Below are 569758 nucleotides of genomic sequence, written 5' to 3' on the forward strand. Positions count from 1 at the left end.
AAAAAAAAAAAAAAAGAAAGAGTTGAATTCGTTGTGAATCGCTCCCACTCTTCATAGGTTTTGTGGGGTTTGAAGCATTGTGGGGGCCAGCCAGAGGACGCTTTCCACTTGGGCTCATTTAGTTCAACTATTGCAGTGTGACTTTCCTGAAGATGCTTTTCAGTGTTCTGCATAGTATGAATCTCTACTTCCTGCTGCTGGAATACTATGTACTTTCAGCTCTAGGGAACTGCCTGGCTGCTGCCTGACACTGGTTACTTCTTCAGCTTTAAGGAGAGAGTTCTTGCATTCATACAAAGATCTGAGCTTAGAAAAGACTGGGGCTTCCTGCAGATTCCCCAAACTTTCTCTTCTTTGTTACACTGTCTTACAAATTACAGCCACCCCAGTACTGCTAAACTCCCTCCCTCCCCCCTCTCTCTCTCTCTCTCACAGACACACAGACACACACACAGACACACACACACACACACTTCAGCAAGACATCTAGTTTCTGTTTGGTTTGGTTCTCTCTCTTTGCGCCCCAGCCCAGAATCTGCCTTCAGGCAGAATGTCTCTTAGGAGCTAAAGTCCTATGATCTGTTGCCCAATGTCTGAAAAAAAAAAATTGCTTCATATGTTTTGTCTGGTTTTAAAGTTGTTTACAGGAGTAAAGCAATTCTCACAGTGGGGAATTCTTCCTGGGCAGTAGCAGAAGTTCTATGAATTGCAAAATAACTTGCTAATGGATGGTGGCTAGAAACAAATAGGATTATTTATAATAAAAGTTAAATAAATAGGTTGATAAATAGATTATAAGACTATTGAAAGCCCCCATAAAACACCATCTTGGAAAAGAAATCTGTGGTCTATTGTAAGTGCCTGGAGTTGGGTCTGCTACTGTATGTAACATGAAACATAGCATCCCCAGAGGGATTTCTGTGTGTGTGGCGGGGTGTGGGGGTGGGTTTGCTTTACAAAGGGCTTGGCGGACTTTACTCTTTGAGCCTTGGTTCTGACTCTGTCTGATGATATGATGCCTCTCCATTGCCCTCTCTGACTGCCCCCACCCTGCCCCAGTCAGTCAACACGGAGGCCTTCAGCAGTTCTCAATGGCTGAGCCCTTCTTCCTTTCAGAACTTAGCTTAGGAGTGTGTCAACATAGAGAGATGCACCTGTGATTGTTCATTTGTGAATTTCTGTGGATAAGTGCCATCTTTGGGACTGTATGCCTGTCCCATATGGAAATCTAATATTGTAATATTATAGGGTTCCCGAGCTGGATATTCATGGACCAAAGGGTTTCTCAAGACTTGGTTCCCAGAGCAGTGCTTCTCAGGGTCAACTTTGAGTAAGTGATGTATCCTGTCTTTACCAGGGTGTGGCCAGACTTTTGGCTAATTTATTGGTTTCTTCTTCCTAGCACCCTTCTCCAACCTTCCAACCCTCCAACCCTAGGTAGGAGAGCAAGAAGGTTAGAGGGGAAAGGAGGTGTTGATCTTGTTAGACTGCCTTCTGTTGATTAAGGAAGTCCTTGGGGCAAGTGTGATCTTCATCACCAGGATACCTCCAACCAGCAATCAGCTATAGCAGGAGAAGGAAGGGCAGCAGCACTTGTATACCCTCTGAAGCGTCCCCAGAATGCCAAATGTAAACTATTTTCAGCTGGCAAAATAACATCCCTGACCGAGCATGAGACAAATCATAGTCAGCTGCTGTGGACAGTCTAAAGCAACCCCACACCTGTGATTAAAACAAAAACATAGTCCCTTAACATTTCTGTGCTTTTAAAGGGACCAAAATTCTCATGATGCCAGGGAGTCTCAATTTGGCACATACTGGGCACAGTTGGCAGTGACTGGCAGTTGTTGAAACTGTTAGGAGAGGGCCAGGCATGCTGCCAAACATCCTCTCTTCAAAGGATGGTCCAGACAACAAAGCATTATCAAGCCAAAAATAGGTCTTTGGTTTACCACTAAGATGGAAAAGACAATGTAAAAACACACGACCTTCCAGGCTACCATAGTGTAGTTTGCTCTGTGACTCCTGACATTGCTCATTGCTAGAATACTCCGTAGGAAAGTAGGGGGTGGCTAGAAAGAAAAGAAAGAAAGAAAGACCCTTTCTGTTGGAATTCCAACAAAATTAGGATACGAATAGCCATGCCTTGTTTGCTTCGTAATTTAATATTCAGTCATCTGTCCAGACAGCACAAGAATTCAAATGCTGGATGGGAGACAGCGGACTCTAATTTTCTCGTGATTGCTCTGTCATGAAGCTGGTAAATAATTCAAGAACATGGTAGAGGCCAGTGACTGGGCAACACCTGGTGCTGTATTGTTTATGTCTAAGTACAGACTCCAAGACGGCACTCAGCACCTGTCACAATTGTTCTGCTTTAACCATGGGTCTAGTGTTCAGTGACTATTGATTAGTAGCATCTAATATTTGTCCAAGTTTCACACACACACACTCACACACACACACACACACACACATACACTCACACACACACATACACACACACACATACACACACACTCACACACACATATACACACTCACACACACATACACACTCACACACATTCTCACACACACACACACCACACACTCACACACACACACACACACAGAGATGCTATAGTAGGTGCTTTCAAAAATACAAAGCAGAAATGGCAACCTCTTACATTCCTGTGACTAACCCCAAATCTGTCTTTTCTATTAAAAGATGGGTTGGTTTTAAAACGTAGGGATAAGACGCAGGCATGTCCAGTCTGTGACCCATGGACCACATACCCCATCCACTTCTCTCTCCTCCCCTCACTCTCTTCTGCACATCTTGCTTTGTAGCCAGGCTGGCCAACTCCTACATGTCCGCCTCGGCCTTCCAAGCACTGAGACTGCAGGTGTCTGTCTTGGCTTCTCTTCTGATCACAGTATTCATATTATGAATATTTTTTGAGAATAATAACATCTCCTCAGCGGGTTACTCAGCCCCTCTCCCTAGAACCCAACTAGCCCATGGCAGCTCTGTGATTCTGACAATTTAAAAACCAGTACACAGGCCCCAGAGGGGTTAGGAACTCCACTGGAAGACCAATAGAGTCAACTAACCTGGACCCCCAGGGCTCTCAGAGACTGAACCACCAACCAAAAAACATACATGGGCTGGACTTAGGCTTCCCCACACAAATATTGTATGTGTGCAGCTTGTTCTTCATGTGGGTCCTGAACAACTGGAACAGGGGCTATCCCAAAGCTGTTGCCTGTATGTGGGATACGTTCTTCTGGCTGGGCTGCCTTGTCTGGCCTCAATGGGACAGAAAGCACCTAGTCTCATAGAGACTTGAAATTTCCGGGTGGGAGGATACCCAGGGGAGGGGCCCACCTGCTCAGAGAAGAGGGGAGGGGGTAGGGGGTAGGGGAAGGATTGTGGGAGGGGGTGACTGGGAGTGAGCAGGATGTAAAGTGAATAAGTAAAAATAAATGTTTAATTAAATTTAAAAACTAAATAAATATGGGGGCTGAAGAGATGGCTCAGAGGTTAAGAGCACTGACTGCTCTTCCGAAGTTCCTGAGTTCAAATCCTAGCTCACAACCATCTGAAATGAGATCTGACGCCCTCTTCTAGGCTACCTGAAGACAGTTACAGTGTACTTATATATAATAAATAAATAAATCTTTTTTTAAAAAACTAAATAAATAGATAAAAACCAGTACACGTTTTGGGCAACTCAGCTGTTTGGACATGGAAGGCTCTTCCTCATCTTGAGAGACAAGAGACTATATGGGCCCTTGATCCCAGAATCACCTAGGATCAAACAGAGGTTAAGCGAGGAACTGTGTGGAAAGATCTTAGGACATGAATTTGGGGACGGGAAAAGGGGATGATGTGCCTTACGAATCAAAAGTAAGGTTTTTAAAGAGCTTGGTCATTAGAAGGCTCTAGAAAGTGCAGAGATTTTTACCTAGAAACTATGAAATGTACTTAATCTGTTTCTAGAGTAGCTATTGCAATGAGTTTTGAACGTATTTATTAAAACATTTTATACTTTAAAATGTTGCAATATTTATAAGTATATCCCTACACACGATAGAATGTAACCATGTATAGTTGAGATACTAAAATAATTTTAAACCTGCGTGTGCATGTTTGTTAACCAGTCTGATTGCTTCCCTCCAGGGCCCAGTGTGGGAGCTCGTGGAGTGCTGACTGCCCTCTGGTGGTGAGCCAGAATCAATTCGTTCTATGACCTGAGATGCCCACTCTTGACCATGTGCTACCCACTGGGAGCCAGGAGCCAGCTGAAGAACATTTGCTCTTCAAATATGCATGATGAAGGAGACTAATGAAACAGCCTTTCACTTCTACTTGGAGCCATTTGTTTTCTAATCCTGGATTTGGACTCTGGAGGCAACTCTGAGATGGAGCCTCTGGCAGAAAGGCTCGAGTTGTTTCTGTGCTTCAGCGAACGGTTTGCATCCTTGACTGGGAATAGCCAAGACTGAGTAGATGCCCATCGAGGTGCATGGGGTGACATGGAGCCGGAAATCAACTGCTCTGAATTTTGTGACAGTTTTCCTGGTCAAGAGCTGGATCGGAGACCCCTTCATGATCTTTGCAAGACAACCATTGTAAGTGAGCAGCCATGGGGCGTTATATAGATGCCATGGGGCTAGACATAAATATGGTGGTGGTGGTGGTGGTGGTGGTGGTGGTAGTGGTAGAGAAGGAGGAGGGGGGGAGGGACAGAAAGAGGGGGAAGGAGGAGGGGGAGAGGGAGGAGGGGGGGAGGGAGGAGGAGGAACTGTCCATGTAGCACAAGCATGGCCCTACTTTGGTGCCATCTATAGATCCTTTATTCCTTTGCTTGTTTGGTTTTGGTTTTGTTTCCATGTGTAGCCCTGGCTATCCTAGAACTCACTCTGTAGACCAGGCTAGCCTGGAACTCAGAGATCCGCCTGCCTCTGCCTCCTGAGTGTGAGCGCTCATATTAAAGGCGTGATCCCTCATTCTTAACCACGTCTCTTTTTTTTTTTTTTTTTTTCTCCCTCCAGACTGAGTCCCAGCACAGTAGTACAGTCGCCTCCCCACTGTCTCCTGCCCTCTTGGGGATTATGTGGACCTTTCTCAGCTGTGGGCTACTTCTGGTGCTTTTCTTTCTGGCTTTCACAATTCGCTGCAGGAAGAACAGGTAAGCAGCCTCCTGCCTAGAGTCTCGCCCCCCTGTAACCAGAACTGTGAAACCCAGAATGCTGACATCATCTTGGCACCAAGAGCGGCTAGGCCTAGCTAGGGTCCCCCCACTGCAAAGCTAGTGACCATAGGGACCTTGTCTCTCATGCTTCCCCCTGTGCCTCTAACACTTCAAACAGATTGACACATAATGGATACAGTAAGTGTGCTTGGTGGTCTTGGAAGAAAGGATGCTTAAATCCAAGTGGTGAGTGCTGCCAAGAAAAGAACCGTAAAGGTCATGAGTATAGGGTAGAGACCTACACGATTTTTATAATGTAAACTAGCGCCCCGTCAGCAAATTATACAATGATATCATTGTCTTTCGTGTGGTTTGCTCCCAGTAAACCAGTAGCTGAAAGCATTCTGGGGCAAGCTTTGTTCACTTAAACGAAAGAAACTTTGGGCTGGAGAGGCAGCTCAGTAGACAAAGTGCCTGCCTAGTATCCACAAAGCCTTAGGTTCAGTCCTCAGCATCCTGTATAACCAGATGCTTGCCTGTAATCCCAGAGCTCAAGCGGGAGGCAGGACTATTAGGAGTTCAAAGTCATCCTTGTCTATAGAGGGTTTGAGATAGTCTCTCCCTTCCCAGCCAGTGAGGTGGATCAGTGGGTAAAGGAGCTAGCTGCCAAGCTGGAGGACCTGATTTTGATCCCTGATACCCCACATGGTAGAAGGAACTAGCTGTTACAAGTTGTCCTCTGACACCAGAGAATAAAATTTAAACCTCCCCCCCCCAAAAAAAGGAAAGGTTGCCTTTAACCTGAGACTACCATGGAGTGTGCCCCTTTAGTTGTTAGGGTATGAAATGACACCTTCCATCCTGGGTCTTGTTCTTCTCTCGGTTGCTCTAGGCTGCTGCGTTGAAGGCCGCCTAGCAGTGAGGCCCATGTGAGAAGGATCTGATGCTTTCAGCTTGTAGCCGTGTGAATACCTGGGACTTACTCTATTAGTCATGGTTTTCTAGAAAAACATAACCGCTGTATATATGAAATTTATTAAGTCAGGGTATTTATAAAGAACAAGATGAGCCCGGCGTGGTGGTGCATGCCTTTAATCCCAGCACTCGGGAGGCAGAGGCAGGCAGATTTCTGAGTTCGAGGCCAGCTGGTCTACAAAGTGAGTTCCAGGACACCCAGGGCTACACAGAGAAACCCTGTCTCCAAAAAAAAAAAAAAAAAAAAAAAAGAACAAGATGATAAGAAACACTGTGGATCAAAGTACATTATGTGATGAAGTAGCTCATGAAAGGAAAGATAAAATAGCCCATTTTAAAAAGTGCTGTCTTGGACAATGAAATTGTTCAAAGGAGCAACAATGCAATCAAATAATTCAGCCAGGCGTGGTGGTGCACGCCTTTAATCCCAGCACTTGGGAGGCAGAGGAAGGCGAATTTCTGAGTTCCAGGCCAGCCTGGTCTACAGAGTGAATTTCAGGACAGCCAGGGCTACACAGAGAAACCCTGTCTCAAAAACAAACAAAAACAATCAGATGATCTGCTTCATTTCATTCTGAGGGTGTGTCTGTCTGTCTGTCTGCATGCATGCATAGGGGTGTGTGTGTGTGCATGTGTGTGTGCATGTATGCATGTCCTGTTATGTCTAGGAAGCAGTTTCCCTGAAGTCATCTACTACTATGCCTGGCTTTTACAGTCTTTCTGACCCTCTTCCTCATAGATCCATGAGCCTTGAGGCGGGGGCTTTGATATATGAGAGCCCATTTAAGGCTAAGCCCTCTCCTGACGTCTGCATGGTGAGCAGCTGTGAAGCTCTGTATAAATTGCCACCTACAAGAAGCTTCTCTGGGGAAGGCTGAGTGATGTATTGATCCATGGCTGTACCAATAAGTCATTAGGAGTCATTTTATTGCTGTGTTGATTTAGCAGAATAACAGTAGTGGCTTTTTCCCCCAGGGTCCGTGACCTAACAATCCATAGGTTCTGGACCTTGCTGACAGTCTCAGGGATAGGTTCCTTTTCATGGACGAGGTCTCAAATCCACTTAAAAACAGTTACTCCCATAGTGTTCCCTCTGCTGTTACACAGGTACGTCTTCTCAGAAAGCTCAGTTTGTAGCTCACAAGGTTCATAGTTAGGTTAGCTTGATAATTGTCTTTTTCCCCTGAAGTAGCATGACTAAAACCTCCCAGCACTAAGAAAGATAGCTAGTAAGGATTAAGCTTCCAGTTGAATAGCAGTGAGATTTCTCCATGTTCAATGACTCAAGTATATGATGTCTTTAACAATAAGGCCTTAAAAGGGACCTACTTCTAAAAAAAATAAATAAAAACCTATGATGTCTTTACTCTCAGATAATCTGATTATATAGCAAATCCAAAGAAATAGATCTTTAAAACAAACCCAATCATAGTTATATCCCCCCATTTTATAAATATACATACATATATACAACATATATATGTGTGTATGCATATATATATTATATGTGTGTACAAATATATGTATGTATAATGTATATGCGTATGTATACAATATATGTATATATACACATATGTATGTCATATATGTATATATAACATGTGTAATATATATATAAAATCAGCAAGCTGATCTCAAAGTTCACTTGAAGAACCTAGAATTCCCAACTCAGATTTCAAAAAGCATAAAATCACTAGGACCCACCCAATTTCAGGACTTACCACAAAGACACAGTAATAAGGTCAGTTTTGCACTGGCAAATATAGACATAGACATTGACACAAAGATATCATTGAAGTAAACCCACGTTGTTTGTGGCCCACAGAGAACAACCAAGAGCAAAGGCAATTTCATGGTAAAGTTCACTCCCTTCAACAAAGGACCCTGGAAAAACTCGATCCCCACATCAAAGAAGTGCCTTTGACCTCCACCGTGTACCACGTTCAAAACGAAAATCACAAACTCTAATGTTTATTCAGAAATAGCAGAAAATTTTTGTGATACTGGAAAAATATTCCTTGGATAAAATATCAAAAGTACAACCTATAAAAGAAAATGTTGAAAAATTCAGCTTCGTAAGAATGAAATAACAACTTGTCTTCCAAAGAGAATTTTGAGAGTATAAAAAAGAAGCCATGGGTTGAAATGAAATATTTATAAATCTGATAAAAATTCTTCTATTTGTATGTGTTGGCACACACTGCTGGTAAGAGTGCATTGTGGTAAAACTATTGTGAAAACCTTGTCCACTGGTTTCTTTCAAAATTCAGTTCCCAGCAATCTTACTCTTGAGTTTTTACTTGATATAAATGACTCTATGTCTATAGAAAGACTTATAACCAATGTTCATGGCAGACATTTTAATAGCCCAAAGCTGGAGATAGCATAAATATTCATAAAAATGAACACAGAAAAAAATACTATATGCTCATGTGATAGAATACTAATCAGTAACAAAAACAATGAATTGCTGATTTGGAAAAATATAGGTAAATCCAAAAATAATTATACTGAGTAAAAGAGACAAGGCAAAAAAATAAATAAAATACTTTTATAATTCCAGTTACACAAAGTTCTAGAGAAGTAATCCATTTCTTTTTTTTTTTTTTTTTTTTTTTTTGGTTTTTTTTTCGAGACAGGGTTTCTCTGTATAGCTCTGGCTGTCCTGGAACTCACTTTGTAGACCAGGCTGGCCTCAAACTCAGAAATCCGCCTGCCTCTGCCTCCCTAGTGCTGGGATTAAAGGCGTGCGCCACCACGCCCGGCTCAAGTAATCCATTTCTAACTAAGGTGTGCTAGCAGAAGAGTCAGCAGCTGACTGCAAGTGGATGAGGTCAGCAAAAAGAGACAGGAAAGAGGAATTATGAAAGGTCATGTGGGAACTTAGAGAGCTCTGAATGCCCACCTTGTTAGTAGAGACACATACATGAGAAGGAGCTTGTACTGGAGCTGGAGAGATGGCTCACAGTAGCCGCCAGGGGCCCCGGGTCACTGGGTTCCTGAAAGGAAAGCTGGGGATGGGTGGGAATGATGGCGAGAGAAATAACAGGCCAAGTCAAAGTTCTCTGATCAAGGCTCAAAATTTTAATGTATGGCCTTGAATATATGTGGGGAAACCCAAGGACCCATCCCTTTGTTTCCAGGAGGCAGTTCTCAGTTCTTTGGCAGGAAGATGTAGCAAGGCCAGAGGCCTGGCTCCAGGTCTGAGGAGGTTTGTTTAGCCAACTGAAGGCTGTGGGAGGGGCACAGCTCACTGGCTGCAGCCTCTGGCTCAATTCCCAGCACCCACCTTCTTGAAATTCCAGCCCCAGGGTATCAGACACCCTCTTCTGGCCTCCATAAGCACGTATACACAGGGTACACAGATATTTATGTTCAGGCGAACACTCATACACAAACAATAAAAGTAAATGTCATACAAATATTCTTATGTTTCTGAGAAAGCTCTCATGTGGAATAAAGTATATGATATGAAGTATGTTTTTTTAAATAGCTTGCCAAGTATCTTTAAACCATATAACTTACTAGGTATTAATAATTAATATAAAAATTCATTTAGATTATTTATGAACTTATTGTTAAGAATATTCCTTTGGCCGGGCGGTGGTGGCGCACGCCTTTAATCCCAGCACTCGGGAGGCAGAGGCAGGCGGATTTCTGAGTTCGAGGCCAGCCTGGTCTACAAAGTGAGTTCCAGGACAGCCAGGGCTATACAGAGAAACCCTGTCTTGAAAAACCAAAAAAAAAAAAAAAAAAAAGAATATTCCTTTATTAATATTCTTATTAAACTGTAAGGATCACAGTAACTTCACTGTTGAAACTGTTGAGTACTTCGGGCCCTTCAGGAAGCTCTCCTGTGCCCACTCTGACATGCACAAAGTAGGGTTTATGTTGTAAGTTCTACACTAAGCTAACCTTGTTCAATAAACCCTTTTATTTTGAGGCTTTCTTTCCCTATTACTGGAGATGATACTTATAGATGATAGGTTGACATCTTGTTGTACCTCAAAACTGATGCTCGAGTTCCCATCACAGTCTTCAGTAGTAAAATGTTGCTGTCTGAGAAGTATGAGTTATAAAAATTGTGTAGAATGTGGATATTTACTCTGCTTATAACTTTCCAACTCCACCTGTTACTGTTTCATGAACGTTAGCAAAAGACAAACATCCCCTGGCTCAGAGCCAAAGTAGTCAACACTCTTGACAATAACAGTAGACAGCTTCCCGTTAGACTCGTTGGCCCCCAGGACGATGGAGGGACTATGGACACAGTTCATATCCAGAGAGGACAAGGAAAGAAAGGCCTGTGATGTTTGCTTGCGTAGCCTGTGAGTTATACCTGCCGAAGAGTGTAGACTCTGTTCAAAGAACTCACATCCTTTACCGTGAGATATAAGTAAGTTAGGGGGGGGGGGAGGAGAAGAAGCAACCTGATCCTCCAAGGTTGCTCATGTATTAAACAAATAGTCCTGAGAAGGGTGTGGATAAAGAACAGGCAAGCACTCGTGTTTTGGAGCACTCAGCAAGAGTATACAGAGCTGTCCCTGGGCCCACAGCAGCTTTGCATCCATCTCAGAGCTCTGCATAAAGGCGCCTTCCATATCTGTAGGAGTGACAGTCAGATGCTCAGACTCAAAGTGCCCTTTCAATGCCCTCCTCACTCCCCTAGGCTTCCTCCCTGTTAAGGTCGGTGCATGGGTCCTCTGATGGCGTCTGGCAGGGCCACTCACAATCTAGTGTGCATTGCTGTGTTTGCCTTCTCTGCCTTCAGAAGATCCACGCCCTGGCTCCCGAGCACTGCCTTGTACCCTTTCTGGACTCTCTGCCTCCTGGGTTTCATGTAATCTTCATCACAAAAGTCCTTAGCATCTCCATGCTTTTTGGAGAAGTCTTTAACGCACCTCTTCATTCCTCCCATTTCTGAGTGTGTTTTATGATCATCTGAGTGAGGCTGATCTTGTTACCATCAATAGGAAATGTTTAGTGACCTGAATACTTATGTACCAAGGATACTGTGTAAAATATGATTTATGGGTTTCTGAGACCTTGAAATTTATCTGTCCCCAGGGTAGAGAAACATGAGCAAGTCGAGGTACATTCTGGTTTTGGGAAGAAAAAAAAAGCTTTCGCGCAGAAAAGGGGCTAGTTGGGGAGGGAGATGACCAGCAGGAAGGGTTAGGGGCTGGGGAAGGGTCAACAAAAGAATTATCAAAATGCCATAATGAAATTCATTGCCTTGTAAAGTGATTTTTTTTAAAGAAATTAATTTTAAAATCCAGTTTGCAACCTAATGCCTTGCTGCCAGGCAGGATCTGTGCTGTTTTTCATATTGATTGTCCCAGGCCTGTCATCGCTGTGGTTTGATTCATTGGAGCTGAGAGCAAGGTGAGGGGAAGGACAGGCTAGCAATACCAATCACTTTTGGCTGAGAGAAAGCTTGCACACTGGAGTTCTGGGATCATTGCTGTAATCCCTGGCATGGTGATTGCTGAGGAAGGAAAAGCAATCCATCCCAGAATGAACACCGGCCATGTAGCTCAAGTTAGGATGACATTGCAGGATCAGGGGCTGGATGAGGCAGAGGGACCAGGAACAGATCCTGGCTCTACCACCACAGAAGCTAAGATTCATAGAAGGGAAATATTATTTGAGTTGTCATTTCCAAGGGATTGGGCAGGGAGCTAAAACTAGATGTGGTGTCATGAGGCCAGATGCCACTGGCCTGTGGGGACAGGGCAGGGAAAGAGATCTGAAGCAACAGTGAGATCGTGCATAAAGAAGGTCTTTCTTAGCCGGGCGTAGTGGCACACGCCTTTAATCCCAGCACTTGGGAGGCAGAGGCAGGTGGATTTCTGAGTTCGAGGCCAGTCTGGTCTACAGAGTGAATTCCAGGACAGCCAGGGATATACAGAGAAACCCTGTCTCGGAAAAAAAAAAAACAAACAAAAAAAAAAGAAGGTCTTTCTTGGGTCCTGCGTGTGGGATGGGATGTGGGTGAGAGTGTGTGTAGGTTAATGGAGAGGCCGTAGCAATAATCCATAAGAACAGCCTCAGCTCTGTGGTTTGGCGCTCTTTAGCCGTGTGACAGACAGGCCTAGATGGATATTCAGCCTGGATGAACTGCTCACACCATGCATATGTGTATTCACCATGCGGATTCACATAACTAGCCAGGCATAGTGGACAAGCCTTAGGAGTCAGAAGCGGGAGGCTCATGAGTTCAAGACCAGCCCAAAATAAAATTTCTGTCTGAGGAAACCAAAAATAAATAAGCATCTTAAAATAAAAATAGATAAGACACATGGGCCAGCAAGATAACTAAGTGGTAAAGTGCCACGCACTCTGGTTGAGTCAGCTTAAGCCAAGAGGCTTGAAAGTCAGTCACTCATGAGGCAAAGAGCTTCAAGGAAGCTCTCCTCCTGGAGTCTGACATTCCCTTTAACCCATACATTAATTTTCCATTCCCGAGTTAGTCTAGTGGATGGATCCACGTGCTCTCTTTTTAGTATTATCCTATTATAAGTGCCTTTTAAGATTGAATTCTGACATAGCTAAAGCCTTCTGCCAGTGTTCCAACAGTCCTAGAATGTCCCTGAGCAAGACCATGGGCTTAAAATTCAGTAAGAATGTAAAAGCTAAGTCACTCCCTTACACAGGAATTTACCATCACTAAGAAAGAAGGAAGTTTCAGACCAAGGGAGAAACCAGAATAGATACTTAGAACTATAGCGAAGTTATACCCATACACAAGTATTTACAATGGCCTAAGGGGAAGGTGGACTATACAATAGACTAAAATAGGAACTATGGCAAGGGCGCGAAGCCCTTGACCCTGCCTTCTAAGATTAGTGAATCTTAGGTGGAGCCCTTGTTGATCCCAGCTGTTATCAATGAATTCTATCCCAGGTGGTTCCCGTTAGACCTTTTGTGTTTGCATTCCTGTGTTTTATGTAAGATTCTGGTTACCTCATTTGTACCTTGCGAATATGTCACCCAACTTCCTTATTGTCTTCTGCATAAAAAGTCTAATACTCGATTTAAAAAATACATTCAAATTCCACACAACCTCTCCTGTGTACATCTGTTTGTCAATTTCATCCTACACTTTGCCCACCCACGACTAGAGACCCGTTCCACACAGACAAAGGGGCCCAAAGGGTTTACAGCAGTAAAGGCACTTGCTACCAAGCCTGACCTCCTGAGTTCAATCCCCCGGGGCCCATATAGTAGAAAGACAGAACTGTCTCCCATAAGTTGTCCTCTGACCTCTACATGCGTACACACAAGCACACTAGATAGATAGATAGATAGATAGATAGATAGACAGACAGACAGACAGACAGATAGATAAACAGCAGAGCATAACTGTCGTTGCCCTATTACAGCTGATGGTGAATGAGATTTACTGAATTATTACCAAATAATGAGATCCTTGAAACTTTAAAAAATTAATAAGATTTGTTTTTATTTTCATTGGTGGTTTGCCCGTATGCATGTCTGTGCACCATGTGCATGCAGTGCCCTCAGAGGTCAGAAATGGACCCCAGATCCCTAAAATTGGAAGATGTGAGCTGCCATGGAGATGCTGGGAATTGAGTCCTGGTTCAGTACTCTTAACCACTGAGACATCGCTCCAGCCCCTCTTCTTGAATTGTTAATACTTATACATTTATTTATTAGTGGTACTGAGGGTAGAACCCAGAGCCTTGCTCATTCCAGGCAATTAGTCTACCACTGGCCATACCCCGGGGCTCCTGAGGGTTTTCATCTTTGCCCTCCATTGTACCCAGACTATGCTGTTTCCCGAAGGACCGCTTCAGCTGGTCTGGAATAAAATCAAGTACAAGGATAAGCTCTTGGAAGACAGACAAGTTCTTTCCCCTCTTTAACACAGTTTCAGCTCTACAGACTGCATAGCAAAGCAGCTGCCTTAACCCTTTGGCCCACTGCTTACTCCCTCCCCAGACATGACATGGCAAGTTCCCAAAGCCCAGCCCTTCTGCCTGTAGTTTTACTGAACCATCGTCTCAGTCCCATCGTTCTACTGAAACCATCTGCTCTGGGCACACTACTGGCCATGTGCGCTGTACTTTTAGAAGGCCTTTGTGCATTCAAGGTTTTACGTGGGTGACTGTTGTTTATAAAATTAGCTACTGGAGCCAGCATGGTAATGCAAGTCTTCACTCCCAGCTCTCTGAGCAGGCAGATCTGTGAGTTCAAGGCCAGAGTCGTATACACAGGAGTTCTGGGTCAGCTGGGAGTACATAGAGACCCTGTCATTTAAATTAAACACACACACAACACACACACCCCAAATTGTCACAGTGTGCCAGATACTATCTAGGTTCTGTGGGAGTCAAAAAATGGGGTCCCGAGTCTGGGTCGCTGGGCGTGGTGGACGCAGGGAGTTTGCCACAGGACCCCCGCTTCAGGGGTGAGGAAGGGGCAGTCTGGGGTTCCCACGGACCTGTCGGAGTCAGACTCCAACTCTTGGGTACCACAGACGCTGCTAGGTACCAGGGAAGAGCCAGTTCTGGGGTCCCTGGGCCCCACGGAGGCCAGGGATGTCAGGTTCTCAGGTCTGGACACCACAGACGCTGCTGGATGTTGTAGAAGAGCTGAGAATGGGTGGGGACCCACAGGTAGACTTTGGCCTGGGAGCTGAAGGGGGAAAGGCAGGAGGAGAGCTCCAGCTGATTGGTGCAGGGAGGAGAGTCTTGGCTGGCTCAGAGGTCTTGCTCCATGGGCGGCTTGGGTTGGTGGTGGCCCATGGCTGGAGTGCAGCAAGGCCTTTCGGTGGGAAGTTAGATTCGTGGCTTGTTAGGGGAAGACCTGCTCCATTGCACCAGCACTGAGGATCCCGATGAGATGAGACAGTCCCTGGTTTTAGGGCATTTATTGTACAAAGGCAGAGAGAGGGAGAGAGTAGAGAAGTAGAGGCCAGACAGTGGCCACATGGCGAGAGAGAGGAGAAGGGAAGGCGGAGAGAGGGGGAGTAAGGGAGCAAGAGAATAAGAGATAAGAGAGGGAGGAGGGGGCAAACAGCCCCTATTATAGTGGGCTGGGCCATCCTGGCTGTTGCCAGGTAACTGGGGAGGGGCACATCTGGCTGTTGCCAAGAAACTGTGGGGGTGGAGTCCACACAGAATACCAGGAGCGTGGGGCATTGCCTATGTAACTGATGGCCACACACCTCTCTTGGGGGGAGGGGGGGTGGCGCCGGAGGGCTGTGGGAGGCTGTAGCTGTGACAGGAGCCAGGGGCCACTTTATATCCCTTAGGGTCACCGGGATTCCAGGCCTGTGCTCAACTGAGGACCAAGCTGTCTGTGTACAGCTCACTGCCCCACAGTTCTGGGGTCATATTAAAGGAGAAACTAGATACACACACACACACACACACACACACACACACACACACACAGAACACAAAAAATCACATTCTTCATGGAATTTGTTTTCTCAAAGTATGAGTCAGAAAATAATAAATATATGGGATTTTAGTGAAGAGCGATAGTGAATATGAGTTCTTAGGGTAGGGTAGTTTAGACAGTGTGGCCAGATCACTTGAGAATAGATTAGAATGGCTTGGGAAACAAGACATTAGGAAAAACCAACCCTGACAGAGGGAACAGAGAGTATGAGACCCCTGAAGAAGGAACATGCCCACTGTTCAAAGAAAAGGAAGGAGAGAGATATGGCTGGAGCAGATTAAATGAGCCAAAATAGGAGCAGATGAGATCAAAGAAGCAATCCATGGGCACTCTGTAGGTGGATGTAATTAGTAAGCCCTGAATGTTACGGGAAGCCATGGTGGGATTTGGAGCTGAGAAAGAGCATTGCTTGACTTCCACTGGGTAGGAAGTCTAGCTGCTGTTTTATGAATAGAATATTAACATTTAATGGAGCTGTACAGAATGACCTTAAATAAAATCATCCCTCTGGGTGCCTTCATCCAGGCACCTAAATGGTAAAACTTAGAAGTTCCTAGGAAGGCTTGGACAGCTCCTCTTGGCTACCTGCTACTCTTGGGTAGGAAGTGGGCACCAGCCTGGGCTGGGGTTCCCCTGCAGAGCATGTCCACATCTACTCCTTCTTCTTCATGTACTCTGCCACTGGAGGGCTGTCAACACATAGAAGAGGCTCTCGAGGGACAGGGCCCTTCATTGTCTAAGAGAAGAGAAACTTGGTACCAAGAGGGTTGAATGCTTTATCCTAATGGTACTAGTTTTGTTTATTTGAGTGAGTGAGTAAGAGGGGGGGAGGGGAGAGGGAAGATTAATGCAAATAATTGAAGTGGCCATAGGTGGTGTCAAATACCTCTGGAGCTAGAGTTACAGATGGTTGTGAGCCAACTGATGGGAGCACTAGGAACTGAACCCATGTCCTCTGAAAGAGCAGTACGTGCTTCTAACCACTTAGCCACCTCTCCAGACCCTCCGATGTACTATCGGGTATACTTGGGGACAGTATTGGCTACAGGATAGAGACGAAAGGAGCAAAGAAAGTCAGGTTCCAACATTACTGAATAAAGATAGGACATGTTCAAACAGTATAAAAACCGTTATTCAGGAAGAGAAAGATTGCTGAGTTTCTCTACATTGAAACTAAAAAGGTGAGTGTGGTGGTGCACACCTTTAATCAGAGCATTCAGGAAGCAAAGGCAGGGGGATGTCTGTGAGTTTGAGGCCAGCCTGCTTACATATTGAAATCCAGGACAGTCAGGAGTACATAGAGAGATTGTGTTGATAGATAGATAGATAGATAGATAGATAGATAGATAGATGATATTGGAATTCTCTGTTTGTTAAAAATGCTACTTTAAAAAAAGGTAGCCAAGCTGTAGAGTGAGAGAGTATACTCATAACATACATATATCAGTAAAGGATTTTTATCCAGAATGAATAACTATAAATCAATAACAAAAACAGGGAAAAAATACCAATTTTTCTTTTATTAAAGATAGATTTTTTTCTCATACAATATATCCTGATTATACTTTCCCTCTCTACTCCTCCCAGTTCCTCCCTCCTCCACTCGGCTCTAGATGCACTCCCTTTCTGTCTCTCATCAGAAAAGAACAGGCTTCTCGGAGATAATGACCAAACATGACAAAATAAAACATAGTAAGATGAAGGAATTTTTAAATGGATAAAAGACTTGCAGTAACACTTCCCAAACAAATATATCCAGCTAGCCAATACACAAATAATGGTTGGTCGGAAACATGCGGACTGAAGTCACAGGGATAACCTACACGCTTATTCAATGTCTATTAGGGAAAAAATGGACAAAATTAAGTTTGGAGAAGATGAAGAGCAACAGGAATCCCAACGCATTGTTATGGAAGCATAGTTGCTTAACTAGAGAGATGTCCCAGACGCCTCATGAGTTCAGGCATTGTGTGAATATCATAACACATTACACAGCCTAGACAGCATAGTCTACTAGAGATGTAGGCTCTAGAGACCACTGCTGTGCATGCAGTCTGTATTCATGTGGTGTCTGAGTGTATATATAGATACATTCACTTTGTAAAACTGTCTAGCAAAATCTATAAACCTTGAACATATCCATACCCTGTGTGTCTGAAATCCCAGCAAAACTACACATATTGCTACCAAAATATACTTACTATTATATTCCTAACAGTACTATTTATAACAAACCTATTTCAGACCATTTTGTATTGCTGTAACAGAACATCTAAGGCTAGATCATCTAAGAGCTTTATTTAGCTCATGATTCTGGGAGCTGGAAAGTCCAAACAGATTAGTGCTACTATTGGGTAAGGGGTCCCTAGCTCTATCACAACATGACAGAAGAACAGAGAGCTAAAAATACCCAAAAGAGGCCAAATATGTGGGGGGGTCATCTTGATTTATACCAGTTGACTGTCATGTTAACCAACTAAGATCAAACCTGTCGCCAAAAGGTGGACATTAATCCTCTCTAGACTGGTGCTTACAAGACCCAAATCACCCTTTGATGTTGACATCCTCTCTCAACACTGTTGCCCTGGGAACCATACCTTGATATCAGTTTGGTTTAAAACAGCCTGTATTCACACCCTAGCAGAGCTGTGGAGAAGCTGGAAGCAGCAGCTCAAATGTCCATCAACAATTTAATATCTCAGTACCTTCAGAGATATCCCATGACTCTGTACTACACAATAAATGACCGTGGTCTACAACTACCTACCATAGTACGGATGACTCTCAGAAAAATCGTACTGATCAGGAGAAGCCAGACATGGAGATTATACCCTGTGTGATTCCACAGGCAAGCTAACCCATCAGAAGTCAGGACAGAACCTGGGTCAGGAGGGAGAGAAAGGGTGGTGACCAGCCGAGCAAGGTGCAGGCTTCTCAAGTAGAAGTCGGCTTCTTTTCTCCAGCTGCATGCTGGATGCAGAGGTGTGTTTGGTGTGAATGTTTTAGTTGTGTATTTATACAGATGAATTTATCTTTCTTTTCTGTTCTGTTTTGGATTTGAGCTTGTTTTTTGAGACAGTCTTGCTATGTAGCCCTAGTTAGTCGGGGACTTAGTGTGTAGCCCAATCTGGCCTCAGATTCACGGAAGCCTTCTTGTTTCAGCGTCCAGACTGCATGCACCACCTCATGCCTGACTCTGTGTATTTTTCTTCACCCTATTTTTAAAAGTATCATGGAGGTTTTTTTTTTTTTTTTTTTTTTTTTTTTGGTTTTTTTTTTTCAAGATAGGGTTTCTCTGTGTAGCCCTGGTTGTCCTGGAACTCACTTTGTAGACCAGGCTGGCCTCGAACTCAGAAATCCGCCTGCCTCTGCCTCCCAAATGCTGGGATCAAAGGCGTGCGCCACCACGCCCGGCGAGGTTTTTCCACAAGATGAAAACCTCCAAAAATAATATATGTCAGTTTGTTATAGGAACCAAAAAATTCTTAATCCTTTTTCTGGAAAAAATATTCTTACTTATGTCTATATCAGGGATATTGAGGACTAAAATGATTGGTTCCACTGTAAATGTAGAGTGAACTACGAAAGACTTATTTATATACCACTGATTTTAGAAAATAAGAAAAAAAAAAAAAAAAGAAGAAGAGGAAGAAGAGAACTTGGTCCAGCAAGATGGCTCGATAGATAAAGGTACTTGGTGGCAAGCCTGATAACCCAAATTTGATCCTCAAAACCCACATGGGAGAAGGAGAGAGCCAACTCCTGTCAGTTGTTCTTTGCCATCAACATGTGTCATAGTTCATGCTATGTCTACACATGTGTGCACACATACACCAAATAAATGCAAAAAAAAAAAAAACCCAAGAACTTGTTTATCAAAAGACTCCACTAAATGGCAACAAAAGCACCCATAATAAAATAAAAATAAGTTCAAGATCACCAGAGTTAAAACTTCTGTGCCTGCCCTAGAGGATGGAGAGACAGCTCAGGGATTGAGAATACACTGCTCTTGCAAAGGACCAGAGTTCAGTTCTCAGCCCCCATACCAGGTGGGTGGCTCACAGTTGCTTGTAGCTCCAGTTTCAGAAGATATAATGCCTCTGATCTTAGGCACCTGTACCTATCTTCCAGACTCCCTGCCCCCCCCACCCTGCACATACAAATAATTAAATATGTAATCTTTTTTTAAAAAAAGATTTATTTATTTATTTATTTATTATATGTAAATACATTGTAGCTGTCTTCAGACACCCCAGAAGAGGGCGTCAGATCTCATTATGGGTGATTGTGAGCTATCATGAGGTTACTAGGATTTGAACTCAGGACCTTCGGAAGGGCAATCAGTGCTCTTACCCACTGAGCCATTTCACCAGCCCTAAATATGTAATCTAAAAACAACAATAGCTTTTGTATTGCCCTCCAAAGAGCATCATGAAGAAAGTGAAGTGAGCTTATTGAATGAAGGGGCTAGAGAAGTAGTCCAGTGGTTAAGAGCCAGATACTGTCCTACCTGCTGTTCCAGAGGACCCAGGTTCAATTCCCAGCACTCACTTAGCAGCTGCCTGTAACTACAGTTCCAGGGGATCTGACATCTTCACACAGACAGACAGATAGATGAACAGATGGGCAGATGGACAGACACACAGGCAAAACCACCAATGCACATAAATAAAGTGAAAACAAATCATAAAAAAGAAAATGTTTTAAAATTGTATATCAGGTAAAGGACTTCTACCTGGATATTTGAAGAGTACTTACAACCAGATGGCTCAGCGGTTAAGAGCACTGACTGCCCTTCCAAAGGTCCTGAGTTCAAATCCCAGCAACCACATGGTGGCTCACAGCCATCCGTAATGAGATCTGACGCCCTCTTGTGGAGTGTCTGAAGACAGCTACAGTGAACTCACATATAATAAATGAATCTTTAAAAAACAAACAAAGACAAAAACCTAGCTCTTCCCACTGTGTTTCGAGACAGTAGACTCGTGCAGAGCATAAGCTCACTCTTGTGATAAAGATTGCAAATTGGTTGAGCCACCTTGGAAAACAATGTAGGTGGGCCGGGAGTCTGATACATGTATCAAAATGAAGTGGCAGCAAGGCACCACTTCACACCCACTGGGATGGCTGTAATAAAAGAGTTAGCCAGTGTTTTTGAGTGTTTATGGTGGAGTTATAACACTCACGTCCTATGAGTGGGAAGGTAAAATAGTTCAGCTGCTATGCATGTCCTTCGAGAGTCCCCCAGAATGTTGAATGGCAATGATTAAATTCCTAGATCTATATCTGAGAAATAGAAATGAAAGTGTATGTCCACATCAAAACTTGTAAATGGATGTCCACTGCATTGCCAATGATGGCTCCAAAGTGGAAATAGCTAACCCAGGTATCAGCTTTAAAAGCCAGCCACAAAGTGTCCTGCACTGTATGCTTCCCCTTCATAAGAAAACCTTTGAAGTCAGAATTCACTAATTACAGTGCTAAAGTCAGCGCAGTGTCTTGCCTTTAGCAAGAGGCAAAGGCAACAATTATGATGTGGTGGTAATGTTTTCGTTTTTGGACTTGGGTTATCATCACATAGATGTTCGCATCACAGTAATTCACGACACTACACATTTAAAAAATAGATTTCCTGGCTGGGCAGTGGTGGCACATGCCTTTAATCTCAGCACTTGGGAGGCAAAGGCAGATGGATCTCTGAGTTTAAGGCTAGCCTGAACTACAGAGTGAGTTCCCAGGACAGCCAGGGCTACACAGAGAAACCTTGTCTTGTTAAGAAAAAAAAAAAAAAAAGGAAAAAAAAAAAGAAAAGAAAGGAATCTGTAATTATAAGAGTCATGGACAGGAAGTAGCTGTACCTTCAGGGGACTAACTATGGAACACGAAGACCAAGAGTCAACTTCCAAGCACCCCATTTAAATAATTCAAGATGTCATGAGCACTGTGCTCTCCCGAATTCACACATGACTAACTGATGTGTCCTAATGTGACTGTATTCGGAGACAGCATTTTTAAAGTTAAATGAAGTTAAATTAGGTCACAGCACTCGCCCCTTAAGGCTGTTGTGCAAAGAGCAAAGATCGCAGAAGCACCTGCAGCTCCAGAAAACCGCCTGCAAGGACTCGGCAGGCAAGCAGCTGTCTGCGAGCCAGGGAGAGCCAGGAAGGGGTGCTGCCCTACAAAACAGCCTTGCTCGAGATGTGATTCTGGACTTCCAACCTCTTGGAGTCTGAAAAAATAAAATCATCAACTCTGTGGCGTTTTGTCATGACAGTGAGTGCAGGGATAGTGTGGCATTTACTCGCAAGGATTCAGCTGCCTTTTCTCCTCTGACCAAATCACCTTATCAAGATTTAGTCAAACGTTTCCTGTTTCCTTTGCTTTTGGAAATGTAACCGAATATCCACATTTGATTGGAGTACTAACCAGATTTGAAAACAGTCTGACATTGATCCACTCCTGATCCCTCCCCGTGCCTCCCTTCTTCCCATGAGGCTTGGGGCTTGCTTTTATCTGTAAAATAAATTACTTCACCAGATAGTAAACATATTTTCAAGCATTTTGAATTTTGAAGCTCTCAATGGCAATGGCAAGTGACTCTCCTCCCTCCTCCCTCCCTCTCCCACACTGTGTGTGTGTGTGTGTCTCCTTCTCCCTCCCTCTCCCCCTCCCTCTCTTTCTCTGTGTGTGTCTGTGTGTCTGTCTGTGTGTGTGTGAGTCTGTATGTATGTGTCTCTCTGTAGTGGTGGAGCAGTGATCGTCATGCTAATCTATTCACAATGACCTTTGTTTCTATCTGACTGAGCAGATGTAGGAATTAATCATTGTCACTCCTGGATGGCGCAGCTGCAGCTGTTGTTCCCCCCCTCTCCCCCCCCCCCCCCCCGCTGCCTTTCTTGCCCCTGATAGATTTATTAGTATGTTTTGTTTGTTGGAAAACATGCCTCAACAGAAAAGAACTAGAAAATTGGAGTCACTTATCTGTAAGTATAGATTTCTAGAAACCTTTTTTCCCCCCTACACATCTTTAAATACACACCCTGAACCTTTAACAGAAAATAGGAGAGGAGGAGAAAGAGCAGAAAGCAATACCAACTGGCCACACTGTTTCTGGGACACCACGATGACTCTTTCCTTTCTGAACTTTCACTCCAAAGTGACATGGCCTCCAGCCTAGGATTGCAAGGAACCAAGTTCCCTTCAGTCCCCTCCCCCAGAACCTGGAAAAATTCCTTGGCTCTGGGCCTGAGAAAATTCACAGCCTGGGTTTATTTGGCACTAAATTTCATTTTCTGGCAGGGTTATCTACAGCCTTCAAACTATAACTACCAGTTTCTGGGCCCCAGACACTTCTATTGTGCAGATGTCCCTACAGCTCCTACAGATCAACTCCTGGTGACCCTGACACCAGCCTGGATGGACATTAAAGTAGCTATAAACTTTTGAATGTTAGAACTTGGCCCCAAATCCCAGTGGAGCTTTGTGGGCCTGGGCTTTTGTCTGTTTTCATTCCAGTGCTTCGACGTCGACCCAATCTGGTCAACACATCCTTAGGTAGAGAATGTGTCCTAACAGCCACCAAATTAGTTCAGCATATACTGAGCAGAGGCTAAAGGGAGCAGACCACACCTGTCAAAATCTGTTCATTCCTTTCCAATGCCCCATTGTCTGTCCAGAATCTTAGTGCTGGGGAAGATGTCCCAGCCACCTGGACCTCTCTGGCCCCGCCCTGAGGGTTTTCACCTGATAGACTTAAGCATATTCAGAGTCTGCTCTTTTGTGAGCTCTCTCCATCCCTTTCTTCCCCTGAATGACCCCTGGTCATACACATCCTTGTGTATTCATTCAGTCCTTGCTCACCACTGCCCATGATTTCAAGTTTTCAGCATCTGGCCGTGGGTCTGCCCAGACTCCAGAATCTAAACTCTTGTCATTTAAATCCTTTGGCTACCATATAAAACTCCATGCTGACAATATTTTTACCTCTGGTAATAACACCAAACACCTTTATATGAGAAAGCAGGCAAGCATCAGCCTGCCGAGTTAGAGCTATCTCCCAAAGCAAGACACATAAAAACACCAATTAAAGGTAGTTCGTTCTGGACAGTCTGTGATGGAGACGTTGTTTTAAAATTATATTTTGTTGCCTGTACTGTCTCTTGGAGTATAATGATCATTCTAAACACTACTGTGACCAGCCAGCTCAGTCAGTCTACAGGGTCTTGAGGGAGGTAGTGAAGGTTAAAGAAAGAAAAGACAATTAGACGACATGATAACATGACCCCAGCCAGTGCTGAAACTGAAGCAGGTTCATCTTTTTCCAGTCTGTGTTTATATCCTTCTAGGTATATACAAAGAATATGGTCAGTCCTAAGGCATAAACAAAATAGTTTAGGAACAAACAAAGCATAAACAAAGGTCCTACAATTACTGTCTTCAGGGTCTTAAGGAGACTCATCAAGATACAAAGAACACATTTCTCAGCTGTATTCATCTTGAGCCTATTTCCTTGTGGAGCCCAATGTCAAATTCTTGCCAGATTCCCAGAGGACGGCACCACAAGCTCTCCACACTACCATAGCTTGGCATTTTATCTGTAACACCTTAAGTTTACGTTATCTGAACCCTTTTATTTTGATTGCATGTACTTGCTTATCTTTGTCTGTAGGGTGAGCCTGAGTGTCCATGTGGGCAGTCAGAGGACAGCTTTCAGTAAGCAGTTCTCTCCTTCCACCATGAATGACCCAGGGATCAAATTCAGGTTATCAGGCTTAGTGGCAAACCTTTATCCATACACAGAGCCATCTCACTGGGCTTGTATCTAAACTTTTAAATGGTAGTTTATCTTTCAAGTATTCAAAAATCTTATTCTGCCATACTCACTGGGGATCTCTTTCTACCTCTCTGGTCTTCTTTCTCAGCTTCATACTGGTGTATCCTTATGTATTAGGGGCCCTGTCATTCAGAGTTTTCCTTCTGTAGAACTTATTTTTCTCTTATCCTAGAAGTGACTAACGCCAGACATCCCACATTGGTGTACTATAAGACCTCAGCCTAGGCATCAGGCAAATCTAGATGACTTCTGTCCATTCTGTTTACTAAGCACATCCATGTGGTAGATCAGTCAGCATTCCATTCCTCTTGGTGGCTGAGTGACATCCCATCGCATGGACGGCACACAGTGTGTTATCCATTCACCAGTCAGTAGATACTCGGTTCTTCCCACTTTGGAGCTGTTAGTAAAAGGCTGTCTGAGCATGTATTTGCTTGCCTTGGAACAGAGTCCTATGACAACTGTTTGACCTAAGTTTAAAACTGTTTATCAAAATGGCTACTCCATTCTACATACAGCCCTACCAACAGTCTACAGGGGCTCCTACTTCTCCATACCCTCACCAATACCCATGTTATTTCCTGTCTGTTTTCGGCCATCCAGGTGGCTATAAAGTGGCGTCACGTGGTTTTCATTTGCATCTCCTTGATGATCAACGATGCTGAAAGTTTTTTCATATACTTATTGGTTGTTTCTATAGCTTCATGGGAGAAATGCCTATCTAAATCTTTCAATAACTCTAAAAAGTTTTTATTACTTTAGGAATGTACTTAAATTAGTATTTGTCGAATTTGGTTTACATTAGACTCTCCTATGAAGCTTTTTTTAAAAAAAAGTCTTCATGCTAGGAGCTAGAGAGAATGGCTCAGAGCTTAAGAGTTCCTCCTTGCTCTTGTAGAAGATTAGGTTCAGTTCCCAGCACTGACATGGTAGCTCACTACCATTGGTAATTCGAGTTCCAGAGAATCAAACATCCTCTTCCGGCCTCTGTAGGTACTGCACACATGTGGTACATGTGTATATTCAGGCAAAACACAGACATATATGTATATATATGAATGATAAATACATCTTCTAGAAATATAATGCGGGGCTGGTGAGATGGCTCAGTGGGTAAGAGCACCCGACTGCTCTTCCGAAGGTCCAGAGTTCAACTCCCAGCAACCACATGGTGGCTCACAACCATCCGTAACGAGATCTGGTGCCCTCTTCTGGACTGTCTGAAGACAGCTACAGTGTACTTACATATAATAAATAAATCTTTAAAAAAAAAAAAAAAAAAAAAAAAGAAAGAAAAGAAATATAATGCTTAGGCTTGGCTCCCAGATCTCTTAAATCAGAATAACAAACAGTCATTTAAAAAATATTCAGGTGAGCCAGGCAGTGGTGGTGCATGCCTTTAATCCCACCTTTAATCTGGAAGCAGAGACAGTTGGATTTTTTAGTTCGAGGCCAGCCTAGTCTATAAAATGAGGTTTAGGACAGCCAGGGTTACACAGTGAAATTCTGTCTCAAAAAAACAAGACCAACCAGCCGGGGACCAGCTCTGACTGTTTTTCTTTCAGGTTCTTTCCTGAAGGTAGCAGAGAGGGAAAAGTGTTGGCAGGGGTGGGGTGGGGTGGGGTGCGGCAAGACTTGGTCTTGTGAGATATTTAAGGTTGCTTTTTCTATAGTAAAATGTTTACCTGTCTTAAGTCAGAGTTACTTTGCAGTGGTAGCTGAGCTGCCTGAATTCCTCTGGGGCCAGAAACTGCAGTCTCTGGTGTTTAGCAGCTCAGAGTCAACAGCCAGGGATTAAGTGAAAGGATTTACTGCTGCTGCTCCTTTCTCTGGTGAATCAGCCAGAAGCCTCTCTGGCTAAGCTGGTTAACTCTCTGTGAACCAGAGAGGAAGGAAAGGAAAAGAATTCAGATGCTTTATACAGGCAAATATGCACAGACACATATACATTCCAACATCCATGCACCCACACTAGGGCCAGGCCCAACCATCTGTCACAATCAACTCCACAAGTATTCATGCACGCTTATATACATATACCTACACACATACATACAGAAGGACAGAACCATTTAGATGGGTGGATGGATGGAAGGAAGGAAGGAAGGAAGGAAGGAAGGAAGGAAGGAAGGATACATGGATAGATGGTTGGGTGGATGGATGGATGGATGAGGCAAAGCTCCCCAAACCAAACCATTCAACCAACCCACTTTATTTATTTTCTCTGGTCTTTTATACCTTCTTAGACCAAAAAAAAAAAAAAAAAAAAAATTTCTTCAGAAAATTACCTCAGAGATAAGATATTACATAAAATGGGAGTTACAGAAGAATGTTGATATTAGGTTCAAAGCAGTGTTTCATTCTAAATGCTTGTTAATAAGTTCAAAACAACAGTTTTCACATGGCCTTGCCTTATAGTGCACACCTGTGACTTTATCCTTGGGCCTAAATGTTTTTCCTTGAACAAAAATTTGTCCCAAATCTATTTCTCTTTTTAGTGTAATTATGAAAGCTCACTGTTTCTTATTAAGCAGTCTTTACTTACTATATGAGGACTGTGCACATCCTAATTTTTGTTTCTAACTTTATTACATCTTTCCAGCAACTAAGAGCATCTCTAAAAACATTCTTCCTAAAATTATTTGAATCAAATCAGGAATTCTATAGAAACCTTATCTATTTGTCTATACAGCATCACTACAAGATAGTACATCTCCATAGGTCTGCAGAAATCTGCTCAAAAGGGTGGGTCAATACCTAGTGATTGTTATATATTTAATAATAACAGATAAAACATATTAAGAGCAGGAATCTTTCCTCAAATGTAATCTCCTCAGCCTTGCCTAAAGAAAGAAATCCGTCATAGATTTACAGTCCATAGCAGAACCAGCTCAGAAAGATCACCTGCTAGGTTTTAGCTTCTCCTAGATGGCTCTTGGCACCAACCAACCAACCAAAACTATTCAGGTGATTAAAGTGTTTGAGAACCATCGATACAAAGTAGCTGACCAGACTTATAATACTAACACAGAAACATAGAAATTATGCAAGTCAATTTAAGTCGAGAGTTGACTCAAACAAAAATTGTAAAGTGGCTTGTGGGGCCAAAAGGCAAAGTAGCTGTTTAATAGGAGGTTTTGACAGAATGAGCAACCCTGTAACAGGAAGTTTCAAACCACCTGCAGTTAGAGAAATTATCTAGTGCTGCTGCTGTCTCCTCCTCCTCCTCTTCCTCCTCTTCCTCTTCCTTTTCCTTCTTCTCGTTCTTCTTCACCTCCTCCTCCTTCACCTTCTCTTCCTCCTCCTCCTCCTCCTCCTCTTCTTCCTCCTCCTCCTCCTTCTTTTCTGTGTTGCCTAGCTGTTCCAGAACTAGCTCTGCAAACCAGGTTGGCCTTGAGCTCAGAGATCTTCCTGCCTTCTAACTATAGTTGTTCCTAGGAGGTGCTTTCATGAGGCAACCATGCGAAGATTAAAGCAAGTGTGACTGGCACAACACAGTTAAATCCATAAATCCGGAACACTTATTGCAATACTTAATGTCTGCTAAAGAAAAATAAAAGTGTTTGCTAGGAAAAAATCAAAAGGTGATTTTGAAAGTCACAGGACAAGCAAAGACTATTTTTAAGGACTTTATCAAAAGCATAGAAAGTGAGCAAGGGAAAGACTTTCAGAAATGCCAGCATATGAAAACGTGACAGTCACAGTGGTTCCTAATGGAAGAAAATGACATTTCTCAAGGGATACAAAAGGTGAGGAGAGCCGGATGCTCATAGAGCATGGCAGTTAAGGAACTGGGCATCAGGGGCATGTGTTAGATATTTAAACGTACTTTCAGAGAGAATTAAGAGCAGGTAGAGAGATTATTTTAGGATCACTCAAGGGAGGAAGTTGGAATGACAGTGGCATCTTCTGATGCTTCGGTGGGCACAGGAAACACTCAGCTTACAAACGAGCTAATTTCACACCTTTCCCCTGTTTGAGAAGGACATTGGAGCTACTACCACACCTAAGCAGCCTCCTGAAGAGACCTGGTAGCAGTTATCAAGGATCTTTCTGGGTTTTAGATATCCCTGTGTAGGCCATCAAAATAAACCCAGGTTGCCCAGAGAAGCTCCCGGAAGCGTTTCTCTTGCTTGTCCCTCTCTCTGAAGCTTTTGTTCCCACCCATCCCTTATCATCACCAAGCCTCTTAAAAGAGCATCCTCCTTAGCACCTCCATCTTCTTCTCCGCAGTCATTCTTCTTCAGCCCATTCCTCTGACTTCGTGGAAAGGTCATTAAGTCTGATTCCTTCCTAAGCCAGAGTCACTAAATCAAGGTGCTTGTTAGCACTATGCCTGGCTTCATTCTGGTCTCAGATAAGGTTTCCATTGCTGTGAACAGACACCATGTCCAAGGCAACTCTTATAAAGGACAACATTTAGTTGGGGCTGGCTTACAGTTTTAGAAGTTCAGTCCAGAGAAAAGCACCGGGGCAGCTGGGGCGCAGGGTCCGCTGACACTCGCCAGCTACCCACAACACCCGCCACAGGATCTTAAGACTTCTGGTGAGTGGAGCACAGCTTCTGCTCCAATCCAATTGCGCGGGACCTGAGACTGCATTAGTTAGGGAAGCAGAAACCGGCCTGAGTAGGGCCACAGGCCTCATCCGGCCGGATCAGCGCCGGGGTAGCGGGAGAGCAGGGTTGCCTGACACCCGCCAGCTACCCATGACCCCCGCCGCAGGATTTTGGGACTGCTGGTGAGTGGAACACAGCTTCTGCTCCAATCTTTAAACAGTGACAACGATAACAACTAACCCCAGAGATTACCAGATGGCGAAAGGTAAATGTAATAATCTTACTAACAGAAACCAAGACCACTCACCATCATCAGAACCCAGCACCCCCACTTCGCCCAGTCCAGGGCACCCCAACACACCGGAAAAGCTAGACACGGATTTAAAAGCATATCTCCTGATGATGATAGAGGACTTCAAGAAGGACTTTAATAACACACTTAAAGAAATGCAGGAGAACACTGCTAAACAGGCAGAAGACAATAAAGAGGAAGCACAAAAATCCCTTAAAGAATTGCAGGAGAACACTGCTAAAGAGTTACAAATCCTTAAAGAAAAACAGGATAACATAATCAAACAGGTAGAAGTCCTTACAGAAAAACAGGAAAACACATCCAAACAGATGATGGAAATGAACAAAACCATACTAGACCTAAAAAGGGAAGTAGACACAATAAAGAAAACCCAAAATGAGGCAACACTGGAGATAGAAACCCTAGGAAAGAAATCTGGAACCATAGATACGAGCATCAGCAACAGAATACAAGAGATGGAAGAGAGAATCTCAGGTGCAGAAGATTCCATAGAGAACATCGGCACAACAATCAAGGAAAATGTAAAATGCAAAAAGATCCTAACTCAAAACATCCAAGAAATACAGGACGCAATGAGAAGACCAAACCTACGGATAATAGGAGTGGATGAGAATGAAGATTTTCAACTCAAAAGACCAGCAAACATCTTCAACAAAATTATAGAAGAAAACTTCCCAAATCTAAAGAAAGAGATGCCCATGAACATACAAGAAGCCTACAGAACTCCAAATAGACTGGACCAGAAAAGAAATACCTCCCGACACATTATAATCAGAACAACAAATGCTCTAAATAAAGATAGAATACTAAAAGCAGTAAGAGAAAAAGGCCAAGTAACATATAAAGGCAAGCCTATCAGAATTACACCAGATTTTTCACCAGAGACTATGAAAGCCAGAAGATCCTGGACGGATGTTATACAGACACTAAAAGAACACAAATTCCAGCCCAGGCTACTATACCCAGCCAAACTCTCAATTAACATAGATGGAGAAACCAAAGTATTCCACGACAAAACCAAATTCACACATTATCTCTCCACGAATCCAGCCCTTCAAAGGATAATAACAGAAAAAAACCAATACAAGGACAGGAACCACGCCCTAGAAACAACAAGAAGGTAATCCCTCAACAAACCTAAAAGAAGACAGCCACAAGAACAAAATGCCAACTTTAACAACAAAAATAACAGGAAACAACAATTACTTTTCCTTAATATCTCTTAATATCAATGGACTCAACTCCCCGATAAAAAGACATAGACTAACAAACTGGCTACACAAACAAGACCCAACATTTTGCTGCTTACAGGAAACTCATCTCAGAGAAAAGGATAGACACTACCTCAGAATGAAAGGATGGAAAACAATTTTCCAAGCAAATGGCATGAAGAAACAAGCTGGAGTAGCCATTCTAATATCTGATAAGATTGACTTCAACCCAAAGTCATTAAAAAAGACAGGGAGGGACACTTCATACTCATCAAAGGTAAAATCCTCCAAGAGGAACTATCAATCCTGAATATCTATGCTCCAAATACAAAGGCAGCCACATTCATTAAAGAAACTTTAGTAAATCTCAAAGCACACATTGCACCTCATACAATAATAGTGGGAGACTTCAACACACCACTTTCACCAATGGACAGATCATGGAAACAGAAACTAAACAGGGACACAGTGAAACTAACAGAAATTATGAATCAAATGGATCTGGCAGATATCTACAGAACATTCTATCCTAAAACAAAAGGATATACCTTCTTCTCAGCACCTCATGGTACCTTCTCCAAAATTGACCACATAATTGGTCACAAAGCAGGCCTCAACAGATACAAAAATATTGAAATTGTCCCATGCATCCTATCAGATCACCATGGACTAAGGCTGATCTTCAATAACAAAATAAATAATAGAAAGCCAACCTTCACGTGGAAACTGAACAACACTCTTCTCAATGATACCTTGGTCAAGGAAGGAATAAAGAAAGAAATTAAGGACTTTTTAGAGTTCAATGAAAATGAAGCCACAACATACCCAAACTTATGGGACGCAATGAAAGCATTTCTAAGAGGAAAACTCATAGCTCTGAGTGCCTCCAAAAGGAAACTAGAGAGAGCACACATTAGCAGCTTGACAACACACCTAAAAGCACTAGAACAAAAGGAAGCAAATTCACCCAAGAGGAGTAGACGGCAGGAAATAATCAAACTCAGGGGTGAAATCAACCAAGTGGAAACAAGAAAAACTATTCAAAGAATCAACCAATCAAGGAGCTGGTTCTTTGAGAAAATCAACAAGATAGATAAACCCTTAGCCAGACTCACTAGAGGGCACAGGGAAAGCATCCTAATTAACAAAATCAGAAATGAAAAAGGAGACATAACAACAGATCCTGAAGACATCCAAAACACCATCAGATCCTTCTACCAAAGGCTATACTCAACAAAACTGGAGAACCTGGATGAAATGGAGAAGTTCCTAGACAGATACCAGGTACCAAAGTTGAATCAAGATCAGGTTAATGATCTAAACAGCCCTATATCCCCCAAAGAAATAGAAGCAGTCATTAATAGTCTCCCAACTAAGAAAAGCCCAGGACCAGATGGGTTTAGTGCAGAGTTCTATCAGACCTTCAAAGAAGATCTAATCCCAGTTCTTCACAAACTATTCCACAAAATAGAAACAGAAGGTACTCTACCCAACTCATTCTATGAAGCCACAATTACTCTGATACCTAAACCACAAAAAGACCCAACAAAGATAGGAAACTTCAGACCAATATCCCTTATGAATATTGATGCAAAAATCCTCAATAAAGTTCTTGCTAACCGAATCCAAGAACACATCAAAACAATCATCCATCCTGACCAAGTAGGTTTCATCCCAGGGATGCAGGGATGGTTCAATATACGGAAATCCATCAACGTAATCCAGTATATAAACAAACTCAAAGACAAAAACCACATGGTCATCTCGTTAGATGCGGAAAAAGCATTTGACAAGATCCAACACACATTCATGATAAAAGTCTTGGAAAGATCAGGAATTCAAGGCCCATACCTAAACATGATAAAAGCAATCTACAGCAAACCAGTAGCCAACATCAAAGTAAATGGTGAGAAGCTTGAAGCAATCCCTCTAAAATCAGGGACTAGACAAGGCTGTCCACTTTCTCCATACCTATTCAACATTGTACTTGAAGTCCTAGCCAGAGCAATTCGACAACAAAAGGAGATCAAAGGGATACAAATTGGAAAAGATGAAGTCAAAATATCACTCTTTGCAGATGATATGATAGTATATATAAGTGACCCTAAAAATTCCACCAGAGAACTCCTAAGCCTGATAAACAGCTTCGGTGAAGTAGCTGGATATAAAATTAACTCAAACAAATCAATGGCCTTTCTCTACACAAAGAATAAACAGGCTGAGAAAGAAATTAGGGAAACAACACCCTTCTCAATAGTCACAAATAATATAAAATATCTTGGCGTGACTCTAACTAAGGAAGTGAAAGATCTGTATAATAAAAACTTCAAGTCTCTGAAGAAAGAAATTATAGAAGATCTCAGAAGATGGAAAGATCTCCCATGCTCATGGATTGGCAGGATCAACATTGTAAAAATGGCTATCTTGCCAAAAGCAATCTACAGATTCAATGCAATCCCCATCAAAATTCCAAATCAATTCTTCAACGAATTAGAAAGTGCAATCTGCAAATTCATCTGGAATAACAAAAAACCTAGGATAGCAAAAACTCTTCTCAAGGATAAAAGAACCTCTGGTGGAATCACCATGCCGGACCTAAAGCTCTACTACAGAGCAATTGTGATAAAAACTGCATGGTACTGGTATAGTGACAGACAAATAGACCAATGGAATAGAATTGAAGACCCAGAAATGAACCCACACACCTACGGTCACTTGATCTTCGACAAGGGAGCTAAAAACATCCAGTGGAAGAAAGACAGCATTTTCAACAAATGGTGCTGGCACAACTGGTTGTTAACATGTAGAAGAATGCGAATCGATCCATTCCTATCTCCTTGTACTAAGGTCAAGTCTAAGTGGATCAAGGAACTTCACATAAAACCAGAGACACTGAAACTTATAGAGGAGAAAGTGGGGAAAAGCCTTGAAGATATGGGCACAGGGGAAAAATTCCTGAATAGAACAGTAATGGCTTGTGCTGTAAGATCGAGAATTGACAAGTGGGACCTCATGAAACTACAAAGCTTCTGCAAGGCTAAAGACACCATCAATAAGACAAAAAAACCACCAACAGATTGGGAAAGGATCTTCACCTATCCTAAATCAGATAAGGGACTAATATCCAATATATATAAAGAACTCAAGAAGGTGGACTCCAGAAAGTCAAATAACCCCATTAAAAAATGGGGCTCAGAACTGAACAAAGAATTCTCACCTGAGGAATACCGAATGGCAGAGAAGCACCTGAAAAAATGTTCAACATCCTTAATCATCAGGGAAATGCAAATCAAAACAACCCTGAGATTCCACCTCACACCAGTCAGAATGGCTAAGATCAAAAATTCAGGTGACAGCAGATGCTGGCGAGGATGTGGAGAAAGAGGAACACTCCTCCATTGTTGGTGGGATTGCAAGCTTGTACAACCACTCTGGAAATCAGTCTGGCGGTTCCTCAGAAAATTGGACATAGTACTACCGGAGGATCCAGCAATACCTCTCCTGGGCATATATCCAGAAGATGTCCCAACCGGTAAAACGGACACATGCTCCACTATGTTCATAGCAGCCCTATTTATAATAGCCAGAAGCTGGAAAGAACCCAGATGTCCCTCAACAGAGGAATGGATACAGAAATTATGGTACATTTACACAATGGAGTACTACTCAGCTATTAAAAAGAATGAATTTATGAAATTCCTAGCCAAATGGATGGACCTGGAGGGCATCATCTTGAGTGAAGTAACACAATCACAAAAGAACTCACACAATATGTATTCACTGATAAGTGGATATTAGCCCAAAACTTAGGATACCCAAGATATAAGATACAATTTGATAAACGCATGAAACTCAAGAAGAATGAAGACCAAAGTGTGGACACTGTGCACCTTCTTAGAATTGGGAACAAAACACCCAGGGAAGGAGTTACAGAGACAAAGTTCGTAGCTGTGATGAAAGGATGGACCATTTAGAGACTGCCGTATCCAGGGATCCATCCCATAATCAGCTTCTAAACGCTGACACCATTGCATACACTAGCAAGATTTTGCTGAAAGGACCCAAATATAGCTGTCTCTTGTGAGACGATGCCGGGGCCTAGCAAACACAGGAGTGGATGTTCACAGTCAGCTATTGGATGTATCACAGGGCTCCCAATGGAGAAGCTAGAGAAAGTACCCAAGGAGCTAAAGGGATCTGCAACCCTATTGTTGGAACAACATGATGTACTAACCAGAACCCCGGAGCTCTTGTCTCTAGCTGCATATGTATCGAAAGATGGCCTAGTCGGCCATCACTGGAAAGAGAGGCCCATTGGACTTGCAAACTTTATATGCCCCAATATAGGGGAATGCCAGGGCCAAAAGAATGGGAATGGGTGTGTAGGGAAGTGGGGGGCGCTATGGGGGACTTTTGGGATAGCATTGGAAATGTAATTGAGGAAAATATGTAATAAAAATATTAAAAATCAAAAAAAAAAAAAAAGAAGTTCAGTCCATTTCCATCATGGTGGGAAGCATGGCAGCATGCAGGTAGACATGGTGCTGGAGGAGCCAAGAGGTCTACAACTTCATCCAAAGGTAGCCAGAAGGAGACTGTCTTTTCTGCACTGGGCAGAGCTTAAGCTTAGGTGCATCAAAGCTGACCCCCACAGGGACACACTTCCCCTAACAAGGCTAGGCCTCCTCCAACAAGGCCACACCTCCTAATAGTGCCACTCCCTAGGCCAAGCATATTCAAACTACCATAATTTTCCTTCCTGAACATTCTCACTTCTTAATTTCTACCTTTTTAAAAATCTAGTTCTAGTGGCTTAGAGAGATGGCTCAATGGTTAGCAGAGTTTGTTGCTCTTCCAGAGGACCCAAAATTTAGTCTCTAATACCTACCTCAAGACATTCACAGCCACTTGTAGCTCCAACTCCAGGAGATCCAACACCCTCTTCTGGCTGCCACAGGCAGTACACTCATGTACACAAGCGTGCACGTATGGGCGCGCACACACATATACACTCATACACACACACTCACACACACACTCATGCACTCACACACACAATCAGTTGTTCCTTTTCCATCAGCTTATAGGATAGAAGGTATAATTCCTGTCTGTCAAGATGCAGAGCCAACACCACCAAGCCATCACTGGGGCCAAGGCTTAAAGACACTAGACAATAGCAGAAACCAAGAACCAAAAGCCAGCTGCAACATGAATTCAAACTGGATTCAAGCCAGTGAGTAAAATCAGGAGGTATAATGGGAAAACAGCCAAGGTTCTAGATCTGAGCCAGCAATGGGTTCTGAAGCCAGGGGACTCCCTGTAAAGGGCACCACAGGCTGAGTGTACCTCAGGAAGTCCGGTGGCCCTCTGTATCACTCTTGCTGACACTGCCAGACAAGCGGGGGCCTTTGGGGAGGCAGCTGAAAACTGGTGACCTACTAACACTGTTACAGCATGTTAGCAAACCCGGGTCAAAAAAGGCCTCTGGAAAGGGTTCATTAATCAGGGAGGTTCGAGCAGGGTCCCACTCGGGAAAGAAACAAGAGTCAGAATCTGTGGGTCAGCTGTGCCAGCATTATCCCCATCTGGTGGAAACCCACAGGCTGGTCTTTTCATGTTAAAATGAGAATTAGGGCCAGGTGTGAGCCTCAGGGCCCTCCCTGGTGGGGACAGAGCAGGGGACAGAGCAGAGGGGAGCAAGCAGGTTTCCTTTGTGGTTCTCTTCTTTCCCACTTTTCCAAGACCTGGATCCCTAATACCCATCTAAATCTAATGATTAATTCATTTGACAGACATTCAATAACATAATAAGGTACTACTAAAAGAGCCAAATCCAAGGTGCTCATTGGTTCAAGGCTAGGCCAGACTCAGCCCTGGGGTCATAAATTCCCAGATTCTGGCCTGATAGAGAACCATTCTTGCAAGTATTCATGAATTCAGCATTCCTCAAAGATTCCCAGACACACCTCGGCCATTCTCCTGCGGTAATAAACCTGAAAACTGTACAGGGAGAAACAAGAGAGCAAAAATGGATTTGCAAGCCACCAGGGAGCTGGCGCCTTGTGATTGGATACTTCCGTCGGCCAATGGTGTCTGCCTATGCTTTTTGCCCTACTTAGAACCAGGGCGGCTGCTCTGACTTTTTTTCTTTTTTCTTTTGGAAGTGCTACAAGAGTCTTGCTAGAAGTCACCCCTGGCCTTTCCTACAGTTGCAGTGGGAGGGAGAATGGAAGTGGAAATCTCTAGGTGAACAATTTGCTACCTGTCTGGAACTGGAGCCCTCGGGTAGAAGAGTTGAGGAAAAGGGGATTTTTCCCCCTATGTGTCTATTGCCCCCTCTTGCTGTTTAAAAGCACATTTGAAATATTTTTCAATTGTGTGAGATGTGGAAATACATATTTAGGAATTCGTTTTGTTTTGTTTTTGTTTTTGTTTTTCAAAATCACTATCAAATGCAACCATAATACTCCTAGGTGAAGCAGGCTTCCTCGATAAGAGCTCTTTCTGCTTCCCCTTTCTGCTCACTAGTGGTGTGTCTTCCCTGTCCCTTTCACTACTGTCCTACGCCTGAGCCCACACAATGAGGTAACGGGCGTTTGCTCTGAAAAGGAAGTCTACATTTCCATATTTCAGCTTTTAAAATGTTATAAGGATGAAGTTTTGAATTGGTATTCTGTTATGTTTGTAGCCCAGGAGAGCTATGAATTCTGAAATATGAAATATGGGCCATGGAGATAGCTCAGCAGGTAACGGCACTTGTCACTAAGCCGGACGCTCTGAGATCTCACGTGACGGGAGGGCAGAGTCAGTTCCTGTGAGTTGTTCTCTGAACCCTCCATGTGTGACATGGTACACAGATGCCAACGCACACACAAAGAAATGTAATTTTTAAAAATTTAAATCTATTCTCATGTGTGTGTGTGTGTGTGTGTGTGTGTATGTGTGTGTGTGTGTATGTATGTGTGTGTATGTGTGTGTGTATATGTGTGTGTATGTGTGTGTGTGTATGTGTGTGTGTGTATGTGTGTGTGTGTGTGTGTATGTGTGTTAAATTGCCCTGGATACTGAGAAAAGAACTGTTAGTGTTGAATTAAATTTTTATTCTATTTTACAAGAGGAATAAGAAAGGAATCTTTGTAGTGAAAACGTTAAAACCCGGGGAAGTGGTAGCCTCACGAGCTGAGGGCAGAGGTTCTGTCCCATCTGCTTTGCCATCTCCACTTCTTAATGCTTTGATAGGTTCCTATTCAGGAATTAATGTTTGACACAAAAATGGCCATGAATGAGAGGAGACACCAGGAAAGCACAGGACACTGAGACCGTCGGCTAAAGGAGAATCTGGGGCCAGGATGTTTGGCAAGTTTTCTTTTGTGCTTAATAACTAAAGCTTATATTTGGATGATTGGTTGATTGGGCTATAAAATCCACCACATCTCTGGAATCCAGGTCAGTCTGTTCTTACTGGCTAAGGAAGTGAGGCAGAAATGCACGTGACTGGCTTGCTGATAAGCCCGCAGCAGGGGAAAGACGCAGTGGCTCAAATGATTTGAAAACGAAGGAGCTGGAAGGCATCTTGGGTCTCATCGGATTTGACCACTGCTAATCGTTTGGTTTATTCCGTAGCCCTGTCCTTCCGGGTCCTTTATAGCTTCAGTGACTGTAGGTCCAAAATGACAGGCTGGTGGGTGGAAAATTTCCCCTCTCCAGATTAAAATAAATCTGTGCAAGCACTGAGGACTACAGAAAAGCAGTTGAACTGAGAGAGGCCAGGCCCACCCAGCACTCAAGGCTTTAAGGATATAAAAGAAGTTATACTTCCCCTGTCCAGCTGCAAACAGCAAGACAGTTCAGGATGAGCAGGTTTTCTGAAGCCAGGGAGAGTGATGTGTGCTGTTCACTTCTGTCACTAACAGCCACTGAAAGTTAGGCAGCTGTGTGGTCAAAAGATGAGGTCTACTTCACAGAGCTGAGCCTCATGACCTGGAAGGTGTGTTAGACAAAAGCATTCCCTAGGAGAATTCCCCTGGAAGGATTCAGCCAATGGAAAAGAGCTTTTGGAGTAGCCTGATCTCATTGGAGACAAGTGAACATACGTGTGCACATGGATATGTGAATGAATACTCCCACAGACCCTTCGGTTTCCTAGAAACACAGGCTGAGAGAGCACAGAGCTTCACAAACACCCTGTTAGGATCTATCGTTTATTTTCAGGCTTCCTTCATCACTATGCTGAGAGGAAAGCCCAGGAGAGCCTCACACACATGAGACTCCTCAGTGAGGACTCAGCTGGGTCAAAGCCCATAGCCTGCAGAAACGCATTGCACACAGAGACCCCAAAATAACTGGTCTTTCTGTGTGCAGTAACATCAGGGAAGTCTCAACCATTCCAGAGAAGTCCAGAAAGACACCCAGAAGCCACTTCTGTTACCCAGCAGAGCTCCTTGTCTAACGCATGGACATTAAGCCAGTTCATGACACCCTCTGATCTCTAGCACTTTGGTGATCACCGGCAGGGGCTTATAGTTGCCTTAGAGAAGGAAGTTCCAGGACAGATGCTGGGAGAGCAGCTGAGAGGCTATTGCAAGGAAGACTTTGATCAGTTGGTGGCAGTAGAGGTAGAGAAGAAGCAGCTGAGTTCTGGTTGTATTTCAAGAATAGAACCAATGAGGTTTCACAACAGATTGATGTGGGAAGGAAGGAAGAGTCAACAATGACACCAAGGATTTAAGTCCAAGCAAACGGAAAGATGGAGTTCTCATGCTGAACTGGAGATGGAGGGTGGAGGAGCTTTCAGGAGAAGACAAGGAGTTAAAGTTTTAATGGACTGTGGTTTAAAATTAAAAATATCAGATGTGGTGGTACACACCTTTGATCCCAGCTCTGGTCAAGCAGAGGCATGTGAATCTCTGTGAGTTCAATGCCAGCCTGGAACGCATAGCAAGTTCAAGAATAGTCAGGGATACACAGTGAGTCCCTACCTCAAGTTGGAGAGAAAGGAACATATATATGTTTAAAGTTTCTGGAAGTGGATCTATTTCAAATGACAAGACACAGGATTCAGAGAACCTGAGGTGAAGTAGGATGAAATCATTGTGACTAAAGGATTTTGAGCTTGGGATGTTGAAAGGTCATTGATCTCTCTGGGTGGTCCTCGAAGGAGGCTTGAGTGGGATAAAGACGCAAGGCAATGCACAGTTGAAGCACAAATGGTCGCACTAGTATTAGTTTGAGGTGTGCAGAATTTGGATCATTTAACTCGAACATTAGAAATGGGCAAAACAGCAAACAGATCAGACCTGTGGCACCACGACCATGCAATATGATAAAGTTGGACTTTTGCATTACATAGGTCTATAACCCCATTATAACAAATATCAAAAGCGGCGGACTGAAGGAGAAATTCAACAAGTTCTCGAGGTCGGAATCTTTATTGTTTCACAGCAGAGCTGCGAATGACCCTGTATTTGTTTTTAGGTGTATCAAAGCTCAGGGGCAGGGCTGGAGAGATAGCTCAGTGATCAAGACCAGGGGCTACTCCCTGCCATTCCAGAAGCTCCAAGTTCAATTCCTAGTGAGCACATGGGTCACAGCATCTACCACTCCAGCTCCAGGGAATCTAACATCTGCTTCTGCCTTCTGAGGGCATCAGGCAGGCAACTGGTGCACAGACATACACGCAGACCAAACACCCACACAGGTTAAATGAAACAGAACAAAACTACTCCATGCTAGCTAGCATTCACATCAACTCAAGAGGGATCTTATAAGGCATGTCCCATGACGCTGTAAGGGAAGTTTCCTTCTCGTGTAGCTGTAGGTGATCAAGATGTACCCTCCCCTGCTCCCCAACCTTGAACCATGCTTCCAAATTCAGTAACTCCAAGTCCCCTAGCTCAGAGGCCCACGTGAGAGTTGGAGGCTGTCACAGGCGTCGGAGTCCTGGAGTGACCATGCAGGATTAAACAAGTTCTGGGGATGTTTATTTACATGAACTGAGTCTTTACTGGACTCAAACAAATTGAAAAAGTAAATTGAGAAAAGCCCTTGCCTCCCATTTCCAGGCAATAATGAAGAGGAAGATAAAAGTGAGATCATTACATAATCCTTTTAAAAGGAGAGATTGTTATATAATCTTTATTAAAAAAAAAAAGTCATCCAGTCTAGACTTTTAACTCTTCATACTTGGAACGCAAGTCTTATCACTATAATTATTTAAATCTCCTGGCTTTGTGAAAACTAATTAGTGTTTGTGGGTGAATGAAAACTGTACAGTTTTGTAGAATTCACCATTTAGTTCAATAGAAAAGTAAGATGACTTGGTGGTTGAATGCCTCCCAACAGGGCAAAGGCAATCCCCAGACAAGCCATTCACCTGCTGGATCGGAGCTGATTGGCATCATAGTGCCTGCCCAGGTGTTCAATCAGCCAAACAAAGCGGGCTCATCATCTCCTATTCAGTGTTTATGGCGATATTGTCAGTAAAACTTCTCAAGAAAAATACCAAAAAATACACATCTGGGTCCATAGCACATTTATGTGAACAGTGGGTTCGCACCAGTGCTTGCGATGTGAACACTAGAAAAATGTTTTTTTTTGTTTTTTTTCAAAATCACTAAACTGGGCTCCTCTTCACTAAGTCAGAAAGGGGAGGAATTCCAAATCAGGATTCGTGCAATACTGGATCATGCAAACAGGACGGAGTTGCAGTGTCCAAATCAAGTAGATGCAGTGAAGAGCAGAGCCGCAGACCTACCCGTCAGCCATGTAGTCAGAGATGTGTGTCTATGAGGCCCTGGCCAGTGCGCTGTCAAGATAGTCATGGCTTCTGTGTAGGAGTCTGTGAGAGGCAAATGGAAAAGGGCTTCTGGTATGCAGAAGCTAACCTACTGGTGATGCCACAGAGAAAGTCTCATTTACCTCGCCTTTTGGTTAAATGATTTGTATCCTGAACCTATGCTGGTGCCCAGAGTCTGTCTGAGAGGCCAGTTAGCCACATTCCCCTCTAGTCTTCTGCTGCCCGCTAACTTCATTTTGCTCTCTTCCTGGGAAAGATGCTGCCTTCGTCCCTTGCTTTGGACCTCTGCATCCTCTTTTCAGTCAAACAAGGAAAGAAAAGGAATTTTTTTATGTCTAATAAATGGTGTATGTGAAGACTCCCAGCCTCTTTCCTGATAGCAGCTTCCCTTACAGCTCAATTCTGCAAGCTCCACCCTATCCCCGCTCCCATGTACCTGCACTGACATGACACTTACATACGCTGACTTGTCCCTTATCAGCCCTAAAGTTCACTGCCTCTCTTCTCTGGTGTCACCTGGGTGTCCATGGTTATATAAGCAAGAGGTACAAGAGTTTGGGTTCAAAAATAAAAATAAATAAAAGCCAGTGGGGCTGGAGAGATGGCTCAGCAGTAAGATCACTTGCTGCTCTTGCAGAGGACCGGGGCTCAGTTTCCAGCACCCACATTGTCATCTCACATGTCTGTAGCTCCAGTTTTAAGGAATCCAACACCTTCTTTCATCCTCCACGGGCTCTAAGCGAACATGTGATACACATGTGGGCAAAACATTCATATACATAAAATAAAATGCTTAAGTCTTTCTTTTTGTAAATTAGCCATGATGACACATGTCTCAAATCCCAACACACAGATACAAATCAAATCTCAAATACGCAGGGGTGGTAAAGGCAAGAGGGTCAGCAGTTCAAGGCCAGCCTGGGCTACATTAGGCCTCATCTCAAAAAAGCCAAAATAGTATAAAACAAAGCAGGAATTAGTTATATTATGTTATTTTGGCTTTTCAAGACAGGGTTTCTCTATGTAGCCTTGGCAGTCCTGGAACTTACTCTGTACACCAGGCTGGCCTCGAACTCTTAGAAATCCACTTGCCTCTGACTCCTGAGTGCTGGCATCAAAGGCGTGCACCACCACCGCCTGCCCTGGAGTTAGTTATTTTAAATGAATATAAATACACCATAAGTTTTTCAGAGAGCAGCAAACAGTCTCTTCCCAGTGACTCCTGGTTCCAGGGCTGCAGTGGGGATTCTCCCAGGAAAGAATTATTACTCTGGCAAGTCTTCAACAGGGGCGCACAGCAGCTCGGCTATTGTCATTCTTTCTATTTCCACCTAGGATTGTGAAGATGTCCAGCCCCAATCTGAATGTTGTGACCTTGCTGGGCAGTTGTCTGGCCTACATCAGCGCTTACCTTTTTGGGATTCAAGATGCTCTTGTGGGGAGTTCAGTAGAAGCTCTCATTCAGGTAGGAGACATTGTGGGATTTTGTTTTGGACACCATGTTGAACTTCGATAATGTTTCCTGCTCACAGCTCTTTCCGAGATTGTTAGTTCTGTATCCAGGTTATGGACATATTCCCTGAGTCCCACTTGCTGCCCCATGTCCTCTGTGGGCCTGAGACACTGCAGACAGATGAAGGTTCCACTAGTGACTCTTGCTTCTGCCTTCTTTCACCCACAGATACGACTGTCCTTGCTGTGCATTGGGACATCCTTGGTGTTTGGCCCTATCCTGGGAAAGAGCTGGCGACTCTACAAAGTGTTTACCCAGAGAGTACCGGACAAGAGAGTGGTAAGTTGGCAGCTAATACAGGATGCTGGGTCGCACCAGGAGCTCCACAGTGGCTCGGAGCTGAGGAAATGAATACAGATCTCCGAGATGACTGTAGTCTGCCTGAGATTCTTGCCCTTTGGTTCAATCCTTAAAGTGATGTGGCTTCATAAAGCCCCAGACTTACACGGTGGCTAAGAGTGAGTGCTACCAGGAGCTAGGTCTTTCAACACGGACTGTTTAGGTACACAAACTCCGAGGCTTCATGGGAACCTGTGAGCTGCCCAATACCTGGCATAGTGGGAGGGAAAACAAGATGCCCAGAGAGACTGGCTCTTGGCAAAGACCGGAAGCTGCAAGCGAAAGAGTAAATGCAAAGAAGCTGTAGCAAGAAGCACAGTTATTCCCCTCCCTAGAGTTCAGGTCTTTCCCACACACACAATACTCTGCACTGAGAGGGGCATAGCTAAGCAGCCAGCGAGAAGATGGACTCCGTGGGCAGAACTGACTCTGGAATCCATGCAGCCGTCAGGTCACCTGCATGCCCCTGACATCAGCATTTATTATAACCATGCTCCTCCATGGTATCAAACTCCTTGGTATGACTGTTCAGACCTCATACATGATTCTGTCAGACTGCTTCTCTGTAATTACAGGATTTTAAGAACCAAAGAGTATTGAATCATGATGAATATTTAGTGAAAGTTCAGCTGTGAGTAACCACACAGATGTAGAAAGCTGGCTAAAAGGACAGATTTTATCCTTGTAAATATCTTTTCCAAAAATAGCTCTTTTTTGGAGGCATAACTGACACATAAACCCACATATTAAAAGTGCAACATGAACAGGTGTGGCGACGCACACCTTTAATCTCAGCACTTGGGAGGCAGAGGCAGGTGGATCTAGGAGGTCGAGGCCAGCCTGGTCTACAGAGTGAGTTCCAGGACAGCCAGGGATACCCAGAGAAAACCCTGTCTAGAGAACCAAAACTCAACAACACAAAAAGTATGATACTTGGCAGGGGAGACAGCAATATCAGGAAGAAGGTTTTCCCAGGGTAAGGCTTACCCTGTGCATTTGGGGTGTGCTGACCCCTGAGTAAATTTGACTTCATAATTTGTGGTAGTGAGGAGTACATTTGAGCTCTTTCCTGAAGAAAAACAAAACAAAGAAGAGGAAGTGTGATATTAACCCACGTATACACTCATGAAACATGAAAACTAACAAACTCCAGCATCCGCAGATGCTCAACATCCTCTGCTGCCCCTCCCCTCACTTCAGACCCTCCCTGCTACCCCTCCCATCTCAACAGACTCTCCCTATTCCAAGAACACCACTGTTTTGCTTTCTAAAGTTAAAGATAAGTTTTCACTTTTCAGAGTTTCACATAAATGGAATTGTGGGATGGAGAGATAGCTCAGCACTTAACAGAGTTGGTGAGCAACACCCATGTTGGATATCTGCACATACCTGCACACAGATGCACAGAATTTAAAGCTAAAAATAAATCTTTAGAAAAAAAAAAACAAATTTTAAACGTATGTTTCCTGGGACCATTTGCTTGGAAAATATTTTTTCAACCTTTTACTGGTAGTGTCTGTCTTTGTCACTGAGGTACATTTCCTGTATGCAGCAAAATGCTGAGTCCTGTTTATGTATCTAGTCTGTTAGTCTATGTCTTTTTATTGGGGAATCGAGTCCATTGATGTTAAGAGATATTAAGGAAAAGTGATTGTTGCTTCCTGCTATTTTTGTTGTTAGAGGTGGAATTATGTTTGTGTGACTATCTTCTTTGGGGTTTGTTGAAAGATTACTTTCTTGCTTTTTCTAGGGTGTAGTTTCCCTCCTTGTGTTGGAGTTTTCCCTTTATTATCCTTTGAAGGGCTGGATTCATTGAAAGATATTGTGTGAATTTGGTTTTGTCATGGAATACTTTGGTTTCTCCATCTATGGAGAATGAGAGTTCCAATTGAGAGTTTTGCTGGGTATAGTAGCCTGAGCTGGCATTTGTGTTCTCTTAGGGTCTGTATGACATCTTCCATGGCTTTCATAGTCTCTGGTGAGAAGTCTGGTGTAATTCTGATAGGTCTCCCTTTACATGTTACTTGACTTTTTTCCCTTACTGCTTTTAATATTCTTTGTTTTGTGCATTTTGTGTTTTGATTATTATATAATGGGAGGAATTTATTTTCTGATCTAGTCTATTTGGAGTTTTGTAGGTTTCTTGTATATTTATGGGCATCACTTTCTTTAAGTTAGGGAAGTTTTCTTTTATAATTTTGTTGAAGATATTTACTGGCCCTTTAAGTTGCAAATCTTCACTCTCTTCTATACCTATTATCCTTAGGTTTGTTTTTCTCATTGTGTCCTGGATTTCCTGGATGTTTTGGGTTAGGAGCTTTTTGCATTTTGCATTTTCTTTGACTGTTGTTTCAATGTTTTCTAGGATATCTTCTGCACCTGAGATTCTCTCTTCTATCTCTTGTATTCTGTTGGTGATGCTTGCATCTGTGACTCCTGATCTCTTTTTTAGGTTTTCTATCTTTATGGTTGTCTCCCTTTATGATTTTTTTATTATTTCTATTTCCATGTTTAGATCCTGGTTGGTTTTGTTCAATTCCTTCACCTTTTTGTTGTGTTTTCCTGTAATTCTTTAAGGGATTTTTTGTGTTTCCTCTTTAAGGGCTTCTACCTGTTTGCCTGTGTTCTCCTGTATTTATGTCCTTCTTAAGTCCTCTAACATCATCATGAGATGTGATTTCTAAATCTGAATCTTGCTTTTCTGGTGTGTTGGGATATTCAGAACTTGCTGTAGTGGGAGAACTGGGTTCTGATGATGCCAAATAGCCTTGGTTTCTGTTGCTTTCTTGTGCTTGCCTCTCCCCATCTGGTTATCTTTAATGCTAATTGCCCTTGCTATCTCTGACTGCAGCCTGTCCCTCCTGTGATCCTGGTTGTTTTCAGAATTCTTCAGAGTTCAGCCATTTCTGTGATCCTGTGATTTTGAGATCCTGGGTGTGTCTGAGCTCCTGGGAGTCAAGCTTTCTCTGGGTGTTGCAGGGTTGTGTGGGGAACCAGAGCCCTGGATTTGCTCCAGGCACAGATGTAAGCTGGAAAGAACCTGTGCCTCTGGTTGGGCAGGGGTTTGTGTTTCCTTGGTTCCTGTTGGGGTCCCAGTTACTTTGGGTGTTGGGAAAGATGTTGTGGCCTCAGCTGTGATCTTGAGTATGTCAGAGCTCCAGTGCTCCTGGGTGTGTCCAATCTCCTGGGAGTGGCGCTTCCTCCATGGTCCTGTGATCTTGTGATCCTGGGTGTGTTAGAGCTTCCTCTGGGTGTTGTGGATCTGGGTGCAAAGCCAGCTCCTAAGGTCTGCTCAGGGCACAGGCTTAGACCAGAAGGCTCTCATTTTTATATAAATACCTGTGTTGTGCTCACACGCACAACTGTGCACCATGTGCATGCACTGCTCAAGGAGGTCAGAAGAGGGCATCAGATCCCCTAGAACTAGAGTTAGAGATGCTTGTGAGCCTCCAATCTGGATGCTGGGAATTGAACCTCTGCCAGTGTTCTCAAGGCTGAGGCACATTCCTAGCCCCTTCAATTATTGTTGACTTGTGGGGGAGCTGCTGAACTCTTCTCTGCTAAGCATGGATTGGGTGCTGTGGTTTATCCTTGTAATCATAGATAGATAGATGGATGGATAGATAGATAGATATAGATAGATATAAACAGATAGATGCATATGGATATACGTATAAATTTATAGGAAAAAGCCATAGTGAATTGCATTATGCATTATCATGCATATCTAATGTATATCAATAAAAGCATTTTAAAGAACAAACAGAAGCATGAATTCAGCTGCACTTTCACAGGACCTGTTTTTCAGTTGCAAAAGGTTCTGTTTTATTAGGGTCCTGAGAATTTTTATCATATTGGTGTGGAGTTTTGTTTAAAAAATTTCTGTGTCTATTGAAAGTATTGCATTATTTTCTTGCTTGGTCTACTTATATGGTGAATTGTGTCGAATGACTGTAAGATTCCTGAGATATGCCTGGGTGGCTCCTGCTGTGTTACACTCATGGTATTTGGTTTAATTCCTTTTTATAACAATTTTGTTTGGATTTGTGCACTCGTGCTTCTAGTGGCTATGGCTTTGTAGTTTTCCTTTCCTATCGTATATTTATGTAACTTGGGTATCAGGGTGATCTTGACCTGGTGGCATGAGTTGGGACCTGTTTCTTCCCCTTCAGTGTCTGGAATGCTTTCAGTGTGGTTGTAAAACCACTTTCGTTTTTATATATGCTATAAATCCCGTTCAGTTGTCATGATTTCACCAAACAATTAACTTCTGACAGTATTTAATAAGACTAAATCACATATTTTCCTGTGTAGTCTCCCTTTTCAATGTTCTCAATCTTCTGTACACATTTTTGTTTGTTTGTTTGTTTGTTTGTTGCTGTTTTTGTTTGTTTATTTGTTTGTTTTCAAGGCAGGGTTTCTCTGTGTAGCCCTGGCTGTCCTGGAACTCACTCTGTAGACCAGGCTGGCCTCAAACTCAGAAATCTGCCTGCCTCTGCCTCCCGAGTGCTGGGATTAAAGGCATACGCCACCACGCCCAGCAGTAGTAGTTTCTTGTGTGCGCAATTTGATTAAGCAATGGGTTTATCTTGCTCTCGTAAACACCATGGGTTCTAACTGCCTTGCTTCTTTCCTTTGGTGGTTGTCAAGAACATGAATCTACCATATCCATCACCCTGTCCAAAACTTAACTCCAAATGGATCAAGAACCTCATTGTAAGACCAAATACCCTGAATCTGGTAAAGAGAAAGTAGGAAACAGGCAATCCTGGCACTCAGGAGACAGGCAGGTGGATCTCTGAGTTTGAGGCCAGCCTGGTCTACAGAACGAGTTCCAGGACAGCCAGGGCTATACAGAGAAACCCTGTCTGGAAAAACCAAAAAAAGGAAAAAGAGAAAGGAAATAGTCTTGAACTCCTTGGCACAGGAAAGGATTTTCTGAACAAGACACTGATGCCATAGGCATTAAGATCAACAGTTAATAAATAGGATTTCATGAAGCTTAAAAAACCTTTGTACAGCAAAGAACACCATCATTTGGATAAAGCAGAAGCCTACATAATATAACTAATGTATAACTAATTACGTTAGATGTAATTTAGCAATTATACATCTGATAAGAGTTAGTTATCTAGAGTATATAAAGAACTATATAAAAATGAGTATCAAAACAAATAACTGGAGCTGGAGAAATGGCTCAGTGGTTAAGAGCACTGACTGCTCTTCCGAAGGTCATGAGTTCAAATCCCACCACATCACAACCATCCATAATGAGATCTGATGCCCTCTTCTGGGATGTCTGAAGACAGCTACAGTGTACTTACATATAAAATAAATCTTAAAAAAAAAAAACAAAAAAACAACAACAAAAAAACAAAAAAACAAATAACTCAATTTCACAAAAGATAAAACAAAAATGGCTTGTAAACACTTCAACAAGTGTTCAACATCCTTAGCTGTCAGGGTAATTCAAATTAAAAGTACTTAGAGATTTCATCTTGCCCTAGTAAGAATGGCCAACATTAACCAAAACAAATGGCAGCACTACTGGCAAGGATAGGGGGAAAGAGGAACACTTATTCATTGCTGGTGGGAGTGCAAACTGGTTCAACCACTATGAAATCAGTGTGGGGGTTCCTCAAAAGCTGAAAATGGAGCTACCACAAGATCCAGCTATTCCACTCTTGGGCATGAATCAAAAGACTGTACATCTTACCAAAGAGACCTTGCTCATCCGTGCTCACTGCTGCTCTATTCATAAGAGCCAGAAATTGGAAACAGCCTAGATGTCCATCAGTGATGAATGAACAATGAAGTGTTGTACATTTACCCAGTGGGATGTTAGCCAGCTGTTAAGAAAAATGGGATTCACAAGTCAGTAGATGGAGCTAGAACAAAATCCTGAGTGAGGTGACCCAGACACAAAAAGACAAACATTGCATGGTTTCTCTTATGTGTTGATGTTGGCTTTTAAGTTTTAGGTATATGTGTTCTGGTATAACCACAGAGGCTGGGCAGCTACTGAGGGACCAGGAAGGAGGGGATCTTCTAAAGAAGGGGAAATAGAGTATAGACTTATGGAGATATAAAAAGAAACTAGAAGCCAGATGTGATTCACATGCCTTTAATCTCAGCACTTGGGAGACAGAGGCATGCATATCTCTGTGACTTGGAGGCCTGCCTTGTCTACATAGTGAGTTCTAGGACAGCCAGAACTAGTGAGATCCTGTCACCCCCGCCCCCCGCCCCAATAAATCAAAATGAGGGATAGGACTAAGGAGGATTTAATGGGGAAGAAGATGGGAAATCAGTGCAAGGAAGAAATAGAGGGAGAGACAACTAACACGGAAGCACTAAAGGCCTTTTGAAGAGCCATGTGGAAATCTACTAGTATAGAAGCTGTCTAATATATATTTAACTTCCATACATATATATGGCTGTTAAATGGAGTCACCATATAATGGGGAGACAGTGTCCCACAAGACATCTTATGTTACCAGGTAAAACCTCCAGTTCCAAGAATGGGTTGCGTATTGTTACATTATTGGTCAAGGGAGTCCCATAGAATGCTACCACCCCCTAAATCACAGGCTGTGTTGCCAAGACTGCTGGTTGTTCTCCATAACCTGATAGTAAGTCCCTGAAGTTGCTGAAGATTCAACTTATTCATGTCATTACACATGAAGAAAACCAAGCTTGGTGCACAACTAGAAGGTCCCCTGCTAGTGACTAGTGCTCACACTGCTGGAGGGTACTTTGCATGCCACCAGAGAAGCAAAGTCAGCATCAGTATCGCCAGGCTGCAAATCCTGTGGCCTCCAACAGACTGGCCTGCAAGATGGACGCGTGCTGTAGTGGCACAGATATTACAGGTAACCAACTGCTTTCCCCTTGGATTTAAGGCCAACTCCATGAGATGCAATCCGTACCTGATACTGCTGAGATGGCCGAGAACCAGAGACTAACTGAGTCATGGGCCTACTGCTATTATTCTGCTAAAAGAAGATAGTGATAAAATAGTTCCTAGTGGCATGTCACTATACCCATTGACCAGAGTATTGCTCAGCTCTCACTAAACAAGCTTCCTCTTGCAGTAAATTGGAATGGGCATAGAGACCCCTGGACCATGCAGAAAGTCAGAGACCTTGGAGAACTTAAGCCAAATGGGTTGTTTGTATAAAATCCCTCCCCTGGGGGCTCAGGAGGCAGACTGATGTAAGAGCCCCAGGTGGGCTCTTTTCCTTCTTACAAAGGAAACAGTGTCTTCCAGACACCATGGGACAGTTACACATAGGAACTTACAAAGACTATGCAGTTCAAGGCAGACAGGGTACTAGCACAGAGAAGGGGACACAGAGTCAGGGATCCTGCCCCAACCAAGAAGCTATTTGCAGCTGATACCTGCTGGGAAAGGGACAATCAGGTTTGTTTGTTTGTTTGTTTGTTTGTTTGTTTGTTTGTTTGAATAGAGTGTCACTGGGTGTATCAACCACACTCCTGGACAGGCCAACACAAAATGATCTCCATGTAATTGTTTACACTTTTCTTGTTTTTATTTTGCATTTTGACTTATCAAGGGGCTTTTTGGGGGGTGGGGAGAGTGGTATTGTTTCCATTTTCCCAAGACAGGGTTTCTCTGTGTAGCCCTGACTACTCCAGAAATCTCTGTATAAACCAGATAGGGCTTGAACTCAGAGATCTGTCAGTGCTGGTGCTAAAGGCATGTGGCACCTTCTGCCTTTGTTTTCATCTTAAATTTGTTTTGGTTTTCTTTTTCAGTTTTGTTTTGTTTTCAAGAAAAGACATAAGGTTGTGTTGTGCCAGGAAGTGTTTGTGAACTTCAAAAGACCACCAAGGGGCCGACTCCGATGCAATCCCACCAGGGTCTTTATTCAAGCTCAACCTTGGGCCACATCACCACTTCTGATTTTTGTTTTGTTTTCGTTTTTTCTCTGTATAGCCTTGGCTGTCCTGGAACTCACTTTGTAGACCAGGCTGGCCTCGAACTCAGAAATCCGCCTGTCTCTGCCTCCCAAGTGCTGGGATTAAAGGTGTGTGCTACCACCACCCAGCTACACCATCATTTCTAAAGCAGCAGAATGGGAGGGTGAAGCCCAGAGCTGTAAGCAGGACAGGGCTTTATAGGAAATGTCAAGCAAGCAAGGGGGTTTCAGCCTGGCGAGCATCTTATTGTGTGAATACTGTAAGCCAGCAGGTATGTCCTCTGAAGCAAAACTATGAACAACCACAAACAGTCCTGGAGTACATCTGAAACAATCAGACTGATCTTTGATTGACTGTTGCTAGGAAGTAGCTAAGGAGTAACTCTGGGGTATGGGACAAGCCATGGAGTCCTTCCTGGTACTTGGGTGCAGCCTGGGTTCAGCTATAGGTCAAGTTTTTCTTAAGATGGAGGCCCATCCCAAGGTGGAGTAGGTTCGGCCTCTCTGTTAATAGGTAGGGAGGATCTGGGAGGACTTGGGGAGGGGAAAGGATATGATTAAAATATATTGTATGAAAACCCTTTAATAAAATAAAAGTTGGAGAGGGAGAGGCAAACAGGAATCTACATTACTGCCCCATCCATGAATCCTTTGTTCATCCCTCCCTCTTTTGTTGCCACAGTCTTATACATCTTTTACTAAATTCTCATAATCAATTTAAGACTGCCATTAAAAGAACATTTTCTTCATATCAGTCAAATTGTAGAGAAAATATTAATAATCTCTCCATCTGTCAATCCCATTTCTGAGTTAATAGCTAAGCCTGGTGCTAAAACCTCTATACTTCGTCATATGCTCACAGAAATAAAAGTGAACTTCCTTTATAAGACCTTTGCCAGGAAGGGTAGAGTACCAAACCATTAAACAAGCCAGGCAGTGGTGGCAAATGCTTTTAATCCCAGCATTCAGAGACAGAGGCAGGTGGATTGAGTCCAGCCTAGTCTACAGAGCTAGTTCCAGGACAGCCAGGGCTACACAGAGAAGCTTTGTCTTGAAAAACAAAACACGACAAAAAACAAATTAAAAAAGCCAGAAAGGCTAAACAAGGGGAACTCCTTAATGGTAACAGTAACAATAACTCAACTGACTTACAGAGGCAGCGTTCAGTCTTGCAATCCTAAGCGTGAATTTGGTGGGTCAGTGTGGTGGTGTGTGTTTCACCTTTGATGGTTAACATTTGAGGCTCCTGTAGAAGACTGTTGCTACAACTCATACCTCCACACACGGGGCACACTCTAGCACCTGTGCTATACAGCCAGCATCCAAAATGACATTTTGACCTTGACTGTTTTGCAGATTATCAAAGACCTGCAGTTGCTGGGGTTGGTAGCAGCCCTAGTAGTGGCTGATGTAATCCTGCTCGTGACATGGGTGCTGACTGACCCCATCCAGTGCCTCCAGATGCTTGGTGTCAGCATGAAGGTGAGAGGCTGCCTATCCCTGAGCAATCTGATGCCTTACCTTGGCTGGCTTCTGTGATACCCAGAGCCATCATCTCAGCAGCACCTACTGAGCAGCTGTTCCAAAGAGAAGTCAGGGGCAGTGGCTGCTCCGAGCAGTCTGACCCTTGCATAAAAGCTGTGCTGCCACCCACAATGATCCTTGTGCCCCCAGTCGTCTCCGGGGCATCCCCAGATGTCAGTGCACAGGGAATCTGCCTGACAGTTCTCTTTGCTTGCACAGACACAGAAGAGAACTTTCAGCTCTAGGGAGTTGCCTTCCCCTTCCTGTTGAGAGACAAAGGAGGTGCTCTGAGGTTGCCTTGGTGGCCATTCTACTGTAGTTCAATTCCCAGGCTGCCATTCACCATGCCCCCGAGGAAGGCTGCATAACAGCTCTAAGTCTCCTTTCCAGATAGAGAAGTAACAATCCTGCCTCTTTCACTAGGCTCAGGTGAAATAGGAGAAATAATTCATTTAAACAGGCCACGGAATGCAGTGGAATAGATACCAGAAGGGGCAGTGAAGGAGGATTTGGCTCTTTGCTAATAATGATTCCTGGTTTGAAAAACTCCTGTAACTTTGTTGCAGAGCTTTTTGAAACCTGTAACTTTGTTGCAGAGCTTTTTGAAACCACGGTGGTAACAAAGCACAAGCCCTGGAGTAAGTCCCAAAGCGCCCCAGCATCTGCTAGCCACCCACCTTTCTCTCCCTTCCCTCCTGCTCAGGCACTCCTGTTTTAGATTCTAACAGAGTCGCCTACATATTTCCGTTTTTTTACATACTAAAGAGGGAAACTGGAGTGTGGAGGAGTTCACACTCCAGGGAAGTTCACAGAGCTCTGCTGTGTGGTCCCAGGAATTTGAATGCCTTTGGTTCTGACTGGATGTCCCTCACAGGTGACAGGGAGAGATGTCTCCTGCTCTTTGACCAACACACACTTCTGTGCTTCACGGTACTCCGATGTCTGGATAGCCCTGGTTTTGGGATGCAAGGTTGGTAACTACACCTCCTCGGGTTACAATCTGTTTCCAACAAAAGGGGTTTGGAAAGAGAATTAGGGAATTAACGAGGTGTGTTCATGAATGGTGAACAACAGAAGAGTGAACTCAGAGCCAACTGGGCTCCTGCAGAAGTCCCAAAGCTGTGAACCTTTTGTTTCTCTACTGGTTCAAAGGGGTTCCATTTACAGCCCCCCAGGTGCTCGAATTCAGTCTGCCCACAAATCACTGCGACTTCATTTTCTCTCATATTATGGTCTGTTTTTCTGTTTGGGGAGTAGGTGTTGTGTGTGTGTGTGTGGGGGGGGGCTGTTTGTTTTCTGAGAGTCTTGCTATATAACCTTAGTTGGTCTCATTGCCTGTGTAAGCCAGGCTGGCCATTGTAACTAGCTTGGGAGGTTTTGTTATTGTTGTTTTGTGTTTTAAAAGAAGAATCCAGGAAGCAAACAGCCACTACTCACTTGTATCCTGAAAATGGTTTTAAAAAACTTCCAAACGCTACAGAATGACCCCGAATTCTGCCCTGGCCCCTTCCTAGCTGAACCTCAACCTCATCTAAATATCCTCTCAGATGCATAACCCTCTCAACTAGAGACAAGGATGACAGCCTCTTAGAGCTGTTCTCGGCTGCTTAGAACTCACACATGAGAGTTTCCAGCCACTCCTGGCCTTACTAATGGCTCCAGAATACGTGTTCTGTCTCTAGCCCTGGACCATTCTGAAGCATCAGGTCATCTCAGTTCTTAGCTCCCCAGAGCGTAGGGCGCACCTCCCCGCCCCAGCCCGCACCCAGCCTTCCTCCATTTCGTCCACTGCCTTCTGCACGTTCTCACTGCACCTCCCCCCCCCCCCCCCCGCTATTACAGTGATATGGATAAAGAAGAACAAGTTGTTGAGCATCAGAAAACTAACTGAGCCAACCTCTGCAGGCCCCTACCAGCAAGACGCTCTTGAGTAGGACTGAGCCCCACCCCCACCCTTGCTGACGCAAGGGAGGTGGGTACCGTGGCTTTCTTCACACCCATTTTCCTTTCTAGCAAGAATTTTAATGAGATCAAATTTTTATTAAAATCATATTTAACATTTTCAGAATCACAGAATTAATTTTATTCACCTTTGATAAAACTAATAACGATCCCGTTGCCGAGGGAACGCTGTTCGGTGGCATCAGTCAGGCCCCATGGGCCCCTCCTGTGTCCTTCTACTCAGAGAAGATCCCAAGGTGACTGGGTTTGACCCTGCACCCCGCTCTGGAACACAGGGTGACAGAAACACCTCTGTCACACTGACTCCTTACCCTACAGCACAAAGCTTCAAAAGTCACCCCTGCCTGCGGGTGGTGCTGACCAGGTCATGTGATCTCAGAGTCAACAGGACACCTGGCCGGACTTACCTTATTCTCTGGAAACCCCTTGGCTCTCAGCCTTACCTCATACCCAACGGCATCTACACATTGCAGTTATAAACAGGGTGTGGCTTGCCTTCCTCCGCCCTCCCTATCAGCCAAGCCTACTGCTCTGTGGTGATGTTGCTCTCATGATGTTACTTGCTGTAGTTGTTTTGAGTCAGGGTCTGTCTTAGGGTTTCTAAGACAGTGGTAAAATACCATAACCAAAAAGCAGGTTGGGGAGGAAAGGGTCTATTTGTTGTTATACTTTCATATTGCTGTTCATGATTGAAGTCAGTCAGGACAGGAACCTGGAGGCAGGAGCTGATGTAGAAGCCATGGAGAAGCGCTGCTTACTGGCTTGTTTCCCATAGCTTGCTCAGCCTGCTTTCTTATAGAACTTAGGGCAACCAGCCCAAGGATGGCCCCACCCACAATGGGCAGGACCCTCCCCCACTGATTACTAATTAAGAAAATACCCTACAGCTGGATCTTATGGAGGCATTTTCTCAACTGAGGTTCCCTCCTTTCAGATAATTCTAGTTCCTGTGTCAAGTTCACATAAGACTGGCTGGCACAAGGTCTCACTGTGAAGCCCAAACTGGCTTCAAACTCATAGCAATGCTCCTGCCTCAACCTCATCACTGTGGAATGCCAGGCCACCCATCAGGCTGGCTGTGTATGTCCTCGGTAGCTATGGTTTGCAGCGTAGTCCTTTGAGCACATTAGAAAGGCTAGTGTGTGCAGTATGTGTATACTGAGTGTTGCTGATAAAAGCTCTGATCTCTATATGCATGCAGCTGCCTCTGGGGGAAAGCAGCACCGTCTGATACTATGTTGTTTTCTCCCTAATAGAGACCGGGCAGGTTTGTGTGTGTGAAGAGAGGAGAGAGCTGGTGCCCAGTTCCTTGTGGTAGAGGCGGGCAATGTCACAAAGCAGTTCACATATAGCGCCTGCTGCCTGTGCCTCCCGCACTGTTGCTGGGGTCCCAGCCTGCCTTTGTTCTCCTCTTTTTCCATCTTTCATCTCCCAGAAACCCCCCATTGCACAGAGCCACTGGCAGCCTATGGAGTTCTTTGTGTCGAACAGAAAACAGCAGCGTCCATCCTTCCAGGCAGATGCACGCAGTCTTGCAGGTGCAGAGCCTGGCAAGCAGATGGTGCCTTTGAGCACCCTGGGAAAACAAATAATAAGTCCCCTCCCTCTGGCACTGCCCTAGTACAGCTTCACAGGATGGGACAAGCAGCTCAAGGGTCACTTTCAGTTCTCATGTGCCATTCAGCCACACTCACTGCCAAGCCATAATGGATATGTAGCATACCCCCTACACACACACACACACACACCAGCAGGAGCCAGTTCGGCTGTCCCGTCTGTGGGACTCCGATCCACACACACAACGCCCTGTGCCTTCTCCCAAAAGAATGTTGCATTTTCTGATGTCTTGTTTGCCAACCTCTCATAAACCATTCTCAGTAAAGGACAGGAAGTGACATTATTCAGAAGCCATAGGTGTAAGGAGCTAGCTCCTGGCTTCTTGGGTCATATCTTAGCAGAAGCACACAGCAAATCTTTAGGCAGATATGATTAGCCGGGCTGGAGAGATGGCTCAGTATCTGATGGTTAAGAGCACTGACCGCTCTTCCGAAGGTCCTGAATTCAAATCCCAGCAACCACATGGTGGCTCACAGCCATCCATAATGAGATCTGATGCCTTCTTCTGGTGTGTCTGAAGACAGCTACAGTGTAATTAGATATAATAATAAATCAATCTTTAGGCCAGAGCAAGTGGGGCTGACCAGAGCGAGCAACCTCCATTCCCAGCAACCACATGATGGCTCACAACTATCAGTACAGCTACCGTGTGCCCATATACATAAAATAAATAAATCATTAAAAATAAAGATATTATTAGCCCAGTGTTACTGATGAGGACACTGGCCCCAGTGGTACCGCTGTGACCTGTGGTCCCCCTTTTCTGTGCCTCTGGTCCCTGCTCCTCCTGCAGGGGCTGCTGCTGCTGTATGGTGCTTACCTGGCTGGCCTGACCAACCATGTCAGCTCTCCTCCAGTGAACCAGTCCTTAACCGTCATGGTCGGGGTCAACCTCCTGCTCCTCACCGCTGGGCTGCTTTTTGTGGTCACCAGATACCTGCACTCCTGGCCCAATCTGATCTTTGGACTCACATCCGGAGGTATCTTCGTTTGCACAACCACTGTGAACTGCTGTGTCTTCATTCCCCAGGTATGCTCGGAGTGCTGGCCAGGGACCTTCATGGGGTACGATGGGTGGTCAGAAGAAGGGGCTGGGGCCCCCTCTGCACCTCCTCGGTGCCTAGAAGAGGACAGTTCTGCTCCCCAGTCAGGCCAAAGAGGACCACCATGGTGGGGCCTGTCTTTTGAGGTGACCTCACCCCTACTTCCCACCCAGCCCCCAATTTGATCAACCCCTCTTCTGTGTCTTTTCAGTCCTTGAGATAGTTTTTTTTTTTTTTTCACTAGTCTAAGAGAAAAGACTTTTTTTTTTTCTTTTTAAATGTCTCGATACGTAGCCTCGGAACTTACTGTGTAGCCCAGGCTAACTTTCAAGAGAATAGCTTTTTTTTTTTTTCCCCCTTTCTAATTTGGGATTGCAGGTTCATAGAAAAATGTCTACTTCATGACAGGGAATGGTTTTCCTAGCCAGGTGTGGTCGTGTGCCCCTATAATCTCAATACCTGGGAGATGGAGGCAGGAGATAAGGCCATCCTTGGCTACATAGTAAGCTTTCCCTTTCCACAGACTCTCCTTTTTTATGAAAGGGAGAAGTTTTAATGTATTTCCTATTGCAGAGGTTAAGAATAAAATCAAGAGGCAGGCGGATTTCTGAGTTCGAGGCCAGCCTGGTCTACAAAGTGAGTGCCAGGACAGCCAGGGCTACACAGAGAAACCCTGTCTCAAAAAACCAAAAAAAAAAAAAAAAAAAAAAAGGATAAAATCAAATAAAGGAGAGTGGAAGCAGAAGTAGAAGGAACCCTTAAGCCCAGGGGAAGTGCTAGTGGTTGTTTTCTGAGCTGATGGGCTGCAGGCCCTCATCCATCATGTTAATGACCTAGCCACTGGATGCTTTCGTTTTCTCTCCTGCTCTTCTTCCCCCTGAGGCTAGCCCCATTCTGATCCCCCTTCCTGGAGTGAAAACTAATGATTCATTCCACTGCTGACTGATAGAAGGTTACAGTCAACTTCCGGATGCATAGGCACTCCAGTCTCCTTTCTGCTCACTAATTCTCAACAAAACATTCGACCAAATATAAGCATTGTGGGGGGCGGGAGGGGCTGGAGTGGGGGCTTGAGCATCTACAAGAGTCTCTGTGGCTGGGTGCAGCTTTTGTACCACAAGCAGAGAAACTTTTGCAGCATCTTGTTGTTGTAGGAACTGGGCTGAAGAAGGCCCCTTAGAAATAGAGGCTCGGGGCTGGTGAGATGGCTCAGCAGGTAAAAGCACACGACTGCTCTTCAAAAGGTCCTTAGTTCAAATCCCAGCAACCACATGGTGGCTCACAACCATCCTTAACAAGATCTGACTCCCTCTTCTGGTGTGTCTGAAGACAGCTACAGTGTACTTACATATAATAAATAAATCTTAAAAAAAAAAAAAAAAAAAAAAGAAATAGAGGCTCATTGTCTGGGATGCCGGAAGAGTGGGGGTGGTGTGTGTTGGAGGTGGGGGTAGGGGGTGGGGACCTTCTTCCTGGGAGATGGGAGGCAAAAAGAAACTTTTGGGCCTCCTAGACTTCTTTCCCTGCTCCTTTCCTTTCTTGTTTGCCTAGAAAAGAACTAAGCATTTATTTGCTCTGTCAGCCTCCCTTACAGCTAGAGGTGTCCCCAGAACATCATTTGGAACATTAGAGGTTGCCTAGAAGGCTTCTGAGAGACAGACTTTGTACTATCCTGGGGGGCGGGGGGGGGGGGCAGGCTGAGACTGTTGGCATATCCCTTTTATCTTCTCTCTGTCTTGAATATATGTAATGTCTGGTGTGATGGCAGTCAGCTTATGATCAATAAACTATATTTATTACCCTAGGAGACTCTAGTTCCTTCCATGTAAGGGTATATATTCAGGAGGAGAGGTCTCTTAAGGAAAACGCACAGGTACAAAAGTGAACAAGCCTCTGAAGATTTGGTGACGATGCCTTCTTCCGCAGTAGAAAATGTTCCAAGCTATTTATTTTGCTTGGTCAATAGGATTCCAAGGACATTGCCTCTTTTCAACAAAAGTAAACCACAAGGCCAGGGATCCAGTCTTAGATGATGAAATATTGAACAGGGATTTAAAAAAATGATGTTAGGTTGAACTGAAGCATTGAATGGGCAATCTGGACACTACAAAAATATTGAGATAAGAAATGAAGGAAGCAAAAGACAGAGAAAAATAAGAGACTGAATAAAAAATAGAAAGAATATGAAGAATCCCTCTAGGGGCGAAGTTCATCTCTGAAGGAGGGGGAGGGAGAGAGGAGGGGAACAGGAAGGGAAAGGGGGAGGGAGGAAGGGAGAAGGGGAGAAAGAACTTATCACCAAGAGATTTTAAAGGAAAGGCTTTCTGATTTGAGCAAAATGCCCTTTGAAGATGGAGGGGATCCACAACTTCCCTGCATGGTCCTAGTTTGGTTTCTGCTCCTCACTCTAACCCTTTGCATCCTGAGCCTCAGACACAAGCATTCTGCTTCCTCCTTCCCTTCCCTCCCTCCCTCCCTCCCTCCCTCCCTCCCTCCCTCCCTCCTCCCCTCCCTCCCTCTCTCCCTCTCCCTCTCTCTTTTTTTCCTCTTGAACTGACCGTGGTATGAGACTAAACCAAATCTTACAGTATTGTAGATTTAGGGTCTAAGTTCTTTTCATCAGAGAAAAATGACCGAGGTCTGTCCCTAAACTGATTTCTTCTCTGGCTCAAAGATGTTTGGCAGAAGCACGGCTTTCCTCGTGAAACTCACACTGAGTCCCCAGGGCGGTGAGACAGCTGAGCACATTATGGGAGTGTCCCAGGGAACCTGGGAGAGGATGGGTTGGTAGCTGCAGGGAGATGAGTCCCCGGCTGGCCAGAGCCCTCAGATCTGCTGTGACTTAGAAGGGTCTCTAGGCAGCGCTAGAGAGCAGGGTGAAGCTTGTACACACATGGGCTGTCAGGAAATGCCTGGGTGTATCTGATGCCAAGCGCTGAGGTCATCGCCAGCCATCAGACAACCCCTGCTTCTGTGACCTGAGCGTGACCCATCCCCCAACTCCCATCCCCCACCCGTCCATTCCGTTCCGAAAGGCAAAATTCCAAGGACATTTGCTTTTCCTGCCCAGCGCCCACGACACACTTAGGATTTGTCCCCTTTATCTAGGGACCACAAGACTGGAGAATTGTACAGAAAAGCTTCCTTCATTTATTCAGGTATCCTTTGGTCACATCTTAGCCACTGTGGACATGCAGTGAAGCACAGGGCCCTTCGCCTCCTTAAGTCTCGTAGGGAGTATTCATAAGAAGAATTACAATGTACATTGAATGCTTTGGAAGCCTCCCCAGACTTTGCTAAGACTTGTGGCATCTTCACATCACACGAGCGTTGGAGGACAGTCTTGAGAGAATAGCAGCAAGCAGATGGGAAGAGATAAGACAAAAAAATGAGAAAGAACTCCCAATAGTGGGAGGAGCTCCAAGGAAGGAATATCCCTTTTCACCTTATCATTTTAAAAATTATTTTACTTGTGTGTATGTGTGTGTGCATATGCATATGTATATGTGCATGGGCGTATGATGTGTGTACATGCCATGGGCGTGGATGGAGACGAGAGGACAACTCAAAGGAGAAGTTAATTCTCTCCTTCCACTAGGGGTGTCTCTGGGATTGAACCCAGGTCACCAGGCCTAGCAGCAAGCATCCTTACCCACTGTGCCATCTTGCCTCTTTGCTAAAGTTGACTTTATTTGTATTTTTTTTTATGTGAATGAATGTTTTGCCTGCATGTAAGTCTTTGTATCAGGTGCATTATTGGTGCCCACAGAAGCCAAAACAGGGTATGAGATCCCCTGGAACGGAACAGACAGTTGCGAGCCACCATTCCTGTGCTGGGAACCAACCTGGGATCCCCTGGATCCTCTGCAGCTCTGAGCTTCTAGGAGCACGGCGTGGCCTGTTACAGATGACGCTGTACTCCCACAGGAGTTCCTGTGGCTGCTCTAATAGGTGCCAATGGCTTTGAGCAGAACAAATGTAGTATCTTGCAGTTCTGTAGGGCAAGTATCAAAAACGGGTCTCATTTGACTAAAACCAAGGTATCCCCAGATCTGCAATTTTTTTTTCAGAAAAGGGGGGGGGGACTCCATTTCTTTTTTTTTTTTTTTTGCGACAGGGTTTCTCTGTGTAGCCCTGGCTGTCCTGGAACTCACTTTGTAGACCAGGCTGGCCTCGAACTCAGAAATCTGCCTGCCTCTGCCTCTGCCTCCCGAATGCTGGGATAAAGGTGTGCACCACCACGCCCGGCCCTCCATTTCTTGACTATTTCAGCTTTTAAAGACTACTTGCCTTCTTTAAGGCCCTTCCTTCCCTTTCAGACCCAACAATGGGGCATTCTAATGGCTGTCCTTCCTTCTCTTTCTTTCCACCTTCTCTGGCCCTCCTCCCTCTCTCCATCCCAGCTCCTCTCATTCTTGAGCCAGGGTTTCTCTGTGTAGCCCTGACTGTCCTGGAACTCACAGAGATCTGCCTGCCTCTGCCTCACAAGTGCTGAGATTAAAGGCATGCACCACCACCATCATCAGGCTCCTCCTTCTCTCTTATATGGACTCTGGTAATGACATTGACTCCACCTGAATATTCCAGAATAATTGTTCCATCCCCAAGCCTTAACATCACCATCACAAAATTCTACTTGCCATCTTAGGCTACAGTCAACAAGTTCCAAGGACCCAGAGATAAGGAAGAACTGTGAAGAGCTATAACCCAGCCTATAGCATCCACATTACCCAGAGGCCAGAAACAAAAATGTGCTGGTCCTTTGGAGGAACTACCCTTGAGGATTGAGTAATGGATATCCCAGAAAATACAGAGTCAAGTCTCAAGGACTGGGACCTTCAGAAGGGAGGGACCAAAAGGGGTTGGAGAGCTTTGATCAAAATGTGGCTCCATCAGCTTAGGGGACATGAGCCCCAAGACTTGATATGGCCTTATGCCTGTGTTGAGCCAATCCTTGGCATCCCTGCAGAGATGGCCCCACAAGGGGAGCTGAGGCAGAGGGTAAAAGGTTCCTACCTTTACCACTAGGGACCGTGTCCTTCACATCAGTGGCACTTACTAGGTAGACACTGCATCCCAAACTCTGCACCAGACTCCTGTCTGATGATTTTGTAGATCACCTCTGTTATTATAAAAGTGGGCCAGACCATGTTTCCCCAGATTGCTCCCCAAGGACAGTTTCTCGATCCCCAACAATCTGTCTCTTCATCAGTTAGATGAGAATCCAAGCTGTGGTGGTTTCCGTTACAGTTGTGAGTCTGTCAAAAGTGTTGTGTGACCTTGGAAAAGTCACATTCCTGTCCCCACTTTCCCTGTCAGAAAATATGGCCATGTGCCAGAGCTGGCATTCTGGTGTTTTGGGTTTTTAGATTTATTTATTTATTTACTTACTTACTTACTTATGTGAGTACACTGTAGCTGTCTTCAGACACACCAGAAGAGGGAGGGCATCAGATCCCATCTAGATGGTTGTGAGCCACCATGTCGTTGCTGGGAATTGAACTCAGGACCTTTGGAAGGTCAATAGGTGCCCTTAACCACTGAGCCATCTCTCCAGCCCAGACATTCTGTTTTCATTGACATAAATTGGTTTCTATTTGTGCTTTGGTCATTAATCTGGCTTAGAAAAGTCCCCCACGATGAACTGGACTCTCAATATCGAAAAACACAGCACTCCTCAACAACTGAGTGATGACCAAGATTAGCTTCATAGACACATTCCGGTTTAGTCGGCTCCCAATGAGAGCTTTAGAATACCATTCTAGACATGTCCTTCCTCCTGTTTCCTTCGACACTTTAACAACGGAGAGGGTGTTCTGTATCTCTTATCCTCGGACACGTTTAAAACACGAAGCCTGACTGTTCTCCATGTTTTCTGTCACAGCAATCGATGAATGCTGCAGAGGAAATGGCATTTGGGGAAGTAAACAGCTTGTGCCTGAGTGTGTTGGTGACTGTGTCATTCCTTGGTATTTATGAGAAAGAGCAAGGGAAGTGTTTCTGGATGTGTAATTAAATAAATAACACGTGTTCTTCTTTACTAACAGCTGAAGCAATGGAAGGCATTTGAAGGAGAAAACCAAACAATGAGACACATGGCCAAATACTTCAGCACTCCCAGCAAAAGCTTCCACGGCCAGCTCGATGAGGACCCGAGCTGCCACTTGAGAGATGAGAAGAGCTGCATGGAGAGGCTCCTAACGGAAGTAAGCCACACCTTGCCTAGCAGGCTCCCTGCGGGGATCTCCTGCCATGTGAGAACTATCCCACATGTCCTCGTGGTCCCTCATGTTCTCATGACCCCTCATGCCCTCGTGACTCCACATGTTCCTTTTGGCAATATTCTCTGCCCCAGTCACTCTTCTACTTTCCTTCACCATCACTCCAGTGACCCTCGCCCATCCCACTCCTACAACAGACAGTTGAAGACTAGTCACAGCATTACACGCTGATGAGCAAGCCAGACTCGCTTCCTCATCTTATGGAGTTCACAGTCGAGCAGAACAAAAGGCTATCGATTAAGTAAACATTTAATTTAACTCATGATGGATAGGAGGGGCTGGAGATGCAGGTCAACCAACAGAATACTTACCTAGCATGCACAAAGCCCTGGCTTTCCTCCCATCACCACTAAACTGGGAGTGGTGGCACCTGCCTGTGGTTCCTGAATGCAGGAAGGATCAGAAGCAAGTTCAAGGCCATCCTTGGTTACACAGAGAGTTCAAAGCCAGTCTGGGCTACATGGGGCTCTAGCTCAAAAACTAGAAAGAAAAAATGTGATTATGATGAAAATCAGGAAAGAAGCAATTGGTGAGAATAACCGTCAGAGAAGGAGGTAAGGGACATAGCAGACTATGGAGACAAGACTCTGAACAAAGGGAAATGATGAAGAACAATTGGTCAAGAGAAGAGCTCAAAAAAAAAAAAAAATCCATGCAAAGGGAAAACACAAAGGACGTTAGGATCTGGGTGAGCACTCCTTACAGACAGCCACACCACTGGATCTGATGGGCCTTCTCTGACATCCCTGAGCATTAGCCAGAGACCTAAACCTTCTCATTGCCCAGCACTTCCAGGTGTGCTACAGATGTGGGGTAAACAAAGGGTCTCTGATGTCACCACAGAATCAAGGCACCTTAGGTGCCCCAGCCCTTCTTTAGTCTGTACTTGATCAGAATTGGCCCTCTCCCAGACAAGCATAATGTGGGCTTGAGTCAAGCATGTGGAAAAACGTGAGGACTCTGCTCCACAAGAAGGCAGCACAGGGCCTGGGTGAATGAATTAATAAGTATATATATATATATATATAGGCTGCTAGCAGAATACTGGCTTCCAGGCAGCTAGGATGAGGGTCTTAAAGCCCTCACCCACAGTGACACACCTACTCCAACACGGCCACACCTCACAATAGTGCCACTCTCAGGGCCAAGCATATCCAAACCATCACACTGAATTTGTATCTTAGTTAGGGTTTTACTGCTATGGACAGATACCATGACCAAGGCAACTCTCATAAGGACAATATTTAATTGGGGCTGGGTTACAGGTTCAGAGGTTCAGTCCATTATCATCAAGGCAGGAACATGGCAGCCTGGCGTAGGAGGAGCTGAGAGTTCTACATCTTCATCTGAAGGCTGCTAGCAGAATACTGGCTTCCAGGCAGCTAGGATGAAGGTCTTAAAGCCCATGCCCACAGTGACACACCTACCCCAACACGGTCACACCTCACAATAGTGCCACTCCCAGGGCCAAGCATATCCTAACCATCACACTGAGTTTGTACTATTAGGGAAACCAATTTTTTTTTTTTTTTAATAGAGGGACTGTGTCCTGGGCATGAATGGCCCTATGAGACAACAGTGAGGAGAAAACCTTTGAAGCATCCAGACGAAGGGTCAAACCTGGCCAGGACCCCTGGGCCTTGCTTCTGTACCTGCTCCTTCCCTCCCCCCCACACAAGATACTCTTCACTCTGGGTCTTCTTTATCCATCAGAGGGGGTGAAAAACCTCCCCTCCCTTTTTTTCACCATTTATTAAACATTCTGGACATTATTTCAAAGCCAGATTTCTGTGCACCTGGCAGGGGAGTAGCCCTGCCTCTGGTGCTCTGTAAAATCTTTAGAGAAACGTTTTCCCTAACAAACAGAAGGCCTGAAACTTGGCTGGAACCAGCAGGATGGTTTTCATTTACAATCAGCTAACACGGGAACAGCCGAACAGACTGGAACGGACTCTTTAGCCTTATGGTAATTATTTGAGCAGCTTATTGTCCTTCTGCCGTGCTACCCTGTTTCCCACGCTGCGGCTGAATGTGCTCTTTCCAAAAGAAACCTCCAGTCTGCAGGGCAAAAGCCCTTAGCAGGCTGAAGTACGTATGCAGCAAAAAGGTGCCTCTGTTGCCCTGGCTGTGCTTGAGCATCTCTGTAGTGCAGGCCTGAGAGCCAGCAGCTAGTTCTGGTTTGCTCTGCATCCTGAGAGCCAGCCCTGCCCTTCCTTACATAGGACAGTGTCTATTCAGCCAGGGTTTGGGCTGAGCTCACTGGACCCCCTTTGCAATTCCCAAGATCTGACAGCCCAGTTTCTCATTCTTTTTTTTTTGTTGTTGTTTTTTGTTTTTGTTTTTTTTTTTCTTGTTTTTGTTTTTGAGACGGTATCTCTATAGCCCAGACTGCAGTCAAACTATGATCCTCTGGCCTGAGTCCCCCAAGTTCTAGGATTATAGGCATGCACCTTCACAACCAGCTTTTCTCACTCTTAACTTCTTGCTCTGAATGTGGTTAAGAACAACATCAGCCAGACCAGGCGTGGTCGTGGTGATGCATGCCTTTAATCCCAGCACTTGGGAGGCAGAGGCAAGTGAATTTCGAGGCCAGCCTGGTCTACCGAGTGAGTTCCAGGACAGCCAGGGCTATACAGAGAAACCCTGTCTCGAAAAACCAAAAAAAAAAAAGAAAGAAAGAAAAAAGAACAGCATCAGCCAGTGACCTCCCACTGTGCACAGAGCGATGGACAACACATTGTCCTCTTAGGCTGATGACCACGCTCCCTTCAATGGTCTGCAGCAGTTCTATCATATTCTTTTCTTCATGGTACTAGAGAAGGGAGACGTGCACTCCTAGGGCCTGTGCCCTCTTCAATATACCTTTGACATTTTGCTGCCCACCGGAGACCAAAATAATGATTTAAAAATTCCTTTCAAAGCTGCTGCCCCAGGAGGTCAGAGTTTGGAGTGCCATGGCAGGACCTCACACCAGCTAGTCAGCCAGCTTCAGGTGTTTGCTTAGCTTGAAGAAGGAGGTTCAGTCTGGAGGTTCATCCTAAGATTTTCCTATACTCAAAGCCCTTTGTAGACAAGGCACAAGGAAACAGAAATCCTGTTTTACCCCTAGAGCAACTGTGGGTTGCAACCCCCACGGGTTATTTACATTATGATTTGTAACGGTAGCAAAATTACAGTTAGGAAGTAGCAGATAATAATAATAATAATAACTTTACACTGGGGGGGTCACTGCAACACGAGGAACGTACTAAGGTCGCAGCCTTAGCAGGTTTGAGAGACACTGCCCTAAAGCATGGTCATAGCTATGGCTTTTTCCTGCTTGCTGAGGCTGACCTAAGGACATTCAGGGTGGGTCTCAGGAGTGGGTGTCAAGGAAAGAAGAAAGAGGCCAAGTCCCTACTGAGAAGCCATCATGGCTAGTTACTCTGTGAGGTCCCTAAAGACATCTGATACATCCCTCATGGCAACCTGAGGGTCCCCTGTCACTCATAGACTCTGTTCTAGGCTCCACTCATGCAACTACAGCCAGCCTACCATGCCTCAGGAGGGGAGAGGGAGACCTCACAAGTGGGAACACCCCTGAAAGTACCTTCCACCTGCTTCATTTGTCTCTCCCAGGGCTTGGCCCCTCTTCTGATGCTAATGAAGATGACTGAGTAAACTGTCTGGGAAACCACAAGAGCCAGCACCAGTAAACACCACCTCCTGACTTTACCCAGGGACAGGGCACTTACAGGGTCACTGCAAGTTTATTGGAAGGTTTACTCAATACCCCTTAAGTAATCATTTCTGACCAGATGTAGTGACCCGTGCCTGTCATCTTAATGCTTGAGATATCAAAGCAGGAAGATTGCCATGAATCTGAGGCCAGCTTGTGCTACAGAGTGAGGTCTTGGCCGGCTAGGGTACAACGTGAGACCCTGTCTCAAAACCAAAAAGAATCATTTCTGGCCAACTTTTATATGTAAGTTGACAGGCAAGCAGAGGCCCAGCCCATGAGCAGGCTGGATTGTTTAGTATAGTAAAACAGAGTCCCTTCCTTTGTTTCTTAGGGCATGATAAAGGGGTGTCCCAGCACTGGACATTTGCTCCTAAAAGAGAAAAGCAGCCAGGAGGGCAGCACTGTGCTATCCAGACAAGCCCTTGTGGGAGCTCAGTGCTCCCCACCTTCCCCACAGCCCTTCCTATCCATGCCAGACGATCCATTCTTTGTGAGACTCTTATCACGGCCCCTCTGAGTTGAGCATAGAACTTTCCAAAGGAAGTCTAGGCTAGACAACTCACTGCCACTCTCCACAAAGGCAAGAGTGCAGGCATGCCCAGACACCCACCACCGGCTCACACCCACATGTACTTCCTGCCCCACAGCTGGGACAGGCACACTTCTGCAGCTGTCACCTGTCTGCCCTCTGGGGCACAGCCTGTTTATCCACTGACTAACATCTGCACAGAAGGATGGCATCTCGATAGCAGAACTGCCCCAGCCTCTTTCATTCTCTGAACTGCCCTGGAGAGCTACTTAATCAAACTATCTGCGTTAAGCTTCTAAGTAATTATTTTTTCATATTGTCACTTATTTTGAAATTAATGGGACTCACTGTGATATTTCCACACATGCGCACCACATGCATTGATCTTAGCTCCCCATACTCTCTCCTCCATTTTATGTCTCTCTCCACTATCCCCTACTTCCTAATGGTCCCCTTTCTGCTTTTAGGTCATTGCTGTTTTGTTTTTTAATCTACACATGAGAAAAAAACATGTAACCCATTTTTCTGCAAATGACGGAATTTCATTCTTCTTCATAGATGAATAATCTCTATTGATCTATTGATAAATAGTGTATTTTCTTTAATAGATCATCTGTTGATGGGCACCTCAACTTGTTCTATCTTTTTGATTCATAGACAGTGTTCTAGCAAACATGGGCTGAAAGACAGCTCTTCATGCTGATTTCATTTCCGTTGGCTATCTGTCTACTCAGGATGGAGATAGCTGGATCACATTTTTAGTTTTTTGAAAAAATCTCCGTGCTGATTTCCATAGTGGCTGAACTGATTCCATTCCCACCAATGTTGGATAATGGCTCTGTGCTTTCCATACCCTCACCTGCATTTTTAGTTACAGACATCCCAACTAGATAAGGTAGATTCTTATGTGATTTTGATTTTTTTTTTGTATTTCCCTTGTGGCTAAAGATGTCAAGTATCTTTGTGTACATTTATCAACCACTCATATTCCTCCTTTGAGAAGTCCCTATTTAGATCATATGCCCATTCTAAAGGTGGATTCCTTAAATCCATATTGTTGAGGGGTTTGTTTGTTTGTTTGTTTTGCTCTTTATATATTCTGCACATTGATCCTCTGTAGATGGATTGATAACAAGCATCTTCTCTGATCTGTTGGTCACTTTGCTGTGTCAATTGTCTTCTCTACTGTTCAGTAGACTTGTACTTTGATGTAACATCACTTGCTGTTGCTGTTCTTGCCTTTATTTCCTGTTAAGCTACAACAATCCTGGTGCAAACACACACTTCTTTAAGAGCTATTGATAGCCAGTTGGTCCCTTAAGCCAACACGCCAAGGAAGCCCTGCCACTTCCTGGTTGAAGTGTTAAACCCAGGTTGAGATTCTCATGAGTTCTTCTTAGTTCCAGGATGAATGGTTGTCCCAGGAATTTCTGCCTTTCTTCTCCCTACCCTTTCCGTGTTCCAGGCTATTTCACAAGAGGCAAAAATGTTTGTTTTCTCATTGGTCTTCCCTGGAGATGAGCTTCTGGTTCATTTATGGTTTGCCCAAGTGTGAGAAACTGGAGTTGGATAATCCCCAACACTACCCAGACTGATGTCCCACAGAGGAACCTGACCCTCTTGGGGCTGGGGAAGATGAGATACGGTGCTGCTACCAGCAAGCCTTGAGCCTTGAGGCTCCATCACCTTTATCCTCACAGACAGCAGTACAGGGTCTAAGACTGGGAAGGGGAGAGGGAGCCTGTAGTGACAGTAAATCTTAGAGCCTTTCCTGGGTACCACATATCAGTTACTGTGCTAAACACATGGTATATATCATTTCACCTGGCACAAGTCCCAATTCCGAGCTTGAAGCCACCAACTAGTACACTGGAAGAGCTGGCCAGGGTCTCCAATGCCACAACTCTTCACCATGGAAGGCTTTAGGCAACCCTGAGCAGCATCTTTTGTTAATGGTCTTGCTCTTCTTCCGCAGAAAAACGCAGTAATTGAAAGCCTGCAAGAGCAAGTCAGCAACGCCAAGGAAAAGCTAGTAAAGCTGATGTCTGCCGAGTGCACCTATGACTCCCCAGAGTGGGCTGTCCCAGATGCAGCCTCTGCCCGTGGGCTGACACTTCCGGGACCTTCGGAATGCTCTGCTGTTTCTGAGAATGAGAGCGGAGCAGCTGCTAGGGACTCCCTACACGTCTCAGCGGCCTCCCAGCACGTGCAAGGCCCTGTGACATCAAGAAGGGACATCAGTCCCTCCCCAGCCCAACAGGACAACATGCCTTTAAAACAGTATTGTGATCATTTGGACACCGGTTGCAACCAGAAGCCAAAGGCTGAACAAAGCGAGGGTCCCGAAAGAGGAGACCAGGAACCCATGGCCCCCAGCCAGCGTTTAATGGCAGATGGAGTGGCCTGTGAACCCCATAAGCCCAGGCAGAACCCAGAGGGATTCCCAGAGAGGCTACCTCGGGTCAGTTCAGTAGTCAGAGAGAAGCTTCAAGAAGTTCTACAAGAGCTTGACCTGGGCTCTGAGGCTCCCCTTTCCCCACTACCCTGTCCCCAGCAGCTCTGGAAGAGTACCACTTCCCGTAGCCCCCAGAAGCTGTCCCCGTCTAAACTGGGTTTCAGCCCGTACGTGGTGAGGAGGAGACGGGCGGCCCAGAGGGCTCGCTCCCACATCCCTGGCTCTGTGGGTCTCAATGTGGGGCATCAAGCAAATAGTACCGTTTCTAGTTCACAAAGTGGGCTTATTGTACAGAACAGAGACAGCCCCAGGCTGGACCACCACAATGCAAGGTCCAAGGTACCAAAATCCTCTTCTGTAAAACCATCACCACTCTCGGAACCTCGCCGGAAACAGGAGGGCAGCAAACAATGCGAAACCGAGCCTCAAGAGGCCGGAGCATGCAATGTAGCTTTTCCTTGCCAATCTTCTGCTTCTGTCCAGGCACAAAGTCCCGCTGCCCCATGCCTACCCTCTTCACCAGCTCTGCCCAGGCAGCGTCAGCCTCGACCCCGACTGTCCCCTGGCTGTCCTTCCTTGTCTTCTGGGTGCTACAACCTTGACAGTGAGTCCAGCAGCTCGGACGAGTTCTTCTGCCGCTGCCACAGGCCCTACTGTGAAATCTGCTTCCAGAGCTCTTTGGACTCCAATGACAGTGACACTTCAGACAGTGACCTTGAGCAGGCTTCAGGATTGGCATCCTGGGAAAAGCTGTGGGCCCGCTCCAAGCCTGTTGTGAACTTCAAAGATGACTTGAAGCCCACGCTAGTGTGAAAAGCGGCAAGGTGGGCTGGCTACAGAGGTCAGCACCATGCCTTGGCCAGCCTCCACTGTGTTCCAACTGTGCTTTCTTACTCTAAAAGGGCATTCGTTACCCACCCTGCTACTACCTCAGCGCTACTGTGAGCAGCTCTAGTGAGGGATTATAGAATAACTCCTTCAACTGAAGGCGTTAAATGAGAGGTAGATTTGTGCATTCAGCTCAGCCTACTCTTTATGATTTTCTGGGTGTATACTGAGTAGCTAGCTGGATCGATGGACCAAAAGATGGAGAGAGAGATTTTTTTTTTTTTTTTTTTTTTTTGCAGAACTGCTGTGAACCACCAAACTAGCCTTTCAGTGAACAAACCTGCAGGTAGATGAGCCTATACCTTTGTCTCTCCAACTCGAAGAAAGGGTGCCTTGCTTTCTGCTGAAGGCTATAAGTCTTCACTGTGTAAGGGTTTCAGCTTCCAGTTCAAGTCGCCCCAGCACTCCCTACCCCACTTGTTGCCCACATACCATCCTGGCACCTCACACACCATGACCCCCGACATAATTTCCTAAAGTGTTCCCATACGCTTCTCAGATGGTTCTCCTGGACTCAGTAGTGTCTGGAGGCCTGCCCCCTGCTGTCTCCCAGCCACACGATGTTCTACTTGAACACATAGCAGCGGTAGTCTGTGCTGGGAGACTTTCTGGTCAAAAGGTAGTTTTGGTGCTATTGAGGTTACATGACCACCAAAGATCCATAAACCTAGAAAGAAAATAGGGAAATAGGAAGAAATGAAGGGCTGAGTGTGGTAGTGCACACCTTTCATCCCAGTACTCAGGAGCAGAGGCTGGCAGATCTCTCTGAGTTTGAGGCCAACCTGGTCTACATAGAGAGTTCCAGACACCCAGGACTATGTAGAGAGGTCCTGTCTCCATAATAGAGATGATGATGATGATACAAGAAGGCAAGGAAGAAAGAAAAACAGGAACAGATTGTGAACATTTCACTAGAGTCTGGCTTGGTACTTGGCAATACCAAATTTCAGTGTCTCTTAATGATAACCCATTGAAGCAGACACTCTTATCTATACAGCTAGGGACCACAGGGCTTAGAGAAATGAGGTGACTTCCCTAATACCATACTGCTGCAAAGTGACTATTGGAGAATTTGCACATGCAGCTGAAACTGAGGTTGGTGGGTCTCCCCAGGGATACATCTCTTTAGTCATTCTTCTGGAAGTGGCAGGCAAGATCTAAGTGACAGACAACTGAATCAAGACAGGGTGAGCCTGTAAGATGTCCCTCGAGGACAAAACCAAGTTCTTTACCCCCACTTCCCACTGTGGAGGCAACACCCGCACTTCCAGGGGAACTAGGAACTTGGTAAAGAGTGAGCTCCAGGGACTCCCTAAACTCATTAAGGCTGCAGGGAAGGCAAGTTGGACCACTTCAACTATTGCTTCACTTGTCACCTGCTGCCCACACTGCCGTACTGCATCTGCACTGCGCGTAGATTTTGTTTGGAGTTCAGAGAAGGCATCTGACACCAAACATCTCACAGACATGTCACAGTCTCTCAGGTGCTTAGCCATGGAGGCCCTGCTGGCAGGACAGCATATTCTGCTGTCTACTGTTCAATACGAATGTCATAATTTATTATGTGTGTATACATTGGGGAGTGTAGTTTCAGTGTGTGTTTGTATGATGACAAGTATCTTAATAAAAAAGAAATGACTGTCAAATAAGTCTCTTCTGAAATTAGAGTCTTGGACTGGAAAGGAGGAACCTGGAGAAGACCGAGCCACTGGAAGGTGGTAAAATACAGAACTGCTGTTGGGCTCTGGCAGTTCCAAGCACGTCTTTCGTTAAGCTTCCATTTGTAATAGACCCACTGATGGTCTCTCTGTCTCTGTCCAGGCTCTTATCCCCAAAACACCCCCTTTAGTGGATGGAGGAAAACAGTGAAGACCTCCCAGAGACTCCTTCCAATCAGTGAGGTCCTCTATCCGGGCTTCCCCTAAGCTTCCTTCCTCCCATGATGCTATTCCCACCAGCGGGCCTGTGCTCCAGGATGTGGTTCACAACCAAGTGCTTAGCCTTCTCATTCTGTATCTAAATCCCACAAGTGCAGCCCTTCCACAGCTCCATCCTTTTTCCTTCTAGATGTTCCCACAACTTCATGATCTGTGTGAGTAGTTGGCCTTTCAAGGTGTAGGCAACGCATGCACTCTTTCTTTGGCTTTCACAAGCATCCCCAAATGGAACTAACTGGCCCTCCACTTGAACATGTAGGATGTATTCTGCATAGGACATGTTTTGGCCTTGATTTTAGAGGCTTTCGTTAAGCATTTTGCCTAGAATGACTTTGTAAACTATTCTAGACCTGACTGAAAAGGGGGAGTGTCAACACTCAATGTTCCCTATTTATAATTTGGTTCAAATATTATATGTAAAGCATCACTACTCAAAAATGTTGCCTCCAGACCTATCATTCTCCCTGTGGTCTATCACCTATGCTCACCCACAGATTTTTCTGATGCTACTACCCAAGGCAGCCAAACAGTGAGTAGATTCTTAGAGGGATGAATATGCTCTTGGCAAGTTCATGTTACAGACTTGAGAAAAGGCAGTCAACCGTGCAGAGGAATCCTTCCGAAGTAAACATTTCCTCTGCTGATGTCGCCACACGATGCAACTGTTGGTCCTAAGGCCAGGCCCAGTGCCAGGCCCAGCTCCACCCCCACCGCATGTTTTCTGTTGACTGAAAATCTTGGGACTGAAAGTGTCTTTCTTCGCAACACAGATCTGCCCACATCTCCTGAGTTGTCTCAAGCCCCCTTTCCTTGAAGGACCAACTTGGACTCCAATGAGTTCAAGAAAGCATGCAAGCATCCTGTGTAGCAGACGTGGCTCTTTAGAACTTAAAAAGAACATTGAATTCTTTTATGCATGTGAGTGTTTCTGCCTGCATGTGTGTCTATATACTACATATATGCAGTGCTCATGGGGGGCCAGAAGAGGACATCAGACCCCCTGGAACTGGAACTCCAGTGAGCCACTATGTGGGTGCTGAGAATTGAACCCTGGTTTTCGGCAAGAAAAGCAAGAGTTATTAATCACTGAGCCATCTCTCCAGCGCCAAGGCATGATTTTTAAAAGAACTGTATCACTTTCAAAGAGATACAAAGCCCCATTTACACGTGTTTCCTCCATTACAAGTTTCCCCCAAAAGTGCTGATCACATCTTCCTCCTGTTTGTCCCAGTCTGACAGTAGACCTCAGAGAGCTTTGCCCAAGAAGAGCCCAGTAAATAAATGGCTGATGGTCAGCTTTGCAATAGACAGCTTTCTGAGGAGGCAAATGATGAAAACCAAAGGCAGAAGGGCAAAGACCTTGCTCTGAGCCAAGAGCTGAACCAGGAAGGGAGACAGCCATCTGGCTTTGCTGCCGCCCAGTGCATTAAGAGCATGACGTAACATCTCCCAGACCCAGAAGTAACTGAATTCAGAAAATGACAGTGCTTTTTAAGTCTCTTAGGGAGGGGCAGGAGCGAATAATGGAGTTACTGGGAAGCAAATGAGAACAGTCTTTTGATCAAAGTCTTCTCTTGGAGATTCTTGCTTCCTAGCCTGGGTCCTGGGCACCAGGCAGTATTTTCAGTATATCTGTTGACCGGAGGAGCATCTGCATGGAGCTTCACCGGAGGCAGAGAGCAAGGCAACACTCTCCTTGCCCACAAGCCCGCCTTCCCTAGCCTCTGGCACCTACTCTTATCTCTCTGGATTTTTCCTGATCTCAGCATCCTCAAACAACCACATTCGGAGAGGAAAACATCTTGAGACACGTCCAGTTCACTCCTGAAGTGACAGAGAGACCGGAAATACCAATGGCGTTAGGCGAAATACGTGCCTCGAGTTTCTCAGATCTGAGTCTGCGTTCCCCAAGGCATGTGGCTCTCGGACAGTGAGTGCTTGAAAAAGGTCCTGTGGAGGTCTGTAGGGGGCTGGGAGGAAAGGCAAAGGGAAAGAAGAGAAGTCCAAAGAACAGAGAGAGGCAAGAGGGAAACAACATGAAGGACGGAAAAGCTCTAGGCTTGGCTTGTTCTGCAGAGAGTTCCTGTCAATCACTGTCCTCTAAAGCAGCATGGGAGTTCAGTTCACAGCAGAGGTAGCCTGGGCCTGACTTGGGAGGCAAGGCTGAGATACCCTTGTTTGACCTTTCTGAAGCCCATGGAACATAGAGTCATCTGTTTACCTCAATGATTTTGCCTCCAGACTGTGAGTGTCACAAGGCTAGATAGAGCATGTTGAGGCTGTCTTGGTGGCCCCCGAGCCCAGCAACATGTTTTCTACAAGGTTTCTGCTCCAAATGTATTTGTCAAAAGAAATCAACCAAGGAAGGGAAGGGACACTGCCAGAATAATACATTAGCAAGTTAGCGCCCAGAGGTCACCTGGGACAGGGTGCAGGCGCCCCACCTGATCATGTAAGGGACACAATGTTACTGACTTATCTCAGTCTTATTATCCCTTGTAATATATGACCACACCCTCCATCAAAAGAAAATAATGATGCTGGTGAGAAGACTCACTAGGAAAAAGACACTGTGATCAAGCCTGATGACCTGAGTTCAGTCCTTAGGATCCACATGATCAGAGAGACCTGAGGTCAGGTTTTCTCCTGTGGTCTTCACACAGTTATATTACTGACAGGCTATACTGACTATTCTCATGTTATACATACACACACACACACACACACACACACACACACACACAAACAAATCAATGTGGTGAAAACAATTTAAAGAGGACAATTTATGAAACCCATTGTTTTCTACAATCAAAAAAAAAAAAAAGATGCTTTTAAAAGTTGCTATGCAGCCGGGCGTGGTGGCGCACGCCTTTAATCCCAGCACTCGGGAGGCAGAGGCAGGCGGATTTCTGAGTTCGAGGCCAGCCTGGTCTACAGAGTGAGTGCCAGGACAGCCAGGGCTACACAGAGAAACCCTGTCTCGAAAAACCAAAAAAAAAAAAAAAAGTTGCTATGCTAAAAAGAAGCTGGGTAGTGGGGTACATACCTTTAATTCCAGCAATTAGGAGGCAGAGGCAGGGGGATCTCTATAAGTTTAAATCCAGTATAGTCTACAGAGCAAGTTCCAGAACAACCAGGGCTACAGAAAGAAATCCTGTCTTGGGAAAAAAAAGAAAGAAAGAAAGAAAGGAAGGAAGGAAGGAAGGAAGGAAGGAAGGAAGGAAGGAAGGAAGAAAGAAAGAAAGAAAGAAAGAAAGAAAGAAAGAAAGAAAGAAAGAAAGAAAGAAAGAAAGAAGGAAAAAATGAAAAAAGAAAAGAAAGAGAAAAAGACACGGCATTTTATTTTTTTTTTAAGATTTATTTATTTATTATATGAAAGTACACTGTAGCTGTCTTCAGACACTCCAGAAGAGGGCATCAGATTTCTTTACGGATGGTTGTGAGCCACCATGTGGTTGCTGGGATTTGAACTCCGGACCTTCAGAAGAGCAGTCGGCGCTCTTAACCACTGAGCCATCTCGCCAGCCCGACGAGGCATTTTAAGTGGGCTTCTTTTCCATCAAATTTCAGACCACAACAACAATAAAAAATTTTTTTTATCCTCGCTGCAATGCTTGGAAGAGTGTCCAGGTGGCTTTGTGGCTCAGTTTTCTAGCCTCTAAACTGGAATGGTAACACTTATCCTATAAGGTACTTAGGAAGACTCAAATCAGCTAATACTTAAAATGGTTCTGTGTCATTATAGATGTCAGGTCCCCCAAGAAATTTCTTTTTCCCAAACTCTGGTGTTTAGACAAAACCCAGTATTTCCTCAGGGGCTTGAAGAGAATTCATACTGGCAAAAGACAAGTGGCTCTTCCATCAACCTATGGCTGTGGTGGCTTTGGCCACCTCAGTTCCTACTTACAAGGCCCCATCCCAGTTCACAAATGTTTGAGGGGGCTGAAGAGATGGCTCAGCGGTTAAGAGCACTGACTGCTCTTCCAATGGTTCTGAGTTCCAATCCCAGCAACCATATGGTGGCTCACAACCATCCATAATGGGACCTGATGCCCTCTTCTGGTGTGTCTGAAGACAGCTACAGTGTAGTTATGTGTAATAATAAATCTTTTTAAAAAAATGTCTGAGAAAGGTTTTTGGAAACACACTTTTCTATCCAGAAGCCCTCCTTCCCTTGCCTTCTAGTTCCCTGGCAGTCACCATCTTCAGCTTGTTCCTGTGGGAACAGACAGATATAGCACCGTGAAGATAGCCCGCTGGCTCAGCCCACTTTGCAGGCAGCCAACTTTTCAGCACCGGGCATTTCTCACTGAGAGACTAGATACTAGGGTGGGGCCAAAGGGAAAAACATATGAAAGCCAGGGCATGTGATTTTTGTTTAAAGGCTAGCCAAGAGACATGAGCAATTTCCTTTGAAAAAACATTACATTTCGCACTCGAAATAGGCATTGAGAGCCAGGTGTGGTGGTGTACACCTTTAATCCCAGCACTCCGGAGGCAGAGGCAGGCAGATTTCAGAGTTTGAGGCCAGCCTGGTCTAGAAAGTGAGTTCCAGGACAGTCAGGGCTATACAAAGAAACCCTGTCTCAAAAAACAAAACAAACAAACAAACAAAAACAAAAAGAAAGAAAGAAAGAAAGAAAGAAAGAAAGAAAGAAAGAAAGAAAGAAAGAAAGAAAGAGAGAGAGAAAGAAAGAAATAGGCATTGTAAGACTCAGAGCTGTACCTGTAAGCCCTGCCTGTCCAAGGACCAGGTAACTTCCTGAAATATTGAAAGTTCGTGGAAAATAACAAAGCCACATGAAAAAATACAGTAGCTATTTGAGTTTGTCTTACAACACATGTCCGAGGGCCAATCCGCTGGGAATTCTAGGGAGTGGTCCTGACCAAAGTCCATCATGGCCAGTATTTAATTAAAGTTTGCTACAAATTTGGTACAAAATTGTGAGATTGGGTTTTCTCCCTCAAATCTCAGGGATTAACAGCAAATTAATCCGTATACTCTTATATATATATATATATATTTGATAACAACTACATGTCATTTAATCCTGTATCTTTAACAGTTATTACCATCTACAAAGTAGTTATCCACTCACTGGTTAAGAGACTCTCTCTGGGAGAGGTTAGGTAAGGGGAAGCCATGTGACCCTTAGAGGCAGAGAGCCCCTGAGTACACTGAAATCTCACTGGGGATTCCTAAGAAATTCTTGGACTCCCCAACACTGCTTCAAGGGCACATGCTACAGGTATGCTTCGAGAACTGAGTGAATTTCAACACATCAGGGCAGGGGCCACGCCTGAGGTGTCCTGAGAAAAAGCCGGCTGGTCTGGTTCAGTCAGCCTGTTGCAAAATCCTCCTCTTGCTGAGTCATTGAACTGTCCCTGAGGCTTGAAAGCTGCCTTCTGAAGCTACCTGCCTGGTCACTCCAGCCCCTTCAAGAGTTCAATTCTGAACCCAAGTTATACTGAAAGCAAATAAACTACCCCAAGCTGATCCCCTCCCCACCTAAGCATATTAGCACAAAAAAGAGTAAGGAACCCATAAAACCCCATGCCATGTGAATGCAATGTGTGGCTCAAATCATTAGCTGAGTGTCAGCTCACACCTCTATGGGGCTGAGAGGCCTTCCTTGCTCTCCATTTCCCTCGGGTCAAAGTTTCACTGACCTGGGGTCTGGGGCTCTCCATATTGACTCCCAGAATTCTCAGTTTACTAAGTCTCCTTGCTCTTGTCCATTGGCTGTGCTGTGTCCACAGCAACCCCGCCTGGCTGAGGCCTTTTGCCCCTCTCGACTTCCTTGAACTACCCTAGCCTGAAGCAGTTTCCCTTCCAACTAGTGCCAGCTGTCCCGACTTATTAGGTAATAAATTTTCTATTCCTGATAGGCTCCTGAAAGCAGCTCTATTGTTGATCCTGGGCTATTACATAAATCCTCCATTGTTAACTTTTCAGACACTCATATCTCACCTCTTCAAATGTTATCAGAAGCTGGGTGGCAAAGGCTGTTTAACCCCTGCCTTTCCACAGCATCGTCTACAGTGCTGGATGCCCAATAGTTCCTGATCAAAACTTCAAGGCTTATTCTGCAGATGAGTCAACTCTTTGCCTGTTTGTAAAGAGAACATCCTGAGCAGATAAAAAGGAATTCCATGGCATTTTTTTTTTATCTCAAACAGAATCCAAAATTTAGCATTTCAGAGATTCTTGGCTGTCGCCTCAATAAGGAGGCTAACAAATACTTGCTCAGAGTCTGCTGTGGACCAGGCACAGTACTGGGGCTTACAGAATCTATTTCTCATGGTTCTGAAGGCTGGGAAATCAGCAGCCAAGGCTCCAGTATGTTAAACGGCCTGGTGAGAGCTGCCATCTTCTACAGGGGAGAAAGGCTGGTCTGAGACAGCAGAAGGCAGGAGGAAGCCAAACATTTGTAAAAAATCTGGTTTTAAAAGTTATGTACGCTGGGCGTGGTGGCGCACGCCTTTAATCCCAGCACTCGGGAGGCAGAGGCAGGCGGATTTCTGAGTTCGAGGCCAACCTGGTCTTCAAAGTGAGTGCCAGGACAGCCAGGGCTATACAGAGAAACCCTGTCTCGAAAAACCAAAAAAAAGAAAAAAAAGTTATGTACACTTATCTATGCCTGTGTGAATACATAAAGGTAAGTGCAGGTGTCCATAGAGGCCAGAAGAGGGCATTTACTATCCCTGGAGCTAAAGGCAATGGTGGTACTTGGGAACCAAACTGGGGTCCTCTGGAAAAACAGCCATTACTCTTAACTACTGCATCATCTCTCTAGCTCCCTCCTGGGGGTTTGCTTTTATTTTTCTCCTCCTCCTCCTCCTCCTCCTCCTCCTCCTCCTTCTCCTCCTCCTCTTCCTTCTCCTTCTCCTCCTCCTCTTCCTTCTGCTCCTCCTCCTCCTCCTTTTATGAGAGTTTTGCCTGCTAAAATATATGTGCACACCATGCCTGCCTGGTGCCCAAAGAAGTCAGAAGAGAGTGTCAAGAGGGTATCAGATCCCCTGAAAATAGAGGTTCAAATAACTATGAGCTATCACGTGGGTGCTGGGCACTGAAACTGGGTTCTCTGCAAGAACAGCAAGTACTCTTCTGATGCTGAGCCATCTCTCCAGCTCTAGCCACAGGGTCTTGTGTATCTCAGGTTGGTCTCAGACTTCCTATGTATCTGAGGATAACCTTGAACTCAGAGCACTTCTTCTGCCTCCCAAGTGTTATATGAAAGTAGCCATCATGATTAGCATGAAGTCTCTTTGATTCAAGTTTTAATGGTTCTTCTCTGAGAGAAGACCTCATAGCTAATCGCTTCTTATACTGTCACAGGGCGTCACCTGAATTTTGAAGGAGACACATTTAAGACATAGCAGTGCCTAAAAAAATCCTGGACCCAATTTCTCCAACGTCCTTAGACAACAACTAAACACCTACCCAAATGGGTTCCTATCTACGAACAGCTACAGAAAACAGAATTTTAAAAAGGCAGGGAGAGGGTATAACAAGATTAATCCTGAAGATTGTCCTGGCCTATGATACAGTAAACACTAGAAGAAACAGCACACAAGTCCCTTGGCACATCCTGCGATATGACAAGCAGGTACTTTCACTCTGAGGAGAGGATGTCCATCCACTAAAACATAGCTAGATGTTTATTTTATTGTGATTATGTTTTCCCGTGGAACTACAGGTCTTAACCCTCATGACCAGAATCTAATCTGAAGCCAAAGTCATCAATCCTGCACAGAAGGATTTTTACCTTCTAGTCTCTGACTGTAGATCCTCAGATGCCCTGGGTCCTGACATTCTACAATTAATGTTTTCAAGGACGAGTTAATGAGAAGACAGAGTTGAGATCCTCTGAGCCTTGCCTCTGATCCCTTGGGTTCCACCTGTCATCTCCAGCTGTAGGCTTTGCCAAATCCTGGCCTAAGGCCATCTTTCTCTTGCCCTGGCATAGCTACCGAGTGGTTGTACAGCCTGCTAGTGCCATGTGGCACTGTGGGAAGCTGGTGGAACCTTCAGGAGGTAAACCCAGAAGGACAGTAGGCTGTGGTGACATGTCATTGAAAGCAACAGTAGACCCTTGTCACTTCCTCTTCAACTTTCTCTTGCTTCTTGACCAAGGGGCAACAGGTTTTGTGATCTCCACCATTACAGTATTGCACTCCCACCAAATGCTAAGAATCAATGACCAATCAATTATGAACCTGAACCTCCAAAGTGATGAGACAGAGTACACTTTGGGTTATGATAAGTGCATTCTTTAGTTTTTAGTCTGTGTGAGTGTGTGTGCATCTCTGTGTGATATATGTGCTTGCTAGTATCTGTGGGATCCATAAGAGGTCACTGAATCTCACGGTGATGGAGTTACCAGGTGAGGCACTGGACATGGGTTCTAAGAACCTAACTGGGGTTCTTTGAGAAAGCAGCCAGTGCTCTTAACCACTGAGCCATCTCTCTAACCCATCAGTCTGTTTTGTTGGTTGTGGCCGTTGGTTTGGGTTGGGTTTGGGTCTCATGTAGCCATGGCTGTCTCCAAACTTATTGTACAGAGGAAGATGATTTTCACTTCTGATTCTCTTGTCTGCACTTCCCAAGCACTGGGATAACAGAAATATATAATTCCAGCATGCTGTGCCAGCATGCCTGGCTTTCTGAACTCACTATTCCAGGAATATTATACAGCGAGTGATGTGTTTATAAAAAAGGTATGAGATGTGTTCTATTGGGGTGTGGTGTGGTAGTGGGGGGATGTTTCGGCGGGCCAAGACCCCTGAGGGACCAGCCACACGACAGTATAGTATAGAATAGAGTTTTTTTTAGGGCATGGGGAGGGGAGTTAAGGGGATAGTGGAGGCAGAGAAAGGTAGAGAGAGAGAAGTAGAAGAGAAGAATAGAGGCTGGCCATGAACATGTGGAAAGAGAGGGGAGAAGGGAGAGGGGAGAGAGAAGAAAAGGGCAAAGAGGGAGCAAGGGAGTAAAAGAGAGGAGGAGCCCCTTTTATATTGGGCCAGGCCCACCTGGCTGTTGCCAGGTAACTGTAGGGAAAAGCATACCTGGCTGTTGCCAGGTAACTGTGGGGCAGAGTTTAGACAGAATGCTAACAGTGAGAGAATGTTATCTAACACATAGTCTCTCACATGTGCATGGAATCTCAGACTCTTCAGAGGTTCCTTGTATTCTTTCTTGCCCTGACATAATGAGTATGGGACGCTGTGCACACAGTGGAAAGGTGCTTAAAACACTGAGTTGAAGGATAAACAAGGAAGGTTAAATTTTTATTGGGCAATCACTTCCAATACATCTGTCACCAAACTAGCAAAGTAACAGTGAGGGGTAAACAAAAGATAAATATTATTTCCAGCAGTGATGAGTACAATATAAAATAATAATAAAGTAGGTTAAAGGGGAGGAGAGTAGATGATCAAACAAATGGATCACTAAACATATCAAATTTCTATTAAATGAAAACCACACAAATAAAACTTACATTATATCCTCCCAGAATTTCCCCCCACTAGATTTACAGAGCCACTAAATGTCCTATGAGTATGCTATGGTTCTTATTTTTTTTTAAAGTATAAAGACTGGGTGGCTTAAACAAGCAAAATTTATTGTCTCCGGGTTCCAAAGAAAACCAGTTGGATTCTCCTGAGGGACGCAAGGAAAGACCCGTCTCCTTGAACTGTAACAGGCCATCTTTTCCCTACACTGATTCACACGTCTTTCCTCTCACGAATGAATCACTACGGCTGTGCATAACACTTCAGGGAGACTTCCTAAATGTTGAGCTGAATTCAAGTTTGCCCAAGAGAACCAATGAAAGGGTAAAGCTGTTTTCACCCAGGACACTAAAAAAAGGTTCATAGCCTACAGCAGTTCCTGGAACTCTCTGAGTCAAAGGAAATTATGTTTCCATGACACAGAGCCTGACTCTGGGTTTCTTAATTAAGGGTATTTGCATGATGAGAGGAGACTTGTTTCAGAATAGTCATTGCTCTACTACTCCCTAATCAATGGCCCACTGCTTCTGACCTAAGAATTATCTCTACAGCAACTCCATGAGTCATGGAGAAGGCCTGGCTTTCAGGAGGGGAGGGAACACCAGGAAGGAGGGAACTGTACCTTCAGCCTGAGATCTCTCATCAGGGTGCAGAGGCTGATGGGGAGCCACCAGCTTAGCCTCTCAGTTGCCAAACGAAGTAGGAACAACAAGAGAACTTTCAGCCAAGTGTCTCTCCACTATTCCTCTTCAGCAAAGATACTCAGAGTCCTACACCAAACTGGACACTCTACTTAATGGTCATCACTGGACCAACAATTAAAAACTCAGGACCCAACAACCCAGAGGGAGAACACCCATGGGTGTGAGAGGTAAGCAGGGCTGGTAGCACAATGTGATTTCACCTTCATTCACAAATTGAGGTTCCACTGTGTGCTAGGATGGTCCCCTAGAGGCACAGATAGGGTTTCTTAATCTAGTCAGCAGAGAGTCTCCCCATGGGACATTTAAAGACCCTTGAAGGCATGCCTCCCATGTTGTCTTCCATCATTAAGACTGTTCAACAAAAGTCTCCCCAGACACGGGTGGGGATAACTCATTAAGGCCACTAGGAAAGAACCATTGCCCCATGTTGTACTGGGATGTCCACATGAGTGCTACTTCATGCACATACACATATCTGCTCCGACACGTAAAGGGACTGCCACGGAAAGCAGCAATCAGGAGATGTCCCAGCTCTGATGCCCAGAGAGGAGAGTCCTGGCCCACATGCTTTTTTTCTACCCAACCGCAATTTGTTTGACATCAGAGTCAGTATGGGCACTGGGCAAAAACCCAAGAATGACTCTTAGAAGGTGCTTCACAAACCTGAGGTGAGTCAACCTGAACAGAGCAGAACAAGTAAAGACTGTTTCTCTCCAACTGCTTGCTGTAAGAAAAGCAGCCAGCCGGTGAGCTGCCATGCTGCTGATTCAGAACAATCCTGGGCTCTTAGTGGCCTCCCCAGAGAAAGGCCCTGAGCGACACCTTCCCAGGGGAGTTCCTGGGAGCCTCCTGCAGTCACAGCAGCCTGTGATGATGTGACTTTGATCTTTTGCTCTAGGAGATCAGGCTTGACAAAGGACTATCTCGAGCTTGTGTACTCCTCTGTCCTGGATCCAAGACCAGAGGTTACAAAATGAGGTAAATACTTGCAGAGAGTAAAATACTGTGTAGGGTAAGAATTTTGAAATACTCAATGTGAACGATATAAGAGGAAAATAAAAGGTATTGGGGGAAACTCCATCACCCCATAGCACACAGTCAGTAGAAATGGTTGTCTTTTTCGTTAATGATCTCAACAATATTCCTAGAACCTTGCCACTATCCTATTAAAAAGAGGAGCCTCCATCTCCTCCTCTCTGGGCCTCAGTGGGCCTTGGTGAAGGCCTCAACAAAGAATGGGGGTGTGGCTTCCCAGATAGTGGGTAAAGGTGCTTGTAGCCAAGCCTTGACAATCTGAAAGCAGCCCCTCAGTCCCTTAAACCCTCAGTCCCTTAGTCCCTCAGTCCCTCAGTCCCTCAGACCCTCAGACCCTCAGACCCTCAGTCCCTCAGTCCTAACCTGCGGAAGGAGTGAACCAGCTTCACAAAGTCATCTTCTGGCTAGTATATACACACACTAATTAAATAACAAATAAATACAATTTTAAAACAAAGAGTACAGTTTAAGTAATACTTGCCAACTTTTTAGGTAAAATAATTTTCAAAACATGGAACTTCTGTCTGCATGGCTCTTTCTGAACACTTGGTCCTGGGACATAGCTCTATGTTGTAAGGAAACTCAAGCCCCACAGAGAAGCCACAGAGAGGTCTAAATGAAGCCCTAAGCAACAATCAGCATCAATGCTCAGAAGTATGAATAAACAAACCTTTAGATCAGGGATGCAGTTTTTTTTATTCTGTTTTTTATTATTTATTTTTAAGGGTTTTTGTTGTTGTTGTTGTTGTTGTTGTTTTCTTGTTTTGGTGTTTTGCTTGTTTGTTTGTTTGTGGTTTTTCAAGACAGAATTTCACTGCTTATCCTTGAATGTCCCGAAACTTGCTCTGTAGACCAGGCTGGTCTCAAACTTACAGAAATTTGCCTACCTCTGTCTCCTGAGTGGTAGGATTAAAAGTGGGTGCCACCACTACCTGGCTATATTTATTTATTTATTTTGAGACAGGGTTTCCACTATGGATCGCTCTGAATAGTCTAAAATTCACTTTGTCCTTCCAGTCTGCACCTTGGGCACAAACTGCAGCTAGCCCCACGACACCCAGAGGAAGTTCCACTCTCAGGCGTTCTAACACACCCAGGATCACAGAATCACAGAATCACAGGAGTGTGGTCACACCAGGATCTCAGGGTCTGAGACTGCTTGACTCCCAGAAACCCTGACACACCCAGGATCTCAGGATCACAGGAGCCTGGAATCACAGGATCACAGCGACAGCTAGACTCTGAGGAGATCTGACACAACCAGGATCACAGGGACAGTTGGACTCTGAGAAGACCTGACACAACCAGGATCACAGGAAGGACAAGCTCCAGTTAGTTATAGGGAGAGCAGGTAGCACTAGTGATAATCAGATAGCAGGAGGCAAGCATAAGAATATAAGCAACACAAACCAAGGTTACATGGCATCATCAGAACCCAATTCTCTCACCATCAAGTCCCAGATACACTATCGAACTGGAAAGACAAGATTCAGAACTAAAATCACTTCTGTGACAATGATAGAGGACCTTAAGAAGGACATAAATAAGTCCCTTAAAGAAATACAGGAGAACACAGGTAAACAGGTAGAAGCCCTTAAAGAGGAAACACAAAAATCCCTTAAAGAATTACAAGGGAAACACAATCAAACAGGCAAAGGAAATGAGCAAAACCATCCAAGATCTAACAATGGAAATAGGAACAATAAAGAAATCACAAGGGGAGACAACCCTGGAGTTAGAAAACCTAGGAAAGAGATCAAGAGTCATAGATGCAAGCATCACCAACAGAATACAAGAGATAGAAGTGAGAATCTCATTGGCAGAAGATACCATAGAAAACATTGACACAAGAGTCAAAGAAAATGCAAAATGCAAAAGCTCCTAACCCAAAACACCCAGGAAATCCAGGACACAATAAGAAGACCAAACCTAAGGATAGAAGAGAATGAAGATTCTCAACTTAAAGGGCCAGTAAATATATTGAACAAAATTATACAAGAAAACTTTCCTAACCTAAAGAAAGAGATGTCCATGAACATACAAGAAGCCTACAGAACTGCAAATAGACTGGACCAGAAAAGAAATTCCTCCCATCACATAATAATTAAAACACAAAATGCACTAAACAAATAAAGAATACTAAAAGCAGTACGGAAAAAATGTCAGGTAACATGTAAAGGCAGACCTATCAGAATTACACCAGACTTCTCACCAAAGACTATGAAAGCCAGAATATCCTGGAGAGATGTCATACAAATCCTAAGAGAACACAAATGCCAGCCCAGACTACTATACCCAACAAAACTCTCAACATAGACAGAGAAGCCAAGATATTCCATGACAAAACCAAATTTACACAATATCTTTCCACAAATCCAGCCATACAAAGGATAATAGATAGAAAACTCCAACAAAAGGAGGGAAACTATACTCTAGAAAAAGCAAGAAAGTAAGTTTTCAATAAACCCAAAAGAAGATAGCCACACAAACATCATTCCACCTCTAACAACAAAAATAACAGGAAGCAGCAATCATTTTTCCTTAATATCTCTTATATCAATGGACTCAATTCCCCCAATAAAAAGACATAGACTAACAGACTAGATACATAAATAGGACCCAGCATTTTGCTGCATACCAGAAACACGCCTCAGTGACAAAGACAGACACTACCTCAGAGTAAAAGGTTAGAAAATAATTTTCCAAGCAAATGGTCCCAAGAAACAAGCTGGAGTAGCCATTCTAATATTGAATAAAATAGACTTTCAACCAAAAGTTAGCAAAAAGATAAGGAAGAATACTTCATACTGGTCAAAGGAAAAATCTACCAAGATGAACTATCAATTCTGAACATCTATGCTCCAAATGCAAGGGCACCCACATTCATGAAAGAAACTTTACTAAAACTCAAAGAACACATCGCACTCCACACAATAATAGTGGGAGACTTCAACATCCCACTCTCAGCAATGGACAGATCATGGAAACAGAAACTAAACAGAGACAGAGTGAAACTAACAGAAGTTATGAACCAAATGGATCTAACAGATATTTATGGAATATTTCATCCTAAAGCAAAAGAATATACCTTCTTCTCAGCACCTCATGATATCTTCTCCAAAACTGGCCTATAATTGGTCACAAAACAGATACAAGAAGATTGAAATAATCCCTTGCACCCTATCAGATCACCATGGACTAAGGCTGGTCTTAAATTCCAACACTGGTCCAACAAAAACAACTGAAAACGCACATACACATGAAAGCTGAACAACACTCTACTCAATAACTTGGTCAAGGAAGAAATAAGGAAAGAAGTTAAAGAATTTTTAGAATTTAATGAAAATGAAGGTACATCATACCAAAACTTATGGGACACAATGAAAGCAGTGGTAAGAGGAAAACTCATAGCACTAAATGCCTCCAATAAAGAAACTGGAGAGAGCTTACACTAACAGCTTGACAGAACACCTGAAAGCTCTAGAACAAAGAGAAGCAAAGACACCCAAAAGGAGTAGAGGGAAACAAATAATCAAACTCAGGTCTGAAATCAACCAAGTAGAAACAAAAAGAACTATGCAAAGAATCAACAAAACCAGGAGCTGATTCTTTGAGAAAACCAACAAGATAGATAAACCCTTAGCCAGACTAACTAGAGGGCACAGGGACAGTATCCTAATTAACAAAATCAGAAATGAAAAAGGAGGTGTAACAACAGAACTGGAGGAAATCCAAAACATCATCAGATCCTACTACAAAAGGCTATACTCAACAAAACTGGAAAATCTGCATGAAATGGACAATTTTCTAGACACCAGGTGCCAAAGTTAAAACAGGATCAGATAAACCATCTAAACAGTCCCATAATCCCTAAAGAAATAGAAGCAGTCATTAAAAGTCTTCCAAAAAAAAAAAAAAATCCCAGGACCAGATGGGTTTAGTGCAGAATTCTATCAGACCTTCAAGGAAGACCTAATACCAATACTCTTCAAACTATTCCACAAAATAGAAACAGAAGAAACACTACCCAATTCATTCAATGAAGCCACAATTATACTTATACCTAAACCACACAAAGACCAAACAAAGAAAGAACTTCAGACCAATTTCTCTTATGAATATCAATACAAAAATACTCAATAAAATTCTTGGAAATCGAATCCAAGAACACATCAAAACAATAATTCACCATAATCAACTTCCCTTCATCCCAGGGATGCAGGGATGGTTCAATACATGGACATCCATCAATGTAATCCACTACATAAACAAACTCAAAGAAAAAAAACCCACATGATCATTTCATTAAATGCTGTAAAGGCATTTGACAAAATTCAACATCCCTTCATGTTAAAAGCCTTGAAAAGGGGCTGGTGAGATGGCTCAGTGGGTAAGAGCACCCGACTGCTCTTCCGAAGGTCCGAGGTTCAAATCCCAGCAACCACATGGTGGCTCACAACCATCCGTAACGAGATCTGGCACCCTCTTCTGGAGTGTCTGAAGACAGCTGTAGTGTACTTATATATAATAAAAATAAATAAATCTTTAAAAAAAAAAAAAGCCTTGAAAAGATTAGGAATTCAAGGCCCCTACCTAAACATAGTAAAAGCAATATACAGCAAACCAGATGCCAACATCAAGCTAAATGGAGAGACACTTGAAGCAATCCCACTAAAATTGGGGTATAGACAAGACTACCCACTCTCTCTCTATCTATTCAATTAGTACTTGAAGTTCTAGCTAGAGCAATTAGACAACAAAAGGAGGTTCAAAGGCATACAATTTGGGAAGGAAGAAGTCAAAATATCACTATTTGCAGATGATATGATAGTATACTTATGTGAACCCAAAAATTCCACCAGAGAACTCCTAAAGTTGATAAACAACTTCAGCAAAGAGGCTGGATATAAACTTAACTCAAACAAATCAGTAGCCTTTCTCTACTCAAAGGATAAACAGGCTGAGAAATTAGGGAATGACACCCTTCACAATAGTCACAAGTAACATTACATACCTTGGTGTGACTCTAACCAAGCAAGTGAAAGATCTGTATGACAAGAACTTCAAGTCTCTGAAGAAAGAAATCGAGAAAGATCTCAAAAGATGGAAAAATCTCAGATGCTCATGTATGGGCAGGATTAATATAGTAAAAATGGCTATCTTGCCAAAAGCAATCTACAGATTCATTGCAATCCCCATCAAAATTCCAAAACAATTCATAGTTAGAAAGAGCAATTCTCAAATTCATCTGAAATAACAAAAACCAACCAACCAAACAAACAAACAAAAAAACAGGATAGTGAAAACTATTCTCAACAATAAAAGAAATTCTGGCAGAATCACCATCCCTGACCTCAAGCTGTACTGCAGAGCAATTGTGATAAAAACTGCATGGTATTGGTACAGTAACAGGCAGGTAGATCAATGGAAGAGAATTAAAGACACAGAAATGAATGGTCACTTGATATTTGACAAAGGGGCTAAAACCATCCTGTGGAAAAAAGACAGTATTTTTAATAAATGGTGCTGGTTCAACTGGTGGTCAGCTTGTAGAAAAATGTAAATCGACCCATTCTTATCTCCTTGTACAAAGCTCAAGTCCATGGATCAAGGATCTCCACATAAAACCAGATACACTGATATTAATAGAAGAAAAAGTGAAGAAGATCCTTGAATACATGGGCACAGGGGAAAAGTTCCTGAACAGAACACCAATGGCTTGTGCTCTAAGATCTAAAATAGACAAATGGGACCTCATAAAATTTCAAAGCTTCTGTAAGGCAAAAGACACTGTCAATAGGACAAAACAGCAACCAACATATTGGGAAAAGATCTTAACCAATCCTACATCAGCTAGAGGGCTAATATTTGATATATACAAAGAACTCAAGAAGGTAGACTTCCGAGAATCAAATAACTCTATTAAAAATGGGGTATAGAGCTAAACAAATAATTTTCAACTGATGAATATCAAATGGTCGAGAAGCCCCTAAAGAAATGTTCAACATCCTTAGTCATCAGGGAAATGGAAATCAAAACTACCCTGAGATTCCACTTCACACCAGTCAGAATGGCTAAAATCAATAACTCAGGTGACAGCAGATGCTGGCGAGGATGTGGAGAAAGAAGAACACTTCTCCATTGCTGGTGGGATTGAAAGCTGGTACAACCATTCTGGAAATCAGTTTGGCGGTTCCTCAGAAAATTGGACATAGTACTACCTGAGGACCCAGCTATATACCAACTCCTGGGCAAATACCCAGAAGATGCTCCAACATGTAATAAGGATACATGTTCCACTATGTTCATAGTAGCCTTATTTATAATAGCCAGGAGCTGAAAAGAATCCAGATGTCCCTCAACAGAGGAATGGATACAGAAAATGTGGTACATTTACACAATGGATCACTACTCAGCTATTAAAAACAGTGACTTCATGAAATTCTTAGGCAAAATCGATGAAACTAGAAAATAATCATCCTGAGTGACACCCAATTACAAAAGAACACACATGGTTTGCTCTCACTGATAAGTGGATATTAGCCCAAAAGCTTGAAATACTCAAGATACAATTCACAGACCACATTTATCTCAAGAAGAAGACCAAAGTGTGGGTGCTTCGGACCTTCTTAGAAGGAAAACAAAATACTCACAGGAGCAAATATGGAGATTAAAGTGTAGAGCAGATACTGAAGAAAAGGCCATCCAGAGACTGCCCCACCTGGGGGTTCATCCCATAGACAGTTACCAAACCCATACACTATTGTGGATGCCAAGAATTGCTTGCTGACAGGAGCCTGATACAGATGTCTCCTGAGAGGTCCTGCTAAAGCCTTACAAATACAGAGGTAGATGCTCACAGCCAACCATTGGACTGAGCACAGGGTCTCCAATAGAGGAGTTAAAGAAAGGACTGAAGGAGGTGAAGGGGTTTGCAACCATAGGAAGAACAACAATATCAATCAACCAGACCTCCCAGAGCTCCCAAGGACTAAGCCATGAAAGAAGGAGTACACATGGCTCCAGCTGCATATGTAGCAGTTGATGATGACCTTGTCAGTCACCAATGGTAGGAGAGGTCCTTGGTCCTATGAAGACTTGATAGATGCCCCAGTGTATGGGAATCAAGGGTGGGGACATGGGAGTGGGTGAATGAGTGGAGGAACACCCTCACAGAAGCAGGGGGAGAGGATGGGATAGGGAGTTTCCAGGAGGGGGAGAAACAGGGAAGGGGGATAACATTTGAAATGTAAATAAAGAAAATATCCAATAAAAATAAATAAATAAATAAAATGCACTTTGTCAATTGTTCTCACCCTGTGGATCTCGACCCCCACAAAGACCATCAGAAAACACAGATATTTACGTTATTATTCATAACAGTAGCACAATTACAGTTATGAAGTTGCAATGAAAATAATCTTATGGTTGGGGGTGGGTCAGCACAGCATGAACAAATGTATTAAAGGGTTGTAGCATTAGCAAGGTTGGAAACCACTGCAATATGTAGACCAGGCTGGCCCCAAGAGTCCCTTACCTCTGCCTCTGAGTGTTGAGTGTACCAACACCACCCTCCAGAGCCACAGATTTTAACTTGTGGCCCAAATTCAGTCTATTGCCTGTTTTTAATAAATGATGTCACTTATTTGACTATAGCTGCTCTTGTAGGACAGTGGCAGAAATGATAAAGGTCCACAAAGACATAGATAAGTTTACTCTGGCCAGGCATGGTGGCGCATGCCTTTAATACCAGCACTCAGGAGGCAGAGGCAGGTGGATTTCTGAGTTCGAGACCAGCTTGGTTTACAAAGTGAGTTCCAGGACAGCCAGGGCTATACAGAGAAACCCTGTCTCAAAAAACCAAAAAAAAAAAAAGATAATTCTAGCCCCATCTCTTTGAGCCACTCCAACTAAGGTCTAGTAGAGCACAGGTAAACTGTCCCCATCAAGGCTAGCTCCTCGCTTCCATCTGTGAGCCAGATATTATTTCAAGCCCCTAAGTTTTGAGACGCTTCTTTCCTAGTAATAAATAATCAGAATTCTTTTTCAGCTATGCTAAACTCAAGAGAACCTGGCCCCAGCTGCTGAACTTGTGCTGGGCTTCTGTTGCTTGGGGTTGGTCTCTGTAAATCCTGACTTAACGGAAATTAATTAGCAACAAATGTAGCATTCACAACTCAGGTGTTTTCTGCTCTCAGTTCCAAGGGGAATTAGCTTAAATGCTCCCAGTGCTTCAATAACATCATTAGTTACTGTATTAGTTCTATCACTAAGAAAAGATCATTTTATGCTATTAGCTAGTAACACCTCATTAAGCTTGACCCCACCACCACCACCCCCTATATGTGCTTGCCTGCAGTGTTATCGTTAAGGGAGAGTGCTGATTATTCTGTGATATCAGATACAGCTGTGAGTCAACGCTACTAGTGACACCTTCAATAACATACACATCCAGATGCTCTCTGCATTAAAATAAGTGAAGTTAAAATGCAAACACAAATTAAATATAGAACCAGAATGAAGGCTATTTCTATTATTAAATAATGTTGAGGTTGTACTTGGCAATGCTTCATCTCTCACATTAAATTGTATGAGATTTTGTGGGGATAAATTGTCTTTATAATTGTATAAGCTGTGACTACAGCTGTGAGCTCAGGCTTGTGTGTGTGTGTGTGTGTGTGTGTGTGTGTGTGTGTGTGTAACATGAGAATACTTAGTACAGCCAATCAGTAATATAACTTTTTTCTTTAAAGTACTCCTCCATAGGAAAACCTCAAATATTATATGACTCCCCTTATAGTCTAGAGATAAGTCTAGAATTCTCAGAGACAGAGTGAAGACTAGGCCCTAAGCTTGATGGGAGACCAAGGAATGGAGCAGTATTGTTAGATGGGTATACAGTTTGAGTATGAGATCGGCAAACATGTATAGAAAATAATCCGTGATGGTTGCACAACAAAGCAGTCTACTTCTTGTAAACATATATTTTTTTTAATTATTCTCCGGACTCAATTGCAGTCTTTGAGGCTTACTGCCATCCTCTCTGCTAACCTAGGCTTAATTCTGGAAGCTTGAAACCTCTACACAATCTAATCTAGGCTTACAATGTTTTCAGCCTCTGGGACTTGCTGCACATCCTTTCCAGTTCTTTCTGAACTCTGGCTGGCAGGTTCAACTCAGCTGTTCAGGCTTAAACTCCCTCTAGGCTGACTGATCCAAGTTTCTCCTGAACTGCTCTGCTTGACCTCAAACTAACTGTAGCAATCTGTTTTAATCTTCTGGCGCCTTCTCATTCTCTGGCTCATTCTGTCTTTATCTGTGTCTCGCTTGTTCTCTCTTCAACCTGACTCTGTAAAACTCTCCTGGTAAAACTGCTTCCTTCTCTCTCTGCACTGCCTCTCCAAAGCAGCTTCCCTTTTCTCTCTCTTCTCATGACAGTTGGGCATATCCTGCTCTGTCAAATCTTTCTCTGATTTGTCACTTTGTCTGCCACTCAATTAGACATCACTTTCAAACATAAATTAACTTTACCTTCATTGTTTAGGATTACAGGTATGTATTAAGGTCATGTCTATATTTCAGCAATATAGAGATTAAAGGTGTGTGCTAAGGCTGAGCCAGGTCACAACTAGAAACAGTTTTTTTTTCCCTGTAAATAACACCATTCTGGTATTCACAGAGTGATCAGATATACGCAACAGCTTATCACCATTGAAATTAACACACACACAAATCAAAATGCAAAATTTTACAGCATCTATATTTTTTCTATATTTTATTATAGTTAAAGAGATCCAAATATGAGAAATCTCAACTTGGGTCAAAAAAAAAAATAAGTAAGCAGGGCTAGAGAGATGGCTTAGAAGTTGAATCCTTGATGTGGGGCTGAAAGGATGGCTCCGTGGTTAAGAGCAAGTACTTGCTGCTTTTCCAGAGGCCTGAGTTCATTTCCCAGCACCCTTGTCAAGTGACTTATAACCAACTTCAACTCCAGGGCATCTGACACCCTCTTCTGGTCTCCACAGACACCTGCACTCACGAGTATACATACACACACATACACACACACACACACACACACGTGTGCGCACGCAGACAGCCTTCATTCATACAGACACACACGTATACATTACACATAAGTGAGAATAATAAAGTTTTTGTTTTAAAGTAGTTGACGATCCTTCTAGAAGGACCCTTGTGGCACGAGCGATTCTCAATCTGTAGGCTGCCGCAACCCCACAAGGGTCACATATCAGATATCCTGCATATCAGATATTCACATTACGATTCATAGCAGTATCAAAATTACAGTTATGGAGTAGCAACAAAATAATTGTATGGTTGGGGATCAGCACAACTTGAGAGACTGTACTGAAAGGTCACAGCATTGGGAAGTTTGAGAACCACTGCGTGCCTAGCTCCTTAACCTGTGAGATTTTTAAGTTGGATGTTGGAAACAACCCCTTAGGAAAAGGGAAGCAAAGAATTGATGCTTCAGAAAAACACATTTCTCTCTCAGATCCCAAGCCACCTCCATCGACTCCTCCTGGTAAGTGGACCCTTTATAAGCCCTGCTCTGGGAGGAAGGAAGTGATTCCAAAGGTGCCAGGCTCAAGCAAGGGAGCAAGCAGTTCCCCTGAAAGCACATTTGATGTCTCTCCTACCTCAGAAGCATCATCCTTACCATGGATTCACTGCAGTTTTCTTCCACCGCAAATGAGAATTCCTGTTCTGGAAGAGGAGCTCCTCAAAGCAATATGGAAGACCGAGGTGGTATTGGAGGAAAGGGTGTGTTCAGAGGGATTTGGGGGCAGCCACTGAAATGGCTCGGACATGCGGACATCCGGACATGCGGACATGCTGACATCCGTAGCAGATTCTGCTCTATTTACATCTTTTACCTCCTCCACATCCCTATCTCCTTCAGATCTTTCCAACAACTGCTTTCACTTCCATTTTATAGGATAGACACAGAACCCAGGGGGCTGGAGAGATGGCTCAGCAGTTAGAAGCTCTGACTGCTCTTCCAGAGGACACAGGTTTAATTCCCAGCACCCACAAGGCAGCTCACAACTGTCTGTAACTCCAAGACCTTCACACTGGCATCCATGTAGGCAAAACACCAATGGAGATGGAAATGAAAACATAAATAAGTTTTTTTATTGTAAAGTCAATATTTTTTTATTTACGGGATCAGATTCCTTTGCTGTCCCTCCAGGTCACACGTGCTCAGGATTTCTAAAAATAGCCCTTTCTCAAATATGGCCCCGTCGTGCTTTTCACTCCTGTATCTTCTATCTGTCCTTGGTTTAAAGACACGTAATCGTGACAACTGGAAGACTTCTGATGATCTCCTCAAGCAATTTAGGAACCATTTTAAGGTAGGCCTCTTGCTTGTTGACACTCAACATCTCTGAAGAGTCTGCTCGTATTCATTCCTAGAGAATAGTATGTAAGACTTCAAAAGGACAATAGTATTTCCAGTTATAAAAACTACAGTCTAAGTTCACTGTCCAGACTTAAGAGCTGCAGCCAATGAAGACATAAATAAATAAATAAATAAATAAATAAAATGAGACACAGAGAGAGAGAGAGAGAGAGAGAGAGAGAGAGAGAGAGAGAGATCCCTTAAAAAAAAAAAAGCAAAAAGTAACTGAGTCTGGGAAGATTGGCTCTCATTCCTAACTTGTCTCACAGCTCGGGAGCAGCAAGGGTGAGAACCAGGTCTCTCTGGTTATGAAGGCCCTGGCTCTGCCCTCTCTCATCATATTGAGCCTCTTTGTAATACTGACCCTCACCTGCCTTGTGAGGGCCCTGCCGTGCTGCCTAAGGTATCTTCATCCTGAGATTGTATTATAACATTCTTAAAAAAAAAAAAAAGTTCTAAAAATAATGTCACAAGCAACTTCTGCGTGCCCCTTCCTAGGAGAAAGGAAATAAGCAAAATCAAAGACTGCTGGGCCGTCCCCTCTTCCTGTATTTGTTTCTTCTCTTAGAAACACACTTGCCCACCCCACCCCGGCAGCTCTTCCTGCTCTCTGTGGATCCTCCATTAATTCTTCTACCACGGCGACGTTAGTCACGGACTTTTGTTTTTCAACATTAGTGTGTTGACTTCTTATGTCATAGTACCCATCTGCTATCTTCCAGGGTTAGGTCAGTGTTCTCAAGTACGTAAACTGAGGGGTTGGGAGAGAACAGAAGAGGTTATACCACGTGACCTGTACCAAGGGGTTTCCCTGCCCTGGCTGTCCTGGAACTCATTCTGTAGACCAGGTTGCTCTTAAACTCAAAGATCTACCTGACTCTGTCTTCTGAGAAATACTCTGTGTGTGTGTGTGTGTGTGTGTGTGTAAGTGTGATGGTTAACGTTATGTTTTAAGTTTAAATTAGTGTGCTTAAAAGATCTATAAAGCTGGGCAGTGATGGTGCCTGCTTTTAATTCCTTTAACTTAAGAGGTAGAGGCAGGTGGATTGCTGTGATTTCTATGGAGGCCATCCTGGTCTACAGAGTCCATTGCTGGACAGCCAATGCTACATGGAGAGACCCTGTCTCAAAAACACAACAAAACAGAACAAACTAACAAAACAAACAAACAAACAAAAAACAAGAGAGTGAGATCTATAAAACAAAATTGCCTCTAACCTATAAGTCCTACTTGTTCAAGGACAGATTTCCTGGAATGCTGGGCACTGCTGTTCACCTAAGATGCAAGCCATATATTCTCACTTCTGGAAACAAGGTTGGTTGCCCTGAGTGCACAGCGTGTGTGTGCTTGATTACAAATATGCTTGCCTGTGATTGGACAAAGTCAGGAAGTACATAGCCTTGTGCCGGTTGCCCTTATAAGTCCCTAACTGATGTAACTCAGCGTTACATTTTGATCATGGGTTCAGGGTTGAGTCTGGTCAGTATCTATGGCCCTGGCCAGTATTTAACAAAGCTGGTTTCAGTTTTGGCCCCAAAATTGTGGTAACAGCTTTATTCTTGACTGGTGGAATTAGCGTAAGTGAGCTGAAGCATGCACGCGGAAGTCAGAGGACAACCTACAGGATTCTGTTCTCGCCAATCACGTGGGTCTCAGGGACTGAACTCGGGTTATTAGATTTGGCCCTTCTCTGTGGAGACCCTTCCCCTGTCCTAGAAATACTTTAAAAAATCACTCAGAGAGGGGCTGGAGATGTGACTTGGTGGAAGTGTACATAACACGCATATCACACCATAGAAAATCATTCAGAGAAACTTTAAAGTAGAGAATTCGCAACTCAGCAAGTGCCCATCTGACCAAACTTTCACCCAACATTCAGCAAGAACATTTATTCTATTTTCATGACCTTTAGAAAATCTTAGGGAATCAGTCTTAGCCGGGCGTGGCATGGTTCCACTTGCCTTAAATACCTGAGTTTGAAAAGCAGAGACAGGTGGATAGCTTGGTCTATAGAGAGAGTTCTAGAACACTCAGGGCTACACAGAAAAATTCTGTCTTGTAGGGGTTAGGGTTCGGGGTGGGGTGGGGAGAAATCAGTTTCCTCTGGCTCTGTTTTCTCTTCCTAGCATGTCCCTAAAGGAAGCCTGTCCTAGATCTCTGGTTAGAAGATTCCCCCAGGCTTCCTTCTCCACCTGGAGAAGTCCTAGCACCCAGCCACTTGTCTGTAGGGCCATATCTCATTCCTTTCCCAAACCTTATTTCCCACCCTTTTGCAGGTACACCGAACCCAGACATTGGCCATAGTCTTTTGAGTCCGCGTTAGTTCATTGTTTCTAGAGTTAGTACATTATTTCCCCAGACAATGCTTTCTCACCAGAGAGTAATTGTGTAGGGGTCAAGGAGAATGGTCACTTTCTGTGCCAAATCCAGTGAGCTGCTAATAACCAGAACAGCAGGTAGGGACTGAAAACACACCCCTTACCTTCTCTGAAAATCCTAGCTGTCCAGAAGCAAGTCTTGTTAAATCTCTGAACAATTACACTCCCTCTTTTCTGCCCATCTTGGATGCCCATCAGTACCACTGGACAGTTGCTGAGGGAGGGGGGATTACTAGACGATTTTGTGAAAGTGTGGTGTGTGTGTGAGCGCGCGCAGTGGATTGGAAATACCTACAGATGTCTAAATTCCTCTTGAGCACTGATTGGCTTTTTTTCTTTTCTGTTTCCTCCCAGGGTGTGATACTTTTCCTCTGATATCGTAGTTTTTAAAAATGTCATTTCCTTAGCTGTAGCTTCATGACTGAGATCAAATGACTGAACAGAATTTCTTTTTGTTTGTTTTGTTCTTGTTTTATTCAAGACAGGGTTTCTCTGTGTAGCCCTGGCTGTCCTGGAACTCACTCTGTAGACCAAACTGGCCTTGAACTCACAGAGATCTGCCTGCCTCTTGAGGCTGGAATTAAAGGTGCACACCACCACTGCCTGGCTGATAAATGGCATTTCTATTTTCCTAGACACAAGGAAATTGTGTGGACAAAATGGTACTGAAACTCTTCAACAGTCTCCATCTACTGTCCTTTCTTCAGAGTCATGCTGCTCAAAGTACAGTTGTTGGGTCCATGGGAACAGCAGCATTTTATCTTGCTAGAACTGTGTTCTCCAGTCCCATTCAAATCTACTGAACACAAGTCTATATTTCCCCCAAATTCCCAAGTGACTCGCATGCATGCTCACTAAAGTGTAAGAATAACCAAACTTCAGTGTAACTTTAGGCCACGGCATTTCACAATGGGTGTGGAAGCATTACGGTAAACTCTGCGGTGTGTGGTATGATAGGGCTAGTGAGTTGAGTTCTCTACCTTAGGTGTTCAACAGGAAGCTCATGGATGGTGATGCTGGGGTATTAAGTAGCTCAGACAGTTCTTCAAGCTTTTGAGAGTTAGCCATTAAGCCTTAATTGGTAGAAACTTAGACTTTTAGATTAGGGCCTCTGTGGTGCAAGCTTGTTCTGTATTTTTGCCAGCTGTGGAAACACATAGTCTATACCTACAGAAATGTATATAGTCCATATAAACCAAATTAAAGATTTCTCAGGCTGCGCTGCACGCGTGCTGTACTCTGGGTGTGGTTTGCTTTCTGAAAGCTTCGGACAAAGCTGGGTGTGGCGGCTCACACTTCTAGTCCCCAGTCCTCTAGAGGCTGAGGCAGAATGACTGGCACAAGTTCAAAGACAGCCTGTGTTACCAACCGACAGACAACAGTGCACATCAGATAGGCCCTAGACTTAGCAAGCCACTTGGCGGAGGAGGAAGAGACCTCTGCGGCAACCACGATAAACCTAGGAAACCCTCACAGCTAGAGTCCAGCAAGGTTGCCTGGTGCTGCGGTTGACCAAAGAATGTGTTCTTTACACTCGATACGGCACTGTTCCCAAGTTTTCCTAGGACCAAGTCAGAACAGAGCCTTTTCTTGGGGCTAATAAGGGTGGAGAGTTCCTGAGAAAGCAGGCCAAGCCATCTGTGAATAGATAGCCAGGGTCCTGACCAAAGCGTACCCCTGGCAGACGAACAGCCACATAGAGTCAGTCAGCAGGTGGCAGACTGGGAGTTGAGCTCTCTGTTTTAGGCCATCTTAATGTGGAAGACTTTCTATGATGGAAAGAGCATTGTATGGGGTTCAGGATCTCTCAGGTAACCCTTGAAATAAAGCTGCCTGGCATGGTGAGGCCAGTACCGGGGGACCAGAAGCCAGGTGATCTCTATGAATTAGAGGTCAGTCAGGGGTTCAGGGAGCCCCTGTCTCAAACAAAAACAAACAAGTAAAATAGAAAAGAAATCTAGGGCTGGTGAGATGGCTCAGTGGGTAAGAGCACCCGACTGCTCTTCCGAAGGTCCAGAGTTCAAATCCCAGCAACCACATGGTGGCTCACAACCATCCACAGCGAGATCTGGCGCCCTCTTCTGGAGTGTCTGAAGACAGTTACAGTGTACTTATATATAATAAATAAATAAATCTTTAAAAAAAAAAAGAAAAGAAATCTGGGTCCGAGAACACAGAGACAGAGAATGGGTTCCTGAACGAAGAGATAGAACTAAGATAAAGAGATGAGGCATTTTGGTAAAGCTTTGTGAAAGCATGAAGGGGAAATGGGAGATGAGGTCTAAGGACATGAGAGTGAGGATTGGAGCTGAAGACCTGCTTCTCAGCTCATTGCACCCTGAGGACTTGGTGTCTACTGAGCTTGGAACACTTTGTTCTTCTACCGTTCCCCTTTCTTTATATGAAAAGGAAACATATATAAAGTTTATATATTAGTTATATCATATCATCATATCATATCATATTATTATTTTTTTAAAGATTTATTTATTTATTTATTATATGTAAGTACATTATAGCTGTCTTCAGACACACCAGAAGAGGGCATCAGATCTCATTACGGGTGGTTGTGAGCCACCATGTGGTTACTGGGATTTGAACTTCAGACCTTCGGAAGAGCAGTCAGGTGCTCTTACCCACTGAGCCATCTCACCAGCCCCATCATATCATATTATATATGGGGATTTTTTGCTTTCTTTTCCCGAGACAGGGTTCCTCTGTGTAGCCCAGGTTGTCCTGGAATTCCCTCATGCAGACCAGGCCGCCCTTGGCTTGATCTCCAACTCAGAGTTCCAACCGTTTCCACCTCCTGAGTGCTGGGATTTAAAGGGTGAGACACCATCATCCCCAGCCCACCCACTCTCCCTCCAGTTTTAGTTAGTTTTCTTTTTCAAGACCGTTTCTGTATGCAACCCTGGCTGTCCTAGTACTCATGTAGCCCAGGCTGGCCTCGAACTCTGAGATTCATCTGCCTCTGCCTCCTGAGTGCTGGGATTAAAGGTGTGTGCCACCAATACCCAGTTTATTTTTATCTTTGAATGTATGTATGTATGCGTATGTCTGTGCACTGTGTGCTGTGTATACAGGTGCCCATAGAGGCCAGAGAGAGTATCGGATCTGCAGTTGGAGTTACTGGCAGTTGTAAGCTGTCCCACATGGGTGCTGGGAACCGAATTTGGGTCTTCTAGAGTAGTCGAAAGTCCTCAGCCGTTGAGAATCTCACCATCCCCTCTTCTATCTTGGTGAACAAGAAGAGACACTTCATCTCCTTTTTTTCTCAACAGGTCCTAATAGCACCTCCCACCACCCCCACCCCACCCCTCCCCCATCTCCAGATACACTGGTCCTTACTGCCAGACTATCAGAAGTCCAGCACTTACTCACATAGAAGCCACTGATGGTCTATGAAGTGTCCCGTCAGGAATTTTTTCCTAAACGGTAAAGGTAAACAATTTATGCATGTAAATATCTAAATACGTGTTACATATGTAATATGTACATAATATATGAATTTTGTGGTTAAAAACTCAGAACAGTCACTACAAATCTAAAATGTTACTATCATATAAAAGCTACATATTTGTTATAAACTGTCACCACCAAAATTAGTCATAATATTTTACCCAAATACAAATTTTTTCAAATGCAAATATTTTCAATTAACTTAGTGTCTTAAAATAGCAAACATGGCTGAATATAACCTGTGTTGTTTTCCTTCATACCTCTGTGGAGCAAAACAGGGTCATGGCGATGATAAAAATGGCATCTCTCTGACTGTTGACATCTACAGTTCTGGGAAATCTGACCACACTCAAATCCTTCACCACTATTTCTGGGAGTTTTTAATATGGGGTAGGGATGAGGGTGGTCCTGTGTGTTTTCCCAAATGAAGTTTATTCAGCCACAGAATGATCCCATCATTCCCTAGGCCCCAGAGAGCTGTACTGACAGCTGTTGGGTTCACCTTGCATAGCTCCTCACCCACACTATGACTCCCTTTAGCATCAGCAGGAGGGGATTTTACTTCTCACCAGGGAACTGTACTCAGATGAAACCAGACCCTTGACTTTACACCACTAAGAAAATTTTCAGGATGAAGCAAACCTGGAGTTTATTAAGAAAAGCCTTAGGGGCCAGAGAGAAGGCTCGGTGACTAAGAGCGCTGGCTACACTTGCAGAGGGGCCATTCCCAGCAGCTCACTACCACACATAAAATAATAAAAAGTGTGCCTTTCATCCCAGCACACAGGAGGCAGAGGCAGGTGGGTCTCTGTGAGTTCAAGGCCAGCCTGGGCTATAAAGAGTTCCAGAACAGCCAGGGCTGAACAGAGAAACCTTGCCTTGAAAAACAAAACAACAGCAACAACAAAAAGGCAGGGTGGGGTGGGGTGGGGTGGGGTGGGGTGGGGTACTGGAGAGATAGATGGTTCAGTGCTCTTAACCACTGACTGTTCTGCCCGAGATCCTGAATTCAACTCTCAGCAGCCACGTGGTGGCTCACAACCATACTGTCTTTTGGTGTGTGTCTGAACTCCAGTGTACTCACATACACAAAATAAATAAAATCTTTTAAAAAGGGCGGGGGGGGGGGAGAAAATTTCAGTATAGATTTAAGCATGATAAGGAGCAAGTTTGGGAGAAAGATAGTTGAATATATCCAAGTATGGGCATGAGCTTCTCAAGAGAACGTCTCATTGCTTAACTAGGGATTGAACCTGGGTCTCACACATGAAGTAAGTGCTCTACCATTGAGCAACATCTCCAGGCCCTCTTTTATTTTATTTTATTTTATTTTATTTTATTTTATTTTATTTTATTTATTCTTTGAGACAGAGTCCCATACTGGGTTCAGTACCCAGTACCCACATGGTATTTCATAATTATCCATGACTCCAGGTCCAGTGGATTCAACATAATTATAATCATAATTATAATCATAATTATCCATGACTCCAGGTCCAGTGGATTCAACCTGTCTTCTGATCTCTATGGGAACCAGGCACACACAGTGTATGTATATATTGTGCAGCCAAAACATTTGTATGCATAAATAATTTTTAAATTTAAATATTTGAGAGGGAAAAAAAAATCACTATTGTAAACCCTGGCTGGTCTGGAACTTTCTATGTAGATCAACCTGACTTCAAACTCACAGAGATCCATCTACCTCAGCTTCTGCCTCCTGAGTGCTGAGATTAAAGGTGTGTGCCACCACGCCTAGCTCACTTTTTAAATTCTTATTTTATTTTTTGAGACTAGATTTGATGTAGCCCAGGCTGATGTCAGGAACTTCCTGCCCCACCCTGCAGAGTTACTGGAATTGCAAACCTGTGCCTCCAGGCCCACATCTATTTACACAGCTTTTGAAATCACAAATTCAATGGATTTAAAAAAAAAAAAACCGTAAAAAGTACTTATCTCCAAAAACCTTTATAGAGTATCCAAGATAAGGTAGATTACGTTCTGTCCTATACATTTACAGGATGATAAGGTACAAACAGACTAAAGAAAGTCAAAGGAGTTCTTACTATCCGTTGGTCACAAGGACATCAAGCATGTTTTGACTATAAGCATGGTTAATCCCTTCTCTGTGAAAGTTTCTTGATTCTTAGCAGTGCGGAACTTACTTTCCAGACTCAGAAGATAAATAGTTGTGTTCCTGTGGGAGAATATGAAACTGTTTCAATGAATTAATTGCTTTAAAATTCAGAAACTTACCATCTTACCAGGCATACTGGCACACACCTCTAATCTCAGCATTTGGGAGATGGAGGCAAGTGGAGCTCTGTGAGTTCAAAACCAGCCTCATCTATATAGTGAGTTCCTGGCCAACCAGTGCTATACAGTGAGACTTACTTTAAAAAAAAAAAAAAATAGAAGAAAGGCTAGGGAGACGGCTTAGAGGTTGAGAGCACTGGCTGCTCTTCCAGAGGTCCTGAGTTAAAGTCCCAACAACCACAGGGTGGCTCACAACCATATGCAATGGGAATTAACGCCCTCTTCTGGTGTGCAAGCATACATACAGGCAGTAAGTACACAATAAATAGAAGAAAAGGAGCTGGGGTGGTTGATCTGGGGTAGTGGTGTGTAAACCTTTAATCTCAGTACTTAGGAGGCAGAGGCAGATGGGCCTCTGTGAGTTTGAGGCCAGCCTGAGAAGTAGAAACTTTAGCATTCTTTGGAAAGTTGTTTATATGGAGTTTTGCTGGGGCCAACACATGAAGGAACATTTCATTAAAGTAGACACAGGTGGGAAAGGCTAAGGCAGATTCATGAAAGAACGTTTTGCTGAAGCAGACCCAGAAGAAAAGATGTTCTGCTAAAGCAAGCATGTGAAAGGACACATGAAGAAATTGGACTGCTGGTGTAACTGTGAGGTGTTTGTAAGTGGGCTGAGCTGCCGCTGTTAACCTGTGAGCTGAACTACTGATTTCCAGACAACACAGATGGGAATTATTCCAAAGAACCTTTCTAAGCAGGTCCACTTCCCTTGTATCCTTTCTTACCCACTACCTCTGGTGGGTGGTGGTGCCGCAGACCTTTGTCTGCGTGGACAGGGTCTCTCGTCGCAGGTGGGCAAAGAGTCGGCGGGTGACAAACAGACCAACACGCGAGATTGTGTAGAATCTGAATGTATTCTCACAAAGTGAACATCAGTCTTATATAGTACAGAAAAATACAAGGGGTCGGAAGTCACAGCAGGCAAGGTACATTGAAGTTACCTGATACAAAATAAAGGAATGACTACAAAGGGACTTACAGGAACCAGGTAGATGTTTACAGTAAAGATAAAGCAGTAGTGCCTAGGGTCAGCTTAGTGACAGGCAGGGATTTCACACTCTAGTGTTATACCTTTGAACCTTGTGAAGGCTAGCACCAGGGGGTTCTGCTCTTAGCAGGCCTCATGAATAATGCAATATCACAAACCCCTACTTCCTAGGCCTTGTTTTTTTTTGGTTTTTGTTTTTGGTTTTTTTTTTTTTGGTTTTTTGAGACAGGGTTTCTCTGTATAGCCCTGGCTGTCCTGGAACTCACTTTGTAGACCAAGCTGGCCTCAAACTCAGAAATCCACCTGCCTCTGCCTCCCGAGAGCTGGAATTAAAGGCGTGCGATAAATTCTTATTTGAGTGTAACTTTTAAGTATCTGGAGATTCTCCATTTGTCAGAAGAATTTACCAACTTGCTTCTAATATGCAATGTAGCCTATACTGAAGATTTCTATCTCAGTGGGATTCCCTGGCTCTATTTTGGTATTCCCTTGTTTGAGTGAGATATGTTACTGTCCTTGGTAAATATTTTGCAGACCAGCTCTGAGCTACTGGCTCCATCTTCTGCAATGCTTAATTAGTAACTGAATAGGTAAACTTCCTTGCTGCATTCTTACAGGGTTCTAAGCACGCAGGCTTCTGGGACATTGGAACAATGGGGAGACTTAACTATAATAGAATTTAATCTTAAAAGGCATTTATAATAAAATATTAAAAGAGAGCTTGTAGATCCATACACGGGACTAACTCGGGAATAGGGTATGAGTATATGGGTAAATGAGAACGCCAAAGCTCCAAGAGGTGAGTTTCCTTGAAACTCTTTTCCTTGTTGAGTGCTTACAGACATTTTCAGCCTGTTAAGCGGACCAGACCGGAGGCCATGGCATGGTGGGTTACAAGGAAAGTTAAAACATTTAAGAACCATCATTAAAAATAGATTTTGAAAAAAAAAAGTTACAAGCCTGGACTATGGAGTGAGTTCTAGGACAGCCAGGGCTACACGGAGAAACCCTGTCTCAAAAAGCAAGCTGAATACTTTGTGTGCTATTCCTGTAGGATGAAGTCAACTGTGCTGGGATAGGAGACGTCTTCTCAGCACTGGGATATGAGCCTGGGTTTTAGAAATAAGTAAATTGGATACAGAAGAAGGGTGACCTTTTTTTTTTTTTAGGTGAGCACAGACTTTGCTCTATAACCTGCTTGGCTGGACTGACAAGCTCAGAGCAGTCCACTGAGAGGTAGCTGGGGACTCTCCTAAGGAAGAGGATTTTTACTTTTAGTGAGGCATGACCTTATAATGTTGTCCAGGCCCTGAACTCCTGGTTTCAGGTGATCCTCCTGCCTCAGTCTCCCTAACACCTAGGACTCTGAACAGGTCCTGCCTTGAATAGAACTGTTAATAACAGCATGTAAATCTAGATTTTTCAGGTAACATGTAAGTAGCTGGTGTTCTAAAAAAAAAGGGTGTTCTAAAAAAAACACTTTCTGGTGTTTGTCATTTGAAAAAAAAAAAAAATACAGCTCTGAGCCTGCAATCCCAGCACTTGGGAAGTGGAAAGAGGAAGTCATGAGTTCAATACCATTGTCATCTTAGAGTCTGAGGCCAGCCTGGACGATGCAGAAGCCCGGCTAAAATTAAGACACAATCCTCAGTGGAGATTGGAAAGATGGAGGCTATTTCGATTGAACTTTTCCTTAGAAATCCAGGGACCGGGCTGGTGAGATGGCTCAGTGGGTAAGAGCACCCGACTGCTCTTCCGAAGGTTCTGAGTTCAAATCCCAGCAACCACATGGTGGTTCACAACCATCCGTAATGAGATCTGACTTCCTCTTCTAGAGTGTCTGAAGACAGCTATATCATATTTACATAAAAAAAAAAAAAGAAATCCAGGGACCGGCACAATAGTTCTGTGGGTAACGGGGGTAACGGTGCCCACTGTCAATCCTGATTTCCCAAATGCCATTCCTGGGACAAACATGCTGGAAAGACAGAACCAACTATCACTGCTTTTCCCACCAGTTGTCCTCTGACCTCCACACATGGGTCATGGCATAGCACACAAATGCACAATAGTAAATAAATAACTTTATAAATCAAAACTCATTCCCCACAAAACCCTCAAAGTATTGTAAAGTCAAGAGAAACAATGTCTAAGCTAGTTTATCTCTGAGGATAGGATGTGGGTAGACCAGAAATCTCTCTCAAGGTGGACTAGCCACAACTGGTTAGATCTAAGATGGCCGCCAGAGAAAGCAACAACCTCTCAGCCATTTAATACTGCCTTGTTTGCATTCAAAATGGCATAGCCACCCCAATGCCGTGACGGTTGACAGCTTGTCTGACCATGACCAAAGAGATCCATGGAAGGAGAGAGAAATAGCAGGTACTCTAGTGCCTGGAGAAATCTCCCCATTCCAGAAAAAGATTTGACTATTTCTCCCTCTATAGCCATAGCCTCCTTTCTTTAACTCTATACCTAAGACCTCCTGACCCTTGATGGAGAAGTTGTTGCCCTGCCAACATTTCCTTCCCTGCCCAATTTTGGCTAGACTTCTAAGATGGCTTCCCTTTGTTCCCATGAGTCAGAGAGGGAAGCACAGTTTGGAGGAGGAAAAAAAAAAAAACCCACACAATTTTTGCAGTTTTCTATAGCATATTCAAGTTTTGTTTGTTTGTTTTCAAGATTTATTTATTTTATGTGCATGAGTACAATGTAGCTGTCTTCAGACACACCAGAAGAGGGCATCGACTCCCATTACAGATGGTTGTGAGCCACCAAGTGGTTGGTGGGAATTGAACTCAGGACCTCTGGAAGAGCTGTCGGTACTCTTAAACGCTGAGCCATCTCTCCAGCCCCCTAAAATGTATTCATTTTTAATTTAGTAAATTTTGTTCTTTCACAGTTTCATACATGAACACTGTGTTTTGGTCCCTTCTCTCACTTTCGTGTTAAATCATATTCATAAACAGTTTAATGGTTTTAGTCATCCGAATGTTGGATTCATTGATAGTCCAATAGGGTTTATTCATATCAATGACTCTGTATTAGCATATAGACTAGGCTGTTGTCAAACTCACGGAGATCCTTCTGCCTCTTCCTCCTGAGTACTAGGATTAAAGATGTGTGCCACTACACCTGGCCTATTAGACTGTTTTCAAAGTATATTTTAAATCCAACCGAGCTTCCTGTTTGTAATCTTTTGTTTTGTTCTTTAAAGGAGTGCCATGAAAAATTTCAGTTGGTATAAGAGTAGTAAAAAGATTAATAACACACCAGGGTATCTACCTGTTATGGGATGCAGTTAATTGCAGGATGGGAATTAAATGCCCTTTTGTTGTAGTTGGTTTTTCCTCCTTCCGCCCACCCCCCTCTCTTTTGCAACATAGGACTTTAATAACCACCTCCCCACCCCAGGTTAAGAACTTTTGGGTTCAGGCTGAGAAACCTGAAGAAGGAGAAAGAAGCGCAGGACAGACAGTATCTAGCATCTATGTAAACATCCTGCTGCGTACAGCAGCTGAGGCCACAGCCCAGGTTGACCTTGATCACGTGATTCTCCTGTCTCTGCTTTCCAAGTGTTGGGATTACAAGTGTGCATCACAGCACCCAGCCTCGCTTCAACTTTTTTAGTGACTCTACTGCGTACTCAAATGCTCTAGTAGGAGATTTCAGATTTGAGGAGAGGTGGAAGGGAAAGAGGATATTACTTTAAGAAATAAAATTTCCTGGTGGCAGTGGTGCATGCCTTTAATCCCAGCACTCAGGAGACAAAGGTAGGCAGAAATCTGAGTTCAAAGCCAACTCTGTGTACAGACTATGTTCCAGGACGGCTAGAGCCTCACATAAAAACCCTGTCTTGGGAAAAGAGAAGAAGGAAGGGGTAGAGGAGGAGGACGGGGAGAAAGAAGAGGAGGAGGAGGAGGAGGAGAAAGAGAGTTCAAGTTCATATTGATACAGAAACATAGGGGAAAGGACTGCAAAGCAGTACATATGAGAGATCAGAAGCCAGAGCTAGAGTCCAGTGACCGTGACAATACAAGTGTCCTCCCCTTTGGGGAAGGACTGTGCTGTATCTTCAGAATGCACACAAGGTGAGGGTGGGAGCTGGTGTTTATATAGTTTAAACAAAGTCATCCCTCCAGACTCCAGGGACTAAGCATCCCACCTTTGCCTCTATAACCTACTTTACTTTCCTAGGAGACATCTGCATATTGATGTGGTAGGAGAAGAACACAATTAAGGCCTGACTGCTTAGAAGCAACCACGTGAGCACCAAGCACTGGCCATCAGGGGCACATTGACACCACAGCCAAACAAGGTTGCCTACAAAATCTGCATATTTAACTTGTATAAGAACTTGAATTTCTGCCTGGGACAGAGAGAGAGAGAGAGAGAGAGAGAGAGAGAGAGAGAGAGAGAGAGAGAGAGAGAGAGAGAGGAATGTTCTTTTCTCATCTTAGGAGTGAGGGAAAGCAAGCATTGGTTAATAAGGGTGACATGAGGGGTGGACAGGCGGGTGGGTGGACAGAAGAACAAACTCGACCTTCACAAAACCCCTTCCAAGAACAGAACTTACATCTTTCATGTTTGTCCTAATTGACACAAATGTCCTATAATTCCTAATTGAGAGAAAGCAGCTCCCTGAGCAGATTTTCTTTTCTCATCTTGGCTATATCAACTTCCATTTAAATACACATAATTGCACAGATTCCAACTCTACAAAGGAGAGAGGTTATGTTCTCCTTTTATGTAGGAATCTGTTTCATCTTGTTCCTTGAATCCTTGCCTGCCCAAGCTGTAGGCAGGCAAGTCCTTTCCCTACATATTTATAGTCAGCCTATTCTGGAGCTGATCTTGACAAAAGCAGGAGCTATAGCTCTCTAGCAGGACCTGGGCACAAACTTAGCATTCACTGTGAGTCTCAGGAAGGCTGTGGCAATGCAAATATCTGCCAGCTCCCCACGGTCACAAGGAGCACCCTGAGAGCTTCCCCTAGAGTTTTAAGAGCACTCGACTCAGCCCAAACAGGGATTCAAGGCACACATGCTGAAAAAAAGTTCAGGGCTAGCCAGTTTATAAAGCAGAGTTGGAGCTTTATTATAAATATTTTAGTACAAGGCCTAAATAGCACGCTTAGGAGAAAGGGGAGTGTCAAGGGTATATAAGTGAGGGCCGATCAAGCTGGAGTAGCAGAATATGTGTTCCTCAAGGGAGGTTCACAGCTCATTGGGTTTTTGCTTGTGTTTTGTTTTCCATCTATGGAATTTGGGGGTGGGGGGTTGCAGTACTATCGCTAAGTGATATCACTAAGTGTCACTAAGTGGTTCCTGGGAGGCACCTGAGAAGATTACAATTGATCAGATGTGGGTGGCCTACACAAGCCACCCTAGCCATGTTAATGTCCAAGATCCGTGTTGCCAAGGGCCGTGTCTGGGTCCTCTGTTGTACTGTAGACTGAGTCCTTGTTGATGTCTGTGACCAGTGTTACCACTGAGGGTCACGAGGATCCCCACGGTCTGTGCTAAAGCCTGAGACCATGATGATGTCCAAGGGCCATGCTGCAAATAATGGCCATATGGATACGGAGCTGTGTGACACCATGGTGACATCTGAGGTTCAGGCTGTCACCAGAAACCATGTGGAAATCCATGATCCTGTAAAGGACAAGGAAGCTACTTTTGAGTGACATCGATGACTACAGACTCAGTTGAGAAAGAGGTACATAGCCGGCTTTGGTGATAACTCCCACCCCGCCCTGCTCCCACCAAAGTATCAGTCTAGACAGGAAACCATGGAAGAAACATTTTTAAAATTGTAATGAGAATGCTCATGTGTAGTTCTCCACAATTGAGGGCTTCTGTCAGGGATGCGGGTAGAAAAAGACTCAGTTTTCTTTAAAGGGCTAGCTGCTGGGGATGTGGTCATGCTTAGTGAGTGTATAGACAATATAAATTAGACTCTTTTTGGGGGGGGGGGAGTGACAAGGATGGGAGGGCAGACCTGAGAGGACTGGGAAGGGAATGTAATCAGATGCAAGATGTGAAATTCTCTAATAATCAATAAAAAAATTATGATGGAAGAAAGAAGAGTAGCCTAATAAGTATTTCTCTGCCAGTGAAATGAGCCAATTCAAATCATATTAGGTTATATTAAATGCAGGTTTATTGAGGAGTTGCTCTCAAGGGAGTTCACTGGCCCCAAGGACTGAGGCCAGGGGAGTCGCCATGAGGAGGGAGAGGGGAGAGAGAAAAAGAGTGTGTGCAGAGAGAGGGAGAGAAGAGAGAGAGAGAAGTGAGGGGGGAGCTCCAGGGAACCAAAATGTCTGCATTATATAGGGAAGAGCCTCTGGGGGAAGGGCAGCCCAGCCTGAGGGCTGGAAAATTCAGAGTTAGAGAAGTGATATGCCAGGTAGGAACTGAGGGATGCTGGGAGAACTTGGAGGCCAGGTCAGCTTTGATATGTAAAATATTCACCTCAGCTCCTTGTCCGGGGTCTGAACTAAACATAGCCTACTGGGATGCTGCAGGTGATGTCTGGAGAGGTTCTGCTCAAGGCCATATGCATTTAGACCTTAAGCCTGGGTCATTGCTATTCTAACATAAATATATGTATCTATGAAAGGAATATTAACTCTATGTCTGCAGCCACTATAACAAACATTAATTGTACTGGAGTTCTTGCTTTCCAGTGGGTGATAGGCTCCAAGCAGACTCTTTTTCATGTGTCTTTTAATCTCCCTGTCTTCCTAGCCCGCCACAGGTTCTTGATGCTGCAGCATGCCCTGACATAGTGCGCTTATCCATCTATACTTGACCTTCTGCGTATCTGGTGTTCTGCCTTATATTCTGAACCATTTTCCTTATCTATACTTGAATCCCAGTAGGCTGTCCCCATTTCCCCTGCTCTCTTAAATTTAGAGTGACTAGAAGAACTTTTATGTCTCTTCCTGGCTTTTGTTGGCTTTAAATGTAACCATTTAGTGGAAACAGTTCCCAGCCCACAGCCTAACCTCCCCTCAGCCGATCTGATCCGTGGAAATGAGCCAGCCGATCCGTGGAAATGAGCCAGCCGTCTTAAAACGATATCCCTGTTTATCTAGGCATATTGAGTGTACGTGGAGCTAACATCAGTCTGCTGGGCGGGGCATGGTAGCAAATGGATCCAAAGTCAAGTGATACCATCTGCAGCAGAGACTCAGTTCAAGACCATCTGTTCATTCTTGGCAAGTATGGAGCATGGGTTTCCCCTCTTGGGGAAAACTGGATAAGAGCCTACACCTCAACTGGGCTGGGCTTCAAGGGCGGTCTCCAGTTCTAACAGGATACTGACTTGTCATACAGGACAATACCAATAGATGCTTTCTGCAATAGACTAATTTAACAGAATAGGGGAGGAAAGGGGCCCGGTTTTTAAAACTATATTCTCAATGAACTAATGATTGTGAAGTCATTTTAAAGAGTTTACAAATATTTTGCAATCAAATGAAATTAATAAAATAGAACAGAAAGGATATGTTGAATATGGGGCTAAAAGGATGGTTCAGTGGTTAAAAGTATACACTGCCCTTGCTAGAGACCTGAGTTTAGTTCCCAGCACCCATATCAGATGGCTTACAACTGGCCAGGAACTCCAGCTCAAGGGAATCTGATGCTCTGGCCTTCCTAGGCACCCAAACTCACATGCACATACTCACACAGGGACAGATACGTCTTCAAAGTACACTGACAACAGAAAAGAGAAGCATGTTTCCTGAGACCTTTACTTTGGTTGTGCAAGCTCAAACATATTTCTGAGATGATATGAGTGAGAAACCAGACCAACTCCATCTTGGGTTCAGGCTCCATCTTAGAGAATCTGACCTAAGGTTGAACTCAAGTTAACTACCAGGCTCCCTAACAACCACCAATCAGGAGAAAAGCAGAAGTTTCAGTTGTGCCTGAAGATACTTGCTTATGAAAGCTCATGGTTTGGTTACAGCACCAGCCAATCATTTTGAAGGGTAACAAATTCCGTAAATAGCCCCCCATTCAATGTGTGCCACGCTGGAATCCCCCAGCTTATTTGCTTACCTCTATAAATGCTTGCTTGAAACTGGGCTTGGGGCTTCACCCTCTGGTCTTGTTGCATCAGTGACGACTGTGTGGCCGGAGCTGGAGAAGATCCTTATGTGATTGTATCAGAACCAGCTCCTTGGTGGTCTTTGGGGGCTCTTGAAATGGGCACAATATGAGAAACAATGGGAAGAACAGATGAAGGAGATTTACTTATCATATGCGGAAAATGAAAGTGTAAGCAACAGAAGATATTTACAACTGGTATAATAGAAAAAAGCTTAATATTCAAAATAAATAAATGTAATATTTTAAAATTAATACATCTCAGTGGCAGGTTCGCTGCCCACCTCAATGCTTTATGTTCCTGAAGGAAAGTCACAAATGCAGCCGTTATATTGTGATATGCCTATATTGTGATACGCCTATATTGTGATGCACCTATATTGTGATATGCCTATATTGTGATATGCCTATATTGTGATATGCCTATATTGTGATGCGCCTTAACCAGCTTAATAGCTGGTCCATTGCCTAACTTCCACGAAGTTAATACCCAGTTATTACTTACTAATTCTAAGTTCTATCTTGGCTGCTCTGGACCCAGAGGGTTGCCCAATTGGGCCACATTCTGGGGCACATTCTGGGCCTCGCTCTGGGTCTTGCTCTCCCAGCTCCTTCACATGGCAGCCATGTCTCTCTGCCCTGCACACTTTCTTCTCAGGCATAGTATTTCTCTCCTCCACACTCTCCCAGCATGGCAGATCTCTCCTTCTCCTCCTCCCAATCCCAAGCCCAGGAATCTGTCTGTCTGTGAAGACAGACGTGTTGTTTATGACATGTGATTTCAAATCAGAAATTATGCAATGCCTACCGAGGAAAAGAATTATTGTAACAAACTTACTTTGAACACCCATATAGCTGCTAAAAATGAGAAAGAACTGCACATACCAGCATGAAAGGACATCCAAGATGTGCCATTCATTGAGAAAGCACTCAACAAGAAAATTCAGAATGAAGCCCTGCATAGTGGCTCACATTCTTAATCCCTGCCCTCAGGAGGCAGAGGCACAGTTCTATGAATTTGAGGCCAGCCTGGACTATTTAGCAAGTTCCAGGCCAGTCAGAACTGCATAGGGCATATAGTGAGACCTTATCTAAAAAATTAATAACGGGGGGAAAAAAGAAAATGTATGCTACAATGTCAACTTTTATCAATGGTAATTTATTCAACAAATATTTATTAAAAATGTATAAAGTTCTGGACACTATTATAAGTATTGAAAATCCAGACATAATAAAAGGGACAAAACCTGTGCTATAGAAGGTCTTTTGGAGATAGGCTATATAATATCTGGTAGCCCAGGCTAGACTCACACTGATGACATCCTTAGTGCTAAGAATATAGATAGACAGGGTTTGGGGGCACACATCTTTAGTTCTAGCACTCTGGAAGTCAAGACAGGTGGGTCTCTGTGAGTTTATGGCCAGCCTGGCCCACATATAAGTTCCATGACAATCAGAGCTATGAAATAAGGAGACCCTGTCTCAGAAATAAAAAATAAAAATAAAAAAGAAATTAAAAAAGAAAAGGAAAGAATAGAAAAGATAAAAATAAAATAAAATAAAATAAAATAAAATAAAATAAAATAAAAACAAAGCCAGGCAGTGGTGGTGCACACCTTTAATCCCAGCACTCTGAAGGCAGAGGCAGGGGGATCTCTGTGAGTTTGAGGCTAGCCTGGACTACGAAGCAAGTTCAAGACAGCCAGGGCTACAAAGAAACCCTGCCTCAAAACAAGCAAACAAAACCAAAACCCAAATACATACACACAAAGTCTATATATATAAGTGTGTCTCACGTTCTATTAATAAAGAGTGGCAATAAAGAAATCAATAGTTTAGAAAGTGCAACGGAGGGTAATAACTCAGGAAAGGAGGATGAATGGAATAGGAGAAGTGAAGAGACCAAAATAGCCGCTCTGTGGGTGAAAACGGAAGTTTATTCCAAACTGCCAAGGCTGTCTACAGGGAAAGCAAGGAAAAGCTAAAGGGGAACGATTCCCAAGTTAACGGATGAAAGGGGGTTTGAGAGCTCGTGTGGGGCTTGTGAGCAGGGACTAAGGGAGCCTAGAGGCCAGCACTGACCTTGGCAAGGGCCACCACAATTAGAGGTTAGAGCCACGGTTTCTCTTGCCAGAGACAAGGACTCCCTCCTAAGCAAGCAGGAACTTCCTTCAAGTCCGAGGGACTTGTGTCTAAATGCCAGACCTTGCTAAAAGGGGACCACACAGAGGATAGAGAGTTCTGTAAGACAGGAATTGCAATGTTAAGTCTAGCCATAGCGGAGATCTGCCACGGAAGACTTTTGTGTAGAGACCTGAATGGAGCGAGCAAGCACTCCACTTGGCCACTGCAGGTGAGTTTTGCTGTTAGAGTTAAGTCTGCGGCTCTAAGGAAGGCGCACGCGTGGATTGTTCAGGGCCACGCTGAGGCTGTTGTTGCTGCAAAGAAATGAGGAGCATAACTGTTTCACCCTGAGAAGCAAAGTAGACATATATTTAGCAAATCTTTAAACTGCCTATGCACATAGGCAGCGGCTGTGAACGACTAGTTTACACAAGAAGAAACACAGACCCAAAGCCATCATTTAGATCGTTAAGAAGTTTCTCAAGTGCAAAAAAAAAAAAAAAAAAAAAAAAAAAAGAAAAAGAAAAAAGAAAATTCTAGTCAGGCATTTTTTCTGAACATGCTTCCTTGTCCCACGCCTGCCTGAGGGCAGTGTCTCTGTGAGCTTTGAGAGGCTAGGAACCGTTTCTATGTCTGCTCTGTTTACATGTTCTGTCATCTGGCACTGGTCTCTGTGAGCCCTGGCTGGCATTCATGCTGGCCAGCAGTTACATGCTTGCAATCCCCGAACAATTCTGAGCACTTAACTCATTTAAACGTCACAACATGCCTTTGAGGGATGTACCATTATTGGCACGTTAACCATAGTGTACTGACACACATTGAATGGTGTATGTCAAAGCAAGAACTTAAACCCAGGTGTCCTGGTACCAGACCATTGTCCCAAATCACTATACTACCTTATTAGTCTTCACCTGCATCATCAATACCATCACCCCTGTCAGGAAAGCTTGCAGGCTAATTGTAGATCTTCGCCTCCTTCCTCCATTCCAACCGAGTCCCCCAGTACTCGCACCCATTTCTGTAGTGACCACCTGCTTCAGCGTCCCCTTCTTCCATGCCTCCGTCTCCAACTAGTCTCAGAGCGTCTTCTCCAACCTTCATCCTCACCCATGGCTTTATCCCAACCTCCAGCTTCAGCAGGCAGTTCCCAAAAACCCACCAGCCAGGCCTGCCAAAGAAGGAAGTAAGCCAGCAAAGGAGGGATAAGAGTTTCAGATCTCACAAGCCTCTTCCGGTCAGAAAAGCACCGGGGTAGCGAGGGCGCAGGGTCGGCTGACACTCGCCAGCTACCCACAACACCCGCCACAGGATCTTAAGACTTCTGGTGAGTGGAACACAGCTTCTGCTCCAATCCAATTGCGCGCGGGACCTGAGACTGCATTAGTTAGGGAAGCAGAAACCGGCCTGAGTAGGGCCACAGGCCTCATCCAGGGTCAGCTGACACCCGCCAGCTACCCACGACCCCCGCCACAGGATTTTGAGACTGCTGGTGAGTGGAACACAGCTTCTGCTCCAGTCCAATCACGCGGGACCTGAGACTGCTTTGGTTGGGGAGGCAGAAATCCGGCCTACGTAGGGCCACAAGCCTCTTCCGGTCAGAAAAGCACCGGGGTAGCTAGGGCGCAGGGTCGGCTGACACTCGCCAGCTACCCACAACACCCACCACAGGATCTTAAGACTTCTGGAGAGTGGAACACAGCTTCTGCTCCAATCCAATTGTGCACGGGACCTGAGACTGCATTAGTTAGGGAAGCAGAAAACCGGCCTGAGTAGGACCACAGGCCTCTTCCGGCTGGACCAGCACCGGGGTACTGCCAGCTACCCACGACCCCCGCCACAGGATTTTGAGACTGCTGGTGAGTGGAACACAGCTTCTGCTCCAATCTTTAAACAGTGACAACAACAACAACTAACCCCAGAGATTACCAGATGGCGAAAGGTAAACGTAATAATCTTACTAACAGAAACCAAGACCACTCACCATCATCAGAACCCAGCACTCCCACTTCGCCCAGTCCAGGGCACCCCAACACACCGGAAAAGCTAGACACGGATCTAAAAGCATATCTCCTGATGATGGTAGAGGACTTCAAGAAGGACTTTAATAACACACTTAAAGAAATACAAAGGAACACTGGTAAACAGGTAGAAGACAGTAAAGAGGAAGCACAAAAATCCCTTAAAGAATTGCAGGAGAACACTGCTAAAGAGTTACAAATCCTTAAAGAAAAACAGGATAACCTAATCAAACAGGTAGAAGTCCTTAATGAAAAACAGGAAAACACATCCAAACAGATGATGGAAATGAACAAAACCATACTAGACCTAAAAAGGGAAGTAGACACAATAAAGAAAACCCAAAATGAGGCAACACTGGAGATAGAAACCCTAGGAAAGAAATCTGGAACCATAGATACCAGCATCAGCAACAGAATACAAGTGATGGAAGAGAGAATCTCAGGTGCAGAAGATTCCATAGAGAACATCGGCACAACAATCAAGGAAAATGTAAAATGCAAAAAGATCCTAACTCAAAACATCCAAGAAATACAGGACACAATGAGAAGACCAAACCTACGGATAATAGGAGTGGATGAGAATGAAGATTTTCAACTCAAAGGACCAGCAAACATCTTCAACAAAATTATAGAAGAAAACTCCCCAAATCTAAAGAAAGAGATACCCATGAACATACAAGAAGCCTACAGAACTCCAAATAGACTGGACCAGAAAAGAAATACCTCCGGACACATAATAATCAGAAAAACAAATGCTCTAAATAAAGATAGAATACTAAAAGCAGTAAGAGAAAAAGGCCAAGTAACATATAAAGGCAAGCCTATCAGAATTACACCAGATTTTTCACCAGAGACTATGAAAGCCAGAAGATCCTGGACGGATGTTATACAGACACTAAAAGAACACAAATTCCAGCCCAGGCTACTATACCCAGCCAAACTCTCAATTAACATAGATGGAGAAACCAAAGTATTCCACGACAAAACCAAATTCACACATTATCTCTCCACGAATCCAGCCCTTCAAAGGATAATGACAGAAAAAAACCAATACAAGGACAGGAACCATGCCCTAGAAACAACAAGAAGGTAATCCCTCAACAAACCTAAAAGAAGACAGCCACAAGAACAGAATGCCAACTTTAACAACAAAAATAACAGGAAACAACAATTACTTTTCCTTAATATCTCTTAATATCAATGGACTCAACTCCCCGATAAAAAGACATAGACTAACAAACTGGCTACACAAACAAGACCCAACATTTTGCTGCTTACAGGAAACTCATCTCAGAGAAAAAGATAGACACTACCTCAGAATGAAAGGCTGGAAAACAATTTTCCAAGCAAATGGTATGAAGAAACAAGCTGGAGTAGCCATTCTAATATCTGATAAGATTGACTTCCAACCTAAAGTCATTAAAAAAGACAGGGAGGGACACTTCATACTCATCAAAGGTAAAATCCTCCAAGAGGAACTATCAATCCTGAATATCTATGCTCAAAATACAAAGGCAGCCACATTCTTTAAAGAAACTTTAGTAAATCTCAAAGCACACATTGCACCTCATACAATAATAGTGGGAGACTTCAACACACCACTTTCACCAATGGACAGATCATGGAAACAGAAACTAAACAGGGACACAGAGAAACTAAGAGAAATTATGAATCAAATGGATCTGGCAGATATCTACAGAACATTCTATCCTAAAACAAAAGGATATACCTTCTTCTCAGCACCTCATGGTACCTTCTCCAAAATTGACCACATAATTGGTCACAAAACAGGCCTCAACAGATACAAAAATATTGAAATTGTCCCATGCATCCTATCAGATCACCATGGACTAAGGCTGATCTTCAATAACAAAATAAATAATAGAAAGCCAACCTTCACGTGGAAACTGAACAACACTCTTCTCAATGATACCTTGGTCAAGGAAGGAATAAAGAAAGAAATTAAGGACTTTTTAGAGTTCAATGAAAATGAAGCCACAACATACCCAAACTTATGGGACACAATGAAAGCATTTCTAAGAGGAAAACTCATAGCTCTGAGTGCCTCCAAAAGGAAACTAGAGAGAGCACACATTAGCAGCTTGACAACACACCTAAAAGCACTAGAACAAAAGGAAGCAAATTCACCCAAGAGGAGTAGACGGCAGGAAATAATCAAACTCAGGGGCGAAATCAACCAAGTGGAAACAAGAAGAACTATTCAAAGAATCAACCAATCAAGGAGCTGGTTCTTTGAGAAAATCAACAAGATAGATAAACCCTTAGCCAGACTCACTAGAGGGCACAGGGAAAGCATCCTAATTAACAAAATCAGAAATGAAAAAGGAGACATAACAACAGATCCTGAAGACATCCAAAACACCATCAGATCCTTCTACCAAAGGCTATACTCAACAAAACTGGAGAACCTGGATGAAATGGAGAAGTTCCTAGACAGATACCAGGTACCAAAGTTGAATCAAGATCAGGTTAATGATCTAAACAGCCCTATATCCCCCAAAGAAATAGAAGCAGTCATTAATAGTCTCCCAACTAAAAAAAGCCCAGGACCAGATGGGTTTAGTGCAGAGTTCTATCAGACCTTCAAAGAAGATCTAATCCCAGTTCTTCACAAACTATTCCACAAAATAGAAACAGAAGGTACTCTACCCAACTCATTCTATGAAGCCACAATTACTCTGATACCTAAACCACAAAAAGACCCAACAAAGATAGAAAACTTCAGACCAATATCCCTTATGAATATTGATGCAAAAATCCTCAATAAAGTTCTTGCTAACCGAATCCAAGAACACATCAAAACAATCATCCATCCTGACCAAGTAGGTTTCATCCCAGGGATGCAGGGATGGTTCAATATACGGAAATCCATCAACGTAATCCAGTATATAAACAAACTCAAAGACAAAAACCACATGGTCATCTCGTTAGATGTGGAAAAAGCATTTGACAAGATCCAACACCCATTCATGATAAAAGTCTTGGAAAGATCAGGAATTCAAGGCCCATACCTAAACATGATAAAAGCAATCTACAGCAAACCAGTAGCCAACATCAAAGTAAATGGTGAGAAGCTTGAAGCAATCCCTCTAAAATCAGGGACTAGACAAGGCTGTCCACTTTCTCCATACCTATTCAACATTGTACTTGAAGTCCTAGCCAGAGCAATTCGACAACAAAAGGAGATCAAAGGGATACAAATTGGAAAAGATGAAGTCAAAATATCACTTTTTGCAGATGATATGATAGTATATATAAGTGACCCTAAAAATTCCACCAGAGAACTCCTAAGCCTGATAAACAGCTTCGGTGAAGTAGCTGGATATAAAATTAACTCAAACAAATCAATGGCCTTTCTCTACACAAAGAATAAACAGGCTGAGAAAGAAATTAGGGAAACAACACCCTTCTCAATAGTCACAAATAATATAAAATATCTTGGTGTGACTCTAACTAAGGAAGTGAAAGATCTGTATAATAAAAACTTCAAGTCTCTGAAGAAAGAAATTATAGAAGATCTCAGAAGATGGAAAGATCTCCCATGCTCATGGATTGGCAGGATCAACATTGTAAAAATGGCTATCTTGCCAAAAGCAGTCTACAGATTCAATGCAATCCCCATCAAAATTCCAAATCAATTCTTCAACGAATTAGAAAGTGCAATCTGCAAATTCATCTGGAATAACAAAAAACCTAGGATAGCAAAAACTCTTCTCAAGGATAAAAGAACCTCTGGTGGAATCACCATGCCGGACCTAAAGCTCTACTACAGAGCAATTGTGATAAAAACGGCGTGGTACTGGTATAGTGACAGACAAATAAACCAATGGAATAGAATTGAAGACCCAGAAATGAACCCACACACCTACGGTCACTTGATCTTCGACAAGGGAGCTAAAAACATCCAGTGGAAGAAAGACAGCATTTTCAACAAATGGTGCTGGCACAACTGGTTGTTAACATGTAGAAGAATGCGAATCGATCCATTCCTATCTCCTTGTACTAAGGTCAAGTCTAAGTGGATCAAGGAACTTCACATAAAACCAGAGACACTGAAACTTATAGAGGAGAAAGTGGGGAAAAGCCTTGAAGATATGGGCACAGGGGAAAAATTCCTGAATAGAACAGTAATGGCTTGTGCTGTAAGATCGAGAATTGACAAGTGGGACCTCATGAAACTACAAAGCTTCTGCAAGGCTAAAGACACCATCAATAAGACAAAAAAACCACCAACAGATTGGGAAAGGATCTTCACCTATCCTAAATCAGATAAGGGACTAATAGCCAATATATATAAAGAACTCAAGAAGGTGGACTCCAGAAAGTCAAATAACCCCATTAAAAAATGGGGCTCAGAACTGAACAAAGAATTCTCACCTGAGGAATACCGAATGGCAGAGAAGCACCTGAAAAAATGTTCAACATCCTTAATCATCAGGGAAATGCAAATCAAAACAACCCTGAGATTCCACCTCACACCAGTCAGAATGGCTAAGATCAAAAATTCAGGTGACAGCAGATGCTGGCGAGGATGTGGAGAAAGAGGAACACTTCTCCATTGTTGGTGGGATTGCAAGCTTGTACAACCACTCTGGAAATCAGTCTGGCGGTTCCTCAGAAAATTGGACATAGTACTACCGGAGGATCCAGCAATACCTCTCCTGGGCATATATCCAGAAGATGTCCCAACCGGTAAAAAGGACACATGCTCCACTATGTTCATAGCAGCCCTATTTATAATAGCCAGAAGCTGGAAAGAACCCAGATGTCCCTCAACAGAGGAATGGATACAGAAATTATGGTACATTTACACAATGGAGTACTACTCAGCTATTAAAAAGAATGAATTTATGAAATTCCTAGCCAAATGGATGGACCTGGAGGGCATCATCTTGAGTGAAGTAACACAATCACAAAAGAACTCACACAATATGTATTCATTGATAAGTGGATATTAGCCCAAAACTTAGGATACCCAAGATATAAGATACAATTTGATAAACGCATGAAACTCAAGAAGAATGAAGACCAAAGTGTGGACACTGTGCACCTTCTTAGAATTGGGAACAAAACACCCAGGGAAGGAGTTACAGAGACAAAGTTCGTAGCTGTGATGAAAGGATGGACCATTTAGAGACTGCTGTATCCAGGGATCCGTCCCATAATCAGCTTCTAAACGCTGACACCATTGCATACACTAGCAAGATTTTGCTGAAAGGACCCAAATATAGCTGTCTCTTGTGAGACGATGCCGGGGCCTAGCAAACACAGGAGTGGATGTTCACAGTCAGCTATTGGATGTATCACAGGGCTCCCAATGGAGAAGCTAGAGAAAGTACCCAAGGAGCTAAAGGGATCTGCAACCCTATTGTTGGAACAACATGATGTACTAACCAGAACCCCGGAGCTCTTGTCTCTAGCTGCATATGTATCGAAAGATGACCTAGTCGGCCATCAATGGAAAGAGAGGCCCATTGGACTTGCAAACTTTATATGCCCCAATATAGGGGAATGCCAGGGCCAAAAGAATGGGAATGGGTGGGTAGGGAAGCGGGGGGCTCTATGGGGGACTTTTGGGATAGCATTGGAAATGTAATTGAGGAAAATATGTAATAAAAATATTAAAAATTAGCCGGGCGTGGTGGCGCACGCCTTTAATCCCAGCACTCGGGAGGCAGAGGCAGGCGGATTTCTGAGTTCGAGGCCAGCCTGGTCTACAAAGTGAGTGCCAGGACAGCCAGGGCTACACAGAGAAACCCTGTCTCGAAAAACCAAAAAAAAAAAAAAAAAAAAAAAAATATTAAAAATTAAAAAAAAAAAGAGTTTCAGATCTTCACTCCCCGCCCCACCCTCACCCCTTCTCCCTAATCCCCAGTCTCATCCCCCATCTCTGAGGCAGACTACCTGTTGTGATCTCTCCTCACTCTCTGCTCCCATTCCCAGGGGAGGGTCTGAGTAGATTCTAGTGAAAACATCCTGCTTCCCTCCTTCCTGTGGACCCCCTCAGCCCCCAACCTCATTCCTAAGTGTTCATTCCCAATGCCTAGAAACCCCAGTGGCCAAACCTAGCAGGATCCCAGAATTCCCTCCCCGACAACACACTGCCATCACACCCTCTTAAGACCTGAGAGGGCAACAGAAACCAAAGAAAAAAAGAACATGCACTCAACAAAGGTTGAGACAGCACCTAGAATTAATTACAGCTCTTCCCAAACCCAGATTTCTAGACACTAGCATAAGAACACAATCAATAACAAGCAGGACAATGTATTTCCCTGAGATCCATTGTATCTGCTGAAGCACAAGAGAAAACCTTAGCACAGCCATTATGAATAGGATAGAGGTCCACAGAAATGAATCTTAAAGAAATCTATGAAAACATAAGCACTAGAAGGAAGTGAATAAAACCGCTCAATACCTGAACGTTGAAATAGATTCAATAAAGAAAATCAAAACTGAAAGAAATCTGGCCACAACAAATTGAGGAACCCCAGAGGCAAGCCTCATCAATAGGATGCAAGAGATGAAGGAAAGAATCTCAGACAGTGAAGACTCCATAGAAGAATTGAAAACATCAGTAAAGCCAAAATGTTAAATGTATGTAATAACAGGAATAGAGGAAGAAGAAGAAACACAGGTCAATGTCAAAGAAAATATTTTCAACAGAATCATAGAAGAAAATTTCTAATCTAAAGAAGGAGACACTTATCAAGGTACAAGAAACATACAGAACACCAAATAGACTGGGATTAGGAAAAAATCTTGGCTAGGCACATAATAATCAAAACACTAAACATTCAGAACCAAGAAGAGACCTTAGAACACCCAGCTCTGTTTGTTTTGTTTTTTGGTTTTTGGTTTTTCGAAACAGGGTTTCTCTGTGTAGCCCAGGCTGTCCTGGAACTCACTTTGTAGACCAGGCTGGCTTCGAACTCAGAAACCCACCTGCCCCTGCCTCCCTAGTGCTGGGATTAAAGGCTCAGCTCTGAATGGGATGTCTCCACCAAATCCCACCCCTAAGGGTGATAGGAACAGCTCTGTCCCGGTTGGTAGGCAGGCTTTGAGAGTTTCTCTCTGTGTTTCATGGTCTGCTTTAAGAGATGAGTGCTCAGCGCCTTACTCTAGCTGCCAGGCCCGCTGTTGTGATGATGATAGACTGCTACAACTTCCTTTTATAAATTGCCTTGATTGCAGTATTTTATCCCAGCATCAGGAAAGCAATTAATCCACCTGCCCCTTGGCACTCCATTCCCCAGCCAGGAGATTCTCCTGCCTCTGTGCTTTCCTTACCGAGATGAACTCTGGACTGCATTTCCTGACAGCTGAGAGTCAAAAGACATTCCTCCTCCTTTAAGTTGCTAATGCCAGGCCTTCTGTCACAGCACTGAGAGAACTAGTCCTTTTACTAAAGGACAGGTTAATCTTTTGCTTGAGCTAATTGATAGATAGGGAGTATTATCTCCCGGTATATTTTTACTAAAATGTTTTTATTAATTCTTTGAGAATTTTTGTACAACATATTTTGATTATATTCATTTCCCCATTTTCTCCCAGACCCACCCCTTACATTTTTACTCTCCCCAACTTTTTTTTAAAAATAAAGATTTATTATTTTATTTTTCATGAGTACTAGTGTTTTCCCTGCCTCTGTGTGTGTGTGTGTGTGCGTACCATGTGCATGCCTGGTGAAGATGGCATCAAACAGATCCCCTACTACTGGAGTTACTATCTTGTCAGGGCTGGAACTAGAATCCAGGTCCTCTGCAAGTACATCTTGTGCTCTTAACTGCTGAACCATCTCTCAGGAGTCTCTTTCCCATTTTTTGAAAAAAGGTCTTGCTTACTGTCTCTCTTTTTAAATAACCCCTCCTGGTACATTATATCAAGCATAATTGTGCTGCTTAGTTTCTGGTCCCCTTGACACAAGCTAGGGGTATCTGGAATGAGGCACCTCAGTTAAGAAAATGCCTCCATCTGATTGCCTGTAAGGAGACTGAACTGGAGCAGAGACCTTGGAGGAGTGCTGCTTACTGGCTTGCTCCTCATGGCTTGCTCAGTCTGCACCTGTGGACAATACCCACAGTGAACCGGGTCCTTCTACCCCATCATTAATCAAAAAAAAATGTACTACACCGTTTCCCATAGGCCAATCTTCAGTGGGAGCATCTTCTCAACTGAGGTTCCCTCTTCCCAAGTGAATCTAGCTTGTGTCAAGCTGACATAAAACCATCCAACACATCAGGTAAGCTCCAATTAGTAATGGCACCATAGAAAACTACGCTACCTGTTGAGGACAATTTCAAAGATATTTGTGGTTAAAAGACACATGTGACACGTGACACACATTATACTACAATCAGGGCTTACCTCACCTCCAGCTTGCATATTTGTGGACGTCTCTGGAAGGAAACAGAGTTGTATCTCTGTATTCCGAACAGTACTTGTCTCCAGGGTTGATGTTACAGGTAAAAGGGCAAGTTGATATTTGCACATACTACGGCCTTAAATAATAACACTTAAATAATTAGGTGTAAAATGGAATCCTTATTGTATTAGTTTTCTGCTGCTGTTACAAAGACCTGAGGTCAATCTATGTAGAAAGAGGAAGGGTTTAAAGTGACTCAGGGTTTGGGCAGCTTCAGTCCTTGGTGACTGGGTCCTATGGCTTCGGCTAGGTGGCACAATATTATCATGGTAGGAACATTAGGCTGGAAAGGCCTTTGAACCGCAAAATATCTGGGAAGCTCAGATGAAGAAAAGGGCCTGAGTCCCAATATCTTGCCCCCCACCCAAGTGACCCAACCTCCTTTCTTTAGGCCACCGGGCTCTGTAGCCCAAGTATGCTTTGAACTTTATATCTTCTGCTAAGCCTCCCGGATCACTGCAGGCCTGGGCTACCTGCTCAGCAGGACACACCTCTTAAAGCTACCACTCCCTTCATATAGCACCGTGGGCTTGTGACTATACCTTTAGCACATAACACTCACCCAAACCATACCACCAGAGTGCCTAAATTTCATCGTTTATCAGTTATGGCTAAAGCATCTGGCTGCCAGCCTTAGCCGTGCAAGCCAGACGGTTCTTGTCGCTGCTTCTTTCCCAAGGTGCTTTGACAGTCTTTCCCTTGGTGTGCAGCTCTTACAGAGCTCTTTGTTCTCTTTTCTCCTTGGGAATGTGTGTGTTCCTGTATCTCGAAGGACTCCCACTTCAGCGACCTGGAAGTGGAGTAAAATCAGGAAGCCTAGGGAGTCTTTGTTTTCTTTTCTTTTTTCTAACCTAAAGAAGTCAGAGAAACTTAAGCTGGAGAGATGGCTCAGTGGTTAAGGCAGATGCTGCTCTTCCTGAGGCCCTGAGTTCAAATCCCAACACCCAGATCATGTGGCTCACATGTGACCTCAGCCTGTGACCCCAGCTCCTGGGGCATCTGACACCTCGGGCCTCCGTGGGCACTTACATTTATGTGCCTATACCCACACAATACACACAATTAAACTAATAAAAATAGATCTTTTTTTAAAAAAAGGTCAGCGACAACTCCCCCCGCCCCCCCCCCACCCCAGGTAAATAAAACCACAAGAGTTTAATACCATTACTATATTTAATAGCGTCTCTCTTTAAGGTTTATTTATTTATTTATTTTTAGAAGCAAACTTTTTTTTTTTTATGTTTTACCTGATTTTATGTTTGCTAGAAACATTTGAAATGAAAACCAGAAATCTCTGTGCTTATTGGCTAAAGAAACATTGTCATTACTCCATTAAATGATGGCCAACATACTAGAAGAAGATATTGAAACAAGTTGCTTTATAAAGTTTTGAGATATTTCTGCAGTTTGTAAGATTTCTTTTACAAAGACAAAGATCAGTTCAAACGGCGTGAAAGGTTTATTTTTAACAACCAGAATTTCTCCAAGCAGGCCTGTGTCATCCTAACAGGCATAAACTTTTCTGTGCAATGGGATTTCTTTTTTTTTGTTTTGTTTTGTTTTTCGAGGCAGGGTTTCTCTGTGTAGCCTTGGCTGTCCTGGAACTCACACTGTAGACCAGGCTGGCCTCGAACTCAGAAATCCGCCTACCTCTGCCTCCCGAGTGCTGGGATTAAAGGCGCAATGGGATTTCTTCACTCACCGAGAATAAAAAAATTTCAGGGGTTATAATGAATCTGCGGTTTACTATGCTCTAGAAAAAAAAAATATCTTGGAGAGCATTTTAAACACAACGAGGGCTGTGGAGGCACCTCAGCTGGCCAGCATGGTTGTCCACGAATCCGATGCCTGACTTTGGTCCTTGAGATCCACGTGCTGGAATGACAGAGCTGATCCCTGCAGGCATCAGGCCGGCACTGTGGAGTCTATGGCCCTCCCTACCCCACTCCACCACCACAAAATGAATGGATGAATCAATAAATGCAATTTTTAAAAGGTTAACACAATTTAAGTTTAATTATTAAAAAGTAGTTTTTCGGTGGGTTTGGCTGTATGTAAGGAAGTCTTGGAAAACATGGCTTGCCAGTCACTTTCCTACGCAACATTCTCACAGCATCTTCAGGAGAAACAGAAGGGGTCAGTTATTTTCTCCCACACAAAGGATAAAAATCACAGTATGTGGTCCTCTGAAACTTCTAGAAAGGCACTCCCCCCCTCTCCAAAGCAAACATTTTGACTTCTTTAAGGATCTCATTGTCAAACAAAAAGTTTCCCTGCCTTGCTTAGTTCACAGTAGCATCTCATTATGTAGTCCAGTCTGGCCTTGAATCTACAATCCTCTTGCCTCTGCAAGCTGGGATTCTCTTTCCTGTCAAGCCAAGTCCTGTGCTCTGTAATTTCTACCTCCAGACTGTTGTTATTTGCCTTGATAATAACACTGGTAGGAAACAGATGTCAGAGTTTGATAAAGGGACTGTCTACAAAAAGTGTCTTCTCTCCTTAAGGTCAGGAACAAACCAAGGATTTTCACACCGTGTTTACCCCTATTTTTGGAGATCTTAGCCAGTGCAACTAAGCAAGAAAAAAGAAATGATGGTCATCTGGAGTGGAAAAGCACAAACGAAAATATTTAAACACGACTGCTGATCAAGCCTGATGACCTCAAGTCCATCCCTGGGGCCCACGTCAAAATGCAGGATGCTGCGGTACTCCAACAGTCTGGCAAGGAGAACAAAGGTAGAGACCAGAGGATTACACAGAATTCGCAGAATTCTAGCCTGCTAGCCTGGCATGCATAACACAGGAAAACTCACCCTGCCTCAAAGAGGTGGAAGGACAGAACTGCTCCTGGAGGCTGTCATGTGACCTCCACAAGCACGTGCAGTCCCACACGAGTACTAATAATTAATTAATTAAGGAACTATTGCTTTCATGATTTATTTATTTTATGTGCACTGGTGTCTTGCCTGCATGTGCATCCATGTGAGGGTGTCAGTGTCAGACCCCCTGGAGTTACAGACTGTTGTGAGCTGCTCTGTGGGTGCTGGAAATTGAACCCAGGTCCTTTGGAAGAACAGCTAGCTGGTGCTCTTAACTGCTGATACATCTTTCCAGGCCATTTTTGGTTGTTTGTTTTTGTTTTTGTTTTTTTAGACGGGGTTTCTTCGGGTGGCCCTGGCAGTCCTGGAACCCAGTGTAAAATATGTATTCCTATAGTAGAGTGCACCATTGATATTTTTCAACTTACAGCTTGTGTCTGAAACTTCCCCTTGTTTTGTGTTTTTCTTGATCTAGGATCATAGGTTAGCATTCTTCCTTTCCAGTCTTGAAAGCTGCTCATCCATCTTTCACCTCTGTTAGTTCAGACAAGAACACTTTCGTCCTGTTCTCTTCATTCCTCTGTCTTTACCAGGTTTGACTACTTTTAGATTTATTCACTAAAAAAATCTTGTGTGTTTTGCCTGTGAGTGTGTGTGTGTGTGCCTGCTGGTACTCACAGGGGTCAGAAGAGGGCAACAGATTCCCCTGGAAACACTAATGGTTGTGAATTTCCATGTGGGTGCTGGGAATTGAACTTGGGTCCTAAGCCAACACAACAGACCTTCTTAACCTCTCAGCCACCTGTCCAGCCCACATCTGACTATGTTTAAGATTTTTCCCTTTGCCACTGATTTTGAAAATTTTATTGTATCCCTTTGGCATTTTCTTCATACACACACACACACACACACACACACACACACACACACACTAGATCTGTGACTCAACCTGTGGGTCTCAACTCCTTTGGGAATGAATGACCCTTTCACAGGGGTGGCCTAAGACCATCTGAAAACACAGATAATTACATTTTGATTCATAACAGTTGCAAAATTACAGTTATAGAGTAGCAACACAAATAATTTAATGTTTGGAGGTCAGGCACATGAAGAACTGTAGTAAAGGGTCAGTGTTTAGGTTAAGACCTAGAGTTTTCTAGAGATTCCTGAATTTGTTGCTTTATAGATTTCATTAAACTTAGAAAAATTTTGGCCAGAGTTTCCTCAAACTGTTTTCTGTCCATCCTCTTTATCTCCTTCATACGTTCTAGCTGTATATATATTAGGTTCCTTATTCACAGAGAAGTGATACTGTCGGAGTCTTACTAAGTCTCTTTTCACTCTTGGTTTAATTTTAAATAACTTTTGTAGGTATGCCCTCAAGGTCACTTTTCTTCTGAAATGTCTAACCATAATCACATCTAATACACACACACACACACACACACACATCTCACACAGTATACTTCTAATTTTGAATGTTTTATGTGTGTGTGTGTGTTTATGACAGGGTTCTTTGTGTAGCCTTAGCTAGGTCCTGGAACTTGCTCTGTAGATCAAGTTGACCTTGAACTCATAGATTTGCCTGCCTCTGCCTCCCAAGTTCTGGGATTAAAGTCTTGTGCTACCATTTGTGGTTTTAAATAGCTTCCATATCTCCTTAAGCTTTTGACCTTTGGATTATCACTTTAATATCTTTATTCAAAAAGTTTAAAGGCAACTTCATTTCTGATCTAGTTTCAATTACCTTCTCACAGTAGACTATAATAACCTGATTTTTTATGCATCATAATTTTTATGGGACTCTATTCATTAAGACATGTGTGTATATCCAAATACCTATGCTCACACCCATATTACCATGCAATATTTCACATAAAAAGAAACATTTGTTAATTATTCATTTCTATAAACTCTTGGTTTTGAAAACTATTCTATAGTGTGGGTTTGGAGGTTTTATATATGTTTAATTTCAAAATTATTGATCATGTTTTGTTCTTCTTTTTCCAATAATGCTGCAATATCTGAGATATGCTTGATAAAATTGCTCTGTCACAGGGCTTCATGTAGACTATACTGGGCTTGAACTTGCTACGTATCTGAGGATTTTGAACATTCTCCTCCCTCCATCTTACCCAGTGCTGGGATTACAGCTGTGTGCTATCATATCACATGGTACTAGGAATCTCCTTAGGGCCTCACACATGGCAGGTAAACACTCTACCCACTGAGCTATGTCCCCAGCCCTCAAATGTCTCTTTACAGTGGTTCTCAGCCTTCCTAATGCTATGACCCTTAATATAGTTCCTCATGTTGTGGTGACCCCCAACCATAAAATTATTTTCAGTGCTATTTCATAACTGTAATTTTGCTACTGTTATGAACTGTAACGTAAATATCTCTGATAGCTCCAATGGTCTTAAGGTGAGGCCTGTGAAAGTGAGGTTCGACCCCTAAAGTTGAGAAGCACTACTTTAGAACATCAGTTAAGAGCAGTAAGTAGGATGCTATTGGCTTGGAACTCACTACCTAGTCCAAGACAGCCTTGACTTTGTGGTGGCCCACCTGCTTCAACCTCCAAAGTTCTGAGATTCTAGGCATGAGTCATTACCCTTGGCTGAGCCAATGTTTTCTTAGCTCCATTTTCTCCTTTCCTCTGAGCTATGTTCTAAGTCAATCTAATCTTGAGGGGAGTTTTACACTGCAGAAGTCTGTTTGAGAACATTTATTTGAGTGAGTCTTCATACCTGGCACAGTTCTTGTGTTATTGTTCTTAGCCCCACACAAGAACATACCTGCCCTTTGACCACATGACACCCAGGGGCTAGGCAGGTGTTAGTATTTCTCAAATCAGACCATCCTTGGAGCAGCAACATGACTGTCACCTCAGAATTTGTTGCAAACCACATTTCGGGGTCCTACTTGTGAAATCCCCGATCTAAAAAGGTAAGGAAGGGACCCAGAAATCTGTGTTAGTTGGCAAGCCCTACAGGAGAGTATGGTACCTACTAAAGCTCAACGGAGCTGGAATAATAGATAAACAAGAAACCAACTATCCTTTAATGGCCAAAGGCATCTTCAGAGAAGGAGTAATGAAAAGTCCACAAGAAAATGGCAGGTGTGTGTGTGTGTGTGTGTACTTCTTTAAGAACCAAAAAGAGATCATCTGTAACCAGAGACAGACATAGTGGCAAGACTCTGGGGTAGCTTCCTGAAATTTTAGGATTTTTTTTCCCTCCTCTAGAGTTTTTATTTCTGTCTCCCTTGTCCACATATTTTAGCCTAATACAGTATTTTTTTTTTCTATGCTTGAAGTCTAAGCAGTTTGGAGACAGGGTCTCCTGTGTCTTTGGTAGCTCAGGTTATCCTTGAACTTCTGATCCTCCCACCTCCACCTCCCCAGTGCTAATATTACAACCACGCATCATTTCACCCAGTTGGTGTGGTACTGGGCATTGAGCTCAGAACCTTATGCCACCACCAGCCCTTAAAAAAAAAAAAGGAGTGGCAGGATGGCTGAGTGGTAAAGGTATTTGCTGCCAAGCCTGACAACCCTGAGTTTCATCCTTGGAACATACATGGTGGAAGAGAACCTGACTGACTCTTACAAGTCCTCTGATCTCTATGCAGAGTACATGGAGCCAATAAATAATGTAATCATTAAAATATATTGAGACACAGCCTCACTATGTAATCTTGGCTATTTTTAAACCCAGGAAGATCTTGCTTTTGCATTCTGAGTACTGACATTATGGACTATCACCAATGACCAAGTTATTGATTTGTTTGTCTATCTATCTATTTATTTTTATTTTATTTTATTTTATTTTATTTTATTTTATTTTATTTTTGAGAGGCAGGGAGGTTTCCCTGTGTAGCCTTGCTAGTCCTGGAATTAAAGACTTGTGCCACTACTACCTGGCTTACAAATGACCAATTTAAAAAAAAAAAAGTTTTAATTGGGATCAATAAGATGATTCAGCAGATAAATATGCTTGCCACAGAGCCTGAAGGTCTAAGTCCACAGGGTATGTGAGAATCTAGACATCTATCCCTTTAAAACTACTTAGGCTTCTGCAGCCCTTTAAAAGTCACTACATAGCCCCAGGAATGTTCAGACTTGAAGCCCCCAGTATGAATAACTCTGGCCTGGGAGTTGGGAGATGTCAGTCAGTTTTCCTCTGTCCTGTGTGATGGGGAAGCAAAGCCAGTTGTTGAGTTTCTCCCGTGTAGTAGGCACTGGCCAGATGTTTTCACACTGCCATTTTTCCACCAGACTGTAACAACATGAGGGTTCTGTGGTGGTCTTTAGCTCTGCTTCTAAATGAGGAAGCTAAGGAACAGAGGTCAAGTGGCTAGCCTGGTGTCATACTCGTAGGAAATCACAGCTCCAGGATTGAATCCAAGCCCTGACTCTAAGCTTAGGCTGCCATAGTGCTTCTTTAAACAAGTCCCCCCCCCCCTGACCCCCTCAAGGACCCTCAGTTTATTCGCCTGTGAAAAGAAAGAAATGAGCTACATGAACCTTGAACTCACTTCAATATTGGCATCCTACCAGCCTTTGAGTGGTAGAGGCTGGGGCAGGAGGTTAAAGGTTCCCAGAGACTTGACTCCTCAAAGCATTAGGAGACGATGAAGAAAAGATCCAGAAATTCACTAGCCCTGTGGTGATTCCAGCAGAATCTAGGTTGTGTTAAAAGTCGAGATCAGTCTTATCAAATTCTTCCTGGATGTAAGATAAGATGCTTTAGCCAAATGATTGGTCATCTAACAACAGGATCTCTAAAATGGAAGCAGGGGGGAAATTAAAAGAAAATACATGTAGCCCCATGTAGGTTTGCTAAATCTACCCATGAAATGAAGTTTCATTTTATATACATTGTGGGACCTGTTGAATATAGGGTACACTCGTAAGACCTGTGAAATGCCCAATTCTGGAGCCAGTTAATAATAAACGTGAAAGAGCAACTAACCCCTCGCTACACTTAGAATGCATGGGTCACATGTATTTCAAACATTCGCATGGACTCCACATTCAAAATGGGCTGTGTGCGCAGCTTTGACGTCATCGGTACAGCTCATTCTTTCACCTAACTGCTTCTAACTTGGCTCTAACACATCCACCGGATTGATTTTCTCCAAGACTATTACTCTTTCTTTACTGATGATCTCAGTAGCAATGCCAGCCTTTTTGTTCTCCAGCTACGTTCCGCTGTGTTTGATATGACCCATGAACCTTCTCTCTCTATCAGCACCCAGCTTTGGCATATCTGACATTAAACTCACCAGGCTTCCGTATGGCCCCTGAGTAGTAGCCTTTTCTTTCTGTAGGAGACTTCTGTAGACAGTCATTGCGTGACCACTGTGAACATTGTTTTGGTTTTGTTTTTGTTTTTTTGCCTTAGCCTTGTCTTTCCCCACCCCCACTCCCCAATCTTTCTGATATTCAATATTCTCATCCCCTGGGGAAGTTTCAAGTATCACTCTTGGTGACTCACAGATCTGTTTCAGCGTTGTGTTCCAGAGCCTAAGTACTAAAATATAATTGCTTGCTGGATACCCTCAGGTCTACGGATTCAGCAAGTCTCAAGCCAAATGCTTCTCTGTCACTTTGACGTCTGCTCCTTCTCCTGAATGTCCTACCTTGGTAACAGGACTGTCATCCTTTTGGACGCCAGGCTAGACCTTGCTGTGTCTGACTCTCTAGACAGTAAATGTAGCTATGAGTGAGCTATACACTCACTTCAAGTATAGTGTGGAATGGAGAAGCCAGGAGTACTCATCTCTTGTGGCCTGGAGGGAGAGGTACCCACTGGGAAAGGACGCCATCAGAGGCGTTATCAGTAAATCCCAAGTCCCACTGATAATGCCTCAGGGATACCCTTCTGCTCTTCTCCTCCTTTCTGACAACCTTCCTGGACAGTCTTTGGGACCTTGTATTTTGTTCAAGATTATTGTTAATAGCCTACTGAACTGAAGGTCAAGACAATAGAACACAAGAGGTGGAAGGTAAGAGTGGACAGGAGGATGGCTAGCTGTCCATTAGAGAAACAGGAGGCAGTGATGAGTAGTGGCATGAACGGTGAGTGCACTCTGGGGCTGCTCCAAAACCTAGTCTGAGCAAGGTGAAAGGGCACCCCTGCCCAACTAGTGGGTGCTGCAAAGGGAGATGATGTTCCAGACACAACACACAAAAGCAAAGACACCCCAGATGGAGTTTATTCGATAGAGCAATCAAGTGAATGAAGAGTATTTACTCACCAGGGCTCAATAAGTCATCAGGGAGATAAAAAAAATATATATATATACCTGACAAGTTATCAGTGGGGCTTGTGACTTACTGATAACAAGTGCCTATCCCTCCAGACCACAGATCTTAGGAGCATTCCTGGCTTCTCCACAAAGATTGCTATCTTGGTGAAGACACAGAATGGGTAGGAAAGTGGTCTGCACATCTCTATAGGATGATCGTGTTGAAATCACCTGAGATCTTCGTCAACGTCAGTTACCCGGAGAAGGAATGCATGAATCTCAACAAATATCCATCGTCTGCCTACTTATCTCTAAGCACTGGGGATCCACCTGAAGTCAGAGCCCCATTCTTACAGAGCTTATGTTGTAGTCTAATGTACAGACGGCAGGCAGATAAACAAGCAAATAAGGGACATGTCAGCTGCTGAGGTCTGCTGGAATCTCAAGGTCACCATGGGCCTGAAGTCAGGAGTATTTGAGCCTGGCTTTGATGGCCGCTCAGCCCAGAGGTTTTACTAGAGCTCTGGGCACTTGGATGGGTTAAGTTAACCAAAGGGAAATCTCCATTTTCCAAGGTTTATTATTTTTTCCCCTTTCTATTATTATCTACCAAATGAGGACTCGCCTGCAGATGTCCTAAGGCTTGGGGACCCTAAAGAGGGACTCTTAAGGCTGTGTCAGGTTAGGTTCATGGATACAGAGTGTGTCAGAGTGAGCATTTGCCTGGGTGGTCCCCTTGCCTCAATATCCCTCCCTTACTTCTGTGTCCAAAATCCTACGTGTCCATAGAGGTTTAAGACAGGCTTTTCAAACAGGCGGCCCAGACACTGCTGAAACGCTTTGTCCCCTACTCTCGTCCTTGGCAGCATGAAGGCACTTACTAGATCTCACTGGTAATGACCGTTTCTCACTCTGCCTCCCTGCGGGGCTCTGGTTATGGGCTTGTTTTGTTTTTTTGTTTGTTTGTTTGTTTTGTTTTTTTCTTCTGGGAAGGGGATGGGGAGGTGGCAAAGACTTTAATCTTTCTCTTCCTGTTATCATCCTTAGTGCAGATCTCCCTAAAGGGTTTTCTTTGCATTATGACAGATTCAACAAACAAACGTGACAGCAGACAATAAGCTTACTCGTTATTATTTATAGGGAGTTAGACATGTCCACGGCTTGGAGACAGGGAATAATCTATTGGTTTAATTAGGAGCTTTCTCTCCCTTTCTCTGCTGCATCTCTCTCTACATACTAGCTCTGTGACCCTGGGTGAGCTACCTAACATCTTCATGCCTCAGGGTCTTCAGCTAAGCCAGTGGTTCTCAAACTCTGGGTCACAACCCCTTTCAGGGAAGGTTAAATGACCCTTTCACAGGGGTCACACATCAGATATCCTGCCCACCAGATATTTAGATTATGACTCCTAACAGCAGCAAAATTAGACATGAAGTAGCAAGGAAATAATTTTATGATTGTGGGTGGGGTCACCACAACATGAGGAGCTGTAGCAACAGGAAGACTGAGAACCCCTGAAAGCCATGTCTCATACCTGCCTCACTGTACCTCCATATGAAATACAGATTTAGTACCATAATCCACATCAAGCGCTAAGTATAGTACCCACCACGTAATTAGTCCTCACTAAATACTAACAGTTATGATTATTAATATTATTCATTATTTGTGGTTCCGCATTCTGCCTCACCGCTGGGGTACAGGAACTCTGCCAGGCAGATGAAATGCAGAGTGCTAGACTACAATTATCCTATGCCTGCTGTTGGGTGATGGGCTCCCATGCACCGCTTAGTGGGTGGGAGAATGTAGCCTTGGGTGAGGGCATTAGCCTCAGTGAGAATTGGCACAAGCTGAGGCCAAAGCTGGGGTTCCTGACTCCTGGGGAACGAGATGCCACTGGAAACCACATAAAGGTATTGGGAACTGAGGGGACCAGTGGGCCTGTGGGAGGCTGGGGTTAGGGGTCCCAAACTCCTAGACACCCAGACATTACTGGGTCACAAGGTATTATGAACAGATTTGGGTCCACAGGCTGAGGACAAGCCTGGGGTTGGGTGATCGGGAACTCCAGTTTAGCTCATTGGTGATTGTCTGTAGCAAGGAGGGGCCTTCTGCAGGAGACTTAGGCAGCACAGCTCTGTAGATGAAGGTCTTTTCCATTCTTCCCACAGCAGTTCTTGATGAAAGAGATAGGCTTTGGTTTCAAACTGTTTATTGATTGTTCATCTTAGAAAGGGGGTGCATATCACCTCATCAGGGTGGACAGAGATTAAATACCTTTTGCAGGAAGCTTATTGGCCAAACCCTCAGGGCCTCTAGATACCTCATTAGCATGGAGAACTTTGTTCTGATCTGTGTGACCATAGATCATGTTCCTACATAAGTCATGTGACAGGGGACTGGTCAGAAGCAGGTGAAGCTCCTACTGTCCCCTCAGAGTTCTGGGACTTCCAACCCACTTAACCTTGCCAAGTTTCCTGGCACAGTCCACTGCCCCACAATTATTGTTCTCTGATAGCTGTATGCTCAAAAGCTTGATTACCTACTGTTTTGTTTTCAAACAATTTTAAAAAATGTTTTTGAAATTTTACATGTATGAGTGTTTGCCATTGGCCTTCATGTGTATGTATTGCAGTGTCAAATCCCATAGTACTGGAGTTACAGATATTTCTGAATGACCATGTGGGAACTGGGTCCCAACCCTCTGCAAGAACAGCAATTATTCTTTTTATTTTATTGGTTGCTTTTTATTTTTTTTATATTATTTTTGAGACAGGGTTTATCTGTATAGCTCTGGTTGTCCTAGAACTTGCTCTATAGACCAGGCTGGTCTCGAATTCAGAGATCCACCTGCCCCTGCCTCCCCAGCACTGGGATTAAAGGTGTGTGCTACAATTTAGCAGCTCATAGCAAAGACTGTTAATGCTGAGCTATCCCTCAGTCCCTATCCTAATTATATATATGATGGTTTGAATAAAAATGGCCCCCATAGGTTTATAGTATATGGTACTATTAGGAGGTGTGGCCTTGTTGAAGGAAGTGTGTTTTAGTCTTTTTTTCTGGTTCCTGTGGGTCAAGGTGTAGAACTCTCAGCTCCTTCTCCAGCACCATGTCTGCCTACACAGGGCCACGCTCCCCATCATGACAATAATGGATTGAGCCTCTGAAACTAAGCTAATCCCAATGAAATGTTTTCCTTTTTAAGAGTTGGTTATGGTGTGTCTCACAGCAATAGAACAGTGACTAACATAGCATATTTCAAAGATATAAAAATTTTTTTTAAATCAACATAAGTTTTGGGGGTACTGGGATAGAGATCATAGCTTCAGGCACACTAAGCACTCTACCACAGCTCTGCCCCCAGCCCCAAGCCTGGAGATGTATGCACTCTTTTTGTTTTGTTTTGTTTTTTTAAGACAAGGTATCTCTGTGTAGCACCAGCTGTCCTAGAACTAACTCTGTAGACCAGGCTGGCCTGAACTCACAAAGATCTGCCCACCTCTGCCTCCTGAGTGTTAGGATTAAAGCATGCACCCAGCTTGGCATTTTAAGACTTCTTTAATTCAGCCGGGCGTGGTGGCTCACGCCTTTAATCCCAGGAGGCAGAGGCAGGCGGATTTCTGAGTTCGAGGCCAGCCTGGTCTACAAAGTGAGTTCCAGGACAGCCAAGGCTACACAGAGAAACCCTGTCTCGAAAAACCAAAAAAAAAAAAAAAAAAAAAAAAAAAAACCAAAAACCAAACCAAACCAAAACAAAAGACTTCTTTAATTCAAGTTTCATTTATTAAACTTAATGTTATAAAATATGTTTCAATTTTTTAAACTCCATGTCATGATTTAATTATTAGAGAAACCTTAAAAATAGATAAGCAATACTCCACATTCAAATACATGAATTACAAGCATTATCTATTCATCAAAGCAGAGGTAGAAGTTGATGAATCTCATTTTGTATAACATTTTATAATATATGTACACACACATACACATATATATTCATAGACCATCTTTTGATTTAACATTGTTTTTAAATTTTTCATTTTTAGTTACGTGTACTTGTGTGTGTGTGTGAGTGTGTGTATACACAGTAGTGTAGGTGCCCACAGAGTCCAAACTACCGCCTATAGTTGCAGTAGGGGGAGGTTGTGACCTATCCCACCCTAGTTCTGAGAGCTCATCTGGGTTCCTCAGCAGAAGCTGTAATAAATCTTTGGCAGAAGGTGAGGTTTTCCAACTTCTAACTGGGTAAACTGTAACAGAGTCATTCCAGTGAGGTTTCCCAACATGATTATCCTTGAAATGACCTTGTTAGCTTCGGTTCAAAAGGAAAACCTTTGCAGACACTAATAATTCAATAGGTCATTCCCCAGGGAAACCGTAACAAGTCTACTAATTATTATTCTTCCTGGATCATTCAATTTAGATGGAAGACAATTAGTATGCTTGTCATTTCAAAGCAGATCGAACAAAAGACTGCCCCTGCTCCTGGCTTTAGTAACCTCCCTCCCTAAGAGGAAAGCAGATTCCTTGTTGGTTGTTTGTTTGTTGCTGTTATTGCTGTGGTTGTTGTGGAGAAGGTGGTCTCAGTATAGACTGGCTGCTCTTGAACTCATTCTGTAGACCAGCTGACCTCAAATTCATAGAGAGTTCTACCTGACTAGGCCTCCAGAGTGCTGGGATTAAAGGCATGCACCAACATGCCTAGATTTTTGACAAAGGTCATTTGCTGCTCTAAGGCAGGGGGATATCTATAAATTCCAGGATAGTCTGGTCTACATAGAGAGATCTACACCAGCCAGAGTTGCATAGTGACACCCTATCTAAAACCAAACCAAACCAAACCAAACCAAACCAAACCAAACCAAACCAAACCAAACCAAACCAAACCAAACCAAACCACAAGACAAGACAAACAAAACAAAAACCCAACCCAAAAAACCCAAAAACCCAACCCAACCAAAAAAAAAAATCATTTAGGTCATTTACTGCAAACTCACAAGATAGCAAGCTTACAAGAGTTTTACATTCTCTATATTATCTTACATGTCATTTATATGATGCCATCTTGTCCCCTGGGGTACCAGTTCTCCACGTCCTATGCTTAGGACTAGCGCAATACATTGAACGCAGGATGGGAAGCATGCCATATTATTCCAAGTGGAAGATCTGTGTGTTTGGGGACTATCACACCCCCTCTGAGGACTTCAGTTCCCTCAGCTGCACAATGCAAAGGCTGGAAGGACATCATGTTTCTGGTGCCTGTCAGGTCCAAACAAATAAACCATTAGCCCTCACACAGAAGCTGGTGGGGAGCGCCATGGATCTGCTGATGGAGGACTTGGAATTCGAGAGTGAAGAGCTTAGCTTTCTATAAGACAGAGGAGCTTGCAGACTTTTGCGAGGTGGGTTGAGGCGAGCATGGTGGTGTTTAGAGTCAGATCAATATGACAGGTGTGTTAGAATGGTTAGAACAGACTTACAGATGTGACAAGTTGTGACACCAAATGGAAGGGAGCCATTCCCCTCACTGGTTTTGGCTCCCAGGAAGGAAACTATCTCATTCTAGTCTTCTTAAATAGTGAACTGCCTTAAGTTGAGAACACATTTTTTAAAAATTAATTTTAATTATATGTAGATGAAGGGGCTGGAGAGTTGGCTCGGCAGTTGAGAGCACCAATTGCTCTTCCAGAGGTCCTGAGTTCAATTCTCAGCAACCACATAGCGGCTCCCAACCATCTGTAATGGGATCTGATGCTTTTTTTCTGGTGTGTGACAGTGACAGTGTACTCCTATGTAAAAAATAAAACAATATGTTGATAAAAATTATACGTAGATGTGTGTCTCATGGGGGTGCCTGTAGATGCCAGAGGCATCTGACTCTCCAGAGCTGGAGTTGCAGAGAGTTCAGTGCCACTTGATGTAGGTGCTGGGAGCCAAATGTGGGTCCTGTGGAAGAGCTGGGAGAGCACCGAGCCACCATCTCCTCAGCTCCCAAGGGATTTACGTTTCCTTTGTCAGTAATCACCATTCCTCACTACTACAGTTCTTAAAGTTTTCAAACAACTTCTACAGGTACTGTTTCATTTCTTCTTCTCAACAATCAAGTATCTTCAACAACGGAAACAGCCCTGAGCAAGAAGCAACTGGGGGCAGACTCTTTCAGGCAGCCCGACCTCATTATTTTCATGCAGGACAGTTCCACAGCTGATGGCTACTGGGAGCACATACTCCTGGTAGCCCACCCTTCTCCTGGTGAGACATGAGGCACAGAAGCCCACCCCTGTGCCCATAAATTCAGCTGTGCCATCCAATCTCTGCAAGATGAGAGCCTTCCCTAGGGCCAACTGCTTTTCAGGGCATATATCTTTTTATCTAGGAGTAGTTAGCTCATATGTCACATGGTCACATGGAACGTACCTATAGCCAAGGAAATAGTTCTAAAATGGTCCAAGGATTCCTGTTGGTGGGTAGTAGTTTAACCCCGCACACTGAACAACTTGAGAAGCATCCTGAGGCTGAGTTTTCTATTATCCATGTGTGCACCAGCACACAAGTGAGAGATGGTCACAAGGGGCCCCATGTTTACCCTACTTGTCCTATTCCTTAACACTTACTTCTGCCAGAGATGGGGTGAATGCATAGAGGAAGGCAGATCTCTTCAGTTTCATCGAGGCCAGACTGGTCTACATCCTGAATTCAAAGACAGCCAGAGCTTCATGGTGAGACCCTATCTCAATAAACAAGCAAACCCTTACATCTGCCAAGACCAAAAATGGATCTTTATCAAGGTGGTTTCCAATATGCGAGGTCATTAAAATTATGAGATGTGAATTATGCTTTTATCACCACTAGCAGGAAAGTCCTGCCTCAGTGGACTGTAGGCCATATGAAATGCAGATTGGCTTCTACCTTCTGTGTCACATCAGGTGCCTCTGCTATTCACTAGCAAGGTTGGTTCCTCCTCCGCCCTTGGGTTAATCATCACCTGTCTGTCGGCACAGTAGTCATCCTCTTCCTAAAGCTTTGTGATGCTGATGGATTTGTAGACTCAATGTTGAAGTCCAACCTAATAAAAGTATTTCAGTTTGTCCTGAGTTTCTGAGAGTCACTGGGTCCTAGGTCACACTCTGAAAGGGAGGGTTGTTTTAGATTATTTAGTAAGACTTCAGCCAGCCTCTAAGTTTTCAGTTATTTTTTTCCTAAGACAATATTTCTTTGTGTAGTCCTGGAACTTGCTCTATAGGCCAGGATGGACTTGAACTCAGAGATTCATCTGCTTCTGCCTCCCAAGTGCTGGGATTAAAGGTATCTGCCACAATGCCTGTCAAGACTTTGGATTCTTAAACAGTGTTGAGACTGAAAAACTGTGGGTACTTTTGAAGTTAGACTGAAAATATTTTTGCATTATTATGATATAGCTACAATGGGGGCTAGGGAGTGAAATCCGATGGTTTGAGTGAGAATGGCTCCCATAGACTCAGGTATTTGACTGCTTCACTCTTTCTGCAGATCAGGATGCAAGCTCTTAGCTACTTCTCCAGCCCCATTCCTACCTGTTACCATGCTCCCTGCCATGATGGTCATAAACAAACCCTCTGAAACTGTAAGCAAGTCAAACCCTCAATTAAATGTTTTCTTTTAGAAATTGCCTTAGTTATGATATCTCTTCACAGCAACATAACAGTAACTAAACACATGCACACACACACACACCAGCAATAATAAAGAAAAGGAGGCTCTCAACTTGAGAGGGGCTACATGGAAGGAATTTGAGTGAGGGTAGCTTGGAGGGGCAGCAGGAAGGAAAGGGATGAGGGGCATAGTGATACATACCTTTAGTCTCAACACTTGGGATGCAGCCTGGTATACATTGGGAGTTCCAGGATAGCCAGGGCTGCATGTGGAGAGAGAGAGAGAGAGAGAGAGAGAGAGAGAGAGAGAGAGAGAGAGAGAGAGAGAGAGAGAGAGAGAGAGAGAGAGAAGAAAATGTTATTAGATAGATTGGAGAGATTAAAAACAGGAGTTAAAAAATTATTGCCAATAAAGAAATAATTCGCCGGGCGTGGTGGTGCACGCCTTTAATCCTAGCACTTGTACAGGCAGAGGCAGGCGGATCTCTGAGTTCAGGCCAGCCTGGTCTACAGAGTGAGTTCCAGGACAGCTGGGCTACACAGAGAAACCCTGTCTTGAAAAACCAAAAAAAAAAAAAAAAAAAAAAAGATAATTCAAAAACCTAAGATAAATGTAAGAAAATGTATAGAGAACTAAAACATAACAGCTTTGTAAAAAAACAAAACAAAATGAAACTTAAATACCAGTAAAAATACAGTTAAAAAAAAAAGACAAAACACAAAATGTAAAGAAACAAGAGAAGATGAAATGTTATGTTTTCTCTAGGTCCTCTAAAATTGGGGTTTGCCCAGTATACATGGTGAGTATCAATGTTTCAACTGATTTGGAGAGTCTGACTTCCTGCCATTTAGGCTGGGGCTGAGTCTGTCTGGACAGATATCAGATATCAGGCAGAGCTCTCTTCACCCCATAGTCCCCTTCTTTGTTCACCAGGAATCTCTGCTGACTGTACTTAGCTTTGCAATCTGTTGGGATGGGCAGGTACTCTTGTGTTCTTGGGATGCTCCTCTTTGTATACTCTGAGATGGGGAATACTCCAACCAAGGTGAATGTTCTAGAAGGCTGAGTGTTGGGGAAACAAATACAGTATTGAAGTCTTCTGACCATGTGCTTTGGAAACCCACTCAGTACTATGCTTCCTGCTAGAGGAATCAGACCCTGGGTATCCAGGGATTTACTGGAGCTTCAGAGTTCTAGTCCATCTGCTGACTTCAGATGCTGTCAGACTGTAGTTATCTCAGATATTTGCTATGTCCCCAACCGCCCAGGGCAGCCTGATTTCCATATCATCTTCTAGCTCTGACTTCTATGCAGAATTACTTTCTTTCCCAGGGGCAGGAGCTGGTTGATTCCAGACCCAAATTGTGATTCCTCCTTGTTATTGGTTCCCCAGGGTAACTCAGCCCCTCTTAATATCACAAATCTGGCCATAGCTCTCCAAGACATAGGGAATGAAAAAATAGACCTTTTTTTTTTTCCCCCACCACTGGTTGTAAGGGCCCAAGATTCTCTAAAGAAAGACCTCAGGCTCAGATAGTATGCAAAAATAAAGGGCATTTATTCTGCAGAAACATCTAGAATTCTAGGGTCACCATAGTTCAGAATGGCAATGGAGACAAAAGACAAAATTTGAGTCCCTTTTATAACAGAACTGCTTAATTGTTTCTGAGATGACAACAGACTTTTAAAACCTAGAGCACATTCCAAGGGGCTACAAAAACCATTAACTGAAGGTCATAAAGAAGATATACACCAGAGGACCAAAGGTGCAAAAAATAAGATATTGACTGGGTTTATCTACACAAAACTTCAAGGACAGTTTAGTTATAGTCTTTAACTTTCTATGAACCTGTAAGCTAGTAACAAATGATGAATGTTTAACCAGATAATTGCTCCTAGTGGATATGCATGTAGATTCTTTGTTATAAACCTCTTATTCAAGTATGACCTGAATTTATGTGCAAACTCATAGTGGGCTTTTTATCATGTGATCATGCACTCTGAAAGCCATACAAGTGTAGAGAACAGAGACAGGCCTCTCTCCCCTTTTCCTCATGTGACTTTAACCCAGAGCTGTGCAACTTCTGCAGAGAAAGAACAAAAGGCTTCTTTTCCTAGCTTTCTGCTGTTCTCACCATGAGGTGCTAAACTAGAGACTGCAGCCTCCAGCCCCAGAGCAACTCAGGCAGATCAGCTGTGGAAGCAAAGTACCTTACACCTAGGATAGAGAGCAAATGGTCCATTGCCTAGTTTCTGAGTGGAGACAAATGGAATAAAAAGGACTCTTGACTGACAACACATCACACAAGAGTCATCCCTACTTCAGTGGTGATAGCATGATAGGCTTGATTATCTGAGGTCAACACCTGGAACCCATTAAAAGAAAAGAGAAAACATGTGCTAACACACACACACACATACACACACACATACACCACTCAATCAATATGTAAATGTAAAAAACAAGTCTTTAAAGTTACTGTCTACCCAAACCCTACAACTAGCCACTAGACTTGGAAGAATTATGGGCTTTTTCTGTGACTAGGCCAGACATTTTTAAAAACAAACAAATGAACAAACAAAAAACAGGGCTACTTAATTTGTCTTTTGGGTGGGCTTTCTGACTTCCCTCCAATCAGTGGGGAGACAGGACAGGTGGATGGCCCCTCTATGACTTGCTTCCTTGTAATTTCATAGATTTTCTGATCTTTCCTTGGAATAGTCCTGTATTCTGACTCTTCTAGATCATACACCAAGTTACAAAGAGGCAAATTCTTTCTTTTATAGGGGCTGGAGAGATGGCTCAGTGCTTCAGAGCACTGACTGTTCTTCCAAAGGTCCTGGCTTCAAATCCCAGCAACCACATGGTGGCTCACAACTATCCATAATGAGATCTGATGCCTTTTTCTTCTTTTTTTTTTTTTTTTTTTTTTTTTGGTTTTTCGAGACAGGGTTTCTCTGTGTAGCCCTGGCTGTCCTGGCACTCACTTTGTAGACCAGGCTGGCCTCGAACTCAGAAATCCGCCTGCCTCTGCCTCCCGAGTGCTGGGACTAAAGGCGTGCGCCACCACGCCCGGCTGTTTTTTTTTTTTGAGACAGGGTTTCTCTGTGTAGCCCTGGCTTGTCCTGGAACTCACTTTGTAGACCAGACTGGCCTTGAACTCAGAAATCCGCCTGCCTCTGCCTCCCAAGTGCTGGGATTAAAGGCGTGTGCCTTTAATCTGCCATTTTACTTCAGAAATTCCACAGATAAGCCTTATAAACTGTTGAAATTAGTACAACCATTGTATAGAACTATGAAAGTCCTTCCTTCCCTCCTTTCTTTTTGAGATTGAGGCTGTCCTGGGGCTATGTAAATCAAAGTGGCCTTGAACTCACAGAGATCTGCCTGAATCTGCCTCTCAAGTGCTAGGATTAAAGACCCACAACACCTATGGAAGTTTTTTAAAAACTGAAAATAGATTTACCATATGATTGGGCAAGTCCACTACTGGGCTTGTATATAGAGACAGTTGAATTAACATGCCAAGTAAACTCGTTGTGATGGTCAACCTTGATCAAGGACACCAGCTCTGGAATCACTAGGAGACAAATATCTAGGTAAGTGTTTGCAAGGGAGTTTTTAGATTGAGGGTAGGTGAAAAGACCCTCTTTAGATGGGGGAGGCAGGTTCCCATAGACTGGGAAAGAAGAGACAATGCCAGCACTAGTTTCTGCCTTGAGACTCAAGTTCAGTATGACCAAGAATCTTTCACTCCATCACCTTGCTTGCACTATCTAACCTAGAGCTAAAAATAAATTCTTCCTTTGTTAAGGTGCCTTTGTCAGGTGTTTTGTTATAGTCACAACACAGGTACACTCTCAGGTTTACTGCAGAACTACTTACACAGCAGAAATAAGAGATTAACTAAGATGTTTATCAATGTACTACAGTCTAAAACTGTGGTATGCTGGGGCAGTCAACATTCAACTCAACATTGGGCTTGTGAGGTCCCACCTCTCTCTGAGTGGCTGGCTATTGATAGGTAATGGTCTGGGGTTGTGGTCTGGTCATAGTTGTGCAGGGTACAGTAAATAACACTGCTTACATAAATCACCCCAGTTCTGTGACCTCAGTGGGTCACAGAAAAATAAGAAGATGAGAAAGGAATGGAGATTTGTTGGAAAGAAGAATGGATTCAGTAGGAGTGGGGAGGAGAGTCTGATAGAGATGGTTAAATAAAACAAACAGAATGCATTGTATAGATGTTTATTCAAAGAATAAACACATTTTAAAGATGAAAAATGTGATCTCTCTCTCTCTCTCTCTCTCTCTCTCTCTCTCTCTCACACACACACACACACAAAATGGAATAGTCTTTAGGCATAAAAAGATGAAATCTTATCATTTATGTTCTAATGGAATGGGATATTATGTTAAGTGAAATGGATCAGGAGCAGAGACAACCTGTGTTCTCACCTGTATTTGAAAGATGAAAAAGTTTATGGTGCACACACACACAGAGTAGAATAGAGGGCAGGAGAGGCTAGGAAAGGGAGGAAGGAGGTGACACGGTAAGGAGGTAGATGATGACAGTAAAAAGGGGGAAGTAGTTTGCGCTGGCTTGAGTGAGAATGTGCCCCATAGGCTCACGTATCTGCACACCTGTTCCCCAGTTGGTGGCACTGTTTGAAGACGTCGAGGGGTTATGGTCTTTCTGGAGGACATATGCCACTTGGGGCAGGCTTTAAGAACTTAAAGACTCATATCATTTCAGTTTGTTCTTTCTGCTTTGTGCTTGTGGTTTCAGCTTGCTGCTCCAGACACCATGCTTGCTTGCTGACATGCGTCTCCATCTCGATAGTGATAGGCTCTAAGTCCTTGGAACTGTAAGCCCCAATAAACCCTTTCTTCTAAAAGTCGTCTAAGTTATGGTGTTTTATCACAGTAATAGAAGGGTAACTAACACACAGTTCTAATGTTAAATAGCACCAGGCGGAAGCTACAGTTTATAACAATTAATTTTACATTTCTAAATAACAAGAAAAGAATTTAAAGTTTTTCACCACAAAACAATTACTAGAGAGAATGGAAATTGTAATTAGTCTGATTTTATCTTTGCATATTACACTAAGTACGCTTTTTTTGTTCTTTTGTTTTTTGTTTTTGTTTTTGTTTTTGTTTTTGTTTTGAGACAGGGTTTCTCTGTATAGCCCTGGCTGTCCTGGAACTCACTTTGTAGACCAGGCTGGCCTCGAACTCAGAAAGCCGCCTGCCTCTACCTCCCAAGTGCTGGTATTAAAGGTGTGTGCCACCACCGCCTGGCTAATACGTTTCAAATATCATACTGTACCATACTAATAAATATTAATTAAAAAGAGAAAACCAAACAAGTCTTATTTTGCCCTCTGACTATCTGTTGCTAAGGTTCCTGTTGTCTCTGGCACCCATCACTGAACTGGCATCATTAAGCTAGGTCACCATAACCTTCTGCTAGGCATATTTATGTGTAACACTTTGCCCTCAAGGAATCAAAATGTTTGTGTTTCCTGGAGCCTCTGACACAGCAGAAATAATGTCATATTTTCTGCACAAGTGAAGCTAAGTCTCAGTGTCTCCTTTTTGTATATGTTCTGCTATATAACGGAGATTTTTAATACCTATTTTATTTCTGGTTTTGATGATCTCCAGTCTGAGTCTATGAAGCTTCCAGGAGTATAAATTTGCAAGTTAGGTAGGCATTGTCTGGAGACAAAGGTGCCACCCAAAATAGGCTAATAGCTGGCAGAGCATGCACACTGACCAACTGGAATTCTGGAAGTCTGGCTGGGCTATTGTAGTAGTGCAAATTGAGAACCAGTTGAGCCAAACCTTCCTCCTCCCCAGCACCCACACTTCTTTGCAGACTTTCTGCTAAACCTCTTATGTAAATCACCTCTTGGCAGCTAGAACTCAGCAATTTGCCAGATATGCTAAAACATGCTTGAAGCCCAGTGGTGGACAGAGGCTGTCCTGTGCTGGGATTGTTATATTTGAATGCTTCTAATTTAAAGGGGGGGGGGTGTGCTCTCAGATTACAATGTAGCAACAAAAGTGTACAGTTTTAAAATGTAAAAAGAAAAAGTTCAGAAAAGTAAAAAATTATTTTTAAAAAGCCTTTTATTTTGCCCATGTTCCCCCAACATGTGGTCCATATGCAAATGTTGTTCTATAAAATTATAATTTCAATGATGTCCCTAAGTGTCATATTTTCAGTGACCACTCCACCATTCATATTGCTGGTACTCACTGAGCATGTGTGTGCCCAGCATCAGTGAGGATCAAAACACTTCAAACATCCACACAAGTGCATTTAAGCGGGAATAAAGCTACCTATGTATCGCTTTTTGTCAAATGTTTTATGATATTTCCCCCCTTTGATGTTTCTCCTGATGCTTAGAAATTTCACTTTAACTCCCCTCCTGTGAGATTAAAAGCTTAACGATAGTTTACTGCTTGCATGGTTCTGCATGAGATCTGATTTTAATCATGAGCTTTTGGCTTTGAATGTATTCCACCACCACCACCACCAAAAAAAAAAAAAAAAAAAAAAAAAAAAAAAAAAAAAAAAGAACGAAAAAAAAGAAAAAAGAAAAAAAAGAAAGGAATAGACCAAAGCTAGCTTTAAAAACATATACAGAAGCACATAACCGTGTTCCTACCATGTCCGGCACAGTCTGGGCACCCAGCAGATGACAATAAGCACTTCCTGGCACTTGTCCTGGGTCTTTCGTGTTATCCACACAAGTCAGCAACTTTTATACAATCACAGCCAAAATGCTTAATGTTAAAGACTATTAAAAACATTTGATACTTATTTTATTTTATTGTCTGATGTTTGAGACAAGGTCCCCCGCCCCCTTGTCCCTAGCTGGCCTGAAACTCACTGTGTAGACCAGATTGGCTTGAACACTCAGTGATCTGCCTCTGCCTCTGAGTGCCGGGATTAAAGATGTGCTCTGGAAATCGAACCTGGTGCACCCTCCGTACGATCTGTAAGTGCTCTTAAGCACTGAGCCATCTTTCCAGCCCCTACTTGAGATATTCTTCATAAGACTATAATATTCGTTCATTCAAATGGTCAGGAAGTGCAAGTTCATGATGTGTTCAATAATCTGAGACAGGTTGATTTCCCCAAAACAACAAACAAACAAAAGCAACCTGAACTGGCGATACGACTCTTCCTGAGATGCCAGAGTACTGTAGAAACAGCTATTTAGAGGAATAATGCTTTATTACACTGATTAATTAATTAATTTATTTATTTTTTATTTTATTTATTTAATTTTTTTTTTTTTTTCGAGACAGGGTTTCTCTGTGTAGTCCTGGCTGTCCTGGCACTCACTTTGTAGACCAGGCTGGCCTCGAACTCAGAAATCCGCCTGCCTCTGCCTCCCGAGTGCTGGGATTAAAGGCGTGCGCCACCACGCCCGGCTCTGATTAATTTATTTATTTATTAGTTTTATGTGGTTGAGCTTAAATCCAGGGCTTGACCCATGCTCAAATTATTATTATTATTATTATTATTATTATTATTATTATTATTGGTGTGTTTGTGGAGCAGAGTTTCACTCAGTATGGCACACTAGCCTGGAACTCACTACATAACCCACACTGGCCTAAAATCACAGTACTCTTACTGCCTCAGCCTCCCATGGACAGGAATTATATGTGCGCCAACATGCCTGACCACTACTTTCATCCTCAAGGGCTAGATACTACTAACACAGATACAGCATAAATCAGAAAGATCACGAACAACACACGTAGCAAAATACTGTTTTATATAATTGAGCTGTTATCCTTTCTGGTGTGATATCTGGCACAGCTTACTAATGTTGGATTTGGATTCACGAATTCCCTCTCATTTTCTTTCAGAAGTCTATTCTACAAGGCAAAAGAATAAAGAGAGAGCCATGAGCCATGGCCACAGTCTAAATGAGACTGGCTCTGTTTAAATCTTCAAATTCTTACCTATTTAATATCTACAGGACTACATTAAAAATAAACAAACATACCAAACCTTGTTGTTTGAGACAAGATTCATTATGTAGTCCAGGCTGTCCTGGAACTTGATATATAGCTGAGGCTAGCCTTGAATTCTATTTTGTCTCAGCCTCTTGAAGAGCTGGTATTATATAGGTGAGTTACCATATCTGCTTAACTCTTTTTTATCTTGTCATTCAAGATAAAATAGATGGGAAGCATTGTGAATTTCCTTGACACTTTTCCACGAACCAAAGACCCTGAGAGATGGGGAAGCTAGGCCAATGTGAAGATTTCTGGTTTGCTATTGTGTATGGAAGTACTGAAGTGTTTGTTTTGAGACAGGGTCTTTCTACATAGTCCTGGCTGCTCTGGAACCCACTATGTAGACCAACTCACAGATATCTGCCTGCCTCTGTCGCCTCAGTGCTGGGATTAAAGGCATGAGCCTCCACTTCTGGCTTGACATATTTGTTTTGAGAATGTCTCAGGCCCACGTCTGTTACTATATCATATATACATAAAATATATGATACATAAAAATGTATAAAATTAAGGCGGAATTGCCTAGAATTTGTTTTTAAAACTGTGCTTCTAGTACTCAGTGAACACTTATTGATTTTTTTCAATTCATGTAAATTCATCAATTCAATTCAAGGCAAAAATATTTGCACTCTCATTTTTAAAAATATGGATGGAAATAGGGTAAAACAAATTCAAATTACTTCAAAATAATCTAGCCACTAAATAATATTGTAAAACACATCATTATACCCTAGGAACAAAAATATAACAAGCTTAAAAAATAAAAAGGATTTGCTAAGGGTTCCTCATTTCTTTGGACATTAAAATTACTTATAGGGTCTGTCAAAGGCTTGATAGGAAATTGTTTCCTCACAGGGCAATGTTTTAAAGCCTCTCTGTCTTCTGCTGGGGCAGCCATCCACTGCTGCTCCATTTGGGCACACTTCCTTGGTTCTAAGACACATGAGCGAGCAAGCTGTTGTATTAGCCCAAGGGACATTTTCACCTACAAGGAGAACCTCAAAATACATGTTATTTCCGAGGCTGTCTCACAATGATGCCTTGTCTCTGTAACACACGGTCCATCGTTCTCTAGTCTACAGTACAAACCCCAGATTTCTTGGTGTAACATTCAAAGCTCCCTCAGATCTGACCCTAAACCACCCTTTACACCTTATCGCCCATTAGTCTCCTCTATCAACGTTCTGTTTCAGCAAAACTGGTTTTTCTGAAATCAGATGAACAGACATGCTGTCCTTAATTGCTCTGACAGCTCCAGCCTCTGGGGGTTTAGTAAGGAAGGGTTGGGATTGAAGCATGACTTATTTCTCTCTCCTTTCCTCTGCCCTAAATCCTTAGCTTCACTTCAGATTGAAGGGACCTCCATTCACACAACTGATTTCAACACAAGTTACAACTCTATTAGTATGTCACAACTTTATTATTATTATTATTATTATTATTATTATTATTATAGTTCGTGTTTTTTGAGGCAGGGTTTCTCTGCATCACAGCCCTGGCAGTTCATTATGAACTGTTTCCTGTAGAGTTCTCCACAGAAGGTAAGCATCTCAGGAGACTGTGCCACTCCCATCCAGGTACTTCTGCAGTCAAGATGCTCCGCCGAGGTCTGAGGTTAGCATGCACTCTGTGAGTATTGGCTACTTCCACTAATTTGACTTACCTAACAAAGGAGCATGAGTAGTACTTTTGTTTGTTGAGAATTTTGGGGGACTTTAAGAATCTCATTATGGGTTGCCAAGATCGGATAAAGAGGCTTGCCACCATACTGGATCGCCTGAGTTTGATTCTCAGAACTAACATGGTAGAGAAAATCAGCTCCTACAGGCTGTCTTCTGTCATCCACAAATGTGTAGCTCCCCACCCCAGTACCATAAATAAACGGATGTAAAAATTCATTTTAGTTGAATTAGTGGCTTTTGAGGAAAATATAAATCACAGTGAAGGAATGTCAATTTTCTTTAAAACCAACCAAAAAAAGAAATTTCTGTATAACACTATCACATTTAAAAATAATGTTTTATATGATTTACTAACAAAATTAATTCCATTTACATCATTTAAAATATTTATTTGTGTGTGTGTGTGTGTGTGTGTGTGAGTGAGAGAGAGAGAGAGAGAGAGAGAGAGAGACTGTGTATGGTGTATGTATGTTTATGCATGTAGGTGTCTCAAAGAGGATGTCAGATCCCTTGGAGCTGGAGGTGGTCTTGAGAGGCTTGTGAGAGCTGGGAACTGAACTTGGGTCTTCTGGAAGAACACCCAGTACTTTTTATTTCCTATTGAACCTGACTTTACTCAAACTACCCCCCACCCCAGATCCCCCCACCCCAGATCCCCCACCTCAGACCCCCCACCCCAGATCCCTGTTTTCCTGGTATATATATTTCTGAGGCTACTTTTTCTTTTCTTTTTTTAGAGATTTATTTATTTTATGTATATGAGTATACCATTGTTCTCTTCAGACACAGCAGACGAGGGCATCAGACCCTATTACAGATGGTTGTGAGCCACCATGTGGGTGCTGGGAATTGAACTCAGGACCTCTGGAAGAACAGTCGGTGCTCTTAACTGCTGAGCCATCTCTCCAGCCCTACTTTTTTCTATGAACTTCTGTAACTTACTTTTTTCTATGGGCGTTCTTCCTTCCTATACTGACCCAGAAAAATAATCTTTAAGTTAATGGTGTTTGACCCTTTAGTCCTTGGATTAACATATTAGATGACCTCAAAAATAAATAGATGAAAGGTATACTATAGGAAGCTTAAACCATAATTATTTAAAGCCCCACACATGGGTCAGCAAGATGGCTCATCAGGCAAAGGGGCTTGCGGCCAAGCCTGACAAGCTGAGTCGGATCCTTTGGATCCATATGGTGGGAAGAGAGAAGTGCTTCTCACAAGTTGTCCTCTTACCCTGTGGAGACTAAAGAATAAAGAACACCATGGAGCCAGGCCTTCAGCTGTAGTGGCCCTCGAGGTCAGGGCTGAGTGGAAACTTCAGCTTTCCTGCTCCCAGTGCCTCTTGAGAGATTGGGCTTTGGTTCTACTGGTCTCAAAGGTCAGCATGAGACCTGGTCTTGACTTCTGAGGTCCCAATGGTCACCAAGGGCTAGCAGAAAGTCTATTCTTCTGAGGTCCCAATGGTTACTTTGGGCCCATGATTCTAACCACAGCCTTGTATGGTGTCTGGACTTCTGCCTCAAGCAAGTGCACAGAATTCAAAGAAGGAATAGCATTTTGATTTCATTTAGTTGCCCTGGTGTTCAGTGTACTGCCCCACCCTTGGTCCTCTTGGCACATAGACAAGATAGATCACCTCAGTGACCTCATTTAGCAATCAGCATAAAGTTGCACTAGTCTCTATAGTAATAATTAATCAAATACCACTCTAGGTAGAGTTACAGAACACAGCAACAACAATAACATTAAGAACAACCAGATGGGGACATCAAAACTGTAGGACAAATTGACTCCAGCAGATGAGCAAAATCCAACAAAGAATACAAGGAACATGTTCAACCATCTCCTACTATCCATTCCCAACTGGGTCACTTGCCTATAAGCTATTACAGATAGCTGAAATTTGGGAGAAAGGATTTAGTGTTTACTTTTTAAAAGAAACAGATGTGTGCATGAAAGAAAGGTATCTAAGACCTTAACCAGTCTCTGAAATGAATGAAACCTTAAAATGGAGAAGGTCTAAAATGTGGGTGGTAGGTGTCTTAGGGTTCCCATTGCTGTAAAGAGACACCATGACCAAGGCAACTCTTATAAAAGAACAGCATTTAATTGGAGCTGGCTTACTGGTTCTGAGGTTCAGTCAGTTATTATCATGGTGGGAGCATGGCAGCATCCAGGCATTGCGCTAGAGGAGCTGAGAGTTCTACATCTTATTCCAAAGGCAAACAGGAGAAGCATCTTCAGGCAGCTAGGAGGAAGCTCTCAAGGCCCACCCCCACAGTGACACACTTCCTTCAACAAGGCCACACCTCCTAATAGTGCCACTTCCTGGGCCAAGCATATTCAAACCACCACAGTGGGTGAGGATTTCATCAAGGAAATTAAGACACTAAACAAAAGAAACATACAGACATAAAGAAATAAAAGAGATGGTCAATCAAGTAGAAAGCACACCCAGAAGCATGCTGAAGAACAGGGTTTTTAGGAATGGAGGAAAAAGTGGTAATGATAATACAAACAACACACACACACACACACACACACACACACACAGGGGAATAGAAAAAGACATGTGGTGAACAATATTTTCAAGAAGTCTGGGATACATTCAAGAGGTCACATCTGAACATTCATGGCATGGAAGGAGCAGAGACAAATCCCATGTAACAGACTATTTAATATAATTATACTATAAAACTTCCCAAATCTAGAGGATTAAGAAGACATCAAAAACACAAGGGCGGGCTGGTGAGATGGCTTAGTGGGTAAGAGCACCCGACTGCTCTTCCGAAGGTCCAGAGTTCAAATCCCAGCAACCACATGGTGGCTCACAACCATCCGCAACGAGATCTGGCGCCCTCTTCTGGAGTGTCTGAAGACAGCTACAGTGTACTTACATATAATAAATAAATCTTTAAAAAAAAAAAAAAAAAAACACAAGGGCATTTAGACACCTCTGCCCAGGTAGGCAGGACAGAGAAGATACTCTTTGACACATCATAGTTAGGATGTAAAAAATACAAAGTGAAGAAATAATACTAAAAGTACCCAGAAAAAAAAATGTTAACTCACATACAAAAGCAGATACTGAAATATTCAATTCTTCACTTGTTACTGTCCATCGTTTGATATGAAGTCCCTCCAGGTATTTCCCATCAGCGATCCTAAAGGGCAGAAGAGCATGGAATGAAATATTTCAAGCTCGGACTGGAAACAGTTGTGGATCAAGAATGCTATACCATGCAAAGCTACCTTTCAAAACTGATGCAGAAATAAGGGTATTTTAAGATAACCACAAATTAAGGCAATACATGCCAACAAAGCCAACACTACAGAATCTCTTCTCTTCTCTTCTCTTCTCTTCTCTTCTCTTCTCTTCTCTTCTCTTCTCTTCTCTTCTTCTCTTCTCTCTTTTCTTTTTTTGTTTTTCGAGACAGGGTTTCTCTGTGTAGCCCTGGCTGTCCTGGAACTCACTCTGTAGACCAGGCTGGCCTTGAACTCAGAAATCCGCCTGCCTCTGCCTCCTGGGATTAAAGGCGTGAGCCACCACACCTGGCTCTTCTCGTCTTTTCTTTTCCTATTCTGCTTTTCAATAATGTATTTTCAATGCTTCCTATGCACTTTACCCATGAACAATGAGTTGGACATTTACAGGGAATTTAAGAGCACTTTATAACAAACACATTGGATATGTACCTTGTTTTGTACTCTACAGAAAATTCTTAAAAGAATATTGCAGAGGGAGGAAGAGAAAAGATACACTAACATGTACACTCGGGAACAGATCAAAAGCTAGGAGGTGGTGGGGAATGCCATTAATTCCAGCCTGCGAGGAGCAGAGGCAGTTGGATCTCTGAGTTTGAGGCCAGCCTGGTCTACAGAGTGAGTTCTAGGCCAGCCAGGGCTACACAGAAACCTTGTCTTGACTGCCCACTTCCAAGATGGAAAGTAATAAACCCAAGTAATCCCAGGAAGCAAATAACCACACATAACACAGCAAACGTGCAAACTCCCAAAACTACCAATAAACAAGGAGAAGAAATGCACACAACCCAACAAAATCAGAATATCACCCAGCAAAGTTACAGGAAAGAGCAAACCTCTTTCTTTTTTTTTTTTTTTTTTTCCGAGACAGGGTTTCTCTGTGTAGTCGTGGCTGTCCTGGAACAAACCTCTTTCTATATCCGTGAATATAAATGGCCTCAACTCACCCCCCAAAAGAATCAGACCGAAAAAACAAGACTCAACTCTAGTCTGTCTCCAAGAGACACACTTAGCTAGTGAAGATAACCCAAAGTTCATATCAATGGGTGGACAGTAACAAGGGTGTGGAAACCATACACAGGCGGGCACAGTTATCCTTACATTTAATAGACGTCAAACAAACGACCTCTGACTGCCACATGCCATGCATGCATGCCTCCCTTCAACCTTCCACTGTGAACACATGTAGGAATTTTTTTTTTAAAGCCCCATGTCTTTTTATTCCACCTAAAATTGGGTGGTGCCTTCACATGTTTTGGTGACTACAAAAGCTTCCTCCTAGCATATCTCTGTCTCTATCTCAATCTCATCTCAGGGTGTGCTTGGACTTTAATAATAGTGGATGGTAATTGCATATTTCAAAAGCTCTTCTTAGTCTGGCATGGTGGCACATGCTTCTAATACTGGCACTTGGGAAGTAGTAGACACAGAAGAAAAGGAATTCAAGGTCATCCTTGGCTACATAGCTAGTTTTAGGCCAGCCTCAACATGAAACCCTGTCTCAAAACAAACAACAAAACACCCTTTTTAAAGAGGAGTAAGAGATGATAATCAAGCAGTTAGAAACTGCTTATTGGGTAGGATTTAGAAGAAATATTTATGTGTATTTGTGTATACCTGAGTATGTCTGTGCCATGTACATGCAATGGCCCTGAGGGTCACAAGAGGCTATGGGATCCCCAGATCTGGAGTTATAGAGAACTGCGGGCTGCCATGTGGGTGCTGAAAATCGAATCCAGGTCCTCTGAAAGAACAAGTGCTCTTAATGTTCTTAACCACTGAGACATTTCTCCAGCCCTGAGTTTTAAAGGTCTATTGCAAAGATTTCGAAATGTGGCAAAGAACAGAAGATTGTACATCTCAGGATCAAGAGAGGGAGTTATTATGACAGAAACAAAAATGATGACTATTGCCCTACAGTTCCAGGACAGCCAGGGCTACATTGAGAAACAAACCTGTCTCCAAAACCCAAAAACCTAAAGGGGAGGGTAGACAGAAAGATGAAGATTTAAACAGCTTGACTTTGTCACCCCATTTCATAATAAAACTGTCATTTCACTTCCCATGAATATATACACAATTATATCTTTTTTTTTAAAAAAAGATTTATTTATTATATGTAAGTACACTGTAGCTGTCTTCAGACACTCCAGAAGAGGGCGCCAGATCTCGTTACGGATGGTTGTGAGCCACCATGTGGTTGCTGGGATTTGAACTCTGGACCTTCGGAAGAGCAGTCGGGTGCTCTTACCCACTGAGCCATCTCACCAGCCCACAATTATATCTTATAAGGCAAGAGTTTTCAAAGTTTCAAGCCCATTTGCTATTTTTGATCATTATTTTTTGCTAATACCTAACACGGTGCTTCTTACCAAGGGTTGGTGTCTTCTTTGGTATCGTGGGCTCTTGATCCATTAGTACAATCTCTGCCTCATATGTAATTCATAGAAATCATTTTAATAAGCTGTGAAAGTCAAGTTAAAAAAACAAACAAACAAACCCTAAAACAAAACCTGAGACACTGGCTTGAAAATTCCTCTGAGATTGTGGATTTGTTCTAACCTGAGAATAGTTGTATTATGAATCAATAACACATGTTCTTCAGACTAAGCAATCTGGGTGCTAGTATATACCAGTTAATCATTAGAAACACACACACACACAATCCCCACCCCCCCTCACTTCTTAAGGTAAACATAGGCTGGTGTGGTGGTGGTGCATACCACTTGTAGCAGTTAGGAAGCAGAGGCAGCCGATCTCTGTGACCTTGAGGCTAGCCAGCTTGGTCTCATATCCAGTTCCAGGATCGCCAGGGCTATGTAGTGAAGTGAGACCCTGTTGAGAGAGCGAGCAAGCTAATAGTAACTACTAGTTTTTCTTTTCTTTTTTTTTTTTTTTTGGGGGGGGGGTGTTTCGAGACAGGGTTTCTCTGTATAGCCCTGGCTGTCCTGGAACTCACTCTGTAGACCAGGCTGGCCTTGAACTCAGAAATCCGCCTGCCTCTGCCCCTGAGTGCTAGGATTATAGGCGTGCACCACCAACGCCCAGCAACTAGTTTTAATTACAAGTTGGAGACAAACCTCTGGGACCCTCTCAATACTCTGTGCTTGCTCTATCACTGCATGAGAGCTCCCTTAGGCTGGGACAGAAGTCATGTCGGCATGGCTTTCAGTTACCTTCATACTTCCGTACTTTGATTGCTTAGCATAGTATGCTACAGAGATGCTGAGAGCTGGCTACGTGGTCATAAAATGGACATGAGCTAACTTTCTAAAAGGACATTGCCAGGGGAAGGACATGAAGGCTACAGATTTGAAAATCTTCTCAGCTGTGTTCTTTTGATCAGGGCTGCTTAAGCTTGTTTTGCTTGCAATCCATTTTTGACTAAGAAATCTCAGCATGACCCCAGGTATACGGTTATGTAATATAGACAGACAAACCAAACATTTACTGATGATAAAGACATTTATTTGCAGTTTACATATAATTTTATCCTTTATTTAAAAAAGAAAATTTGCATATGAATGACACGGACGGGTCTGTTTATTTCTACATAAAGAATTAAGTCTTGAGGCTGGTGAGGTAAAGGCTCAGGGTAAAGGTGCTTACTGCCAAGCGTGGAGAAGGACAGACAAATTCCTGCAAATTGTCCTTTGACTTTCAGTAGTGCATTCCTCATTATATATTAATTATTAATGAAATAAACAAGCATCAAGAATTAAATCTTGGTGGAGTATTTAATGCTGCATGATGCAGACCATCTTCAACATTTTCCAGCTGAATGACATACTGATTTTATAATCATCGATGTGGAGAATGTCACACTGTCTTAGTCACTGTTCTATCGTTGTGAAGAGACACCATGACCATGACAACTCTTATAAAGGAAAGCATTTAGTCGGGGCTGGTGTACAGTTTCAGAGGTTTGGTGCATTCTCATCGTGGTGGGGAGCAGGGCAGACACGGAGCTGGAGAGGTACCTGAGAGTTCTACGTCCTTATCCATGGGTGGTAGGGAGAGACTCACTGGGCCTAGCCTGGGCTGCTGAAACCTTAGAGGCCACCCCCCAGTAACACTCTTTCTCCAACAAGGCCACACCTCTTAATCCTTCTAAGCAGAGCCACTGCCTGACAACTGGAGTTCAAATATGTGAGCTCAAACCACCATAGTCACTATGCATAGATGTATAGTACAAAATTGCAAAAATACGATGAAGGTCATTTCAGAAATAGTTAGGAAGCTTACCCTAACCCCAAGCCAAAATTTATTAACTATCCTTTTTTAAATGAAAATCAAGTCAGCAACTCAAATGGCAATTTTTAAAAATTACATTTACAATTGTTGTTGTTATTGTTGTGTGTGTATGTCCACGTGTAGGCTTGTTCTTGAACTTGCATGGGCTGGGTCTGTCCTTTTACCATGTTGGTTCTGAGCATGGAAGTCATGTCGTCAGGTTTGGCAGCAGGTACTTTTGCCTGATAGGCCATTCTGCCAGCTCTCAAACAGCCAACTGTATATTCTGGGGCCTGGAGAGATAGATAGCTCAGTGGTTAAGAACACTGGCTGTTCTTTCAGAGGACCCAGGTTCAATTCCAGCATCCCCATGACAGCTCACAACTGTCAGCAACTACAGTTCCAGAGGATCTGATGCCTCTGTAGGTACCAAACATAGATATACATACCGAAGAAACACCCTATATTCATTCAATTAAAACAATATGAAAGACTCCAAAACTCCCAAAGGGAGGCACTTACTCAAGCCTCGGGTCAGCCGCGCACCCAAGAAGACACTGAGACCGGTACTTAAGATGTATAGAGAGTAAGATTTAATACAGCAACGACAAGAAAGCACATAAAAGCACATAAACCAGAGCCCTATAAAGCAACAGCAAGCAAATACATGAACTAGAGCTCTGGGGTCGAAACCCACACACCCCGCATGGTGTAGAGGGGATTCGACAATTAGCCCAAACTTTTCACAAGCTTTTATAGGAAGGAGGCAAGGGGGGAGCAGGGCAGGGAAAATACAGGTTTTACGTCACTAAGTGATTCAGCCAAGGGTTTTTCCAAAGTGCTTTTGCAACCGCGTCCCACACTTTGGCCATATACTTGATTCATTGGAACTGAGGTTTTTACTCACACCCTTATCTCAAAAATGTCCCTGGCACAGTCCTTAGTTGGGAGGGGTTGGACTGGGTTCGTTCCAGGAGACCCTTATCTCAGAAATGTCCCCGGAACAGTTTTCATTTGAGAGGGGGTCTGACTCTGGTGTGAGAGTTCAGAATGTACTCTGGGGTGAGAAGTTCTGGTGGTCAGTAATTTTCCTCTTTCAAATATAAATAAAAGTAGGTATTCTAGGATTGGGGATATATCTCAGTGGTTAAAGTGTAAGTGTGAGGACCAGGGTTCAGATTTCTAGAACCCACATAAAAGCTGGGGTGCTTACCACTCCAGAATTGGGGGACAGAGACAGGTAGATTCTCAGAGTTCACTGGCTAGTCAGTCTAGCCAAACGGGGGAGCTCTTGGGTGAGTAAGCTATCTGCGGTTTATTATTATTGTGTGACTGGTATGTGTCGTGGTGTACAGATGTGGAGGCCAGAAGTCAAGTTAATGGATGTGGCCCTCTCCTTCAGCCTTTAGGTGCATTCTGCAGACTGAATTTAGGTAGTCAGGCACCTTTAGCAGAATCTGGGGGATGTGGGGACTGTACCACAATTCTCAAGAGAGAATTGTGGAGTAGAGGCTAAGAACAAGGGATGTGAACCCCGGTTCTGCTGCCTTAACTTTGTGGGTCTTGCAAAAATGAGTTAACTTTCAAGGCACACTAATACTTTCCCCAGTAGTCCTCACCATGTAGGAAGGCAAAACGAGAGGTTTTCAAAGTCAGAAAACCAGTACTGACTGTTAAGTTTCAGCATGTCTGTGGGGTCCATGTGGCCGACCCCCACCTGAAACTGATGTACATCAGGCTGGTCTTTACTCAGTGATTCATCTGCCTCTGCAGTACTGGGATTAAAAGAGTGTGTGCCCCACACCTGGCTGTTCTGTGTTTTATTAAATAAACTTTTCCTTCTCCAAGTCCTATTTGTGGACTGAGATATGTATTTTTTTTTACTATGAAAAGATTTTTTTTTTTCAATTGAGTTAAAAATATCTGAAGGCAACAGAAAAGTTACTAATCATAACCCTAAGGTAGGCTATTTTGGAACTAGTTTTCTATACAAGAATAGCCACGTCGCCAGTTTCTGCAAACTAAACCCTTGTTATTTACCTTCCTGCTGGTATAATTAGGTAGGGAGGATTTAAAGTTCTGCACCACAGCAGTTTAGGAACAGTGGCAAAGGTCTTTCATAATAGCATGGAGAGGCACCATTCAAATGACAAAGTTGCCAAGCAAGGCGGTTGCTTTTAAGATTCTTTACCCTCCCCCATGGCATCCGGCTACCTTATAGACGATTTTAATTGTGAAGAACAAGAGTCTCTTCTGCACTTGAGGCATAAAGTCTCAGATAAGGAATGAGATTACAAATTGGTTGCCTGTCGGGCACATTTTCCTGGGATTTTTTTTTTTTTTTTTTTTTTTTTTTTTTTTTTTTTTTTTTTTTTTTACTTTGTTGATCTACGTGGTTTCGGCATATCGGTTGCCAACATGTAAGATTTAGAGATCTCACATAAAACTTCAACGTTATGGTTTTGGTAATAAAAAAAAAAAAAAAGGAGAATACGATTATTTTAATGGTGGACCCCCTTAAGGGCATGGATGAAACTCCCGTTACCACATCGTCTAACATTCCTATTGTCTTCCACCAGGCCGGTGTCATTCGCTTTATTTGCCAGGCCACTACAGACATCTGAGTCTGCAAACACTATCCAGACCTTTACTGGCTCCCTTCAAAGCTTACTTTGTTCTGCCCCAAGTCCCTCATCAGATTTTAAAGCAATAGCTAAGCAATCTGATCAAGTACGTGTACTTTTACATGTGCTTTCTGGAGATAGCATCTCAACAGAAAGAGATGACTATGCGGGTGGATATTACAAGTGTCACGGGATTACAGTCAGGATTGCCAGTGTCCACTCTAATTTACTCTAGTCGTAGTAGCCACGCCACACAGCTCTCGGATGGACCAAGGCAATGGTCTCCTTTGTAGAACAATGGGCGCTGGACTACATGTGAAACCTACTTAGGCAGCAGTGTGCTGATCATCCAATAACACTAAAAACTGCTGCGAGCAATTCCGACTTGAGCTTCCTCCTAGGCTTCGGGGGACTGGCCTGACCACATTTCCCCTCACCTGTTTTCGGGGCTGCTTTTGCGCTGGACAGTCGCGCCCATGGACCGCGCGCATCTAGCATGAGCTCATCTCTCGGGGGCGTTTCCAGAAGGCCGGGTCTGGCCGTGTGCGCCTGCTGCAAAGGGCTCCCCCCCACCCCCCACGAGATCAGCGGCCCCCCGCGATGGGCGGGCGCGGCTGCCCAGAGGCTCTCCTTCTCTGGAAGCTTTGTTCCCATTTAAGCGCTAGAGGGTTCGGCCCCGGCCACGGCGCCCTACGTCTTTCAGAGAATAGACGTTCTCATAGGCTCAGCACGCGCGGTGGGGAGTCTCGGGCGCACTCGGTAAGCCGCGCCCCGCGGAGCTCCCGGGAATGGGGATGGCCTCTCGCCCCACTAGAGCGCTCAGGGCCCGACCCTCCGACCGAGGCATTGTCGGACCGGGCTGCACAGCCAGCACGAGCGTCGGCTCGGAAAGCAGATGCAGGCCGACCACTCATCCCGTCCGCCCGCTTAGGGACCACCCGAGGCCAATCCCACTGCAGCTAGGTCTTGCGATTGCACAGCAGTGAGCGCCCATTGGCTACCGCCACGGGCTCCTGCACCCTCCTTCTCCCTTTCGAGGCTCCCCTCCCCCCGCGCTCCAGCTCGACGCTGCAGACCAATGAGATGGCACTTTATAGGTGCCCTCCCTCCGCTTTCTTCTTCTCCCCGCCTCAAAGAGGGAGGGGAGGCTCTGACTGGCCAGATGTCCTCGGAAGCCCCCTTCCCTTCACCAATCACCGAGAAAGGTACACGCCCAGCGGAGTTGCCCAGCCAATGAGGAAACGGGCGCGGCGCCCAGCCGTGCAGTTCCTCCCGCGACTCGGGAGTTTCGCCGTCCTTAACTCTTGAGGCTTTTCCCTGAGGGCCAACAGCTCTGATTGGCCACTGTCGCTATTGTCGACTCTTCTCTCTAGCCAGCCACTGAACAAGGCGAACCCTCTTCCCTTCTGTTCGGCTACCTTCGGCATTCCTCGTTCCGGGGCGTGGTCTCCCAGCGGCGTCTCCTCATTGGTTATCCAGGCCGCTCGGCTTTTTCCGGCAGGAGCTGCAAGCAAGCGACGTCTCTGATTGGTTCCGGCTTGGGTTTCGGCTCCACAGCCGAAGCTGGCGGGCGCGGGCTCGGCGAGCGATTCCCAGACGCCTGTAACGCGGGCGGCGGGGCGCTGGGCGGTGTAAGGGCTGGGTGGGGGAGGAAGGAGGCGGAGGAAGAGTAGGAAGGGGGAGGGGGAGTGGGGAAGGGCTAGGCGGCTGCGCAGACGGCGCGCCTCGCACAGAGCAGCCCCCGACCCGGCCGAATGCGGGCTTGTGTCGCCGCCGTCGCCGCCGCCTGGGCCGAGTGACAAAGGAAGGAAGGCAGCAAGGAGGAGCCGGCCTTGCAGCCGCTGACAGGGCTTCGGGCTCCGGGCACAGCGCGGACACTTCCCGAGCAGCCGCTGAGCAAAGGCGAGGGGCGGAGGCCGGCCGTGCCGGGGCCACGGACGGGGGAGGGGACCCCGAGGGACGGAAGCGGTTGCCTGGTTCCCATGTCCCCGGCGTATGGGGAGCAGTCAGGGAGCCGCTGCCTGGGGTCTGAAGGGAGCTGCCTCCGCCGCCGCTGCCGCCATGGCCGCTGGATCCAGCCACCGCCTGCAGCTGCTCCTGGCGCAATGAGGAGAGGAGCCGCCGCCACCGCCCGCCGCTGACTCGCGACTGCGCTGCCCTCCGGTTCACCCGGCCGCCGCCGCCGTCAGACCGCCGGATCCCGCTGCTGCCGGAGCCGCAGCGTTTGCCGTCGCATCTCCGAGCCATCTCCTCCCTCCTTCCCATCCCCCTTCTCTTCAAGCGTGAGGCTCGTGATCCTTCCGCCGCTTCCCTTCTTCATTGACTCGGAAAAAAATCCCCGAGGAAAATATAATACTCAGAGTACTTATTTTCAATCAAGTATTTGCCCTCGTTCACGTGATATATATATATTTTTAAGGATTCCACTCCACCCTTTTTCTCCTCTTCCAGGAAAGGGAGGTGAAAGAATTGTATTTTTTCTCCCAGCTCTAAATCATCTATGTGTTAAATATCCGTACCGATCTGTCTTGAAGAAATACATAGCTCCTTTTTTTTTTTTTCTTCTTAAATAGCTATACAAAAGGAGTGAAAAGCCAAGAGAACGAAGTCTTTCTTTCTCTTTCTTGCGGGAGAACTTAATGCTGCATTTATCATTAACCTAGCACCCTAACATAAAACAAAAGGAAGAAAAGGATTAAGGAAGGAAAAGGTGATTCAAGAAGAGCCATCATGTCGGGGCGACCGAGAACCACCTCCTTTGCGGAGAGCTGCAAGCCAGTGCAGCAGCCTTCAGCTTTTGGGAGCATGAAAGTTAGCAGTGAGTATCGATTTTATTTTACACCCTTCCTCCACCTCACCATTTAGATAAGAAACCTCGAAATACCAGGATCTTCCACTAACAGACCTGATAGAACAGTCAGTGGTCGTGGAAAAGGGCAAAACCAGCCTTGAGTCAAGATGAGGCAGCTCCTTTTCCTCCTCCCATTCCCGGACCCCCTCCCCCAGCCTCATTAACCTTGAATTGAGAGAATATTAGTTTTATTGGGCTGATTGGATTTGAAACTTCTTTTCTTACGTTCTCCGTGCTGCTGGTAGTCTTTTCAAGTGCTCCAGTGCCTCCGGGTTAAGCGATGGAAGAAGCGTTCGCTTGCCCATCCCTGTGAATAAAGAAGAGGAGGACAACGCTTGATTAATAAACCATGATGTACATTTGCCGAGTCCTCGTCTTCTGGAATGAGGGAGTTTATTTTAGTTAGCTCAGGTTATCAGGGTTCTGTATTCAAAATAGAGATATTAAATGCCCCAGCCTCCTAGTATTTCCTATTTGCCCGTGTGACTACACAAAGTATTTTTGAATCTGGGGATGAACTTGCTTGGTAACCCACATCGCCGTTGGAGGCAAGCTAGCATCCAGCCCTCACTCGTCTAGGGGCTGGTGGAAGCTGATAAATATCCCGCAGCAGTTGCATCTCGAAGTGCATTGTTTTCAAGTGGTTTAATGTGTTATCTCTTAACCTTCCTGTTTTGACATTTCCAATCTGCCACCATATAATTTGTTTAATCAAAAGGTAACTTGGGAGGAGATTTAACTTTTGATTGAGGTTGTATTGTCATTTTGCCACATACTGAGTTAAGTGTTGTCACTGACTTGTCATTTAAGTTTAATTTTGAGGTGGCATTGCATTCATTACTTGTTATTTATTTATTTTTTTTTTAAGAGTACAAGTGGATACCCTTTTAGGATAATTTAAAATGTGTTAGTATCTGTCAGTCTTTCCCGGGGAATCTGTGCTGAAAAAAGAGTCTTGTATTCTTGAAGTGTTTGCTATACTGAGTATCCAGTGTTCAAATGTATCTATTTGTGGAGATGTTTATGTGGTATTTCATGACAGCTTATTAGAACATAGTTGCAGATTCTGGCCAAAATATCCATGTTGTTTTCCTTAGTCGATGAGAAAGAAGAGGGAGGTCACAGATAAAACTGTTTTGTTGCTGAGAGGAGCTGATGTAACTGAAGAACTAAGATTTTTAAAAAGTCAAAATGCATATGCTGTTCTGTGCAATTGACTAAGCAATTGGACCTGTTTCCTTTTAGTTGCAGGCAGGATTTCAGTTCTGTAGGCTTTTGGAACTTGTGTGAAACAGAGAAGTCCAAAGCGATGGCTGAGTGGGAGAGATTTTTGCAAGTTCACTTTTTTCTTTTCCTTCAGTGACTAGCTAATTTAGAACGCAGGGCATGTTAAGAGGGAAGCTGATTTCGCATCTTTCAGGGAAGGGTCATGCTTTCTAAGCACTTTACGGAGTCATTTGAATGGAATTTAAAAAAATGCTAGGGTAATTATCAGTTATGATGAAGTAGACTTCATGGTAACTACCGAAGAACCTTTCATGGTACTTAAATATTTGTGTGTTGTATGCTTTGGCTAGTTAAAAAACAAAAAACAAAAAAACAAAAAAACCAAAAAACTGCTCAGTCCATTTTAGACCATTTATTTATTAGGTTTATTTTAGAGATCTGTAAATGCTAGAATAAATACCAAAATTGGGGACTTTTCATATTGTTTCCAGGATTTTCTTTGAAAACAACTTATTCTTGATAGAGGTTCTTTAGGATGGAGGAGCTCTGAGAGGAATGCAGTTTAAAGTGTTTTAATTTTAAACATTAAAAAAGATTAGAGTTTAATGTTAATTATTACTATTTTTTAAAAAATAACCTTGACCTTAAGGGCACGTAGATGAAAGAGGCATTTGTTCGGTGCTGGTGTTCTAAAAGGCACATATGACATTATATATAGTCCCTGTTCCCAGAACCTCTGATATAAAGGCAGACATTCAGAAAAAGGTGAAGACAATAGCCTGATAACTATAAAACGCCAAGTGAACCATTTGTTCAGAGGGACAAAGGAAAAAGGAAGGGGTGGTGAGAAAGGAGCAGGAAGATTTCTACAGAGGTGCTTCTTAAAACAGGTGCTAGCTAAGCCCACGAGCCAATGGAGAAGCATGCTGTGCACTGGGTGGAAGGAGGCAAGCCTAGCCACAGTCTGTTCTGTATGGGAGGCGGAGGGCAAGTTGGTATACCTCAGTTCCAGGGGCCTAAATAGAACAAGGGCATGGGAGTGCAGACTGAGAGGAAAGTTAGTTAATGAAGAGCAGAGGAGGCCTGTAAAAATTTGGGTGGGGATCTAAGAGCTATCTGCACTGTGGATTGCTGAACAAGACATTCTGAGGGGATTTATAGCTGAGTGGGGAGACAGAAGCCTTTTGACTGTAGTAGACTATGTTATAGATCACAATGTAAATGTGAACATGGGATGAAAGGAAGAGATTTGAAGACTTAGGAGGGGAAAACTGGCAGGGCTTTGGATTGGAGCGAGGAGAATATTTGTGGAGTCAGGAGTTAAAAATAAAGTCTGAGGTTATTGGTCTGGAAGACTTGACCGCTGAGTTACATTGTTCATTGTAATGGGAAATTGAGAAAATGCTGAGATGAGCCGGTGGATGGATGAGTTCAGGTTTTAAAAACGACATACAGTAAGTATCCTTGAGATTGAGCAAACAGCTGTTAGTTACTGGCAGAAACTTAACTTTCTACTCTGTTAATTTCTAGTCCTCACCTAGAAGTGTCAGGTTGTATTTGAGGGCAATAACTAGCTGTTATACTTAAATTTGTTTATTGTTTTGTTTTGAGACAGTGTTTCTCTCTGTGTAGCCCTGGCTGTTCTGGTTCTCACTTGCTATGTAAACTTGCCTGGCCTTGAACTAACAGAGACTGGCTTGCTTCTGTCTCCCAAATGCTGGGATTAAAGGTGTCTTCCACCACTACTTGGCATTTTATATAGTCTTTGGGTCATTCTTAAATGTATTTTTTTTTTTTTTTTTTTTACAAGTAATTATTCTTAGGTAAAATTTGCCTGTAAAATAACACTTTTATTTTTCCCCGAGACAGGGTTTCTCTGTATAGCCCTGGCTGTCCTGGAACTCATTCTGTAGACCAGGCTGGCCTTGGAACTCAGAAATCCGCCTGCCTCTGCCTCCCGGAGTGCTGGGATTAAAGGCGTGCACCACCACTGCCAGGCTAATAATGATACTTTTAATATTTAATTAAAAATTGATTGTAACATTTTTCTGGTTGAGGCATTTATCCCAAGATAAAATCAGTATATTTTGAGTGCTTTTTACTTTATTTTTATTTTATGTGTACTAGTGTGTTACCTATATGTATGTCTGTGTGAAGGTGCTGGAAACTGGAGTTACAGACAGCTGTAAACTGTCATGTGGGTGCTAAGAATTGAACTCTGTCCTCTGGAAGAGCAGCCAGTGCTCTTAACCTCTGAGCCATCTCTCCAGCCCCTCAAATTCTTTTTCCTTGCTGTAATGAAATCAGTTTTTTTTTCACATCCAGATTTATGACGATTAAATGAATAACACCTTTTACTCAATTGAGAAACTATATGGTAATTTTGGCTAACATTTTGTCAAATGCATATGGTGAGGCTGGGCAGTGGTGGCACATGGCTTTGATCAGGATTCTGGAGGCAGAAGCACTTGGATCTCTGTAAGTTTGTGGTGAGTTCCAGGACAGCCATGGCTATACAGAGAAACTGTTTCAAAAAAAAAAGAAGGGTGAACTCTTGGAAGACAACTTGGCTAGTTGCCCAGGTACAATGCGTGTATACAAGGTATGGAAAGAGGAAAATACTATAACTTGAGTTGTTTCATCATATAAATTTTTTTTTGATTAAAATTTTTATTAGCAGCTGTGTGGAATGGCACAGGCCTTTAATCCCAGCACTGAGGAGGCAGGCTGGTCACTGAGTTCAAGGCCTGGTCTACATAGCAAGTGAGTTCCAGACCAGCCAGGACTGCATAGAGAGACCCTAATGTCAAAACAGCAACAACAAAAAAAATCATTACCGAAAATAGACCAATTTATAGTTGCATAGTATTCTGCGGTATCAAATTACACTGTCTTATAATTAAAGACTAGTTAGCAGTTTGGAGGCGCCCTAGTTTCCAAGGAAGGTTCATTTACTTGTGGTATGTAAGAAATAGTTTATTAGGAACTAGCTAATTTCTATCTTCCTTTATCTCTTTATCTTCCTTTCCTTTTTTTTTTTTTTTTTAAAGACAGGGTTTCCCTGTGTAGCTCTAGCTGTCCAGGAACTAGCTTGGAGAGACAGAAATCTGTCTTCCTCTGCCTCCCAAGGGCTGGGACTAAAGTGTGCCCTACCAAACCCATCTCACTAGCTAATTTCTTGATTTTCCTATTTAATGGAGAGAAAAAAAAGTTGTTCATGTGTGTGCGATTGAAAACCAGGGCCATGCTTTTCACTCCTATCAGCTAAACTGACTCACAGTTGTTAAAGGCTTAAGATATTTAAGCAAGCTTTGCACAGACTTTTGTTGCATACACCTTGAGGATGCTAATTATCAAGTGATAAGCACTATTTCAAAACTTTACAGGGACCTAGAGATTGAGCAGTTTACTATGGCTGTCTGGGAACTGCATTTAGAAAATGAGGTGTCTTCTATTTCCACCCCTTCAGATGAGACTTGCATCCGGTTTCATCAGTCTCTTAGACTGGACTTGAATTGCAGATGTGAGGTTTTGTTTGGGGCCGACAAATCTGGGAAAGCCCAAGTTATTAAGTACTAGCAGTATACTATGTTATGGGGAAACTATTTTTTAAAATGTTTATTCAATATATATGAGTGTTCTGTTTTCAGACACACCAGAAGAGGGAATCGGATCCCATTACAGAGGGTTGTGAGCCACCAAGTAGGTGTTGGATTTGAACTGAGGACTTCTGGAAGGCAGTCAGTGCTCTTCACCACAGAGCCATGGCTCCAGGCCCAGAAAACTTTGTGTGAGCTTTGTGCATAGAGAAGGCTAAGGAATATGCTGACCCGAGTGCCACAGTTCCTTCTTTTCTGTTTCTGTTCTTATACTTTCCATTAAAATGTTTACATTTGTTAATTTAGTGTCTGTGTATGTGCGTGTGGAGGTTGGAGGAATTAGCTCTCTCCTTCCAGTTTATGGGTGCTAAGGCTTGAACTCAGATCATCAGGTTTGGTGGCTAGGGCTTTTAGCAGCAACTGAAGCTGTCTTTGTTTTTTAGGATTTTAAAAGAAGGCTTAGGGGCTTGAGGGGCAGGGATGAGGACAGGCAGGATGTGAGGAGACAGTGTCCTCCAGTGTGAGTGGGGAGCAGAGTGCATGGGCGGGGCAGCATTAAGGCCTCCCAGGACAGGACCAACCTGATTACCCAGGCACTGCTGCACAGTGAACATAGTCACTCAGAAATGAAGTTGTTGGAACAGTTAGCCTCATCTTCTATCTGATCTTTCAGGGATGTTCTACTGGTGATAAAAAAGGAAAACCATGTGTAATTTGAAGAAGAAAAAGAGTTTCATGGTACAAGAATCTCGGTGTGGATGTTGCAATCTTGGTATCTAACTTTGGTTATATAAATGTTTTTTGATTATCACAAAACTTGCCTTTGAAACTTTTGAATGTGATGTGCAAAAATGTGTGGGTAAAAGCTCCTGTGCATAGCAGAGCAAGTGACAGTTGATGGAGGAACATTTTCTTGAAATGACCTTACAGTTAAGTTTACAGACCAGGGCAGTTGGCATGGTTCAGCAGGTGACTCAGGCACTCAGTGATGGCTTCAGTTCAATCCCAGGATGAGGAGCTGGGAATTCAAGCTGGCTACTGTGTCCAACAACTCTTAAAGGATGACCAAGCCCTTTAAAGGATACTTTAGCAATGACTCTGTGAGTTTTCCCATAGTGGTTTTGAAATTAGCTTCAGGTATGCCTATTAGTAAATACAGTGTATACTTATAGTTTCTTGAAAAGAAGTAATAGGATTTATGCCAGAACAAAAGGGAAAATAATAGGTGGCTTTCTTTTGTAATTATTTAATGTTGTCAGCACTGATTTCTTTGGGAGAGTATTGGCAGTCTGTGAATAAATCTGCTTTTGCTCTATATTTACAATATAAATATAATATCAGATTCTTTGGAATCTGACCCTTCTAGAATTGGTTAGTGATTGACAAACTAAGCCAAAAAATCAGATTAAAAACGGTGGGCAATTAATAAACTGACAAATTGGATATGTTGCTGTTAGACCTGGCATCAGGCTGACAGATCCGTAGCTTTGTGTCCTGGTTTGTAGGAATCTCAAAGCTTTTTTAAAGAGTTATTTTTTAACACTTTCTAGTCTGCTTTTTCAACTTTTACCTGCAGATCCATTTTGCTGGCCCTCATTTAAGTGATTTTATTTTATTTTATTTTATTTTATTTTACTTTTTTGTTCTGTCTTTTAAAATGTTATGAAACTAGCTGTGTAGAGAGAGTATAATTGTATGAAATCCTGGTCTATGCCAGGAGAATTGAAAAGGAGGGTATCCTAACTGTGGGTATCTTTGGTTTGAATGTCTGAGAAATTTGTCTGATCTTCACAAAGGCCAAGTGTCTCTTTGCATGTGACATTCTCTGCTTCCCCTCTTCTATAAAATCAGGTAATGTCTTTCAGTGACATCCCTGTTTCCTTCTTGGCATTTTGAAGAGACAGAGTTGAGTCAAATACATTTATCTGGTCATCTGCCTTCCAAGACCTACTTGTCAGGTGCAGCCTTAACTGGGACTGCTGTTCTTGCTAGTAGTCTTTGTCCCTTATTGATTAGTATAATTTTAGTTGATCTTTAAAATAGCATGAGAGCAAGCCCTGTGATCCCAGCTGCTCAGAGACTGAAGGCAGGATAGCAAGTCCAAGGGCTGCTTGGGCAGCTGACATTCTGTCAGTACATAAAGAGCGCTGGGGATAACACTCAGCAGTGGGGTGTTTGTCTACCATGTGTGAGACCATGGTTCATTCTCCAGGACGAGGAGAAGTAAATTCAAATTGACATTGGATATTGTTTCTGCCTTCTCATAGTAGAGATCACTGTCGTGTCCATCTACCTTTTGCTATAATATAACTAAACTATTATTTTTAGTCAAACTATTAAATCATTCCCACTGTCTAGACATTGAACAGTAGCCAGAGCTGAAACAAGTTGTGAAAATGCCCACACTTCCTTTTGAGAAGAGCTGTATTGGAATATAACTCATATATCATAATGTTTATCCACTGAATATTTAGTTGTTATTAGTATTTTCATAGAGTTGTGTGGCCATCAGCATGACTTAATTTTAGGGTATTTTTCTCAACACCCTCCTCCACACACACAAAGAATCCTTGGGTCCATTACTAGTCTCTTTTTATCATCTATTGCTAGCTATAGGTAATCATTACTCTGTGTATCTCTAGTCTAGATTTTATATACATGGATCTATAGTATGGTCTTTTCTCCCCCTCTCTTACTTCTTTGTTTTAGTTTTTGAACCAGGGTCTCACTGTCTATTCCTTGCTGTCTTGGAACCTTCGTGTAGACTAGGTTGGCCTCAAACTCGACGTCTACCTGTCTCTGTCCTCTTGAGTGGGATTACAGACATGCACCACTATGTCTGTCCTGGCTTTTTGTGACAGGGTCACACTCTGAAATCTAGGGTGTGCTGGAACTTGGGATCTTCATGCCTTTGCTTCCCCAGTGTCTGACAGGCTGAAATTGCAGATGTGCTGTGTTACCACATCTGTCACTGCCTTTCCTTTATGACTAGCTTCTTTTCCTTGACACATCTTACAGTCTTCCATGCTAACGCATGTACGATAAAAAAGGCCTCCTTCCTTTATATTGCTGGGTAATTCATTAAATGGAAGGGTCATGTGCATCAGTCCATTAGCATTTAGGATTTCTGGTTTTTGGCCACACGACTAATAACTGCTTTGGACATTCATGCTCAAGTTTTGATGTGGATGTATTTTAAGTCTTCTGTGTATGTACCTAGAAATGGAACTGCTGGATCATATGGTAACTTGTTGATCATTTTAAAGAACAATGAAGCCTTTTCTGAATTCACAGCCAAGTTTCTTTCCGATATTTTGTTCTTAAATATCTTTATTGTTACTATTTCTTTTTCTTGTACTGTCTGTAGTGATACAGGCTTGGCCTTTCTCCACAGATGTATCAGTTTCTCAGGCTCTACTTGCTGTAACTCCTTCTCCCACAGCATCCTTTTTTATAGAGCCCTAATTTGACTGCTGGTACCTGAGCTGGTGGGTCTCCAGGACCTTTTGAGCAGCTGACTTCATTTTCCTGTTCCTTGGGTCACGTGTTTGTGTATCACTGCAGAGTTATTATCTAATATTATCTTGTGACATCAACCAATAGTGCTCAAAGCTATGATTTGTAAATATATCTGGAAATATTCTTAGTTGATATGTATTTATTTATTTAATTCCTTTATTTATTTTTGAGGCAGAATCTCACTGTGTAGCACAGGCTAGCCTTAAATTTGCTATTCTCCTGTGTCAGTTTCCTGAATAGGGGTTGGGTATGTGCCACTATACTTCTGTCAGGGATTTTTCTGTATTTGTTCCAAAGGGAAATAGGAAAGGGACATTTTTTTTTTTTTTTTTTTTGGCAAATATCTTCACCTCCTCTGCATGAGATACAGGTTTTTGGACATTTCTTATTAAGATTTTATGATCTGTTGATGACTGAGAATTCTGCCAACTTCTAAGTGTATGTATACCAACTATACATTCTGGGACTAGGGAAGTAACTATAGGATGAGTTCAGAGATGCAGTGGACCTAATAAGCCAAAAATATTAATCACCTGACATCCATAAGCCCCTGCTTTAACTGAAGGTCTGCAGTGTTTCTTGGGGTCTCCTGGAATCAGTCCCAATTCAGAACCAGTATCCAGTAGATCCTGGAAGGTCTGATTAGTTCTCCCCTCCCCCAACCCCCCAAATAAACAGTTACTCTTATAAAGAGGCATATGTCCCTTTGGGGAAGGAGTAGAGAAAGGCTAACAGTAAAACTTTAAGATATTTATTTTAATCAGTGTTCTTTTGTTGTGAAGAGACATCATGACCACAACAGCTCATAGAACAGAGAGCACTTAATTGGAACTAGCTTATAGTTTCAGTTTAGTCTGTTATCATCATGGATGCACCACTATGTCTGTCCTGGCTTTTTGTGACAGGGTCACACTCTGAAATCCAGGGTGTGCTGGAACTTGGGATCTTTATGCCTTTGCTTCTCCAGTGTCTGACAGGCTGAGAGCATGCAGGTAGACTCAAAGGTAGAGAAGAAAGTAGCTAAGAGTTCTACATCTGGATCCACAGACAGGAGGAAGAAGAGAGTGAATGGGCCTGGCCTGGCTTGGGTTTTTAAAACCTCAAGCCCCACTATCAGACCCACTTCCACTGAGAAGGACACACCTACTCCAGTGAGGCCACACCTCCTAATGCTTCTCAAACAGTGCCCCTACCTGATGACTAAGCATTCAAATACATGAGCCACGAGGGGGCCATTTTTTTTTTTAAAGCTACCACAGTATTTTATCAAGGTCTTTCCTCAGGAGAACCTGGCCATCTCGTCTTCATTCAAGGAGTTCTGGGTCTACAGACTGGCTCAAGTCTGAAAATGGGTTCATGGGCCAAGACTCCCATAGCTGAGAAACAATGTAGCCTTTCTTTAATTTGTTTGAGAAATTTTCTGAGTAAACTGATAAAACAGGAATCCAGTAGGCATCTTATCTGTTTCATGCCTAGAAACACCAGGATGGATTAGCCAGTACTAAAGGTCCAAATGAGTCATTCCACCATAAAACTCATTTTGCCTGTGCTGACGTTTACAGGTCAGGCCATTTGACATTGCTTTGTCTATTTTACTTATTGCTATAGCTGTGATCACTTTGCCTTTGGCGATTCAGTTCTGCCACTGGCCCCTGCTTCTTTGGAGCCCAGTTAACCCATTGCATTTAATTTGTCCAACTGAGCAGGAGCATCTCCAGCCCTAAGGTCTGGCACAGGGAAAAGGACAACAGCAAAGCTCTTCAAATGGTGCCCTGGTGCTCTTTCACCATTGCATCTTAGAGGATGTCTTAGTCAGGGTTTCTGTTCCTGCACAAACATCATGACCAAGAAGCAGGTTGGGGAGGAAAGGGTTTATTCGGCTTACACTTCCATACTGCTGTTCATCACCAAGGAATTCAGGACTGGAACTCAAGCAGGTCAGGAAGCAGGAGCTGATGCAGAGGCCATGGAGGGATGTTCCTTACTGGCTTGCTTCCCCTGGCTTGCTCAGCTTTCTTATAGAACCCAGGACTACCAGCCCAGGGATGGCACCACCTACAAGGGGCCCTGCCACCCTTGATCACTAATTGAGAAAATGCCCCACAGCTGGATCTCATGGAGGCATTTCCTCAAGGGAGGCTCCTTTCTCTGTGATAACTCCAGCCTGTGACAAGTTGACACACAAAACCAGTACATAGGATTAGTGAGAGGCCTGTCTCGTGGACCTTCCTGTTGTGGAGGACTAGGTTTTACACAGCATACTCACTGAGCATTGCAGTTTTTCTGAGCCTTAACAATCCCTTCATCAGCTAAACAAAGTGATACCAGGCACCTCAGCTCCTTTTTAGTAGGCTCTCTGACAGATACTCAAGCCAATTCAAGCAAATTTCAGTCACCTTTTTAAGTTGTGTAAGCTTCTGTATTAAACCTAGACTCTCCACTCAGAGCCCCTATCAATAAACTCGCATGATTCAGCTTTATGTTCTTTTCCTCATTGTCCCACTAAAAATCCATTCCCACACAGATTCCCCAGACTTCTGACTGTATGAATTAGAAAACTCATTAAAGTATTTAGTAGTGTAGTACCTTTCCTCACAGACTACACTTCCTATCTCTGCTCTAGGAGCCTGTTTTATTAAGTTTGGTTATAGGTGTAGAGACAACTATTGGGAGACCCTGAGGGACATCAGTATTATGGTCTTGCCTGGCATCACCTTCAGAGAAAGTCACTACTAGTTTAGCAGACAATGAAGGATTAATTTACTTAGATGTGAAAAAGACAGTATTTCAGGCAGTGCCATTGCGAGTACACTTCCTCAGGTGAGATAAACCCTTGAGAATCTGAGGTTTAAAAGTTCTTGGCTTCAGTAGGGTCTTCCCACACATCCCCAACCCAAGTTCTAGGATTCCATTCTTTGCCAATTAATGCCCTTATTAACCACTGACACCCTCTGAGCTGAGCCTTAAAAATCCCTTAATTGACAGTAAGCAATGGAGTGTCAGGCATCTCAGACTCCTTTTCAGTAGGTCTTATTTTGACAAATACTTAAGCCAGCCATTCAAACAAACTTTGGTTTGGTTCAAAGAAATTTTTGCTGTAATTCAGCTGACCTCATTCAGTTTGATTTTCCACAACTTGGGCTCTGTGGGTGCAGGAGAGAAGAGTCTCTTCCAGGGCGCATGTAGAAAACTCTAGACTTCATATGCATCTGGAGCCCATCAGTTTTTATCACTTGAGTTCATAGAAGTTGCTGAGATGCTACAACTTGCTTGTTATTTTCCTGTCACTTTATCTAGACGTGCTAGGAACAGCCTACCAGCATCATCGTTTTCCTAACATTTCCACCAGTCGTCGGACATTTTACATGCAGAGTCGTCAAAGCCACTGCCTTTCATAAGTGGTGAATCTGGGTACCCAAATGCGTTTGTTTCCTCATGATTGTAAAATAGTTCACGCCATGGGCTTTCTCCAAAGGCTTCAGTTAACTGTTGGTGTTGGCCAATTGGGAAGGCTATTTTAGATACTTAAAAGATTCATTCTTATACTTCTGTTGCTCTAGAACCACTTTTGTTTCCAGTATCTGTACTAGGCAGAGTTCTCCAGAGGATCAGAACTTAGAGAATGGATATTTTTCTATATGTAGAAAAATGGTTTTCTTTTTTAGAATGACTTACAGGCTGCAGTTGAGCTAATTCAGTGATGACTGCCAATGAACAAAGGTGCAAGATGAGAGTCACTTAGAGACACATAGACTCCAAGTGTAAGACGTGGAGGCCCTACAGGGTTCTGGCCACATAAAGTAAAAATGACAGATTAAATAAAAATATTTCAACATATAATTATGAAAATTATTATTGTTTCATACTATTCATATTAAATCTTCATTGTCTAGTTTTTCACACTTAATTACTGATTTTTGAGTAGCCACAGTGGTTATTGTAATGAGTAGTATAGGTTAAAATTTTGTTCAAGAATTAATTCAATTTGCTAATCATGTATTTTAGTTATTTTCAACTAATAAGAAAAATGTATATGGGTTATGGACACTGCAGTTATTCATGTCTCTTTTTAGTTGGGTTTTCCACTTTTTAAATTTTATATTGGCAAAGGTTAAGGGAATTTTATGTTCTTCAAAGGGTGTTTACTATTAGGGTAATATTGTCTTTCTCTATTAGCAGGACTGCCAATATGTGCTTCTTTTGTTTTGTTTTGTTATTTTATTTTATTTTTTCAGACAGGGTTTCTCTGTATAGCCCTGGCTGTCCTGGAACTCACTCTGTAGACCAGGCTGGCCTTGAACTCACAAAGATCTTCCTGCCTCTGCCTTCCAAGTGCACCATCTCCCTCTCCTGGCAATATGTTGATATTTATTGCTTTGCTTGTTAGATGTATCTGATTGCCCTGATCACAGTGAAACTATACTGGTCTAGATGATCTTCGTTATATGTTCTCTCCCTTGATCTCACAAAGACCTGTCTCAGCATTTAGACACAATACCCTTCTCCTTAGCCGTTTAGTCGTCCATTTCTTACCCAGGGTCGAGTAATTCACTTGTGTGTGATTTCTTTGACAATCCTAGTGCCTTTCATACATGCTACCATACATTCTAATCAACCTGTCCTGTTTGTTTCTAGGAGATGGTAAGCTACAGCGTGACATACAAGCATCCCATTTACCCAGGTTTCCTGCAATGTACAGAACAGCTTTCTGTATTGTATATCCATACCGAGTTGAAGGCATGTGCTGTGCCACAGTGTGATAGTGTGTCGCACTGGGATACTTGGGAACTGAACTCAGGTCTTATGGAAAGAGCAGCAAAGGCTCTTAAATACTGAGCCATCTCTTCAGTTCTTGTTATTTAAAGGAGAAAGAGAAAGAAGGAATGTTAGGCAGCGACTTCAGTTATACTGTGAGCTTCGTGTTTATTGTCTTTGAACTCTTGGGATGATGGCTAAATGAATGGAATAATCCAGCAACTAGAATACAGCTGCTAGGCTGTACAGAGTAAGCATGGAACCTTTGGAACATCGAGCACGTGCAGTATTGGAGTGGGTAAGGATAGAAGAGAGATTTAGAACAGGGAATCCTGACAAGTTTCCTTTCACCAAGAAGTTGATTCTCTAAAAGAATAGAGAATAAGTAGACAAGTACCTAAATGTGAATAATTCTTTTGTCGTTGATATATAGCTATAGTCTTTTGAGGGAGTCATGAAAACTATGGGTCTTTAGGATTTTTTTTTTTTGATAAACTTGTATTAGTCTATCACTTCTGAGTTCCCCAGAAAGAGTGAAGAATATCATTAATATTTGTTGCTAAATAATGTGGTTTCTAAATATGTGTAAACTGTGACTGTTTATATTTGAGTATGCAAGGTAGTTTTGATTAATCAGCACAGTGTATTTCTGTGAGTATTTGTGTGCATTGTGAGGTACTCTCTGATGTACAGTCCTGGAACATGGGTAAGACTTGTTTTCTTTGTGAATAGGAAATAAACTTCTTTTGAATCAAGGGGTTACTAAAGAACTAGGCATTAGGGGTCACTTTACACTTTTTTTTTTTTTTTTTTTTTTGGTTTTTCGAGACAGGGTTTCTCTGTGTAGCCCTGGCTGTCCTGGCACTCACTTTGTAGACCAGGCTGGCCTCGAACTCAGAAATCCGCCTGCCTCTGCCTCCAGAGTGCTGGGATTAAAGGCGTGCGCCATCATGCCCGGCTCACTTTACACTTTTGAGAACTTGAAAATCATATACAAGAATTCATGAGTTCTCAAAAAAAACGAGGAATGGCCGTGCACCTTGGAAAAAATGTCCTAGTTTTTAATTTTTTTTTTGCTCTACATTAAGGATGATAAGAACTTATTACAAAAGAAAATGGGGCTGAGTAGGTCAACTTGTTCAGTCCTTAGCAGAGTGGTCCCCAGTAGGACAGTCACCAGCTGCACTGCTTTCGAGATGGTCTCAGGGTAAATGGCAGACCTGGTTCACTTTCAGAGTTAATTTAGAGGTGAAAGAATGTTTGATAATGTAGTTGTGCATTATGTGTGATTTAAGCCACAACATTTTTGTTGTTACATGCTTGTCACATATTTTAGAAAGCCCGTGCATGTTCTAAAGTGTAGGAGAAGAAATGAAGCTGCTGATGTGGATGGGTGGGATAGAAACAAAAATGATTTGGTTGTGATGGCAGTGAGTCAGTCTCCCCTGGATATAGGTGATGGCCGATGTGAGCAGTACAATTCAGACTTCACTTGTAGAGTGCCTACTGTTTAACAAACACTGTCATTCTAAGTCCAAAACACTTGAGACGTTATTGTCAGTATTTAATAGATGAGGAACCAAGGTAACTTTAATTGGTATATTCAGATTCTTTACTTGATGTTTTAATTGCTGTATTCAGAATCTTAGAGCTAGTAGAGAGTAAGGCCAGTGCTGTGTTGCATCTAGCCTCTCCAGGCTTTGTGTATCTATTGTGTCACTATATAACACTAAGGAAATTAATTTTATCTTTACCACAGTCTTAGAAGACACGTGATTTATAAAAGAGGAAACTAAGGCTCAGTGGACCTCACGTTTAGCGAGATCCACAGCCACACACTGAAACTGTTATCTTAAAGTGAGGAAGGAGGTTGGGAAACTAGTCATGATGCAGAGATGGTGGTGGGTTCATAATTACTGTGGATCCTAGATTTTAACTTTTCCATCTTACTATATCACCATTTGATTGCTATTAACTGCCAACTCTTGGGGTTACCCCTGAGAAGCAGCAGCTCCGTAGCCGTGTAAGGAAGACCACTCGCTCCTCCACTTAACAAAGGACGAGAAGCGACGGACTCGGCAGGCAGGTCCTGTATCAGTCCCTGTACAGATGAGCTCCATGTGCCATAGGGAAGATTGCAGAGCATGTTATAAACCACACTGCTTTTTTGAATAAGGTTTGATACTATCTTTAGGTATCTATATTAGTTTCTTTAGAATCAATATTTGACTATGTAAGATCATTCCGGGCTCCACTCTGATAAAATACAGTAGACTTCTGTTGTTTTCTTGAGGAAAAAAAAATGTCCACATTTTCTTCTGCAAGTGATGGAATCCACCTCTACTATGCTTTAGAGGACTTTAAGGAAGGTGCCCTTCCTTCTTAGGGACCTGGCATTTTTTAAGTATTAGTTGTAATCAGCAGATATTGGGCAGGAGGCACCTTTGTATTTTGTGTGGATCAAATATTTGTATAGACATTCTTTTAGACTGCATTGTTTTTGAAAACTATTTTTAGTTTGGTGTGTATATAGTGGCCGTGTGGTGTGTATTAACTGACTAAGATGACTGAATATGATAGAAACATCAGGTTAGTCTGGAGTATAGCATCTTTGCCCCACACTGGGATGTCTAATGTATTTGTAGGAGCAGTTGCTCTAAGATAGCCTTCAAAAATATAGGTAACTAACCATTTTGGCTCATTGAGAATCAGTAAGGTTATTAATTAAGAATTAAGCAGAATGTTTCATTTCCCCCCATTCAGTTTTAGCCTCAGTTTTGCAGAAGGCTGCTGAGAAGTCTTTTCTCCATGCTGGAAGCTGTCTTCTCTGAGACAGCTGACGTCATCCAGAGCTCTAGGAACTGCAGACAGCATTGACTACTTGTGGCTGAGAGGTTTTTATAGGAGACCTTTGAGTAAGCTACTTTGTCCTTGCCAGGACATTTTTAAAGGATCAGCCAGCAGCTCCAAACTATATTAAGTAGAGGGAGCATTTGGAAGAAGGAAGGAATCACGGGCTCCTTTCTGTTTCCACCTCTGTCTCCCCTCACCCAACTTGGGTCTTTATGGGTGCTGAATTCAGCTTCCCATAGAATAATTTTCTTCGGGCTTTTTTGTTAACTTGATACTTGTAAATAGACACTGAATATTCCCCACTTATATAAGACTGTAGATGATATTTTTATGAACCAGCATGCCTTCATCACCAGTTTCTGAAATTTGTTACATACGCTTAAGACAATGAACAGATACAATGGCAGCACCATAATTCTACCTTTTCAATATTAAAAAGGAAGTTCTGTAATCTTCAAGAGTCAAGAGGTGCCATGATGACCTTGTGGAGGTTACGTGACCGTTTGAGGGGATTGGTTCCTTCCCAGCTTGTAGGTCCCTGGGATTGAGCTCAGGTTGTCTGGCTTGGACGGAAGCAGCTTTTCCCACTGAGCCACTCTGGTCCTTCATTTGGCCTGCCTTAGTGTTGCGTGCCTTTAGTCCCTGCACTCAGAGGCAGAGGCAGAGAGAGGCTGAGAGGGAGGCAGGCAGAGGCAGGAGAATCTCAAGAGTTCATTAGTGGTTGTACCGTTTCTGCTCACCACACATTCTTGCACGAACCTGTTAATTTTATGAGTTTCCTTGTTCTTGATGTTTTATATAAAGGTAATTGTACACTGTGTGACTCTGGGGCCTTTTGTGTTTGGCCTCTTTCACTCAGTATATTTTTAGGGTTCATTTTTGTTTCTACCATGTTTCATTTTAATGGCTACTGTGTGCCCTGTGTGCCGTTTGTGTGTGTGTATGTGTGTGTGTGTTTCCATATCCCTTATTTATTTATTCAGTTACTTCTTTTTTGGGGGTCTGAATATTCTGTATAGAGTTCCTCTGAACCTATGCGTAGAAGATTTTGGTTGAGCGACAGATATTTCTTTAGGATATATCCCCAGTAATATTGCTTGGTTATGTGGCATTTCAGTATTTAATACACCGCGGGATAGTCAATATGTTTTTCATAGGGCTTGTACCATTTGACATTACCACCAGCAATTGGGTTCCAGTTTTTCTCCATCCTCTAATACTTATTTTCTATTAAGATTTATTTTCCTTTTGTTTATGTGTACGAGTACCTGTGCATGTGAGTGTAGGTACCTGTGGAGGTCAGAAGAAGGGATTGGTGGATTTCAGCCACTCATGTGGGTGTTGAGAACCAAACTGGTTTATTGCAAACAGCAAACATTGCTTTTCATTGCTTTTTGATCATGGCTGTTTATTCTAGTAGTGAAATGGCACAGCACTTCCACCCATTTGTTCTGTGGCTGTTTGCTTTTCTCTTTTGGAGAAGTGTGTATGAAAATCCTTTGCCTTGAATTTGCTATTGAATTGCATGGGAACTGTGGAATAGTTTACCCTGATTTTTATTATGAAGGTATTTTACCTTGACTGTAGGTACATTTAAAAATTCACTTTCTGTGCTTTGCCTTTTCAATCCCTTGATAGTGCCCTGTGATGCCCAGAAGTTAAATTTTGATTAAGTTGGATGTATCCAATATTTTCTTCTCTGCTTGTGCTTTTGTATAAAAATGCAATGCCAACTTCAAATGTTTGTTTTCCTGTAGTGCTGGCATTGAACCTAGGACCACCTGTATGCTCTGCAACTCAACTGCTGAGCTGTATCTCCAGCCCTCCTATTTAAAAAAAAAAAAAAAATTATGTATCTGGAGTTTTGCCTGTCTGTATGCTTGTGCAGTACATGCATGCCTGGTGGGAAGAGAAGAGAGGGGCTGGTTCCCTGGAACTGGAGTTACAGATGGCTGTGAGCAACTATGTGGGTGCTGGGAACTAAACCCTGCTTCTGTGGAAGCACAGCCAGTGGTCTTAACTGCTGAGGTGTCGCCAGCTCCATCTATCTAGATCGGTCTGGAACTTGAAATTCCTCTGCCTCAGCATCTCGAGTGTATGCCACCATGTCTAACATCATGCTTGTTAAGTGAGAAATACATCATGATTTAATGTTTCCCGAACTATTTCAGGATGACAAGTTTGGATTATAAAATTGCCCTTTCAGATTTTAAGTTTTAAACTTAGAGTTCTGCTCTCTTATGAGGAAATCTTGAGTAGTAAATGACTATATTTGTACATAAATTATCTAATTACTGTTATTTTGAAATTATAAAAAATAATTAACAGTAATGTAAGAATCATGTGTAATTGATAATTTCTAAGGATATATAGGGAGATTGCTATTTTAAAAATCATTTGAAAAGATCTTGTGGATTAAGCTATATATTTGATAAATATATAGTATCATGAATATCTAGAGGAACAACTTATAGAATGAATTTATATATATATATATACATATATATATATATACATACACACCACATACATATATGTATATTTATACACACACATATATCTATATATATCTATATCTATCTATGCCTTATTAGAGTGGATTACAGGGTGTGGTCCAGCTAGTCTAGTCTAATAATGGCTGTCTAAGAATCCACTTGTTTAGTCCATGAGGCTGGATATCCCAACTAGACTTCAGTACACAGTGGAATCCTGAAGTAGGCTGTAATGCCAGTGAAGAAATGGACTTGTGAGCCACCTTGCATTTTCTGTGTAGTTTGTATAGGTGGTCAGCAGGAGGTGTGGGCCAGATTAAGGTGGATTTTCCCACCTCAGAAAATTCAGGTTAAAAGTGGATCTTCCCATTTAATTGAGGGAAAAAAAATTCCTAACAAGTATACCCAGCCACTTGAGTTTCAGTTAATTCCAGATGTAGTCAAGGTGACAACCAAGAATAGCCAGATAGGCTTTTTTTTTTTTTTTTTTTTTTTAAAATCTTGCTGTCAATGTTTTTCTGAGACATAAGCCCTCACTGGGCTGAAACTCACTATGTAGACTTTGCTGGCCTTGAACTCCCAGAGATCCACCTGCTTCTGCCTGCTCTGTGCTGGGATATGTGTATGCTACCACACCAGGCTGTCTGTGTTTTCCAAATCATATTTCAAATTTTTAAGATTTATTTTATTTTTCTGTATATGAGTATTTTACATACCATGTGCATGCCTCGTGCCTGTGTAGGTTAGAAGGTGTCAGATCCTCTGGAACTGGAGTTATGGATGCTTGTGGTTTCTAGGGGTCAAACTCAGATCCTCTGTAAGAGCGCCTACCTGCTGAGTCATCTCTTCAGCCCATTAAATGATTTCTTTAAAAAGTCATACATTAGACAGTACGTGTTGATCATACCTACCCACCACCATCTCCCTGCAACTCACCTTAATGCCTCTCTGCCCTGCCTCCCTCCCCACTCCATGCTCTGCTTTTGTTGTTAATCCCGGAGTCCAGTTAGTGCCTCCCCGTGCATGTGGGCACGGCACACGCACTGGGTCATGGGCAAACTGCCGACGACCGTGCAAGAGGAGAGGGACCGCACCTCTCGCTGTCCTTCAGTCGCCAACAGCTTCTCTGCTGATGTTGCTGTCAGCTTTATAGGGATACTTCCTCACTCCCATTTTGAATTCTGTTTTATAATTGTAAAATATCTACATAATTCCAACCCCCAACCTACATGTGTGAGGGAAAGGAAAACCTTACAGCCTTTCACTGACTCAGTTAAGAACAGGCATATGTACACATACTCACCTTATCTTAGAAGAAAGCTCCGCTTACTGTTCGTGTCTTACATTTTTATTTTACTTGAAAAATGTTCAAGGACATTCATGGTGGCACATGGCATACTTTCCTTTAAAATTTATTTTCCTTCCTTCCTCCCTTCCTTTCTTTTCTTCTTTCCTTCCAGCCATCCGTCTGTGTGCGCACATGCTGTGCTGTAGTTTGAGTGTGAGGTCAACAGCTTCCTAAAGTCATTCTCTCCTCCCATGTGGCCGTGGAAGTGTGCAGTTGGTCATCAGGTCTGGTGGCAAATGCCTTTACCGTCCCTGCTGACCATCTGTACCGACTCATGATTTTTTTCAGCATGTAGTTTAATATTTATTGATACTGGGGTTTTGTATAAAGATATTTTAGAAATGTTGGAGTATTTTATTTTTGTTTTTATCATGAAGTCGTTTTATTTACCAGACAGTCTCAGAACAGTAGAGGTGTACATAGTAAGATGTGTACAGTTTAAAATATCCTGACTCTGGTTTGTGCAAGTCTCTCGACTTCTTGACTTTAATCTTCGAAGATTGACATAGTTAAGTTCAAGTTTTCCTTTTTTATTTTCCTTTTGGATTTTCGAGACAGGGTTTCTCTGTGAAATAGCCCTGGCTGTCCTGGAACTCACCCTGTAGACCAGGCTGGCCTTGAACTCAGAAATCCGCCTGCCTCTGCCTCCCAAGTGCTGGGATTAAAGGTGTTCAAGACATTTTCCTAACAATTACACATTACAAAGTGATTTTGAAATAAAATACACTGTTATATCATCTGTAACTCCATGGTTTCTTTCTATCTGTAGATATGTAGACAATGAGCCATTGTCCTTGGCTGAATTTTTTTTCATGTGACATCAGTAATATTAGCTTTTTGAATACAATGAAGACTTTTAATAGTGATTTTGAGACTTTCTTGCCATTAATATTATATGTATTATATACACTCCCAACATTTTCTATACTTGTTTCAAAATTCATAAAATTACATATATATTACTACAGTCCTCTTTATTTTTCCTATAGATTTAAGCTTAGTTTTCTAAATAAATTGGCACAAATTTCATTTATTAAAAGTAAAAGTAAATTTGATAAAGTGGGATCCATTTTACCATGAAAATTGAACATAAATTTCTGAAAATAGAGAAAAGGCTTTTTGCCTTTCTTCTCTGTCCCCTAGTGCCAAGGACAGCAGCTGACTCTACACCTTCCATTCTCTGTGTTTATGTTTGCTTTGAAAGTTAATGTTGGATCATAGACTTTTCTCCATGCTAGTGCTAACTTACTTTATTCTTAGATCTACTTAATTTTATATGTATGAGTATTTACCTACATATATGCATGTGTTCCATGTCCCTGTCTGGTCCCAAAGAGATCAGAATGGGATCCTCTGAAACTAGATTTACAGACAGTTGTTACCTGTCACCTGGGTGCTGGAAACTGAATCTTAATCCTATGTAAGGGCAGCCAGTGCTTCTCACCACTGGTCGGCTCCTCAGCTTCACTCTCAGCCTTTATTTAGGGAGAAGGGGCTTGAGACAGGGTTTCTCTGTGTAGCCCTCACTGTCCTGGAACTCACTCTATAGCCCAGGCTGGCTCTGGACTCACAGAGATCCACTGTCTCTGCCTCCTGAGTGCTGGGGTTAAAGGCTTGTACCACTACGCCCGGCTTCACTTTCATCTTTTAAATGAATAAGCTGTTGGAAATACTTTTCTTTGGATGTTTGTTTACCTTTTTTTGCCTCTGGCATTGGCATGTTTAATTTGTTTTCATGTGTTAGTGGAAGATACTAAATTTAAGAGTTGATGAACTGAGAGTGGTTCTCCGTGGATTCTTGAAGGAAACATATTTTTTTTTTTTTTTTGGTTTTTCGAGACAGGGTTTCTCTGTATAGCTCTGGCTGTCCTGGAACTCACTTTGTAGACCAGGCTGGCCTCGAACTCAGAAATCCGCCTGCCTCTGCCTCCCGAGTGCTGGGATTAAAGGCGTGCGCCACCACGCCCGAGGAAACATATTTTTATAGAACATTACTATGTTAATATATTTTTAAATTTATGTACTTTTGGTTGACTATTGGAACAATGAACGTAAATACTTTGTAGGCAGTTTATACAAGCCTCCTTGGATAGACAGTCAATGCGTGAGACAGTGTTCAGTTTAGTCCAGAATTAAGGAGGATAAAAATAAAGTGAGAGAAAATGAACAATTCGTCTCTCTCAAATTGTCACTTTGTGACAGAGTTGCTAAAGTAAATTTTTTTTTTTCTGGAGGACAGTTTTGGGATTTCAGAAATTAATACGTAGCCAGTTTATTTTAAGGAGAAAAGTGTGTTCTGAGACTTAGATGTTTATTCAAACTTTAGTCCTAGTACAGATATGCATTGCATTCTCTGTTCCAGACCTTGTGGTCCTTTCATCCTTTCAACAATCCTGTGATACATTTTCACAGGAGAAAGACAGGAGACTGTAGGAGAACACTTACCATGGAAAGAAGTTCCTAATGGTGAATGAAAACAGTTTTACTAAGAAGTATGTGTCATGGGTCCCACTGACTGCAACAAAATCTACAAGACCATAGTCTACTACTATAGTCTACTAGACCATAGTCTAGCTTGTAGCTCATGCCCTAGTTAGCTTGAACTGTCAACTTGACATAGCCTAGAGTAATCAAGAAAAAACTTGATTAAGAAACTGTGCAGAGCATAAGGGCATGTCTGTGGGGCATTGTCTTGATTGGTAGTTGATTTAGGAGCTATAGAGTGCTGGCCCACTGTGGGACAGGACGTATCTTAGGGCAGGTGGTCCTGGGCAGTATAAGAAATGCAGCAGAACGCAGCAAGGACTGTACCTCTGTGGTTTCTTAAGGTTCCTGCCCTGACTTCCCTCACAGATGGACTGGGACCTGGAACCTGGAAGTAAGTGTAAGTCATGTAAACTGTGTGTGTGTGTGTGTGCCCCTGTGTGTGTGTGTGTATGTGTGCATGTGTGTGTGTGTAGTTTAAGCAGCAGAAAGGGAACTAGAACACGTAGTCCTATTTTTTTCTCTTTATTATCTTCGTTTTCCTTTTTTGTTTTTGCACAGTGAGCACTTATTGTCTTAAGAAACCTGATAAAAAGGTCCTCCCCTCCCTTTTTTTTTTTTTTTTTTTTTTTTTTTTTTGGTTTTTCCGAGACAGGGTTTGATTCCTGGAGGTAGTAGATCTCAAAGCACCCTTAAAATAGAACTCCCTTAGTAACGATTTAAATCTCTGAGAAAGTCTGGTGAGTATATGAAATAGGAATTTAAGTAAAGCTTATTTGTATATTCTTTGCTTTCTGCTGTGTCTGTCTTTTGTTTATATTTGAGACCGTAATTTAATCACATTTGTCCATTCTCTTTCTTCCCTCCAAACCCTCCTACATGCTTCTGCTTTCCTTCCAATCCATAGCTTTTTTTTCATTAAATTATTAATACATCATATGTGTATTTGTATATACATAAACATTCCTAAGTATATGACTTTCTGGGTTCATATAATATTACCTGTATGCATGTTTTCAGGGCTGATCTTTTGACCCTGGAAAGCTAACTGGCGTGCTCTTCCTTGGAGAACCACCCCTCCTGCTTCCAGCTCTACTCAGTCGCCAGTACTGGAAACCCAGCTAACTACTCAGTGCTAGTGGGTGAAGCCATGGCCATTGGAAGAGACTCTATAACCACTAATTGCTAACCCAGCGTAATCCTCAGCAACACTCTATAAACGCTTGTCCTGACACCCACAGATAAATGTAGCCTTCACCCCTCATTAAGGAACCTTTCTGCAACAGACAGACCACTGCAGAAAACCACGACCGGTCAAGATGCAGAGCTGTGGGGCACAGTCCCAGTAGATACATCTACAAACACCCCACACCTAAGGCTCGTTGTGAAGTGGGGGCAGAAAGATTGTAAGAGCCAGAGGGTCAGGGAGTGTGCAGTGAGATTGTGTCTCCTAGTAACATCAGAAGCTGCACTCTCAAGTCTCACCAGCAGTCTGGCTTTGTGATAAGAATGCAGAGCATCTGAAGCTGGAAGCTGACAGTAGCATTGCTGTTGCTGGGAGTAAAGCCTTCTCAAAATGAGTGAGTGGGTGGCCTCGCTGCTTTCTCATGTTAGTGCAGTGGGTTTTCACCCCCAGTAGGAACTCAGTTAACTGTTGCAATTAATGTTTCCTTATGGCAGTCTCACTATGAAGCCTAGCTTGACCTTGAAGTTATAATCTTGCCTTAGCTTCCCTCATACTGGGATTATAGGCATCTGCTTCCATGCCTGGCTCTCTTTTCCATTTTCCTGTCCTTGACAGGGTTTCTATTTTAGCTATGACTGTCCTGGAACTTACTCTGTAGGTCAGACTAACCTTAAAATCAGAGATCTGCCTGCCTCTGCCTCCTGAGTGCTGGGAATAAAAGTGTGTGCCACCACCACCCAGCTAAAGCTGATTGATAAAAGTAGAGCTTGCAAGATGCGTCAGCATGTCAAGCGCCAGCTTCAAGCCCAGTGACACAGACTCAGTCCCCTGGCCCCACGTGTTGGAAGGAGAAAACAGACTTCCTTAAGCTGTCTTCTTGTATACTCTGCCTCCTACACAAATAAATTAGTGTACTCAAATTAAACTATTTTGTGCATTTGCCTGAATGTGTATCTGTGCACCATGTGCAGTAGTGCCCTAAGGCCGTAGAGGGATCGGATTTACAGTTGGTTCTTAGCCACCCTGTAGGTGAACCTGGGTCCTTTGTAAGAATAGTAAGTACTCTTAGCCACTGAGCCACTTCTCCAGCCCCGTGAAATAAAATAAAAGTTTTGTTTTTCTTAAAGTGGAACCCAACATTTTGCTGCTTGTGAAATCTGTTCTATCCATGGCTAAAATCTGTGCTAGTTTTACGTATTTTTATCTTTAAATTTTTGTTATGTAGTTTTAAAGGTCGTCCTTGTAGTTCTTATTTAAAAACCTGCAGTTACTGGCCCTGTGTTTTCTATTTTCTTGCTAACACCTATCACTTCACCTATATAATTGTGTCTATTGTCTCTCTTTGCCAGCCACTCCCAACCCCCTTTTGTTTTTTCAAGATAGGCTTTCTCTGTGAAGCACTGGCTGTCCTGGAACTCACTCGGTAGACAAGGCTGGTCTCAAACTCAGCGATTCACCTGCCTCTACCACCCTAGTGCTGGGATTAAAGGCGTGTGCCACCACCTGGCTTTTAAAAAGAAGGCTGCTTTAAGTGTAGAATTTTGATTTTGATTTTCCCAGAGTTTAGAATGATACTTGTGGGCACAGGAGATTTGAACCTATATGCTTTTTTAAATGAATAATAGGCACTTGGTATTGGTAGATTGGGTGCTCTGTTTGGTGGTAGAGATGAAGTTTCAGTGTTTACAGGTTAGGGTTCATTGTGTTTTAGGATGGCTGCTTTTTCTAATTTAATGATGGAATTAAATAATTATAGGCCAGTTGGAGTTTCCGAAGTATATTGCAGAGACCCTAGCTTGCTGGGAGTTCTATTTTAACAGGTAATACATTCTTTAACACCTACAGCATTTTCATTTGTTTTAAAGATGGAGGGTTTTCATTGTTCTATATAATAGGTGGCTTTTTAGTGAGGGGATGCAATTACAATAGCAAGCTTTTTTGTTCTCACTAAAATTTACCTGAAGCCTTGTAGTGGGAAGTGAGGTAGAATATGCTGTTTTGCAGTTGTTTGTTGAACTTTACTTAGCACTGAGGTGTTGTGTGAGGCTTTTCGGGTTAAGGATAATGAGATTTATTATTGGATTAGGCACCCCCCCATTTATTAATTTATTATCCATCCTTTAAGGTCAACTACACTAGGTGCACTGTTGGACTCCTGAAAGTCAAATCAAGCATCCAGCAGTCTAGTAAGGAGTTTGAATAATGAAGAAAAGGTAAACATGGTTTGTGCCATAGCACTTCTTCTAGTTTGCTGCTTTCCAAACACCAGAAGAATTTATTTTCTTGGGTCTATTTTGAGGTTGGTTTGATTTTTTTTAAAAAGGTTTATTTATTTATTTATTTGTGTGTGGATTTTAGAGGACAACTTGTGGGAATAGGTTCTTTATTTCCATGGTGTGGGTTCTGGCATAACTCTGGTTTTCTGGGTTGGTGGCTTGCACCTTTCACTGCTAAGCCCATTTGCTGGCCCAGAGGTCGATTTAATTTAAATAGAAAGAACGAGAGCTGTACGATATGTACAACCTGTATAATTTTATTGTTTATTTTCCAGAGAGTGAGTGTTTGTGGGTATGGGTCTTTTGGTAGGAATTAGCATCTTCTGGGTGTTTACTATATCTTTTACTGTTTACTTACATGGTTTTCATTTATTTCTTTAATAATTCTGAGAGACAAGTATTGTCATCTGTAGTTTGCAAAAGCAAAATTGAATCTAGAAAAGTTAAGTAATTTGTCTAAAGTTCATAGCTGTTAAGTTGTGCCTTTTAAACCAGGTTTTGCTACCGAGGTTCATCAATGCAGAGTTCTATCCATAGATTGCTTTAGAATTCTAGCCCCACATACTTAACTCTAACTTTGAACCAGATTTCTACAAAAATGTCCTTTATCTTTAAAATAATAAAAAAAAGTGCATACCCAGTAGAAGTGTTGTAGAGGTTAAATATGTAACGCACAGAAAACACAGTTTGGCATTAGCATTGAGATATATACTCAGTATTGTTAGTTAATTATTTTTCCATCTTCAGTTTTTTGGCTTTTCAAGCATACTGTTTTTGGAAGTCCTGATAAGAAGAGTGTTGCAGATCTGAACTGTAATTCAGGGTGCTGATGCATTTGGAAGAAGGAAGAGTGAAGCAGTCAAGTGACAGGCTTACGGTCTGGGGAGGCAGGGAGACTCTGTAGCAAGTAGGTTCAAGTCGGTTGTTTGTTACATTTCCTTAGAATCATTGGGAGCAGTGTGTCCTGAAGCAATTCTCCAATCCTCTTCTTTCTCATTGAACAATATAAAGTATTTGAAAACAAGGGGGAGATGAAGAAATGATGCAGGAGGTGTTTACTTCCTGATGGAGCACACCGAGGAGGTTTGTGAGCTAGCTATTTTAAGACAGGGACTTGATGTCACCTGATGGGGTTCATGAATAGTGCAGGGTCAGTATCAGAACTCTACTGGGTAGCCTGTAATTCAGACCTGGAGTACTACTTAGAAGACAGGAAGTTAGGATTTGTGCCATGGTCTGAGAAAGTATGTGTTTACTTTATATATGAGACCTGGGCTCTTAAGAGAGCCAGAGAGAGAATCACCAGCTTGGTCACTCCTCCATTCATCGGCACTTGTTTAGAGTCCCTGGAGAACCTGTTTTTTGATAAAACATTAGTGGATGGAAACCGTTGTTTTGTGGGTCTCCTCTATTTGCAGTTTTGTAACACCTGCCCCTCTGTAACTATATAAAGGCAAGGAACACTTGGTCTATTTAAAAATAGTAAACTGTGCTTTCTGGGAATTTCTTGGTATGTGTTAATGATGTTTAATTCCTAAACATCAATATTGATAAATCCACATGAGATTTGTAATTTGTTTTAAATGCTACAGTACCCCCCTCCAGCCCCCTTTTTAAAAACACTGTCCTGGAATTTAGTTGGATAAACAGACTAATTTTTGGGGTTGTGTTGTTTTGTTTTGTTTTTGAGACAGGGTTTCTCTGTATAGCCCTGGCTGTCCTGGAACTCACTCTGTAGGCCAGGCTGGCCTTGAACTCAGAAATCCGCCTGCCTCTGCCTCCCAAGGGCTGGGATCAAAGGTGTGCGCCACCACACCCGGCAACCAGACTGATCTTGACCTCAGAGATTTGCTTTCCTCTGTCTCCCAAGTGCTAGGGTTAAAGGCGTGCATGGCCAGGTTTTACTTGTATTGATAACTGGTTTGGTTTTGGCTTTTGTTCTTTTGCTTTTTAAAGATTATGTTGTTAAATTCAGCAATGATTAACAGTAAGAGTTTTATTTCCTCTTTTAAAAATGTTTCCTATGTACAAGCCTGTGTCTGAAGTAATCCCAGGTGACTCATAGATGCCCTGGATCTTGCCTTACAAACAAAATCATTTTCAGCAATAGGCACAACTCGCTGACATTTACAGTGCCGGCTCAGCAACTTCACCATTGCACTGTTTCCCTAAAAGGGAGCAGAAGAGATATCGTCTCTGCAGATTGTCCAAATAACTTTTTGTACTTACCAGTGGGGGGGAGACTATTGTACTGTTATATGAACTAGTAAGTGGAGTATTTCTGACTTGGGATAAGGTTTGATTATCATCTCACATTAAGAAGTTGATGTAAGGGCTGGAGAGATGACTCTGCAGTTAGCTGTAGCAAATAGCACTGGATGATTTTCAGAGGGCCAGGGTTTGATTCTCAGCACCCTGGCAGCTAAAATTTGTCTGTAGCCCCAGTCTCAGGGGATTTGATGTTATCTTATGCCTCCTCAGGCACCTGTCACATTAACATGGTACATAGACATACATGTGGGCAAAACACCCATACATATAAAAATAAATAAATAAAATGAAAAATTATGCTTTAGTGCTTTTGAAAGCCAATAGTCACAGTAAGACACGGAAAATTCAGTAACACTTATATAGACTCCTGTTATTTAAACTAAAGCTACAAACCACCCCAAACTTGTAATTTGGTGGGTGGTAGAAATAATTATCTATAATGCTGGAGTAGTTAAGAGTGCAGAACCCAGTGTCCAGGTCAGGTGGCTCACAACGGCCTATACCTCTGGCTGCAGAGGGATCCAGGGCCTCTGGCTTGTAAGGACCCTTCTCCACATACTACATGTACACTTCCTCATGTACATGTGATTACAAAAGAAAACAAGTCCTAAAACATTAACTGTTAAACATCAGTTGCCATTTGTGAAAATTGATTTTGAAAGATACCATGCTATAGACATTTGCTTTTACATTTTTAATGGTTTTAAACTTTTATAATTCTAGGAAACCAGAGAGAATTCTGATGCCTGCCCTTCGTTTTTAATATATAAATTACAAATTGTTAAATGAAAAACATCAGTCTGAAACTTGGCTTGAAACATTCACCATTTGTAAGTGTTTGGATAGGCTGGGTTCTGTGGCTGTGGACCACACAGAGCTACGTGGTTGCCATATGGCCTGGTCGCTTAGCTGGTAAACTGAGGGTTGCAGAGCGACGGTGACCTTGCTCAAATATCTAGTGATTGACTGTGTTAACAAGAGGGCAGGATGTCTGTCTAACCCAAGAATTTTTACCCATTGTTCTGTTTGGCTTGGGCTTGTGTTCTGCATGGCTGAACCCAGGAGCGGAATGTGAGCATGCAAGGAGTGGTTCTGAAGGTCTGGCTTCAGAACTGGTGTAGCACTCTAGACCAAAGCCAGTCTATGAAGACACATGGACTTATTTGAGGCAGGCAGGGACCGTTGGGAAAGTTTTAAAATTAATCTCCTGCATTTAATGTAGCACTTTCTATAAATACTCATTTATACAATATATATATTTAAAAGCCTTTGTTTATGATAAATTACATATCCTGAATAGCCCATTTAGAACTTCCCCAAGTAGTACAAACGAGGGTCCCTAATTAAATATCTCTAATTAGTAGAGGTGATGAAAAGAGATAATTGAGTGCTTTTGGACTTATGACATCTGGGAAAGTGATGCCTAAAGTTAGCCAATTGGATAAATCCTGTCTTCTCATCGTAGTTCTTTGGCTTGCCCATCTCCCCCTTTTAATTTGAGGTGAAAGTAGTAAGACATCATCCTCTTAAAATACGTGATTCGATGTCATTTAGTACATTCACAGTGTACAGCCACCATCTTTTTGAAGTTCCAAAACCTTTTCAGTACCCCACCAGGAGACTACCCATTCTGCAGCCGTCTCCATTGCCTCCTCCCTCTAGCCTGGTAGCCGTCAGTCTGTCAGTGTCATTGGTTAATCTGGTGTGTCTGTGTGCATGTGTTTGTTCATGGATGCATGCGTGAGAGCATGCGTGTGCAGGCTAGAGGTTGATTAAAGCTGTATTACTCACCGTGCTCCACTTTGTTTTTGAGGACAAGGCCTCTCACTGAACCTGGAAATCACTAGTTGGGCTAGATTGACTGACCAGCAAGCCCCAGGGATCCTTGTTTCTCTTTTTCCTTGGGTCATTTGCATTTAATCACCAAGCCAATTGGTTTATGTTCCTTACAACCAGAGGATCCTAAACTGGACTAGACTAGACTTCCTCAGTGTGACTCACTGAGGGCCATCCCAGGAAGACTCTGTTGAGCTGTTTCCACTCCACTGAGCATGTTCTCTCAGTTTCCCCACTTTTCCCTGCAGACTCCTCCTCCCCTTTCCTTCCCACTTCAGGGCTAATGTTTGACTTTTGTTCCCACATTCCTCCTTGGCTGGCCTTTGCTGCTTCTGTGGCCAAATATAGACTTTATACTCTTATCTCTTCGGAATTCTAGACCTGTATGAATGTATTCCTAAATGTTCTGTAATCACCTGAAACTCAACCTTGATGAAACAGAAGCCATTTTCTTAATTCTCCGTTCTTTAACCAAGGTAAGACACCTCTGCTTGACCATTGTCCTCTTCTTGAATAAATAGCGCTGTTAATTCATAGGCTTCTTTGGCTTTGGTCTTGGGAGACAGTGCTGTCTCCTGTATACCTCATTTATCACCATCAGTCATTCTGCAGGTCTACCCTTGAATCAAGAGCTATTTCCCCAGCTGTAACTTTCAGTATTGGATGTTAACACTCTTTGCTTAGACCAGTGTAGTGCAACTGTAGCTTTTAGTGCTAAATATGGACAGTTACTAATTGTGAAAATTAAGCTGTAATAGAATACTGCCTTGCTCATTAGTTTGTATGTTCATTACAAATATCCAGTGATCTCCAGAACCTAAACTATTTTCTTCTTAGCCCTATGAAGAACAACTTTCCCTACTCTTGGACTATTACTACTTTTCTGTTTCTAGCTTTGTCTACCTTTCTTTTCTTTCCAGGTAAAGACCCAGAAGTCTGAGCACACATGCTCTTGTGTGCACCTTTATGTACTAAGTCACTCATTACAGAGTAATATTGAAGACCTGTATCATGGTATAAGATCCCCATCGGTCTATTCTAGGCAGTTGCAGTTATGATGTGATCCGCCCCCCCCCTCTCTCTCACACACACACACACACACACACACACACACACCCCAACCATGTATTGAATACTTGGTTCTCTGGGCAGTTGTTACAGTTAGGATGTGATCACACACACACCCTATTAGGAGGTGGGTCTTGGGTGAAGCTGAGCTCTGAAGTGTATCTCTTCTGTCTGGACCTTCCCCTCTCTCTGTCTTTGCCTTCTGTCTGCCATGAGTTAGTTGTGCAGATTTTCCTCACCACATTCTAGCTGCCTGGATGCTACACCATGACATAGAAACACTGTAGACTACAACTTGTAAAACCATGAGTGAGCCCAAACATTGCTTTACCAGCGTTTTGTCACAGTGACATGGCTGGTGGATCTTCTCACATTCTCAATTGTGTCCCCCTCCTTGCTTCCTCACACTGATTACAGCTTTTGTTGTATTTATTAACCCACTGTGGAGTTTTCCTCATTAGATAGCATTCTCTTGTAAACTAAAAGCTACGTGGGGCCAGGCACCGAAGGGAGGTGTTAAATCCATGTAAATAGTTGATACTAGTTACTAGATGTTAAATCCATCCTACTAGTTGATTTATTGATTTCAGTAGTCATGTAGATTCAAACCATGATTCCATTTTGGAGGGTAAATCAGTTACTTTCCTCATTGTTGTGATTAAATCCCTTGCCATCTACCCGCCCGCGGCGCCCCCCCCCCCCAAAGTTTCTCTCTGTAATAGCCTTGGCTGTCTTGGAACTCATTTTGTAGACTAGGCTGGTCTAGAATTCTGAGATCCACCTGCCTCTGTCTTCTAAGTGCGGGATTAAAGGTGTGCATCTCACCTGGCTGTATAAAAGCAGTTTAAGAGTTGAGCAGAAACAGTCTATCATGGTGGAGGGGGCATAGCAGCAGGTATGTGAGGTGGCTTGTCACACTGTGTCTGAAGTCAGGAAGCAGAGAGATGAATTTTGATGCTCTACTTGTTTTCTGTGTTCTATTTCCTTTTGGATTCCAGCCCATGGCATGGTGCTCTCCACATTCAGGAGGGTTAAACTTTTTTTGGAAATGCCTCCATAGATGGGAGCCAAACATAGGATCCTAGGTTGCTTCTAAATCTTGTCAGGTTGACATCAAGATGAACCAGCACAGAAGAAGTGGACATCCTTAACTGTTTACCTACTAACCATTCCACTTATCCATATAGACAGACATTTTCCTCCTCTGCTGCGGAGCAGTGGGCATGGGGGAAGAAAGGGAGTGGGAGGGAACCTGCGTCCTGCCAGAGTGCCACCAGAGTTCTGGTGCGGAGGACTGCTGCACACTCTCCACGGGGCCCCAGGTGGGTGTCTGGCTGTGGGAAGCCACGGACCCAGCCCACAGGGGTGGACAAGGGGCAGTCCTAGGTAACAGGCTCTCAGTCTCGGGCATCCCAGACACCACTGGACACCATGGAAGAGGTGAGAACAACATGGGGGCTTCACGGGAGGCTAGGTTGGCCCTGGGGCCTAAGGGAGGAGAGGGCAGGGAGAAAGGGGGTGCTGGGCGGTTCCCAGTTCCCACACGGACGAGAGTCCTTGGTCCGGTCAGTGGCTGGAGCACAGGAAGGCCTTGCGGTGGGAGGTTAGATGTGGCTCTTAAGGGGAAAGCCTATTCCATCCTTCAAGCACAGATGAACAGAGACAGTCTATGGTTTTAGAGCTTTATTGTAGAAAGGCAGAGAGAAAGAGAGAAGGTAGGCTGGGCGTGGTGGCCCATGCCTTTAATCCCAGCACTCGGGAGGCAGAGGCAGGCGGATTTCTGAGTTCGAGGCCAGCCTGGTCTACAAAGTGAGTGCCAGGACAGCCAGGGCTACACAGAGAAACCCTGTCTCGAAAAACCAAAAAAAAAAAGAGAGAGAAGGTAGAAAGAGGGAAAGAGGCCAGTTGGGGCCATGTGGAGAGAGGAGGGAAGGGAGAGAGCGAGAAGGAGGGCTAGAGATGAGAGTAAGGTGAGAGCTTAAAGAAAGAGAAGAGGGGCCAAGCAGCTCCTTTTATAGTGGGCTGGGCTACCTTGTTGTTGCCAGGTAACTGTGGGGAGGAGCACACCTGGCTATAGTCTGGTAACTGTGGGGGTGGAGTCTAGCCAGAATACAGGAGCTTGGGACATTGTCTGGGTGACTTATAGTCACAGAATTTATGATGGAGTTGGGGGCTCTGTGGTGTCAGGCACTTGTCTCTGGTAATGTGGCTCACTGTTCCATCCCTTGTAGAGTTTTCTACTGGGTCACCGGAGCAAGCCTCATTCAACCAAAACAGGCAGCTTTTCATGGCCCTACACTCTGCTATTTTAGAACTCATTGGCTTCCATTAAATATTGTGTGCTATTAGCTAGGCATTCAAAGATCTGTTCTGCATAGTGCATATGTAAGGAGCAGTTAAGATGTAGTGTGTTAAATTGATACATTACTGTAGCATTGTTATTCCAAAAATACGGATTGCTTTCATTAAAATTTGGAGCAGAATTGGACTGCTACTGGTGTCACACTGTCTATATTTGTGTATAAGTTTACTTATTTAATCTGTAACAATCCTCTGAGGTAAAAGCCTACTATTCTTCTTGTACTGATGAGAGACTTGAGGCACAATGAATTGAAATAAGTAAAGTTGGCGTGGTATATATAGCTAGTAAGAGTTACATGTGGAATTAAATCAGACTGGCAGTAGGACGAATGCTTTTAGTGACTAATTATGTTAGATTCCAAATGGACCATGGAACACTTTCAAGTGTGGTGCTGAGAATTGAACCCGGGTCCTCTGGGAGAGCAACTAGTACCCCTAACCACTGAGCCATCTCTCCAGTCCACCGCTGCCTTCTCATTGTTGACTTTTAAGAACTCTTGTACAATTTGCGTACAAGTTTCTTATCTGATAATGAGTTTTGCAGGTATTTTTTTCTCAGTCTTTTTTTTTTTTTTTTTTGTAGAACAGGTATTTTTAATTTTAACGAAGCTCAGCTTTGCCTTAATAGCCTATTTAAGTGTGTGCATGTTAAGTAACTTTTTTTCAAGGTCATTTAGAGTCTTGTTATCTTTAGAAGTTCTATAGATTTACATTTCTTTTTTTTTTTTTTTTTTTTTTTTTTTTGGTTTTTCAAGACAGGGTTTCTCTGTATAGCTCTGGCTGTCCTGGAATCACTTTGTAGACCAGGCTGGCCTCGAACTCAGAAATCCGCCTGCCTCTGCCTCCCGAGTGCTGGGATTAAAGGCGTGCGCCACCACGCCCGGCTTAGATTTACATTTCTTAAGAAATGAGTCTTGAATTAATTTTTTGTGAGTTTTGTGCTTTTGACTTAACTTTTGCATAGTTATTTTTTGCACATGGTTATCTAGTCAAGTCATTTTTCAAAAAGATTATATTCTTTTTAAAGATTTATCTTAATTTACATGTGTCTATGTGGGGCATACATGCAGGTGCATAGGTGCATGCAGAGATCAGATCCCCTGGAACTGCGGTGGGCAGGAGCTGCGAGCCAGTTGCCGTAGATGCTGGGAGTTGAGCTTGGTTCTTTGGAAAAGCAGCACACACTCTTAACCACTGAGCCATCTTTTTTGGCCCCTTATTTTTCCATTTTGCAATACTGGGGATCAAGTCTAGGTCCTTGCACATCCTAGATATATCCATATTCCTTGCCCTCCCTTTCTAATGTTTTCTCAGTAGAATATTCTTTAAGCATGAATTATGATAATTAAAATCAAATAAGAAAACTGAAGTTATCACAATATTTGACTATTGCATAGTATACCTTAAAGTTGCTAGTAGGGGGGTTGAGAGAGAGATGACTCAGCAGTTAAGACCTGAGTTTGATTCCTAGCACCCATATAGTAGCTGTAGCTCATAACTTAAGATCTAGGGGATCAAGCTCCCCATTTTGCTCATTGTGGACACCAGGCACTCACATACATGTGCATACATGCAAGCAAAACACATATACACAGAAGGTAAACTGAATAAGTCTTAAAAACTTAAAAAAAAAAAGGGACATTAGTCTAAACAAGAATAATATACTTCCAGTGTCTGTGTCAGTTTGTTATGCCTTGTATCTGAAGTAGATTTATAGAGGGCAGTTTTGTTTTTGTTTTTTTTTTTTTTTTTTTTTTTTTTTTTAATTTATGGCAGTCTAATGGATATGGCAGATTTATTTATTTTTTTTTTAAGATTTATTTATTTATTTATTTATTATATGTAAGTACACTGTAGCTGTCTTCAGACACACCAGAAGAGGGCATCAGATCTCATCACGGGTGGTTGTGAGCCACCATGTGGATGCTGGGATTTGAACTTCAGACCTTTGGAAGAGCAGTCGGGTGCTCTTACCCACTTGAGCCATCTCTCCAGCCCTAGAGGGCAGTTTTAATGACTGGTTAGAGTAATCACACTTAAAGAATATCAAGTAAGAAACTGGGGTTACTGTATTCAACATGTTTGGCACTTTCCATAAGCATCAACTGACAGCTGCATGTAATGTATTTCCTACTGTCTTATCACCATTACCATTTGATAGCTCTTTAATCCCTGAGTCGATGGAGGCGCACTTCCCAGGGTAACTAAGAAATGCGTACCTGTTTTCCAGGTTAGGACTGGATGGATTGAGTGTTGTTTGGGGTAATACCCTGAGAAAAAGCTCTTTGGTTCACAGAGTTGATTAATAACGAAAGCAGATCCATAGGAGTCGGGTTATTGAGGTGCTCATCCTTCAGTGCCCTGATTGATAGAAACCACTTGCTGAGTCACCAAAAGGTTTGAGTCTTCATTACAGCAAGTTTGGTTTTTAGGTTGATTGTATTTCTGAATTTAAGGACTTGGATGTGTGATAATGACTTTGAGGTGTTCGTTGGCGTCTGCTGTGGTTTTGGTCTTTTGCATACTTGCTCCTTTCTGAAACCGACTAGGTGGCAAAGATTGATTTTAACACAAATCATTTTCCTCAGAATTAAACAATGATTAAATGAATCATGCACCTACAGCAGCAATCAGGCTTAAACAGGTGTTCCTAATATGGCTTTCTTCTCAGTTATTACAATAAACTGGCATTGCTTTTTCTGCTAAATAATACCATAAGACTTAGGAATCACTGTGTGTGTATGTATGTGTGTGTGCACATAGGGAAGTCAGAAGATAGCAGGCGAGGCAGTTTTCTCTTTCACATGGGTGCAAGGGATTGAATTTAGGTGGTCATGCTGGGCAGCAAACGCCTTTACACCCCAAGCTATCTTATGTCCCTTTTCCCCTAAGTAGACCTCCAGTAAGTTGTAGCCACTGCTCTTTTCAGATCTTTAACTCATTAAAGAGAACCGGCAAAGTATACACTGTGTAGATTATACTTTTAAAAGCATAATCCCTTCCTTCATGAAAAAACAAACAAACAAACCAAGACAAAACACACACACACACATACACACATATACACACGGAGCAGAAGACAGCTGTGTGAGTTCTCTCCTTCCACCATTTCACAGGTTCCAGGAAGGAAGCAGGTTTACTAGGCTTAAACAGCAGAGCCACCTTGAGGAAAGGGTTCATTGTAGCTTCCTGAAGATTATAGCATATGTCAAAGGAAACCAGGGCAGGAACTGGAGTAGAGACCATGGGGGGAGTGCTGCTTCTTGGCTTGCTTCTCTGCCTTGCTCACCTGGTTTTTTATTTAGCTCAGGTCTACTTGCCTAAGGATGTCACCACCCACAGGGGACTGTGCCCTCCTACTCAGCCAGCAAATAAGAAAATGCCCAGTGTCTGAGGGAGTCAACTCAGTTAAGATCCTCCTCTTTCCGAATATGACTAGGTTTATGTCAAGTTGACAGGAATTAACCAGTGTATCAACTTTTTCCCTACTTGCTACAAAAACCAATGCTTAAATAATAAACCTTGACTCTGAGCGTGTTATTTAATCCAGCTCCTTGTAATGCTCTATAATAAATTTTACAACTAAGAATACATTATTTAAGAAGTAGATATTTGTAATTGTGCATGGATTTAATTCCAGGTAGATCTGTGAGTTTGAGGCCAGCCTGGTCCATGACATAGTAGTTCCAGGACAGCCAGAGCTACATAGTGAGACCCTGTCCCCCAAATGAATGAATAAAAGAACACCATGACCAAGGCAACTCTCATAAGGACAACATTTAATTGGGGCTGGCTTACAGGTTCAGAGATTCAGTCCATTATCATCAAGGTGGGAACATAGCAGCATCCAGGTAGGTGTGGTGCAGGAGGAGCTGAGAGTTCTACATCTTCATCTGAAGGCTGCTAGCAGAATACTGGCTTCCAGGCAGCTAGGATGAGGGTCTTAAAGCCCATGCCCACAGAGACACACCTACTCCAACAAGGCCACTCCTACTCCAACAGGGCCACACCCTCTAATAGTGCCATTCTCTGGGCTGAGCATATACAAACTACTACAGGGAGAGTTGGGGAAGAGAAATAGCTATTGTAATGCTGTAGTTAAAATAGAAGTTAGGAAATATTAAGAATACTTCTGGTTAGCATGATGATGCACACCTTTAATTCCAGTACTTAGGAGGCAGAGACAGGCGGTATGAGTTTTGAGGCCAGTCTGATCTACATTGAGAGTTCAAAGACAGCCAAACTATGTAAAGGGACCCTGTCTCCTTGTGATCCTGTTTGTTGTATCCCCCATCTTGTCCTGTGGTGTCTGTTCCTGTTCCCCTCCCATGCTGTCCCTTCCCCTCCTCCCATCCCCAGTCTTCCTGCAAACAAGAAACAAAGAGGCAAACAAACACAATGTTTGGGGGATGGAGAGATGGCTCAGTGGTTTAGTGCACATGTTGTTCTTGCAGAGGAATCTAACTACCTCTTCTAACCTCAGAGGACACCAGACACACATGCAGTGCATATACATGTATTCCTACACATAAATAAATCTAAAAAGCAAAACTATACAAACTGTAGAAGAAATGTCCTTATAGAACTTGAAACAGATTTATTTTTTAAAATGTTGTACCTGCTCAGTTATAGATGATATAGAAATTATAAAAAGGGAAATAATTGCCTATATTTTCATGATTCAGAACCAATTTCTGTTTGCCTTTTGATGGAGACCACATAGTAAATAGCACTTTGTAACCTGCTTTTTCATGTGATCTTGTATTGCAAAAAATAATCTTTTATAACAAATAGCATTTGTAATTTTTTTCCATTAATTTACTTTACATCCCAGTCCCTGCCCCCACTGTTTATAATTTTAATGGCTGGTTAGTATTCTGTTCACTGTGAGCATATCATAGTTTACCTAATGAGTTTTTAAAGTATTGTTCTAGATTGACTCTAGCGTATTGCTATTCTAATAGATACACACACACACACACACACACAATTTTCTTCTGCCACATGCCTAGAAAGTGAAATATTGACTCAGAGAGTGGGACTTGAGTGTTGCCAGTCCTTCTACCCTATGAAAGAGAAGCTGGTATGTAAAGTAATATGAATATGTGTATGCAGGATATGGCATTTATTCATCTTTCCGAACAATGGTTGATTTTTTTTTTTTTTTTTGGTGGATTTTCACCCTTGCAACTGCAGATCCTTGTAAGGTCCTTCTGACAGGTAGGTTGAGACTTTCTCTACTGGAGATGATCAGCTAGCTTTAGTTCATCTTTAGGTAGTTTTCGAAAAGTTTCTCTTTCATTTAGTTTCACTAAAATGGCAAATTTCTCCCTTGCCATTAACTGGTTTTCTTCCCTCTTATTTGGTGAAGCTTTATCTAGCATCATTTGCCCTAGGTTTTGGAAATAATCTTAAGAGATTTAAACAAAAATTACATTTGAGGGCTGTGGATACTCTATAAGCATAGTGACAGAAGTATGTGTCGGGAGTATAAAAGGATTTACATCCCTGACTGCCTCATGCACCAAAGCATTTGAAGACCCCTAGGCTTAATGTATCTCTTGTTGGAACCTTGAATGTTTTGAAACTGCATTCCATACACTTAACCTACCTTGGCAGTATGGACCTCTATAGGGCGGGGCTTGCTCACCCTCGTTACTGGGAGGCTGCCACCGTGGGAAGAGTGCAGGGCAGAACGGGACAGTATATGTTGCTAGCCCCAAGCGTAGCTTATTGAATGTTTATCACTTTCCCACCATGTTGAAGTTGAAAATCTTTAAATCAAAGCTACTGTTAAATCGGTGTCTTACTTGGGTTACTGCTTTTGCTGAGAGGAAACACCATGACCAAAATAACTTGGTCGGGGGATTTATTTGGCTTACACTTCCACACCATAGTTCTTCATGGAAGAAAGTTAGGACAGGAAGTTGAGGGCAGGAGCTGATGTAGAGGCCATGGAGGAGTGCTGCTTACTGGCCTCTTCCTTGCTCACGCTGCCCAATTGGCCCAGGGATGGCCCCACCCACAGTGGGCTGGACCCTCCCACAGCAGTCACTAAGAAAATGCTCAACAGCTGAACCACACTGAGGCCTTTTCTTAATTGAAGTTCGGTCTTTTCAGATTACTCTAGCTTGTGTCGTGTTGACATCAAACTAGCGAAGACAATTGGAAACTATATGCATTTACTAATTTGCAAGATTAAATATCGTAGGCAATTTGGAGATGGGAGGAGTGATTGTAATTATTTACTTCTCCTTTTGACCTGTAACTTAAGCGAAAGTAGATTGAAAATTAAGTGAAATTATCATTGTAGTGGTTTGAATAGGAAACGTCCCCTGTAGGCTTGACTCCAGTTTGTGGTGCTGGTTGGAGGGGTTTAGATGATGCAGCCTGTGGAAGTATGAGGAACTATGTGACTGGAGGCCCCCTTTGAGAGTATATAGCCTTATCCTATTCCCAGTTAGATGTCCCTGAATAATGCTTACAGTAAAAGATGTAATCTCTCAGCTTCCCGCCCCTGCTGCCATGCTTGCCACTTGTACCATAAACACAAGTAAACCCTTTCTGCTGTAAGTTGCTGTGGTCATGGCGTTAAATCACAGCAAACAGAAAACTCATCCAGTCCCCTGCCTCTAGCTTCTGTGGAGTCAGCTACAGGGGTATTTAACGCTCATGCTGTTCACCCCTTTTACTGTAGCTTTTTAAAGCTCAAATTCTTTCTCTTTGCCCCTAATAAAACAAAGCAAAACAATACAGTGAATTGGGCTGTGTTTTACAGGAAAGCTGTACTTTACTGACTGGCCTTTAGGTATTACTTAAGTGATTGGTTTGTGTATTTGGGTGTTGTCTATCTGGTAGATTACTTTTTGGTCTTGAGTTTAAATGAGACACTTCACTTTCTTTATCTCTTTTTTTTTTTTTTTTAGATTTATTTATTTATTACGTGTAAGTACACTGTAGCTGTCTTCAGACACTCCAGAAGAGGGCGCCAGATCTCGTTACGGATGGTTGTGAGCCACCATGTGGTTGCTGGGATTTGAACCTCGGACCTTCGGAAGAGCAGTTGGGTGCTCTTACCCACTGAGCCATCTCACCAGCCCATATCTCTTTTTTTTAAATTTTAATTCACTATTAAAACAAACAGAAAAAAAACAAAACAAAACAGACAGAGGGCTGTTGTGTGAACTCACAGTCTCCCTCTGCCTCCAGTTTTCTTAATTTTTCTGAGCCTGTTTTTTTCTAATCTGTCTATAGATGCAGCTTTCTTAATTTAAAGAAGCTATTATTGGATTGTTGTGTAGCATTTATAAGAATTCACTTCTGGAACATTGAATCATCTTAGTTTTCCTGTTTATCTCCAGGAATCCTGTAATCTCACCAACTCCTGCCTTCTGCGAGTCCCTTTCTCCCATCCATCCTGCCTCCACTGAGCATGTCTCTTCTGTTCTGTGCTGATTCGTGATTATTAGTTCTATGATTGTTCTGTTAGCTAAAGAATACTTGAGAACTGGGAGTCTAAAAATGGCCCTTTGGAAAGGAAGGAAGTTCAAGGACTTAGGCAAAACACTGTGGCTGTGGACTGGATGGCTGGAGAAGAGTGGTGCTTCCCAGGCCCGGGAAAGGCCCTGAAATGGAAAACTCGAAATCCTAGATTTGGTTCTTTGACCTTATTGCTTCGAGGGTAGATAGCTCTCACTGTATTCTCACATGTCAGAGAGAAACCCTATCTCAGAGAGAGATAGACACAGAGAGAGACAGAGAGAGAGAGAGAGAGAGCGCGCTAGCTCATGACTTCATCTAAATTTGGCCCTCCAGCCTGACATCAACCTGTTGTGACTTAAGAGTTCCAACCTATGACTTGTAAGGGGAGCTCAAATATTTAGTCAGGAACGGTATCCATGTCGAGTTCCTGCAACTTAGAATGGTGCCTTACCTGTGAAATGAGTTTTTGTAGATTGCAGTTAATTTAAGAATTTTGAAATAAGGCCATCTTAGATGATCCACTGGGACAGATATCCTTAGGAAAAAGAGCAAACAGGAGAGATTTAACCAGGGAGGCGGACTGTCAGAGCTGTCGGGGTACAAGGCAGGTTCTGTTCGCAGCCGGGAGGAACAGGAAGGAGTTTCAGGCCTCTGAGGTGCAGCCTTGCTGGTGTTGCCAGTTTGAATTTCTGGTTTCCAACACTGAGAGAGAATGATTTTTGTTTTGTAAGCCACCCAGCTAGTGGCAGTTTGTTACTAAAGCAAAACAACAACAACAACAGCCAGTCCAATGCAGAGACCAAAACAGATCTCCTGTTTTTGCTCGTTATTTTCTCACATTTACTTTGGACTCTTCTTTCCTTCGTGTTCCTGTGTTCTCCTGTAGCATCTAAATCTAAATTGGAAGGGGTTTTTCTCTACTTGTATTTTCTTCCATCTGTAGGTTTTTGTTTCTTTGTTTTAAAGAAAGAGTCTCACCTCATAACCAAAGTTAGCATTGAACTGCCAAGGACTCAGAAAAGAACTGCAGGTGTGCACCACTGTATTCTGAGGTCAATTACAGTTTTAGTTTGTTGTTCACATCTTTTTTTTCCTGTAGTATGTTGGCGTCTTAAACAAAAACCTCAGACTTTCTACGTGGTTTAAACTGAGCCATGTCTTTAGTTGTCAGTGACTTCCTGGTTCTTTATTTCCTTCTTCTGGGTCTTTGTCCTTCATGACTGTGGCTTGTTTTAACTCACTCTTGTGTCCCTTGAGGTGTAGCAGTGAGGTAAAGAAAAGCCTTCCAGATGGCTTCAGTATCAGGGGGACATTCTTTGTTGGGTCTGTTTCTTCCCTCAGTGTAGTTCAGTAAGGAGGAGTAACAGGGCTTCGGGGGCAGGGTAAGAAGTGAAGTGTTAGGAGGCCCTTCCGCCTGTCTTCTTCCCCTTTCCTACCTACTTGAGTAGCTGCTGGATTGAGTACTGTCACAGACAGTTCCCAGGGAACTGTAGGATTCTGCAGGAGGAAACAGTGCGGTGACACAAACGGGTTTTCCTTTCTCAGCCTGGATGGTTTTTACAGATTAAAACAACATATGTGTTTTGATTTCACTCACTATCATTGTTTTCTAAATGTAGCTTGGTAAACTGTCTGATTTTACAAGTGATTTGTTCAATTAGGAGCTTTTCAATTCTCGGTCCATCGACTTTAAGTCCAATTGAAATATCTGACTGGAGATGACAAAAATATCTGAGAAGGAAAGAATTAGAGACACTTGGGCCATCCAAGGCTGACCTGAGCAGTGTGGGAGGTGCTCTGCAGGGCTGACCCCCAGCAAGGTCAGGGCTGTGTCCTTCACGACTGTGTCTTTTTTCTTTACCAAGAGCCCAGAGAGCATTGTTTCTACTGCAGCTTTATGGGGAGAGACACAAAGTGGCTTAGCTCTGTGAACTGACAGAGTTGACTCTTCTGGATCAGTGAGCTTTGGTCAACATACATAAGCTTAGCTTAGGAATTTAATATGTAAGTTAAAGGATCCAACAGAAAGATTAGGATATTTGGGGAAATGGTTAGGAAAGTGATTTTATTTATGTATGATGTCTTTTTTAGACATGAAGTTAATGACCATGCTTTTGTTATCTGGTTACTTTTCATAGTTATATGCTTATATATGAAGCTATTAGGTAGTACTTTATTGAAATTTTAAAATTTCAGTTTTTGTGTCTTAGGTGTATGTTCTTAGGTTGTCCTATAAAGAACTGAGCAGTGGTTACTATAAATATTGTGTATTCTCAGTGACAAATAAGAAGTTGACTAATAGCAAGTAGAAGAGGGGCACTGGAAGTGGAGAGCTGGGGGAGACTGTGTCGGCCTGCTCTCACAGCAGTCCACAAAGGGACAGAAGCGAAGTCCTGTGCTTGCCTTGACCACCTGTGCTTAAGCTTGGGTTTAGATTTGGGGGTTTAGAATGAAGTCTGTAGGGAAAAGGAAGACTGCCTCCCATCCCCCCAGTAACTAAGATTGAAAGAACATTGTAATATAGCGTAACCTGAGGTGTGTTTGAAAAATTGTCTGGGATTGATTTCACTGATATAAAAACATTGCAAGCTTACGGGAAGGGGGTGATTTATATGTGAATGACTGCAGATGTCAGAATATGGCAATGGTAAGTGTTGGGCAGGCAGGCCTGGTGCTGCTCAGTAGGTGCTACTGAGTGTCTGGAGTCTGTTCAGATCGGGGGGCGGGCAGTGTACTTCCTAACCATTTTGATTTGAATAGTATGACATCAAAGATATTAGTTTATAAGCTAAAAGCATTTTATTTAATATCCATTTTAAAGCAAATTGTACTTTTGAATTTATAAAAATTACAGATTATATTTACATCAAAATTGTTGAGATCTGTTCTCCATACTTCTCTTTCCCATAGAAAATCATGTTCTCTTGTTTGCCATTCCTTTTCCTTCTGGTCTTGCAAGAGCAATGGCTGGTAGTAAGTAAGTAGTTGAGTATTCCTTTGTATGGTGATAATTTTGTTTAAATATCTGCTCTCAAGTCCCCGATTTGGTTTTTTACTTAGGGTACTTCTGGCTGTCCTTTTACTCATTTTAGACGAATCATGAATCTTTCAAGTAGTTTTATATCAGGCAAAATGAAGCTGTTGCATTTTAAAAGATGCGAAGACTTTGCTCAAAATGTATGCTTCTTGGATTGGACTGATTTTCCTGGGTTTGTTTTGGAGTCTGCATTACTCAGTTTATTCCACCTTTAGGTGCATTGCACAGTGTATAGAATGTGTGGATCAGATGATCAGGGTTTTGTTTCTGTTCTTACTATATAATCCAGTTAGTTTCTGAGTTTTCATCCCTTCTCCCTGGTTTCAAATCCGTTTTCTCTCCCTTTATGATGATGGTTGGCTTATGATAGACACGTGTGGTAACACATGTTGCCAGCTATGACGTGCTACATGAGCATTGGTTGTGATGCTGCTGTGTGATGATCTTGAGTGCTCCTAGGGAAGATTGTCAGACAGTTTAGTTGTGTATTTGCCAGCTCTTTTAAAGTCTGGTATATTTATTTCAGTCACTTTCAGCTCTGTGTAGTTTCTAAAGTATACTGGCAGCTGCAGATTTATTTATTTTTTTTAAATACTTATATGAGCAGTTGCGTTATATTCTGCCGTGTGAGTAGGTGTGAAATGGGGTTAGTTGTTACGTAGTGATTAGTAAACCATGGCCCACCTGGAGAAAACAGTGGTCCTAGAGAATGCAGTCCCTGTGCTGTGTCAGATACTTTTCTGTAATTTTTAGATTAATAATTTTACACTTTAAAACGTGTAAAGATGAACCTAAACTAGTGTGATGTGCTATGGGAAAGAAGCGTGCGTATCTTTGGTGCATGTTTGAGTGGAAAACAGAATTGATTGAGTCTCTACATTGTGTCACTGGGTTGTCAGAAGGCAGGCGGTATTAGTGATGAAAAGGCTGAGTGGTAAGTCCCAACAGACCTAATCCATTGTGAAATGTGTGGAGTGTTAATTCTGATGCTGCACTCGGGAAGCGCTAGAACTAGATTCACCAGTTCTGTAAAACTTTTTTTGTCTTTCTTTTGGATTTGTGGCTGGGCAAGAAACTCTCATTCAGAATCATAGATCTTAAAGTAATTTTTTTTTTTTTTTTACTGTAAGTACTTATAAGTAACTCTTTCCTTCTGTGTATCGTACATTACATTGGTAATCTGGAAAATTAGCCTTTTTTTAAAAAAAGGTACTGACTGTCTACCTTTGCTTCTCAGGTGTGCAGTTTGGTAAGCACATCAAAACTGTAAATGTCAGAGTTCTAAAGTCAGAGCAGTTTGGGCACACCATGCATATCTTTCAGATATCAGATACTTGTTTCTAAAATCAATGTTGTAATTATTTCAAGTGATCGAGTCAAATATTTATTCATTTTTGGTTTGGTTTGATTGAAAAAAATAGCTAAAAATTTAGTAAAATAATATTTAAGTTCAGAATTAAACTAGTGCAGTTCATTTTTATTTTGACATTATTGCTTGATTTAAAGTACAATTATACTTAAAAGAAGATAGAAATGTTAATTAAAACTAGTTTAAAACAAGTATAGCTATTTCCAAGTAAAATTTTGGGTAGCTAGTAGATTCTGTTACCAGACTTTTCTGTGAAGTATTTGAAGTTTTAGTTTTGCTGAACACAGGTTTTGGACCTGGACAGCGATGTCACCATAGCATAGGATTGGGAGAGAGTTTGGAAACAGTAACTCTTCTGGACTCTGCTAACCCACATGTGGCAAATGCTGCCGATTTTCAGTAAGTCCTGAATCATATTTGGCCATCCTGAAGGTGTTTATGTGCTTTAACCCAGGGATTTGGAGCCGAGCAGTGGCAAGCATAGGAAGAAGTGAAAACACTGTCCGTGAGGCATGGAGTCAGTCAGTCCTCCAAGTGTAGTGGTGCTGCTGCTGGAACAGCCTCCACTAATCCTGAGACAAACATTTGCTGAGGACTCTGATTGTGCTAAATCCTGTGCTAATAATAAGCAGGAGGGAAATGATCAAGATAACCTCTGTTCTCCTAAGAGCTCCTAGCTAAGCGAGGGGCCAATACTTTTACTAAGTATAGCACATTGTGATAAGCACCGCGGTAGGTCACAGTCAGAGGTAAAAGAGCACAGCAGACAGGGACGTCAGTAAGTCAGAATTCAGAGAGTATGATTTATTGAGCACCCACTCTATAGTGTACCATTAAAAGAGCCAAACTACCTAGTGAGTGGTTAACTTCTGTCTTAGTTAGAATTTTACTGCTGTGAACAGACACCATGACCAAGGCAAGTCTTATAAAAACAACATTTAATTGGGGCTGGCTTACAGGTTCAGAGGTTCAGTCCATTATCATCAAGGTGGGGGAGCATGGCAGTATCCAGGCAGGCATGGCGCAGGCAGAGAGTTCTACATCTTCATCCAAAGGCTGCTAGTGGAAGACTGACTTCCAGGCAACTGGGGTGAGAGTCTTAAGCCCACGACACACCTACTCCAACCAGGTCACAACTATTCTAACAAGGCCACACCTCCAAATGGTGCCACTCCCTGGTCCAAGAATATACAAACCATCACAGCTTCCTCGGGAGAACCCTCTGAGGCACCTGCTATACAGCAGTAGATTGGGTGCTTCCATACCTGGGGTTAGTTACCTGTCAACTGGGTGGAGTCCTCTGGCTGTACTTGGAAAGTGGGCAGGCAAGGAGAAGCTCTTCAAGTACTGGTCTTGGCCTCTTTTCTTTCCTCCCTCCCTCCCTTCCTCCCTTTCTTCCTTCATTCCCTCTTTCCCTTCCTCCCTTCCTTCCCTTCTTCCTTCATTCCCTCCTTCCCTTCCTTCCTTCCCTCTCCCTTCCTTCCTCCCTCCCTCCCTCTTTTCCTTCCTTCCCTCCTTCCTTTTCCCTTCCTCCCTCCCTCCCTCCCTTCCTCCTTTCCTTCCTTCCTTTCTTCCAGTGTCTTAGTGTTTGACAGCAGTGACAGCAGGCAGGCTAACAATAGTGGCATACTGGCTGGTTTTGTGTGTTAGCTTGACACACTGGAGTTATCACAGAGAAAGGAGCCTCAGTTCAGGAAATGCCTCTGCAAGATCCAGCTATAAGGCATTTTCTCAGTTAGTGATCAAGTGGGGAGGGCCCAGCCCATGGTCGGTGGTGCCATCCCTGGCCTGGTGGGCCTGGGTTCTGTAAGAAAGCAAGCTGAGCAAGGCAGGTGAAGCAAGCCAGTAAGCAGTATTCCTCCATGGCCCCTGCATCAGCTTCTGCCTCCAAGTTCCTGCCCTGTGGGAGTTCCAGTCCTGACTTCCTTTGGTGATGAATAGCAATGTGGAAGTGTAAGCTGAATAAACCCTTTCCTCCCCAACTTGCTTCTTGGTCATGATGTTTGTGCAGGAATAGAAACCCTGACTAAGACAAGTGGGTAGCACCTTTTGTTTTGTAGCTCCTGTGTAGGCCTATTTACTGGAACAGTTAAGGTTCTTTAAGAATTCCCCAGCCTTTCTTGGCAGTTGGCTTTGCAGCTAAGTTTTGGGTTTCTCAGCTCTTTACAGCAGCTACTGTTATAGCTTGCTTTGTAGCTACTATGACTGCCACTGCTTGGGAGGTAGTTAATCCCACCCCCATCCTCCATTCCCCACCCCCACCCCAGTTGCTGCTTCTGTTGCTGTTGGCTGTAACCTGTTTCTTTTCTTTCTTTTTTTTTTTTATTACGTATTTTCCTCAATTACATTTCCAATGCTATCCCAAAAGTTCCCCATACCCCCCCCCCACCCCCACTTCCCTACCCACCCATTCCCATTCTTTTGGCCCTGGCATTCCCCTGTACTGAGGCATATAAAGTTTGCAAGTCCAATGGGCCTCTCTTTCCAGTGATGGCCGACTAGGCCATCTTTCGATACATATGCAGCTAGAGACAAGAGCTCTGGGGTACTGGTTAGTTCATCATGTTGTTCCACCTATAGGGTTGCAGATCCCTTTAGCTCCTTGGGTACTTTCTCTAGCTTCTCCATTGGAGGCCCTGTGATCCATCCAATAGCTGACTGTGAGCATAGCCTCTGTAACTAAGGGCACCTGGCCACTTGAGTGCTCTTGAAGCTCTGCTTGTCCGCTGCTTAGCTCGCCCTCTACTGTCTGATTCCTGCTGGGCAGTGCCGTGCTTCTGCTCTTCAAGGCAGGGGCAGCATTTCCTTGGTTTTGCAGTTCAGCTAGTAGGTCCATCTCCTCTGCAGTTTTCAAAACAGCTGGAAACTGCACCCTCTATATTGGGTTGTACTGCTGCATCTGTTGTTGCCCCGACTCTGTGGTCACTGTCCTGTCTCTCATGTCACTGACTGACCTCTTGCTGCTACCAGTGCAGTCTGCTGCACTAGAAGCAGTTAAGAAAAGCCCAGTCAGGAAAATCTTTTTATTGAGCCTAATGTTGCAGCACTAGGGGAGGCAATACAGGAGTGTTATTTAGTTGGCTCAAAAAGTGACCCTCCTTCATACAAATGAGGGTTTATGCCAGTTCTGTTACTGTTCCTTTTGGGTCAGTCACAGTGGTCCTGTTAGGCCACCAGGGAAGGCGTATTCCCTGTCTGACCTAGGTGGTAATTGATTGCAGGGTCTCAGGGCTTTGTAAACCTTTTCTTCTTGTTACCCCTTTTTGTTTGAAACAAGTCTATGCAATGCCAGGTGTATCAATATATAAAATAGGTGTACAGTGCCAGTAAGATTGCTGAGTGGGTAAGGACACTCACTGTACTCAATGATGTGAGTTCATCCGCTGGATCCCACAGTGGTGGGAGAGAAACTACTCCCAGGAGCGCGCACACACACATACACACACACACACACACACACACACACACACACACACAGAGAACATAGTGGCATTTTAAAATTCTAAAACAAATATACGTAATACAGTGTACATTTACTGCTAACAAGTCAAATATATTTCAGAAAATTCATTATAGGTATAATTTTCCCACTTACTAAAGACAAAATCAAGTTTTTGTACTAATGATGTAGATGTTTGTTTTTACATAAATAATTAAATCGGTAAATACTTGCTACTGCATGATACAGAGTTTCTTCAGAATTACATGTGAGGTAAGCAGAGTACCACTGATCCCCCACTTCAGAGGTTTCATAGTTGATGAATATCTTGATTATATAATGATCAATGCTGAGAATACTGCTTTGCATAAATACATAGTACAGCATGGTAGAAGTGTGTTGACATAGTATTAACAGCTTGACAGATGTTGGTATTATTTGAGAGATGAGCCTTTGGATAAGTCTGTGGGGATTCTGTTAAGTGAGGTGAGCCAACCCACCCACTGCAGGTAGCTTCATTCCCCAAACATGGAATCCTAGAACACATGCCCAGGCACGAGCACGAATGCATGCCTCTGTTCAAGCTCCTGGGCTGTGGCTCTTCTGTGACAGTGGACCGTAACCTCAGCTGGGAGCTTTGCATACAGTTGTGGGTTCTGAATCATCTCTCCCTAAAGCCGAAGAGCAAAAACCTTTACATGTGTTTATATGTATAGTAAAAAAACCACTGCAGTTCATATTGTACAGTAGTCTTAAACCTGAATCAAGGTGTTCCAGGCGGTATTCCTTGGTTGGCAGTTTGTGTTGTAGCAGCACTGCACAGAGTGCTCATGTTGTGCGTTCAGAGCCAACGCTGCATGCAGTAAATGAGCATGGTGCAGCATAGGCCAGCCCCTTCAGACACAGATTCAGGTCACTCTTTCTGCTTGCTTAGTTTACCCCAATGCGTTATATAGGATTAGGTGGTGTTGAAAAACATTTTTTTTAAAATAAAAGGTTTGCATAGGAACTGCCCTGGACTAAGCTGCTGCCCATTAGGACTGACCAAGTGATCTGATTTCCTGGCGTTCCTTTTCTGTCTTCCTAGGCTCCATTTGCCCCAGCGTCTGTGAACAATGATGCTGTGGTGTAGAAAGTCCCCAAGGAAGAGTTGAATCTTGATGTGAGATTTTAGAATTTGTCTGAATCTGTAGTTCTTGATTTCCCTTTGTGACTTTTATGTTGTTCATGTATCTAAGCAAATTTGTTTACTTTGGGAGAGTCTTGCTTTAATAGCTGTTCTTTAGGCAGTTAAGATAGAGCTGATTTTTTTTTTTTTTAAACCTGAAAATTGTCAGCAGCCAGTGTTTCCCGTTCTGATAACCATAATCTTAGTTAAAAATTACTGTTATTTCCCTTCGTGATTAAGAAATGATAGGTACTGTTACTTTCCCTCTACACAGTGGAAGCTTGGTAGCCTCTCGGCAGCCCCGGATAGCATGTTGCACTCCTGTCAGTGTGTGTCATACATGGAGACCATGGTCTTGAGGCAGAGGGAGAGTTTTATGTGTAGCTGTTGCCAACCTCATTGCATGCTTCAGGTCTCGGGAGCAGACCTGGATGGTTTCAGGGCCAGTCTCCTGGTTGTGGGACTTAGTAACATTCCCTAAAATCCTATTGCTTTTTCTCAACTCTGGATTTTAAGAAGTGGCCTCTTTAAGAGGAAGAACAGAAAAAGAACGGGCTGGAGAGATGGCTCAGAGGTTAAGAGCACAGACTGCTCTTCTGGAGGATCCAGGTTCCATCCATAACACTCAAGTGGCAGCTCACAACTGTCTGTAACTCCAGTTCCAGGGAATCTGACACCCTTTCACAGATTTCCATGCAGGCAAAACACCAATGCAGATGAAATTTTAAAAAATTAATTAAAAAGGGAAAAAAACCCATCAAATTATTGGCTTTGCTAAAATAAGCAAACTGCATTAAGATTTATTAATTCACATAATTGCATATAAAATTAAACAACAGTGCTAGAATCTCTTAAATTCTTATTCTTGAGTTGGGCGTTTGAGTTTTTGGTTGTTCATTCCACATTTGTATTCTATACTTCACAGCCTCCAGTGAAACACAGTCTTTGTTTTTTATGTATAAGTGTGTGTGTGTGTGTGTGTGTGATGGGTATGAGCATCATGTATTCCATTGTGCACGTGTGGGAGGCAGAGGACCTTTCCACTTTCCAGCCTGGGTTCTTTCCTTGCACGGCAGGCATGTCACCTGCTAAGCCATCTTGCTGGTTGGAACGTGGTTGTTACATTGCACAAGGTCTTTTCATGATTTTCATGAGAGGTGTATTATGACTGATATATTTCAGATTTCTCTACTGTGGTAAACAGCAGGAAGCTACAAGAGTCTCTGTCTGGCAAGAGGGTTTGGAGCTATTCTAGCTAACTGCCCCTGCTCTAGTGTTCTACCTGAGGGATGGTGACAGTTTTTAAAGACCAATTTTATTTTAATGGCTTGTGCCATCTAACTAGGGTAAGAACTGTTAAGCCATATATTCTAAGACATTTTAGTATTAGGCAGAGTGGTTTATATCTTTTTCTAATGTGACAGATGTATTATGATTTTTAGTTTTTCATGAGGATTTTGGGTTTTGTGTGTCAATAGTGTTCTAATGTAGCACACAAAGTAATGTAACTTCGTGGTGAATCTTCAGTCACTTAGATTTCACAGAGTTTAGTCTTTGACATTTTTGTTTTGTCACTTTCTTTTTTAAATTTATTTTATTTTATTTTTCAAGACGAGGTTAATAGCCCCGGCTGCCCTGGACTCAATTTGTAGATCAGGCTGGCCTTAAACTCACAGAGATCCATCTGCCTCTGCCTCCTGAGTATTGGGATTAAATGTTTGTGCCACCATGCCTGGCTCATTTCTGAAGACAGATCCACACTGTTTTGAAGTTAAACTTTAAGTAAAGCAGTCAGAAAAGCTTGATGATTTAGAAGTAAGCATTCTAGGATTATTGAGTTGTGTATAGCCTGAGAGCCATTGCTTCTTGGGTACTCCAGACATGGGATGACAGCAGAGACTATGACTCACAGGAGTTCTCTGCAGTTTCTCTAAGTGCTTAAGAGAAAATAGACTAGATCTTCTGTTTCTACTAAAGGATCGGTCACTGTCTGCTGCAGTCAAAGGGGAGGGAGTCAAGACTCTTGGTGTGGTGATGTTGCACTTGGGGTTGAGGCAGGTGGATCTTTGAGTTCAAGGATCTCTGGTTTATATGAGGAGTTTGAGGGCAACCAGATGTACACAGTGAGTGAGACCTCGCTCCCACATCCACACTTCACCTCCACCATCCCCCAGATCTTGACTAGGCACACATAAAGCCTACTTAGTTTTTCTTCTCTACTTAATATTTTAGCAGTTACTTTATTTCTACCTTTTCCCACCTGCCGGTCAGGGTGCTAGGTAACTAGACACTGCCAGGCTTGGGACTCGGCAATGGGGAACAGGCAACATCCCAGGGTTGTGTTGGTTGTCTTCAGTAGTGTGTCCTCAGTGTCCTGAAGCAGGAGGAGGCTCCGAGAGTCCGACCTGCCCTGCATCTCTTTACTTAGAGTTTAAAAGACTGTGAATCTATCTTTTAAAAATGAACTGGATATGGTACTGAGGCAGAGGCAGGTGGCTCAGGGCAATGTAGAGAGACCCTGTCTCAAAAACCAAAAGTCAAAACAAAGAAAAAGAAAAAAGAAAAAGACAAGAAAACGGAGTTTTTTTTTTTTTTTTAAAGGAGGGTGGAAAAGATAGAATTTACAGCCAATTGAAAAATTGTAATTAAGATATGCAGTCAGAATTTTGAAGATAGAACATAGGTTATTTTATGAGAAGTTATGGCATAAGTGCGCATTTAAGAGCTGAGGCCTGCAATACGTGTGTTGGTTCTGCTGCTGTTTGTATCCATTCAAAACATAGTAGTGCTTAAATAAAAACTGTGATGTTGATGTGTCTTTCAACAAATGATGCTATGCTAATTTGAAATTTGCATTAAATAAGTGATACCTTTTTTTAGTGTTTTTCCTTGAAACTGAAAACATAATGCAGACTACCTGTAAATCACCTGGCTATCTATCTTTAGAAGTCACTGATAAACTTCAGTCATTGTTTTATATCTGATATGAAGGATATCTTAAGGAAAGGTTGACCTCAGTCATTGCATATTGGCTGTGGCTGTGTCTGTGTTAAATGGACATGCATATTTGTATGCCACCAACATTTTAAGTATTCATTTATCAAGCAACTGGTATTTGGGGAAATGCTTAAGAGAGTCATTTCTTCCTTAGGTTAGGATGAGTTCACTTAGCATCTTAAAAGTAAAAGTCACACAATGGAAGAGAAACAGAGACAAAGATCGTCTATGAGGCCAGAGAACTTACATTATATACATATATTTTTATATTTTGTATTGGTTTGGTGTTAGGTTTGTTAGGAAAGAGAGCAGGTGGGGGGGTATGATTGTCGTTTCTAGGTGATTCTAGTTTCTGGAACTTAGGTGTATTGTGAAGTCACTAAAAGCCCTTGAGAGCCACCTGTGGCCTAGGAGAGTGTGGAGTTCAGAGCCGATTGCGGACTGCCTAGTCAGATTCGAGTTGGTCCTGAGCTTCAAGGGCTCATTTTGGCCTGTCCCTAAGGATGAGGCAACGGAAAAAGGTAAGGAAAGGTCTGTAAATGAGATGAAGGTGTGGCGGTAAGCCACACACACAAACACATACTGGCTCAATTCAGAATGGAGTTTATTGTGCAGTGTTTTATGTTATCCCTAAAGTAAAAGTTCTTTTCCTCATGTGACTATATTCTCAAAGGTATTATTATACATACTTGTTGTTAAAAGAGAGTAAGATAAAGAAAAGCAAGGCCTTATTTTCCAAAGGTCAGACTGGTCAGGATGAAGTTGGTCTACTTACACATTTTTAGCTGTATTTATTTGTTTTCAAGTAAATGGGCTCAAAGATGAGCTAGACAGAAGTCATGAGGGAGCCCACTTTGACTTGGGCTTTAATTTCACTGCATGTATTTATACATATAGTCTCTCAGTGGTTGCCCAGATTGGCATTGGCCTTGCTTTGATTGCAGGTACAAGCCATGAGACTGGCTTCCCATCAGTAGTATTTAAACAGTACTTATTCTTCCAGTTTCATCCACACACATCTTCATCCTGCCTCCCCTCCCTGTTGTCTTCTGGTATTCACCCTTCTCCAAACCTCCTCATCCCAACACCATTTGTACTATGTCAACAATGTATTTACATTGTAGGCAGTTGTTTCCAGCAAATGATATTATGTATTTAAATGAAGCAGAATAAACTTAATTTGAAAGACTGAATAAAAGGTGGGTAAAATAGCTTGTAATTGAAAACTATCTTACATGCTAAATTGATAAATATTTAAGTAAAGAATATATTTACTTTGTGTTAGCAGGGTTTTTTGTTTTGTTTTTTTCCTATACGGTTCTCATTTTTGATTTAAATCTCTCTTCTTGTAGGAGATAAAGATGGCAGCAAGGTAACCACAGTGGTGGCAACTCCTGGGCAGGGGCCTGACAGGCCACAGGAAGTCAGTTATACAGACACGAAAGTGATTGGAAATGGATCATTTGGTGTGGTATATCAAGCCAAACTTTGTGATTCTGGAGAACTGGTTGCCATCAAGAAAGTTCTACAGGACAAGCGATTTAAGGTAAGAAGACACAATGCTTTGTGCACCTTCGTTGCTGTATATTTTAAAAAATTTTTATTACTCTTAACTACCGAACCATATCCCTTCCCCTTCCCCTTCCCCTTCCTCCCCTCTCACCCCTTCCCCTACTCCTCTCTACTCCTCCCTTCCCTCCCTTCCTGGGTTACTCGATAGCTATAGCCCAGACTTGCTCTGAGCTTCATCATCCTCCTGTGCCTCAGCCTCCTCAGGCAGATTTATTGAATTGGATTTAGTTTTACTGATTTGTTTGTCATTTACTATACTTCCTAAATGATGAGAACCAGCAGTATGATTTGTGACTGTTTCTTGTTTTACTTTCTTGTTAAATCTCTCATCTTCAACCGACAACTGCTGGATTGGGAGTAAAACTGTATAAAAGCTACCAGTTGGTTTGGAGAGAAAAGTATACATAACCACTTAGCTTGCCATACTTCACTCCCATCGCATTGACTTACATTTTTTTAATTACACTTATTTATTTGAGTTGTGTGTGTAGGGTTGAGGGGAGACATATTTATGTTGGGTGAAAGTGTGGTGGTGAGAGGACAGATTGTAGGATTCTGTTCTTCCCCCTGTGTGAGACCTGGGGATTGTCAGGCCTGTCAGCAGGCACTTTGACCTACTGAGCTATCTTAATGACTCCATGGATTTTTGGTTTTCAACACAAGGTTTCTCTATGTAACCCTTGCTGTTCTGGAATTTGCTTTGTAGACCAGGCTGGCCTTGAACTCATAGAGATCTGTTTGCCTCTGCCTCCCCATTGCTGGAATTAAAAAACACTACCTGGTGTTCCATTGAATTTTTAAAGACGAAATTTTATAATTTTTTTATAGATCGTATAGGTCCTATTTTTTTAATGTAGATTATAATAAACTTTCTAATCGTACCTGGAGATGTTTAATACATTTATATTAACCTTATGATTTAAAAAAAAACTTAGTTATTTTATTTAGTATTTAAAGAAGAATTTGGGGTGAGCTTTAAACTTTGAGTTACATTTATTTACTGTGGGGACGTTCATATGCTGTGGTACATGATGGAGCCAGGACAAGCTGTGAGAGCAGGCTCCCTCCTTGCAGTTTGTGGGTCCCAGGGTGGAATTTAGATAGTCACATTTCCTGGGAAGCTCCTTTATACACCGAGCCACCTCCCTAGTCCCTGGTAATTGTTTATATTCTAATTTATTATTTGTTATAATGGATTACCTTTTATTTTATGATAGACCATAGCAACTACAAATAATGAATAAACATTTTTCCTTTTCAACAAATTTTTGTATTATTCCAATGGTGAAGACTCTCATAGCAATGTTTAAATGTTGCCAACAGATCTGATTCTTGTCTTTTTTTAAAATTTGTGGCTGGGAGGTCTAAAAGATAATAATAGATTAGAAGAAATCTTTCTCCCTGATTTTGTACAACTGCTTAGCTAATTGAGTCTTGACAGTTTATGAGTATTTAAGGTACACTTTGGTTACTTGGCAATTTGAAAGGGAAGTGGTGTCAGTAGCATTGTGCAGATCTCCTTCTGTGTTAGAGAAGGCTTTATGTCTGGATAGATAGGCTCCAAAATATACATGGTTTGTGCTAAATTCTACCTCATGAGGGTTGTGCTAATGCACATTCTCTTAGATGGTTATTTTTTCCGTGGCTTTACTAGCAAACTTGCTTTACTTTTGAATTTTGCTAATCTGATAGGTGACAAATGATACCTCGCTCTACAGATTAGTGAACGTTCTAAATAGACCATGATTTAGAAAGCTGATACTATTGTACCACACTGCCATGCTGCTGCTACATGCTAGGAATTTAGCAGCCTAAGGAAGGTCCTAGATATTTCATAAAGCCTGGCTGATCCCTGTACAGTCTTAACATTCTAGCCTTTTTAAGTATATATATATATTTTTTTTTTCTAGAGCCAGGTTGGTTGGAGGATAATGATACCCAGGGGATTTAGGGGTGCCTACTGAGTTCTTAGAACTTCTTGATGAACTCAGCACATTATATGGACTCTGGCTAAGCTCTTTCCTCTTTTGGAATTTTTAATTAGGATTAAATTGGGAAGAATAAGTTTATGACGGCATATTTTATTGGTTTTGTTACATACTTTATCACCTACATTCTAAAAAGTGGTAGGCTGCATTGTTCAGCTCAGGGTCTTTCCACTAACTCACCCTTTCTTTATGGAATTTACTCTGTTCTTCTCCTTAACTACACAGATAGTTGAGGCCCTAATAACATTTGTTCTGTTGACTACTTTACTTTTATATATCATAAAAATAATAATTTTGTTTACAATTTAAGTCATTTAATATGAGGGATTTACATAACTGCAGCTTCAGACTATTAGGTTTGACTAGATAGATAGAAGAATGGACGGACGGACAGACAGACAGACAAAGAAACCAACTGGCTTATGCTATTAGTGGTATTGAGAAGCAGTTTGTTTTATTGTAAAAATAAGAGAGTTAATAAGACTGAGAAAAAGAAAAGCAAGAATAACTATCCCCATTGTAGTCATCAGCAGAGCTTTTCAAGTAATTTCTGGTATAAAAAGCTCTATTTTAATAATAATTAACCTGAAATCTGAATGTTCCCCTTTACCCATCTCTCCCATTTTACCATGACATATTACTTAATTAAAAATTGGTGTTTGTTTGATAGGGAATGCTTGTGGTGTGGGGGTAACTTGAGCTAGCTATCTGATTGATGTAGGAGTCCTTTAATTTTAAGACAGTCCTGAAAAATAAAAGTCCCAAAAAATTGAGTATTAGTAAACTGCATTTTAAATTAGTGATCTTAGTTTCATTAACTATTAATTTTAGTTCTCCTTTGCACTAAGTCATAGGTTTCTAGTCTTCTGTTTGGTTTCTCTTGTGGTTGGGATAAAGGGAATATAGTGAATGTGAACTCAGTACTGTTTATTGTGACTATGTATGCCTATATATAGCATATTAGAAGGATGAGGAGAGATAATATCTAGTATGCTAAGGGATTTGAATTACCACAAGCTGCTGTTCACATTTTTGGTTTCTTTTCCCCTCTTTAAAAATGTCTTTGTACTTTTTAAATATGGTGATCTCATTTTCAGGCAGTTTCAGTCACACACAAAAAAATCTATTTGCTGTTCAAATTGATAAACAAATAGTCTTCATGTCCTATATAGACCATAGAAACTTACGTTTATTAACCGGAAGCTAAAAGATACCTGTAAGAAAACTGAAGAGCTGAAGGATGGACCTTGTAGAGCCATATACCTCGTGCAAGTAGCACAGTCCAGTGGTCCTGAAAGATCCCAGCCTAGGCACCTGACACCCCTGCCCACAGAGCCATATTTAAAACAAACAAACAAACAAACAAACAAACGCCCCCAAAACCAAAAAACAATGTGCATCTTAACTACACATCCAGTTTCTCAAGATCTGCAATCCCGAAACATAGGTTGAGCAGAGCTTCCTTAAGATAAAGCAACTTGATTTCGATAGATAAACCGAAAGATAGCAGAGGAGATGGGGTTAGCAAAGGGTCAGGCAGATAGTAGCGGAACTTAAAAAGACTAGGGAGAGATCCTGGAGCTTTCAATAAAGGTCCTATTTCACTAACACATTGTATATGGCTATACTGATAGAAGAAAGGGGATTTGAAGAAAAAGAAAACAAATGTAACTAACAAAGTACTTTAGATTTAGGAAAATACCGTAGTGAAGACATAGTGAGTATTTTTAATAAAATCAGAAGTAAAGTCTTAAGCCTAGGGAAAAAGATATATATCCAAGGTAAAAGAGACCTACAGAATACTAAATAGACAGGATCAGAGAAGAAACTCATCAAATCATAGGTGAAGCATTAAAAACGCAGAATAAAGGGTGTTGAAAGCTTAAGACAAGATCAAGTAACAAAAAGCATGACCATTAGAATAACACCTTACTTTTGACAGAATTATTTAAAGCCAAAAGGTCTGGGAGAGATGTATGCCAGACTCTGAAGAACACAATCATCAACCCAAACATTATATTATACCCAACAAAACTATCACTAAATTTGAAGGAGAAATAAAAGTTTTTTCATGATTAAAGGAATTTATGATCACCAAGCCAGCTCTACAGAGGATGCTGGAGGAAATAGGAATACTTCAATTTGAAGAGAAGAGTAAACACACTTGAGGACAAAGGAATAAAGAAATAGTGCTAGGACAGCTAATGCCAAGAGCAAACAACACAGAAGCAACAAAATGGTAGGAATTAATAACACATCTTTCAATAATAAATCGTAATATTAGTGGACTCTGTTTTCCCATTAAAATGACACAGACTTGCAAATTAGATTAGAAAATATAATATTTTTGATGCGCCCAATTAAAATCATTATCAACAACTGACACCACTTAAGGGTAAAAAGATAGAAAAAAGTATTCTAAGCAAATGAACTAAAAAACCAGTAGGTATAAGTATTCTAATATTCTAATTGACCTCAAAGTAATCAGAAGAAATAAGGAAAAATCCATCAAGAGGGTATTATAATTCTAAATATGTAGTAAACACATTTTTAAAAAAAACCCTCAACGTCATTAAAAATACTTGTTAAATCTAAATCCAGATATTTTGAAACTGCTGAATAATAATTGAAAGGAGAAATCAAGAAAGAAATTTAAAAATTCTAAGAATTGAATGAAAATGAGAACACAACACACTAAAATCTATGAAACATAACGAAGGCAGTCCCAAGAAGAACACTTATAGCTCTCAGTGCCTACATCAAAAACAGATCTCAAATTAATACCATTAATACATGTGAGGGCCTTGGCAGAATAAGAACAAATAACACCCCAAAACAGTCTATGGGAAGAGATAATCAAAACCAAGGCTGACATGAGATGAAAACATAAGAGATGCTGAGGAAATTTGGAGAATTATAAGGACACATTTTAAAACTCTATATCCTACTAACCTGAATGAATATAAAAGAAATGGATAGATTTCTAGATGACCTAAGTTAATCAAAGTGAAGTATGATTCTAACAGCCCCAAACAATCCATGAGATGGAGGCAATAAAACTCTTCAGTGGGAGGTCAGGCCAGATGGTTTCAGTGTAGAATTTTACCAGACCTGCAAAGACGACAAACTAATGTCAATGTTACTCAAATTATTTGTAAAGTAGAAAAGGAAGGAATAGTTTCAAATTGTTTTTACAAAGTCAGTATTACTTTGATACCAGCTAAAGTTTCAACAGAAAAAGAAAGCTATAAGCCATTTTTTCTCATATGATCAATATGGATGCAAAAATTCCCAGTAAAACACATACAAACTGCTTTAATCTTTGTGTTGCTATGAAGATACACAGTGACCAAAGGACCTCTTAGAAAGCATTTAATTGGGGGCTCAGAGGTATAGCTCATTATCTTCAAGGTGGGGAAACAGGAAGATATAGTGCTAGAGAGTTCTACATCTGGATCTGTAGCAACAGGAAGATAAGGAGAGCTACTAGGCCGGGTTGGGACTTTTGAAACCTCAAAGCCCAAACCCAGTGACATACTTCCTCCAATAATGCCACACCTCCTAATCCTTCCAAATAGAGTCACTCCCTGGTGACTTAGTATTGAAAACATATGAGCCTATGAAAGTTTCTATTATCTAAAGTACCACATTCAACTCCCTGATCCCCAAAATGCATTCAGTTCAACTTCAAAAGTCCACATAGTCTGTCACAGTATCAACACTGTGTTTAAAACTCCCAAGTTCAAAGTATCTTTTGAGACTCATGGTGATCTCTTAACTGTGGTCCTCTGTAAAATCAAAATAAAAAGCAGACCACAGCTTCCAATGTGCAATGGCATAGAATATTCATAGCATTCCAAAAGGGAGGACAGTGAGTAAATACTGGACCAGAGCAAGACCAAAAAACAGCCAGGCAAACTCTAAATTCTAAATTTCCATGTCTGCTGTCAGAGTGCTCTTCAGATCTCCAACTCCTTCCAGCTCTGTTGACTGCAACATACTTCTTTCCCATGGGCTGGTTCCACAATCTGTTAGCAGGTGTCTCACTCTAGGCTTCTTCCTCACAGCTTCCTGCAATAGCTTCTCTGGGCCTCTGTTCAGGGATGCCCCTGGCACATGCCTGGCCTCAATGGCTTTCCTTAGATAGATAGAGAGGGAGATTCCACAACCCCTGTCTTGTATCCTTGACTTTAAAGACAGAATCATGAGGCCAAAGCTGCCAAGGGCTGCTGCTTGGTGGGGCTGAACTTGGCTCCCTCATTCAAAAACATTTGCATCAGCTTTCTGTTGGCTTTCTTCACTGCCTAAGTTTTTCTTTTTACAAGTTAGAAGCTTAACATCAGACTTATCTTTAAGCTTTGACTTCATCTTTCCCCAATGTTCTTTGTCGGCCCCCCCCCCCAAGCCCCTGCCCAGAGTACATTCTGTATCTCTTTGTCCAGCGTTGTCCTTTTCTGCTATAATAACTAGTAGCCACAAAACAGAATTAATACTAGGCTATCTCTTCACTTTAGCCTGAGGCAGAAGTTTAGGACAAGAGCAAAAAAGTAACCACAAGAATGTTCTCTAGGCCATTCACTAGTATTTTTCCCTTCTGAACTGTCCTGAGCTAGGCCTTCCACAGTTCAGACTGCCCTCAGCATTGTGCTCCTACTAGAGCACCCATTAAGGTGTGCTTAAAGCATCTAACAGCACTCTAGTACAAAGTCCCAAAGACTTCCACATTTCCTTAACAAACGGCATGGTCAAAGCTGTCACAGCAATACCCAGTCCTTAGTACCAACTTCTGTTTTAGTCACTGTTCTGTTGTTGTGAAGAGACACCGTGACCAAGGCAACTCTTATGAAAGAGTATTTCATGGGGAGTTTTTAGAGGTTAGTCTAATATCCTCTTATTACAGAGCAAGGTGTCATGCAAGCAGACATAGTTGCTAAAGATGTAACTAAGTTCTATAAGCCTGATCCATGGGGCCTGACATGGGCTTTTGAAACCTTAAAGCCCACCCCCAGTGGCATACTTCCTCCAACAAGGCCATACCTACTCCAACAAGGCTGCATCTCCTATTGTTATAATTTTCCAAGTAGTCACTCTCTGCTGACTAAACATTCAAATATATGAGCTTATGGGAACCATTCTTACTGAGTCTAGCATATAAACTAAATTCAGTAACATAAGATACAGGCCGTAATCAAGTCTGCTTCATTCCAGAAGTACAGGGATGGTTCAGTAGCAAATCAGTCAAAAAAACATAATCCACTGCATAGACTCCAAAAGAGCTTTGACAAAACCTGATCAATCCCAGAGAATACAAATGGAGGGCATATATCTACATAATAAAGAAAATATACAATAAACCCACAGCCAATATCATATGCATAAAGAAGAGCTCAAAGCATTTCCATGAAAATCAGGGATAATACAAGGATGTCCATCCTCTATTTTTGTTCAATGCAGTGTTTGAAGTCTTAGCTAGAGCTATAAGAAGTGAAGGAGATATCGCTTCTCGGCCTTTTGGCTAAGATCAAGTGTAGAAGTGAAGGAGATAAAGGATATACAGATAGGAAGGGAAGAATTCATAGTTTTCTCTACAGCCCATGATGGGGAATCTTTTTACTAGCTCTGCATCTGACAGAGGGCTTGTGTCTAGAATATACAGAAAACTAAAACAAAAACTAAACAGCAAAATTCAATTAAAAACCAGAGCATGGTGACTGGGCTTTGGGGCATATGCCTTTAATTGGAGAGATAGAGGCAGGCTGATCTCTCTAAGTTCCTGGATAGCCAGGAGTAGGTAGAGAAAGCCCATTTCAAAAGGGGTCAGGAGTAGGCATGGAGATCAGCAGAATGTTCAAGAGAAGAAAGACAGCTGGCCGAGAAAGACGTTAGTAACATGTTTAACATCCTTACAACACCAAGAAAAATAAATTACATTTCCTAGCTATTATAATGCCTAAGACAACAAATGCAGGTAAAGAAAGGGAGCCACTAGGCCTGCTGGTGGGAGTGCAGACTGGTGTAGCCACTGTTGGAATCAGTGTGAGACTTCCTCAGAAGTGCTAAAAAGAGATCTACCCATCCATCTAGCTATGCTGTTCTTGGTTATATACATAAAGAAACACTTGTTTTAATAGATACTTGCCCATCCGTGTTCAATATGCCAGGATATGGAAATAGCCTAAATATCTATCGTCTGATGCATAAATAATGAAAATATGGTATATATTTACACAGTAGAATACTGTAAAAACAAAATGGTGAAAATTTTAGTCAAACAGTAATTCTGTGTGAGGTCATATAGACCTAGAGATAAACGTTGCATGTGTTCTTTCTTCTTAATTTAACTGTGAATACTGGGAGCCGCAACAAGGACTGGCCTGGCAAGACGTGCCCACTGATGTGGTAGTGGCAGGACTGGAATGGGAATAACCAACCACTTTTTAAATTAGATTGAATCAAGCTGCACAAGTTGAAAGCCATATCTGGGCCAGGAACTTGTGGCTGGGTAAGTCAGAGGCCCTAGGGCAAGCCTACTACTCACTGTTTCTCTTCAAGAGGAACAGTGTTGAAAGGATTCCTAAGGGTCTGTCATTGTACTCAGACACAGTGCAGTCCTACCATTCATTAGAGAAACTGCTCTCTGTAGTAGATTATGGAACGCTTTCCTCTGAATGGGATCTCCATATCATACCTCTCCTCTTAAGGCTCAGAAGTCATGATAAAAGTAAGTCTGACTTAGCTAGAGTCAGTGGGTGACTGAAAGAAAACTGTCTTCTGGACACAGTAGGGCAGGTACACATACGGCTTTCTAGTAGTTAAGACAGCATGCACAAGACATCCCAAGCCCAAGCTAGACAAAATCCCAGCATGGGTCGGGGGTGGGGGTGAGTCACACCCACAAGCTATTGGCAGCTGAAACTGTTGGAGAGGGAGAGTCCATTTACTTTAAGGGTGTAGCCCCTGGTAAATTGACCACACTCCACTGGAAGGCCACACATTCAGGAGTATATGGGAAACATCAGCTGTATTTGTGGAGGGGAGAGAAGTGTTTGGTGAGGAAGGGGATAGACAGAAATGTGGGACACCTGACTCGCCAGCAAGAAAGACACCACAATAGGATCCTTTTGCACACGTTTATTGGGCTGCGCATTGACTGTGTAGGCGAAAGACCCCGAGCCCTGGGCCTCTCACTCTTACATACTATCAGTTCCCATCCACGCACAGCAGGCCACATCACCTCACCAGGTACGCAGCTTCAGCTAATCAGGGCAGCAGGGGCATATCTTCACCAAAATGGCTTCGCCAGAAACCTGGTACACCTGCGCAGCTCTCACGATGTTTGTGGTTTATATGAGGAAGTCAGGTGCAAGTCATACGACTTAGCTGCAGTCCCTGGCGCCTTTGGGACTGCCGCCACACCCGCTCCCCACAGAGAAACACAAAAAAGGGGTTGGTATGGATGGAGGAGGAGGTTGATCTGGGAGACATGGATGGAGGGGCAGATATGATCAAAATATGTTCTACGAAATTCTCAAATAACTAATTAATTTTAAAATAAAGGGGATGGAGCTGGGTGTGGTGGCGCCGTCTTTAATTCCAGTACTAGGGAGGCAGAGGCAGGCGGATCTCTTGAGTGTGAGGCCAGACTCGTCTACAGAGTGACTTCCGGGACAGCTGGGGCTACACAGAGAAATTCTGTCTCAAAAGATCCAAACAATAAGAGATGGAGGGAGGAGTCCGTCCTTCTCATCGCGCTCAAGTTCTTAGTAGTGGGCCAGCCGGCCTGCAAAAGTGCGGTGCGACACAATGAAATCGGAAAGTACATATTAAAAATATTACAACTTTGCCACCCAAGTCAGTCTGCTGTTGCTCACAGGGTCTAAAACGCATCCTCCCACGCTTCCTTACCTTTAGGGGTTACTAAGAGTTTTGGCGTTAGTTGGACAGGTTTGCTGCTGTAAATTCTTTTTTTTTTTTTTTTTTGGTTTTTCGAGACAGGCTTTCTCTGTATAGCCCTGGCTGTCCTGGAACTCACTTTGTAGACCAGGCTGGCCTCGAACTCAGAAATCCGCCTGCCTCTGCCTCCCGAGTGCTGGGATTAAAGGCGTGTGCCACCACGACTGGCTTGTAAATTCTTTATTACAGCTTTGAGTGATATTTCTTGCTTCTCTGGTCTTAGCATTTTTATAGTAATGTGAAGAAATTCTTCTTTGGGTACATATATATGTTCAGAATTCTACTGCCTTTTATGCTTAGATTTTGGGAAATTTTGTACATTTAGAATTTTTCCCAGTCCCTCCTCCTACCCATGGGTTTAGTTATTACATGTTAACGTAACAGTTCTGAAGTATTTTGGGCATGCTTACTATTTTCCTTTGCTAATGTCTGAATGTAGTTTTTTTTTTTTTTAACTTTATTTTCAGTCTTTGATATTCTGCTTGGTCTAGTGTATTAGTAGTAATTTTGCATGTTAATGTTTAATTCCTGTATTGGATAATTCGTATTTTAACAGTGCTTGGGGGGGAAACTCCCGCAATGTTAATTTCTTTGCCAATTCTCTCTCTCTCTTATTTTGCTGGCTTTTCTTAGTCAGGATTTGAATGAATGAATTTCCTAATTTCTTCAGTCTGTCTTTTTATATTCTTTGAATTAATCAATATTTTAACCATTACCCTGTCTTTTTTTGTGGTCATTAAGTTATAAAGAGTCACAGTTTCTTGTTTTATTCATCTGTGTTTTTAAGTTGCTCTTTGTGCATCTTTGGTATGATTATCCCATCAGGTAGTATTTGGGATAGAGGTCTGCCTGTCTCTGCATCCTGGGTGCTGGGACTAAAGGCATGGGCCACCACTAGTAGGCATTCTTTAAAAGGAAGGAAGGAAGGAAGGAAGGAAGGAAAGAAGGAAGGAAGGAAGGAAGGAAGGAAGAGTGGGTGGGTTTTGCATGTGTGTGTAAGTCTCTGTACCACATACATTGGTGCCCTTGAGTCCAGAAGGCGCCATTGGAACCTCTGGAAACAGAAGCTATAGGTGACCTCTAGTCCCTATCCTATTTCTTTCTCCAGGCTTTTCAGTTGACTTTTTATTTCCTGTGTTCTTCCTGTCTTTGAATGAGAGTCTATCTTTTGTTCCTTAGGTTTTACTTACTGCATCTCATGGAGGCTGCTTTTAATCCATCTTCTCTGTTCATCTTTGCCTATCCTAAGTAATGCTTGTTTGATTTATACATCAGCATGCCCTAGTGCCAGGACCACAACATTGGTACTGCTGTTCAGGAGGGTGCATCTTTTAGAACAGTAGGTTCTTAATATTGAATTGTGTTTTATGGTCAAATGGTGTTAGAGTTTGTTATGTTTTCTTAATGCTCAGATTATATCTTTGTTGACTATATTTTTTGGTTATAGGAAGTAATATCACTATGACTCTTTGTTTATCGTTATTGTTCAGACATTTGTTTTTCATTTACACACACAGACGCGTGCGCGCACACACACGCACACACACACACACAAACACATATCTGGGAGTGGAATTTCTGGGTTACATGGTGATTCTGTGATTGAAATCTTAAGGGAATGGTAACCGTTTTTTCCTAAATAGCATACCACTTTAAAGTCCCATAATAATGTTATGAGGACTGTAATTTCTGTCTGCACTTAACTTGAAAACACTTGCTATTGTCTGCTAGGTTTTTTAGTTCTAAATTAAACTCATCACAGTGAGTGATGCTTCACTGTCTTTCTTTGTCCCCACATAAATAGCATATGAGTTTTGCTCACAAAAACCAGAGTATCTATATTTCATATAGACATATTTTGTGTATCTCTAATTTTGTTTGCTTTTACTTCATTGCAGCTATAAAATATGCTAGATTCAATATTTGTCTTGATTAATTTGTTAAAACTTTTCATGTGACTTTGCATGTATGTGATCTGTCCTTCCCATAGTTCTATGGGTACTTGAAAATATTATGTAACATTAAAATGTAGGGGTTGTATGTCTGGTAGGTCCACTTTATTAAGTTTTAGTATTTTTGTGTGTATGTGTGCGTATGCAGGCGTGCTGTGGTGCCTGTGTGGAAGTCAGAGGACAGTTCTCAGGAGTTGATTTTCTCCTTCTGTTCTATAAGTTCTGGAGATGAACTCAGCTCTCCAGGTCTGCATGGCAAGTGTCTTTATCCACTGAGCCATCTTACTGTCCCCTCAAATGTTTTTGTGTTTATTTCTTTACTGATACATCTGTATGGATTATGTCCTCATTACTGAAAGTGGAGATATTAAAGTCTATTACCATATTGTTCTTTAAGATTTGTCAGTTTATATATGTAGATGCCGTGATATTGGATGGATTTCAGTTGGATTCAGTTTTCTATCACTGTCCTTTTTTCTTTTGTTGGTTTTTGACTTAAAATTTATTTCAGCTAATATGCCATCCTATCGCTCTTCTGGTTACCATGGAAAATATCCTTTCTATCTTCTCACTTTGAGTTTCTTCTACGTTTGCTTTAGCTTGTGGTGAGTCTCACAGACACTGCCTATGAGTAATTGAGTCTTGCTTTGCTTGTTCATCATTGACCCTGTGCTTTAGATTGGTGATTTTATTCTAAAGGATATTCTGGTCTTGTGTTTACAATTTGATAATTCTTTATTGTTTTGTGGCTTGTGGATGTGATCATTCTGCATTTGCAAAGAACCACTTAAGCTGATAACTTCTATTGCATATGAGAATTCCATATACTTTGTATTATTGATGTCATATTTTACATCTGAGTATGTTGTATGCCCATTAATGTATGTGGTAACTACATTTGAATAGAACCATATAAGTTGCTAAGTTCTATTGCATGCGAAAATTCTATATAGTTTTATATTATTAGTGTCATATTTTACTTCTTGATATATTGTATATCCATTAATATTTTTTGTTTTAATTACTAATACTTTCATCTTAAATTTTTGGGCCAGAATTAAAAGTAATTTACATCCTGCCCCTAGAGGCGTTGCAGGTGTGGCTGCTGTGTCACATGTGTGTCAGTAGGTGGCAGAGAGGAAAGAGGCTATGTCTACGCTCAGTGTTCTGACCTGTGAACATCTGAATGATTAGTAGCCTAACAGTCCCTGAAAACAGTGAGTCTGAAACCACTACCAGTCTGGTGCCAGAGGGCTGGGATGGGGAGCGAGCCTGAGACAACCACTACTCCTGTGCCAGGCAGACCTGGAAGGGCGCCCAGGATAAGCAAGTTGGAGACTAGAAGAGCTCTGCCTGGGGCCATAGGTCCCAGGTATGAGTGAGCTCAAGACAGACGGCCACTTGGGTAGGCCGCGAGAGGAGTGAGTCTCAGATGAGCATCAGACTGGTGCCATGGGAGCCCGATGGGGCTAGTTTGAGAATGAACCCCAGTCTTGTGTCACATTGGCCTGGAAGTACAGACCATGCTTGAGATGATCCCTGCCTGGTCCCATAATGCACAAGCAGGACCTAGCACTCCTGAGGCCACTTCCGAGATGACCTCAGACACTCAGAGAATCCAGGCGCTACTAAAAGGAGCAAGTGAGTGGTTGAGAAATGGAAGAGAAAGAGAAATAAGGAATGTGGTCACAACAAAGAGAAGCAGGACAATTATGTGTAGTGAGGAGCAGCCTTGTGTGAGTAGACAGTAATGCCACCTGAGATCATGGTCGGGACCTGGCCTTTGCTGCCACTGGAGGCCACATCTAGGAGCAGCAGTCTGTTGCCACCAAAAGCCAGGCAGACATCCCTGGTCTGTGGTGCCATTCATAGCCTTGTTGATGTCCAAGGGCTATGCAGAACTGGCCCCTTTCCTACCTGGGCATTGTGGGAGAGCTGGCTCTAGAGGTATGAGTGCAGGATCCCTGACCCTGACTCTAGCCAGCTGCAGTACTCAGAAGAGCAGCCCTACATATCGCAGGAGCAGCAGGTGAGCTGGGCCTGAGGATACATGCATTCATGGGAGAGCTGGCCCTACCACTCATCTCCCTGTGGTGGCTTAGATGAGGGAAAAATACCTCCCCTCCCTGCCTCTCTCTTCACCATTACAGCAGGTGGGAACAGAAGAGCTGGCTCTGTCCTTCACCAGCAGTAGCACTCAGAAGAGCATCCTCTGCACCTCACTTGGGCAGCACAGCAGAGCTGACCAGGGTTTCTGGGGTTATGGGTCTGAGAGTGTAAGAGCCAGCCCTGCCTCTTGCCTGTTGGATGGTGGTGTTGAAGAGGAGGGAGAGACACCTTCCTTCCCCTCCCTCATTTTTGGCAGACATTTTGGAGAGCTGGCCCTGGAATTCTGAGAGTAGAACTGGCCATGTCCCTCACTGGATGCAATTCTTGGGAGAGCTGACCCTGCACCTCGCCTGGGCAGCAAGGTAGAGCTGGGCCAGTTTGTGGGACTGCAAAGCATGAGAGCCGGTGGCCTGACCAGGTCAGACACCTCTCAGGCCCAGATCCAGGGCTTTGAATTGGCCCACTTCAAAATCTACCCCATTGATGAACTGCTAGAGTGTACAAAGGGGCTGGTTCTACAAATCCAAAGCCTATCTCGATGACACAGAGCATCCACAGGATATCTGAGAGGAGTCCCAGTGAGCTTCCAGTATTGATAGAGTAGTAGAAGCCAGAGGACTTGTACCAGACCAATGAGTCATTGTAATGAACATGTGCAGGCATAGAAGTGTGGACAAAAGGGTGTACTGTGGGACACGCTACAGCTTCCACAGGGAGATTTTTTTTCTCAGTTGTAGGGAGGTTGCAAGGGTGGAGGGTGAGTTTGGGAGTGTTGGGGGGAGATGAGTGGGATTGGGGTGCATGATGTGAAATTCACAAAGAACCAATAAAATTTTAAAAATGAAACTTAAAGTAATTTACATAGCATAATTATCAGTCCTGAATTTTCAATATTCCTTTACAATATATTCGTTTAGAATATATTTTTCTCGCCAAGGTAAAATTTTAGCATTTATTACTAGTGATGATAAATACCCTCATTTTTCACTTAGCTTGGAAACTGATACATCCATCTGGAGAAGGAAACCTGTTTTTTTTGTGATTGGTTTGTTGGATTTTGGTAGGGATCAGTTTTGAAAGGACGGGTAGATTCCTGTACCAGTAAGCCTAGCTCAGCCCCTGTCATTGTCTGTGGAGTTCTTTCATACTCTCTAAACATTGTTCTCCACGGGTCTTGCTTCAGCATGTGTCTTGCCTCAGCACTTGCATCTGTCTCAGCTGACATCACTCTGCCAGTCAGCCCTAGTCTTGTGGAAGCAGCAAGAAACTGCAGCACACCACGAGAAGATTTTTTTTTGGCCCATTTTTCTCTAAGTAGTTCCGACCAATGCAGCTCAACTACAAAATGTAAAGCGGACCAATACATGCGGGTCATTAGCAAGAATCCTTCATCACATGTCCTTTCAGTCCTCTCTCCTATGTCTGCTTCAGTGAAATTGTTCCTTCACGAGTCTGCCTTAGCCTTTCACACTTCTGTCCATTTTAATGACACATTCCTTCACATGTTTGCACCATCCAAAATGACTTTCCAAAGAACCCTCAAGTTTCCACTTCGGAGGAGTTCTTCAAATTTAACAAAGCTAAGATATTAAACAAAGCTAAGATATTAAAACTAATTGTCTCTACTTGAGTGTCTATCAGTAAAAGAATTCAGAGATAGTAACTCATTCATTTGATTATTCTTGGAGGTGTAACGTTACTAGCATGCCACTTGAGGGTCTCTTGTTGCTTTAGTGTTGTCTGTAATCATGCAGGAGACAGACCTGGACATGCCAGTGAAGGGTTCTAGATTGGGTAATCAAGGCAGGGAGGACTTGCTCTATGGGAGGGAGAACAGCATTAATCACTGTTTCCTGAGGGGATGTCATTTGCCCAGCCACCTCACTCTGGTTGCCCAGCCAGTATTTTCATACTGGCAGTGACATTTCCTGCAATAAAATGTGTTGTACTTTATCATTCATCTAAATACATAGTACTGATTTGTATTGATGTGAGTTGATATTGTTATGTAAGATCTAAGTTCTATAACACTAAAATATCCCCAAAATATGGTATTTCAGAGTTTATTGGGGAGAGCTGGACTTTAATGAATAAATACAAATAAGGTGTAATATGTTATTCTGATAAAGAATGAGGCAAAGACTTGGATAAAGGGATGCTGGAGCTGTTGAGGTTGTGATTTAAGATAGGGTAAGAATGTAGCATTTGAGGAAACACCTGAAGTGGGGGTGGGGGGGGGGACTAGATTAGTAACTTTTGCAGTTATAAGAAATTTGTTGTGCATGTGTGTGGGCATGCACAAGTCCAGTGGGTGTATAGGTCAGAGAACTTTCAGGAGTAGGTTCTTAACTATCATGTGAGCTCAGGGATCAAATTTAGGTTCTCCAGCTTGGTAGCAAGTACCTTTCCCCATGACCCTTTGAATATCTTTATTTTAAGTGTTGGTTTATATCTTTACTACAGTCAGGATTGGAAGCATTATCTTTCCCTGTCATCCCTCCCTTAACACTCAAAATACCCACAGCAACAAAAACTTTATCCTATCATCTGAAGAGATGGTAGGACCTGGGTTCTGTTGCCAGCACCCACGTGGTGGTTCACTACTGTCCATCCTCCCACTTTTAGAGGATCTGTCATCCTCTTCTGGCTTCTACAGGTGTTAGGTGTACACATGGTATACAGACATAGATGGAGCAAAGCACCCCTTCACATAGAGTAAACACATCTTAAAAGAATATTAAAGGAGTATAAGATTGTTACATAAAAGAATCACTTATAGTGATTATAACTTTGGGGATTATTTTTTAATCTAATATTTTTCTAGAGATTTAGCTATGTTGTTGAGAATCATAGTGTGTATAGATGTACCATAACTTGTTTTATACATTTTCTCCCATAAAGGATACTTGGTGGCTGTTCACATTAGTTTGTGTTTCTGAGTAGCTTTTTGTATAAATATGAATTTCATTGTTAGGGAACAAATGCACAAGATTGTCATTACTGGAATGCTGTGTATGTTTGGAGGTAGAGCCAACTGGTGGAATGTGAGGCCAGAGAGAAAACCGAATCAATACTGCAAGGATTACTTAGGTACCTGGAGGCGTGCAATTGCCTGCACATGAAATGGGAAGACTGTGGGTGCAGCAGGTTTAAAGGCAGTCAGGAATTTGCTAATGACATGACACAATCTAAAAAGGAAACTGTTAAGTAGATAGTTCACTGGAGAGGTCTGGCTCGGTGATACCCAGTTGGGAGTCACAGCTTTAAAGCTGCAGACTGCACAGGATAACAGAGATAGTTGAAAAGAACTGAGAAATGTAAAGGATGAAAACCAAGAGGAGAAAGGGAGCAGGGGAGAGAGCATTGAAGGAGGAGGAGGAGGATTGTCACACTGTCTGTGGTCTAGTCTGCAGCAGTCTGAGATTGTAGGTCAATGCTATTCTAGAGATGTATAGAAACTTTCTCAGTTTCTTCTGAGGAGCTAGCTGTAAGTTTTTTGTATACTTAGCATGTCAGTGGTCCCAGAGTGGGGCTGAGACTTACCTAAGGGTTAATGAAATTTTGTATCCTTTCATGTAAAATGATCCATATTTTCTCCAGGTGCATGTTTCTAAAAGATACTTTTTGAATTCTCACTATTTTAATAAAACCCTTTCAATTGCATGCCCCATATTCTGTTGTATGGCATCTGTGTGCCTACTTGTCTTATTTTGAATGATAAACTCTGAGCACTGAAGTCTGCTTTATTATTGTTGTGTCTCTAAGTCAAATAGTAATATGAAGGCCAGAATGGGTTATATTCCATTGTTATAGTCAGAGCATGAGTTCTAACACACCTGTTTAATTAAATTTTTTAAAAAATGAATTTTTGCCTCTGATGTTTGCTAGCGTCTTTTTTAAGTAATATTTTTAAAATGTGCATTGGTGTTTGACTTGCATGTAAATCTGTGTGAGGGAGTCAAATCCATGGTAACTGGAATTACAGTTGTAAGCTGCCATGTGGTTGCTGGGAATTGAACCTGGGTCCTCTGGAAGAGCAGCCGATGCTCTTAACTGCTGAGCCAATTCTCTAGCCCTAGTAGTATCTTTCTGAACCCTTCTATACTTAAAAGACTCTTTACAATGAGAATAATGATGTTGCCAACATGAAAGGTTTAAATTAAAAAGATAAAGCTGCTAACATAGTATATATGAATATATATATGAATATATATAGTCAGTCAGTACATTTTCAATATTCTGTAGTCATTGGTATCATCATCACTATTGCTAATAATTGTTATATTGACTTTTATAGACACAGGGTTTAAGGAATGCATTCAAGATAGCATTTACCTATATGCTAATAAGGCATCTGAAATAAACTTTCAAGAACTTCATTTGGGTCTTTAATCTATTACAGCTGATAAGAAATATAAGTTCTCTACTTTTTGTCACACAGTTGGTTCCTTTATAATTTATAATTTGATATTCTATGTACTGGTTATAGTAGCATTAAAGGAAAATATTATAAATTCTTAGATTACTAGTGATTAAATTAATCTACAAAGTTCATTCTGTGTGTATGAGGGGGTGGGGGTGATAGGTAAATATGATTATCAGAAATTTTTCTTTGTTTTCTAGAGCAATGATATACTGGACCTTCTTCTAGGTTTTTTTTTAAATAAACAATAAAGTTTTATTAGAACATGGGCATGATCTTTTTAATTTTGTTAATGGCTATTTTTACAGCGTTGCCATACAGTTGAGTAGTTGCAGCAAAGTCCACATGGTTTGCCAGTCTGAAACATTTACTCTCCGGTCCTTCATAGAAACACTTGTCCTCTCTTGTTCTAGGGTGTTACTTTTGTGGCTTTTGTCTTACAACTTCTTTTCATTTTTTTGCTCTTTACTTATGACCTATGTATAAATAGGCCTCAAAACCTTACAAGGTTATGGGGTGGAGGATAATGTGACACCACTGTTTAGGTGGTGCTTATTTTTGCTGCTGTTTTCTAATTAGGAGTCCAGGCAAGTCTGGCATCTTTTCTTTCTCTATATACATTTTATGTCCCACAGTGACTTCAGGAGCCCTCTTGTTGAGGAGGGAGTGAACACATGCAGGCTCCACTCTGCACCTTTCACCTTCAGTGTCCGCTCCTTCAGGTGAACATGTACCAAGCTAAACTAACCTCCCTGTCTCCCAAAGAACTTTCTAGGCCAGGGGTCCCTGCTACTGTGTTAATAGCCATGTAGTAAGGAGCCCGAGAGATCTGCACATTCCACTCACCTGTTGTTTAGTCTGCCTCTCATACCTTGGTTCCCATCCCATTTTGAGTGTTTCCTTCTCTATAGTCTTGGTTTTCTTTCTTCCCCTCATCCCTTAAAAAGTTCTTTCATAGTCAATAGTATTCCCCAAATTAAATCTGCTACTCAGAACACATCAGTGGTTCTTCCTTCATGGCTTGCAAAATTTTTTATCTTTGAATATAAGTCATTTTTTTTTCCTGACAGGTTTGCAGACCTTTACAAAGTAACAAGCACGTTGGGTTTTTTTGTTTGTTTGCTTTTTTTTTTTTTTTTGGGGGGGGGGTGTTCGAGACAGGGTTTCTCTGTATAGCCCTGGCTGTCCTGGAACTCACATTCTAGACCAGGCTGGCCTCGAACTCAGAAATCCACTTGCCTCTGCCTTCCGAGTGCTAGGATTAAAGGCGTGTGCCACCACGCCCAGCAGGTTGTTGTTGGTTTTTTTTTTCCTCTCCTTGTTTTAGTTACTCTTCTATTTCTGTGATGAGACACCATGACCAAGGCAACTCATAGAAGAAAGAATTTATTTGGAGCTTACATGTTCAGAGAGATAGAGTCCATCCATGATCATCATAGTGGGAACATGGCAGAAGGCAGGCATAGTGTCCACAAGCACAAGGTGGAGAGAAAGCTAGCCAGGAATAGCATGGGATTCTGAAGCCTCAGAGCCCACCTTCAAGTGCCACACATCCTCCAACAAGGCCACACCTCCTAAATCTTCCCAGAGAGTTTCTGTAGGGGTGGTTCTGATGCTAAGGTCATATTTCCCAATTGATTCTTGATCTATCAGTAAAGATGTAGTGGGCCAAAGTGTAGGCGGGACTCCCCACCCCCTCACCCCCCACCCCCCACCCCCGTACCCTCTCCTCCTCCCCAGCCAGTAGATACAGCTTTGGAGAGAGAAAAGCCAACCAGCCATGTGAAATACTGGGCCATGAGCCTCTTCTCCAGGCAGGAGGTTGGGATGTTGAGCTAGGACTGAAAGTGGCTGAGTAACTGAAGTTGAGGGTAGATGTAAGATGCTGAGCTGGTAGTACTGGGAAGGGCACACTAGGTGCAGTAGATTGGAGGTGCCCAGCAATTGAGCCATAAGGCAGGTTGAATTGAGCAACATGTGTGTGTCCATGGATCCAATATTCTCTGGGCGGGGGCTGGTAGCACAGTCCACCTGGGGTTTAAAATGGGGTAGCAAAAGATACACACAACAGTTTCTCCAACTAGCGACCGCGTGAGTGGTCACACAGGAGCCCCTGAGGGCCATTCTCATTCAGATCACCACACTTCTGTGTGTGTATGTGAATACAGCAGTTTGTTAGTGATTAAAAAAAAATTGTATTGGAAGTTTTGGTGAGTTCACTTATTAGCATATCATTTTGCAGACCAAAGCATTAAGTTTTGAAGTGTAGTTGAGTTGAAAATATTTGTTGTATACCTGAAGTTATTTTGAGATTTTCTTCTTAGAAGCCATTTGTAGAGTATTTGGGGAATATCCGATTTTACTATGGAATTTTTTAAAAAATTAGAGATTAAAGTGATTCATCTCTTTGGATAACATTAATTTTTTACAGAAGTTATATTTAGGGAAGGTGGTCTTGAAAACAAAGTCCTTGAGGTGAATCCTGTTTTACAGTAGCAGCAGAGTTCTCTGTGATGAAGGATAAAGTTTCCCGGCAGAACAAACTTTGGTGAAGAGGAAAAGATGATAGACAGATGTATGCTGCCTACTTTACACCCACAGCTTGAAGCTTGCTGGTTGTTTCTCACCTAAAAGTTAACTTTCTCCAAGTTTTACATAATGGTTCCTAAAGCACCCTTCTGGTAATCTAAGGCTCTATGACTTAGCTTTCAGACACAAACCAGCCAACTCTCCCTCCCTAGTATAAGGTATCAGGTATGGTAAAAGGGAATGAAACCCTTTATGTCTATTTGTTAGTTTTTGTTGTCGTAACAAAACTTTGTTACGGCAACAAAAACACCTGACAGAAATTACTTAAAGTTAGGAAAGACTTTTTGGCTTATAATTTCTTAGCAGGTTCAGTCCAGGTTAGCTGACTCTATGGTTTTAGTCCCCTGACTTGATAATTCAGCACAAGAGTGTAGTAGAGCAGAGATGCTCACACAGGAAGGGACTAGAGACAAGTCCACTTTTGCAGGATATACTTCTAGAGAACTCCTTTCTCCAGCTAGACCCATCCCACACATACTGTGAATCCATGAAGGGTCTGTGCACTGATGAGTCCAGAACCCTTAGTACTAAGTAACTCAGTGATTGGATTCACTAGCTGTGGAACAAGACTTTAACATATATGTCTTACAGGGAATAGATATCTAAACGATAGCAGTCCTTTTAGAGATATATGTATTTTAATGTTTATTTTTTTATTAAAAAGAAGAAAAGCAATTTTTGAAATGTCTTCATCAGGTTTTCTCATTAGTATGGTATTTCTTATATCTTCAGTAGCTAGCTTGTTATGTGTCCATTACAATTACAGGTCTTTATTTTGTATATAAGAGTCTACTTGTCTTCCCTCCCTATTCCCTTCTCAATGCTAGTTGGTCAACAAAGATAGCAAGTTCAGTTTTTGCTCTTAAGGAATTTGTACTAAGTTGATTAGATGGGGGTATGTGTTGTCTTTGTCATTGCAATCTAATACCTGAGTTCTGTAAGCTTTGGGATACATGTGTATAACAGCATTGACCCATGCTTGTAATAACACTGCGAAACTTCAAATAACTTGAAAATATTTTTAAATGGTCTAAGGAGAGTTTACTGTGTGCTGGGACAGCTGAGGATGAGGGAATGGGAACGGGTAGTAGCAGTTTAAGAAGAGGTAGGTGTGTGAGTAGGAAAAGGTCAGGGAGCAGGGAGCACTGATACTCTGAGATAGGCAGCAAGATTTGGGTATAGTGTGGAACACACACTCAAGGTGTGGATGGAATATGGATAAGAAGCCGTATTACAAAGGGAGTTCCACTGGCAGGAAATAATGTCGGCACTCCAGTGTTCCTTAGGGTATAGTTTGTTTGTTTTCTTTTATTTTGAAATGACCTGTGTGTTTCCACCTAAATTGTATCTCCTATATACAGGATTGTATTTAGAACATAAAAATAAAATCCAATTTGAATCAGATGGTGGTAGTGCACACTTTTAATTTCTGGTCCACAGAGCAAGTTCCAGAACAGCCAGGGCTACTAGGGAGACCCTGTCTAGAAAAACAGCATAAAAATCGAGTTTGGCAATCTCTGCCTTTTGATTATTAACTTAATTCATTCATAATTTGCGCAGTTTCATATAAGGATTTTACTTAGTCTCTTTCTCATGTTGGTTTTGCCCTCCCTTCTAGAACGTGTATTGACTGACTTCTTTGTCTTTAACAAACACCTTTTCCCTATTTCTGACCATTCCACAAGTGAATGTTATAAATTCTAGTGAATTTTACACTCCTGCCTGCCACAGACCCTCTGGATCCCTTTGTCTGTGTGGAACAGGTCTCTGGGGCAGGTGGGTAAAGCATCGGAGGGAATGACAGACAGATGCACACAGGAGAGGTTGTGTAGAATCTGAATGTAATTTGTCAAATCGAGCATCAAACTTTTTATAGAGAAGAAAATAGGGAAGTTGGGTGACACACCAGCAAGGTACAAAGAGGTTACTGGATTCTTACACAAAACAGAGGAATTCAAACACCAAGGTCTAACAGGAACCACCTGGGATAGAATTCATGGTTAACAACTGGGATCAAAAAGAGCTCCACCTAAGGTCCACTTAATCTTAGAAGCCAGGGTCAAGGACTTCGTGCCCTTGCCATAGTTTCAATTTTAGTCTTGTATAGTCCACCTTCCCCCTAGGCCATTGTAAATACGTGTATGGGTGTAACTCAGCTATCTATAGTTCTAAGTATCTACTCTGGTTCCTCCTTAGGTCTCAAACTTCCTTCTTCCTAGATGGTGGTAAATTCCTGTGTAGGGCAGTGACTTAGCTTTTATTCAAAGTGATAGTGTAATACCAGAGGCAATTCTGAATGTCACTGAATAGACAACATTCTTACTGAATTCCAAGCCCATGGTCTGCTCAAGGACTTTCTAGGACGTTGGAACACTGGTGAAGGCTTAGCTATGTCAGAATTCAATCTTAAAAGGCACTTATAAGATAATACTAAAAGAGAGCACGTTGGATCCATACACCAGACTAACTCAGGAATGGAATATTAATGTATGGGTTAAAGAGAACTCCAGACTCCAGGAGGTGAGTTTCCGTGAAACTCTCTGCCTCGTGAGTGGCTTCCAGGCCTCTCGGCCTGTCAAGCTGACTTGACCAGAGTGCGTGGCACCTGCCCCCTTACTCTATCTCACTCTGCCCCTTCCCACAACCCTTCTTTCTTCCCAGCGAGCCCCACTCTTATTTTCACGCCGTGTGTTGCCCGCTGCTCCATGAGCGTGCGTGAAGATTGTTAACTGCAGTAGCAGAAGAGTTCGCTGTGCTCCAGAGTGCCAGGCCTTCCTTCAGCCACCATTAACTGTCAGTAGCTCCTTACCAAGGGCTAGGGCCTCAAGGGAACACAGCCCCCTTCATAAAGAAGAACTGATGAGCCCAATCTGAGCAAAAACGTTTTAGTACACTCTACTAGCTTTTTCATTGCTATGATTAAATATCTGGGGGCGGGGGGGTTGAAAGTATAGTCTATTGTGGTGGGAAAATATGGTGGCCAGAGCTGTTTTAGGTATGGGGGCACCTGTGTGCATTGTGCCCACAACCAGGAAGCAGAAAGAGTTGGATGGTGGCGCTTTGTTACTCTTGTATTAGTTCCGCAGTCTAGGATGCTAGCCAACGTGGTGGCACTTGTCCTCCCCATCTCTTAAACAACTCTGTCTCCTGACAGGCACACCTAGAGTTGTGTCTCTCGGCTGATTCTTTAGTGGTTGTTCTGGGGATTACACTTGGCACCTAACTTTATGACAATCTATTTCAAGTTACTATTGTATTAGTTCTAGTAAATTGTAGCTCAAATATAGCTTAATTTCCCTTCCTTTGTGCCATTATTGTTTGATGCAACATTTATGTTCTATGGCATCTATTTTATCTTTTGATAAAATGAAAATAAGTCGGGCTGGAGAGATGGCTCAGGGGTTAAGAGCGCCGACTGCTCTTCTGAAGGTCATGAGTTCAAATCCCAGCAACCACATGGTGGCTCACAACCATCTGTAATGAGATCTGATGCCCTCTTCTGGGATGTCTGAAGACAGCTACAGTGTGCTTACATATAATTAAATAAACCTTTTTTTTTAAAAAAAGGAAAATAAGTCAATACATTTATAACATTACACGTTATGATTATAGTAGCTATTTTATAGTCACTGCTAATGCACTAGCTTCAGCTATCAAGAATCAATGTTTTCTATGTGAGTGTCAACTTTTCTGTCATTTATTTATTTATTTTTTTACATTTTAAATGAAATGTTTTTTTATATTATAGCAACTCTAGAGTATGATTTTTTTAAAGACTTATTTATTTTTATTTTCTTAATATGAGTGTTTTGCCTAAATTAGTATGTGCATATTTGATGCCCATGAAGGTCAGATGGCACTGGATCCCTTGGAACCATATGGGTGCTGGGAACCAAACCTGGGTCCTGTGTGAGTACTTCAAGGTCTCCTAACCACTGTGCCATCTCTTTAAAATAAACTCACGGACTATTTTAGAGCATTGTGTTTTATTTTATTAATCTCTTAACCTGACTCTAGTCTAAGTTTCTTCCCATAGTAATTAGCCTTTTAATTCTGCAGTAAAATTAATTTCGTGGATCAGTTAATCATGTTATTCAGGAGAGATTATGTTTAGCACTGTAGTTATAAAGGTCCCTTTTTTTGGGTACTTATGTATGTGTGATTTGGAAAATACATTCAAACACGTGTCAGGGTGCCTTTGCGTTGCCTGAGGTGACCTTGGCTCTCTGAGGCATGTACTGTACAGGTGTCTGGGAGAGTGGGTTTCCTGACCTGTCATCCTTCTGTAGCTGGAACTTGCTGAACCTGCCTCATCTCTCCCTGCACCTCCCACGCCTACTTAGTTCATCCTCATGAGTCTGTGTCTTCATTGTTGTTCTGAAATTGACATCTTACATTAGCCAGATTGTTGATTTTTACGGTTTTTATCTTAATCTTTTAGCAACTTTTGATATAAATGACCACATTTCAAAGCTCTTTTTTGGTTCTAAGATAATAATCTTTTCTTTCTTCATTTACAATTCCATTATCCATGGTTCCTCTTGCCCCCTATTATTCAAACTTATTCTGTTCAATTTTTAGAACTCTCTTTCAGAATGGTAAGTCAGATCCTAACTTCACCTGTCAAAATCTCCGTTGACTTCCGTTTACATTTAAAGTGAAATCGAGTTTCTTACCATGGTTGGTGAGGTGTTTGTTACTCCTGTTTTCCCACACTGTCTTTCTCTCTGAACTTACCTTTCTCCCCCTACTCCCCTACTTAATGATGCAGCCACAGTCTCTGTGCTTAACATTATTTTAGAAGTACCTTGATCATTATGGTGAGGAGCTGTTATCCTTAAATATTTCCTGTGCTTCCTTTGCAGAACCGAGAGCTCCAGATCATGAGAAAGCTAGACCACTGTAACATAGTGCGACTGCGGTATTTCTTCTACTCGAGTGGCGAGAAGGTAGGTGTGAGAGCGCATGAGCTGACTGTTCTCCTCGTGGGAATAACCCCCTCCCCCTCCCCGTTCCTCCATCAACTAGCTTTGCTAACTGATTGGGAGAATTCAAAGCACAAACCAGGATTCTGAACCCAAGATACACGGTTGATGGTAGCGTGGAAATGTCAATGAGAAGAATGAACTTTAAGAGATCTTCCTGGGGAGGCCAGGGAGGCAGCTTCACAGCTCTTGTTACTCCAACTGGAGGGCCTACCTTAGTTCAAGTGTCCAGAGCCCGCAGTTAAAGCTTGACTTCAGATTTTATACTTGTAATGGCTAATGTTGTTAGGCTCACGTTTCCTTTTGACTTTACAGAAAGCTTCTAGTATAACAATTTTCACTAAACTTTATGTAGGTGTCCTTAACTATTATTCTTACCTCAGACCTATAATACAAGAAGGTACTTAGCTTGTGTTTGTGATGTTTATGTCTACAGATCTATAATTATTATTATAGCATTTTAATCACCATAATTAGCAAATTGATCTAGTATTAACACTTGTATCTTAGTTCTTTTTACTTTTAAGATTTTATGTTAGGAATTATAAACTCTCAAAGCATGTGGTGGAGTTTTGTTTCTAGAGCGACTGGTTGGTACTACCTACTTTTCATCTCTCTTAATCTAGCAAACTGCCCATTAGTGTTTATTCTGGCATGTCTTTTCTTTTTCCTGTCCCTTCCCAAATAAGACTATAGAGTATCTCCCATATCCACAGCGTTTTTATAATGGGATTTTTGTATCCTTGTGATTTCTTTATTATTAGATGGTAGACATTGTAGTACTCTGGAGAGAAGAATAAAGGTCAAAATTACATCTTTGGTGATCTACTAGATAACATATAGATTCATTTGCAAATGCATCCTCTAAAATTCTCTAAACATTGTATTGTAGTTACTTTAATAAATATAGTCCCCATGTACCAGGCCTTATTTTAATGCTTTGTAAATGTTAACACATTTAACTTGGAAATGAAAGGGCAGAGAGAGAGAGAGAGAGGCCTGCAGGGTACTGAGTGGCTTTTCAGATTTTGGTTTCACAGGAGGGATCCATCATTCTGACTGAAAGCTGACTGGCTATTCTGTTTATGCTGCAGAGGGGAATTTCTCCCTCCTTGCTCCTGCCTTTAGTTTTCTGTTTACCATGACTGCTCTTGTAGATGCAGGAAGCCTTCTAATGGAAGTTATCAGAATAGCAATAAATCTGTCTCTACTAAAAGTAATATATATCTCACCTTTTGAGCAAAGTAAAAAAGATACTTATTGGTTTGGAATATTTCTATTCCTTTTCTTCTAGACTCTGGTTTCTGTCGCTCTGTAGCCTCCCCACCCCCACCCCCACAGCACCTCTTGAATCTATATGAATTCAATTTCATAGGTCTCTAGACTTTTCTCTTGTTAGGTTTTGCCCTGTTTTGCTTGCCCCTTCCTCCACCCCTACCCCCTTTTCCAGTTCTCTCTAAGTCCTTGTGCAGATTCCCTGCCTGGCTTGGATATTTCTTATTCTTTCTTAGTATCCTATCAGTCTTGGCTTAAACTTTTTTTTTCTTTTTCTTTTTGAGATTTTGTATTTTACTGTGTGTGAGTGTTTTGCATATGTGTGCCTGTGCACCAGGGTGTGCAGTACTGGTGGAGGCCGGAAGAGGATATCAGGTCTGGAACCACAAAAATGCTGGGTCTTCTGGAAGAGCAGCCAGTGCCCTTAACTCACTGTCAGCTCTCCAGTGCCCACTCTGGGCTTTGTCAGCCAGGACTGTCTCTACGAACCAAGGCTCTAGCCCCCTGATTACAGCTTTAAAGACTTTCCCTTTAGGCAATCAACTCTCTGCTTGTAACTAGGGCAGTGCTAGCTAGCTGTTGTAACTAGAATCAGGATTGTGAGCATTCCTGCTGGAATTATTGCTTGCTGTAGTAACTGAAGCATGTTGTAACTAACATATTGTAGCTCACCCTGTAAGTTTTAGGAGCTCTCATTTGGAGTCGTAGTGCCTTCCCTTGATTAGATAACAATGGGAATTTAGGGGGCTTGGAAATTTTAGACTTAATAATTTTGTGAATTTCAAATCTACAGAATAGTGATTTTTTTTCCCCACCACTTTAGTATTTAGCTGTAGAAAACATCCTCATGAAATTTTATGAAGAATTGTGATAGAATAAATGAACCACAAAATAGCCCTTCTGTGGAAACAGACGTTTGCCTGTCCTTAACTATGCTCACTCCACAGGACTTCATGATCCAGGTTATATTATAAAGCCACATTCTGCCTCAGGAATCCCAGGTTCTATCTAAATTGTTTTCTCTTAAGTTATCTTGCATGTAAAAATACTTCATGTGACTGCTCTTCCAGAGGTCCTGAGTTCAATGCCCAGTAACCACATGGTGGCTCACAACCATCTATAATGGGATCCGAGGCCCTCTTCTTGTGTGTTAAAGATAGTGACAGAGTATTCACATACATAACATAAATAAATAAATTAAAAAAAGAAAAACTTCACGTCATAGGTTGTTTGAGTGAAGAGAAAAACTTTCCCTTCTGCTTATATAAGAAGACTTTTAAAATAGAATGATGTCAAATTGTTTTCATTCTTCACTTTTATGTAACTTTATGTAGTGTTGGGATTGGGCAGAATTACGCTAAGCTTAAATATGCCTGTTTACCCTGGATTTGGGGAGGGAAACATTAAAGGTGACATGTGACAGTAATCCATTCAGAAAATGAAGGGTATGACCACTTGGAAATAAAGTGGATGGCCTGCTTTGTAGCTGGAAGGTGGGTTAGCTTTGCAGTTCTGGCATGTAGTAGCACCATGCTTCTGGGCACGTTACTCAGTTTTATAAGTCTACCTCCTACCTTTAACATTTGAGGTTTTATAAGGAACACTTTTAATGTTCATCCATTACTGATAGCATTGAACTATGAACCCCACATGTTGATTTACCACTTAATAAATTACTGTATTTAGTAATGGTATGAATTCATAGAGTACTTGCTGTCATTAGATCGTATCATGAGCCTTGCACTTGTTGTTCATAACTCATACTGTATGGTACGTACCCTCTGTGAAGAATACTATTTTTATCTTCATGTACAGCTGCAAACCACACTGAGATAATAGTATGTAAGTTACCTCAGATTTATACAGCTACTAAATGGGCTTTGGGAGTGCAACCTAGGGAGTCTGAATCCAGAGTATAAAAGATTTCATATTATTCAGCATAGGATGTGCAATAGAAAGGTAACATTTAAAATAGCTTAGTGATGATGGGGTTGAACAGCGGCAGTTGTATGGCAATGATAGTTGTAGAAGTAGTAAAGATAATGATAGCTAAAACATATTAGATACTTACTGGACACCACTACTGTTAGTTTTATTAGAGAGTTTACAAGTAGCATCTGAAAACTTATTGATTTCTCTTCTTTTATTGTATACCTCTTCTCTGTCCCTAAACAATCACTTAAAACAGATCCATAGTTATCTTATTTTTGCTATCATTAATTGCAAAGAGTTGTATGGGTCATTGTGTTGAGAATTGAGTGTCTGTTCTTGGCAAGATGATAATAGTTCATGACTATGGAGGTGAAAAGTGCAACTGTTCCTGGTGTAAAACAGCGGGAGGTTGCTTTCTGATGGTGTTGCTTCTCTTGCTTAAAAGGTAAATTCTAGATTTCTTAGCATGACTTAAAGGTCTCCTTATTTTTTTATATTTACTACTTTTTATGCATTTTTTTCTACATGTATGTATGAGAACCGTGTGCATACCAGGTACCTATAGAGGTCAGAAGGGATGTTGGAGTCCCCTGGAACAGGAGCAGCAAGCGTTCTTAACCATTGAGCCAGCTCTCCAGCCCAAGATCTTGAGTATCTCTGCCCTAACTGAACTTACCTCACCTTTTCTTTGTCAAGGCTGCCTGTGTTCCAGTCTGGCCCAAGCACACTTCTCTCAGTGCACCATCGTTTCTGTTGTACAAAGGCTTTCATGGTGTCTTCTCGCTGCTGTTCTGTGGTGTTCCTTACACTCTGCATCTCTGCTCTTCTTCTCATAGATTCCCACTTGTTTATTTCAGTTCAGCAGGTAACTCACGACTTCTTTCCTTTCTGCCTTTATAACCTCCCCAAGTTTACCTAAAAATCTTGCATATACTTTTAAATGGTATTTTCTTGAATTTTACCACAATTTTAAAAAGCTATATCTTTTTACTTCATTGTCATTCTCAAAAGCATTCCTAGATCTTACTCGGTTTTGTTTCTTTGACACTTAGTATAGTCAAGTCAGTGTTTAGTTAGTTTTGTAGATGATGTATGGAAAGCCTTCTAGATATTCTTAGGAAATGGAGTGACTAGGCTGGGGCCATGACTCAGTGGGTAAGGGTTCTTGCTGTGCTTCTGAAAGCTGTAGAATCTGAGTTCAAATCCATAGTATCCTTATAAAAACCAACCTACCCATTTCTTAAGCCCAGCATTGTGGGCTAGAGACAGTCTCTGGCCTATGAGTGCTCACACGCATGTATATACACACACAACGCACACATGCACACATGATTAAAAAATCCAAGTGCTAAAATAGAGCTCAGTATGGATGATATTTATTATTTGAAGTTAGATTTATTTTATATTATTTTTGAAAATGTATTTAATTTTATGCATATGAGTGCCAGTGAAAGACCCTGTGACTGGCCCTAAGGAGCAATTCCCAAGGCAGTCCCAGTTTCCATACACTGCACATGTATGCACATGCACCCTTTCCCAAGCTCAGCTTCTCTTTTTGTTAGTACTATAGTTTTCTATTCTCTATGTTGTCTCTGCTTAAATGTTTGAATATTTTTTCTCAGCTTTATACTTGTTTCTTTCCCCCAAAGTCTCAAGTTGTTGTTGTTACGATCTTTATGCAAGGGTGCTGTGGTGTGTGTGTGTGTGTGTGTGTGTGTGTGTGTTCCTTTGTGCATGCACCTGTTCCTACTACACTGAGCTGTAATCCCTATGAGACCTCTTTTTCTCTCCTCATCTCCTCTCACCTTCTTGCTCCTCCCCCTCCTTTCTCTCTCTCTCTCTCTCTCTCTCTCTCTCTCTCTCTCTCTCTCTCTCTCTTCTTTTTCTCTCTTTTATATTTAGTTTTTTCTTAGAGATGTCTTATCCTATAGCTCAGGCTAGCCTGGAACTGACAGCAGTCTTCCTGCCTCAGCCTCCTGAGTGCTCGGGTTCTAAGGATGAGTAACTATTCCCAGTGAGGTCATCGTTCACGTGTGTGTGCTAAGCATGTGTGTGCTTGCCTGTGTGCTCAGGTATGGGGGCCACAATTGTGTTTTTTAAGGCAGGGTTGCTCACTGAGCCCAGGGTTTGCCTTTTGGGCTAGGCTGACTGAGCAGCAAGTCCCTGGGATCCTCATGACCCCTCTGTCAACATTGATGTTAAGTTCATCTAGTCTTGCTTAGCTTTTATGTGGGTGCTAGGGACCTGAACTCAGTTCCTCAAGCTTGCTTGGCAAGCACTTTATCCACTGAGCCGGCACTCTCCCCTGAAATCTTTTTTTTTTTTTTTTTTTTTTTTAGACTGTGTAGTCTGCATACTGCACTTGATGCATCCCATAAAGTTTAAGTATGTGGCATTTTTGTTCACAGTTAAATCTCAAGTATTTTTTCATTTCTGTAGTATAAAATTTCTGCCACTTAGTTTCCTTTCTCATTCACTCCTTGTCGGGATTAGATTAATTTCCACATGTTTGTAGGTTCTCCAGTTTTCCTCATATCTGTTTGAGAGAGAGAGAGGGAGAGAGAGAGAGAGAGAGTGTGTTTGTGCATGCACCACAGCATGAGTGTAGAGATCAGAGGACAACTTGTGGGAGTCAGTTCTCCTTCTACCCTGTGTTTCAGGATTGAACTCAGGTCGTCAGACTTAGTGGCAGTGCCTTCCTTAGCAGCCAAGCCATCTCCCCAGCCTCCTCCTGTCTGTGGTGCTAGTGTCCATTGTGGCTGGAGAAGATATTCCACATGGTTTTAAACTTACTGAAATTGTCGTGTGACTTCCTGTAGTTGGTCATGTCTAATCTCGTGTGCTTTCTGGGAGAAGAGTGTGTAATTGCTGTTAGGGTGAAGGGCCGTTTCCGGCAGTTGCCAAGGAGCCCATCCTCCTTTGCTTTACATCAACGATGCGTCTGTCCATTTGTGGCTCTGTCTTTGCTGGAATACGTGTGGAACATTACACCCTGGTGAATTGATGCGCTTACCACTATGTGGTGCTCAGCAGCATGTTTTTTTTTTTTTTTTTTTTCCTTGCTGCTGCTCTGGATTTACAGTGCTGTACCTAGTCAACGGTGCATTGTGGCTCTGGTACCACATCCTAGGTGTCTTACCCATGCTAGCAAAGTCTCTTAACTGATTTTTTTCATTTGCTGTATGTCCTTAGGATAGTTTCCATGCACCAAATTACTTTATAAGTTGAGTGTTCATCGTTTGAGATTTTGAATCGGCCTCTTTTCTTCCCTTGTCTTCCTGGCCTTTTAGTGACTTTCTACACTTGCTCTTGGACAGCTGTGAGAAATTACTGTTAGGTCTAAAAGCTGAGTGAAATAGAAGCTTCCAGTTGTCATGGCTCCAGGCTGTAGTACTGGGGCATAGACTAAACACTAGTGGCCGTGGGTGCATCATATTTAAGAAGCAAGCACCACAAAGGAGTAGCACTTACTTATACATTATAGAGCATACCAAAATATTTTAATGTAGGATCAAGGAAATAACATCAATACTTACTTTCTTTTAAAGTATTATGATCTTTAAAGTTTTCTGAGGATGTTATTTTTTTCTTTTAAAAAAAAGTTAATTATAACTGCCACAAGGAATGTGACAATGTTATAAGCTTTGTTATTGAGAAAAATCACTCTCCTGAGAGTAAAATTTACTCAGTTTTTTTTATAGTTAGTAACCATATGTGTTGGTTAATTTTAGGTCAGCTTGACACAAGCTAGAGGCATTAGGGAAGAGGGTCTCCATTGAGAAAATGTCCATAAGATTGGCCTATAGGCAAGTCTTCTTAATTAATGATTGATGTGAGAGGGCCCAGCCCACTGTGAGTGGTTTCAGCCCTGGCCAAGTGGTTCTTGTTTTGTAAGAGAGCAGGCAGAACAGGTCATATGAGCCAGTAGGCAGCATCCTTCCACGGTCTGTGCATCAGTTTCCTGCTTTGAGTTCCTGCACTCACTTCCCTATGTGGAGCAAACTCTTACTCCCCAAGTTGCATTTAGTCATGGTATTTTATCAAAGCAATAGAAATCCTAAGACCTCATACATGGCAGTCTCAGATACAGAATCATTTCTAAGGTCTTTGTTCTTTTCCAATTCTTGCTTTTTAAGTTTTTTTTTTTTTTTTTTTTTTTTTTGGTAATGTGTAAATATCTAGGTATAATCACAAAGTACATGCTAACCCACACCCACACCCTTTTAGCACTCAGGAGGCTAAGGCAGAAAGATCAGGAGTTCAAGGAGATCCTAGGCTAAACAGGAAGACTCAGGGCCAGCCTGAGGTCTGAGAGACCAAGTTTTAACAAAGAAAGTGGGTAGGGGGAGTGGAAAAAGGGAAGAAGAGGAGAGAAAGGAAAACCACAGAGATGTTGGAGACTTGGTCCTGCCTTGAGTGTATAGGAAAACCAACTGAGCAAGCCGATAAGTAGTGCTTCTCCATGGCTTCTGCTTCAGCTCCTGCCCTGACTTCCCTCAGTGATGAGAGCGACCTGAGAGTTGTAAGCTGAAATCTTCCCTCCCCAAGGTGCTTTTGACTTTATATCCTAGCCATAGAGAGCAGTGAGGGCATACGGCATGTAGGTTATTTTTAGTTTCTTATTCTTCATACATATGTCATCATCTTGTCCATACGTTAGGGCTCACATACACATAGGCACACGTAGTTTTTTTTTTTTTCTTTTTTCTTTTTTTTGGTTTTTCGAGACAGGGTTTCTCTGTGTAGCCCTGGCTGTCCTGAAACTCACTTTGTAGACCAGGCTGGCCTCGAACCCAGAAATCCGCCTGCCTCTGCCTCCCGAGTGCTGGGATTAAAGGTGTGCGTCACCACGGCCCGGCGGCACACGTAGTTTTAATGGACAGTTTCAAGAAATAATATTGCTAAGTCATGATGGGTTCCTTATAGCTTCACTTTTGCCTGAGGGCATTAACTCACAGACTTCTCAGGAGGTTCCAGGAGCTTAGGGCTAATACTTCATTTGCTCAAATTGAATTTTTCTGTCTCATTTGAAAAGAGAAGATCTTAACTTGTTTTATTTTCATTTTGTTACTGAAATTGTGAGTGAAGTTGAATATCTTCCATCGTTCTTCAGTTTCAATATTTGTGTTTTCATATTCTCTGTAAGTCAGTACTTTAAAAAAAATTTTTTTTTTTTTGTTCAGCCCTTTGTCATATGTAGTAGAAATCTCTTTGCCCAAAACCATTTTTTGGGCATGATCTCTGTGTGGTTTTGTTTTGTTTTGCTTTTGAATAGCATGATTTTTGTATTTTTATGTTATCAAATTGATTTTTTTCTTAATACCTTGAGTTTGTTGTTGTTTTGTTTTGGGTTTTTTGTTGGAGTTTTGTTGTTTTGGTTGATTTTTTTTGTTTGTTTGTTTTTTTGTTTTGTTTTTGAGACAGAATTTCTCTGTGTAGTCCTGCCATTCTTCCTGTTCTGGAGCAAGCTGTGTAGACCAGGCTGGCCTTGAACCCAAACTCACAGAGCCTAGTGCCTTTGGCTCCTGGGTGCTGGGACTGAAGTGAGCCCTTTCTTTCCCCGTCTTAATATCTCTCACTGCTGCTCCAGCCTCCAAGGTTCACTTTGTAAGCACCCCCCCTTTTTTTTTTTTACACACAAAATTTTGAAATTAGTTTTAGATGTTTGTTCCATTTTCTGTTAGGTGTTTGCTTATTTATCTTCTGTGCTTGCCTCTTTTCTGTTGCTGTTGTAGAGTGCTGGGTGTCCTGGCAAAAATCAGCCAGGAGAGAAACAGTTTATTTTGTCCTATGGTTAGAGAGGGAAGCAATCCATGATGACCTGGAAGGTGACACCTAGCAAGCAAATGATTAATTACATTTCATATGCACACAGGGACCAGAGAGAGAGACAGAAAGTGGGATTGGGCTGTCAAACCTCAGACTGCCTCTGCCTCTGGTGGTGTACCGACTCCAGGGCTCCACCTCCTAAAGGTTCTATAACTTTCTTAACTGTGCCGCCAGCTGGGGATCCAGTGTTCAAACACACAAGCCTATGGGCTACATTCTCATTCAAACCACAGCACCTTGCTTTCCCATTAATCTCCAGCCCTTCAGATTCTGAGAATGCAGGGTTGCTGTCTCACTATTACTAACCTCTCTGAATCACTGCTTCCCTCCAGGAACACTTTAGAATGATACTGTGTCTTTTAAAAGCTTCGGCCTCAAGCTGTTTTATTTCCTTGTTCCTACAAGTCATTTGGGGTGGGGGTGATAGAAGCATCTTATACATTTTACAGTGATAAGCTGGAGTCTGTCACTGTCTCTGCTGCTACTGCTAGGTGGTGATAAGCCATGCCATTTAAGTGCCCGAGTTGTATAGGTTAAACCTGGCCTCTGTGGGGGACGATTGAACCTCTGGAGAAGCGCTCCATAATTACACACTGTGTAAGTCTGGGCAGATCTCAGTGAGATCCACTCTGTAGGAGAGGATGCTCTCGAAGACGCCCTTAAGGCAGATTTTGGAGGCTCGGCAGAGGCTTGTGCTGGTAAGCTGCATTTAAGGCTGAATTCCTTCTGTGTATTTCTGTCACTAGCTTTAATTTACATCAGTTGCTGAATTTTTTGGCAACTCACAGGAAATTGGTTTGAGACTATAGCAAACCAGAGTTTTAGAAAATTACAAATTCCAGAAGTGGAGAATCTTGGAATTCTTTCTTTTTAAAATACTGTCATAAATAAGAGTCCCCTGAATAATCTTTACAGGAACCCCCAAATTAAAAAAAATTAAAATCTACTTTGAGAATATGAAATATCACTGCTTTTTTTTTCTACATGTTTTCTAGAGTTGAATGTTCTCAGAAGTTCAGGAGTTAATGCCATGGCTGTTTACATTAAAACATTTAAACTTAACAAAAGCCCTCACTTAAGCTTCCATGTTTCTTGTAGTATAATAAGTTGGAGTACTGGCCTTCTAGCAGACATGGTTTTATTTACCTCTGCTTTGTTAAACTGGCTGCCTAAAAGGATTTTTGTCAGAACTTGTAATGAGGCCTGAACTCTCCAGAGCAGAGGAGTTATCTGTGTCGGTCTAAACACAGCACTTCTGCTAGGACTCGTGTGTTCCCTTAGGAGTGCCCCCGTGGTCCCCCTTGAGTTCTCTGTAGTTATACCAGTTGTCTGCCTTCCAGATGACTGTCAGCTTTGGTCTTGGTTTTGTCCGGTTGATCTTTGTATATCGATGCTCTGATTTTTCATTATAAGGCTTTCTGCTTTGGTAAATTTCATTAAGAGTTCACTCAGTCTGGCCTATTAGGCCTGACAGTCCGTACTTGCTTTTCCATTTGAGCCATTGTTAGTGGTGTCAGTTTTAGACAGCTTGTTAAAACAAGAGATTGCAGTTTGACTGTCAGACCTGTCTCCTGGTGCTTTTATTTGGTTAGTACAATCTGTGAATTGTTGATGAATGCATCTAGTTAAGTCATAAACTAACATTTGGTGGGAGAAGTGCAACTGATCATCCAAGAGCTAAGATTTAATCTCATCTTGTTTGATTTTCATTTTCTACTATTTTTCCCTTTGCAAAAGGGATGCTAACCTTTGCCTGTCCACTGTTGTATTAGAGTATGTGAGACTCAGGTTCTCTAGAAGAGCAGATGGTGTGCTCTTAACCACTGAGCCATCTATCTCTCCAGTCCCACCCAACACTGTGCTGTGCTGGAACTCACTCTGTAGACTAGACTGGCTGGCCTGGAACTCACAGAGATCCTCCTTCCTCTGCTTCCTGAGCCAGAGCTCTGGGCATGTACCTCACTGCTCCAACCCAAGATTCTTAGCAGGGACTTCAGATATTTAAACCAAGATAGAATCTGTCTCTCAACTCCAACTTAATTTATTGATGATGATTTTAATATGAGACCAGTCAACACAATTGAGGTTTCTTTGTAGCCATGCTGCTTTGAGTTCAGGCTGTGCAGAAAGCTAATATATACAGAGTTACGAAAAACACACACATATTTTTTTCCTTTGATACTTTCAGTTTTGCAAGCTATTTTGAAAGCTACCCAGTCCCTGCCACAACTACTTGATTCTTGTCATTTTAGCCCCCAAATAGCAATAGGCAGTGTTTACTTGGTGGGGTATAGCTGTGTTTATGAAGATAATTAGCATTGTTGCTGATGTCATTGTTTCCCCTGTGCTGATGAGAGTGGCAGAGTTAGTATTCCAGTTGACTATGGAAGAAGAAAGACCATCAAAAAAGATGTTTCTGGCTCTGTGGAATGCTCTGAACCCATATCTCAAATATAGGGTTTTCTCTCTGTTGTTTCAGTCTTCATTTAAAAGATAAGAAACATATACTTGTTCTTAGTCACAGAGTGGGAGAGTAGAGCAAAGAGTTCCACATGGGTAACTTTGTATCTTCACCTACCCCTCCCTCCCTCCTGTAGCAGCTCTGATCCATAGGAGATGCATCCAAAACCCTGATTCAGACTCCAGTTTGATAAGTGGGATTGTGAACAGTTTCACCACTCAGTAACCAATAGTAATCCTTAACTACATTTTTCTTCCTCAGTTTACCCAACTGGTGCTGTTCAGAGAACAGGGTGTGGCTAGTGATTTCTTCGCTTTCCTGTAGGGCTGTAACTCCTTTCCTTCTCTTGACCTTGAACTCCTGTCTTTATGATGCTACACTGGAGACTAATTGACAAGCTTTTGGGTATGATCTCATTGCCATAAGTTTGTTTCATATCTTAGTGATCTATGAAGTTTAGCCTGTCAGACAAACAAAACATTTGTATGGAGGCTATAGTGTTTCGAAGAATAGTTAGTTCATCCTTTCTTATGAGCTGAAGAAACTGAAGCCGCGACATATCATCAGTCATACACACCAGTTGGCAGCAGAGCCTGGGCTAGCAACCTGGTTTCTTGGTTTTTGACTCAATGCGTCTTCAAGCAATTTTTCCACATAGGAGAAAAGACATTAATGTTTTTTCAGCCTAAAAAATAATAAACATTATAATAAATGATAAGCTATCATAAAACAGTATAAGCAATATGATGGGACTCTTAACTATAGTGGGATTATAAAGTATGGTAGATGCATTTGTTCAGCTCTATTCATGTTCAAAAGTAATTTTGTGTAATTAAAATTAACCATATGAAGCTTTTCTTTAAACATCTGAATAAGAGGTGTATAGAAAATTTGCTCTCACTTGAATATCTAAGGTCAGTCTCTAATCTGTTTTTGTTCTTTTGTTCTTAAAAACCTTATAGAAAGATGAGGTCTACCTTAACCTGGTGCTGGACTATGTTCCGGAGACAGTGTACAGAGTCGCCAGACACTATAGTCGAGCCAAGCAGACACTCCCTGTGATCTATGTCAAGGTACGTGACGATGGAACCCCTTCTAGTTTCCAGAACATTTCGTGTGAGCCATGGGTAAGGTTGGAATGTGTCAACCCCATTGACACTGGTACTCCTTGTAAAAACAGCAAGCTCTAGATTGTGTTGAATTCTTACACAGTTTTGTAGCATGGAATCCTCTTAAGGCTTTCATTACTCTGCAGCGGATACAGGTGCTTGCTGTGCAAGGCTGATAACTGGGTTCTGTTCCTGGAACCTACTCCAGGTAGAAGAGAAGCAGCTGCCTGAAGTTGTCCTCTAACCGTCCACGTGTATGGCTCGTGTCCCTGCACACACATGCTCATGTGATAAATGAATTGAGATAAATATTCTGATAAGATAGAGTAAAGTTCAGTTAAGGATTTGAATTGTGTTAGCCTTTGTGTGTGTGCTGTGGGGAGGTGAAGGCCAGAGGCAGACGCCGTGCTTCTTTTTTTTTTCACCGTTCCTTTGAACTGGTCTCTTCCTGACCCCTATATAAGCTTTTAGTTGGGGCTTGTCTCAGTCTCTCTTCCTACCCAGGGCTGGGCTGGCAGCCAAGTGTACCTACTCTCAACTTTGTTCATGGTGCTGGAGATTCGGGTTGAGGTTTTGGTGTTTGTACAGCAAATACTCTACCAGTGAGACATCTCCCAACCCCATAGCTTTGTTTTCATTTTCAATGTCTTCATTGTGCCACATACCAAAACAAACCACTAAATAAATGTAGAGTTATCATATAGTCATTTGTAATGCTTTATTGCCATTTGTAGATATATTTGTTGCATTCATCGTAGAGATTTAAACTGTCAGTTTTAAACAGATTATATTATTTAGTTTTTGGTATCTAATATTAATTCCCTCTTTATTTTTTTAATGTAGCTATAGCAGTGTAGCTAGGAATTTATATAGTATAATCCTGGTTACAGTTGTGGTAGATGATTGGAAGCATATATTTTTCTTTTTAGAGGTGAGATAGAGGAGGGATGGATAGGGTCTTACCCTGTAGTTCAGAACACCCTGGAACTTGTTTTTTTTTTTTTTTTTTTTTTGTTTTGTTTTGTTTTGTTTTTCCAAAATGCTGACATAAAGATGTTATGTATACATTTTTGTCATGGTTCATTCTGAAGGCTTTAACTTGTGTAGCTTGATTTAAATTAACATTAAACCTGTCTAGTCTTAGCAGTTTTCTCACACCTCTGAAGGAAAGTAGCTTTCATGTTAACTTTAGTAATGCCAGTCCTAAGCAATACAGTCTGAAAAGATGGTGTCTTTGTCAGTACTTCTTCTGTTTTTCCTAATTAGACAAGAGGGTTTTTGATTTCCATGGTATTAACTAGGGAATAGAGCTCAGAGAATAAGCACGTAGAACAAATTGAAGGTGAATCAGGTGGAGAGGGTGTCACATGTCTATAATCTCAGCACTTTAGAGGATGACAGGATCAGGGTCAGGCTGTATTCGACTAGGAGTCTGTCCTGGGAGAGTAAAAATAAGTAAAGAAGGAAAGGAAAAGGAAAAGGAAAGGAAAGGAAAAAGGGGAAAGAGGAAAAAGGAAAGGAAAGGAAAAAGGGGAAAGAGGAAAAAGGAAAAGGAAAGGAAAGAGGAAAGGAAAGGAAAGGAAGGAAAAGAAAGAACCACAGCATTGGTCTCGGGATAAGCAGAAGATTGAAGGTGTTACATTGGTTCATGTTTCAAAGCTTTAAAACAATCTTTTAAGGTATTATTTCTATGCTTGCTTTGATGAAATTCCAGACAAAGGCAACTCAAGGATAGCTAAATAGTTCTAGGGGATGCTTTGCATCATGGTAGGGCAGGCCTGGTGGGCGAGCATGGGACCGTTGGCCACGTACAGAGAGGAATCAGTGCATGAGCTGCTTTTCTTCTTACTCAGTTCAGGTACCTAGCCCATCAAATAATGCAGATGCCCTTACAGACATGCCCAGAATTTGTTTTCTGGGTTATTCTAGGTACTGTCAAGCTGGCAGTTAAGATTTACTACCACAATAGTGCCAAGTTAGCTAGGCATCTGTTTGTTTGTTTGTTTGTGTTTTTTGAGACAGGATTTTTTTCCTGTGTAACCCTGGCTCTCCTAGAACTCACTTTGTAGACTAAATGGGCCTTAAACTCAGAGATCCATCTAGGCATCTGTTTTTAAATTACATTGGAAGTCTACATTATTCTGAGGATCTTAAAGGCTATTAATACTATTTACTATCAGAGTTACTAGTGCCTCAATAGGAATTGGTTAGATTTCTTACTTATGAGCTTTCCTGGGTCTCTATTAATGATTTGAGGCTAAAATTTCAGAAAAACAAATGACTCTAAAAGATGACGCTGACTACGTTTATACAGCCTAGGGAGGATGACAGACCTCGCTTCTGGTCTAAAGGCTGCTGCTGTCTGTCACCCATGTGGCTTATGATCTCCCTGTCTCTGAGTGCTTATCCATGTTAAGTAAAAAACAACAATCTAGCCAGCTGGCCTGAGCAAAGTGGGTGAAGGGGGAGCCCAGGACTGTGTGCTTGCTAGGCAAGTGCTCTACATCCCTAGCCCTCTTTGAATTTTAGTGTGAGACACTAAAGTTGCCCAGATAGGTCTTAATTCCCTGCCTCATGTGTGTGCCAACACACCTGTATGCTTTTCTAAATGACTGAAGGATAGCACAAGTATATATTTAATTATACCTTAATTTTCTAATTTATGTAGAAATACCATGAAACTTGTCTAGGGAAAACTGTAATAATAATCAGCAGTTTACATGTTCTGCTGAGAATGGTATTCACTGCATAACGATTCAGATATGTTTGAAGCCAGAGGTATTGAATTAATGTCTCTTATTTATTCCAGTTGTATATGTACCAGCTGTTCAGAAGTCTAGCCTATATCCATTCCTTTGGAATCTGCCATCGAGACATTAAACCACAGAACCTCTTGTTGGATCCTGATACAGCTGTATTAAAACTCTGTGACTTTGGAAGGTGAGCTCCCTTTTTTAACTCGCCTCCCATCCTTCAGCCCCTCTTCCCTCACACTCTCTTAAGTGACTCATTTAACAGTGCTAGTCCAAGCCCCGTAATCCTTATTCAGGGAATATAAACTAATGTAGTTCTGTGTGAGAATGGTTTTGATAATTTTTGTGGGAACAATAAATGTGTGTGCCCTTTATCCTATAGTTAACTTCTGAGGATTATTTCTTTATTACATGTTTAGAGATTATGTATATTTAGAGATTTTTAATAGTGTTGCTTATAAATATCTAGTAGCAAGAAAATTTGCAGATAAATTGATATATACAAATACAATGTTATACATGCTGCTGAAGGAAAAAATGAGGGAGCTGTCAGAACTGGAAGGGAATAATGTCTGGGAAGGACCAAGTGAGAAAAGTCAGTTGGCAAAGGCACTTGCTATCAAGGCTGACAACTTGAGTCTGATCCCAGGGACTTAACTTGGTCCTGCAAGTTGTCCCCTGACTGCCACAGGAGTGCTGGAGTGCTAACTTTCAAGCACAAAGGCTGTGGTAGCACTTGCTGATAATCCTAATCACTCAGGAGACTAAGGTGTGGGAGGTCATTAGTTTGAGGCTGGCCTAAGCCATGTAGTGAGACTGTGCAAAAAGAAAGCCACTGTCAAGTCAGTACTGTATGCATGGTAGCTTTTGTTTTAAAAACACTGTTGTGACTACTTGTGTACAAACATGCATAATAAACATATGTAATATTCCACTCATGATTATCTGGAATAGGATGTCAGGAATATTATGTACTTGGAAAACTTACATTCTCATTGATTATTCTTCAGTATTCCTTGAGTTTATGTAATATGTATATCTACTCCATCTTCATTACAAATAGATTTTTTTAAGTTATTATGCATTTATATATAGTCCTTTAATTTCATACTTAGCCTCTACAGGAGTACAGTAAAATACCAAGATGCAAGATTTTTCTCGATTACTTAATATTTAATATTTATATTTTTCACTGTTTCCTCATTTTTGCAGATTCTAACAAGTTTGATTTTTTTTTTTTTAAAACCACCAATTTCTTTGTCATATATTGTTACTAATAGTAAAACCCTCATGCTTTCTCTTTGTGTAGTCAGTAGCTATAAGCCTCCCACCATGCAGTCAAGCCTATATCCACCATAGGACAGACCATCATATTCCTTCTTCCATTCTGCTATAGCCACCAGTGGTAACCGCTGCTCTTTCTCCTGAGACATCTTTCATTATAACTTGGATGCTTTTCATCCTTGCTAGAATTCTTTTTCAATTTAGCACCACAGATTATATATTGACTAGTCCTGCTGGTGTCTGTATTCTTTCCTCTTTATATATACTCTTCTACACCAAACCACACATTAGATTGTGGGTTTAACATCAGTTACATTTTCCACAGGTGTAGGGAGGTATTTGGAAAAACCGAGCCAATCTGCTGTCAGTAAGTTCATGCTTCGTCTCATTCATGCAGTTTCTTCCAAACCATTCCTACTTAGCAAGCCCTATCCCAGGATCTCAACTTTGTAGGCTGTGGCTCTAGTGAACACACTAAAGCTTTTATTTGATGGTTGAATTGTGTGCTACTGCTTATTTCACATATGAAAAGGCGCCCGAATCACATGGGGTCTGTTACTGTGGAGAGTAACTGCCAAGGCCTGCAAGAGCCACCAGTGCAAGTTCCTCTTCTCACCACCGTGTCAGAGCACTGTTAGCACTGGGACTCTTGGGATATAGAGTAGCTGTGCTCTGATACATTGAAAGAGGGCTTTCACAGGTGTGAAATAGCTCATTCTTTATCAATTCTGAGGTGGACTTTGGAGACACTTAAGGTGGAAACTTAACAAAATAGCCTTATTCTCTTCTTAATTATTTTTAACTAGGTGTAACAGGTCTGACAGTAGCTGAAATGGGGTGTGAAAACCCCATTTTATAGAGGCTAAATGGGGTGTCTAAGGACCAACCTTAGGTGAGACCACAAGGCAGTGTCAACCTCTCACCTACCTACAAAGGAAAAAGTTAGCTTCATCAGTAATGAGGGAAAAGAATATATAGGCTGTCAAGGCTTTCAGTTAGATAATTTGGAGTTATTGGGAACTTTGTATTTTAGGAATCTGTTTTATCCATTAAGAATGTACCTATTTTGTTGGTCTCTCTGTAGCTCTGGCTGTCGTAGCAGCTTGCTGCTTCTGCTTCCGTGTAGAGCACTCAGATACTGAGACTCAAGGCGTGGGCCACCGAGTCCTGCTAGTCATTTGTTTGAGAGCTGGAGTTTAAACTCCACATCCCAGACAACTGTGTTTTCAAGGAGCTATCCCAAGCCCCAGAATGCACTTCTGAAGAGAGGAAAGTCCGTTATCTAGTACACTAAACCTTGATTTTTTTTTTTTTTTTTTGACATCTGAAAACCTTACTGTTGTTAATATAGCAAATACTGTTTTATCTGGGCCTAAGAAGAAGGTTAAAATTTGAAACGGATGATGAAAGGGAAAACAAATCAAGTTTAGAGTCATCATTGACTATAAGTAAATTGAAGGAAAGGAAACCCCACCCCAAGACTGTCTCCTCACCTGTCTGGGTCTCCTCCTCCTCGCTGTTACCTCAGACTTTTCACCTTTCTTGGCATTTATTTTCTTGTTGTTTTTTTTCCCTCTTTGTTCATTTGGTTTTCTTGCAGTATTTTGTTCTGTATCTGATGCTGCTGTCAGAACAGCTCCTAGAGCGGCCTGCTTATTTGAGATGGGATTACCTAAAGAAACATTTCAAGAGATACTGTGACTCACTTCAGTGTTTAAAATATATACTGTAAGCTACTTTAGAAGGAAGGTTTTAATAATATGTAAACTTAGAGCTGCAGAGATAGATGCAGTTGATAGGGTCTGAGTCATTTTCCCCTAAAATTGAATGCCTTTTCACAGTTTGTTTAACAGTAGGTGTTTAAGCAGTAGACCAACTAGAATGTGGAATGTGTAAGGCTGAGTCGGTCATCCTGAGTCAAAAGACCAAGTTGAACAGAGTGGCCAGATCCCCCACCCCCTTTTTAAAAGAGCATATAGGTGAGGAATATTGATATATTCGCCTATTCTGATCTGGTAATATTCTTTTGTTGGAGAAGACTACTTTTTAATTTTCTGCCCTTTATATTTTATTTATTAATTATTTTTGAGACATGGTCTCACTGTATATCCCTGGCTGACCTAGAACTCACTACAAAGTGGTCTCCATCTCACAGAGATTCACCTGTCTCTGCCTCCTGAGTGGTGGGATTAAAGGTGTGCAACCACCATGCCTGTCAGCCATTTAATATTTCACAAGTAGAATTAATTTAGGAAATGGGGAACCAGAAATAATTGACTATGTGTAACCTTTTGTAATTTTTTAATCTCTTTGTTCCTTAGCTAACACCTGACAAACACTCACTTTAAAACTCACTTTTTTAGATATCAGTTTGATGAAATTGTGTATTTCTTTTGTTGGAAACAGTTTCAGGTGTGTGGCATTATTGCAGTCTTACGAGATTTAGATGAACATGTGGTATGTGAATGTAAGAGTATTCATTTCTTTAAGGTATAGATTTAAAATTTGTTTTTGATTTTTATTTTTTCATCAGTGCAAAGCAGCTGGTCCGAGGAGAGCCCAACGTTTCCTATATTTGTTCTCGGTACTACAGGGCGCCAGAGTTGATCTTTGGAGCCACTGACTACACGTCCAGTATAGGTGAGTGCAGGTCTGAGCGCAGTGGGTGTGACTCTTAACTGCAGCCTGGCTCTTACCAGGTCTCTGACTCAGAGAGGGCAGGGCTGCAGAGGACACCTTTGCAGAAATGAAGAGAGCTCATTTTCTTTCTTACATCTTAGAGTTGATGCTTTTCTGGTTTTATGCTTTTTTAGTATTAGAATTATACAAGTATTATTTTGTATTGTAGTTGCTTAATACATCTGTTTGACGCTGAAGTTTCAAATAATTTTTGATAATCATGTAGAAACATTACTGAGGCAGGGGAGGATGGTTAAAAGACGTGTGTCACAGCATACGTGTGGAGCTCAGCCACAGCTGCACTGAAGGAACTTTTGTCTGCTTAGTTAACTAATGGGTTCTGTACTGGTTTTCTAGTTCTCCTGAAGTGTTTATTTTTGAGCCTAACCTACTTAGAAAACTTGTTAATTAATAATGTTACTTTTAAAATGTTAATTTTATAATTAATAGGGCAATAATATTTCTGAATTCCTATAAAGATGCATCTCTTAATTTTCGAGCAGCTTAATTCATTAGCTTTTCAGGTTTCAAAGTTTCACTGGAGATGTCTAACGATAGAAAGATTAGAGACAGTTGAAATCTTCATTGACCTTATCTTCTTAACCTGTTCTACTGCAATTGCTATGTTAGCAGATAAAAACCCATTTCCCGTAAGAGAGAAAATCAGTTTATTTAATGTATCATGGCAGGGGTGGCGGGGAGCTGGGCTTCACTGATGTGGCTGGACTAGCTGACCTGTGGGTCTGAGACCATCCTGTCTTAAGCTCTCTCTACCATAAGCCACCTCCACAGCCCCTTTCACTTTGTTTCTGATTAGAACCCTTTAGTCCTAAATAAAAACTAAAGCATACATATTACACTCCTCCCCCAGGAAAAACCCCATAATCATGGGGGTGGGGCAAAAACCAAAATAAAAACAAAACCTGGCTAATTTAGTACAGTGTTTTGTCCTCCTGATACGCACAGCGGTGCGTTGTTCTTTTTCTTTTCAGAAAGGGCAATATGCCAAAGCATCTTTTCGCTGATGCTGGTGCTTTTTACACACTAGGTCATTTTATTGTTTATGCTGTTACTGTAAAGTTACATTCTAGGACCTGAAAATGTCCGCAACACTTAGGGCTCTACAGCCCACACTTGATGAAACCTGCCACAGGAGAGGAGGGAGGGAGGGTGTGCGGTGCCATGTGTGGTGCTGTCTTACTGTGGCTGTAGGAACATGGCGTGTATGACTGGATAAGTGAGAAGTGCTGCAGAGAAGCTGACTGGAAAAAACAGTATCTGAGCTGCCACGTGGAGACCCTGATTCTGCCTACTCTTCATAGTTGTGTGAGGAGTCGAATAAAACGTTACTCGAGTACTGTAGGCGACAGTCTTTCCTGTGCTTATTAACTCAGCTGTCTCCAAGAGAAAGTTTAGTCCTTTGTCCTTGCAAATGCCACTGGATACAATAATTGATTAGTATTCTATTCAAATATTTAATACTAGTTAGCTATATATAATCGATACACAAGATAATAGATTGAGTTGTGCCAGGGTCTACAAAAATCTGAACAGTCCTTCTAAAATAATCAGAGCCAGATCACCTGGCACATTGTAGAAAACATGGGTTTGGATCTAAGATGCTTGCCTTTTAAATTTGGTTTATGCGTGTGGTTTTGCATGTATGTATGCATACCACATGCATACATTAGTGCCTGTGGAGGTCAGAAGAGGGTGTCAAATCTCTTAGAACTGGAGATATAGGTGGTTGTGAGCCATTACATGGATGCTGGGAATTGAACTAGGTTCTGTGCAAGAGCAGCAAGTAGTCTTTCTTAATGGATAAGCCATAGCTGTAGCCATGATCTTGCTTCTTAAGACTTTGTAAGATTTATAGAAGACTGGGTAGGTAGTACTTGCCTTTAATCTCAGTACACAGAAAGCAGATGTAGGCAAATCTCTTTTAAATCTAGCCAACCCAGGGCTACATGTACTGAGTCAGTCTCTGACTCTGTCTCTCTCTTTCCACTCTTTTTCAGGCATACAGAATAGGTTTGTGAAAGTTGTATATTTATAAAAATAATTATTTATTAAAAAATAAAAGGGTTCAAGTATATGAATAAATACTTTTTAAAAATTAGCAATATTTGGAATGAAACCATCACTGATTCTGACTAAATTATTGTCATGTTTGGATTTAATGAATACTATGCAATCTAAGTTAAATATACATTTCATTTCATATTTAGTGTGATAAACCTTTCTTTTGTTTTTTTTCTTCAGATGTGTGGTCTGCAGGCTGTGTGTTGGCTGAATTATTGCTAGGACAACCAATATTTCCTGGGGACAGTGGTGTGGATCAGTTGGTGGAAATAATAAAGGTGAGATGGTTGATTTACACTTTTGTACTTTTGAACCAAAAATGTTACACACATACACACACATAAGCACACAAAGCAATACCTTTATACAGTGGGAAAGGAGGCTGGGGACATGATTCAGAAGTGAAAGCCCTCGCGGTGCAAGCATGAGAAGTAGAGCCAACTCCCAGAGTAGAGACCCACATGAGTGTTTCCTGGGCTTGTCATTCCCACCCAGAGAGCCCTGAGCAGGCTGCCTGGGAGGAGAAGCCATGTTTACAAGCTCTCGGCTCGGTTGAGACCCTGCTTAAATGAATGCAGTGGAGTCGTGACCAAGGAGAATTGCTGAGACCTACCTAGCCTTGGGCTTTCATGTATAAGCATACAGAGGATAAAAAAGGAGAAAGGGGTTGTAGGTCATTTAACAAGCTGTGCTACAGAGCAGGTGGGGGGGAAAAACATTGCCTTCCTTTCTTAAAGTTTTCTTTCTATTGTATGGATTTTTTTTCTTTTTCTTTCTTTCTTTCTTTCTCTTTCTTCCTTTCTTTCTTTCTTTCTTTCTTTCTTTCTTTCTTTCTTTCTTTCTTTCTTTCTTTCTTTCTTTCTTTCTTTCTTTCTTTCTTTCTTTCCTTTTCCTTTCTCTCTCTCTCTCTCTCCTTCCTTCCTTCCTCCCTCCCTCTCTTTCCTTCCTCTCTTTCCTTTCTTTCTTTCTTTCCTTCCTTGGCCTGTTCGTGCATTTGTGTATTACATGTGTTCATAGTTCTCTCCAAGGCTAGTAGAGAGTGGATCATTTGGATTCTCAAACTAGAAGGATTGCAGATCATTGTAAGCTGCTGCCACATGGGTTCTGGGAATCAAACCTCTGGAAGAACAGACTGTGCTAACACACCTTTCCAGCCACACGATCTGATTATATTTTAAGATCTGTGTCATAATTTAACATTGCTTTTCCTTTTAACATCAGGAAAATAGGGATTTAAAGCTACTGGGTCCAAATATAGTTGAAGAGGTCACCTTCCCTAACTCTCTGGAATTGGGTTTGACAGCTGAGACCACTGTGGTCACCTCTTTTTTTGTTGTGTTGGAAAACAGGGTTTTCCATGTAGCCCTGGTTATCTTGGAACTCACTCTATAGACAATGCTGGCCTTGCGCTTTCAGACTGAACCATTAACCTTGTCAGCAATACTGCTCTCTTCTTACTGATTAGAAACAAGTGGTAGAAATCACGAAAGTGCAAAGCAATCTTGGAGAAGGGCTTTTTCAAATGTACAAAGTACTCTTCAGTATTTATGAGACCCTTTGCACTTTTTAAATATATGTATATGATACATACAAGAGAAACATGAAAGAAGTCCTAGTTCCAGTATTACACTAGGATTATTGAACTGGTGTTCAGTTCTTAGAAGAAATAAGAACTAGTCATTAGATACAGAGACCACCTGTGTATCTCAAAGGGAGCGATACATTTTTATTATCATTCTCTCATATATTACATCCCAACTTCAGCTTCCCCTCCCTCTTCTCATCCCAGTCTCTCCCTCTCCCCACTCCCATCAACTCCTCAGAACAGAGCAGGCCTCCCATGGGTATCAACCAAACACCTATCAGGTTGTAAAAATACTGGGCACATCCCTTAATTAAGCTGGAAATAGGCAACCCAGTAGGAGGGAAAGGACCCCAACCAGTCAGAAGAGTCAGAGACAAGCCCTGCTCCCACTGCTCCCTGGAGTCCCACAGGAAGACCAAGGCACACAGCCATATGCAGAGGACCAGGTCGGACCCATTCAGGTTCCCTCTCCATAGCCCCTGTTAGTCCAGGTGAGTTGATTCTGTGAGTTTTCTTTGGTGTCCTTAACCCCTCTGGTTCCTACTTTTAAAATTGCAAAAACAGAAATAGTATTCATTTGGGGGTTTAAACCCAAGATTTTCAGACATTGCCCTTTCTTGAATATTCTGCTTAGGCTGAGATTCACCTAGAATTTTTTTAATGTTTTGTTTCTGCAAATATATAGCAGATGAATGGTTTACTTTGGTGCTCATATGGTTTTTTTTTATAATCACAGAATAGTTGCCTTTTTATGGAAGGACAGAACTTGTTTCCAAGTTTATGAAGCAAAGGCTGATAGCTAAAAACAGTTCTAATAAAGAATAGATTAGAAGGCTTCCACTTCCTAGTTTCAAAACTAATCATACAGTTACAGTAATTAAGAGAATGTAGAACTTGCATGCATATAGAAATGGGATATAATTGAGAGCCAAGAAATCTTTACATTTATGGCCAATTGATTTTTTTTTTTTTGACATGTATTCTAAGACAATTCATTGTGAGAAAACCGTAATTACAGGCAGTAGTACTTAGACTACTGGGTTTGTATGTTCAGAAGAATAAAGTTGGAATCTATCTTTCTTATTACACTTCTGTGGAGGAGAGAACATTTATACAATCCATGGAACTGTGAATTAGTACAGACAGTATGGAAAAATATTTGAAGGTTCCTTAGAAGACAAATGTTTAATTATAGCATGATCAAGTCCCCTCCTGCACGAGTATCTATCCCGAATACTTGAGAGTGTGAAAGCTGCGCCTTCAGATAGTCACTGCAGCATTGTTTGTGGTAGTCAAGATGTGAATGACACCAGCCTGTGTCATCGTTCAAGAAACAGATGGTGATGTCATCATTGAGTAAACAGATGGTGATGTCATCATTGAATAAATGGATGGCGATATGCTTTATTTCAGCTTGCAGTTCTCAGGCCACATTCCATCACTGAGGGAAGTCAGGGCTGAAACTCAAGGCAGCATCCTAGAGGCAGGGACTGAAGCGGAGGCCATGGAGGAGTGCTGCTTACTGGATTGTTCTCATGGCTTGCTCAGCCTGCTTTCTTATGGCACACAGGACCACCAGCCCAGTGGTACCACCACCCACAGTGACATGGGTCCTCCCATTTCAATCTTCAGCCATGAAAAATGCACTTTAGACTTCTCTACAGGCTAGTCTTATGGAGGTATTGTTTTTAATTGAGAGTCCCTTTTCCCAATTGACACTATCTTATGTCATGTTGACATAGAACTAGCCAGCACACCCGTTATCCTTTTTAAAAAGCCTTTCAGGGTATACACCCTTTTAGCTGCGTGTATTGAGTTAGTGAAGGATTTTATCTTGGAATTAGGCCTGGAATGTAGAAGTTGTTGAACTGAAGGAGCTCAAAGGTAGGTTTAGAGGAAACAAGCGAGACCAAGGAGTGGGCTGTGTCATCTCTGGTAACTGAGCAGTGTGAGCAGTGTGCAGACGCTGGGTTTCTGTTGCAGTGCTATCTGAAAGGCTTCTTCTTAAGAAACTAACCCTTGAACTGAGTCTTCACCATGGAAACAACATAAACTATTTAAAGAGGAAGGTAATGTTTAGCTATTTACGTGAAGACAGGTCTCTTGTGTGTTTTAAATACAGCTTGTGGTTGTGAATGACAGGGTTGATAGATTATGAGTGTACCAGGAACGAGGAATCTAGAGCTGTGGACAGTAGGCGTATACTATATTTTAGGGAGTTAGAAAGCCACTGCAGAATTTTAAGCAGAGGGGTAACATTTCTAATATAGTGTCTTTACTACACAGCAGCTTAAACAAAACGGGCTACACCTGCAGCTCCTTCTTTGAAGTTTGGTGCCCTCTGGTGTTGAGCCATAAAAAAGCAACTAGTCCCTCCTGAGTATTGTAGTTGTAATGCATTGCATGCATTGTATTGTATTGGAGTTGTTTTGTCTGTTGTCATTGTGATGTAGTGTAGTCCGTGTTCAGTCGGTTTTAGACAGCCGTAGAGGGAAGCTCAGGAGACCTCAACACTAGCTTAAGAGCTACAGGCAACTAAGGAATGCTGAGGGCAGGAGAGATAGCTTTCTCAGGGAAGAGTGTACTTAATTGATATCCAGTCCAAATGGTTATCTCTGACAATGTGTAATACAAGGAACATCATTCTGACTGAGTGCTCTTGTGTGCTCCCCACGCCCCCCAACACCTTTCCCTGTCTATGTGTGAATGCTTAAAGAAAAAGGCCATAACATTTGAAAGGGTGGGGGTAAGTGGTAAGGTTTAGAGGGAGAAAAGGGAAGGGGAGAATGATATAATTATCTCAAAAAATAAGAAATTTAAAAAAAACCTATGTAGGAAACACCCTTTTCAGAGCTTTTTATAGATACTTTCGGTGGTGTTTGTTTGTTTGTTTATTTACTTGAGGATGTCAGTTTGGCATCTGTTTTGATGTTTTCCATGTGGGGTCAATTTGTTACTAGTGGGTGAAAAAATATTGTAAGAAATGTAGACAATACCAGATCTAGCTGAAATGATTTTGTTTAAGGGATGAACAAACATCCCAAAGGGATGTAGCAGATAGATCCCTGATTTTCCCATCATCCTGCCCATCTCTATAGTATAGCACGATTGGCAAAAGAAAAGATACTTTCTGCCTAGATGGACAGATCATAAACTCTGTTACAATAGAAGTGTGATTCTGCCTCTGAGTGATAATTATTATTTCTCCTTCCTCTTTTACTATGTGAATATTCTAGTTTCCTTTCTGTTGCTGTGATTTCAAAACAAAACAAAAAATACACTGACCAAAAGCTCCTCAGGGGAAAAGAATTTATTTGGCTTACACTTCCAGGTCACATTCTGCCATTGAGGAAAGTCAGAGCAGAAACTTGGTGGCAAGCCTGTTTACTCCGTTCGCACACAGCATTACCTCTGACCAGGAAGCTCATTCATAGCTAAAGATATACAGCAGAAACTTGGAAGGATGCTGCTTTGGCGGCTCACTGGCAGGTCCGTGCTAAGCTGGCTCTCTTACACAGCCCAGGACCTGCCTGCCCAGCAAGTGGTGCCTCCACACTGGGCTGGGCTTTCCTGGATCAGTCAACAAACAGTCCCATATAATACCCCATAGTCCAGTCTCATCCCGGCTGTTCCTCAGTTGAGACTCCTTTCTCAGGTGACTTGAGGCTGTGTCAGGTTGGCAATTAAGAGTTCACTAGGACACTGCACTGCCGTGTGTAGAGAAAAGTGCATAGAGCAAAGTGACGAGTTCACGTTGTTGAGGGACTTCATTTATACGGAATTCATAAGTAAGTATTCTTTTTTGTGAATAGGTATCTTTCATCAAAGTTTCTTGGAGATTAAAATAATAATCCTATTTCTTAAAATCCAACTGAACTTCATTCTGTTTCTGAAGTGATACGGTCCTTATTAAATATGCTATCCATAAAATGAAAAAAATTAATGTGACATCTCGGCCTTTCAAAGTTAAGCTGTAGTGGTTATTAAAATGTCTTTTCCTTGTGGTGTTGGCTTTGCTCTGTTGTCATGGGGTCTCCCTAGGGTTTAGACTTTTATCTTGACCTTTGCTCACTGAGCAGCCCTTACTTCTATCAGCATCCTGTTTTCTACCTTAGCTGCCAGTGTGAATAGAGTTTGCTTCTGTCCCATCTGCCCGCCTACTGGATCTTCTTACGTGAACACCAGCTCCTCGCTCTCCATCAAGGTGTTTTCAAGAGTCCTTAATTTATGTTGTATGATTGTGTTGGCCCTGGTGTTTTTATTATGTCAGTGGCCTCCGGGGCTCTGTTGGCTTTGTTTTAATTTTGAGATAGGGAATTACTGTCTAGCCCTGCCTGCCCTTGAACTTGTTTTGTAACCCTGTCTATTGTCAGCCTTGGCAGTTCTGCCTCAGTCTCCCGAGAGCAGGGGTTATAGGTGTGAGCCGCTAGGCCTTGCTCCTGCCGGCTTGTTTATCAGTTATTTCTGACCTAGACAAAGCACCTGACAGTAATGGAAGGAAGGATTTGGTTTGTCAGGGGACACAGTCCAGTCGAGGCAGGGAAGGCACGGCCACAGGAGCCTGAGGCAGCCTTCACACTCCATTCCCACCTGGGAAGCATATCTGTGTGTGTGTGCCCGTGCACATATGTATGTATGTATGTATGTATGTATGTACTCATAAAGTCCAAAAAATATGAGGCAGAAATTTGTGGGGTCCGAGAGTGGATAGTAAGAAGTGAGAGGGTTGCTTTCGTCCTTCCCTCTGGCTTCAGCTCCAGTCGTTTCTCGGCCATTTTTCATTCACTGGGTCCTTCTGTGTGTCTAGCTTGCTGTCTGTCTCCCTCTAGTCAGCGTTACATCTCACGCCCTGTAGTAAGTGTACACTGCACGTGCTTCTGCATTCTCTCTCACTCCCTGTTATAGAGGTCTATTCAGTGTCCGTGTGTGCTAACGCTGTCCCTGGAGTGTTTTGACCGACTCTCCCACCCACTTCTTGCTTGTATTATCTGACTTCAAAACTGCTCGTTTTTGATTCTCTGGTTGCCGTGGTTTTTGTTTGTTTGTATTTAACTTCTTTATTCCTGGAAGCCAGTTGTACTACTACTGAAAAATGGCTAGAAGCAGAATTCTGTGGTACAGTGTCTCCCCCAAACCACCACCACCTCCCTTTTAATTACATGAGTTATTGTCCTTCATTCCTTACAGCAGCTGTACTCTGTACAGTTAGACCTTTGGTTACAAAAACACTTTGAGTGAATATTACACTTTCATGGTGCTTCGGCATCATGTGTCATCTTATGTGTACCTAAACACGAATGAGTCAGATAGTTCTAGTGTAAATCTACAGCTACAGAAACCTTAAAAGTGATTTTCCTTGATTATTTAATTTTATACAGTATATTTATGGTATCAATAGCCAGTTAGATAACTATGATCTTTCATATTCTATTGCTGAAGGTATATTAAGTTTATGATATTATGTTTACTAACTTGAATTTCCATCATAAGTCAATTTTGTTTAAATGAGCTTTTTTCAAGTTGTAAAGTTTGTATAAATCTTAGTAATTTTGACAATTTGCAATTTTTTGTTTATTTTTATTACTATTAAAGATCATGGCCAGGTGGTGGTGGTACAGTGCATGCCTTTAATCCCAGCACTTTTTAGGCAGAGGCTGGCAGATTTCTGAATTTGAGGCCAGCCTGGACTACAGAGCTAATTCTAGGACAGCCAGGACTATACAAAGAAATCCTGCCTTGAAAAACCCAGAAGAAAAATAATGTATTCCAGCTGGAGAGATGGCTCGGCTATTAAGAACATTGTTCTTCTATAAATCCTGAGCTCAATATATTCATGCAGCTCAAAAAAATTCAAGTTTGAATTTGTGATATGATGTAGTTCAAAACAATTTTTTTCATTTTTAATTTTTTTTTTTTTTTGCTTGTTTTGGTGCTAGTAATCAAAACTCAGGACTCACACTGCTCAGCACGTACACCATGGCTGCATCCCTGACCCAGGAACTGATATAGTTTTACAAACTGTCCCTTATTTTTTGCCTAACTTCTGGAAAACATCTTAAGGAGTTATGAAAAATATGGCCAATCTCCTTCCTTGACTTGCATGATATCTTCCTCCTTAGGACCTATTCCAGCCTCTATCTCAGTCCTTTTTTGGTTTTTAATGACCTTACATTTGTTTTGTTTGAAGACTTTTATTAACAAGTATATAAAGCATCCCAATTACTCTCCCCCTTCACTTGCTGTCTTCATGTCAGTAACCTCTCCTCCTACACGTCTCTGTCCTACATTCATGTTGTTTTGCTTTCTTGCGTGACCCAGAGTGACTATGGTTTTGAACCTCTGTATCTTGGAGCCTGTTAGCGAAGAGTACAACTACAGACCGTGACTGCCCCTACCTCAGAATCTTCCATAGCGCCCTCATCAGCCTCCCTCAGATCCATGATTGACGGTTGACAGGCACAGTGAGCAGCAGTCGCAGCTAAGGAGAGATCGTGACTCAGTGGCTGTGTCAGACCCAGGTGTCATTTCACAGCCCTTCCCCTATCTTCCAGCTCTTACATTCTTTCTCTAGGCATCTTCGAGGGAGTGGTGTAAATATTCCTGTTAGCATTGAGCACTCGGTGGTAGTTGTTCTCAGCATATTTACTATTGTTTATTGCAAAGAGAACTGTGATTAAAGCTGGAGTCATATTTGTCTGTAGGTATAAAAATAAACATTTGGAAGGCAGTTTGCCAATCTTTTTCTTTCTTTCTTTCTTTCTTTCTTTCTTTCTTTCTTTCTTTCTTTTTTTTTTTTTCTTTTTCAAGACAGGGTTTCTCTGTGTAGCCCTGGCTGTCCCTGGAACTCACTTTGTAGACCAGGCTGGCCTCGAACTCAGAAATCCGCCTGCCTATGCCTCTCAAGTGCCGGGATTAAAGGCGTGCGCCACCATGTGCTTGCATGTACATGCCTTTATCCTATGGTGGCCAGAGTACAATTTGGTGTGTTACTTGTCAGATACAGTCCCCTGTTTTGTTTGCATCAGGGGCTCTCCCTGAGCTGGAACTTGCCTTCCAGGCCAGGCTGACTGCCCCCACCTCCCAGAACAGCATGCCACCAGGCCTGCCGTTCACATGCGATCTTACAGATCAATTCAGGTCTTCATGCTTGCTTTACAGAAAGTACTTTACCAACATGGTTACTCCTCAGCTCCAATTTCTCTTTCTCTAAATGTCTGTCAGTTCAGGTCCTGTATTCCACATTCTTGCCCTTGCTTTACTGATTAGACATTGTTGTATTCTCATGGGTCCCAGCCTCTAGTAAATGATAAACTAATGTGCTAAATGTTGTTTGGGGGGTTTTACCCACCTTAGATCATGTCAAACAAAAGACAGAAAGACTTTATATTTCTAAAAAGCCTAGAGCTGGGCAGATATCAGCCACCTATGCTAGTTTGTCTGCTTCCCTGTCAGTAGCCCGGAGATATCACTTGCCATGTTACATCCCACCACACTTAACTCCAACAGGCCTATTCCAGCTACTCCTCATGGCCATATGCTTGAAGTTGACGCTGCCCCCATGACCTCCTTCTCCTCCTCCTCCTCATCTAAAACCCCCAGCCTGGGAACCTTTCCTCAGCTCCCTCTCTTCTCTTCATCTTTATTAACCAATCATGGATAACTTAGGTGGCAAGGATTACACAACAGAAACTGGTATCCGTGATCTACTTAGGGGAACTGGGATGTAGCATTTTAATACAAATAGCACCAGCCCAACCTCCTACAGCTAGTTCCCACCAGTTTGTGGGGAGCTCTTCCTAGATGGTTTTCTTTCTAAGTCCTCTTTGTGATTTAATAACCTAAGTATTTTTCACAACCACTGAAATTAGAAACCAAATCATTTACTTTCCTCCTAAACTTATAATTAGACTCTTTGAAATGAAACTGATGTTCCTCTGGAAAGCCTCAGTTCTGACACAACTCGTCTCTAGCTCACTTTTACCTCTGAAAAGATACTCATTCTGGGCCTCCAGTTTTCATGCCTAAAAATGTTTGGAGCAGATCATTGGTCAGCCAACTAGGCCGGCAGGCTGACTACAGTCTGTGGCCATGCTCTGCCTTAGCTTTGCTTATGAGTGCTTCTGTGAAGCAGTAGCTGAGCCAGTAGTGACAGGAAACATGGCTTACAAACCTATACTGTTCACTCACACCCTTTCTAGGAGACAAACAAGCATACACTAACCTGTAGATCAGAAGATCTAGTTATCCAGAGTTTGATTTCTGTAACCCTTCATGATCAAGTGTAGAAAGACAAGAGTTTCTCTGTGTAGGCCAACTGACCTAGAACTAGCTATGTGGATCAAGGATGGCCTTGAACTCCAGTTGTGTCTGCCTCCCAAGTGCTGGGATTAAAGGCTTTTGCTACCACACCCAACCTAGAAATACACATTAATTAAAAATTTGGTTCCTAATGTTTCATCTTAACTGGCTTATCAAAATCACCACCACCAACAACAATCCTACAAATAGCTTTTTGTTTTTAAGATTTAAAAACTAATCAAAAGATTAGAAACATGACTCTAGTTCCCTGTTTCATCTAGAACATTTTGTGATGTTCGGATCTCTTCTTCCCATTGAGGTGCCTCAGTACATTCAGGGTTGTGGGGCTTTAAATAAAGTGTGCTGGGGAATTTCTAATGACAGTCTTGCAAGTTCATAACTAAAGCTTCTTAAGAGTCACAAGTGCATGTTCTAAAGGTACAAAACGAAACAAAACAACCCAGCAGTTAAATTCCAACCAACAACGATGGCTAAGGAATCCCATTCCGTTACTGTTGAGTAGGTTTTGTTCCACCTTATAAAGTAACATGCAGTGTATTTAAGGAGACTCCTACAGATGTAAAAACTGAGAGTATGACAAGTCAGTCTTCGGCTTCCAAAGAAGTAGAGCATGTGGTCCTTGTTTTTCCCTGGCTGACTTAGTTTATTATTATGTCCTTTAGCTTCATTCATGTTTCTAGTGACAGAAGTCCGTTTGTCTATGGCAGAATAATACCCCATTGTCTGTGAATAGCATCCTTCCCTGTATCCATCCATTCCAAGATCTCATGTCTTGGCTATTGTAAAGCAGTAAGCATGTGAGTGCCGTTGTGGCTTAAGTGATTTTTGAATCATTAGAATTCCTAAAATAGTATAGATATGTTTAAAAAAAAGGTCTTTGACTTATTAAGAGTATCTTTTGAAGAAAAATCCAATTAAAAAGTCAGTGACATGAAAGTTTTAATGATGGTTAGAGAATTAAAACCAAAAAAAATTCGGGAATTTGGCTTTGACATGGTGCTGTTTCCTCTTACTCCCAGCACTCAGGAGGCAGGGCAAGCAGGAATCAAGGAGTTCCAGGCCAGGAAGGCCTACATAGTGAGATGGGTTTTTTTGTTGGTGGTGGTGGTGGTTTTGGTTTTTTTTTTTTTAATCTATTTGTTCTGAATGTTTGTAGAACTATACCTGATTATTTGTTGGTTGCTAGCACAAACTAAATATTTAATATTATATCACTCTCCTATGAAACTATCACTAACTTGTAAATAGTGTAATATTTTATTTCAACAGATTTGTTTCAGCTGGTAGTAGTGATACATGACTTTAAGCGCAGTACTCAGCAGTTGGGAGGATCTCTGAATTGTAGGCTAGCCAGGGCTATCTGTGGCAACACTGTCTCACTAAACAAGCCTATTTCATATTAGGCTCTAAGGTAATGAAGAAAAACGTGTGAAATCTTCTGCGTGTGTGTCTGTCTGTCTGTCTGTCTGTCTATGTACATAATGCTTCTCCTTTAGACCTGTCTTCTGCAGCCTTCCTTGTATTCAGTACCTACTACAGCTCTAGAGGCATTGAAGTGCTCAATTTATTTTGCCTTTATTGTTTGCTTATGTTTTAATAAGCAGCTATATGAGTTCTCTTGTTCTTTATGTCTTCTCTAGGTCTTCAGGTAGTTTCTTTTGTGTAGTGATACTCTAAATATTCAGTGATTGTGTGAAATGGTGAAATTTGCCACAAATACCTGACTACAGCATTGTTAGGCCTGGCTAACTTGAGTGTCACTTTTCCTATATAGAGTAGCTAAGATCAGAGTTGGGATACAGTGGGAAAGGAAGCCAGAGGATTACTTGAATTTTCTAAATTTATTTATTTATTTATTTTATAAGTATGGATTTTTTTTTTTTAATGTGTGTGTAATATGGGAGCACTTGGTGCCCTCACAGGCCAGTTGATATTGTTGGATCTCCTGGGACTAGGGTTACACATGGTTATGTTCTTAACTAGTATGTCAGTACCTGGAATCTTTCCTAGTAATGTTTTTATGACTCAGATTTTTTAACATTCTTATTATAGAACATTAGTCTGTGATGGTATAGCATGGTTTTATAAATGCAAACTAAAAAGCTTTCACAAAATCCATTGAGTTGTTTATTTCTGCTTGGAATTCATTATATTAGCAAAACCAATGCATCAATATATGGGTAGATAGAAAGATGACAATATTTTTTTTTTCTCTGTATAGGTCCTAGGAACACCAACAAGGGAGCAAATTAGAGAAATGAACCCAAATTATACAGAATTCAAATTCCCCCAAATCAAGGCACATCCTTGGACAAAGGTGAGTGAAAATGAATTTGAGAAAGTCCACCAATAGTTAAGTAAATCTCGGGGTTTTCATTGTACTTAAGTTGAACAATTAGAGAGACCTTATGTCAATTACAAACTCAGCAGTTCTCTGTGAAGGTGGCTCAGCGGCTGCAGCTCAGTGTGTATTGATGGTATGCTATTATTCCTGTGGATGGCCTGTAGATACTTTGCAGCCTGGGCTTTCATTTGCAAGTAGGAACCAAGTATCCATGACATTAAAATCGGGGTAGGACTTTTAAAACCTAAGGTTCTACATTTCTTAATTTAAATAGAAATGCATAATACAGTATTATCACAAATAAAATACCTTTACATATTTTTATTCTTTTAAACTATCAGAACAACCCTTTTTATAGTTGTGTATGTTTTTCTTGTGTACTGTCCTGTTGGTTCTTGAGAAGCAGTATTCATAGTGTTTATTAGATGTTACTAACCATTGGGAAAGCCTAGTCAGAAGTCTTCCACCCTGGGTTGTGTTATGAGGTTAACTGCAATGAGGAAAAAAGAAGAAGAATGTGTTAGTATTTACAGATGGAGTTCATTTGTAGCAGACATTTTTAAAATAGATTTAGAAACTCTAGCCAAAGCTAGGAATCCAGGGATGTAAGCAGCTATCACAGTCTGGTGTTAAGCTAACACTTGTTCTTGTGTGCACAAGAGTGTGTGTCTGATGCTGGATCTTTACAGTCATGGTCATGTGCCTCGCATCATTCACAGAGGTAGGTAAGTAGGTAGGTAGGTAATGATATAATAAGTTAGAAGCAGTCAGCTTTTAAATATGTAGTTCAAAGAAGACCCTATTTTAAAATGTCCACATGACATTGATTAGTTCATTTAGTTGACTGTAAAATGTTTTGGAGGTGAAGTAATTTAAGACTATAAATGAAATGGTTCATACTCCCATGTATGTATGTAGTTAGTATGCCTGCCTGTCTTAGTTAAGGTTTTGTTGTGAAGAGACACCATGCTCTCTTCAACTCGTACAAAGGAAAACATTTAATTGGTGCTGGCTTACAGTACAGACTTAGTCCATTACCATTATGGAGAGAAGCATGTCAGCACATGGGACTGGAGAGGTAGCTAAGAGTTCTACATCTTGATCTGAAGGTAGCAGGAATAGAACTGTGAGCCTATGGACCTGGACTTGAGCATCCAAAATCTCAGATCTTGCACTCACAGTGATCCACATCCACTCCAACAAGGCCACACCTTCTAATAGTGCTACTCCCTATGAGCCAAGCATTCACACACATGAGCCTATGGATGCCATTCCTTTTCAAACCACCACACTGCCTCCCTTTCTCTTCCCATTCTGTTATCCTCCTAATTACATGATGGTTCCAGGTACTCCCTTTAACATTCTCATAGCCTCTCTTCAAAAAATACTTTGCATTCATTATTTCTTTCCTATTTAAACAAAGATGTCAGTAATATTTTAGTGCCAGAAATATAGACAGAGGCTTTCCTTCTTCTAAGAGGCCAAGTCCCCTTCATTTTAGAATTCATGGTGAATACTTGTCTTTGGTAAAATCATCTTGGATCTTTATATTTAAGTCTTATTTTGGAGCTAAGTGAGATATATTTAGAATCTTTGATGTGGCACTAAACCCAGAGGACCCTAGGTGACCTGTTTGTATTTTGAGGCCAAGTAGATTGAATCTACAAAATTATTACAGGTCAGTCAAGTGTCTATTGTGAGTGATTTATAATATACTGCAGTCCAACTAAGTCAAGGAGAAAATAATAGGGAATTCTGAGTATTAAATACAGGGATATATATAAAGTAGTCATTATTTTTATAAAGGAAGAAGGGAGGACTTCTAAGGCATCAGTCTGAGTGGGTCTGAGTGTGTACCGTGTGTCCTTCCTGCTGACACACGATGGAGCTGAGAGACACACTGCTGCACTGGAAGCTACAGAGTCCTGTTAACACTTAGCACCCACCAGCAGTGATGTGTCTGTCCTGCCCCTTACTCTACTCCCCTTTCTCTGCAGTGGAAATATCAGCCAGAATAAAATGTGGAAAATTGTTCACGTTAAAATGTAGCCAACAGAAAGAGCTGTGGTGAATTAGTTTAAGCTTTGCTCTGCCTTCCTGGATTCCTGACGTTTCTCTTATATCCTGGATACTTTCCAAGTGGGAATGGAATATAAAACCTTTTTATTTAGATCTCCATTTCTATGCTATGTATAGAACACTTGTTCAATTCTCTTACGTTTTATATTAAAACCACCATGAACCCTTTATTTATATAGTGTCCTTTGACAGTTTGGCTTTCCCTTCATGCAGTGTATTCCATAATAAATAAGTTTGTATCGATGTCTCTTTAATACATACAAATTTGTATGCTACACAGAAATCCCGTGACTCCAGTTGAGTAAATGATGAGAATATGCTTGTATTGGATTAAAAAAAAAAGATTTTCAAAAGTAAAATGTAGAATTGGATTCCCAAAGGTAGCGCAATCCCCTCTTCCTTTATCCTCCCGTTCTGGTAATTTACAGCAATGTGAGAAGTGTAGCCTGTACTAGGTAGCCAGTAACAACTGTACATAATGTTCTCTAGAAATACCTTGTCCTTTGGATCTGGAAAGACAGAGAAGCAAGAATGCCTTTGTTCTCTGTTTTGTTCCTTTAGAAGCCACTTCAGCCCTCTTCCCTAAAACCATGGGAGTGTGAGCCCTGGCTTCTCGACTGCAGTGTGACCCTCTCAGTTGTTCTATACATTCCTTCACATCGAATTAAAAACACACTGAAACCCAAGTCGTTTAAGTCTCCACCCTCTTTCTAGAAACAAGCCATTTTTACAGATGCACTATTCTGCAGGTTGAGTAATTTGTATTCTCAAAAATGTAGACAAATAAATATTGAGAAAACTGTCTTCCTCACAAAGGATACAGGTGTAAAGGAACTAGAGCGGGAGAACGATATTGTTAGTATGCTACATTACAAGGTTTATGGGATACACAAACCCTTGACTGTTACATACAGCTGATTGGGGGCTGAAACAGTTGTTTCCTCCCCTAAGACATTTGTTGCTCTTACAGAGGACTGAGGGCTCAGTTCCTAGAACTCCCAGGGAATCTGATTCCCTCTTCTGACCTCTGCAGGTACCAGACACACATGTGATACATGCAGGAAAAAACCATACACACATAAAAGGAAATATATCTTAATAATTATAAAATAGCTAGTGCAACCTAATTCCTTGATAAAGCACTTAATGGTTTAAGTGGGAAAGGAATGGAGGCTTATGCTTTGGTGTGTGCTGGATATTTCAGAAAAGAAATGCCTGGTTGAAAGCTAAAGGCAATGATACCATTGTAGACTGAGAATTAAATACAGAGATTTGGTTGGGAAAAGCGAAGAAACTTACATCCTCCTGTCTTTAGAACTTGGAGGCAGGGTTAACTAGCAGGTCATTAGGAAAGGAGGAGTTTAAATACTATTTCTGTTTTGTAAGATAGTGATTATCTGCCTTGTCTTTCCTTCTGGTTCTTTTCAAAATACAGCTATACTGATATAAAGGATTTTCTTATTTCAGTCATGAAATTCTACTTCCAATATACTTCCGCCTTGTCTCTTACTTCTGCCTCATGTCCTGGCCTTGCTTTAGGCCATTGTGGTAGTGTAGAGCCCCCACCTCCTTACTGAGTTCCCCCCTGCAGCGCCAGAAAGCCCCGTCCAGCCTTCTCGCTTCTCTGATTCCTCATAGTCTTTAAGAAAGTTGCTCGTGCCGGGCGTGGTGGCGCACACCTTTAACCCCAGCACTCGGGAGGCAGAGGTAGGCAGATTTCTGAATTCGAGACCAGCCTGGTCTACAGAGTTCCAGGACAGCCAGGACTACACAGAGAAACCCTGTCTCGAAAAACCAAAAAAGAAAAAAGAAAGTTGCCCATGGAATGCATGTTTTGACAAGGATGAACTTATGATTTCCATATAATTATTAACTATTTATTCCCTATTGTCAGAACAACACTTTGGATACAGACTGTCAAGGTCATACTGTTGTTAATCTTTTTCTGCCTGCTCTTTCAATAAGCAGACTTAGTTCTTGTCTTGTCCCCAAGATTAAGATTCCCTGAGGCATGTAGTTACTAGAACTATCTCTTTACCAATTTGTTCTGCCCCCCTCCACCATGTGTGTGTGAGATGGTGTGTGTATATGTGTGTGTGTACACAGTTCAGTGTATAAAGTTCAGTGTATAACTAAGATAGATTGGAGATAGCTAGTCAGATCATTTGGTAGTATAGTTGTCTTGGGTGTCTCCGGCTCCCACTATTGAGTAGCTGATATCTTTTGTTTAAATTACTGTCAAATACTCTCTTTTGTCCTGATAGCAAATAATCCAGAGGTCAGATAGGTAAAGGCAATGTCTGTGTAATTGTATAAAACAGTGGAAGTCATTTAATTGGTTTGTGGAGAGAAGTATAGCAGACTCCACAGTGCCCCACCTGCTACCCCTGTATTTAAGTTATCTCTGTGTGGTACAGTTGTCTAGCTTATACCTCACCTTGAAGGGACATACGTCTGTGGCATCCATGCTCAATTTTCTGTCTAATCAGACTTCCCTAATTGATGCAGGGGAAGCCACATTTGTTTTTATAGCTTTATCTTCTTGCTAGTGTCCTTTTAGTTAGTTGTAGCCAGTAGCCAGTTGCCACTTGCCTTGTGAGTGTGTGTGCCATCACTCCTGAGGTTCTTCCTGCCTCTGTAATCATCATAGCCTCCTCCTTTTCTGACACTCGGCCTTTTTAAGAATAACCTCCGCATCTCTCTGTTTTCCAGGCTGTGTACTTTTAATTCATTTCTGAGCATTACACATGAAGATGTAGCTCTTAACACTAGGAGCATGGCTCGGTAATACAGCACATTCCTAGCATATATAAGGCCCCAGGCTTCATACCCAACATAAGAGACACACATGCAAACACACACACACCGGGGGTGATTAATCTATATATTAGAGGAGTATTTTTTTAATCATTTAAGAGGTAGGGGGACAAAGGATGAAATTGGGAATAGATTGGAGAAGACAAAAATTTTCTTTTTAATTTTATCATTGTTGTTTTAAATGCTATGTATTCTTTATCACCAGTGTTATGCTGGGTCCCATAAAGGATACAAAATAAAATATGCAGTTCTTGCCTTTGAAGAGCATAGTTAAAGCAAGTTTTAAGTAGTATAAATTGTGTGTTGTAAGTGTTCAAAGCTGCTTACATCTATCACGTGTCACATGCTAGACCTTTAGGGAAGACAGTAAAAGAAGTCTCCTTAAAGCTGACATAGGACAAGGGCTGGTGAAGTAGAATTAAGATTTGCTTAAGTGGGACTGATGAAGTTGCTCAGCTGCTGAAGGCTCTTACAGTAGGCCTGGGTGGCCTGAATTTGATCCTTGGAACCCACAGAGTGGAAGAAAATAACTGAGTCATGTGAGTTGTTCTCTGACCTCCAAGCATATAAACACAAATGAATTTTAAAAGGTGAAAGAAAGAAAAAGAAAGACATAAAGACATGATTTGCTGAGGTATAGAAAAAAAGGCTAGGCAAACATCTTAAGATGGGAGAGATGAATGGAAGGGAAATGTGTAATCTGAGGAAAGCTAACCTGATTGTCATAGCTGTTTCGTAAAACCATGAAAAGTTAAACTGAGTTAGTGTCATTTGGTAATGCATGCTTATTGATGTCTCATCAATGGGGGTGTGAGAGGAGGAATTGCATTGCATAGGGAACTGTTCTTTCTGTAACTGTTTCTTTACATGCCTTCTAATTAGGGCAGTTGAAACTCACTAACTGCTAGGGCTAGCTTTGTAGTAACTACGAAAAGGATCTTTGTGCTTCTTGTTCTCTGCCTTCTTTATCAGACTTTTCTAACCCTCAAAAGTTAGGAAACTGCGTGTCTTTCTTCATTAAGTTTGAGCTATGTTCAGTTTTTTATCCATCTGTATGACAATGACTTCAGACATAGCAATTTTACTTGGCTTGTGAATTCTCTGAAAGTTGGTCTTCACTGGCTTCTTAGGGGGGGAAATTAATAATTTATAGCTGTCTTAGGGTTTTATTGCTGTGAAGAGACATGGTGACAACTCTTATAAAGGAAAGCATTTAATTGGGACTGGCTGAGTTTCAGAACTCAGTCCATTACATCATGGCAGGAAGCATGGTGGCACGCAGGCAGACATGGTGCTGGAGAAGGAGCTGAGAGTTCTGCATCTGAATTCACAGGCAGAAGGAAAAGACTGCGCTGCTAGGCCTTGCTTGAGTATCTTAAACCTCAGAGTCTGCCCCAACAAGGACACACTTCCTTCAGCAAAGCCACACACCTACTCCAGCAAGACCACACTTCCTAAAGGTGCCACTCCCTATGGGGGTCAATTTTATCAAACCACCAACCACAGTAGTAGATTGAATTGCCTTATATTTCAGTATATCACTAGATGACTGTATGAAAGCATGCAAAACACCAATAAAGGAAATTTTTTAAAGTATGAATTACTTAATTATTGTTATCTACTTAGAAAGCCACTTAGTAGGTTTCTTTTTGTTACTGAGTAGCATAAATAACTATTCTCAGACCCATGATATTGCCTCACTTGATCTTATACTTAGGTTTATTAATTGCGGGTAGTTTTGGATTACTTGAGGGCCAGTATTGACCTTGTTCTTTAATAGTCATGGTTTACCAGTTTTTAGACCTGGGGGATGGCTGGGCAGTGGTGGCACACACCTTTAATCCCAGCACTTGGGAGGCAGAGGCAGGCAGATTTCTGAGTTCAAGGCCAGCCTGGTCTACAGAGTGAGTTCTAGAACAGCCAGGGCTACACAGAGAAAACCTGTCTTGAAAAAAACAAACAAAAAACTGGGGGATTATATTTGCCTATGACCAAAAATTGTGTGAGTTTCATAAGCTTATAATGGAAAGTAATAGGAGGTAGTTGTTTGGACCAAACACATAATTTGTTCTGTGTTCTACTAGGTTAATTTCCACTATCTATAATTATAAAAAGTGGGAATTTTTCTATGGCTGTGGCTGGGTGCATAATACAACACCATTTCTGGGAGCTGACCGTGTGAGATAGAGCTTTCACCACAGGTTTTGGCATGTATGTGATTATTCCTTACAGCCGTTGCGCAGGGCTCGGGTTCAGCCATAGCACTTAGCTCCTGGATGGATTGTCAGAGCCAGTCTTAGAGAGAACTCTGTTGTCTAAGGTGCCCAAATGCAAATTTATTTTGACTAATTCTTAAGGATATGTTTGCATTTGTTCAGTACTACAGAGACTTTTTGGGGAACATTAATTTTAATAGCGTTTTCCCCGTTATGGACTAGTAATTGTGATGTGTTTGTTTGCATTTAAGAAAATCTGTTGCTGCATAGGTGAGGTAGTATTTGAAGCACTCAAAAGTTCATGTCAGTGTTTCGGTTCATTTGATTTTTTTTTTCTTTTTTTCTTTTTTTTTTTTTCTTCTTATTTCACTTTTTCCTTTTTTCTTTTTTATTGCTTTGTTTCATTTTGTTTTGTTTTATTCTTTTTTTATTTTAGCTTTTAAAGGGGTGTCTGTGGCCTTGCTGCATACTTGCCTGGCCATATTTAGTCTGCATACTAATTGTTAGTTGGCCCAGTTGAATCTTACTTTATGCTGTTGGTTCTTTTGGTATGATTTTCTGGTTTTGTCCACCTGGTTATGTTTTAATATTTTAATTCTGACAGGGCCGGATTTTAATCCCACGCACTAAATTTTAGTCTGCAGACTAAAAGTAATCCGCGGATTATTTATTTTTTTGCAAAATTCCCCCACTGGAAACTATCTAAAAGAATGTTACATTCTCTTAGCTTAGTCAAGGGAGTTCACAGCTACTGGTGAGTTCTGCCAACTTTGTGTTCTCAATACCTAGACATAATAGACCCTGCTAACTCCTTTGCATATTTGGCTCCGTTTTGCCTAGGTGTTGGTGTACATTATTCTGCATGTCACCTGTAACTGTGACTGTCCCTTACTTGTTTTGTTTATTGTATACATTTTTGTTTAGCTTTTGGTGGGTGAATTGGGCATATTCGCAGATGAAGCTGTGTTGAATTTGTACTCAAAGATAAAGGATTTTTTTCAGTGAGTTTTTGCAAAAAGGACAGAATGCTCTATATTTATTAATTTTTCTAAGTCATGGGTGCAAGGGTATGAGGGGGCAAAGCCCACAATAGAACAAAGTAAGTTTATACCCGCACTCCTGAGGTGATATGTCAGTTTCCTGAAGAGTCCTCCTTCAATGAGACTGTCAGTAAATACCTGCCTGCTAGCAGGGAAGTCAATCCAAAAGAGGAGAATAATCCGCGGTGGCCTGGTTCTTTGTTAGCACACACAAATTCAAGTATCTGGCTTGAAATTTACAGTAATATAAATATACTTAATATTTCTCCCTCATGACCAATAACTTAGCAAAAAAATGTTTATACTGTGTAACAGACAAAATAACTATGAAATTTTAGCATATTGGGAAGGTACATTTTTAAAAGCAGGCCACTGTGCCCCTCCCAGCCGGGTCTGTGGTGACGACCCAGGCCATGGAAAGCCACTTTACTTTGAGAACTTTACTTCTAGATTTCATTTTGATTTTAACTTATTTTGGTTTTGTATTTTTTTAATGAACACACTGGCATTGGAACATAAATTAAAAAAAGAAATGTTTCTTTACTGTGCCTCACCATTGCACAAATTAAAAAAAAACATTTTTGCATACACTTGTGGTAAAATAATTTTTAAAATTTGGACTTGCTACTGTGGAGACGAGTGCTTACGTTTATAACTGTATAAACATTTTCTATGTCCCTACACCATGGATTTCTTATAACATTGGCTATATTTTTCCTTGCTGGACTATTGTCTTTTGCATTGACTTCCCCTGTTTGGATTATTTCACTGCATTATCACCTTTAGGACTCATCAGGAACAGGACATTTCATCCCAGGAGTGCGGGTATGTACTTTTTTTTTTTTTTTCAACTTTAGGTCAGTTTTATAACACTAGGGAAAATGTTTCTTGGAAAGGCTGAGAACTGTTGGTTCTTGAAATGTGCTAATGAAAACAGTGCGGGGATTTGGGTTCTAGTTTTGTACTGTACAGATATTCATGTAGTATAATTCGCTTGTCAGTATCCATTGACATCTAGGTGGAAATTTATGAATTTTAATTATTCTTACATGCAGCCAAAGTTCTGTATTTTATTTCAGTGGTTAAGGAACAGTGTAGAAGCAGAAGCTTAGCTAGAAACCATATTTCAGTAGCCGTTGGCTTCCCGTCTTTACAACAGCTAGTGTCTAGTCGGGACTGTTCATTTTAGAAAGTGCATGCTACCATGCCCCATATTATGGTCAGACTAGGTTTTTGATTCATATAACTTTCCACTTGACCTTTATCCACAGAGTACTTAGCTAAGACTTTTCTCCTGAGTACTCTTTTAAAGATTTAAAGTATGTTTTTAAAAGGCAGATCTTCAAAAAAATAGCAATTCTAATAAAGACTTTTGGCATAGATTATTTTTAACTCTGGTAACTTAAATTAATTAGGATTTCTTCACAAAATAAGATTTTTTTTCCTTAGTACCCAAATGATAGGTGGTTCCTTGTAGTCAGTAAAAATATCAAAAAAGATACCAGGAATGGATTTTTTAAATAATCCAAACTAAGTTCATAACTCTAAATTAAGACCTTTATCAGAAAAGCCCTTCATAGCTATAGCATGGTTTAGGTTCCTTGTTTTGTGTTTGAGACAGAGCCTCACTGTGTGTCCTACTGGCTTCATACTCACTGTGTAGCCCAGGCTGGCCTCAAACTCATAGGCATCTACCTGCCTCTGCCACCCAAGTGCTGAGGTTAAAGGTGCACACCACCACGCACAGTCAAGCATGAACTTGTAGGTTTAAACAGTTTACTCTTTATGTCCTCTGTGCTTGAATCTTAGCCAGAGTTATCTTTACATTCAAGTGCTATCTTAAGTCTACTTACCTAGTACCACAATCGGTACCAAGACATTTTAGATTAATTAGCAAGTAAATCCATATATTATCAGATAGATATAGACTGCCAATAATTTTAATATTTTTCTCATTGTTTTGAATCACAGTCTCAGTATGTAGCTCAGGTTGTCCTGGAAATCAACATGTAGACCAGGCTGTTCTTGAATTCATAAAAAACTACTTGCCTCTGCCTCCCCAGTGCCTGTATCAAAAGTGTGTGCCACTATATACATGGCTAACTTTGATGTTTTTATGATAATTTTTACTGTTTTGTTTTCTGCATTCTGGATTTGATTGGCACTTGGAAACAAGAGAGAGGGAGGTGACCATAAATGGATGGCAAAATGAAATGTTTTAAATTGTGCTTTCCTTGGCTAAGGCCAATTATAGTGCTCAAAAACATAAAGACAAGGAGGCTTTGACTTTGCACAGGACTTTCTAAAACAGCCAATAAATTGACCAAGCCTTAAAGTAAATTCTTAAGATCCTCTCAAGTCACTTTGTCAATTTCTGTAGGAAATAATCTATTTCCATAATAAGCAGGAGTTTCTTAAAGGGAAAGAAAACAACCCATCCAGCTCCCAGCATTCTCTAGAAGGTGCTCAAGAGTCTCCTGACTCTGAACGAGCCCTGCAGTGTCTGCAGCCCCAGTGCTTACTGTGGACCCTTCCATTTGCACGACACCTTGTCCGTCGTCACCAGACCCGCCCTTGCTCTGGTTATCCCTTCTCCCCATCTAAGGCTATGCTTTATTTTCTTAGATGTCAAAGGTTCTGTGTCCCATCAGCTGGGTTTAAGTTCCCCCTTCTGTTTTTAACTAGCTGTCTTTAGAATAAAGTCTGTACATCATTATATGTGCTGGTTCAGTATAAGACACAGTGAGTATAAAGCTATGTGTTCTTTTCAGCAAAATAGATTAATTGTATTGTTTCAATTTGGACTTCAGTTGACCTTTCTGAGATTAATGGCTCTTACTAAGTTCTCCTTGCCCAGTTAAAATTCTGAACTATTCACTGAGAAAAATCCAAATGTGAATGATCTGTCTAGCTATGTAGGGAGTCTAGGTACGAACCTTTGAATACTGAAAAGCTCTGTATCAAAATTATACTGAACCACTGGGCGGTGGTGGCACACGCCTTTAATGCTAGGACTTGGGAGGCAGAGGCAGGCGGGTTTCTGAGTTCGAGGCCAGCCTGGTCTACAAAGAGAGTTCCAGGACAGCCAGGGCTATACAGAGAAACTCTGTCTCGAAAAACCAAAAAAAAAAAAGAAAGAAAGAAAAGGAAAGGAAAAAAAAGAAAAAATATATACGGAACCATTAACATTTTTATAATTAAAACTACTTCCTCTTTTTCTTTTTAAAACCACTGAAAGTGCTATCCCTGGTCAAAAATTGTTCTACCTAAAAGAAAACCAGAGGCTTTTTCCTGTTTCCTGCCATAGCAGTAAAAACTTTAATTACAGAATTTCTTCTAGTTGTGCTTGCCTCCCGATCTCAGCTTTTATGTGCCTGTAATAATTTATAGGCATGCTTAATTAATTATGCTACGTTGTGCTTAAGAGGTAGGTTTTTCTCTGAGCTTTTCTTGCATAGTTTTTGGTTAGCAAGCAGTTTGCCCCACTGTGATGTGTCACATGCAGTTAGCTCTTTGATTCTAGATTTTTGTAACCATGTTTTTTATATGGTGAGATTTTATATGATTAATACTCAGTATCAAAGGATTGTTTGATTCGGTTCTTAAAACAGAGCCTAATTGTCCTTTCTGCTGCTTTGTTCTTACAGGTCTTCCGACCCCGAACTCCACCAGAGGCAATTGCACTGTGCAGCCGTCTGCTGGAGTACACACCAACCGCCCGGCTAACACCACTGGAAGCTTGTGCACATTCATTTTTCGATGAATTGCGGGACCCAAATGTCAAACTACCAAATGGGCGAGACACACCTGCACTCTTCAACTTTACCACTCAAGGTAATTCCAGACACTTCATTTTTAACTGTTGAGTGAGATGGCCTCCATAAGTCTGCAGCGTTTGAGTATTTGGCCCTAGTCGGAGGCTATTTGAGGAGGGTTAAGAGATATGGCCTTGCTGCAGAACTATGTCGCTGGAGGTAAGCTTTGAGTCTCCATGTCCTGTGTGCTTGCTTTGAGATCTCCCCTCCTGCTCCAACTGCCTGCCACCTCCCCTCCACTATCATGGACTCTATAATTCATTTTTTTGGAACATACACCCAAAATAAGCTCTTTTTCCTGTAAGTTGCTGTGGTCATGGTGTGTTGTCATAGCAGTGTACAAGTATCTAAGCTGCTGGTAGATGGATGTGAAGTGACTTTGTTAGTGACAATCCCTGGGTAAAAGTCACCACAGGAAGGACTCATGGAAGGAAGTTCAGAAGAGCCTATACTTTGTTTGAACAGCAGTGAGAGATGAAAGTTTGTGAAAGGGTCCTGGTTTGACCCTTTTTGTCCAGATTTTTGTAAATTTGGACACATGAGAAATATATAGTGATTTAAGAGAGTTAGATTAATAAGACTAAGCAATAGTGTAACCCTTAGATTTGAATCTAAAAGGTAGACTATTAATATTTCTTGATTTCTAGCATTTATAGCAGGTTTTTAAAACCTAGAGATGACTTTTGCCTATTGTCCTAATTCTATTTGCTGTTGAAAGATGCCATGACCACAGAACTCTTATTAAAGAAAGCACTGAATTGGGCTTGCTTACAGTCTCAGAGGTTGAGTGCATCCTGAAAGCCAGCATGGTAGCACATGGCAGACATGGTGCGGGAGAAGCTGCTGAGAGGTCTATATTGTGATCCACAGGTGGCAAGAAGACTTATAAAACCTCAGAGTGACACATTTCCTCCAACAAGGCCACACCTCCTTATCATTCTCAAGTAATTCTTACTCATGATGACTAAGCATTCAATATATGAGCCTGTGGGGGACATTCTTAGTTAAACCACACCTATACTTCTCTAAACTCAATTCTTTTATTTAAAAACAAAAAACCAAGGCATGTAAGAGCAATAGACAGAGAAGTTCCCATCCCTCTGGAGTGGGCCCCATTGCTGCTGCTGAGTAAATAGGAAAGGGAGACTGTGCACTCGTGCATCGGTAGCTTCTGGTGAATCCAGAGAGAGCCATCATCTTCTACGCTGAGTAAGACTCCGTGTCAGTCTTCCATCGTCTTACTCCTCCTCTAATAGGATGGCCTCTCACCCCCACCAACTAAACACAAAACAAGAGAAGGAGCCGGGCGTGGTGGCGCACGCCTTTAATCCCAGCACTCGGGAGGCAGAGGCAGGCGGATTTCTGAGTTCGAGGCCAGCCTGGTCTACAAAGTGAGTTCCAGGACAGCCAGGGCTACACAGAGAAACCCTGTCTCAAAAAACCAAAAAAAAAAAAAACAAGAGAAGGAAGGGGTGAGTGTAGGATTAGTCAGGCTAGGAAATATACATGGGAGTTTGGAGAGCCTTCTGTGACTGAGAAAGAGACATTTCTTTTATTGAATGTGGAGGGTGCATTCTAAAACCCCTACCCATGTTACCACAGCTTCCATTTTCCAGGCTCTGTCATTCAAATGTTTGTTTGAATACTCTACCCTCACTCATTAGTGTTCTGCTTAACATAGGGTAGTCAGGATCCCAAACATTTCAGAGTTCTGAATCAGCTTTATCAGTCTCAGGACATCTGAATACTCTTTTAAACATGGCTTAAAACCCCCTCAGCACAGATGGTGATCACATAATGTTGACAGTCATAAGCTAAGCCATACAGGCCATTACTATTCACTCAAATCTTACATGTTTATTTCATGCATCCCTCCACGTCCAATTTAGAATAATCCAAATACATAGGAGAAATATCCATTTTCAAATAAAGGAAATGTCTCTTTGTTGGTTAGAGAAGGTTCCTCACCACCATAGTGTATCATATAAAGAGAGTAAACGTTTGTCCTGATTACAAAGTTGAAAAGGATAGTGAAAAATTAGAGCAGCTGCACAGATAGAATGAATAACTTTACTGATGGGTCAGAGTCCAATTAACTTAGGAACAAGATGTTTTCTGTGTATCCACCCTGTGCCTGGCAGTGTCTGTGGAAACTGTAGGGTAGGTGTTACTGACAGGGCGGCTTCGGTTTGACAAAAGGCTAAGCTACAATGTTGATGTACCTCTATCTTAGTTTAATTAACAAAGGAAAAGTTATTGGCATTTAGCATATCTTCTTCACTCTGTGTGTGTGTGTGTGTGTGCGCATCTGAATGTGTGAAGTGAAATACCATTTAAACTTCTTATTTGATTAGATTTCAGAACTCAAAGTTACATTTCATTGTTCTCATATGCTGTTTTGAAGTAATTCATTTGATTACTCACTGGTGAAAATCTTTTAGTGTTACTAATGAAGTAAAATTTTAAAGTTACCAATTCAATAGATGCCTCAGGGTTTGTTTGTTTGTTTGTTTTTGTCCCTTAAAAAACTGACATGAAATTTATGTAGGATAACTTTTTTTTCTAAAAGGTAAACTGTGTAGTGTCATTTGTATAGTCCTGGTGCTATGCGCTAAAACCTTTATCAACTTCCAAAACATTTTCTTTACTCCTAAAATCATGCCCCATTAAGCATGAATTCCCCATTAGTCTCTCGACCCCTAGAAGCAGCCAGTTTGCTTTTTTTTGGGGGGGGGGGTGTTGTTTGTTTGTTTGGTTGGTTGGTTGGTTTTGGTTTTTCGAGACAGGGTTTCTCTAGACCAGGCTGGCCTCGAACTCAGAGTTCTGCCTGCCTCTGCCTCCCAAGTGCTGGGATTTAAGGCATGCACCACCACTGCCCGGCTTCAATTTGCTGTTTGTCTCCATAGATTTACCCATTTGGGATATTTTATATAAATGGAATTCTGTAATGTGTGATCTGACTTCATTCACCTAACCTGTTTTCATCAATAGAACATGCATCAATCCGTCCTTCCTTCTTGCGGATGAGCAGTATTCCATTGTGCGCTGTGTGTCCCGTTGTATGCTGTGTGTCCCATTGTGCGCTGTGTACTGTGATTTACTTAGGCATTCATCTGTGACGGACTTTTGGGTACTGTTGCAATGGTTTATGTGCAGATGCTTGTTTGAATAATTGGTACACTACTCAGTCACATGATAACTCTGTTTAGAGAAACTAGCACACTATTTTCACAGATGAACATCTTACTTCTTTACCAGCAGGGTAAAGAGTTCTAATTCCTCCACATCAAGTTAGACTTGCCTTTTGCTTTCAGTAGTCTTCCTGATGCATGTGAAACGGTACCTTACCCTGTTTATTGCACTGTAGTGAGCCAAAATTCAGTAAGTTACTACCTGCGTGCTATGTCCTTCATAGCCTTGGGGCCTTGGACCCAATGAGGATGTTGAAGAAATGAAGAAAGAACAGACAGATGGAAACAAGGACGGGATCTGGGATCAGGTGGTCTGGGCTCTTGGCTGGAACAGTTTCAGCACTCTTGCAACTCAGCAGTTTATTGTATAGAGGTGGACAGAGAGAAAAGTGGGGTTATTACATGCCCCTGGACAAGGAGGTGGGGTTACTCCCTGCAGATAACAAGAAGGCAGGACCAAGCAGTTTGGCTAATCTTGGTAACACCATCTCTAAAGTAGAAGAGAGTTCAGGTCACAGACATCCAGGGAGAGCAAGCACTGGTGGGTATTTTCTGTACACGCTATCAGCACCTGGTCATAGACCAGAAGGGAAAGCTTTGTCATTTTCCTGTGAGCCTCATCCCGAGGGGTGGGGAGTCTTTGCTGTTCTTGAGGCTGTGGGGTCCTTGACATGGGCAGCTCATGTCAACAACACATTCAGGCAGGGCTTCACGCACTCGGGGCTTCCTTCACTCCCTGAATCTGTGCTCTTGTGAATTGCAACCATAATCAAAAAAAGGAAGGGAGGGAGGGAGGGAGGGGAAGGGAAAAGAAAAGGAAATGGAAAGGAAATGGAAAGGGAAGAAGGAAGGAAGGAAGGAAAAGGGAAAGGAAAGCTTTATACTCTATAGACTATGGCCTTGAGAATACTGAAGGTCTTTAGAAGTGGGTCACCTTTAGATTCCATTATCCAGTAGAATCAGCTGCCCTTAGTAATTTTCAACCTTGGTCTGAGAGTATGACTCAGCCAGTATGATGCTTAACATATGTGAATGAGGGCCTGAGTCTGATACCCAGAAACACCCCCCCAAAAAACCCCAAAAACTTAACATATGTGAATGAGGGCCTGAGTCTGATACCCAGAAACACCCCCCCCAAAAAAAACCCCAAAAACTTATATCTAGTCAAGTGGACCTATAAATATATCCTGGGAATCATTTTTCATCAGGCCAAATATATAAAGAAAGACAAGATTAGTGGTGCATAATTGTAATCCCAAAGGCGAAATGGCACCCACATGTATGTTCATACTGCAGCTGCATACATACATACACACACACACACACACACACAACACAAACACACAAATCCCTCCGGTGCTCATGTTTTAAAATAAAGTCTCAATTCAAGAAGTCTAATATAGTACAAGCTTTTTAACCATATACATACCTAATATTCACATTTTTAAAAAGAATAAGTATTTTGGTATTGAAAGACATTTTATTTGCCTGTATATCACATGCAAGCACAATTCTACATGGTCTTAATATGGATATGTTTTTCATGATGTAAAGAATATATGACCTAGTTTTCTTTCCATTTACTGTGAAAAAGTACCCAACAGAGGCAGTGCTAAGGAAGAATGGGTTTGTGTGGCTCACAACCCCAGGTCCTCGTCGCAGGGAGGCCAGGGTGTCAGGAGCTTAAAGCAGCTATAGCCATATCTCCAGTCTGGGTCGGAGAGAGCAAATGAGTCCACACCTTCTGCTTAGTTCACTACAACCCTAACATAGCCCAAGCCTTAAACCAGGAGAGTGCCACACACTTCTAAACTGGGTCTTCTCAGATCAGTTTACATAAATAATTCCTCTCAGTTATAACCACAGCTCCACCTCCTCTAGACTGTCTCTCTCTAAGAATCTCTACCCTATGTGATGCTAAATTATATCAAGTTGACAGTTAAAACTAACCATTACACATGTGTATTTGGACATATGGATAGATAAATCAGAGGCAGATATTTTGTGATTCTGTGAGTATCAGAGAAAATTGTAAGTTAGGAAAACTTTTCATCTATTCAAGTGGACTCTAGATATATTCTGGGAATCATTTTTCATGAGACTAAAAATATATTAAGATGCATTCGTGAGAATGTGTGTGAGTGAGTGTATGTATGTGTTGGTGTTTTAAACTTCCTGTCAGCCATTCTGAAAGTGAACTGTTACGGTGGAGGAGTAATTTATAAATCTAACAGTGATTTCTTGAGCAGTATTTCTGCATAAGGACATGGAATTACAGGGTGCTGTTCTATTTGATATTCTGCATTCTAATGGAGCAATGTTTCCAGATGGTGATCTTGTTTGTGTAAAGGAAAGATACACGTTTTGGGGATACACACACTCATGTATATATGTATATACATATATATCTTAGCTATATAGAATAATCATATATATGTATATGTATGTATGTGTATATATAGTTTAAATGCAGCTTTAAGATGCAGAGATTTTTTTAAGAGCAGTGGGTAAGTAATGGATGATTAGAACAGAACTGTGGTTCAAGAAGTTAAAGGAGGCCTAGTCAGCCCCTGGATGTGTGTATAGTAGAGAGTGTTCAGTGAAGGGATTGTGAATAAGTAGCAAGCTCCTGCTGGTAGCAATATAAATGACTTCTCCACTCTCCAAACAAACTCTCAGTGACATCTTGCTCTATACCTCCTCTCCAAATAAAGAGAAGCGCTGGGCTTCCTGTGAGAGGTACTCATTGAGTCTTGGAATGAGTGATGCAGCGTTACTTTACGTAAATACAGCCATTTTCCGTTAATGTAATGGATATTGGGCATTTCTGACTTGTCTGTGATTGCTGTGGCTGTTAACAATTAATTTAAGCTTATAGCATAGCTAAGTTCAGTCTGCTGGCTGCTGCACCATGAAAGTTAGTACACTGATGGTACTTGTGTTTCCTGAATCAGTCATAAGGAATACGTGTACACTCCGCTGAGAGCCCTCAGGGAGGAGTGCTCTATGTCTGGGTAAGGCCAGTGTGCACACATACTGAGCAAGTAAGTAATCAGAAAAGAGAAAGTCAACGAGAGGGCATGGGCATCTGGGCTGTGAGGGAGGCCGAGCCCGTGTGTGGGGAGGTTTGCCTTCACGGTGGCTTTGTGAACACTCTTCTACCACATTCCTTGGTCACCTGCCCTCTTTCAGATTTCTTCTAGATGGTGAACACGTAGGGAACCTGAATTTGAAAGTACTGTCATTCTAGCTGATTGGACTGCCTTTTGGCCTTGTGTTCTTTTGGCCAGCTCTTTTTTTCTGTTGATCCAGCAAGACACTTAAAGATCTCTCCACTCTGAGAGCTAGCATACTGCTTCATATCCAATAGTATTAAATGGGTGGGTGGATTTTTTCTTTTTCTTTTACTTGGGATAACAAGTTTAAATTTCTTTTAGAATAATGAAGACTACCTATACATACTGCATTAATCAGCCATGGCTGTGTGGCTGCTACCAGAACCTTTGCTGGCCCAGTTAGGATACTGTTGTTTTACTTTAAAAAAAAAAAAAAATTAGCCTTTGAGTTTCACATCATGCATCCCAGTCCTGTTTATCTCCCCATTCCCTCATGTCTGCCCTTTACCTCTTGCAGCCTAAAAATCACACACACCACCACCACCACCTCAAAAAACAAGCATAGAAGACACTTCATTATGAAATCTGTAGTGTGCCACAGTGTGTCCTACAGTATATTTCTTGTCTGTACATCCTTACTTGAAAATGTTCATTGCAGTGAGTCATGGGTCTGGTTCGAGATCTCTGACTTCTGTGACAGGTTACCCTGCTTACACTGCTGTTGCCCTGTGTCATGCAGATCCTGCAGCTTTGGATCAGCAGGACCCACTCTTTCACACATCGCCGCAGTTCGTAAATGGTGTACATTTTGGGGTGGGGCAGTTCAGAACCCTGGATCTGGACCTGTTATAGTGCCTGGCTTCAAGTGAGCCAGTGTAGCATCTTCTTATAGCTCAGTGGGAGCAGCACAAAGCTCTTACACCTTCCCTGAAAGGGCACAGCTTCTCAGGAAAGACTTCTGCTTGACTAAGTGTTCTCATTGACCAAACAGAGACTCCGTTTTTCTGCATTTAAACCTTTTTTCCCCCTTCCATTAATTTTTCATGAATCTTGGTATCAGTTCATCACTTTTCTTAGCTAGAATATGCTCTTATTTAGAACCTTAATGTAGTACAAAATTAGTAGTTAGTTGCCAATCTATAAATAAGCCACTATTGGCAAAGGTTTTGACCCTCGAACATTTTTAAACTCTTGTATCAGAACGCTTTGCTTTCTAGCAGCTTGGAGAAAGAAGTTTACAGGGGAGTAAAGGGAACCCTCAAACTGCTTAATGGGCTTGGGGTTTCCTTTATCTCTCAGCTTCTCAGTTAATGCATACATTTAAATTTGTCAAGATGGTACTGTAGTTCAGAGGGTAGCGTGTTCCTGTAGGTAGTGTGAGCATACACTTAGAGGGATGGAAAGGAAACTCACTATATGGTAGAGTATCAGGCAGGACAAACTCCACAGCAAACTGGAAGGGCATTCACACCTCTTGAAGGCAACACTAAGCACATATGCAAACTCAGCACCACTTACCTTAAGGAATATAAAATGGGGAAAGCATTTCTGTGCTCACTGCTCCTGTCTGCCCGCATTTCTGTTTGCTGTTGCTCTTAAGTTCTGCCCTCGAACACTTACAGTCAGGTGCTGCAGAATGACAGGACATTGGAGGAAGGATGTATGTACACTCACCCTCAGGCTCCTCACTGCTACCTTTGCCCAAGATAAATTTACTTCTTAACATTTATCAGCCCTGTGTCACGTAACTGTGCACTTCCTCTCTGAATTGATTTCTAGCTCATTGATGCAGTTTATAAACTGGTGTTTTAATATCATGCCTTTATGTTTACCTATAAAGGGGTTTCAGGTAGAGGGTGGAGCATGGATCTGATGTCTGTCTGTTTCCCTAGAACTGTCAAGTAACCCCCCTCTGGCCACCATCCTTATCCCTCCTCATGCTCGGATTCAAGCAGCTGCTTCACCGCCTGCCAACGCCACAGCAGCCTCAGGTGAGTACAGAGGGACCTTTGGTCTGTTTCTCTAACGTGCTGATTTTCAAAGGACACCATTATCTCTGTTTCCTGTGCTATGAATGTTTAATTCCTTTTAAGTATCAAAACCAAATAATACCCAAATGAGTAAAAGAGAATAAATACTGCTTTCCGTTTAAAGTGTACAAAAAAGTAACCCAGAAATATTATAAACACACGTACACATTTTATATATGAGGCATATCCTGGTTTCTTTTTCTTTTTCTTTTTCTTTTTCTTTTTCTTTTTCTTTTTCTTTTTTTTTTAAGTATGAAATAGAGTTTATTTAGGGCATGGGGAGGGGATTTGAGGAGGGAGTAGAGACAGAGAAAGGGTTGGGGGGAGTAGAGGCCAGCCAGGAACACATGGAGAGGGACAGAGAGAAGAGAATAAGAGATGTCCTGGTTTCTTAGTATAAGATGTTTATAGGAAAAAACAGTCTTTACAAATGGAACATTGGAGAATACCTCACTAGTTCTAACTTGCAGATGTACATTGCATTAGTACCCTAAAGAGGCTGATTTTAAGACAGATGAACATACATTGATATAATCTTAAACCATTGAAAGGGCTAAGAGTGCAGTGAAGACACATTTCATTCTGCATCAGAGTGCCTTTGGGTTGTCCTCCTCACTCCCCCACCCCACCCCACCTCACCTCAGCCAGAGAACAAAACAAGAAAATCTCATAAAGAACCCAGGTTAAAGCTAGAGCCTAGAGTGAGTGTCTGGTCCCTGAGCCAGCTGCCTTGAAACTTAGAGGATAGAATACGCAGTACATTGATAGGTGGTACTTCTCAGAAACCCCCAAGAAAACAAACAAAATACTCCACCAAGTGGCAGGAGCTCTGTTCTGCCACATTATCAGTTGCACTGAATTGAAATGAATAAGGACATTTCTGACACAGGAGATCAAACGTTCTGTTCCTTTTGTTGGGTGATAAAGTCTCTCATCAGTATGTAGGTTTTAGTATTCAGAGTAAAGGTCAAACTTGATCTTCTCTTTTCTGGAAGTGTTCTGTGTCTCTTTAGTTTAAGTCTCTTTAGATATTGACAGTTAAAGATTAAACATTCATTCTGTTCTGTCCTACATTCCAGGAAGTCTGTTTTCTAATTCCTTCAAGTCCTTTGGGCTTCGTTAGCTGTGTTAGTGTGCTGATCCCGCTCTGCAGAATGAGAAGCAGTTCTAGAGCAATGCCGTAGAAATCATTTTATGCCAAAATATGCTTTAATTTTTTAATGTAAAAATAACAATTTTGGTGAATCATGGTTGTTTACTCTATAATCTCAGCACTGCTAACACAGAGGTTCTGAGAATAGAGGCCAACCTGATCTACACTGCACTTTATGGATCAGCCAGAGCTATATATATAGTGAGACTCTCAAATAGACAAACAAGAAACAAGGGGTGGTTGGTTGGTTGGTTTTTTTTTAATGCTGTTGCCTGTTTAGAACAAAGACAGATCAGTTAAATGAACTATTACTAAACTTACCACATCACTATCAGATTTGTTGTTGGTAATGTGAAGGAGACCTGAGAGCCGTACTGACTTACTTACTCAGTGAGCTAGTTTAGAGCTGTTTTAGACCAGGCGTGTTTATTCTGTGCCCTGAAGGCTGCAGGCAGTCCAGGATAGCTATGATAGACCCATTTAGAGATGACAAGTTTGTTCAGAGGTTGGACATCCCTGCTTTAGAATGTAAGTAAAAATGAAAGTTATGGGCTAGAAAGATGACTCAGCAAGTAGAGTATCTACCTCCAAGCTGGTGACCTCAGTTCAGTCCTAGGAAACCACATGGCAGAAGAGAGAACCTGTGGGCTGTCCTCACCTCCACATGAACACACAAAAATACCAAAAAATGAAAACTAGTGTGGAGACTAGAAAATTTTAAATGATTTTTTTAAAGATGTATTTATTTTCTGTGAATATTTTGCTTGCATGTATATCTTTGTACTGTGTGCATGCCTTGTGCCCAGAGGCCAGAAGAAATTGTTGGATCACCTGAAACTGAGTTATAGGTAGTTATGAGTTGCCGTGTGCGTGCTGGGAATGGAACCCAGGTTCTCTGTAAGAATAAGCGCCCTTAACTCCCAAGCCATTTCTCTCCTAAAATAACTTTCTTAGTGTGAGATACTGAAATCATTAAGTGTATTTATAACTTGGGTTCTAGAACATACTGTATTCTTGGAAAGGAGCCTGTTATAACCTGGTCATATTGCTTTGGTATAGATTATAACAGTTTACAAAATAAATTGTACTAGACATGTTTTTAAATAGTTGTAAAAACCACATGTCAAAGGGAAAACTGACATTGGACTTTGACCCTTCGAGTTTATGTACAAGCTGAAGAAAATCAGGACAAGAGGAAGTTAATAGAGGAGAAAAAAATTGAAGTCAGAGTGAAGATAGAGAAATGCATTCTGGGTTACCAGAGAGCTTTCCTATATTGTTCTTAGCTCCTCCCTAGTGGTGAAGAAATCAGTATTACCAGCGGGTAAGAATCCCATTTGTTGGTTGAATAAAAAATTAGTTGGCTCTGCAGTTTCTCCTTACAGTCCTCAGACTTGGTGCTGGCAGAAATGACAGTCAGTGAAGATTTCTTCACTTTCAAACAGTAAGTGGAATGTTCTTTTAAATTAGAGATTGTCAGTGTTGAGAACTTCTCCTGCCAAAACAGCTCTGGGCATGTTTTAAGATGCCCTGGACGTGGTGGCACACACTGGTAATTCTAGCAGTTGGGAGGCTGAGGCAGGAGGATCGATATGAGTTCAAGGCTAGAATGAACTCCGTGAACACCAGGCCACCAGCACTTACAAGGAAGACTTGATCTCCAACAAAGCAATGTAACATCCACATATATGGAAGACAGAGTCTGTCTCCTCCTCTATAAGTGAGACCTCCATCTCCACATAGACAAAACTTTCCTTGTAAGCCATATCTGAGTCTGCTTCATGCTTCAAAGAAATAGACAGTTAATCTGAAAAGCTCTAGACTTGAATGATATCTGAACCTAAAAATATTTTAAATATTAAATTTTCAAGGTCAGAATTTCTAATCCTTCAACCTAAGTGATGCAGCATATAATAACCCAACATGCATGGGTTTAGTGAGTTAGAATGTGAACTTCCACGCTACACAGTCGCTGGACTTCTTGATTTAAACAGAAACTTCAGTATTGAAACTAATTTAGCAGTTTAGAGAATGAGTCACGAAGGAGCAAATACTTGTCTTTAGCAGCTTGTCAGTCATCTAAAAAGGTTTAGACATAAAAATGGATTCAGAACTAAGGCATAATCCTAAAATTAACATCTGACCTGTTAAAGCATCATGTCTACATGTGTTCCACACAGCACAGCTGTATTTGTCTGGAGCAAGCTTGTTAGGATACAGAGGCTTCTGGTGGCTACCTCAGAAGTGGCCCTGTTCGTAGCCAGCTAGAAGAAAGATTGGGGTTTTCCTGCTTTCCTCGAGGCCTGGGAGCAGAGCTCAGTACTAAGTACAGAAGCAGACAAGCAAGACAAGGCCATGATTATACTGACTGCTAGGACACAGACTGATGGCCAAAAACTAGTCCTAGATCTTTATGAATTCTTTTTCTATTGTTTTTTTTTTTTTTTTTTTTAAGATATTTACTTTATTTTCATTTCAAGTGCTGTCCCCTTTCCTGGCTTCCCCTCTCCCCTCCCCCTGCTCACCAACCCACCCACTCCCGCTTCCTGGCCCTGACATTCCCCTACACTGGAGCATAGAGCCTTCACAGGACCAAGGGCCTCTCCTCCCAATGATGGCCAGCTAGGCCATCCTCTGCTACATATGCAGCTAGAGCCCTGGTCCCACCATGTATACTCTTTGGTTGGTGATTTAGTCCCTGGGAGCTCTGTGGGTACTGGTTAGTTCATCCTGTTGTTCCTCCTGTGCGGCTGCAGACCCCGTCAGCTCCCTGGGTCCTTTCTCCAGCTCCTCCACTGGGGGCCTAGATCTTTATGAATTCTTTGTGTTGTTGCTTCTGGAAAACCAAACATCTTTACTTCCTGGATAGAGTCCTAAAATCCTATCAGTATTATCTTGGGAAAATATAGTTAGTTCTTGCTACAGAAACTTTGACTAATAAATTTTGTAATCACAATGTCTTTTTTGAAAATGGTTGTGATAGTGTATCTGTTACATGAATGACATTAATGTATTTTCATCGCTTATTTCTTCTCTTGTATTTAGTATTCACGTAGCCACTGCAGGTGCAGTGGTTAAAATTCACTGGAAAATGTTACAGTATAAAGGCATTAAGAGTTCAGACTTTAAAGTCATTAATCCCAGCTGAGGGCTTTAACTTCCTAGTACATTTAATAGAAGAAGAAAAAGCTACTACATACAGAGACAGGAATCACATATATAACAACAAAGGCTCTAGTAACAGATTTCATAAACTGGACAGTCAATCTTCTGGAGATGACATGAATGAAATGTTTTGTTTTTAAATTAGAGAGTGTCAGTGTTGAACTTCTCTCCCCAAAACATCTCTAGTATTTTTTTTAAATCCATGTCTCAGAGCATTATAGTTGAGCATTGCTCTGTATGACATAAGAATCTCTTGAAAATTATATATAGAACTCTTAGTCTGTCAATTTCAGCAATATGTATGTGTTACAAAGATTTTTCTCAACCCCTTCAGAGGGTCATCTCAGTCCCTGTGTTTGGGAACCCTTTATCTGGGTCATCAGTTCATGCACGCACACGTCAGAGGTCATATGACTGACTAGCAGATGGTTGAAGGTGGGGGTCGGAGGGCGTCTTACTCAGAGCATCTCTGTCTCTGTAGAGGATGCTGGTCTAAAGAATACAGATGATTTTTTTAGTAAGTATCTTGCTGTTGAGAATAACTTTGACGCCACTGATTTCAGCTTACATTTTTGTTTACTGAGCAGAGATTATCCATCTCATGATTGATTGTTTTTGTTAAGGATTTGTTCCAATAACAGGAACACAGTACTGACAAAAGTGATCACATTTCTTTTCTCCATCACCCATTATAAAGTTGATGCCCCTCCCATTTTGAAAGTTATTTCTGTGTGTTGTTCTCTTCAGTAAGCCACAAGAGATCATACTCAACCAACCACAGATAGTTCTCAGTGCTGATGAGGATTGAATTATGTCCTGGGTGTATTCTAAAATGACAAGGCAGTTGGTCTTCTATAACTCGTGTATCACTTGCACACTTCATAAATATGCCTCTTCTATATAAACAAAGAAAATCTATCAAGAGTATCCTCACCTAGATAGGAGCGCTACTAGACACTGTGCTTTACCCGTTACGATGAGGAACTAGGCAGGCCTTACTGGAGCTTAGGCACCTCAGAGAGATTGCTCACTGCTTGTTTGCTTGGCCCTAACCCTAACTTACTTTATATAATAGTCATGTGTGAGCCAGAACAACAGCAAAGACCCTCAGGAAATACTTTCTGTTGTCAACAAAATTCTCAGCCCCTTTCCAACTTAAAAAAATAAATAGTTCTATCAAAAATGGAAATTAAACTTATTTTAATTTGTTTTGTTTGGGAGAGTTGAAGTCATGGAAGTTTCTCGTGTCTTCAATATCTACCAAATGAACTCTGGAATCCGTTTCAGATGTGTTTCTTGTACTGTGGATTCTGAGTTTGAAGACATTTTAAGTGTATCTTGCCCTTTTTTCAAACTGAGTTGTTTATTAGAATTCTTGTCCTTTTCTGCTTGAAATCCTTTCTATGACAGAGGGAATCAAGGATGTTGACTAAGCTGTCTTCTCCACTGTCTCCCCTGGTCTGGGGGCTGAGCTTCTAGATGCTGCCTTGAAGGCTCTTGATGTCTTCTGATCTAGACCGATTCTGGCCTGCCCTTAGATGACCTTGTTCTTATCAGTTCTTTGACTATGTGTGTTATCCTCTAAAGTGATGAACTCATCAGAGAGAACCCTTTTCATTGATTTCTCTCCCTTTTCTTTACAGCTAAGAATATTTGCAGTTACTCGGTGAGACTTACAGGGTAGTTGAATATTGTTTCTTCTCTGTTACTGGCGCCTTTGAAAATTCTTGATTCAAGCTTACCTATTATCTAAAGTTTTTGAAAACCTATTTTTGCTAGAGTCTATTTAAGTTTTAAACATGCTACATAGTCTCTTTGCTCCGATTTTTACAGTAAGATTCTTCTCATCTTGTACATCTCTAACTATTTCTTTCTAGTTGGGTAAGAATGGTGAAGAACAGTTCCTCTCATTGTCCATTTTGCAGTGTCTGTGTGTGTTCTGTTCACGGGCCATTGCTGTATCTCATCCCTCTGGACTGTCTCGCTCAGTCATGTGTAACATGTCACCTTGTCTGCTACAGTGACTGTCCCTGGAGTCCTCACTGTATTTCTCTTCCTAATCCTGTCTTCCCTGTTTTTCATTATCTTATCCCAAATGTATGTAGAATTTTAGAAAATTGTGTGACTTTTCTTTAAGCTTTTTCCCCCCTCTATTAGAGATACATAGTTAACTTGGGGGGATAGTATATTCAGTGTTCTTGCTTGCAGAGGTAATCACAGATTATGTTGTTTTGTGACTTAGTCTGTCTATGGGTAGCCAGAAAGATGTGCTTTCCTTTTAAATGGGCTTATGCTACTTTAGTGTGAAGGTAAACTACTGTAGACACATGCTGTACTTTTCTATTACTAAATAGTAATGGATTTTTAAGGCTTTGGTAATTTATCTAGTTCATTCCTTACTTTTGAACACGGGAGTTGTATTTTAAAGATTGTTTGGCCTTTTGTTGTTTTGCTCTTCTGAAAAGGGCTTTGAAAACTTACCTTTGCATAAAGCCCTGCATATTCTTTCAAATTAATTACTAAAATAGTTTTGGGAGTAATGATAAAGGAATAAGGAATTTTAAAAGGTTTTAATACATACTGTCAAATTGCCTTCCAAAAACCCTGTTCCAGTTCCCACTCCCTATTGCAGTGAAAGTGCTTTTTAATTTCCTAGGAAAGTGGGGGTGGGGGAAGCTCACTGTGAACTTGTGTATACACACAGTTACATGTTACCAGTTTGGCAGCCAAATGTGTGTCGCTCTTCTAGGTAAATAGATTTCTATTTTAAACTATTGTAGTTTAAGAGACTCATACCAACAAGTTTGTATGTACTCTATGTTAGGGCTAAGTTTACTTCATAAACTTGTATATGAATTGCTATAGTAAAACCTGCCAGGTTGGCATGGCAATGCATGCCCCTTTTCCCCCAGTACTTGCAAGGTAGGGGATCAGGAGGTTGAGGCCTTTTTGAGCTGTTTAAGACTCTGGCTCAGTCTGTGAGGTGCTTGCCTCATGTGCTGGTACTTGCTTATAATCTGGCAGTAAGAAGGCGGAGACAGGAGGGTCTCTGGGGATTGCTGGTTTTCCATCCTAATTGGTGAGCTCCAGGCCAGCGAGAGACCCTGTCCCAAAGCAGGATGTTGGTACGTAAGGATGCTTGTTGATTACCTGTGGTCCATGTGGTAAAAGGACCAAACTGAATCCGCAGCTCCTCTCACCTCACCTCCCCCCAAGGTTTTCCATGCACAGGTGTATGTCTGCATTCTCTAAGTAAAGAATATATATATATATATAAATAAAATGTGACAAAGTATTTTAAAGTAGTAGGTCAGTGCACTTCTGAGGTTGACAGGCAAACATGCAATTCCTGAGCATGTGCATACACGACATGCACACATTCCTGCACACCTACAAACATGCATACACAGATGCATTTTTAAAAAAAGAAAAACGAACTTAGTTTTACGAAAGCAGTGAGTGGTAGGTGCCGCTTCTAGAAAATTGTGCGTTTGTGTATGCAAGCATGTCTTGTCCTATTAAGTCAGATGTCACCTGGAGATTTCCACTGCCTCCTAAAGGAAATTGAAATCTTGATTCAGCTAATGAATGTTTTATGGTTCATTCTGAATGTTAAGTGTTCTTCAGATTTCACTTACTTGCCTTAACTTACCTGCTTACTTTTATTTATTTATTTCTTCATTATTCCTTAATTAGATGTTTTTTAACTTATAAAAGAAAGAGAGAAAATATTTCCCATAACCCCATGTGCTTCAGTTCTCTACCCTGAACAGTCAAGCCTCTTCCTTAGAATGTGCTCTACCTCTGCAGCTTCTCTGGTATCCGCAGATCAGATATGAGTAGTCTCCCTGACAGGCCATGGGCCCTGGTGGGTGGGCTAGATCACAGGCTTCTGTGTTCTGCTTATAGTTTTAAAATGACTGATGATATCCTTGGTATCTTGTGTCAAGTCTCTTTCTAGGAATAACATAGAAAGAATTGAAAATGTATTGCTAAGGAAGGATTCCTCTCCCTTATTATCAGCTATGAAAATCATAAGAGGTGTTATGAAGAGAGAAGCAAAAACTGACTGTGTAGGTGGAGTGTTGAGCTTGCTGGTGTAGATTATGATTTTAGTCTCAGAGCAAATTTGGGGACACACTTTGATCAGTGAAGGGTAGCTGTGTTTATTCCTGCAGCTGATAACAAAAGACGTTGCTTTACATTAGGGCTTGTTTCCACTCGGAGCAGCTTCACTAACTAAATTACCTCTGCAGGATAAATAGATTTCTGGATGCCAGAACTTTGTTTTATGGGACCTGACATGTCATGAGATTGCTAACCATTAACCTAAATACTGGCTTTAGACTGGAGTTGGCAGAGCATAATGGCAGAAATAAGGGAAATGAGATGCATTCGAGTTCTCAAATGTACATACATTTACACAGGTTAATTTGATTGTCTAAAATATTCCCTTACTAATATGTCACTTGTAGAAATATTACAATTTTAATAACTGGTTTTTGGAAAACTTGGAAAGTGTTTTGAACAAATAAGGCACTAAATGTTGTTCTTTCTTAATTACAGCCTAAGTAGCCACATGTAGCCTAAGTAGTCACTTTAGCTTCGTTGGTCAGTATAAATAGACCGTTTCCGGCATCAGAGCTGGACCATAGTGTACGCATTTCTTTGCATTAGAGCCGTTCTCTCTTCCAAACACACACTTTGGAAAGACTGATTTCATGGTGCAGAACCATCAGGACCTCAGCTCCTGTGTTTGTTCTCTGTCCTCTCCTCCCAGCCCATTCCACATGGATGTGCCTTTCTCAGGCCCTGGGGCACAGGTTAAATTGTGACCCTCCACTGTTTCCCAGTTTGCACACTTGGTAATCACACTGGGCCCCAGAATGCATAAGAATTGCTGTACAGATGAGGAGTGAAGGAGAAACAGAAATCAAGATGATGACTTTTAAGGTTTGTGGCCTGAAAAGCTTAGCTAAGGTAGTTTGTTCTTTAGTGTTGAGATGGGTCATCCATGGAATTAACATGCACTGACAGGTCCAACCACTCCTTCTGGGGACACCTTAGGTAGCTCAGGGCTTTCCATCATGTCAGTTGTCTTCTCCTACACCAAGTGACCAGTAGAGAGAATAAGGCAGAGCCATCTATCTGTTAGGTCCTTCCTTAGAAATCACACACCATAATCTTTGCAGTGGGCATGGGTGCAGAGGCATGAATCACCGATGTCATCTTGGGAGACGCTGCAGTGCATCAGGATGACCTTAGGCCGTCCTTCCTCTTCTCAGTGCAAGTGGTTTGGGACATTGTCCATTCCCTCTCAAGTCTGTTCTGGGATGGAGGCATGGTTTCCGTAGGACCTTGAGAAGGGCGAGAGTGAACATTATTTCTAGAGGTGGTTGACCTAGTACAGGGTCAGCTCTGCACTTGTTTCCAGAATGCTTTATTCTCTACCCATCCCATACAGAGTGTTTGACTGCTCCAACTGTCTCTTCTGAATATACTGTTCTGTCTTAATATAGTAAAGATGAGCTGGTCTGTACAGCAGCTCCTACACCACATTGAGCCCCTAGCCAGCTTTTCTTTTGTTTGTTTTATGCTTTTTTAAAAAATACAAATTAAAAGTGTAATTTTGCATATAAAGGATTTGCTTGTATGTGGAATCATTGTCTCTCTCACTGTGTAGGCAGAGATGGTCATCACACCTGGCAAAAAGATTTTGGTAATCATGATTACCTGTTAAAGTCTCCTTATCAAATGGTTTGGATACAATGCTGAGAAAAATGATGAGATCATTAGATTTTAAATCTGAGGAACATGAACATCCAACAGATTTTATTACTCAGATAGTAAACTCATTTCCAGTTACATGATCACATAAAAAGTTTGTGCTTTTCATGGTGATCATGCAAACAGACTTTGAATTTACTCAGAGGAAGGGGAGAATGGTTTGTATTAATGGGCTATAGCTTGTAAAGGGCATCTATCAATTAGTTGTTACAAAGGACTTTACCAAAAGAGTAATTACCCTAAATGTGCATGTTGCTGGTAGGGGGAGTCTTTACTGTATTCACCTTGGCAGGCATCTGCTGGCACCCCTGGTAGCCACCATGGCCAGAGCTGCCTACCGTACTAGTTTATATGTGGATGTGGTAGGTATTCATTAAGTCCTGGGTTGTAAGATAGAACAACAGTTCCTCCTGGCATCTTCTGCTGAAAGTGGGTGTCGTTTGGTGATGACTGTGCATTTGTTGACAATTGTGTAGAACCAGGAAATGCTATGAGGAACACTGCAATTCTGAAGTAACTCTGGTTTTCCAGCCTGCTTCTGAAATGTTTTTAATTAATGCAGCCTGTGCCTGAATTCTAAAAATGATGAAGAAAGTCCTGACATGATCTGTCTTCTAGACAGGAATTCATGTTGTGTTAGTAGTACACCTAATTTAGGTGGCTGTGAACAGAAAACTCCCTTTTAGTAGGGCATGTCTAAGGAAGTCATGGTTGAAGCCTTAGACCTGGCTCTTCAGTGCTGGGAAAGCTGCCTGCTGCCTTCGGAAGGAGGCTCTGGTTCATGTGCCATACTCCTGTGAGCTAGATGTTTCCGTGCTCTGGCAGTGTGACTCTGTGGTCACCTTATTTATAAGGAAGTAGAACTAAAAGCATTCCCCTGTTGACTGCCCCCTAGTGGGCTAAATGAATGTAAGGGCAGATTATTTGAGGAACAGGAAAGTGCAGAGTTCAGAGAGGAAGTGCAGTTTTTAGAGAGTGGTCGTGAAGTTGATAAACTGAACAGCTTACCCTTAAGTGGTAAGGTTCCTATGTGTTCTTGGCATCTGCTGTGTTTTCACTTGTCCAGGCCCTTAGCAGATGGCCTGTTGGAACACGGCTCAGGATCTTTAGCTAGTGTCATTTATTTTCAGTGAGCTAGACTCCAACCTGAGTACTGCCGGTCCCAGCTATAGCAAAGCCTTGACAGAAGTGACCTCAAATTCCTGAGTCTGTGATGCATTAAGTGTACTGCCACACACGCATACGCCACACGCGCACGCGTGCCATCACTGAGCTCCTAGCAGAGAGGAAGTCCTAGTGCTGTGTGTTTGGACCCACATAGGCAATGACAGCTCTGGTAGGCCTCAGCACTGTGCAGTGAGTGGTGTACTTGTGCCCTTTGCAGTGTTATCACGTTGCTCACGCTTTCTCGGGCCTTTGGATTTGCAGATACTAATGCTGGAGACCGTGGACAGACCAATAACGCCGCTTCTGCATCAGCTTCCAACTCCACCTGAACAGCCCCCAGTAGCCAGCTGCGCGGGAAAGACCAGCACTTACTTGAGTGCCACTCAGCAACACTGGTCACGTTTGGAAAGAAAATTAAAAAGAGGAAAACAAAAACAAAAACAAAAAAACCCTGTTCATTTTAGTGTTCAATTTTTTTTATTGTTGTTCTTATTTAACCTTGTAAAATATCTATATAAATACAAACCAGTTTCATTGTATTCTCACTTTTCAGGAGATCCAAGAGGTGGGGAGGGTTGGGCGGGAGGAGCAGAGCACTAAACACAATCTCTCCCAGGACAATCTTTTCTTTTCTTTTTAAAATCAGAAGTCCGCTATCCCATACCTTAAAAAACAGACTCCTGCCTCACGCCCCCACTGCAACAGAAGAAAACCTGTTCTGTGCTGGTTTATTTTCTGGATTTGTTTTCTTTTAAAGTCTGGCGTAAGACTTTGATACAGTGCACAGCTTGAAATTGGTTGGGAGCTTAGCAGGTATAACTCACCAGGGACTTACTGTCACTTGTACAATGTGTACTTATCCTTAGGAGTTTGAAGACTTGCCTTTGGCATGTGATGTCAGGTATGACAGACAAAAAAAAAAGAAAAAGAAAAACCAAGGTGTATTATTGGTAGCCCAGGGAGGTCACTAAAATCTGAAGCTCTAAGGGAAGATCAGAGATGGATTACTTAAGGTTTGTTTTGCTCTTGACCAGTGCAAGTGTTGCAGATGCTGGCTTAGGAAGGCTGCCAAAGGAGAGAGCACGACAGAGTCTGTTGGGCCCTGAGGTGGATCTTGGTTCACCTGACCAAAGGCCACCTGCTTCTCTCGGTATTGTTTTGAGCTGGCACCCTAGGATGAGGCTGGAGATGGTGTTAAGGGGGCAGCTCTGGGTGCATCGGAAAGCAAATAACAGGAAGGTGGCAGGCCAGGGGCAGATCTCACCACTGTGAGTGAGCTTGTCCAGATTTTAATAAAGTCGTTTCCCTTAGAAAAACACTTGAGAGAAGACATCGTAGCTAAGTAATGTGAACTGTTGTTAGCCAGCCTACTGCTTTGTTTTCCTTACTTTAATTGAAAACCAAGCTTGCAAGAATTGCCACATTCTTATGCATAGCTCTAATTTTAAATCCAAATCTAGACTCTGTATTTAATTTCTGCTTTTTTTAACATCATGCTTTTTAAATTTATTTATTGATGCATGTCAGATCGGCCATTATGATTTTAAGTGGTAGTAATATTAAAAACCACACATCAAAATAATAAAGTCACTTGTATCTGCTGACTTTATAGGAAAACTGATTATATTAATGTGTATATATGTGTTATATATACATATATTCAATACTGCCTTTTCTTTTTGTCTACAGTATCAAAATTGACTGACTGAATCATGAAAAGAATGTTCCCCCACCATCACCATTAAGAGTTTTATTTTTGTTTTCTTTGTTTATCAATGAATGGTGTAAGAATCAGTCTCTTGTTTTTTGAAGAAAAAGCAATATTCCTTGGAAAGCAAGGTGGATTGAAGGATTACGTTTGTGTGAGGAACAGAACTCATAACTAGTTTGTTGATACTTTTAAGGTTGGTGTCTTTGTGGGCCTTATATACTCTAAAATGAACCTTGGTGCTTATGGGCCATTACTTGACCTATGAATCTTTAAGGCACAATCAGTTATCTTTTACATTTAAAGATCACTTGAGTAATGGCCACCACTCCTTCCTTCCTTCCCACTCCCTCCCCACACATCTGCTAAGGTTAGCTGATGACTAGGGCTGTAGAGCCCTTGGTTATGTATGAAACACAGACTCCTTTACCCTCATTACCTAACCTTAAGTCATGTTGAGGTCTTGCTCTCCAGGTGGTTAGGAAGAGGAGTCTCTTGGCGGCCCTTATACAGGCCCCAGCACCCTGCCTTGCCTCTCCAACCGTGTGTGTAACTCTCCAAGAGAGTTCTATTGTCTGCCGAAATGAGTTGATGCTAGAAAGACATCAGTGAGGCTGTGCGGCTGGCTGATCTCTTAGGCCACCGAAGGGGTTTCTCAGACCTCCGTTTAGATCAGACTTGACAAGAAAGGAAGCATGCCCAAAGCAAACAAAGGCACTTTTTGTAAAGTGCTTCTGAGATAATTGCCGTTTGAAAGACTTCTGAAATTAAGTTATTTGAAGGGGGTGGCTTGGAAGACCATTTTCAGAAAGAATTTGTAAAGAATCTGAGCAAGCAGGTCTGTGGCCTAAGAAGGGAACCTGCTTTCAGATTAAACTGCCCAGCCCGACACAGACAGTACTCCAGACTTGGTGTGCGTGCTAGAGTCCATAAAAGTCAGTGCTTGTTAGCGAATACTCCCCACCCCCAGATACGGGGTAAGAGAAGAGTGGAGGAAAGTCAGGTGCTTTTCTCTGTGTGTGTGTGTGTGTGTGTGCGTGCGCGTGAGTGCGTGCGTGTGAGTGTGTGTGCGTGTGTGAGTGAGTGTGCGTGTTCGTGTGTGTGGGCATGCATGCGTATATGAGGGCTTAGGTGCACGATTTTTCTTTCTCAAGGATCATGGCAGGATCCCAGAACTCTTATCCAAGTGAGATCCAGGTCTCTGAATATCTTGTAAATAATAATTAAAAGCTCCTCACCAAATTCAAGCTTGTATATTATATTTTCTTTCAATGTTTTTAAATTTAAGTTTTATTGTTTTGTATGTAAATATGTGGACCCAGGAACTGTTATTAATGAGCAAAAAGTTACTGTTCAGGGCAGTGATTCTGTTCAATAACCAGACAAAAATGTAGACGAGCTTTTTAAAGCCATATAGTTTTAACTCTGTACAGTAGGTACCGGCCTGTATTATTGTAACAATAACTCTAGCAATGTATAGTGTATCTATATAGTTTGGAGTGCCTTCGCTTCCATGTTTTTGGGTTTTTTTGTTTTGTTTTTGTTTTCTGACTTCCTTTATCCATGTGTCCCTGTGGCCCCCTTTCCCTCTGAAGTAACAGCAGAACAGCACCTTTGCCCACTCCACAGTTTGAATGGGGAGAGGAAACCATGTTGGCAATCTCACTTCATTCTAGCTTTGCCTTTGTTTTTGGTTCTGGGTGTGTCTGTGTCCTCAGTAACAGTGACCGGTTTCATTGCGGATGCACTCAGTCAATCCGGGACTTGGTGGAGCGCTGGGGGCCCCAGAGCTGGAGGATGTCAGATGGCTTGGGTTTATTCATCGCCTCTCCAAGCCCTGGAGTGGATCCTAAGCAGATTCTGGGAGCTTCCGAGCTTGCTCTCTCCTTTCCTACTTCCCTCCCAAATGAGAGAAAGATTGGGTTTGTTTTATTTGTTTAAAAAAGTAAATCACTGTCTTGGTGGCATTTGGGTGCCCCCGTGACATTGTTAGCAGTTATTGCAGGGGTGCTGTGCAGATGAGGGCTGCGAGTGGACTCTGAGCCCACTCCTCCCTCCTACCATCTTGCTAGATGAAATATCATTTTAATTTCTTTTTTAAAAAATCAGTTTCTTAACTGTGCCTAATATGGCCCATTTGAAAGAAAAAAAAGTATTCGTTTTGCCACCAACTACTTCATGTGTCTTGAATAGAAGAAGAAAAACAAAAACAAAAAATTCACTACCAAACCAAAGGTTGCTATTTTTGAGACATCACGAGTTCATTGCTCACGGCAGAAGGATGCACCTTCTCTCCCATGACGTACTGTCAGTTTTTTAAGTCGTTAATTTTTTTATTTTATTTTAGGCCCATTTCTTAGGCTTGTGTTTTAGCAAAATATACCTGCGCGGCCATCTTGTCCACGCCAATGCAGAGGTCCTAAGAGGACTCCCTCTATTCTCTATCCCTGTGGACGTAAAGACACTGGCATCTCTGTTACCTTCTCCTCCCTTTGCAAGGGTTTTAACTTTGGAATATTCCAGAGAAAGTTTGGCCAATGCCAGATCTCCCAGAGTTGGGATTTTTGTTTTGTTTTGTTTTTTTTTTGTTTTAAATCAAATTTGTGTCTGGTTCCTATTTACACTACTGATTGTTCTAATCCCAGAGATGAATATGTTTCTCCCCTGTATGAGAAGTAAGCACCATTTATGGTGAAACCTGTCTCTTGTGGTAGAAATGGAAGCCGCTGAAAACAGCAGCACAGGAGAGTCCCAGGCAGAGGTCTCCCTTGAGAGTCTTCGGAAGCAATCATTGGGGTCTGGGTCAGTTTCACAGGGTTATGCCATTTTATTCAAGTCCGTTGCTCCGTTGTGCAGTCTCCACCATACAAGCAAAAATGACAGCCAGTACATAAGGGGTTAGCTTGACAAAGTAGACTTCCTTGTGTTCATTTTTAAGGTTTTTTTTTTTCTTAACTATATCTGTCTACAGGCAGATACAGATAGGTATATGGAAATGTGCTTGCCTGTAAAATTTGCATTTATAAATGTGTTGCGATGGATCACTTCGGCCTGTACACATCCAATTAGCGTGACCACTTCCATCTTAAAAACAAATCTAAACAAAATTTATTATTATTATATATATATAAAGGACTGTGGGTTGTATACAAACTATTGCAAACACTTGTGCAAATCTGTCTTGATATAAAGGAAAAGCAAACGCTGTGTAACATTACTACTTGAATGCCTTTGTGACTGAATTTTTTTTTTTTCATTTTAAATATAAACTTTTTTGTGGAAAGTATGCTCAATGTTTTTTTTCCCTTTCCCCCATTCCCTTGTAAATACATTTTGTTCTATGTGACTTGGTTTGGAAATAGTTAACTGGTACTGTAATTTGCATTAAATAAAAAGTAGGTTAGCCTGGAAATGAAATTAAACTTCACCAGTGTGTGGTCTTTATTTCAGTGCCCATCCCCCTCTCTTCACCCTTCGCACTCTGCCATCGCCACATGCAGTCACACTGCCGTCTCCACTCCTCTGAGAGAAAAGTCAGGACTATCCTTCTCTGAGGTGACCTTGCTCTGCTGTGTAGACAGGAGGTGCAGCTTCCAGCTTGGAAACCCCCTGGACTTAATGTAGAGAAAGCTTTGCAGACACTGCTTTGGGAAAAAAAAAAAAAAAACTGAAAGGGACAGTTGTAAAACATGTATAAGCTGCTGTCTTTGGTTACTGTGTCCATGGTTTGGTGTGGCTGTATTTATTTTAACTTCCATCTTATTAGTAATGGTCGTTGGGAGTCTTTGTAAACCATGAACACCATGGACATTGGGTCAGTCCCACCCATGTAACCAACACGTGTGTGAGTCTGCTCATTTCCAATACTGGATAATGTATGTTAACATGTTATGTCTCTTAGTGCAAACAGAAACACCATTTTTTAGGGCTGGCTCATTGTCAGGCCTAAAGGTTAGATATAAGGTCATGTGACTGCTGCTTCAATAAAGACAAATTTATATTCGACTCAGTGTGGTCTTTTATTTAGTGATCTCGCTACACTGACATTTGGGGGAGAGGCTGGATGTGGTAATTACCACATGCCTGTAAATCCAGCCGTGGCAGAAGCAGGCTGGGTTAACAGCGGGCTGGTTTGTGATTCACTGCCATTCTGAACAGATCTTAGGTTGGCCATTTGAATTGAGACTAAAGGGCTTGCCACTGCCCTTCACAACCCTGAAAGGTTCCTTATGTCGGAGTCCTTCCAAAGGCTAGTGCTGGATTGTGGGGCAGCAGGAACAGGTACAGTTTGTGAAGGCCACTGGGTAGGGTGATGATGGATGGAATGGTCTTTCTGAGCACCTTCAGGTGTTAAGGGGGCTGTGCCTGTGGAAAGCAAAGCAACCTGGGAAAAAGGACTGCTTTGGAGGCAGGCAAGTTGTCTGGAGCTGGGAAGAGCTGACTAGTGGTGGGGTTGGGGATGGGTTTGTTTTGTTCATAAGTCTTTTCTTTTTCCAGAAAAGGAAGGGCCACTCCTGGGGCCTCCTCTCACATGAAGTTCATGTGAAGACAATGGCTGCTGAGTGGCTCTTGACTGATGGGAGAGCCAGATGAATATGGTGGCTCACACAGATCTTTTCCTCAGCACCTTGGAAAATGAACCATCCCTTCTTGAGCAGGGAACCAGATAAAGAAGGGGTCACCACCACCAAGATGCCTAGAAGCCAGTGTTTGCTTCTTGTGCAGAAGCTCGGGGCTGGGGGAGTGAAGAGGAGAATGGATGCTGGACAGCAGGAAAGTTGGAGCTCTGGGTCTTAAAACTTAGCCTTGGCTGCTGAGAGCATGTGTGTTGTGTGTGTGCTCTTTTGTGCAGCCTGGAATCTTAGCTACTCCTGGAGTAAGTGCTTACTGTCTGTAATCCCTATGCCCTTGCCGGTTTAAAGTTTGGAGCACTGCATAGGCGTTTTAAAACTCAGCTGGAGTTGAGAGTATAATGTGTATTACATCTTAATTTTAGCCTTACTTTCCAAACCCACACCTAGCCACTCTCGGGCTTCTGAGTGAGTAGCATACAGGTAACTCACTGTAAGAAAGATGGGGGTACTATTTATGGATGGAGTCAAGTGGAATTTAGAGTTCCAAATGAGAAATAATTTCTAGTTATAGCCAAGTCTTTATTCCAGATTTTATGGAGTGAAAGCTATCTTCATAAGTTTGCAGGGAAGGTCTCAATTTTCTCTCCCAAACATGAATGATTTCATTACCTCTTTGGGTAGAGACTGGGGTTGGGGTAAGGAATGTGCTTACGTCTTTGGGTTGTGTTGATCGGATGCTATAACAGTTTGGCCTGCGTGTAAGATGGCTAGAGTTAAGGAATTACCTGTCGGTTAAAGTTCAGTTACTTTTAGCTTCCTTTGCAACGAAACATTACATATTTAAACTTCAGTTGCTGCACTTTACATCACATGTATATATCTTTATATATAATAAACACAAAAGCAAGTGATTACTGCATTTTTACGTTCTACCAGCACATTGTCAGATTTGTAAAAGGTGCCACTGAAATTAGTAAATGACTCTGTGTGTGTGTGTGTGTGTGTGTGTGTGTGTGTGTGTGTGTGTGTGTGATTTCATTTGGTTTGGGGGATGTAAGAGAAGAGCTCTGGTTGGTTGGTTGGTTAGTTGGTTTGCTGAGACAGGATCTCACTGTTTGGACTGTTCTGAGGGCTGTACTCTTACCTCAGCCTCACCTGGCTCTGTTTTTATTTCTATTTTCTCATTCTCGTATTTTTTTTTCCTTCCCCAGGGGTTGGGGGAGGAATTAGGGTTGGAGGGAGTATTTGTCGCTTTTCTGGAGGACCGGAGTTCAGTTCTGAGCATCCAGATCGGTTGGCTCTTAGCCACCTGTAACTACTCCAACTCTGGGGGTTGCAGTGCCCTCTTCTGACTCCTCAGCCACCCACACATGGACACACAAACACATGCAAAAATAAAATAAATATTTTTTTCAAACGTTTTCTATCTCTACCAAAAATGTCCTTACTGAAGTCCTCTTATCTTGATCCGCAATTAAACCTGGAGACATCCTTACTAATTTCTTAAGTGTGGAACATTCATGTGAAATTAAGGTATAACTTGTGAAAAGGCACAAATAATCCTACAAACTATTATTAAAAAAAAAAAAAAGGCAGATACTGCCATACACTCAGGCTCTGAGGACCAGGGGTATGTGGGAGTTTGTCGTACACAGGTAATTGTGGTATTATACATTTATTGTATGTCACTGTAGCTTTGCTGTAAGTCACAGCCTTGGGAGCAAGCCAGCTGGTCAGATGGGGGTGCAGACCGACCCCCACCAAGTCATGAACAGGTCCCCACAGCCATAGTTCTCATCCCTTCCTCCACACGTTCCTGGAATGTGGGAACCTTTTCTTGGCTTCCAGTGACCCACAGAACCCCAGTGCAGCTCAGACCCCACACCAAGTTCCTTGGCTGTATGTCACATGTCGTTTCTTTGGCTCCACATGAATTGTTTAAGGAGGTTTTACAAGCTATTAGCAGCCATTTCAGCTTGGTCTTTTTTTTTTTTTTTTTTTTTTTTGGTTTTTCGAGACAGGGTTTCTCTGTGTAGCCCTGGCTGTCCTGGAACTCACTTTGTAGACCAGGCTGGCCTCGAACTCAGAAATCCGCCTGCCTCTGCCTCCCAAGTGCTGGGATTAAAGGCGTGCGCCACCACACCCAGCGAGCCTGTGGTTTTTACTTTGCCTATGTCTCCTGTGTGCTGAGGCCATCAATGCATGCCATTGTCTAAGTAAAGAGATTCTGTTTTTCCTTAGGTTCTAATGGACAGTGAGTGTGAAGTCTTGATAAGAGTTTATGTAGACTTCAGCCAGCTTGGTCTTCTTAAAGTCTGAGGTCAGGATCCACATCTGAGTCCGTGCTGTAACCCTATTCCCCCTCCCCCCAACACACACAGCTGGTCACATTGTTAGTGACTAAAAATGTGTTTGGGCAGATGCAGGAAGTTGACTGATATGTCCAGAACACGGTCAGGACAAGCTGCAAGCCTTCAGCAGTGATACTTGTGAACCTGAAGGTCAGCTCGCGTCTGGAACACACAAGCAGCTCGAGAAGCAGCCTGGGGCTGGGAATGTGTGGGGCATGGGGGTACAACTGTTACAGGGTTTGACCTGCTCCCTCCTCTCCCACCTAACACCTTAGAATTTAGTGGGATTTGGAGGTTTATTCCCAACCACAAAGATTGTCTTAACTCATAGGCCAGCACTTCCCACAGGCTGAACTTGGGGGCTCCCATGTCTTTTTCCTGAAAAATGCTAACCAGCTGCAGTCAGAGGGCATTGTTGGCTATCAGTATGTCCATCTGTCTAGCCCTAGAAGTGGCAATTCAGAATGTCTGGGCCTGGCTGCCCCATGAGATTTCCACTCAGCCATCTGTGCTGCTAAATAACTCCTGCATGAGTGGGGTGGCAAAGGGGTGCGAGTCTTGGATGCGCAGCAACTGCTGGGTTTGCTGGGCGTTGATGCTGCGCAGCTCAGTGAGGACAGCCATGATCTTCAGGAACAGGAACCTGTAGGCAGCCAGAGAAGAAGTTGGGATATCAGGCCACCTCCTCGCCATCCTACCAGACTGACCCAGTTCTGAGAGTGCACAAGTTCAAGCTCAGAACAGCCCAGTGAGGATGTTTGGAATTCCTTCAGCCTATACATGAGAAGGCAAAACAGCCTGCTGCTGTTTAAGGTCGAAGCTGTTACCTGCCTCCTCCTTCCCCACCCATTGACTTGAATCCCTGGGAGAAAAATTCAGACCTTGCAGGTTAACTTAGAGGCGAGGGGAGTCATCATCTTGGTTAAGGTCTTTAAAGAGTAGTCACTACAGCTAGGACCTCCAAGCTGGAGTCCTTTCCTCCTCCCTCCTCCCTCATTTCAATCAATCAATCAATCTCTCTCTCTCTCTCCCTCCCTCCTTCCCTCCCTCCTTCTCAATCCCCATCTCAGTCCCTCTCTCAATTCCTTTCTCTCTCAATCTCTCTTTCTTTCAATCTCTCTCTCAATCTCTCTCTCAATCCCTTTCTCTCAATCTCTCTCTCTCCCCTCTCTCCTATCTTCTCTCTCCTCTCTCACACATAGTTACTTTAGTTTCCCCATGATAGGTAAGGAAGCTAACACCCCAAGCCTCCTTACAGGAAGTAATTGAATGAAAGACCCCCAAATGGCCTTAATCTTCAAAGCCTGGGGCTTGTTTTACTCAAGTTTGTTGCTGTCTTTGTGCCTGCGGGCATGAGGCTGGGCAATGGGATACAGGAATCTAAGGATTGGTGACGGCATGGGAGCTCTTATGTGTGCCAAGCCGCAAGCAGGTTGTTTTGAGTGACACGCTAAAGCTTTGACAACCCTCTAGCTGCCAAGCTCCACGGGACCACCCTGTGGAGTCCTGGGCATTGACTTGGCTCCCTTTGCAATGGTGCCTACCTCAGGAGAGGGTTTTGAAGGTTATAGGTTATAATATACATAAGCTGCTTGGCCCCAGAGTTGACACTTCCCAATCAATAGTAGCTGTTATAGACACACCGCCATTATGAATGGTATCACTATTTTTACTGTCATTGTGCCTTTGTTAGAAGACCCTATAGAGAAGACAGTAGAATCAGGCTCTTCCCACATCCTGATGACAGAAATGTAGAAAGCCTTGGGTAGACAAGGCTATCCCTCAGCTAAGCTCAGGCCGGAAGTCTTAGTCATACAACGGTCCCAGAGCCTTGGTCATCAGAAGCTGCCTCAAGCATGGCACGCTCTTGAAGATCAGGCCAAAAGGACAGGAAGGACCACCTCATGGCTGCCTCTCCGGGCTCATCCTCACCTGTGAGCAGGATATGGCCGACTACACTCAATGTAGGCCTTCAGGGTGAGGGCAAACCTCTCCTGCAGTTGGTCTACCACACTGCGCTGGACCACGCCAGGACGATCTGAGGGGGCAGAAAAGGCATTGTAGTTCCAGCAGGTCGGAGTGGAGCAAAGGAAAGTTCAGTCCAGCCCAGGAGGAAAGAACTTCTGGCCAACCACCTCACCAAAGGAGAGAAACAGACTCTGCAGTCTGCCTGTGTAGTGGAAAGCAAGGCCAATGACTGAGACCTTCCCTGGGGCGGACAGAAAAGGGGGCTGCTGCCTCCTAACAGATCACCGGAGGTATCCAGCAGCTGGGGGAAAACCATCACCTGGGGAGAAGAGGGAGATGGCCTGCATCAGCACATACTCCTCCTTATGCAGCTGTAGCTTCTTCAGCATGCAGTGGAATTTCATCAATGGATCCAACAGAAGTTTCTGGAAGCCACCTGTTGGGTGAGTATAGGGTAGACAGCCAGAACCTCAGGAACCTGACCCAAGAACCCAGGCGTCCCTTACCGAACTCTTTCCCTTCATCCCCCAATCTCTCTCTCTTGGCTGTCATCTCCCTCCCTCTGCCAGGCATCTCTTTGGGCACCATTAGGGTCTTCGAAGCAGTAAGCCAGCCGGCCGCACTCCCAGGTTCCCGTTTCCGTGTCGAACATCGTGTTGAACCTCAGGATGCACATCTCAAAAGTGGCCCCCTTCAGCAGGGAGATCTGGTCCTCAATAGGCAGGTCCCTGGCAGCAAGGACAGGAGGGGTTGACAGCCCCTAGGTAGGCTGCCCAGAGGCTGGCAACAGTCCCTAGCTCATAAGCCAAAAGTTGGAGGACAGAAGAGATGGGGCAGCCTCCTTCTGAGGATGCAGTTCCTTCCAGGCCGTCCCCAGTTTCTCCCCCTCATAATCCAAGCCATCAGGTTACTTTGCCCACCAAGATCTTCTCTCCCACTACCTCTGGGACTTCTTCATTCTTCCTTAGCTTTGTGGAGCCCCCTTACAGCCTGGACACCCATCTCTTCTGACACCCTACACAGCCTCTAACCAACACTTAATGTCTTGGTTCTCCCTTGTTAGCCTCATAAGCCTATCTGCAATGATTGCCCCTTGAAGTAAACCCTGATGAGTTTTCAGGTCAAGTAGTGTCTTCCCTTCCCAGAAAGTGTTTCTACAGAGCAGAAGCCTTCTACACATATTGTGTCTTGAGCTGGAAATATCAGCTACCTGGTGTTAAATGTTACACATATGTGTTCCCCCCCCACTGTTTCTCTCCAGTGATGACAGCTTCGTGTTCCACTCCTATTATCTGCTCTCTGCTGACAATGTGCTCCCTGCATGTGTGATTCAGCCCTACCTGGCAAGGTCGGGCAAGGCAAAATGGAAGGCTTAGGTACAAATACACCTAGCATTACCCTAGCACCACAGACTACATCTTATGGAGGAGTGGTTCCCATCACTCCAGCAGGTTCCTGGGTCTCTTGCTGACACCATGTGTCACTGTTGTTGATTCTATGTCCAGCTCTGGGGAGATGGGGTCTGTTAGATTACAGGACCATCCAGGCTCCCCATGGCCTACTTGATGGCAGACACCTAGAAATCTGTTCCTTCTTCTTCTCCCTGTGGACCTCTTCCTTCTCCTGCCAACTTAACTTTTACCCTGAAATTTCCCAGTCACGGTTTCTATCCTTGTGGGACTCAGGAAGGTCTGATGACCAGCAATGTACCAATCTTCTTCAGATGTTTCATTATTGCACACATCAGCCCTACAGCATTGGCACGATCAGTTCCCATTCCAAAATGGGCAGGCTGTCAAGCCCACAGCAACAAAGCCACTGAACCCTACAGGGAGGGGTGCTGATCCTTGAGTAGCAATGGTCCCCCAGGGGCAGGGACAAGAGAGGGTCTTTTGGCATCAGTTCCTCCCAAGTTCATGGGGGATTCGTTGCAGATTCTCTGCAACCTTTGACTATTTCCTCTTCCTTTCTACATCCGTCCACTTGGCCCTCAAGACCTACCTAAAGTAGGATATGACCTTGGCGAAGTTGATGACGCCCTTGAACATGTAGGTTGACACATCAGCCAGGTGTGGCAGAAGAGGGATGATCTCTTTCCCGTCGCTCTTGGAAGGGGGTTGGTAGTTCCAGATGCTGCCGTCTTCTCCGCGCAGCTGCAGAGAGATCTTCATTGGAACCCTGTCTTTCATGATTTGACTCCATGTGGCAGGGTCTTCCAACAGTGAGGCCTGCAGAAACTCTGGAAGCTCACAGCCACTGTGGAACACTGCAGGCAGCTAGGATGAAGGGCAGGAGGCAAAGAGAGGAGGGGCAGTGTGTTGTCATAGACAAGTCCCCTCATAGGCTCCAGGTGACCAGCTGCAGTCACGATCACGGGTGTGTCTCCTGACACGTGATGTTCTATGAATTAATATAGTCATATCCCTGTGTGGCCAGTGTGAAAGGGTAAGGACGGCCTTTTTCAAGGTATACCCTGAGCATCCCTCTGTTTGGCAGCTGTAGATGGAAATACACATTCTGAGGCTAGACCATTCTTCTTTGCTAGTCCAGTCACCTAAGCTACTTGTTACCATTCTGGGGGAATGGAGGAGGGTGGGTGGCACTGGGAGCAAAGACAGAGCTAGCCAACAGGAAGTCCATACCCCTTCTCCTCCTGGCTGTCCTCACATCTCAGTGTGGGCAACATGCCTGCCATTGCTTAATCTTAACTCAGTTCCTATCCGCTGAGGACATCAAAAGATTTCCCATCCCAGAGTTTGAGGTTGGGAGCAGGATGCTTTTCTAGCAAGTTATCTGGGTATCCTGAAGCCCCTGACTACTAGAAACCCTGGGAAAGTGACTCAAACTTTGAGGAGCTGGCATAGCCATGGATGTGGTCACAGCTCTAAGCCCCCTACCCGGAAATCCTTGAAGTGGGAGAAAGTTGTATCAAAGGTTTGCATCTGAGCGTCCATCAGCTCCTGGATCAGCGCCTGCTGTTCTTCCGTCAGCCCCTGCCCTCCAGGAGGTGGAGCCTCAATCTTTTCCCTCTTCTTCCTCTTAATCAAGGCCCGCCTCTGCTCCACAGCGGCATCGGACATGATCACTGTGTGTTAACAAAGAGGACTCGGCATATGTCCCCCTCCCCCAACCTCCATACACCACCAGAACTACAATAATGACTGTGGACAAAAGGAACTATGCAGAGATAGCTGAGAGAAAAGAGAGGACATAGCCCTGACCTGCATCTCCCACCACACTTCCCATAATGAGAACTAGTACCCGGTATCACCAAAGTCCCACAGGCTCACAAATGCGCATGCGCTTAGGCGCTGTGGTGACTGGTGCCTCAGCTCTCTAGCAACCGCCCAGTCCACCAAGCCTGAGCCTCCTACCCCGCAGCCACTCACTCTCTTTCTTCATGCCACTCTCCAGGCACTTGCGCAAACGGCAGGCCTGGCACTGCCGTCGTGTCTTCCGGGTGATCTCGCAGGTCCCCTTGCGGAAGGGGCACCTCAGCCGGACATTGCGTTTCATGGCCCTTCTGTGGGATGAAAGAGAGCATCAGGCACTCAGCTCCAGAGCCAGGACTCCAGCCCCTGCCAGCAGCAGGTAGCACACACCAGGGATTTTGTGAGGTAGGTGTAGATTGACGCTCTACTTCAAGGTCAAGGACTCAAAAGAGGAGGTGACATTCTGAGATATTTCTGCAAAAAATGAGACTCGTGCTTTTCACGGGCACCTACAGCCCCCGAGAGTCTCTACCTAGAACAAGTCAAAAGCAGGCTCCAGGCCTTTTGCTTCAATACCTCCCATCCTTCCTCGTAGCCTTGTTACTGGTGGTACCCATGGATGGGTTTCTATGTGTTTCTCCTTGACAAAGGAAGCCAGAGAACATCTGAACCCTGAATGCATTGCTCCCACCTCTCACCCCCAGCAGCTTCTTAACATATGAAGAAAGCCCTTGCTCTCCAGCTCCGATTGGGATGAGGAGGTTGGGAGTTCTGTAGAATAGAGTGTATGGTTTTGTTTTGGGGTGGGTTTTTTTTTTTTTTTTTTTTTTGGAGGGGGGCGTAGCTTCTTTGTCACCAGCCTGAAGGGTTCTGAAGGGCCACTGGCCTTTGTAGAGAGGCAGGCTATAAGTGATGTCAGAAATCTCAGTCAGACCAGTCTTTACAGCTCAGCCATCCTGAGTTTCCCATTGCTGCCCAAACTTGGTTGTCCTACATCTCCACATCTGGAGTGACCCAAGTGATGCCTTGGCTCTGGTTTCTGTCCTGTCCAACAGTGTGGAAAATAAGGGAAGCTGGCTTGGAAGGATGGAAACAGAACAGAGGGATGCTGGAAGCTCCGGACCCAAGATTGAGCTCACTGTGCCTGGCAGGCCTGAGCTCTGAAGCTTTCGGGCTCAGGCTGTCCATCAGCCTGGGAGTATTCCCATGGGTGTCACACTCTCATCTTCAGGGACCTGGATAAGACACCCCTGGTGGCTAAAGGGGACTGGCTATTCATCAGAAGCATGCCATGTATCGGACACTGGCCTACATGTATTAATATAGCTTTAAAGACCTGGTTTTCAAAACCCACCCTGTGATATTCATCTTTCACCCCCTGGCACAGTGACAGAGACCGATCATCACCTGTCCTCCAGGTAAGTGAGAAACTTTGCTGGATAAGTGACAAGTTTGCTTGATAAGAAGCCAAGGTCCCAAGCACGGATGCCCCACCTCCCTCCTGGTGTGCCAGGGTAACACCCAAACGGGAAGGATTCCCCCCCCGGGGGGGGGCAGTCCATATAGAAGCCAGGTTTTCTGGCTTGAAGAGCCAGAGAACCTGCCTTCATGTGTGGGTTTTGGTACGTGCTCAGCTCAGCAGTTTAGCTGATGTTTTTTGCTACTGATTCAGGAGTAGGCTGAAATCAGCTCTAGCCTACATGGTAAGATGGTGTCTTCTGGACCAGATGTTTTCTGCCCCTGGGATAAGCATCCTTTTTACTGTCTGGGTTTCCTGACACGATGCTCTTCCCAGTGGAGCCAGACTGCAACCAGAGCTCTTGGGCTGGCAGAAGAGAAAAATGCAGGCTCGTCAGCTCAGGAGATCTCAGACTCCTCATTTCAGTTGTCCCCACCATTCCCTTACTGTCCCATGAGTTGATCCAAGTGTTCTGTGACTTGTGACTGGACGCAGCCTGGCACTGCTGATGTGCGTTACCCCACTGTAGCCCATGCGGTCAATGATCATGTCTGCTGGATTGCTGTGCCTTTGGACCTATCCTGGGAGAGTTAGCCCCAAGTGATCTGAGATCAGCTCCTCATGACCGCATTATCCCCAAAGTCAGGGATCTGTGGACACTGACCTGGTGGTCATAACTCAGAGCTTGCTGCGTTGACTTTGGAATCATCAAGTACAGTAAGTTCTCCCGTGAGGGACAAACCCTGCTGAGCACCTCTCCCTAGGATGACCAGCACCACATCTTTGGGATTGCAGGATGGGGCCTTGGTTGAATATTCATTTCCATTCAAAAGACTAATCGCTAACAAAAACTCAGGGTGGTGGTGGGGCTGCCAAATTAGGCTGGAACCTTCTACCCTAAGTGGGCAAAGGGGGCACTCAAAAGACTCACTAAGCTCACAAAACTAAAGACTCCAGAGATTCGTCTCCCCAAAGTTATATAAGCAATAAGCAATTTCTGGGAGAGAGGGGACTCTGCTGGGGGCTAATGGCAAACTGTACAGGGAAACCTCATTGACACTGCTCCCATGCGTCATCCTAGTGCTTCAGGAGGACCTCTAAGTGTTGCCCCTGCCCAAGTCATCCACGCTCCTGTAATTAACTCCTCAGCCAAGTGTCTCCAAGAAGCTCACCCATTCACCAAGCTAGCCCTCTGAGGAATCATGTCTCTGATCCATCACCGACTGCCCGGCCTGAGGCAGACAGTTGTTCAAGTCTCCCCTGGGTACTGGAGCAAGGACCAACAGAACTAAAGTATGTGTGGGAGGAGCAACAGCATCACCCCTGATGAGCGTGGTAAGAGATACAGCTCAGGTTGAGCCATCTGAGAGTAGAGCATCCTTGGGGGAGGTCCCCAGGGGAGCCGTTTTTCTTTACATGGCACAGAGTGACAAATCCCCTTGGTAAATGGGGTCTGACACTTGACTATGGGGACACTCTGCAAACTGATGATGGACCAGCAGAGCCCTACTGAAAAGGGAGGAAGTACATTGGGAAAGACATACAGGTGCACCTTAACATTGTCCACCCCAGTGGGTAGGGAATGTGGGCAAAGTAAGGAAGGATGGATGCTTGGCTTGTCATCCTCACACCTGGAGAGACATATGAGAAAGAGAAGAGCTATTCCTGGCATCCCAAAGGGAGACGCTGTACTGGGTAGTTTTGTGTCAACTTGACACAGGCTGGAGTTATCACAGAGAAAGGAGCTTCAGTTGAGGAAATGCCTCCACAAGATCCAGCTGTAAAGCATTTTCACAATTAGTGATCAAGGTGGGGAAGGTCCCCTTGTGGGTGGTGCCATCTCTGGGCTGGTAGTCTTGGGTTCTATAAGATAGCAGGCTGAGCAAGCCTGGGGAAGCAAGCCAGTAAAGAACATCCCTCCATGGCCTCTGCATCAGCTCCTGCTTCCTAACCTGCTTGAGTTCCAGTCCTGACTTCCTTGGTGATGAACAGCAGCATGGAAGTGTAAGCCAAATAAACCCTTTCCTCCCCAACTTGCTTCTTGGTCATGATGTTTGTGCAGGAATAGAAACCCTGACTAAGACAGATGCCATGGAGAGAACCAGGCTATAAGGGGGGAAAGGCCAGGTAGGAGTGATAGAAAACCTTCTTGAGCTCAATCTTTAATATAGAGGAAGAGAAAAATCCCATGACTTAGTGCTAAGAGTCCTGAATAATGGTTCACCACAGGAAACCATGATATTCAGGAAACACAATCTGAGTGAACTGAGAAAGACATAAGGAATGAAAGAGCCTCTCACACTCTGGCATTTGATGCTGTGGGACTTGTGAGTAGCTGGGATCAATCTGGATGAGCTGGAAGTGGAGCGATTAAGCCTCACTGAGGCAAAGGCTGTGTAACCTAAAGCCACATGAGGTATGTCAGTTCCTGAGGGAGTGGCAAAACAGTGTCTTTTGCCTTACAGAAGCTTTGCAATTTTATGAGGTCCCATTTGCCAATTCTTGATCTTAGAGCATAAGCCATTGGTGTTCAGTTCAGGAAAATTTCCCCTGTACCCATCTGTTCGAGACTCTGGAAATCAGTCTGGTGGTTCCTCAGAAAATTGGACATAGTATTGCCTTAGGACACAACTTTACCACTCCCGTACATATACCCAAAAGATGCTCCAACATATAACAAGGACACATGCTCCACTATGTTCATAGCAGCCTTATTTATAGTAGCCAGAAGCTGGAAAGAACCCAGATGTCCCTCAATAGAGGAATGGATACAGAACATGTGGTACATTTATACAATGGAGTACTACTCAGCTATTAAAAACAATGACTTCATGAAATTCTTAGGCAAATGGATGGAACTAGAAAATATCATCCTGAGTGAGGTAACCCAATCACAAAAGAACACACATGGTATGTACTCACTGATAAGTAGATGTTAGCCCAAAAGTTCAGAATACCCAAGATACAATTCACAGACCACATGAAGCTCAAGAAGAAGGAAGACCAAAGTGTGAGTGCTTTGGTCCTTCTTAGAAGGAGAACAAAATACTCATGGGAGCAAATACTGAGACAACATGTGGAGCAGAGACCGAAGGAAAGGCAATCCAGAAACTGTCCCACCTGGGGATCCATCCCATATACAGTCACCAAACCCAGACATTACTGAAGATGCCGAGAAATGCTTGCTGACAGGAGCCTGATATGGCTGTCTGCTGAGAGGCTCCACCAGTGCCTGACAAATACAGAGGTAGATGCTCACAGCCAACCATTGGACTGAGCACAGGGTCCCCAGTGGAGGAGTTAGAGAAAGGACCAAGGAGCTGAAGAGGTTTGCAACCCCATAGGAGGAACAACTTTATCAACCAACCAGACCCCCCACCCCTAGCTCCCAGGGACTAAACTAGCAACCAAAAAGTACACATGGAGGGACCCATGGCTCCAGCTGCATACGTAGCAGAGGATGGCCTTGTGGATCATCAAGGAGAGGAGAGGCCCTTGATCCTGTGAAGGCTTGATGCCCCAGTGTAGGGGAATGCCAGGGCAGGGAGATGGGAGTGGATGGGTAGGTGGGAGAGCACCCTCATAGAACAGGGGGAGGGGTGATGGGATAGGGGGTTTTTTGGAGGGGAAACCAGGAAAGGGGATAACATTTGAAATGTAAATAAAGAAAATACCTAATAAATAATTCGAAGGAAGAGAGAAAGAAAGAAAGAAAGAAAGAAAGAAAGAAAGAAAGAAAGAAAGAAAGAAAGAAAGAAAGGGAGGAAGGAAGAAAGAAAGAAAGAAAGAAAGAAAGAAAGAAAGAAAGAAAGAAAGAAAGAAAGAAAGAAAGAAAGGGAGGAAGGAAGGAAGAAAGAAAGAAAGAAAGAAAGAAAGAAAGAAAGAAAGAAAGAAAGAAAGAAAGAAAGAAGAAAGGAAGAAAGAAGGTTATAAGGTTACTTAACAAGGACCTCAGGGCTATCATGTGACTTCAGCTTTGTTGTGCCCTGTGGCTAGGACGTGTTCTTTATGGGGTAGAAGAGGCTTTGGTGACTCTGAACAGTTTATACTGTTATGTAAATTAGGTCCTTAAGGTGCTAAAGAGGTAAAGGGCAGATGAAAGGGAAAGTGAATGTGGGGACCTGTCCTAGTCACTTGAAAGCAAATGTGGCAGTATTTGAGTCAAACCAGAGGGTTTGGGGGGGGGGGGGCGGTGGGAGATGAGGTGGGGTATGATGTAAAGTCAAACACCATGCTTGTCTCTGGGAAGTTTTTAAGACTAAGTGGTAGTTCACCAAAGTAGAAGGTAGGGAGTGGGGGCAAATGGAGCGGACGATGAAGCAGTCCAGGTGGCCCCACTGTAACCCCTGGTATGAATGAAGGAAATATGGAATTGAAGCTTCGACAGATGCTCCTCTGGTGGGGTGGCAAATGCTGCCCACGATGAGGGCCAACCTTGGAAATCCCAAGCACCAGGTTGAATTGTGGATTTCTTGATCCCGTAGTCATGTGTAAAGCACTTGGGTTTTATCTGAATCCTCAAACGAGAGAATCTTATTTCATAACGTGTCCCAAAGGACTGGGACAGTGTACAGCAGTGGACGGAGACAGGGATAGGTGGTATAGGTAGAAAGGACTAAGCCTGTCCTGGGGCTGGGTCACTGTCCTCCCTCACCCTGTAGAGCTTACTGTATGCGTTTCTCTCTGGTTGGTCAGGAAGGGAACCTGTGAAGTTGCCTGCCTGAGGGCTGTGGCTATATAACAGTATTGATTCCATCAAGGGATTGGAAAACAAGCATATTATTCCTGACTAATGTCTTTTCAGCAGTCCAGGGTGGACTGTGAGGAAGCCAGATGACTGGGGGGGAATGAGCCAAGCTCTTCCTGAGGGAACAACTAACCCAGTGATGGAGTCCCCTCATGCTGTCCTGGACCTTGCTAACACTTTCTCCCCTATCCTGTTAGCTGCTGAATCCCAAGAGCAGTTTGCATCCCACAGGACTGACAGAGAGGACCTTTCAATCACCTCCAAGATCACCTCCATACTCTCGCTGTTTGTCCTGGAATGGTGGCCCTTGCTTTGTTATCCTGTCTACCCTCAGTAACAAAAGGTCTCACTACACGGGTGATAGGATGTTAGCCTCTGGGTAGTTGAAAGTAGTTAAGGACTTAGAGAAGCGTCTGAAACACATACAAGTACATTTAAAGAAATTCAGATGGAAATCAGCTAGCACCAGGCACGAAAGTCCTAGGGACATGTGGCCAGGTAAGATGCCGATGATAGATGACGGTATTATTGAGAAAATTATACAACACCTATGCCTGTAAATGCACAATGACTACAGGTGTTCTTGGAGTCCCTGCAGTCTTGGTGAATGTTTGTACTCCATATTATCCAAGTATAACTTGATAAAGGATCCAAGTATCCTTCATATAACTTGATAAGAGGGAGGAGCCTCTTATCAAGTGTGGATTGGTTCAGAAAGCTTTTGTTGTTGTTGTTGTTTTGTTGTTTTGTTGTTGTTTTGGAGACAGGGTTTCTCTGTGTAGCCCTAGCTGCCTTGGAACTCACTCTGTAGACCAGGCTGGCCTCGAACTCAGAGATCTGCTTGCCTCTGCTTCCCAAGTGCTGAGATTAGAGGCGTGCGCCACCACTGACCAGCCAGAAAGAAGCTTTTGAGATGGGTAAGAAAGATCCTTGTAGGACAGTTGTGGCTCATGAAGCCTTTGTGTTAGAAGTCACCAGCAACTTAGGGGGCTGGAGGGAGGAGAAGCATGACAAACCCCACCTGAATTAGCAGTTCCATATGGTGTTAAGCCCACAGCAGAAAGGGAGGACAGAATCTCATCAAACGGCATTAGAACAGCAATAACTAGGTATATATGAGATGTGAGAGAGGGATCCATTACCAGTTCTGCTACAGCAACAGTGAAAGCATCACATACGATCAGGTTTTGGATGGCACAGTCTCAAACGCTGCAAAGGAGGCGTGCTTGTTTACAGCCGTGGGATGTGCTGTCTCCTCCTCTGCCACCCATGCCATGAAGTCTACACTGGCACCAGTGATTTTCTGAGACTTTGGGACTCCCCATCCCCACCCCACCCCACCCCAGAGTAAACCGACATCCGAGCCAAATAAAGTGCTGGAAAGGTCAACACAAACTCACGTAGATGCCTGGTACCTAGGTGGCCGCACAAGTAGGGACAACAAACAGGAATGGATGGCTGCTGCCATACAAATAAATACTGACACCACGTGGCTGATGGGAGAAGAAGGGAAGGGTAGCCACTGAGCTAAGAGCAACACAGATAATAGACAAGGCTATAACAGTCTGCACTGTATGCAGAGGCCTAATTTTACAGACATGCTGGGAAATAGAGGACGCAGAGTTGTTGATTTGGCCACAATGAGGACAAACAGATGTGGAGGGAACTATGTAAGAACGTTCAGTGAGAACCAGAGCCCCTCATAGTTTTCCATGAGCACCCATAACCCATTGAGTCTCCTCAGAAAGCAGATGGCCCTACCCAAATGCAGGCCATCTGCCCCCAGGTCCCGGTAGAGGTTGCTCATTTGATTCACATACAGTCTGGCCAGAGGGCAGCTAGCAAAGGTTAAGAAATAGATAAAAGTCACTGTATTCTCCTGAGGTATTCTGATATTCTGCATAGTGCCCAAACACATAAGGCTTGTTCCCGACCGTGGCCCCAACAGATGGATACTACTGATGGTGCAAGTATGCAATTGAACCTATTCGACCTATCTCATACAGGGCCTGTGCTTATGAGATATGCTTTCCCCTGTGTGGGCACAGCCACAAGCCTCTTCCAAGCATTTCCATGCAAATAAACAATGAGTGAAGCTACTTTCTGGGGTCTCTTACAAGTCTCAGTGTTATGTGTTGGCTTTCCCAAAGAACTGACAAAAATATTTATTTCATAAGTAATGATATAAAGAACTAGGTTGAAGTTGGGTGGTGGCAATTGGGAGGCAGAGGCAGGTGGATTTCTGAGTTCAAGGCCAGCCTGGTCTACAGAGTGAGTTCCAGGACAACCAGGGCTACACAGAGAAACCCTGTCTTGAAAAAAAACAAACAAAAAACAAAAAAACAAAAAAACAAAAACTGGGTTGAAGGCAACCAGATTCAATAGAACTCCCACCTGCCTTATAACCCTATAGAAGCTGAGTTGATTTAAGAATGAGTTATTAAGGCAGAGGTTAAAGAGTAAACACAAAAGGTTCTCTCTCTCTCTCTCTCTCTCTCTCTCTCTCTCTCTCTCTCTCTCTCTCTCTCTCTGTGTGTGTGAGTGTGTGTGTGTGTAAAAAGGTACTCCCAGGGGTCAAACAATCATTGAATGAAAATCTCAGTGCCAGAGAGTGGGTAATCCTTATGCTTTTTTGACTAGGTAGGTCCTACATACCATACACTATTGCAGTCTTGCATGGTTGAATTAGATGGTAAATTTCTACTGGGAATACACTTTATGCTTTAATTGTAAATGTGGAGACATCAAGCTGGCACTGAGCTGAAAGCTTGTTCTTGACTGGCTTGTGTGATATTAGAAAGTGATGTGCAAGCTACTGGAAGAGAATTGTTGCTGATAGTCCTACTCACTAAGACACCATGTGATGTACAGCAAGCATGGCAGGTGTGATGGGTTGTATATGCTCAGCCCAGGGAGTGGCACCATTAGAAGGTGTGGTCTTGTTGGAGTAGGTGTGTCACTGTGGGTGTGGGCTATAAGACCCTCATCCTAGCTGCCTGCAAGTCAGTCTTCCACTATCAGCCTTCAGATGAAGATGTAGAACTCTCAGCTCTGCCTGCACCATGCTTGCCTAGATGCTGCCATGTTCCCACCTTGATGATCATGGACTGAACCTCTGAACCTCTAAGCCAGCCCCAGTAAAATGTTGTCCTTATAAGAGCTGCCTTGGTCATGGTGTCTGTTCACAGCAGCAAAACCCTAACTAAGACAGCAGGCAAGATAGGCCTGCCAGTGCAGTAGTGGCTCAACTGTTATAGATGCAACCAATATCTTTCCTATTGGATTTATGGCCAGCTCCATAGGAGGGAATACTTCTTTAGCACTATAATCCAGGGCAAAATCTTACAACTAGAGAGACACTTGAAGGTGACTGCTATTGTTTTGTTAAACAAGGATGATATGCCTGCCAATTTTATTTGGGTACTGGTTAGTTTTCTTTGTTTTTGTTTTTTGTTGTTTGACTCATCAAGGTAAGACAAACTAGAATTATCTGGGAAGAGACACCTGAACTGAGAACATTGAGATTGGCCCGTAGGCAAATCTGTGGAGCATTTTCTTCATTAATGACTAATATGGAAGGGCCCCGTCCATGGTGGGTAGTGCCACGCTTGGTTCTAGGTTGTGTAAGAAAAGCAAGCAAGGAGGAACAAGCCAGAATGCAGTATTCCTCCGATGATTCTGCTTCAGTTCTTATCGTCTTTACACCTTTGTATCTCTGCCTGACTTCTCTTCATAATGAACTGACTTGGGCACGTAAGCCGAATAAAACTTCCCTTTCTCAAGTTGCTTTTGGCCATGATGTTCTATTCTATCACAGCAGTAGAAAGCTTCTCCTTCTCAACTTCCTAAATATGTTGGTGCCCACAGATCACTGCTTACTGTCAACCTCAGCTGTTGAATCTTTTTGCAGTGAGTGGCGGTTATTTTAGAGATTCATAACCATTCAAACTACTGATAGCTGGTGCTACTGCTTGGTGACCCAATGCTTATATGCCAATGAAAGAAAATAATCAGATATACATATTATCCATTCCACGACTCGGGGAACTTTTCAGAGTGGGGAAGAACGTAAGAGCTGAAGGAAGGGGGTCCTCTGAACTGAAACAGTTCCCCCGCCTGGATATAGGAGGCAGATTCACAACACTTGGAAAGGTCATGAAATTAGAAGTTGCAAGACTCAAAAGGTACTTTCAAAGGTTATATAAATTGTGAGCAGAGGAGACTCTGTTGTGGAGTTGCCTGCAAGTCGTGCAGAGAAATATCAATAATGCAGCTTATCTGTATCACTGCTAGGGCCCGAGTGGTGCCTCTCAGGGATGCATCTGCCTGAGTCACCCAAGGACTTAAGAATACTATAAATCCATTGGTTCACCAAGCTAGACTTGGGTAGAATAAGTTCTTGGTGTATTCCTGATAACCTATCTGTAGTGAACAGATATTTGTTGATGTCTCCCCAGGAAAAAGTTACACAACAGCTGCTGTCTTGGAAATATATGAATGTCCTAAGTGTGGCCTTGAGCTGAGAACTGTAGACCTCTTTCTGAAGGCGAACTAGAGCTCTTTCTTCACATACCACCTTCTCTCCCATCTTGGATCTGAGTCCCAGTGCTGCTCTCTCTCTCTCTCTCTTGAATCAGTTTGGTTTAGTTTTTTTAAATTTTTTTTGTTTTTTTAAAAATATGTTTCTAGATGAAATTATTTTAGTTTTGATTTACTTTATGTCATCCCTTTCTATAAGAGTGATTTGAATACTTGTCTCTTACATTTTTTTTCTATTCTACTATTTTTACTTTTAACTGACCTTTCATTTTACTCAAGACCACACAGAGGAACAAAGTGTTAAGTTAATGGAAATGATCCTTTCCTGGGCAGCAGATGAAGAGGCCTTGAAGATGAGGATTCTTCTGAAGTAAACATGGCTCTCTTGGAATAGTTAGAGGCTTTGAATGCACCAAATGACCCCAGACATCAGATTAAACCAAGGCCTAAAGACATTGTCCAGAAAGTTAATGGAAAAACCCAAGTTAGATGTGACCTAGTGTGTCAGTACCAGCAAGTGCGTGAAGGCTGGTGGGTGACCATACCTGAAAAACCCCTTGCATCCTTCACACGTCATGACATTGAAGTGGTAGCCATTGGCCTTGTCCCCACATACACGGCAGATTTGAAGACCTCCATCTTCCTCCTCTACGTTGATGGGCTCTTCCAAGGCAGAGTCTGCTTCTTCACACTGTACAAGGCCAACTTGGCTCCAGCTCTCCTCAGGTCTCATCTCTAGGTTTACATCTGTGTGTCCTAGACTAGAATGGAGAAGACACAGAATGAAGGGTTTGTTCAGGGAGATGCTAGGAACACTCTTCCTTTTGAGCAAGACTCACGTTCGGGTTTGATGCTGGACCTGACATCCCACAGGGAAAGTGTAGGTGACTATTTGAATTGTCATTCAGAAAAATGTGACCACGGCATTTTTAAGCACAGTAGGCTCTCTAGACAGAACACTTCAGCCAGAACATGGGAAAGAGTTTATTACAGGAGGAAGAAATGAGAAGCCGCTATCTGGATTGGACTATGTGAGGCACTGAATGGATTGAAGGGGTCATAAGTTGAGCTAGCAAACTCATGGGAAAGATTGGCAATCAGTATTATTTCTGGGGCTGGGGAGATCTTGGGAAGATGATAGCCTTTTGGGTGTGTTGTAGCCCAGAATTCCACACAGAGAAAAAAAGGCTATGCCATAAATAAATAAATAAATAAATAAATAAAAAGGTTTTCCATTGAACACCAAGTGGACCTTGAGAGTAAAGCTTCCTGGGACTTTGTTTCTTTCTTAAATCTTCCCAATCTTGCCACTATCAGCTCATGTTTTAAAAAAGAGAAATAAATGTCTGGACTCTGGTTTTAGTTCTCAAGAAATATCAACCCTTGATAAGTGTTCTCTGATCAGTTAACCTTGGGCCTTCCATTTGGCCTGGAGGTTTGTCTGAGCTCTTTGGTGTTTATGGAGCTGTACGGACTAGTGTGCCATTCAATGGCACGTTTTGTTTATTTGGAAATGTCTTTGAACGAGTTAGGCACCTGCCATATGACAGGAAGAGTTAAGTGTGTTGGTTTTTTGACTACTGGGGTTCTGTCAACCAATTTAGGACACAGAGAAATGAAGATGTTGAGTGTATCTCTATCATTGAGACAGACTGTAGCTCTCCACAAGAACTAAGGGCAAGTCTTGGAAAGTCATGAGCTCGTTATTAGAACATTGCTCAATGAATAGTCTACAGAATGAGTGACAGAGCTGGGAGAGTAGTGAGGAGGAGCGAGTGTGTGCCCACTCCCCTGGGTAGATGACTAGTGCAGGGTCACTTCTCTGATTAGCCAAGGGGACATTCTAAGGGCAGTGTGGGCCACTTACAGGGTCTGCCCACAGCAACTCAAAAATTACCATTGTCAATAAATACTAGTCCAGTTTCCACCTAACTTTCAATGTAAGAATCATAAAAACCACTGGGCAGGACAGTGCTATGACACTGTACCTTTGGAAACTCTTCCACTCTCAGAAGTTTTATATATTATATATTTATATTTATATAATATATATTTACATATGATATATACTTATACATAATATGTATCTATCATGTTATATAATATATTTAATATTATGCTATATTATATATTGTAATACATATTTTGTTATAAATATAATATATAACACACTATATAATGCATCATAATATATAAATTATTAAATTATACATATAGTATATACTATAATATACCATTATATAATAGTGTTATATTAATATATTATGATATATTATATATTTATATAAGTTATATTACTTGCATATAAGAAATTTATATAATATATAAACTATATGTTATATATTTCATATAATATATAAATGTTATATTTATATTATATATTTGTATATAATGTATAAATATATTACATATACATGTATACACACACACACACACATATATATATATATATATATATATATATATATATGAATCTACATTTGCTTTGCCCACTATTGTACACATTTCCTTATTCTCTTAAGATGTGAGATCACAAACTTGAAAGCCACTGGTTTAAGGTGGCTTTGGTGACTATTAATTGTCTGGTACTCTGGCTTCTAGTGGCAAGTTCATCAAGAGCTGAGAAAGTCTCCCTTGCTGTCATATCATTGTGATTTGTAAAATATTAAGTTTATACAGTCAGGGGTCCCCCTTGGGAGAATTTTAGCTGACTAGTCTTTTGTAAATTTATGATGGTTTATCTAAGAGTACATTTTTGTATGTATAATTGTTTTTATGTCATTTTGTGTTTAAAGCAGCATAGGACAAGTTATTCTAGAGTTCCAAAAAATAAATGAGTGACAAGCTCCTATTTTTTTTAACTGAGGAGCTATTGACAGTTGGTGGCTGCTGACGGAGAGATTGTTCTACTGGTGGTCCACCCAGACTCCAGTGGATCCCCCACACCTATGTGCATGCACAGTGGTAGTGTAATGGGCTGGGTGGACAAGAAGGTGTTCTAAACAGACACTAGTGTTTCTCAGTCTAACTGTCAGACTACTGAAACAATGGACCCTAGTGAGAACTTCCCAAGGATCCCATGCTGGGAGAAGGAAACCGTAGTTGGGGGTGAGGGCTGTGGTACAGCAACAGTGATGACCAGCAGGACTGGCTTGTCTCCTGAGAAAGATTTGACAAAGTTCTTACAACATGTCAGGCCACTTTATGGGATGAGACTGAGTTCCAGATAGTGGTGGGCCACTGGTGGGCCATGCCTTGATACTGCAGAGATGTGCGATTGGTCCTCTGTTTAAATTTCCATTGTACTTCAGGACCCAGAAGATGGATTTGCGGAGTTTGCTGGGTCTTTCTTTCTCTTCTTCTTTTCTTCTTTCTTCTTCTTTCTATTCTTCTTTCTCTCTTCTTCTTCCTCTTCCTCTTCCTCTTCTTCTTCTTCTTTTTCTTTTCTTCTCCTTCTTCTCTTTCTTCTCCTTCTCCTCTTCCTCCTCCTCCCCCTCCTCTTCCTCCTCCTTCTTCTTTCCTTCCTCCTCCTCCTCCTCTTCTTCCTCCTCCTCCTCCTTCTTCTTCTTTTTCTTCTTTCCTTCCTTCTCCTTCTCCTTCCTTCTCCTTCCCCTTCTCCTTCTCCTTCCTTCTCCTCCTCCTTCTTCTTCTAATTTTTTATTTAATTTTTATTTTTATTATTTTATAACTTTTTAATTAATTTTCCTTTTTGAAAAACAGTATTTTTATTGGATATTTTCTTTATTTACATTTCAAATGCTTTCCCCTTTCCAGGTCTCCCCTTTCGAACCCCCCTATCCCATCCCCCTCCCCCTGCTTCTATGAGGGTGCATCCCAACCCACCCACCCACTCCTGTCTTCCTGCCCTGGCATTCCTCTACACTGGGGCATCGAACACCCTCAGGCCCAGGGGCTTCTCCTCCCACTGATGCCAACAAGGCCATCCTCTGCCGAATATTTGGCCAGAATCATGTGTCCTTCCATGTGTACTCTTTGGTTGGCGGTCCAGTCCCCAGGAGCTCTGGGGATCTGGCCAGTTGACACTATTGCTCCCTCCATGGGGCTGCAACCCCCCTCGGCTCCTTCAGTCCCTTCTCCAAGTCCCCCATTGGGGACCCTTCCTTCAGTCCAATGGTTCCTTTCTCTTCTTGATATGACCATGGTGAAGACATCCTTTTCTGCTTTCCACTTTCGGGGTATCTAACTTGGGGCACAGGTAGTGACTGTCAAGTCCATAACAATAGCACTAACTGGATTGATGGGTTATTAAGAGTTAAAAAGAAGGCATGAGATTGAAAGGAGACAATATAAGGTGAGGGAATCTGAGAGAGATGGCGAGAAAGGGAGGAATTGGACCATGAGAAACCTTTGTATACATGTATTAAACTCTCAAAGAATGTATTCTTATTTATATTTATTTAAGTATATATTTAAAATTTTTAATTTAATTAAAAATTTTAATTTACTGACTAATAAAAATACTCTCTTGGCATGCATAATTTAAAGCATGTGTACATGTATGTACATGTGTGTACAAGTGTGTTGGGAGGATTTGGACCACATTAACATATAGGAACTGTTGTTAATGTTTTCTCTCTAACATTTTAACTGTAGAATTTGAAACTGAAGAAAAACTGGCTGCACAGCACTTCTTAAGCATAACTAAAATGCTAAATCCTTGAAATGCTTGTTTTGACCTTATAGGCAGGATGGGTGCTTAGGGTCTGCTGCTTTCAAATGTTAATTCTGCGGGGAAAAACAAAATCTTGGCCCAGGATTTACAAAAGAGAAAGCTAATATCTTGCCCTTGAAGGATGGTTATGGGTAGGTTGTATTTCTTAAATGCCAAGAAAATTTGTATTCTTTTTTTTTTTGGCTAGGAAAACTTAAATGTAAAATTTAAAGATTAATTTTAGCCAGGAGGTGGTGGAGCACACCTTTAATTCCAGCACTTGAGGTGGAGGCAGAGGCAGATGGATCTCTAAGTCCGAGGCTAGCCTGGTTTACAAAGTGAGTTCCAGGAGAACCAGGGCTACACAGAGAGACCCGGTCTCAAAAACAAACAAATAAACAAACAGAGTGGCTGGAGTGTGGTAGAGTGCATGATTTCTGGGTTTTGCTCTATGTATGTATGTATATATGTATGCATGTATGTATGTATAAACACATGTACTTTTTTAACCTACAGATGGGCTAATTTTGCTATTAGAATAAAAAATTATCACCAAACATTAACTCATCACTAATAGACAATCCATTTTAAATAAATGGTACTAAGAGTTATATAATATAATACTCTGGTTAAATAGGGCTGTCACATATATGATACACTTACACCTCAGACAATAAAAACGTTTATTTTTTACTTATTGGATATTTTCTTTATTTACATTTCAAATGCTATCCCCTTTCCTGGTTTCCCCTCCGAAAACCCCCTCCCCCTATCTCCTGCCCTCTCCCCCTGCTCACCAACCCACCCACTCCAGCTTCCTGGTCCTGGCATTCCCCTACACTGGGGCATAGAGCCTTCACTGGACCAAGGGCCTCTTCTCCCATTGATGACCGACTAGGCCATCCTCTGCTACATATGCAGCTGGAGCCATGAGTCCCACCATGTGTACTCTTTGGCTGGTAGTTTAGTCCCAGGGAGCTCTGGGGGTACTGATTAGTTCATTTTGTTGTTCCTCCTATGGGGCTGCAAACTCCCTCAACTTCTTGGGTCCTTTCTCTAGCTCCTTCACTGGGGACCCTGTGCTGGATAAAAGCTATTTATAGGCATCTATGCTACTTTCAAAACTGTGCTATTCTTCTGCTCTGGTCCCGCAGAGTTGGGCTGTAGTCAGGGATGGAAGAGGGATAGGTTATGTTCCGGGTCCACAAGAGGAGGGGGCTCTAAGCCAGCACAGGTAGACCTCTGACCCCTCCTACACTCATCTGTGGGATACTTCTTTTTTCTGGTGGAAAAACAGACAGATACAAGGACCCCAGAGAAGTCAGTATTCCTAAATCTAAAATCTGGACCAGTCTGAAAAAATATAAGACTAGGCAGGGACATGAGGATAACTCCCCACAACAGAGAGCCATCTCTTCCCTGAGTGTGATCACTTTGAACCTCACCTAGAAAGGGAAGGAGAGGATGAGATGCGGATGCCTGAGGAGGAAATTTGGGTAAAGGGGCAAACAGAATCTCCTTCCCTCTGTGACTTCCCACTGCCACATGATCACCATGCAATCTAGAGGAGGAGAGGGCTTATCTTAGAGGTTAAGTCTATCATCAAGGGAGGTCGGGGCAGGAGCTCAGGGCAGGAACTGAAGCAGAAACCATGACAGAGTGTTGCTTACTTACTGTCTTGCTCCCAGGTTCATGGTCAGCTGTCTTTTTTACATAGCCCAGGCCCTGCCCCGCCTGGAGATGGCATGCCTGCAGAGGGCTGGGCTCCCCTATATCAATTAGCAATAAGGAAAATACCCTACAGGTCAGTCTGACAGAAGCAATTCTTCTGGTGAGGTTCCTGCAGGGTTAGTCACCTGACAGCCTGAGGAAATCAAGCTGACTGGACAATTAACACCTGTGGGCTGTTAGGATCCTGAACGCCTCTGATATATCAGCATCTGTACCTCTGTTGGTAGTTACTGTTTGGAGGTCTCAGGGGAACGGACCCTCAGGAATCTCCCATCCCCAAAGCTCCTTTTTCCAACCCCACCCCCACCCCCAAATCCTCTTTCTTCTATGTCCAAGTTGCTTCCATCGGTCCTGATATACCAATTCCCTCTTCCCAAGTAACTCTAGATTGTGTCAGGTTGACAATGGAAGCTAACTATGACACTACTCAAAGACCAGCTAACCTTGAGGAGGTAAAGTCACTGATCCCCCAATTCGGCTGAGTAAGCTGTGGAAGGTTTCCCAGGAAAACGGGATTTCCCTTCCCAAAAGCTATTGCCGCAGCAGTTCAGACCCTCCCCGCCCATTTCTCATCTTCTGGATGATAAGCCAGGGAGAATGTGTCCCCGCTCTCCCTCTTCCTCCTGGAAACCAGGGCCAGGGGGCAGAAAAGAAAGATCTCAGAAGAGGAGAGATTTGCAGACTGTTTTTTTTAACATCCAGACTGTATAAGGAACCCAACACAAAACACAGAAAAGGTTATACGCCACACAAAATGAGACCATGAGTTTGGTGTAACAGCACATTACACAGGGCATCTGCCCAAGTTTACAAAGAGACCCTTTTCAAAATGGAACACAAAGGGGACAGGGGTGGGGGAGACTGTATAAATTATCTGAATAGACTTTTGTCCAAACAAGGTTTATAATTCTGCAGCACCACAAGTCCTGAACAAAATTCCCTCCCATGACTAGAGGTCACATCTCCTTCCCCCTAGCAACCCCCAGCAGCTCAGGAGAGGGATGAAGCTCAATCCCCACTGGAGCTAGCTGGCCAGATTAGGGGCTGCATCATCCTTTCTCTGGCATCCTCTAACCCGGGTCTCTAAGGAAAGAAGTGCAGTTCCTACTACCTCAGGACCTCAGTGGAGCCTAGTTTGCAAGTAAGAGGCCATGTCTCCTTCCTGCTAGCACCCTAAATCCCAGCTCTCCAGGATGGAGATTGTTCTAAGCATTGTAGTATCTGAGCAGAGTTCACACCCCAGGTTAGAATCCATGCCTCCCTTTCTTAGTCACCTCAGCTCCCAGCATCCCAAGACTTAGGAGTTTGCTGCCCAGTGCCCCAAGAGCCAGGTGGAGCTCACATGCCAGGGCAGAAGTTTCATCTCCCTCATTCCATCACCCTAACCTCTGGCTCTTCAGGACCCATGTGTAACTCACTGTCCTGGATCTCCGGACCTGTATGAGACCTTGTACTATTGAGATGAGAGCCATCTCTCCCTCCCTCTGGCAGCCTCAGAAACCACGTGGAACCTGTCCCCAGAGCATCAGAAACGGAGTGGTGCTCACTACCAGGTTTCTGGTCACATATTTCCATTATCCTAGAACCCAGTGCCCCAGGACCCATTTGGCAGTCACTCCCCAGGTCTGAGACTATGTCTTCTATCCTCTGGCATCCCAGCCCTCAGCATCTCAGGACCCAAGCAGAGCTTGCTCCCTATGTGAGAGGCCCATGGTATTTTATACCCCAATATGGCAGCATCTGAACAGAGCTGACGCCCCAGATTAGAGGCCACACCTATTCTTCCCACCCCCACCCCAACCTTCCCATCACCTGTGCAGAGCACTTTCTACTCCCTAGGTCAGAGGTCATACATACCTCATCGTCCTTTCCCACCCACATCTCTGCCGTCGTAGGTAGTGTGGCATAATGGCCTACTCCTCATATTAGAGGCTCTACCTGTGTCTCAGCTCCCAGCAATTCAGGATCTACTTAAAACACTGGGTCACATCGCAGGCCTGTGCCCTTCCCCCAGCCTTGAGTTGACTAAACAAGTCTGTGACTGGAGTCAGGCGCCTGGCCTCACTACATTAAATCTTCCTGCCTGAGACTTGAGCAACTGCCCGCCCGCTGAGCTGCTGAAGAGCTTACTTTGCAACTCAATCCAGCTGAAACAAAGGGATGGGTTTTTGGGTTTTGCCTATATAAACGCAGAGCTGAAAAATTAAAATTTGAGCCATGATTATACAAATTTTGTCTTGGCTTGTTCGTTATTTCTCTCGTCTGCCCATCCTAATTTTATCCCTTGCTCTCCTTCCAGGCATACTCATTCTCCATGGCTGCTGGACAGCTACACAGGTCAGAGGCTACAACCTTACAACCCATACTAGTCTACCCTGACAACCCATACCAGTCTCTGCCCAACTCACACAGAGTACCCACTTGTGAGGTCAGAGGTCACAACTTCCTCTATCCAATCTGGGGACCTCTCTCCTATAAAGTATCAAACAACCCCAAGCCTGAACTCCAGAAAACACAGCTGAGCCTAGCCATCAAGCAAAGACTCAAGTAAATATAAAACATAGGATGGGCGCCCCATCCCAAAGTCACCAAGTGAATTCATATATGCATGGCCATTAGGAGCTGTGGCCTTGTTAGAGGAAGTGTGTCCCTGTGGGGGTGCATAATGAGACTCTCCTAATCACCTGAGAGCCAGTCTTCTCCTAGAGGCCTTCAGATGAAGAACTCTCAGCCCCTTGTTGCACCATGTCTGTTTGGATGCTGCCATGCTTCCCTCCATGTTGATAATGGACTGAACCTCTGAACCAGTAAGCCAGCCCCAATTAAATATTACCCTTATAAGAGTTCCCTTGGTCATGATGTCTGTTCACCACAATGGAAATCCTAACTAAGACAGCGAAGGCTGCACAACTCCCATTGTAAAGCACAGGCAGCATAAAAACCCAAGAGAGTAATGCCTCTTCCAAGGAAGAAGTAAGAAACTTTAAGAACAATTTAGATGGAATTCCAGACAAGGAGCTCAAAAGAAGAATTGTAAATATTCTTGAAAGAATTTAACAGGACACCAGAATGATTAAAGAGGACAGAAATAAATTCCTGAATAAATTCCAGAGAATATAAACAAACAGACCAATGAATGAAGAAGGCAACCCAGGATATGAAAACACAATCATTAAAAAGATAAAACAGTGAAGAAAACCTAAGATGAAATGAAGCAGGGAGAGCTGGAGAGATGGCTCAGTGGGTAAGAGCACCGACTACCCTTCTGAAGGTCCTGAGTTCAATTCCCAGCAACCACATGGTGCTTGTACATGAAATAAAGAAGTACAACTTTGTTTTAAAAAATGAAGCTGGGAATGGAAAACTGAATAAGTCAAACAAAAGGCTTAATGGAAAGTCTCAACAAGAGACTAGGTTGTGTTGACATCAGAATGCCAGGGATTAATGACAAGACACAGGGACTGGATCATCAACAGTAATAAAAAACTTAAAAAAAACAAAATAAACTGCATGAGCGGAACATAGAAGATCTTTGGGACACCATGAAAAGACCAAACCTTTGAATTATACATAGAAGAATAATTCCATGCCAAAGGCAGAGACAATAAAATCATAGAAGAAATGTAGCCAAATCTATAGAAAGAGATGCCTGTCTAGGTAAGAGGTCTATAGAACAGGAAGTGGACCCAAACAGAAACACTTCACATCATATTGCAGTTAAAACATTAAGTAACACAAAACAAAGACAGGGTATTGAAAGCCATGAGAGAAGGACCAACAGCTTTTTCTTTGTTTGTCTTAAGAAACCTTTTTACACATAAAACAAAGTTATCATTTTAAATCTGGATACATTTTATAAAACCAAGAGATAATGTAATAAGCCAGCAGCAGCCTTAGCAGGCAGCACACTGTTCTAATCATGTGCAATAAAATTATTTGTTCAAAAATGACTAACAATGACTACAGCCATTTTGGGAATCCTCTGGGAATTCCTACCAACTTACTGTGCAATAGTGTTGACATTACTTGATTGTTGAAGGTATTATGTCATTTCATCTGAGACTGAAACACCTCATCCTGCAGGGAGGCTCATTAAGACAGAGGAGTGAAAAACTCAACATAGCTCCCAAAAGTCCCTGAAACGGACAAGACTCACTAAGCCCCACCCTTCCTGAGAGAACATAAACTGTAAAGACAGCAGAGAGTCTCCTCAGACAAGCCCAGACTGAAGGAGACAGTATCAGCACAAGATATCCCAACACCAAGTTCTCAGCACTAAGGAGAACTTTATTTGCCTCAGAGGGACAAAGGGCAGGGAGTAAGAGACAAAGACAGGAGACAGAGGACAAAGGAGAAGAGGAGGGAACAAGGGAGAGGGGGAAGCGATATTGTCCTAGGAAAGTTGGAGGGTGGGAGGGTGGTGGTGGTGAATTGGACATGAAGGACTGCCTGTAGATAGAGAGGAGACAGGTATGGCAATAGTCAAAAAGCAGATTATAGAGGTACAAGGGGAAAATACTGTGTTAGGATTTGGTGTTTAATTTTAATTGGGCATGTTGATTGGGTGAGCCAACGGGGGCTTTTGATTTCTAGACCTCACTACTTTGATAGCAGGACCTTGGTATCAGGAGGAGGAAGTGGCCAAATAAGGGAATAGACCACTGTGGCTAGCGTTAGGAATGTAATCTGATAGTTTTTAGCAAGGCAGAGGGCATGGTGGAAGGGCAAGGCATGTCAGAGCCATGTTTGCCATAATCAGGCTGGCTAGAGTCCCTTCACAAACATCTTGAAAAAGTAGAGACAACCCAAGTTGCCTGGAAGAAGCAGAAACAAGATTAAAAACCTGAGAAGAAATGTTGCTGCATAAATAGCCCAGCTAATCCTGAAATAAGAATTATGGGGCATATACTCTAAAGTTGCTCATTTGCATAGGTCATAACCTCTCCCCCTCCCCCTCCCCCTCCCCCTCCCCCTCTCCCCCCCCCCCTCTCATACACATATACCCACAGAGAGAACATATTAAAACAATAATGATGTCTGTGTAGGTACTTCATTGGTACCAACCACTTCGTACAGGGAAATAAAACACTCACTGGGCACTCAACCCACTGGGAATATCACATATATGCGCGTGTGCGCCCACACACACACACACACACACACACACACACACGCTCCAATACACTGAGGTACTTGGGGATGAGGGCTGTTTGTGGGTGGGGGTGAGCACTCTCAACACCAGCCTCAAACACAGACCTCTTCACCACTTTTCACAGCTGACTTCAATGGAAGCTTTAAAACCCAGATGGCCAGAGCAATGTATTTTAGGTTCTGAAAGGAGACAGATGTAAGTCCCAACTAGTGTGTGCAGCAAAGTTATCAGTTATGACTGAAGGGGAGAGAAAAAAATCTCATATTAAGAGGAGGCTAAAAGGACTTATGACCATGAAACCATCTGTCTTGGGATTTTACTGCTGTGAACAGACATCATGACCAAGGCAAGTCTTATAAAGGACAGCATTTAACTGGGACTGGCTCTACCCCAGTTCAGGGTTTAGTCCATTATCATCATGGTGGGGAGCACTCAGGCAGACATGGTGGTGGAGAAGTAACTGAGCCTTCTACTGGATCCAAAGGCAGCAGGAAGAGAGTGACTCTGGGCCTGGCTTGAGCATTTGAAACCTCACAGCCCACCCCTCAGTGACACACTTCCTCCATCAAGGCCACACCTCCTAATCCTTATTCAGTAACACCACTCCCTAATGACCAAGCATTCAGAACGATGGCCCTATGGGAGGCATTCTTATTCAAACCATAACACGGTGTCTTGCTCCTTCTGTGGTTCTCAGCCTTTGTATCTTTCTCTGTTAGAGGCACGTTGTTTTGCTAAGTTAGTCTCAGATCACTGAAGAGCCTCAGAGTGAACACACTCAGCCTGGTCCTTCAGCAGCTTGCCTGCTGCTGACCTGCTGGAGGCCGGGGCTCCACAGGTGCCTCTGAGGCAGCAGGTGCCTTAGAAGATGCACTTGTAACTTGCAAGCCTCATAGCCGCAGCTAAATAGTCGTCTAAGCTGTTTTGGGGTAACATAAGAACGATGAACATTTTTTAATATGTAATAGAAATTAGGGTTCCTTGAATAGATCTTCAGTTTTGAAGGAGTATATTGGGATCATTTTACTGAAATTTTACTTTACAGCACACAGAAAGCCCCGGCTTAGAGGCCTCAGTGGACCTCAGACTTCTCCTCTCTGCAGTGCTCCCCTTCCTATGTCTTGGTAGGACACTGACAATGCACTATATCTGTTCTGATTAGGAAACAAACAGCTGGGGCTGGGGAGAGGGCTCACTGGGTAAGAGCAACCGCTCCTCTTGCTGAGGACCCAAATTCTGTTCCCAGCACCCACATGGTGGCTAACAATCATCTTTAATTTCAGTTCGGGGGGCAGGGGGTGGGGTGGGATCTGATGCCCTGTTCTGACTTCTGCAGGCATCAGACATGCATGTGGTCAGAACATACATGCAAGCCTAATGCCCATACAAATTTAAAAAATATATATCTCAAACCAATGAAAACAAAAACCAACACAGACAGCAAAACTCCTAAAAGCCAGAAATGAAAGGAGTCTTCCTAGTGTCATAATGATAGCGTGACTCATCCAGAACTAGTAATACGTGCTCTAAAGAAAGATTCATTCTCGGGAAAATCGGGAAGAAAAGAACATGTCTGTGTCACTAGGACTGTTAATGACTTACTGGTCAAGGAGCCTCTTCTTGGTGCAGTAAAACATGAGACAAACAAGCCAGAACAAGACATAACTCTCAAAGCCAAACTAACACTGCTTCAAATTTCCAGGAAAACCAGATGGAAACGCTAGAAGTTGGTTATTGTTCCGTAACCTGATGATATAGGATAAATACATCAACCTGGTAGTTTCTGCCTATATCATCAACAAATAACCAATAATATAAGAAGACTAGGAATAAGCCGGGCGTGGTGGCGTACGACTTTAATCCCAGCACTTGGGAGGCAGAGCAGGCGGATTTCTGAGTTCGAGGCCAGCCTGGTCTACAGAGTGAGTTCCAGGACAGCCAGGGCCATACAGAAACCCTGTCTCGAAAAACCAAAAAGAAAAGAAGAAGAAGAAGAAGAAGAAGAAGAAGAAGAAGAAGAAGAAGAAGAAGAAGAAGAAGAAGAAGAAGAAGAAGAAGAAGAAAAAGAAGAAGAAGGAAGAAGAAGAAGGAGGAGGAGGAGGAGGAGGAGGAGGAGGAGGAAGAAGAAGAAGAAGAAGAAGAAGAAGAAGAAGAAGAAGAAGAAGAAGAAGAAGAAGAAGAAGAAGAAGAAGAAGAAGAAGAAGAAGAAGAAGAAGAAGAAGAAGAAGACTAGGAATAGTACTCTATGAGATGTTAGCAAAACATTCAGACCGACATAGGAGCCTGGGAGCAGAGTAAAACTTTTAAAACTCTAAAATGGGAAGGATCCATAACCTTGAGCATTATAAGGACCCCAATTTAATTTATAGATTTGATATAATTCTCAAAGAATTTCAGTTTCTTGTTATACTTTGAAAACCATTAGATCTTATTTGGAAGGAGATAGGAATGAAAAGGGGTCTCTTTTTGTTTTTGTTTTTGTTTGTTTTTTTGAGACAGAGTTTCTCTGAGTAGCCCTGGCTGTCCTGATACTCGCTTTGTAGACCAGGCTGGCCTCGAACTCACATAGATGCTCCCGCCTCTGCCTTCTGAGTGCTGGGTTTAGAGGCCTGGGCCACCACACCAGAGCTGAGTCTGTAGTGTTTAAAGTAGTTGTTGCTGGTTAACAACAATAACTGAAACAAAAACTTTAAAATTCCCCCATCAAAGGGCATAATGTATGCTGGCTGGTTTTTGTCAACTCCACACAAACTGACGTGATCTGGGAAGACAGAACCCAGGCTGAGGAATTGCCTCCGTTGGATTATCCCACCAAGCATGTCTGTGAGGCACTGTCTTTTTTTTTTTTTTTTTTTTTTTTTTGGTTTTTCGAGACAGGGTTTCTCTGTGTAGCCCTGGAACTCACTTTGTAGACCAGGCTGGCCTCGAACTAAGAAATCCACCTGCCTCTGCCTCCCGAGTGCTGGTATTAAAGGCGTGCGCCACCACGCCCAGCTGGCACTGTCTTGATTAACGTCAATTTCAGAGGACACAGCCCACTGTGGGTGGTGCCATCTCCGGGCAGGTGGTCATGGGTTATATAAGAAAGTCAATCGATAAAGAGCAAGCTGGTAAGCAGCATGTCGCTGTGGCCTCTGCTACAGTTCCTGCCTGACCTTCCTCCATGATGGCGGGTAAGCTGTAACCTGGGTTGCTTTGGGTGAGTATTGCATCACAGCTACAATAAATCGAACTAGGGTGACTGTCTTAGCAGTCACTGTTCTATTGCTGTGAAGGGGACACCATGACCATGGCAACTCCTATAAAAGCAAACATTTCATCAGGTCTGCTTTACAGTTTCAAAGGTTTAGTCCGTTATCATCATGGTGGGAAGCATAGCAGACAGACATGGTGCTGGAGATGTTGAGAGTTCTACATCTTGATCTGAAGGCACCCAGAAGGAGATTGTCTTCCACAGGCAGCCAGAAGGAGGCTCTGATCCCACACTGGCCAGACACACTTGAGCATATGCGTGAGACTCAGAGCTCTGCCTCCACCTGACACACTTCCTCTAACAAGGCTACACCTCCTCCAATCAGGCCGCACCTCCTAATAGTGCCACTCCCCATGGGTCAAGCATGTTCAAACCAGCACAGTGATAGATAAGAATTTAGCAGGCAAGAAGTCATGCAGTCAGCAAAAAGAAAAACAGTTTTTAGTGGCTTTCACTAAAAGGGTGCCTTTTATTTGGTGGTGGTGGTGGTGGTGGTGGTGGTGTGTGTGTGTGTGTGTGTGTGTGTGTGTGTGTGTAATTCCAATTCATAAATTCATCCCAGAACATCTCAGGAGAACTAAGATGAGAGTCAAAACAAGCACTAAGGGACATACCACGTCTGAATGGAGAGGTACTTGATGTACAACAATGAGAGAAAATACTCCTGCACAGAATGATGGGACTCATGCTGTCACCACCAAGAAACTAAGACTAGGTAAGTCATAGGCCTGAGGGCAAACCTGATGCCACTATAATACTGTAGGAACAGCAACAAAAGGCTCCTAATGACATATTGCTGCACAGATCAGGTCTTTGCTCAACCCTCATCAGAGAATATTCTTTTTGCAGTAGATGGGAATTAACACAGAGACCCATAACCAGACAATTATATAAGGAGTGAGAGACTTGGGATAACTCAGTTCTAAATGGAATGTGTTTATCAAGACCCTCCCCTCAAGGCTCAGAAATCTATTTGGAAGAAACAACAGAAAGATTGTAAGAGTCGGGATGGTGGATGACTGACTCCAAGGAAACATGAAGGGCTGATACACACAGGAACTAACCGTTGCCGTGGCAGCAGACACAAGACCTGCACATGCTCAAACTTGACAGGGTCCCAGAACTGAGAGGGGAAAGGAGCGACAGGGTCCCTCGACTAACCAAGAAGCTGTCAGCAATTGTTACTTGCTGGCAAATGAAAACAGTGTAGCAACCTCATTCCAGGGCAGGCCCGGGGCTCAGGAGTGGTTGGCCAACATGAAACAAGCTCCATGGTTGGTTTGTTTGATTTTGTTTTCTTTTGTCTTATTGATATTTTTGTTTGTTTTTCTGAGAGAGAGAGAGAGAATTTAAACTTGGGTGGATAGGGAGGAGGAGAGGATCTAGGAGGAGTCAGAAGATAGGGAAACCATGACCAAAATATATGATAAAAAAATCTTTACATAAAAAAATAATTTAAAAAATCAAGCCTGCACTGGTCCAAATATTGAAACAAGGAAAACTTTAAAAAGGACAATGACAATGACAAATAAATTGGACAAAAAGCATAACGTTGAAAAAAATGTTGTACTCTACGAACCAGTGAAATACCCAGTGCCACCAAAGTGCCGTGAAAGGACACATTCAGAAGACTTGTGCTTTTCTTGTAATGAATCCCCCTTATTCAAACCTGGCTACTGGCATAGACAGGAAGGGCGTGTGATACCTCAGGACTGAGACTACAGACGTGAACCCTCACTGATCCCATCCGTGTCTGACAGATACATGGAGCAGTTCAATGGGGGGTAGGAAGAGCCTTTTAAAAAATGGCACCCAAGAAAGGCACGGGAAGGACGCAGAAGCCGCCTTAAAGGATTAGAAGTGAAGTTGCTCAGTGTGCAGACAACAAAGAGAAGGACAGAGATTAGAAAGCAGCTCAGCACAGGGATCCTGGCAGGGCAGTGTTCCTGGCTCTGGGTGAGGGGCCTCGATGGAGTTTAGATTGAGCTTTGGTCTGTCAGACCCTGACTCAGTTCCACACTCCTAAGATATTGAGATATGGACCCACAGAGGATGATGTCACACTGTAGCTCATCCATGTGAATGCTTCAGTGATCTCAGAGGACTCCGTGCGTCAGGATAGACAATGAGAGAAAGAGAGAGAGACACACAGAGAGAGAGAGAGACAGAGAGAGAAACAGACAGAGAGACAGAGAGAGACAGAAGCAGAGACAGACACAGAGAGACAGAAACAGGGACAGATACAGAGAGACAGTCAGAGACAGAGAGACTAAGTAAGAGAGAGACAGAGACAAAGAGACAGAGAGACTAAATCAAAGAGAGAGACAGAGAGAGAGAGAGAAAGACAAAGAGAGAGAAGAGGAGAGGAGAGAGAAAAAAGAGAGAAGAGAGGGAGAGGACAGAGAGACAGAAACAGAGACAGACACAGAGAGACAGAGGGACCAAGTCAGAGAGAGAGAGAGAGAGAGAGAGAGGCAGACAGAGAGACAGAAAGAGACTGAGTCAAAGAAAGAGACAGACAGAGAGAGAGAAAGAGAGACACAGAGAGAGAACAGAACTTGTCTTTGCAGAGGGACATGCAGAGAAAGACAGAGAGAAGGTATTACAACAGACTTTCAGTGCAGGGAAAGTGAAAGGGAGGTGAGGCAGTCCCACTGTAACCTTTGGAGCTAAATCTTTAGAAAGTATAGGAGAGCAAAGGTGAGCCACTCACTAACTCGCCCATGCCCACAGGCAGAAACCCCGGACAGCCATGGGAAGTAGGGCCTTTGATGCAAGAAAGAATAAGATTAGGTTGGGATGTTTATCAGAGAGATAGGGTGACTAGCCAATCCCTGTTAGATAGGAGAGGGAGACAAATCCTAGACAAGGAATGGCCAGCGGAGAAGAGGCAGGTACAGAATGTACAGTGCTGGGACAGAATGGAAGTTCGAGACCTTGAACCCCTGCAGAGAGTGCTAAGAGATTGCAGGGCAGCCTAGTGGCATGCGCCTTTACTCCCAGCTCTCAGGAGGCAGAGGCAGGAAGAGCTCTTGTGAATTCCAGGCCAGCCTGATCTACATAGTGAGGTTCAGGTCAACCAAGGCTACATAGTAAGACCCTGGAGAGGAGAAGGAGATAGAGAAGGAGGAAGAGAAACAGGGAAGGAGGGAAGGAGGGAAGGAGAGAGGGAGGGAGAGAGGGAGGGAGGGGAGAGAGAGAGAGAGTGAGAGAGTGAGAGAGAGAGAGAGAGAGAGAGAGAGAGAGAGAGAGAGAGAGAAATGTAGCCAAAGAGAAACCGGAATGATGGATGAATTCCTTAAGGCAGCATGAGACAAAAGAGAGGCAGTTGGTTGGTACAAAAAGCCAGGGAAGAATCAGAAAAATGGACACAGCTGCAGTTTGGGCACAATAAATGAGGGAGACACGGTTGCTTGGGCAGCCGGAACAAGTCAGAATATGAGGTTGATTGAGCTAATAGTACACTCCTTAGGGGTTTTTCATTGCTCATTCGTCCTGCTCCCTCCCCCAGACTCAAGAAGGCTGGGCTGTTATGGGACATCCCTTAAGAGCCTGCCTGCCCAGAGGCTCTCTGGGATCATGCCCAAAAGAAGGGTCACCACAGAGTCTGCATTTTACTCTTTTCCAGGGCCTTTGCTGTCCTGTATCCTTACCATCCCAGCCACAAGCCAACCTCTGAGTCAGGAGTATTTGGGAGGTAAAATTCATCAGCTTAGCTAATGGGCCCTCAGTCAGCGACTATGAGTGAAGGTGACACTGTGTGGGGAATCCCACCCCAGGAAAACAACACTACGCTGGCTTGGTGGATCAGTTCTTGTAATTTTAGCACTCAGGATGCTGAGGCAGTGGGGATTACGGGCTCGAGTCTAGTCTAACTTACACCGAGAATTCCAAAAACCCTCTGAGATGCACAGAGCAAGAGAGAGACTGTGTCTCGAGAAATGGACAAATGAGTAAAATGAACGGAAAGTTAAAAGTATACATATAGATACCAAAGAGGATATTGCATTTATGAGGGAAAAATGAAAAGAGAAGTCATCGGAAATTACAAGTGTTAGGAAAGATGAATCAAACATCACAAACCCCTGAAAAATAATCTAATACTTAAACCAGTCATGTAGCTCACTAGTCTGATTGTGCTTGGATAAAGAGTCCTTCTGAGGACAAGGGCCAAGGAGAGACGAAAGAATGACTTTCTTTCTAACCCTGTCAGAAGAAGGCAATTACATGAAGGGACAGTGGTGCCACATGTGAGTGTCCATAGCCGACCCACCCCCCGCCCCGTCCCTGTATGGGAGATTATTACAAACTGCCCAGCCTGAATCTACAGGAGGCTGCCCAGTAGCCTTCCCTTTTGCTCCTCTGCCCACCCCAGAGGGCTCCCAATGGGAACAGGGTCAGACTTACGGGAAAAAGAAGTATTTGGGGGTCTTTTTGGAGCATGTGAGGGATGGTGGGATTGTCCCCTAGGGACAAGTGGCCTGCTGACACATTCAGCTGCTGTCCTACTGAGTGTGGGCATCAAACTCCCATGGAGACAGAGCACCATTAAAGGGCTGACTGCTTTGATTTTACTTACAGATTGCCATACTCAAAGGCATTAAATAAAACATTGGGGAAAATAATAAGAAATGAAAACGAACTGGCAAACTGTTCTTTTCCCACAGAGCTGCCACTGCAGATTGGAGATTTGTTACACTAGGCTCCGTAGCACGTTGTGGGTGCCTGTGTGGCGTTGTACAGGGTCACACCCGCCAGCTTCCAAGAGGACAACAGGCTGCAAGCAGAAGAGAAAGCAAACAGAGTATTGTGTGGCCCAGAACTGCTTGCAGGAAGTGAATGGACTGTTATCTAACCACTTTAATAGTGTCTTCCAATTTGCAGGAAATTGCACAGAAAAAAAAATTATGATCATTACATGGCACGCCTTTAAAAACAAACCCAAACCCCAAAAACCTAGAAGTACATCACTTGCCAAAAGGGACCGGAAAAGATGTTCAACCTCTTTATAATCATTAAAATTGCAAATCAAAGCTTTAACACAGTACTGCCCCGCATTCGTTAGGATGGTAGCTATCTCAGCAGATAAAAGACATTGGCAATGGTGCAAGGCAACCAAGGTCCTTATGACCTGCTGGTGCAGTCTGAAATGGTACAGCCAGTATTTTAAAAATAAAAGTCACGATAGTTCTCAAACAATGAATAATGGAGTTAATATATTATCCGCTTCTAGGTCTAAGTAAAGACAACTGAGGTTGGAGTCTTGAAGAGACGTTTCCACAGCCTTGAGCACAGTAGCTTTGTTCAGCAGACCCAAAAGGTGGACGGAATTCATGTCATCACCAGATTGATGGTGGGCTGAGGATTTGCCTTTAGTGGTAGAGCCCTTGCCTCGATTGTACAGGGCTCTAGGGAACACCCTTAGCACCACCAGGAACACTAATGATCCCTTCGAAGAATTGACCAACAAAATGATGAAGTACTAGCTAACCCCTAGAAGAAAGTCAGTCCTACAATCCTACAATGGGCTATCGTGTGCTATAGTACCATGTACTGTAAGGTGCTACCGTGTGCTATAGTACTGTGTGCTGTAAGGTGCTACCGTGTGCTATAGTACTGTGTGCTGTAAGGTGCTACCGTGTGCTATAGTACTGTGTGCTGTAAGGTGCTACCGTGTGCTATAGTACTGTGTGCTGTAAGGTGCTACCGGGTGCTATAGTACCGTGTGCTGTAAGGTGCTACCATGTGCTATAGTACCATGCACTGTAAGGTACTACCATGTGCTATAGTACTGTGTACTGTAAGATACTACTGCTTTGAGGACAGTATGCTAAACCAAAGGCACCAACTGCAAAACAAACCATGTGTGGTTTTTCTTTAAGTGAGACGAACACATAGCCAGACTCAAAGAAACAGCAAGCATTTAACTAGCTGCAGGGGAAAGGAATGGGGAAGGGCTTCATGGACACACAGATCTGATGTCACAGAATGACAATCTGGAGAGGCATTGCACAACAACGTCAATACGCTTCCCGTTACTGAACCACACTAAATTGTTAAGGGCAGATTCAGGGAGAAGGGCAGTCATTGCCCTCAGCTTGTGTACCCCAATGACCCTACCAGGTTCCTGTGCATAGTTCCAATCTCATGGCCAAATAGACAGCCCTGGTTAAACTAAACGGACCACAAAGCCAAACCTGAAAGATATGACTCTGGGAAAGGGGCTGGCAGGGAGGAAAGGAAATAAAAGACAGGTGGGGACAGGGAATAAAATATGTTATATGCATATATGAAATGTGAACAAACAAAACTGAGGGTGTGGCTCTGTGCAGAGGTTTGCCTGACATGAGTGACACCCTGAGTTCAAATGTAGCATTGTTAAAAACGCAGAAATTATTATAATAAAAATGTATGAGTATGTTTAAGCCTATTTAAAATGTAAAAAAAAAGGAGGAGAGAAGGAGGAGGAGGAGAAATAGAAGAAGGAGAGAGAGAGAAAAAAAAAACCTTTACAAGGAAAATCTATATATTGATCTGGTTTAAGTATCCTGCCTTGTGCACGGACGGAGTCGTCCAGAACAGGGAAGTCAGAGAAGCAGCCTGGAGGAGTGAGGAACTGGAGTTCAGAGCAGATCATGTGGCATCTACAGGCAGCCAAGGTCATACAGCCGTCTACATCTGAGAGGCATGGATTTTGAACTGTGTCGGAAAGTTTTCCAGGGGAAAATTGTATTCGATGACCAAAGTGGGGAAGTTGAACTTACTTAGAGAACTACCAACTTTGTCCAACAAGAGGAGAAGATTGGTAAATGTATTGGCTAACATTTACACAGGCTTTTGCTGTTTACAAAATGATTTCAAAATCATGACTTCATGTAGAGATGTCTGTGGCGTGGGCAGGGCAGGGTTTATTCCCAGATGGACAGAACAAGGAATGAGGCACACTGAGGGGCTCTGAGGTGTGCCTGGGTTAGTGAAGGCGCTCAAAGGCTGGACTTCTCCCCTGACCCCACTTATGTGATTAATCTGTACTTTAAATGGATAGATAGTCACAAATTTCATGGAAGAAGATTTGTTTTGAAATGGTTTAGGTATTGTAAACAAAGCACTCCTCCCCCTTAGCCTTAGCATGGAAGTGATCTCCAGAGGTCATTTAGATAGCAAACCCCAAGTCATGTATCCTAACAGAACTGAGCTGCTATCAATGAAAGCTGGCCTTTGTGCTTCCTGGCCTCAGCCAACAGATGGGAGAGGTCAGATGGCTTGCGACTCTGCCTGGATATGGGTGAAAGATGGCATGGCTGTCAGTACAAGTACACCCTGTACCCCTGCCCAGTATCTAACAGGTAACTGCAGTCTCTGACTTAGTGCCTATCTCTACGGGCATGTGTACTGCCACAACACCCATGGATTCACACTTCAACCCCTCAGAGAGACCGAGAGTTAGTTTGTGCTCCCACGGGAGCTTCAATCTGCTTCTTTGCCTCATGTTTCAGAGGGAAACTATTCTCTGTGTGTTTTGGGAGTGCCGGAGGTGTATGGGGTGGCTGAGTGAACGAACAGATTCTAGGGAGCAGGGTATTTTCCCCAGCCTCCTCTAAACAGACCACATGGGAGGTCCCATGTGCAAAAGAGGCCTCACTGACACCCCAGGTCCAGAACCAACATCTGGAGTGGCTCTGAGACTGAGTACTGGTCATGGCAGCCCTGTCACTCCCGCTAATGTCATCCCTTCTCTATTTCTGTACCCATCCACCTTGGAATAGCCACCTAACTGAGAAAGTCCATTCACCGTGAAGATGAAAACCCTTCAACTATTTCTCCCAGAAGCACTGAAGACTGTTGAGCTGGAAGCAGTTACAAGGGAGGAAATGCTGCCCTTTCCTGCTGATTTCAGCTCGTTCAGGGAATCACAGAGACCAAAGGTCTCCTCCCTACTCCCTTCTACCTCCTGCACAGACAGACAGACAGACAGACAGACAGACAGACAGACAGACAGACACACACACACACACACACATGGGATGGGGAGGGAGGGAGTAAGGGGAAGGGAGGCGGAGAGAGACTCTAAGAAAGTCTAAAAAGCATTTGCTAAAACTCAACACCCACTCAGGATTTTTAAATTCTTGGTTAATCAGACAAGGACTTCATGAGCTCCGTGCATGGCATTTTTTAGAAATCTCTATACACAGACAAGCTTCTCATTAAAGTGAAAATCCAGGTTTTATAACTAGTACCACACAGAAAGGGTTATTTCCTCCAGACCTGGAGCCTGGGATGGTACAGGGACACTGGAAGCAGAAGGGTTAAGGAGGCGTGGTGGATGAGGTCATGGCCTTCAGCATGAACCAGGATGCCCTCGGGTCATTGCCTGCCTCGGTATGATGCCACAGAGGCCAGCCAGCACAGCAGCTCAGAGCCTCTTCTGGTGTGGCTCCAGGTGAGGTAAGGAGAAATAGCTGCGTTGAGAATTCCTGACAAACCCACAATCACACTGGCTTGAGTTCCAGTTTATGCCACGTGTGTGTTCCGTGACTGACTCCCAAGTTAACAGTGGGTCCCTTCAGTACTGTAATCTTCTAGAGGAAAGCCGAGTCAGCCCCATGTTCAAAAAATCCCACGGCGGGGGGACCAGGAAACAGGAATTTACAACATGACATTAACCTTAGGAACAAGGCAAGAATGTTATATTTCTAGGTGCAGCACTCCTTAGAATTCTAGCATCCAGGGCTGGGGGAGATGGCTCAGTGGTCAAGAGCACTGGCTGTTCTCCTAGGCAACCTGGGTTTGATTCCCAGTGTGTCCACATAGCAGTTCACAAACATCTGCAATTCCACTTCCAGGGAATTCAGTGCCCTCTTCTGCCTCTGTGGACATCAGACACACATGTGGTGCACAGACAACATGCAGGCAAGACAACCACACCAATAAAAAGAAATCTCAAAAACCAAGCAAAGAAGTATGGTATACAGACCATTCGATAGAGTGCATCAACCCAAGACTGTTCTCTGTCACAGATATCGTTCATTTTATGCATGATGGTCATTAAAAAAACAGTAAGAAAAAATTAAGCTATATAAAAAAAAGGAAGGGATAAAAATCTATTGTACTTAAAAAATATGACTTTCTATCTAGAAATCCCAAAGGGATCTATTGCAACCCTTAAGAGAATTCGATATAGTGCCCAGATAAAACAGCTAAAAACCAAACAGATCTCCAGGAGAAAAGTTAGAAAATATGAAATCCATAGTGGGATAGGCTCAGGGGGAGGGTCTAAGAAGACAATTATTTTACTGTGGTGACAAACGTAACGTTTCAAATGAGTCAGGGAAAGATCAACCTTTTCTAGACTAATTCGTTGAAATAATCGCATGTGAACTATAAACTTAATTTTAAGTCATAAAAGTTTGCTAAAATACCTTCTTAATTCTAAAGGCTGGAAAAAAAGTCTCCTTAAATAAGCTTATCAGAGCAAGACCAAGAGCAGAAAACAGGTTCTCCTGTGTCGAGTCAGTGGAAGGATGCTACCAGTCAAACCAGTGACACAGAATGACCCCGGACTAAATACAGGATTAGCTCCATGTACAAGCAACAGGCTCCTTTGAATGAGGAAAATGGCTCAGTACAAGATGAGCTAAGGCTGGGCACAAAGCCACATACTTGTGGTGCCAGCATTTAGGAGTCAGAGGCTGGGAGGTCAGGAGTTGAAGGCTAGCCCTAGCTACAGAGCAAGTCTGAGGCCAGCCTGGGTTACATAGGACCCTGTTTCAAAAAACTGAACAAACAAAAAAGATGATCTCAGGATATAAATAGGTAACTTAAGAAAGAAGAACATATTATAAAATTATAGAAAAAGAACACTCAGCTGGGCCTAGAGAGATGGCTTAGAGGGTAAGAGCATTGACAGCTATCACAGGGGACCAGAGTTTGGCTCCCAGCACCCATGTGGCAGTTCACAACCATTGGGAAACCAAGTTCCGGGACACTCAATGCTTCTGATCATATGGATGCTGGGATCAGACACATACCCAAAAAATTAAATATTTTTAAAAGAATGCCCTTCAGCTTATAATCAAGGAAACAGAAATCTGCATTCATTGCTATTCTATTCACAATGTCTATGAAATGATAATGGCTTAGGTTTCTCCCAACTGAGGAGTAGAAAATGTGGTATACATACATAGTGAGATATTCCTCAACTGTAAAGAAAAATGAATCCTGCAGGTAAATAGATGTAGCAGAAGTAATCATTCTGAATGAGGAAAAGACAAAGGCCACAATTTGTCCCCCATATGTAGATGCTAGCTTTGAATATTTAGATGCACGTGTTTAAGTTGGGGAGCCTATAGAAGGCAGAAAATTAGTAAGGGGGAATGGAAGAGGGATTTCAAGGAAGGGGGTTAGAACACAGTGTAAGAAGGGAAAGGGGATAGGAATGGAATAGGAAGGGTTAAATGGGGTACAAGCTGAGAAGACAGGATGGAGGAGAGGGTATGGGGAAGGATAACCGACTCTAAAGACCTTTGGAAAAGTCACATGGAAACATATGCAGTGAAATCTTCCTAAAATATATGTGTATATTAAAGGAGTTTAAATGGAGCTACCCTATAACGGGAGAAGAGGAACGACAATGGCTTGTCCTGGGCACCATGGGCTAGAATATAAAAATCCCAGGGCTAGGTGTGGGCTACTTGTATTCAAGTTGTTGGTCAAGGCAGTTTCACAGCTCTTCCCCCAAACATACAAGCTGTTGCCATTGCTCTTGGTTTCTCCCTAGGATTTGATGGTAAAACCCTAGAGCTACAGACACTAGCCTAGGTCTGTACATCATAAGACACGGAAGAATCGAGCTAGTGATGACCAGGAAATGTCATCCCTACTGCCTAGCTTTAGTGGTGCTGAAAGGTTCTACACACATAATCAGGGGAGAAAAGGCATCTGCAGCCCTGCCCTGCAAGTGAACCAGCCCTTCAAGCTACCATAAAGATGAGTCTGGCAGAGAACGCACCCTGCCGCAGTAGTGGCAGGGATATTATGGGAGTGAGCAACAACTTTCTAATTGGGTGAAAGGTCCACCTCACAAGGCACAAGTCAAACCTGGTACCACTAAATGGGCCAAAACTCCATGGCTGACCTTGGAGGGGAACCTAATATTATCATTCTGCTAAATAGACATACTGTCAAACTGAACCCTAACTTCTTAGCTTCATACCCATAGACTGTTGTATCCTTCGACCCTCCTCAGGGAAGGCTTTTTCATGCAGTGCCACGTGATTGATACAGAGGCTCACAACTGGTCAACATACAAAAATAAGACAGCAGAGTGCTTGGCTCTAAGTGAACAGCCTCATCTCCCTTCTTCCTCCAAGGCATCTTTACAGAAGAGGGTGGCAGAAAGGTTGTAAGAACATATGGTGTCCATTCACTGATATGTGAATATTAGCCCCAAAGCTCCAAATAACCAAGATACAATTCACAGACCACATGAAGCTCAAAAGGAAGGAAGACCAATGTGTGGGGACTTCAATCCTTCTTAAAAGGAGAACAAAATACTCACAGGAGGAAATATGGAGAGAAAGTGTAGAGCAGAGAATAAAGGAAAGGTCGCCCAGAGACTGTCCCACCTGGGGATTCATCCCATATGCAGTTACTAAATCCAGACAGTAGTGTGAATGCCAAGAAGTGCATGCTGAAAGGAGCCTGATGTGGCTGTCTCCTGAGAGGCCCTGCCAGAGCCTTACAAATAACGAGGTGGATGCTCTCAACCAACCATTGGACTGAGTGCAGGGTCCCCAGTAGAGGAGTTAGAGAAAGGACTAAAGAAGTTGAAGGGGTTTGTAACACCATAGGATGAACAGCAATATCAACCAACCAGAACTCCCAGAGCTCCCAGGGACTAAGCTAACAACAAAGGCTCCAGCTGCATATATAGCAGAGGACGGCCTTGTCAGGCATCAATGAGAGGAAAGGTCCTTGGTCCTACGAAGGCTTGATAGATGCCCCAGTGTAGGGGAATCAAGGGTGGGGAGGTGGGAGTGGCTGGGTGGGGAGGTGGAGGAGCACCCTCATAGAAGCAGGAGGAGGGAGAATGGGATAGGGTGTTTCCAGGAGGGAGGGAAACGGGGAAAGGGGATAACATTTGAAATGTAAATAAAGAAAGTATCCAATTTAAAAAAGAAGAAAGAAAGAAAGAAAGAAAGAAAGAAAGAAAGAAAGAAAGAAAGAAAGAAAGAAAGAAAGAAAGAAAGAAAGAAAGGTTGTAAGAAGCAGAGGTAGTGAGCATGTACAGGGAAGCAGTATTTGCCATCAAGCTCGAAGACCTGAGCTCCTTCTCTGGAACCCACATGGTGGAAGGAGAGAACGGACCCCTGCCATTTATCCTCCGACCTCCCACACGCACGCCATGGCAGGTATGCTCGCACATACATACACGCTGAATAGATGCTTGCAACAAAAACTTTAAAAACAAACACTTAAATCCTAAAGCAGTTAAAATAAACAGGGCATGGTTCTATGTGGATGGGGAAGACCTTAAGTCCTGCACGGTGGAAAAATCCCGTGGCAGTTGGGTTGGTTTGTACGTGAACACAGACATGGATGCAAAGACTGTGGTCTGGCATACACACACCATGCCAGTTGCTTTGGTGGGAGACGGGGACTAGGAGAAGCAGTTAGCTGTATTTACACTGCATTTTACTGAGCATGCAATCAGTCATGAGTCCCTCGACAGTTTAAACAGTGGCCACCTACAAAACCAGTCTAATTGGCTTTGCAGTGGTCGACTGTGTTTATTTCCCAGTCATTTAGCATCAGGCAGATTGCCTGTAGACAAGTCGGCGACATCTTCTGTGTAGAACCATTTGCTTCCGCTGTTATGGGGCAAAACCAGCCTCATAACTTTGTGTTTCAGTACAACTTTATTGATTAAAAAAAAAAAATAGCTGATGGGCCAGACTTGGCCCATGAGCTATAACTTGCTGATCCCAGTTTAGATTACATTCATTATATAAATAAAGCATCTTTAAGCAAGTATTTTTGTGTATTAAAAAAAAGTCTATTAAAGAACAGGGTAAGCCACAGCTTCAGAGGCCTTACTTGGAATACTTTAGACTCTGGCCAAGTCGTTAGAGACCAAGGATTCCTCTCAGTGTAGATAATTCGGCCACTTTTCATCTGTGTGGCGGTCCTTTGCCTTCCCAGCAGCAATGAAAAACAGTCCTGCACGTGCAAGGGACAATGCCACACCTGAAGCACAGAGGGAAGGTTTGGTGGCCTTGAAGGCATCTGCTAAGGTAGCTCCTGGATGTGGAGGAGCCTTAAAGCCATGTCTCTAGCCTGCGCCTCGGGCCGTTGTATGGAGCAGAGATGGGACCTAGGGTACTGAACATAACAGGAAAGACTCCGACAAACAGAGTCTAAAGCAGACCACTGTACATGGATATAGTGTGTACTGAGACACCACTAATGACAATGTGAGGTCTTGTGACCATCCTGCCACTGTCTATGTCCCCGGGGGCTGCCAGCACTAACCTGACAAGCTCTGGGAGCCAGTGCTAATAGTTCCTGGTTCTCACGGTCTTCAGCAGCGGTGTTTCCTAGGTCAGGGACTCCAACCCTGTCACAGAAGGGGCTCGGCTGCCTGTCTAATGCCTGATGTCACATACACAAGGCTTCTGTTGTGATGCTTCCTGGCAACACAAGTGTAGGCCAGGTAGCAGGGCACCTTGGCTCCACAATTGTCTTCATGCTTTGTTTGACCCAGGAAGGAGAAGAGGAGAGAAAAAGGTGTCATTGTCCTCCATACTCCTTCACATTGCTGACCTCCGACCCCATTTGTATTCCCATAAGCCTTCTGTTCAGAGGAAGAGGGCATCTGACTCTTAGACAGAGAAAGAAGGGAAAATCATACCTGTCTGGGGGCCACTGCTTTTGTTGGATTTCCCCCTTGGGGTCCACCTTGAAGAATCAGGAACGATGGTTCTGCCCAGAGCTCAGCACACCTGCCGTGGCTACCTGGTTGCACACGAAGATCTCAGCTTAAGTCCTCAGTGTTTCCTACGAGCCAAGGTCAGGCTCCTAGGGAGAGGCTGACCATCCAGGTAGACAAAAGAGCAGTATCTATGCCCGATTCTCACCCTCAGCTAATCTTAGGCTATGTTGTCCACAGGCATAGGAACCATACTTGTTCTTGCCCACAGTACACCCCAGGTCCAATGTAGTAAGAGGCCCCAGTTGGCACTCCTAAGTCCCAAGTCCAGCACCTGAGCTAGCAATGACCAGATTACCGTATTTACTCTTGTTATATCCCCTTCCTATTTTTTTCATAGTTGTCTTCACTGTAAAACATGTAAGGGAGGGGAAGTGTGTTTTAAGTGTTTGCTCTAAGTAATTCTGGGCCAATGTTTGCCTCTCTGAGGGTGATTTTGCCTCTAGAGGTAACGTGTCTTTGAATCTATAGCTCCTAACACTTTTTTTTTCCTAAGTCAATTTCCTGGACAGAAGTAGTTTACTACTTCTTATGTAAAGTAAGGAAAAGGCCACACACATGGCACTGGCTTGTTGATATGAGAGAGAGGGAGGAAATAGCTTCGAGACAGGCATGACCTTGCAGTTCCAACCACAGGACAGAAAGCTGGCTGGGACTACCAGGAACAGTCTGAGAGCTTTTTCTTCTCTCAGCCCCTTCTAGGAGCTTCCTGTCTAGTGAGCTCTGGGGTAGCGGGACATCATCGGGGTGTCCTTGGCCCTGGGGGCTTGCATATCTGGGAAGCCTGACAAGGGACACTTATTTCTACCAGTGGAAGCAGGTCTTTTTTTTTCTGTACTGAGATGAATGGGCAGGATTCCAGAATGGGCAGGGCGCCTCACCAGAAGTCCTAGGGTCACAGGTAAATTATTACAGCTTTTATCATCTCTCGGGGCTCTTCTGGCATACAAAGGTCTCTATTTACCTCTCCTATAAAAATGGCAAGTTATTTACAGCAGAAACAGGGAATCCAGGACAAATGAGGAACTTACCAAAGGAGAGAAATGCTCTTCGGTTCCTGAGGGATTGTGTGGTCTCTCTTCCTCTGCAGATGCTGTACTGAGCTCTAGGTGGCATAAGAAGCCTGCAGGGCTGCCAGGCATCAACATTTATCTGGGTAGGGCTTTATTTGGAAGCCAGTTTAAACACCCAGTTTGTGGTAGTTACTAAGAACCCCAGATTGGAGGCCCAGAAAGGACCTGAGTCACTCCCATGCTTGGCTGGAAAGGAGGAGAAACTGGAGTCCTGACCTCTGCTCAAACTTCTTTCCCCTGCAACCAGCACCAGGAGCTCCTGAACCATCCACCAGAGGCCTAGACACTCAGCGTCCTTGGTCAATTTTATAAAAACATAAACAAAACCATAAATTAAAAAAAAAAAAAAAGAGGTCCCGGGAGGCGGCGGGCGGCGACAGCCCGGGCGCGGACGACCTCGGCGCAGGCTGGGGCATCACCAAGGGCCTTGACCCCAAAATGGCGCTGCTGGCTGAGCTCGAGCCGCTGCCCACAGACCCGCAGATCGAGACCGGGCCCTTCCTGGAGGTGGTGGCTCACCTGCCGCCCTTCTTTGATTGCCTTGGGTCCCGGGTATTCACGCCCATCAAGGCAGACATAAGCGGTAACATCACTAAAATCAAAGCCGTATATGACACCGACCCAGCCAAGTTCAAGACCCTGCAGAACATCCTGGAGGTGGAGAAGGGGATGTATGGAGCAGAGTGGCCCAAAGTGGGGGCCACTCTGGCACTGCTGTGGCTGAAAAGGGGCCTGCGATTCATCCAGGTGTTCCTGCAGAGCATCTGCGATGGGGAACGGGACGAGAACCACCCCAACCTCATCCGAGTCAACGCCAACAAGGCCTATGAGATGGCCCTGAAGAAGTACCATGGCTGGCTGGTGCTGAAGATCTTCAAGGCCGCCCTGTACGCAGCACCTTACAAGTCCGATTTCCTCAAGGCGCTCTCCAAGGGGCAGAACGTAACAGAGGAGGAGTGCCTGGAGAAGATCCGCCTCTTCCTGGTCAACTACACGGCCACTATTGACGCCATCTACGACATGTACACCAAGATGAATGCGGAGCTTGACTACACAGTGTAGGCGCCCGGACACACAGCCCCATGCGGGGACCAGCAACCCCATCACTGTGAATCAAGCTGGAATCCCCCAGCTCAGCCAGCCCGGCCAGGCCAGCCTGGGTCTGCAGGGGGCAGCCTTAGCTTGTTAGAGGTCTTTTGTTTTCTTGGTTTTTTGTTGTCTTGGCCTATTCTAATGGAGCAATAAACACCTTCCATTCACTCCTCGGCTCCCCAAGCAGCACCCTTCCAGTGTGCTTAAAGCCAATTAACGTTGCTAACGTGGAGGAATTCCTGGGGTTTTGTCATTTCCTCCCCTACCTAGCTCAGGAGGAACTCAGCTCAGGGGCGACATACACCTCACCCAGCAAAGAAGCCTGGCCCATCTGGCCCAGGAGTGTCTTGGATGCTTGAAGGACAATGGAAGTTTGATTGGAAGTTCAGCGGGTGCCCTACTGTGTGGCCTCTGTTTAAAAGGCAAGCTGGCAGGAGCCTCCCTCACGGGGCTCACACATCTGGCATAACCAGCCCTGTTCTCTCTCTCTCTCTCTCTCTCTCTCTCTCTCTCTCTCTCTCTCTCTCTGTCTTTTGTCAGACAGGTTTTTTGGGTTTGGGTTTTTTTCCCCCTGAAATGTACCAGCAAGCCTTTTCAACCAACTGACTAGGCGCACAGAGGTGACCCATACGTGACTGTATTTGCATTCTTCTGCATAATTATTTTCTTGGGGGGGGGATTGGCTCTTCCAACCTAAGAAACTGCCTCTCATGGGAGCCCTCCAGCTGCGGAGACTCAAGACACTGCCTTGCTGCCTTAACCGTCCTTCTGGAGCTAAAAGAGCTATATTTTTTAAAGTATTGGGGTAAACCTGCCCTGAAAGAATTGATGTATGTTTAAAAAAACAAAAAAACAACAACAAAAAAAAAAACAAGCCGGACGTGGTGGCGCACGCCTTTAATCCCAGCACTTGGGAGGCAGAGGCAGGCGGATTTCTGAGTTCGAGGCCAGCCTGGTCTACAAAGTGAGTTCCAGGATAGCCAGGGCTATACAGAGAAACCCTGTCTCGAAAAACCAAAAAAAAAAAAAAAAAAAAAAAAAAAAAAGCCCAATGAGGAACCATTGGTGATTTTTTTATGCAAAAACTAAATAATTCTTAATAAATAAATCTATATTTTGAAATCAAAAAAAGAAGAAGAAAGAAAAGAAAAAAGAAAACTCAGATAGCCAACTCACCCATGACACACTAAATTCATGACACACTAATGGTGCAAGTTCAGGTGAAGCCAAAGGAAGGGAGCGGGGTGGTCCAAGGAGCTCCAGGGCACAGAGGTGCCATGGGGTAGACTCAGAGGGGTGATCCCCTCTTTGTTTTTTATTTTTGTTCTGTTGTGGTGGTTGTTTGGGGGGGAACATATGCCCTACTTTTCTTTCTGTTGCTGTGATAAATACCATGATCAAAAGCAACTTAGGGGAGGGGAGGTTTATTTAACTTGCTCTTCCGGGACACCATCCACCATTGAGGGAAATCAAGTCAGAACTCCAGCAAGGCAAGAACTTGAGGCAGATTCCGTGGAGGAATGCTGCTTACTGGCTTCATCCTCTGGTTTGCTCCTCCTGGGTTACGACCCCTGGCTTGCTCTGCCAACTTGTTCCCCCTGGCTGGCTCCCCCTGGCTGGCTCTCTCCTGGTTGCCTCCCCTATCCCACCACACCCCACCCCCAGCTGGCTCTCCCTGGCTGGCTCTCCCTGGCTTGCTCCCCCTGGCTTGCTCCTTCTGGTTTGTTCAATTTCCCTTGTAATCTTAATATACAATCTGGTTTCTATTCATATCACGTATATTTTTCCTCCCCACGACCCCTTTTAAAGTTATCTTCAGAGCTGGTGGGGTAGAACACAAGTTATCTAATAGTGTGTGAGATTGATTTGTAAGTTTTAAATATGTGCAATTCATCCTCTTGACCCTTACAAAACTCGGGGACAGGCCTGTGTATGAAGAGTGCTTTCCTATTACTGTTGGTTGCTTATTGCTGTGCATCACTGGACAAGACGGGCTCGCTCCATTGTGGCGTTTTCATAAGGATTTGCAGTGAATGTATTTTGACCATGATCACTTGCCCCTGAGGAATCCTCTCTCTCTGCACCCTGTTTTCTCTTCTATACTGTGTTCTATGCAAAATTCGTTTGGAAAAAAACATGCCATTCATGCCCTGGAGGTCGTTAGCACTGATTCTCTCTGGTTCTCTTTGGCTTACTGTGAACATTTTTTTTTTTTTACAATTTTATTATTCATTGGCAAATATTGTATATATCTACCATGGGTCATGCAGGACGTTCCTTTCAATGGACTGACTCTTCAGCTCTCTTCTACTGGTAGATACTGTGCAATGGGTCAATTGTGTTACCTAGCAACTAACTACTTAAGGTAAAAATGGCCCCTGATGGGTAAACTGCACCTGTATAGGGAAGACTTGCAAACAACACTCTTAGTGCCCACTGGGGAGTCACAGCTGTGGGCCTTTCTCAGTGCACTAACTTTTATAAGTGGGAAAATCTATTTGGGGGGACCTCTGGAAACTGTGCCCGCAAAATTATTACAGGAGATTCTAACCTCTGGGTTGCAAGGCTTGTACAGCAGGCAGGTCCTGTGCTCACCCAGTGTGTTCTGTCTTATATCCTGCTGCCTGTGCCAAGTGTGGACTACTCTAATGCTGTGCGTACAAACATTTAGCTGAACCCAATGCCAGTCCCTGGAGTGCACGGCAGACATTTAGGTTGAACCTGACAGTTTCTATGTCACGTTGTGTCTGTGCTAACAAGGAACAGTAGTGCTCCAGGATTCACCTTGTCCGCCTCTGAGAAAAAGCTTTACAAACAACGTCCACACATTCCATGATGCTTTATTTGTGGTGGAGAACATTATAGGCTAAAATGACCTCCCCCCAAATAACCAATAGTCTTATTTTTTAGATTGCAAGAGTTAAGTTGCATTAGAGCCAACTCTAACCGTCTAATAAACGCAACAATAGGTACCCTAACCTAGATGAGGTGAGCCAGTTTTAGTGAAAGTGCTTCGTTTTCATTTTTTTGTTGTTCTGTTTTAACAACACAGTCCACTCATGCCATACTTGGTTGAAGTAGTGCCCAAGGCTGAATGGAGCTGCTTCCCCTCCTCCAGGACTTCCTTCCGGGTGGAAAGGTAGACTCACCTAGCCTTTTCCCTCATCCTGAGTAGGTTTTATAGTTGACGTGTTAGAGACTGAGACAGTTGGCACCTCAGAGTCTAGGCTCTCAGCCTCGTCTAGCTCAAAGTCCTCGGACTGCTGTTCCTTATAGACTTGCTCCTCCAGCATCGATTCGGTGTTGCTGTGAATGATCTCATGGGCTGCCAGGATGTGCTTCCGCTGCGCATTCCTCACTGGACCAAAGCAACAGAGGAACTTTTAATTTCCTGCTTGAAACCATCCCTCAGTGAGTGTTTATAAGATAGGGGTAAGGGGGGTGGAGAACCCGTAATTTTCTAAAACACACATTTTCTACTTTGGGCTAACACTGTACTCAATAAAAATGACTCGTGGCGTGTTTTAGAAGGACACTCCTAGAAGTAGAGCAGACCTGTTATCTTTTAAATCTCAAGTGTTCTTCCACTGAAGGCTTGGTCACCGGCTGTGGCACTACTGAGAGATAACTGGGTCATCAAGGTTCTGGTTTCACCAACGAGTTAATCCAATGCCAAATCTAACTTGGCAGGGGTTCGTTGGATTGTATGGACTTTGGACCTGGTTAACTTTGGTGTGCAATGTTTTGGATTTTAAAAAGCTTTCTTAGGATAATAAAATTCACAAAACAAAGACCCCATTGATGAGTCTTGGTTGTGTGGACTGAGAGGAAGTGCCCTGTGGTGTGCTGCTGAAGGGCACCTCTTGGCTCGGGACCACTCCTTTCTCGTTCTCACAGAGCAGGACGTACATGTACGTCCACAGATCCACTCTTCTGTCCTTGTTCTGCCTCACCACAGCCCGGAAGCAACAGATTCACTGCCAGTGGTGAAAATACGTAAGACTGTGAGCTTAGAAGGCGGTCCTGAGTGCAAACCCTAGGAACATATATCACCAAGCCTTAGGACAGACAGACAGACAGACAGCAAGTGTTGCAGCCCTTGGAAAGGACAGGCATTCATGTTGATAAGGACAGTGGCATCAGCAATCTGCATTTGTCCTTAATTGGTGGTAGAGACTGCTTTAAGCAATTGATATGTGGGCCCTTATTTAATTCAACCACACTCATAAGAGAGACTATCATTAACAGCCTCACTTTCAGAAGGACATGCACACAAAGGAGTTATCAGATCATTTATTCTAAACCATACGGCTACAGTTAAGGACAGTAAGATGTACCAGAGACTGGGCGTGGTGGCACATGCCTGTAAGCCCAGCACTTAAGAGGCTAAGGCAGGAAGATTGCTAGTTCAGGGCCAGCCTGGTTATGTAATATATGAGACCTTATCACCAAAGGAAAAATAAAAACTACTATGTATTCCTTACTCTTCAGATATTGATAACTTTACATAGGGAAGCATACATAGCAGGGCACTCCACTTTGCAGTAATATGGTTGGAAAAACAGGGGCTTTGAGGCCACATTTGTCAGGACTCAACCCTGCAAGTCATCTGTTTCCAACCACTAATTTCCTTTACATAAAAATGAGAACACACTTACAGCTTTTATACGAGATTAAGATAATGTGCAGTTTCTAATGCTTAATGTACTGCCTTGAACTTGGCATGCACTGTAAGAAAACTGGGCTAGCGAGAAGGCTCAGCAAGGACCATGGGACCCACATTTGCTGCCTTGCACACATGTCAGGCAGGTAGTTTACAACCACCTGCAACCTCAGCTCCAGAAGATTTGATACCCTCTTCTTGCTTCTGTATACACACACACACACACACACACACACACACACACACATACACACGGTGGAGGGGAGAGACAGACAAAATACAATAAATTTTTATTTAAAAATAAGATCATTTCAAATGACCTATAAATATGTCTTAGACTTGGGTAAAGCATGTGTGTAAAACACATGGTTCTCTTATTTGAAAAGGAGAAACAAAGCCAGGTATGGCAGTGCACACTTTTAATCACAGCTATCAGGAGGCACAGACAGGTGGATCTCAGTGAGTTTGAAACCAGCCTGGTCTACATTGAGAGTTCCAGGACAGCAAGAGCTGCATAGAAAGCCTTAGAGAAGGGGTGGGGGAAGAGAGAGAGAGAGACAGACAGACACAGACAGACAGACACAGACAGAAAGAGAAGCGAAGCAAAAGTTCCAAGTGTCCATTCTCTGTATAGATGTAGCAGTAACCAAACATAAAGAAATCAGTATTACGTGAAAAAGCTGAGGACCCGCGCACCTGCGCACTGACATTTCTCCCCTGGGTCTCCAACACTCAATATCCCCCCTCCAAATCCTTCTCCTTAGGCCCTCAAGGAGATTTGAGAAAGACTTTTTTTTCTTAATTATTTCATCTTTTAAATTTTTATATGTATATGTTGTAGGCACGTGCTCATAAATGCAGGTGCATGCACTCAAAGGCCAGAAGTATCAAGTCCCCCAAGATGGAGTTACGGACGGTTGTGAGCCACCCAACCTGGGTGCTGGGGACCAAAATTTCGTCTTCTGCTCCTGTTGTTGGGAGGGAATTTCAATCTGGTAAGTATTTGGCTCATTCTTCCATCCCATCTCTTTCAATTCCCTCAGGAAAGATGGCTCTGAAGAAGGCTGACCTAACTTTGGACCCAGAAACAGAAAGGGCTGGCTGTTTTCTCAAGGATCTTGAAAACATAGTGGCCCTAATTTACACCATAACGAATATTTCTTGATCTGAGTGTTTAGTCTGTCACTGTGGACACTGCAATTGTCTGTGTGGCAGTTAGGTAGGACCCGTGAAAACCTAAAACACGAATATTCTGCTTACCGACACTTACACTGCTGGGAATCTCAGGGTCGTGGCCAGGACGTGTGTAAATATACTGACCACATGAACTCAGAATTTACACCTGGACACTGGAAACAGATGAAATGCTGAGTGCTAGAAGGTGGCAGCTTTAAAATTCGACTACCATGTGTAGGAAAAATATCAGCGTCCCTTGACCTGACGCATTGGGGTCCACTTAGCCCTTTGTCCCTAATGAAGCAAATCTTTCATTTTTCTGCTTCGGTTTCTCCAGAAGTTTCTACAAGCTAAAGGCTTGTGGGTCACTGTCCCGAGTTCTGTCCTGATGACATCCCTCCCTGGGGTCAGACCTGGCTCTGCAACAGTTTGAAGATTCCAGAAAAATCTTTAAAATTTTTAAATTTTATTTTTATTATTTTAACTATGTGTATGTGAGTGTGTGTGGGGGGGTGGAGTGGGGGGTGTCCACATGAATGCAAATGCCCACAGAGGTCAGAGGTCACAGGTCACAGTTCAGACATGCCAGATCCCCCTGGAGCTGGCGTTACAGGCAGTTGTAAGCCACCTGATATGGGCACTGGGAATCGAACTCAGGTCCTCAGGAAGAGCAGTGTGTGCTCTTAACCACTGTGTCGATCTCTCCAGCCCCAAATGTATTTTGCGTTTTAATACATATTCTTACCTTTTCTATTGACTAAAAGTACCATTATTTTTTTTTAAAAATGCCGTTTTTGACAAAGGATAAATGGAAACTGTTGTACTGAGATGACCCCCGAGCAGAAGCACTGTTAGTGACTCAGGAAATGGCCAAATGTCCTTAGACTCTCAGGGTGTCCCTGCTTTTCAGCACCCACTGTTTCTGTGCCCACTCAGTGGGAGGCTACACCCTGGGAACTTGAGGACGTCCTCTTATAAAAGGTGAAGCTTGGTGCTCTGACTGTTACTGGAGGCCAATCCTGCCTCTGCAGCCAAGCAGCAAGAAGAGAGAGAAACAAGCTCTGAAGCCAGACCAGGGCTTCTCCAGAAATCCCCACACCTTGGTTTGGAGATACAGCAGGGAAGAGAGCCTAAGGGGGTGGGGTTGGGGTTGCGGGTGGGGCTTACCTTTCTCTTTGACAAAGTCTTTTTGTACCTCTGGGATGAGAAAACTGTAAACCAGCTCTGCAACAATCTCCTCTGACTGAAGATAGGTTCGGCTGGCAAAGAAGCAAAGGCACAAATAAACGAAGGAACTCCTCACTGTTTCCCTGCTTGGGCAGCTGACGGGCACCGATGCCCACATGGCCTACGTGAGTCACGTGAATGCCGTGATCTGACACAGTATATTCCTGGAGAGCTTGTTTGACATCCTAAAAAATTAGAATCTGATCCTATCCAGCCTCCTACGAAGCACATGTTAAAAATTTAGCCAAGTGCTTAGAAGTCTAATGCCTCAGGATTAAGTTCAAATAATGTCAAACACATACATCCATCCGCTTTGCTGTTATGCTCTGGGCACTGTAATGATACATGGGGATGGAAATAAGTCCAAGGATGGAGGAAAAACTGGGGAAGTCAATCCCTAAGCTCCTACCAGGAAGGGAACAGGAATGCTGAGTTCCAGCATAAAGAGTGATGTTAGTGAGACAATGGATGTCAAACATGGCTCTCAGACTGTTGGTGGAGCTCTAAGTGCCTGAAAGATCACACATGAATAACAGTGGCTATGTATCTATGACATCAACTATTTCCGTCTCCCCTCACGATGCGTACCGGTTCTCCATTTCATAAGCGATGTTGTTGATCTCCTCAGCGATCTTCTCGATTTCTTTTCTGGCTTGTTCCTCTGCAGTTCTCTCCTCGGTGTTCAGTATGATGTCTTCCAGGTAGGAGGTTACCGTACTTTGGTGAACTTTAATCACCTGCAAAAATAAAAATAGTACTTGGGAACTTCTCTTGTAAATGAGATGAAAGTTTATTTAAGTCACCAGCCCCGTCTATTTCTCATCCAACTGCCTAGGCTTTCTAGGCAGCCCAAGCATGAGCCATAAAAGCGAGGCTGCAGAGCAGGAGGCCTGGAGGGTCCCAGGTCACTCACGGGTTTGCCGCATTGTCATAATGGCTCTTGATTACTTTTTTTTTTTTTTTTTGGAGATTTCTTGATATCATGAAATAGAATTCAGAGGACTTTGGGGGGTATGCAATCAAACACATGTGCAGTATGAATCAGTATTCGTATAGCTGCTGCTAGTGCCTGAGAAGGCCACTGGGTCCTTCCTGGTCACGGCCTATTCCACTTTCATGATAGGCCTTACTTAGCTTTAGACTTTTGCTAATTATGTAACCTCGGGCTCTCTCTCTCTCTCTCTCTCTCTCTCTCTCTCTCTCTCTCTCTCTCCCTCTCTCCCTCTCTCCCTCTCTCCCTCTCTCTCTTTCTCTCTCTCCCTCCTCCTTCTCCCTCTCCCTCTCCCCTTCTCTGACACACATGCACAGAGTACCATGAGCATCAACTGTTAATCTTTGTCTATACATATTTTGCGTGTATGCATATGCCTCAACAAATTGTGAGTCTCCTAGAGGCAAATTCATTTTTATGTCTAAATATTTCTTTAAATCTGAAATAAGACCTGTTTCTTAGAAGACCTGTTAGGCAACCTAAGTGTGCAATACTTATTCTTCATGTACCTTCAACCCCAATATCAACCTTGAACCCCTTGCCTTCCTGATGTTAGCATCTTGGTGGCAGTTCAATACGTTACCAACCAAGACACTTGTTGAATGTCAAATGTGTGCAGGGCATATGCTGATGTTGCAGAGAGTACAACGTGAGTGCGCAGTATGCTTGCTCTCATGAAGCTCAGCCTGTAGTTAGGAAGCAAGCTACAAAAACATGGAACATCAGATAGCTGAGTCGTATAATAGAGATGAGGTCAGCTTAATACAGACCATGTATATATGTGTATATGTATATGATGTATATGTATATGTATGTGTATATACGTAAAATGACATATGTACTTGCACATAAATGGTCCTTAAATCAGGCCCAAAAACCTTAATCCTTTTGTGTCCTTAGACGTCACTGAAATTTCTCCCTTTCCCACTTGGCCATCCCAAACCAGGTTTCAGTTATATTCTTGATTATGCTCCTGTCCCTGAACATTCATCATTCTCTCCACTTACCTACCTCAGAAAAGAGGAACCACAGCCTCAGGTTGTATAAGCCCTAGGCTAGTCCCCATTCTCCAGCTCACCCTGTGTCTGCCTCGGGCCTCAACTCCTTAAAGAGGACCTAGTTCTTGGCCTCATTTGCTCCCTTCAAGGAATCTTGAATCCTAGAACTACGTATGCGTTCTATGTCGTTTAAATTGCAGGAGAGGAGAGTTGTGTCTGTGTTTTCCCTAGAGTATCCCCAGAGCCTCTGCACTTCCTAGTTAGAGTGGAAACTCTGCATACTTGCTGTCTTAGTCAGGGTTTCTATTCCTGCACAAACATCATGACCAAGAAGCACTTGGGGAGGAAAGGGTTAACTCAGCTTACATTTTCCACATTGCTGTTCATTACCAAAGAAGTCAGGACTGGAACTCAAAACAGGTCAGAAAGCAGGAGCTGATGCAGAGGCCATGGAGGGATGTTCTTTACTGGCTTGCTTCCCCTGGCTTGCTCAGTCTGCTCTCTTATAGAACCCAAGACTGCCAGCCCAGGGATGGTCCCACCCACAAGGGGCCTTTCCCCCTTGACCACTAATTGAGAAAATGCCTTACAGCTGGATCTCATGGAGGCATTTCCTCAACTGAAGCTCCTTTCTCTGTGATAACTCCAGCTGTGTCAAGTTGACACAAACTAGCCGGTACACTTGCTAAATCAAGTGAAACACAAAATTCACAAACCCCATTTTATGTCATGAAATGTCTGTATGATTTCAAGAGAAATCTCAGTCTGGGACGTCTTTGGTCACATCTGGCTCCCTCTGGGGAGTTTACATCCACCCAGCTGCCCTAGCTTGCCTCCTTGAATATCATGTCCTCTTGCTGCAGGCGCCTTTGCTCCACCTGGCGCCGACCGCTCTCTTCTGCCTCCCGCATGCGCCGTTGGCGCTCAGCCAGCATGGCAAAGGCGTGGATCCTCCTCTCCTCCTGCAGCCTCACCAGCTCTTTGGACAGGAAGTCGAACATATCCGCCAACACTCTTCCTTCCAGGTCACCCAAGTGGTTTTCAACCACTGACAACTGAAAAACAATAAAAAAGACTCTAAGAATGGTGGCCACTAAGGGTCGAATGATGACTCAAAACGACCAAGCAAGGTCATTGTCAGACCAGCCTTAACCGGAAATGCTATGCTCCAATGGCCCCACCCTGGGGCACTTATTGGGCTATGTAATACAAACTTAGATCTGAGGAAGCAGATTGCCTAGTCTGTCCCTGATGGATCACAGCCCTCGCGTTACAAATGCGACCTAGTGAGACATTTTTTTAGCAACACAGTGCAATTTCTAAAAATTGTATGTAGGAGGTCAGACATGAAGGAAAACAAGAGGCTTCTATTGAAAGGTAATATTGTATTCAATTTAATAAAATGGAATTTCCTAGAAATTCACTCATGACAACTTTTAATTTTTAAATGTCCGGTTCTTTCCTACAAGCTTGAAGGACTTTCAAACATTGAATAGCATGAAAGTGGAAAACCTCAGTACTTTTTAGACTTTTAATAAGTTCAAAGGTATTAACAGTCATCTTTAAAAACACCGCAGGATAAAGCTTAAAAGCCCATGCACCACTGAGGTAAAATAAGGGACCCGAGGAGGGCTCAGTCAGGGGTACGCCACTGATGTGTGGGTATCCGTGCCCTGGCTTTCACAGAAGAGCATTTAAAATGGCTTCTCTGCTCCCCTCCCTCTTCTGGAGCAAAAGGGAAAGTCTCCCTTCTTCCCGCCATGATGGCTCTGCTCTGAGCCCCCTCTGGTTTGTGTCTAAAGGGAAGGGATATATCCAGGTCACAGGGGTAATGACGCTGACTGAGACTGTCTGCCAAGGGTAGTGGTTAGCTCAGCTCCCTCACACACACACATCCTTTCCAGCCCTCAAGTTCAATGTCCTTTTCAACAGTGAACACTAAAAAGGGTGAAGCTAGGGCTTGTCGCTACTCTTACATGCATCAAGAGTGATGCTCTGATATCCGAGAGGGTGGATTCTTTCCCTGTCTCCATGGATCTAAACGCTCTCATTTCCTAAACAGCTAACCTAAGATCCATCCACATCTGCTTGTTCGTGTCCTTGTTCCTTTTTAGGAAACGTAGCCAGGCATGCTCAGGCAGTGCTTAGCAGCCATCACTGCCACAGCCGTTACCATTCCTTCATCCCAAAATGGAGGAGCTGTGTGTCCTGAACAGTTCTCCACAGAAACGGCGGAAGGTAAAAAGACCAGCCTTCTTATGAGTATGGAACGCTCCTCTCCCTCACACTCCTGCACTGGGAACCTCCCTAGGACTGAAGTTGAACAGTCTTTGGAGGGGTGACAGTATTTCCCAATAACCCTTCCCATCTTGCTTAGCTGACAGTGAATATCCACTCCATAGGTTCCTTAGCTCTATGTGCCTCAAAGAGCCAAGGAGAGAATTTTTCCCATCTTACCTTGGGCCTACTGCTCTCCTGGCTTTGCGCTCCCTGTCTGAACATCTCCAAGACACCAGAACCACCAGATGCAGACACTCTAGGTCCATATTATCTTTATCTGTCATCCGTCCTACTTTTAGGTGGCACGGCGTGTGACTCTCTTACTGTCTCACCTCCAACCTTGCCCCTACTCTCCCAAGCCCACTGAATGTCAATGACATTGATGTCATATAAAATTGAACACTCCCCCATAGGGTCACTGACCTATGGCACTGCTGTCTTATCAAAAAAGTGAAGCTGTTGTCATTCCCAAGTTGGTTATTATTTGTGCTCAGTTCCCATATAGCATAGTATACTATAGAGTTACATGTGTTATTCAAAGTGAGTCAGACAATGTCTCTGTAAGTACTACAGCTTTAACACTAAAGCTCTGTAACTGGGCAGAGATTTGTTGTTGTTAGTTTAGCAACAAGGGGTAGAGCAGGGGAGCCTGATGAGAGTCACCAATCATTGTGAGGCACAGGCATATTTAATGGGCAGCATAGCCAGCAAGAGCAATCCACATGGGATGCCAAATGTTTTCATGTTAACTTTTGTAACTTATTCAATCTTTCTGCTAAGCCCAGGCTTGAGAGAGTTCAGCAGAGTTATTAAATAAACGTTTACAAAAACTTGAATTGGAATAAAAAAATCTTTGGAAAAGGTATGTTTGTTTTCGGTTTTTTGAGACAGGGTTTCTCTATTTAACAGCCCTAGCTATCCTGGAACTCTTTTTGTAGATGAGGCTGGCCTTGAACTCACAGAAATCAGCCTGCCTCAGCCTCCCAATTGCTGGAATTGAAGGACTGCACAACCACTGCTCAATCTCTTGTTTCTTTGGCTTGTCTTGTTTTGTTCTGTTTTGTTCTGTTCTGTTCTGTTCTGTTTTGTTTTGTCTTGTTTTGTTTTTAAGTACAGTGAAAGAGCGCTGGTTCCACTCAGCTGGGGGCCGCCCCCATTCATATTTTGGGCTGCCCAGAATGCTGTGCTCCTGGCTGTAGAATAATTTTTATAATCCTTTCATCTATCGTTATTCCAGTGCCGTAATAACAGTAACCACCCTCGAGGGGATGTACTGCAAGTCAGAAAGGGCGCAAAGGGAGCAAAGGGCAGAACCTTGTCCTCATGCAGGTTCCTCTGCCGCTGTAGAGCCAGGGTCACTTGCTTCTCTGCTTTCTTCACTAGCTTGTCATCCTCTTGCAGGGCATGACTGGTGCGCAACTCCAGGATCAACTCCAGCCGCTTCTCCTTGCCCTCAAACATCTGCAACAAAGCAAATCCAAAAAGATCTGCCTGTTATCATGTGCCAAGACTGCGAGGGCCACACAGTGAGCTTGGAGACATGTGTGAGAGAGTTCCGTGCCGGCTGCTTGCTAGTTCACCAGCTCGAACCCACTCTCTTGAGCACTCTGTGCAGGGATGCTGGTGTACATGAGGGTCCCCTCCTCCTCCCTCTGCCCTCCCCATCCCTCTCTCCCCTCTCTCTGTGGGTATGGGTATGAATGTGTGGATGTGTGCTTTCAGTGTGCTGCTTTCTGCATCGGACACAGACAAGGTAGTAACTACAGGGTCATGTTAAGGAAATAGAGTCCTCCACTCAATTACTGTGCCCTCCTTTAAAAAAAAATCTTTTAACCTGAAATGGCAGTTGAGGCCAGTTTGCTTTTTCAAGGAATGAGCCTCCTGCCTCATAGTACACAATGGGCTATCTGAAAGGCACTGCCTGATTCACAGTGCTGAGCTCAGGTGCTCGCCAGCTGCCCTGGACTTGTCAGGTCTGAGTCTCCTGAGAACTACAGTCCTCAGGAGGGAGACCCATGAAAGAGGGCTTTATAGGCTGTGAGCTCTGCTGCAGCAGCAGAGATCATCCCGCCAAAGCTTGTAAAGTTAGGAGCAGCACAAGGCCTGCTGGTTGTTAGGGGTACACCCCTCAGACTCAAATTACTTCCCGATAAAATGAGATTCCTAGTAAGAAAGAACCCCAGAGGATACACACGATATAATGAGGGCACGCGGCAGGAGTCACACACCAGATGAGCAGCAAGTCTGGGGACGTAGCAGTTCCCCAGTTCGGTTTGTGCAGGCTGAGTTACAGCTGTGGCCCCCAGCAAGCAGGTACTTCCTATTTTCTTACCCTTGTGTGGCCCAGAGGGACAATGATGTGGGGGGGGGGAGGCCGGGAGGGGGAAATTAACTAAATTAATTCTATAATACATCGAAACAGGGGAGCAAGGTACAGGAAGGAATTCGCCTATGCAGCAAGCACAGACAGTTTCCATTGTTTCCTCTCAGGGGAGAAGTGCTGGCCCAGTGGTCAGACCTACGCACCATGTTCTGCACGACTCTGCCCCGGAGTAGCTTCTGCAAGTAGATCACAGCCATTTCTATTTCTCCTTCTTCCTACAGAGACAGAGAGGGGAGCAGCCTGAGAACAGCAGCAGCCTGGGGAAGCAAACAGTTTTTGAAGATTTCAAGCATAAGGGTGCGATAGACGCCAAAAGAATTAAAAGAGGGGAAGATGGGGCTCTGCTCTCCTCGAACACACCGTGTCTTAAGGGTTACCTACTGCATCATTAAAATTCATCATTCTTAGTTTATGAATAATACATCACTAATGAGAGCCTAAAAGAAAGGAGCGATGGCATCGCCAGACTAGCCTTCCGCGTGGAGCCCCTTCCAGCAGAATCGTTCTGCATCCACAAGTACAGCTAATAATGTCCTCTAGCGATGAGACTTTCATGTTTGCTTATGAGCAATGAAGAAAGCAGGTAAACTGGGGGAGGCTTTTCACATGAGTTAGCTACACTGGCAAAATCAGGATACAGTGGCTAAGAGTCACCATCTGCAAAACTTGACTGAAATAAACGTGTCAGCATGAAGAGAGCCAGAGACCCCAGCGTGCTCCGCCCTAAACGGGGCAACTCTACCATTCCGCTCCTCCAAAGGTTCAGAGATTATCGTGGAGGAGGGGACAGAAAGAGGGTAAGAGACAGAGGCAGCAGGCGACTATAAGTAAATGGTATTTTCTGGATGTGACAGTACCATTGCCCACACGAACTCACAATGGGTGTGTTACTGCACACTAGAGACCTGCACAAGATCAAACCCACCAAAATCCCTGGATGCATGGGGCGCGGGCTCATGAAATCTCACCTCTAGCCGATGAGCTACTAGCAGTTGATTGTGGTAGGGGAAGGAAGACAGTTCTCTTCGGGAATGCAACCCTGAGAGGTTACCCATGCCCCAGTACATGGCCATGTGCCCTTATACAACCCACAAAATATCAGTGGGGTTTTAAAAGAGCATGTGAATACTATTCAGCTCTTAAAAACGAGGGCATTACTGATTTTGCCGGCAAATGGATGGAACTAGAAAATATCATCCTGAGTGAGGTAACCCAGACCCAAGAGGACATGCATGATAGGAGCCTAGCATGTCTGTCCTCTGAGAGGCTCTGCCAGCAGCTGACTGAGACAACTGCAGATATTTACAGCCAACCATTAGACTGAGCCCAGGGACCCATATAGAAGAGTTAGGGGAAGGACTGAAGGAACTGAAATGGATGGCAACCCCATAGGAAGACCAATAGTGTCAACTAACCTGGACCCCTGGGAGCTCCCAGAGACTGAACCACCAATCAAAGAGCATACACCAGGTGTTCTGAGACCCCAGGCACATAGATAGCAGAGGACTGACTGGCTTGTCTGGCTTCAGTGGGAGAGAATGCACCAAATACTGTAGAGACTTGATGCCCCAGAGAAGGGGAATCCCCTGGGCAAAGCACCCTCTCAGAGAGGAAGAGGTGAGGGGATGGGGTAAAGAACTCTGGGAGGGGGGAACCGGGGGGGGAGCAACATTTAGGATATAAATAATCAATTAATTTTTAAAAAGAGCACATTTGCTGGGCAGTGGTGGCACATGCCTTTAATCCCAGCACTCGGGAGGCAGAGGCAGGTGGATTTCTGAGTTTGAGGCCAGCCTGGTCTACCTGTCTCAAAAAACAAAACCAACCAACCAACCAAACAAACAAAAAACCCAAAACAAAAAAACAAACAAACAAACAAAAAGCACATGAAACTGGAAGGAATGTATGGTGGAGGAGAATAAGGAAGGACTTAGGCAGAGAATGAGAGTCCTGTTCAAAAGATGTTATCTGCTTGTGTAAAATGGATGTGCGTCAAAAGAAGTAAACCTGGAAATCCCATTAAGGCTTCTCAATATAAAATCGATCAGCAGGGCAGTGGGGGAGCTGACGCCTGACAGACAAGGAATAACTAACCGTGTGAGCAGAGTCTGGAGAGGGAGCCTTTCTTGGCCCAGTAGTGGAGAGCCAGCTAGTCAGTGTCCCTTCAGAGTCCCCCAAAGAAAGCTACAGATGTTAGAGGCTCTCACTCACCTGCTGCATCCCTCCTCTGAGAATACGCTGCAGTCACCTGTGATCCTGTTACCCTGGACTCCCTCCCCAGTGCTGAGGTTACAGGGACTTGCCACCATATGAGGTCAGGCCTGCCTCCTTCTCCATCTCTCCTCTCCTCCTGTTTCCTTCTCCTCTCCCCACTTCCTCCTCCTCCTCTCTGTAACTCCGGATCCAGGGGAATCCAACACCTTCTTTTGTTCTCCATGGGTCAATGCATGCATGTTGTGCACAGACACAAGTGCAGACAAAATAGCCAGATACGCGTAAAGCAGAAGAAATAGAACTCGAAAGAAATTTAAAAGAGAAGGAACTGATTTTACATCACAGCTTGAGACACTAACACTGTTAGCTCCTATTTGTTTTCTACCCAAACTACCCTAAGCACGAGCCAACTGAAGTCCTTGTAGGTAGTGTTTCAAAGAAAAGCTTCAGACTTACATAGGAAGCCATTTCCAAGGAGGGGGTTGGAAGCCGAGCCTGAGAGATGGGATTTTTTTGCAGGAATCGCAGAGATTTCGTTCCTTCTAGACCTTTATTCTTCTTATCCACCAGTGCCTGAAATAAATACCAACTGATGTCATCTTGTTCTCTCCAGTGCCAGATCTAGACTGTGTATCTGAGTATCAGAGTCTCTAAGCCTATATTCAAGGTTAGCCAAGCCAGTTCTGGCTGGTGTATTTGTATTCACACAGTGTGCTATCACACTCTTAGGAATACATTAACCACTAAACAAATACAGCGTCTATTTTCAAATAGATATTAGTTGATGTTATGCTATGTGCGTGTGTACATGCCTGAGTGCACATGTATGCACTATGTGTGTGCTTCAGAGGTCAGGAGCGGGAGTTGGGTCACCTGGAACTGGAGTTACAGGTGGTTGTGAGCACCATATAGGTGCTGGGAACTGAACCCTGGTCCTCAGCAAACCAAACCTGGGTCCTTTGCAAGAGCTCTACGCTCTCTTAGTTGCTGAGTCATCTCTTCAGCCCAGACCAGGTTTTGTATCAATTTCCATCAAGGATCTCTGGGATTTGGGGATTTTTTTTTTTTTTTAATTTTAGAGGGTTCTGTTCTATGTGCACGTACACATAAGCCCAGGCACCGCTTTCATAGGTCACTTATTGTTTTCAAAAAATATCAAAGATCGGAGATTCTCCTGTGTAGAGGGTGGGTCAATAAATGTTTGGTATGCTTTGCTGGAGAACATTAGACAACACTTGTCTCTAAGTGTAGAGGGGCCTTGCCTTTTTGCCTGGAAGTATGTGAATTAAAAAATATCAATTAACTCATTTCCAGGTGACAGGGTATGTGCAGTTTTGTATTTTTACAGGTCCCCTCCCCTCCTTTTATATCCCCCAATCCCCATCAAAATCATACATAAGGTTTATTTCAGCAATTCAACCTTAGCATCAGGGAAATTCTTTAAATTAAAAAGCACCAGGAGTTCTTGTGTTTGTGATTTAAAGCCTATACCTCGGTTAATTTTTGTCATAAGAGAATTTTTTTTACTATATTTCTTCATAAGAATATAAGCAAGTGATGTTTAAAGAAAAGCACAGCACCAACAGTTGAAGCTGTTAAAGGTGTACAAAGTGGGCTGGAGAGATGGCTCAGTGGTTAAGAGCACTGGCTGTTCTTCCAGAGGTTCTGAGTTCAATTCCCAGGTGGCTCACAACCATCTGTAATGGGATATGATGCTCTCTTCTGGTGTGTCTGAAGACTGCTACAGTATTCTCATATACATAAAGAAGTGTACAAAGTGTGAATGACATTTAGCACCTCCTAACTGTGGTGGTAAGGGAACCTCTGAGTTCATGCGAAACAAAACCAGCAGGGGCTGCTGCCAGCTCTGGGCAGCCAGGACTCAGGGAAAGCAGCGGAGACACAGCAGTGGGGGGCGGATACTAATATGCCAACAGCTGGGGAGCCCAGAGAGCAGAGCCCTGGGACACACCACAAGAAACCATGGGGAAATGGGAGTGTGTATGTACGGCTGAAACAGACATGTCATTTATGTAAGAAAATCTGGCAATATCCATCAAAAAGATAGATGTGCACATGTTGTGTGGACCGGCAATTCTGTGTCTGGGAACATCATATGTGTTCACCCATATACGAAATGGTGGAGACAAAAGTCACTGAAACACTGAGCTCAATGCTAATAATTCAAAAAACAACCTAAATATCTACTATGGTGGGGGCATACAAGACTCCATCATTGAAGTGTAAAACACAGTAATATTGACACAGATAGACACTCAGTAAGAAGCAAGAGCAGAACAGGATATTTTATATATTTATAACTTAGGTGAGCAAGTTTAGGGCAGAGCTGCGGCTCGATGATAGGTGTTGGTCTGGAGTGCTTGGCGGCCTGAGTTCAGTCCCCAGCACCAGAAAGAAGAAAGTTTTAAGAGCTGCCTTATGGGGAGCTGGGGAAGTGGTTGGGTCAGTGAGGTGGTTCCCAAACAAGTGTGAGGACCTGAGTCGGACGTCAGACGTCAAAGAATCTACTTATGATGCCACAAGAAGCAGTGCTCACCTGTAATCCAAACCCTGGGGGTGCGGGTGGGGGTAGCGGTGGGTAGAGGATCCCTGGGGCTCGCTGGCCAGCCATGTAAATCAGCAATCTACAGGTTCAGTGAAGGACAGTCTCTCAACATACAATAGGGTGGTAGGTGAGCAATTGAGAAAGACACCCATCATTTACCTCTGGCCGACGCATACACGCGCACCTCCCCCCCGCCGCGCCCCCCACACACTTCATTTTTTTTTTTTAATCCAATGAAACTGGGCATGGTGGCTTGCTCAGTCCTGTAACTCAGTGCTTGGGAGGCCAAAGCAGGGGAGTCATGAATCCCAAGCTAGCCCAAGTCACACAGTGATACTCTGCATCATTACAGATACATTTTTTTTTAAAGTTGTTAGTCTAGTGTTATTGTGTGTGTGTGTGTGTGTGTGTGCGTGTGCACAAGCACACATGGGTATGTGCAGATAAATGACAACTCTTAGAAGTTGCCTCTCTCTTTCCACCCTATGGGTCTTGGGGATTGAATGAGTTCAATAGGTCAGTTCAGGCATTAAGTAGCTTTACTTGCTGAGCCAACTCACCTGTCCATTAAAAAAAAAATGTGTTTTTCCAGCGAAATTTCTTACCAAGAACAACCTGAAAATACTATACTGTGGCAACTGTTTCAGGCCATTCTGGGTATTTCTCCTCTGTGGTTTCTATGCCATAGCTCAGGAAGCAACTTTGGAAGACAGTCCATCATCCTCCCCTCAGACAGTCCTGGATTCTCAAAATAGTGCATCCTTGCAGAGATGCTTTCCGTGACAACCTGGTACTGAGGAGTCTCTTCAGCCCAGTTTTCCAAACCAGGAGAGTCCGTGTAAATGCCTCTTGCTCCAAACCCCAGAGGAGAAACAGAAACAAGGGCACCAAAACAGAGCAACACTATCAATACCTACAGATACTTCAGACATCAAACGTGGCCCAGCTACCAGCAAGACTAATAGGATGCTACCACGAAGCCAATTTATCTCAGTTATTATCTGATGCCAAACTTTAGACTGTCAAGTTTTAAGCAATATGCTCGAAAGTATACCAAAAAGACAAGGCCGGGCAGTGGTGGCGCATGCCTTTAATCCCAGCACTTGGAAGGTAGAAGCAGGCAGAATTTTGAGTTCAAGGCCAGCCTGGTCTACAGAATGAGTTCCAGAATAGCCAGGACTACACAGAGAAACCCTGTCTCGAACCCAACCCCCCACTCCCAAAAAAAGAAAGTTAGAAATCTTCGTAGGTCATATGTCATATGAAGGGATTATTCTCAGACTACAATAGGAACTCTCGAAGCTATCAAATAGAATGATAAAACACTATGCAGTTAAAAAATTATGAATTATCAGTTCTAGAGATTTCCATTTCATAAGCCAGGTGTGGTGGTGCACGCCTTTAATCACAGCACTTGGGAGGCAGAGGCAGGCAGATTTCTGAGTTCGAGGCCAGCCTGGTCTACAGAGTGAGTTCCAGGACAGCCAGGGCTATACAGAGAAACCCTGTCTCAAAAAACCAAAAAAAAAAAAAAAAAAGACAAGAAACAACTATCTAAATGGTCAAACCAACAGAAGCAATGCAAAGAGATGGAAACGTTCTAACAGAACCACAAAGCATAGTTAGAAATCAAAATGCTGTAACAGAGACAAAAATGCCTTCAACAGGCTCAGAACTAACTTAACATAGCCAAGGTAAGAATCAAGTAGTTTGAAAATGGGCAATAAAAGCTTCCCAAAATGAACTATAAGGAGAAAACAACCAGTAACAGAATAGAACCCCCAGGAATTGTAGAGAATAACAAAAGGCATAACAGAGGAGGACCTGGAATACCAGATCATGGGAAAAGAGTCAGAGAGCTGGGTATCCCTTGACAAAAGGCTTGCAGGAAGCTCTGGCTTCAGTTCCAGCACCTCATAAAACCAGCATGGTGGCTCATGTCAGGAAGATCAGAAGTTCAAGTGAGTTTGAGGCCAGCCTGGGCTACACTGGGACCCTGTCTGGGGCTGGGGGGAAGGAAAAAAGAGATAGGGAGGAAGAAAGAGGAGAGAGAGGGCAGAGTAGAGGAGGGGGAGGGGAGGGCAGAGAAGAGAGGAGAGAAGGGGAGGGAAGAAGAGAGAAGGGGAAGAGAGAGGAGAGGGGAAAATATGGGAGGAAAGGGGAGAGGTGGGAAGGAGAGTGGAGTGAGGGGAGAGGAGGGGAGGGAAGGAGAGTAAGCAGGAGAGAACAGAAGAAATATTTCAAACAGTAATGGCTGAAACTTTCCAAAATCATTCTAAAAACACCAAGTATCTAGGAAACTCATAGTATAGCAAACAAAATAAAAACCTCAAGTAAAGACAAAAGTTTAGGTGCAGACTCCTTGAATTAAAGAAAGCCTCAGAGAGTATTTTGAAAGATACTAGAGGCCATGGAAGACATCACCTTTCCTATACAGAAACAATGAGAACAACAGATTTCCAGTCAGAAATTACAATGAATAAGATGTTGAAGTGCTGGGAGAAAAAACCGCCCGGAGGGGGGGGGGGGCGGGGAGTTCTGTACAGGGAGAGGAGATTCAGGCTGGATACACAGCTGACGGCTAAGACTATGGACTCTTCCTGCAACATGAGCAGAGTTTGGTTCCCAGCACCTACATTTGGCAGCTCACAACCACCTGTGACTCCAGCCACATGGAATCTAACGCCCTCTTCTGGACCCCATGGGTACTGCAGTCATGTGCACATACACACGTGCACATACACACGTGCACATACACACACGCAAAGATAAATATTTTCAGAGGAAAGAAACTAAAATAAATAACCTTTGTGCTTTGAAGAATAGTGTCCAGAAAGTTAGAAGACAACCCACAGAATGGAGGGACAGTCTGAAAGTAATAAAGGTCTAGTCTCTAGAATATTTTTTAAATTCAGTAACAGAAGGACAACTGTCTTTTAAAATGGACAAAATATTTAAATATACAAGGTACCAACGGGTACTTTAAAAGATCCTTAATGCCATCAAGCATTGGGGAAATGCAACTCAAAACCACATGGGGACACCACCTCCCTCCTGCTGAAATGGCTAGAAGAGAAGAGACCATAGGACACAAAAGGGTGTGCAGCGACTGGAACCCACACACCCTGCTACTGAGACAGAAATCACGTAGTCACTTTGGCAAAAACTGGGCAGTTCATCAAAACCTAAAACAGCTGCTGTGTGGGCTATCTTCCTGCTCCTAGACACACATCCAGAAGAGTCACAGCCACGCCTCTCCAAGGCTAGAACACAGAAGACCATAGCGCCAACAGTAGAGATAACTGAAGTGCTCATCGGCTTAGGAGGGACTAAGTAGAATGTGGTCTGCCCACACAATGGAATATTATGTAGTCATCAAAAGAACGAACACCTGGAGCTGAGCTAGAGTATGTGTGGGCCTCAGGAACACTGTGCTGGGTGGCTGAAGCTAGTCGCCACATGCTATTTAGTGTATGGTTCCATTTGCGCAGCACTGTTTGTTCAGAACAAAGAGCTCCATAAGAAGAAAGAACAAGTAGAACAGAGATTAGTGGGGGATGGGGAGTGGTGGGGTGGGGATGATGGAATTAGTGAGCACAGACACAAGCCTGTGGACATGCTAACAGCCATCGGACTGTACGCTTTAAAGGGTGGGTTATTTATTTATTTATTTATTTATTATACATAAGTACACTGTAGCTGTCTTCAGACAATCCAGAAGAGGGTGTCAGATTTCATTATGGGTGGTTGTGAGCCACCGTGTGGTTGCTGGGACTTGAACTCAGGACCTTCAGAAGAGCAGTCAGTGCTCTTAACCGCTGAGCCATCTCTCCAGCCCCTAAAGGGCGGATTTAACTGTATGTGAACTTGTACCTCCCTGCCCCAACTGAAAGCAAAGGTGGAAGACTGGACACAAAGCCTGGAGCTCACTGCCTGCAGACCATGCTGAAAAGGATCAAATTCTTAAGGCCGAAGAAAAAAACTATACGGGTCAGGGGTGTACACGTCTGTAAAGACAGAGAGAGCGGCAGAGACCAAATAAACAAAGAAAGGTAAAATAAAATCTTTTGGTCTTCTTAGTTTTTAAAATGTCCATTGTCATCATGTGTGTGTGTGTGTGCGCGTGTGTCCCCTGTGCCATGGGCAAGCACCTTTATCTGCTGAGCCATCTTCTTAACCTAGTTCTGTGGGGGTCGGGGGGATGCTGTTTTGTTGCTTTGTTTTGTTGTTGTTGCTTTATTTTCTTTTTCTTTTTCATTGATCAAAAAAATTTAAAGCAATAAAAGTTAAAATGTGCCAAGCGTGCTGGCACGCGCCTGCAATCCCTGAACGAAGGAAGTGGAGGCAGGGGGATGATAAGGAGTCCACGGCCTTCCTCACTTATTCAAGGCCTACATGGGCCACCTGTGAGCCATCTCAACAAAATCAAAACAACCAGGATGGGGAGGGGAGAGAGAGTGAAAGTGTGTTGCTTGTCTATAGCACGTGTGTTAGGGAGCTGAATGACACTCATGTTCCAGGGATTAATGGAGACTTGAAAACAATCTGTCCCCACACTGGAGAGGCAGAGTATAAAATGTACGTAATCTGAAGGTAGGCTTTTATTCATTTATAAGTATAACCACATCCTGGTCTGTCCCCTCCTCTTCCTGCCCCTCCCTGCTCTCTTCATCAGCCTCCCAGTTCTGCTAAGGAATTAAACCAGGGTCTTGAACATGCTGGGTATGATGTGCCCGATTCTTGCCTCCAATCCTAAAACCTCACCAACCTCAAAGGGTTGGCATCAAAGTAACTCTGCTCTCTAACCACAGTGCCCCTAAGCTAGAAGCTCACCAGAAATTGAGTTAAAATTCCTATGTATTTGGAAATTTTATAAGGCATTAAATACAGGTTCAAAGCCACACTGGATACTTTTAGATATTAGAATTAAGAATGGCAAACATCACATATCAAAACAAGTAAGACAGCAAAAAATCAGCATTTGGAAGGAAATGCTTAGTTTAAAATACTTATATAAAAGTTGGTGAATGTTTGAAATTGATAATCTATACATTCAACTTTCCAAGCTTAGGAAAATAATCACATATCAATTCAAAGAGAAAGAGGTATATAATAAATACAAGAGAAGAAAGCAGTGTGGATATATATCTAAACCTGAGAATTCATTGTTTGGAAGAACAGTTCCAAGAAAATGAGCAACCCTCCAGTAAAAGAGATTAAAGAAAAAGAATCAAGATAATGTTACGCATGAAAAAAATGGACATGATTATATATAAAACAAATAAGAAAAATACAATCGATCATGTCAAAAAAACTGAACAGATAAAATGAGATTCTAAATGATATAATTTACCAAAATGAATGCAAAGTAGCTCTCTATGCTGTAAAGAAATTGAAGCAAGGTTAAATTGCCTCCCATGAAGATATCAGTCCTAAATGGCTTTGTACGTCTTTCCACACTGAAGCGACAGATCATCTCAGTCTTGTTCAAATTCTCAGAGGAGAAGGAAGAAGAGATGCTTCAAGGTCACCTCAAGAGAATATCTAAGTCTGACGCAATCCCGCACATGGGACATTAGAAGGAAAAATAAGAGCCATGAGCTCTATTGTCTGACTCGTAAGCAGAGAAGCAAAACATTAGCAAACCAGATCTAACGATGACTTAAAATGGACGATGCATCTTGACCACCGCAGGGTCATACACTGCTGCAGGGTAGGTTGGTATTCACAAGACATTTGCTCTGACAGACACAGCTGAGCACTGGAGAAGGTAAAGTGAGCACACGGTCCAGAGCTTCAGCAGATGGGGAGAGAAAGTAAGTTTCTGCAATACAACACAAAGTACAGGGTGTGGGGAAATCTTACAGAAAATGAGACCACTGAGTACAGCATTCAAGGAGAGCAAACGCAGGTGGGGACAGGGTAGGGGACAAAAGACATACGTGGTCCTTATCAAGGTCCTACGGATTTTCAACATGCATGGGTTCGCATGTTTACGTGTGCTTATGTGTAGATTTGTGCGCATGCTCAGGTGTGTATGGGTGTGTGTGTGTGTGTGTGTGTGTGTGTGTGTGTGTGTGTGTGTGTAAACCAGAGGCAAACTTAGATGTGGTTCCTCTGGACACAGTCACCTTGCTTTTTTTTTTTTTTTTCATGAGGTCTCACTGAGACCTGGGGCTTGATTATCATGACAGGCTGATTGGCCAGTGAGCCCAGGGATGCTACATCTGTCTCTCCACTGCTGAGATACATGGGTCACCACACCCAGCTTTCTTACCTGGGTGCTGGGGCCTGAACCTCATGTTTGTCCTCCAGCAAGTGCTTTACAGACTGAGCCATCTCCCCAGGCCTTGAGGTCTTATATTTTTCATGTGGAGTTGGAGTTCCTATAAGTTCTTACATGTTACAGATACTATGGGGGGCAGGGGGCAAGCAAATATCTGTGGACAGGAGGATGTCATAAACCAGGGGTTCCAAAGTGCGGCTCCTGGGTCTACAGCAACAGTATCACCTGGAGACTTGTGAAGACTGCCCCACATCTCCGTGGCTTCACCCAGACCTTTTGAACAGACACTCTGGGGCTGAAGCCTAGTGGCACGTTTTAACAAGCCCGCCCTGGGATTCTGAGGCCGACATTTGATGACCGTCCAACTTTCTTGCTTAGCTTTTAAACTAGATGAAAAGTCATGCCTCCTCTTCCTCTGGGTGCCCTCACAGCAAACATAAAGGGAAGAAAAGGGAGCCTGTTACAACTCGTAACAGCAAGTAATTCCCAATAGTAGAATTTGCTGGACGCCATAGTTTCAGGTTTTACACTATGCAGAGCCAAAGGAGGAAGCACTTTCAGAAAGTAGTAACTTCTGTGTAGGGAGAGGTAACCTCTAGAAAGGTCTGCTGGTAGTTTGGAAGGAAGGCAGACTACACGTTAGTTCTGGACAGCATGGAGCACCTCCAAGAGAGAAAGCCTAGAAAGGAGAAAGAATGTAGGCTGTGTTTCAGGTACACAGTCACTGCTGCCTTTGATGACTTGTGGTTCAGGGTGTAGCATTCCTAGGTAGAAGTTGGGATGGAAGGATCTAGTCTTCAGAGCCCGTCTATACCTTGTGAACTTCTGCCAACTCATAGTCCATCCTGGCTGTCCTCTTCAGAAAGCCGGCCTTGGTGGTAATGATTTGGGGCTTTGGAGGTTTGATCCTTGGCTGTGTCACAAAATCGGGGAGGGATGATTCAAGTTCCACTAAGCCTATATGGGAGGAAGATGGTGTTTTTAGTGTCCAGTGCTTACATTTAATGTGCTGAGAGTGCCCTGTTAGTGAGCTGTTGGAAGGACCATCTCTTAAGAGGGTGAATGTTTCTAAAGTGTAAATCGTGTGAGGTTAGCGTCTGTTCTCAGTGATGTGGGTGACTTCCCTAGGGAAGTATAGCCAGTAGCCAGCAGCCAGCAGCAAATCTACAGCCTTGTGACAGGTGGCGCCCCCATTTTGAAGTGGGTGTTCACCAATCCGTGATATTGTGCTCTGGAGATGTCGGTCTGGGCTCTAGGCTCAAGAATCTAACCACCACTAATTCATGATCTTGGCCAGATGATGCATCTGCGTGTGAGCTAAACTTTTAAAAATGTAAACTGGTCCCTTGGGCTTCATAAGAGGCACAGGTCTCTCCATCAGTTGGCCACCTGGGTGACTCTGCCTTCTTGGTTTTAAATGTCTGTGATTTCAGTATAAATGTTTTGCTTATTTTGTAAACCTGGTGTAAAGGGTTTTTTGTCTCCATTTTTGTTTTTAAATAAAAAAATCTATTTCACAACTTGACTGCTGGAGTTTGTTTTTGGGTAGGAGTCTTGTCAAGTTGCTCAGGCTAGCCCCAGACTTCTGGGCTCTGGCAAACTGGGTGCCTCCAGATCGAAGCTATAGACATTTGTTACTACACCTAAAAGCTATGTTTGCATACATACTTAGTAGCTAACTGAATTTACTCTGTTAAATTATTCTACAGGTGTTTCTTTTCTCTGAGTCTGCGTTTTTATTACTTTGTGTGAACCTGTCCTGTCCTGACAAGGTAGGAAACGTGGTCACTGATGCTTTTTAAATATTCTATTGCTTACCGTCAGTGTACGGAACCCAGATGTCTTCTCCTAAACTTCTAACGGCATGGATTTTTATTTTTAATTTTTTTTACCTTCATAGGTGTTGAGATAGTGGTTTCTGACTACAAAGTCCTCTGAGTTGTTGTCTGGGAAACGGCCAAGGCGAGACAGAGGTCCATAGACCTGAGATGCAAAGTTAGAGTAGTCCGAGATGATGTCTCTCCGCTGCAGCTTCCCTTCTATGTTCTTCCCCTTTCCCACGAGTTTTCTGATGTCTGAAATAAAAAGCTCTGTCATGGTTCTCTCCCCATACCTCTCTGAATGACAAATGCAGAACCCTTTGACTCAGCAGGAAGATACTGAGCGGGCCCACCACAGCTAGAGGGCAGCACTAGGAACAGTTCTTCCATCCGGGTAGCTCTGATACAGGAGCGGGTGGCAGAAGCTGAGTCAGCGAGCATCCTCAACGTGGAGTCGCACGCACCCCGCAGACTTGTGTGAGCACTGTGCGCGTGCGCACACACACACACACACACACACACACACACACACACACACACGTTTGAGATCCCCCGTTACAGGTATGCCACAAGTGTGAGGAAGTCGCACTGCAGGACCCAGACCCGCGGCTACCTTGCACCAGTTGTTCACAGTTCATCTGCAGGTCTTTGTATGTGACTTTGAGTGATAGAATTTAGTAAAATAGTTCACATTTGGCCATTTATCTATAAAAGCTAGTCAAATCCACCACTAGCTATGTTGTATCCCTAAAAGAAAAAAATGTCAGGGACATCTAAATACATAGCCAACAGCAAGCTAGTTAGATCAAAAACAAATTAAAGGCTGAATTCACTGAAAAGAATTTTAAGTAAGATTTTAATTTTTGGATTGATTTTACTTTTTCTGGAAAACATTTTTTAATGATCTTTTAAAAATGTGATTGAGTTGTTTAGAGTACATACATATCAACCGCTGATTTGAGCACATTAGTAGTGTAATTCTTTTTTTTTTCCCATGAATTTGAGGCATCTGGAAAGCTTTCAGAGCTGGTTTTTAAAATCTTTCTTTTTTTAATCAGATCTTTGAGAATTTAAAATAGCACTGTTTGATTATATTCACCTCCCTCCTCAACCTTCCATTTTCCTCCCTACCTACCCGAGTGTCCTCCTTTTGTTTGTTTGTTTTTTTACCCATAATGCCCCATTTGTATTGTCCACATACTCTTGGGTATGTGGCCTTCCACTGGGGTGTGGCAACTTACCAGGCTTAGCCCTCATAAAAGGTCATAGAATGTTTAAAAAATTATTTACTGTCTTAGTCAGGGTTTCTATTCCTGGACAAAACATCATGACCAAGAAGCAAGTTGGGGAAGGAAAGGGTTTATTCAGCTTACACTTCCATGTTGCTGTTCATCACCAAAGGATGTCAGGACTGGAATTCAAGCAGGTAAGAAAGTGGGAGCTGATGCAGAAGCCATGTAGAGATGTTCTTTACTGGCTTGCCCAGCCTGCTCTCTTATAGAACCAAGACTACCAGCCCAGAGATGGCACCACCCACAAGAGGACCTCCCCCCTTGATCATTAATTGAGAAAATGTCTTATAGCTGGTCACAGAATCTCATGAAGGCATTTCCCCAACTGAAGCTCCTTTCTCTGTGATAACTCCAGCCTGTGTCAAGTTGACACAAAAGTAGCCAGTAAAATAGCTTCCATTTTAAGTGAATGTGGATATGCGTGTGCATGCATGCGTGTGTGCATTTGTGCGTGGGGGTGGGAGTGTCTGCCTAATGCCATGGCACACGTGGGAAGGTTGAGGATAACTTTCAGGAGTTGGCTCTCTCCTTGCACTGAGTAGGTCCCAGGAATTAAATGTATTTACCCGGTGAACAATCGCAATGGCCCCAATAATACAATTCTTATAGGTAAAATGTAAAACGTTTTTCAATAAGAGAAACTACAAATAAGAAAAACTACAAAATTAAATTAAATGCTTGTTAATAATTTAAGTTTTTCATAAAACTTTTAACTTGGATTTTTAATTTAGTTCGTATGTGTGTGTTCATATAGTGAGTGCACACGTGTATAGAAGAATGTGCCCCTGTGCTAGCATGTGCAGAGGCCAGAGAAGGACACTGTGTGTCCTGTCCTATCACTCTTTGCTTTAAGCCCTTACACAGGCTCTCTCAGTGAACTTGGGGCCTGTTGGCTCACATACACTGGCTGGTCAGCCAGCCCCAGTAATCCTCCTCTCCTTCCCACGTTGTCCTAGGGTGACAGACAGACATGGCCACACCTGGGTGGTGCACTGGAGATCTGAACTCAGATCTTTGTGCCTGTACAGCATGCATGCTTAGTCACTGGGCCATCTCCTCAGCCTTTAATGTAAAAAAAAACAAAAAAAACAAACAAACAAAAAAAAAACGTTTTCTCTTAATCCTTCCCTGAGTAAGTAGTAAAGTGAATATTTCACATTTTTATGCATAAAATAAGAATGTATAATTATAGGATAAATAAGCATAATACATCTGTGGCCTTAAGATTTTCTTGATGAGAAGCAATTGGGAAAAATGACTAAAATATCATCTTTGGGGCAGGAATTTAAGATGATATTAATCAATGGGTTCCTTAAGCGGGGACTTGGGTTATGAATGTAAGGGGCCTAATACCAACACTGATAGAGTAGTAACTTGGCTACCTGTTAGAACATGGTCACTTGACTTTCTTAGCAATTTCCCTCCAATGTCCACCTTTCAAACAGAACTCCTCACCCTTTCCTATTCAACACCAGGACCAAAGAATTTCATCTGAGTTTAGTCAGGCTTGGTCAAAGCCCCAAAGCCGGGTCCCCTCCCGGCCCGTTCATGCCACATTTTACCTGATACATGCTTGTGTCGGATCTGCGCCACTTTGGCCTCCTTGGCTTCCTGCAGTTTACACCACTGGTCGTTCAGGTGCCTCATGGTCAGCTCATTCTGGTTCTCCTCTCGCCTCTTCAGCAACTGTTTCAAAACCTCCAGGCGCAGTTCCTGCAGTCTTGGGGATAGATTACAGAGTATTACTCTCTCAAACTGGGAGTTTTACTTGAGAGCCACCGCGGGCCCTTCCTGTGAGCATCGTATTCGTGTGCTTTAAAAGGACCACCATGGCAAAAATGCAACAAGCAAGTTGAAACGGAGGGGCTGATGCCCACTCTTAGCAGTAGATCTCTATACAGTGGGGGCGTGGGGAAGGGGTGCGCATGCGCACAGTCCAGAAGCCAAAGCACAGACAAAGAGCAGGCAGATGGGGTAAGAGATGGGCTCGGGTAAGAGATGGGCTCTCTGAGCAGCTGAACCTAGAGAACAAGAGATTTGTGGACAGTTCTAGGTTAACGGAGCTGTTAAGAAAGAGGAGTGAAGAAAGCTGGGGTAGTAAGCGATCTTGAGACAGGGCTGGTCCTGACGTGGTAGCAACTCAATCGATGACCTTCCCTTTGCTTCATAAATCGGTGCTCATGAGTTCCCCTGTGCTGCCTTGCTTATATATCCAGCCATGTCCTAGCTGTTTCTGAACCATTGTTTCTGCCGGCTTTGAATCCCCTGTTGGCTTCTGAGGCTCCCAAAACAAACCGAACAACAAATCCTGCTCCTTCTAGTCTATCCCTGCCTATGGCCTTCCTGCTGGGAACCTTTTCCTTCTCTAGAAGCTACTTGTATCCAGTCTTCGGCTCTTCCCAAGCTGCCCTCGCAGCTAAGAGTCTCCCTCTTTTTGGTCTCAGCTCCACAACGCTGTCAGGCTTTTCCTTGCACAACAGAGTCAAATGTTTACCAGGTGCCCGCTGTATGTGAGGCAGGAAATAACGGCAGACAAGATGCACTGCCGACATACAGGCTTAGGAGCCAACCCTACAACACAAGATCAGTTCTAGATAAGGAGCTCAGAGGGACAAGGAGGAGGAAGACAGGAGTGGGATTTGTTACAGGGAGAAGGGGAGGTCCAGCCTCAGCCAGGGAGATGAAATGGTTCAAAAGGCCTTGGGAAGCCTGGTGTGGTATGCACAAAAGCACAAGTTCAAAGCCAGCCTAGACTACATAGGAAAATTCTGTCTCAGAAAAGACCTAGGGAAAGTTGGGACCAAGAGTAGGGGGACCAGAGACAGGACAGTTGTGTCTCAGGCCTTCTCTAAGTGCAAACAATGGAGGAGAGTGGGGACCAGTGATAAATGCTTGGGGGTGGGGGGAAGCAGATGCTCTTAAAATTAAGCCACACGGGCTGGAGAGACGACTCAGCCGTTAAGAGCGCTTACTGCTCTTCCAGAGGTCTTGAGTTCAATTCCCAGCAACCAAATGGTGGCTTCACAACCATCTGTAATGGGATCTGATGCCCTCTTCTAGTGTGTCTGAAGACAGCCACAGTGTACTCATATAAATAAATCTTTAAAAAAAGAAATTAAGCCACACAACAGCAGCCCCTCTGCTTGAGTGAAAGATATAGTCAAATACTACACAGTGAATTGGGTCAACAGTGGGCCTTATCTACCATGATGGTCTCTTAGCAATTATAAAGAGGCTGAACAATTCATATCACCTAGTGACATGTAGCCATTGAAATGTTCAATACATCATTCCCATTTATGGTGACATAAACATAACATAAACATAAACAGACATCCTGGGCAGTCAGCCATGTAAAAGCATAGCAAATAGAATAATGTAGAACACTTGATAATGGTGACATTCCACTATGTAGGCTGACAGATTTACGCTGCTTGTTTACTGTTAATTAATAATTAATTAACAAATTAATAGACAGGGTCTCATGTAGCCCAGGATGACCTCAAACTCAATATGCAGCTGATGGGTGGCCTTGAACTCCCAATCCTTCTGCTTTGTCCCGCTGAATGCTGACTGTATAGGCCTAAGCCTCCCACCCAGGCTTTTCTTATTATCTTATTGTGTTATCTTTAAAGTATGTCATAAGACTCCACTGCCATGTTATGCAGGTGGCAGCCTGGAAAGCCCATATTCACCACATCTTCAGTCGCATCAAAGGGCCACACTGAGTGACCTGTAACTGTCCAGGTTCACTCAACGGTGGACTCAAGTAGCAAAACCTTTCTTGGAACACACACCGCCGCGGTTAAGCAGGCAGTGGCTGACCAAGGTTGTGCCAGGGTCACTTCGCCTGATGGCTTTTACTTCAGTTTCTTCCACGGCAAAAATGGAGATAGCTGCACCTCTCTCACAAGGTGGTTGTGGGCAAGCTATCTTAAGTGTAAAATGGAACTGTCCGGAAGGTTCGCTCTGACACAGACTGCAGACTCTAACCTCCTGATTCTGTAGGCTCTGGGTAGCTCAAGGATACGGGTTTCTAGAAAGTTCTCAGAGCATGGCGTGCACAGTGCTCTGAGTGCTGTGCTCTGCATCTTTCCTCCTCATCACCCCTGACATCAGTGGCTTCTGGCTCTCCCTGCAGCTTTCTCAGAAGCGTACTCTTCCCATGTCCCCCATCTCGAGCAGTAGAGCTCTTCTCTCTAGAGTTAGCTTGCTATTGCGTGGAGGAGAAGGGCAGGCTCCTACCCCATCCTTACCTCAGTCCCAGTGGGCCATGAACAGCTGCCCTGAGGCTCAGAAACCAGGCATTCACCAGGCTTTCCTATCTCATAGCAGAGCCTGGACGCAGGGGGAACTGAAAGTGTGTTTATTAAAATTGGCCCCAGGTGTAAATCGCCTTTTGAAGTGATCACTCTGCCCAGAAACATTCTCAATAATGCATTTTTACTAGACACATTCTTCTCCAAAGAATGGCATTCAGCGTAAATGTCTATGGACCACAGAGGACACTGAGTCCCCTGCCATACACTGTTTTCCAGTGAGTTATTAGCTTTTACCAAAACTGCATGTAGTATGACTCAGGGTTAGTCAAAAAAGGAATTGGAAAAAAACATTGAAATTCAACAGCAGACTGAGTACTCTCTTGGTTCTTCTCTGGTGCACAAGGGGCTTTGAGAGCACTGTACAGCACCACAGGCCCCAGCACAAACTAGAACAAAGGCCAGCCTCAGCAGGCGCCTTCCCAGCATGCCTGTTAAGGACTCTGTGGTCCTAATAATGTCTCTTCGTTTCTAGACATCAGCAACAACCTCATTACCAGAAACACATCAGGAGAATGTATTCAAAAGCACATTACACGCTTGCTGAAAAATGGCCTTATGTGGTACACTATACCAACAATCATATCATCATCACCACCACCACCGCTATCACCGCTATCACCATTATCACCATTATCACCCCCACCAGGTAAAATGTGAAACTGGAGAAGTTCCGAGACCTAGCCTCATTTATGCTTGTTGCTGTACAAGCTCATCTCTTCGCAGACAAAGCCTCCACAATTTGCCTTTCCAGTGGGAAGTGCTCTATCAGCGATGGCTAGAACTGGGGTTTCCTACGAGTCTTGGAGGGTAGGAATGAGAGGGCTGTCTATGAGGCTGTTGTGTGAGACGTAAAGGGGCCTCTTGCCTAAGCATGGCGGTTCTGGGAATGACCCAGGGCAGGTCTCTAAGATGCTTGGCAGAAATCACTGGGACAAACCTGGAGCAGGGTTCTTTGGTTTCATGTTTGACTTCACGGAGGTTGAGAATTGTTTTTAAACGCACATATTTGGGGGAAATGCTTCCAGATTAAAAACAAACAAACAAACACCTAATAATGTGGCCAGGGGTGGTGGTGATAGCACACGGCTTTAATCCCAGCACCTGGAAGGCAGAGACAGGTGGATCTCTGAGTTTGAGGACAGCCTAGTCTATAGAGTGGGTTCCAGGACAGCCAAGGCTACACAGAGAAACCCTGTCTTGAAAAACCAAACTGAACAAATAAATTAAATAATAACGTGTGTACACCCACGAGCCCAGGAACCTACTTTTCAATCTCTCCTTCTCTGAAGGCCCACTCCTTCCTCTCCATGGCGTTCATCATCTTCCTCCTCTTCTCAGCCTGGACACTGTCATTCAGTGGGGGCAGAGTGGCTTCCCAAGCTCGCTTCTCCCGGGCCCGCTCTATCATTTCCACCTCGGCTTGTCCTGCTGGGAGACCTCGGCCTGCAGGGGATGTCAGAGCTCAGGAACACAGGGCAAACCCACAAGCCACCCCTATACACTTCCCTCCTACCCTGCTCTAAGAGTCAAGGGTTAGGATAGAAAATGATGCCTCTGGGAAAGGCAGCCTGGATGCTTCAAAACCAGCATCATCTGTGGCCTTCGTGCCTCCTCTTACTGAGGTAGACATTGTTTTAGTTGTATATATGTTCAGCGACCACTGAATAATCACCTTGGAGTGTCTGTACTAGACAAGTCCATAGTCTTAAAATGCAAAGAGGGGTCTGGAGAGATGGCTCAGTGGCTGATCTTCCAAAGGACACAGGTTCAGTACCCACATGGCAGCTCAAAACCATCTGTAACTCCAGTCCCAGAGGACCTGACACCCTCTTCTGGCTTCTGTGAGTTCTGCATACATGTAGTACTGCATACATGCATATGCAGGCAAGACACCCCACACACTTGAAATGAAAATAAATAAAATTTCCAAAAATGTTAAATGAAGAGGGAGTGGATATATCAGTGATTGGAATTTGTTGAATGGAAGTTAAAAAGAGATACATACTTTAAACAAGACCAGTCAATGAATAGCTATTAGCTGATAATCTTTTTCACTTTGTCTCCTATAGTGAATATACAATCTAGAAGTACACCTCACCTCCATCTTTAAGAGTTTAAATACTTATGGCACTGTGGTCATGGCTCAGAGACACAAGCAGAGACCTACCTCAACGTGGCTTCTCTGGCACAGGGTTTGGGAACCCAGTAGCCTATTCGGTGGCTAGCAGATCTAAAGGCAGCTTCAACTTGGTACATCATCTTCCTAAAACTGAAAACTACTAAGGGGCATAGGTGCCATGTGGGTTTCCTGTGTAATATTTGATTTTTTTCATTAAAAAAAATAACAAAAGTCTAATGAGAAAAGTTTCTACCATATATAAAAATCTACTTCTTAATTTTCTGTGCTATTTCTTCCAAGTCTTGTCCACTCATCAGTGGAAGGACTGTCAATTCAGTTAATGTATGAGGAAATATATAAGTTTAAAGAAATGCATAGAGCCTGGAAAGATGGCTCAGCAGCAAAGAGTGCAGAACCAGAGTCTGGGCCCCAGCACCTATGTCAGGTGGCTCACAACTGCCTGTGAGCACTACAGGGTCCAGCGCCCTCTTCTGGCCTCCACAGGCACTGCACTCACATGTGCATGCACACACACATGCAATTGTATAATTATAATTTTTTAAATCTAAGAAAAGCATGTTTTTAAAAACTAAAAGGTAACAACTTAAGAGGAAGTTAATAATTCCACGTTTATTGTATATGAAAACATATACAGATATATCAATATAGCATTTGTGTAGAGTTTGCTTAGTATTTAAAAACAAACAATACAAAAATACCATAAATATTCATACTTGACAGCTGTGTTATTTATCAAATATCTTTTTCACCTTTCCTATTGAAATAAATTTAAATACTAAAAATAAAGTTAATGATTGCTTCAATCACCATATTAAGCCCTCCTCTCCTCTTCCCTCTCCCAAGATAAACACCGGAGGGGTTCAGAGCACTTTTCCTGAGCTTGGCATTTTGAGAATCTGTTAAGGTTCATGGGTCTGTGACTTAATCACTTACGATATAGCAAGAACTGTTCAAATTCATTTACCCTTCAACAAATCCCTATCATGGAAATACAATGATTCCTATTTTACAAATAAAGGCGTCAAGGGACTAAAAGTTGACATCAGCTGCATGAGGTGAAGTCTGTATTAAATGCAGCAGTCTATTTTGTGTTCTTACGTATCAAGGTTTATCCCCTAATGAGGCATGAATTGGAAGCCAGATTTGACTCTGAGATGAGATGGAAGAAGTATCTGAAAACAAAGCGTATCAACTGTTAAAAATAGCGACCTGTGTAACATGGTTCATGTGTCTACTCGCAGGTGAAGGCTGAAGAGCTATTACACATGTGCTATTCTGAAACACCTCTTTATCCCACCCCATGGTGGGGGCATGGGCTCCAGGCACAGAGATATCAAGGACTTCATTCGGTTTAAACTCGCATGGCCTGAGTCTATGGCCTGAGTCTACGCAATACTGCATCCAACATCCCTGCCCTGGTCTTGCTGTGCCCACCCTCAGATAGAACATCCCTGCCCAGGTCTCGCTGTCTCTGGCAGATAGAACATAAGATAGGATTACTTTAACTCTGGAACGTGCCAGATTTACCCTCAGAATGCATTCACAGCTTCCCCGCTCCTCTCCCTCCCTCCCTCCCTCCCTCCCTCCCTCCCTCCCTCCCTCCCTCCCTCTGTGCTTCCCTCCCTCCATCCCTCAGTCCCTCCCTCCTTATCACACAGCTTCTAGTCCATCTCAGTTGCCCCCTGCGAGCTTTATAAACCAGAGTAGCTCACTGAAAAGGGAGTTTGAGAAAGGTAGCTGACCTCCACAGGGACAGTTAGACCAGCAGTAGGAGCCTGGGTTAGAATTACTTGGAGGAATAACTTATGAAGGAAAGACATCATATCCATTGCAGCTTCTCACTCCCAGGCATGGTGTGTCTCTGCCTCCATCACACCTCTGTAGGCCTAAAGAACCATTTTAAACTTTCCTCTCTAAATTCTGGGCGTGTCCAGTCACTAGGTGACTGAGCCCACTCTACTTTGGTGTAGTTATTCTGTGATCTTTTCCAGTAACACTTCTATTTACATTACAACCCACACAGCAAAGTTGCCCGTCTTTTCTTGCATGTTGATTTCACGATCAGCTCCCTTGTGGATCACACTTTTTCGTTACTTAGTGTGTTGTTGTTGACAGGGTCTCGGCTGTACAATACTGGCAAGCCTAGAACTCACAGAGATCCACTTGTCTCTGCTTCCTGAGTCCTGAGATTAAAGGTGTGCATTGTCATGCTGACCTTTTATTAGGGTTTGCTTTTTTTGTTTTGTTGTTGTTGTTGTTGTTTTTAAAGATGTATTTGTTTGTTTGTTTGTTTAATGTATACGAGTTCACTGTCGCTGTCTTCAGACATACCAGAAGAGGGCATCAGATCCCATTATAGATGGTTGTGAGCTGTCAAATGTTTGTTGGGAATTGAACTCAGGACCTCTGCAAGAACAGTCAGCACCCTTAACCGCTGAGCCATCTCTCTGGCCCAGGGCCTTGTTTGCTTGTTTGTATGTTTGTTTGTTCGTTTGTTTTGGTCTTTTGTTTTGTTTTTTTTTTAAAGATTTATTTATTTATTTATTATATGTAAGTACACTGTAGCTGTCTTCAGACACTCCAGAAGAGGGAGTCAGATCTCATTACGGATGGTTGTGAGCCACCATATGGTTGCTGGGATTTGAACTCCAGACCTTTGGAAGAGCAGTCGGGTGCTCTTACCCACTAAGCCATCTCACCAGCCCATTTTGTTTGTTTTTAATATCACAATTTTATTTTATGTGCATGGGTGTTTTGCCTGCATGTGTGATACTGCACCGCTTTCATGTCTGGCACTCTGCAGAGGCAGGACAAGGCCATGTTCCCTGGAATTGAAGACACAGATGATTGTGAGGTACCATGGAGGTCCTGGGAGTTGAACCCAGGTCTGCTGGAAGATCAGCCAGTGTTCTTAAGCACTGGGTCATTATCGAAGCCCTTTATCCGGCTTTTAAATGAGCATTGTTTACAAATAAAAATAGTTTTGTTGCTGCTAGCTGAACCTCATCCCATATTTTACCTTTACAGCACTAACTCTCAGTTCATTTTATCTCTCTGTCACATTCTGGAACTACCTTTATTTATTTGTTTTTTTAAATACATCTGCTGGCCATTTGTCTTCTTTTGAGAAATGCCTCATCAGGCTCATTGCCCATTTTTAAATGATGTTATGTTTTCTGACTGTTGTTCAGTTTGCTGTTCTTGTATATTCTAAAGGCAGAGACTAGACCCTTCCTAATATTTTTATGCAAACACTTTTTCCCAATATGTGAGTTATTTGCTTCACTGTATAAACAAGAATCGCCTGAATCTGGGTCACTCCTAGGAACTCAGTAGTAATATTCAGTGAGAATTACCAACTCACCCCAAGTCAGATTAGCCAGGGTCAAGAGCTCAGGGATGGTGTCTTGACATACGACATATTCTGGAGAGTATGGATCAGTTTGGACGTCTGCATCCCGGTAATCAGTCTGCGTGCCCACAGTGGACTTGGTAGGGATGATTGCATACTTGGAAGACTCGGGAGTAAGCAGAAGTGGTTGTGTCCTACAAGGGTAAAAGTAAAGGCTGAAACTCAATATGAATACTTAAAATACTACATAACCAGGTAAAAACCATTGTATCCCCATGGACACAGTCATTTATGCTTATTACACAAAGGGTATTAAAACAGCAACATTCATTTAATGCTTCGGTTATTTCTAACCTTATTCTTTTAAATATTACCCATGACACACTAAATAAATTAACAGTGAGTTTTAATATCCCACATAATAATAATACCCAGACCTTGGCATACAGAAAATCACCAGAGGGACCAGGAAGGTTCCTGCCTACGATGGCAGGCAATCCATAGCTTGCAAAGTATTGGCCTAGAGAGCTGCCTTCTGGAAGCAAATGTGAGGTGAGTGATGGGTTAAGAAGGTTTTGAAATAAAGTCACTTACTTGACTGGTGATAAAACAACGTTCAAAGGCATCTGTTGAAGAAATGGCAGGAAGGGCCTGGGGGAGGGGGAGAAAGCACAGGTGAGGTTTTCATACTGGCTCAAAACGTTCTTCTTATTTCAATTACTCTTCCCTAAAAATCAGTGAGCTTGAATAAACTTTAAAAAAAAGGAATATTCAAACTTTTGTGTATACAAGACCTCTGGAGATGTTCTTATTTAAAATGCAAATGTCCAGCTGTGGCCCAGGAGATCCAGCCAGAATAGGGCACATCTGGAGCTGTGCTTCCTCACTGTGCACGCTGGCATCTCCTGTGCACCCATATTCTCAGGAGCATCTTTCTACTTGGCCTTCTGATACTTGCTAATCTCCAGTGCCCTCTCAAGTTCCCGAAACCTTCTGAAACAATCAAGGGCTTCCTTTAAAGCCTCCCCCCTTCCACCACGAGCCTAAGAATTTGTATCTACTTTAGTTAAGAAGTTAACTTTTTTTTTTCAGGAAAAAAAAAAAAGCATCCGAACACTTCTATTAAGAAACGTTTGAAAGGAAGCTTGTTCAGATGTGGTATCAAGATTGTTTTCTACCCCAGGATTGGGAAGGAGATCCTCCTTTTGGATTAGTCTGCCTTGAGTCTGCGATTATCACGGGAGTATGAATCACAAATGAAATTCGGAAAATCCCTTGGCTGGGTTGAAGCAGCATTCACAAGTATTGTCCATTTGACACATTTAGCAATTTCCCTGCACCGTGACTTCAAGATACATGTTATATTTGGCTTCATTTGATAGCTCCGTTTTCTTATCAACTATGCACCCTTTGTTGCCATGGTGCCTCATTTACCCTCTGTGATATGTCTGTTGTGAAAAGTAGATAATACTGAGGTAAAGAACTAAACATGATGGCTGACATTCTGACCGCTGCCCCACCATAAGGACCTCTCCCAACAGTCTGACGCTCTGATGTTTATTACTCCTCACTTTCTACCTGTCAAAGAACTTATAGCGGTTCTTTCCAGAAACATCCGGATCTTCAACCTTTTCCTCAGGCATCTGGAAAGAAGTATCCATCCTAAAATGAAGCAGAGAAAGACGTCCAAGTTGTCAACTCTACATGTCATGTTTCTGTGTGTTGTAGGAGGGACAGAGAGAGCATTTGGCTGGCCTACGTCTTACACTAGATACAATCATTGGATCTGGTAAGAGGGAACGTAAGACCTAAGAAGTAAGGATGTTTATAAAATCCCAAATAAAAATATTGCCACTCTTAATGAAAATAGCAGAGTTTCAAGGGTAGTTTTATGCCCTGTCTGGGACACAACTTTATTAGCTTACCATGACTTATAATTCATTTAAATAATCAAGATTTCGGTAGAATTATTTTTGAAGTTACTTTACTTGTAAGTAAACAAAAGAACAACAACAACAACAAACCAACCAACCAAAAAAAGCCCAACCATAGTTAAGGTTCTAGCAGAAAACATCACTTGCAATTTCTGAGGTGAACCAAAAAAACAATAGACTGGGTCATCCCAGTCTTTGGTGGTGAGCTTTCCTTAACGTACACATAAATATGCATTCCAACCGTCTAAAGATATATATATATATATATAATTTATTTTTATAATAATATACAACATGTCATATATAATATAAGCATATATAACAATATTATGATGTATGTAATAATATAATATAATAATATGTAATTATATATTGTATTATAGTAATATATCACAAGTATTATGATATCAATTATTATATGGTTATATATATTAAGCAATAATGATTATACATTCATATATACATATTTATGTATATATACTTATATGAATGTATAGCCATTACCTCTTTTTTTCATTAATTTATTAACTCGCTTTACAGTGAATAATTCACAGTCCCTTTCCCTCCTTTCCTCCCAGTCCCACCTTCTCACCCTCTCTCCCATTTCCCCCTTCCATTCTCCGCAGAGAAAGGGTACCCCCCCAACCCAGGCACCAACCCACCCTGGCACATCAAGTCACATCAGGACCAAATGCATCCTTTCGTACTGAGAGCAGACAAGGCAGCCCAGTTAGGGGAAAGGGATCCAAAGATTACCTCTTAATCAGGCCTGTTTTAGAAAGAGGGATTTACCTCACAGCTGTAAATTTTCAAATCATGTAGAGTAATTAACCCTTTAAAATATCATATTCATTAAAAACATGGCTATGTTTCAGAGCAGGAACCCCTGGTACATACGCAGCTTGAAGCCGGAGTACTTCTTTGTGCTTGGCTTGTCCCTTCCACTCTCGAGTGACGTGCGATGGGACAGGGTCTGTCTTGCTCCAATACATAGAGTATCTTGGGTGATGAAACAGGTTACTGAACATGGACCGAAAGTTGGGAACTTTTTTCTGATGTTAGGAACGGGAGGCAGAGGGGGAAAGGTCAAAAATTGTATGGTCAGATTTTCTAATACGAATCATATTGTAAGCTTTTCCATAAGTACAGATGACCTATGTAGCGGCAGAAGAGGAGTCACTGGTACCCGCACACACTATCTCTATGGGGATACGCAAAAAGCTGGCAATAGTGGCAGGTATGTGGCAGGGGCATGGGACTATGTGACTCTGTACTACATATGTCTTGCCAACACGTAAACTCCCTATATGGGTAAATACATAATTCTCATTGACTTAGTTTATGGGTTCCTGCGTGCATGTGTGTATGTGTGTGTGTGTGTGTGTGTGTGTGTGTGTGTGTGTGTGAATCCAGGTGCCCAGAGAAGTCAGTTAAGGTCATTCAATTCTCCACAAATGGATTTATGAGCAACTCAGTTACAGGTGGTTGTGAGTCACCAGACCTGGGTCTTTATGCAAGAGCAGCAAGCGCCCTTAACCTTAAGCTATCTCTCCAGCCCAGTGTATGGGGTCTTTGTTTGCTATTACTTGATTCTTGAAATGAGCTACATGTATTAATGGGCCTGGTCCCCCATAATCATAGTAATGTAATTCCTACAGTCTCCCAGATCCTGACTAGTGAGTAGCCAGACCAGATGATTCGGATTGACTAGGTTGTGTTAGTAGATGAATTAGACTTACCAGTCTGCTTCGAACCAGGGTGGCTTGGATATTGGCCTGTGCATGGTCTCGCTCACTTGACACAATAAATAATGGGTCTGTAAGGCAGTAAAATGACATAGAGGAGAAAGTATGTTTACCAGGAACAGAATGTGACCCTCTCATTTACCTCTCTCATTTTTATGTATTTTTCTATTTTTAAATTGAAAATAGATTTTAATACAATATATTCTGATTAGCTTTCCATCCCCAAACTCCTCTGGATCTTTTTCTCCTCCCCTCTCATCCAAATCCATGCCTTTCTCTCTCTCTTTAGAAAATAAACAGGCATCTAAAAATGATAATAAAATAAGATAAAAATCTCAAGCAAACTGGGATAAGATAAAACAAACAGAAGAAAAAGGCCCAAAAGAAGAAAATGCAGAGACAGAGACACACATTCTGGCTTTCCCAGGAATCCCATAAAAACACAAAAATTGAAACCATAATATATATGCAAACGATCTGTAAGGTAAATAATAATAATAATCAGCCCTGACAAAGCATTATGCATCAAAAACCCTTCAAAAATGCCATGGAGTTCACTTTGTGTGGGCCATCTACTGCTGGGCATGGAGCCTGGCCTTCAGTTGGAGAGAACTTTTTTCTCTGTGAGTGGTTACCAATTGGAGATAGTTTCTGGGATAGGGATAGGGCTTGTGTCCACTTCCCCTCTCAGCACTGGATTCCCATCTGGCTTAGACCTGTGCGGGCCCAGTGCACACTGCTACAGTCTGCTAGTTCATATCGGCAGTGGTCCTCCTGTGTTTAGAAGACCTTGTTTCCTTGGTGTCTTCCATCCCCTCTGGCTCTTACAATCTCTCTGCTTCCTCTTCCTCAGGGGTCCCCGAGCCCTGAGGTGAAGAATTTGATGGAGACATCCCATTTAGGACTGAATGTTCCAAGGTCTCTCATTCTCTGCACATTGTTCAGTTGTGGGCCTCTGTATCTTGTCCCTTTCTACTTCAGGAGGAAACCTCTCTGATGATGGCTGAGTAGGACGCTGATACATGACTATAGCAGAACGTAATTAGAAGTCATTTTATTGCTACATTTCTTTAGCAGAACAGAAGTGTTTTATTGTCCCCTATGTCCACAGCCTATCTAGTCTCAGGTTCTTGGCCACCTGAGCTGTGGTGGGGATAGTTCCAACTCAGGAAATGAGCTTTCAGTCAAAGAAGATGTTAGTTGGTTACTCCCCAAGCTCTGTGCCACTGTTGCACACTTTAAAAACAATTTGTTTTACATTCGTTCACCTGCCAGTGCTCCTGTGCAGGAGTCAGATCTCTCCTAGCATCGAGTAGGTTCTAGAAAGGAAACCCAGGTCATCAGGCCCTTATATACGATTGAAGTTATCTTACTGGCCTCTCTCATTTTTAACACTGAGTCTTGTTATGTTTTCCAGGCTAGCCTGGAATTCCTGAATGCAGGAGATCTTCCTGCTCCTGCCTTTTAAGGAAGAGACTAGAGGCCAGTGTCCCTGGTTTGCAATTTCTTTTCTCTTTTTCTTTTCTTTTTTTTTGTTTTTTTGTTTTTTGTTTTGTTTGTTTGTTTGTTTGTTTCGAGACAGGGCTTCTCTGTATAGCCCTGGCTGTCCTGGAACTCACTTTGTAGACCAGGCTGGCCTTGAACTCAGAAATCCACCTGCCTCTGCCTCCCAAGTGCTGGGAATAAAGGCGTGTGCCACCACCGCCCAGCAGGCCCTACCACAACTCAATCACTACCCTTTCCTTCAAACATCTTTTCTTTAAAGGTGTGCGCCACCTCACCCGGCTTTTTTTTTTTTTTTTTTTTTTAAGATGTATTTATTTTATTCATATGGGTGCACTGTAGCCATCTTCAGACACACCAGAAGAGGGCACCAAATTCCATTACAGATAGCTGGGAGCCACCACGTGGCTGCTGGAAATGGAATTCAGGACCTTTGGAAGAGCAGTCGGTGCTCTTAACTGCTGAGCCATCTTGCCAGCTGGCTTGCAATTTCTGAACTGGAAAGCAAACTAGAGAGTTTAGACATTGTCTAACTGTAACTGCTATGGTCCTGTTACCTTCTTCCATTTACCAAGGAATCTGTTAGATGTGTTTTGTTTTGTTTTGTTTTGTTTTGTTTTGTTTTGTTTTTCCTGTGAATTTCAAGTCAACTTATGGAATTCGAATGCAAACAAGAACCCTAAATATTCCTTCTTCTTCTTTCCTATGAATGAACTTCTTTTGTCCCAAGTTACCTAAAAAAATACTTCAAGACGAGAAATCTTTATAAACACTATATGTATTTCCAGTTAAAAGAACACATTTAACAGTGCTAGGTAGATGGACCACTCACTGAAGTGTTTACCACACAAGCATGAAGACATGAGTTCAAAGCATGCACATAAAAAGCTGCACAGCAGCCTGTATACTTGTAATCCCAGGACGGGGGAGGTGGGAGCGGGAAGATCCCAGGGGCTTCTGTCAGCTAGCCTAGCAGCATCGATGAGATCTATGGTCAGTGAGACCTTGCCTTAATTCACAAGCTGGAGAACAACTGAGGAGGGCGTGCAGTATTGATTTCTGCCCCTCTCTCACCACACACACAGAGGGTGGATACATTTAGCCACCATTCTCCACGTTCAGTGCACTCAAAAGATGCAAACGGCACGACACCTTAAGAATTATAGACATGGTAAGAAAATATTCTCTATTAAGAAATAAATAAGATCAGCCATCTTTAGAATGTGTCCCTTAGCTTTATACAGCCTGTGTGGACGATGGGCCCACGTTATCTCTCCAACGGTCAACAAATGATTACTTCACTACAGTAAGTACCTGCTCACTGGGTACATCTTTAATGATGAAGAGTACTGGGAACTGAGTATATTATCTATTGACATCATCTAGTGTGAGGCCTGAGAGAAGGCTCAGCTGTTAAGAGCACTTGTTGTTCTAGCTACTAGCAGAAGACTTGGGTTCAATTCCCAGAACCCACAAGGTGGTTCACAATCATCGGTAACTCCAGTTCCAGGGAACCTCATGCTCTTTTCTGACTCCCGAAAGTACCAGGCACACATGTGGTACAGGTACAGACATGCAGGCAAACACTCATGCACATTAAATAAATAAACAACTTTAAAAAAAAAAATCAACCAACATGACACTAAGTGGCTTTCAGAGAAAGAAATGTAATTTCCCAAGTAGATTTTTCTCAGGGGACACACATACCCTGGCCAAACATTCATTAGATTTATTTCATAAGACAAACACAAGAATAAACAAAGTAGACCACTGGACAGAACATGTGTGGTGGTTTGAATAAATATGGCCTCCATAGGCTCATGTGTTTGAATGCTTGGCACATAGGGAGTGGAATTATTCTGAGGTGTGGCCTGGTTGGAGTAGGTGTGGCCTTATTGGAGGAAGTTTTTCAGTTTGTAGGTGAGCTTTGAGGTCCCCTATGCTCAAGCTCCACCCAGTGTGACACAGAGTCTCTCCCTGTAGCCTGTGGATCAGCATGTATATATAACTCTCAGCTCTGTCCCCAGCATCATATCAGCCTGGATGCTGCCATGCTTCCCATCATGACCATGATGGACTAAACCTCTGAACCTGTAAGCCAGCCTCAATGAAATGTTTTCCTTTATAAGAGTTGTCCTGGTCGTGGTATCTCTTCACAGCAATAAAATCCTAAGATGGAAGTGTTGTACTGGCTAGTCTTATGTGTCAATTTGAGTTTAGAGTCATCAGAGAGGAAAGAGCATCAGTTCAGAAAATGCCTCCATGAGATCCAGACCTTGTCTCTGTAAGGCCTTTTCTCAATTAGTGATCAGTAAGGGAGGGCCCATCCCATGGTAGGTGGTGCCATTTCTGGGCTGGTGGTCCTGTGTTCTATAAGAAAGGAGACTGAGCAAGCCATGGAGAGCAAACCACCGAGAGCAAGCAACAATATCCAAGGCCTCTGCATCAGCTCCTGCCTCCAGTTTCCTGCTCTGCTTGAGTTCCTGTCCTGGCTTCCTTTGGTAATGAACAGCAATGTAGAAGCGTAAGCTTAACAAACCCTTTCCCTCCCAACTTGCTTTTTGGTCATGATGTTTTGTCCCAGCAATAGAAAAGCTAACTAAGAGAGCATGCAGTCGGTAATTACACAGCCCAATCCAAGAAAGTGGGTTTTCGGAAGAGAGTCTGGAGATCCAAAGGAAATACCATAAGGCTGAAAATTATGCCGGGCTCAGGTGACAGCCTGGTTCTACAGAGGGCAAAAATCAGAAAAAGAAAGCATCATGCTTAAATGGTTGCACTTGTTGTAGTATAAATCCAGTAATCTAGTTAACACTTTTTTTTTTGTTGTTTTGTTTTGTTTTGTTTTTTCGAGACAGGGTTTCTCTGTATAGCCCTGGCTGTCCTGGAACTCACTTTGTAGACCAGGCTGGCCTCGAACTCAGAAATCCGCCTGCCTCTGCCTCCCAAGTCTAGTTAACACTTTTATACATAATACTGTGTACGGTATTGTAATAGGCTCAAGAGGGTGACAGACATGTGTGAACCAGAACTTAAGGTCTGGAGAGAAAGACCACAAATGGAAAATCAGGGCATAACATAAACTGGAATTTAATTGGTCCTAGGGGAATGGGTACACTGAGTTTATCAACAATGTTTTGATTAACAGAAGGTTGGAGAAGGAGGGGAGGAGGAGGAGGAGGAAACCACTGAAAACAAACATGAAGCCAACTGGAACCTCTTTACCCAGAACCCCAAATTTGGATTTGTCAGAACCTGGGGCAGGAAAATCACTTTCACTGGACATGTGTGTTCGAATGCGTTGCGTGCCTCTCCAGCTCTGCAAATCACTTCACACTTTTTTGGTTTTGTTTTTTTGTTTTTTTGTTTTTGGTTTTTTTCAAGACGGGGTTTCTCTGTATAGCCCTGGCTGTCCTGGAACTCACTTCGTAGACCAGGCTGGCCTCGAACTCAGAAATTCAACTGCCTCTGCTTCCCAAGTGCTGGGATTAAAGGCGTGCGCCACCACGCCCGGCTCACTTCACACTTTTATGAATGTGCACCTGAATGATTGAAACCAGATTAGGTTTCAGGAAGATTAAATTATCAGGGGAAAAGGGGTGACCCCCGTCTGGCACTTGGAGAAGCTGAGCACACCTGTGACTTCCGAAGTGCTGCAGAGCGCGTGGCCCACAGCGTACTTGGGACTTGGGGCTCCCACCTGCCCGGTCCGGAGCCAGAGGGTTTGTCCTGGAGCTTGTTTTTTAGCACACCCTACCAGGTTACATTAGCTCCCAGGAGGAGTGGGCAGTCCTTACCGTACAGGTAATCGTACATTCGATTGGCGAATCCGCCCTTGGCCCTCGGCACCTCTCTGCATTGATACGGAACCCTCTGATTATTGGACCTGGGTTCCTGGATGGTCACTGTCTGGCTCATGGTGCTGCCTTTTTTCCTCCCGCCAGCAGAAAACCAGCTATGGGAGGCTTGGTAGCTGTGTACACCGTAGCTATGGCAACCTCAGAAGCACGCAGGGATAAGGGGCGGGGCGAGTTTCAGGAGGCGGGGAGGCAGGGCGGGGAAGTGAAAGGGCAGGGGGAAAGGCTCTCAAGGGGCAGTTTGAAGAGGCAGAAAGGAGTGGCAGAGTAGATTTTGGGATGCACGGTGAACAAACCTGGCAGAATGAAGAGGCAAGACGTGGGGCGACCTGAGTGAGGAGCTGGTTACTGGAAGGGAATAGTCAAGAGAAAGGGGAAATACTAGCATGGAAAGAAGCAGGGCCAGGAAGAAGAGGCTAAGGGATAGAGGGATTCTGCCCAATAGAGCTGAGGTCAGATGCTGGGGAAAGGGCTACTTGAGAAAAACAAGAGCTATTTGCTAGTGATCGCCCTTGCCGCCAGTCTCTTCTAGAAATCCATGGGAAATCTCTTCACCTGCTAGAATTGGGTACTTTCATTTTTTTTTTCCTTTCCCTTTCTTCCTTCCTTCCTTTCTTCCTTTCTTTCTTTCTTTTTGGTTTTTCGAGACAGGGTTTCTCTGTGTAGCCCTGGCTATCCTGGAACTCACTTTGTAGACCAGGCTGTCCTCGAACTCAGAAATCCCGCCTGCCTCTGCCTCCCCAGTGCTGGGATTAAAGGCGTGCGCCACCAAGCTTGGCGGTACTTTCATTTCTGAAAGCCTCTTTCCACAAGGTGGAGAAATCCAAGTTCCTGTATGTTGGGCCTTGGAGCAGTATGAAAGTGGACATTGGCTTCTGTAATAGGAACTGTATCTCCAGGCTGCTGCTCTTGGCATTATGGTGCATGTGTACTCTCTGCTTTAAATAGATAAATGAATAAATAAATAAATAAATAAATCCTGCAATGAAAACTAGAGAGGAAGAAGTGGGTCAGCTTTTGCCCATGATCCATTCTTCTTTTAAAAAGAAATTTCATAGTATCACTTTACCTTAAAATTAGCCAACGCCTTGAACTAATATTGCTCATTTCTTTATTCATTCATTATTTTTGTGGCATTGGGAATTGAATTTAGGGTCTCACATAGGCTACAAGCACTCTACTACTGAGATACACTCTAGTCCAAAATAATCTCACTATTATCACTAACAAAGTTAATTCTAATCCTTTTTTTTTTTTTTAGATTTATTTATTTATTGTATGTAAGTACACTGTAGCTGTCTTCAGACACCCCAGAAGAGGGCGTCAGATCTCATTAGGGATGGTTGTGAGCCACCATGTGGTCGCTGGGATTAGCACTCAGACCTTCGGGAAATGCAATCAGTGCTCTTAACCGCTGAGCCATCTCTCCAGCCCAATTCTAATCATGTTGAGAGAACTCTACACAGGGGCTGATTCCCTTTGTGTCTTATAAGGGAGGGGGCACTGTATGTCCTTGACTCTGAGTAGGGAAGAGTGATGGGTGATAGAGACAGTGATAGAGACAGTGTTGCCCTTTAAGCAAAAGGGAGTGAGACATTCTGAGTTCTCGTCATTAAGACTTTTGTACTATTTGGTCTTTTTCACATCACCCATGGGAAATGAGATTCTGGAAACTTGTATAATGCCCTGCTGCAAGTGATAAAATATCCTTTATCGTAGCCCAGGAGTTTGATAGTTTCAGCTATCACATCGGAACTGGCCTGCAAATGTGGTAAAACTCAGACTTTTCAGGCACCCAGAAATCAGAGAACGTTGCATGACATGCATTTTCCCAGAGGAAATGGAAAGCTGTTTTTTTGTCTTTTTTTTTTTAATTCAGAGGCAGACATGCAAATACTATGTAAAATTACTTAATTCTGCAAGCAGGGCAGAAGCTAGCTATTAAACAGACTAATGAGAATGTAAGCCTTGTAACTCTCTCTTGCAACATGTGGTATCACTCCTTCTGTATGAGCAGTAACCACCCACCCATCCTTCATGAAGTCACCAAATGTAGGCGCGGTCGGCACAGGATTGCATACCCGTATCACCGAAGAATGTCCACAAGTAATTCCTTAGTTGTTTGTTATGGTAGTGATCCCACCCATAGAACTGCGATTTGGTGCCATCAAACTCAACTCAAGTCATTATTTCAAGCTTGTTGCCTGTTAATTTAGTAACTTTGGTCACAAAAGTCTTAGAGGGTAAAGAGAGTAAATTTGCTAGTTAAAATAAACAATGAGGAGCAGCAACTGGATAGTGAAGGTATTAAATTTATTACTACTCTTATCTTTTATTAGTCTCTGTGTGTTACCTATCTTCAAGTTTTAAAGACTTGCGCGCAGAGTGTATGTGTGTGTGTGTGTGTGTGTGTGTGTATAGTACATGTATGGAGTTGCTAACTGCACACTACCATCTGAGTCCTGAGACAGAAGGCAGGTTATCAGGCTCGGTGACTAGTGTCTTTACCCACTAAGCTATCTCTCAGGCCCTTCAATTTAATATCTAACTATAGCTCTTCTCTAGGGAAATAGCTTATTAATGTTTTTCTTGGGATTAAATGGGAAACAATAATTGCATTATGTTTTGTATTCTTTTTTTAAAAAAAGATTTATTTATTATTATACATAAGTACACTGTAGCTGTCTTCAAACACACCAGAAGAGGGCGTCAAATCTCACTATAGGTGGTTGTAAGCCACCATGTGGTTGCTGGGATTTGAACTCATGACCTTCGGAAGAGCAGTCAGTGCTCTTACCCGCTGAGTCATCTTACCAGCCCATGTTTTGTATTCTTAATGTCCACTTAATATAAAATAAACCATCTCAGTCTACAAGCACATGGGCCGAGAAAGAAAAGTGAAGTTTAACGCTTACTCGTTCATCAAGGTTAAAAGGAAAAAGTAACCCACATGGATAAGTTAATTAGACCATCTTAAAACAAGAGTTAAGCTGGTGAGTACAAATTAGTAAATGTCTCCCATTGGAAAGGAAACCTTTTGTTTGTTTTATAGACAGGACCTTGCTATGAGACCCCAGCTGGCCTTGAACTCTGTTTCTTCCTGCTCTGGCCTCCCGAGTGCTGGAATGTGTTCGTTTCATCCTTCCCAGATTGCTCTGTATTTTGTTCATGGGCAGACCATTTTACCTCAAAGAAGCAGCTATTGTAGGTCATGGCGCTCAAGAGACAGCCTAGGGTTTATTACAGTCCCAGAAGCATCTAGTTAAAGGAAGCAAGAAAAGGGAGATTTCTTTCTCTCTCTCTCTCTCTCTCTCTCTCTCTCTCTCTCTCTCTCTCTCTCTCTCTCTCACACACACACACACACACACACACACGGGATAAGAGACAGTTTATTCTGGGAACAAATATGGATGATTATGGTCTGGGAACAGTTTCACACTACCCTAAATTCCACATTCCAGTATGGTGATATGGCACTCCCATGTAGTTTTATAGTAAAGAAACAAAATCATAAATCAAGACACTTCCCATACACAGCGGTAAAAACATTAAGTGGGCAGGTCACAGGAAGGTACCATAGCCTCAAATGGTGTCTGATGATCTTCTCAGCCTTTTGGTTGGTGGGAACTGGGGGTGGTGGGAGGGGGTCTGCTCATACATTCCAAAGGGCTTACCTAATGCTCACAAAGATGTTAGATCACATACAGAAGGGTGCAGTAAAAGACCACTATGTGGGGACTAAAGCTGCTCCAAGACTAGGCTATAATCCAGCAACCTTCCACCCTTACTACATCTCTAAAGTTGTAATCAGTTGATCAGCCTTCCAGGAAGTTCAGAGTGATGTGTGGTTCATGCCAGGAACTTTCCTTCACAAAGGGAAAAATGGGAGGAAAACTTATCATTTGCAAAAAAGTTCCAATTCTCCTCCTCCTCTCCTCTTTTTCTGGTCTACAATTTGTATCAAACTCGGTCCTCACAATACTTACATTTTCCAGTTCTACTCTTTTTTCTTCTTTGTTCATTTACTCTACACAAAAATGCAGTAGCGCCAGTAAATCCAGGTGAGTGGTTTGAAGGTGAAAGTTACTTTGCCTTTAGATACATTTAGATACGCAGGATAGTGCATGGACCATGGGCAGAGGTGGAACCTCATGAGCTCTGTAGCTCTGAATGAGCCATATGCCCTTCTGAACCTCCGTTTGCTATGAAGATTAAATGCCTCTCACACTCAACACCGTACAGGGAAGCTGTGATGCTGAAGATTATATTGATCCTACTTGAATTTAAGAAATGCCAGGAAAAGGCATTTTTAAAATTCTGTTAATAGGTGTAATGACCAATATCTGATTGCACAAGTAATAAAACCAGTTTAGGAGCTAAGGGTATGTAATTCAGTTTGTAGACTATTTGCCTAACGTGCAGGAAGTCCTTGTAGATCAGGAAAGGATGGCACAAACTTGTAATTCCAACATTTAATGGTCAGTTCAGGGTCATTCACAGAGCATGCAAGGCCAGCTTAGGCTAGAGACTTTGTCTATAAATATTTATATTAAAATTAAAACCACTTTTTGGGTGTGTGTGTGAAGAAATGGCTCAGTGGTTAAGAGTGTTGGCTGCTCTTCCGGAGGTCCTGAGTTCAATTCCCAGCAACCACATGGTGGCTCATGACCATCTGTGATGGGATCTGACGCCCTCTTCTGGTGTGTCTGAAGACAGCTACAGTGTACACACATACATACAATAAATAACTACAAACCACTTTTTTTCCTGACCCACAGCTAGTTTAAGGAAGCCACTCAATGCTGTACATCTTAGTGGACTTGTATACAATTAGAATGGTTGATTTGAAGCAATGGAGCTCTACTGAGGGGGTTACACTTTCAGTATCAGTTACCATGTCATTTACTTATCCAAAACACACACATACACACACACACACACACACACACAGAGAGAGAGAGAGAGAGAGGGAGAGAGAGAAACAAGAGACAGAGAGACACAGACAGCCCATCACAGTTGTTAAAAATAGAAAAAAAAATCTTATCTTCTTTCATGACTACTGTATATTAGCTGAAAATTTAGCATATATGCCGGAGAGAAATAGGAGGGAGAGGGCCTTTGTATCTGTATCTGCAGAATGTCTATGAAGCAGGAAGGAAGAAAGACCATAAAATATCCCAGGGTGGAACCCGGATCTGCTACTGCTTGTCCAGTACCAAAAGGTCAGCCCTGAAAATACGAATACAGGTAGCATTATACTGAACTGAACGGGTCATATAGGAATATATGTGTACATGTATACATATAAGCATGCAATAACAATTAGGGAGGAAAAGGCCATGAATTTGAAGGATAGTGGGGAATGGGTATGTATATGTAAGGATTTGTAGAAAGGAAAGGGAAAGGGGAAATGACTCAATTAAATTACAATCTCAAAAACAAAACAAAAACAGAAACCACTCTGGGTGACCTTTTAACCTTTGCGCCAGCGCTGACGCCACGCCCTTGGAGCGAGGCCTTGTACCTCTTCTTTTGCGCACGCGCTCCCTAGGCTCACTTCCGTCGGAGAGGCGGGACTTCCTGTCCCCGTTCGCTTGACTGCGGAAGTGGAGACAGACAGCTTAGGTTGGTCGGAGTTTGGGAGCTTTGCGCGTGTGCGCTCGTAGTTGCTTTCGCCTGGAAAGATGCCGGGACTGGCGGCCGCTAGCCCTGCCCCGCCCGAGGCTCAGGAGAAGAAGCCACTGAAGCCCTGCTGTGCCTGCCCCGAAACCAAGAAGGCGCGTGATGCGTGGTCAGTGCGTAGCCCGGGAGGGAAGCCCGGGCTTTAGCAGCTCGGCTCCACTCTGCTGTCTGAGACCCTGGAGATGCAGGGACCCATAGTTCCGCTGTCCTCTCTGCTCCCTGATCCCGCACCTCAGTCAGTTAGGGGTCAACGGAGAGGGCAAGAGGTTTCATTGATCCCAAGGTTCTCGTCCTTCATTCCTTACTACGATTGCGTTTTAGGCTTCTTGGGATAAGTAAGACCCAGATAAATAGAAGTGCGTAAAGATGCGTCTTGATTTAAAGGCATTTAAAATATGTGGAGATTTGTTACCAGCCAATACTATACCACCAGCTATGATAGATTTGCTAAGACCTAGGTGTAAATTTTTCAGGTAATCTTTAATAATTTTTTTTCTCGAAACGTGTGAATAGTAGAACGCAGGATACATTTCTGAAGGGATACCCTTTCCAAGAAGTTAAAAGTCAACCTGTCTGGGACTGGAGAGATGGTTCAGTGGATAAATGCCCTGGTTGACCTTCCAGGGGGCCTAGTTTTGATTCCCAGCACCCACACGACTGTTAACAATCTTGTGTAAGCCGGGCGTGGTGGCGCACACCTTTAATCCCAGCACTCGGGAGGCAGAGGCAGGCGGATTTCTGAGTTCGAGGCCAGCCTGGTCTACAAAGTGAGTTCCAGGACAGCCAGGGCTACACAGAGAAACCCTGTCTCGAAAAAACAAAAAACAAAAAACAAAAAAAACAATCTTGTGTAATTCCAGCCCCAGAAAAATCTGACACCCCCTTCTAGCAATTTCGGGCACTGCACATACATGGTGTGCAGGCAAAACACCTATACACATAAAATAAAAACAAACTGTAAAACTTGTCTACAGGATAGGTGATATTAATGTTCATCTACTTTATCATCAAGTCACAAAAGGTTTTGCTTGGTCTCCCTCCCTTTTATGTAGCCTGAGTTCTGGAGCAGCTACTGAAGTCCTCAGTGTGACTATGCATCTCCATCTTCTCCCGTCAAAGAAGAAACAAATATGGATTCTCATGGTGTGATTTCATTACTGGAGAGACTGAAACAGTTTTAAGTCTAGCCTGAGCATCAGAGTGAGACCATGTCTCAAAATAAAAATAAAAATATAGAAAAATACACAAAACAAAGTATTCCTTGGTATAGTAAGGTAATAAGAGTGTACCCACTTATTTTATTATCACTACCTATAAATGGAGAATTTAAAGATCGATCTGATACCAAGGTTCTTGAAATACCAAGGTACCTGCTTAAGGAGACTTTGGTGTGGCTCAAGACTCAGAGCTTAGAAATACAGTCAGGCTTTGAATCCTCTCCCTCCAAGTTGGTGACCTTATGCAAGGTACTTAACAAGTCTGCTTCACACGTGTGTTGAATGAGTCCAGCATTTCTGTAAAGTTTAGTAGTGGGTGTCGGTGGTAAGGGAAAGCTAGCTGTTAGACGGAACTCACTGTCACACCCAGTTTTCTCATCTGCTGGTAAGGATTGTAATAGGAGAACCTGTTCCTCACTCTTTTTGAGATGGGGTCTTGCCATGTATAGCCCAAGCTGGCCTCCTCCTGAGGAGTCTCCTGTCTTAGCTTCCCAGACGTGATTACAGGCGTGTTTCAGTACATTCTGGCTCTTGTGACTACTCTTAGGATTTTATCATCACAGACCCTTAACCTTCTGAAGAACGATTTATCTGGTTGTGGTTACCAGATCTCTTTTGATGTTTATGTTGTTGGGTGTTTAATGATTAAAGGTAGGCTTAAGTGTTTAGATGTAGGAGGAAAAGGAGAAACAGGAAGTTAATTTCTGTGTGATAGGAGGACCAAATGTTAGACTCTTTCCTCGTCATTTTATGTAAATATTCAGTTTATTTCATTATAAATAAATGTTTATTATTCCTTGGGTATAGAATAAAGGCATCATTTGCTATACATAATTATTTCATCTAATTAGAACCTTCCCCAAACAAAAACAAACATTAAGACCTTAGTTCTATGGAGCACTTTTGTGGGAACAGAACCATCTTAAGAGCAAATACAGAGAGCAAAGGAGCTGAGCTGGTTGGTGTAGTAGGGATTTGTTTGTCACTCCAGCTGCATTCTGCACGTGCCCTGTCTCACTCCCGTCACAGATTCTCCATGAATGTGCTTGTCGTCTATTTGTTAGGTAACGAGCGCATCTTATTTTACAGCATCATTGAGAAAGGAGAAGAACACTGTGGACATCTCATTGAGGCCCACAAGGAGTGCATGAGGGCGCTGGGATTTAAGATATGACGTGGTGAGTGAACTGGAATGCTTCAAGTTTGAGTGTTACCTTACAGAGTTAGCTTCGAGGCAGGCAGCATTCTCCGAAAGGTAGCTTGCCTGGTTAATCTAGCATGTTTAAGTAGCAGCTTAGTTCAGTTTCTAGAATGGGGTTGTAACAGTTTGGTGCCAACGATTTGAGGCACCCAGTAGATCTGAGACAGTATAAAGCTTTTGAGAACTGGTTTGTTTGACAAGAGCCTTTAGAGTTACGTTATAGTCAGGAAGATGCAGGGAGCATGGCTGCGGGGAGCTCGGGTACACTGGTTTCCAAGGTAAAGGAACTAAGTGGAAAATTCTTTTGGTTTCTTGTTTCTAATATAGGTCTGCAGTAGAGTTACTTTTTTCCAGTGAAAATGGAAGCTTTCTTTTAAGCCAGGCATTGTTCTAAGAAAACTAAAGCCTCAGATCACCAGTTTCCAAAGAACTTTGAGTCTAAATATCAGTGTCAGGAGGGATGTGCCCAGCAAGACCACAGTCCGTGACTTCTGGCTGGAATCTCTTGCTTCAGGCGTTAGCTTCGCTCACTACTACACTTCTTTCCAGATGCCGATTTAAAGTCTCGTTAGAGAGGCTTTCCTCAGTGCCCCATGTAAAGTAGTACCCTTCCTGTCACTGTTCCAGGGCTACCCAGTAGGCCTTCCCAGGTGTTCTGTGGCCACATTCTCCAGTATGGTAGCCACTAGCAATGTATGACTATTAAGCACTTGAATTGGCCATAATGAGACTGGGGAATTGAATTCTTATAAGAAGGCTAGTGGTCATCTGTGGTTAGTGGCTTCTCTTGTTTTGCAATCACCAGCTATATACTGAGCCTCTTCTTACAACGGTCATCCTCGCTTCCCTCCGGCTGGGCTGTAAGCTCTGGGAAGCATCTGGTTTCACTGCCAGAGTGTCTCAGCATGTCCCAGCACCTAGACCATTGCCTGGCACATGGTAGGATTCCCGGGATGGGCTCAGCAGGATGAGAACTGGAACCTCAGCCTCGCAAGCACCCTGTTTGTGCTGCTCGAAGGCCACATCTCACTGTCACCTCCTAACTTAGCGACAGTTGAGAGATCCCAAGGCCACATGCCAGTTTCATAGTAGTATCAAGCTGGTTTCTTTCTCTTCCACCTGGCTCTGGAATGTCACACATGACCAGTCGTGTTTGAAGTATGGGAGGGAGGAGATAAGGAGCTTGCCCGACCTGATAAGTCTGACTGGAGGAGACTATTTAAAGGCTCAGACCCAGCATCGGGGCATGGCTTTCTTCACGGTCTAGCTCTTTCTAGTCAGTTTTGTTAAGATTTGCCTAGAGCCTCAAGGGGAGTTGAAGGCACGGTGAAGGGTAGTGGTGGCATTAAATGATTTGCATCCTCCAGACCAGAGGCACTTTGTCACTCCTGACAGTGATATTTTATCGCCAGCAAGCTCATTTTTAGGATTGCACATTACCTTAATCGTCAGTACTAAAACTTATAATGAATACTAAATAAAAAGATGTGCTGCTGAAATGCATGAGATGTGTACCTCAAAAGCCAAGCCTCTGACTATAATAAACTCCTGCACAGCTCCCTGCACTGCTCTGAGGTGAGCTTGATAGACTGCTAGACCACGTTCTCTGAGAACCTCTTCCGAGGAAACCACTCCACAGACTCGGGTCGCTCCAGCAGGGGTCATAAAAGTTTCTTAATTCAAAACCCTTCATAGATGTTGATATTCTTCCCAAGTAAAACAGATCTTAATTGGACCTGGCTGGCAGAGACGGCATAATTATTATTCTCTTCTACTCTGTAAGGCAGTGAAGCCCTGCCTCACCTGCTGACTGGAGCTCCTAGATGACTTCCAAGTCCGTAAACCTGCTAACACTAAGGAAACAGTAGTGAATATGCTGGATATAAAATACCCGAGGACTTTACGGTAGCAAAGGCAGAGACTCAAAGCTAGAAAGAAAAAGTAGGTAGCATGGTAGTGAGTCTAGACAGTCTAGACGCTTTGGTAGCATGGCAGTGAGTCTAGACAGTCTAGATGCTTTGGTAACATGGCAGTGAGTCTAGACAGTCTAGACGCTTTGGTAGCATGGCAGTGAGTCTAGACAGTCTAGACGCTTTGGTAGCATGGCAGTGAGTCTAGACAGTCTAGACGCTTTTTTTCAGTCTTGCAACTTTTTCTTACTGACAGAGAAGGTAGACAATAAATTCACCACCTAATTAGAAGTAGCAGGAAGTGAGTGGCTCTTCCTGCTTGTAAGGGTCAAAAGAAACATGGGAAATCTGCTCAAATCCATATAAAATAACGGGTATGCTAAGTTTTTGTTCATGTATTTGAATATTTAAATGAGACACTTATACGTAGATTATTTACGAAAGCATCTCAAGATAATGCAGGAAGGGGTCATTTCCAGTGCTCAAACCTAAACACAAGACAGAGCACCTTTCAAGACCCTACAAAATGCCCGGGTGCAAAAGACTTGGCACTTGTCCACTTGGCAGGGACTCTCCACCAGAGAAGATGCAGAGTCTGTTTTCCTCCTGCAGATCTAGCCCCTCTGATGAGCGCAGTGCCTGAGAAGTACAGGAGTTGCAGACTGTGGGAACGGTGGCAGCTCCAGGTCTGCTTCTGTGTCCTGCCCGTGCCTTTGCTTAAGTGTATTGGTTTTCCTTCAAAGTTTTTAGACAAAAAGGGAATTTAGGTGTCTGTGTCTTGGTGAGGCTATTTTCCTGCCTAAACCAGACTAAGGGAACAGGTGTAGAATGATCTTGAGTTAGTCTTAAGAATTGACTGCCTGAGTGACCATTCAGTATTCTTCTCCATCTTGCATATCGAGAAGCCTGGGAGGCTGAGACTGGGCCAGCCGCACTGTCCCCTGCTGCTCTCCCTCGGGGTCTTTCACTGTTGTTGTTATTTGCTCTCTGGTCAAGGAGGCGCTTCCTGCAGGAACAAATATGTTTTCCTTCCTTCTACCTTTGACACAGAGCGAGACCAGTTCTTGAAAGAGCAGACTTAGAGCCCTCTTTACTTAATGCCTGGAAACACACACTGCCTCACCAAAAGCTCCTAAATGCCAGACATTGTAACCAGGGAGTCGTCAGTTAAGCTGAGCTGCGGTTTTGACTGATTTAGAACAATTGTGACAGTTACTTAATATTTCAGTGAAGCATTTATTTCTGATGGTCCTGAGTCCGTAAATCCCTAGGTCCAGTTTGATGTCTGAACTCTGACTTTCTAAAATCAAATCTCTTCTGTAGGTGGCCTACTTTGTGAAGGAATAATCATTGAAGAATGAAGAGGATTAAATATTTTGGAAGTTCTTTGGTGAACTTTGATAAATGGATAAAGTATTTATAATTTATTAAAAAACAGAAGGAAAGAAAATATGCTGAACCGTCTTTGTTGTGTTTCTTTTTCTGTTCTTCGCATACCCACATCACTTTTAGTTCGGTTTCCTTTTTCTCCTAGTGAGTATAATAGCAACTCCTGTGCCATGACTTTCTTTTGCTCATTATTGTGGCATCATGGGAATTTGAATAGTTATTGTTAGGAGAAAGCAGATTGTCTCTCAACCAGTAAAATCTCCAAATTTGGATATATAGAAGCTGGAATGAACATCTTTTATCTGTTCAAAATGATGTCACAGCCATATCACCTCAGTCAAGACTCATTGGCCAGTTGTGGGACCATGTCTGTAATCCCAGCACACAGGAGTGGAGCGGGGGGGGGGGGGGGGGGGGGGGAAGGGGCTGCAAGTTTGAGGGGATATTTTTGTTCTCTCTCCCTTGTCCCTCTTTATTTTTCTTCTCCCTCCCTCCCTCCCTTCCTCCCTCCCTCTCTCCCTCCCTCCCTTTCTTCCTTCCTTCCTCCCTTCCCTCACTCTCTAACTCTTGAGTGAAGTAGTCTTGCCTGGAAGATCCCAACTATTTGGCGAAGTTAGTTTGTGTGTGGCCAGTTATATGGTAAGATAAACTAAAGGCAGTGTACACCCTAAGGCCAAAACAGCTATCTGTTTATGAGCACCTGGTCCAGGCTGGTGGCTAGATTGATGCTAGAACCTGGCTAGTCATGGAACTGGGGCTGTAGCTCATGGCGGAGCGCTTGCCTAGCACACACAAAGCTCCTAGCACCAAATAGCTCTCTTGGTACCACTGCCATAGAGATAGCTGGAGCAGGACCCACTTATGAAGCAAGCTTGTGACCTGGGAGCTGCTCGGGTGCTAATAAAGCAGCTGCTCACATTCTGCCTTTTAGTGCATCGAGATGAAAACCTCAGACACAGGCTAGAGTTAGCTTAGTGGTCAAGAACTTGCCTGGCATACACAAAGCCATGGGTTCTAACCCCAAATAAACCCCTCAAAACCAAATGTGTGGTTGATTCCTTTATAGAGTAAAAGAGCTCAATTAGATCCTTCGAGATCCTGACCTAATTAATGGTTAAGTGTGTGGCTTTTTTCTTTTTTCCATTTATGTATGTATGTATGTATGTATGTATGTAGTCATTGTTGTGTAGGACCTAGGTCTTATGCAAGCTAGGCAGATGCTCTACCACTAACTCAATCCCTAGCTCTGTTTTTACCATTTATATATACTATGATTGACACAGTGGCCCGTACTCCACTTGGACATACTCTGAGGCCTTGAACTTGGAATCTTCCTCCTTCAAACTGCTGAGTAGCTAGGACTACAGCCCCAGCAACTAGATGGCTTTGATGTATGACAGACATGGGTTTAGCAGCCAGCTATGTGCTGTCAGTAAGTCACAATGGATTTTTCTCATTCTCAAACAAACAAAAAAACCCAGTATCTAACTGAAAAGTTTTATGACCATAAAATGAATGTAATTTATGAAGCAACTGGCCATGTAAATTCAGTGTTACTAGCATTCTCTGTTTGATTTTTTAGTCACAGTTTTACTTAATATTCATTTGAACATATATGTTTTAATAAATGCTGTGTGGCTGATAGAGACAGCCATGAACTAACTTCCCTTTCAGCCCTTGGAAGATTATTATTTAGACTGCTTGCATACGCCCTAGACCACAAAGTGGAAGAAGATAACCCTGACAGTTGATGCTAAGTTTAAATAAACTGTCCCTGACATATCCTCCGTATTTGTATTTGGGAGGAGGTGAGACAGGGTCTCCCCTTATAGCACAAAGTAGCCTTAAACTTGTATTCTTGCCTCTGCTTCCTGCATACTGGAATTATAGGTATGTGTAATCACACTTGACATGTTTTAAAAGCTTTATTTTATGGGTATGATTTATCTCCTGTATGTATGTCTGTACCACATGTGTACTGGTGCCCTCAGAGGCCGGAAGAAAATATTAGTTTCCCTGGAACTGGAGTTACAGAGCCATTGTGTGGGTGCTGAGAACTGGACCCGGGACTCTCAAAGAGAGCAGCAAACACTCTTAACTGCTGAGCCATCTCTCCAGACCCAATTATTCGTATCTTAAAGTAGAAACAAAACTATTTTTATATCTTTCAAATGTACTCTTATTTACTAATGAGATTGTAATATCTTTTTCCCTTAGTATTTTGCTCAGTTAGTAGAATTCTGTATCATTAGATGTATGAATTATTCTATGGCTTACTATAACTTAACTGTAATTTTGTATATATACTTACTATGTGTCAGAGACACCCCCCCTCGTCCCCTGATAGAATTGCATCTCAGGCTGAGGCAGGTGATGTCAGATACATAGATACTGAGTGTCTGTGCCTGTGTCTATCTGTGTGAGTATGTTTTGTTGTTGGCTGGTTTTGTGCCTGTGTGAAGAATAAATCACCCGGAATCCACTGGTCTGAAGGTACCTAGCAGTTCTGCATGTTTTCAAGACTACTGATGAGCACTGCCCAATTCATATTTAGAAAGGCAATCTCTATGTGTTCCTTGGTATCCAAGGGGTCCCATTTCCCCCAGCTCATAGGCAACACACTGATATTTTAACCTTTTCCATTTTGATAGTTTCACTTGATTTGTGAGCAACGGAAGCACTTTATTGAAAACGTATTTCAGAAGACCGTCCAGCCTATCCCTGGCTAGTGCACAGCCGTCCTGGAGTCAGTGTGCAGCATATCACTTACTAATATGAAGAGATACTAGCACAATAATGGAAAGATAGTCTGGCGTAGTAGATGACCATGGAATTCTGAGATACCTCTTTTCCATGTCTCCCTTATGCACAGTAATTCCTAAACTCATTGTAGATACATCTATACTTTGTCTAACAGTTTCTTTGTTTAACCTTGAAATATTCAACTTTGAACTTGAAATAGGCCTGTATCCCTAGGCAGGGCCAATCCCAAAATTACTCTGCCTTCCACGGGTGATGCTTTTAGAGAAGCTGTAATCTCCACTAGACAGGTGAGTTGAGTTCAAATGTTTAGGGACAGGGAAGTTGTCCTGACTAGGATAGCTGATGACCATGGGGGTGTGTCTAGATCATCAGAATCTAAGCCCAGTGCACACTGTCCCAGGCATCTGATAAAGGTTCACTTTGTGGATATATATTCATTCACGACATAGTAAAGGCTGATAATCTGTAGGAACAGCCCTAAATGTTGACTATGTCACCTGAGTTACTGCTTGCTCTGTTAGACCAGAGAATGAGCTATGATTTCTAACTATGCTTTCAGGCGTGACTGAGTGAATGTATTACATATACGGTAAAGAAAGGTCAGAGAACAAATAGCAAAATATCATCAAAGCAGGTACTCAAAACACCTAGCATCCAGCAGAGGTGAACAAGGAAGCCCTACTGAGGCAGCCAGCTGGAGTTCTGCTGCAGAGTCTCCTTTGGGAAGGAGCAAATGACCACAGAAAGGCAGTGGCCTGGAATGAGCTGCTTATAACTTTCCAGCAGAAACAGCCTGGGAGGCCAAGGCAGCTGGAGTTTCTGATTGAGAGGGTACTTCCAACTTCCCATTTCCAACACAGGTATTTTTCTATTATGGGAAAAGGGTAGTAATCTCTGTTGGAAACAGTTCCCTCCCAAGCTGTTCTCAAGGGCACAATATTTTAAATGCCCTTGTCTGCTTGCCTCTTTCCTTTCCTTGTTTCTGGGCCAGGAGTCCAGCCCGACCCAGGATGGATTTTGGAAGACACTTGACGTAAATGTGCGAGTTCAAAGCAGCGGTTCTTAGCCTGGGGTTGCACCGCGTGGGACTGTTGAATGATCCTTTCACAGGCCTAAGACCATCAGAAAACAAATGCCTGCATTACTACTCATAACAGGAACACAATTACAGTTATGAAGTAGCGAAAATAATTCTATGGTTTGGGTTACCCCAACATGAGGGACTGCATTAAAGGTCACAGCATTAGGAAGGTTGGAAAACCCTGGTCTACAGTGTGTGCATGGGATTAGGGCAGGGGAGTGGGCATGGGCACTTCCAGAGCCAGCTTCTCAAAGAGCTCAAACAACACACAACAATTTACCAACAACCATTATATATTCTCGGCTTGCCCTCCAGGCAGAGACGTGCTGAGTAAGAGGGCACTGTTTGAACTCTGGTTTGCTCAGTGTATAAAGATTTGTAAGATGAATACTCTGCCCATAAAAAGCTTCTAATCTGATGAGTACATAAATTTAATCAGAAATTAAAATCTGAATGTTTGATATTGTGATGGGTATTCAAGGCGCTTCCCTCAAGAGTTCCTATGTAACTTTGAAATGAGTTCTTTTATTTAGCTACTAACTACTTAAGTACTGGGACATGGCTCATTGATTAAGTGCCTGATTCACAGACATGAGGACTTGAGTTCCCATCTCCAGCCACATATAAAAGCCAGGTTTGAACCAGGCAGCTCTCCAAAGCTAGAGTTTGCTAACCAGCCAATCTAACCAGTCTAAGCTCCAGGTTCACTGAGAGGCCCAGTTTGAAAAAAAAAAGGGGGGGGGGGCAATACACTATTGACCTCTAGCCTTGACATGTATCCACGTGAATGAATATATTACACACACATACACACACCACCTGAGCGTAATGGCACACCTTAAAATTTTTTCCATATGATATGTTTTGATCATAAACTTTTTTCTTCCCCAACACCTCTCTTATCCTCACTCACTTTCCTATTCTTTCTCTCTCTAAAAACAACAACAAAAATCAACAAAGATATCACATCTGGGGGAAGAAACCATCTCTTCTACCCATCTTGAACAAGAAAGTACACAAGTGGTTTCACTGGTCTGAGAAGAGGACACTCTGTCTCAATCCACACACACAAAACATGGAGTCTGATTTGTGTTGGCCAACTAATCCTGATCACAAGGCCTGCCTACTCTAGAGTATGGTTGATATACCCAGTGTCACTTCATTGAAGAAAACTGACTTTCCTTCTCCTGGCAGCTATCAGTTGGGTTTCCCAGACACAGCAGAGCCAATGCACATACGAACTCAGACTGACAGCAAGCACAAGTTCAAACCAACCCACGCCCCACCTCTAAGAAGGCGCATTGCTTGAATCCCAGCGCTCGGGGCAGAGGCAAGTGGATCTCTATAAGTTCAAAGCTAGCCTGTTCTACATAGTGAGTTCCAAGCCAGCCAGTGCCCAGTGCTACAGTGAGATATTGCCTTTTTAAAAATGTAAAACTCATTGTAGTTTCATCTTAAGTTTAGTAAGTTCAACAGCAAGCATAGAAAACCCCCCATCAGGGAAAGTGAGCACAATTGTGAGGGTCAGAGTTGAAGCAACAATTGTACCTGGTACCTGGTGCCATCCAGCAGGTGGATTGTCAGAGTGTTCTCTTCTCAGACCAGTGAAACCACGTGTGTACTTTCTTGTACAAGACGGGTAGAAGAGATGGTTTCTTCCCCCAGATGTGATATCTTCAACTCCCCCTTTTCAGTATGACTGAGCAGTACTGCTATGTGTATTTTTACAGACAATGGTTGTCAGTACACCTAAGGCTAAATGGTTTGAGCAGGGCTTGCACCTTCCATGCCCTGTCAGAAATGGAAACTGAAATTTTGTTTCACAGGAGGAAAGAGTAAATGGATATTGAGTAAGAAACCAGTGTTCCATATCACCCTAACCATCCTGAATGGTCACATAGAGTGCATAAGATCGGTTCGTCCTTGTTGAAGAAAAAATTGAAGAGTCAAAGAGAAAGTTGGGTAGAGGGTGAGAAATCGGCGCCCAGATTTGTAGAATCTGTCAGTCAGCAAGAGTTCAGGAAGCTGTTTCCTGAAGAAGAGTCTGTAGAACAGTAGTCCCCCCCCCCCCCCCGATCCCCGTGGGTCCCTTTTGGGGGTCAAATGACCCTTTCATAAGGATCATCCAAGACCATCAGAAAACACAGAGATTTACACTGTGATTCATAACAGTAGCAAAATTACAGTTACGAAGTAGCAACAGAATAATGTTATGCTTCCGGGTCACTACAGCATAAGGTGTCCTAGTAAAGGGTCAGAGTGTTAGGAAGATTGAGAACCACTGCTGGAGAGGCTCTGAGTCAGGACATGATCAGCTCCAAGAAGCAGAGCAGCCATTTCCAGGCCATAAGCAACACAGATATGTCCCTCACTCTCCAGCCTGGAGTTAGGAGACGGGGAAATTTCACCTCTGTGACCGTGGCCAAGTCAGACTTTGAACAACTTAAACTGCTCCGGTTTATCTTTGTCCTTCTCATCCTTAGGCATGTTGTCTCCTGACTGTGGAGCCTGCAAGTGTTACATTGTTGTAGAGTTGTATGAAAGGTCACAGGCTACCTTGTTACCAATGTGCATACCTTCTGTTCTGGGCTTGCCCACACATCTGTACCTATTCTTGGCATGCCCAGCTGGAGAGCACCTGAGCAGATTTTAGACCTCCTTAAATAATCCTCTCCCCTCTGCTTTTTTATTTTTCCCCTTCTTCTTAGAGTCCCCATCAGAGATTTCCCTTTGACCCTCTAGTCATCTTTTATGAGATTTCTGGGTTTTTCCAGGTTAGTCTTCCCTCTAGATTAAAAACTTCCCTGAAGGGGATTGGTTTTTTTCTATTTCATCGTTGTCTTTTGTTACTACCTCACAGCTGTCTAAATAAATGCTTATTGGCTTAAATCATCAAAGGCGTTACTTCTGGCTTTTTCCACTGTGTGTACACTTTCATGTCTGTGGGTTTCCCCAAAAGGACATTACTATCTTAATACATACAATATATTTATTCTCTTATCTCTGTCAACTGGCTTTTTAAATAAAAAGACATAATTTCCTGTTACTGTAGTCTGCTGCTCTATGGACATCAATCTAACACTGAGACCCACAACATAATTAGGTCCTCTGTTATAATGCACGTATGTAGGTGCTTAGCAATGCCCAAACACCTGGTAGAACGGTGTAGTGGAAAATTACAGCTGGCAGGGCTTTAATCACCACTCACATATTAACTCAGTAAGTTTAGACAAGTTCCTTAGCTTCGCTAAGCCTTTTTCTTCTTTTTAAAAATGGGAGGGGGGTATACAGTAAGACCCTGTCAAAAAATCAGATGATAGAATGTTATCTTGTTAGCATTAGAAAATGGTAGCTGTTAGGTAAATGTTAGTCCTCCCTGCTCAGTTCGTCTCAGGTGGAAGGACAGGGACAGTGAAGAAGGGAGCAAGGGTTAGTTAACCTGCCTGTCTCTTTAAAGGGTCAGGGCCAAGCCTATGGGCTGTCTTGCTGACCTGCTTTGAAATTCTATCTTGGAGCCTTGGTTGCTTTTGTGCCTGCCCATTGACAGCTGGCAGGGACTCCAACCCCAGCAGGGAGCCCCGGTTGCCTGAAGCACAAACAGCTGCTACTAGCTAAAGTAGGCAAGTTGGTTGGGGACCAGGCAGATGACAAAAAGAGGCATATGGAAATCCCCACCTCCACTGAACACGTGATGTCACAGTCACACCTATAACCCCAGCACTTGGGAGGCCAGGCAGGAGGATTCCCAAGAATTCCAGGACAGCCTGGACTGCCTAGTGAGTTCCAGGTGAGCCTGGGCTGAAGTGACACCCAGGCAATCAATCAATCAGAAAGGCACCCAAAGCCTGCTGTGAGAGTCCCATGGTGCTTTGTTCTCCAAATGCCCCAGCCCTTTCTGTACCAATCTCCAGAGACAGGGAGCTATGAAGCCATCTGCAGATCAATCGATTCCAATTAAAATTTTAAAATGTCTTCCTTTAGCATGGCAAGAACTTTCTGACTTCTGTAACTATGCTTCTCCTCTCGCCAAGAGAGAGTCTGCTCTCCCTTCCACCTCACCCCTCAGCTCTGCCCATGTCACCCTTCTTCCTGGGTCACACTGTTCTTTGAACTTAATTTGGTAACTTGTTGCAGGCATCGAGTTGCCATTGTTGTTTGTAGTCTCTCCCCTATAAAGTGACAGACACTCAGGTCACAGTGTACACTGAGTGTTGCGATGGGAGCTTTAGCACATTGAGCTTCGGATTTCTCCTTAGTGTTCCTCAGGTCAGTGAGTCTCCATGGAGTTAGGACTTGGATAGTTCTAGGCAGCTGAGCACTAGCCTAAAGCCTTGGAACAACAGGGCGAAGATGCTCCCGACCCCCAAGAGCCAGGGTGGAGACTCAGCAAGTCCTCCAGAAGCCAGCTAGTCAGGTCTCTTGGCTTTCATGTTTGCACAGGCCACATATGCTTCCTGCCTGTCCAAAGTTGATCCCCCAGGTTCATTTAGATGTTCCTTGAAAGTCATCAGACATTTTTGGATTGCGGAGTCGGGAGTCATGGGTCTAGTTCAGCGTTTCTGCTTACTGTGAACCCTTGCTTAAAACAAGAGTATTTCGTTTGACAGTCTCGGGTTCAAATCCTGGCTTTGCTGCCTACTCCATGTTGGAACATGTTACTTCTCAGAGGCTCCATTTTCCTCAGCTCTAGGAGAACAGTGATGAGTGAGGAATGTGTATATACACTGCTCAGTGGAGGTCGAGTACCAAAGGAGTATTTATTTCCTAGGCAGTCGCTCTAACTTGAGGTTATGGGTGTGTAGATGGGATGGTGCCTTATGTCCTGTGTTGCTATTACTCTGGGCAGATATTTGCAGAGGAGTGTCAACTTAGAGCTGAGGGGTCTGCTTTACACAGCTGCTTTTGTTGAACGAAAAGTCAAATTACAGCACAATGATATTTGCTGAGTGTCTTAAACCTTTCACGGGGCTTTCCGGTTCTCCCTGCCAGTACCGTTTCTGTTAGTAGTCCCAGGTATTCCCTCTCTGAACGGCCTTCTTACCTCCCACAAATCCCCAAATCCTTCAGACAGGACATCAGCGCTGTGTCCCGCCCACTCCATGGACCTCAATTCCCTGCTTGCTTTCCCTTTGACCCTCCCTGCCTGCCTCTGTTGACCCTGGATCTTATCTTGTCCTCTGGAGGTATGCTAAGTGCCCTGCCAGCCTGCCTGTTTGCCTGGCCTGTTTTCTTTCACTGCCAGCACCTCCTGGATTCCAATTCCAAACATGGTATCCCTCTGGGGTCACCCTTTCTTCCGGCGCCAAGAGATCATGCATTCCAAATGGAACACCAAGTGTGCTTCCCCTGCTGGCTCTCCACTCCGCGTTCTGCCTGGGAACGACAGAGAGCAGAATGTGGCTGCTTCGTCCCGTGTTGCCGAAGTTCGTGGTGTCGAGTTCCTACTTCCTCTCAGGACAATGTATGCTGTTTGCTAAGGACTAAATATGAAGACCAGCCTAAGAAAGCCGGAGCCAAAGAGGTTTACCAGAGCACTGCGGGAGTGACAAGAGCTTCGCTGAGAGTGAGAAAGAGAGGAACGAGGAAAAGAAAAATCCCAAACAACAAACTTAGGCTTTCAAGCTTCCATGAAGTGTACTATGCTCTGGCGTTCTTTCTCAGAGCCACCGGAGGCATTCCTGCCAACAAGGTTGCATTGGTAGTGAGAAGCCACCTGGGAGGACAGACTGACTGATCTCCCCCCCCCCCCCCCCCCAGTTTCCTTTGTGGAGACCGTTTCGGAGCCTGCAAAGGCCTCGAGAGCCCTAAAGATGAGTGCCAATGGCAGCTCGGTGGCTCAGCTCCTCTGGCAGCCGCCCGTGTGCAGGAGCTGGAAACCGGATGTGGAAGGAGCTGTCTACCACCTGGCCAACTGTTTCTTGCTTATGGGCTTTATGGCAGGCAGTGGAGTGTATGGATACTTCTATCTTTTCGGCATCCTGGGCCCAGGCTACCTCTGCTGCGTGCTGTGGGGCTGGTTTGATGCTTGTGGGCTAGACATCGTCCTTTGGAACGTCCTCCTGACAGTGGCTTGCCTGCTTCAGCTGGCACAGCTGGTCTATCGCGTCCGGGTGAATACCCTCCCGGAGGAATTCAATCTCCTCTACAGGACACTGTGCCTGCCCCTGCAGGTGCCCCTGCAGGTCTACAAGGAGATTGTCCACTGCTGCCATGAGCAGGTCTTGACGCTGGCCACAGAGCAGACCTACGCTGTGGAGGGGGAGACCCCCATCAACCGCCTGTCCCTGCTCCTCTCTGGCCGGTAAGCTGTCTGTGTTGACCATGCCTGGAATTCCCCGCCTCCCGCCCCCCACCCACACTTCCTGTTCCCTAGTGTTCCTTTCCATTTTGTGTCCCCTTGCATCAAGGGACGGATGTGGAAAGTCAAACCCAGAAAGATTTTTTTTCCCTAGGAGTGAGTTTGCTTCCTTTTTCTTGACACTTTCCAAGAGGAAGCTAGATCATGAGGCAATTTCTACGCTATCCAAGGTGACTGTGTTTACTTGCCACCGGAAGGGCTGATAAGGCCAGAGAGACCCAAAATGGATACACACACACACACACCCCAATGTGGAATGCCTAAAGTGCAGAACCTCTGTGAGCATTAGGAAATGACCATTTCAATAAGATCAATTTGTTCCTTTCATATGCATTTAACATTTGTGAAGCACCCGCTATATGCAGGAAATAAAACAAACAAACAACAAAACTGAGGAGGTTTCCAGCGACCCCTGTGTCCTGCCAGGGCATTAAGGAGACGCATTGTTGTAGTTGAGATATCCTATATAAGCTCTGGAGTGTAGCCCACGTGCTGACAGCTGCAGAGAGGAGCAAGTCCCACCTGGATTCCCAGACCCATTGTTCTACTGAGAGTCTACCCTGTAATCAGAGTGCCCACAGTGGCAGGAGAGTAGTGCTGCCCACAGATGCCTCACTGGCGATTCGGTGGAGACAGTGTCTCAGAGGAAGAGGGAAAGTTGGACATTGGCTGGCTTCAGGGTCAGAGTGTGTCTGTCCAGTTAGCCTCCATGGCAACAGTGGCCGTTTATGCTCAATGAGAAACCACCTTGGGGCTCTGTGTGTCACGCATTGGAAGCATCCGTGCATTCTTTGAAACATTGCCCCATAGCACCTGACCATAGACAAGCCCCTCCTCCACCGCCTCGCTGGAGGCCAAGCATGTGGCCTGGTCAAAAATGATGATACTCAGAACATTCTGGTTACAGGAAGGATGGAGAAAGGGAAAGATAAGGCAGAGGGGAGAGAAGGGGAAAGGGAGGGAAGAGTGAAAAGAGGAAAAGAAAAGGGAAGGCAAAGGAGGAAGGGAAGGAAGGAGAGTTGGTGGGGGGGCGGAGGGGGCAAACTAAGATGGTCAGGTACATGGTGGCTATTCCTAGGTGTTAACTACTTAGTTCCATGCTTATAAGACAAACAATGAACATATGGCACTTGCTCATTCATGGGACGCATGCTATTTGCCCTTCTTGGCTCCTCTGCTGAGACTAGCAGAGACTGGCCTCTCCTGTGTATGGCATTCATTCAGCAGAAACATACCATTAGCATATGGCTCTGGTGTCTTGTGACAAACTGACCGAGTCCCCAAGAAGGGTAAAACAAGGCTTGTCTTTCTACATAGCTTTTCCTAGTACGCTAAGCATCAACAGTTAGAAATCAGGCCATTTCAGGTTTCCCCTTGATCTTCAAGGTCTGGGTAGGGCTGTGTCGATGTTCTTTTTGGCTTGTTTGTCTTTTGGTGCCATCCTGTCAGCTTTGGGTTAGTGCGATACTGAACACCTCTAGGTACAGAAGAGACTCCTTTTGTGCCAGGAAGTGCAGGCTCCTATACAGCTCCCCCTGGCCTATGGGGAGTGTCCCCTGGAGCCCTTGGTTCAAACCCCAGAAGCCTCTCTCTTTGGTTTTGACAAGGGCAGCCAACCCTTGTAGGAATCAGAGAACAAGCGACTTCCTCAAAGCCCGCCGCCCTGCTGAACTGTGCTCACTCTTTCAGTTTCATAGAGGATGCATACGCACTAGATCCCACATGCACAGTCCTCCAGAGCGGACAACTGTAGAAGCCATTACAGCAAAAGGAAATGACCTGCCACTCATGTGATCGAGGAGAACACCAAAGATAAAGGATACAGCACACACCAGCTAAAAACCACTTTCGTGTGCCCGTTGGCCTGCTTAGACATTAGACAGATGGTGTCACGTCTTGGCAGCAGGCTTTGGGAACCAACTTCCTTACCTGAGGAGAGGAGGAGGAGGAGAAATGATACATACTGCTGGCTTCCTTCTCTCTTGGTGTCTTCTTTTTCTTCACGCACTCACACACACAAAGACAGACACACACAGAGACATAGACACACACATATATACTTTGTTCGTCTCTCCTCTCCCTTCCCCTGCCTTCTTTGGATTTTTTTTTTTAAGAGTAGGGATCCAGTATTAGATGTGACAAGCATTGTCTTGAACTCATGAAGCTTAAGCCAATAATAATTATGTGCCATGGTGATTAATCATGGACCTGCCATTGCCAAGGGGAAATAGTAAATGTGATTAGAGTATATAAGTTATAGATCTTCATTTTCTGGGAGGTCAGACACACTCCAGCCCCGAGAGAAACTGGTCTAGCTAAAGACAGCATGTGTGCAGACCCTGAGGATGTGGCCCTTCACTTCCTCTTACATCTTCCAGGCAGTCTCTATATATTTCCTGGTCTTGTGGTGTGTCTCTGCCATCAGAGGCTGGCTCTGTCCTTCCCGTGGTTTGGGAACTTTCTTCTCTAGGCAATCATATAATAGGTAACTACTTAATGACTACTCTTCGGTGACGTGCATGCGCACACATCTATCTAGGCATTCATTTAGGGGAGACTCAAGAGTACTAATATCCCACTGGCCAGAACCTAGCAGCAAAGGATGTAAGAAGGCATAGTCTTTAGCTGTACAGCCACACATCTGGTTAAAACTCCAGCTGCCTGGAGGAAGAAGAGCAGCCGGTATTTGAGAATAGGCTCTCTCATTAAACTCCCCAGGTCTCTGCCCATCTCTACGCTTACCTGCTCATCATAGCCTGTTTATCCTTCAGAACTCAGATGGAATGTCATTGTGAGAAGCCTATGTCCTGCAAAGGATCAGGCTCTTCCGTCCCCCTCTCCTGTGAGCCCGCTCCACCTCAGTACTCAGCACACTGATCTGCAGCCAGTTCTTCACGTGCTGGGGTATTCCACTGAGCTGTGAACCTCTCAAAGGCCAGGATCAGATTATACCCACCTCTGCAGCCCTCGGTCTTCGGGAACACGGGAGGTTCTGTGAATCGTGGTTTAGCGAGAACAGCTGCAGAGGTGATAGAAAGTCAGCTCCCTCCTCTGAGCGTGTGGGCCACAAAGGTGGGCTCGTTTGTTTCCTTCTTTGCCTGACACAACTCGCTTTAGAAGAGGTGGGCATGAACACTGGAGCTTTCTGGGGAATGGAGGAAAAGAAAAGGCGTAGGCTGGATCTTAATCTATGTCTAGATGTTACACCACATCCAAAAACCATTCACTTTATGCCGGCAAACAACTGGGGTGTTAGGTACCATACCAGACCTTCACAGAATGCAGGTCCCTTCTCTGCAGGGGCAAAGCACCAGGGTGGATGCTGGCCATAAGGATAGAGATCCAGCAAACAACATTAGTGGGGTTGCTTATCCTGCTTCAGATGTACAGCAAACCTGTGTTCATAGGAAAGGCCAGAGCAGTTGCTTAACGGGTTGGTAGTATGGAATAATCATATAATTTTTTTTTTAATTAGCTAGAATTCCTAGTCACAGCTGCAGAAAACCAACTCTATCTAGCTGATGTGAGGTGGAGTCCTTTAGAAAAAGAAAAGGATTTCTCTTCAAACTTAAGGAAAGGCATGCACTGAGGCCTCAGGCTGGAATAAGATAAGATCGTGTCTATTGGCTGTTCTGTATGATTTAGCTTCTCCTGTGGCCAGTTGGGGCACATCCTTTTGCAATGTCGGGTTCCTATTATTTGAGAGACAAGGTTTTAGGTCTTGAATACAGGAGTGTGTTAGTTTAACCAGTGTGTGATAGTTGTCTCTGCCCAAGGCACAAGGCACAGTGACTTAACCAGTTCTAAAGTCTCCAAGTTATATTAGAAAAGGCATCAGGCTAGATGTGCATGCCGGGACCATCAGTGAGGGAGGTGTTTAGGATCTTGTGTCCTTGTGCTTGGTGAAGGCAGAGAAGGTGTGATGTGGGAAGTGTCCACCACCACCTACCCAAACCTCCTGTAACATGACAGCTCGGTGAGAGAACACAGACTCTGTTCTGTTGCCTGGTAGTCATGTGACCTTAAGCTCACTGTCTTAGTCAGGGTTTCTATTCCTGCACAAACATCATGACCAAGAAGCAAGTTGGGGAGGAAAGGGTTTATTCAGCTTACATTTCCACATTGCTGTTCATTACCAAAGAAGTCAGGACTGGAACTCAAGCAGGTCAGAAAGCAGGAGCTCATGCAGAGGCCATGGAGGGATGTTCTTTACTGGCTTGCTTCCCCTGGCTTGCTCAGCCTGCTCTCTTATAGAACCAAGATTACCAGCCCAGAGATGGTCCCACCCACAAGGGGCCTTTTCCCCTTGATCACTAATTGAGAAAATGCCTTACAGTTGGATCTCATGGAGGCATTTCCTCAACTGAAGCTCCTTTCTCTGTGATAACTCCAGCTGTGTCAAGTTGACACAAAACTAGCCGGTACACTCACCACGCACTTTTCCTGACCATCTGTTTTCTTGGCAGTAAAACTCAGAAAGAAAGAAAACCAGTCATCTACATCACCGCGATGACTCAGTGGGCAGGCACACGAGAAGCATCCGTCTGCCTTCCTCACATGCTATCTTGCAAACATGAGCTGTCCTGCCCGCTGCTCCTCATGCAGCCCACCTGGAAGGGGAAAGGCAGAACAGCACCTCCCATGGCAACAGAGACATTCTACATCCACGCTGTGCCATACCGCAGCCCCAGACCACACGTGCTTGTGCTTGGGGTGCGATTAGTGTGACGGAGTAACTGGACCGACTTAACTATTTACTTTTAATGAATGTAACTCTCAATTGAAATAGCCACATGTGGTTAGTGCACAGCAGAGCCCCTGCATGGTGGTTTTCATCCTGGATACAGAATGGGATTACTGGGGAGATTTTTAAATTAATAATGTCCATAACTCACCTACAGAGATGTTTTTTAATTGCTTTGAGAACAGCTCATGCGTAAGGGTTTTTCAGGAAGTTTTGTCTCCTTCCTTCCTTCCTTCCTTTTCCTCTTTTTATCCCTTCCTTTTCTCCTCCTCCTTCTTTGGGGTGTGTGTTGGGTCTGTGGGGTGTTGGGGGATGGTAGTGGTGATACGGGATCTCACTCTAGTCCTTTCTGCTTTGGCACTTATGATGTAAGCAAGGCTGGCTTCACACTCATAGCAATCCTCCTGCAACAGCCTTCTACCTGTTGAGTGGCCACCCATAAGCTCATACACACATGATCTGCTGCTACACTAGACTCATGTACCCATAGACCACGCTGCTAGGCCCCCAAGTGTTCTTACTACCCGCTCCCCTCCCCAAGACTCTCGGCCTGCACTGTGGAATAGAAAAACACGTACAGGACGAGGACCGTGCGAGCTTCGTCCTCATCTTTAATTGGGCCATACCTGCTCTGGCTCCCCACAGTCTAGCTGAGTACTCCTGCGGGAGGGTTTCAGCTACTCAGCAATAGGCAGCGTCGGCAGAGAGCAGCCACTGCCCTTCCCCATTCAGTCTCCTCTCTCCTTTTGTCAGGGTTCGAGTGAGCCAAGATGGGCAGTTTCTGCACTACATCTTTCCGTATCAGTTCATGGACTCTCCTGAATGGGAATCACTCCATCCTTCTGAAGAGGGGACCTTCCAGGTAATAAGGAGCCCCGTGGCAGCACAGTCACCTGCCACTGTAAGCCCACAACATTGCTACCTCTCCCATCCCCTCTCTCCCATCTGCCCTTTGACCGCCTCCAAATGTGATGCTAGGAGGGGGCAGGATCGTGGCCTCTGCCTTCTCTTTGAGAAGAGGGCCTGGGCTCCTGGGTCTGGGGAACAGGGAAGGGTAGTTCTGGTCCCTGACAGTCACATCAGTCATGGGCCTACAACTGTTCCAAAAGACTGATGCCCACAGGATAAAAAAAGCTCATCCTGCTTAGGGTAACTGAAACTCATAGCAGCTCCAGCCCTCCTGGTGCACGCTGCTCATAACGTGACCCTTCTATTGCCCTGTACCTGAGATGCTTTCTAAACAAACCACCATGCTCCCCAGAACTCTTCTATGAGGCTACCAGGTTCACCTTCTGACCTCTCTGCCCCACAGCTTCCTGCAGCCGCCTGTCTGTTTGAATGCTTCCTTTGGTTTACACTGGCTGTGTGCACACTGTTCACTATTCTAATGGTGAGGAGGCATCGCCATCTCTCTGTCTCTGTGTCTGTCTCTATCTCCACACTCCAAAAGACAGCCCAAGAACAGTTTTTGCTGAACTGGTTGCCCATGAGCAGTTGGTGTCTTAGAAGACTCTGTGGGTTCAGCCATGACCCTCGGGGAAGCCTGGCCATTCAGCCCCTGCTGTCCCCTCTGCAGTCCTTCACACTTGTGGGTCTGGGTTGCTGGTAGCTAGCATGTGGCACGCACTGCCTTTTTATTGCCTCTCTGAATCATACATACCTTGTACTAAATTGGATATTACTGTTCCTCTGTTTGACAGATATGGCAGCTAAGGCCCCAGAGCATCATGTACTCAGCTAGAGAATAGAAAGGCCAAGCAAGAGCCTGGACCCTCAGAAGCATGGTCCGTTCAACCCTCTCAGGGACTCTGCCAGACAGTTTGCTGTTCTGGGGACTATGTATCTTCTGTGATATCTACCAGAGAGTCCTCTAGCCAGCATCTGAGCTAACCCCGGAACAGACACATGCCAGGCAATGCCACTGTCTGGGCCTGCTTCCGTCCTAATCCTAGCTCTGTGGCGATATTGTCAGAGAAGCAGTCTTGCTGCCCCTGACCAGCTCTAGTCACAGAACCTTTGTCCCATCTCCTCCCTCTTTGCTTTGCCCAGAGGCATTCTCTGGGGACTCCCTCAGGCCAGGAGAATGACAGAAGAGCCCCGAGTGGCTGGAACCAGCCAGAACAGGCTGTGGCATTGACAGGGAGGAGCAGGTGCCTTATGCTCTAAAGGAAGGGCTGTTACCCGAGATGGCCTCTCTGCCTGGAATGTAAGCATGCTCATATTCCACCATTTATATCTTGAGTGTTTGCCTCATTTAGAAGCAATGAGTTCCACACCCTTGCTGTTGGCTGTGTAAATTCCCATTTCCTCTTTGCAGATATCAAATGTTGTGCTATAGTTCATCTTGACCTTGCCTCTGATGTAGCTTTGTTGATTGGAAGAACAATCCTAGTTCCTGCCTAAATCGTAACTCACAGCCCATTTCACGCATCCCATCACACCCCTCAAGCACGCAGTCCACCAGATCTGCTGGCCGCTGGCCCTGTGACTCTCTCTTATTCATCAAGAGCAGGGCACAGGCCAGGCGCAGCCCACAGAATTCATCGTTAGCCTCCAGTCTGCAACCTCTTTTACCTGACTCATGTTCTACCTAGGTATGCTCTCACAAAGAAAAAGCTTGGCACTTTAGCAGAACTTTACTAGAGACAGTCCTGTATGCACATGGGAGCCAATCAAAATGTAGGTTTCTGCCGGGCAGTGGTGGCACATGCCTGTTATCCCTGCACTTGGGAGGCAGAGGCAGGTGGATTTCTGAGTTCGAGGTCAGCCTGGTCTACAGAGTGAGTTCCAAAACAGCCAGGGCTGCACAAAGAAACCCTATCTCGAAAAACAAACAAACAAAAAAGTAGGTTTCTTGGGGTTAGGGGCATGGTACAGTGGGTAACTGTTTGCTGTGTAAGCATGTAAAACTGAGTTAAGATTCCCTGGCACCCACAAAAAAGCAGAACATGGTGATGTGTTCTTGTAACTCCGGCACTAAAAAGGGGGAGCAAATATTAAAGGGAGTAGCTAACCATAAAAGTAAGACAAAAAACCAAAACAAAACAAAAAACCGTTATTTTATCTTTTAAAAACAACGGAAGAAGCGGTAACGGCCTACACAGGGGAACGCCCATGCTCGCTGTGCCTGGCCTTCTGAACGTGGACAGCATTTAGGTCAGGTCTTCCTTAGGCTCACCTGCTCTCTGCCTGACAGAGAGTTTCTTGTCTGGGACTTGGTGATAAGGACATTTAGGGCACAGGCTATGACAGAGTGTGAAAGCCACTCGCTCAGCCGTTGGTGATGGACAGACTGTGAGTACTCTCTTCAGAATTTTCTCAGGAGGCAATATGCCCGGACATGATGGTAACGGATGTCTCACAGCTGGTACAGGGGCAAACCTGAAACCAGCACCCAGCTTCTGGCCCTGATGACTAATTTAGGGCCCTGTTAGCGATCAGATGCTGTACAAAAGCTGAGGATGTAGAAGAGGAGGAGGGGCACAGTGGACAGGGAGGACGAAGAGTGAGTGGAATGGGAAGTCAGGTGTGTCTTTTTTTACAAGATTTATTTTTAAACCAGGTGGTGGTGGCACACACCTTTAATCTCAGCACTCGGGAGACAGAGCAGAGGCAAGTGGACTTCTATGAGTTCGAGGTCAGCCTGGCCTTCAGAGTGAGTTCCAGGACAGCCAGGGCTACACAGAGAAACCCTGTCTTGAAAAAAAGCAAAAAGATTTATTTTTAAGTGTGTGTGTGTGTCTAAGATTTATTTTTAATGGGGGTTGGGGGGTGCTGTGCGCACATGAGTACAGATACCTGCAGAAGCCAGAGGTGTTCGACCCATTGGAGCTGGAGTTAGGCAGTTGTGAGCTGCCTGGTGTGGATGTGAGAATCAAACTTAGGTCCTCTGCAAGAGCAGCAAGTGCTCTTAACCCCTCAGTCAACTTTCTAGCCTGGAAGGCAAGAGTTTAAGGGCGTGTATATCGTCTCTGGCAGAGAATTCTTTCAACCATATTCCATAATCGGTAAAAAAAAAAAAAAATACTCAGAGCTCAGTAGGTTAGCCTCGACGGCTGCCTTCACCACTCACAAAGACACACACTGTAGCTCTGTCAGCCAGAGGGTTGTATCAGGCAGATCAGTCAAAGTTGTCTAAGTTTATTCTCTTTTCTATACTGTCTATGGAACCATTTCATTTTCATCTTAGCTTTGCTGCTCATCTTTGGTTTTGAGACAGCGTCTTACTCTGCAGCTCAGGTTACCCTACAATCACTATGTAGCCCAAGCTGGCTTCCAGTTCTGGTCCACTCCTGAGTGCTTATAAGGAAGGCATGAGCCACCATCCCCAGCTCATCATTTGAACATGGATTATGGAGCCCTACTGTGTGCCAAGTACATGGTGCTGCCTTTTTGTCCTGCTGGTGTAATCTAGTTTGCATCCTGGGCACGGTGAATACACAGACGTCCCTCCATCCTCAGATAACTACGGAAGGGGACCTATTCCATTGCTCCCGAGTTTCTTTTCCTGTGCCTTTATATTCCTCCTCGGGTCATGAAATCCTTTGGTTTGTAACCAAGGGCAGATTCTGGGACCTGAACCCCATTGCTTTGTCCATCTGATACAGTTTGGCATGCTTAATCTGTAGCCGTTTCTTTCAATAAACTTTTCTCCCCAGACCTTTTAGTTCTACACACACACACACACACACACACTGGGAACTGAACCCCCGGCCTTTACACACATGGTCAACCACTCTACCACTAAGTTATCTCCTTCCCAGACCTTGATTTGTCTCCTCTAAGGTGCGCATGCCCTGTGTCAGGAGCTGAAGTCAGTCCCTTGCTCAACTGCCCAACACCTTCTGGAACCTCAATTTGCATATCCCACCTCCTCCATTCTGCAGTTCCACTGTTGATAACAATAATGGCTTGCCAAAGATTCTGACCTCAGTCCTGACACCGGCCATGCCCATCACAGTGCACACAAGAAGCCTGACCCTGGACTTCGTCCCAGCTAGGCCATAGAGAGCTACCATGTCAAAATAGCAGCCTGTTTCTCTGCGCTTTAAACCTTTCCCTCTCCGCTCCTAACCCCTCAGGTGACGCTGACTGCAGAGACCGAATGTAGCTACATTTCCTGGCCCCGGAAAAATCTTCACCTTCTTCTGAACAGAGAGCGATACATCTCTCGCCTCTTCTCAGCCCTGCTGGGCTATGACATTTCAGAGAAGCTCTATACCCTCAATGACAAGCTGTTTGCCAAGTTTGGGTTACGCTTCGACATCCGCCTTCCCAGCCTCTACCACGTTCTGAGTCCCTCTGCCTCAGATGGGGAACCAGAGTCTGAGAAAGATGATGAAGAAGCCCTTGAGGCAGCTGTGTCCCCTGCTCAGGCCAGGCCCATCTGCATCGTGCCAACACCCCCTTGTTCCGCGCCTCCAGCAACCACCAACCTTCCCGTGTCTCTGCCCCGGGCCAGGATGCCCAGGCCGGACAGCGGCAACCTGGGTGAGGACTCCACCAGCCTGGTGCTGGAGGATTTTGAGGAGGTTTCGGGATCAGAGTCGTTTATGGATTATAGGAGCGATGGGGAGTACATGAGGTGAGGGCGGAACTAACACGGGCACAGTCACCGGCTCAGGATCCTACGTAAGTATGCCGAGGCGAATATGCCTTGTTCCTCACACTGCTTTTGAACCCCTCAGAGGACTCACTGCTAGAACCCAACTCTACCTGTGCTCACAGCAAATGCATGCGTGGCATGAAAGATTTCTAAAACCTACTCATGATTAGTTGTAGTTACCTTGTGGAGAATGGGCTGATTGACATTTAGAGCAGGCCAATGGGCTATCGTCTTTTGAGGGTGGGCGTGACTAGATTTTGCTAATAGCTAAGAGTGCTGTTGGGGCCAAGGAGATTTTTGCATGTGGCATGTATTTCAAGGGAAGCGAATGCTGGTATGGTTCTACTGATTGTCCCTGGCACACAGAGAGTTTTGGGAAACATTTGTTACTGAGTCTTCACTAGGAAGGACTGTTAAAATCAAAGCGACTGGTGATGGCAGGCAAATAGTCTGGGGAGCAAATGGCCCTATCTTGCTTTCCTCCTGCCCAGTGGCAGACGGTGCTGGTCACTCAGGTGAGGCTCAGACAGTGCTTTGATTAAAACATTCCTAAGACAGATGTAGAACAGCCTGGGTTTTCCCAGCAGCCCATATGTGTGGGCAAGTGACCTGGTCTTAGACCCAGGTGGCCTCCCCTTGGGAACAGGATTTCCCTCGTAGGAGTGTGTACCAGGAAGGCTGTGTTTTTGTAGTTCTGAGAAGTTGCTTTCACGGTCTCCTGATTGATCCTTCAGTACTTTGACATTTTCCTCTGGACTCTACCGGACCACAGTGAGGGCTCGGCTTTTTCTGAGGAAAGCCCCACCATCCACAACCTGGGAGGCGTTTTTAAGTGACAGGGGTGCACAAACGAACCTGGCACTCTTAGAGAAGCACCCCCCAGATGTGAAGAACTAGTCTGGCACAGAAGACCTCCCAGGCGCACAGTGTGAATGAGTGCATTCGAATTTCAGACAAGCCACATTGCTGATGAGAGAATCGAGAGATGAAGGCCATGAAGACCGACCCTGGCTTTAGAGATATGGACGTTATCATTTCCTGTGGAGTAATCCAAGGCTCTGAGGCTCAGGATAACTTAGTGTACCTTCCTGTGCATTTGTCCTCTGTCTCTCCACACCCCCTTCCTTGCTGACCAGTGTGAGCTATGGGTGCTTCATGCTGTCCAGCCTGCTACCCCACCTCTTCATGTCACACAGCAGTGACTTCTGTTCTTCTTTTGGCTCTTTCCCATTCCTGACTCCTGCTTGTCCCTATTGTCTTGGTTTGTGGCTCTAAGCATCTCTCTTGCTTACACTTCACCCTCTCCATCCCCACCTGCCCCCTGACTTCTCCCGTTCTGTGGCTTGGATGTCTGGCAATCTGGTTGCTCTCTTTCCCCTTTGCCCCAGTCTCTGGCTTGGCTCTCTCGTCTCTGCCCTAAGCAACCTTGAGTCTCTGTTTTGCTAATTCTGAATCCATTCAAATCAAGGCCTGAAAAAGGCCCAGTTTTAGGGATGCTTCCCAGATGTCAGGGGACAGGCCCCATTGAAGGACACTAGAACTTTAGTGGCTGGCTGCACAGTAAAGCAAATCTGGACAGAATATACACTGTGACAGCATTAGAAATAGCCTTAGCATATCTGAGGCATCTTTGGGAGCCTAACTCACTGTGCAAAATGGCAGGATGTCTTGGGGTCCCTGCACAAGCTCCTCCCAACCCAGGAGCTTCATCACATGCTAGAACCCTAACTTCTAGCCTTGACGTCATTATCCCTTATAAGGATGTTTCCAAATTATCATGGGATCTCTCCCCAGAACCACTGTTAGCCTCCAGATATCCTTGTGTGTGTCCATCCCTGTTTTATTTAAACAGCGGAGAGGAAGGAAAGAACAGTCAGGTTTTACTTTCAAACCACAGAGTGTTCAGAATGAGGTGAACACATAGTTTTAAGTGATCATATGTTAGGCAGCTTCTGTGTGACTGCCTTCCCTCCCTGGAACCTACCCTCTGCCTTCCCATCCTGCGGAAAAAGCTGGCAGGGACTGGGGGGGGGGGTGAGGGGGGGCGGGGAGCAGCACTTCCAAGAACTCAATAACAAACGGAACCGAGTGGAAGTGGTTTCCAGCTTGGTGGCTGGCAGAATCCTATCCCAACTGAGGTGCATCCTGGGAGGAGGCTGAGAGACAGCATCTATTCCTGAGCTTCAGAAGAACTGCGGTGCCTGTACCGCATGCTTTCCCCGGCTATGCGTTCTGCCAGAGACAGAGCTGTTCTACCTCATTCAGACTCTTCCCTCAGAATGAAAGCTGATTGTTGTGGATTGCTGTTGGGATTTTCTGGTCCAGCTGATGGCTGCCAGTGCAAGCAAGCAAACAGCCACTGGGCAGACTTTCTGCTCTTAGGCACAGGCGCGCAGGTGCGCAGGCTCCAGGGGGCCTCAGCAGTGGCTGCTCTGCTGGCGGAGGCCCCCTGTGTGGGTGAGGTCCAGGGCAGCAGTCTTCTCTGCCCAGATCTTTCTTCCAACTCTGCTCTGCCAGCTTCGTCTTCCCACCCGTCTCTTTGTAGAAATGAAAGTTGGCGTCTTGCAAAGCCTTCCGAATTTCAGTTCAGGGCTTGGGTGGTTTTTCTTCCATCATCCATGTCTTAGTTAGGGTTTCTATAGCTGTGATGAAACACCACGACGGCCAAAGGAACTGCTTCCCCTTCCTTCCCTGGAACCTACTCTCTGCCTTCCCACCCTGAAAAGGAAAGGGTTTTTTCAGCGTACACGTCCACATTGCTGTTCATCATCAAGGAAGTCAGGACAGGAACTCAAACAAGACAGGAACCTGGAGGCAGGGGCTGACGCAGAGGCCAAGGAGGGCACTGCTTACTGGCTTGCTCCTTCCTCATGGCTTGCTCAGCCTGCTCTCTTATAGAGCCCAGGACCACCAGCCCAGGGACAGCACCAGCTACAGTGGGCTGTGTCCTCCCGCATTGATCACTAAGACAATGCCCTGCAGGCTTGCCCACAGCTGGCTCTCCTGGAGGCATTTTCTTTATTGAGGTTCCCTCCTCGCAGATGACTTCAGCCTGTGTCAACTTGACAGAAACTAGGCAGCACAGTCCACGAGCAGTAAGCAGGACGTAGAGTGTTTTCTTTTGAGCACTCAAGAAGAGGCTCTGTCTCTCACTCACAGACCAAGAGAAAATGGGCCTAGATAATAACATCAGAAGTGAGCCCTCCATGACCCTTCCATGTCCCAGAATGAAAGAACTGAAAGGCACAACTGCTTGTGGCTAGGCATTGGGGTGCAGTCAAAACTGGGGTCTAAAGAGGAAATAGAAACCGTACAAGGATCCCCTGAAATCTGGCAAACCCTCTGGAGCCACGCGCTGACATCCTTCTTCTGTTTCTCTCCACAGCCTCTAGACGTCCTCTCCAGAACTCTTCTCAAGTTATGCCCAGATCCCAGGCCCCTCTGGCTCCAACTCACACTCCTGAGCTCTAAGGATCACAGAGCTGTCGTCTCTGTGGCCAGATGGCACTCCTCCATGTTCCCCGGATGGCCACTTATACTCTCACCCCTCCTCTTAGCCCTCCAGAAAGATGTGTGGCAAGGTGGGGGATGGACATGACGTGAAGAAACTCACCTTCCTTACAGGAGGAGGGTCCAGAGGCACCAGGCCTGACTCCATCCTTTATGCGTTGCAGGACATTGCCAGGTTTACATGGCCTCTGAGCCTGGACTGTGAGGCTAGGAACTCACGTCACAGGGTTGTTGTGAGGATCCAGTGAGCTGATTGGGTAGAGCACCCATGGCAGGACATGGCGTCCTGCAAGCACGCAATAAAACACTTCACGCCTCTCCCCGAGTTGTTGCTTTAAATTGTCTGAAAGAATCCAACGACTTTTACCCATGCTTATTTTACTCCCCAAATTAATTTTCAATTGAAATAAAAAATTTTAAATCCCAATTGTTCCCTTCAACTTTTAATTTTAAAACACAAGTAACTGTGTCCTGTTTATGAATCTAACATTACATTTTAGTTCTTAAAAGCATTTTATAAAGTTAGCCAATGAGTTTTCCTTCCTCGAATATTTAAAAACGGCTTACCAGTTGAATATAGTCTCTCTCTCTCTTTCTCTGGCTCTTTATTCTTTTTTTTTTTTCTTTTGGTTTTTCGAGACAGGGTTTCTCTGTGTAGCCTTGGCTGTCCTGGCACTCACTTTGTAGACCAGGCTGACCTTGTACTCAGAAATCCGCCTGCCTCTGCCTCCCAAGTGCTGGGATTAAAGGCGTGCGCCACCACGCCCGGCTCTGGCTCTTTATTCTTGATTGAGTCAATATGTCCCTACTATAACAGAGGCTGGCCTCGAACTTGCATTCCTTCTGCCTCTCCTTCCTGAATGCTAGGATTACAGGTATATGCCACATACCTTGCTGAATATATTTTACTTTGTTTTTCCTCAAAAACTTCAATGTACATTCTGGTTACCTAACACTGTGTGATCCTACCCCTAATATAGTGGCTTCAAAGACTTGTAATTACTGGTTCTGCTCATGAGGTGGGGACTGGCTGGGGGCGGCTAGATGTTGTTCACACAGCTCCATGCTAGCTGGGGGCTGGCTGGGGCCGTTCACTCAGCTCCGTGCTCTTTCTCACAGTGCGGCTTTCGGCACTCACAGGCTTGAAGCAGGTTTCACCTCAGAGGCCTCTTCACTCAGCCTGTCTGGGGCCAGACTGAGAAAACTCCCACAGCTGAGGACTAACCAAAGGGGAGGCTTGCTCCGTTTCCAGGGGTTAGCTGTGCTGCTATGTGGCTCTCTAGCCTGTCTGTGAGTACACCATGCTGTCCCCATGCATTCTAACACGAATAAGCATCTGGGTTGTTTTCAGGGTTCCCGTGGACATCCATGGACACAGGCTTAGGTATGCATATGTATGTGCATTTCTTCAGCATGTACCTAGGAGTGGTACCATCAAGGCATCGGGCACTGGGTGCAAACGTGTTGAACTACAGTGGATTCAGCCAGTTTCCTTAAGTGGCTGTAGTAACTTGCATCCCTTTCAGCAATGTCTGAGAGTCCCTCTCGAGCGGTCGTGATTGGTTTTTCTAACCTTTGCCTTGTGGGTGTGCATAGCAGCTTTTCATTGTGGTTACGCTTTTCATTTTCCTGATGAACACTACGGTTGAATAACTTTTCTTTTCTGCTTTTTTCTTTTTCTATTGCTGCTCCTCCTCACAGCTGGGGTTAAGTGCTGGGGCACCTGGGTTTGTTCCACCGATACTGGGACCTGAGCTCCACTCTTTCCGGTTGCATAACAGCTGCTCTTAACCTTTGAGCCATCTCTCCAACCCCCGCCCTCTATCTCTGTCTGAGTGTTTCCTTTTATGAAGAGGCTAGTCGGGTTTCTTTAGTTATTTCTCTATTTGCTTGTTTCTTTTTTTTTTTTCTTACTGATTTGTAGAGATGCATTAAATAATCAGGTTAAAAATATTCTGTTAGCTTTTACACATTTCCCCGAAATACATTCTTTTTCGTCTATATGGTATCTTTTGGTGAACAGTTGTTTGACTTCACCGTAGGGTTGGTGTCTCCCTTTGCCTAGGTTAGTACTCTCTGTGTCGTGTTTGAGGATATTCTGCTTCCCTGGAGATGCCCCCCATTTCATCCTTCTGAATGTTTTATTGTTTTACAGCTCGTGATGAAGGCAGTGTCTGCCTGTATTTGGTTTTAGAGCATGGCATGAAGCCAGAGCCCACTTGGGTGCCCAGTTGCCTGGGCATTTGTTGCTGAGATGGTTATTTTAGCCCTTAGGCTAGCATCCATCACCACCTTTGTCATAAGTCAAACACCCCTGTACCCATACCTCTTTCTAGAACTGGGCTACTGCTCTGTTTCTTGCAGTAGCCCTGTGCTACATCCCAGCTCTCTCTCTCTCTCTGTTCTATGTTTCTATCCATTAGTAATGCCTCCTTACAGTAGCTGCTGTAGCATTGCAGTAAGCTTTGGTATCTGGCAATCTAACTGTTTCTTGGGCTATAATGGGTATTTCCTCTTACACATCTCCATACGCGGTACAAACGGCATGTACACTTTGAAGGATGTGCAGATCAAGTGTGAAAAGAGCTTATCTTTTTTCCCAATTTTTTATTAGCTATTTTCTTCATTTACATTTCAAATGCTATCCCAAAAGTCTCCTATACCCTCCCCCCACCCTGCTCCTCTACTCACCCCCACACACACACACTTCTTGGCCCTGGCGTTCCCCTGTACTGAGGCATATAAAGTTTGCAAGACCAAGGGGCCTCTCTTCCCAATGATGGCCGACTAGGCCATCTTCTGCTACATATGCAGCTAGAGACATGAGCTCCGGGGGTACTGGTTAGTTCATAGTGTTGTTCCACCTATAGGGTTGCAGACCCCTTCAGCTACTTGGGTACTTTCTCTAGCTCCTCCATTGGGGGCCCTGTGTTCCATCCAATAGATGACTGTGAGCATCCACTTCTGTATTTGCCAGACACTGGCATAGCCTCACAAGAGACAGCTATATCAGGGTCCTGTCAGCACAATCTGGCTGGCATATGCAATAGTGTCTGCATTTGGTGGATCCCCAGGTGGGGCAGTCTCTGGATGGTCCTTCCCTTCGTCTCAGCTCCAAACTTTTTCTCTATAACTCCTTCCCTGGGTATTCTGATCCCTATTCTAAGAAGGAATGACGTATCTACGTGTTGGTCTTCCTTCTTCTTGATTTTCTTGTGTTTTGCAAATTGTATCTTGGATATTCTAAGTTTCTGGGCTAATATCCATGTATCAGTGAGTGCTTATCAAATGAGTTCTTTTGTGATTGGGTTACCTCACTCAGGATGATATCCTCCAGATACATCCATTTGCTTAAGAATTTCATAAATTCATTGTTTTTAATAGCTGAGTAGTACTCCATTGTGTAAATGTACCACATTTTCTGTATCCATTCCTCTGTTGAGGGACATCTGGGTTCTTTCCAGCTTCTGGCTATTCTAAATAAGGCTGCTATGAACATAGTGGAGCATGTGTCCTTATTACCAGTTGGAACATCTTCTGGGTATATGCCCAGGAGAGGTATTGCTGGATCTTCTGGTAGTACTATGTCCAATTTTCTGAGGAACTGCCAGACTGATTTCCAGAGTGGTTGTACAAGCTTGCAATCTCACCAGCAATGGAGCAATGGAGGAATGTTCCTCTTTCTCTACATCCTCACCAGCATCTGCTGTCACCTGAATTTTTGATCTTAGCCATTCTGACTGGTGTGAAGTGGAATCTCAGGGTTGTTTTGATTTGCGTTTCCCTGATTATTAAGGATGTTGAACATTTTTTCAGGTGCTTCTCAGCCATTCGGTATTTCTCAGGTGAGAATTCTTTGTTTAGATCTGTACCCCATTTTTAATGGGGTTATTTGAATTTCTGGAGTCCATCTTCTTGAGCTCTTTGTATATATTGGATATTAGTCCCCTATCAGATTTAGGATTGGTAAAAATCCTTTCCCACTCTGTTGGTGGCCTTTTTGTCTTATTGACAATATATTTTGCCTTACAGAAGCTTTGCAATTTTATGAGGTCCCATTTGTCGATTCTTGATCTTATAGCACAAGCCATTGCTGTTCTGTTCAGGAATCTTTCCCCTGTGCCCATATCTTTGAGGCTTTCACCCACTTTCTCTTCTATAAATTTTAGTGTCTCTAGTTTTATGTGGAGTTCTTTGATCCACTTAGACTTGAACTTTGTACAAGGAGATAAGAATGGATCAATTCACATTCTTCTACATGATAACTGCCAGTTGTGTCAGCACCATTTGTTGAAAATGCTGTCTTTTTTCCACTGGATGGTTTTAGCTCCCTTGTCAAAGATCAAGTGACCATAGATGTGTGGGTTCATTTCTGGATCTTCAATTCTATTCCATTGATCTACCTGTCTGTCGTTGTACCAGTACCATGCAGTTTTTATCACAAATTGCTCTGCAGTACAGCTTGAGGTCAGGCATGGTGATTCTGAAAGACTCCGAGAGGAGCCCCTCGTTCAGGCCTCAGGACAATAGCGGACACCCAAGAACTCATGATAGACCAAGCTTGATGTAAACCACATGAGGCTTTATTCGGGGAAAGCCAGAGCTCTGGGGACGACTCATATCCCACGCAGGGGTAGAGGAGTCGACCTCGAGGGGAAAGAGGTCCCAGTTTTTATAGGCCCTCAGGGGAGAAAGGAGAAGGAGGGAGTAGGGGATTTCCAGATCTAAACAATGTCTATTCTCAAGAAATGGGTATGGGAGGGGTACAAGGAAAGAGTCTGGTGCAGGTGTAGCAACTCAGGATTGGCCAGGCTGTGGATGCAGCAACCAATATCACAAACACCTGGCAATGGGCTTCATCAGTGGGTACACACATGGGTTCAAGGAAAGGTCAAAACATTGGCAGACACACGGGTTCAAGGAGTGGCCAGAGCATTGTGCACCTCTATTTTTCTAAATCAGTGAAGCTAGTTCTGCTAACACTGACGTCTATCTTGCCAATTTCAGGGCTTCTGTGACCTTTTACATTCTGTCAGGATCTTTCAATTCCACCAGAGGTTCTTTCATTGTTGAGAATAGTTTTTGCTATCCTAGGTTTTTTGTTATTCCAGATGAATTTGCAAATTGCTGAAAGGGCTTTTCTTTACAACATTGATTTTTATTCAATTTCTGAGCATGGCTTAGCATTTTATTCATGCCGTCTCCTTTATTTTCTCACAGTCACTTTTTTGTTTGTTTTCCAAGTATATGGCCTTGCATATGCTTGTAGTTATTTGATGAATTCCATGTGATTGTGAATACTATCATTAAATACTTCTTATGTTCTTATTGTCCACTGCTGCTTACATAATACAAGTAAGTTTTGTAACTTCAACTTCCACCCAGTAATTATGATAAATACGTGTACCAATTCTCATCACAATCTATACATTCTTCAGGATTATCCAAGGATAAAATTACGTTATCTATGAGTAGCGACAGCTTTCATTTCTTCATTCCTGACCCATCCTTCCCAACCTTTCCTTTCTGGTACCTGTTGTGTTAGGTAGAACCTTTAGTACAGGGACAGAGTGGCTGGCAGAGGGCATCTTCCTTTACAGTTACCTAGAGGAAAATATTTTTGATATGTTGTCATTAGTCCGAGGAGTGCTTAAGTCTAAGGAGTTTCTTTTTACTTAAGAAAAACAAGCAAACAACAAAACAGGCTTACAGAGTTTTCAACTACGGAACCCCTTATCTGCCTCCTGGGTGTTGCTGTCACCAGTGTACGCTGAGATCTCTGGCTTCCGTAGAGTCTTATGATGCTATTTCTTTTTCTTTTTCTTTTTCTCTCTCTCTCTCTCTTTTTCTTTTTTTTCTCTTTCTTCTTTTTCTTTTTCAGATGAAATTTCTCTATATTCCTGTTTCTTTGAAATGTGAATGAATGTTGGCCTTATTAAATGGTTTTCTACATTTTTTATTGTTATCCCTTTGTTTTGTGGTGTTTGTTTTGAGGGTTTCATAGATCCCAGGCTGAATTGGAACTTGCTATATACCCAAGGAAGGCCTTAAACTCCTGATCCTCCTGCCTCCACCTTGCAAATAGTGAGATCATAGGCTCGTGTCACACACTGGGCCACTACATATACTGAGATGACTTTTCTCCTTTATTCTGATAACACTGTAAGTTCTACAAATAGAGATACATTTTTTTTTTAAGGCAAAGAAAAGCAAAACAAAAACCCTTGCATTCCTGGAATGAATCTATCTTATTCCTGAAACAAACCCAACTTTATCCTGATGTTTTTATGTATTTCTGGGCTTGGTTTGAGAACATTTTCTGTCTCTGTATTTTATAATGCAGACAAGTTGCGTATTAAAATTGCATTCACTTTATAACTCAAAATGAGCTTTCTCTCTCTCTCTCTCTCTCTCTCTCTCTCTCTCTCTCCCTCTCCTACCCTCTTCACCTTTCTCCTTCCATCCCATTCTCTGGGATTTTAAATGAAAGCATGATGCTTTATCCCTTTGCAGCAACCCTGCCTGCCTGCCTCACCCTTGGCTCACAGCACCACCCCACCCTCCACCTCCACCTGTGCTCAGCCCATCTTCCTCTTTGCTCATTTGTTCATGCCTTGGAGGCTTTTTGCTGTACTGTTATCTCTGTCTTCAGACTAAATCCCACCCTCCTCTGTGGTAAGCACTAACACCAAGCCACCATGACTTCAGAATTAGATTCCCTGCAATGTAACTGCTCTTCTGTCCCTCCTCCCCACAATCTACTCCCCACAGAGCAAAATGCTCATCTGAATGTGTAGGAGCCCAAATGCCTTCACCATTGCATGCAGGGAAACCACTGCACTAGACCGCTCCAAGGGTAAAAAGAATGGCTTATTGTGTAAGGAAATATCAAGACTATATGGTGGGTTGGGAGGCAAGATGGTGGAAAAGAAAGTGGATTTTGTATGACAGTCAGCAGGGTGGGAGTCTTTGAGCTGATACTGTTCTCACTGACCAGGAACTAGATGCTCTTGCCCATGGTAGATGGCCTTTGGGAGTGAATTAAGGAATTAAGGGAGATTCCTGGTAAATATAAACATGTCTTGTGAGATCTGATTTTCTGGTGAACAGAAACCAGACTTCAGGCTTCTGTTTACCCAATAACATTCTTTTTGTTTACCCAGCCAAAGTCATCCTGATTAGGACCATGTTACCAGTACTGCCATTTTGAGGGCTAACAACCATAAGGGAAATAAATAAACACGTGTAAGGACCAATTAGTCTCCAACTCAGAATTTCAAATGATTTTCTATTCCACTTGAATAAGACCCCAAGCTTCTTCCTGGCATGATATCAGTCAGCCTGGCTTACTTTCCTGGCATAAGGGTTATTCACTGAGAGACCCCATGACTCACAGGGCGTCTGTCTGTCTTTCTAGAGTCCAGGGATCCTGTTGATTTTTGATCATTGGGCACTGTCATCTGCAGGAAGAAAAGACTTGGTCCTGTGTTATTTCCTTTGCTTTGAACTGGAAGCACTTGCCTGTTCATTGATTAGACCGTATCACACTGACCCAGTTAACAATCAGCTTTGGTTTTGCTGATCACAGAGGCAGGCAGAGATGATGGAGAGGCGAGTGGATGGCCAGGCAGTTTCTACTCTTTAGTCTTCCCTAACTGTCCCCCAATCCACACTGCAGTGCGTGCTCACCCCACCCATGGTGATCTGCCACACTAGCCTGTATTTAGTGCTTTTGTTAGCAGTAGCTTTGTGTTGAAAAGCTTTCGATTACGCCTTCTTGGCTAGTGTCTTCTCATCTGAGCCAGGTACATACAATGACATCGAGGGTGGACGAGGCAAACCAGTAGAAGGAAAGCAGGCAAAATAGTCAGGGATAGTCCCCACTACTACTGTTAGGGTTCCTACAAGAACACCAAGCTACTCATCCATACCATATATAAAAGCGCCTACACAGAGCCCAGGGCTGGAAGGGCGAGTGAGGGGGCTGGCAGCTTCACTTCCGGGTGCTGGCAGCTTCACTTCCGGGTGTCACTGCATCCATACACAAAGCTATCTTCTCTTTAAGGAATTTTTACTTCACCTTCGGTGTAGTCTAACACAATCCTTTCCCAAAGTGCCTCTTCTACACAGTGCACAGTAGCAGTTGTCACATGATCACTTCAGACACGGAAGCCCAGGACATATTCCCTCAACAAATCTGATGTATACAGTCTAGATAGAAGCTGAACTCTTGCTCAGAAACCTGAAGCAGCACTCTACTGACCTGAATCCTGTGCACTACTCAGTATCCCTTTGTTCCCACCTTAGCTCTGCCACCCACCTACCCTGTCACCATTCTCAGTAGGACCCTGGGACCATCTCCCTCAGCTCATTTCTCTCTAGGTTCCCTCTCGGGCACTCGAGAGCTAGGGGCTTTCTCATCCGTTGCTGTGGCTGGGGCACATCACAAGGCCTCAGGCTTGGCATGCAGTTGGCAGTTCGTTGGGTGTCTGTTCAACTCATTTACTGTTATCAGAGTGACTTGCACATCTCTTTCAAGGTAGGGAAGGAAGGCTGACACTTGGGATTTCTGGATCTCTCATTCCGTCGGTTTTCCAGTTTTCTCAGCCTCTCTCTCCTATCCAAGCCGGGCCCTTTCTCCTAGCCAAGCTGGCTCTTTAAGACTAGTGAGGAAGAAGGTCTTTTCTCTGTGGTTCCTGGAGACCACAATGAATCATTCTGGCCTGATTTCCCCATCTCCTGCCCAGTCTTTATGCGTCTTCCCTCAAGTGCCCAAGAGGAAAATATTAGTTACACTTGACCTTCATCCTTTTCAGGTTCTTCCCCTTTCCATGAATCTCCTTTCTTGTAATATCATTTCTCTTCACGTAACCACTTATATTTTTGCTATTCCCCCAACAAAGTTCCTAAATTATTTTAAGCATCTGTCTTTGATGTAAAAATGTCCTTAAGAAGTGCCACGTAGCCGGGCGTGGTGGCGCACGCCTTTAATCCCAGCACTCGGGAGGCAGAGGCAGGCGGATTTCTGAGTTCGAGGCCAGCCTGGTCTACAAAGTGAGTGCCAGGACAGCCAGGGCTACACAGAAAAACCCTGTCTCGAAAAACCAAAAAAAAAAAAAAAAAAAAAAGAAGTGCCACGTTTACGGGGTGCCAGTTTATCTAACCTAGCAAGCACACTTTAGTGTACCTTAGCATATGGATTTGATAAGTTCTTTGCTATCCTTGTGTGGGGGTGCATAAAGCCAGATCTGGCATGGAACTTTATTGGGGTTGAGATATCAGAGATGCTCTTAGGCATGGAGGCTTCAGAATCCAGGAACCCTCCACGGTCAGAGTTCATTGCCTGCCCCTCTTCCTATTTCCTTTATATCCAACAATACTTCTACCTGTGTAAGGATCCTTTATATCCATGGTCTCCTCTCTGACTGCATATTAAGTAAACTGAGAACAAAACAATACAATGATTATTGCTAAGGCAGGCTCATGGTTTACAAGTTTTGTACCTTTCTGATTTGGTATATGGTTGATCCAATATTATTATTATTATCTTTCATATATTACATCCCAAACAAAGTTTCCCTCCCTCCTCTCCTCCTAGTCTCTCCCCATCTCCCTCCTCCCTATCCACTCCTCCTTTGTGTCCTTTAGAAAAGGGCAGGCCTCCTAGGGATATCAACCAAACACAGCATATCAAGTTGCATTAAGACTAAGCACCTCCCCTCAGATTAAATCTAGTCAAGGCAACTCAGTAGGAGGGAAACGGTCCCAAGAACAGGGGAAAGTGTCAGATACAGCCCCAACTCCACTGTTAGAAGTCCCACAAAAAACTGCGCTACACAACTATAATATATATGCAGAGAGCCTAGGTCAGATCCCTGCGGGCTCCCTGAGTGTCTGTTCAGTCTCAGGGAGCCCCTATGAGGCCAGGTTTGTTGAGTCTGTGGGGCTGATTCTTATGAATTTTGTACCTTTCTGATTTGATATATGGTTGATCCATTATTATTATTATTATTTTGGTGTTCTACAATTCTTCCTCTCCCTTTCCTGCAGAATTCACCTGGGTCTGCCTAATATTAGGCTCTGGGTCTCTGTATCTGTTTATGTGGTTAATTCTTAATAAGATGAGTACATAAAAGTATTTTTACACATACTCGTATGTACACTCTAAAAATTAAAAAATATTGATAATAGTCCCTGAGGGGAAAAAAAGGTTAAGACAGAATCCTTGAGGACACTGGTTACAGAGTCTACACAAGTTATGTAGAGAGTCTTAGGGCAGAGAGGATCATGTGAGGAGAGGACAGTGACTAAACTGGCAAGAGTGGCTCCTTGAGACTCTGAGCAGTTGCTGCCACCACCTCCACCTCCGATCCCTCCTCCCCACTGCTCCTCCTCCTTCTCATCATTATCTTTTTCTTCTTCTTAGTCCTTTGAGAGAGAGTTTTATTCTGTAGCTGGGCTGGGCTCAAACTTGCAGGAATCCTCCTCTCTCCAGAATTCCTGAGTACGGTGACTACAGACAGGAGCCACCGCACCAAGCTTGGGACAGTAGACTTCTGATGAAATGCCAGACGGCTGCCCGTGATAAAGTAGCACCCCTGGAGTGGCCAACACAGCTCTCCTATGATCTGTGCTGAAACAACGGAAGGAAACTATAATCCAGCAACACTAGCATAAGTCGCTAGTGCTCTCCCGCCAGGGTGTGAGCTTCCAGGAGAAAGAGGTCTTCCTGTGGTATTTGTGCTTACATTCTCCTCATATAGAATATAACCAAACACACGGTATTGCCAGCAAAAATGTTTATTGAATCAAGTTTGTTAAAAAGAAAAAGGAGCCCATGATATGGCTCAGTGTTACCCTTGCTGTGATGCCTGACAGACGTTGGATTCGAACCCTAGAACTGACATGGTAGAAAGAGAGAACCAGCCGGGTGTGATGGCCCACGCCTTTGATCCCAGCACTCGGGAAGCAGAGGCAGGCAGATTTCTGAGTTCGAGGCCAGCCTGGTCTACAAAGTGAGTCTCGAAAAACCAAATAAACAAACAAACAAACAAAGAAGAGAGAGAACCAACTCCCAGCCTTTAAAATTGTCCTTTGACTTCTGGATATATACCACAGCATGCCTCCCCCAAATATATATACATATGTGTGTGCATATATATATATATATATATATATGTATATATATATGAATATACATATGTATATATATCACAAGAATATGTGTGTGTGTGTATCAAGGTTAAGAATAGAGAGCCAAATATTGGCTGTCACTTGGCTTCATATTATTATCTAGTTATTTCACTGTGGGGCATCTCAGCTTGCTCAAATGTAGACTAGCTGAACAAACAGATAGTCACAACTGAGGAAAAAACCACTTTGCATTAAATAATTATGAGAATTCAATAAACCTATTTATAAAAGCATTCAGAACTGAACCTGACACATAGTGAGCATTTAAACTCAGGACATTACCGTTTTTTATCAGGAGGATGACCAGCACACAGTAGGGACACAGTAAGGACTTGCTGAATGCATGAATGAGCACCTGGCTTTGTGAGCACTCGTCTCTGCTTTTACCAGTTCTCTGTACTTTCCATACAAGAAACACGACAATGCAGGTTTTGGATTGAGCTTTGGGTGAGCGTCACGGAGAGTGAGTGGAGGCAGGAGATTCAAGAGCACCAGGTCAGCCTGAGATATGTAAGACCCTGTCTCAGAAGACCAGACAAGCAGAAAGGGAATGCCCTCATGGTTGGGATGGCTTGTCTTCTGAATCTCTACTAGGTGAACTGAAGGTGAACACCACGGGAGTTTTCAAGCCGAGATGACAAGGGAGAGGGGGCATTTGTAGCTGAGCCACTTTGACCCCAGCGCTGCAAAGTGGGAAATCACCCATTGGGCCACCTTTTCCAGGAAAGTTACTTAGTTTTCCTTCTTCCTTTCAACAACAGGGGCTGAGAATGCTTTCAGGAAAATGTAAATGAGAATCAAGACGAAAGATATAATGACTTAGCCAGGGAAGGTCCTGAATTTCAGGTTCTTTTGAAGTTATCGAGAGAATGCCACAAAAATTGTGGAGCAAGAGAATGGGTTTTGAGTGGCTTTAGACAGCATTATTGGCATAGCCAAACAGAATGGACCGGTAAAAGGGCCGGAGGAAAAGAGACCAGTGGAGAGGTTGATACCAAAATCCAGAGCTCTCAGGGAAACCAGACAGGAAGGGACAGCTCCCAGACTTGAAGAAATAAGGAGCCATTATGTGAATGTCAATCAGGTAGTAGGGGTGGGGTGGGGGCAGAAATGGCTTTTATTTTTAGTGCTGTTACATTCTGAGTCAAAGATGACTCAGGTTTCAAGACTAGACAGCTGAATTATCATGGTGGCTATTATCACAGGAGAGGACAACAGCTGGGGCGAGATACGGAATTGGCCCTGGGTGGCGAGAGTGGGCTATGGTCAGGACGTCAAGTGGACATACGAGGCAAGCTGCCATGTTTCATAAAAGGGCAATGCTGTGACTCAGAGGTGACTTCACATGCAAGGACTGAGTTCTCCTTACTGTGAAACCCTTCACAAAGTGGCAGAAGCCTGTCCCTTGAGGAGGGGGTAGGGGGCTATGACAGTCATCCCATGGTCAGAAGCATACCCAAGAATGAGGTCAGGAGTATTCACAAGGCCGGGTGAGCAGTATATCACATTCAGAATGCAGGATAAGCAGATACAGAGCTGGTTTGGATTCAGCAGCTAAATAAGATTTATGTTTCAGGGTCAGATCTTCTGTGTGCAATCATTATTTCTTCTGGAGATTTGAAAATGTTAAAATGCAACACTGGGAAGTGGAATTCTCAAGCAGATCCATAAATGAAGGCCATTCTGGAAACATATGAAGAGACTGCAAGTACTCCTTTAAGTTAAGCCTGACTTCTTTCCTGAGCCTTTAAGTTGTCTGTCTTTAGTTCCATTTGAGATTTCCCATTTCCAGTGAACTACACTGTGGGTGGGGGATACAAAGAAAGAGGAAGCAAAGTCCCTGTTTTTGAGAACCTAAGTATCACCTATCTTCGAAGCCTGACATACACACCATTGCAAGGCACTGTAGGCACCATCATAAATGGCATGTGGAGGCAGGTTTCCTGAAGGACATGGAACCAGAGGAGGACTCCAAATGACTGGAGGGACCCAAGTGAGGACCAAAGGCTCAGGAGCAGAAGCATCGAGCTGGAATGGACCACAAGGTACTTTAGGGGACGCTCAGTTTGGGGACACTGGGGAATATGGCAGATAACGTTTGAGCAGGCAGAGTGGCGCTTGACTGAGTAGAGCTCTATGTTCATAGCCATTTTGGTTTTAGGGACTAGAAGCCAACTGGAAAAGGAACCATGTCACATGGTGGATAGAGCTCAGATTCTGACCTCAACTAGTACTGCTATGAATCGTGAGGTCACCCTCCATTAGGTATACCAGATTGGGCAAGTTCTATAATCTTTCTTGTCCTTTAGTGTTTTCACATGTAAGATAAGGTAATGCTTGGAATTATTGGGAGGTTTATAGAAGATAATCTATATAATGTGATTAGAATCCTACCCATCATATAATATGTGCTCTGGGGGTTTTATTTTCCTTGGCAGTGGCATTGATGGGACAGAGTGAGACTTATTATAAAAGTACAGGACTTAGTGTCAAGACTACCACACTGTTTCAAAATAGGACTGGATCAGGGAAACAAAGGTTCTGTTTCTCTCAGGAGATAGGCAATGTGTGTCTCTTTCCTTACAGATTAGCCTTCCCTGCTTCTTCAATTCTGATAAGGGAAACAGACTGCTTTCATAGCTCAAGTTTGAACACAGCAATTCCTTCTACCCGAAGAGAAGCAGTGAGTAGCTCTTCGTTGTTTCAAATATTCAAGAGTAAAATCTCCCTAGTCCATCATAAGTCAGGTGTCCACAGCTAGTCCGAGTGAAGCTGGGACTGAGGACAGGACCCCTCATTTCAGAGAAAGGGTCCATGAAAAAATGTCTTCTGATCTGAGAGAGAGGAGTTAGGGACAGTGGGGTCCTCCTTAGGAATTCAAACTGAGGGTATCTGGAAAACAAATCTCTTCAATTTGAACGAGAAAAGGAGTATATTCTACACTTGAGATTTTTATAGAGATTTCATGATAGGGATTTATGCTGATCTTCTGAAATTTGTAGTCGTGCATGAAGATAACCGAAGCCCGAGTAGCAGAATAACATCTCGCTACAAAATCCACAGCATCTCTGAAAACGGCAACCCCGTGACCCTGTCTCTTTTAAGGGAGGGCAGTCAACAACAACAACAACAAAATCTGTGATCTTATGAAAGGCTAGCAGGCCAGAAGCAAAAGCCCCAAAGCAAAGTCACACACGCTTGGCTTTTTCTACTGGAAAAAAAATAATAATAATACTGAAGAATGTCCAATCAAGGGAGAAAATAAAAACAAGTGCCATTCACAAACCGGAGAATGGAAAAACCAGTCATTTCCAGTTATTTCTTTGAAAGGACCAATAAACTTGATACATCTTTAGTAGGGCTTACCAATAAAAATGTGAGGAGATTTGGTTTCTGAAGTCAAGATTGAGAGACATTACTACTGGGTTTATCGAAATAAAAATATGTACGGAAATACTATGAATAATTATAGATCAGCAAAAATATGTACGGGAATACCATGAATAATTGTACATCAGCAAATTAGATAGCTCAGGTAAAACGGACAGATTTATTAGAAGTGTACCAATCACAGAAGCTGACTGAAGAGAAAAAGAAAATCAGAACAGGTCTTTAACAAGTGAAGAGATCGGGTTAGTGAAAAAAGAAACAAACAAACAAAATAAAACACTACAAAGAAAAGCCAATGCTTATGATAAATTGTCAGAGAAGACTACTCCATGGGGCCGTTTGTTTGTTTTCTAATAAACAGTGAGGGAGTGTACTATCCTAGCGTGCCAGCTGCTGGTGTTTCCATAGATAATTGCTTTTTCAAGGATAGATTTATAGCCAAGGCACAATCCGTGAGCCACTAGAAGCTTTTGGAGCACAACTCCTCATAGAAGGACTTCAGAGAGGGCGGTGCACCCAGCTGACCCTCCACTGCAGCGGAGTCTAATCTCCAGCCCCTCCCAAGGCTTTTCTCCCCACTCCTCTGGCTTCCTGTTCCCATCTTCATCCTCACGGTATCGATGGACCAGCCCTGTTTTCCAAAAAGAACTCACCAACTGAAATGAAGCCTTGTCTGAGTTCTCAGTCAGCTGTCCACACACGATTGTCTGAGATTCCCATTTGGCTCGCTTGGCCGCAGGACCGGCTGCCTGGACACGTGACCTGTGGTTCTGTTTCCTGCTCCGCTCTTATCATCGCCTTGAAAAATTTTTGTAACTTTTCTTGTTTAAAACAATATTTTTATTTCATCCAGACCCCAAAATGTCTAGTAGGCAGTCTGAGGGGGTTCCACTCTGAGCCTTTGAGGAGAACTTACTTGAGCGTGGGTTTAGAGTGCTTTGTACATAGAGACTAACTACAGTTCTCGTTAATGGCCTGTGCCGTTGGCCCGGCTCCTTTGCCCACCAGCCTTGCGCTCCTTGCAGTGTGTGAGCAGAAGCATTCAGTGTGTGCCTCACAACTGTGCTGAGAGGCTAGATCATAGTAAAACAGCAGAGGAACAGCGAAGAGCTGTGCAGCACCGCTGATTCTATTGCCTCCCTGTTCCAGGATCAAGTTGCTTTTATCTCCCATCAGGTGTGTTTGCTTGGTGGGGGATCTGACATTCGGTTTGAATTAATCCACAGTCATATAACGCTCACAGCAGAGTTCTGAGAGTCCAGTGGGTATGGAGGGGTTCCCAGCCCTGCCTTTGCCCCATCAAGCATCACACCCTACTAGTGCAGTCCCCTTACCCCCCAACCCCACAGACACTCCAGCTGCTTAAAGCCAGGTTTCCCAAAGAGAAAGCTATGTGCCTGGACAGGATGCCCAGACCTACCGTTGTGTGCTACAAAATCTCATAGTGAGAAAGCTTTGCATGTCTTCTTTTCAGTCCACTAATTACATGTGTTGTTAATAAGGGATGTGTGTCAGTGTGTGTGTGTGTCTCTCTGTACATCTGTGTGAGTGTTCCAGTGTGTGTGTGTGTGTGTGTGTGTGATCATCACAGCACATGTGTGAAAGCCAGAGGAAGCCTTGAGGGAGTCTGCTCTCTCCTTCCACTGTGTGGGTCCTAGGAATTAAACTCAGAGCATTAGGCCTGAGATCAAGTGCCTTTGCACACCCAGCCAGGCATCTTGCTAGTCTATGGATGAGTGTGATGGTTTGTTGGAGGAAATGTGTCACTGTGGGGGTGGACTTCGAGACCCTCCTCCTAGCAGCCTGAGGACAGTCTGCTCCTGGCTTCCTTTGGATAAAGATGTAGAACTCTCAGCTCTTCCTGCACCATGCCTGCCTAGATGCTGCTGTGCTTCCTGCCTCGATGATAATGGACTGAACCTCTGAACCTGTAAGCCAGCCCCAATGAAATGCTGTCCTCTATAAGTGTTGCCTTGGTCATGGTGTCTCTTCACAGCAGTGGAAACCCTAAGACAATAAGTTTTGAAAACTTCTCTCATAAGCGGCTAATATTTGTTTTTAGTTTGAGAAAAAGTGGGCCCTGCAGCTCAGGGGCCAGCAGTTCACAGCATCTGCTCAGAATGTCAAACATGACTATGGTCTCATTGTATTTATTTCTAGGATTAGTCTAGGATAAGAGAAACTAGTTTCCCATTTACGGTAATGATCTAACATTTCTGATGGGACTCACGATAACACGGAAGTACATTTCGCACATTTCACGATGCTCTAAAACAAGATGACATTAGTGAAGAAACACAGGCCATATCCCAAAGATAATGCAAAGCCTAACTAGAGTAGCAGCTTATGATATAATCCTTTTATCACAGAAGTATGCTACAATTTATCCAAACTTGGAAGAAAAGTCGCAAGCATAAGGGAAAACTAAGGAAGAAGTATGGCTAAGCAGTGTCTCCCAGGATAGTCACTGTTCCCTGAGTCACAACCACAGGAACTTGAGCTCAATGAAGCCCAGGCTAGCTGAGGTCACTCCCAGGGAAACCCACAAGCTGCTGGGTGGTTACAAGAGGGTGTAAGAGAAAAGTGGCTTGAGATTTTAAAAGGGAAGGAAACTGCAAGCCTGCTTGCTGGAGATGACGTGGATTCTTCCCATGTGACAATGTCCTGCAAGGCTAGGGCAGGCAGAGAATGAGGCTCGTGGGTGAATGTCCAAATGGACATTGCGTTGACCATCCTGCGGCTTTCATTGCCACAGCTCAGAAGAGCTGGGCCCTGGCTACTGCATTCTGCATGACCTCGTCCAAATGATGTAACCATACCCTATGGCTTACATCATTCTCCCTGCCTTTGTTACAGAGTGAACCAAAAGTCAACTTTCTTTAAAGCTCATTTATGGGGGTACTTTTTTAAGCTAAGTTTAAAAAGTGAACCATCTAGGAGGGAAAGTTATGAGGTGAACCTAGGACCCATCCTTCTGTACCCTGCTCTATGCCCTGGACCTCTATGGACCAAGTTGGTTTTTTTCCTCCTCTGGCTTCTGCTGGGGTAACTCAGTGTTCTGAACAGGAAGAGGGGAGGAAAGTGAGGTAGAATAGCCTGTGTGGCTGCCCTCTTGCCTGTGTCCGTGTCCTTGTCTGTGTCTGTGGAAGGGGAGATGGGTGGGATTGGATGCATGATGTGAAATTCACAAAGAGCCAGTAAAACATTATTTTAAATATGTAAGTGCCGAGCTCTTTGTCCATGCCTGCCCTGCTGTTGCCATTTTCCCAGCTCTGACAGTCATGGGCTCCATCCTTCTGCAACCTTGAGCCCCAATTTAAATGCTTTCTTTTATAGGTTGCCTTGGTCATAGTGTTTTTTGTCACAACAATAAAAAACAACTAACACGAGTAATGTTAAGATATGCTGTCACACAAGATGGTGCAGGAGGAATATTTCATACTAGCATGGTTTGGGCAACTTTTTTCAAAGTGTCTCTGTATTAAAGGCTTTGTCACAAAGAGGCCACATGGGGAGTGTGCTGGTGTCTTGTGACATCTTGAGAGGATTCTCATGCAAATATCTACTCACCCCGAATAGGGAAACAGCAACTGACCATAGCAACAATCCCACAAAAGTCTAATCCCACTGGCTCACCAATGAGTTCACTGAGGCTACAGGGTCACAAGAAAGAGCTTACTTACAGAAGTAGGAAACCCTCAAAGCAGCTGCATTTCCAAGAAGCTGGTCCCAGCCTGGGTAGAGACACACAAAAGCTGCATTCCTGGAGCTCTCTGAACCCCGGGGGCCCGCTCTGACAGGACTCTTCTACACATGTCCTTCCTCATTCTATAGTTCTGAGGTGAGGTCTTGTGAGTCCTCTAAGTGACATCTTTCCAGGTCTGGGGCCCCTCGTTTACTTCCTGATTCTCACATGCGAGCCTCTTTCTTCCTCCAGGAGGAAAACTGTTCAATTCAGAGGAAATGGCCACACAACACTTGCCCCTTTCTTCCAGCTCCTGTATTCTCTCTGTCCTCTCTTCTGTGATGCACCCTAAGGCTGTGTGTGTGATACAGATATCCAATCTCTCTCCTCCATCATGGCTGAGTGTCATGTCTAAACACTACAGCAGCAGTCACTTTGTCCTGGGAGCTTGACAGGTTATAAGTGTCTGTGATACACTGTCCATTATAAAAATGAACATTTTCTTCCAGGACTAACTATAGTCGGCAGCAGTAGCAATCCTCTGTAAATCACTTTTTAAATTTTTAAACATTTATTTTCTTAATTACTGTGTGTGTGTGCATGTTTCCAAGTCATCTCAGTGGCCCTGCAAATAATAGTGTATCTGTGTGTGTGTCTGTGTGCGGATAGTATAATTACATTTCAACAAAACAACCAAAATGATTCAGATATTCCATGGCAGTTTATTTAAAACATTTCTCTGCGTACATTTCTATTGAATCCTAAGTATAGATGCTTAAGGGTGTGAGGCAATCGCAGTTGTGTCGAAATAGAGAAGCTGAAAGGGCATTTATGTAAAGCTTTAGATGTTGGTGACGGAGATCAAGGTCTGTAACATGAGTCATCTGTCCCCTCCACAGTAACTGCTTACAGGGAAAACCACCAAGAATTTGGCCTTCCCCCTTAGTAGAAATGGGGTGAAATTCGGCTCTCACATTCAGCTCTTGCCACACTGCCCTCGGAAAACTGCGGCTACTGCCTCCTGCGTAGGCTCAGGCTACACGCAGGCTATTTTCAGGTCCTGAAAAACAGGCATGCCTGCTTGCAGACGCACTGGCTCAGGTATGCAGACCGTCTTCTTGCTGTGTGAACAACACATGTATTGTTGCAGAACAATGAGAGGCAGGTTCTTGGTCATCAGGAGAAAGAGCTAGAAGTTATATGTTTTTTCTTTCCTGTGCCCCATGTCTAGTGAAAGGAGTCTACGTTTTCCCACTACATAACCTATTCCTGTTCTCTGTGTGCCAATAGTAAGGTGGTGAGGCTACTCACTGGAATGCCCACTTGAGGCAGAGGAAAGAGTCTAGATCCACACCCAAGATGACAATGACACATTTGAAGGCGAGGCCACGAAGGGAGAAATAACACTGTGATAAATATTCTGATAAAACCGCAACTAAAACCAAATGCATAAAGCAGATGCAAACGCTTCATGTATGGAGGTGTTAAATTAAATACCAGGAAGAGAATTAAAGACCAGCTTCTCCTGCTTCTTCCCTAAAACCTTCAACTCAGTATGACCCTACAGAAGATTGAGGAGAACGCAGGGTCCCAGTGGATCCCTCGCCTACGAGAGTTATCACTTTATTGAGGTTGAACTCCATCAAGCAACACCCCGAAGATCCAGAGCTGTGCTTGGTGGTGTTGCAAGGGGTGCTTAGCGGGGTGGGTTCTGTGACTCACCTGTCATTGACCGGCAGAGGGGCAGTACAGAAAGTCCCAACAATAGGAGTCCTGTCTTTTCTCCAAACCCGGCTAGAAACTTGGAACTTGAGCTTCACTTGGTTTATCTGGCACTGTGGGTTGGGGTGAGCCATGACCCCTCTCCCTTCAAGTTGCTGTTTAGGTCTGAAAGGCAAAGGGAGAGAGGATGAGCCAGCACGGGTCTGTGCTTCACTCGCCTGTGAACTAAGGGGCTCTGCGGGCAAACCTTGTTAGCTGTCAAGTACAGAGGCACCGGTGCCTTAAAAATGGAGACAGCAGTTTTTTGGAATCCTCACTGGCCCCCAGCCCACAGGCCAACAATTTTGAACGTGACCCAGGAAATACTTGTTAATTCTTTTTCATTATTGGAAAGTCAATAAACATTTTTATTTAAGGGACTTCCCATGTGATTCTTTCACCGTACACTGAGATTACTCCAGTTCAAGATTTCTGAAACATCTCTTTCCCAAAGAAAAATGTTTAATCCAGCTGTGCTGCGGGAGGAACTGGTTGCCTGGGGCCTGGGTAGTGGGCTGTGTGTCCTTCGATTCTGGTCTCTGAGACAGTGGGGGACTCTGGGAACAAGGGAGAGGGCAGGGTTCAGATGCCTCTCCACACCACAGCAGGTTGGGTCCTGATTCATCGCCATCCCTGTCCTCTTTCTCTCTCCAGTTTTACAGAGTGTTGGTGTCTTCATGGTGTATTTTTCTCATCCAGAGGCAGGCATACAGATTGTTGCCTCATTTTGCAGAAAGACTTTGTTCAGGTAAAGAAAAGCTGCCCCTGCTTGGAAACGTTTTACAATATGTCAGAGAAAATTAGGATTTAAGAAACTGCTTTTATCCAAAACCTTACAAATTATAAGGGATGTGAAAGTTGCTTTGAGCGAGTGACTTAGCTTGGGTAAATTGTCCACCTAAAAGGAAAACTTGATGCCGGGCGGTAGTGGCACTAAGTGCCTTTAATCCTGGCACTTGGGAGGCAGAGGCAGGCGAATTTCTGAGTTCCAGGCCAGCCTGGTCTACAGAGTGAGTTCCAGGACAGCCAGGGCTATACAGAGAAACTCTGTCTCAAAAAAAAAAAAAAAAAAAAAAAAGGAGATGGTTAGAGTTAATGCACTCAGTGTCCTTCAAGAGTCACGTGTCTTCCTTTGGGCATGAAAGCTAACCACCTATGAGAGACCCACTGAGAGGCTCAGAGAACCTCAGCTTAGGCTTGCGCCAAGTCTCCAGTGACTGGTGGGCGGGAACAGTGGTTTTCCCCATACAGAAGACCTAGTGTGTCAGCGCCAAGGTCTCCATTAGTATCCGTTCATCGACCAACTGACTAGAGAAACAAAGGAAAGCCCTTCCTGTAGCAACACAACTTTAAACAAATAACTATGGAAAGTCCTCAGCTCTCTAGTCCACCACAGTCCCCAAGCCGCCGCTGTGGGCACCTGCAGATCCATGACCCGGAGGGGCCCGTATCTGCAGACAGAACACAGTCCAGTGGCAGGATGTCGGGGAGCTCACGGGGAATGACCGCTTCCTGGAGGGATTAATTTTCTCTCACACCACAGTTCAGCAGGGCAGCCTGAGAACACACCCTCCCACCCCCAAGTGATGTGGTCACTCTCCTTTTGAACACGCCCAAAGTCTCAGCAAGCTGCTCTCCAGCCAGAAACCATACTGTCTAATTTGTCCTTCCAAGCCTGATTTATCTCTCCAGCCTTCTCTTGTCCTACATCCCACACCTTGGCTTTGTCTTCCTGGCACACCTCTGTGTTCTTTTTGCCAATTCTTTGGTCCCCTTGTCGCATCCTCAGACCCACTTAGGTGCTCTCTCTGCGCCTCAGTGCAGTGGACGGGAAATGTTCAGAGAGGCGCACACAGCTCATTCCCCTATTTGCGTTCAGTGTTTTTTGTTTTTTGTTTGTTTTGTTTTGTTTTTGTTTTTGTTTTGTTTTTTTTTTTTTGTTTTGTTTTTTTTTTTTTTTTTGGTCTTCCCTCCTGCAAACCTTTGTTTGCGACTACTTTGTCAGCAGATTTGGCAAGGGCTGTCTGAAGGAAGCGGGCACTGGCCCCTGAGGGACTCTGGGTTGGGCAGGGCTTGTGAAGGGGCTACACTTCCTGTGGAGGTTCTGACTCCTCCCCAGCAGCCTCTGTGGTAAGCTCTGCCTTCCCTCCCCTTCGCCTCCCATCTCCAGCAGCTTTCCCAGTGCGGTTGTGATTAGTATGCTCTGCCAAGACCCATTTGGGGTCTCTCCTGCATCAGCTCTATTTTCCTGACTGGTCCCTAACAGAACCAGTGTTTACATATCTGATTAGGTGGTTTAGCTGCAAGCTAGTAATTGCTTTTTAAAGAAACAGGCCTGCCTTGTCCCTGTCCGGCTTTTGCCCCACCCCTAGCCCCGCCCCGCTCTCTTGCCCCAAACCTGGTCCCACCAGTTCCCCAGAGCCAAGTCTGCCCCAAAGAAATGGAAATGATCAGTTATGATCCCACGAAGCACCCCCCTTCTGGCCCTAACCTTCTTCTATGGGCCAGCTCCTAAGGCCCTGGTCACCCCTGTAGGTGGATGGTGGCTGAGGCTGTCCCTCCTGTTGACATTCCTAATACAATTCTGCTGGACCCCGGAGCAGTTTCCTACTGAGAACTAATCACCTTTGGTGCCACCCAGTAACCTTGCTTGCTAGCATCCGAATGCACTGTGCTTAAGGTGGTACTGATCCCAAACCTACAGCTCTTATCTGGAAGTAGATCTATAGTGGGCACTGTCCCCAGCTTGGTGGGCTAGGCCCAGCAATCACACTGTGTCTGACCTGGAACATATACATACATGAAAGAGAGGCTTAGCCATAGGACACTTACGTACATGGTGATCTTGACGGAGGACGTTACATTGTTGCTAAGAAAGGTGACCTCGATGCTGGTATCCTTTTTTCTCTTCTCCTTCAAATAAAACTCCACAAGGCTGTGGTGCACTAGGAAACCAAAGAACAGCAAAGGCATGGCAGGTAGCACAGGGAGGGGTCCAGGGGCCAAGAGTGACCAGGTGGCACAGGGGTCAAGTGTGAAAGCCCCAAAGAGCAGCAGCCTGCCTGGGATTCTCTACCTCCAAGGCACTGTCTTGTTATCTCAGGTCCTCCACGTTCTCCAAGTGTAAACAGGACTAGTAGTTATCCCACTGGCAGGAGCAAGGACAGTGCCCTCACCGAGGGGATGCTCAGAAAGTGTGAATTTTTATTATTGCAAGAGTAGTTCACTCCTCTCTGTTTGGTGACCTTATTGTGAAGGAACAGGCAGGCGGATTTCTGAGTTCGAGGCCAGCCTGGTCTACAGAGTGAGTTCCAGGACAGCCAGGGCTACACAGAGAAACCCTGTCTCGAAAAACAAAAAACAAAAAACAAACAAACAAACAAACAAAAAAATCACACTTAAAATTTACTTAGTGTGCATGTGCCATGTGGTGCACATGGAGACCAGACAACAACTTACGGTAATTGGTTCTTCTCTTCCTCCATCTGGGAGTACACTTGGGTCATCAGATCTGGGAATAGTTTACCCACCAACCCACCTTGATGGTGGAGATGTACCCTTGAGAATATCAAGGAGGATTCAGCATATACTGCTATTGTTTGAATGCTTTTGGCTCAGCAAAAGTCACATTTAACCTTTACCTCTGGGGAGATGGTTAAGTGCTTGATGAGAAGGCACAAGGACCTGAACCTGGATCCCCAGCACCCGTGTAAAAAGCTGGGCATGGCAGCATGTGCCTGAAACTCCACTGCTGCGGGGAAGGGAGAGGAGACAGGCCAGTCCTCAGATCTTGCTGGTGTGTTAAGCTAGTCAAACAGGATTAGTGAGCGCCCCCAGGGTGTTCCTGAGTAGATCAGTACTTTAAAAGTGACAGAAGGGCCTAGCTAGGGACTTTTTGGTCCTTCTGGCTTCTATTGGGTAAAAACCTGTGACAGTAACAAGATGCTATCAGAAAGCAAAGAGAACAGCCCTCAGACACCAAATATCGGTACCTTGCTCTTTGGCTTTCTGGTCTCCAGAAGACTGAGAAAATAAAGACTTCTGTTTTTTGTAAATTACCCAGTCATCGCTTTTTGGCCTTTTGGCTAAGATCAAGTATAGTAAATTACCCAGTCCTAGACATTTTATTATAACAGCTCAAACAGACAAGGACATATACTAAATAAGCAACTCATTTAACAAAAAGCAGTATCCCTTTCCCCTTCTCCATATACAGCGTCAGGAGCTTAGCTGGCTGGAATTTTGTGCAATTTTGTGATGTTTGGAATTCTGGGAATTTTTCTCAGGGTATATAAATGCTAGGGCCCTGAGAGTCAGGGTGGGTTGCTGGTTGCCGTTGGTCATGTTTTGTTAAGTAGTCATGTGCAAAGAAGAAACAAGAAGAAATTAGATGTCCTGACGGCGAAGATCAAACTTGTTCTAAGGAACTCTATGCCTTCTCTAACCAACAGGAAGTAGTCTAATAATAACGTTGTCCCCTTTCCTTTCTAACCTTTTTTTTTCTTTACTATCTAGAGTTAGAGGGTTGAAAGGGTGGAAGAAAGAAGAACCTACAAAGAAGTAAAAGACCAGTTACAAAGTGTGAACTATTTTGGTCTGGGCAAGGTTCCTGAACTAGGATGGATATTGTGATGTAGGGAAAACTTAGGTGAGTTTGAAAGCCGGCCCTGGCTAGTTAGACAGGACAGGCTTGGTTGGCCTAAGGAAAGGATGGTACCCTGCATCTATCCTTATAAGGAAAGGCTCATAGTATGAAAGCAAACAGGTGTTCACGCTGGCTGGTTTCCTGTGTCCTTCTGTGGTGTTTGAACGGACAAGAAGTGTTTCTGGGGCATAAGGGAGAGGTTTTGAAACAAACATGAAATTGGAAATGGTATGCCTTCTACTCTGCCTTAGCAGGAACCTCAAAAAGCTCATAACCCCCAACATTCCCCAGGCTCCCACACCCCAGTGTGGTCTTAGCTGCACAGACAGAGCCTGCTCAGGTTGTTGCCAGCTTGCCCTTACTGGAAGGAGAAGCCACGTTATCTGGTGTCAGAAGCATTGCTTTCACCACTACACACCACAGCCTTCCTGCCTGCTCTGGAGGGCCACTGCTGTCAAGAGAGTGACAAGAAGGAACAAGGAACGGAGTGCCGAGGCATAGGTGGTATGGAAATGAGTCAGAAGACCTGATGTCGAAGCCTGATTTCCTCACTGGTTTGTGTGCCTCAGCTAGTGTCTTTCAGAACCTCACTTCATGAAAATTCCACCATGGGTTGAGACTACCTTGTTCCTCAGAGGTGGCCATATCCACAAAGCTCTACACACTTGTATCTAGATCTGAAGTCGCCTTTCTTCTTCTTCTTCTTCTTCTTCTTCTTCTTCTTCTTCTTCTTCTTCTTCTTCTTCTTCTTCTTCTTCTTCTTCTTCTTCTTCTTCTTCCTCTTCTTCCTCCTCTTCTTCCTCTTCCTCCTCTTCTTCCTCCTCCTCCTCCTCCTTCTTCTACTTTGGTTTTTTGGTTTTTGGGGTTTTTTTTGTTTGTTTGTTTGCTTTTTTCAAGACAGGGTTTCTCTGTGTAGCCCTGGCTGTCCTGGAACTCACTCTGTAGACCAGGCTGGCCTTGAGCTCGGAAATCCGCCTGCCTCTGCCTCCCAAGTGCTGGGATTAAAGGCGTTTGCCACCACTGCTCGGCTGTGAAGCCTTCTTTCTAAGGGAAGGAAATAATTAGGTACTGGGTTTTGAGTCACCACGCCTGTGACTTCCTCTCTCCTATTTTATCCTCAGAGTTGAATCTTGCATCTAAGCGCTGCCATTGTTCCCATGCTCCACAGGAGGAGATTGGGTTTCAGAAAGGCAAAGCAACCTGCTCTTAATCTTCCAGTTGCTTCTCAGCTTGAAGATAGAGAAGCTGAGATTCAAAGTCAGGTCTGTCCAAACTCTGAGCACCAAATCACATTACACTGGGGACTTTCCAGTTAATGGAAGGCAGTAGCCACAAAATAACTCTACTAAAGCCACATAAGCAAGTGAGAAAATCAGCTCAAATTAAAGTGACTGTATAATTTATCATCCAAGTTAGCACATAGTTTTGCCCTGCGTGCACCATAGAGCAGACACCAACCAGGAAATACAGTCATTCTCCTGGAGTTGTAAAGACCATGGGAAGGGCACTGGCTTAGCGGTTAAGGTATTTCATGGATCTCAAGACTAATTTTTATTTGTGTTTTGCATCTTTTGTAATCATTGGCATCTTAGCTTCAAAGGGACGTTGGGAGAAGTATCCATGAACAGCTGGATTGTGACTACAAAGGAGAAGGTGGTAGAGGTCATGAATTCCTCAAGGATTCTGACCTAGGAGGCTCGGCTAGGGTGGAGGTGTGTGGTGTGGGTACCAGGAGGAGAAAGAGTGTGAAGAATGACGTGAGTCACGGGTACCCCTGAGAGAAGCTGCTTAGGGCACACACTCCTCTCTCTCTCTCTCTCTCTCTCTCTCTCTCTCTCTCTCTCACACACACACACACACACACACACACACACACACCACACACACACACACACACACACACACACACACACACACACACACTTTAAGGCAGGGTTTCTCTGTATATCCCTGGATGTTTTGAAACTCACTCTGTAGACCAAGCAAGCCGCAAACTCAGAGATTCACCTGCTTCTGCCTCCTGAGTGCTGGGATTAAAGATGTGCGCCACCAAGTCCAGCTGAGCGCACATTTCAATGGGGAGAGAAAGAAGGGTGAGTATGCCAGCAGAGGGAGGCTCTTGAGCCCCCACTGTAATGGTGCTGCTTCGAGTCACTCTCACTGTTCTGGTTCTGCCTGAGGCTACCTCGCAGGAAATCTCTGCAAACACACCACTCCCTGTCTGGGCTCCCGCACTGGGCTAGATGAATTCCTCACAGGAACCATGAACACCTCCAGCATCCAGCTAGTGCACCGTTAGGTCTTTTCCTCGCTACTCACCACAGTACGGGGCACTGGATGTAGTCAGGAGATAAACCTTCACTTCCTTGGGGAGCGGCTCAATCATGACACCACCTCGTCCCACCAGTCCTGGATATAAAGAAGCAAAGACGGCATCGTTTTCAGAAGTCCATTTCTAGGACCCAGAGTCCTCAGTCAGGTGTGGACCCACCTATGCACCCTATGTTCCACAGATCCTCGACTGCACACAAGCTCTGTCTCATGCTTTGTGATGGGTCCCAAGAGCCAAGCAAAACAACAACAGCAAAACAAAAACAAACAACAAAACAAAACAAAAAGTCCAGTGGAGTGAAAACAGGAAAGTCAGCAGGAAGGACATTCTTCAGATCAATCCACAAATTCACTAGTTCTCATTTTAAATGTGTTGTGTGTTTGTTTGTTTGTTTGTTTGTTTGTTTAGCGGGGGTCTAGGGGGAACCAGGAGAATTTGCATGTGAAAGTCAGAAAGCAAGTCAGAAAGCTCATAGTAGGTAGCCAATTCTCTCATTCTACCAGTTGGATCCTGAGGATGGAACAAATGGTTTTCTGGCTTGGTGGCAAGAGCCTGACTGCTGGACCATTTCTCCTGCCCTCATTTGGCTAATTTTTGGTAGATACCTGTAAGAAACTCGTTTTGTGTCTAGCTTTGTGTCTAACTTGCAAGCCAATTCATATCCCAGTTGCTTCAACAGCACCTATATCCTGTTAGTGGGGCCACAGCGAAGTGTTTGTCCTGAAGACTCAAAGATGACTGCTGGGGAGACTGTGCTCAGAGGTGAAGTCAGAGCTAGGACAAGGACCCTCTGGGTGGAGAACCTTGGCTAACACACTTGGAAGGGTGTGTAGGTATTGTCTGTGAGGTTCAGTGTGAGGAAGAGCAGAAGGAGTGGTTGGGCAGACAGTGGGAAGTAGCTGTTACCAACCACTTGACCCATCACCTCTGAAGGGAAGTCAGACACTTATCTGTGGAAGAGGAGACCATGCCCATGTGTGTTGCCTATCTGCCTTTCCCATTTTGTCAGGCTAATACCATGTCACCGTAGGAGCAATAGCAACCTGCTGTATCCCGAGTGGCATCTAGGGATGGTAGGGAATGCAAAACTGTGGAACCAAAAGAGAGCTTTTTTTTTTTTTTTTTTGCCTGCGGTTTTCTCCCTTCGATACCAGATACCATGGATTCCACAGATGAGTAGAGGCCCAATCCCTCAGCTTCTGTAGAGTCCTTTCTTCAGACTGGCTGCAACCACATAGAGACATACATGACCTGCCCAACAATTAGTCACCTCCCCTATCCCAGATGATGTCATTTGGCCACCATAACCTCCCACTTCTAGAGAGGACGTGCGTGCAGCTCTGGGAAATCCCCCCCAGGCGCACATAGACAGCAAGCGTGCCAGCAGGGAGCATATAAGCTGAGCATATGAGCTGAGCACCTCATGAGTTAGTTTCCTCTTCCCAGATGCATAGACTCTTGACCCTAGGTTAAAGGTGCTCTGACCATGCGATTGTCTAAACAAGACGTGCACCATCACAGCACCCGCTGATGTGCCAACATGATAGGGAAAATCTCACAACCGCCTCCCCACCCCCACCCCCGCCAGATAAAGAGCTACAGGCCATCGATGGCTGCAGAGAAAGAGAGAATCAGTCTTCCCTCAGGATGAGCCCCTTAGAGGTTATCTGATCCCAAGTGGACAGCCTTAAACGTTAAATAAGAGCAGCACTAATGGGCTTGTGCGTGTGTGTGTGTGTGTGTGTGTGTGTGTGTGTGTATGCTTGACAATAATTGTAGAAGAGAAGGAGGAGGCATTGGAGAGGGGAGAGGAAGGGATAAAGATGGTGTAAATATGGCACTCATATTCGAAATGCTAGAAAGATTCAAACGTAAGATTATAAAATTTAAAACTATTTTAAAAAAACAGAGGTGACAAATGGTTCATGCTAGAACTCCCCCAAACTGCCAAGGTTAGCATAAGGAAGCTGAGGGAAGCCGAGGTTAGCCGAGGGAGTGAGGTCTTACCAATCCTCGGACAGGAGAGCAGGAAAGGGTTAAAGCAATCCAGACAGTCTCCTGCGAGGAAGGCCTTGTAGCTGGCACAGGGGAAGGCCATCAGTGGGCAGGTGTTCTCCAGGGCACTGACGTAGAGGTGTACAGCCCTCATGTGATCACAGATCAAGTAATTGTAACCTGAGAGGGGACAAAATGTACATCACAATTGGGGACCAGACCAGCGGAAACTCCCTCGCTGCTGCTTACTCTTAAGTCTTCTGAGTTTTGTACCACAGAGGGCTATGAATAGCCACGCTGTCCCCTGGGCGACACTTTGGAGTATTAACAGACCTGCCTACCTCAATCTCTCTTTCCCTTTTAATTTTCCTGAGCTATGGAAGCTTAGCCTGTCAAGAAAATGGCTTGATTTGAGATTGATTTTTATGTGATCAGAAAAAAAAAAAGGAGCATACAAAATAAGGGGGTACCACCTCTACAGCTGAGAGACTTGTGTCTGGCTTATCTATCTTCTTCACCACCACTAACAAAACAGTTTTCTCACCCAGCAAAGAGACAGTCCAGAGCAGTGGTTCTCAGCCTCCCTAATGCTGCAACCCTTTCAGACAGTTCCTCACGATGTGGTGACCCACCCCCCCAACCATATAATTACTTTTGTTGCTACTTCATAACTGTACTTCATTCACTACCATGATGAACCATAATGTAAATAGCTGTGTTTTGCGATGGTCTTAGGCGACACTCTGAAAGGATTGTTTGACCCTCAAAGGGGTCGCGACCCACAGGTTGAGAACCTCTGTTCACGATTGGTCTTTTAAATCAAGCATGCAGTCAGTACCTCACTAGCCCAATAACTCATCCAAAGAACTTCCCGATTACCCCAATTGATTTGATTGTGCTCATTTATTTTTTTAAAAGTTGCAACCACTCATGTGCATGCAACACACACACACACACACACACACACACACACACACACGTGTGCGCCCGCGCCACAGCCCAATTAAGAGTTAAAAGGTAAGGAGTAAGCCACCTGCAGGGTCTCAGGGTCTTTTGACTTCCCCTGTACAAGACTCTTTCTTGGCCTGCCAGGTAAGGATAAACAGTCCATTCTCTTCTTCCTATGGTCAGGTGTCCCCTACTGCAGAGTTCCTCTTTTAGCATCAACAGGGAACTGGGGCAGCTGGTCTCTGTCCCTGTTTCTCAAACTACATTGTGAAGAAATGAAAAGTATAGGAAGAAAATGCCACTAAGAGTTCCTACAACCATGGAAACCAGACCATTCCTCCTGACCAGGAGTGCAGGAATGCAATTAAAGATTTCTAAAAAGCATATTTGGAAAAACCAGTAAATCAGGCAGAAAAAAAAGTCAAAAGAATTCTTAAAATGGGGCCAGGTGTGATGGTGCACAGCTGGAATCCCAGTACTCAGGAGGCTGAGGCAGGAGGAGAGTTCAGAGTTTGAGGTCAGCGTGGGCTACAGCATGAGATATTGCCTTAGAAGCAAACAAAACAAAAATCCTTAAAATACTAAGAATTTGATAAAACAAGAGAATTCTACAAATGCCCAGAAATCAACATTTAATATTTCTAAATGAAATGCCAATATAGTCATTTTAGTCATAAAAAGACTAGAAGGATGAGCAATCATTGGCGCTTAGCTTTAGACAGATCTAGTATTATTTAAAACAGATAGTAACTACTTGTTATTTACGTATTAAGTATTTAAGTTCATTTATAATTTAAAATATGTGTTAAATCTTTCAAAAAGAGAATTCTAGAGGAATGTATTTAGGAGAGAACTCGTTAAAAATATCTTTCCAATAGTTTTGGAAGCGGGTATAGCATTATATGCCTTCAATGCCAGCCCTCAGGAGGCAGAGGCAGACTGTAAGCTCTATAAGCTTTATAAGACGTTGGATGAAGCAACCTTTGGCCAGGCAGCTCTGTGGTCTGATGGCTTGCTTCTGCCACCGCTACATTCTGAAGAGAACGCAGCTCCCGTAAGCCTTGCCACAGATCATGCCTCACGACTCAGTGGGGGTTATTGGCCTGACACAGACTGGGATGATGGCACAAACATGAGTTAGACTTCCAGCATCAGAGAACTCTCTGGCACTCATGGGCCCCAAAGATAACAAGTATGTGCTAAGACCCTGTAAAACATAGAAGGGCATGCATCATCAGGACGACCCTGTGTGGCCCACACTGGCTGAGATGTGGGTAATCTCATTTTATAGAGCAGGGATATACTAACTCCCCCTGACTTGCTGACCTGCGTGAAAGAAGGTGGGGCATCCAGGCTGGTCTTGGCCTCCGTTGACAAAGTAGTCCACATGTCCGACAGGAATCCGGATACCCAAATCTGAAAGAGGCAGAGCCCTGTTAACCTCTTCAGAAATATACTTCCCCAGTCCCACATCAGAGTGGTTGGGAGTCGGTGTCCTTGTTCCAAACGGAGGGCTGGGAAGCCACACAAGGCAAACCACACTGAGAAGAAGCACACTAGGAGCAGTTTATAGGATACTCGGACTTGACCGATAAAATAAAGTAATTCTTCCTTTTCTGTTACACTTGAACCGTGTGGTTCTCGTTCCTGTTCCTAGAACATGTCAGGCACTCACCCACATCCAGGCCTTACTTTGTCCATCTTCTCTAGCCAGAATCTTCTAGATCCTGCCAAGGCTGATCCATTCTCCTCCACTGAGACCTGACTACTATACAGATGCTCGCCAATAACCCTTTTGAAGCAACCTCCTCTGAAGTGACCCTCTATCAATATGCTTTCTTACACAAAGTGTGATAGTCACACATATGTGATAATAACAATCTGTAATCTGGCCTGTTTCCTTGAATGAAGCCTTTGGCATTTCTCTGTTTTTTGTCTGTCTGTTTAGTTGGGTTTTTTTGTTTTGTTTTGTTTTGTTTTCTGGTGGATCTCTGACACCCACTACAACACATCTGACTCACAATGAGTGACTAATAAATCGTTACTGAATGAACAAATAAACAGATGCCTACCTACATATTCCTGCTCATTGCTGAGTTCTCAGGCCTGGCTTCCTAGCTCAGTGAAGATCAATCAGATAAGCAGAATCATTAGTTTGTCTCATTAAAGAAGCAACTCCAACTTCAAAAAGCCCAGGGGGCCAATGTCAGGTAACGATGAATCAAACATGACATAGATTTGTTGGAGATGGGAGAGTTCTACTTCATTTTTAAAATTGGTTTTGTAAGGAAAACGATGGTTCTTTTTTTTTTAAATCACAATGAAATACACATAGCAAAAGTTACCATCTTAATCTTTAAGAAGACAACTAGTGCCTTTAAGTGTCATTACTGATCGTCTACATTTATAGTGAGAAGTCATTGTCCCACCTTTATTGCCTAAATATTGCTATCCTGAACTAAAGCTGTATATTAGGCACCAACTCCTCGTTTCTCCTCCCTCATTCTCCGTTAACCACAGTTGTGTTTCTGTCTCCGTAGATGTGATTCTTAAGTAAAGGACCCACCTTACTCATGAGCAAGACAAACTGTTGAAGCACAGCCAGGCTTGTGGGACCTTGGTATGTATCTATGCAGTGACGGTGGGGACAGGGGTTGGACAATACCACTGCGTGGGCTTTGTCTTAGTCAGGGTTTCTATTCCTGCACAAACATCATGACCAAGAAGCAGTTGGGGAAGTGCCTCCATGAGATCCAGCTGTGGGGCATTTTCTCAGTTAGTGATCAAGGGGGGAGGTCCCCTTGTGGGTGGTACCATCTCTGGGCTGGTAGTCTTGGGTTCTATAAGAAAGCAAGCTGAGCAAGCCAGTAAGTAACACCCCTCCATGGCCTCTGCATTAGCTCCTGCTTCCTGACCTGCTTGAGTTCCAGTCCTGACATCCTTTGGTGATCAACAGTAATGTGGAAAGTGTAAGCTGAATAAACCCTTTCCTTCCCCAACTGCTTCTTGGTCATGATGTTTGTGCAGGAATAGAAACCCTGACTAAGACAGGATTCTTCCAGTTGCATGCCTTGTGAGCTTTGGATGCTAGAAGAATGCTTTAGACCTACAGGGCTGAGCCACAGGTATCTCTCTCCCTTGAAATATAAGCCCTTTTGGTCTAGAGCAGATATTGTTTCTCTTGTTGCATTAACACTGAGCCCAGTGCCTGGTACACACTACGGGGACATTTTATTTCCAGTAGACATAAGGATGATTGCCCACCTCCTTTCCCAGATGGTCAGAAAGACAAGGTAGAGTGAAAATTAAAGTGACCTATCCTGTGTGGGTCACTATTGGAAGGGAGATTCTCTCTCTTGACCTAGGCTTGTCCCCTGGGAAAAAGGAAAGTCCAGACTGGCCTGTGTGCCCAGGAGTGGAATGTCCCCGTCTCCATCCTCAGGGGACAGGTGCACACAAACTAAAAAAGCAGCATGATTTCCCCATATGTTATGCAGACAGCAACACCCCTCAGCACAAGGTTTGGTGTTGAATCGGAAAGATTACCAAACTGTTTTGGTTCATGAGTGAGAGTCCTTCTGCCCACTGGTAGATTAAAATAAAACTACTAGTCTCAGTAGTGGTCACAGTAACGATAATAGCCAAAGAATGATCTCAGAGCTGGAAGAGACTTTCAAAATCATTCTGATACATTCTCTACTGTATAGCAGAAGCTCTGCCAGGAGCAGGGGCTAGCATCATAGCCTTCACCTATGTGCCCTCCCTCATCCCAGACACATCACCCCAGCTCACTGTCTGTGTCTGTGTGGATGGCTTCTACAAACAGGGCGTCTCCAGCATCCAAGCGTTCCTCCAGGCTGGCTCTGGTGTACTCTGGTCCAGCAGGATCCAGACCTGTAAGAACAGACTACTCTTGGGATCCTCGTCCCTCTCAACTCCCAGAAACACCAAGGACACACACTGTGCCTTCCCCAGCAATCCCTCCAGTTCAGCTCAGAGCATCATCTAACCAGGACCAGGACCAGGGTTGGAAGAACCAGCCCAGAATCACTTTAATCCAGGAAACCTCATGGTCTATTGCCCATTGTGGTACTCTCTCAATGGCTCAGTTTTCTGTTTCTAAAATGAACGTAACAATACCATCGATTTGGAAAAAACAATGATAATAGGTGTCACCCCAGAGGGCCTCTCGGGAGGAGTCTGTGAGGCATGATTCTAACTTGTCCAACTGAAGAACTAAGAGTGTAGGGTAACCTATAACAGGTTACCAGGCAACCCCCACCCTTACTGACTGAGACAGAAGACTGAAACATAACCCCTGTCTTTGCAGCTATTTAACACACTGGGGGTGATTTCCACACCAAATCCCAATCACAGCTCATTATAGTATAAATGTGTGTCCTGAGGTTTGGAAACAAATACACGGGCTCTTATCTCGACACTGGAGATGGCAGAGGAATGACACTATTTTATGCAAACAAGGGATCATTTTATGACTCGGTCATAAGGATGTGGGCTCACCATCCCATCTGCACACATCAGATGAGTCTCTGGAGCAATATCTCTCTGTCTCTAATCACTGAGAGGAAACATAGAGAGGTATCTTTTTTACCTGTGATCTGTCCCAACTGGCCTTTGTAGAAATGTCCCACCATGCCTCCAACATGAGCCCCCAGACTGACACCAATGATGTGGATTGAGGACTCTGACACGCCCAGCTCCTAGAATAGACAATAGATTCCACTAGGGTCACAGTGGCTTTCTTGAGACTTCTAAAAACCAAAGGCCTCGGGCACTGCACACCTACCCACATGCTTCAGATCAAGGGCAGGCCTCCCATCCATCACTGTTTTTCTTTTTGAGCTCTGCAACTTTTTGAGCTCTACCCACCCCCTCCCAGTTCCCTTACTTCAGATTATTCTATGATTACATCATTCCTTAGGAGGGATTACTAAATTATGCACAGTCAACATTCCTTATTTTTGTGCAATACCATGTCTTACTGTGGCTTGGGGGCCCCGCGGAGGCTCAGTGCCTCTTAGCACCCTAAGAATCTGGCTCTGCTTGTGCCCTAGATCCCAAGGGCAAATCTTTTTATGTCAGGCTGCCCTTTTCTGTACACATGGCCAAAACAAACCCAAACCTTCCAGAACCTACCAAAAGTTTGCTGAGGAAACGGGAGATCTCCAGGCTCAGCTTGACCACATTCTCCACTGCTGAGTAGTACACGCCCGTAGAACCATAAACCCAGTCCACTGCGATCACATTAGCATCCGCTGTCCGCAGGACAGCGCTGATAAACTTGTCGATCCAAGAAGGCTTTGTTCCTAACGCCCTATTCATGAATCAAAACACAGGGGAGAAAAATGACTTGCCAAACTGATAGCAATTGATAGAAACCTCACTTAGTCCCTAAGCCGGAGAAGTCAAAACTAAGGGCAGCCAGTCATACAGTGCCTTGAGAAGAGAGATAAACATCCTTCTAGATGTGGAACCAGCACACGTGGAGCTTTCCAGCATCCACACATGTACATGATCCGAAAGGGCCTCTCGTTGCATGTACAACTCACAACACAGCAGATTCCAGCCACACCTACCTTCACTCTGCCGCTTCGTGCAAAGCTCTGCAGACTGTCTGCATGCCCCGTCTCTATGCTGTTTGAGAGAGAACTCTGTTCCTTAGAGTTAAAAATGCACGGCCTTCATTCTCATTTTAAAGTATAGGTTCTGCCCTTGAGGTTTTTCTTCATATGCCCTTTCATTCATTCACAACACAGTTTACCGAGTACCTCTGGGCCGAAGGGGTAGGCTGGGTGATTTCCAAGATGTAAAGTCCTTCTAGAGACTACGGTATGATACTTTTCTAGAAAGATAATGATGGAAAATTTCCAGAAAGCTTTCTTAACAGAGTGGAAAGACTTTCTAGCACCCTGTTGTGGGACAGTGCGAGCATGCTAACAAGGAGACAGGAGTACAGACTGGGCATCTGCTCTGGAAAGTGGTTTAATAGAAGGGCTGCCTGATGAACCCTCTGGCTCCATCAGCTCTCCCTGGGCTGGAGGTACACACTCTGCCTGGGATAGTGGCTGAATATAAGACTTGCTAGAGAAATGTGTTGGGAAAAAGAATAAAGAATGTCAATTAAGGGAACATGTGACTGGGCCTCTGGAGCAGAAAGGGGCCAGATGTGAAGTTGTGGGGGCACCTCTCCAATTGGCACCCCAATTCTATATGCCCTCCAGTCACTCTGGCCCTCTATTCTCAAAAACTTTCTCTATTTTTGGTCTTGTCAGTGGGTTTGGGGGGAAAAAGATGTTTGAAGGAAAGGGTAGTGATTGAGTTGTGGTAGGGCCTGCTGGGCGGTGGTGGCGCACACCTTTAATCCCAGCACTTGGGAGGCAGAGGTAGGCGGATTTCTGAGTTCAAGGCCAGCCTGGTCTACAAAGTGAGTTCCAGGACAGCCAGGGCTATATAGAGAAAGCCTGTCTCAAAAAAACAAAAACAACAACAACAAAAAAAGAGTTGTGGTAGGGTATCAGAAATCACAGAATCACAGAGCTGTCCGGCTCCTGAGAAATGCTAACCTCTGGGTAAGATGGAGGTAGCATCATAAACAAAAATTTCTCAAGTCGTTAAATCATGGGGAAAAAAAAGTGAAGGAAAAAAAGAGGAAATAAAACCCTGGGCAAAAAAGTACCTGTTGTTATCCCCATGTGACTACGTAAAACCTGTGACCTCATTGTCCCAAATGAATCATGCTGTACAGCCACACTCTGGGGATAACAGTATGGTAGGTACAGGTTTTTGCCCAAGAACCTATAAGCCTATTCCTCCACCTTCCGTTTTAATCCAGATATGGAAACTGGAGTGGCTCGTCCAGGGTCATAAAGACAGAGCAGAGGCTTACTCTCTGTGCCAGGAAGAGTGAGAAACGGTGTGTACAGGGTTTCCATGAGGCTCCTTCAAGGACATGAGCAGTGATGGGCAGTAAACCCATGCCTCTTCATCTCCCCGTCATCTCCCCATGCACTATGGTCTCTCTGGGTCTTAGCCGAGAAGATCCTACGGGTTGCTTAGCTCTCACCTGAATCCATGAATAATTACTTTGGTTCCCAGACTGGCGTTGAACTCAGAGCTCCGGATGTCACTGCCTTCTTCTACTAGCTGCCCACAGCTGGGGTCCGAGGGGGTAAAGAGGAGAAACTGCACCTTGAGGTTGGTGCCTCGGAGGAGGTTGGCACTCTGGAAGTCCGTGCACTTGGGTTGGGTGGTAGGGGGTACGTTCCCTGGAGGAAACAACACAAGATAAGAATATTCAGTATGAGGTCAACATCTTTTAGAAGGATGATGTCCTGGAAGGAATAAATGAGCAGGAGCTGTAAGCCTGGGATGTGTTGCAAGTCAGCCAGCTCAGCAATTAATCACTTATTTGTCAAAAGTTGCATCAGTTCTGTAAGCCAAAATCTGTGCTTAATTTTCATGCCTAACAATGAAATACCAGAGAAAAATAGGAATATTGTTCAGATCAAGAAAGTTAAAGACCGTGGTGAAAATGGCTGTTGTGGGGCCGAGTGAAGTTACCCCATATTCTTGTCAACTCGACTGGCCTAGGAGACATGCTTTCTCTGTGTGACTGACTTGAAGGTGTTTTCAGAGAGGCTTAGCTGAGGAGGAAGGAACCAGGCCAAATGTGGGTAACACCATCCCACAGACCAGCATCCCAGACCAACTAATGAGGGGAAACAAGGAAAGCCAGATGAGCACCACTGTTCACCTCGCTCTACTTCCTGACTAGATGCAATGTGACCACAGCCACCATGTGACTGCACCTCATGTCCCACTGCTGTGCCTTCCCATCACAATGCATCGTATCCCTTTTAAGCCCTATTAAGTCCTATTCTCACAGTGATGAGAAAAGTAGCTAAGACAAGCCTCTCCTCCAACGTTGTACACTTCAAAATCCTATTTGCCCATGCCTCAGAATGTGGCCATATTTAACAAGGGACTTTTTACAATGATAGTTAAATTACAATGAGACTTTAACACAGTGTGATTGGTGTCCTTATGAAAGGAGAAATTTTGACAGCAACAGAAGAAAGGTGAGGCAAACTGGCACAAGAAGAAATCAAAGGGAGAAGACTGGACCATGAACCTCAGAAGAAACCTACCCTGTCTGACACTGTGAGAAGTCTTCACAAACCACACCTACTTAAAGCATTTTCCAGTATACTCCTTAGGTAAAATATACTCCAATGTTCCGGATATTTTTAGCCCAAACCAAAGGACTTTTGACAGCGTCAAAGAGAAAAGACACCACCTAAAACTCTTCCCTTCCTCAAGGGAGCACACGGCTCATATCATTTGAGCTTGTATCCCTGAGTCTACCTCAGTGATGACGAGCTGTGCTCCCTAGCTCCCAAAACTTCTCACAGGGACAGACCAGAGTAGGGACAAGATGCATTCTGACCCAACACATGGCACTGTGGCAGTCTCCCAAAATGACTGCCATGAAGCAAAGATCACAGACATGTCTTTATGGAGACCCTTTCTCTAATGATGACAGCACCTTTAGATTCTACCTTGGCTATATGCTATCAGAAGTAACTGTGACATACACACATAGCACAAGTGTGGACCTAGGGTGCCCTGGGGTGTGGAACTATTTTAGTGGAGCTTGGGAACCCGACCATAGAGAATCTTCCACATAGCATCACCATATTGATGAGTCTGAGCCCCAGCCTCTGATGTAGTTCTTCCAGATAGCCTTGTCCTTGACACTCCTGGGACCAAGCCCATTCTCAGTACAGCAACCTTCTTGATCTACACTTTTCTCTCCCACAGTAGATGAGAAAGATGTCTGTCTACTCTACTTCATTTGCCTTTCATTCATTTGCCTTTGCCATTGATTAATATTCTTTTTTTAAACACTCCCTTCCCACATGCCATTTTGTTTTTATTAGTACTGAAGATTGACCCTAGGGTAGTGTGAGTGAAGTAGTCTACCACTGAACTAGAGCCCCAGCCCTAATAATTTTTAAAGATAGGATCTTCTCACAGGATTCTACTTTAACCTCAAACCCATGAGTTTGCTGTGTCTGCTTCCTGAATACTAGGATAAAGATGTGTGTCACTACATTTGGCAGAACTAAATCCTCTCAAATAAGCATAACATGTCCCCTCAGTGAGTGCTGTGGCTTAAGTATAACTTGAGTATGATCCCCTCCAAATCTATTATGTCCCCAATATGGCAGTATTGAGAGGCACAATGGGCCTTTAAGAAATGGAGCACACCCATGTGTGGTAGCACACACATTTAATTCCACCCCTTGGGAAGCAGACAGAGGATTATGATCTTGGGGCCAGACTGGGCTATATAGTAAATTCTGGGCCAGGCTGGACTAAATAATGAAACCCTAGTTCAAGAAACAAAGGACTGGGAAGGTAGCTCAGTGGTGGAGCACTTGTAAAAGGCCTAACTTTTGACTGCTGGACTTGGGGGGAAGGGCACAGGAATCACATGATACCTAATGAGGTTTCATGGATCCTCACTGGACATGTACCCCAGAATTACAATGAGCTGACTGTAGGACCTCAGACTCTTTCTTTAACTCTTTCTATACATGGCCTAATAATGACATAATTTTTCCCCCCCGAAACAGGGTTTTTCTGTGTAGTCCTGGCTGTCCTGGAACTCACTCTGTAGACCTGGCTGTCCTCAAACTCAGAGATCCACCTGCCTCTGCCTCCCAAGTGCTGGGATTAAAGGCGTGCACCACCACTGCCCGGCGACATTTTTCTCCAATATATGCATCCATTATAATATCCCATTAAGAAAAGACCAACCCAGCGGGGCTGCTTGGTCTTGGACTTGCACTTCCAAAACCAAAAGAACTTGAACCAAATAACACTCTTCTTTTAAAGTTCTTTGTTTCAGGTATTTTGTAGTATAAATATAAAACTGACTAACACAGAAAAGCCCCCAAACCACCAAAGGATCAATATCACTCAGACAGCATTATCTAAATAAATGTCAAAACTAGAAGCTAACAACAAAATGTGAAGTGGAAATTTCTGGTTTATTTGGAGACTCGGTTGTATTACATGATGTTTTTCCTGTCTTATGAGAGGATGTTTTTTGCTGAAACAAACATGTGAGCAGATGTTTTTGCTGAAGCAGACACATGGGAAGATATTTTGCCGAGAACATACATGTGTTTTTCTGAAAGCTGCCTGGAAAAGGGGCATGTGATATTCTATTGGAGCAGATGCTTGAGAGGACACGTGATGTTTGGAAAGGGTTTAATTAATTATGACCCAAAAGACAATGGATGATTCTGTCATTGGTTCACCTTGCCATTTTTTGCTGGTCTATAGGCTTTGCAGATGGTGCTGTGGCATTGGTTTGCCGTCCCTTCTTCATTAATCATCATTTGTCATGACTTCGTGTAGAGAAACTCACCAAAGAACTTCTGGTGATGTTCTGGCGACTTCTTGTCGCGTCCACACTCAATCCAATTGGAACTGCCATTGCTGATTCATGAATGGTGTTTGCAAGTAGATTGGGCTACTGCTGCTGATTCATGTGAACTGAACTGATGATATCCTGACTATGAAGACTGGAATAGCCCCAAAGAACTATTTCTAGACAGGTCTACAGCCTCATTTGCCCTATAAACCTTTTTTTCCCATTATCTCTGGTGAATGATGGACTAGAAAGAAGGTTAAAGCATTTAAGAACACTTATTAAAGTAGGTTTTGAAAAATATAAGCCTACAAAAATGTATTGAGCCGGGTGTGGTGGCGCACGCCTTTAATCCCAGCACTCGGGAGGCAGAGGCAGGCGGATTTCTGAGTTCGAGGCCAGCCTGGTCTACAAAGTGAGTTCCAGGACAGCCAGGACTATACAGAGAAACCCTGTCTCGCAAAAACCAAAAAACCAAAAAAACAAAAAAAAAAAACAAAAATGTATTTAAAAATATAAAGACTCTCTTAAGCTATGTGCTTCTTAAACAATAATCACAGTGGAAGGTGAAGAATATAAAGAACTAAATGATGTTAAGATTCATATAGAGTAGCTAAGACACTGCAGCATTTACAGGGTCAATGTGACTTACTGGGAGGCCATTAGACCAAGGCAACTTGAGTTCCCTAGTTAACATATGGGAACTCAATACAGCAAGTGTAAAACTGGAAACAAAACTTAAGCTTGACCAGCCAGGAGCAGCACCTTCACTTCTGACTACGGACTTTAAGCCCATTTTAACTAATCAAATAGCTTCTTTGCACTATTTGTCTTTCAAAACATTTATTTTAAGGCAAGGGTGGAGGTGGAGAGATGGCTCAGTGGTTAAGAGCACTGCCTGTGCTTCCAGAGGTCCTGAGTTCAACTCCCAGCATCCACATGGTGGCTTTGGACCATCTGTAATGAGATCCAATGCCCTCTTCTGGTGTGTTTTAAGGCAAAGGTGGTGGTATACATCTTTATGCACATCACTTGGGAAACAGAGGCAGGCAGATTTCTGTGAGTTGATGACCAGCCTGGTCTACAAAGGGAGTTTTAGGACACCTAGAGGTATACAGTGAGACACTGCCTATAGGAATGGGTTGGGGTGCATAGTCTTAAGTGTAACAATTAAGGGAAAAAGAAAAAATGTTTGCTTAGGTAAGATAGTCCTTTTAGGAAAGAATAACACAGCCACTCCAGATATAGCAAAAGATACAGGAAGGTAATAGTTGAAATGAAAGAATTGGGAAGATTCTTGCGGGATATCCTCAGCAACTCAGGCATTGCAGTGTTTAGGCCAAATGTCTTACACCCCTTTCATTCTTCACATACGAGTGGTAACCAAACCCTGCTGGCTCTGTCATCAGAATTGCATATTCAGAATTCAAGCATCCCACCTTCTTAGTCACTACTTAGGACTGAGCCATGGCCATTTCTCAAGATGACTGCCATAGATCCGTTGTCACTGCTTTTCTGGCCTACACTACATTTGGTCTGATTGCTGCACCGTAGCCAAGATCATCCCTGGGTAAACTTGGTCAGGTCATGGTATTCCACAACAAAGCCTCTGGTATTTTATTCAGAATAGGAGCTGATATCTTTGGAATGGACTACAGGGCCCTCAAGGGTTTTGTCTGCCCTCTTTAGAGCCCTTCCTCATTGGGGACACAGAAGTCTTTGTGCTCACAGACATACACTAAGGCAGTGGCTCTCAACCTGTGGGCTGTCTCCCTTTCACAGGGGTCCCCTAAAAGCCTGGGAAAACACAGATATTTATTATGATTCATAAAAGTAGCAAAAAACAGTTATGATGTAACAACAGAAATAATTTTCTGATGGGGGTGTCACAACAACATGAGGAACTGTTGGGGTTCCAGTATTAGGAAGGGTTGAGAACCACTGCACTGAGGGAACTTGGACTGTTAACACAATGGTTGTTCCTTCAAGGGAGGGCACACAAAACCTGGTTTTCTCCCCGAAGCATGGAGCAGATGTGCTTTCTAGCCTGGTGGCTTTTGTGCAGTCTGGTGTAGCTGGAGACTTTCTGGCAGCAGACCTTCCTCCAGACCCATTCTCATAAACTTGGAGTTTTTTCCCCAAGTCATTCAATAGCATCTGTCTGTATGGGAGGTACTTTAGGAAGAGATTTAATGTAGTCACATCTGGTCTGATCTATATGCATTTTACTTTATTCCTCAAAGAGATTTAGGTTTGCTTTGTTCTGGGTGTGGGATTGAGCTAACCACAAGATTAGTTTTCGCCAGATGTTTAAATATACCTAAAATAAATCAGTCATGGTTAGACTCACTGGCTACTACATTGTGTTGTGCCGAACTGCCTTGTCTTCTGAGACTTGTTTCTCAGCTGCCACTGAAAGACACCGGAATCCCTGCAACTGGCACCCAATGCATAGGACTTGTTCCTAGGAGAAGGAACATAAGAAGTTTGCTTCTTTAAATAGAAGCAGAGGATAGGAGATTGGTCCTCTTGCCCATGGAGTCACAGCCCTGAGTGAGAGACTGAAATCGTGTGGATTCTTCTCAGTCCTCTGAGACAGAGCATTTTATACAGTCATTGAGATATCTGTTAAGATTCAAGGGGGCAAAAATATTTACAGTAACATCTTCATGACTTTGTACAAACGACTGCAAAATTCAGTCCTCTGTTGCCCGAATAAGAAACCATTGATGTTGACAAATGTGAAACACATAGGAGCTAATATAAAAAAGGAAACATCAAAAAACAAAACAAAACAAAACAGCCGGGTGTGGTGGCGCACGCCTTTAATCCCAGCACTCGGGAGGCAGAGGCAGGTGGATTTCTAAGTTTGAGGCCAGCCTGGTCTACAAAGTGAGTTCCAGGACAGTCAGGGCTATACAGAGAAACCCTGTCTCAAAAAACCAAAAAAAAAAAAAAAAAAAGGAAACATCACCGTGAAAAGGGGGATAAAATCCCTGTCATTATTTTGCCATCTGGACTAAAGTCATGTATTGCCTATAGCACCTTCAGCAGGACTACAATGTGGAGAACCTTCTGGGCACATCTACGCAGGGAATTGTGGTTCCGTGTTTGACCCCACCACTGGGGTGTGCAAATGCCACCAGGCAGGCCAAGTTTGGAGTGCTAAACTGAATTTACCCTGTGCTACCATCCGGTACTGGGATTAAGGGAAGCGCCTATACACCACCACTCAGAGGGTGGGAAAATGCAGCCTAAGATGTGGGAGGCCAAAGCTGGGGTTCCCTGACTCCCAGGCATCCAGTCACAGCTGGAAACCACACAGAGGAAGCGGAAGCGGGAACAGAGGGTCACGAGGGTTCTCAGATGCCTGGACATCCAGATGCAGTTGGAAGTCACAGAGGAGCTGAGAACAGAGGAAGGAGGCCCACAGGCTGAGAAGGAGCAGGGGGGGGGGAGGGGTGATGGGGAGTCTGGGAGCACAGAAGGGCCTTCTGCAGGAGACTTAGCCGACCGTGCGGCTCTGTAGAGGAAGCCTATCTCCATGCTCCCTGTGGCAGTTCTTGATGAAAGAGACAGTCCTTGGTCCCAAACTGTTTATTGATTGTTCATGGTGGAAAATGGGTGTGCACCACCTTCTCAGGATGGACTAGTGATTAAATACCTTTTGCAGGGAGGAATGTCTGGGAAGGGAAGCTTATTGGCCTCAGGGCCTCTAGGTACCTCATTAGTATGGAGAACTTCGTTCTGATTTATGTGACCATAGGTCATGTACCTATGTAGGGAGTGTGGTCACATGACAGGGGCTTGGTCAGGAGCAGGTCCTCTCAGAGGTTCCCTCTCAGAGGTTCTGGGGCTTCCAACCCACTCAACCTCACCAAGTTTCCTGGCATGGTTCACTGCTCCACAGGGAACTACTGTTCCTACATTCAAGGAGACCAATTTAGGCATTTGGCACTTGCTTTAAACATCCCAGATTTATAGTCATGTACAGCAAATATTCATTCCTGTCAATCAGATTTAGAAATTCTATCCATGCTCCCTCGCTTTAAGAGACTCCTCCAGGAAAATTAGGGACAAAATCAGCAGGTAAACAATTGGACAGAATGCCCAATCTCGACAGCTCTTAAAATGCCTGCGACGTTAAACCCCCAAAACGCAAATGTGCATCAACATAGCCCATTTGCTTTTGAGTTCTTAAGGAATTTCAGAACATCTTTTTCTGCCAATGGCATGCATGCTCCATTTACTGATATAATATGGAAAATTTTAAGTAGGGATATTGTTGCTCCTTGGGGCTATAAACAAATATGTAAAGCTTCCTTACTCCCAGGACAATAGTTGATGTGGAAATCAAAATATTCTGACAAATGTGATGATCAGGCAGAAAGAATCTGCAGCAATAACATCCCTTGTAATTCTTCGTGCTTCATGGAGTAGGCTACAGAGTGATGCTCTCATACAGAAGAACGGATTGGCTCAGTATCGTGAGCCTGGAGAACTACTCTTGATCATGGAGTAACTGTGGATGCTCTGGACACTTTAAAACAGAAAGTCAACAAGCTTTGGCCTGTGTTTCTTGCTCTCATTAAGAGAGCAGTGCTACCGGGTGGTGAAGGCGCACGCCTTTAATCCTAGCACTTGGGAGGCAGAGGCAGATAGATTTCTGAGTACGAGGCCAGCCTGATCTACAAAGTGAGTTCCAGGACAGGCAGGGCTACATAGATAAACCCTGTCTTGGAGAGAGAGAGAGAGAGAGAGAGAGAGAGAGAAGTGCAACAGAAAGTAGCTCATGGGGAAGCTGAAGATATCTTGATCAGGCAGCTCGTGGTTGATAACAAAGAGGGTAGATAGCTTGAGTGACCCACAGTGATTTCTCTGCCTGGGTGTCAGCCACTCAACATATTGGCAGCTCTCATCTCATGCTGCAGAAGTTATTCAAAAAACTTTTCAAAGGAGACCTGGCTTTGAAAGCAATTGTAAAGGACCTTGGAAAAGTGAATGCAAAAAAAAAAAAAAATCTAATAATCTGGTTCTTTGCCTTTGTCCATGATATAAAAAGGGGAAATGTTGAGCTAAGAAATGTTCAGTTAAATTTGACAAGGATGATAAGTAAGTCTTTAAACTTCCAAGGGATGCAATGGCCAGGCTCAGAATCAAGAGAGAAAGTGACCCAGACAACAAAAAATAAACCAGATTCAAATCCATCCAATGATTTGGGAAGAACAGGATTTACTGAAATGGGATTCAATTCCTCTATGAATAAAATGGTTATCAGGAGGTGGATGTCCTGTATTGACCTTATACATGGACAACTCCCTTTTTGAGGTTTTCTTGACCCTGGACCAGATGATTCCATTATTAGCCAAGAACAACAATCTCCACCCTGGCCAATGCCTAGAGGCCCACATTTACAAGTTGTTGGAAGCCAATAGGATTCTTTAAAAAGTACTAATGTGTTAAATTGAACTGACAAAGATTCTTCTTTGGCACTGTGTAGCCCTATCTTGTCTCATCCATACATTTTGCGGAGAAGAAATCAATTACAACAAATGCAGGCGGCATTTCTACAGCAACGAATGAGTCACCTGAGAATTTACTAGAAGAAAGTATTACCCCCCCTCCATCTACAGAGCCTTCAACCCTGCCCACACACCCTGTACACATACAAAACAACAGTGACAGTAATAATAAAACCATGCTTTTAAACCCCCTATATCCTGGACTAACCTCTCTCTGACAGTGATGTGATCTTTGATCCTTTTCAGTTTCAATTTCCAGTTAGGGTTTTTTTTTTTTTTTTTTTTTTTTCTGCCTACATTCTTGTCATCGTGCCTATTTTTACTTTGTAACATTTTTTATTTTCATTTTTTTTATCCTTTGTATTTTCAATTTTCCAATTAGGTTTTTTTTTCCCCTGTATACATTCTTGTTGTTATGTCCATTTTTACTTTGTAATATTTTCTTTTTTCACCCTTGGTTTTAGCAGTATATTTATTTTAAGATCTATAGAAAGAATGTTTTTTTTTTATAAAGTTTGTCTCATCTGCAAATGAAAAGTGTAAGCGTGGGAAGAAAAATGAACCAATACTGCATATCTACCACTGTGTTTAAAATGCAAATGTGTTGGAGCTGTGTCTGTGTATGTGTGTGTGTCCGTGTGTAGTTTGGAGGTAAAATGAAGTGTGCACTTATTGAGTGAAAACATCTACCTTTGTCCCTTGTATCAACACCCACAGAGAGAGAGAGAGAGAGAGAGAGAGAGAGATACACACAAACACACAACCCACACACTTGAGGCTGTAGCGCTGCAGAACACTTCATGGGTTCTATGTAAATATGTGAAAACCCTGGGTTCAATACACATCACCACCAAAAACAAAAACAAAAACAAAAACCCGAAAACAAACACAAAACAAAACAAAGGGGAGCAGCTCATACTGACCTAGTAGTGGTTCTCTGAAGGAGGAGGATGGCACCAGATGTGGTAGTACAGTGACTTAAAGGACAGAACAGAAGGATCAAAGCAAGTTCAAGGCTAGCCTGATCCACACACATGGCAAATCCCATCCAACCAGGGCTCATAATAAGACCCTGTCTCAAAACACAGTAAGACAACAAGAGGAAAAAATATTATAAAGGTAATTATCAGAACCAAAGAAGTTTGCTTACTCAAATCAAAAAGTCTCAGAGTGAGGAGCAAGAATTAAATAAACCTATAATAGGCATCAATTTGGCAATAACTATGTAATACAATAATCCAGGATATTAGTGAGAAAAGAAATGAGATTTCATATATTGCAGATGGGGTTATAACATGGATAAAGGACGTTGGAGAACAACTTGATGTCAAAGACAGGACCACCAAACCAGGACGCAGTGGTTCCGTTCTCAGAGTTCAGTCTTAAATGTGTCATGTTGCAGCAACATGCATGACAGAAAAACATCTGGGGATGATCTAGTTGTATTTCAGTGGACAGAAATGAAGAAATAGAGAGAGGTGGCCCAGCAGTTAAGAGCACTGACTGCTGTTCCAGAGGTCCTGAGTTCAATTCCCAGCAACCACATGGGGAGGCTCACAACCATCTGTAATGAGATCTGATGCCCTCTTCTGATGTGTCTGAAGACAGCAACAATGGACTTACATATAATAAAAATAAATCTTTTTAAAAAGGATAGAGAAAGAAATAAAGAAATAGTGTGGTTTTTTTTATAATTTAATAATCAGCAATATTTAAATCAAAGAGGATCTGAAGCAAAAAGAAATTTGTGTTTGTTCATTTGCTTGGATGATTAGAAGGCTGGTAAAAGACTGTGGTAATTTTTACTAAATTGTCTTATATCCTTAAGTTATTTTACATGAATTTTATGTAAAAATTTATATATTTTCTAACTTATGTCCTTTTTAGAAAGATTTGGTGTGTGTGTGTGCTTACATGTATGTCTGCGTAACACTTACATGCCTGGAGCCCAAAGAGTCCAGAGAAAGTTGCTATATGCCCTAGAATTGGAGCTATAAGCAGTTGTGAGCCACCACTAGGAGCTGGGAACTCAGCCATGGTCCTTTGCAAGAGCAGCAAGTGCTTGTAACCACTGAGCAATCTGTCCAGCCCCTTCTATTACTTCAAAAGTTAACAATAATTCAAAGGGGGTACCGGAGGTAGTCTATAATCCTCCAGTATAGAAAATGCCTGCTTGTCCTCTTAAACTAAAATTAAAAATCTTAAACTTTTATCTCCATACACCCCCTCCCCAGAGGCAACTTCTGTGCGCATTTTGTTACTTTTTTTTTTGAACTAATTTTTTTATTAGGTATTTTCCTCATTTACATTTCCAATGCTATCCAAAAAGACCCCAATACACTTCCCCCACACTCCCCTATCCACCCACTCCCACATTTTGGCCCTGGCATTCCCCTGTATTGGGACATATAAAGTTTGCAAGTCCTATGGGCCTCTCTTTCCAGTGATGACCGACTAGGCCATCTTTTGATACATATGCAGCTAGAGTCAAGAGCTCTGGGGTACTGGTTAGTTCATATTTTTTTTTTTTTACCTTCAGAGAAGAGCTTAATATGAACGTGCTTAGAGTGCATATATTTATATATTCATTTTGTAGCGGTTTTGTAGTGGAAAATACCTAGAATTTAACCGAAGAGAGGGGAAAAATGTCTATTCTGCAAACGTAAAAGTGCTAGGCCTTGAAGAATATGTCAACCAACTCAGAACTCAAGACTTCGGAGAAAAGAGAACTAAGTGGTTGATGGGAAGAAAGACCTTAGGCGCCATTCCAGGATGCTCTTGTAAGAACTGGAAGGTGGTAGGGAAGCTCCAGCTAGTGGAACCCAAATTCCCTGGCAATGGAGAACTGGACGGCGGGCTTCTTGATTCTGAGGTAGTTTTTCTCTGCGGTGATTAACTCTGACAAAGCTGTTAGGCTTTGGGGACGAAAAATTCCCTTTTAAGCCGACCCGAGAGTTCCCGGCACACGGAAGGCTTTAGGAAGGAAGATTAATAAACCCGGAAGTCAATCATCCAGCCAGAGGCGGTGTCCGACTCTCATTCAGAGGGAAAGGTGTTGACATCCATAGCTATGACCATTCTCTGCCCACGGTGTACCTCTGGGGCCGTGAGAGTTTCTGGATCATATCCTGTGGGTCACTTTCAGTTTTCCTCTTGGGAAAAGAGAGTTCTAGGACTTGTTAAAGGGAACATGGAAAGTAGAGAGGTAACAGATCTGGCAGGTGATAAGGATGGAAGTCAAGTGACATAACTCCTGGGCTTGGAGGAGAGCCACTCTACTCTGTCTTCTTCATTTTCACGTTCACACAGAGCGCCTCAGGTCAGGTACTCACAATAGAAGTTACTTCCAGCGGAATTCCAATCACCTTGCTATACCCAGGCCCGCCCCTGCTCCTGCCCCCCTTGACTTTGGCTAGTGAAGTGTTTCAGGTCCCAAATGGGCTTCGGACTGTTCCAGTCACCACCCTCTAAAGCCCACTGGAATATCTCCTTAGCTAAAGTAAGGAGGTAGGTGTACTTCGTTCCACAGGATGGATGCGTTTCCTCCAAAGCTGACAAAGAGCCAGTTCTCAGGGTGAGTGATTTCAAGAAGGCTCAGGCAACCTTGCTATGTGTGACAAGAGCAAATGAAGTAAAGAGCGAAGACATAATTTCACTCCCACTCCCACAGAGTGAGATCACACTCTGGTGGGAAATGACTAAGACAACGATCATGAGACATTGCGCTATTGCGGGCCCAAAATACTGAGAGTGAGATCCTGATGCTGAAAACGCGCTTGTCCAAGAGAAGAGAAGGGCTTGGTAGATTAGATGGGACTCAGAACAGCCAAGGCAAGGGCACCATCCCTGGACATCAGTTGTGAGAGCCAAGGGCTTGGTTGGGTTGGACAAGCTAGAACCACACGTGGAGTGAGGGTTTAATGAATCTAGCCTGATTATTGATGCAATCGAAAATGAGAATATCCCACCCTCATCCCAGATGCCCTACTGCACACAAAAGCATCCTGTCTGTTTAGAAGCTATGAAAGGGTCATTATCCCAAGACCATCCATCTTTCTTTTGGGTTAAGACAAATGATTAATTTAGGCTAGATTAAACCAAAGGTCTCACACATACTAGGCAAGAACTAATAACCACAGAAAGGACTTCACACACAGGGCCAGAATATGTATTTTACATAAATAAAAATATTTTACACATATGAAATGTTTGTGATTGGCTCACACTACATTTTTGAGCTATGTTTTTTTTTTTTTTTATAATCAGAATCGGGTTTCATGCCTCATTGCAGTTTAAATCTTAAAAATGGTGGCTTTCACTTTATTTGGCTGTTCATTTTTTTGTGGCATATCGGCTGGTGGGGGATATTTATAAGCTATAGGAAGGATGACATAGACTTAAATATTGGCTGCCCTTCCATCATTTTGCTTTAAGGACACTGCAGACTGGGAGAAAGGTAGAGATTCCCACCATAGCTGTCTGGAAAGTGGGCTCCTTCCAGACATGCAAGAGCGGTATCACCTTCATCTGGCTGTTGAGGGGTGAGTATCTCAGGCCACCCTGGCTGCTTCTCCTCAGCTTTTTCTTTCCCAGCTCAACTTAGGGCTGAGCAGACCCTGAGCTTTCTAACACTCCGATTAAGCCGTCTGCCCTCCATCCCCCATCGAACACAGCTGTGCTCTTAACTGGTCTGTGGGTCACTTTGTCAGCAGTAACTAATGAGGGCCACCCTAGAGACCCTTTTGGAGGAGATGAAGTGCTCTTTCAGGGCCAGGATCATTTTAATGTCAGGAAATGAAAATGAGGCCCACACCCAGCTGTTTCCTCCTAGGCAACCAAAGCTCCAGGGTCTACGGGGTCAAGGATAAGATGCCAGCCCCAGCTACTCTCAAAAACTCAAACATTTTGCAGATAAAGTAGAAATAACCACAGGAGGTGACAGGAAGCTGGAACATGAGGCCTGTGGGGCTGAGGAATCCTGTAAAGCCATCTGACTCAGAAAACACTCAGGACCACGCGGGCTCAGCTCGTAGGGTGGCTTTGGATTCCTGGTATCCACATGGCTGGGAAAGAAAGCCAACATCCACCCACATCCAAATTGTCCTCTGACTTCAACATGCTCACTGTGATGTGCAGCACACACACACACACACACACATAATCAATCAGTCAATATAATTAAGTGTTTAAAGAAAGAATACACCTGAGACCATCACCTGGGTGTCCATGAAGAGTTGTGCAGGTGCCCAGCCAAGACAGCAAGGTGGGTGACAGAGAGACCATCTTGGTGAAGAGGCACAGTTGGAACCCTCTGTGTTCATGGCCCCTGCTCCTTTGAGTTTTTCCTTTCCTTTGCCTTGAGCGCCCCGTCTCCTCTAACCCCTTCTTCTCTCATCTTCCTCTGGGAGGCCTGAAGGGAACTCTGCTCTTTCCTTTTCTATCTCTCCCTATCCACCAACCTACTGGATTTCCCAAATGGCCCTTTTTTAAAGAGCAGGAAACGTTAGCCCAAAAAACACCGTCATTGTTGACAACAGTACTTAGTTAAGGCAGAAAGGTCAGGGAATAGCTGGGAAATAGAAAACCTTGGGCCTGCAAGGTCTGTCTGAAGAAAGAGGGCAGCAAACAAAGGCAAGCCGATGCGGGAGGGCTCTGGAGACCCTGCTAGCAAGCACTGCCTGCTCTCTTCCTGCACAGGCACCTGGAATCCCACCCACATTTAGAACTGATCAGTCCTTATCGTAACCTCAACCCAATAACCTAACTCAAGGCTTCTGATCTTCTGTCTGTGTCTGGGACTGTGAGCTTGCTGCCAGGCAAGGTTGCAAAGAAAGTGTAGGGACAATTTTCTTCCAGTCTTTCAATTTGGGCCTGGCAGGGAACACCTCCCGCCCCTCAGCAGGGACAGAGCCACTGTGAAGCAAGGGAGGAGCCTGCTGAACCGCCTCTCCCAACAGCACCCGCAGTTCCCCTAGGAGCATCTGGGATATGTCTTATCTTTTTCCTAAAGTGGCTTGTGACAGTTCTTTCCCCCTTTCTCCCATCAACTATTCACTAATAATAAATACAATCACCCGTATATAAGCGACTGTCACAGGTCCGGTTTGTGCACGCACTTCCTGTAGTCCTTGACAGCATCCCAATTTGGTAAGGACAGTCTCCAAGGACAGATAAGGAAAAGTCACTTCCTCAAAGTTCTAAACACAAAGACAGATAGATATACTCAATCCATGTCTGCCAGCTCAGCGTGTACTCCCCCTGTTCATTGCTGCTCACTGGGCAGGGGTGCAGTACCATTCACTAAGCCTGTCCTACATACAGAAACTTGGACTAAATGTACGCAAGAGACTGGAGCCCCAGACCCACCCCTTATAGGAACAAACAACCGAGGGAGACAAAAACCCCACAGGAAGCCGAGGAAAAGCTGCCTAGGGTGTAAGGAGAGAATAGATCTGTGTGATCCGGACTTTGGAACAGGTTTGGAAATGCTGAGCAGGGCAGTGAATTGCTTTGAGGAAAGACCCCTCACAAGAGGCAAAGGCTAGAAATAGCCCTGTCTGAGCAGCTCCTGGTGGGCGTTCAGAAGCTGAGAGATGGGAACCCTCTTAGGGGAGGACAGAAAAGCAGTCTGTTGTTGGGAGGTGGAGACATGAGACCCTTCTGATTGTTCTGCTTGTGTGCAGGCCTGTGAGGTGTGCGTGTGCATACATATGTGAGTGCATGTGTGCGAGTGTGTGTATGTGTGTGTGTGTGTGAGAGAGAGAGAGAGAGAGAGTGTGTGTGAGAGAGAGAGAGTGTGTGTGTGTGTGTGAGTGAGAGAGAGAGAGTGTGTGTGTGTGTGTGTGTGTGAGAGAGAGAGAGAGAGAGAGAGAGAGAGTGTTTGTGTGAGAGTGTGTGTGTGTGTGTGTGAGAGAGAGAGAGAGAGAGAGAGAGAGAGAGAAAGAGAGAGAGAGAGTGTGTGTGTGTGTGTATGACAAAAGTGTTCTTGAAGTTTCCCAAAAGTTAGTTTGGCAAACTTAAAAGTAACTACAGCTGGGCATGGTGGCGCACGCCTTTAATCCCAGCACTTTGGAGGCAGAGGCAGGCGGATTTCTGAGTTCGAGGCCAGCCTGGTCTACAGAGTGAGTTCCAGGACAACCAGGGCTATACAGAGAAACCCTGTCTCGAAAAAAAAAAAAAAAGTAACTACATAGAAAACAGTAGCTGCTAGTAGAATGAAAATTAATATTGAGAGTTAGTCAAAGGTAATTTTTGTTACAGTCACTCTGGCTTGAACAAGGTGAAAAGGGTTATAATTCGGATTTTAGAAAAATGAGTCAGGAGATGGGGGAAGTTCAGTTTTGGTGTCCCAAGAAGGCACTGGTCTCGCCACTAATTCCCGTTATGATAAGAGGGTTTTTCCCTTTCTTTTAAAATCGCCGCCAGAGATAAAGAACTTTTAGGGGACCTTCCAAAGTCAGTGCTGTGTAAGAGAACAGTTTAAGAAATAAGATTCCACCCAAGCCCTTGGCTTACCTGAACTTCCAATGCTGAGCCATAAAAGTGGTCCCCACAACCAGAAGCATGTCTCCCAGAGGCCAGGACGCATTGTGGAGCTGGAGTCCTGGAGCCAGAATGAAGGAGAGTCCCCAAGCCTGGGATGTCACATGGCCCAGCCTTCCAGCAAACATGTAACACCCACTTGGGACTTAGGAATCATTAACTGGCTCTGTGGCTTGTAAAATAAATAAATAAATAAGTAAATAAACCTTCCTATTTGTTTAATCTCTAGAGTTTTCAGTTTCCTCTTCTCAATGAAAATGAGCCAACCTTCCCACAATTTTTTTTAAAACCAGGGGACATTGAAACATACCGTTCTTCCTCTCTGCACCAAAGAAGATCAGGAAGTGACTTTCCACGGCTCTATTTCCCATTATGAAATCTCAGGCATGGCCCAAGGCAGCCTTTCATCTCCCAGTGGTTACAAAACTCTCACCATAATGGAATTTCTGTGGATATGTTTGTCCCTGGGATACTGAACAGCTGGAGGCTGGAAAGCTCTTTCACTTTTGGATCCCTAGGGAACCTCACCCAGTGTGCAGCCAATGACACACGTATGGGTATGTTTATGGGACAGAGTAAAGGGAGAACCAATTTGCTTCTGCAAAGTACTGCTGCCTCCCACAGCCTCTCGAGGTTAGGAAGTCAAGTCCAACCCAAGAGAAGAGACATCTTGATGCCTGAGTTCACAGGTAAAGAACCAAGAGCAGGAGATGTGAGTGATGTGGGAACACTATTGATGGATGTGGTCTAGCCTGGGTTTGGAGCCAGGGAGTCTGTCTTCTCGTGCTGTCACCTCACTCCAGGGGTAGTGGAGACCACAGAGTATGATATTTTTGCAGGCTAGGGCAGGGCAGGGCCCTTCCTGAGTCAGTGTTCCTGCAACAGAAGCACACCATTACAAGGCGGAGAGCCAGAAGCAGGCAAGCATCATCTTTCTGAACAGTAGCTTTGTGAAGGAGTGCTGTTGACACACATGCTTTCCAGCCCTGTCAGGGAACATCAAGAAGCTTACAAAGGTGATAGATACCTAGTAGGGGGTTAGAGCAGGACAGGTTATACCAGAACAGAGCCACTGCCCTGGATGTATAAATGGGCAGCCTAGGCAATTGTGAGTACCTGGTTCAGTGACAGACTCTGTCTTGAAAGATAGTGGAAGTCAGCAGACATGGATCTCTGCCACACACACACACACACAGGAAGTAAAATTTGAAATGTATGAAAATTTATGGTGAAGAATGAATCTCCTACCCACTGTTGTCTCTTCCTTCCAGTTCCAGAGTCCATAGAAAGCCACCATTTTCATTTGTTTTTTTTAAATTTATTTTTATTGTAGATTCTTATGCAATAATTCCTGACCATTTTTTCCTCCCTTCACTCCCCCCAGCTCTTCCCCACATGCTCGTTCCCTGAGATCTACTCCCCATCTCTTTCCTCTTCAGAAGGCCTCCAAGAGATGACAGCCAAATGTGGCAAAACAAGATGACAATAAGACAAAGCAAAAAGCCCTCATATCGAGGTTAGACAACGCAACCCAATATAAGGGAAAGAGTCTCAAGGACAGGCAAATGAGTCAGAGATCCACTGTTAGGAGTCCCACAAAAGCACCAAGCTGAAGGCCATGACGTACGTATATACAGAGGGCCTGGTGCAGATGCATGCAGGCCCCATGGTGCTTCGGTCTTTTAAGTCCTGTTTAGTTGATTGAGAGAGTGCCAAGCCCGGCATGGCCTTGGAGGGGACAGAATGACATGGTTCCTGCCCCTGAGACAGGGCCAGCACATCTGAGCCTCTATGAATGTTGATGGCTGCCATGGGCCTAAGGCTTGTTTGTATAATAATGTACATACCTTACATTCCTCCTTTAAGGAATGTCCTCCCTGTTAACATTAATGATTCCATGATAATCCGAGAGGACAAGTCCAAAGGTGATGGTGTGTCTATGTCTTAGCAAAATGGTAAAGGCTGAGACCTTCAGGACAGCCCTTAAGGCTATGGAAAGAACTTTTAAAACATGAGTTCAAAATATATAATTTCTCAACTGTGCAAAATACAAGGATGCAATATGAATTATGAGAGGTGTCACAAAACTAAAGGAAACACACTATGTGCTAGCTTGTCAGAATGATGCAAAGGCAGGTATATACAGAGGTAGGCAGATTCCTGAGTTCAAGGTCAGTCTGGGACACAGCCATTCCAAGCTGATGAGTGGTAGAAATGTTAATTTAAGGACAGAGTCCCACCCAGCTACCTTACCAACTGTTCTTAACCTAGGCAGGCATATCTCTGAATTGTTTTGCAATATTAAAAGAAATGTGTTCTTGCTGTTTCCTAAGAATCTTTAGGCTGGGTCACTAGATGCTGATTCATAGTGTAATTAAAAGGGAACCCAGAGTAAATCACTAGATTAATATGTAAAATAACAGAGTGGGTTTATGATCTGTAGGAGCAGAGCTATCCAGAGGATTGTCTAGAACGGCAAGAAAGAATTGCTTGGAAAACTGTTTCAAGCATAATGTGGAGAGGGAGGGGGAGCTGTCTAGAGATTTCCAGAGAAAGCAGATCAGAGAAAGAAAGCAGAACGAAGAGAAAGCAGGCTGGAAAACTGTCTCAGGCAAAGCATAGGCCACCAGCTTGGACCCACAATTTGACTTCAAGTTGTTTGTTTTTGCTGCTCCCAGACACCCTTTCTCTCAGAACCCCTCCACAAGCCTAGGCTGGTTCTTGGCAGATGAGCCAGGCTCTCCTGGTGTCCTGCATCCCTTGGACTCCTATAGTCTTTCCTCACTCTCCTCCCTGGAATTCCCAGCTCTCCGGAGATCTCCAGTTGAGACTTTCTCTCTGTAGAGTGTCTGGCTGTATTTCTCTGCACCTGCTCCCATCTGCTTCCAGAGGAAGCCTCTCTGATGGCAACTGGACAATGCCCTGATCTATGAGTGTAGGAGAATATCATTAGCAACCATTTCATTGTTTGTGGTTTTCTTTGGCCCATTGGGTTTGGTTCTACCCTAGGTCTCTAGGCTGTTCAGTGTTGTTTCTTGGTCATCTAGGCAGTACAGGGCACGGGGCTCTCATGGTGTGGTCCTCAAGTTAAACCAAATGTTGGTTTGGCCACTCCCACAAGTTCTGCACCACCATTGCCCCAGCAGAGTTTTCAGGTAGAACACACTGTAGTTGGAGGGTTTTGTGGCCAGGTTGGTGTCTTGGTTTCTTTCTCCATAGCTCTCAGGGTACCTTCTCACACCAAAGAGATTAGAACGTAGGGTGGAGGCTCCATGCAGGCACCAGCTCAACCTCTCTATGTTCAATGAGCTATGTGGATATTGTCCTAAGGAATCTCTCTCTCTCTCTCTCTCTCTCTCTCTCTCTCTCTCTCTCTCTCTCTCTCTCTCTCTCTCACACACACACACACACACACACACACACACTGTCAGTTGTCAAAGAGGGCCTTCTGTCCTAACATTTACCTGGGTTGTTTAAGGACCTTGGCTAACAACTCAACCAAATGCAGCCCAATTCCACAACTTTTTGTAGAAGCCTTGCCTGGCTACAAAAGATGTCCAGTTCCGACTCTGTGTCCTCCATTACTAGGAGTCCTCACTAGGGTCCCCCTCATAGATTCTAGGGAGTTTCCACTGCACTCGGTTTCCACAACACCCCCAAACATCCTCCAATTCTAAGTGTCTCTTGTGCATTCTCTCCCTCCATCCCTTGCCTCCCCCAAACCTGATCCCTTCCACTCTCATCCCCACCCCCACCTCCAGTCCATCTACAAAATCTAGTCTATTTCCCTTTCTCGGGGAGACCCATGCTTCCCCCTAGGGTCCCCCTCTTTGCCTAGCCCCTCTGTATCTGTGGATTGTAGCTTGATTATCATTTATATAAGTTAATATCCACTTATAAGTGAATACATACCACATTTGTCTTTCTGGGTCTGAGTTACCTCACTCGCGATGATTATTTTTTTCTAGGCACCCATTTGCCTGCAAAGTTCATGATGTTACCTTTTAACAGCTGAGAAATACTCCATTGTGTGGGTGTACCACCTTTTCTTTATCTACTTTTCAGTTGAGGGACATCTAGGTTGTTTCCAGATTCTGACTATTATGAATAAAGCCACTACAAACATAGCTGTGCAAGTGTCCCTGGAGTAGGATGGATGTCCTTTGGGTATACGTCCAGGAGTGGTATAGCTGTCTCTTGAGGCAGATTGATTCCCAATTTTTTGAAGAACCACAAATGAATGCACAAGTTTGCACTCTCACCAGCAATGGAGGAGTATTTCCCTTGCTCCACATCCTCGCCAGCCATGAGCAATTATTGTGTTTTTGATCTTAGTCATCCTGGCAGGAGTAAGATAAGATCTCGAGTGGTTTTGATCTGCATTTCCCCAATAACTAAGGACGTTGAACATTACTTTTTAAAGTGTTTCTTCAGTCATTTGAGATTCCTCTATTGAGGATTCTCTGTTAAGATTGATACTCTATTTTAAATTGGATTGTTTGGGTTTTTTTTTTTTTAATGTTTAGTTTCTTGAGTTCTTTATATATCTTGGCTATTAGTCATCTGTTGGATGTGAAGTTGGAGAAAATCTTTTCTTATTCTGTCCTTTGCCTTACAGAAGCTTTTCATCTTGCTGAGGCCCCATTTATTATCTACCTTGGTGCCTGGGCTACTGATGGAAGTTGTCTTCCAGGCCAGTGCATTCAAAGCCTTTCCCCTCTTCCTTTCCCATTGGGTTCAATGTTGTCTGGCTATATGTTGAGGTCTTTGGTCCACTTGAACTTGAGTTTTGTACAGGGTGATAGATATGGATCTGTTTGCATTCTTCTACATGCAGGCACCCAGTTTGTCCAGCAACATTTGTTGAAGATGCTATCTTTTTCCAGTGTGTATTTCTGCCTTCTTTATTAACGATCAGATGTCCGTAAGTATCACCATTTTCTTATAAGTCCTCTGGAGATAAATCTCAACCCCACTCCTGCCTTAAAAGAACACAGTGTGTGTGTGTGTGTGTGTGTGTGTGTGTGTGTGTGTGTGTGTGTGTATGCATGTGTGCATGTGTGCACGTTTATGTGTTTTTGCATGTACATGTGGTGTGAGATGATCAGCACATGTGTGGGAGTCAGATTGCAGGAGTTCTTCTCTCCTTCTGGGAAGACTAGGCTGATCCCATGACAGGCTTCAAACTGGAAGTTAAGGAGACTAGGCCTAAGAACTGGGCAAGTCCAAGCAAGCCCAGGTAAGTCAGTTACTAATAGACAAAAACCCAGGTTCCAGCCTTAACACCCCATAATGGTCCCAGAATGCCTAGAGACAGAGTAAGACAAAGCTTATCTGCCCAGAATTCCAATGTGCTTTAAATCAATCCTGCAAGCTCACTTGGTTGTCTCTCCACCCTTGTAATGGGAGACCCCAGCATGCTGGACTTCTGCAGAGTAAAACATTCTTTGAGTTTATATACTGTTTGAGTCCTGGGCGCCATTCAGCGAATCATGGACACTTCCACCTTATGAGACCCTGTGATCGAACTCACATCATCAGGTTTAGTGGAAGCAACTGAACCCACTGAGCCATCTCTCCAGCCCCACAAACCATTCTCATTCTCTCTCTCTCTCTCTCTCTCTCTCTCTCTCTCTCTCTCTCTCTCTCTCTCTCTCTCAGATTTATTTACTTATTATATGTAAGTACACTGTAACTGTCTTCAGACACCCCAGAGGAGGGCATCAGATCTCATTACAGATGGTTGTGAGCCACCATGTGCTTGCTGGGAATTGAACTCAAGAGCTTCGGAAGAGCAGTCAGTGCTCTTAACCGCTAAGCCATCTCTCCAGCTCTCCCTCTCCCCCCAAACCTTTCAAACCCTGCTTTTCAAGCTAATGGAAGTATCTTAGAGCTTCCTCATTCTTGTTTCCTGGATGCTTAGACCATGTCATAAAGTTTTGGGGTCCAAACCTAAATGCACTCATCCTATAACACTCAAGAGGCCATTTTCCCCTAGGATCCTCTCCAATTTGAGCGAGGGTAGGACATTGAAGTCTTCGCTCCTGATACTCTGTATGCCTTACATATGAGCATGTGTATAAATGCTTGTGTGTGTGTGTTGTGTGTGTGTGTGTTTGTGTGTGTGCTCTCGAGTGCATGCATATATTAGCTTAGTCAGGGTTCTCTAAAGTCATGGAACTTATGGAATGTCTCTCTATATTGAGGAAATTTATTATGATGACTTACAGTCTGTAGTCCAACTCCCCAACAATGGTCAGCTATCAATGGGAAGTCTAAGAATGTAGTAGTTTCTCAGTCCCCTGAGGCTGGTTGTTTCAGCTGGACTTCTGCAGGAGTAGATTCCAACAGTAAATGCAAGCAGTGAACCTTCCTTCTTCCAAGGTCCTTCTGTAGGTCTCCAGCAGAAGGTGTGGCCCAGATTAAAGGTGTGTACCACCATGCCTGAATCTGGGGCTTATTTTGTCCCAGGCTGACCTTGAACTCAGAGATCTCCTTACCTTAGTCTCCTGAGATTAAAGGTGTGTACTACCTTACCTGGGCCTCAGCTTTTCATAGCCTCTTTGCCTCAAGATCTCCATACTAAGATCCAGGTCAGAAACTTGTGTCTTCCAGCCTCAAGATCTGGATCACAGTTGAGCCCTCCAATTCTGGATTTTAGTTCATTCCAGATATAGTCCAGCTGACAACCAGGAATAGCCATTCCAGCGTGGGAGCACAAAGGCACAGTAAGTGAGCACAGCCAGGGACAGTTGAGCCATCTCCAACTGACCCAGTTCATCTTTCTTGCTGGTAGTTCTCAAGAGCAATTGCAGCCTAGGCAGAGAACACAACAACCTGAAATGGTAGGGAATTGGCCAGATGAATCTGGGCCCTATCCAGCCTTTCCACCTCTTCTTTTCCAGAAACAGGATTTTCAATGCTTTAACCCACTAAGTCACGTGTCTCTTGTGTATAACACCCAGGACTGGCTGCTCTCTGAGTCCCTGAGCTGTTGTGCAAGTGGGACACATCCAGGGGACAGCATTCCTGGGCCTTGAGGAACTGGCTAAAACGCACCCTAGGCTTATGGTATCCTTGTTGGTAATAAGTTTACTTCCTATAACTTGGAGACAAGTTAGTAACAAGAATGCAGTGAAGTTGCTTCACACAAGCTAAAGTCTTATGGAGAATGAAAGCATCCTATGACATTTGTAACACACCATGTAATTTTAGAGCCCCTTCTATTTTATACCCAGGCCACTGTTGACAACTAAACCTGAGCCTTGCTTATGCTAGACAAAGGTTGTGAAAATAATCTACATCCCCAGCCACAACTTTCTTTTCTTTTCTTTTCTTTTTTTTTCTGAGACAGTGTTTCTCTGTGTAGCCCTGGCTGTCCTGGAACTCACTTTGAAGACCAGGCTGGCCTCGAACTCAGAAATCCGCCTGCCTCTGCCTCTGAAGTGCTGGGATTAAAGGCGTGCACCACCACCGCCCGGCTTCATTTTTAAAACAATATTTCCATTTCCCTCCCAAAATAGATGGAGACCTGGGCTGCATTTCTCCAGACAAAAGGTCACAGGTTAGGGCTTATGGACTAGAAAGGTACTGAGCCCCCCAAATGACTCCAAGGCTCTGACTATGCAGAGACTGAGAACTGTTTGTAGCTTTGGAATGAGAGTTTGGTATTGAAATTCTATGACTGATGTTCATTTGTTCTCAAACTAACAATTGTGACTCTCTGCAGGCTTATGCTTGATGATGCAAAACTGCAAGGCAAAACCAAGAAACACCCTCGGGAAAACAAAACTCGTGGGTCCCGTGGATTGAATCAAAAGTTTCCCAAGTGGTGGAAGGAACTGGCTTGAAGTGGTATGCCCGGGGTTCTCTCTGCGGCTCCCACTCCATCACCGGCCGGCAGAAAGAAGACACCAGATATGCTCTTAAAAGAGATGTCACTAACACGACACAGCACAGTTTCACATTCCTACTCTCCCCTTGAGTGTATGTCACCCATCAGATACTACTGCATGCAAAACACAGTCCACAAGGCAGGTGACGTCACTGTCTCCACTGTACGTATGTGGGAATAAAGGTGGAACCAGGTTAAATACTATTCCCCAGTCTGCACCAAGTAGCAGAGCAGAGGTTTTAATCTGAAGAACTGACACCAGGGACCCCATTGTTACCCACTCAGTGTGGGGTACACAACCTCCCAGCAGCCCTGGAGGCCAAGCAACATCACCCCACCTTCCATTGGTCCTGATGATGGGAAGCCCAGAGGACGGCCCCAGAAGCAGAGGCAGCTCAAAGGCAGTTTTCTGCACAGCATCAGAGCATGTCTTCCTTAGTTCTGGATGCACAGCTAGCAGCATGTCTCCAAAGCAAGAGAAAAGCACCAGCTTTCAGGGCTCCTGCATTCAAGGCTGAGGGACCCAGGAAGCCCACCTTAACCTCAAATGCTACGCCCACTGGGCTGACTCTGGCAGAAGTCATCTGGTTGGAGGGGTTTTTGTTTGTTTGTTTTTTCTCAAGTCCGTGTTCAATAGTCACCCTTATTAGTCTCACCCTCCCAGTTCCGGCCAACTCTTCCCACCTATCAGTTGGTAGTATGAACTTGAAGTTTTTATTTAAATAAGTTTGGGTGGGGTGGGCAGAGGTGTTTTGAGAGTATATAGCCTAGGCTTGGCTAAAATTCATGATGTAGACCAGAATAATCTTACATTCACTGTGTAGCCCAGGCTAGCCTCAAAGTCTGTGTAGCCCAGGCTAGCCTCAAAGTTATAGTGATCATTCTGCTTCAGCCTCCAGAATGCTGGGATCACAGGCATGGAGTACTATGCCCAACTTAAACTTAAAATAACTGTCTCTCAGATAGAATACCTCTATAACTAACCCTGATGTGGACTGATGGGTGGGTACATTGTTAACTTCTGCTAGCATCGACCAACATAGAGAAGGCTGTACTGGGGGACGTGGGGAACCTTGTGGGTAGAAGCATGGTCCTCTATTAACAGAAGCAAATGTCAGCCCACAGCTCCACAGATGGGAGAAACCAAAGGACCCTGTTCAAGTGCCCCACACTCCTCTCCTCTCTGCTCTTCAGTTGCAGCTGTTCTGGCAAAGCAAGATGTGTCTGAGATGCACAAGCTGCCCGGCACTTTCGGCTGTGAGAAGGAAGTTGTGGGGAGTTTGTCTTACAGTCAGTCATGAGACAGACACTCAGGTCAATCCGGGACTTGTGAAGGTTTTGTGAAGTGGGCAGCCATGTGGGGTGGAGCCCTCAACCTGAGGATCTGATGCTAATTCCACAGAGAGGACATCAGCATGGGAGTCTCAAAACATCTCATGAGGTCAAGCAGCTGGTGACTTCTGGGAATCGGCTGAGTGTATGGAGAAACAACTACCCCCAGATCTGCTGCAAAAAATGCCGGGCAGTGTAGGAGTAGGAAAACATTTCAGGATTTAACCCAGGTCTTACAGTGGAATCTGGGCCTAAAGCCCAGCTTGCTCTCATCTTGTGACTTTGCATAGACAACAACAGACTTCTGGCCTCACTCTGTCATTTGTTTGGTTGCTGGTGATGATGGTGACGGTGGTGATGGTGGCGGTAGTGTTGGTGGTGATGGTGAAGATGATGGTGGTGGTGATGATGGAAGGGTACCAACTACTACTCATCAGTCCTACCCTGCAGCAGTTCCAAAACTGTTAAGAAAGGAAAGATGCACCGGGTGGTGACTGTGGTTCTCCATGACTAGAGAACATGATGCTAATTCTGCAGGTCATAGAAGGAACTGTTCCCCTAGCAACCTCAGGCAGTAAAGGAAAGCAAAAGAAGCTCTATCAGAGCCGGGGGTGGTGGCGCACGCCTTTAATCCCAGCACTCGGGAGGCAGAGGCAGGCGGATTTCTGAGTTCAAGGCCAGCTTGGTCTACAAAGTGAGTTCCAGGACAGCCAGGGCTATACATACAGAGAAACCCTGTCTCGAAAAAAAAAAAAAAAAAAAAAACAAGAAGCTCTATCAGGAGAGCTCCGTCTCCCTGAGCTGCTGCACAGGACTGCCTTGGATTTCAGCACACGTGGTCAACGGATAAAGAAGAGAGGCTCGTGCTGGGACCACACTTGCATTGACTTGCCTGGACATTGTGCATCGAATTGATCATCTTTTTCTTTGTTTTCATCCTTCCTCTCCCTCTTCCCTCTCTTTCCCTGTTTTCCCGGGTCACCAGGTCCGAGTGATGTTTGAGGAAGGAGGGGATTTGAAAAAGAGAACTCTGAACTTCTGGGCTTTCCCAGTGTGCCTGTGGTGAAGTGAAAACTGGCAAAGAGAACAGGATGCTTAGGGTCTTGTTGTCTCTGTGATTAAAGCCCTACCCCAGCTCTCCACAGATGGTGCCTATAAACCTTCTGCACCTCCCCACAATTTAAACCTAAAGTCTGGGAATGTCAAGCCCAGACTAGAGTGACGAGATCCCTCCCACGAACCTAGTAAACACCAGGAAACTAAAGGAGAAGTCACAGGAGTCCAAACTCTGTGGTTGTGCTGTGGTTGTGTTGTGTGTGTTTGTGTGTCTGTTGGGGGAGGCAGGGTGGAGTGCCTGTCCTCACCCTTGGCAGTGAGTCAGGTGAGGAAGCCTCATAGGAGACTGAAGTGACCCAGTTACCCAGTAACTGAAGTTAAGTGTAATAGCCAGACCTTGGCTATGCAGTGTGCCTCTGAGACTGACCAGGGAAGATACCCAGCCGCTCCTAAATCCAATCACACTGCTCAGGAGGCAGAGGCAGAGGCAGAGAGGTCTCTGTGAATTTTGAGGCCAGCCTGGTCTACACAAAGTGTTTCAGGCCAGCCAGGGCTCATATTAGGGCCCTGACTCAAAAAGCAGAGGGGAGGAGGGAGGAGGAAAAGGAGAAAGAGGGAGGATAAGAAGATGATGGTTTAAAGCACAGAGCTGGGGATGCAGCTCAGCTCATGAGATGTTTGCAGAGCACGCATAAAGGTCTAGGTTTGACCCCCAGCACCAAATAAACTGGGCATGATGTTGAATGTTTGTGTTCCCAACACTTGGAGGTGAAAGCAGGTAGATCACAAGTTCAAGATCACCTTCAGTTTCTTGAGGAGTTAAGAGACAGTCTAGGCTAACAGCATCCCTGGGGGCGGTGGGCCTTAACCAATCAGGTGAAAGTCATTGGAAACACACTCAAAAATGGCCAGGCATCTCACCAGGACAACTCTGAAGATTGCCTTGGGCAGAGGAAGGAAGGAAGTAGCACAGACTACACCCCAATGGCCAGAGAATCCTGCTCTTGACACTGGCTGCTCCTTCCTTCTGGTCTTGCTTCCTGGAATTGCCTCCCAAATAAACTCCTCCCAAATAAATCTTTGTTTTAGCCTACTTGGGATAGGTGGGAAACCCAATCAAGGAAAAGTCAGACAAAGCATTTTGCATAATTCCATGATAAAAACAAAAACTGGAATACAAGGTTATGAGGTTTCTGAATGGGAAAAGGTGATCCCATCAACTGAAATAAAAAGATTCTCACACACAAAAGAGGAATTCGGGGAGAGCAGGGGAAATGTGGAAAGGCAGGGCTAAACGCATCCAAGGGACTTGTTATTTCAGAACTCTTCAAACACAAAATTAGGATTCTTGACTCTCAAAGCTGAAGAGACTGAGCATCAGGGCTACAGGGAAAGAAACCGCCAGAAACAAACCACCTTCTCCCTAGGGATCTAACACAGTGTCTTCTTTTGACCCGAGAGAGTACAAAGCTCTTCCGGCCTCTTCTAGTCGCTGTCGGTATTCGAGCTTCTCGTAGTTGGCAGGATTTACTCCTTTAAAGCCGTGTATAACTCCCCACCAGCAGCCAGCAATGGCGGCTGTGGAATCACTGTCTCCGCCGTGGAAGAACGCTCTGTGTGCAAGCTCCTTCCAGGAATCCCCCGCGGCCAGGAGGGCATCGTAGGCAATCATGGGGGCATCGTGTCCGCTGCTGCCACCCCAGCCAGAGTAGCTCACGTCGATGTAGAACTGATCCCTTTCCTTCACACCAAAGGGCTGCGGGAAGATGGGAGCCGAATTGCCGTCCAAAATTCCTCTAAGCTCCAGGTACTTTTCCCATTCTTTCTCGAAGTAGGACCTGTGGAGGAGAAGTCAATTAAAAAACAAAACAAACAAACAAACAAACAAAAACCTAATGTCAAAAGTTATATAGACAAATACCAGGTAGATGTGTAAAGAGTGAAAAGTTCAGAATGACTTCAGCTCCTCACACTAGTGTCATAAATTTATACTGAAAAAAATCTAAATTAACTCCACAAGCCATCCATATAGTTTTTATTATGATGGTTGTATATGCTTGGCCTAGGGAGTGGCACTTTCAGAAGGCATGCCCTTGTTGGGGTAGGTGTGTCACTGTGGGTGTGGGCTTTAAGACCCTCATCCTAGCTGCCTGAAAGCCAGTATTCTGCTAGCAGCCTTCAGATGAAGATGTAGAACTCTCAGCTCCTCCTGCACCATGCCTGCCTGGATGCTGCCACGTTCTCACCTTGATGATCATGGACTGAACCTCTGAACTTGTAAGCCAGCCCCAATTAAATGTTCTTATAAGACTTGCCTTGGTCATGGTGTCTGTTCACAGCAGTAAAATCCTAACTAAGACAGAAGTCTTCTACATAAACCAGGTATGGATGCCGCTGCTCAGGAAGGAAAGTATGTGTAGGGCTATGGGACAGGAAGTAAAGATTTGTTTTTCTGGGCCCAGAGCAACTTCTTATCATTTTCCTGGGGAAAGTCTGGAATATCGCAACCATAGGTAACTTCAGTAAGAGTCTCTGAGCCTTGTTTCTTCTAAGAAAGATAATGTAAGGTAACCAATAAAAGGGACAGGTGGCCTTACAGCTTACTGGCTCCTGGAGAAGCCTCTCAGGGATTTCAACCAAGGGTTTGGAAATACTGTTTAGAACAATACGGAAAAACAAATCTCGGGGAAGTTGGAAGTAAAAAGCTCATCTCAGCATTGGCTGGTCACAAAACTTACAGCAAGACGGAATCCAGAACAGGACTTAAGAGAGGACCACAGGTGCCTACACTGAGGTATCCACTTGGCTGCTTCAGGCAACCATGGATGGAAAGGAGCTTGAAATCCTTATCAGAAGCCCTGGAGGTTCAGGTTAGTGAGACCAATGGCAGCTGTGACCTCTGAACCCTAGGTACGTGTATGGAGCCTGTGCACACATCCTCACCCCCAAGTCAGCTAGGACACACACCTAGAGACTCACCAGTGTTGAAGATTCTCCTTCACAAAGTAGCCTGACTGAGTGATGTACTTTTTGGCTTCCGGCAGCACCTCCATTAGCCCTTTTCCCCACTGCCACGGTGACTTGCCATTCACGGCATACGCCGTAAAAAGAGCGGACGCAAGGCTGCCGAGGTAGCCCGTGGGGTGGTGGTGGGTCATCCGGCCGCTCTCGATGCTCACTTGGATCAGCAGATCCAGCTGGCTGGGGTGGGGGAACCTCAGCCCGATGCACATGGCGCGCATGGCGGCCCCGCAGCCACCCTCGTGACTGTTGAAGGGAATCCTCCAGCCGTCGGCCCTGTTGGGCTGCAGCTGCATGGCGTTCTGCATGCAAGCACCACCTAGGGGTGAGTGGGGGAGAGCGAGGGGTCAAAGTCACCAGAACAACAGACCCAGTGCGAGCACAGGACTAAACAGACTCCCAGGTTTCTCTGAAATGAACGGAGAGCCATGGACACATGATGGGGGTGGCCCCTCAACTTCAAACCCCAGCATGACAGCTAGTGTTCCTTATATATAATCCTCAGTGTCATCTTATGAATCAACAAAGCATATACATACACACATACACATTCACACACACACACACACACACACACACACACACACACGCTCCTCCAGTTATTAGAGAACTCACAGCAGCTCAAAGGGAAGCTGTCCTGTATTATCTTTTCTTTTTGAAAGACAAGCCTTCCATATAAACCTGGCTGGTCTGGAATTCTCATGGGAATGAGAATCCTAGGCTGGCCGCAAACTCACAGTTATTCTCTTGCTTCTGCCTCCCCTGTGCTGAGGTCATAGATGTGCACTACCACATATTATTCCTTTTTAAATAAGTAAGATTCGTAGCTTAGGAAACATAACCAAGATCCCAGAACCAGCAAGTCAGTGGCCATGGACACACACATTGGCTCCAAGGCTGAAGCCCTCAGTGCGTCTAATAAGAACCTACTGGGGTTCCTGGCTGTTAGAAAGAGCCTAGAGGTTCCAGAATGAAGCACCGGGCTTAGATCAGGTCAACAGACCGTGGCTCTCCCCTACCTGACGGTGTTAGAGGGAGGCCGGTCCCACCGACCTACTGTAGCGGAGGGTAGGGCTACAGAAGGAGCCGAGAGACAGCAGCAGCAGCGCACTGTGGGACGCAATACTACTGCTCCTTTATTGCAGGCCCTTATAAACCAGATCCGAGGCTGACACAGGTAGGCAAATAAAGCCTTCTACTACACTAAGTGGATAGCAGATGTTAAGATGGGACGAACAGGGATGGGCCTCAAGAGCCAGTCGGTGGGACTGGGGGTGAGGGGAGGGAAGGAGGGAGGGAGGCATTCTTCAACTAGGAGTTATTTTGGCTGAATTGTGTTCATATGTTGAAGTCCACATACATATATCGAAACCTTAATGGGCAGAAGCTTAATTTGGAGACAGAGCCTTTCAATCAAGCTAAAATGAGCCAGTCTAACAAGAAGCATATGGACACACAGACACAAGGGATGCCACACACAGAGACAGAGCACGTGGGGACCAGAGTTGGTGTCCATCTGAAAGCCAAGAAGAGCAGCTCCAAAGACATACCAGACATAATGATGTGTGCTTCAACCTCTAGTAACCAGAGTCATGAGGAGAAAATGCAGGCTATCTGTTGGGGTAAATCTCCAACCCAAAAAAGCCCAGTTAAAGAAATCACAACTCAATTAATTGGAATACAAGCTACACACCTAGATTGGGCAGATCTACCACTACACTACTCTATTACGTATCATCTATGAGATCCCATATAACTTACGGTTTCTCCAAGCCACGTGCTTCTGCTCCATTCTCCTCCCACCACCACCACTACCTCCTCTCCTCCTCCTCCACTTCCTCCTCCGTCATCCTCCCTCCCTCTCCTTCTCTCTCCCTTCTCCCCCCAACTTTTCAGGTCCACCTTTCCTCTTACTGCCCAATCACCAGCTCTAGCCTTTATTTGAAAAGTTAAGGTGGGGAGGAGGTTCGCAAGGCACCTGTATATGTGCTTCACTCCCCAAAGTGAGTCACAGCCACACTGAGTAGGGCTGGAACCAAAGAAGGGTCTCCACTTTTTTTTAAGTAATAATACTTTTTAAAAAGTTCTTCTTTGTGGTTGTTCATAACAAAAATGCAGAAAATACAAACAGAAGGGCAATTACAGTGATCACTTGTGTAACTCAGGTAGAATTATGAACATATTCCTGTGTTTGCTTCCGGACTTCCCTCAATGGAGATTAGCAACTGTTCTTTGTATGTGTGGTGTTTGCACATATGTCCGTCTCTCTCAGTCCCTTGATGCAGGGTCTAGAGGTAGGCTAGGGACCAGCAAGCTCCAGTGACCCTCCAGTTTCTGTCTCTCTTCGCACACGGGTCGCATATGTGACATTTTATGTGGGTGCTGGGGGATTTGACTCAGGTGCTCACCTCCTGCACTTCCCATACTCCTGATCTTTCTGCTTCCACCTCCCGAGTGCTGGGATTTCAGGTATGCACCACCACACCCGGCAAGCTCTGGTACTTTTAAGTTACTTTCACAACATGTTCTGAAACCTATTTTTTTTTCCCCAATTTCATCAATAAATCCTTTCCATATACTCATCTGCACAACACACAGAACTGTGACTGTGGCACCATGAGTAAGTTACAAGAATTGAAATCCACACTAGTTTCTGTTTCACTGATAATGAAATGTTTCACGAAGTTTTTCTTCTTTTGATTTTCTGAAACAGAATCTTACTACGGAGCCTGGGCTGGTTTTGAATTCAAAGTCCTCCTACGAGTGACTAATAGACACATTCTGCTCCCTACTCTCCATCTACAGTTTTAGCGTCCCCCTTGGGCCCGCTTCTCCATCCTTGGGAACCTCCCAGAGGCTGGCACTCACCTGGTGCCCGGCCATCCATGTCTCCCATGCAGTCCCGGTAATGTTTAGCTAGTAGGGAATACAGCCGAGGCAAATCCAGGGACTGGCCAGCTTCCATGAGGGCCTCTGCTGTGGCCAGGTGCATGACGGTATCATCACTGACTCTCCATCGTGCCACGTCTATGGCTTCCAAGTCACCCATCTGGGCCAACTGCTGGTGTATCGTCTCCCCATCCCGAATGAACTCCCACTTCCCGTTGAAGTAGCCCAAGGTATCTCCGGCCGCGCTCAGCACCATGGCAGCCACGTACCTCTCAATCAGCCCCCCACCCATGCTGAGCTTGGCACAGGCGGGCTTATGGGGCAACAGAGACTCCTGGAGAAGAGCAGAGGAAGATGAATCAGAAAACAAACATCTACACTCTCCCCGTAGGCCCTGCCTTCAGCCTAACCCATCCGATCGTCTTCTATGAGGGATTTGCTGCTCGAGGGTCTTAAGCAAGAGTAAGTCAGTCATCATGGAGAGAATGCAGCTCTGTAAATATTAAGAGAACTGAATCAGGCCACAGAGCTAGCCGGGAGGGCTGGGACTCTCTCACAGAACTGACTCCAAAGCTTGTCTCCAACTGTGTCGTGGACTCTCGAGGAGTGGCCAGCCCATTAAGACCTACAGGTCAAGTCAGGCCTGCCATCTTCTCCATCACCTGACATTCGCTTTGGAAGATCCTTCTCTCTCTCTTTTGTGCGGAGAGTGACACTACAGCTAACTGTTTACAGATGAGGAAATGGAAGCTAAGTTTACATAATCAATAGGTACAGACCGTGGAACCCCGACCTAGTTCCCTGCCTGAATGCTTCATATTACACTACATGGTCTCGGCCCTGGCCTTAACCTTGGGCTCAGGTAAAGTGATAATGGAAAAACCCAGATGTGTAGTGAGGAATGAATGAATGAATGGATGAATTTCCATAAAGTACATAGTGAGCACAATTTTGTGATTATTTTTATTATTCATCTACAACCAATTCTATAAGCAATTTTCCCTTTACCAGCAATATTTAAAAATTTTTAAATGATTTAGTTTTATTTACATATTCTAGTTTATATTCAGTTTTATTTACATACTCTAGTTTTTTGCCTTCACGGGTATCTGTGTGAGGGTGTTGGGCCCCCTGGAACTGGCTCTGTGAGCTGCCATGTGGTTGCTGGGAATTGAACCTGAGTCCCTCTGGAAGAACAGCCAGTGCTCTCAACTGCTAAGCCATCTTCTCCAGCCCCTTGTTTGTCTTCTATATGGTAAAAGTTCTATAGTGCTGGGCTGCAAATGATATTCCCACCATAAATGAAGTCCTTGCTAAAGCACTGGCTTCCCGGTGCACACATTCCCTACTCTACTCAGGCCAGGGCCCCACAACACCCATTCCCTGTGGTGATTCAGTGCTCCAGTGTCTGCCCCCTCCACGCAGCCAGCCTCCCCATGAACAGGGGCAAACACTTTTAGGGGCAAAAAGACCTAGCTCACCCCTGCCCTCAGCCCAAGCTCTTCCCATCCACCTGTCTTTCTTCCTCTAACCGCTATTTTAGGTTTAGTTCAAGCCCAGGTACCTCCAACCATCCACCTAGTCACACCGCTCAGGACTAGGGCACAGGCCAGCAGAGACCTGGAGAAGCAGTTAAGGGTAAAGACAGGCCAGGCTGCCGGGCCTGGTGGCGCACGCCTTTAATCCTAGCACTTGGGAGGCAGAGGCAGGTAGATTTCTGAGTTCGGGCTATACAGAGAAACCCTGTCTCCAAAAAACCAAAAACCAAAAACCAAAAACAACAACAACAAAAAAAAGACAGACCAAGCATGGAAAAGCCAAATCCTGATTACACCATCTAAATATGTGTGTGATGTGGTGTGTGGGGGGGTGTTTTATGTATAAACAAAGGCTAGGGACTAGAGTTTTGTACTCCCTTGTGTTAGCTCTGTGACCACTAACAATCCTCTCACGCTGGAGTTTCCCATCTGTGGGGGAGGAAGGCGTTGTTCTCTGAGGTCCTGTTTTGGCCCAGGTTTTCGAAGCCCTAGCTTTGTTGATCTCTGAAAACTAAGGACTAACGCCCCCACCTTCTCCTCCCAATGCTCCAGGTTCCCTTTTTGAGGCTCTCCATGGCTCTCCCCTAGTGTGTGGGAAACCACGGAGGAAGTAGTCAGTATCTTTTCTCTTTGAAATTCCTTTTCACCTTGGCACATGCATCCATCCTGGCCCAGACCCACCCTTCAGAAGCCATTATTCCTTAACCCACTCTAAACGGGCACAGGTGACAAAGCCATCAAACTATACAATCAAAACCGAAGTACAGTTCGGGATTTCCCATTGGTTTCCTGGCCTGGGTAGAAAGAGGAATAGGGAGAGGAGATGAGGGGAGGGGAGGCCGCGATGCACTCAGGAAAGTCTTGGTGGCCACTTTGAGGACACTGGCCTAGCATCAGTCTGGAGGTGAGAGCGGGACCGAGCGGGTACTAACGTCAGTAAGAGGAGAGGGAGTCCTGGCTGTACCTGCTGAGGCGGAGCTGAGAGCGTGGGGCGGGATCGGGGTGGTCCAGAGCCGAGGGCAGGATTGCCCGACCTGGAGGCGGGGTACCGGGCGCAGGAGTCCCGCTGTGAGCACCCAAGCCAAAAGCCGAACAGGGGCGGAGCCGTGGGCCGGGCGGGTCGCTGGCGCACAGCGGCTTCCGGCGGAGCTGCGTCCTCCCGCGTCCTCCGCACTGGACGGAAGGAGGAAGGGGCGGTGCTGGGGGCGCCCAAGCCTTGCGCATCAGCCCGGGAACCGCTCCGCGCTGCGTGTGGGCCGAGTGGAGTGGTGTCCGGCCAGCCCCGTGCCCGCCCTGCCAGGGTTCTGCCCTGCCAGGGTTCTGACCCGCGGACCGTTGGACTCCCAGAGCGGCTTGGGCTCACCGATTCTAACCCTAGTCCGTTCGGCTGTGGTTCTGCGTGCTCTCCACAGAAGGGTTTCAAACGGGAGCTTATAGGGGGAACTCTTAGGTTCTTTCCCCTAAATTATGACTCTGGATTCGTTAAAACCCTAAGGTGGCAATGGCGGTGTTGAGCCCAGATGTCAGGTTCCGAGTATAAACGTGCGCGGGTGAACACTCTCCCCCGTACCCTCGATCCAGCTCGGTACAGCATCGTCTCCAGAAAGGCACAAATCGGGCCTTGTGCTTAAATGGAATATCTGCTTCTATACAGTGACCCCGACGCACATCAAAGATCCTGCTTTGACTCCTTAGACTCCAAGATCAGAACATGTCTGCCCTAATTTCAGACCTACTCCCAAGAACTCACTTTTAGGAGCTATGCTGGGAACATCCCCTCTTCTATGTTTTCAAAACAGAAAGAAAGGAAAGACTTATCTGGGAAGGAAACTTGAACTGAACATTTAACATCTATTAATTTTGGCGTTGATGACTCTATTCTTGTATAAATAAATCTATTAATCACAAAAATAATAAAGGAGGTGTTCACGTGGAGTTTAGGGACATTTTATTAAGCAAAAATAAATTGATAAGTCATAGGAAAATTAATATATTCAATAAATGTGTGTGTGTTGCTTGGAAGGATAAGCATCAAATTGTAAATAATTAGAAGTGCCTCTCAGAAGAGGAACAAAAAGCTTTCTGAGTAAAGAGAGGAATGAAGGAAAATTAAATTTTGATTTATTTTTTGAGACTAGGCTGGTCTCAAACTCGTGACCCTCCTGCCTCTACCTTTAGAATGCTAGAATTTCAGTCTTACAACACCACACCTAGTTTATATCTTTTAGAATATTTTTTCTATATTATATCTAAAGGCATTTTAGAGAAAAAATAGAAACTAGATGTTACCCCTCTAGATTATACATATATCAGTCTTTATGGTATGCATATGATTTTAAAACAATGGGGTCATTTTTTAAATAGAATTTTAAAATTTTAAGAATTTTTCTTAAAAACTGGCTTTATCAACTACTAACGTGACTCCAAATGTCCACAAACGTTAACACTTCCACAGTAAGCTAACTTCTAGTTTGATATAATAAAAAGGACGAGGCCCTGGGGTCCAGCTGCTCTCTCACCAGATCGCGGTTAAAACTGTTTTAAAAGAGAAAAGATTCACTGAGGATCAGAAAACAGAACAGTTCAACACAGCTTTGACACTGCATAGACCCGAATGCCTTGAGTGCCGATGACACTGTAACACTATGAGTGTTACGACCGCTAAAGCTTAGGGACTGTGCACTAGCACCCACTGCACACTGACAGGAAGTAGTTCATATGCAGGGCGGGTTGGACTCTCTAACAGAGACTAACAGTGGAACCGCAGCAAGGGCCAAAGGAGAACAGAGCACAGGATAGACCAGAAAACTCCTCAGAATAAACGCAGAGAGCGTGGAAACTGGAAAGCCAGGGACAGAGACGTGGAAAGCCAAAAGCAGCTGGTATGTGGTCCATTCAGGAAGACTAAGATGATATCTGAGCAGCTAACTGTATGTCCTCTTGGCTGGACCACAGCACCCAGATTGTTCAAATCTTCCTCCAGATGGGAAGGTATTTTACATCCGAGATTAGCCTTTATATCAGTAAACACTAGGTACAGTGGATTATCCTCCATAATGTGGGCAGGCCTCATTGAATCACTTAAAGATCTTAAGAGAGAGGACTCCCCTCCTCCTGGAAAAAGAGAATTCTGCTAACTGACAGCCTTCGGGGTACAGAAGGAGACTCCACCTCGACACAATGGCAAAAGTAGAATGCACATGTCCTTAAAAATAGTTTACATCATCAGACAGCACCTCCATGGGAGTATTTGTTCAACTCACCCCATTCTAGTGAGAAAACCCAGACCAGTGAAGAGAGTTCCTTGGATTTTGTGTGATCTGGTTATGCAAAAAGAATCAGGCCTGGGGCCCAGAATTAGCCTTTCCATTCTCATACTGCCGCTTAGCAAAAAAAAAAAAAAAATCACAAAATGACTTGCAGCTAAACACTGGTTATGTTAAAGGCACATAGCCTGATTTTTATAATATTCTTTTCCTCCCCTTCCCCAGTAGAATTAAGCATCTTATAAATATAAAACTTGTAAAGAAAAATATCGGCATGGTGGTGGCACACACCTTTAATCCCAGCACTCGGGAGGCAAAGGCAGACGGATTTCTGAGTTCGAGGCCAGCCTGGTCTACAAAGTGAGTTCCAGGACAGCCAAGAATATACAGAGAAACCCTGTCTCAAAAAAAAAAAAAAAAAAAAAAAAAAAAGAAAAGAAAAGAAAAAAAAAGAAAAAGAAAAAAGAAGCAGGCAGTAAGGCAGTAATTGCAGTGAATAAACGGGTGGAGGGGAGGCTTTGTGACAGAGACACTTGATGAACTGACAACTGAATGTTAGGAAAAGCTAACCCTTCGAAGCAGAACAGAAAGACAGCAGGGGAAGTCCTTGTTGTTTGTCTCCACAGGCCAGGGCTTCCCAACCTTTGGTAGAGACCTGCCAGTACATTTTGAAATCTTCTCTGGTGACTTCCTTGCCAAGGGTTTCCGTTGCTGCATTCCCACTTTTGCTGGATTCCCCCACCAGACGGGCAGCCCTCCTGGCTCCCCAAACCCACTTCATTTCCCGAACTTGCAAAAGGCCTTCCATGCTCCAACCACAGAGACTCACTGAGGAACTTCACTGGCCACAGGGCTCTCACAGAGAACGCAGCCTTCAGGGGAGAACAAAAACAAGAACGGGGTGTTTTGTCAGGTGATTTTTCTTCTAAGGCCCCTGTGCCCCACAGCCTGCACTGATCAACCTGGACCCACCACTGTAAGTCTGCTCTCACTGCTGTCTCTAGAAGACTTCCGGACACACACTGCAGTAAAGAAAATTCTAGAAGGAGACATTCAGTTGCCTTGTCCTTCCAACCTGTTCCTCCTCCCTCAGAGGTGTCAGTCCCTTACACTCTGGGTCTTACTCTCCATCCTAAACTGCTCCCTGAAGGGAACCCCTGACGCTTCTTAGGGTGGGGTGCCTTTAAAGAACCAACAGGCCATCTGAGGAGCCATCAATGACCTGCCCCCAAAGAAATAAACATCTAAGGTTCTGTAGCAGTATGAACCCATTCCTCCCGCAGAGCCTTCCAGTGGCCAAATCCTTTCCCATATTCAAATGCTGGGGGTAAGAGGGAGCCGGGGAGGGAGGGAGCCGGCGGGGCGGGGGGGGGGGGGGGTGTCTATGCCTCCTCACAAGCTATGCTTAAAATACCGGGCTAGGACAGCAGACAAAGAGAGCATTCTGTGTAATTATATTGATATACAGTTCTAAATGTGCAAACACCTCAATAGAAGAAGAAGACAAGGAGAAGCAGGAGGCGGCAGCAGGGGGCAATTTTAGACCCCATGGAAATGCTAGTGGTGATATACAGGTGTTCACTATCTTAATTGGTGATGGCTTGTGTGTGTGTCCAACTGAGTATTTTAAAGGTATAGTTCTCTCTCTCTCTCTCTCTCTCTCTCTCTCTCGTTTGTTTGTTTGTTTGTTTGTTTGTTTTTCAAGACAAGGATTTTCTGTAGTTCTGACTGTCCCAGAATTCACTCTGTAGACCAGACTGGCTTCGAATTTAGAGATCTGCCTGCTTCTGCCTCTAGAGTGCTGGGATTAAAAATCACGTGTCACCATGTCTAGCTGTCTTTTGGTATACTTTAATCTCAGCAAAGCTATTAAAAGTAAATAATCATGTACGTGAAATTGAAAATTGTGTCCTCCCTAGATAAGGTACAGGGAAAATCCACTACTCATTCACGTCATGACATTTCTCTGTTGTTTTATGCGCAGAATTAAGTTTCCCTTTTAATCTGGAAACCATGACCTTTTGTTCAAGATCATCTTTATAATATGTTGTGAATACAAAATAAGAGGAAACTGTCTGGTTCACTTTTCAGGAAAAAATAGGCAATGAGGGAAAAAAGGGGTATTGAGACAGAGGGAGGAGGGAGGGAGGAAGGCAGGGAGGGAGGGAGGGGGAGGGTAGTAGATACTTCCTGGGTAAATAGCTAGTCTAAGCTACAAACACCGTGTTAAGTCTCTAACAGACTGTGCACTGTCCAGCTATTAAAGCCACGCTCTGGATAACCGCACTATCTGTGCCCCAAATCCTCCATCCCTGGACACTTCCATTTTCCACAATGAGCTACACTAGCTGTGGTCAGGTGAATGAAACAGACCCATCACTGTGATGGCTAGGAGCATACTCCTTGAGTATGGACAAGATGCAAATGGAGTTAGGGCGATGGAGTAAACAGAAAACACTCCCCACCAAATGCCCTACCACATACGAGCCAGCCAGGACAGCTTACACACCACTGTCCAGGCAGAGCTAGTGGCTGGCCCTCACGCTTCCTCTTCTTAGATACCCCAAAGTCTGAGTTTATTACATCCTTGGTGGCCAAATCACATGGGAGCTTCCTCCGAGGTCTTAGTAAAGGGAAGTTGGAAAGGGGAAATTCCTGCCCCCCTGCCGTTTTAGTAACCAGAGGCAGCAAGAAGAGATCACTTGTATATACATGGGCCCCATCTTTTGATTTTTAAGACAAAAGAAAAAGAATCTTCTTCAACAAGTAAGTAAATGCATTTGCTATTTATCATACTATGGGGCGCCTTAGAACACGCTATCTTCGGCCTTATCATATGCATTTTGTTTGTTTGTTTGTTTGTTAAAGACAGGGTCTCACGTATGCCAGGCTGGCCTCAAACTTTCAGTGTAACCCAGGATAATCTGGAACTCCTGGTTCCTCTGCTCCCACCTCTCCAGTGCCTAGACACTGTTTATACCATGCTGGGGAATTGAATTCAGAGCTCCCTGCATGTCAGCTAAGCATTCTACCGACTAAGCCCCATCTTCAGTCCCTAACTCCACAACTTCACGTCTTTTTAAACATACATACAATCATAACTTGCCCTCAGAGCAGTCTCCTGTGGTCTCTTATTCTCAAGGCTGCGGCATTCCAGCACTGTTAGAAAAACACCGTCAGGATTCTTTTGTGTTTCCTAGATGCAAACATTTTTTTGTAGGGCGAAGTTGAGGTTTTTCTAATCAAGAAAATGCCAGTAACAAGTCTCTTCAAGCTAACTGGTTGGTTAAGGGGTATCTCTCCAAAAGAGGAGAGCCACACCATCGGGCCAGTTGTAGGCATGATGTCATTCATTTTCTTTCTTTCTTTTTTCTTTTTCGAGACAGGGTTTCTCTGTATAGCTGTGGCTGTCCTAGAACTTACTTTGTGGACCAGGCTGGCCTCGAACTCAGAAATCTACCTGCCTCTGCCTCCTGAGTGCTGGGGCTTGAAGGTGTGTGCCACCACGCCCGGCTGGGATGTCATTCATTTTCATTTCTCAATTTTGATACTTTATGGAAGAAAAAAGAAAAGATAGATAAACCCCTTCATGTAATACTCCATAGTCTCAATAAGTGGTGTTTGTAACGTGTCTTCTCTTTCCTTCCCTTTTCCTGGTAGATTTCTCTGTTGATTGATGTCCCTGTAGGACTTACTGAGTTTAAGATTCTTGGTTTCCTGTTTTAAGATATAAAGAAACCATTTCCTAACTAAAACACCGCCTTGGACAAATATACTTTTGTCAGTCACTCTGTGTCCAGAATGGAATTTAAGCTTTCTTGGTCTGGCTGCTAGTGAAGGTTCTCTGCTTTTGGCTGTTGTATGTGAAATGGGGTTGGGTGGGAATCACCTCACTGTGTTCTAGTGTTAGTCACCCCACCCCCACGAGCAGAATCCTTTTACCCAGCTTTTTCACCCAGCTGTGGCCGGTGCGGTGGTGCTCGGAACAGGCCTGGACAAGTCACCTCCCCAGAGTTCTGGGGACCTTTGAGTTGCTCTCATGGCCACACCCTGATTGAGAACTCTCACTCTGTTGTCGTAAGAAAGAGCTACTGGGGAGTTTTTTACCTCACAGCCGGCGGCTCAACAGACTCTTACTAGTTTCTCTTTTTCAGGTTGTGAAACTCAACCTTCAAAGACACTCTGTTCCATTTCTGTGGACTAATAGGATCGTCTTTAGCATCTGCCGGGTGTATGCCACCCAGGCTTCTTTCTCTACGGCTCTGGTTCTTGATTTTTGTGTGAGCCTAGGAGGTGCCTAAGCTCCGTTGGCTCTAGATTCTTGGCTTTCCCCATCAATGCTATCCAAAGCATCTGAAGCTATGGCTCGCAGTTGTCAGTTGATGCAGGATACACCACTCAGGCTCATTCTTCTCTTTGTGCTGCTGATTCGTCTTTCACAAGTGTCTTCAGGTAAGGAAAGAACTTTCAGGAACTTGACTTAAGCTCACTGGGGTTTTGAGGAAGATGATGCTGTCTATGCCGTATCTCTCCATTCACTTTGTGACCCTCCCCTGTTCCCTTTGTGAGCTGGAGAGCCCTTCAGAGTATCCTCTGGAGTACTTCAAAGCTATGAAAGTTGTGGTTCGAAGAGGTTAAAGGATGCGTAGGGTCACACAGAAAGTTAGACAGCAACTTAAAGCAAGAACTTCAACTCTAACATAGAGGTGGGGACATTGCCATTTCAACAACACAAAAAACCCACGAGCAGCTGAGAGCTGTGGCCTCCTTCATCGATATTAGATGTTCATTTACATCTTGTTATGTGCCAACAGCGTTGGTCTGGGAGTCTGGTTTCCAAAGTGTGTTTCTATGATACAACTGAATTAATGTAACCGACCTCCTTTGGGGTGGGGTGGGGAATTGAGACGCTTCTTAGCATGAAATCTTTCTCTTAATATTTCTTCTTAAGCTTTGCTTTCTTCCTCTGGCAGCCAACACCCAAGATGTAGCACAAAAATTAGCCTTTAAGATATTTCTAACGGGGGCTGGAGAGATGGCTCAGCCGTTAAAGGCTAGGCTCACAACCAAAAATATAAGATATTTCTAACGGGCTGTATGTTTCATATGGTGTTCTTCAAAGAATATTTTGTTCTCGATGCATTTCTGCTTCTATGAAGGTGGTCTATACAGAAGCTAGGCTTCCAGGATTATTCAGAGGGCATGGGAGATCTGTGCAAGCCGTGCCTGTGTGTACTTGGACCACTATGTCCTGCATTACTATTTTTTTTTAAATGGGGTAGCTGACACAGGTAACTTTTTAAGGTCAGAAAACAAAAGATCTGGTTTCTAAGGAGTAGTGTATAAATTGGTTTCTCACAAACAAGGAGGAAGCCGGACTTCCGGAAACCGGACTGTCCGAGGCCCTGCTGTAAAGCAGCTCACCCAAAACCCTGCCCTGAATATGAAAAAGTGTGAGAGACAAGGAGAGGGCAGGGAGGAGGATAAAGGATGCATAGACCACTGGCTACAAGTAGTGGCAGTTTTAAATTTTCTGTTCCAAGTCGTGAAACTTAGTTGCAGAACCCAGAGTACCATGACTTAAGTCCTCATTCACACTTCAGGTTCTGGAAACAGTTAAATGTCCAATAATTACATAGTTACAAACTTTATCTGGAAATTAGGGGAGCACCCCCAAACTCAAGTCTTCAGGAGAAAGTATAGAAACCCAGAGACTGGGCTGGGAATGGATGGGTGGGTATTGTGGAAAACTTTCAAAAAGTTAGAGAAGAACTGGCAAAATTTAAACCAAGCAATTTAAAACAATTGCACCAGAAAAATTGGTCAGAATTAAGCCAAAGTGATACATTTTTAGCCATCAGGAAAGCACTGTGTGCTATGGCTATGCCCGGTTCTTTCTGCTCTGAGTCAAAAAATAAGTCTATGAACATCTTAGCTTTGCATGTCCACCCTATCTCAGAGGTTAGTTGAGCCTGAGATTCGTGTCCTCAAACAATTTTGCTTATGTGAGTCCTTCAGCTAACCCCTCAAGAAATAAAGAGGTCCTGATTACTGACACTAAGGATCTGAGAAAGGAGGGAGTAGGGGGGGGTGCAGGAGAAGACCTGACGGAGGCAGATGGCAATGGAGGATTCAGGGGTGGGGGAGGGTATCAAAGTGACAGGGTCTCATGTAGCCTAGGCTAGCTACCCTTACTCAATAGGTAACGAAGGATGACATTGAACTTTTGATCCTCCTGCCTCTACCTCCTAAATACTAGGATGCTAGACATCTACTACCATGCCCAGTTTGTGCAGTATTAGAGATCAAACCCAAGGGCTTCTTACATTCTGGGCAAGCACTTTGCCAGTTGGGCTACATTGAAGCTGTGTGGCTTGTTCTTTGTAAGCATTGAATTCAACAAATAGCAGGCAGTTTCTGGGTACAAAGATGTGTTTGTTGGTCCTGGGGATAAATTATGAGTCCTTTCCTTCATGTAATTCCTAGTCACTGGAAGGAAGAAGACAAGCAATCTCGTAACCATAGCATTAAATATGTGACCACTGCAGAGATGAGAACTTTGAAGAGAAGTTATTATTCAGACGTGCTATTTTCAGTGGCTGGATCACGACCAGAAGGGGCCAGGCCTGGGCTTTCAGGTCACCATTGGGAATCTGAATGTTACTCAGATTGTACTGGGGGAGGGTTGGGAGGGTTTTAGAGGGAGGTGGGGTTGGCACTATCTATACATTATACATATCTAACACCTGGGGGTTTCTTAAAAGACAGTCTCCAATACAGGGGATTTTTTTTTTTTTAGAGAAGTGAAATTATTTTGCATAATACTATAACGATGTATCTATTACTCATAGATGTTTCAAACAGATATAAAGCACACCTCCTAGAGGGAACGCTAAATCATGACTTTGGGAGATAATGATGTGTCAGAGGAGGTTCGTGGACTGTATGTAACAAATGTGTCACTGTGATATGGGTGGCTGCTGAGGAGATGAAGCTGGAAGTTGAGGACAGGATCGGTCTGTGGGAATCCGTCATGCTTGTCTGCCCAATTCTGCTGGGAACCTAAAACTGCCTCGACAAATACTTCTGAAATATTTTATGTTTCGGTTTTTTGGAGTCAGGGTCTCATTCTGTTGCCCAGGCTGGCCTAGAATTCAGTACGTAGCTCCGTCTTGCCTCAAACTCCCAACTCAGTTTCCAGAGTAGCAAGGCTTAGGTCTGTGAGCTACCTACCAGGTCCAGCTTTAAAGCTTTCATTTAGCAGCTGCTGCTTCTTAGATGGATTTGGAATGGGGCTTGAGCTTCGGCATCTCTAGGAAGCATGCAAGTGATGCTGAGGCTGGAGAACTGTACAGTCTCATTTGAGTATGAGGTCTGTATGCAAAGGACGGTTAAAGAAAAACAGGAAATGTGGAGTCAGATGTGTTAGCACGGGTCTGTACTCCCTGATACTCTGGAGGCTGAGCAGGAGGATCAAAGCATCAAGACTTCCTGGGATAGAAAGTGAACGCAAGGCTAACATGGACTATACCTTGAAATAAAAAGCATGGGCCGGAATATAGCCTGGTGGATAGAGTACTCGCCCAGCATATATGAGGTGCTCCGCTTCATCTCTAGTAAGGTATAAGGCACAAGCCTGTAATCTTAGCACGTTGGAGGTATAGACAGGAGAGAAATTTGGAGTCATTCTCTAGGGCATAGTGAGTTGGAGACCAACTTGAGTTACACGAGTTCTTGTCTTGGAAAAATCGGGGGAGGGCACTGAAGATATAGCCCAGTGATGGGTGCTTGAGGCTCTGTGTTCAATCCTCGGACTGAGAAACACACAAAAATCTTTTGAGTTGCCAAAGTGTGAGGAATGGCTTGTAGAGCAGCCACAGCCATTGTGCAAAAGTCTAACAGGAGGCTGTTTCTGGAGCCAAATGTATAGGGGGATGCGATGGTCCTGATGAAAGGAAGGTGTTGGGGGGAAGTGGATGGACTGAGGATGTACAATATGAAGCTGGTGAGGACTGGGCAGGTTTTGGTGAGGATGTGGGTGGCCTGTGGTGCCTGGGGTCAAGATCAAGTCAGGTGAAGTAAGATAGTACAGAACTGTTTTGGAGTTGGGTGGATGTACTACACCTTCAGTCCTGCTCTGGGACAGGAAGCCACACCCTAGTGGCATGGTCCTCTCTCTCCTATTACTCTCCAGCCATCTGTACCCAGAGCAAGTTGGCCTCTTCTTCTCAAGAGAGAACTCAGCCATATCCTCTCTGCCATCAGGTTTCAAACACGGTTTTCTGAGGTAGAAGCACATGACTGTATTCCAGAAAATGGTGGCTAGGAGCAACGAGCATAAATGGGCAGCCTTCCCCTCAGGGCTGGGATCCTTAAAGAATGGCTCAGCTCTAAGGCTCTAAGGCTTCCTGCAGAAGCCAGCCAATGATGTATTAGGGACTCTGGGGTAGAGAAAAAGCTAATGTCCTCAAAGTGTCACCAGTAACTTTTCACCCATTCACACACTGCTGTCCAAACAGGACTAGCCAACGTATCTCATGAGTTGTACCTTCTGGCATCATTACCCTGACAATAGTGGTCCGAATCTCTTAGCCTTCTTACGAACTTAGAATTTAAGAGAAAAAAAATTAAAGATCAGATTTCTATAGAATATAAGGGCTGTATGTAAAGTGGAGAGAAACCGGGGGACCAAGACTGAAATCTTCCAGCAGCTAGCATGCCAGCCCACATCTTCCCTGTGCTGCACCCTGCACAGGCCAAATACCAGGCCCACGGTATTCACTTAATGAGAAGCTTAGAAGTGCCCCATAATATCACCTCCATAGAAAAGACTGTGCCCAAACATCGGCAGTCCCCCATAAAGTACTAACCAGAGAGCTTCGCTCCCAAGACCAGATGAGACTGGGCACATTTGCTGTGGTAGGGCTGTAGACCCATGTATCAGCATTAATATCTCCAGGTCTTAGGAGGATGGGTGGTTCTCATGGCTTTTGTTGGTTTGGTTTGTCCTCTTTTACTCTTTCCAAATTTAGTTCAATTTTTTTTTTCTAGTCTGGCAAAATGCTTATTGAACAAGCACGTTTATGTGTCGCACATCACATCCTTTTGAGTTGTTTTGCTTTGCTTTCAGTGCTGAGAATCAAACTCAGGGTTTGGCAAGTGATCAACCACCTGGTTAAAAACCTCACCTGGTGGATTTGAGATGCTGTGCCCAGCTTGCTTCCTTTATTATGGTGATCCAGCACCAAGACCCTCGCCCAGGGGTTTGGCTGCCGAGGCAGCCTCTTCATCTGCTTCTGTAGTTAGACTCTAGAAAGGTACATCAGTCCTGTGTGGAGGGGAATGCGTGTGTGCGTGTGTGTGTGTGTGTGTGTGTGTGTGTGTGTGTGTGTGCCACATCTCACATGTGGAGTCCAAAGAAATTGGTTTTTTTCTCGATGGTGTAGGTCCTGGGATAGAATTCAGGTTATTAGGTTTAGCATCAATTGCCTTTACCCACTGAGACTTCTCACTTGGCTTTATTTTACTATTTTTATATCTTCTGATTATATTTTCCAATAATATCATAAAAATCAGCTTTTAATTTTATTTTCTTACTTTCATCTAAAACACTCTTTTCTGAAAAATATAAAAGCGTGCACATTGATAGCATTCTTTGGTTTAGGTATGAGGCTTTTTTTTTTTTTTTTTTTTGGTTTTTTGAGACAGGGTTTCTCTGTATAGCCCTGGCTGTCCTGGAACTCACTTTGTAGACCAGGCTGGCCTCGAACTCAGAAATCCACCTGCCTCTGCCTCCCGAGTGCTGGGATTAAAGGCATGCACCACCACGCCCGGCTTTTTTTTTTTTTTTTTTTTGAGACAGGGTCTCAGTATGTGTAGCTCTGGCTGACCCAGAACCCAATTTGCAGGATTTTCCCTGTCCAATTACATTAGGGCAGCAGGAGACCTGTGATTGGACAGGGAAAGGGAGGCAGATCTAAGAGTTGCAGATAAGGAGAGGAGAGTGTGCCAGAGAGGGAGAAGGCAAAATGGAGGCAGATATGAACCAGTGTGGCTTTAACCAGCCACAGGTAGCTATGCTATCATAAGGTTGGAATTATTGGGATAATGCTTTTATCATTATCCATTGGTTCAGAAATTATTGTATTGGCATCTTGTAAATTGTGACTTATTGATACATAAATCTGATTGGTTAATTATAAGCTTTAACAATTTTGATTCTACCAGGTAAATAGGTGTAGTGGTGGCAGACCATAGGTGGCTGACCAGGGGTGGATGGACATTACAGTAGTGAAGAGAACTCAGGAGCTCTGGTGCACCAGAGAGTGGGTAGAGACAGAGCCAGTGAGCCTGCAGTGGGGGAATGTGCCCGTTCTTTTTTTTTTTTTTTAAATATTTTCCACAACAAATAGTTAGACCCAGGTTGACCTCAAACTCATAGAGATCTACTTGCCTCTGCCTCCCAAGTGCCTGGGTTAAAGGCATGCACCACCATGGCTGGCTGATGGCACTCTTAAAAAGAAAGAAAAACCTACGAAGCCTCTAAGCTGCAAGCCAATCATAATACCACAAACAAACAAACAAACAAAAGCTTAAGTTATCTGAAAGGCTTTAAAACTCACCATTTTAAAGTGAACCACCGGGGCCTAGCAAACACAGAAGTGGATGCTCACAGTCAGCTATTGAATGGATCACAGGGCCCCCAATGGAGGAGCTAGAGAAAGTACCCAAGGAGCTAAAGGGATCTGCAACCCTATAGGTGGAACAACAATATGAACTAACCAGTACCCCGGAGCTCTTGACTCTGGCTGCATATGTATCAAAAGATAGCCTAATAGGCCATCACTTGAAAGAGAGGCCCATTGGACTTGCAAACTTTATATGCCCCAGTACAGGGGAACGCCAGGGCCAAAAAGGGGGAATGGGTGGGTAGGGGAGTGGGGGGGGGTGGGTATGGGGGACTTGTGGTATAGCATTGGAAATGTAAATGAGCTAAATACCTAATAAAAAATGGAAAAAAATAAAAATAAAAAATAAAAGTGAACCACCATTCATGGGCTTTCGTGTCCCATGCTGTTGATGGAGCCATAACTACTCTAGCTTCAGATTATTTTCATGCCCTCATACTTAGAACCATTCAGTTGCCATTCTTCCATGATATCCCGTCTCACCTCACTACTCTACTCCACTCTCTAGGACCATGCCCATTCTGGGCATTTCTTACAATGGAAGCATGCATCCTATGGTGTTGTGTGTCTGTCTGGCTTCTTTCTTTTAACATTGTTTACAGGGTTCATCTGTGTTGACGTATGTGTTGGAACATCATTTGTCTTCAGGGCTAATAATACAGTGCTGTAGTCTGAGTTCTTAAAAGATGTGTGGTTTGTAGGTCTGTTGGCTAGAGCGTCCTCTCCTAGGGGATAGTGGTTGGGAGTTGAGAAAGGAAGGAAGATGGCAAAGGAATCAGGAAGGCAGGGACTGGGGCTAACTGCTTAGTGTCCCCTGTTTGCCATCCAGACTCAACACTGTACACGAGTTCATTAAAAGTAAGCAGAGCTGCCTCCTGCTTCTGCCTATTTTCTCTCATAGCCTTGACTCTATCCAGCTGCTGACTAGAAGGGGCCAGATGTGCAGCCCAAGCCAACTGTGGGCCTTCCATTCAGAGCACGGGTCAGACAGTTTCTACAGTTCCATTCTGGGTGTGATTCAGCAGAGCAGCAAGCAGTACAAGGACAGAAGAGCCCTATCAAAAACCCACATTAGGCCGGGCGTGGTGGCGCACGCCTTTAATCCCAGCACTCGGGAGGCAGAGGCAGGTGGATTTCTGAGTTCGAGGCCAGCCTGGTCTACAAAGTGAGTTCCAGGACAGCCACAGAGAAGCCCTGTCTCGAAAAACAAAAACAAAAAACAAACAAACAAACAAAAAACCCGCATGCCCTAATGGAGCATGACCCTGGAGGCAAACACTTGCTGTGCAGCCCTAATGTCTCGCTTAAGCCTCATAGTCCATGGTGAAGGTCTAAGATCTGACCTCTACACCCGTGGCATGTATCCATCCACCCATTCACACACATACATAAATAATAAAATGAAAGTGAAAGTATGTGTTTTTTAAAAAAAAAAAATCATATACTGTCACAGTCAACAAAGATCCTTGCTTTCTTCCTAGGATTGCTGTGGCAGTTTTGTACAGTAGGAAAGATAGCACACATGAGCTACTGAAGTGAACCTGAGACCCAGGAGCATTCTCCAGTTCTTCAGGGTTATAGTTCTAACTCATGCTGATCCAAGGTCCTAATACTTAGCTGTGCATTCAGCAAGTATCCACTTCATATCTTCTAAGCTAGGCCCTGTTCTCAATACTGCAGATGTGGCAATGAACAAAACAGGCAAAGCTGCTCATATGGGCACACATGTCATTTATATATACAAGCATAGATAGGTAGGTAGGTAGGTAGGTACGTAGCTACGTAGGTACATAGATAGAGGGATAGATAGATAGATAGATAGATAGATAGATAGATAGATAGATCGAGATAGAGATATATAACCTTCCAGGTATAACCTGTATCTGCCAGAGCAAGACTGAATATAAAGCCAAGCATAGTAGCATAGACTTGTAATCACAGCATTCAGGAGCCTGAGGCAGAAAGATTACTCAGTTTAAGGCCAGATAAAGAAAGTGCTAGGATACACAGGGATAAATAACATATCTCATCTCAAAAAACAACAACAACAAAAAAAAACAAACCAAAACAAAACAAAAAACAAATCCAAGCCAAAAAGATTGAAGACAGACATATCAAGGACAGAGCTATGGAGTGGCTAGACAGATGAAGTTAGGAGGGGCTGTTTGACAAAGAGAGATAGAGAAGACATTTCTGAGTAGAGAACACCAGCCCAGACTGGTGTGAACCCTGGACCATGTGGATGGGCCTCTGAGGGAAATGTTGGCTTATCTCATATCCCAGGCATGATATGAGATGTGATGAGGAGAGTTAAGTACAGTCCTGTTTGAACACTCACTCTTGCTTTGTCTGGGGTGCTGGAGTGCCAAGTGGTATACCTGACCAACTCAGAGATCAATACATCTTCAGGCACTCGGCTCCCCTCCAGAGTCACCAACAGGCAAAAAGCCTGACCCGCCGTTTCTTCCATTTTTTTCCTCATTGCTCGGACATCAGAGTGGAAGCCTGGTTCATGTGGGAACTTCCCGGTCACACAGGAAAGTTCTGATTCCTCTTTTCGGTCTGGTTCTTCCTCAGCATCAGGGTGTGATGTGTGGGGGCTCAGACAGGAATGGAGAGCAACCCACTGGTGTGGCAGCATGACCTTTAGAGAAATCATCCATACTTCTCTCATTGTGACTGCGAGAAACCCCTCAGGAGCTGCCGTCGGAAGGAGACAGTTTTACTTTTGCTCATTGTTTTCTCTCTGGTATCATCGGATGCCAAAATCTGCCAGAAATGTTGCATTCTATGGGGATGGGAACAAGTAGGTCTGAGGAGGGGATACCCCCACTATTTGGGGCCCAAAGAAATGAGCTGTTTCATGTCACAATGTTCATCAGGCCCAAGCAAGACCAGAGTGCTACACAGCTGATAGGATCCCTCAGTGAGATTAAAGAAACCAGAGGGCAAGATTTGGGGCAGACAGGAGGACAGAAGACACCCCCTGCATCAGACTTGATGTCTCAGGATCCCCTCTATCTATGCCATTTAATTGAATTTACTTCCTCAGTGCTCTGGAATGGGTAGCTATCACACCCCTTTTACAGCTGAGCTGAGACTAGAATCTAAGTCAATAGGAGTACAAAGTCTAGCTCTGTTGGGTTTTTTTTTAAGATTTATTTATTTATTATATATAAGTATACTGTAGCTGTCTTCAGACACTCCAGAAGACAGAGTCAGATCTCGTTACAGATGGTTGTGAGCCACCATGTGGTTGCTGGGATTTGAACTCCAGACCTTCGGAAGAGCAGTCGGGTGCTCTTACCCACTGAGCCATCTCACCAGCCCTAGCTCTGTTTTTTTTAACCTCTTGTAGCTTTCCTGTATCCCTAAATGTGTCTAGGTCATAGCCTGATCTTTAGCTCTCAAAGCCCTCTTCAGACTCGTCTTTCTACTCCTGTCAGTTATGACCTGAGTAGGAACTTTGCTCTCAGCAAAGTTGCATAAAGTGTAGCCTGGGAGGGAGCTCAGCGGCCTCTGATTAGGAACACACAAATACTTTCCTGCATGGCTGGCCTGGTAGGAATGTGCCATTGCCCCAGATCTTGCTTTCCAGGAGCCGGAGGGCCGGGAAATGAGGCTGCACACATGAGTGTTCCCCAAGGGCATCTTTGTGACTCTCAGGGTACAAGGCAAGCTACAGGCAGATGAGAACACTGGCCAGGGGCTGAGACCTTGGGCCTTAGAGGGACGCTGCCTCTAAGCCACAGGCCAGAGGTCTGGTCAGATAAGGAATTTTGTGGTCTTGATACGTGCTAGGAGCTAATGAGTTGGGGTTTAGATATAAAATGTTGGTTTTCCTGGGGTATAGTGATGAGGAAACATGCCTGATTTGTTTTCTTTAATTTTTAATTTTATATGCACGGATCTTTGTATACACCTATATGATGTGTGTGCCTAGTACCCACAGAGGCCAGAAGATGCCAGGCCTCCCGGGGACTGGAGTCACAGTTGGTTATGAGCCACCTTGTGGTTGCTGGGAATTGGAGAGAACTCATCTGGAAGAGCAGCCATTGCTCTTAACCATCTCGGCAGCCCCGGGGACCAAGTTTTAAAACGGGCCCTACTTGGCAGATCCGAGCTGTAGGATCACTGCACGCACAGATGACAGACAGCTGAGAGAAAGACAGGATAGAGGGGCCATCAAGTAGCTAAGAGGGCAGACATAGCCCACAGATATAAGCAGCAGCCTTGTGAGTGGTTCCAGCCTGAAACCATGAGGTCAGCCCAAGCCTGGTTAGAAAGGACCTCTTTCTTTTCTATTTTGCTGGGTTTTTTTTTTGTTTGTTTGTTTGTTTAGTTTTGTTCATTAGAGACAAGGTCTTTTGTAGTGTAGGCTGGCCTCAAACTCTTTGTGTAGGCAAGGATAACTTTGAACTCCTGGTCCTTTCTTCTTCTATCTCCCAGGTGTTGGCATTACAGCCTCCTAGGACCCTTTCTTTTTATTGCTTATTTATTTGTATGCACACACATGGTACATGTGGAGAGGTCAAAGGGCAACTTGCAGGAGCTTGTTCTCTCCTTCCAAGGATGAAACTCAGGATGCCAGGTCTGTTAGCAGTTGCTTTACCCACTGGCTCTCTCTTAGTGGAAGAGCTCAATGGAGCGGCCGGGTGGAGCAATGCAGTGTTGGCTTCGTTATTCTGGAACTGAATCCTAAAACTGGGCAACCAGTGACCTTGGATTCCTTTCTTGTCGCTATAATAAAATGGCAGGCAAGAATAACTAGGGGGAAAGGGTTTGTCCTGCCCAGCTTCCAGGTGTACTCCCTCATGGCAGGGAGGTCACTGCAGCAGGGACGGGAAAGGAGAGAAGCAGTGGGGATGCCAGGGACAGCTCTCTCTCCCTCTATATCTAAGACCCAGCTTAAGAAATAGTGCCACCGGGCTGGTGAGATGGCTCAGTGGGTAAGAGCACCCGACTGCTCTTCCAAAGGTCCAGAGTTCAAATCCCAGCAACCACATGGTGGCTCACAACCATCCATAATGAGATCTGGCGCCCTCTTCTGGAGTGTCTGAAGACAGCTACAGTGTACTTACATATAATAAATCTTAAAAAAAAAAAAAAAAAAAGAAATAGTGCCACCCACAATGGAAACATTTTCCTGCCTCGATGAAACCAGGGTAATTCCCCTGAGGCATACCACAAGCTGGCTGAATGAGAATGAGGACTTGGCCCCTTCAATTAGGGTTGAGAAGAAGGTTTTGGTGGTAGACATGAAGGAGAGCACAGGCAGAGGCATTTGGAAGAGTCCAGAAAGTAGCAGATTGAACATGGTCAGCAGAATAGACCAGGGCCATGGAAGGAGAGAGAGGGAAATGGCTGAAATGGCTGGGTTATAAGGAATCAGAAGCTGGGGGAGGGAAGGATGAGAGGGGTGAGAGGGCTGGGAGGAGCCAGGACTCTATAACAGGTACTTGCAATAAATACTGAGAGAGCAGGGTGGTCAGCATGGATGACAATTCGGCGCCACAGTTAGCCATTTGTCCTGAGTTTCCTTGGGAGCCAGCACTGCTGTCTCAGGTGATTCTAGATCCTGTCAAGTAGACAACAAACACCGATGATTAGGGCACTCAATAGAGAGTGGCCTTAAAAGTTTGGGCCAGAAATAAACCCATAGGTCAAAATTTTGCTTGGCCTAGTTTTCTCATCTGTAAGATAAAACAGTTCTGGTGGTGCCCCTCGGACTCCACAGGCCTCAACTTTGTCCTCCACGTTCCTTCGGGGCTCAGCAGGCCCTTTCATTGGGGGTCTCTTAAAAGCCATCTGCCTTCTCATGGGACTGGAGGACCATCCCACTTCTGGGGTGTCCTGTCTCTGACTCATGGTCCACAGGCATTTGGATGGGTAGGTAAAACAAGTCGCTGCTTCTCTATCCATTTAGAACGCTCACCATTTGTTAGCATTTGAAGGCGAGGGAGAGAAGGAGATTGGTGACTACTCTCTGTAGTGCCATCCACATTCAAGGATGCTTAACCGGGTGGTAAAAAATGGGCAGTTTATTTGCCAATGTAGTAATAGGTATTCAAGATATATGGTTGCTCCTAAAACATTGGGCTCACCTTAGGCTGCCTAATCAGAAGAGTTAGATGAAGCGGGGCATGTCTCAGCTCTCCTAATGTCATTCTCTAATCTAGTGCTTGCTTTAGTGGCCTTTGTTCTTCGCAAATCAAACCATGTGGTAGGAAGGTGAGAGCATCCAAAACCATGTTAGTAGCAGGTATGGTGGCTCACACCTTTCCCATGACTTAGGAGGCTGAGGCAGGAGGATCAAGATGATCAGCTTGAGCTACCTATAGAGACCCTGTCTCAAACAAATCAAAACAAAAAATGTAGCTCTGTGCAACTCTCTCTCTCTCTCTCTCTCTCTCTCTCTCTCTCTCTCTCTCTGTGTGTGTGTGTGTGTGTGTGTGTGTGTGTGTGTGTAACATGGGGAAAGAGCTGTAGAAGAAATGAAGAGGAAAGTCCCATTGGGTAGATCTTAAAAAAAAAAAACACAGAGTTGTGTTATGTGGAGAGTATAGGACTAAGGAGACTGTGGAGTGAGGCAAAAGCATCCTTGTTGCAGCATCAAAGCTGAACAAGATGTCCAAACGCCATGCTTACCTCTGTTGGATATGTTAGGCATTCATGGGTGTTGCTGTTCTCCCTATGTCTACAATCCTACAAGTATTGATTCTGGGTTGCAAATAAATTTCTCAAAATCACTGGAAATACAGCCTCTATGGAAAATAACAGATGTTTTCAAAAGATGGAAATAGAAATATTATATGACACAGAAATTCTACTTTGTGAACATGTCCACATGAAGGGTTATCAGGGTTATGATGAGCCATCTGCAGACCCATGTTCACAGCAATATCATCCACTGTCCCACTACCTAAAATTAGACAAGTGAGGGAAGCAGCCCAGATGTCCATCAGCAGATGGGAAGATAAATCGTATGTGTATGTGGAATTATACAACATGCAAATTGGAAATATATATATGTTTATGTATATATATACATATAAATATATATATGTACACATACACATAGATGGATAGATGGATGATAGACAAAGAGACAGATTATTTGTGACTGTTATATCACATGGCAAGGAACTCGTCATATAACACGAGATGAACAAACCTTAAAGACGTAATATTAAGTAAACAGGCCAACCACAAGAAGGCCAGTAGATTTGAAGTAGTCAGCCTCACCGAGGCAAACAGCAGAGTGGCAGCTTCAGGGGTGAGGGAAGTGGAGAACGAGTCGGTTGTTTAATGGGTGCGGAGATTTGTGACACATACCAACATCTCCAGAGGTCTGTTTCACAACAATGTGGAGATGTTTCTCCCCTGTAAACTTAAAGATGGTCGACAGAGTAAAGTTGATGCACTTCTTTCTGTGTTGACCATCAAACTCAGGGCCTTGCCTATGATGTGTATGTGTCCTACCATTGAGCTACATCCTCAGCCTTTGGTATTTTGAGACAGAGCCTCCCAGTGTAGGACAAGCTAGCCTCAAACTTGCTATTCTCCTATCTCCGAAGTGCCAGGATTATAAGTATCCAACATATATGTGGTTCTTTTTATTGTTTTACTTATTCACCTTACATGCACTCACGGCCCACCTCCTGGTCACACCCTTCCTCATCTTTCCCCACCTTCCCCTCCCCTTCTCCTCTGAGCAGGTGGGGGCCCCTCTGGGTATATTACCCATTCTGGCAGGAGAATCTTGTGAATTCGAGGTCAGCTTGGTCTACACAGCAAGTTCCAGGACAATCAGAGCTACATAGAGAGACACTATCTCTAAAAACGACCCTAAAACAAACAAACAACAACAAAAAATAATGTGTTGAGGAAAAAATTCTAGCTTAGTCACTTTATAGTGCATAAGAGTTTGGTTGTTTATTAAAGATAAAATTTTTTCTTACTTGCCTCTTCTTAGATGTTGATGAACAAGTGTCCAAGTCAGTGAAAGATAAGGTATTGCTGCCTTGCCGTTACAACTCTCCTCATGAAGATCAGTCCGAAGACCGAATCTACTGGCAAAAACATGACAAAGTGGTGCTGTCTGTCATCGCTGGGAAACTAAAAGTGTGGCCCGAATACAAGAACCGGACTTTATATGACAACACTACCCACTCTCTTATCATCCTGGGCCTGGTCCTTTCAGACAGGGGCACATACAGCTGCGTCGTTCAAAAGAAGGAAAGAGGAACTTATGAAGTCAAACACTTGGCTTTAGTGAAGCTGTCCATCAAAGGTTGGTAGGATTCTCCTTAAAAGGAACATGTCTATTGATGGGGGTGACACTTTTAGCAGAGAAGGAAACGTCTGACTTCATATGTGAGGGTTGAGTCTCTAGTTCTACAGAAAACCTGATTGGTCAAGGTGGAGCCCTTTATTAATGCACTTTTCTTGTAGTTGGGATCATTCAAGGTAACTGTAACCATCCCAGGCGCTAGAATGGCCTGAGATGGCTTCTGACTCGCAGAAGCACAATAACTGTGATATATAGTGGCCGTACTGTAAACTGCATTTGAGAACTATCTTATTCTGGGTAGCAAGTTAATCAGGTCACATATTTTTTTTTTTTTACTTTTCTGAATCATTTGCATTCCTGCCTTTGTTCATAACATATACTCACCCTTCTCCACTGAAAGTGACCACTTGGGTTAACTGAGTCATCTGAGAGATGAAGAGTCAGTCTTTTGTTTTTAAAGGTTTACTTTGTTTTTAACTATGTATATGTGTGTGCTCAGATGCTCACAGCAGTCAGAAGAAAATATTGGATTCCCCAGGAACTAGAGTTAAAGGCACTTGTGAGTCACCCAATATGAGTGCTTGTGTGTTCTGCAAGAGTGAATTAGGAGTGTGCGCTTAACTGCTGAGCCATCTCTTTAGTCCCAAAGGGCTAATCTTTAGATGGTTCAGTCTTGCAAGACCTTCAAAATAAGCCAGGCATGGTAGCACATGCCTTTAATCCCAGTCCTCAGGAGGCAGAGGCAGGCAAATTTCTGAGTTCAAGGCCAGCCTGGTCTACAAAGTGAGTTCCAGGACAGCCAGGGCTATACAGAGAAACCCTGTCTCGAACCCCCCCCCCTCAAAGACCTTCAAAGTAGTTCTTCTAACTCGTTATCTTGTAGAAGGGCTAGGGGAGAAAGCTGAGGCTGCTGTAAGCTCAGTCAGATAGGAAAAGGTGGCTCTTACTGAACTAACCATTTCTTAGAAAAGAAACAAACATGAGTTGTGACTGAGAGCATTAGGCCTGCAAATTTGTTACTCCAGGTTAAAAAGCCCATGATGTCTGGTTAGAAGAAACAAAATAACATTTTTATGTTGACTATCCAAGTAGTAATTTGATTGCTTGGCATTAAGGTAATAAGTAGAAAATAATAATGCCAACTATAAATAGGTCAGGAACACATGAAACTTTAAGAACAAGGTTTCCTCTTTGTTTTAGTTTTGGGTTTTGGGATAGGGTCTCACAATGTAGCCTTGGCTGGCTTGGAGTCTAGCCTCAAACTCAGAGAGATTCACTACCAAGGAATTGTTGTTGTTGTTTACAATGACTTCCTCTGCAACCAAATTCAGGGTTTTCCCTTTTCTGGTAACTATACTCCGTATTCTTCCCTCATTTCTCCCATTTCTCCCAGTATCCCTGGGCATTTTCAGAAGGTTTCCTTGACAGCCTGATTTAAATGAGAGCATCTTCCTAAATATATCCTGTGTGTCAGGCTCCATGCTAAGTGATGTCCAGTAGTGGTGTCTTTTCATCCCTTCGTCTCTGGAATGCATGGATTATTAACCTGTCTACAAACCAAGACAAAAAAGCAAGGGAATGGCCCAGAGTCACAAGGCAAATCTCTTGAGCTCACAAGAGCTGCTCTTGATAGTCACGGACCCCTGCTCATACAAGCTCTGTGGCACTCGGACTTCCAAAACAAAAGCTCAGGGTATGGACTGGAGTAGAGGAACTGATTGCCACAGGAGAGGGGAGGAGCTAAATTCCTAAAGTCTAAGTGTGAGAAGCAAGTGGTAGGAGGTGTCCACACTTGACTCTACGTCTACTTTAGCATCTTGCTGGAGGTCAAATATACAAATGAAATCAACTCCAGGCAGCCTCCTTGTCTCTTTAAAATGTCAGAGTAGCAAGGAATTAATAAAATGTAGTGGTTGAGATTACAGATTAAATACTGTATATTTGGACAGAGTTTTATCTGAGTACAAGCCTTTTTTTTTTTTTTTTTTTTTTTTTTTTTTTTTTTTAGAAAATGAGGATTGTAGAGGTTGGGAGGTCCCTTGGGTAGGTCATGGAAAACAAGGCTTTGGAATTTTAGCTACTAAGACATTAGAGGGCCAGACTCGGGAAGTGACTTAGTTGCGTGGTCCTAATGCTAGCTAAGGTAGGAGCTGAGTACCTTCTGATGTCCTTCGCATCTATGACTTTGCACAAATACAACAAATCTTTGGCCACATGCCCTAACACAGCCACCGCACAACGGCACAAGGCAGTAAGCAGTCACCAGAGTGCCTGGAATCCTGCCTACCTAGGCATTTTTCTTAAAGGTGAAGGCCACAAGAGCACAAGGCAGGAAGATGTGCAAGCCCCGCGCGGTGGAGGCAGCGGCGGTGGCGGGAGATGGTGGAGCAGAGGGGCCTCCCGCAGCGACGGGGAGAACGTGTTTGCTGGGCAGCCAAAGATCTATGCCTACATGAGTCCGAACAAGTGCTCTGGAATGCGCTCTCCACTTCAGGAAGAGAACTCGGTTGCCCATCACGAGGTCAAATGCCCGGGGAAACCATTAGCTGGAATCTACAGGAAGCGAGAAGAGAAGAGGAACGCCGGGAACGTTATCCGAAGCGCTGTGAAGTCAGATGAACAGAAGAGCAAAGACACCAGAAGAGGTCCCCTGGCGCCTTTTCCAAACCAAAAATCCCAAGCAGCAGAACCTCCAAAAACTCCACCCCCATCATGTGACTCTACCAATGTAGCAGTCGCTAAGCAAAGCCCTGAAAAAGCCCCTCAAGGGCAAACAGGCCCCTCGGAAAAAGTCTCAAGGGAAAACCCAGCGGAATAGAAAACTCACCGATTTCTACCCTGTGTGAAGGAGCTCCCGGAAGGCAAAGCTGAGCTGCAGTCTGAATTAAGGAAGAAAATAGACGAGCTGACTGAGAGCGGGAAGCAAGAAGGCATGAAGATCGATCTAATTGATGGCAAAGGCAGGGGTGTCGCTACCAAGCAGTTCTCCCGGGGATACTCTGTGGTAGAATACCATGGGAACCTCATTGAAATCACCGATGCCAAGAAGCCAGAGGCTCTGTACGCACAGGACCCCTCCACAGGCTGCTACATGTACTATTTTCAGTACCTGAGCAAAACCTACTGCGTGGATGCCACTCAAGAAACGAACCGCCTGGGGAGACTCATCAATCACAGTAAGTGTGGGAACTGCCAGACCAAACTGCACGACATTGACGGCGTGCCTCACCTCATCCTCATCGCTGCCAGGGACATCACAGCTGGGGAGGAGCCCCTGTATGATTATGGGGACCGAAGCAAGGCCTCCATCGAAGCCTACCCCTGGCTGAAGCACTAATCACGCGGCCTCCCTGCCTCCCTGCCACCCTGCCTCCTTCAAAGGTCAAAGTGCCCTCAAAGGGAAATGAATTTTTTACACACACACACACACACACACACACACACACACACACACACACACACTTACTCTTAGCTAATTACTTCAATTGTTTTTAAAAAGTATATTAAAGACGCCTTTTCACGTAGTATTTAAATATCTGTTACAGGTTTCCAAGGTGGACTTGAACAGATGGCCTATATTACCAAAAAAAAAAAAAAAAAGAAAGAAAGAAAGAAAAGAAAAGAAAAGAAAAGAAAAGAAAAGAAAGAAAGAAAGAAAGAAAGAAAGAAAGAAAGAAAGAAAGAAAGAAAAAGAGAATGAGGCAGAATCTTACTCTGTAGCCCAGGGTGGCTTCGAACTCATTATATAGCCTAGGCTGACATCATACTCTTCCTACTGCAGCCTCCAAAGTATACCTGCCTACAGGTGTGGTCCACCATGCGTGGCTAACCTTACTTTTTTAAGAAGCAAGGGGGTATTGAACATGGACTTAGGGTGATGCATGAGTGCTGAGAACTGGAGGTCCCAGGAGAGCATGACCATGTGAGTGGGCGCATGTGGGTTTCAGGTTCTCAGGTTGAAGGGTGGCTTCACACATGTTCCTTACTAAATAAACAGATAAAAGGAGCCATGGGTGCTCTTCCAGTTAACAGGAGGAAAGGGAGGGATGAGAGAGAAGGGGAGAGTGAGGATGGGCTCTGGTGTTGGGGAATGTGACTGCAGGTACAGTTCTGCCACAGGGTTGTAAGTTCCCCAAATCTATTTATTTACAAGATAAGATTATAGATATCAATGGCTTCACATTTGTGCTTTTCTTTCTATCTATCTATCTATCTATCTATCTATCTATCTATCTATCTATCTATCTATCTGTCTGTCTATCATCTATCTATTACCTATCCATTGGTTGATTTGTTTGTTTGTTTGTTTGTTTGTTTTGAGACAGGGGCTCTCTACAAGGCCGTGGCTGGTCTGAAACTAGCTATGTAAACCAGGCTGGCCTCAGTCATGGAAATCCACCTGCCTCTGCCTCCTCAGTGATGGAACTAAAGGCCTGCACCACTCAGCCTGGCTATTTTATTTTCTAGCAGACAGGGTCTTCACTATATTTTCCAGACTGATCCCAAACTTGTAGAGTTCAAGCAACCTTTCTGTCTCAGCCTGTCCTACCACACTTTACTTGGTCCTTGACCCTTTTAAATCGGAGTCTAATGTCCTAAGATTGTCATAAAGAGAATGATTTCAAAGCAGCTCTTTTACCAATGACTTATGGAGTCTTGCAAATGCAATCTTATTTTGCCAGTCTCACTGAACCTTGATCATTTATTTCACATATACCTAAGCACGCAGACCTGTACCCGTGTATAACTGTATGCTTGTTCTACCTCTAGCTGACTTCTCTACCCCCAACATAACTGAGTCTGGAAACCCATCTGCAGACACTAAAAGGATTACCTGTTTTGCTTCCGGGGGTTTCCCAAAGCCTCGCTTCTCTTGGTTGGAAAATGGAAAAGAATTACCTGGCATCAATACAACAATTTCCCAGGATCCTGAATCTGAACTGTACACCATTAGTAGCCAACTAGATTTCAATACGACGCGCAACCACACCATTAAGTGTCTCATTGAATATGGAGATGCTCAAGTGTCAGAGGACTTCACCTGGGAAAAACGTAAGCAACATGACGCTGGAAAGTGCCTACTAGACAGGACCTAGAAGACTAACCCCACAGCTCCACTTTAGAATTGAACTTATTGATTTTGATGGAAATTTTATCATTTTAGACATACAGGATGTATGATTATGATTTACATCACTGGACAAGTGTAATAATGATATTACTAGACTACTTTTATTTTATTTTAATAGATATTCTAACTTTTATAGGCAGGCCTAAGAACTGCTAGCCATCTGTAGTCATTTTGCAATTTATGTAATGTCTTTTTTTGAAAACACTAAATTTTGCCCTTCTCTCCCGCAACCCCGACTTGGGCATTTTGCTTTAGGTTACCTGCTCCTAATGGCCCCATGGTACCAAAATCATTGACTTCTTTGGAGTGGATTTTTGGTTTTAGAACTACTGGTTGAATCTGGGTGTGGGCATAGCACTGGCTCAGCACATCCAAAGCCCTAGGTTTGATCCCACCTACTGGTTCATCCAGAGTAAAAAAAACAGTAAAGTTATATGATAGAAGTCTTTGAGAACAAGGCCCAGGGTGAAAAAAAAAATAGGTCATTTTGAGTCAAAAATTTACTGTACGGGCAGTAAGCTTGTAAAGTTCCCTTTCTCTCCAAGTGAAAAAGTAAGACAAAGAGATTCTTTTTATATGTATCTTAAACCTATGGCAGGTTATCATGAAAGTGCACAGACAATTTGGATGGCTGAGTATACAGAGATGCACTTGGGACTCTCCTCCCATCTTAACCCCCATCCTAAGGACAGCTATGTGCACAGTACAGACGCAATGCTGTGTGACAGTCTTTGGGACACATGCATTAAATATGCACTGTTGGCCACTTTATGCCTACCTCTTTATAGTTGAGGCAGTTTAGGGTGGCTTATGGGTTCAGTCTAGTGTGTGATTTTCCCACTCAGATCTGAGATTGAGTCTTTCAACTATTTTCCTTTGTAGCCAATAAGAAAATTTCCTGAAAACATTGGTCCCCAACGTAAACCAAATTGTTTTTGGCAACAACACTCAAAACTCAAAATCTCAATCATGTTTTATGTATTCTAATATTTTTTTTAAGATTTATTTATTTATTATATGTAAGTACACTGTAGCTGTCTTCAGACACTCCAGAAGAGGGCGCCAGATCTTGTTACGGATGGTTGTGAGCCACCATGTGGTTGCTGGGATTTGAACTCTGGACCTTTGGAAGAGCAGTCGGGTGCTCTTACCCACTGAGCCATCTCACCAGCCCAATATTTTATTTTAAAGTGCCTTGGCTCATAGTGTGAAAATTGTTTATTCATTCAGGGTCTATTTTTACTTTATAGCTCTATCACTAATGAATTCTATATTATTTTTTTAAAGATTTATTTATTTATTGTATGTAAGTACACTGTAGCTGTCTTCAGACACACCAGAAGAGGGCATTAGATCTCTCTTTTTTTTTTTTTTTTTGTTTTTTTTTTTTTTTTTTTTTTTGGTTTTTCGAGACAGGGTTTCTCTGTATAGCCCTGGCTGTCCTGGAACTCACTTTGTAGACCAGGCTGGCCTCGAACTCAGAAATCCGCCTGCCTCTGCCTCCCGAGTGCTGGGATTAAAGGCGTGCGCCACCACGCCTGGCTGGCATTAGATCTCTTTAAGGCTGGTTGTGAGCCACCATGTGGTTGCTGGGATTTGAACTCAAGACCTTTGGAAGAGCAAACAGTGCTCTTAACCACTGAACCATCTCTCCAGCCCTCTATATTATTTTTAAAGGTGAGGCTTATGTTGAGTTTAATATGTATTCATAGCTTGAATATAGTTTACTTTGGATGCTGTTTTTGGAATGTGGGTATTTGTGAAATTTAGAGCAAAAGTTGCTGGAACTTTTTTAGAAAAAGTTCAGATAGTTTTTTAGACTTCTCGGGTCATACAGATTCTGTTGCCGTGCACACAAACATGTGCACACATGGTGTCTCATGATGCAGCCCAGGATGGCCTTGAGCTCATAATCTTCAGCTTCCTTACTTCTGGGATTAGAGTCATGAGCCACTGCATCCCATTTAGAACTTTACATTTTAAAGCAAGTGGTAGGTCAGGCTTGGTCTAGGCATGATTGCTTTGCCTACTTATGGAGTCTGTTTTTGTAAATGAAGAGCTTTTAAGGAAAATCTCACTAACCGGACAGCCATCATCATTTGGAGTCAGAGTTAAGGCAAGTGATCATTTGTGAGATGCGTTTGGAGGCTAGTAGGAGGCAGATAAGAAAGATCCGAACTTTGGCAGGTGATGGGGTTGGGGCTAGGAATCGGGAGTCTTCTGCTAGATGATAGGAAGTCCATGGAAGCCCGCTGGGAGGTGGGAACAAGGAGAATGTGTCACTCTCGCTGAGGTGACTAGGGGTACCCCTCACCGCAGTGGTACCTGAGGGCAGCAGGTGATGTGTTTTAAGGACACAGTGAGGCTGGAAGAACCGGCTCAGCAGTTAGGAGCGCGGCTACTCTTCCAGAGAAACTGTCCTTGATTTCCATCCCCCATGTGGTGGCTAACAATCACCTGGAACTCCGGTCCCAGAGAAATCTGATGCCCTCTTCTGTTCTGTTGTGCCCAGACGTATATGCAAATTCCATACACATAAAATTAAAATAAATAAATAAATGTAAAAAAAAAAAAAGGAAAACAGTCAATTTTGTTTTTATCAGCTGGCTTCCAACAATTTTGCCAGCAGCTGGATCTATAATACATCTGGGGTCCATAAATGAGATAAGACATGTAATGTTCAAATTTAGAAATGAGGTGGCCTTTCAAGGTTTGAGTGTGGGTTAGATGATAAAGGCAGACCACGCCCACACAAACACTACAGAATCAATGGCATTGAGAAGCTGAGAAGAGGAAGACACTCCTGCAAAGAAAGATGAGTGTAACAAGCTGAAACAGGAGTGTGAATCAGAGAAACCGAGGACAAGGGAGTCCGTGGTGTCAAATGCTCAAATAAGCTGAAAGCCAAACCTCACCCAGGAGGCTTGGTAATGGGGAAAATTGAAAACGAGTTAGTGTTCAATAATTTCTGGTAAGCCATTCCAGAGAAGCCAGAGGGATGGTGTTGCTAATATTCCTGTCAAAAGGTTTCGCTGTCAGATGTTGCTATTCCCAGAAAGACTGAAAAATAAATGACATAGCTGTTGCCCCCAGTGAGGAGAACTGGATGGCAGCAACACACACCAACCTCTTTCTCCTCCTGCCTCGGCAGTCTTTGTATCCCTCTTTTGCACCTCATGAATCTAGAAGCTCATCAGAAGCTAGCCCACAAAAGTGACTTCCAGAATGATCCCTTAATACCAATTCTTAGTCATTCTTAGTTCTCCTAATCCTCCCCAAACTTAAGCCTGGAAGGAAAGTCAATCAATCAATCAATCAATCAATCAATCAATCATAAAGAGAACGTGGAGCACCTCCCAAACCTTAAAGCAGCCACTGTGTGGCTTTTTTTCATGTGCAATATCTATATCATTGGATATAGAACAGTGCAAGGGAATGCTAGCAATTGTGTGTCCATGAGATGATCTGGCAAAGTAAAAGATTCTCCACAGGTACATACTGAAGAGGTGTAGGATGGGAACCCAGCAGGAGGAAGCACATCACAACTGATTCTTGTCTTTCCACAGCCCCAGAAGCCCCTCCTGATGGCAAGAACACACTTGTGCTCTTTGGGGCAGGAGTCGGTGCAGTAATAATAGCAGTCATCGTCGTCGTCGTCCTCAAATGCTTCTGTAAGCACAGTAAGTACTACTTTTATTATCATGATCAGTTCCTAGAAGACCAGACACTGTAAGTAGGGTTCAGCACATCTTCAGTATACAGTCTAATCTCTGCTCATATTTACAGTAAATCTATGGCAACTTCAGATTTAAAAAAAAAATGATCTCGGGCTGGAGAGATGACTCAGTGGTTAAGAGCACTGACTGCTCTTCCGAAGGTCCTGAGTTCAAATTCCAGTAACCACATGGTGACTCACAACCACCTGGTAATGAGATCTGGCGCCATCTTCTGGTGGGTCTGAAGACAGCTACAGGGTACTTAGATAAAATAATTAAATCTTTTTTTTTTTTAATGTTCTCATCATGTTCTGTCCATTCACTGTTAAGATATATATATATATATCCTGGACCCCTACTGTATGCCTAGCATTCTTCTAGACATTCTTCTAGACATTCAAATTAAGATAAGTTCTTGCTCGGTCGTTCTGCGCTGCGCCAGTAGCTGCAAGCACAGGCATCCATCATCCATCGCCCCTGCTCCGTCAGGCATCCCGCCCGCTGCCGCCGCCATGCCCTTCTCCAACAGCCATAATAAGCAGAAGCTGCGCTTCCCGGCCGAGGATGAATTCCCTGATCTGAGCAGCCACAACAACCATATAGCCAAGGTGCTGACCCCCGAGCTGTATGCGGAGCGGCTTTACTTTGGACGACGTCATTCAGACTGGTGTAGACAATCCGGGCCACCGGTACATCATGACAGTGGGTGCAGTGGCGGGCGACGAGGAGAGTTACGACGTATTCAAGGACCTCTTCGACCCCATTATTGAGGAGCGGCACGGCGGCTACCAGCCCAGTGATGAGCACAAGACCGACCTCAACCCAGACAACCTGCAGGGTGGCGATGACCTGGACACCAACTACGTGCTGAGCTCGCGGGTGCGCATAGGCCGCAGCATCCGCGGCTTCTGTCCCCCACCCCCCACCCCCGTACTGCAGCCGCCGGGAGCGCCGCGCCATCGAGAAACTGGCAGTAGAAGCTCTGTCCAGCCTAGATGGCGACCTGTCTGGCAGGTACTATGCGCTCAAGAGCATGACCGAGGCCGGCCGAGCATCAGCAGCTCATTGACGACCACTTCCTCTTCGACAAGCCTGTGTCGCCTCTGCTGCTGGCCTCCCGGCATGGCCCGCGACTGGCCGGTTGCTCGCGGCATATGGCACAATGACAATAAGACTTTCCTGGTGTGGATCAACGAGGAGGACCACCTGCGGGTCATCTCCATGCAGAAGGGGGCAACATGAAGGAAGTGTTCACCCGATTCTGCACCGGCCTCACTCAGATCGAAACTCTCTTTAAGTCCAAGAACTGTGAGTTCATGTGGAACCCTCACCTGGGCTACATCCTCACATGCCCATCCAACTGGGCACGGGACTGCGGGCAGATGTGCACATCAAGCTGCCCCACCTGGGGAAGCACGAGAAGTTCTCGGAGGTGCTCAAGCGACTGCGGCTTCAGAAGCGAGGCACAGGTGGCGTGGACACCGCTGCTGTCGGTGGGGTGTTTGATGTCTCCGACGCTGACCGCCTGGGCTTCTCAGAGGTGGAGCTGGTGCAGATGGTGGTGGACGGAGTGAAACTGCTCATTAAGCGGCTCGAGCAGGGTCAGGCAATTGACGACCTCATGCCGGCCCAGAAGTGAAGCCTGGCCCTCGCCACCATCAGGCTGCCACTTCCTAACTTATTACCCGGACAGTGCCCGCCATGCATCCTTGATGTTTGCCGCCTGGCGGCTGAGCCCTTAGCCTCGCTGTAGAGACTTCTGTTGCCCTGGGTAGAGTTTATTGATTGATTGATTGATTGATTGATGGCTAAGCTGTTGCTGACACTGAAATAAACTAGGGTTTGGCCTGCCCTAAAAAAAAAAAAGAAGAAGAAGGAGGAGGAGGAGGAGGAGGAGGAGGAGGAGGAGGAGGAGGAGGAGGAGGAGAAGGAGAAGGAGAAGGAGAAGGAGAAGGAGAAGGAGAAGGAGAAGGAGAAGGAGAAGGAGAAGGAGAAGGAGAAGGAGAAGAAGAAGAAGAAGAAGAAGAAGAAGAAGAAGAAGAAGAAGAAGAAGAAGAAGAAGAACAAGAACAAGAAGAACAAGAACAAGAAGAACAAGAACAAGAAGAACAAGAACAAGAAGAACAAGAAGAAGAAGAAGAAGTTGTTATTGTTGCTCTTAAGATCCAGTCTGAAAGCTAACTCGAGTAGCACACATCTCCAATCTCTGCACTCATGAGACTGAAACAGGAGAACAGAAAGACTGTGTCACAAAGAAACTTTGAGACTGTGACAAGACCCTGTTTCAAAAAGGAAGGCTGCATCTGAGATTGATCCCTGTTGGTTTTCCATAACGTTCTATTTTCTTGGAGACACCACTGATTGCTGACTGCTTTGAAAGTGTCTCTAGCACTGACTGATTTCTCTAATCTTTGCATTCAGAGGACAGGTGGCATGGCAAGGTCTGAAAGAAGAGTTATTCCTTGGAAGAGGTCATTAAGGCTTGATAAGTTGGGCTGGAGAGATGCCTCAGTAGTTAAGAACACTGACTGCTCCTCCAGAGGTCCTGAGTTCAACTCCAAGCAACCACATGGTGGCTCACAACCATCTGTAATGGGATCTGATGCCCTCTTCTGGTGTGTCTGAAGACAGCTACAGTGTGCTGATACACATCAAATAAATAAATCCTTTAAAGAATTATTTAAAAAAAAAAAGACTTGATAAGTTAGATGCAATAAGTGTTTGTTTTTTTTTTTTTTTTTAACCAATCCTCATTTCCCCAAAAGGCACTTTCGTATCAAAGATGGAGTAGTTGGTTAGAAGAGATTTCTAGGACACTATGGGTTTTAAAATTTGGGGACTTCCATTTAGAGACTGCCGTATCCAGGGATCCATCCCATAATCAGCTTCTAAACGCTGACACCATTGCATACACTAGCAAGATTTTGCTGAAAGGACCCAAATATAGCTGTCTCTTGTGAGACGATGCCGGGGCCTAGCAAACACAGGAGTGGATGTTCACAGTCAGCTATTGGATGTATCACAGGGCTCCCAATGGAGAAGCTAGAGAAAGTACCCAAGGAGCTAAAGGGATCTGCAACCCTATTGTTGGAACAACATGATGAACTAACCAGAATCCCGGAGCTCTTGTCTCTAGCTGCATATGTATCGAAAGATGGCCTAATCGGCCATCAATGGAAAGAGAGGCCCATTGGACTTGCAAACTTTATATGCCCCAATATAGGGGAATGCCAGGGCCAAAAGAATGGGAATGGGTGGGTAGGGAAGTGGGGGGCGCTATGGGGGACTTTGGGGATAGCATTGGAAATGTAATTGAGGAAAATATGTAATAAAAATATTAAAAATCAAAAAAAAGAGAGCAATGGTGTACTCGTATACATAAAAGAAATAAATAAAAGTCTTTAAAAAGAAAAAAAAAAAAAACAAAATTTGGGGACTTAAACACAGCCTCCCCTCAGTCTCTGCAACTGACCAAAACAGAGATTTCTATTTCAGACATCTGACCATAATCACCCTGAAGCTATCAACTAGGCTAGGAGTCACATACACTGAGCAAATGAAAATTAGAAGACCAACATCCGCTTTAACCTTTTTTATAACTTCATAACCTTCAGCATCCAAAAAAAAATAAAATTAAAAAAAAGGTTAAAGTTCAGATAAAAGTCACCAGTTAGTATTGTAAGAAGGAACCAAACCGAAGTCATTTTGAATAAAACTTCCATTTAGAATAGAGAGTCAAACAAAGTTCCCAAGACCTCCCTGGATGAGTGACATCTTGGTTGGCAAGTTAAAAGTGACTGCTGGGCAAGCCACCTTCCCACAGTTGAGCAAACCGACTATTAAGAACAAAATACGTGTACCACAAAGGAATGTTCCCAGGGAGGACCCCTATCCCTGAACCATGGTTGCTGGAAAATGCACTTGGCATGGATGGTGATGGCTTGTGATTTTTATGCTTAAAAGCTCTATAGCATTCTGTCTCGGGGTTGCAGTTCAGCTCCCGAGTCTGTTCTGCATCCCTGATCAATTGGTGGTGACTTGGTTACAATGGGCTTTTCTTTTCTGCGCTGACTTGCTGTTTTGAGTTAAGTTGGATCCAAGAGGACCCCATGACACTATGCTATGAGAAGCTCATCTTAAGGGTGGGATACAAAGCTTAGTGGGCTCATAGTGGTTCTGGTATGAATTACTAGTCTTGCTCTCCAGTTCAGTGTCTGGCATCCTCACCACTACTAGTGTTGACATGGCTGGGCCGAATAACACTCGGTTCCAGTAGTGTTCTAGTATATAAGGGGTGTTCCTCTGCTTCCTCGGCGTCTTTCAACAAACAACAGTAACAACAAAATGTCTTTCAGGAATTACCAAATGTCCCTGGAAAACAGGTGTGTGTGTGTGTGTGTGTGTGTGTGTGTGTGTGTGTGTTGATGGTGATGATTTATGGACTCTTCATTTGTTTTTATAATTTATGTTTATCTTCAAGGAAGCTGTTTCAGAAGAAGAAATGAGGTGAGCAGAGAAACAAACGCCAGCCTTAACTTCGGGCCTGAAGAAGCATTAGCTGAACAGACTGTCTGAAGGTAGCCACCTGCCTTCCTTTAGCTCTTCTCTGTCCATGTGGGAGACCTGGTATTATGTGGTCCATGAGGTACACTCTTTCTTTCAGCACCGTGCTAGCTGATCTTTTGGACAACTTGACACAAGATAGAGTTAACTGGGAAGAGAAAGCCTTGAATGAGGATTTCTTTCCATCAGGTTGCCTACGGGCAAGTTTGCTGGGCCTTTGATTGCTTGATGACTGATGTAGAAAGGCCGAGCCCACTGTGGGTGGTGCTAGCCCTGGGCAGGGGCAGGTGACCCTGGGTGGTATAAGAAAAAGAGCTGTCACTAAGAGGAGAGGTGCCTAGTCTTACTGCAACTTGATATGCCATGTTTGGTTGGTGTCTGTGGGAGACCTGCCCTTTTCTGAAGAGAAGTGGTGGGAAAGTGGATGGGGTGGGGGCAGAGGAAAAGTGGGGGAGAGGGCCTGGGAGGAGAGGAGGGAGGGGAATGGGGTGGGGGTGGGGTGGGGGAAACTATGGTTGGGATGTAAAAACAATAATAATATAAAAATTAAATAAAAAGAGAGTATTGAGCAAATGATGGGGAGCAAGTTAGTGAGTAACATTCTCTGTTCCTGTTTCGTTTCTTACCAGAGCCTCTCCTCTGATTTACCTCAGCAATGGGGACTCTACCCTATAAAGTGAAGGAAACCTTTTCCTCCCCCAAATTGTCTTTATCACAGTAACAGAAACCTAACTAGGACAGGAATTGGTAGTAGGAGTGGGGTGTCATACTGACAAACCTGACCACGTTGTGTGGGGAAAGTCTGTGCCTGTATTTAAAACTCTGGAAAAGCCACTTGAAGCTTAATGTTCACTCCTTAATGGAATGTTCTGTGGAGCTTGGAAAATAAGACCTGTGAGATAAACTCAAATGGCAAAGGCCTGGCTTGTGAAGTTTCAAAGGAAGTGTGTGAGTCTCTCATACATTTTACATGGCTGGCGCGCGCGCGCATGTGTGTGTGTGTGTGTATGTGTGTGTGTGTGTGTGATATTTGTGTTAAGAGTATGTGGTCTCTGGTCTGCTGGGGCTTAAGAGTCAGCTGTGATTAACAAAAGCCCAGCATCACCACTTTGCTATACTGATGCTGGTTAGCTAGAGCTGAAAAATTAGCTGTGATTAAGAGACCAGTATAACTGAGGTGAAATCTACAGAGAAGCATTTCTCTGGGCTCAGCACACAAATGCTGTGGTCCATGGGGTGGTGGGTCATAAAGAGTCTCCCATATGAGGGACTGGTTTTAGAAGCCTGTCACAGAGAGCAGCTGATGCTTGGCCCTGTGAGAGGCCACTTGTGAAGGTGAAGGCTCCGTGGCAGCGATGACCTCAGATAACGGAGATACCATGAGATGACCAAGGACAGTGGCAGGAGTAGAGTGAACTGGCTTAAGCCTGTCCGGTATGCTTCATGTGCTGCCGAGAGCAGAGACAGACAAACAGACGCTTCTTGAGCCCTTTGGAGCTCAGAAGATCATGAGAGAGTCCAGGACATCGAGCGCCGAGTGTTTTAACTGTTGATCTTTGGTTCTGCGTTGATCTGATTGTAATTGTGTTCTGGTTCTCCTCTTTTGGAATAAGAAAAATGTATCTTAGTTTCATTTTTTGTTTTTAGTTAAATTTGATTGGTTTTAGATTATAATAGCAGCATCCTCCCCCCCCCTTCTTATTCTTTCCTAAAAAATCCTCCCATATACCCCGTCTCACTCTTGCAAATAAATCCCAGTGGTGCGTGCACTACCCGCCTCAGTGGTTTAGGTTCCTGAAAGAAAGACACACACACAGTCTTTATATTTTAATCTGCCTTAAGCAGCACAATAGCTGGGCCACTGCCTAACCTCCATGTGGTTAATCCCGAGTTACTACTTACTAAGTTCTATGTTCTATCTTGGCTGCTCTAGACCCGGTTGGGCAGCCCTCTGGGCTGTGTTCTCCCGGCTCCTTCACATGGTGGCCATGCCTCTCTGTCCTGCCCTCTTCTCAGCCATAGCATCTCTCCTCTCCTCCATAGTCTCCCAGGATGGCCGATCTCTTCCTTCTTCCTCTCTTCCCAGTCTCAACCCTGGGAATCCTAAAAATCCCACCTCTGTCTGATCTCCCCAACTGTTGACTGTTGGCATCTTTATTTATCAATCAGAACCAGTTTGGGGGGCAGGTTCACAGAAGCTATGTGCAGATACGCTGTGTAAGCAGGTTTTGGGGGAACATAATTAGCATTCATAATACCAACAGCTACAGTCCTTGCCTAGACTGCCAGTGAGGGCCACGTCTGGCTCTATGGCTATGCTGCAGCAGAGGTCATTGTTGACGTCCGTGTCCATGGTTCATATTGCCACTAGAGAACATGGGGACATAGAGTCCCTGTCCTGTTATTGACTGTAGGGTCAGTGTATCTCTGTCTGGTTGTTGCCTTCTATATTGAATACCATCTGTAGTGTGTGAATAGCTATCCAGGGATAGCTATTACTTCGTAGTTGGGGGGAGAAGGGGTGCTGAGCGTTTAAGCATAACCAACAGTCCTGTGTTAAGTCCAGGCAGGAGGTGTTAAGAGCCTAGAAAGAGGCTTCTAATAATTGCAGGGGTCCTGACACAGGTGATGAAGTGGGTAATTCAGGATGTGGAAGTGTTTTAGGAAGTGGTTGGTTAGATGAAGTGAGACCTCACTGGAGTGAAAGGGTGGTGGGTCCTGATGAGGGAGTGATGGTGGGCAGAGGCAGAGGTCAGGGGTGTGCCTGGTTCATCCTCACTAATTGGGGCCTTGTTGGGGCCTAAGAGGACCATGGGTCTCACAAGGCTATGTTGGAGCAGTTGGACAGTAAATAGGAGTCCTGGATCATAGCCAGAGATGTAAAGTCCCCGTGTTGTCACAGACCACCCCAGTTGGGTATGGGCGTCCCTGGAATGAGGGTCCTAGAGGATAGGCGGGTAAGGATTCAGCGATGACAAACAGAAACAAACACAGAGGCAGTTTCAATCTAAATGTATTTTGCAGCTCTCAAGCAGGGGATTTTATACATTAAAAAAACAAACATTACATTTCTTGGAAGCTATATCTAATAGTGAAACAATCACAAATACCAACAAAAATCATTTGGCACAGTAAAGCACAAAAATATCTCTTAGAAACTGTATCCAGTGAGACAAGCACAAACAAAACAGGTAGCATCATTGTTAATGTAAATCATCAAAATATAACAATTCTAAAAGAATATATTCAGTGGGGGCAATCATCCAAGGCTAGTAGCATACTTCCAAGATCAGGTTAATAAATCTTTATGGTCTTAACCTCTAGGCGAGCTTTCCAGCCCCATATGGTCAATTATTATCCAACATCTAATGGCTGATTTTTTTTTTTATAAATCTCCAATGCATAAATTTAAACTATTTTAATTCTTTCTAATTAAGGCTTTCTTTACCATATACCAAAACCCACCTCTGATGACACATGTGTAGTCATATGAAATTTTATTGTTGGGAAAGTTATCTATCATCATAGTTTTGTAAATGATTTAAAAAGTAAAGCGTTGGTTTCCCTGGGGATAAGGTCATGTTAGTGACCCCATCTCTAGGGATGGTTTCTTATCCATTATTCTCACTTAAGATCTTGGCCTAGGCTACCAGGAACATGTGAAATAAGAAAAAGAATAAGCAAAAACAAAATAGATAGATTGCCATGAGAACTATGGCTTTCTACCAAGTGCCATGCCAGCTTTCGGTACATATGTACAATGCCATTACCTTATAATGAAAGTCATAATTGCAATTTTACTAAAAATCATTTGTTTGAAATTTGAAAGACTGAAGAAGGCATCCTTCAGGTCAAGAATAGAGTATGTTGTGTGCTGGCGGGGGCGGGGGGGGGGGCGGGGAGCAGGGGAGCTGCTAGTAGGGTGTCTGGGTTTGGAACTGTGGGATGGATGTCTTCCATCCTCCTATTTATCTCCCTTAAATCCTGCACAGGCCAGTAGTCATGGAATGGGGATTCTTGATGGGAAGGAGGGGAGTGTTCCATGGTGATTGGCAAGGAAGCAGAATCCCTGCTTCCCAGAGCCGGTTAATGTGAAGGGTGATCTCTGTTCTGGCTTCTCTGGGCATTGGAGATTGCCTGATTTGGGCAGGGGTAGCCCCAGCCTTTAATTTTACTAGAACCGGGGACCAATGACAGGTGAGTCCTATTGGATTTTTTTCTGCCCAGACCTTGGAGACTTCTTCCAGAAACCTTTGGAGTAGCAGGCTTGGCAATGGGGCTGGTTGAGGGAACAGTTTGTCTTCCTCTTCTGGGGCCAAGGTCAGAGCATGGATGGGGACACTCTTATCCAGAACTTCCATCCCTCAGGCCAAAATGGATTTGGGCTCCCATTTTGGTGAGGTCTCTTCCTAGCAGAGGGCTGATCATAAATGAGTGGGTTACCTGTCCCAATCCCAAGTCCACCTTTCTTCTGTAGGCTATGGGTAGGCTTTAGTGCTGGTTGTCCCTTGCATTCATGTTTTTCTATTTGACAATGGCCCCAGCAGTTGTTTCAAAACAGAATGTGTGCCCCTGTGTCTACCAGGAAGTCTATGGGCTTCCCCTCCACCTCTAGAGTTATCCAGGAAGTCTATGGGCTTCCCCTCCACCTTTAGGGTCACCCAGGGCTCATGGAGGCGGGTTAAGCCCCAACACCCTCAGCCATCTAGTTCTTTTAACTCCTTTGGGCCCTCTCTTTATTTTTCTTAGGGCATTCTTTCAATGGAATTTTTCCTCTCTAATGAAGGATGGGTTTTTTCTTCAATGGGGGCTCCCTTACCTTTCCCCCTTTTGTAAGCTAGGTCTTTCAGGTCTCTCTCTCTCTCTCTCACCCCCCCCCCACACACACTAGGGCAACTGTGGGTCATAGCAGGGAGTAGCACTTTTGCCAACTGTCCGGTCTGTAGACCCTCAGGGGTCTCCTGGTTTTTCAAAACCTTCTCAGCTATGGCTACTAACACAGTCAGTTGCTTACCTGCAAAATTGTCCAGGCACTGAAGCTTCTGACGGGATGTCAGGGGCAGCTTGGTTAACAAAAGCCATGTTTACAGCTGACTGGTGCTCTCTGGCTTCTGGGTCAAAAGGCATGTAGGCTCTGTAGGCTTCAAATGGTCTTTCTAGATATTCCCTGGGGCTCTCATTCTTTCCCTGCACCATCTCGCTTACCTTAGATAAACTTGTGGGCCGCCTGGAAACCACCATCAGAATCTAGCAGTAGACCCAGAGCTCTCCCTACCTTTAGCAGTGTTAAAATTCCAGTTGGGCCAAATCAAAGGAAAGGCTGCATCCATATCAGCCTGGGCTTGCGTGGGCAGTAGCCCATTTGCCCTCGGAACCAGTTTCCGGGCGACTCTCCCGATCCTCTCTCTCCTCTGTCATGAAGAGGAACTGGAGCCGTTGCTGACAGTCATCCCAGGTGGGGAGGTGAGTCGGCATGATTGAATCTAGAAGACCTGTGAGAGCTGATGGTCTTTCTGAAAATGGGGGGTCTCTATAATTTCCAACTGTAAAGATCATTACTGGTAAATGGCACATATGTCATGAATGGTCTTTCCTGAGCCTCTGGGGATCCCATAGCCTGGAGGGGTAAGGCTGTAGTAGAGTTGACCCTCTGGACCGTACAGGCCTGAGTATGAGGTAGACTCCGAGTGGAGTCAGAAGAGTCATGGGCTGCTCCTCCCTCTGCCTGTGCTGGCTGGGCAGGGGCAGTGACAGCAGGAGCAGGAACATAAGGAGTAGAACAGAGAGACAGAGCGCCAAGGCTGATCCTCCCTTAGAGAAAGAAGGGCAATGGAGTGACGAGGCTGGTGACAAAACAGGTCTCATCCAAACATGGGGCTTCTCGACCAGGTATTGTCATGTGGCCCCTGGCCTCATAAGCTACAGCCTTGAACCCTGTAAATGATGGAAGATAAGCACCTCCTCCTCAGGCCATCGGACTTTACAGGCAGGCCATTCATTCCTGCAAAAGTGGTGCGTTTGCAGAGATGAACAACCAGACCTGAGTCTTCTGCAACAAGGAGAAAGTCCTTCAAATAGCTCAGGACCAAGCCCAGTGGGGTGCTTTCCGCCTGTCTCATCCTAGGAATCAAGGGAAAATGTGTACGAGAGGACAAAAGGCACAAACAGAATACACACAGACAGACACAGAAGGACATTCCACGGGGAAAACAAAAAACAAACCGAAAGGCTGTCTCAGACAGTCCCCCCCCTCTCCCCCCTGTGCAAGGGAGGCTCACAGACCCACAGCTGGTTCAGACATCAGATAAAAACCAGCAAGTTCTCCTGATCCTGGTAGGGGGTTAGGAGCATCGTCAGTTGCCCCTCGCCGGGCGACAAAATGTGAATCTGCTTTGTCCCACTCAGCCTCCAGATTAAACCCAAAACACAAACGCAGGGATGGACAAGACGAAAGACAACTGGGTGCCTGGACAGCTGGGTCGACTGGAAAGACACTCCACTATTTGAGTTGGGGGTCTCTAGCGAATCCTGGTTGAGAGCCCAAATGTAAGGGTCTATGATTCGCTGAAGAATGATACCCCAGACTCAAATAGTATGCAAAAGTAACGAGTGGGTTTTTTCCTGTAGTTCACCATGTCTACCACTTGTCAAGATGGAGACGCTCAGCTGGGCTCGCAGGCCCAATTTAAAGCATATTAGGGAGAGATAAGTGACCTTTATTTTAATTAGTTGACTCAATCTCTAACAGTGTGGGGTTTTTTGGGATTGGGTAGGGTTCTAGGGACATTCCAGAACTGGGGTGCAGGGGTGGGAGCTAGAAACTGTTGCTGGGAAAGCCTGGAAACTGTTACTGACACATTGCCTTTGCCTCAGGCCAGGTGGCAGGGAAGCTTCTGATAGAGGGGCAGTTTCTGATTGGCTGCCCATGGCCTGGGGTTCCCCACCTCCACCCCCGTAACTGACTTGCCTGGATTTTCACAGTTCCAGAAAATAGATCTAGGCTTAGTCTTCTGGCCTGCCAGTTTGAAGCCTGTCATGGAGTCAGTCTGTCTCAGTCCTCTCACCTGGTGGTGGGGGCACAAGGGAGCCAGGCCCGAGGGTGTGAGCTCCAGAGAGCTGGCCTTACCATTTGTGTGCCCTTACAGAGAGGTGGCCTAGGCCCAGGGGTGATGGATGCCCTCTGCCCCCTTGCCCCTCTCCACCTTCAGTAGTTGAAATGTCACGAGAGAAGGAAAGTTAACCCTGTTCCTAATTTGGGAGAGCAGGCCCTACACTTTGCCTGGGCAACACAGTGAAGCTGGCTCTGATGGTAAAGGCACAGGTGAGCCAGCCCTGAGTGTGGGAGAGACGAGCTAGTTCAGCCCCTTGCCAGCTTGGTCACTTGGGAGAGTGGACCCTGCACAGTAGGTGTGGGTGCAAGTGAGCTGGCACTCAGGCCATGAGAGTGGGAGAGCTGACCCTGCCTCCTGCCAATGGTAGCACTGGGTGGCTTAGCTGGAGCTGGTGGTGCAGATAAGTGAGTCAATGGGCTGACCAGGTCAGCTCCCACCCTGGCCCAGACCAGGACCTTGAGTTGGCCCACTCGTAAATCTACATCATCTGTGATGTGAAAGAGGCAGTCCTGCTGATCCAAAGCTGCAGGACCTCCATGTCATAGGCCGACAACAGGGGAACTGGGAGGAGTCCTGCTGAGGATCCAATATTGATGGAGTCACAGAAGTCAGAGGCCTTGAACCAGACCACTCATCGCAGTGAACATTCACAAGTGAAGATGTATGGACTGAAGGGTATGCTGTGAGACACACAGCGACTGGCACACTACAGCTACCATGACAAGATGTTTTCTATGCTTTTAATGTGTGTGTGTTCGTGTGTGTGTGTGTGTGTGTGTGTGTATGTGTGTGTGTGTGTGTGTATGTGTATTATTCTGAGGGTGAGATTGCAAGGACAGAGGGCAGATACGAGGAGATAGAGAGATGAGTGGGACTGGGGTACATGATGTGAAACTCACAAAGAATCAATAAAGTTATTTTGTTTTTGTTTTAAAAAGTTGCTTTGTGTTATGGTGTCTCTTCTCAGCAATAAAACCCAAAACTGAGACACCCTCTTTGTCTGCTAGTTCAGTATCTTCTGCTGTAAGACACTCATCTGAGTTCCTGAAGCGGCTGACATTTGGCCAAGGTCCTCTCCTGAACGCCCACTTTTCCTGCATCTCTCACTACTGAAGAACACAGCCTCGGGTCACCTGCATAAACACATTCTCTGTGGGTTCTCTCTTAAAGACTCAGGCTACTGATAAATCACTGGGCCAAGTTTCATTTAAAACTATCCTGTCATGTTTGTTTCCCATTCAAAACCTCAGAAGAGAACCCAGGGCCTGCAGGAGAAGCTTCAAAGCTTTTGACTCTCTGGAGTTAAAGTATCCATTGCTCTCCATCATTCCTCAGGACATGGCTTCCAGGCACTTCATATGGAATAACTAGATGCCAAAGAATGAAAAACATTAAGATTTGGCTTTAGTCCTATGACGACACATAAAGTAGATCAGTTACTGCTGCAGTCCTAAATGCTGTCCGTTAATGGGGTGAATGCTGTATTAACTTCTGTGACAACTGTGGTTAGTGTATGTCAGCTTTGACTTCCCTAAGACTCCACCGTCTTCTACGAAAGAGAACAATGGAACTTTGAAATCTGAGGCTGAACTGAATATGGTGGTCAACAGCTCGAGACCTGTGATGCCAGCACTCAGGAGGCAGAGGCAGGAGGATCTCTGGAAGTTCAAGGCTAGCCTGATCTACATAGTGAATTCCAGGGCAGGCAGGGTTATAATAGTGAGACCTTGTGCTAAAAACAAAACAAAAATTATAGAAATTGATAAACAATGTTCTATTGTTTTTGCAGGATCACTATTTCATCTTATAAAAAAAAATCTGTGTGTAAGCTCTTTCCATCTCCTTTTATGCTTCTCAGAGGTTGAAAGGTGTGACTGAGCTCTTTGTACTAGTGAGTTCTTTGTTTCCACTGTTGTGGGTCTGTAGTGAGGCAGAACACCATGGTGAGAGTGCAGTGAGACAGAGCAGCTCTCTTCAGGGAGCAGGAGACATCTCTCCAGGCAAGGTCCCCAGTGACCTGCTCCCTCTAATCTGACCCATTTCCTACTTGTCACCATCTCCAGCAATGCCACCACAGTAGGACTATGACAAACTCCTCAGACTCCTGTGGCTTCTCACAAGCCTGACCGTCCACTGGTAACCAAGCCTTTAACATAAGAGCCTTTGGGAGACCGTTACATCTAGACTATAGTCATCATACAGGCGAAAAACGAACCAATAATCAAATTAGATGGCCACCATTGCTCTGCCTATCGGTATATTTGCCGGAGCCACATCCCTTTCCTATTGCCATTTAAACATATTACTCCTCGGAATGCCTTCCCACAATGTTCCTCCCTTTCAGTGCTGTGATGAAGTTTCCCCAACTTACACCCAGCTGTATTCTGGCCAATCTGCTGTACTTGAGAACCAAGTCACAAGTCCAACTTTCTCCGCATGCCTTTTGTGCCATCTTGCTGAGATCATGTAACTCCATCTACCGACTTTAGTACGTTACATACTACTTGGGTTTATTTTCCTGTAGCCTTTTCCAGACTACAAGCTTGTAGAGAAAAGCAACTATGTCGGAGATCTTTACCACACACAGTAGACAATAATCTTCTAGACTAAATGACATGTGGTTGCTTGGTGTACCTAGTACTTAATAAACATTTGCTTGGTGAATAGCTACTGCATTTCATATTATAAAAATTGCCCATTTTAATATTCTTTAGAGCCGGGCGTGGTGGCGCACGCCTTTAATCCCAGCACTCGGGAGGCAGAGGCAGGCGGATTTCTGAGTTCGAGGCCAGCCTGGTCTACAAAGTGAGTTCCAGGACAGCCAAGGCTACACAGAGAAACCCTGCCTCGAAAAACCAAAAAAAAAAAAAAAATATTCTTTAGTTATCAAGATTAATATCTATTGTTACCTCAAGTTAAATATAATTGGCCTCGAAATTTTAAGCACAGTATTTTTCTCTCTTGCAAAAATTAGAGTTGCAACATTCACTTCTTCCATTTGTTTCCTCAGGTCTCATCTACATTTGCAACTGACCTCTTCTGTAAAGGACTTCAGAAACCTAGTACTGCCCTGCTCTGCAGACACGTGTTCTCTAGGTGAAGCCTCTCCAGTGGTTTGCAGAAGGAAACTCAGAGGAATGAACTGCCTACCACAGAAGTTCTGCTGATTCTGAGGACATAGTTTAGAGACTCAATTCTTTGGAAAGGACATTAGGGACCACACACACACACACTCGATACCTTAGGATAGGGTTCTACCCTATCCTCACAGTGACAAAGAATCACTCTGTGGCGGAGGCAGGCTTCAAGCTTGCAGCAATCCTCCTGCACCAGTTTCCTGAGTGCCAGACTTCCAGGTGTGAGCTATGGCACTTAGCAGAACACTAGCTGAATTAATGAAGACACTGAGGTTCCAGGAGGGAACCTGAATTATGAAGGGGAGTCAGAATCCAGATTTCCTGGCTCTACCACTCTTAACCTGTATCTGTTAGACCCCAAGCTCTGAGCTCATAGACAAGCTAATTTAAAATGCTTTTAATAAGCACAAGGTTCAGTTAGTATGGGGTTCAGGATACTGCTTACTGGCAATATTTGACTAGCCTCTATTTTGTTTGTTTTTTTAAGGGACAATGACTGTAGTGTAATTTGTAGGAAACATGTTGCTATGTATACCCATTTGAGGGTAATAAAATGTTGGTAATTTTCAGCCAGCATTTTCCAGGTATTTTCCTTTTTATCCTTCATGTCCTTAAAAGAAACTGGAGTCAACCAGAATTAACTGCGTTTGTTGTCTAAGATGAATGCATGCCTTTCATACTTCAAAGCGAAAGTCAAGTTGGAGGCACAGTTCGTACTTACTAGTTCATATTGGACTTGCAATGAATGTCTTTAGGCAACTTTGCCCTTTTACACCGTACTTGATATAGTTCTCATTTCAAATGAGATTGTTTACTGAGTAATCATCTGTCCTCACATACACAACCTAAGTGATACTAGCCCTACACAGAACTTCCTCAGATTCCTGGAAGTGGCTTTTGCTCTTTGGTATAGATCTGCTACAATGGAATTGAAAAATAAAATGTATGTTAGACACATTTGCCTGTAATCCCTTCACTCAGTATGCTGAGGCAGAAGAACTGAATTCCAGATAGCATGGCCTGGATAGTAAAACCCTGTCTGAAACCCACTCCTCCACTCAATGTGTCCCAAAGAAATGGAAAACAAGAAGCAGCCAACTGCTGCTCCTATACTGACGGTTCCCTTTTCTCTGAGATGGTACTCCACAACCTACAAGGCCAGCAGTGAGCTTAAGTCAAGACAATCAGATATTCTAGTCTGAATTTACAGGAGGAAATCGAATGGCAGCCAAACTTCTCAACGGGGCCAGAGTCTGTTGTACTGCCCAGGAAACAGGTCCATTTTTATGTGGGTGCTCTCAGAACCAAGTCACTAAAGAAAACAAAGTGGTGGACTGACAAAAAGCTAACAAGACATTGAAAGCCACACTAAAGAAAAACCAGGAGGGCGGGGGAAGAAGCTGCAGCATTTAATCAGTGATGATCGGGCTCACCAAGAGACTTCAAAAACAGCGACAAAAAGGACCAATCATAGGGAAACTTAGAAAAGTAAGTTATGTTAAATTATTGATTACATTTGATAAGCGTTAGTTGTTTTTTAAGATTTATACTTTTTTCAGGTGTTTTCTTATGCTAAAATAATTTTTAAAATCAACTGTTAGTTTTATAATTTTTAAAGATTTTTGCCTATGTTATTATAAATAAAACAATTAACAGAATGAATATTTGCTAATTTGTCAATTTATAAGTAGGGTAATTATGAAAGATATTAATTTATGAGTATGGTTCTAACACATAATTCACTGTGCCAATATACCAGTGCAGAGGCCTTTCCTTACAGCTATATTTATTATGACATAGGCACTGTGTTAAAACTTTGGTTGGGAAAAAAAAAAATCACACACACACACACCTTCTCCCTTACCACACTTACCAACACAAGACTTTCGTAGCCACCCAAACTGTGGGAACTTCCCCAGCCAGCCAGGAGGCAGTTCCTCCTGAGTGGACAGTGTCACTAGTTCTGCTCATCGTCGCCCCCGGGGAAAGGCTCATTCCCATAACTGACCACCTAGCTGCAAACTGAGCTCGAGTGACTCCTTGGGTAAGGAATCTGTTTGATGAGCACATCACAGGGTGCAGGGAAGCCTACTTACTGGTTTGCTGTAAAAGGCATTCCCGTGAAAACATGAAGCGGGGGAAGCACAGGCAAAGTGCAGAGATTCCGCCCTCCCTAGTGCTTGCCTCTGGGAACCAGCAGCGTCCAGCGCTAGCCCTTGGTTTGTCATGGAAACTTCACATGAAAGGTGATTCAATCTCTGGCACTGGGTGAGCAGCTCACTTCAAAGCTCACCTCCCTGCCTAGAGGCTGTGAGTTGGGACTGACAGTGCCTGATCTGTGCTCTAAGAACTTCTGGGTGACCAGGCCTCATCCCTAAGAGGCCGCCAGCCGTCATACACGTACATAGATAATATCACTTGTGGGTTTCCAGGATTTGGGAAGTTGTATGTCAAAGACTGCAAATATATACTTAATAATATCACACTTAAATAACTCCACTAAAAACTGCTCTCAAGAATACACTACTCTGCTTAGTGAGAACTCTTGAGACTTAAAAGTACAACGGGGCTGAGGCTGGAACTCACTGGCTGAGTGAATGCCTAGCTTGTACTAGACTCTAGGCTCAGCAGATGGCTGTTGTTAAGTCACACAGCTGCTATGCTTCAGGCTAAAATGGAAAGCGAGAGGTTTACTCCTGGAGTCCTTAGCTTTCGAGACTGCACTATACTGTTCTTTAGACCTTGTTTAAGAGTAGAACCAACTTACCAAGAGTAAGTCCTCTGGTAGTACTATGTCCAATTTTCTGAGGAACCGCCAGACTGATTTCCAGAGTGGTTTGTAGCAGCTTGCAATCCCACCAACAATGGAGGAGTGTTCCTCTTTCTCCACATCCTCGCCAGCATCTGCTGTCACCTGAATTTTTGATCTTAGCCATTCTGACTGGTGTGAGGTAGAATCTCAGGGCTGTTTTGATTTGCATTTCCCTGATGATTAAGGATGTTGAACATTTTTCCAGGTGCTTCTCTGCCATTCGGTATTCCTCAGGTGAGAAGTCTTTGTTCAGTTCTGAGCCCCATTTTTTAATGGGGTTATTTGATTTTCTGGAGTCCACCTTCTTGAGTTCTTTATATATATTGGATATTAGTCCCCTATCTGATTTAGGATAGGTAAAGATCTTTTCCCAATCTGTTGGTGGTCTTTTTGTCTTATTGACGGTGTCTTTTGCCTTGCAGAAACTTTGCAGATATAAGATACAATTTGCTAAACGCATGAAACTCAAGAAGAATGAAGACCAAAGTGTGGACACTGTGCCCCTTCTTAGAATTGGGAACAAAACACCCATGGAAGGAGTTACAGAGACAAAGTTTGGAGCTGTGATGAAAGGATGGACCATCTAGAGACTGCCATATCCAGGGATCCACCCCATAATCAGCTCCCAAACGCTGACACCATTGCATACACTAGCAAGATTTTGCTGAAAGGACCCAGATACAGCTGTCTCTTGTGAGACTCTGCCGGGGCCTAGCAAACACAGAAGTGGATGCTCACAGTCAGCTATTGGATGGATCACAGGGCCCCCAATGGTGGAGCTAGAGAAAGTACCCAAGGAGCTAAAGGGATCTGCAACCCTATAGGTGGAACAACATTATGAACTAACCAGTACCCTGGAGCTCTTGACTCTAGCTGCATATGTATCAAAAGATGGCCTAGTCGGCCATCACTGGAAAGAAAGGCCCATTGGACACACAAACTTTATATGCCCCAGTACAGGGGAACACCAGGGCCAAAAAAATGGGAATGGGTGGGTAGGGGAGTGGGGGGGAGGGTATGGGGGACTTTTGGGATAGCATTGGAAATGTAATTGAGAAAAATATGTAATAAAAAATATTAAAAATTTTTTAAAAAGTAAGTTCAACTCCAAATTAAAATGCTAGTGGTTTCTTCCCCACCATCCTATCGGTAGGATGCAGTCCAGGACCACAGTGGATGCCTGAGGCTCTATACAATACAGGATCCTCAACATCGCGGTAATGCTCACCTTTCTGCCTAGAGGGTGCACCGCACAGCTTGCCTTGGTGCATGTCAACTGTTAGTGGCACTCCTCATGCGCTTTGGAGTCATTATTAAATGACATTATTTGAACACAAGCACTGTCATTGATTACCACGGCTAACTGACAGATGGACAGAGATGGGAAATGCCAGAAGGGATGCGTTCTATCTCAGGAGGCCAGGTTTCACCATCCGATCTAGAAATGCACAACATTTAAAACTGAGCAACTGCTGAGCCCTGGGATCTTCCATTTAATGTTTTCAGACCATCAACTGCATGTTAATAACATTGAAAACACACACCCA

The 569758-nt window shown here is 43.6% G+C and overlaps 9 protein-coding genes, 2 long non-coding RNA genes, 1 other non-coding gene and 4 pseudogenes across 24 annotated transcripts; 11 read left to right on the forward strand and 5 right to left on the reverse strand.

Moving 5' to 3' along the window:
- The first annotated feature begins 4521 nt into the window (after positions 1–4521).
- Positions 4522–71094, forward strand: Gpr156 (G protein-coupled receptor 156). 2 transcript variants are annotated; one of them, XM_021185045.2, is made up of 9 exons: positions 4522–4617; positions 5041–5177; positions 42633–42762; positions 42979–43089; positions 52449–52574; positions 53491–53586; positions 56989–57225; positions 63286–63444; positions 69745–71094. In XM_021185045.2, the coding sequence occupies exons 1-9, from the start codon at positions 4522–4524 to the stop codon at positions 71035–71037; spliced, it is 2385 nt and encodes a 794-aa protein (XP_021040704.1). In that variant the 3' UTR covers positions 71038–71094. The 2 variants fall into 2 exon arrangements, with proteins under 2 accessions (XP_021040704.1, XP_021040705.1); XM_021185046.2 differs by having other exon boundaries at positions 52449–52562.
- Positions 39912–57097, reverse strand: LOC147000639 (uncharacterized). 2 transcript variants are annotated; one of them, XR_015045718.1, is made up of 4 exons: positions 57016–57097; positions 48866–48998; positions 44137–44218; positions 39912–41339 (listed from the first exon to the last, which is right to left on the reverse strand). It is a non-coding gene; the product is annotated as an uncharacterized LOC147000639 (long non-coding RNA). The 2 variants fall into 2 exon arrangements; XR_015045719.1 differs by having other exon boundaries at positions 42709–44218.
- A 92781-nt stretch (positions 71095–163875) lies between the features above and the next one.
- Positions 163876–315691, forward strand: Gsk3b (glycogen synthase kinase 3 beta). 2 transcript variants are annotated; one of them, XM_029470640.2, is made up of 12 exons: positions 163876–164962; positions 219115–219308; positions 245214–245297; positions 257793–257903; positions 260749–260879; positions 264510–264616; positions 266918–267015; positions 278863–278958; positions 287924–287962; positions 290785–290971; positions 299152–299250; positions 310823–315691. In XM_029470640.2, exons 1-12 carry the CDS (start codon positions 164875–164877, stop codon positions 310888–310890), a joined length of 1302 nt encoding a protein of 433 aa, XP_029326500.1. In that variant the 5' UTR covers positions 163876–164874; the 3' UTR covers positions 310891–315691. The 2 variants fall into 2 exon arrangements, with proteins under 2 accessions (XP_029326500.1, XP_021040268.1); XM_021184609.3 differs by lacking the exon at positions 287924–287962.
- Positions 232302–232433, forward strand: LOC115029628 (small nucleolar RNA SNORA17). Its single transcript, XR_003835194.1, has one exon. It is a non-coding gene; the product is annotated as a small nucleolar RNA SNORA17 (small nucleolar RNA).
- Positions 315692–318502: 2811 nt separating the features above from the next.
- Nr1i2 (nuclear receptor subfamily 1 group I member 2) lies at positions 318503–364177 on the reverse strand. 4 transcript variants are annotated; one of them, XM_021185193.3, is made up of 10 exons: positions 363837–364177; positions 363458–363674; positions 335665–335880; positions 324552–324685; positions 324060–324247; positions 323164–323438; positions 321748–321890; positions 321482–321598; positions 321127–321232; positions 318503–319837 (listed from the first exon to the last, which is right to left on the reverse strand). In XM_021185193.3, the coding sequence occupies exons 3-10, from the start codon at positions 335850–335852 to the stop codon at positions 319693–319695; spliced, it is 1296 nt and encodes a 431-aa protein (XP_021040852.1). In that variant the 5' UTR covers positions 335853–335880; positions 363458–363674; positions 363837–364177; the 3' UTR covers positions 318503–319692. The 4 variants fall into 4 exon arrangements, with proteins under 4 accessions (XP_021040852.1, XP_021040853.1, XP_021040854.1 ...); XM_021185194.3 differs by lacking the exon at positions 363458–363674 and having other exon boundaries at positions 323164–323315; XM_021185195.3 differs by lacking the exon at positions 363458–363674.
- LOC115029569 (uncharacterized) lies at positions 324530–328268 on the forward strand. 3 transcript variants are annotated; one of them, XR_015045789.1, is made up of 3 exons: positions 324530–324779; positions 325430–327168; positions 327771–328268. It is a non-coding gene; the product is annotated as an uncharacterized LOC115029569 (long non-coding RNA). The 3 variants fall into 3 exon arrangements; XR_015045788.1 differs by having other exon boundaries at positions 325430–325792; positions 326047–328265; XR_003835128.2 differs by having other exon boundaries at positions 325430–325792; positions 326363–328264.
- A 1248-nt stretch (positions 364178–365425) lies between the features above and the next one.
- Positions 365426–366248, forward strand: LOC110312101 (glycolipid transfer protein pseudogene; annotated as a pseudogene).
- Positions 366249–368914: 2666 nt separating this feature from the next.
- On the reverse strand, positions 368915–412947 carry Cfap91 (cilia and flagella associated protein 91). Of its 3 annotated transcripts, XM_021184911.2 has the most exons (17): positions 412769–412947; positions 407463–407539; positions 406621–406775; positions 405368–405451; positions 404384–404440; positions 403802–403983; positions 399563–399740; positions 395538–395695; positions 392756–392938; positions 391678–391820; positions 382468–382584; positions 379941–380012; positions 378729–378875; positions 375968–376189; positions 373734–373882; positions 373086–373177; positions 368915–369437 (listed from the first exon to the last, which is right to left on the reverse strand). In XM_021184911.2, exons 1-17 carry the CDS (start codon positions 412887–412889, stop codon positions 369229–369231), a joined length of 2346 nt encoding a protein of 781 aa, XP_021040570.1. In that variant the 5' UTR covers positions 412890–412947; the 3' UTR covers positions 368915–369228. The 3 variants fall into 3 exon arrangements, 1 of the variants encoding a protein (XP_021040570.1); XR_015045705.1 differs by lacking the exons at positions 368915–369437; positions 373086–373177; positions 373734–373882; ... (1 more) ...; positions 378729–378875; positions 379941–380012 and having other exon boundaries at positions 382527–382584; positions 390855–391820; XR_015045704.1 differs by lacking the exons at positions 368915–369437; positions 373086–373177; positions 373734–373882; ... (2 more) ...; positions 379941–380012; positions 382468–382584 and adding an exon at positions 388222–390401 and having other exon boundaries at positions 390855–391820.
- Positions 412948–418401: 5454 nt separating this feature from the next.
- On the forward strand, positions 418402–424288 carry Cox17 (cytochrome c oxidase copper chaperone COX17). The gene is made up of 3 exons (XM_021184760.2): positions 418402–418619; positions 420817–420905; positions 424162–424288. Exons 1-2 carry the CDS (start codon positions 418513–418515, stop codon positions 420899–420901), a joined length of 192 nt encoding a protein of 63 aa, XP_021040419.1. The 5' UTR covers positions 418402–418512; the 3' UTR covers positions 420902–420905; positions 424162–424288.
- Positions 424289–433260: 8972 nt separating this feature from the next.
- On the forward strand, positions 433261–448608 carry Popdc2 (popeye domain cAMP effector 2). Of its 2 annotated transcripts, none has more exons than XM_021184761.3 (4): positions 433261–434372; positions 439927–440035; positions 444255–444804; positions 448164–448608. In XM_021184761.3, exons 1-3 carry the CDS (start codon positions 433882–433884, stop codon positions 444759–444761), a joined length of 1107 nt encoding a protein of 368 aa, XP_021040420.1. In that variant the 5' UTR covers positions 433261–433881; the 3' UTR covers positions 444762–444804; positions 448164–448608. The 2 variants fall into 2 exon arrangements, with proteins under 2 accessions (XP_021040420.1, XP_029326525.1); XM_029470665.2 differs by having other exon boundaries at positions 444255–444663.
- Positions 448609–467258: 18650 nt separating this feature from the next.
- On the reverse strand, positions 467259–501935 carry Pla1a (phospholipase A1 member A). Of its 2 annotated transcripts, XM_029470746.2 has the most exons (12): positions 501737–501935; positions 500296–500418; positions 485322–485523; positions 483395–483572; positions 482850–482958; positions 482030–482131; positions 479564–479653; positions 477302–477469; positions 475282–475371; positions 471154–471262; positions 468279–468443; positions 467259–467677 (listed from the first exon to the last, which is right to left on the reverse strand). In XM_029470746.2, the coding sequence occupies exons 2-12, from the start codon at positions 500357–500359 to the stop codon at positions 467593–467595; spliced, it is 1362 nt and encodes a 453-aa protein (XP_029326606.1). In that variant the 5' UTR covers positions 500360–500418; positions 501737–501935; the 3' UTR covers positions 467259–467592. The 2 variants fall into 2 exon arrangements, with proteins under 2 accessions (XP_029326606.1, XP_021040406.1); XM_021184747.3 differs by lacking the exon at positions 500296–500418.
- An 11233-nt stretch (positions 501936–513168) lies between these two features.
- Positions 513169–520664, reverse strand: Adprh (ADP-ribosylarginine hydrolase). The gene is made up of 4 exons (XM_021184822.3): positions 520458–520664; positions 517935–518289; positions 515025–515385; positions 513169–513883 (listed from the first exon to the last, which is right to left on the reverse strand). Exons 2-4 carry the CDS (start codon positions 518245–518247, stop codon positions 513469–513471), a joined length of 1089 nt encoding a protein of 362 aa, XP_021040481.1. The 5' UTR covers positions 518248–518289; positions 520458–520664; the 3' UTR covers positions 513169–513468.
- Positions 520665–520722: 58 nt separating this feature from the next.
- Positions 520723–521421, forward strand: LOC115029591 (NADH dehydrogenase [ubiquinone] 1 beta subcomplex subunit 4 pseudogene; annotated as a pseudogene).
- A 5558-nt stretch (positions 521422–526979) lies between these two features.
- On the forward strand, positions 526980–566660 carry Cd80 (CD80 molecule). Its single transcript, XM_029470234.2, has 6 exons — positions 526980–527211; positions 541423–541740; positions 546511–546792; positions 550438–550551; positions 555068–555164; positions 565273–566660. The coding sequence occupies exons 1-5, from the start codon at positions 527097–527099 to the stop codon at positions 555160–555162; spliced, it is 924 nt and encodes a 307-aa protein (XP_029326094.1). The 5' UTR covers positions 526980–527096; the 3' UTR covers positions 555163–555164; positions 565273–566660.
- Positions 543920–545077, forward strand: LOC110311581 (N-lysine methyltransferase KMT5A pseudogene; annotated as a pseudogene).
- LOC110311579 (creatine kinase B-type pseudogene) lies at positions 551059–552364 on the forward strand (annotated as a pseudogene).
- Positions 566661–569758: the final 3098 nt, after the last annotated feature.

The sequence above is a fragment of the Mus caroli genome, unplaced genomic scaffold (assembly GCF_978045245.1).
Source record: "Mus caroli unplaced genomic scaffold, Mus_caroli_1 scaffold_17, whole genome shotgun sequence".
Classification (NCBI taxonomy): domain Eukaryota; kingdom Metazoa; phylum Chordata; class Mammalia; order Rodentia; family Muridae; genus Mus; species Mus caroli.

What these genes read in the sequence shown, in the direction of transcription:
- Gpr156 (XM_021185045.2), top strand. Translation starts at nt 4,522, where the DNA reads ATGGAGCCGGAAATCAACTGCTCTGAATTTTGTGACAGTTTTCCTGGT. An exon ending in CAGTAGAAGCTCTCATTCAG is followed by an intron (nt 42,763 to 42,978) that starts GTAGGAGACATT and finishes TTTCACCCACAG; the next exon opens with ATACGACTGTCCTTGCTGTG. An exon ending in GCTGTGTCTTCATTCCCCAG is followed by an intron (nt 57,226 to 63,285) that starts GTATGCTCGGAG and finishes CTTTACTAACAG; the next exon opens with CTGAAGCAATGGAAGGCATT.
- Gsk3b (XM_029470640.2), top strand. Translation starts at nt 164,875, where the DNA reads ATGTCGGGGCGACCGAGAACCACCTCCTTTGCGGAGAGCTGCAAGCCA. An exon ending in TACAGGACAAGCGATTTAAG is followed by an intron (nt 219,309 to 245,213) that starts GTAAGAAGACAC and finishes CTTCCTTTGCAG; the next exon opens with AACCGAGAGCTCCAGATCAT. An exon ending in CTTCAACTTTACCACTCAAG is followed by an intron (nt 290,972 to 299,151) that starts GTAATTCCAGAC and finishes CTGTTTCCCTAG; the next exon opens with AACTGTCAAGTAACCCCCCT.
- Nr1i2 (XM_021185195.3), bottom strand. Translation starts at nt 335,852, where the DNA reads ATGAGACCTGAGGAGAGCTGGAGCCAAGTTGGCCTTGTACAGTGTGAA. An exon ending in CCCACTTCAAGGATTTCCGG is followed by an intron (nt 323,439 to 324,059) that starts GTAGGGGGCTTA and finishes CCTTCATCCTAG; the next exon opens with CTGCCTGCAGTGTTCCACAG. An exon ending in AAGGTCATATCCTACTTTAG is followed by an intron (nt 321,891 to 323,163) that starts GTAGGTCTTGAG and finishes CCTTGCTGCCAG; the next exon opens with GGACCTGCCTATTGAGGACC.
- Cfap91 (XM_021184911.2), bottom strand. Translation starts at nt 412,889, where the DNA reads ATGAGCCAGACAGTGACCATCCAGGAACCCAGGTCCAATAATCAGAGG. An exon ending in AATGTACGATTACCTGTACG is followed by an intron (nt 407,540 to 412,768) that starts GTAAGGACTGCC and finishes ACTGCCTTACAG; the next exon opens with ACCCATTATTTATTGTGTCA. An exon ending in CCTGGCTAATCTGACTTGGG is followed by an intron (nt 399,741 to 403,801) that starts GTGAGTTGGTAA and finishes CATCCCCTGCAG; the next exon opens with GCCGAGGTCTCCCAGCAGGA.
- Cox17 (XM_021184760.2), top strand. Translation starts at nt 418,513, where the DNA reads ATGCCGGGACTGGCGGCCGCTAGCCCTGCCCCGCCCGAGGCTCAGGAG. An exon ending in AAGAAGGCGCGTGATGCGTG is followed by an intron (nt 418,620 to 420,816) that starts GTCAGTGCGTAG and finishes CTTATTTTACAG; the next exon opens with CATCATTGAGAAAGGAGAAG.
- Popdc2 (XM_021184761.3), top strand. Translation starts at nt 433,882, where the DNA reads ATGAGTGCCAATGGCAGCTCGGTGGCTCAGCTCCTCTGGCAGCCGCCC. An exon ending in TCCCTGCTCCTCTCTGGCCG is followed by an intron (nt 434,373 to 439,926) that starts GTAAGCTGTCTG and finishes TCCTTTTGTCAG; the next exon opens with GGTTCGAGTGAGCCAAGATG. An exon ending in CTGAAGAGGGGACCTTCCAG is followed by an intron (nt 440,036 to 444,254) that starts GTAATAAGGAGC and finishes CTAACCCCTCAG; the next exon opens with GTGACGCTGACTGCAGAGAC.
- Pla1a (XM_021184747.3), bottom strand. Translation starts at nt 501,809, where the DNA reads ATGCGTCCTGGCCTCTGGGAGACATGCTTCTGGTTGTGGGGACCACTT. An exon ending in GTAATTATTCATGGATTCAG is followed by an intron (nt 483,573 to 485,321) that starts GTGAGAGCTAAG and finishes ATTCATGAATAG; the next exon opens with GGCGTTAGGAACAAAGCCTT. An exon ending in CCAGTTGGGACAGATCACAG is followed by an intron (nt 482,132 to 482,849) that starts GTAAAAAAGATA and finishes CTGTTCTTACAG; the next exon opens with GTCTGGATCCTGCTGGACCA.
- Adprh (XM_021184822.3), bottom strand. Translation starts at nt 518,247, where the DNA reads ATGGGTGGGGGGCTGATTGAGAGGTACGTGGCTGCCATGGTGCTGAGC. An exon ending in CATGGATGGCCGGGCACCAG is followed by an intron (nt 515,386 to 517,934) that starts GTGAGTGCCAGC and finishes ACTCACCCCTAG; the next exon opens with GTGGTGCTTGCATGCAGAAC. An exon ending in AAGGAGAATCTTCAACACTG is followed by an intron (nt 513,884 to 515,024) that starts GTGAGTCTCTAG and finishes TCTCCTCCACAG; the next exon opens with GTCCTACTTCGAGAAAGAAT.
- Cd80 (XM_029470234.2), top strand. Translation starts at nt 527,097, where the DNA reads ATGCTATCCAAAGCATCTGAAGCTATGGCTCGCAGTTGTCAGTTGATG. An exon ending in TCTTTCACAAGTGTCTTCAG is followed by an intron (nt 527,212 to 541,422) that starts GTAAGGAAAGAA and finishes GCCTCTTCTTAG; the next exon opens with ATGTTGATGAACAAGTGTCC. An exon ending in AGTGAAGCTGTCCATCAAAG is followed by an intron (nt 541,741 to 546,510) that starts GTTGGTAGGATT and finishes TTCTACCTCTAG; the next exon opens with CTGACTTCTCTACCCCCAAC.